Source organism: Mytilus edulis, chromosome 1 (genome assembly GCF_963676685.1).
Source record: "Mytilus edulis chromosome 1, xbMytEdul2.2, whole genome shotgun sequence".
NCBI lineage: Eukaryota > Metazoa > Mollusca > Bivalvia > Mytilida > Mytilidae > Mytilus > Mytilus edulis.
The window spans coordinates 82,772,543-83,298,353 of record NC_092344.1 but is presented as its reverse complement, the minus strand read 5'-3'; the positions used below and the strand labels follow the sequence as shown (position 1 = coordinate 83,298,353).

Here is a 525,811-nt window from a genome sequence, read left to right as displayed (position 1 = left end):
ATTCTGCATTTATTTACCATAAAATATTGCAAAAAGGGGAGTGGACATGTCACATATCCCCCCCAAAATTGGATCAAACTAGAATTTCAATGACTTTGAGTAATACCTTTTTAGAAACTGTTTTCATAAATCTTCCTAATGATCAAATAAAAAATGGGTGTCTTTCGCCTCATTTTTTCGTAAAATCCAATCACAAAGTTCGTGCGATAAAAAGTTGGAAAAAAACATTACAATAATTGCCGGACCAATGTATGGTAGGGACATGCAAATACGGACTGTCATACAGAAAACAGCCTATATTACATACATTACATACTCTTGATGTTCATATAAACCCAATACAAAGGCTATTTTAATACTCAGCTATCCAAAAATGAATTTTATTGCACACTAGCTCTCATATTTGAAAAATCACAGGGGCCAAAATGCGAAACTACACACCTAACTGTGGAGTGCTACCTTAAGGTGAAATTTTTCCCCTCCTGCCTCAATTTTTATTATATTTTCTGTGTTCTACTAGCTGTTACGATGAAAATGGTACCTTAGTTTTTAGAATTGGTTCAGTAATAAAGATTTTATGAAGGTTAGCAGTTGATGTTGAAACGCGACAAAAAGTGATTTAAAAATAAATGCTGGATCATAGTGAAAAACTTCAAGTCTGTCTCATTTTTGGGTAAATTTCTAAAACTTTTCCATTATCTTAATTTAAAATCATAAAATTACCTTAAAAGAGGACAAATTGTACAATTTTTAGGTATTTGAAAGCACTTATAGGTCAATTTTGCTGTAAATAGCATACCTAACCATGGTTTAGAAGCTCTCAAGCAGGGTATAAATTTCTAGCAGTACTGGCATCATTAAATTTAATTGATTCCAAATTATAATATGAAATCCTGCTAAAAATGTTTACTTGACTTATTCGCATTCAAAAATATAAAGCGATACATTCTGAGGATATCATATAAAGCGCAATCTTTGGTTACAATGGCGAAGCTAATGGAGTACAAATTTAAGACCGCAACATGTCTAAGTGTCAAAATGTGTATATTTGGTTGCTAAGGACAGTAAACAATAAAATAAACATAAATTGCATTCCTAGCAGATTTTTTACCTTCAGAACTAAAACAAGAACATAAAAGACTAAAGATTTGTGGTCAATTTTATCTTAAAAAGTGCATTTCTGTGCTTTCTGATGTGCCATAAGGTAGCACTCCACAGTTAGAAATTAAAATTAAAAATGAGCCACAAAATGTTTTATCATCTCCTATTCCTGGATTTCTAATACATTTACCTAACTGTTTGTGTTGTACATGTGCATATGTATGTAATCAGTATATTCCATAGATTTGATTTTCAAAGTTAAAAGAGTGAAAATAAATTCCTTTTATGTGTATCCATGGCAACATTCTGCATTTATTTACCATAAAATATTGCAAAAAGGGGAGTGGACATGTCACATATCCCCCCCAAAATTTGGATCAAACTAGAATTTCAATGACTTTGAGTAATACCTTTTTAGAAACTGTTTTCATAAATCTTCCTAATGATCAAATAAAAAATGGGTGTCTTTCGCCTCATTTTTTCGTAAAATCCAATCACAAAGTTCGTGCGATAAAAAGTTGGAAAAAAACATTACAATAATTGCCGGACCAATGTATGGTAGGGACATGCAAAATACGGACTGTCATACAGAAAACAGCCTATATTACATACATTACATACTCTTGATGTTCATATAAACCCAATACAAAGGCTATTTTAATACTCAGCTATCCAAAAATGAATTTTATTGCACACTAGCTCTCATATTTGAAAAATCCACAGGGGCCAAAATGCGAAACTACACACCTAACTGTGGAGTGCTACTTAAGGTGAAATTTTTCCCCTCCTGCCTCAATTTTTATTATATTTTCTGTGTTCTACTAGCTGTTACGATGAAAATGGTACCTTAGTTTTTAGAATTGGTTCAGTAATAAAGATTTTATGAAGGTTAGCAGTTGATGTTGAAACGCGACAAAAAGTGATTTAAAAATAAATGCTGGATCATAGTGAAAAACTTCAAGTCTGTCTCATTTTTGGTAAATTTCTAAAACTTTTCCCATTATCTTAATTTAAAATCATAAAATTACCTTAAAAGAGGACAAATTGTACAATTTTTAGGTATTTGAAAGCACTTATAGGTCAATTTTGCTGTAAATAGCATACCTAACCATGGTTTAGAAGCTCTCAAGCAGGGTATAAATTTCTAGCAGTACTGGCATCATTAAATTTAATTGATTCCAAATTATAATATGAAATCCTGCTAAAAATGTTTACTTGACTTATTCGCATTCAAAAATATAAAGCGATACATTCTGAGGATATCATATAAAGCGCAATCTTTGGTTACAATGGCGAAGCTAATGGAGTACAAATTTAAGACCGCAACATGTCTAAGTGTCAAAATGTGTATATTTGGTTGCTAAGGACAGTAAACAATAAAATAAACATAAATTGCATTCCTAGCAGATTTTTTACCTTCAGAACTAAAACAAGAACATAAAAGACTAAGATTTGTGGTCAATTTTATCTTAAAAAGTGCATTTCTGTGCTTTCTGATGTGCCATAAGGTAGCACTCCACAGTTAGAAATTAAAATTAAAAATGAGCCACAAAATGTTTTATCATCTCCTATTCCTGGATTTCTAATACATTTACCTAACTGTTTGTGTTGTACATGTGCATATGTATGTAATCAGTATATTCCATAGATTTGATTTTCAAAAGTTAAAAGAGTGAAAATAAATTCCTTTTATGTGTATCCATGGCAACATTCTGCATTTATTTACCATAAAATATTGCAAAAAGGGGAGTGGACATGTCACATATCCCCCCCAAAATTTGGATCAAACTAGAATTTCAATGACTTTGAGTAATACCTTTTTAGAAACTGTTTTCATAAATCTTCCTAATGATCAAATAAAAAATGGTGTCTTTCGCCTCATTTTTTCGTAAAATCCAATCACAAAGTTCGTGCGATAAAAGTTGGAAAAAAACATTACAATAATTGCCGGACCAATGTATGGTAGGGACATGCAAATACGGACTGTCATACAGAAAACAGCCTATATTACATACATTACATACTCTTGATGTTCATATAAACCCAATACAAAGGCTATTTTAATACTCAGCTATCCAAAAATGAATTTTATTGCACACTAGCTCTCATATTTGAAAAATCCACAGGGGCCAAAATGCGAAACTACACACCTAACTGTGGAGTGCTACCTTAAGGTGAAATTTTTCCCCTCCTGCCTCAATTTTTATTATATTTTCTGTGTTCTACTAGCTGTTACGATGAAAATGGTACCTTAGTTTTTAGAATTGGGTTCAGTAATAAAGATTTTATGAAGGTTAGCAGTTGATGTTGAAACGCGACAAAAAGTGATTTAAAAATAAATGCTGGATCATAGTGAAAAACTTCAAGTCTGTCTCATTTTTGGGTAAATTTCTAAAACTTTTCCCATTATCTTAATTTAAAATCATAAAATTACCTTAAAAGAGGACAAATTGTACAATTTTTAGGTATTTGAAAGCACTTATAGGTCAATTTTGCTGTAAATAGCATACCTAACCATGGTTTAGAAGCTCTCAAGCAGGGTATAAATTTTCTAGCAGTACTGGCATCATTAATTTAATTGATTCCAAATTATAATATGAAATCCTGCTAAAAATGTTTACTTGACTTATTCGCATTCAAAAATATAAAGCGATACATTCTGAGGATATCATATAAAGCGCAATCTTTGGTTACAATGGCGAAGCTAATGGAGTACAAATTTAAGACCGCAACATGTCTAAGTGTCAAAATGTGTATATTTGGTTGCTAAGGACAGTAAACAATAAAATAAACATAAATTGCATTCCTAGCAGATTTTTTACCTTCAGAACTAAAACAAGAACATAAAAGACTAAAGATTTGTGGTCAATTTATCTTAAAAAGTGCATTTCTGTGCTTTCTGATGTGCCATAAGGTAGCACTCCACAGTTAGAAATTAAAATTAAAAATGAGCCACAAAATGTTTTATCATCTCCTATTCCTGGATTTCTAATACATTTACCTAACTGTTTGTGTTGTACATGTGCATATGTATGTAATCAGTATATTCCATAGATTTGATTTTCAAAAGTTAAAAGAGTGAAAATAAATTCCTTTTATGTGTATCCATGGCAACATTCTGCATTTATTTACCATAAAATATTGCAAAAAGGGGAGTGGACATGTCACATATCCCCCCCAAAATTTGGATCAAACTAGAATTTCAATGACTTTTGAGTAATACCTTTTTAGAAACTGTTTTCATAAATCTTCCTAATGATCAAATAAAAAATGGGTGTCTTTCGCCTCATTTTTTCGTAAAATCCAATCACAAAGTTCGTGCGATAAAAAGTTGGAAAAAAACATTACAATAATTGCCGGACCAATGTATGGTAGGGACATGCAAATACGACTGTCATACAGAAAACAGCCTATATTACATACATTACATACTCTTGATGTTCATATAAACCCAATACAAAGGCTATTTTAATACTCAGCTATCCAAAAATGAATTTTATTGCACACTAGCTCTCATATTTGAAAAATCCACAGGGGCCAAAATGCGAAACTACACACCTAACTGTGGAGTGCTACCTTAAGGTGAAATTTTTCCCCTCCTGCCTCAATTTTTATTATATTTTCTGTGTTCTACTAGCTGTTACGATGAAAATGGTACCTTAGTTTTTAGAATTGGTTCAGTAATAAAGATTTTATGAAGGTTAGCAGTTGATGTTGAAACGCGACAAAAAGTGATTTAAAATAAATGCTGGATCATAGTGAAAAACTTCAAGTCTGTCTCATTTTTGGGTAAATTTCTAAAACTTTTCCCATTATCTTAATTTAAAATCATAAAATTACCTTAAAAGAGGACAAATTGTACAATTTTTTAGGTATTTGAAAGCACTTATAGGTCAATTTTGCTGTAAATAGCATACCTAACCATGGTTTAGAAGCTCTCAAGCAGGGTATAAATTTCTAGCAGTACTGGCATCATTAAATTTAATTGATTCCAAATTATAATATGAAATCCTGCTAAAAATGTTTACTTGACTTATTCGCATTCAAAAATATAAAGCGATACATTCTGAGGATATCATATAAAGCGCAATCTTTGGTTACAATGGCGAAGCTAATGGAGTACAAATTTAAGACCGCAACATGTCTAAGTGTCAAAATGTGTATATTTGGTTGCTAAGGACAGTAAACAATAAAATAAACATAAATTGCATTCCTAGCAGATTTTTTACCTTCAGAACTAAAACAAGAACATAAAAGACTAAAGATTTGTGGTCAATTTTATCTTAAAAAGTGCATTTCTGTGCTTTCTGATGTGCCATAAGGTAGCACTCCACAGTTAGAAATTAAAATTAAAAATGAGCCACAAAATGTTTTATCATCTCCTATTCCTGGATTTCTAATACATTTACCTAACTGTTTGTGTTGTACATGTGCATATGTATGTAATCAGTATATTCCATAGATTTGATTTTCAAAAGTTAAAAGAGTGAAAATAAATTCCTTTTATGTGTATCCATGGCAACATTCTGCATTTATTTACCATAAAATATTGCAAAAAGGGGAGTGGACATGTCACATATCCCCCCCAAAATTTGGATCAAACTAGAATTTCAATGACTTTGAGTAATACCTTTTTAGAAACTGTTTTCATAAATCTTCCTAATGATCAAATAAAAAATGGGTGTCTTTCGCCTCATTTTTTCGTAAAATCCAATCACAAAGTTCGTGTGCGATAAAAAGTTGGAAAAAAACATTACAATAATTGCCGGACCAATGTATGGTAGGGACATGCAAATACGGACTGTCATACAGAAAACAGCCTATATTACATACATTACATACTCTTGATGTTCATATAAACCCAATACAAAGGCTATTTTAATACTCAGCTATCCAAAAATGAATTTTATTGCACACTAGCTCTCATATTTGAAAAATCCACAGGGGCCAAAATGCGAAACTACACACCTAACTGTGGAGTGCTACCTTAAGGTGAAATTTTTCCCCTCCTGCCTCAATTTTTATTATATTTTCTGTGTTCTACTAGCTGTTACGATGAAAATGGTACCTTAGTTTTTAGAATTGGTTCAGTAATAAAGATTTTATGAAGGTTAGCAGTTGATGTTGAAACGCGACAAAAAGTGATTTAAAAATAAATGCTGGATCATAGTGAAAAACTTCAAGTCTGTCTCATTTTTGGGTAAATTTCTAAAACTTTTCCCATTATCTTAATTAAAATCATAAAATTACCTTAAAAGAGGACAAATTGTACAATTTTTAGGTATTTGAAAGCACTTATAGGTCAATTTTGCTGTAAATAGCATACCTAACCATGGTTTAGAAGCTCTCAAGCAGGGTATAAATTTCTAGCAGTACTGGCATCATTAAATTTAATTGATTCCAAATTATAATATGAAATCCTGCTAAAAATGTTTACTTGACTTATTCGCATTCAAAAATATAAAGCGATACATTCTGAGGATATCATATAAAGCGCAATCTTTGGTTACAATGGCGAAGCTAATGGAGTACAAATTTAAGACCGCAACATGTCTAAGTGTCAAAATGTGTATATTTGGTTGCTAAGGACAGTAAACAATAAAATAAACATAAATTGCATTCCTAGCAGATTTTTTACCTTCAGAACTAAAACAAGAACATAAAAGACTAAAGATTTGTGGTCAATTTTATCTTAAAAAGTGCATTTCTGTGCTTTCTGATGTGCCATAAGGTAGCACTCCACAGTTAGAAATTAAAATTAAAAATGAGCCACAAAATGTTTTATCATCTCCTATTCCTGGATTTCTAATACATTTACCTAACTGTTTGTGTTGTACATGTGCATATGTATGTAATCAGTATATTCCATAGATTTGATTTTCAAAAGTTAAAAGAGTGAAAATAAATTCCTTTTATGTGTATCCATGGCAACATTCTGCATTTATTTACCATAAAATATTGCAAAAAGGGGAGTGGACATGTCACATATCCCCCCCAAAATTTGGATCAAACTAGAATTTCAATGACTTTGAGTAATACCTTTTTAGAAACTGTTTTCATAAATCTTCCTAATGATCAAATAAAAAATGGGTGTCTTTCGCCTCATTTTTTCGTAAAATCCAATCACAAAGTTCGTGCGATAAAAAGTTGGAAAAAAACATTACAATAATTGCCGGACCAATGTATGGTAGGGACATGCAAATACGGACTGTCATACAGAAAACAGCCTATATTACATACATTACATACTCTTGATGTTCATATAAACCCAATACAAAGGCTATTTTAATACTCAGCTATCCAAAAATGAATTTTATTGCACACTAGCTCTCATATTTGAAAAATCCACAGGGGCCAAAATGCGAAACTACACACCTAACTGTGGAGTGCTACCTTAAGGTGAAATTTTTCCCCTCCTGCCTCAATTTTTATTATATTTTCTGTGTTCTACTAGCTGTTACGATGAAAATGGTACCTTAGTTTTTAGAATTGGTTCAGTAATAAAGATTTTATGAAGGTTAGCAGTTGATGTTGAAACGCGACAAAAAGTGATTTAAAAATAAATGCTGGATCATAGTGAAAAACTTCAAGTCTGTCTCATTTTTGGGTAAATTTCTAAAACTTTTCCCATTATCTTAATTTAAAATCATAAAATTACCTTAAAAGAGGACAAATTGTACAATTTTTAGGTATTTGAAAGCACTTATAGGTCAATTTTGCTGTAAATAGCATACCTAACCATGGTTTAGAAGCTCTCAAGCAGGGTATAAATTTCTAGCAGTACTGGCATCATTAAATTTAATTGATTCCAAATTATAATATGAAATCCTGCTAAAAATGTTTACTTGACTTATTCGCATTCAAAAATATAAAGCGATACATTCTGAGGATATCATATAAAGCGCAATCTTTGGTTACAATGGCGAAGCTAATGGAGTACAAATTTAAGACCGCAACATGTCTAAGTGTCAAAATGTGTATATTTGGTTGCTAAGGACAGTAAACAATAAAATAAACATAAATTGCATTCCTAGCAGATTTTTTACCTTCAGAACTAAAACAAGAACATAAAAGACTAAAGATTTGTGGTCAATTTTATCTTAAAAAGTGCATTTCTGTGCTTTCTGATGTGCCATAAGGTAGCACTCCACAGTTAGAAATTAAAATTAAAAATGAGCCACAAAATGTTTTATCATCTCCTATTCCTGGATTTCTAATACATTTACCTAACTGTTTGTGTTGTACATGTGCATATGTATGTAATCAGTATATTCCATAGATTTGATTTTCAAAAGTTAAAAGAGTGAAAATAAATTCCTTTTATGTGTATCCATGGCAACATTCTGCATTTATTTACCATAAAATATTGCAAAAAGGGGAGTGGACATGTCACATATCCCCCCCAAAATTTGGATCAAACTAGAATTTCAATGACTTTGAGTAATACCTTTTTAGAAACTGTTTTCATAAATCTTCCTAATGATCAAATAAAAAATGGGTGTCTTTCGCCTCATTTTTTCGTAAAATCCAATCACAAAGTTCGTGCGATAAAAAGTTGGAAAAAAACATTACAATAATTGCCGGACCAATGTATGGTAGGGACATGCAAATACGGACTGTCATACAGAAAACAGCCTATATTACATACATTACATACTCTTGATGTTCATATAAACCCAATACAAAGGCTATTTTAATACTCAGCTATCCAAAAATGAATTTTATTGCACACTAGCTCTCATATTTGAAAAATCCACAGGGGCCAAAATGCGAAACTACACACCTAACTGTGGAGTGCTACCTTAAGGTGAAATTTTTCCCCTCCTGCCTCAATTTTTATTATATTTTCTGTGTTCTACTAGCTGTTACGATGAAAATGGTACCTTAGTTTTTAGAATTGGTTCAGTAATAAAGATTTTATGAAGGTTAGCAGTTGATGTTGAAACGCGACAAAAAGTGATTTAAAAATAAATGCTGGATCATAGTGAAAAACTTCAAGTCTGTCTCATTTTTGGGTAAATTTCTAAAACTTTTCCCATTATCTTAATTTAAAATCATAAAATTACCTTAAAAGAGGACAAATTGTACAATTTTTAGGTATTTGAAAGCACTTATAGGTCAATTTTGCTGTAAATAGCATACCTAACCATGGTTTAGAAGCTCTCAAGCAGGGTATAAATTTCTAGCAGTACTGGCATCATTAAATTTAATTGATTCCAAATTATAATATGAAATCCTGCTAAAAATGTTTACTTGACTTATTCGCATTCAAAAATATAAAGCGATACATTCTGAGGATATCATATAAAGCGCAATCTTTGGTTACAATGGCGAAGCTAATGGAGTACAAATTTAAGACCGCAACATGTCTAAGTGTCAAAATGTGTATATTTGGTTGCTAAGGACAGTAAACAATAAAATAAACATAAATTGCATTCCTAGCAGATTTTTTACCTTCAGAACTAAAACAAGAACATAAAAGACTAAAGATTTGTGGTCAATTTTATCTTAAAAAGTGCATTTCTGTGCTTTCTGATGTGCCATAAGGTAGCACTCCACAGTTAGAAATTAAAATTAAAAATGAGCCACAAAATGTTTTATCATCTCCTATTCCTGGATTTCTAATACATTTACCTAACTGTTTGTGTTGTACATGTGCATATGTATGTAATCAGTATATTCCATAGATTTGATTTTCAAAAGTTAAAAGAGTGAAAATAAATTCCTTTTATGTGTATCCATGGCAACATTCTGCATTTATTTACCATAAAATATTGCAAAAAGGGGAGTGGACATGTCACATATCCCCCCCAAAATTTGGATCAAACTAGAATTTCAATGACTTTGAGTAATACCTTTTTAGAAACTGTTTTCATAAATCTTCCTAATGATCAAATAAAAAATGGGTGTCTTTCGCCTCATTTTTTCGTAAAATCCAATCACAAAGTTCGTGCGATAAAAAGTTGGAAAAAAACATTACAATAATTGCCGGACCAATGTATGGTAGGGACATGCAAATACGGACTGTCATACAGAAAACAGCCTATATTACATACATTACATACTCTTGATGTTCATATAAACCCAATACAAAGGCTATTTTAATACTCAGCTATCCAAAAATGAATTTTATTGCACACTAGCTCTCATATTTGAAAAATCCACAGGGGCCAAAATGCGAAACTACACACCTAACTGTGGAGTGCTACCTTAAGGTGAAATTTTTCCCCTCCTGCCTCAATTTTTATTATATTTTCTGTGTTCTACTAGCTGTTACGATGAAAATGGTACCTTAGTTTTTAGAATTGGTTCAGTAATAAAGATTTTATGAAGGTTAGCAGTTGATGTTGAAACGCGACAAAAAGTGATTTAAAAATAAATGCTGGATCATAGTGAAAAACTTCAAGTCTGTCTCATTTTTGGGTAAATTTCTAAAACTTTTCCCATTATCTTAATTTAAAATCATAAAATTACCTTAAAAGAGGACAAATTGTACAATTTTTAGGTATTTGAAAGCACTTATAGGTCAATTTTGCTGTAAATAGCATACCTAACCATGGTTTAGAAGCTCTCAAGCAGGGTATAAATTTCTAGCAGTACTGGCATCATTAAATTTAATTGATTCCAAATTATAATATGAAATCCTGCTAAAAATGTTTACTTGACTTATTCGCATTCAAAAATATAAAGCGATACATTCTGAGGATATCATATAAAGCGCAATCTTTGGTTACAATGGCGAAGCTAATGGAGTACAAATTTAAGACCGCAACATGTCTAAGTGTCAAAATGTGTATATTTGGTTGCTAAGGACAGTAAACAATAAAATAAACATAAATTGCATTCCTAGCAGATTTTTTACCTTCAGAACTAAAACAAGAACATAAAAGACTAAAGATTTGTGGTCAATTTTATCTTAAAAAGTGCATTTCTGTGCTTTCTGATGTGCCATAAGGTAGCACTCCACAGTTAGAAATTAAAATTAAAAATGAGCCACAAAATGTTTTATCATCTCCTATTCCTGGATTTCTAATACATTTACCTAACTGTTTGTGTTGTACATGTGCATATGTATGTAATCAGTATATTCCATAGATTTGATTTTCAAAAGTTAAAAGAGTGAAAATAAATTCCTTTTATGTGTATCCATGGCAACATTCTGCATTTATTTACCATAAAATATTGCAAAAAGGGGAGTGGACATGTCACATATCCCCCCCAAAATTTGGATCAAACTAGAATTTCAATGACTTTGAGTAATACCTTTTTAGAAACTGTTTTCATAAATCTTCCTAATGATCAAATAAAAAATGGGTGTCTTTCGCCTCATTTTTTCGTAAAATCCAATCACAAAGTTCGTGCGATAAAAAGTTGGAAAAAAACATTACAATAATTGCCGGACCAATGTATGGTAGGGACATGCAAATACGGACTGTCATACAGAAAACAGCCTATATTACATACATTACATACTCTTGATGTTCATATAAACCCAATACAAAGGCTATTTTAATACTCAGCTATCCAAAAATGAATTTTATTGCACACTAGCTCTCATATTTGAAAAATCCACAGGGGCCAAAATGCGAAACTACACACCTAACTGTGGAGTGCTACCTTAAGGTGAAATTTTTCCCCTCCTGCCTCAATTTTTATTATATTTTCTGTGTTCTACTAGCTGTTACGATGAAAATGGTACCTTAGTTTTTAGAATTGGTTCAGTAATAAAGATTTTATGAAGGTTAGCAGTTGATGTTGAAACGCGACAAAAAGTGATTTAAAAATAAATGCTGGATCATAGTGAAAAACTTCAAGTCTGTCTCATTTTTGGGTAAATTTCTAAAACTTTTCCCATTATCTTAATTTAAAATCATAAAATTACCTTAAAAGAGGACAAATTGTACAATTTTTAGGTATTTGAAAGCACTTATAGGTCAATTTTGCTGTAAATAGCATACCTAACCATGGTTTAGAAGCTCTCAAGCAGGGTATAAATTTCTAGCAGTACTGGCATCATTAAATTTAATTGATTCCAAATTATAATATGAAATCCTGCTAAAAATGTTTACTTGACTTATTCGCATTCAAAAATATAAAGCGATACATTCTGAGGATATCATATAAAGCGCAATCTTTGGTTACAATGGCGAAGCTAATGGAGTACAAATTTAAGACCGCAACATGTCTAAGTGTCAAAATGTGTATATTTGGTTGCTAAGGACAGTAAACAATAAAATAAACATAAATTGCATTCCTAGCAGATTTTTTACCTTCAGAACTAAAACAAGAACATAAAAGACTAAAGATTTGTGGTCAATTTTATCTTAAAAAGTGCATTTCTGTGCTTTCTGATGTGCCATAAGGTAGCACTCCACAGTTAGAAATTAAAATTAAAAATGAGCCACAAAATGTTTTATCATCTCCTATTCCTGGATTTCTAATACATTTACCTAACTGTTTGTGTTGTACATGTGCATATGTATGTAATCAGTATATTCCATAGATTTGATTTTCAAAAGTTAAAAGAGTGAAAATAAATTCCTTTTATGTGTATCCATGGCAACATTCTGCATTTATTTACCATAAAATATTGCAAAAAGGGGAGTGGACATGTCACATATCCCCCCCAAAATTTGGATCAAACTAGAATTTCAATGACTTTGAGTAATACCTTTTTAGAAACTGTTTTCATAAATCTTCCTAATGATCAAATAAAAAATGGGTGTCTTTCGCCTCATTTTTTCGTAAAATCCAATCACAAAGTTCGTGCGATAAAAAGTTGGAAAAAAACATTACAATAATTGCCGGACCAATGTATGGTAGGGACATGCAAATACGGACTGTCATACAGAAAACAGCCTATATTACATACATTACATACTCTTGATGTTCATATAAACCCAATACAAAGGCTATTTTAATACTCAGCTATCCAAAAATGAATTTTATTGCACACTAGCTCTCATATTTGAAAAATCCACAGGGGCCAAAATGCGAAACTACACACCTAACTGTGGAGTGCTACCTTAAGGTGAAATTTTTCCCCTCCTGCCTCAATTTTTATTATATTTTCTGTGTTCTACTAGCTGTTACGATGAAAATGGTACCTTAGTTTTTAGAATTGGTTCAGTAATAAAGATTTTATGAAGGTTAGCAGTTGATGTTGAAACGCGACAAAAAGTGATTTAAAAATAAATGCTGGATCATAGTGAAAAACTTCAAGTCTGTCTCATTTTTGGGTAAATTTCTAAAACTTTTCCCATTATCTTAATTTAAAATCATAAAATTACCTTAAAAGAGGACAAATTGTACAATTTTTAGGTATTTGAAAGCACTTATAGGTCAATTTTGCTGTAAATAGCATACCTAACCATGGTTTAGAAGCTCTCAAGCAGGGTATAAATTTCTAGCAGTACTGGCATCATTAAATTTAATTGATTCCAAATTATAATATGAAATCCTGCTAAAAATGTTTACTTGACTTATTCGCATTCAAAAATATAAAGCGATACATTCTGAGGATATCATATAAAGCGCAATCTTTGGTTACAATGGCGAAGCTAATGGAGTACAAATTTAAGACCGCAACATGTCTAAGTGTCAAAATGTGTATATTTGGTTGCTAAGGACAGTAAACAATAAAATAAACATAAATTGCATTCCTAGCAGATTTTTTACCTTCAGAACTAAAACAAGAACATAAAAGACTAAAGATTTGTGGTCAATTTTATCTTAAAAAGTGCATTTCTGTGCTTTCTGATGTGCCATAAGGTAGCACTCCACAGTTAGAAATTAAAATTAAAAATGAGCCACAAAATGTTTTATCATCTCCTATTCCTGGATTTCTAATACATTTACCTAACTGTTTGTGTTGTACATGTGCATATGTATGTAATCAGTATATTCCATAGATTTGATTTTCAAAAGTTAAAAGAGTGAAAATAAATTCCTTTTATGTGTATCCATGGCAACATTCTGCATTTATTTACCATAAAATATTGCAAAAAGGGGAGTGGACATGTCACATATCCCCCCCAAAATTTGGATCAAACTAGAATTTCAATGACTTTGAGTAATACCTTTTTAGAAACTGTTTTCATAAATCTTCCTAATGATCAAATAAAAAATGGGTGTCTTTCGCCTCATTTTTTCGTAAAATCCAATCACAAAGTTCGTGCGATAAAAAGTTGGAAAAAAACATTACAATAATTGCCGGACCAATGTATGGTAGGGACATGCAAATACGGACTGTCATACAGAAAACAGCCTATATTACATACATTACATACTCTTGATGTTCATATAAACCCAATACAAAGGCTATTTTAATACTCAGCTATCCAAAAATGAATTTTATTGCACACTAGCTCTCATATTTGAAAAATCCACAGGGGCCAAAATGCGAAACTACACACCTAACTGTGGAGTGCTACCTTAAGGTGAAATTTTTCCCCTCCTGCCTCAATTTTTATTATATTTTCTGTGTTCTACTAGCTGTTACGATGAAAATGGTACCTTAGTTTTTAGAATTGGTTCAGTAATAAAGATTTTATGAAGGTTAGCAGTTGATGTTGAAACGCGACAAAAAGTGATTTAAAAATAAATGCTGGATCATAGTGAAAAACTTCAAGTCTGTCTCATTTTTGGGTAAATTTCTAAAACTTTTCCCATTATCTTAATTTAAAATCATAAAATTACCTTAAAAGAGGACAAATTGTACAATTTTTAGGTATTTGAAAGCACTTATAGGTCAATTTTGCTGTAAATAGCATACCTAACCATGGTTTAGAAGCTCTCAAGCAGGGTATAAATTTCTAGCAGTACTGGCATCATTAAATTTAATTGATTCCAAATTATAATATGAAATCCTGCTAAAAATGTTTACTTGACTTATTCGCATTCAAAAATATAAAGCGATACATTCTGAGGATATCATATAAAGCGCAATCTTTGGTTACAATGGCGAAGCTAATGGAGTACAAATTTAAGACCGCAACATGTCTAAGTGTCAAAATGTGTATATTTGGTTGCTAAGGACAGTAAACAATAAAATAAACATAAATTGCATTCCTAGCAGATTTTTTACCTTCAGAACTAAAACAAGAACATAAAAGACTAAAGATTTGTGGTCAATTTTATCTTAAAAAGTGCATTTCTGTGCTTTCTGATGTGCCATAAGGTAGCACTCCACAGTTAGAAATTAAAATTAAAAATGAGCCACAAAATGTTTTATCATCTCCTATTCCTGGATTTCTAATACATTTACCTAACTGTTTGTGTTGTACATGTGCATATGTATGTAATCAGTATATTCCATAGATTTGATTTTCAAAAGTTAAAAGAGTGAAAATAAATTCCTTTTATGTGTATCCATGGCAACATTCTGCATTTATTTACCATAAAATATTGCAAAAAGGGGAGTGGACATGTCACATATCCCCCCCAAAATTTGGATCAAACTAGAATTTCAATGACTTTGAGTAATACCTTTTTAGAAACTGTTTTCATAAATCTTCCTAATGATCAAATAAAAAATGGGTGTCTTTCGCCTCATTTTTTCGTAAAATCCAATCACAAAGTTCGTGCGATAAAAAGTTGGAAAAAAACATTACAATAATTGCCGGACCAATGTATGGTAGGGACATGCAAATACGGACTGTCATACAGAAAACAGCCTATATTACATACATTACATACTCTTGATGTTCATATAAACCCAATACAAAGGCTATTTTAATACTCAGCTATCCAAAAATGAATTTTATTGCACACTAGCTCTCATATTTGAAAAATCCACAGGGGCCAAAATGCGAAACTACACACCTAACTGTGGAGTGCTACCTTAAGGTGAAATTTTTCCCCTCCTGCCTCAATTTTTATTATATTTTCTGTGTTCTACTAGCTGTTACGATGAAAATGGTACCTTAGTTTTTAGAATTGGTTCAGTAATAAAGATTTTATGAAGGTTAGCAGTTGATGTTGAAACGCGACAAAAAGTGATTTAAAAATAAATGCTGGATCATAGTGAAAAACTTCAAGTCTGTCTCATTTTTGGGTAAATTTCTAAAACTTTTCCCATTATCTTAATTTAAAATCATAAAATTACCTTAAAAGAGGACAAATTGTACAATTTTTAGGTATTTGAAAGCACTTATAGGTCAATTTTGCTGTAAATAGCATACCTAACCATGGTTTAGAAGCTCTCAAGCAGGGTATAAATTTCTAGCAGTACTGGCATCATTAAATTTAATTGATTCCAAATTATAATATGAAATCCTGCTAAAAATGTTTACTTGACTTATTCGCATTCAAAAATATAAAGCGATACATTCTGAGGATATCATATAAAGCGCAATCTTTGGTTACAATGGCGAAGCTAATGGAGTACAAATTTAAGACCGCAACATGTCTAAGTGTCAAAATGTGTATATTTGGTTGCTAAGGACAGTAAACAATAAAATAAACATAAATTGCATTCCTAGCAGATTTTTTACCTTCAGAACTAAAACAAGAACATAAAAGACTAAAGATTTGTGGTCAATTTTATCTTAAAAAGTGCATTTCTGTGCTTTCTGATGTGCCATAAGGTAGCACTCCACAGTTAGAAATTAAAATTAAAAATGAGCCACAAAATGTTTTATCATCTCCTATTCCTGGATTTCTAATACATTTACCTAACTGTTTGTGTTGTACATGTGCATATGTATGTAATCAGTATATTCCATAGATTTGATTTTCAAAAGTTAAAAGAGTGAAAATAAATTCCTTTTATGTGTATCCATGGCAACATTCTGCATTTATTTACCATAAAATATTGCAAAAAGGGGAGTGGACATGTCACATATCCCCCCCAAAATTTGGATCAAACTAGAATTTCAATGACTTTGAGTAATACCTTTTTAGAAACTGTTTTCATAAATCTTCCTAATGATCAAATAAAAAATGGGTGTCTTTCGCCTCATTTTTTCGTAAAATCCAATCACAAAGTTCGTGCGATAAAAAGTTGGAAAAAAACATTACAATAATTGCCGGACCAATGTATGGTAGGGACATGCAAATACGGACTGTCATACAGAAAACAGCCTATATTACATACATTACATACTCTTGATGTTCATATAAACCCAATACAAAGGCTATTTTAATACTCAGCTATCCAAAAATGAATTTTATTGCACACTAGCTCTCATATTTGAAAAATCCACAGGGGCCAAAATGCGAAACTACACACCTAACTGTGGAGTGCTACCTTAAGGTGAAATTTTTCCCCTCCTGCCTCAATTTTTATTATATTTTCTGTGTTCTACTAGCTGTTACGATGAAAATGGTACCTTAGTTTTTAGAATTGGTTCAGTAATAAAGATTTTATGAAGGTTAGCAGTTGATGTTGAAACGCGACAAAAAGTGATTTAAAAATAAATGCTGGATCATAGTGAAAAACTTCAAGTCTGTCTCATTTTTGGGTAAATTTCTAAAACTTTTCCCATTATCTTAATTTAAAATCATAAAATTACCTTAAAAGAGGACAAATTGTACAATTTTTAGGTATTTGAAAGCACTTATAGGTCAATTAATCAACAGCATTGTCCTATATTAGTTATAAATATTGAATTCTTTGATTCGCTGTTTTACGTTATGCCCGCTAACAAATTGCAAACTGTACTGTACCTATATGCCTTATTTTAGTCCAGATTTTTAGTATTCGTATTGTTATCTTAGAAAGTCTAACTGATTAAAATACTACAATAGCCAGTAACAATTTGACAATTAAGTAGTGTCAACCCTGTGATTATGACCCGTGTAATACTATATAGCATATTAATCCTGAATACACCGTTTGGTGGTGCGCCTGTCAGATGCGGAACGTACAGATAAGGTAATCGGTAACAGGTCAATATACTATTGGTATCGGTATCGGACTCGACCCGGAACTTCTTAATTATTGGCAATATTAATTACGTTGAAAACAAAAGGGCCTGGAGTGGTGTAATTTTTAATCTACACCTTTGTACTATATAGAGTTGAATTCTTTGATTCGTCGTTTTTACGTGATGACGGCTGACAAATTGGGCCTCGTAATTTTAGTATAATTATAGATAGAAACCATGGAGCGCATTAATCCTCAATTTTGAATGCAAACTCCTAAACAGGTAAAATTTAGCTCAAAATGGTCCTAGTATATTTCTCATTCAACAAAAGTTTTATTTCTGCAAATTTGTTGGTTAGTTTAGGTGGACAATGACATCAAATGCAATATTTTTTGTCCGAGTAGGCCTACTTTCACGTTCTAAATTTGAGGGAGTAATTGGTGGTATGACACCTTTTCTCGCTAGTCCGAATTATCGGGAAATATCCCGAGTCCGTTTTGCATTTACTTTATTTCTGCACAAAAAATGATGACGTAAACACAACACATGAACCAAAGCTCTGGAAAATCATGCCTACAAATGCAACAAAAAGACTTTATACACAAACTCCGGACCCGACCAATGAAGTAATGAAAAGAACTGATGAATATGACAAAAATAGTTCTTAGCCCTGTTGATTTGACTTCATATTGAATTAAAATTTGTCATTTATGAAAGAAATTAGTTGGACCCATACAAGTTTAGAGGAGGGTAGGAGGAGTCCTGATCCCGAAATCCCGCGCTGAAAGACATGAAATCCCGAAATCCCGGGCTTAAAAACACGAAATCCCGAGGTCTAAATTAAAAAAAAAAGAATTCACGGATCACGAAAGTTCCAATCCTAGCTTAAAAACACTCGATTCCGGAGTCCCGATAAAGGGCTTATCCCCCCTCAGTGTAAACCAGTATTTGAACTCCATTCGATTTGGAAAACCGGTCATTAGCTGTTATTTCAACAAAACTACACACACTTACAAGATGAACGTTGTTAAAGCCAGAACTGGTATGAGGGTCCTATTGTGGGGTTCCTAAACGTAAAATAAAAATCTCATAAACGGTTGCACGGAAAATGATAATCGGGGAAAAAATGAAGAAAAAGAAATAGAATTGTAATTATTTAGTAAGGACAAAATACTTGAAGTTCTTACTCAGCCAAACTCGGAGATCAAAAAGTCACTATTAATGGACATGGCTACCCTGTCAGTCACATTTGAGCGTCCGCAAGTTGAATAAATCTAATTTGAAAAAAATATTATGCATAGTCATTTGCAGTGCTCTAGCTAGAATTGAAAAGAGGCAGGGTGCCAGTGGAGGGCAGGGCACTTTTTTTATGATAGGAGAAGGCACTGCTCATTTCTTTTGTCTACGTCCCTGCGTGTATCACGAGTTCACACATTTTTTACTGTATATATTGTCAATAAAGATGCATAAGTTGTTGTTATGATTATTTATTCTATAAAATTTGCATAAGAAAAGTCATTCATACTACATGTTCATATAACATGGCAATACACATTCATACTATTAACCAAAAGAGGCAAAATAAACTTACTATTCTCCCCCACCCCCTCTCCTTCCAAAAAAAAAGAACATTTAGGAATATATTTTTTAGTGTAGCTTCATCATGTTTATTTGTGATGAGAGTTGAACTACACACTTCCATTTTTGTAAGTTGATAGCTTGACACCAATCAAACAATGGTAGTAACATATTTCTTAATTGAGAATGTATAAAACATGGATTGCCAAAAGTATGATTATCAAAAATAAATTGCAATATATTTTTTTTGTATGTTCAAGGACAGTTAGTATCCTTAAGGTAACATTCTTATATAATTTTGTATTCAATTGGTTATTTTTTCCTATTTTTAGTGCTAAATACTATTTTAGGAGCACAATTTTGTAATAAGCTTTTTCAGGGGAAGTAACTCCAAAATTAATTTCCAACATGTTTACGTCTGCTTGTCGCTCACAAGTTGAGATGGACGATGTTTCTGTGAAGGCAAAGTTGATTACTTCAATTCAATTCTAAATTCATGAAAGTCTTCATTCATACACTCTTCCATTGTGACTTGGAGATCGAAAAGAAAATGCCGACACATTCATCATATTTATGACAAAAAAGGTACATTGTGTTAATTAAATTAGCTAGTAATTGACACCTTTGAAGTCTTATCCACAATAATTGATTGTAATGATATGATTAACCTCCTTACCTGGGGGCAATCACCAGGTGTCATATATGTAATTTAACTTCTGATAAGAAATCGATGAAACAAAAGGCAATTTTACCAAAACGGCACAAGGGTTTTTCAGAAAACGGCGTCTGAGGGCACACAGGGCGTGGCTTAGGGCACCCAGGGTGCGGCGCCCTTCTATTTTGGTCTAACGAGACCACTGATTTGAAAGCAATTAATATCCTGGGGACATATAATTTAGAATAATCTCTGGACTGACTTTGAATTTATTCTCGGTTTACCATTTGTAATGAAATGTGGGACAAGCATGAGAAATTAAGAGTACCGACACGAAACATATAATATATATGGGGAAAATAAATAAGGGGAAACACTTCAAATCAAACATGAGAAAAGGAGAAATAATACTTCAAAACAAAAGGTTAAATAAAAAGGCCAAAAACGTTGCATGAAAATAACCCTTTACCACCCTCTGGTTTCTTTAACATATACATACAGTATGTATGATACAGGTGGTATCGAGTCTGTTTGCCCTGATTTTGTTTGCTTATGGAGTCCTATCGCCCTGGATTCCTTTTGCCTATTTTTAATACATGTAAAAAAAATATTGCTATTAAGGTTATTATGTTTAATAAACTTATTCAGATATTTATATGGGGGCTGCTTCATTTGTTCTAGTTCAGGTTATGCACAGTAAGCCCTAGATCACTAAGTGACTTGACCAGGTTAAAAATGGCCGACAAGTTAAATGAGTGGAACTAGCTGAATCAAAGATTTCGAACGAAGTAAAAATGTATAATGTTTGCTTTCTAAGCACTCTTATATGAAAAAAATAAACCTACCAATAATGAAAACATATTTTTAACATACAATTTTTTTTCTGAGTCTAAGCCTTATTTATCGTAAAAATGTTTCTCCGAGACAATTCTATAAATTTGAAAATAAAAAGGGCAGTAATATGTTATCGTCATAGTGGACCATTGCAGTATCATTTTACAAAATAATCCGATTGGAAATTGTTACAATCTTCATCTTTCAGTTCCAACATTTTACCTTACTTTGAGCTTTCCACCTTACTCTTTTGACCGGCTGATTGATTGCCGTAGTGTTAAGACTGGCCAGGGTAGCATATGCCTTTATGCACCGGCAACTAATTTCTTGGCAAATGAAGTTTTGTGCTTATACCGAAGGTACCAACCAGGCTAACCCAGATTAAGCCGCTTTGGCAAATGAACCACTACCATGGAATAAATTCTTAAAATTCATGAAAATACATAGAAATATTTTAAAGTTAATGGGCTTGTTTTGAAACATTAGGGTGCCACATGTGGTGCAGAATCTGCTTACCCTTCCGGAGCACCTGAGATCACCCGTAGTTTTTGGTGGGGTTCGTGTTGTTTATTCTTTAGTTTTCTATGTTGTGTCATGTTTACTATTGTTTGTCTTTTTCATTTTTAGCCATGGTGTTGTCAGTTTATTTTAGATTTATGAGTTTGACTGTCCGTTTGGTATCTTTCGTCCCTCTTTTTTCTTTGACAGACTAGACTTTAAAATTTTGAACAAATATCAATAAAGATAAATACAGTGTATTCCAGTATTCTACTATGCATCAAAAGAAATTAATTATTTGGTCATGTTGGTTGCAGCAATACCAGTATTCAGCTATTTTTCAACAACTACTCTTAACAGAATGTTGTGATATTTAAGAGTTTTTATTTTTTCTTATAGAATTCTTATATAGAAGTGTTAGTAACTATAGCAATTTCTTGCAAAATAATGATTCAGAAAAAATTAATACAATAACATTGGCACTATTTTTTGTTAAGCCTATACAAACAGCAACTGTAGTGATTATACATCCTGGATCATTAAATCTCAGACTTGGGAGGGCCTCAGACACATATCCAGTAACCATACCTCACTGTATAGCAAGGAGAACTACTTATCAGAAAACAGAACCATGGATTAACAGACCAGAATGTCAGGTACAAATATAAATTATGAAGTGTGTCATTTTATTAAGAGTTTGAATTGTATACTATTATGATGATATTCAAGTAGTATAAATTACTTGTGCATGTGGTCCAACGGCATGTGCAGATTTGTGTCATGTAACTAGATTACTTTACCTTCCATGATTTAAAAAGTGATCATGTGTCATCTATATTGCATAAGAACACCGCATACACATGATTCTTCCAGCGGGAGTCAACATCTCCATCTTTTCAGACCCTCTTCCGTCCCTCAGAATTAAAAAATTGTCAGTAGACCTTTTTGTTTACAAAATTGATACTGACAGAGAAAATGTCTGAGAAACTCTAAATTAATATCAGAATAGTCATCTGAGAAAAACAGAAGTCACCATTTCCTGTTATTGTTTTTTTGTCAAAAGGTAAATAGGTAATTTAAGCCTCAAGTAATTAATGAAGGTGTTTAGGATTACACTGTATTAACAGCAATACAAGATAATGGGAAATTACCTGGTGATGAACTAGCAAGTTTAAGACACATGCCTGTATAAACGACTTTAATTTGATGCTGTTGGAAATTGAAAAGTTATATTACTGAACCTCAAAGACAAATGTCAAAATGAACTCACATATGATACTTATGCACACTACACTTCTTGCAAAGCTGAATATGGTGACCCTATTTTCTTGACCAAACATATGGGGACAGCAACCCACCAGAAAGCTCACAACTTTATCAATTCAACACCACTTCAGTAGTGGTACCAAAATTGACAATGTAGCTTAAGCAGAGATACTTTTTACCAATTATATATGATGGCTGATCACTTTATCTTGAAGTTTATATATAATAAGTAAATATTTGAAAACCTCTTATCTTCTATTTCTATCAAGTAAAAATGGCTATGGAGGTGTTTAAGGGATTAAAATCATTAACAAACAAGGAAAATATGCAGTTTCAACACATAAAAAACCCATTGCGTATGTCAAAAAAATGTTGATAAAAAATCTCCAGTTATGAGGCCCAAACTCCAGCTGAAAATTTCCAAATCTCCAGTTGTGGCTTGACAACTCTGTCACATGTCTGATACCTTGAATAGATTTTGTTGTCATTGAAGGTTGGGTTTCAAATGGAGATTCTAAGTCATCTGGTTTGAAATGTTTAGGCAAAAATAAACCAAAAGCACATTTTTTTTTTTTTTTTTTAGATGTAATGATAATTGTTTAATCAATTTTGATATATTTTTTTAATATTTTTTTGTATGTGATTTACTTAGGTATCATATGCATGCCTTGTACAAATTTGTCAATAAAGTATATATTTATGAAATAACATTTCATCTGGACAAAAATTCTAGTTAAAAGCTTCATGAAGACACAAAATATACTTTGACAGTTTAAAATGCTAACTAAAAAACATGTTTCTTTTACTTGTATTGAATGATCCATCAATGTTGATCTTATTGTAGCACAGTGATGTTAAGGCATTACAGAAGTATGGTCTTAAACAATCTGAAGAAGCTGTGGCATCCAGACCAACGTCTACTGGAGAATATAGACAACCAACTTCACAAAAACTGGTCAGATATTCTTTAACATGCTCTTTGAGTTATAGTTAAATAATGATTCAACAGGAATAGAATTATATTGTGCTAACAAAAACAAAACATTGCTATGGCACATGGAAATTAAGTTCTTGGAATGTTAAGTGTTAAAAGTAGACACACAAAATTAAACAATAATCTCCTACGATTTTTTATTCTTAATAATTTGAAAATGAATAAAAGAGATGTATGCATTTTGTTACTCACCAACAACACAATAGGATTAAAATATAACAAAAAGACGTTGAAAAAACAACATATGACTGTTCTATTTATCAAGCTCAAATTTGAGTCTAGACTGATAGCAGGTTTATTTTACTGAAAAACATAGATCTGTCATCAAAACCAAATTTGATATAAGATAATTTTAACAATTAAAGTTTAATTCTGATGCTTAGAAATTTGTCGGAGTAATGAAAATCATAGAATAAAACCAAAGCAAAATATAGACTTAGAAACTATCTAATATAATAATGTTTTTACAATCTTTCATAATGTGTAAACTGTAAACTGTATTCTTATTTATATTTAATGTAAATATAAGAAGATAACAGATTTGATAAGATTGATAGAATAAAGATGGACGACATAATGCAGGTAGTGCTCAGTGCTTCATTTGTCACTATTAACTATAAAGCATTATATTTTATAGTTGAAAAATAATTATGCTCTTGATTTTTAATTGTAGATATACAGTTATAATAATAATGCCAGAGGCCAAGTAACTGATGTAGTATGTCCTCAAAAATGGTCAGACACCAAGCAAACACCATTTCTGATTGGAGAAGAGGTCAGGATTTTTTGTTTTGTTGATAGTATATTATTTTCCTTCAGAAATTCCTTTTCTGCAACAGAAATTTTGTTTGGAAATTTCATATTTACAAGCAATAAATAAAAGTTAGCATCATAGACCTAAGACTGAATTCTAATTAACAACAGAGTGAAGGTCACTACATACAACTATTTTCCAGACATATTGTATTGGTAGATACCAAGGCCAGATACTTTCATTTGTGAATTTTACCATGAAAAAATCTCCCTTTAAGAGTGTTTATTTTTCATATATTAATTGATTAAAAAGAAAAGAAGAATACCTTCAAAATAAAAAAAAATCTTCTGAGAATTGAAAAGCGAAAGTTTATTTACCTAGAATTCCTTAGAGTAAAATGAAATTGTACACTGTTGTTGACTGAGAAAAGCTTCCATTTTACTCTAACTTGTTATCTACAGAAGGAATAGAGCTACTGCTTTGTTTCAACAAATATTGGGTTATTTAAATTTTACATTATAAACCTTAATTGGAGTATAAAATATACCAAAGTATACTTGTTTAGTCAGCTCAGCCTAAATTTCATAACTGACTAGATAATGATCAAACTTTTATTTATTTCAGGCATTACATATTAAACCAAGTGATAAATTTAGAATTCACTGGCCAATGAGAAGAGGGCGTTTAAACTTACACGATGGACCAGGGGGCACTCTGACGGCTGTGATGGAAGACTTGGAAACTCTTTGGTCTGCTGCTATACAGACTTATCTGGATATTCCTATTAAAGATCTTAAGGTAAAGGGAATGAAGGATGAATTCATCTTTTACCATTTGGAAGAGATAGATTTATATATAATTAATTTTCCTTTCAGGATTTTTTTTCTAATGATATTAAATAGAAATAAGAAGATGTGGCATGAGTGCCAAAGAGACAACTCTCCATCCAAGTGTAAAAATTTTACCATTGTAGGTCAAATTACTACCTCAAACACAGAGCATTTGTTATTTTTACGTATGTCATATTAGATGTGATCAACATTTTTGTGCAGAGTGGTAATAATTTATGTGGGTAGAATTGTATGGTAAAAAAACAAACCGTTAAATGTCTAAGATAGATCACTTTCACTGTTTTAACTTGTTTTATCTCTTGAAATAATACATGACTATGATTGAATCAGCTTCTTTTTTTAGAATTTATACGTTTGTGATCCGTGCCATGCTCTTCTTTACCTGGTAATAGTTAAAGACAATAGCAAGTAACTGTTTTAGTAATTTTTTAATGGTTTGCTATCCCTTGTTAACACATTACACAGTGAAGGAATATCTGAAAAATAAAGTAAACCTGTATCTTTATTTGTGACTAAAATTCAATTAATTCAATGCCTCCTTCCAATTTCTTAATGTTTTATTCTCAGCGATATACACTATATAACCCCACTGGTGAAAAGTGGACATGCTTTCATATGTTATCCTTTAAAAAAGGATATCAACATGAGACTGCATTTTAAGATTACAGTATTTGTTTTATTTCATTTTTTACTTTTTAAGCTGTACTTGTATATAGTTGATATCTATTTCTAAATGAATTTTTCTTTTTACCTTTATTACAATAATTTCTTAATCTACAGTATAGTACCAGTATTTGACATTTTGATACAATGCTGTTTGAAAAATAAACAGTTATTGAAGATGCACAATTTTGCTCAACCACAGTTATTTTATATTTCAGATATATAAAGTTTTACTGCTTGTGCCAGATGTGTTTGTACACAACCATGTTAAACACATGACAGACATACTACTAAATAAACTTGGATTTGGTGCAGCTATTGTTATACAGGTATGAAAACATTTAGTCACAAAATATTGACTTAGATATGCAGTTAATTTTTTTTTACATTTTGCAAAAAATAGTTGATAGTGCAAGATAGCAGATAATTGCTGAGTAAAAAAATCTAACATTGGTGCTTGCTTCATTCATATTAATAATGCTCAGGTTCAAAGTATCTGGTAAACAGGAAGCTGATAAGTGTTAGGTGTAAACATAAATAAGCAATTGTTCAACTATTTACATACAAGATTAAAACCCTCTTTTTTGACTTTTGAAAAAATCTTATCCATTTGATTGGTTAAAAATGTGTTTCATGGCAATTTCTACTCTCTTTAAAGTTTACAAAGGTAATTTTCAGTGTTTTTTGTTTGTTTGTTTAATCGATGAGTTAAAAGATATTTTTTGACTTTAATAATAAGCTTTCTCCAATCAGACATAACCGTTATATCAAGAAAGCTAATGAAGAAACAAGTTGTCAAGAAATGGTGTGGTGCCTACATGCAAATCACTCTTTTAAACCTAAAAGAACCCATATCTAAATATTTATTTGGAACTTAAACTATCATTACCTAATAACATATATGATAATTTACAGGAGTCTGTGTGTGCTACATTTGGTGCTGGTGTGGGTAGTGCATGTGTTGTTGATATAGGAGATCAGAAAGTCAGTGTGTGTTGTGTAGAAGATGGAAATTCTACATTAAAAACAAGGTAAAATTATATGTATTATAATTATATGCTATTAGCCAATCAAAAAAGTGTATAATAATGAAATATATATCTAATGTAATTATTAATGATAAGTTTTTTCTTATGTAAATTTTCATGACTCAAACTATAAGATATAAGGAAATAATTTAAGCTTACTTACAGAGCATGTGAAAAAGTTATGAAAAAGTATAGTTAAGATTTTAAGAGTTAGGAATCTGAAAAGCTGTCTTTTATGATTTATGCAAAATTGTTATAATAGATATATTTCAAATGACTAATAGTGAAACTCTCTAAAACCTGTTTAAATCTTTGATTATTTGTATAAATTATGGAGATATGGGGTATATGTCAATGACAGCAACCCAACAAATAAACAACAATAAGACATCTAGAAGATAACAAATATTCTTCAATAACAGACTATATATATCATGTATATCTATAAAATTTGTCAAGCTCTAAATTGTCCCAAGTATATGAAAGTTGTCAATAAACATCACAGAAACAGTTTAGAATTTATCATCAACACCAAATTCCCCAAATAACAAAGGTATGACATAAGACAACCACTGAAAAAGTTCCTGACTAGGGACATGCACAAGAACATGGGATAAGGTTAAGCTAGGGTTTGAGATCTGAACTGTCCCCTTTATAAATCTTGAACGAGACACAAACAAAACATATGAGAGAACAAATAAGAAAATCAGTACAATAGAAGCATTTAAGTTTTATATAACAGTGTAATAAATAGATAGCAAAATCACAAATTAATCCACAATAAGTTAACACATTACAGAAAGTGTTTTAGCTATACTGAAAACAAGTTCCTAACCTTCTGATAAACTATTATCAATTCTACACTGTAATATTTTGATTCAAACTGACATTTATATACAACAGAATTACAATGGAATATGGTGGGAGTGATGTCACTCGATGTTTTCATTGGCTGCTTCAGAGGTCAGGGTTCAATCCAAAGGAAATAGACCTAAATAAAGTGACAGATTGTAACATAATGCAGGAAATGAAAGAATCCTACTGCCATTTAGACCAGGTAGAATTATTTCTGATCTCAAAATTAGTTCTCTTTAAAGGAAGATGGAATATTGAATAATTGCAAGTAAAGGCAGTAAATAGATAATACTAGAATATGTGAATCAGATGGTATCCTGGTAAATTATTTTCTTCATTCCAAGCCTTCTTCTTGGAATTTGACTGCCTCAAGAAAGTTTTAAATTTGTTGATGAGCTTCACCACGGTTGACAATGTTTTCTCGGGGTACCAATCTGCTCTATCACTCTCTCAGCTATGTGTTTTTAGCTCACCTGGCCTGAAGGGCCAAGTGAGCTTTTCCAATCACTTGGCGTCCGTCGTCGTCGTTCGTTGTCCGTCGTCGTTAACTTTTACAAAAATCTTCTTCTCTGAAACTACTGGGCCAAATTAAACCAAACTTGGCCACAATCATCATTGGGGTATCTAGTTTTAAAAATGTGTGGCGTAACCCGGCCAACCAACCAAGATGGCCGCCATGGCTAAAAATAGAACATAGGGGTAAAATGCAGTTTTTGGCTTATAACTCAAAAACCAAAGCATTTAGAGCAAATCTGACAATGGGGTAAAATTGTTTATCAGGTCAAGATCTATCTGCCCTCAAATTTTCAGATGAATCCGACAACCCGTTATTGGGTTGCTGCCCCTGAAAAAGTAATTTTAGGGAATTTTTGCTGTTTTTGGCTATTATCTTGAATATTATTATAGATAGAGATAAACTGTAAACAGCAATAATGTTCAGCAAAGTAAGAATTACAAATAAGTCAACATGACCAAAATGGTCAGTTGACCCCTTTAGGAGTTATTGACCTTTATAGTCAATTTTTAACCATTTTTCGTAAATCTTAGTAATCTTTTACAAAAATCTTCTCCTCTGAAACTGCTGGGCCAAATTAATCCAAACTTGGCCACAATCATCTTTGGGATATCTAGTTTAAAAAATGTGTGGCCTGACCCGGCCAACCAACCAAGATGGCCGCCATGGCTAAAAATAGAACATAGGGGTAAAATGCAGTTTTTGGCTTATAACTCAAAAACCAAAGCATTTAGAGCAAATCTGACATGGGGGTAAAATTGTTTATCAGGTCAAGATCTATCTGCCCTGAAATTTTCAGATGAATCCGACAACCTGTTGTTGGGTTGCTGCCCCTGAATAGGTAATTTTAAGGAAATTTTGCTGTTTTTGGTTATTATCTTGAATATTATTATAGATAGAGATAAACTGTAAACAGCAATAATGTTCAGCAAAGTAAGATTTACAAATAAGTCAGCATGACCAAAATGGTCAGTTGACCCCTGAAGGAGTTATTGCCCTTTATAGTCAATTTTTAACCATTTTTTCGTAAATCTTAGTTATCTTTTACAAAAATCTTCTTCTCTGAAACTACTGGGCCAAATTAAACTAAACTTGGCCAAAATCATCATTGGGGTAACTTGTTTAAAAAATGTGTAGCGTGACCTGGCCAATCAACCAAAATGGCTGCCACGGCTAATAATAGAACATAGGGGTAAAATGCAGTTTTTGGCATATAACTCAAAAACCGAAGCATAAAGAGAAAATCTGACAGGGTTTAATTGTTTATCAGGTCAAGATCTATCTGCCCTGATGTTTTCACATGGATCGGACAACCTGTTGTTAGGTTACTGTCCTGAATTGGTAATTTTAAGGAAATTTTGCCGTTTTTTGTTTTTATCTTGAATATTATTATAGATAGCGATAAACTGTATACAGCAATAACGTTCAGCAAAATATGATTTACAAATAAGTTTACATGACCAAAATAGTCAATTGACCCCTTAAGGAGTTATTGCCCTTTATAGTTAATTTTTAACATTTTTCATAAATTTTTGTAAATTTTTAGAAAATATTTTCCACTGTAATTACTGGGCCAAGTTCATTATAGATAGAGATAATTGTAGCAACAAGAATGTTCAGTAAAGTAAGATCTACAAACACATCACTATCACCAAAACACAATTATGTCATGAATTTATCCGTGTTCATTGTTTAATATGCACAAGACCAAGGTGAGCGACACAGGCTCTTTAGAGCCTCTAGTTTTATATTGTGGCACATTTGGGTTTAAATTTTAAAGTTCATATCTCTTAATTATGAAATCCACATGGTTGAGGATATTATTACCTATGTGATAAAATGTTTCTGGCCTATGTTATTTTTTTTACATTTTGCACTAGGGTTATTAAGGTATGAATATATATATTTCTGAACTCTTTTCTGTCTAAAGATCAAAGAAGTGAGTTATATATATATGTCTAGATTCTGAAACCAAAAGGCTGTTTAGAACAATGTCAGTTTTGATGATAATTTGGCTGTAATTTTATTGTATCCTTTACACATTTATATATGAAGAAAAATTGAAAATATTTAAGGATCTGATTACAGATTTTATTTTGTATTTTTAGGATAAAACTGGTATACAAGATCATTCACTGTTAATTAGAAAACCTCAGCAACATATAGTGAAATATCCTGTTAAATTGGGTGATGAGGCTATCGTAGCACCTATGTCATTGTTTCATCCAGAACTGCTAGGTATTATGGGACCACAACTTGTAAGGACCCAGGGCCGTTGTACTGGTGACCCAGAAGATCCCCATGATGAGTTTTATCTTCAGATGACTTCAAGGGAGGTAAGAATTTGGATTGTCTTTTCATGGTATTTTTATTTAGAAAATGTTTCGATTAAGATCTTATGATATTTGCTATTTTAGAATCACATCTATGTTTTTTTTTAAAAGCCAACACATTTTTCCATGTGTTTATCCACTTCTATGTTTTAAATAGTTTTTGCATGTCATTACGAGTTTAACAAACCCAATGCAAGAAAGTATGAAATGATTTTATTACACAGAAATGGACTTTTTTATGAGTGAAATTTGTAAAATATTCAGATTATATTCCTACTCTAGGAGATGGGGTTATGGAAACACCTTATCTGTATGTATCAGTTTGGGTATTTAATAACAAACTAATATTTTCCTAACAGTGATGATTGGTCAGTTGACAGATATTTCTAGTTTTTGAATATGTTGAATGCAAACATGTATTATTTGTCACACTTTTCTTAGGAATTTTTGACAGAATGACTTTATATTTGATCAGCAGCTTGACAGTGATCAATTGTAACATGTTAAGGTTTTTACAGATTTTTCAGACAACGGACTTCTCTTGAACTGAATTTTAATGTGCATATTTTTATGCGTTTACTTTTCTACATTGGCTAGAGGTATAGGGGTAGGGTTGAGATCTCATAAACATGTTTAACCCCGCGGCAATTTTGCGCCTGTCCCAAGTCAGGAGCCTCTGGCCTTTGTTAGTCTTGTATGATTTTTAATTTTAGTTTCTTGTGTATAATTTGGAGTTTAGTATGACGTCCATTATCACTGTACTAGTATACATATTTTTTAAGGGGCCAGCTAAAGGACACCTACGGGTGAGGGAGTTTCTCGCTACATTGAAGACCCATTGGTGGCCTTCGGCTGTTGTCTGCTCTATGGTCAGGTTGTTGTCGCTTTGACTCATTCCCAATTTCCTTTCTCAATTTTACTTCCCCTTGGCTAATACTGTGAATAATGAATAAGGTGTCCTTTATAGCTAACTGTTCGATATGAGACAAGGCTCTGTGTTGAAGACCTAAGTTTGAAGTTTGACCTATAATGGTTTTTCTTTTACAAATTGTGACTTGGATGGAGATTTGTCTCATTGGTGCTCATACCACATCTTCTTATATCTATGACAACACAAATAACTTCTTGTAAAATTATGTGATTCGTATGGAGTACATGTATGTGAGCTTGCTCTTTAAAGATTCTATTTTATTCTAAGGAAGAGAGCAATGCTAGAAGATTATAGTTTCAAAGGTTAGAAATGCAGGTCATACATTTTGGCTTCTTGTGTAAACAAACTGGCATGTTTATTAAGAATTTTATAAATTTGCAGGTATTTGTTGTTTTAAATTGAACTTTGCTATTTTTATAAAAAGTTGCACATGAATATTTAATACACCCGAAGATGCAAGGACATGCATATGGTGGCATTCTGGCTGAATTATAATACAGTGTATTTATTATCATTCAGTGATAATATATTAGCAAACCCTTTGTTTTGCAGGCCAAGCTTTCAAAGAAAAAGGACACAACAGAATCAAAAGACAATTCTGAACTGAATGTAATGGATGACTCTCAGCATCAGACTCAGATGGACGATGACTCAAATGATGCACCAGACACATTAAATGTGACAGACACAGTAAAAAGTGGGAGGAGGGGTGAGGAAGAGGAGACTGATGTAGATACAGAAACTGTTTTACAATTAATGGGAATAGACCAAGCTATACTCAAAAGCATAGAAAGATGTGGTATGTAATTAGTGTGGTTAAAAATAAAGCAGAGAGAAATATTTAAATGGAGATTTTTGCAGCTCTTTCCCTTTTGGTAGAAAGAGAAATCACTATGCAATTAAACTATTTAATATTTAAAAACTAGGCAAGCATTCTACTCAATTTTGGGGCAACTGATCTTATATCTGAGTATTCATGTTGTATATACATGGTTTTTTTGTTTGAATTGTGGTTTACAAAAATTGTCATTTCAAGGTCATCTAGCAAAATTAAGCAGATAGCTGCAAAGTAACAACGTCAAGGAATTATGTTTCTTTGGTTTCAATGACATATTAATACTGGTCTTGATTTGCAATCTTTTGCTTAGCCTGTGGATGCACAATAATGATGAAGTAGTACTATGGAATCCTCTTCTTGAGGATTTCATCCTGTAATAAACAAGATGATAAGCATTAAAAATTAATTGTTATTTGTTGAACTAAAGATGTTAGCATATTGTACTTTGTATTGCCTCCTATTCTTGTTAATCAATTGTATTTCTTCTGTTTAACATCTTAACTTGTATAAACCAAATTATCAGGAGGATTTCACTAAGAATATTTGCATTTTTATATTCAAACATAGGCATAAAAGCTAGATGGACAATACAGGATTCTTCCAGCCTCAGATTTATAACACAAACACTGTTGGTTAAAATTTGGAAGGTGGTTAAAGAAATCAAAGAACACTTTTAAATTAATTTATATTTACTTCTGAATATTTGTTTTTATTTTCTAAGGAAATGATGAGATAAAAAAGAAAATGTACAGTTGTATAGTAGTTGTCGGAGGAGGTTTAAAGTTTGAAGGTGCACAACAGTGGTTACAGTACAAAGTGTGGGTGGGAATGCCACCACAGTATAGACTGATGTTAGAAACCATGGATGTCATCACAAGACCTAAGGTATGTCCCATATAGAGCCGATAACACTTGTATAAGGGTAAGATGGTCATGTTACAGAGAGACAGTAAGCACAGATCACTGTAAATTTAATATGGTTCCTACTTTTTTGAGTCAACATCTTTGCTGTAAAATAAAGATCATATGCTACATCAGTTTATTGAAGAACACGGCTGTCAATTTGTTTCTTTAATTTGGATGATCATCCTAATACTTCAATTGTATTGAATTTCTGTTTACCCAAATCGATTTCATACCGTATAGCGGGTTATATTTGTTTGCAGGTGTTAAATTTTGCAATTTTCCTTGAATAAGGTACAAGAAATATTTTGGCAGTTATAATTTTGGCGGATTCAAAACTTTTATCAATACCTTTGCATGAACACTTTTAAATTGATTGAATTTGTTTTGGCAATTTTGTTCTGTCCTCTACACTGAGCGAAAATTTACATCCTGCGAAAATAACCTGCTGTACAGTATTGCATGTAAGAAGTTTGGATTGAAGAAAATAAAAACTTTTAAACTCAACTTTTAAAAATGTTAGACCTCATTTTTCTCAGAAATTGAGTTAGGCCAGGATTTTTTAATTTGTTGGTTTACGGATCCGCCGACCCGATTTTTCCGATTTCCAGAATAAAAATAAAATTGACTTTTCATGCTTTTTTATTCCCATCGACCCTAACAAATGCATTATCCCTGAAAAATAATTAAATAATTTTTTTTTATGAAATGAAATGCATTAATCACTAACAAAATTGATAACACTTTCTGTTGTGAAAAAATAAAACTTCCAGTTTACGTTTCCAAAAATAGACAAATCAATTATAACTGACCTTGAAATGTCGTTTGCGCAAATAATATTGCGGAACGAAACTTGTTTTTAAAACCAATTACACAATAAGTTCGTTTCCCTTATTTGTCATCAGTCCGTAAGATCATCATCTCATAGAAATAGACTTGTCCAAATGTGGACAGGGTAAAGGCATCAAGTTGAAGTACTGAATATTAACAAATCATTTGGAATTTTCTTGTTTCATAGATAATAAAAAAATTATCGTCCATTTGGATAAAAAACGGGAATGCGAGACAACAGATTAACCCGATAATCTCGTTTTCCAGTGGACGAGTCTATTAGGTTTTTAACACGTGTGTTGAAACTTATTTTCGTACGACGTTTTTACATTTTTATCTTCATCAGTTTTCGTGCTTGAAGATCATTATTCACCAAGTTTTCTGGAATTGATAAAGAGCTACGCGAATTTATTTTTCTTGTTTCTGATATGACGATTTAATTTCGTCTTTGTCCGTGCACCCCCCATTTTTTACTGTAATTTATTAGACAATGTCATGCGATGTTTATAACATTTGAGCAATAATATTTCATCGAACTAAAATTTAAGAAATGATGATAAAATAGCATAACAAACATAATGTTAGAAAGGTGAAATATATATTGATTTTGCATATTTTTCTGTCTTCAAAGATGATTTTTTTTTTTTTCCCGACCGACAGACCCGACTTTTTCATGGGGAAAATCCGTAAACCATCAAATTAAAAAACCGTGGCCTTATGCTTGTAGACATAATTTGAAAATATCTTCTGAATTGAAAATATCAAAATGTTTACTTTTAGGTGTTTTGATATTTTTCTTGTATTTCATAATGTTGCAATCAGATAATGAGCTGTTTACTATAATGTTGACACGTCAAGTATTTGTCTTCTAGGACATGGATCCCACATTTACCTGTTGGAAAGGTGCTGCTGTTCTGGCTTGTCTCGATACAGCACAGGAACTGTGGATAAGACAGAAGGAATGGAAACAGTTCAGTGTACGAATGCTGAGAGAAAGAGCCCCATTTACATGGTGAATGTCTTGATGACTGACATAGATACATGCATTTGGATTATAAATCAGTCGAGTCCTGTCCCAGTGAAAAACTGTTAGGCTGTTTAATGCTGACATTTATGCTTGTGATGACCAAGTAATATAAGATGGAAGAACTTGACATGTTTTGGAATTAGTACAGTGTTATATAATACTAGGCACTATGCATTGCTAAAGAATGGAATCGACAGATCTGGAATGTAATAAATATGTAACGATCTGTTTATTTCTTGTTTTGTTTATACTCTTACATATTTTTTTTAATTCACTTGAACAACATACTTCACACGGATAAAAAGTTTATTCTTCCTCTGCAATAGTAGGGGCATGTTTCGTTGAATGTGGATCAGTTTATCTGTTTGTTCATCCCTCCTGGATCAGGTCTTGGTCAAGGTAATTTACCACAAAGTTGTGTATACATCTTGATACTTAGTACACATATAAATAAGAAGATATGGTAGGAGTTCCAGCAAGAAAACTCTCCATCCAAGTCACAACATATAAAAAGTCAACCATTATAGGTCAAAGCACGTACTTTAACATGGTGCATTGGCTCACTTTGAACAGCAAGCTATAAAGGGCCCTAAAATGTCTTAAGGTAAAATATTTCCAACAGGAAAACCAACTGTCTAATCTATATGAAAAATAACAAGAAACACTTATGAACCACACCAACAAATGACAACTACTTTTCAATTATATGTTTGTAATAAAGGGCCCTAAAATAAGGTTGACGTATTAATTATATGACAAATAAGAGTTGTTACCCAAAATCCCTGTTTCACTGAACAAACAAATGTATAGGGTTAAAATTTGAGACAAGGTAGTTAACCATGAAGTTGTGGTCACATCAACTCTAAACTTGGTTCTTGAATTCATTATAATGTAAAATTTTACATTTATGGCAAATCAGGGTTTTTACTCAGTCAGTTCAAAGAACATAGAAATATAGTGCGAGTGAGACATGGTGCCCTTTGGACAGTTTCTTCTTTTTTTTGTTTTTGTCTTACCTAAATCAAAATGGCAAAGATCGCAAGAAGTTTAGTTGATTCTGTCATGTGAAATACTCGCTCTCACATATTTTAAGTATAGAGCCTGACTGATTGAAATAAAGGTAATAAATAATTTCAAAATGGCAACTCTTTACCAGGTGAGCAATTTGGTCTCTTAGGAGCCTCTTGTTCTGGAATAAGACTATATTGCAATCAACTTGTCCAAGATATTTTCATAATTTTTACACCTAGTACAATATTGTACAGAATGACTTTATAATTGTGAGCTGTTATTAAGGTTGAGTTTTGTAATACGATAGTGGTGAACTTGAGTGATCTGTAGTATACCTTCTTTCTTTTTGCCAATACTATAAATTTTTAAGTTGAATGAACTAAATAGGTTAAGTCACACTTTTCTCAAAATCTATGAAAATAGAATGACTTCCTTTGGTCAGGAAATCAACAATACTGATTTGTAATGTGTGAACAATAAAGATACTGCCTACTTTCATCAAATATTTTAAGGTTTTACCTTGTTAAATGATACAAATATGAATAGAATAACAACTTTTTGTGGTTTACATATTTCTATCTGTTATCGGACCTTGGAAGGTAACTTAACTTGGCTTCAATGGAAAGGAATCATCAGTTAAACTTCAATATATATGTCATAATCTCAATCAGTTTCATCTAAGTAGTTACTTATGTAATCACTAGCCAGTCATTACTGAGGTTGTGAGTTCGAACTCCACATGTGGGTGCACTCGATTCAAATCTTAATTGTCAGTTTTCCTATCGAAGGTCATAAATTTCCAAGGTGACTCCAGCTTCCGCCACCAATAAAAACGAGCTGCCAGTAAATAGCCAAAAAGTGCCACTTAAAAGTGGCATTAAAACACATAATCAAATCAAATTGATGTTAAAATTGCACTCATTGAGACCAGACACAGTATTGGTCGAATTTGGTCCTTAGTCATAATGGATGTTGCTCATTTAGAAAACTTGATAAGCACTTTCAGTCACCAATTACTTTTGAAGTTTAGTTCCAAGTTTAAAAAGGGAAAATGGAACTTTGCACAAAATTTTATTTTTCATCTCATTTACTTTAGACTTCTATTTTGCACTTTCTGTAGGTGAGAGCTCTTTGAGTATGAAAACATATTTCCTAACTCTTTATGGTTTCCAAGCTTAATGGAGTGTTGGCAACCCACAAACTTATCCAACCCTGCCACATTATATTTGTGTTTGTCCCAAGTTGGGAGCCTGTAATTCAGTGGTTGTCGTTTTTCAACCTCTTCATGTATATCTTTTTTTTTGTCATTTTATGTTTTGAAAATAATTAAGCAGTTGGTTTTCTCTGTTGAATTGTTTTATGTTTTGTTGTCTGGGCCTTGTATATCTTACTATGGGGTATGGGTTTTGCTCATTGTTGAATGCCATATACAGCCTTAAATTGCTAACATCTACATTATTTTGTCTCTGATTGATACTTGTCTTATTGGCAATCTTACCATATAATATCTCCTTATTATATATTGAAGGGAACAAATAAATTCAATATTGGATACAATAAACATTGTTTTGAACCCCCATGCCTTTATTTTATTAACATTCTAATGTGCTTGTGCAGGGATAATGATTTTGGCAAATGTTTATTGAAATGAGTACAGGTTTTTCCTAAAAAGTAAACTATGTTCCAGGTACAACAGAAATCAAGTGCTTACCATATCATACTTTTTACTTTGAAAAAATGTGAGCTGAAATGTGATTTCAATGACAACAATTTTTTCACTGCTTAAAACAGGTCATTGTGTAGCATCCTTTGCACAAAATGTTATTTATGTTATATTTTAATTGATAACGTTCTTCTGCAGACTGCAAACAGGGAGTATGTTAATGTGTTTGTATAACTTCTGTCAGCTGATGAAGAAAATTAACAGGACTTAGTTGCATAAACGTCAATATCGTTCAACACAATTAATTCTAAAAGTTTATCAAATCTTTCATATTTGGTATTTTTTTATTCAACACTGTAACTGCATTAGTTGAAGGGTATGTTACCCAGTCCTCACTGTAGCTTATGCTTATTGCAGTTAGATATCCATGAATTAAAACACAGTCAGATCAGATAGATTAACTTTATTTTTCTGATACTCCATCTTTGGCCTAACAAATATATTTCTGTCAAGAATTACATAACTGGAACTTTTCATATATGTGCATTTTTGTCATAAAGAATATTCTTGAAAAGTCAAAGTACATACTTTTTCTTGATGGAGAATTCCATATTCTCTTGTCAGATATAGTCAGTCATTGTATGATTACAGATCCTTTTGGTTTTCATATTTTGTTGATGCAATATGGAAAAAGAATACTTATAATATTGTGAACATGTAATCCACTAACAGACACATACATTATCTTGGCCAACTTTACATAACAGTAAGATGACAATATGATGACTAGCACCAATACAACAAAATGATGAAAAATACAATGAGTCGGGGTTAGTTCATCTAATAAAGTGTTTACATCATGGCTATTTATATACATTTGATAAGCTGATGATGTTTCCTTACAGAATATGAGTTGTATAGCACTGCATCTATTTTGATGTCTTGAAAAATTCTATTTGAAAAAATCTTTAACAAATTATAATACATATACTACAATTTACTATTTCTAAAAGAAATTTAATGGTCTCGTGTTAATTTTCTAATTAAAAAACAAGTGAAACTGCGAGCTACTGCTCACTGATGATACCCCCGCCGCAAGTGGATAATATTAATAGTGTAAAAATATGCAAGTGTTCGGTAAACAGGAAGTTGTTGAGTGATGAATCTGAAAACGCATCACACGGTATAGCTGACTTATATAAATCCTGAAACCAAATTTCAGAAATCCTTGTATTGTAGTTCCTGAGAAAAATGAGACGAAAATTTTCAACTTGGCTATCATGTGTAAAATCAGACAAGTGTTCGGTAAACAGGAAGTTGTCAAGTGATGAATCTGAAAACGCATCACACGGTATGGCTGACATATATAAATGTTGATACCAAAGTACAGAAAGGGTGGATGTGTAGTTCCTGAGAAAAATGTGACGAAAGTTTCATGGGACGGACTGACTGACGGACGGACGGACAGACAGAGGTAAAACAGTATACCCCCCCTTTTTTAAAGCGGGGGTATAAAAATCATTAAAAATAAACAGTCATTCACTTAAAAAGTAAAGTGTTCTTATGGCTTTGAATATTAGAACTAAAGCAAGAATAAGGAATATTTATAACGAACTTAGGTCATATACCAACATATATAATCAAACATTTACAACAGATATCAATATTTTCCCTTTTATCTAAACATCAAATTTACAAATATAACAATAAAGAACTTGTTTAATGTGTTCTAATTATATGAAATATGGGTAGCGTTCACATGGATAGAATAAGAACATATGACATCCAGTATGTACAATATAAATGCAGCTGTATAACAATATTAATGTTTTAACTTGGAATACAATAAAAACGATTTTGAAATGAGAATATGTGTATTGCTGTTATAATATTTAAACAAATGTGGGGATATACAAAAATTAAAAGGTCAATATATCTTATAAATTTTCCATGTTAAGGTTTTCTAAATTATGCCATCCATGACAAATTTATAATAAAATTACATAAAATTGAATATTTTGACATTTTTAAAGAACATTTGCATGTGACAAATCTCAACACAGTGTTTTTCATTCCTGGACTAGTATTATGTAGAATGGATTTTTTTATGAACACAACATAATTATTCCTTTAAGGAATATGTGTTTTATTATGCCTCTTTTTAACAACGAATCATTACAATATGCTGCCTTTCTCGTCTGTGGTAGTTGATCAATATTCATCCTCCTGAAAAATATACAAACATAAAAATTGATAAAAACATCTACAAACAAGAATGTGTCCAAAGTACACGGATGCCCCACTCGCACTATCATTTTTCATGTTCAATGGACCGTGAAATTGGGTAAAAAATCTAATTTGGCATTAAAATTATAAAGATCATATCATATGGAACATGTGTACTAAGTTTCAAGTTGATTGGACTTCAACTTCATCAAAAACTACCTTGACCAAAAACTTTAACCTGAAACTCCCACTTTCATTTATTATGTTCAGTGGACCGTGAAATTGGGGTCAAAAGACTAATTTGGCTTTAAAATTAAAAAGATCATATCATAAGCAACAAGTGTACTAAGTTTCAAGTTGATTGGACTTCAGCTTCATCAAAAACTACCTCGACCAAAAACTTTAATCTGAAACTCCCACTTTCATTTTCTATGTTCAGTGGACCGTGAAATTGGGGTCAAAAGTCTAATTTGGCTTTAAAATTAGAAAGATCATATCATAAGCAACAAGTGTACTAAGTTTCAAGTTGATTGGACTTCAGCTTCATTAAAAACTACCGCGACCAAAAACTTTAACCAGAAACTCTCACTTTCATTTTCTATGTTCAGTGGACCGTGAAATTGGGGTAAAAAGTCTAATTTGGCTTTAAAATTAGAAAGATCATATCATAAGCAACAAGTGTACTAAGTTTCAAGTTGATTGGACTTCAGCTTCATCAAAAACTACCTTGACCAAAAACTTTAACCTGAACGGACGGACGGACGCACAGACGAACGGAGGCACAGACCAGAAAACATAATGCCCCTCTACTATCGTAGGTGGGGCATAAAAATATTGTTTTTTCTTGAAATATAGATGTCAGACTACAAAAAGATTTCATTTTTATAATTTTTCAGTGTTATCCAATCTTAAAACTATCTGATAAATTATACAAGTTAGGTTTTATTTTTATCATTCAGAAAACAGTTAAAAACTGTGTATTAAAAACAGTCTTCATTTACTGAGGTAGCACTCTCAGTCTCAAGTTTATCTTGCATATAAATGGTTGTCACTTCAGGTCTCCTTTCTTTTAATGTTTTTTTTTTAAGCTTCAACTATAATACATGATGCATGTCAATTTAATGTTATTTTACATTGTCTTTCAGTTTGATAGACAAAACTCATTAGGGTGACCAATGCTTATGTTCATAAAAAAATCTACATAGCACGGCAATATAATATATAACATATGAATTTCAGTAATTCAGTACTTACAGAGAGATTCAAATGGGACTGTTCTTGTTATATTAAGTGTATCTTTTAGCATCAGATCCCTTAATGCCCATAATGCATTAGAAACATTGCCATGGTAACCTGCACCTTGAGCTAACCAGCTGGCTGGCATTCGGCTTTCATCAGTTTTTGTATTTTCTGGAGTTGCTGTTAAATTCTTCTCCCAGTCCCCAACATTTGGTTTATCAGCATGTAATCCTTCAATATACCTGTAAAACAAAGAATTGTTCTAAACATCTAAATACATCACATGCTTTTACCTTATATTGAAGAAATAATCAGGGAACCATGTAATCTAACTGGTAACTCTGACAGTACCTTCGTAAGTAGATACCTAATTTTGTGGATTGCTGACAAAAAAAAGTTTTATGTTCATGGAATTGAACAAATTCAGTAAAATAAATATTTTGATATTAAAATTTCTTAGTACTGGTGAACCATAAACTTTGGACCCCCCAAAAAAATATTTATAGTCATATATGAACAAGCATACTATATCAAGTATGTGTATATTTTACTATCAGGGACACTTTTGTAAACAACTTGATTAATTTTGGTAAGGTAATCAATGCTAATTAATATAAAATATCTTACCTCAAATATGCCTCTGAATGTAGAAGTCTCTGTGTCCTTGGTGGGACGCTGACAAACACAGGTGATGGAGGCTTTGGAGGGGGTAATGGTACAGGTCCTAAGAATAAAACAGACAATTTGAAAATGTATATTTATGATATAAATGAAATCATTTTATAAACAGAAATGGCAACAAATTCTGTTAACCATGCAATTCTAGAGAAAGCACTCGCATAACATTGTCAGGTCTTTATGGAACCAATTTATTTACTTTGTTCAACAATTCATAAAATCAAAAACTTGGTTACTACATTGAATTTTTTTTTTTTGCCCCACCTAGGATAGTAGAGGGGCATTATGTTTTCTGGTCTGTTCGTCCGTTTGTCCCGATTCAGGTTAAAGTTTTTGGTCAAGGTAGTTTTTGATGAAGTTGAAGTCCAATCAACTTGAAACTTAGTACACATGTTCCTTATGATATGATCTTTCTAATTTTAATGCCAAATTCGAGTTTTTACCCCAATTTCAGAATCCACTGAACATAGAAAATTATAGTGCGAGTGGGGCATTCATGTACTGGGGACACATTCTTGTTTTGTTTTAAAAAAAAAAAGAAAAGAAAACAAGAATGTGTCCTCAGTACACGAATGCCCCACTCGCACTATCATTTTCTATGTTCAGTGGACCGTGAAATTCGGGTAAAATCTCTAATTTGGCATTAAAATTAAAAAGATCATATCATAGGGGACATGTGTACCAAGTTTGAAGTCAATTGGACTTCAACTCATCAAAAACTACCTTGACCAAAAACTTTAACCTGAAGCGGGACAGACGGACGAACAGACAGACAGACAGACAGACGGACGGACGAACGGACGGACGGACGAACGGACGCACAGACCAGAAAACATAATGCCCCTCTACTATCGTAGGTGGGGCATAATAAAAAGGATAGGTTGTAAATGTAACTTGTATAAGAATATCAGAATATTTGTAGTTTATTAATTTCAGTTTAAGTTTTGTAACATTTTATTGGTTTTACTTTTGAATCGAGTGTCAAAATTTTGTCATGTTACTACTTCATTATATAACCTGGCAGATTACATGCTCTACATGGTTCCATGCAATTTTGAACCAGATGCTCTGCAGGGCACAGCTTTATACGACCGCAGAGGTTGAACCCTGAACGGTTGGGGCAAGTATGGACACAACATTCAAGCTGGATTCAGCTCTAAATTTGGATTGTGATTAAATAGCTGACACAGAATGAATGTGGTCTAATGAACTTAAAATACTTTTTTTTCCTTTGAGCAATTCCCTATGCTGTTGAATATTAATCCTCTCAAAAAAATGTTTGAAGAATTTTTCTTTTTATTTATGAAATCTGAAATGAGAAAAATTTAACCCCCCCCCCCCCCCACACACACACACACACACATTTTTTTTCTTCACATCCTCCTTTCCCTTTTTCCAAAACTGATCTCAATTCAAATTTCTAATGGAGTTTGCAACAATAACTACTCATTTAAATACATCATAAAATATTAAAATGTAACAAAAGGTGCTTGTTATCACTGAATGGTAAAGATTGTTTTAATTTATCAGTTGGTAGTAAAAGTGAATATACATTGTATATTGTATAAAACAATGATTTAAGTTGATTCAACTACTATTCTGGACAAAGAAAGATAACTCCAATCAATTGAAAATTTCTTGCTATTGCACAATACTGTGCAATTAGATATTTCTTGCTATTGCGCAATACTGTGCAATTGAAAATATTTGCTATTGCACAATACTGTGCAATAGAAGATTTCTTGCTATTGCCCAATACTGTGCAATTGAAAATTTTTTGCTATTGCACAATACTGTGCAATTGAAGATTTGCTATTGCTGAATACTGTGCAATTGAAAATTTCTTGCTATTGCACAATACTTAATATAATAATTTTGGATCCTGATTTGAACCAACTTGAAAACTGGGCCCATAATCAAAAATCTAAGTACATGTTTAGATTCAACATATCAAAAAAGCTCAAGAATTCAATTTTTGTTAAAATCAAACATAGTTTAATTTTGGACCCTTTGGACTTTAATGTAGACCAATTTGAAAACGGGACTAAAAATTAAGAATCTACATACACAGTAAGATTTGGCATATCAAAGAACCCCAATTATTCAATTTTTGATGAAATCAAACAAAGTTTAATTTGGACCCGATTTGGACCATCTTGAAAACTGGGCCAATAATCAAAAATCTAAGTACATTTTTAGATTCAGCATATCAAAGAACCCCAAGGATTCAATTTTTGTCAAAATCAAACTAAGTTTAATTTTGGACCCTTTGGACCTTAATGTAGACCAATTTGAAAACGGGACCAAAAATTAAGAATCTACATACACAGTTAGATTCGGCATATCAAAGAACCCCAATTATTCAATTTTTGATGAAATCAAACTAAGTTCAATTTTGGACCCTTTGGGCCCCTTATTCCTAAACTGTTGGGACCAAAACTCCCAAAATCAAACCCAACCTTCCTTTAGTGGTCATAAACCTTGTGTTTAAATTTCATAGATTTCTATTTACTTAAACTAAAGTTATGGTGCGAAAACCAAGAATAATGCTTACTTGGGCCACTTTTTGGCCCCCAATTCCTAAACTGTTCAGACCTCAACTCCCAAAATCAATACCAACCTTCCTTTTGTGGTCATAAATCTTTTGTTTAAATTTCATTGATTTCTATTTACTTAAACTAAAGTTATTGTGCGAAAACCAAGAATAATGCTTATTTGGACCCTTTTTTGGCCCCTAATTCCTAAACTGTTAGAACCAAAACTCCCAAAATCAATCCCAACCTTCCTTTTGTGGTCATAAACCTTGTGTCAAAATTTCATAGATTTCTATTTACTTAAACTTAAGTTATTGTGCGAAAACCAAGAAAATGCTTATTTGGACCCTTTTTGGCCCCTAATTCCTAAAATGTTGGGATCAAAACTCCCAAAATCAATCCCAACCTTCCTTTTGTGGTCATAAACCTTGTGTTAAAATTTCATAGATTTCTATTTACTTTTACTAAAGTTAGAGTGCGAAAACTAAAAGTATTCGGACGACGACGAGGACGCAGATGACGACGCCAACGTGATAGCAATATACGACGAAAAATTAAAATTTTTGCGGCCGTATAAAGAAATTGTCATGTTGTTAATGTTTATTCCTTTTAACAGATCACTCACTCTTATGTAAATCAGTATTTAACAACAGATAATTTAGATAAGAGAGATCCCTGGATTACAGTTTTAGATACTAATTGCTTAGCAAGAGATATATCAGGACTATTCTTATGTTTAGTTTGACACAGACTGTTAGCAAAGGAAAAAGTCAGAATTATTTTATAGAAAACCGTGTAGATGTTATTAGAAAAACAATGTATATGCATTATATTTAAAACATTATTACATCAAAACAACAATCTAGCAATGCCATACATGCATACCTATAATAACTTGATTTGAAACAAAAACCAAAACCATCACTAATACTTGCTTGATAAAATTTGAATTATTAAACTAGATGTGTCTGTACAACACGACTGCCCTCTCCTGAGACTTATTGAAATTTTCAGACTTATCAACTGTGGTAATTACAACAATTCATAGATTTAAACAATTTGATTGCAGTCAATTCAGTACTGTTCAGTTCCTTTTCTGAACATTCATTATGATGTTGACGCAACTGAACAGATCTTCATTGACAGCAAGTATCTACACTTCTAGTCAAGACATAATAAATCTGACTTCAATTTATAACAGGTTCTATAATCCAAAAGTAACACTTGTGTTCAACTTTCACCATCTTTTGTAAAAGGTAAGAACATATCATTGTGGAGGAAACTGTGGAAAGAATAATTAAAATATTCATACTATCAAATAACTTTTACAAAAGTGAAACATTGGCTCAACAAGAATCTGTAATTTTACACTGAGCCAAAAACAGTTATTCTTTTGTTATTAAAAAAGATGTGCCTTCCTTTTGCTATGATCATTGAAATAAATCTTTATAATTTTGTATAATAATATTTGACAAGTCAAAGTCTAAGCTAAAATTGAACCTGATTGGATACAGAGGTGACAGAGAAGACACAAGGTATTCTTAAAAACATGGTAAGACATTTTAATATTAAACCAAATTCCACAGTTCCTACTATTCATACATATACATTGACTTCAGTCATACCTGCAATAGACTGTGGAGGCACATTAGCATGCGGTTGTGCATGAGGGTGGGGAGCATACTGAGGGGAGGGACTGTAACCTCCTTGTCCCATAGGTCTCATTCCAGGAAAACCTTGTTGCTGGTATGGAGACATAAATCTCTGATTGGGTGGTGTTGCTCCTCTCTGCATTGGTGTCATTGGATGATATCCATTTGTATAACCTTTATTTAGGGTGAAACAACAGAAAGCAAATGAACCATGCAAGCAAAAATAAAAACCCGCAACAAGAAGCTACGGGATGTCATGCTTAAAAAGTTACAACAATATAAACATGCTTTCATTACATCAGATTTGATGTCAAATATTTTAAACTACTTAACTTGCACATTTAATTTATTTTATAAAGGTTTTTGGAGTAGCTGTGTTTGTCTTGTATATTTTTGTGTTTTTGGATAAATAGAAACTGTTTTAAGTTTTTTTTAATTAAAAGATTCAGATATATGCATAAACCAAAATAATAGAAAATACTTTTTTGAGTCAGCATATTAAGTAAATGTTCTGTTTCAAGTAGAGATGCTCTTTTATTTTGAACATGTTCAATAAAGGTTAAATGAAGTGCTTAGAATTCTTCCATATTTAAAATCTTAGATTTCAAATACAAAAGGTCGCAGCCCTATTAATTTATTTGAAAAATCTTAAAATAAAAAGCTTTTTTTTGGTTTTGCCAAAGCAGAGTATATCAATCCACTTCCAACCATACTATAGGAGATGAAATAGGCACAAAATCTAATTTTGTAGGAATTACATGTGTAATCAAAGAATATCATTTGAAAAAATATATAGAAACTAAGGCATTGTACATTTACCTAATGAACAATATAACCCAACAGTTCTTGTTTCAATACTCAATCCCAAGTAACTTTATGTTGCATTTATCAAGACTTAACAAAGTGTTGAGTCTACCATGTATTTGTCATTTTAAAAGTCTAGTTAATACAAAATGCTCTGCATGCCCTATATTTACAACTCCTACCATATATTTGTTGACCAATTTTGTAAGTAGCTAAATCTTTTACATATCATAACACCATTGAAGCAATAGTTATTGAAATTAGAATTCGACAGGTGAAACTCCTGGTGATCTAAAGGAAATGTAAGTCTGAATTTTTATACAAAAGCACAAAAGCATGTTTCCAACACTGCATACTGTTCAGATTACAGATTCAGAGAATTGTAAAGGGGACAATACCAAAAATCATACTTGATCTGTGTTTTTATAGTAAGAAGCATAACATTTGGTTGAAAGAGTTAAAAAATGTTACTTTCAAAACTGAAAAGGCAAATATTATTTTCCTTACTGACATAAGACTTGTAAATGTATTGGATTAAACAGTATTGATAAACCAGTTATAGATGACAGACATATTAATACGAGTTTTTTATGCTGGAAACAAACACAAATTTCAAGGTGAAAATTTACACTGAACAAGACAAACAATATTGACACAATTATTCTAGATATATACCTTGAGCTGGTGTAGCAGGTCTAGATATTGAAGGAGACATCTTTGATAGATCTCCCCATGGACTCTGTTGTTGCTGTTGTTGCTGTTGCTGCTGTGATAGGCTCTCATTGAAGGCCCGTTCAGCTTCTTGCTGTTTAGCCACTTGTTCCTCTGCTATTTTCTTGGCTCTACCTTCATACATTTGTTTCTCATCAAGACTTAAATTTCTCCACTAAAAGTTGAATACAGTAAAAAGAAATCATATAGCATGCAAGTTAAACAATTTTTAGATCAGGTAAATCTTTTTTTTTATTTTTTATTTCTTAAACTCTTACATTTATTGTTTAACTACTTTTGCCCAACAACAATAAAGAATGATAACTTTGATAAATTTTTACTATTTTTTTTGTTCTTGATTTCTTTTAAAATCTTCTTTTTAACATAAACTAAGCTTCACTCTTAATGTTTAAGTAGTCTTAAGGCTTCCAGAAACTTGTAACCTCAGGCCTGACACACTTCAAATAATCCTTAATAAGAACTTTTGCAACCCAAGAATTTTAACTCTATCACTTATTGTTTAATGTTAAATAATATAATATTACAATGGGAAAGAAAAAATGTCTTCTGCATTTTATCCTCCATTAGCTCTGTAATTAATCAGTAAGGTGCACAATTTAAAAAAAAATCTTGCTGAACAATGCAATGTCATGCATAGACAGTCCATTTTTATTTTTTATACTCTACTTCATTTTTGAAAAAGGATTCAGTAAAATAAAATATTGAATCAACAGTGATTAGATTGAATGACCCTAAAGGGGAACACCTTTCCAGCAGATTTGTTGAGTTATTCATTTTACTTTTACAAGGCTTTTCCTTTTTTAACTTGTTAGGTTAATTATGGGATATTATAAGAAAGAGACAATGAAAGTACAGATCAAACTTCTTATCTAATTATTTTTTTTTTTAGTTTCTTTATAATTTCTTCTTTTTTTCCCCCTTTTTTTTATTTTTAACAAGGAATGACTTTGGATGGTGTAATCAAATCAAAAGACTGGTTTATAAATAGTTAGAAGTAATCTATAATTTCTCAAAATCTGTACCTTTAACTTCCCACAATAATTTCTGTTGAAGGATTTTAGTTTATTTATTTTATTATGAAATCTAAATATAAAAAAAAAGGGAAACTTCATGTTAATTTTTTTTCAGTATCCAATGAAGATATTATCATTTTCTCCAAGTGCAAAGAAAAGTTTTATAATATTTTAAAACAATAACGACTTATGTTTATATTTTCACACAATGCATTTATAGCTTTTGATGAAATCAGATAATGAATTCAACATTAGATGGTTTATTATGATATTTAAACATTGTAAATTTATATCTCAATTTTATCAAACAGTTATTCAAAGTATTTCCTAATGTGACTAAATATGTATAGAATATGTAACATGCATAAGCTATTAAATATGAAAATGATGCTAACAAAAATTAAAAATAATGAAATATTCTTAAAATTAGCATATACCCGGTAACTTGCATGCCTCTGGGTTTTAGGTTTAACTTTCAATTAAGTGCATAAAACATTGGGTTTTTTTAAACTTTTTTTACAATGTTCATGCTTTTATTAGCTCACCTATTCAAATTAATAATGAAATTGTACACATTACAGACATTAATGTAATTACTTAAGCAAAATCAAGTTCAAAACATAAAGTAATGTTTAAAATTAGAACTTCGCGTTGATAAAAAAAATCTTGCAGAGGTTAAATTGTATTTGTTTATACATGACATATAAGTTAGCACATAACACATTTACATCAATCTATTCTAGGTTAAAAACAAAATTCAAAATGCAGGGAATGTAAATACACAAAATATTTTGGGAGTTACTATACATATATACAGTACACAATATACATCTACATGGACAAAACGTAACAACATGTCAGCACATAAACAAATAAATGTACATAATAAAACTTTTTTCAAAGAGGACACCAGGAGCGGTATTTTCTCATGAAATGTTGAAAACCCATCGTTGCCCTTGGGCTGTTTTATGCTCTTTGACTCATTCCATGTTTCCATTCTCAATTTTATTTTGATTCACTTATGATATCTTCTGATCATACTTTATGATGATGAGTGTTGGGTTAATGAGCAATAAACTAATGTCATTTGAAAGGCAAATAAACCATTTGCTTGACCTCATTTAATAAGCTTCTAGAACTTTTACCCTTGTGCCAAACTATTGTGACGGAAATGAATAAAACTGGAATTTAATTGTGTTCTCATGTCAAAAGTTCATTAAAATTAACACCTAGCTTATTTCATAATTCTGGGAATATTCTTAAGCAGATATTGTTTAAATCATGTCCTATATTGTTGTAATCTTTGATTTTTAGTGTGTAACACAATGTGATCTTAACTGACACCTTGACTTAAGAAATGCAGACAAGACAATACTCACTTTACCTTCAACAAGTAACACAGTTTTGTTATCCCTTATTGTTAAATCTCATTTATAGATAGTACCAGTTTTATATTAAATCAAAGAAATAAGTAAGATTGGGCAATGATTACTATAGAAAATATATACAAGTAACTTTCCTGGGGTTAAAGGTCAATTAAGACTTCCTTACTGATGTAAGACCATTTATCAAGTTATTTAGATATTTTTACCTTTTCTCCCACCATACGACTCATTTCACCAAAAGATATAGATTGATTTTTCTGTTGAGTCTGTCGGCGAAAGTCCTTTGAAAACAATATATAACCGCTAGGTACTCGTGGCTTTCTATCCTACAAAATTTATATAAATCAAAACAAAATGCAACATAAAAATAATGTTACTAAGGTCCATTTAGGAAACATTCAAAATGTGTAATGGTCAAGAGAATCTCAGCTGAATTCTTGGTTTGACTTTTGTTTGCCTATATGGACCTTTGTCATGCATCATGCACAGTTAAACACGAGGCAACTTGGCTACATGCCACATTTTACCTTTGTCCCCACAATACGACTGATGTCCCCAAAAGAACAATCAGGATTATCATGCTGTATTTGTTTTCTAATTACTCCAGAATATACAATATATCCACTGATCTGTCTCCTCATTCCTGGTTTGGCCTAAAATATCAAAACTGCTATAATACTGAACATTTCTTTCAATGTTTTGAAAATTATATAAAAAAAAATTAAAAAAATAGTAATTTCCTATTACCTTGAATTCAAGTGCCTTCACTGCACTTCTGTGAAAATACAAATCTATTTTGTAAACTCTAAAAATAGTGTTCAGAGATTAAAGTCCAGGAAACGTGAAGTTTAAATAAATAGTAAAGAAATAATAAATGAAAGTGTCTCATATAAAACTTTCGGTTGATATCAACAAATAATGCTCCTATTGGTTTACACCCAAAAGCATCCTTTTAGCTGATTCTTTTGCAGACTTGGGTCAATTTCATGAGAAAGTAATTAATTACTTGTTGATTACTGTTGCAATATAAACTGTATCATTCAAATAAAATGTGAACCAGCAAGAATGAGATTCCCTGTTCCCCATTACATGGAAAAAGGCAATGTAATTATTAACTTACAAGTACATTTAATTCAAAATATGCTCATATCCTTTTTTTTTCTATTCACTTTACTTTCATTTTTGGAATCAATTACATGCAATTACATTTACATTTGTAATTACCCCAGATCTGTTCTTTTGTACTACCTTTTTACTAGAAGATGACATTTGTTGTTTTTCTGGCTGTGGTGTAAATGATTCGAATACAGAACTAATACTGGTATCCATGGATCGACTATCCTCATCGATGAACGACTCCTGCTCAACAAAAGAAGTGTTGGTATCTTCATTTACTTTCATCAACAAAGGAGAAGGCTCCTGAAAATCAAGACAAGCAGGTTAAAGCATAAGCTAGCAAACTTGGTGTTAGTGACAAAAAACAGTAACAGCACAACACTTACAGAAAATGTATAACATTTAAAAAACTTTAGAGGTACAAGACTCCAATCTTGATCTTCTCTAGGCACTCTGGCTTCTTCCACCAATTAAAAGTGGCTGTCATGAAATAGCCCAAATGTGGCGTTCAAAAGAGGCATAAAAACACCAACAACAATCAATCAATCAATCACTGACCATTATTCACTTACGTCACCAAATTGTTTTATGAAAATCTGGTTAAAAACTGTCAAATCCCAATGGATCAAGCAAGCATCAGGCATTTGGAAAATTTAAAACGTTAAACTTGAGATGATACCAAATGTAACTACTTTAGGCTAAAACTGATAATTCATTTTGAAAAAATGTTTAGTGATTTAATTTTTTTCTCATCAATGCAAAAATTGATCTCGAGATTAATAAAAAAAAAGCTTCACTTAAAAGGATATAACAACTATCTGGTTTTTAATTTCTGCCCCAAAATTTCTTGATCAGCATATTGACATAACTGGATCAGGTACATAAAATAAACTATATATGTGGATTCATTAATATTCGTTGGATACCAATTTTCGTGGATTTCGTGGGTACAAGGGAACCACGAATTTAAATATTCAATAAATTACAAATTTTCCAAAGGAATGTATGCTGACTTTGCCAAAACAATGAAATCAAATATCCACGAAAATTGGTGGCCAGTAACTAAATGAATCCACAGTATCACTAGTATAACACAAGTAAAAACAAAACAATAATAAACAATACTGTATCAAAGTCTCAATTACAGAAAGTAGGTTCTAAAGACCTTGTGATTCAAAATCATACTGTCCTTTACTCTCTTTACACTTCTGTTTATACCATTATTTGAGTCTATCAAATGATTTTCATAGATATTTTTGCATATGTCTATGTAATAGGCAATAGAACATTGTAATTCTAGAAACATTTAAATTTGTGTTTCCCACAAAAATTGGTAACCAACAAATAATTATAAATCCACTATAAAAGAAATCAATATCATATCTTATTTCTATGTAAACAAATAATGTCTTATCAACGAATAAAAATGTTATCAATGTCATGCATAATTGACTAACTAAACATACAAACATAAAGGACTGTACATTATGAGTAATGAAACATAAAGCTTAAGTTGGCAAAATAAAGCAAGAATGATCAAGAGCCATTACAGAAATATTTGATCTCAAACTTTCTAAAGCTTTTTAAACTTGAAATCTGTATATTCACTAGAATGGTATTTTTTGTAATATTGTGTAGGATAAAAGGTTCAAAGAAGTATCAAAATGCTTTATTTTTAATGTAATACAAAGAAAAAGTTTTGTATTTGGCAATCTTTTCCTCAATCTTTTAATCTTTTTAAGTTGGATGTTGGGTTTTTAAATGGAAAAATAGAAAAAAAATGACAAAAAACAGCACAGGTTTTTTATGTTGATGATCTGTAATAACTCTAATACATAAACAATGAGAAAGCAACAGACAGATCCCTACTGTAGTTTTGATTCCATAAAGTTGACTAGAATTTATCTGGAAATACACATGCAAGAATGTACATTGTCAATAACTAACTAGGTATGTTTATGAAGATATGAAACTGAATATCGCATTCTACATAAATAAGCAATTCCCTTTCTATTTTTTATATTCAATTTATGTCATGGAACATAATTGGTAATTCTAATTTTCCTAGATTTAGGAGATAACTGTATTGTATTTTAAGCTCAGACGGCATCAATTGGGGATTTGATGGTCGCAAATTAAGTTTACTGGCGACGCGTCAATTGATGCCGTCGGAGCTTAAAATACAATATTGTTATCTCCATTCTAATGAAACTGACAGAAAACAACGTTAAAACATGTAATTAAAATCTGTCATATGCCGTCTGCGCTTGCGCGTACGTCCCATAGCATCAATTGTCAATTGATGCCATGTAAGAAAGTGACGTTATCCAATCAAAATGAACGTTACAAACGTTGTTGCATTAGAATTAACCATTACTGTTTCCTTTTCAACACAACTTCTCTCTGAAGAATGTTGACATCTTGCTGTTGAAACTGTAATATTATCTACAAATCATTTTTTCCCTACCATTTTTCATAAAGATGATTTTAAAAGGCATCCGTACATGATAGCAAATTTCAGAATGCATGTCATGTCATTTTTAAAAGGAACATCTACTTTAGATTTTTGACATTCAATTTCTTTATAAAGAAAACTTTCATTAACAATTTTTAATTTATTGATTTTAAGTGACATATTTTAAAAGATCTTTTATGTATTCAAATATTTTGTAGACATATTTGATAACTGTAAAACACAATTTGCAAGTGTCTTTATTTATTGGTTGTGATATCTATAATGCATATTTTCTATCTTACAAGTGTTTTAATGACCCTCTGAACCCTGGATATTCTGTACATTCTTCATTTTTCACTCAAAATTTAACACAAATTTGAAATGTTTTTGAAGACTAAAATTTTCAATGGAAAACACTCTTTTATATCTAACTATTAGAAAAGTCCATTAAGATTGTGTCAACAGTTTAAGGTAGGTGAAATAAATGAAGTGATTTAAAACTGTGCAATCATGTTGCAGTGAATAAACACCTTTTACTTTTATGAAAAGTTTGACAAATTGCTTTTTATCCATGCAAACTATTTTTTACATTTCTGCACATTTATAATGTCACACTAAAATAATTTGAGGTCACACAAACACTAAGAAAAAGCATTTCTTTTGATGTGATCTAATTACTGTTACAAAATTCGTTATAACCCCTCCAAATACCACTACATTTACTGCAGAAATGTTAAAATAAGTATTATGAAAACTTAAATTCTGCAAAAAAACCAACAGCATCATATTGGAAATAAATTTTCTTTTTGTTAATGTGACCTTGACCTTAAAGTTCATATAAAACTAACCTTTTGTAGAGTAAGAGGTTTTTTGAAGAAGTAAAGTTCATCATCCATAACCAATGGTGACAGGGTGTATTTCTGGAAAATTACATTCATAGGTAATTCAATCATTTCTAAGTACAGAATCACTTGCTACAAGGGCACTGCTTGTGAAAACATGATCAGAGGAAGACCATAATTATTAAAAGATAACGGAGATTTCTTCAAATACATTTGTTTACCAGTATAAAAATATCAATGTTAAACAACTGTGTACAATTACAATTTAGTACAAACAATAGTGTCTGTGATTTCTTTGGATAAAACTGGGATATATTTGTACATTTTATATGATTGCAAAAATTAGCAGAGTTAACAAGTGTGAGAAAATTTCCACTTTTACAGCTTATAAACTAACCATTTTAGATGATGTGTAAATAAGAAGCTATTAAATGTCTTTTTTTATTAACAAAAATAATATATCTACAAGAACTTGATATCATTGTAACTTGCATATGAACAATGCACATGTACTTAAATATTTACACACAGCCACAATTTTTTATAAAAAATACTTGTAAGATCATGTACCTTTAATCCTTTTCCTAATTTTTTGATAGTTTTTTCTGGTTCTTGATATTTGGACTCACAAACATATACATCATCCTCTGGTATGTCTCCTATACGACCTGAAAAACAAAACAATGTAATGATAAATATCCATTACTTATTGAATCTGATAAAATAAAGAATGTGTCCATCACATTTCCAGGTGAAGATAACTTGAAATCAAAAGTCAAAACCTTAATTTGTCAGATAATTAAAAAGTTGTCATCAAAATATACAAGTGCTCTATAAGTTTCAAGTTGATGTAACCACAATTTCATGTACCTTTAAACTAAAACTTAAAAAGTGATACAGGAAAGAGGGATGAAAAAACATACAAACAAGGTAACATAATGGCCGCCTTCTATTGTAAAACCAAACAAATAAAAATGTAAAACAATTATTTTTTAGTAACACGATAGGGTGTTTTTCGATTTGGTTGACATATTGGTTTGCATATACATTTTTTAAACAATACACCCCAAGAATAATTGTGGCCAAATTTGATTATAATTGTCCCAGTAGTTTTAGAGAAGATTTTGTGTAAAAGTTGTGAACTACGACAGACATAGAAACAAAGTGATAGCAATAGGTCACACTGGCCCTTTGGACCAGGTGAGCTAAATACTGTAAGAAATATCTTACTGGTATAGTAATCCTTGATGTGAAGCACTGAACATTTTCCTTCAATGTTATTCATTGATAATGTTTCTTCTGTTGTGGTCAAGAAAATCTCCTTCTTGTAAAACAGACGAGTTGGTGAATGTTCAATATCAACAGGAAATACAAAACAGGTACTGTTTATGATGGGTTCCCCACTGTAAAAAATAATGTTGAGAAAGACTTATTAAATCCACAGTATTTAAAATTAAACTACACAAATCATGAAAGGAGAATTGTCGTTGTTTTCAAAGGAATTAAATACTATTCTCCAGAACTAAGAATGTCATCATTGTTTGCTTTAAATTTTTTTAATAAATTTTGAAACAATTAGTGGAAACATATTTCATTAAACATATTTGTGATTGCTCTTATTTTTGTCTCCGTTTCATTACCATAAACTGTAAAAGATGATTATCAAACGGATTTTTTTCCAGCAACAAATCAATGTGCTTCAAAAAATTAGAACATGAGGTAAACTATCATATGAAACAAAAGACAACTTTCGAGTTCGATGTATTTCCGTCAAAAACTTTGGTTTAAGTGAACGTCACTCGTGCGTTTAGGTGCGTTGTGACATCTGTTTCAATATTGAGCGAGTGGTTGAAAAACTATAAAGCTATATTGTACGAATTATTGGGCAAATTAAATTCTCATAATTGACAATCTGCACCGCTGTCATTAGGAAATTGTGATTAAGTCCCTACTGAACAAATTTTATTTCTAGTTTATCCTGCACAATGATGATCACTAAGACGCTTGATGAACATTTATAGGGCAGGGATACAGGCGAGCCCCTCTATCTGGTAAATGACGTCACAAAGGCGCTTATAATTGACGAGTTTTTTCTGGTGACGGATGAACTTGAAAGTGGTCTATTTCCTCCTTTTCTCATAAGAAGTTAGAAAAATAATCTAATGATTATTTAACTTACACTTGATTGGACCAAATCTTATCTATTCTACTAATAACAGGTCTGTCTTTGGCTGATCTAGCATAAACACAATCACCAATTTTAAATGAACCAGCTTTACAGGTCAACTGTTCAAAATAGGTCAAACCTTCTTCCCCTACTATATTTTCTATACGAACATCCTGCAAGAAAAAGATAAATTGGTTGTGCTTTGTTACTGTGTTACATTTTTTTTTTCATTCATTATTTTGTACATCAGTGTTAGTTTTCTCGTTTGAATTGTTTTACATTTCAAGGCATTTTATAGCTGACAATGCTGAATAAGCTTTTCTCATTGTTGAAGGCCGTACTATGTCCTACTGTTACTTAATGTTTCATTTGGTCTCTTGTGAAGAGTTGTCTTGTTAGCAATCATACCATATTTTCTTTTTCATATTAACATATACTTCATATGTTTAAGACGTATAAAATAAATTTAAAAAAAGGTTGGAATGCATTAAGGGGCTCGCGGGTCTAAATCAACTTTTTTTCTAATATAGGATTTTGCTATATTTTTCTATGATTTAACTTTATCTTATACCTAATAGAAATATTAAATAAAAATATGGGGTCATTGTTCACTTAAGCTCACAATCTGCCTCCGAAAGAAGCATACATTTTTGTTAATGTCCTTTTTTTCTGTTGAACTAATAGGAGAAATATTCGAAATGTTGAAATAAAAAAAGAACTAAATTACAGAAATCGCTTAAATTTTACAATTATTTAGTTTATGTACAGCTTGTTTGAAAACAATAATAAAAAATATAGGTCACCAATTAGTTAAAAAAGATATTTAAATTTAAACGTCAAAAAATGCCATTTTTGCACCAAAGGGAGATAATTTGTAGCTTTTTCAATGATATAAACATTTTTAAAGTCATCTGTGGCCAAACCAAATCGATTTGTCTGGGTAATTTTTGTACCATTTTGTAAAGTAATAACTAAAAGTGTAATAAATAAAATTTGTAATGAAAAAACAAATATTTAGTTTTTTGCTGAATTTTTTACACCCGCAAGCCTCCTTAAGTTATATACCATTTGATGTTTGACATAGAAAAATTGCAGATGAATTTATCTATTTGGTTAAGGTTTCCTTTTTGGGGTTAAGCTCTGTTTCTATGTATTGATGCATTCTGGTTTTCAAATTATTGTTTTTTTTCCTGAAGGAGGTGAATCCAGTATAACTCTTTAGACGCACACAAAAAATTATCTATTGTTATTTTCATTTAATCTTTGAATATTAAGATATGCGTTAATTTAACTGCAAATGGACATAAAAATATAAAATTTTAATTTCCTTTAAATATTCAGGCGTTGTCTGGACTTTGTTCGGGTTGTTGTCTCTTTGACATAGTCACCATTGCCATTCTCAATTTTTTAACAAATAACACCCCCCCCCCCCCCCCCCCCCCAATGCATAAAAATTATACTCCATTCCTGTTACAATATACCTACCAGTCTGACTTTGTCCAGGACACTATTGTCTCCATCATCAGCTTCATCTTTCTCCTTGTCAACAAATACAGAAGCTACTCTGATAGGTACTAGGGGAACCTCCCGAGGTATTAACATCACTTGGTCATTCCTTGGTACTGGCCAAATCTACAAGTAAATGTACCTCAGTAAGTATAAGATTATTTTATCAACCTGTGGCAACAGTGGCAGGTATAGAGGTATTTATTTCTCTTTGTTAGTAATATCAAACTGAAAATAATTATATAAAAAAAAGCTTTAAATTGTGATCAACAGAAACTACTCTATAAGATCAGATTTGACTTTGACTTTTACCTTTATCTTCTTAAAACCTCGGAGTCTTGACGAGTATCTTGATTCACACACATATACATCTTTATCTGAAAATCCCTGAAAATATATGTATATTATATAATGTCTAGGTTGTTGAGTTCTTATTTTTCATTCTTCTTTTCTCCATTATAATTTGTAACAACCCTTAAAACAAGAATAAACACTTCAATCTCTTTCAGTCAATTTTTGTAACTTTTGTTGCAAATGATAAAATAATGTTCTTTCAATTGGCTTTTGAAAAATACATTTAACATATACATGTTACTCTCTCTTGAAGAATACATACAAAAATAGACGAAAAGTGTTATTTAAAAAGAAAAAAGAAATTATAAAATGACCTATCATAGTTTAGACTGACTTACCTCAGGTTTCATTTTGAAGTACTCCTTGACATGCATGACAAAACATCGACCTATGACCTGTGTTAATGGTACGTTTGTGTACACATCACTCTTGAATACTTCCTGTAATAAAAGCGGCATGCATTGTACATTAAACTTTAAAAATCTGATTTTGTCACTACACCAATCACATCTATGGAAATTGTTTATTAAAAAAAATCTTCATTTTGGGTTCTGTAAATGATTGCTATACAGTCAGATGTTATAAAATTTGCTATAAAATCGGTATCATATGTATAGTTCTTTGTAACTATATGAACACTTAAAATCAAAATTTGAATGAAACTTCGTCATTTTAACTGTGAAAGCAACTTTCATTCATAAATGATGCTTTTGATGAGAAAAAGTAAGTTTAATAAATTCTCATATCCTTTATTTTTAATTTGGCATTATATATAAATAAAACCTCTGAAATTGTTGCAAATTGAAATTCAAACATTTAGCAAAATTATTTAATATATCAGAATCAATGCCTAGTACATATGACCATGAATCAGTCCATATAAGCAAAATGAACCATACATCAACTTATCATATAATCACTAAAAGCTAGATGTGAGTAACAAATTAGTCACTACTTTCAACTTTGGATATCACTGCCAAATGTTGGCCACATATTTGTCTTTATATGCCTTTGACTTATTGTACAATAATAATACTGAAGAATGTAGCCCCCTCTCTCTAGTATTACAATAAATGAATCTGGTACGAATACTTAATAATTAAAGCAACTAAATGTATCTATAAAAAAATAAGTCATACTGACCTTCTCTAGAAATTTCCTGGTAGCAGAATGAAAGGTTTCATTTGGACGATAAAACCAGAAGCCATACAATGTTTGTACACCAGCACTGTCCACAAATAATTTCTCAATACACAAAATATGTGGTTCCTGGACTTCTTCTCTGAAAAACATATGGTATGCATGAGATCAGAGCTAAATGCATGACAATTGTTTACAGTAAGGAGACTGATCTGAAGAAAAAAGCTTGGTACGTTTGCATTTGGAAAAAACAAAAAAAAATTTAGGCAAAAGAAATATTTAAACTACAACTTCAAATAAAGAGCATTTATAAAAACACTTACAGTATATGAATAACTGTCAAATTCCAAGAAAACAACTTTTTAAAATAATCAATGATTTACTTTGGTCTGAATATAAATACTAAATATTCTTTTCCTGTACAAGAGTGTCTTTAAATTATTCAAATGAATACAAAACAAGAGGCTCCTGAGAGCCTAAATCGCTCACCTGGCAAACAATAACTTGTATTGCTGATCATTTTTATTGTTAACAGTTTCAATCAATTTTTTTTTCTCCATAATAGCCAAAAAGCAAAAAAAAGGTTTTACTATTCATTAGAGGGCAATAATTCCTACTCTTTTGGTGAAACAGACAGTAGTGAGTCTGTAGATCACTAAATTTTGAACATTTTAGCCAAATCTGTTTACAATTATGTATACCTGTTTTGAAGATACCATAAATTGGGATGTTTTGGTTGTAGTCATATTTTGGTTTATTTGGTGCCTCAAATGAAAGTGCAAAAACACAAGAAAAATCAAACATGGATGGTCAATATGTGATTTTCAAAATCAGGAGTGGAACATTATGGGCAATGAATTCATTTAAAAATAAAATTAGCCCAAACACATAAATACAATTTGATGAGTGAAAATAACACACTCATTATATAATTAGTAGAATCAACACATCAAATCAAAAGTGTAATTAACCCTTTTAAATGATTAGAGAAATTCAAAAAATATCATTACAACTTTTGAATTATTGAAATAGAGGTAAAAAAGCTCTACTTGCAATTCTATTTCAATCAACATGTCATTGAAAGAAACAAATTTCGATACTTTACAACTTGTACAAGATTTTTTTTTAACAACATGGGTGATTAAATAACCTGCGATTTTAGTATTTGACCCATTTTTCACCCGTATTCTAATTCAATTAGACTTTTGATATTTTAAGAGCAAAATTTTCCTCCAACTTTACAACCAAGTTTGATTTGAATGTTACTATTCAAAAAAATTTAACACTTATCAATACAATATATTATCAATTCACTAATTATCCTGTTTAAAACATAATTTTCAAAATTATTTTTAAAAAATAAAAAAAATTGGCTTGTAAGAGCCTGATTCGCTCACCTGTCAATATTTTGCTATTTTTAACTTCTACTTATCTGTTATAGGTTTCGAGGTGAAAGGAAAAAACCAAACATTTGTCAATAGGATTTTGTCTAGGGACAATATCTTTTATACTATAAGGAGTAATCTGATAACTTTGGTTGAAATTGTAAGGAGATAGATTTTGAGATTCTGACCATTTTAACCCTGTTAGATTTTTTTTCTTCTTCTACATGTATATGAGAGGAATGCATTTGGCCTCATGTTCTAACTGCCAGGAAATTTTGACTGACCGGAATAAACAACACAAACTTTAATCAGTAGATTTATAGAAGATCTTTAATAAAGTTTAAGACGACAGACCAAGATGGATGCCAAGTGATAACAGTGTATAGGACTCCTGTTTAGGAGCACCCCAAAATCTGATTAAAACACTATCTAAGTTAAAAAGAATATATCCTCCACCAGTGTTAATAAATAGGACAAGATTGCAGGTGTTGTTCTGATTAGCATATGTACACCTCTTTTATTCAAAGGAGCTCACACATTGCAACTCGTCAATGCTTAGCTGCTAACTAAATATGAAATAATTCTGTTTACTAACCTTGAAGAAAGTGTGACAAAAATGTTTAATTTCAATCAATATATTGAAGATTCAAAGTATTGGCATATCTGACGGTTCCTTAAGAAGGCACATTAAAACTTATGACTGCTGATTAAATATGAAGAGAAAAGTGTGACCATAATAACTGATAGACAAACAGACCACAGACGCAAATATGAACAAACTGAAGAACAAGAAGAATGCATAATATTAACCACTACTGATATTCTTTCAGATCCTGTATAAATTAAAATTGTCATGGAACTTTTAAAAAACAATGCTTGATTAATCTATGTATGTTGAACTGCAAAAAGTTAAGAAAACAACTCTTACTTAGAATATCTATCTAGAAACTTAAACTTATCAGAATTCAATAGTATGGCACTTGATACTTCTGTACTGCAAATCTGAACCTTGCATACTGACAAGAAAAAGTTATTACATGAATTAATGGAACAGCCATAATAGTTTCTTGCAACATTCTGAATACACTTTGAGACAAAATTTAGGTTTTTTATTTTTAAAAATAATAAATGATTAATAAATATGCTATGAAATAATTACTCTTTGAGTAATGATTTGGTACATGTATAGGTGAAAAATAATGCAAATAATAGTTTGTTGGTAATGATGTAATAATAATATATTGACGTGAATTTTTTTCATACTGCAGGAAATGCATGACCTGCATTTTCACTTTCAGAGGTTGATAGGTACATCCAATATGGCCAATAAATTAAACTAGATTTGGCTCAAAGAGCCAAAATTTGACACATCAAAATTTAACCACTACTGTTTGGTGAAAAACAAAAAAATAACCTGATGTGTAGTATTTCATGATTACTGGCATATAAACCCATATATTCATTTTTTAGCTATGTTGGCAGAGAGGGGACCATTAGACACAATGATTAAGTAGTCAACTAGTTTTTAACAGACAACAGATGCCAAGTGATGGCAACAGCTCCATCTGGCCCTCTGGGCCTGGCAATATAATAAACACCATGCAAATTATGAAATAATAAAGCCATGGGACTTACCTGTATATACTCGTAGATTTTCTCTTCAAACCAGATCTATCCAAACATTAAAATCCTTTTATAATCCAATGTATGGCCAAAATCAGTGGCCAAAATTGCAAACTTTAAAAGGGCTAACCCAGAAAAATGATTTTTTTAAGGTACGAAGAACTAATAATCATAATTATATAAAAGAATGAGAGTTTTACAGATTTCTAAAAAAATTACATTGAGGGGTTTTGAGTTTAAAATCTTACTTTGCATAGCCTTTATTATAAAAAAAATCAGTGTATCTTAAATAAAAGAATCATCTAATTTCAATAAACAATTGTGGTTTTTTTGAGAATCCAGAAGAAAATCACTCCCCCAACTACTTATTTTTCATTCTATTTTGGGCTTACCTTGGTTCAATGTACACTGTATCACCAATATGAAATGTTTGCTCTTTGTACTTGAAAAAATCTTCACTACTGACCTATATAACATAAAATATAAGTCATATAATTTACATGCATTTGTAAATAAGAATGTGTCCATAGGACACAGATGCCCCATTCACAATATCATTTTCTATGTTCAGTTATTAGCCGTGAAATTGGGGTAAAAATATAATTTAGCATTTAAATTAGGAAGATCATACCATAGGGAACATGGACACTATGTTTCAAGTTGATTGGACTTCAACTTCACTAAAAAAAACTACCTTGACCAAAAACTTTAACCTGAAGCAGGACAAAGGGACAAAAAGACAGACGAAAAAACGAACGAACAGACGAACAAACAAATGGACCCACGGACCAGAAAACATAATGCCCCTCTACTATTGTAGGTCGGACATAAAAAGTCAGTTAAGTAAAATTTCTTATGGTAGTTGTGATCATCAACCAGCAATCCGAAAGGGGGCAAAAGTTATATTTCGAAAAAAATCTTGAACTTAAAGGTTAATTTAAAGTTTCTGAATACTATTTGTTAAGCAATTGTGTAATTAACTGTAAATAGTTTGTCATATGTTGGCAGTAGTAATCATTCAAAACATTATGGGCATCAATAATTGATTTCCCTAAAGTTTGGCTTGGATCCTTAGATTTGTTTGTAAGAGTTTTTATTGAATGATTTGTCAAATTCATCATTCAATTTAACAGTGGCAGACATATTTAATGGACATTCAAAATATCACAATAACTATCAAAAGAAATATGTTCCAAAATTTTGAGAATTATCATAAGGTTCCAATATGCTTAGATTCAAAACAGATTATTCCTACTGAAGTAGAATTAAACATTACTGTATTTTGAAGTTGTCTTTCTTCTGATTCTCTTTTAGCCTTTTCTGTTCCCTCTTTCTCTAGAAGCATTTTCCTGTTTCTTTCTGCATCCAGGGCTGCCTGTAGGTGGCGCTCTGTGTAACTTAAAGCTGGAGTCAACAAGATCTCTCCATTCTTACATATCTCATCTCTTTTCTTTATAAAGAAATGCTGCATTTCCACTGCATCTTCATAAAGCTTAACAAATAAACCATCAAATTATCAAAATTATCAGCTGACATGTGTATACATTTTAAAAGCTAGAGCATGTAATAGGAATGGATTGGCTTTAAACTAGATTTCAGAAACTATGAGTACTTGTTCAATGGAAATATCTTAAACCAAAACTAAAGTTTTTGTGTATTTTTCTTCGTTGGTTTGTGCTTCGAGCCAATCTGATTTTTACAGATTTTTTTCTATAACACTACTGTTCTCAGTTAAGGGAGGTTGAGCCTCACAAACATGTTTGGCCAAACCTTATTATTTGTCTTGAGTAAGGAGCCTGTAATTTAGTGGTTGTTATAATATACTGTCTGTCAAACGTTATTTTATGTTTGCTGTATTAGCATAGATTGAGCCAGTGTTCTCCCCAGAAATTTTGGATAGCATCACATTTTGCGTAAAAAAAATAACTATTTTTTTAATGTCATTTGTCGCGTCGCGTCGATGCTCTTTTTCCTTTATATGTTTTAGTTTATATTGTTATATATTCATAACTGAGAATACAATTAAACTATAACCACAAAAACAGTTGTTTCAGTTTATGTTTTCTTTATTCATTTATAGTTACAGAATTATTTTTTTCCTCTTGTGCCAAATAAAAATAAATATGTGGTTTCAGTTACCCAACAATAAGTCAAATGAATGAATGGTTCATTATAGTGCAAGCTGTATATATACAAAACTAAATATCTAGTACACAAAATTAACTATTTATATTATTAAGTAAAGATAAAGTAGCAAAAGTAGCAAAAAAAAAATCAATTTAAAAACATTTTTTGTTTTGTTTATGAAATTCATTGTTTCATGGCACTCAATCAATTAGTCCCAGTTGATTCTTATCTTCTTTACATCAAAATGATATGTATTTTTAACAAAGTTATCTAACAAATACTAAGTCTGTTAATGCTAGTTTTTTCTCTTGGTATATTTTTTCGATCTGTTGTCATTATCGTGAAAATACGGATTTTTTTTCATATCTGGTCCGGTTCCGACCCGTAGTTTTCCCAAAAATGTGCAATGGCGGCCGTAGAAAAATTTACGAAAATGAGTCAGAGAATAAACATTGTTTGACAAGAGATTGTGAATGAATAAGACGCTTTTAATGCATTAAATAGATTAAACATACACTTAAGCCAATTATGATAACTTTTGAAAGAAGTATTAAACTTATTTTAGATCTAAACCAAAATTCTCGCTCTCGGAAGAGAAAGAAAGTAATTTTTGGAGAGTTGCACAAATAAACGACCTTTTATTAAAAAAATAAAAATCGTTCCAATCTTTGCAAATTTCGTAATACAAAACGTAGATTTCGAATTGTTTTGTGATTGCATTTTTCCATGTCGAAATTGGTAATTGCAGACACGTGCCGTGGTATTAGTCATGTCATAAGTGTCAGCTTGGGATATTCGCATCCAAACAGTTATCACCCTGAAGGCAATTAACACCTAGCTATTTAATCTCTTAATTGCCTGTAGTGTCCGACTTAAAGGGATTACAATTAAAGGTGATATAATGTTTATGATCATAATCGATAATAGATGAAATTTCAAAATTGAGGACTAGTAAAAAAGCATCTTCAAAATAATTATAGCGTCGCGGGAATAATTATAGCGTCGCGGTAATTATTATAGCATCACGGTAAAAACATATAGCGTCGCGGTACTGCGACGCTAAAACGGCCTGGGTAGAACACTGATTGAGCCATTGGTTTTCTTGTGTGAATCTTTTTACATTATTCATGTCAGGGAGTTTTTACAGCTGAATATCAGGTATGGGTGTTTACTATGACTTATCCGACAAAAAGTACCATAAGCCTTTAATGTTGCCAGGCATATAATTAAAACCACACAAAGTTGCTGTCATCATGTTCTGGCCTCAACTTTAATGCTGTATCTCAATAGCAATATGGAAATATCTAAATCACATCTAAAAATTTTGTTTGTCAGAAAAACCATCCTAAGGGTATGTGGAGTATAAAAATCACAATTAATCTTAACCAGGAAAAACTTCAAAACAACTAGGATTTTCACTTTATCCATGTAGGTAAATATTTAGGAAATCATCAAAGAATAACATAATATTGACTTTATACAAAGTTTTTAAAAGTTTACCTGAGAATCAGTTCTACATAGTCGTCTGGCTCTCTCAAAGACTTGGAACATATCCTCCTGAAACTTGTCCATTCTTCTGTATCTTCCCTGTTGTAAAATTATTATTTTGAATATCATTTTCATTTTTCATTTTCTAAAATATATATTTTAATAGAACTTTTCAGAAAGTATAAAGATAATAAAAGCAGTATAATAAAGGCACACAATTAAATGTCTTTCATACACATCACAATAAAATGCTGTCCAAAACTTGGATTACTGTTAGACTTAATTAACGGAAAATTTGCAGTTCTTATAAAAAACAAAACAGAATTGAATTAACCAAGACTGCTGATTCTTTTTCTCATACAGATAATCAGCTCTTCAGCATGTTGACATGAGATTTTTCATATACAGACTATAGCAAATATGTCCAAATGCTTAGTATTATGACTAATAATTGATAATTTGCAATATCTAAAAGATTAATGAGAAGTTTTTGAGCTACTTTCTCCTTTATAAGAGTTTTGAAAAGCAACCAGTAGTATCCTTGGTTACTTCAATAAATCAACCAGTTGTACTTGTGGTTAGTCCAGATACCAATCAACTACATCCAATGTTAGATCAGAAACCAACCAATTGTATCAATGGTTAGTTCTGTTATGAAATCAATGGATGGTCAAACACTTTCACGTTATTTATGCCTTTTGATCCAAACAAAAGGAGTCATTTCTTATAATTTGACAGCTGCAACAGAATACCTACCCTGTCAATATTCCTTTTGATCTGGTCAAATGATAATGGTTTCCTGTAAGTAGAAATAATTATCAATATGAATAACAAGGTTTGTTTGGGCTAATAATAAGACTCATATATATGTTCCAGACCGTATGAGTATTTGGACCGTACGCGTACGGTCTGACTAATATTAAGAAGTTGGTCATGTTTATCTGATATAATTAAATGTATATAACAGATCAACACAACTTATATCTCAAATTAATGTAAAAAGTTCAATAGTAATTGAAATAATATTATAACTATTTAAAACAAGAATGTGTCCTCAGTACACGAATGCCCCACTCGCACTATCATTTTCTATGTTCAGTGGACCGTGAAATTGGGGTAAAATCTCTAATTTGGCATTAAAATTAGAAAGATCATATCATAGGGAACATGTGTACCAAGTTTGAAGTCGATTGGACTTCAACTTCATCAAAAACTACCTCGACCAAAAACTTTAACCTGAAGCGGGACAGACGGACGAACGGACGAACGAACGGACGAACGAACGGACGGACGAACGGACGCACAGACCAGAAAACATAATGCCCCTCTACTATCGTAGGTGGGGCATAAAAATCATGGAGCCGCGGCGGGTGCAGATCTTGGTGGTAGTAGCAAATATTCAAACGAGAACTTTGAAGATGTTTATTTAATCTGTTAATCTCCTGTATTTAGCATTTCAGTAATTCATAAATTGAAGCCAAGTATGCTAATTGAAATTAAAGTTATCAGAAGTAAACTTAGAGTGGGAGGACAATCAATTTAGAATATTTAGGAACTTTACAAAAAAAAATGCAAAGGAACGTGCATGAACAAATTATGTTACTGCAAAACAATATGACGTTCTTTGTGGAAGTCAGTGCCACCTTGAGTACCAAAATAGGATTCACGGATAAACAAATAAACACATATTTAATTTCAATTGTTCGCTTAATCATTTTATCCATAAACATGTAATAATAACAATTTGTATAACTAAAAATAATGATTTTGATAAATATTTGTTTAAATTTAACCAATATGATCCCAAAACATCAGCTGGATCGTACGTGTATGGTCAGACCGTACAAGTATACGTATACAGTCTGGACCATAAGCGTACGGTCCAAATACTCATATGGTCTGGAACATTTATAAAACTTTAATAATTTTTCATAAACTCCTGTAAACTTAAAATCAAGTCAAACAATCAAAGTTTTAACAAATCACAATTTAGTTTTTTTTATCTTGAATATTAATAGATCTTTTGATAACAATTTTAATAGAATTGATACCTGTAAGGACAAAATAGACTGGTATTTATTGTTTCTTATTGACAGTATAATTTCATTCTTGAAGTAGTTTTTTATATACCTGAATTGTGCCAACTCATTAATATTGTGAAAAAAAATATTCACTTAAATATCTCTACTATATCCATATAAAGAATGTTTAGAAATTAAAACTTCTTAGAAATGTTGACTTACTCTGTAAGTTTAGATGTCTCTAAATCTTCCTCAGGGTCTCTCTCAGGTAACTCAGAGAATGAATCACTCAAACATCGTCCTTCTTCATCCTGTTATTACAAATTATAGTCACAAATGTAAATAATGTAAGATTCAAACTTCATTTACACATTAATTTGTGTATGTATATAAATTTATATTTTTTGCATCTACTCAAAATGTGAATGTTTAATTTTGTATCTTGTGAAGGGAAAGGGACAAGCTCTGTGCATGTTAAAGAACTTTTTCAATAAATCTGTGAGAAAGCTATAGGTGGCCTGTTGCACAAAAAACAAATCTAATCATATTCAACATGCCCTCATTTTCTAGTGGCAGTCCACAAATTATCCAATAATTGCTTAACCAGAAAAAAACTCAAACTGATTTGGTGACTTTGTATAGTAGTACTATATATAAAATATTTTCATCAATTGGTTCATATATTGTTTATGAACATTTAAAAAATAAACTTGGGTTATACTCATAATTATATAAGTATTCTAATATGGCCATACAATAATATTATATGAATGATATTACCTGATAGTTATATGTAGATGTAAACAGGTTGGTTGTGAGCTCCTGGATGATGTGTCTTACATCAGGTATTTCACATGATCCTTCCTCTGTCAACTCCATTTTCTTCTCAAGACATACTCTTTGTAAAGTCAATGCATCCTAAAATTTAATTGAATACACAACTTGTTTTATAATGCATCTAATTTGACAAAATACACATGTTCACTTAGCTTTGACGAAGAAAAGTAAATTCACTGTATTTCAAATATTTGTCAAATTGTTTTAAATTTGTTGTAATGATTGTCTATATCAGATAATTTTTCATAATACAAATGATATCTATAGATGCTTATAAAAATATTCCCATGACATTATTTAGTGATGATATTCAAGGTTCAAGAAGTATCCTTCTCCTGATTCTCCTTGATGTGGATTGTTTTATTGCTGGGTAGCTGTTGCATTGCGCTACAACCCCTTTTGAGTATCTTGTAAATGAATGAATCTGTCTCATTTTGGTGTTGCTGTACATGTATCACTGACAGATACCCACATCACCTTTTTTTAATTATCTTGTGAGTGAATCATGTTTATTATGTTGTTGCTGGGCCGCTCTCACACTGATACCCACAATCCCTTTTTTCATTTTACCTTGTAAATGAGTGAATCCGGTTCATTGTATTTAGAAGCATTATCAAACATCTGTACAAAGTCTGCGACCATATCTTCTACAGATTCATACTGATTTAACAGTAACTTCTGTTGTATCCTCTGCATATCTATTGGCTTCTTTATAATCTCAAAATAATCTGGATATTCCTATAAAAAACAAGAAACAATAACAGTATGTAACCTTCATTTTGTTTTGTTTTTCTATCCAACTCTCCTTACTTTTATATTTATCTTTCTTTCTTCTGAAGGTTAGGAGTATTGTCAACAATCTAACACTTTTCAGATGTAGTTTAACGAATGTTGTTGACAATGGAAACAAACTTTTCAGAATTGCTTTGAAATCATGTGGCGACAAGTACACAAACTTTCCCAGCAGAAATTTAAGAAATAAAGACACATAAATAATGAAGAACGGAGGTGACAACTAATTCACAATTGTGAAAAGTAATTTAAGTAATGATTAAGGCAACTCATGAGGATAATCTAGTCACACACATAAGATATATATATATTCAATATAGCTATATTGTTGTAAAATAAATTTTATTTGTACAGGCTTTATAAACTGGAGGAAAAGCAATAATGAATCTTGCAGAAACTGTGGATTTTAAGTATAAACTGTATTTAACCTATAAGAACAAAGTGTCAAATCTTGTTTAAATAATGCTTTGAAGATATCCCTTGTTTACTCATTCATTACTACACAATTTTTTACATTGTTTTTGACTGCCTGTTCAGATTAAAAAAAAAATTGTATAATATAAGACACTTTTTTGTGCTGGAAGAAACAAATGAAAACAATATTTCTATGATCAGAGAGATAAGAGGTCTTGTGTCTTCCTTTTTTAGTATTTCCTCATGGTAATGTGTTTTTCAGATTTAGCTTCATCAGATATCTATTCATTCTAATTCATATTTCAGTGCCAGGTTAAGGAATGAATGGACTATGTACTTACACTTTTCAATGGTAGTTTAAGGAAAGGTGTAGATAATGTTCTACCATGAACATCTGAAAAGTTGTTGATAGCATCATACAGTCTCTGTAGTTTACTTGGGATATTTTTGGCTTCAACTCTGCTGAAAAATAGAAATTAGAAAAAAGATGTTAGAAATAAAACTATTGCTTGATATTTTCAATTTGATGGAAGCTAATTTATTGTTGTTATGATGTTAACTTATACTTTCTTCTGAAACAAAATACAAGTGAGAATAATCTTTTAATAAACTGTTAATATTGATTGTACACAAGATTAACTTATTTTTTTCTGTAACAACTGCAACATATTTGAAAAAGATCAATCTTAGAAATTATGTATAGCATTCTAAACATTATTAATACAACTTTCATATAAAAAATCATGAAATTTTCTATCAGACATTTCTAGATTTGGATTTCATCATTTCAATATCAAATTTCCATGTACATTGTGTGATGAAAAGCATACTTCAAATCATACAAGTACCCTTAACATTCAATATCAGAGAACTTTTAGAATTGTACACAAACCTTTTACTGAGTGCTTTCCTGGCCTCGTTAGTCTGGCAAATATTTTTCCATTTTAATTTCAAAGCCTTCTGTAATGTGTTAGCATCATTATAAACCAAGGATCCCTCCTCATTGTAACGACGAGCATTGTTAAACATCAATTCAAAATCAGTCAGTAATACATCTGGATTAGCATACTGAAATAAACAGTTCAATTCACAGTAAGAACATCTAATGAAAAAGCATGAGCATGTGGCCAATTTACAGAGAAAAGATTGAATGCAGGATTCAGAAAATAATATGTGGAATATAAATTTGTTCTATTTATTGACCTTTAACCTAAATGATTTTTTTTTCTTCAAAATAGCTTTGTTATCATTTGTTTAATTAAAGATTTATAACAGGTGGCTTCATTTAAAATAGATCTTAAATCATTAACAAATTCCATTTCTATTTTGATACTAGTCAATAAAATTTGTATTGGCATGGCATTCCTTGTAAAGTTTTTTTGCCCATTTATACACAGAACAAAACTTACCAATGGTATTCCTTTTTATCTTAGACATTTTAAAATCATTTTTTCTGAAATAGGCTTTTTGAATAACGAAGATGAGTTACATTTTAGTTTACTAGTAAGATCTTATTTTCTGTTCAATCATGATATAACAATTTGATTGTTACCTCCATGGCATTCTGAATTAGGAACATTATATTTTACCTGGTTAGATTTGATTTTCTGTTCTATCATTGTATAACAATTAGATTGTTACGTATACATGGTATACCACCATGGCAGTGTGAGTTAGAAACAATAAATTTTACCTGGTTAGATTTGATTTTCTGTTCTATCCTTGTATAACAATTAGATTGTTAAGTATACCGCCATGGCAGTGTGAGTTAGGAACATTATATTTTACCTGGTTAGATTTGATTTTCTGCTCTATCATTGACATGTCAATAGGATTAGTAATGACATCATAATAATCGGGATATTCTTTCTTTGATGGAAGCTGCATGAAAATAAATCTCAAAGGACGACTTTCATTGTCCTAATAAAAAAGAAGAAATCATATCTATTATCAACTCTTCATTATCAATACTATGACAAAAAAATTGTAAAAAATATCACTGTAAGCAAATTCTCAAAGTAAGAATCTTAAAGAGTCTAACAGCTTTCAAATAGAAAGAAGATCACATCAATGGATTTATTCAAATGATCATATTCTTTATTAAATTAGTGTTAATAAAATAGAATACGCCTTACATTGTAATCAAAGACACATTTATACAATGTCATTAATCGCTTCCTGAGAACATCAGGATTAGGTTTACGTCCAGGACGTTTCTTCTCAGCCTCTGGAATTCTTCCAGGTTTCTTTATAGGAATACTTTGATGACTGTCCTCCTCAAATAACTCACGAGATACTTTCTGAAAAAGTCAAATAGATTTTTCAAGATTGTAAGATATTACCGGTACTTATTATATAATTACAATACTGTGGATTCATAATTATTCGTTGGATACCAATTTTCGTGGATTTCGTGGGTACCGGGAAACCACGAATTTAAATATTCAACGAATTGCAACTTTTCTAAAGGAATATATGCATACTTTGTCAAAACCACGAAATTAAATATCCACGAATATGCAAGTTTTCCTCAAACCACGAAAATTGGTACCCACGAAAATAAATGAATCCACAGTATGTGGATTATGCAAGAAAATCTGGTTAAAGTTTTCTCATGACAATAATCTGCAAGAACATCATTCATCCTTTAAACATCTCTCATAAATAACCTAGAAAAAACATCAAACCTTTGACCTATAAATATTGGATCAACTGTTACATAACAATGGAGATGCACACAAACAAAAATTTCAAATTAACCAATGGCTAAAAATGGTGTGAATTTGACATGAGAATCAGAAAATTTCAACTATCTTTTAAATTAAACAAAATGTTTCACCAGATAGTGCCTTGGTAACTATATGATTTGATTGTTGATTTCTGATTCATAATCTTATGTTAAAGTGCTTGAACTAATGTTTCAACTACGAGGCAAAGTTGACCATTCATGGTTTTTTTCTGTTCTATTTTTGGCCTGTTTCCCTTCCTGTACACTATTGCTGCACATATAATGTAAATGTGCTAAATGCATATTTCTTAATGTTAATTTGAATTTGATATAAAGCATCTGCTAAATTAAGATTACCCATTATGAAAAATGCTACAAAGGCATGAGATCAAATAGTCACCTCTCTGGGCATGGGAAGATAATCAAAGAGAAAAAGCAATATAATGATTTTTATTGTCATCAGTGTTAATCTGAACTGAACACTATAACTTGAACTTGAAACCATTTAAAACCATTATTATCTTTAACTGTAACTTTTTCACATTATATAACTTTTAAATTTTTTAATTTTCTAAATCATGCAATATTTAGCTAACTTGCATCTATACCAACAACGCAGAAAACTGCATGACTAGTTCCAAACCACACACACAAAGTATGCTTTAAACAACATAGCAGATCTCAAAGGTTATATTATTCAAGATAACAAAGTATATCCTATGTAATACAATGCTTCAAAAGATAATCAAAACTAATGCAAGCATGAAAATAAACTTTCTTTTGTTAGAAGCCCTTCAAATTTAATAGGTAGGTCACAGTAACTAGCTTTTGATGTGTGAATGTTATACAAATGCATCACTTCAGCAAGTAATATGGTTTTAGGTTAATAAGTATCAAAGAACTGAAGTTGAATATAAAACTTAATCTTAGTCAGCAAGTTGTGTATTTAAAGGCATATTAAGGAGGCTCAGGGGTATAAAGATTTCAGCAAAAAATCAAACATTTGTTTTTTCATAACAAATTTTATTTATTACACTATTAGTTAATACTTTTTGATATGGTATAAAAATCAACCAAAAAGTTTGATTCGGTTTGGCCCCAGATGACTTTTAAAATGTTATATCATTGAAAAAGCTCCCAAGTGGGTCTCATTGGGGTCTAAGCGTGACGCGGGATTGCTGATTTTTTGTAAGCATGACAGGTGAAAGTAAAATTATTGTGGGGTGAAAACAGGAAATGAGGTCTTGCGGGACCCGGGAAATGACAAAAAATGAGAATTGCTTACGTACATAGTGTAAGCGGGATACAGGAATCTGACAAAACAGTAAGCGGGATCCGGGATCGGAACCCCAATGAGACCCCTCCCAATTATCTCCCTTTTCTCTCTCGATATTACCTCTATTTCTCCTATTAGTTCAACACAAAAAAAGGACATTAACAAAAATATATGCTTCTTTCTGAGGCAGATTGTGAACTTAAATGATCTGTGACCCCATTTTTTTTAATTTCATTTTTCTATTAAGTATATGATAAAGTTCATTTATAAAACAAGAACGTGTCCCCAGTACACGGTTGCCCCACTCACACTATCATTTTCTATGTTCAGTGGACCGTGAAATTGGGGTCAGAACTCTAATTTGACATTAAAATTAGAAAGATCATATCATAAGAACATATATACTTAGTTTCAGGTTGGTTGGACTTCAACTTCATCAAAAACTACCTCGACCAAAAACTTTAACCTGAAACTGGACAGACGAACGAACGAACAGATGGACGAACGGACGCACAGACCAGAAAACATAATGCCCCTCTACTATCGTAGGTGAGGCATAAATATATAGCGAAATCTGATATTAATTTTTTTTTACCCGTGAGCCACCTTAATATTAGAAAACACTACAATAGTCAATATATAGAAATATGCTGTCATAGTCAGAAAATCAGTTTACTGAGAAAATTTCAGAATGATACATATAATTACAGATGAATGGAAGAATAAATATTAATTGAAAGTGCTGGACAGTAAGCAGGCCATCGACCTTCAAATCAGCCAATACTTCATGATTGAAGAATCTGTTTGTCATCAACAATGAACCAAAGAATCACCATATTTAAGTGATTCAGGTTGGAGGAATCTTCTTGCCATGACCACAATCACATGTTTGCCCTCCAACATCTCAAGAGCAACTCAATCTCCCTCAACATCTTTCACTTCAATAACCTCTATCCACAAAACATTATAATTTGAAGAAAAACAAATACATGATTTTTCTTTTTCTTTTTTAAATGTATTACAAATTTTGAGAAAAAGAGAATACCAGAAGTGACATCTGAACAACCAATTAATGCCATAAATGACTTCAAGCACCATTTACAAAGTCTGGAGTTCTAACATTCTAATTATTGATAATTAATTTACATGTAAAATATCATGCCACAAAATATATTGTTAATATCAAATATGCAAAAACAATGAGTCAAGTAAGATTAATATGGTATTTCAATAAATAGAATTAGCATGCAAAATGTCATTTTTGAATTATTGGGATTTCATAGAGGATTTCATTATGAATATGAATGCTGAAATAAATATCTGGAGCTGGCATGTCAGTTACTGCTGGTAGTCCTTTAGTGTTGATCATTATCATTATGCTTTGTTTCTACTATAACTGTTCTAAAATCAAAATCAGACTTCTTTTAAACTGAGTCTTACTGTGTATTTGTTTATTCCACATTGGCTAGATGTATAAGGGGAGATCTCACAAAAAATGTTTAACCCTTTGTTTTTTTGCACCTGTCCAAAGTCCTCTAACCTTTGTTAAACTTGTGTGTTTTTTTTAATTTTAGTGTGGCCTCCATTTTTCTGTACTAATATACGCTATTGTAAAGGGGACAGTTAAAGCCTGCCTCTGGGAAGAATTTATTCTCGCTGTGATGAATACCCAATGTTTTTTTTTATTTAAGATATAATTTTCCACAATACTGCATTTCAATTTTATTAAAATTAGCTGTTAGTTTTTGATTTAACATTCTCCACCATAGAGGGAGTGTAGAGTATCAAATTGGGACATTTTAATCAAATTGACTACATTTTGAATAATCTTTAATACAGAAACCAAAAAAACAGCTGTCTTATCAACATATCATATAAAAGTTGGAAAATAAAAACTATCTTTAATTTTGTTTCAACTGTCAACAGTCATTCAATGAAATATAAATATAAATAAACGTCAGAATTTTCTTCTCAATTGAATGCCTAAATCATCTTATTACATTAAAAACATTAGGTGTCAACAATACTTTGAGCATGTTATTACATCAATAAGTAAAATAATTGAATATTTACTACAAAGGTTGCTTTCGTGGGTCACATTACATAATTTCTCATACATTAATACACATTGGAAACTATAATTCTAAATAACTCATTCTCAACTGAAACAAACACACCATTAATCAAATTATATGATATTCAAAATATATGCAAAAGAAAAGAAAGTTCTAATCTACTACAACACTCAAAGCAAATAAAAAATACTGTCTCAGACAACTCTTATCTAAATAAATAGGTTCCATATTGAATCAAGTTTGTACCTCACTGCAGCTTTAAAATAGGCTCTACAAAAGCATTGATATGACCAAGCTCAAGAACAAAAGTTCAATGGGGCAGCATACTTATAATCTCACAGATATTTGAAATACAGGTTAAAAATTTTATCAGTTTATAACAGATATATAACTTATCTATGTAATTATATGTAAGCTATTGATTCAATATGAACAAAAATTGGTATCTGGACAAAGTATCTAAAGCAAGACAACATCACCACTCACCGGGATACAGGGCACCTCAAAATCAACGCTATTATCATCTAGTATACTAAAGTCCTATAGTGAACAAGATATATAGGAAGATAAAGTATGTGGTGGAAACTAAAACTAGGCTAAAAAATCAACTTTAAAATAACAAAAGATATATTAGAGAAATAAAATGTCATAATTAAACAAGTTTTTTTAGTCTTAATGCCTTACCTGATTAATGTATATAAATAATTCTGTCTTATTCTTAATTAATAGCCATTGCTGTGAATTTTACAGAACATGTATTTATGAACTACAGCCAAATTTTAGATCAGACAAAAAAGAAATAACAAAGTCAAGGTAACATCTTTGTCCTTAGATAAGCTTATACAAAAATAACTTTAAGATAAATTATTATAAGTCAGATATTGCATGAAGTATGCTCACTAACCTGTCATCAACACATATTACTGACAGTTGTTTCCTCACAATTTGACAGTTATTATGCTAAAATGAATTGTCCCCAGATTTTATTTAAATATTTTATATGAAAGAGACCTGGACCTGCGGTTAATTTTTACAGTCGTTTCTTCTTTGTTAAGTTTTTGAGATAAAAACCAAAAACTGCTGTTCTATAGCCATGTTTGTAAATATATCACATTCATGGATACAATTTTAAAACTAAATACCCTAAGGAACAGTAGGATAAAGTTTTTTAACATTTGGCTCAGCTGTTTCCTAGAAAAAGACTTTTAAAAAGTTTAAGATAATGGATGTCAGAGACGTCAAGTGATGAAAAAGCTCAAATGGCATTTTAGGAACTATTTGAACTAAAAATCATCATAATATTAATTAAATATCTAAAATTAAGAATTAAAGTATATCCAAAACCTAAAAATACTAATATATATTTAAAATATAATAGCAATAATTTTGAGTGCTCATTATGATATCGATATCTTCTTCAAATCTTGTCATTACATTTAAAATATAATTAACATTATTTGTTACTGAGCATTATGATAACTATGGCAATCTGACTACAAAACTAAGTTTCGAATGAATTTTCTACATTATCATCTGGCCATTTTAATAATCTCTTCTCATTTTCATTGGTTTAATTATTACCGATAATGAAATATTGCAATTTCTATTTTTTAGCATTTCATTTTTCTTTCTTCTATTATGTTTAAAGAATTATCAATCAGATATTGTACATGTCTGCACTTTACATAAAGTTTAAATACCCTCAGATTCTTTTACCCCATTTTTCATTGTGTACAACTGCACACAAACAGCACATGCATTAGTTTGCCAAGCAGTGTGTGCTGCAGACACCGTGTGTACATGACATTAGCCTGTGTGGTTGATTTTGGAATACCAATGAACATGTCATGCTATGATTCATGTAGGATTTTTTTCTGAACGTTTGACATTTTATGTATACATTGTTATACTAACCTTTCCATCCAAATCCTTTTTCTTGTCATATAAAACTTTTTGTAATATCACAGCATCCTGTAAAGAAATAAACAATGTTTATCGGTACTCTGAAAATTTCTATCAAAACAAATCAAATAAACAAACTATTTTAATTATCTAATGAAGCATTCACTAATTTTGCTTATATATCTAAGACATGCTCCAGACAACATTATTCGTTAAATAAAAGAGATAAGGACCTGTATGTATACAAGTCATGTTTTAGGCTCAAAATATCCTTCAATCAGGATTTGATTTATAATGGTTTACTTTTACAAATTGTGACTTGTATGGAGAGTTGTCTCATTGGTACTCATGCCACATCTTCTTATATCTATTGAACATCTGAAAGATTCTACTGTTATAGAATTTATAATTCTGATAAACTTTTGAATTCAAGGGGCTAAAAAAGTGAAAACATCATACAGACTCCTTAATAACAAATGATATATAACATTTACTGGTATTTGTAATATTTGTTCTGAAAGTAAGATATATTTTCTGTTACATACCTGGTGGATTTTAGACTCCTCTTTATTATACTGTTTAGCATTTTCAAACACAAGGTTCAAATCTGTGGCTATTTTCTCAATTGTTCTGTACTGCTTATACTGAAATTTTTAATCACATTTTAGTAAATTTTCAAATGATGATAACAATGCTGTAAAACAACCAATACAACTTTTGTTTTTATGAAAATGTGTAGTTCTGTTCAGGTCTGTCCTTTCAAGCATGTGATAAATACAAAATATATATGCTTTTACTATTTCCATAAGTTTTTAATAAATCTTTGTAATAAAAGAAAACTTTGTACATTTATCTATTACTTTTATTTTGATAGAATAGAAACACCACAACACAGAATCTTTCAAAACAAAATTCAGCACCTTATTTTTAAAAATATGGTTGGAAATAATGTTATATAGCAAAAGAATGTGTCTGAGCACATGAATGCTCCAGCTCAAGACTTGCATTTTTCGAAAAATCTAAAATAATAAATGACTCACATGGAAGAGGCATAATTAGTTTCCTCATTATGGGAGTCCATTAAAAAAAACTTTAAAATTCACTAAAGGAATATTGTTTCTTGAGTTTTCCAATGTTTGCCACAAAGTGATGAAATTTGTTTTGCATAAAACATTTAAACCATGTGGTCAATAATGGTCCTTATAACTTAAAACATGCTAACCTTAATCTTCTTTCTGATATTTGCTAATGACATTGGTCTGTCTATTTCGTCATAATAGTCTGGATAAAACCTGAAATACAAAATCAAAAGTGATGAAAACAAAGAGAACAAATAGAAAACTTACATGTCAGCAAGGGCCCTGCTTTGACAATTTTGTTAAAGGTACAGAAAAAACAAAATAAAGTTAATTCAAACAAAGCAATACATTTTCATACTTCGTTGTCATTGGAATTTTATGCAACGTTCATACAAATGAGAGGTTTAACTAGCTATCAAACCTGTTTAATCCACCATTTTCTACATAAAAAAATGCCTGTACTAAGTAAGGAACATGACAGTTGTTATCCATTCATTTGATGTGTTTGAGCTTTTGATTTTGCCATTTGATTCTTGATTTCCATTTTTAATTTCTCGCTGAGTTCAGTATTTTTATGATTTTACTTTTTATGGATTTCATGATACAAAATGAGAAAAAGGGAAATTTAGTGCCTAAGAAAAAACATATGTATGAATAAATAATAAAATATCAAATTAATAAAACCACTATTTTCAAATTCTCAAATCAATGATAGATGTTCTTATAAACCACAAAAATTGATACCTAAAAATAAAATAACATCAGTAAACACAGAAAAATTTATTACATCCTATTCTACCTACTAAATCATGAACACTGTATCAATAAGAACAGAAATTTAGGCATAACACTTGTATTTTGAAATTATCTTAACTTTTAGATTGTTAACATCACATGTACATTTGTATACAATGAAAGTAAAAATAAATTTACTATCTTATTTCATAGATAAAATCTCTACTCTGCATGAAGTTAAAAGAAGTATTATATTTTCTAATTTTATAGTCCAGTATGAACAAGTGTATATTTATCTATTAACCTTCTGCTAGGCAGTTTGACAAATGGTTCATAAATTGTCTGTCCATTAGCATCACGGAAAGCTTTGACAGCATTAAATATTGTCCAGAAAGGGCTCTCATTATCTTCTGATGCCACTGTTTCAGCCCCAGAATCGTCATCATATTCCATCTGACTATTTTCTAGCATGCTATCCTCATCCTCATCAATATCATCGTATTGGACCTGAGGTACGTCATCGTCTGTTGGGTACTGTAAATCAGCACATATATCTGTCATCTTTATTATCATCTTAGTTTCTCTTTTCCTTAAATTAAAAAGATTACATTCTTGATAATACATTAAGAGTTACAAGAGTCATGGATGCACACTAAGTAAAAGGATGAGTTTTCTTGTATTGATTCTACTTGAGAGAAAAATTCAAATACAAAGGCAATGGCAGTGGTTATGTATTTAGTGATACACATGTAATTTTTACATGTTATAAAGAGAAATTTTTATAATAATTTTTGATTCAATTGTAAAATTTTTGTTTCTTATTAAGAAATAAGACTTTTAAATGAAAATGATTTCAGCCGTTTGTGAATACATACAAAACCGGAATGATAAAGGTCACTTTGTTTGTTTTTCGTTCAATCACTTCCAAATATTTGAAAGCAAACAGGAGGGTAAATTTGTCCTAACAATACAAATATGTATCAAAAATAGAAAGTAGGAATCGACCAATTAAAACAAGTTTCTAAAAGGGAAATCCTATTTTTTACAAAATATTGACCCATATACAGATATTTGATTGACATGAAGATTTTTTTTATGTACTACTTTAACATTTCTACTATTCTACTGTATCTGTGAAGCATAGACAACAGTGTGATTTTTTATTTCAAGAATAACCTTACTTCTTTCTATCAGACAATGGAAGCTGTGCTCTTTTTGTTTGTAATTCTATCTTTTTGTTTTGAACAATTTTCTTTATGGTACAAGCATCCTGAAATAAATATAAAAAATACATATCGTAAAGCATATAATTTTACAGTGTTGGGCACAAACATATACATTCATTCTCAAGCTTTGGATATGTTGTTGTTTAAGGCTTTGAATCACAAATACCTAAAATGTAAAACTAAAAACTGTCCAACACATATGTCTATATTAAACATTTATGTATGTAATCCTTGCCCCACACACAGTAGTAAATCAGAAATCTGGGTCAGAGCCCTAATTTGGTTTATACTTTTAAAACAATGAATATCTGTACTAAGTGTCATGTTGATGTTGCCATAACTGCATGGCAAAACTACATGAAACCCAAACTTAAACCATCTAAAGAAATAACAGATGCACAGGAATATAATGCCCTATCCTATGGTGGCATAAAACTGTTGACAACTGTAGCTAATGTCCTAGGATTTATTAAATAGTACCTTATATATGAGTGACTTAGGTTCATTAAAAGTTTTGGCATTCTTCACCATTTGCAACAGATCTCGTTCCACTTCATCTAATGACCTGTAGCGACCATGTTTTATATTCTGTGCAATCATCTTCAGGTCGACTGGTTGTTTAATTATCTGGTAGTACTCTGGGTATTTCTGAAATGAAATGTTAATAATTAGTATAGATTAAAGATAAGATATCTCAAATAGACTAGTAAGTTTTACAAGGGCTTTTCCAGTTAAAATACCTAGGGATATACCATTAACTGAATCTTAATTGTTTTGTTAATATATAGAAATTAGCGTAACCGATGATATACCCCATGGTCACACTTCTTCTAACTTTCTGACTTGTTTAGGTCCCAGCTATGATGGATTGAAACATTGTACTTATAAAGATATTTCTGTATAAAGGATAAATGAAAATATTAAAATTGTAATGTAAACTTACTGATTTAGGAGGCAGCAACTGGAACACAGTACTAATATCCCTATCATTATCCTTGGCCGTCACAACAGATCCAAATAAAGCCTCAAAATCTTCAGGGTCATCCAACTGATCATCTAATATCTGAAATAGAATAAATTTTTATCAATTATTCTAAAATATGGACAAACATTTGATACTATTTAAAATTAAAGAACCTTTACAAACACCCTCACATACCCCACACCCCCACATTGTCACTGGGCAAACAAAATCTCACCATATTCCTAAGTAGAAAAACTCACACAAACTCCTACAAAATCAATTGATAAATATTTCTTCTGCAAATCTACATGCTATGTCTGTTGTGTGGTTTCAAAGGAGTTGCACTGACAACTAAGGCTTTTCTACCTCAGGAATAGATTACCTTAGCTGTATTTGGTAAATCTTTTAGGAATTTTTGGTCCTCAATGCTCTTCACCTTCCTATTTTATTTTGCCTTTTAAACATTTTTTGATTCCAGCGTCACTGATGAGTCTTATGTAGACGAAACGCGCGTCTGGCGTAAATATAAAATTTTAATCCTGGTATCTATGATGAGTTTATTTTTTATTACAAACTATATAGCTATTGCAGTAGTATCTATAAGTCCCAATTCTAAGCTTTATTGAACACAAAAGTGGCCTTTATTTATGGATAACTACACTACATCTCATATATAATAACTATAAATATTGAGGAAAGTTGGGGCAAAATTATATTAAATTTGACCAAATGGTTTCAAGAGTTCTTTTTTTACAGATTAGACAAGGTGAGCCAGATACCATTACAATGATTCAAATACAAGTATGAAATATAGATATGCAGACCTTGGTATCATCACTTTTTTCTTCTTCATCTTCATCATCATCATCACCCTCCATTGTGGAAACTTTTCTCAAGCTTCTACGTCTTCCTGGATCTTGTTTAGAGGATTCTCCTAATGCTTCAGCTATCAGTTCATTTCTTGTGTTGACGTACAAATCCCACAAATCACAAGCATCCTTATATTCTTGGCTGGTTTTCTAAAATAATTTACTATTCATGAAATCATATCTATCATAATAAATACACAATAGGTAACTTGACATCTAGTGTTGTTTAGTTTACCTCCTTGTTGAGTTATTTCAGGACTTGAACTTGTAAGACCTCATGTTTTCTTAGGGCTTGCGTTGACCCAAGAACCCTATAATGATTTAATGGTTTAATGTTTTTGGAAGCATGATTTTGATGTTAGAATACTGACACACACATTAAAACTACCTTGTAGTATGATTTTAAAGTTTGAATACTAACACACATTTAAAAACTACCTTGTAATATGATTTTGCATTAGTAATCATCAGTTCCATATCAGCTGTTAACTGTTCTATTTCTTCATATTCTTCTGTTTTCAGTTTATGACCTATCTGTAGGAGATCTATAGGTGTTGAAACTACTTCATAGTAGTCTGCTGCAGTTCTACAAATTATCAAACAGAAATTTAAAGTAATTTACTCCTTATGTATCAACGCATAAACAAAAGTACATGTATGTCAGATTTTTCTACATGAAAATGATATTTGCAAATCTGGACCCCAAATTACAGGATGGAGTAAAAAAAAAAGATTTTTTGTAGAGTTCAGTTATTGAAAGACCAAAACAATTAAAGTATCACTTTACACTATTAAGGTCTACAACTCAACAACTGTATAAGTTAAAATTGTGAAATTGAACTTGACTTTTATTTAAAAGGTTTAGCCAAAGCAGTTTCAAGTTATTTCAAGGAAATTGTTACTTCCTTTCATCACTTCTTATAGGGATAAAATCAACGGACAAAATTCATGTATATTTTGTGTTTTAAGTACATTTGTATTTTTATTTCAGAATTTCTTTAGTTTTCTCGTTGGTCATGTGTCGAGTAAAGAAAGTATTGACTGAAAATCAAGTCAGTCTGACTAAAGATTGCCCCCACTATGTACTTGCTTTTGGGGATAGTGGTGGCTACCTTACACTACACTGAACAAAAGGAACAAAGGAAAACTGATTTGCTATAATTTAGAAAGTCCAGAAAAAACCTCTTATAACTCCCTTGGCAATGAGAAAAGTTTGATTACAAAGTACCCATAACCTGACATTCAATTATAACTAGATCTATTTGACATTTTTACTAACTGGATCAATATCCCAACAAGATTCTTTGATTAAAACTCTTTGACTCACCTTCTTTTGGGTGCCCTGATAAAAGTTTCACAGAGAAAGCGGCTATCATCTGTTTTATGATTACGTATTGTTTCATACAGCTCTTGACAAATCTCAGTCTACAACGAATGTAAATTTTCATGAAATATTATATATATCATTGTATATTAATATTTAATATGTACATCTAGGATCTATCTTCAGTATCGAAATATATTTATATTCAAACACAGCTATAAACATATATACATTGTACTGTTTTTGTACATGCTCTGGCATCCTCCAGGTTTTTAGGAGTTACAATGTAAGATACATGACTACACACATTCTCCATTTCAAATGTGCAAATGCTTACGCCCAACGGTTTTGTCATAAATTGATTGATTCATAAAATCTATTTCTTCATTCTTGTATAACTTCAATCTGACATCTGGAATTGCCATATTTCAGTTTTTCAATCAGCATCAGATAGAGTGATTTTTAACTTAATCAATCGGTTTTTACTTAAATACAATACAAATACAGAAAAAAATAATGAAGTTTGTTTAAAAAATCAACATAAAAGTTTGGATTAAAAAGATTTTTCAATCAATGACAAAATGCATTTTTCATACTCTTAATAAACGGTACTTACTGGACTGTAATGTGGTGATTTTTTACGTCTCTTAGTTTGACTTGATGGACCAGCTGGGGGACCAGGAGATTCTTCTCTATCTTCACTCTGCTGTTCACCAATGGCCGATATTCTTTTTCTTTTAGCTCCCATATTCTATCTAAAATGTAATTAAAACAATAGAAATTAAAAGAACCTTTGAAGAGCCACCCGAGCCCCGCTCACATGCACAATGCCCTCCACAATGGCAGATTTTGATATATATAGAAATTCTTAATTTGACTAATTATGGACCCTTGGGTTTCGAAATTTCAAAATTAGATTTTTTCAACACAATGAAATAATAATGCATGCACATGAGAGAGAAAAATTGAAAGGGGAGACAATCAAATAATTATATAATGACATTGATCCCTCCCAAAATATTAAAATTGTCAACTGTTTTCTGGTTATACATGTTCATGTTGTATGCATATATGGTTCCCCTATGAATTGCATGCAATGTTCCTTATAAACCAATAGGGCGCTGTAATTACAGTGGAGTCCTTGGTGTAATTAATAATTAATCATCAAATTGAAGAAAAAAAAACAACATTTTATATAATAACCAGTGTTCTCCCCAGGCCGTTTTAGCGTCGCGGTACCGCGACGCTATATTTTCTTCCCGTGACGCTATAATAATTTCCGCGACGCTATAATTATTTCCGCGATGCTATAATTATTTTGATGTTATTTTTCTCGTTTCTATATGACAAAGCCATGTCCTAAATTTTGAACTTTATTCTAATTACCGCTTATGATCATAAAAAATATATTACCTTTAATTGTAATCCCTTCAAGTCGGACAATAGAGGCAATTTAGAGTGATTAAATACAATGTAGGTGTTGATTGCCCTTTGGGTGATAACTGTTTGGATACGAATACCCCACGCTGTCACTTGTGACATGATTGATACCACGTGGTATGCAATCGGAAATTTCGACAAGAATGTAATCAAAAAATCATAAACAAAAAATTCGAAATATATGTTTGCAATATGAAAATTCAGAAAACAAACAATTTTTCTCTTTTTACAAAGAGGTTGAGTCGTATCATTTTATGACTTTCAAAATATTAGTACTTTCTTTCTCTTCCTGTGTAAATCGAGAGTGAAAATTTTGATATTGATCTAAATAAGTTTTGTACTTTCTTTAGAAAGTGATCATAATTGGTTTTAGGTTATGTTGCATCCATTTAATGCATTAAAAACGTCATATTCATTTCCAATCTCTTGTCAAACATTGTTTATTTTCGTATTTTTCATTGCTATCGGCAGCCATTGATTATTTTAGTGTAAACTTCTTATCGGAACCGGACCAGATATGACAAAAATCAGCATTTAAGAATAATAACAGTAGACAGAAACAATGATACCTAAGCATTAACAGACTTCAGTGGCGGATCCAGGGGGGGGTTCCGGGGGTGCGCACCCCCCCTTTATTTTTGCCGATCAATGCATTTGTATCGGGACATATGTTTTGCACCCCTCCTTTGCCCTGGGTGCCCTGGGTTAGCACCCCCCCTTTCGAAAATTCCTGCATCCGCCCCTGGACTTTGTTAGATAACTTTGTTGAAAATAAATACTATTTTGATAAAAAGAAACAACTGGGACTAATTCATTGAGTACCATTAACCAATATATTTCATAACATGATAAAGAACAAGATTTTTTAATTTAAAAGTTATTGCTACATGATACTTTCTCTTCCCTTTTTTTTTTTTTTTTGTAAGAACCAGTGTTTTTTCCTACATATTTAGTGCAATTGTATCTATACAGGATGCACTATAATAAACCATTCATTCATTTAGCTGGGTAGGTACAATGTAGGGTAACTGAAACATAATATATTTTTATTTGGCCCAAGAGGAAAAAAATAATTCTGGAACTATAAAATGAAAATAGAAAACATTAACTGAAAAATCTGTTATCATGCATCATATAGTTAGTTTAATTGTATTCTCAGTTATGAATTCAACAAAATATACACAAAGATTAGGGTGGAATGAAATATTTTATTAAAAAGATGAGGGCCAATAGCATACAAACAATATAATAAATTTGTAATAAACAATAACGTATATAACATAAAGGAAATAGAGCATTGCCACGACGCGACAAATTACATTGAAAAAATTACAATATTTTTTTTTTACGCCAAATGTGATGCTATCCAAAATTTCTGGGGAGAACACTGTAATAACTCCCCAATTTTTATCAGGATTTTTTTGGGGATATATATTACTAAATTTATTTCACTTGAATGGGCCGGTTTAAGAAGTTTGCTTATTTAAGACCAGTCCATCTTTAGACAGGAATGTTGGGATAAACTCATTAATGAAGTGTCCAGTTATTCATCCCATATCATACACTCAGTTCTTTTGTATATGGGTTTGGTGACACTGATATGTGATTAGAATTCAATAATTATTATGGGGACAAAGTCCCCAATAACAGTAGAAAAATCAATAAAAAAAAATCGTTCAATTTTCCTGAAATTTTCATTGTACTAATGAACTCAAAATCGTTCAATTTTTTTGATGTCATGTTTTGAATTCCAGCATCTGCGCATAAATCTACAATGTACTTCCTTTTTCGGGTCTCGTTTGTATGAAATTTTGAGTAAAATATATATTTATCTGTCTAGTATAAAATAGGAAGGAACGCAATACCAATTTCATTTTAAATAATTCCTTGATATGAAAAAACGTTACCTGATGATAGCATTTCTTTGTTTACATTGCATATGACGTCATAACTTAAATAACGTCACAACTAAAATCCCTAACAACAGAACCAAAATCGGAAACGCTACGGTATTTCCGTTTCTGTTTTTTTAACAAATATTTCAGTAACAAAAAAATAATTCATACAGACTTCGTCCCCATATACAGGTAATGCCTGCCTCATATTAAAACGACAATCACCTTCTCACACACATCTTCAAATAGACTGTCCTTATGCAAATTAAAACATAAGCTCCACCGGATCAGTTGAAATAACATACACCTAATCGCTATTCTTTCCATTCTGGATAAATTAAACAACTTTTTCATCCAGTTAAAGCTATCTGGGACCCTGATTAAACAATACACCATGCATGATACTTTTTAATGAGACCTGTTTAAACTACCATAAATACTTCAAACAAAATAATTTTTTTACTTCAATTTTAATTTCGAAAAAGTCATTAGTGGATCATACTCTATCAAAGTTTCTTAATGGTCGCTTTCTAAAGTTTTACCTCCCTCAGCTCACTACTGATGACCTCTATTTTCGGCAGCATGACCAAAACAGGAAGTTGTGTAAATGACTGTTTTTCCTGGATGGACTAAATAACGATCATAGGGTGTATTGGGGGTAACACGAATGACCGAATAACACTGTTATTATCCGAATAACACTTGTAATGACCGAATAACACTTGAAATTCTAATATTATCACATATTGGTGAATTTTGAACATTGATTATTAAATAATAATGTATTATCGATGTATTTTATAACTTAACAATGATTTACAAAAAGCAGATAAGTTCATAAAGATAATTATGAATTTAGTGTGTACATCAAACATGGTGGCCATTGTGATTTCTATGATCGCCATATGCGATGTACATACTAAATTTTAAAAGTTTTTTATGAACTTATCTGCTTTCTGTAAATCATTTATAAGTTATAAAATCTATCGATAATATACTATTAATGAGGGGGAGGACAGGGGTAAGGAAGACAGGGAGAAAGGGGGTAGGAGAAAGGAGAGGAAGGCTGGGAGAAAGGAGAAAAAATAAAATATCTCTCCTTTTAAAAAATGCAAGAAAAAATATCTCAAAAGGAGATGTTTTATTCTAATGGGAGAAAGGAGAACGGGGGTAGGAGAAAGGAGAACAGGGGTGGGAGAAAGGAGAAGGGTACCCCCCTGTCCTCCCCCTCATTAATTAATAATCAATGTTTAAAAGTCACCAATATGTGCTAAAATTGAAATTCCAAGTGTTATTCGGTCATTACAAGTGTTATTCAGATAGTAACAGTGTTATTCGGTCATTCGAGGTACCGTTGTATTGGTAATGCATATAAAAAAATATCTAATAATTGAACTGGAATTTCAATAAAAATTGGGTGCGAAAGTGTAGGGTGGGAACGTGTCGGGTGCTAAAGTGTATCGACTATTGGGTGTGAGCGGACCTGATACATGTAACTGCGGGGGCAGATGGAAAACACTGGCACTGCCTTTTTTGTTATAGTTATTTTTTCTGTTAGTGTTATTCAACTTGGGATAAAGGGAAAAACCTGGTTATGGATAAACAGCTTTCTCACAAATCGAACAGCCAGATGTATGCTGAATAACTTCTTTGGAGAACAATTTGATACCAAAATCGGCTTGCCACAAGGGTCAGTACTATCACCCACCTTGTTTAACATATTCATAGCTGATATAATGGATAACACAAAAGGAGAAAATTGCAAGTTTGCAGATGATGGCACTTTATGGCATAAGGGGAAAGACATAAAGGAAATGAAAGAAAGAACTTCAGAGGATGTCAAAACTATTTTAAAATGGACAGAAAAATGGAGAATTAATGTAAACCTGGAAAAGTGTGAAGTATGCCTATTCTCAAAAGGCAACACAGATGCAGAGCAGAAAACATTAAAAGTCAACTCCTTCTCCTATAGATATAGTCCAACACCGAAGCTACTTGGAGTAACTCTAGACGAGAAGCTTAAATTTGACACCCACATCAATCTGATGCAGAAGAGGGCAAATAATGCAATATATGTAATTAGAGATATTAAGAGCATGGGAGGAATATCAAGATCAAAACTACTCCAAATATACAACAGCATGGTTAGATCTATCATGGAGTATGCATGCCCAGTCTGGCAAATAACATCTGCAGAGAATATGAAGAAATTAGAAGCTGTACAAAGAAAAGGCTTGTCAATATGCCTAGGACTACCAGGAACATCAGGTAGAGAGGCAATGGAAGTTGAAGCCAACATACAACCCATAGACCTCAGAATAGAGGAAATATCAGTACGTGAACTGGCAAAAATACAATCAAAGAACATAGCAGAACCAATTAAACAACAACTAGAACAGTATTTAACAAACAACGCAACCTATGAACAACAGGATTCTCCATTTGGTAAAGCTATAAACCAATCCATAGACATGTTCAAAGCCACGAAAGTTGACATCAAACTTATAGAACCAGAATTCACATACAAAGCTGGTGTAGATGTCATGCTAAGGAGATCACCAAGTTATTGGAGTCGTCTAGGTAGCTCAAAGAACAGAACAGCCGAACAAACTGTTGAAAGTAAACAGGTTGTAAAGGACCTATTAGGAGACAGCACAGACTCAACAGTAGTGGCATTCACTGATGGTTCATGTCAAGGTAACCCGGGACCATGTGGGGCAGGAGCAGTAGTATATTCTGGAAATAGCCAAGGCATAAGTCTAAAGAGGCCAGTAGCTAATAGAGGATCGATACTTCTTGCTGAACTAGTAGCCATACTAATGGTCCTGGAGCACTGTATAACGACTATAAAGGACCAGTTTTCTGAGCTTAAAATACTGTCAGATAGCCAGACTGCTGTAGGCATCTTGACTCTGAACTGGAAATCTTCTAACTACATCGACACAATTACTGATATCAAAGAATGCATGGGAACGCTCTTAAGACACGGCATACTAACAACCCTATCTTGGATCCCAGGCCATGCTAATATAGCCGGGAACGAGATAGCGGACCAGTTGGCAAAAGACGCTGCAAAAGAGGCCTCATCACTAAATGATCAGTATAATGTCATAACCATGTCAGATGTAAGATGTGCAGTCAAGATGTCTACAAAACTCAAATGGCAAAGCAGATGGACAATTAGTGAAACTGGAAGACAGCTTTTCAACCTAATTCCTATCGTTGGTAAGGACGCACAACTAGACAAGCCTAACAACCAAATAGGAAGAATATTGTCAGAAATAAGAACGGGCTACAGCAGACTTAACAAATACAGAAACCAAATCGGTCAATCCCTCACGCCATATTGTGAATGCGGAGAAGAAGAAACATCAGAACACTTCCTGCTATACTGCCCAAGATACCAACAAGAAAGAGAGGACATGCGAAGACAAATGGAACTACTTAACATCGATCCAACAAATATACAGTCAATACTAGCACCACCAAAAAGAGAAACCTACGAAGCAACACCGCAAATTGTAGGGGAATATATTACAAAATCAGGGAGATTCCAAGAACTTGCAATCCCTGATTCCCGATCCTGCGCCTAAACAAGTATACCAAAGTACCGCGAGATATTACCTCGAGCAACGGTGTACCATAAGAGGAGGAAGATAGTACACAGAGAACAGTAGTGTCAATTATTGACCTTAGGATCAGGATCAGGAACAGTATCATGCTGGGCATAATTGAATTCGTGTACATTTAGCTCAAGCATCAGAATTCCACTGTGTCTATTGTAAACATGTACAAGACAAATAAAACTTACAAACTTGTATGACAATAAAAATGCTTTGAAATCAAGGCCTAAACTATAGCCTGTATAGGTTGTTTTTTTGGATTACTGCTTCATTTTCCGTAAAGCACATTTACTAATATATGATGCTTGGATATTTATCATCAATTAGAAACTAGATTTTATCCAAAATTTAGGTTTTCTGCATTGTTTTTGTAATCATTTGTTGTGTTTTCTTACTTTTCTTTGTGACAGACGCCGTCCATCAGCGTCAATGTGATGCTTGCATCGTCTGATTCACTTTTGTGTTTGTTTACAATGTGCGGTGATGAGGGAAATTTAATCAAAATAAATGTTTTTTCTACTGAAAATTTATAAAACTACTTGTTTCTTTGAAAATTTAAACGAAAATAAAACAATTGATGATTAAATGCAATTTATATGCACACAATATTTTTTTAAAACAGTTCCATTAGAAAAGGTATCTTTTTGTCTCAAATCAACACTTTCCCATGATAGTGAGTTTTGGAGTTGTGAGTTGTGGCTGAAACTCACAGTTGAAAAATGGTTGCACACTTTGCCACTATCCTTTTTACAGGATTTATGATATATTCGGCTGTTCCAGGCTCAAGTATTAACAGCTCCATTTTTATTTTAAAACAAAGATGAGAGAGACTTTATAATTTCCCTTTTCCTGTAAACATTTATGATTAAGGTTTATGTACCCTTCTGTAGCCATTTTTGTACGAACTTTTCAAATTTCAATTGTATCAAAACTACAGATATAATGAATAATAGAGATAGGCCATTTTGTACATATTCCAAGGGGAAACTTGATGCAAAGCATTATTTTTTACTGTTCCATTGCATTTAATAGAAAAAGAGGACTTTGTGGCAAATAAATCAAGATTTTTATAGAAAATCCACAGCCTTTATCCTTGTACTCTCATATTTGGCAATTTGATGACTGATAGATATAGGATTATTGCATGCAGTGCAAGCATTGATTTCCTTAAAACAAGTTTACAAATGTAGTTATTGGTTAAGACAAGTATAAATATGGCCAAAATCAAGTACACCTTTTAGGGTGCGCTCGACTTTAGTGACTCAGCACGAGGTGTTTTGGAATTTACAGGTTACTTAGAACTTTTTGTAAAAAATAAACACTAGCACATCATAGAAAATCAAGTGAGTAATTTATGTTTCAAATTTTATAACAAAAATCTCTGTATTAAAGGCTGTGGATTTTCTATAAAAATCTTGATTTATTTGCCACAAAGTCCTCTTTTTCTATCAAATGCAACGAAACAGTAAAAAATAATGCTTTGCATCAAGTTTCCCCTTGGAACATGTACTAAATGGCCTATCTCTATTATTTATTATATCTTTAGTTTTGATACAATTGAGGTTTGAAAAATTCGTACAAAAATGGCTACAGAAGGGTACATAAACCTTAAGACAAAAATCACCTCAGTTTTACCACCTGTCAAAAATGGAGTTGTTTTGAAAATCTATTCTGTGATTGATTATTACTGTTCATCAAAACAAAGGTAAAAATACCTTTCAGGTCATCAAATGCTTCTGTTCCCTGATCTTATTGATTTGAGTGTGTTTCCTGGTCATGGCACCATAAATGTAGCGATTAAAATTGAGGTCATCTACGCTTAGATATACTAACACGTCTGTTCAGCCAATATAGGATTATTACTTTCTTAAATAGAATTAAAATAATTGCTCCTCTGCAGTTCAATCAATATATGTGTTGGTGATTTGAAGTTACATCAGACATATATTTATAGGTCTGCAGAGGAGCATAAAGAAACCATGAATCAGGGATCTCCATGGCCTGTTTAACGATGGTGCCCCGCCATCGTTCAAATGTCTTGCGCCATCGTCAAATGACTTGCCCCATCGTTCAAATGTCTTGCGCCATCCAGAGATGGGTCCGATTACTTTCAATGTAATTGATTAAATTACAATTACTTTGTCATTTGTACGATTAAATTAAATTAATGATTACATCATTTCTGAAAGTATCTGATTAAATTAATGATTACATTGGCAAAGTAATCATGATTACATCTGATTACAATAAATTTAAAAACAAAACATTTGGATGATTTGGATGAATAAACGTTTAATATAACTATAGCATTTTTGAGAATATATTTTATTTGAGTCAATTATAAAATGATAACTTCAAATTAAACGTCATCTAGTTAAATAAACACCAAATTTCACTACATATATATATACATTACACTTTATCACCAATGATCTCTAAATTATTTTGAATTAAATTTTATAAAGATATATCATAATCAAGAGTTTTTTTGTTTGTCTTTTGACCTCTTTCATAATTTATATGTATTCCAAGTTGCAGTTTAAATATGGCTGAAATAAAGTTACCAGTTAAAACTATGTTGAATTTTAATAGAAATGTGTAATCAAATTGTAAACAATATGTATTAAAGTATTTATTAAAAACCATTGCATTTTACACGTCCAGTCCAAATACAAAAAAAAGTTTAAAAACATATTTGTCCAACTTTTAATTTAGTTTGTGCTAATTAGATAAATTTTCATGTCTGATTTATCTTTTATCATATATATTTCCCTACAGCTATACTCAATTGGTAATTGCAATAAAAACAAACCTTAATTAGTCTCCTACCTGTCAATTTAAAGTTGACAAAAATCACAAAAATTAACAAAAGATTATAATTCAGGGTTAAAGAAAAGTATTACTTGAATATATATCTATAACAGTTATAATCAAATATCAATATGAAGATCATTATAAAATGATGAATATACATGTATGTACAATATCTTTTACCAAGATAAAAGGTATATAATTGTATTATATGTCTCTGCTTAGGCTAATGATGACTTTTCAATACTGTAACAGTTTATTCTTTACTGAAGTAGACAAGCTTAAAGTAACCAAACCATTTTAGTATGTTAAAAATTTATCCAATATGAACAAAGAGGTTCATTTAATGACCAAAAACACAATTTTAGATTTTTTTCATTGTAATCAGAATGTAATCAAAAAGTAATCATGATTACAGGGTATATTGAAAAGTAATTGATTAAATTAAATTACATGTAATCAGATTTTTGGCTGATTAATGATTACACTGATTACTTGAAAAATTGTAATCAATTACAGCTGATTAACGATTACAATTACAATTACCCCAAGTCTGGCGCCATCGTTAAATGACTTGCGCCATCGTCAAAACTGTGATCGTTTTTATAGCCTGACGTCATTTTTTTTTAGCAATTATAATCAAATGCATGTAATTGCATAACCTTCGGGCTTTCTTTATAGTATAATCCAGTTCTAACGCCTGAGGGATATCCGGATTAAGATCGCTAATCACTTGTACCTGAGCTTGTACAGGTAGATCAACAAAGCAGACAGGAGAATATTATCTGAAGATAGACGATTCAATTGTCGAATTATTTAATTAAGTTTCCGCAAATGCTTATGATAATTCAGATTAAATAAATAAATTAATAGTCTAGTTACATAGTTTAACAAGTAAAACACGTGCTTTTATTTTGACTTACGCAATCAGCATCCCCCTTTTTAAGAAGTTCAAAATAAGACGTAAAACAGTAATTATTATTTCATCGCAAATAACTCGAGTACTGCTGTATTGTCACGATAATATAGAATTACTTTAAAGGTTAAAAAGTAAAAACTTTTAATATTTCCTGTAAATAAATATCGTATCGTAATTCCGAATTCATTTCGTAGTTTACAATCAAATTGATACATCCGCGTTTCCGGTTTCTATTCCGACTTGAAAAATGCATGTTGCATAGCATCGCTTTTCTAGATAAAGTCATTAAAAACCTTTTCATTTGACAATGTTCGCTTTACAAATCTTTTTAACCTTTTACATAACCCGTACGACTCGTGTTGTCGTTGCTGCAAACCAGCCATATATACCGGTAATGGGTTCATGAATTCTGAATTTGACAATGTCCGTGAAAAATAAGCTCCACATGAATTTTAACCCGCATAACAATTACCGAAAATAGCAAGAAAACTACATTGGGACCTTTGTGATAGCTATTGGTCATTCTCGACTAAGGGAAAGGGAGGGGGCATGAGGGCTTGCCTTTGAAGGGTTACAAATGGCAATTATTGAAAATATATATACTTCTATATACTATAGTATTTATAATGAGAATTCAAATAAATATAATTCAAATAAGCAATGAATTAGCATGTTCACCTATCCTTATGTGGAGGGATGAAAAACTTTCGATCGCGTTACGCTGTACATCGTAGATACGGTTTATGATGGTGAAAGTTCCTCCATCGTTCAATTTTCATCCATGGAGATCCCTGATGAATATGCAGCAGCAAACTTTTATTTAAAAAGCGATTTTGAAAAGACGGATAAACTATAAAAATTGCCTCCTAAAGAGAGGGAATGTCCACCCATTTACGGATTATCGGTCATCTTCTGATTTTATGGTTTATAATCTATAACTTAATTTTGTAATAGTTATTTTTATTTTATACATGTATATAGTTTTTGTTTTTTAGATGAACATCTTTTTTTTTTTAAATTTCAGGTCTATTTTCATGGCATCCTACACTAATGACAATAGCTGTAAGTAATTTGGATACTAACTGTCTAGAAATATTGGCTTGCATGAGTTAAGTAATATTATTTTTTGAGGAAAAAATGTCTACTTTTATTCATGATCATTCATTACTTCAAAACTCTACATTTTGTAATAACAGAGAAATGTCTCCCCTTAGTAGTATATGGTTCGAGTTGAAAGTAAAATAAAGAAAGATAGTGTCTACCCTACATTTAATGCAAGTGATCGATGTTTTAATATTCTTTTACATTTATTTCAGATGATGTTCCTTATGTTTGAAGCTATAATGCTGTTTAACCAACAAAGCTCATTGTTTTTAAGTTGGAGCCGATTGATTCGAGGGACAATACATGGGGTCATGATGTTTTTTGGAGTTGTGTGTGCAGCTGGAGGCTTCACTGCTATTTACCTGAACAAAGACAGAAATAATAAACCACACTTTCAAACCTGGCATTCATGGTTTGGAGTGGGAACTTTATGTTATTTGATATTGCAAACAATAGGAGGCATTGGATTAAAATACTACAATATATTTCGTTTACCAGCAAAGTTAGTAGACATGAAACTTTATCATGCCACTTCTGGCTTACTTGCATTTACAGGCATATCAATAACAGTTTATCTAGCATTGTTTTCTGAATGGTTTTCATCAGTAGCTGATGGCACAACATGGTTTGCCTGTGTGGCATGCTTATCTTGTATGGCATTGACTGTGATGATGCAGGTTACCTCCAATTATATGCCACAGACCAAAAAAGTCCCACAAAATGTTGATACCAGACCAAAACATGGAAAAAAGAAATAAAATTTATGAAGTTTTAATTTCTTAATTTTCTGTAGCCTCTAGTCATCAGTTTTATTAATCTCATGCCAACGTAGTCGAAGGTTACTTTAATTTTGCACTCTGTCTGTCATCTGTCTGGCTGCCTGCCCCACGTCCGGAAAATCAGTTTTCCCCACCTTTTTTTTCATGCTTGAAGATATTGATATTTTTTGTATTGTTTTATCATGACATGCATGACATGTTACAGATCAAATTTAAATTTTGTTCCAGTGTGAAGATTTTGTGCAGAGATATGGTCCTTGGACTTTAATTTTGTGCAGAGTTGTTGTCTTACTACACAAGTCCTTGTTTTTATTTATTCAAAAACACCTGTAAACTCTGAGGTTGTCAGGTCAAACCCAGCTAGTGGCAAGGTGTTTTATACTCTAATCTTAATGGACAAGGATAGCCAATTCTTCTGACATTGGTTGTTGATCCTATACAGGAGGGTCTGGATGGGGTTTATAGAATAGAGTATAATGGACAAAAGTGCAGAATAAATGGCTAGGCAAATAAAGAACTGACAAAAATAGACCTAAAAAATAAAGATTGAGAAAAACAGTATAAAAAAAATTACAGATGAAGGACCTCTCATTCAGGTACTCTATATTCTTCTTTTGCCAATAAATACAGAGCATAATATAACAAATGTCACTAAAAGCAGTGGCGGATCCAGGGGGTCCCACTCTAGTCTAGTCAAGCTTCAGTGATTTCCTATATAATAAACAAAATTTGTGCACAGCTCCTCCCCCCCCCCCCCCCTCTGGATCCACCTATGGAAAGGTGGAGTTAAAAACCAAGCAATAAATAAAGAAAGAAAGAAGAGAAAATGAATTAAAGAACAAGAATAAAATTCCTCCCCAAAATTCATAATAGAATTCTGATAATAACAATTTACAAAGCCATCTAGGGTCAAGAATTAATTTAGAAATTTATTACTTTATTTTCATGACACAATCTGTAAAAAAATCATATCAAAGAGCAACACAATCAAGCAATTCTGGTCAGATTGAGAATATGACAATAAATCCAATGTATCATGAAGCTTTCTGCACGTTAAGAACCCTTTGAGCAACCTTTTAAGGGGTCTGGATGCAAGGCTTAACTTCTGTACCTATCCGATATACACATACTGTGACATTTACCGCCCTTCAGACCAATTGACCCTATTGCAAGACCTACCTGTTGTATTCATTCATTGTTAATTTGTATTCCTCCTTGTACATGCATGAAATATTTGCTGCTGGACGTTAAGCAATCAACAATCAATAAAAACATTCGAGCAATATAACAACACATTACCATTATGCTAAAAGACCATGAGAAGAACACTAAATCAGCTCTGAATCAAAATCTTCTGAACTTTCTCGACTCAGAATTTGGATATTGTGTGAAATTCATATATGGATGCAGGGACTTTCGATGGATGGTGTCAAACGTTGTGACTCATGAATAAAATTACTGGGTCTGCTTCAAAAGCATTATATTCGTTAGATTTGGTGTTTTGTTAAAAGAAGTTTGAATAAATGAGCATCTGCGACTGTCAAAACTCGACCTTCAAGATGAAATAGCATCAACATGTAAAATGGAGTTCACTTCTGTTATATAACTTGACAGGTGTCAGATAAAATCAATTTTACGTCGTGTCTATGATAACAGGATGCCTTATGCTTTCTGGGCAGTGTTCTTTCAGTTTGTCCGTCTAGTATCAGCTTAATGGTCTGGGTAAACTGTTAATAGACATAAGAAAATGTGGTATGAGACAACTTTCCATTCAAGTCACAATTTATAAAAGTAAACCATTACAGTTAAAAGTACGGTCTTGAACACGGAGCCTTGGCTCACACCAAACAGCAAGCCTTAAATGGCCCCAAACTAAAATTACTAGTGTAAAACCATTCAAACGGGAAACCAAGCATGTTTAGCATGAAGATGTGAGTGACATCAATTTGAAAGTAAATATGCATGTTGATGTTAACTTTCTATAAATGTTTGTACTAGTGGATGTATAAAATAGATATTATGAAGTGAAAAAGTACAATGAAATATAAAGATAATGATATCTTGTATTTGCATAAAGATATTATTGTAAAATGAATAGAATTTCCATCTATGGTATGCATGAGCTATTTGCAACTGGACGTTTATCGGAAAGGGAACACGGTTTATTTTTCAATCAACAAGGTCACAACTTTATCTTGGAAACTGGAAAAGGCCTGGAATTTGAATCAGTTGTTTCAGACCTGGTAAATGCTCTTGAATTTTTTAGATGAAATTTGTGAAAAGTCGAATACCGTCCATGTGTATTTTAACTCATTTGAAATGCAAACGACGGGTAATCTATTCAAGATTGATGGCTAACCAAATATTTGACTTATACGACACTGTACAATCTATAGTTAACCAGATTCAGATTAACCAAGATATCGGTATTACCTAAACATACATTTCATTTTAAACAATTTTTTAATCTAAATCATAACAAGAAGCAAATTATGTTTTTGTTAATGACGGAGCATCTATGTATTAAGACAATCTAATATGACAGATATAAGTTTTTTGATTCGATATATTCAAAACTATTCCGTACAATAAAGGAGTTATGGCACATGAGTTATGGCTGACCAAACTGTCACAGTGAAAAAATTGCTAACACCCTTAAATATAAAACAATGTATTTATCGTTTTTTTGTCGAGCCTGCAACTTTTGTTGCAGAAAGCTCGACATAGGGATAGTGATCCGGCGGCGGCTACGGCGGCGTTAGCTAACTTCTTTAAAGCTTTATATTTTAGAAGGTGGAAGACCTGGATGTTTCATACTTTGTATATAGATGCCTCATGTTACGAAGTTTCCGTCAGTCACACGTCCAATGTCCTTGACCTGATTTTCTTGGTTCAGTGACCACTTGAAAAAAAAGTTCAGATTTTTTGTAATGTTGAATTCTCTATTATTATAAGTAATAGGATAACTATATTTGATATTTGCGTACCTTGCAAGGTCCTCATGTCTGTCGGACAGTTTTCACTTGACCTCGACCTAATTTCATGGATCAGTGAACAAGATTAAGTTTTGGTGGTCAAGTCCATATCTCAGATACTATAAGCAATAGGGCTAGTATATTCGGTGTATGGAAGGACTGTAAGGTGTACATGTCCAACTGGCAGGTGTCATTTGACCTTGACCTCATTTTCATGGTTCAGTGGTTATAGTTAAATTTTTGTGTTTTGGTCTGTTTTTCTCATACTATATGCAATAGGTCTACTATATTTGTTGTATGGAATGATTGTAAGGTGTACATGTCTAGCGGGCAGATGTCATGTGACCTTGACCTCATTTTCATGGTTCAGTGGTCAAAGTTAAGTTTTTGAGTTTTGGTCTTTTTATATAATTCTATATGCCATAGGTCAACTATATTTGGTGTATGGAAATATTTTATGATCTTTATGTCAGTCGCGCAGGTTTTATTTGACCGTGACCTCATTTTCACGGATGATTGCACAGTGTTAAGTTTTTGTGTTTTGGTCTATTTTTCTTAAACTACAAGTAATAGGTCAACTATATATGTTTTAGAGAAGCATTGTTAGCTGTACATGTCTGCCTGGCATGGTTCATCTGACCTTGACCTCATTTTCAAGGTTCACTGGTCTTTGTTTAGTTATCTTGGTTTATGTTCTGTTTGTGTGATAGTTGTAATAAAGCTTAGCTTTATACTTAGGACTATCAACATAATATCAATGATTAGTAAAGAAGGCGAGACATTTTAGCGTGTGCACTCTTGTCTAAAACATGTTTCGATTTTTACAATTTTTATTTTTTTACTTTTTGTACGACTTCATGACAAAAGCAATGATATTATTTCCGTGCTCTTTTATGTTTTCGTTAACCACCTTCCCTTTTGAATCCATCACTGTTCATGGTTAAAGGTCGGAATATGCACCGTGTCCAGTAGTAGTAGATTTTTTTCTATTTGCTGCTGTTGCTACAACCTGAAGACAGTATATTTAGTATTACACATAAGATTTTCTCCGTTTCAGTCCATGTTTCCTACACCACTCCAACATCTCATCGGTGAAGCCTCCAATCACGGATTTATTTTCATATGATATGCTCCTACCAACATAAGCAGTGTGTTTAGGAGTTTGCTCATGAACTGGGTCAACAGGTGCATAATCCTCCTGAGAGTTGAAGGGGTCCACAAAATGATAGTTCCCATGATATTGTGAATTCTCGTCTCTACTAAAATGCGGTTCTGTTATAATAATAGCATTCACTTTATTGTTACCATACCTAGAAAAATATATTCATAAATTTATTTTAACAACCATTTTTTGCAAACATGATGTGTAATAGATGGGGAATGACATTTAACCACAAAATAAATTATAGTTGTGTAAGAAAAGTAAGTTGGAGTTTTAAGTTTCCGCGTTCGGTTGAATTCTTTATACGAAAGTTCCATGGATTTGTGAAAAGTGAGTATGTTCTTTTTTTTTGTGATTTTAATCTGGTTCTACAAAAACTGGTGGAATGTACAACAAAAAATGTACTACAAAGACAGAAAAGTTAGGGACAACCAGTAGACTTTTGTGTTTTTAAGTATAACGAAAATCGCCTTTACAGTTCTTGCAGATATAGTATCATATCAATCAATTTGTAGCTTTTTTGGTCTATTCTCTACCTAGAGGTTTACTTTGGACATATTGGTATATAAATCAGATCTTTGGGTATAAAAAAATAGGTGTTTTGTAGTCTTAGACTTAGTATACGAGGACAAGATAGTAGTATACAAGTCTAGGAATTGTCCTTAAAATATTTAGATTTTGCTGATTTTAAATTTAATGTAACAAATGTATACTGTTGTTCAATAACTGCGTCCGGTTACTTTTATGGGATAAACATTTTCCTGCTTATTTTCTAACATGTTGGTTTTGCCGTTTTTAAACTTTGACCTAGGTACTGCAAAAGGTAACTTCTCTTTCTACACTAGTGTTGGTGTATAATTTTTTTTATGAAGTAATGCAAACGATTAGATATTACAGGTTAGATTGTAGAACCATGATCTCTTTTATTAACAGCTGCATGGTTAAGAATTTGAGTTTGCTTACAGTTTCTGTAATATATACGACATACAATTGTTTATCATTTTGTGATTTCTTGATCTTTTATGTCGTTTTTTTTTATAGAGAAACAACAAGCATGTGCTTTGTCTGTACTGTTCAAAGTTTGTGTTATTTTATGTAGTTGAGTAGTCCACTGGCAGAATGGTTGAAATATCAGAAAGCTTGTTTAACCCCGTATCTATAAATACCTGTCCAAATCCAGTAGTTGGACTTATTGCACATCTTCACGGTTTTTTTTTGTTGTTGGTGAAAATAATGTACCTGTACATAATTTTGGCAGATCATTGATATCTTTTCATTTGATTAATTCACAACTTTAATTAGATACTGGCACGAATAAATTACACCCGCGTCTATTGTTAAATACTGTATGTTGCCGTGTAGTTGTAGATGTTTGATTGCTATTGGTGTTGGTTTGCTGTCTCATTGACTAACACTCTTCGTCTCCATTGATTGTACAGTCGGGTTAGTAACAAGAAGAATAGATAATACTGTTTGATTTAAAATACTATTGGATATTTAAATATTATGGTCAGTTACTTGTGTCTTGGGAGTTGATTAGATCAATATCCTTTATTAGCATCCAAGAATTATACTTAGAATGTTGATGGTGTAAACATTTGCTTACAGGTGGTCAATGATACTCCACCAGAAAAAAAACCAGTTTAAATATTCCAAGTAACTTCGTGTTAAACAGAGGACCTCAATAACAATTATAAACTAGAAGTTGAACACCCTAACATATGCCACCACCAGTGCTGATAGTCTTAGAATGTTTCAAGACCCACCTCGACCACCACCCAGCATATTTACAACTTCACCATTGTTCACTGTCATAGAATGTATAACACACATTACCCCTTTTCTTTCTAAATATTTTACATGAGCACCCAAAAGTGGCAGAATAATGAATTTATTGATGGTGACCACGTAATTGTAGATTAATTGGTTGATTATGGGTGGCTTAATGTCCAGCGGCAAGTATTCTTTTCATGTTCAGGATGAGAACAAATTAACAATCCATGCAATAGGTAAACGTAGAAGCAGTGGTCAGTTACTTATTTATAAACAACTTCACTACATCACCCAAGAGCAGATAAAAGATAACCAGTGGATAGCAAATCGTCTAGTACACAAGTAATGGACAGTTTGTACTATACTCTTCAACATCACACGAGAGCATTCCATTAATAGCTGACGAATACTGTACCATCTCAATGATAAACCTAGACAAGTAACTTGTAATACAAATAACTTTGAACATTTTGACATTGATCTTACTAAGATATTCTGACAATCTTTGCATTATGGTACCTACTGCAAATGCCATTGCTAATAGCAACCTGGTATCTGATTGACTATGTATAACATTACCATATTTTGGACTAAATGGAAGAATTTTGAGATATCTGAAGTGACCTTATACTTTGGATACCATTCATTAACTTAGTCACTTGAAACATATATAGTATGGATTCTGTCATAAGCTCTCAGTTTCGTGGTTAAGTAGTGCCATATCCTATTATATATTGGTATTTTTTTTTTACATGATTAACATCATTAGTTGCACATATACCAAATATCAGTTCTGTAGCTCCTGACAAATATATTTTTATAATTCCTTGGTTTTACCATGAAAAGTGGCACAAGCGTTCAGTTTTTCTTGTTAAGATGCATCTACTTTCTTATACAAATTTTGTATATATGCAAAAAGTTGTGTCCATAGTTTTCTAGCTCATTGAACCTGAAAACGTATAAATGACAATACAATTTTCAAATTGAACCAAAGGAAGCAGAGCAGACATTACAAGTTCACAAATTTCAAACACCAAAGGCTGACATTAGCTTATTTGTCCATTCAGTCAATACACCAACAGATAACATTAGCTTTTTTCACCATTCCTTCACAACACACATTAAAGGATACCAATGGCTATTTGGCCATACAAGCTAGGAGGGTCAAAAGCAACAAGAGGCTCTCAAGAGCCAGAATCGCTCACCTGTATTCCAGAGGAGAAGATTTTTAAATAGCAAATTGTGTAAAATTGTCTTTAAAGGGCAATAACTCCTTAAGGGGTCAATTGACAATTTTGGTCATATCAACTTTTTTGTAGATCTTACTTAGCTGAACATTATTGCTGCTTACAGTTTATATCTATCTATAATAATATTCAAGATAATAACAAAATGGCAAAATTTTGTTAAAACTATCAATTCGGTGGCAGCAACCCAACAATGGGTTGGTTGATTCGTCTGATAATGTCAGAGCCGATAGATCTTGACCAATTGAACAAGCTAGCGCCATGTCAGATTTGCTCTAAAAGCTATATTTTTTTAAGATATGAGCCAAAAACTGCATTTGACCCTAATATTTTCTATTTTTAGCCATGGCAGCCATGTTTGTCAATGGATCAAAACTTCAGATACAATTTATAAACTAGATACCCGAAGGAACATTTAGTTAACGTTTGAAGGTAATTGACCCAGTACTTTCAGAGTAGAAGATTTTTTAAATAGTTTACGACGACGGACGAACGCCAAGTGATGGCATAAGCTCAGATGGCCCGGGTGAGCTAACAAGTTAACACATCAAAGCTCTATGGCCATACATTCATTTGTTATACTTTGCATTTGTCCTCATTCTATTTTGTTAAAAGAAGTTTAAAAAAAATTTCCCACATACCACCCAATAGATATAGGAAGATTTGGTATGAGTGCCAATGAGACAACTCTCTATGTTTAATGTTTATATTTGAAATGAATTGAAATGAAGATTTTTTAAAAATTTAATCCTCATTGATTATTATTTATTTTTACCTCTGAATAGCAATGTTTCTTAAATTTATATTCAACATCTAGGGCACACCATATGAGGTCATGTTCTGCATTTAATTTTTCTAGACTTCAAACTTTTCTGTGAGCTTTTTGTTTCTGAAAGATCCATGGACATAAAAATCTTGTGTGGCCTGATGGGGAAGGGTTTTGACAGTAAATGAAAACAATGATATTATATATATATTTATTTTTTTGTGTTTATTTTGCCAGTTTTTTGTTACTGACCACATGTATTTAGTCATACATAAAATAACAGTATTAACTTAAATTACTCCACCAGAGGTTAAAAGTATAGGAGTATCGAACTTAAAAACAACCATCTCATTAATTTGGATTAAACTTAATTTACCAGTAAGATTCTTTGGAATGTCATTAAAATACTGAGAACAAGTAATATCATATAATCAAGACAGTAATATCACTGACATACGGCTATTTCAAACGCTTTATTTGGTGACCAGTTAAATAGTCAAAATACAATTCTATTTTTAACATAACTGCTTTGCAATAAAAGTTTTATTTACTTATTAACCTGTACCTAAATTAGTACACATAGGTGCACAATTTGTATCAGTTGGTAGATGAGAGCATTAAAATTCCACTAAAACATAGAATTCCGTTTTTTTTAAAACTTGTATTTAGAATATTTGTGTATTGGAGAATTTAACTTAAAGCTGTTGCACTTTATTTGCTTAGTACACACCTGGTAAACAAAATTGCACTTGGTTAAATGTGAGATAATTTTCTGATGTATTATACCATTAATTTTTTTTTTAAATTAACCACCAAGATATAAACCATCCTTATCATCCTTCATCCAGTTAGTATGATGATTGTTGATTATTAAAACAAAACTTTCCTTGTCCGCTTTATAATGTTTCTTAAGCATTTATACATGCTTTTTTATAAAATAATCTGTTAATGTTAATAAATGAAGTATTGTGTGATGAATACCAGGTATAAATCTTAGTTCCAGAAGCTCAACAGTACAACCTACATACAATTCTGGACTAGATAGTACTGCAAAACAACACATAAACTTGTAATCATAAAATTAACCATGTCAAACTTTATATCTAAAATTCTAAATACCTGATGTCTACTTTTCATACACCTTATCGCTATTTGTCCGCCATTACTGGAAATCACACAGGTTCCTGTAAAATTTTGACGTCACAAAACAAAACATCTGACGCCACAATGGAAAAGTGATTGTTGAATGCGTCAAAAGTTCAAGCGGCCAGGTCAGCCGGGATTAGCGATAAGGTGTATTGTCATAATTGTAGCACAACTTTTGGATGTTTGTTAGGGCTTTTGCATTTAGATGAATGTTGGAGAGTGGCTCTTTTAATATATGGTAAATGCTTTTTGTTTCTTTTTTAAATTACTAACACTTAACAATCATCACAGGTATGTGTCTCTGCAAGGAATTAACCTTTATACCTTAATATAAGATATATGAGAATTTTTTTTGAAACAAGTGCCTGTGCAGTGAACTAGCAGTTAGTTACTCAAATCAATAAATGTGCATTTTCTTTCAAAACACTGTAGAATATATTTCTGTCACTTTTACAGATATATAAATTTTATAAATTTTCACTTTTTTTCTCATATCATGTATGTCCCAAAAAAATATACAGCAAAGAATTGATCAGCCAAATTTGGTAGGAATAAATTAATCTAATTAACATATAAGATATCAAATAGGACTAGTATGGCATATTGTATTACCCCAACCTCTTCTTAATAGCCAACAACAAAATTTACAGGCAAACATATTTTCAGTTTCAGTGGAAAGACTCATTTCTTTTTATAATTTTCATTTATCCAAAATATGTAAGAAGACACATTTGTTCATATGTTTACAAGTTTAAATGTTTTTTAAACAGCATTTCAGATCTCCTTCCTTTAATCATTTCCTTTATACCTAGAATTTTTCCAGATTATCAAGTTAGGTTCTTTAAAATTAAATCTATATAAAAAATAATCTTGTCATATATCAGATCTGTGTAATTAATTCAACATGTGTCCTTACAATCATGAACGAGATCTTTGTTGACATTACTTTTGCTTGAAAAGTTAAAGTTAAACAAATAAAAATGAAAACAAGCTTCATTTCAAGAATGCAAAAGTTATCTCTCTTTAATCAATTTTTTATCACTTAATTTTAATGTAAAATGAAAGATATTTTGGATTTTTTTCTAGGTTAAAAGTCCTAAATCGTGTTGTATTTTTCAAAGAGAAGTCAAAATAGAAACAACAAAAATTTCATTCAGGATAGTAATATATGACATTTCAATTACCATTAGAAATACTGAGTTATATGATGGAAAACTAAAATTAGATATATTAAAAAAAAAAGTTTTTTACAATAGAAAATAAAAAAATATCAGTAATTTTTAAAATTCAAATAAAACTTGGAGTCTTTTTAAAGTTACATATATATTTGTAAATATTAAGATACTGTTACCATTACAAAAATTCACAGGGTTGTATAAAATAGTTTTCATCAAATAAATACATAAAATATATATAAATTATTACTTCGTTCATATCTGGCAATTTTTTTTAATAAATGTATCAAAGATTTTATATTTAGCATAAATCATTTGTATTTAGACAAAAGTTCCAAATCCTTAATTTCCAAGGAAGTTCTCCATTGAATCATACATGTAATGGAAACAGTATTTATACTCAAATTGTATTTTATAATCTGCTTTCTTCAATACTGATGTGTTTACAAATATGTAAAATGAAAAAAAAAGCTTTAAAGCCATTCAGTAAAGCATTCAATTACATGCTAAAACAATTATAATCTCATTAAAGTATGTAAAATTAGTCTGAACATTATATTAGTATAAAATTATTGCAACAATAATAATATTCAAATATTGCAACAGCATGAAATCTGTTTTTTTTAAATGTTCATATTTAGCACAGCTTTTTTCTGATCACCAAGTGCAGACCTCATTCCATGATAGCATGTATGGAACAGCACAAACAAGACTCACAGTAAATTAAAATGGGCCAATGTCACATTGTGTCACATAACCACCATCCAAGCACACAACTTGCAACATTTAAACACATACAACCTGAATTTGGTGCTCCATTATACTACCCTCACCTATTTGTTGGATTGTAATTCTGTGAGGATGGTGTTCTCGACTGTTTATGAATTGGGTCACATTTCAATGGAGTCAATGGTTGATATTGAGTATGTTTTGTTGTGGTATGCACTGATTTAACAACACGTCCTCCTGAAGCTGTCTGCACTGAATATTGCACATGTGTACTTTGTGACTGATATTTAGGCATACTGGCACTTTGACTAGATGAATCATAATCTCCTTTCCTTGTTAGATAAGGGGATTGTGTTCGTACTGGCGTAGAATGATTTGAAGGTGCCATAGGGTAGTGACTGTGACCTGATGAAGATGACGAATGTGACGGACTGTAGTTAGGGTGTGGATATTTATGTACAGAATTATAACCCGTTGACCCATCTCCACTATCGGTTGAATGTTGTGAAGGAGAACTACACCGCGATAATGAGTCACCTAATAATTGCTGTTGGTAATTTTCAATCATTCTTTGTCTACGAATTTTTTCACTATATTTATAAAAGTCTGACATTTCAAATGGTTTAGATACTAATTCTACACTACGATGAGGTTGCATTTTTGTTACAGTTACAACAGCACTAGAATTGGGAGATTCCACTCTTTTAGTCATTATACTACGTTCTATGTAAGGGCTTCCTCGCCCACCTTGTCTTTTTCCTTCATAACTCCTAGGACTATAACAATGAGGTTCACTGCTCTCACGATATTCCTGATTGGGACTTTGTATAAGGGGAGATGGCTCTGTGTGAGCCACGTCATTCCAACGACCATGCTGTCGTCTATTATCTCCTTGTTCCTCATGTCGAACTGGCAGCTCAATTAAATTACTTTTTTGTCCAGTTAAATCATATTCTGACTGAGACGCTCTTTTACTACCATATTTAGAAGTGTCAATATCGGACAGATGACTTATACTTGCATCACTATCACTATGTTGTCTATCACGAGGCTGCCACGTTTCATTTTTACGTCGGGAATTTCTTTCCAAACTACCATAGTTTTTTGGATTGCCAGTCTTCCTATAACTGCTATCTAAACTATTATGGTTTGCAGCTTTGTCTTCGAATACATTTTCTAAGCTCTCTGAGTAGTTTTTATTTGTAGGTGTTTTGAGCTGGTCTGAACTTTCATAATGTGAAGTCTGTTGAGTAGTTAAATTATACATATTATTAGCCGAACTAAAGCCACTGTCCTGACTTCCGGTATAGTCTTTGTAGTTGTTAACGTTTTCATATTCTGACTGGTTTGACATATTACTACCAGATGAATGGCTCCGGTTGGTTAGAGGTGTGTAAAGTTGGTTACTTGACTGTGATCCTCCCCCACAATCTCGAAATAAAGCAGGGCTAAAACATAATAATGAAAAGTTAAAAAAATAATGTAAATTAGATTCATTTTGTGAGCATATTCTAATAAATATACAACTACACTTCACAGTACTACTATTTTATTTAATATAGGCTATGTTACAAACATGAAAGTTATGATTTGTAAGGAGTCAATTTCAATCTATAACGGGGAATCTATTTTTTTCTTTCTAGATTTAACTTTGTATCAGCTACAGATTTCTGGAATTTTTAAACATTAACCATTGTTTAATAGTACATTTGTTCCCAAATTTCAGCTTTGGAGATTTATTTGGTGACTGCAGATTCACATGTATGCAACTTTATGCACAATCTTTTCTAGACCTTAGACTCTAGGATTTTAACCTTGCCATATAGATACATAAAGACAGCTTCCTATTGTTAAGGATGGAAGCAACCTGTAGATATTTTTATTGTGTCAAATAGATGCTGTCTTTTTGACATAGATCCCATATCTACTTTTATTCATATACGACACCGGTCTGTTGTATATGATGGTAGTTGACCTCTTGTTTTTTTTTTGTCAATTGGTTGCTATTTTATTGATATATAACTCACACCGCCTTTTATTCATATAAAATGCAAGTAAATTCCACACAAAAATTGAAAAGTTGCAACTGCCAAATCTTAATATGTTTATATAAACATTTGTGTGAATTTGTTTACCAATACTACTTGAAAGAACAAAGCATTCTGTGTTAACCATATCCCATACCTGCTTAATGTTGGACTTAAAGGTGGCCTACTTTCTGTTGGTGACAATTCTCTGACAGTGTTTGAGCGTTGCATTGGCGGATGTACTACCTGACGACTAGGCGATTCCCGTCTAGGTTTCTGTGAATGTGGATCATCATTGTCATTCATCTGTAACAGAAACTGAAGAATAACGTGGATTTTAGCATCCACTATAAAGAAAGCAAACAGAAGAACAAGCACACTACATGTAAACCATACAGCAGATGGAAGGATCAAAGTTTATCTACTTTTTTTCATTTCCTTAATTTGATTACAGCATAGTAATATAAACTCATTTTATATAATGGTTTTGTACATCTAATATTACACTATGCTGTGATCACATGGCTAAGGTTCTACTACATAACGGTAGTTAATTCCTGTATGTCAACTGTTAAATTAAACTAATAGCCATAGACTATACAATTAAGGTTTTTAATTGTTAACCAATCTGTGGAGATATTTTTGAATGAGCAAACTGGCTATCCATTTCAAAATGAAAAATAAACATTCTGCTGTATGGTTTTAAACACATGCTGTCAGTTAAATGGAAATAAACAGACAAAACATGCAAACAAATGTGCATTAGAAAATATTGTTTAAATAACTCATGCTTAATCAATCTATAACAACATGTGAACATTTTGAGACTTTTATGTTTGTTAGTTTTTAAGAGGGGGTAATATTCTCATAACTCATAGTCAGAGAGATAACAGATTCATAGCAGTGAAATAATCGAAGTCAGGTTGTGCAATTTTACTTCTATTTTGTCAGCAAAGTGAAAGTAAGATAATATGAAAATCCAATCATGCACTGTAATAACTGCATATAAATTAATTTATCCACATGGTTAGTGTCATAATATCTTAATCCTTATTCTATTACTTAAGTTTTCTATGATATATTGATTGATGTGGAGTAATTTACATTTTTTTCTTGAAAAATATTACATAATCTACTAGATAATTACAACTATTACTGGTATATAGATTTTAAAAATGAATCACTACTTTGAAGTATTTCATATTATAAAGGAATACATATGTACTTAGCATTCTATTTTAAATACTTACAAAGCTTTGGTTTCTGGACATACCAGATTTGTATTTTCCTGCAATTAAAATAGTTCAATTTAATATAATAATTTGGTTGTTTAATTCATGATATAAACAATTCAAAAATCATCATTTGTTTTTAAGTGAAGTTCTGTAAATTCAGAAATGTTTGTGTGCATTTATTATTGCGATTTTGTCATTTTAAGACTAAAGTGCGATTTTAATTTTTGCGATATTGAGTAAAATCCTATATAATTCATATAAAAAAAAATTAAATGTGAGTTTAAGTTATTGCGATTATAAGCCTGTTGCATTTTAATAAAAACATTGCAATAATTTCTGAATTTACTGTTCTTAGAACCACAAATTGAGTTGAAATTTGTGAAAAGAAAAAGAAAAATTACATTTGTCTACTACATGTATTTTGAAGCCTAAAATACAACTGCAATTTTTCCATTTCCTGTTTTGTATCCAAAAGCCTGTGAAGTTCACATTGGTCTATATGTATGATCAACAATAGTAACCCTATAATATTTTAAACTACAATATAATTCATAAAGAAATCGCTTTTTTGTCGATCTTGTATTGTGACTGTTGCTTTCTACTAGAGTTTTGGTGCAAAAAGCAAAAAAAGTGTAAAAAAAAACATAATTTAAAAGGTTTTACTACATGTATGAGAAGTGAATTGACAATTTTTCCTATGAACCTTGTTTGTTGAACTTGTCTTGCTAATTACTTTTGCAGTGCAAAAAAAGTGTCTCTAAATTTTCTTCATATTTGACTAATTTAAGGGAAATAACACTTGTTTAAATGAAAAGTGAACAGATAATTTCAGCTATCTTGTATTGCTGATCTTTTTTGCTGTCAACAGACTCTCTCTATTCTTTAATTTTTAACCAAAAGCCCAAAATTAGTAAAAAAAAAATATTCATTTATGGGCAAATACTCCAATAAGGAGTAATCCAACAATTTTGGTCAAAATGGATCGCTGGTAGGTCTACATATTCTCAACAATTCTGCTTTATGTCAGATTTTGTCATGTACATTGCTTTTCAAGATAATAGAAAATATTTGTATTTTGTCCATATGTATAATTTTCAGCCATGACCGCCTTGTTGGTTTGCAGTCAAAATCATCTCACAAATGTATAAAACACTATATCCTTTGGGTTTGGATATAATTGCCCAAGTTCAGAGGATAATATCAATAGATGATGCTGAAAACAGATGACATAATTGTAATAGCTCACACTGAGGTGCAAAAGGTGATATTTGTATAAGACAATGAAATAGCAACCTAATTTCACCAACATCCAAAAGACATCCAGTCGAAAACATAAGAGACATAAGATTGCTGCACCAATTCTTCTTAAAATAGGCATTCTTCGATCAAAGGTATTTCAAACATGTGACAATTAAAAGGAAATTAATATTTTTTGAACAGTTGCATTGGATCTAGTTTTTTAAGAAAAGTCCAACTGAGAGAACAGGAAATCTATTTAAATAAAGGTAATTAAGGAGTGCATAACTTCAATCAGAAAATGCATTTTCCTGTAATTAGAGGAAATGGCTCCAAACTATCAGTTATCAGAAGATCTTATCTGATTTTTCCATGCAGGATTGAATGTTTTTTTCGTATGTAATTAAACGAGGATTAGTCATTGCCTATGTGTGTGTGTGGTTATAAATCTTATTTAATTATCTGTTAAAGCATCTCCTCATCAACATGCAGATGGAAAGACTTTGTTTGGGGTTAAATTACAGTAAAGTCATGTAATTCAGTGGACAGATTTTCAAATATGAATTTTTATGATGATAAGAGTTTTCCTTAGTTTTAAGTAAAGAAGGTTTCACTGTAATTTGAGTCATAGGGTGATATGTACTTTTCAGCGTAGAAAATTATGTTATAAATGGAGCATATCCTATGCATGATGCAATATTGTTGACCTATTTCATAACTACAAATGTATAATTATAAAGAAATCGTATAACAATATAAATATAGTCATGAATTGTATTGTAACCATCTGATTTATGATGAAACGTCTAGTTTGTTTACATTGTGTAGGTTCCATCTTTTCAAGAAAAGCAGATCTGCATATTTGAAACAAAACATACAAGGGATAAATCTTCAGAAACATTTTGATGTCAAGATTCAAATATCATATTTGCTATTAAATTTTAGAGTCACTTGGAATTCATATGTTCCATTACTGATATAAAATGATTTTTTGGCAAAAAGCATTCACTGTAATCTTGATGCAACTTATGAAAAAATTGGTCTCATAATTGACTATTTGAAATGTTTACCAGGTGCCAGGTGATTCAGAATGAGGTCATGATTTGGGATGTTCCTTTCACAGTAGGATGTACCCAGATAAGATCGGCACTTTACAAAGCAGGTGTGAAAAGAACATAAAAAAGCTTTAAGATTCCCTATATGTTGCATGTTATTATCAAGTCTGAAATGCACAACTATTCTGACATAAAACCCTGTGATATCTCTGATCATTTAGAGGTATATTTATGATCATTAGTCTTCTGATTTAACATTACAAAGGTTCTTGGTTAACCAGGTGTATTATTGTATGATGTTACAAACAGAGTGACTACAAGGAAACTTTTAAATGAGGTCTTGATAACAGAGAGCTTCGAACAATTTTCAATATTTTAGCAAAATTGAAACTTAAGCACAAAACAAATAAACAGAAAGGTGATGTTTTGACCCAATAACTCCTCCAATGAGACTATGAACTACAGATTTAGTCCTTGACCATCACCGACACATTAAATACCTTAAATCAAACCGTTCAACATACACCAAAATTACATGTCGGAAATTTTTTTTCATAGCTTATTTTTTTTATTGGTGAATTAATTTCAAAAATACTTGAACTCCTTTCTCTTTTTTTCCCTTTTATATCAGAACTCTATGCCATTACATTCTCTGCATGAACAAATCAACTTAGGGTGAAGTCAGCTAACAGTAAACAGGATGCGAAAGTAAAACAAAATGAGTGTAATTTTTGAACTTGAAATCTATTGAAGCATGTCCTTTGCTTTTATTGGCTTATGTGAAAGACTAGAGAATTGCATGAAATGTGATGTGATACAACTTTTTAAATCTTCACATTGAAACAGCAGCAACCAAGGAACCCTTGTATAAGTTTATGTTGTGATAGTGACCATGAACTTTACTATGACCTTGACACTATGAGCTATATTGTGCATGGTGATGTTTTCTTTGAAATGATTAGATGTTTGTGATAAGTGGAAGTGAACTATTGCATTGCAAACTGTAATGTTAACAATGGAGTTGAAAATGAAAAATATATTTCTTGGGTCTTTATAAATGTTTCTAGCACCAGATGATCTACTGAGTATATGAATATATGTATATATAAATGCAGAAGTATGTTTGTATATGTAAGCAAAAATGGAAGAAAGAACAAAGATATAATATGAATATATAAAATGTTTATTAGAAAGACAGTAGAAAAACTAAATGAGAGATGACATACAAATACACAATATGATTCAAAGTTGTTCTTCAATTAATTGGTCCCTGTTCAGTAAAACTGTGATGAATAAAAATCATCAGTCATAAAAAAAATTACAATGATAAAACAATGAAACCTTATGATCTGATACTGTTGATTAAAACATGAAGCAGATTTCAAAAAACGAAAAACGATGAGCACTAAAATATCTAAGGTTCATTCAGGGATAAAAAATTTGTGAATAAAACACTTTTGATGAAAATTTGGTATGTAGCAAAAACATCAAGTGATTCTATGGTCTAAAACTTTGAATCATATCTAATAACAAGCATTGAAAATATCATGAAATGTTTTTAACTATCCATGATATTTATCAAACTTCACCACATGCAAAGAAACACATTCATACATACATACAGCCATTCATGCACACGCAAGCATTTAAACTAACAAGCAAACAAACATGCATAAACACACACAAACATTTAAGACAGGATGTGAAGTAAATACACAAGCAAGCATATAATAAGCAGATGCACAAGTACAAACAAGCAGACATACAAATAAAGCAAAGCAAGTGTTATTATGCATGATAATGATTGTCATGATGAAGAGTTATCTCCCATGAAGTTTTTCTGATTATCTTTCTTGGCACTATTGGAAGATTTTATCAATAAATTAGTATTAGCACATTATTCACAGTTCATAACAAAATTGCACAAATTGACTAGACTCTGCTTTCTGTTGATGGATGACTGGATTTCTGGAACTTGTAGTGATGCCATGATGCACGATGTGAAACAGTAATGTCATGAGGGTCTGCAACGGTAGCATTAAACAACACTGTAGAATCCAACATAGATGTATCAAACTGACGCTTAGCTACCATGTCGTGGAAAGACTTATTCAACTTACTTTTAACTGAATACCTGTCCCTGAAAGACTTATACAAACGACTAGTGAAAGATGACTTAACACGGCGACCGTCACGGATAGACATGTCGTCAAGGAAGGCGTCTGAGAAACACTTGTCAAGTTCACACTCGTCTAAACTCTTGTTAACACAGTACGTACCATCGAGTGGAAGGGTGGAGTCACCTCCCTTGCCGTCAGCTAACTTCTTCTCCATCTCTCTCAACTGAAATAAAAAGCATCTAATTAATGAAATAACACTTTATAAGTTACAAATAGTAATACAATATTTCTTTATGGTACATGTAATATAAATATCCAGAAAATGTGTTAGTTACTTTACTTTAATAGCTTTACACTTTTGAAAGATGCAGATTGGGAGAATTTTATGTTTTTATATTACATTAAAGAATTGTTTTCTTTAACAAAATAATAACTAAAAGGCATGCTGTATGATTCTTTGAATTAAAATTATTTAATAAGAGCACTTCATTTGAATGGTTGCCTTGGTTTGAACTTTGGTGGATAGTTATCTCATTGGCAGTCGTACCACATCTTCTTATTTTTATAGTTATCTCATTGGCAATTATACCACATCTTCTTATTTTTATATAGTGACATATTAACTACTAAAACCTACCTTTTTCTCTGCTCTGTGGAATGAATGACGTCTCTGTTTACGAACATACTTGCTGACAGACTTGTCTAGTGAGAGACGGTTTGCTGCCTGGGTGATCTGTTTCTGTAACTCATACTCAAGCTCTAGCTTGGACAAGGACTCAGCCTAAAATAGTAAGTTACACATTAGCATAAAGGTCAAAACAAAAGTAACAAACAGATATTATAACAATATACTTTTTAGCTTCTAATTCTCAATTGACTTATCACATCAATAAATAAAATAAACCTTATTAAATATATCAAAAACATGCAGGAATTTATTGACTTTTTACAGATTATATACATTTTGTACAAAAGATGTTTACAAACAATAAGATAATCATTTACTTATAAATATGAGTTGTGCACATTGTTGAAGGCTGTAGTTTTGTTGCTTACATCTGTCTCTTAAGGATAATTGTCTCATTGTCAATCATAACATTTTCATATTTTTTCATGGTAGTTCTGTACAACAGATTATTTAAGTATTGTTTCAAATAGCTATTGAATAATTATAAAGCAAGGTCTCTTGTGAAAGTTGTCTCATTGGCAATCATACCACATATTTTTATTAAATGTATTACACACTAAATACAGGTATAAGACTTTTAATTTATTGTAAGTATAATCACCAATACATACCTGGTCATCTTGTACTTTTGATGCTAGTGAGAATGCGGTACCGACACGGCGTCTGATGGCAGGAGCCTGTTCCCCTGTGGCAAGGGGATATTCTCTCGGTAACCTGCCTGTCAATTCCTAAAAAAATAAACAAAACATTAGTAAGATTGTAAAATATATAATAGTTTCATAAATATAGAATACTTTTAAACCCATTTTTCAATTAAAACAATTACAATGGTATAATCGGTAATTCAAGAGGTATGTTTTTTAACTGAGGAGAGGAGATTATTAACAGACTTTTGACTATATTCAAATCAAAGGACCAGCACTTACATGTAAGCTGTAATCATCAACTCTGAACATTAACTTTAACCTTGCAGCATTTACAAATAAAACATTTCAGTGTTGCTTATTGTTGAAGATTTCAGTATAATATTATAATTAATAATACATAAAGTATATAATGGTAATTTTTTATTTTCATTATTTTACAAGATTGCTCTACTTGAATAAGTATAATTTTTAAGTACCTCGTCATGTTCAAACTAAATCATTTGGTCTCTTTTAAAGAGTTGTCTCGTTGGCAATCATAACACATCTTCTTATTTCTATATATAATTCTTAATTAGTAACTTACCCCTTCTTGCATACATAGCACTTTGAGTTCTTCTGTCTTCTTGCGTAGCTTTTCGTCTAAAGCTTCTTTTCTGGCTTTAAGTGCTTCAAACATCTCTCTTTGTGCTTTGATGGCGTCTAGTTGGTCTAGATTTACTGAAAAAGGAAAGAAATATTTAGTAACAAAGTTTAACCTAAATTTCTCATTCTGTCATTAGAGCTGTGATTATTGCAAAAATGAGTTACTGTAAAGTTTTACCTGTCAAGATGAAATTTGACATAACATAATCAGGCAAAAATTCTACAAATTTCTCAATATGTCAACAGTTGTTTACTCTATAGTTTGTGGTTATTAAGTGCATTCTTTTTATAATTAAGATTAATCAGTCATAAATTAAATGTTTCACCTAAAAAATTACAACACATTTTATATATATGCATAAAAAAAACAAAAAGAGTCAAAGATAAAAATATTTGAAAACTGTTTTAATTCATATTAAATTATTCAAAACTTTAAATAATTAAAATAAACAATTTGCAATATTATATCAAGATCTGTTTTTAACTTACAACTTCTAAACCAATGGTTACAATACTTTCTCCCCATCCAGAATTTATAACAACAAAGTGATGTAGAAGTGAGTAATGTCTCGTTCTAATCTGGTAAGAAAATTTAATTTCCTCACTCTAAATTAAGATTCTCTATAGTGATAAAGATCTCTAACCAACCAAAAAGTAGTAAGAAACAGTTGCCTCTAACATGTAGTAATCTTATCAGTTAAACCAGATATCAATTAAATCATATGATGATACTATGATTAGTTGTTTACATCAAAGGACCTGGATAATCCATATGTCTTATGAACTTATAATAATTTAGTCTAGACAAGTTTTATAATTATGCCTTTGGAATATTCATGTACAGTTTTTTTTGTTAATCCTGTTTTCAGTAAGTTTCTAAATTGATCAAACAAGCTGTGATATTTTGATAAGACTGCTTTGGGGTCAAAAGACAAAGTGTTAAAGTTAGAACATTATTAACTGGATTAACAAGATGGACTGATATCAATGTTATTTACTTTGATATGGAATATATATACTATATTAAAAACATGTGCTATTTAAATCTATTTATAGGGTAAAAAATAAATAAACAAAATCAGAGGTATTAACATTTGTCAGTACAGGATAGACTTAATATACAAAAATATATGTAATTGAATTAACAAATGTCAATAAAACGATAAATTTTACATATGATGTGGTAATTGTCATTTTGTGGCATTACATCAATAAAACTCTCTTATGATGATATTTAATAAGTTAACAAATATTTTTCAATCTATATTCTTATACTTCCCATGATAGTTTTCAGTTGCAATGTTTTGCTTATATTCAAAATGCATATATGCAAAAGATACATAGTTTAAATGTCTATGATAAAAACATAAAATTTAATAAAGTTAACTTTCTAACAAAGATTTGTCGATTGTTGAGAAAAATATGAGACTTTCCCTTAATTTTAAGCATTTATTCTTATGTTATTTACTAGTTGTCAGTTGCAATAATTGACTTCAATTTAAAAAAAAATAATTCTAAGAATCTAATTCACCTAAAAATTTTCAAAGAAACTGTCCTGCCTAAACATGTTGGTCTTTTCACTTATTAATATTCTTATTACATGTATTAGCAGTTTAAAATAATACATAATTAGCTCAAAAAACATTGCCCAACTATTATACAATAAACTCATTATAAACTAAAGAATAATATAAGAACTTACTGGTATAATTACTGTTAAACATAACTGAAGTATCAAAGATGGTAGAATCCAATGTAATATCCATGTTAAATGAACTAGGCAAGCTCATTCTCAAAGTCGTAATCACTTCAAACTAACTCAATAAACTAAAACTTTCTACTATAACTCAAAATGTCACTATGAATTGGCACCAAGTACTTTCACCTTTTTGTCCAGTACTTAATTATTTTGAGTTACTCAAAATTAACAAAAGCTTTTGCTTTCATCTCATTATGGCCCCATGCACAAACATAAGCTATTGACAATTTCTCAAAATGTTTCTAACTGTCCTAAACAAACAAATGTATATATTCTACAGAGATACCAAGCTGACTGATCGAACTTCCATACAAATCACCTGTTTATATTGAATACCTATAAAAACAATTGTCACCTCTGATGACCTTAATGAGGTGTGTTGACCTCATTAGCATATTTGTTGCAGGTGAGGTAATGAGTTTAATTAAGTAGTTAATTGACCACTGATTGGTTTACAAAAGTTCCCTAATGACCTGAGGACAAAACTTTTGTAATCCCATAATTATTACAAATTACTTGTCTTTTGTGTTAAAAGATTTTTTATAATATATTGAGGATTTTTTACTTTAATGATTGTGGGTCTTTTGTTTAGGGTGTAAGGTGGAAAGATTACTACATAATCAATGTTGTTAACTCAAGTGAAATTTACACTTTTACTTGATAAATTGAATGATATAATTTTTAAAATGTTCTATTATGCTTGAAAATCAATTTATTACATAATCTAAAAAAGACATTATTGAATACTCAATTTCACTAATAATTCTATAAAATATCATATGTCCATAAATAGCAGTGGTCCTATTAATGATAAATATATTTTTTTAATTTAATTATATTCATCAAAAATTACTTTACTTTTTTTTATATGTAAAATTGTTATGTATATTTATGTCCCTGACTGATCAACTTTAAAGTTTTTCCTCACTTATAACCATCCTGAATATGCCTAAAATAATTGACAATGAATGTCTAACTAGCAGCATTCAATCAGTTTCACCTAAGTACTATGAAAGATATCTAAATGCATACTAGCACATAGAACAATTTTGTTAAAAAAAAAATATATGCATCTTTTTTTCAATATTACTATTGCCTCAAATTGTCAATTGAAATGTTTAATGCCTAATTTTTAAAAAGAGTTTCTCTTTTTCTTCCCTATTTGTAGTGTATCCTGTTATATTCAGAAACAATAGAAAATGGTGTAGATGGATAAATGTAACCATTATGTCCAGTTGAAAATATTTCAATCATTTTTTAGGGGTGACTGGAACAGAAGCACATAATCTACTTATAAAAAGGGGACCCTATAATTTTATGGAGATGGCAAACACTCATACTGAACATTACAAAATCATAATCTAAAAGATGCAGATAAAAACAACACCAACAACTTCAATAATATATGTTCAAGATATTCCCTAACAAAAAAATATTGAGCAGCAAAGAAATTAGTGATACTAGTTACTAATTACTAAATGATTAATGTTTTTATATCAACTATCAGTGTCCATCATTTCACATTAAACTGAGACCTTATCATTAAAAATATTTTATACTTATATGAGCAGAAACAATAACTATACAAAATCTATATTACATTTATAATGAAATTTGCTCATCATATTTGGTGACAAAGACAGAAATGTCATAATGTGGCAATGTCTTTATGAAAACATGCATTTAACAAACATGTGTCTATATAGAATGCCTAATAGTTTTAATATTATAATGCTGCACAGCATCATGTATGAATGTGTGAATTAATGTAATCAGCTAAAAATCTGTGTGTTATGTCGTAAGTAAATCAAACATCGATTTTATATTAAAATCCAAACATGCAGTAGGCAATGTTTTATAAATTTTTGCAAAACTGTAAGATGAAAGTATTTGAAAAACCACTATTGACAATGACAAACTACATGTCGACTAATTTAGGGTGGCAAAATAATTTGAATTTTACAATTCTTTTACAGAGAGAAAGACACAATAAATCCTCCTCAACGTTTCCCACAATAAATAATGTTACAGCTTTTGGTTCTACAGGACTGATACTAGAAGCCTATACGTCTCATTTTCTACATTTAACAATGACTTTGATGAAGTACACATAACAGGAACTGGTGTGTAAAGATTACTGAGTAGAACCTTTGTTATACTTTGACAACAATCTAACAGGATTCAGAATCTGTTTATGCATCTTAAGGAACATGTCCTTATTGAATTTTTTGGAAACCCATCAAGCAATATCCCTTATTAAGGTGTACCAACTTCTAACTGGCTATCCTCTTAAAGAGACATTTACAGACCTTCTATTTTGGCTCCTTAAAGCATTAAATCCTTTACATTTTCAACCAGGTGCTCCACAGGGCGCAGCTTTATACGACCCCAGTGGTTGAACCCTGAACAGTTGGGGCAACTTGGTCACAATATTCAAGCTAGATTCTGTCTGAATTTGGATTGTGATCAAATTTTTGACATAATATAGGTTTTTGTCACAAAATTAATGTGGTCAAAGATCTAACAAATCTATTGCACAATACTGTGCAATTGAAGATTTCTTCTTGAACTTTTTGAATTTGAAAAATTTTGAAAATAAAGGAAGCCCTTCAAAAAATGGTAAACAAAAAATTCCCCCCCTAACTTTTTAAACCCCCCTTAGAGAAATAACCCTTAAACCTTGTAGTACAATTTCAGAGAGATCCATACACTTAAACACAAGTTATTGTCATGATTTGTTTGGAAACTAGAAACATGCTTCTTTTTGGCCCCTAATTCCTACATATTTTGGGCAATTAACCCAAAACTTAATCCCAGCCTCCCCTTTTGTTATATGGTACATTGTGGTACAATTTCAGAGAGATCCATACAATTACACATAAGTTTTTGTCTTGAAACTAGAAAACTGTTTGTTTTGACCCCTTTTTGGTCCTTAATTCCTAAACTTTGTCCCCATAACCCCTAAAATGAATTCAAACCTTCTACTTGTGGTTTTAAACATTGTGGTATGATTTCAGAGCAATTGAAATACTTCTACACAAGTTATTATCCTGAAACTAGAAAAATGCTTGTTTTGGGCCCCTTTTGGGCCCTTAATTCCTAATCGGTTGGGACCATCATCCCCAAAATCAATCACAACCTTCCTTTTGTGGTATTGAACCTTCTGAAAAAAATTCATGAAGATCTATTCACTTAAACTAAAGTTATTATCCGGAAACCAATGCGTTTTCGGACGACGACGACGACATCATACCAATATACGATCCCAAAAAATTTTTGGGGTCGTATAAAAATTTATATAAATTTCGGTCTTTTGATTAATAGGCCTATGCCTTATTCTTCCTCATAAAATATCATTTCATTTGTAATTTTCCCATAAGAAACATAAGCCGGCATATTCCATTTTATTCAGTATAAAATTCATTTATTCTTTTTAATATTCCTGTTCATGTATGTCTACATAATGAATATACTATTCCATATAATGCACCTTTATTATAAGGATTCTAATTTTAGGACTATATGAATTTTATACTTGTGAATAGAAGGTAACATGAACGATACTGTATCAAGGTTAATAATTTTTGACTACGGTAATAATGTTCACATAGTTTACTTAATAAGTTTCATAGTCTCATAAAGACAGTAGCTAAATCTAATGATTGTCTCTTACATCCTAATTGGTAAAATGATTTTAAGTGCACTTAGTGTATTGTCCATTTTGCCATAGGCATTGACTAAAAAACAACTTAGATTTATTTCCAACTAAACATTTCAAATGAAAATAAGTAGTTTAAATCCCTCTTTCTTAAAAGCAAATGACACAAATTAAAAAATATCTTTTTCAAACAAGAAATAACACCCCATTTACACAAGTTTCTTTAAAACCTGTTTGAACAAGTGAAACTGCGAGCTACTGCTCACTGATGATACCCCCGCCGCAAGTGGATAATATTAATAGTGTAAAAATATGCAAGTGTTCGGTAAACAGGAAGTTGTCGAGTGATGAATCTGAAAACGCATCACACGGCATAGCTGACTTATATAAATCCTGAAACCAAATTTCAGAAATCCTTGTATTGTAGTTCCTGAGAAAAATGTGACGAAAATTTTCAACTTGGCTATCATGTGTAAAATCATACAAGTGTTCGGTAAACAGGAAGTTGTCGAGTGATGAATCTGAAAACGCATCACACGGTATAGCTGACTTATATAAATCCTGAAACCAAATTTCAGAAATCCTTGTATTGTAGTTCCTGAGAAAAATGTGACGAAAATTTTCAACTTGGCTATAATGTGTAAAATCAGACAAGTGTTCGGTAAACAGGAAGTTGTCAAGTGATGAATCTGAAAACGCATCACACGGTATGGCTGACATATATAAATGTTGATACCAAATTACAGAAAGGGTGGATGTGTAGTTCCTGAGAAAAATGTGACGAAAGTTTCATGGGACGGACTGACTGACGGACGGACTGACGGACTGATGGACGGACTGACGGACGGACTGACGGACAGACAGAGGTAAAACAGTATACCCCCCCTTTTTTAAAGCGGGGGTATAATAATGACTTTTTAAAAGGATATTTACACTTCCTAGAATTATCAATGCTATCTTAAATGCTACAAATGTTGTTAAGTGTTAATTCAATTCCACCTTTATCATTGCTGGTTTGTTTAAGGTGATACTTTTTATCAATAATTGTAAGAGTATTCAAATTTATTTTTTACTGTTGACATCAAATTAGGTAATGTTAAAATATCTTTTGTTATTTTCAAATAATAACCCATCTGCATTTTGAAAAAAAAAATCAATTAAAATCATGTTTATTTCCCACTGTTATTATAGAAAAGTTTTTATTCTTAAAGAGATCCTATTGAAAAACTATTTAAAAGACTTAAAATTGCTGAGTATTTTGAAAAAAAAAGACTTGTTATGGCAATCTATTTTTGAAATTTTCCATAGAGCTTTCTTAAAAAGATTACATTTACATCTGAACTCAAGTGGAAGACTTCCAAATATTCCAGGAATGAATAAAAAAAAAATTAGTCACAAATATTGAAATAAAAAACCAACTTACTATCGAATCTTGATCCTGACAAGTTTGGAAGAGATGATGAACTGGCACTGCGACTGATATCAGAAAATGAACCGGGTAAAGATGATGAACTTTTGTTACTACAAGTTAAATCTGCAGCGATTTCACTGGAACTTCTAACTGTGTGTAAACTACTCTGTAATATAAAATAAAATAAAATATTACAACTGAATTATCTCCCTTACTATGTTATTTGTCTTAATCAGAAGTATAGAAAGGTTTAAAATATCAATTGAAACAATGATTAAAATATATAAAATATTAAATCTAAATGAATACAGAAAAAAAGAGTGAAACTGCGAGCTACTGCTCACTGATGATACCCCCGTCGCAAGTGGATAATATTAATAGTGTAAAAATATGCAAGTGTTCGGTACACAGGAAGTTGTCAAGTGATGAATCTGAAAACGCATCACACGGTATAGCTGACTTATATAAACCCTGAAACCAAATTTCAGAAATCCTTGTATTGTAGTTCCTGAGAAAAATGTGACGAAAATTTTCAACTTGGCTATCAGGTGTAAAAATGATACAAGTGTTCAGTAAACAGGAAGTTGTCAAGTGATGAATCTGAAATTGCATCACACAGTATAGCTGACTTATATCAAGCCTGAAACCAAATTTCAGAAATCCTGGTAGTGTAGTTACTGAGAAAAATGTGACGAAAAATATTCACGGGACGGACGGACTGACTGACTGATGGACTGACGGAAGGACAGACAGAGGTAAAACAGTATACCCCCCTTTTTTTCAAAGCGGGGGTATAAAAATGTATACCTTCATTCAATAGAATGTTTTTAAAATGTTGGGTTTTTTTAAAAAACTATCACATCTAGAATACAATTATGACCACAGTTCCAGAACTAGTTTAAAGTCCTACAGTATGAAACACTTGAGTTTGCTATTGACATCTGCAGCTGATATCAAAGTTCAACTACAATTCCCAAAAATCAAAAGAATGAATGTCAACATATCCTCATCTCATTCTGATAGGGACGTAGTAAGTTTACCTTGCTGTGTTTTCTGTCTAAGTAAAACTGATGTTGAGCTACGGCCATGGACCAGATACATTTTGTGAGCTGAGAAGTACAACCAAACCAAGCATGGACTGCAACGTTTCCAGGACCGAAAGTTCTACGGCTTACAGATACTCTGAAAAAAATATCAATTATAATAAACAATGGTTGCTTTATATAAAATTGATATTTCTATTATAATATACTTAAAGTATTTAAATTAAGTTCAAAGACAACAAATAAATGTCTATTTCTTTTTATTTCAATTAAACATTAGGCTTTATGCAATTGTTTCAGATCCAGTCAGCAATTTTAAGAAAATAAATAAGTAAATCTTTGGTGATTTTATTCTGATTTAATATAGAATTATAAACCAGAATTCAACTTTCAAACGTATTTCAATTAAACTAGTTATGCACTTAATCTGTCAAACATTTTATTTTGTTTTACAATATTCCAAATATTCATGCATGTTAATGTTGGTCTGATTATATTGTTTCTTTTAGTTTCACCTCTCTAATTCCAGCTATTTTAGTATTATACAATCTATAAAGGGGGCTTTTTTTTTTATTAAGAAGGAGGAATTTCAATACTGAAAATTGTAAAATTAGTCCAATTGGATTTAAACAACCATTGAAAATTGAAAAAAAAAATTATAAATATATATAATAGAGACAGCAAGAAAAAAAAAAACATTAATAAAATAATAATTTCAAGATTTATGACTACCAGTGTACATTGTTTCACATGCACTATAATTTCTTTCTCCTTACCCTTAAGATATATAAAGCACTGTATAAACATAAGTATACAATATATAAAGCTGATTCTGATTACAGTCAAACACTTGAGAAGCTGTGTTCTACACACATGTGATGGCCATTAAGTCATTTTGTTGCATTTAAAAATCCTTATTATATATGTTCTTAAGTATAATTTGACAATGAGAGATCACATGTATGTGCTTAGTTATAATTAATTGTGAGGATTATGAGTGCCAAAAAGAAATAAAATTGAGAATGGAATTATACATAGAATTTTTTATGTCCACTGGATCAACATAGCTGGAAGATCTCCATCGGTTATAATACCTGAAAATGTTGTCAACAAAAGTTACAAGCTTTAATAACATATCAATAAAGTAGACATATAAAGATACTGGGACTGATATACTGCAGCCAACAAAAAGCTTCAAGCAAAACAGCATACCCAAACATAAATGATGAGAATGGCTAAATAATGAGGGCAACTAATGAAAAACCATGCAGGATAACAAAAATAAAACATGCCTAGAGTTATTTCCCCTGAAATACAAAAAAATATTGTTTTTAACTAGATTTCTAGTTTCTATAAAATAAATTCATTTAGAATGAAAAGCATGATCTGATAGCACAAGGCAAATTGACTGATACAAGCAGTCACTGCATATCTATCTACTACACATTTGATCTTAGATTTGAGGCTATTGTGAATACTAAGCAGCTGTGACGGTACAGGGATAAATATCCAGTATCACATGAACAAAGCTATGGTTTACCAGTCAATATATACAAATAGATGAGAATGAAAGCTTAAGACTATGACAACAGAGACCTAAGATTGAATAAGTTTACTGATGACAGGATTATTACTTACTGTGTACTCGGGTCTACAATGGCATCAGAGAGTTCGTCCCCTTCGTCAACAGGTTCTCTGATCGCGTCCTCGTACAAGTTGTAACTGCTTAATGTTTGTATGACACTACAACACCAACAACCATGCGTTACACAGTCATCTTTAACTTAGTCTTTTCAAAATTCAAATTTCAAATTTATGAATTCTAACATTTACTTTCATGAACTTGAAACCTGTTTATCATGACTATAAATTAGAAAGCAACATTAAATTTTTGTAGACATTAATATAATTCATTTCATAAACGTTTAAAAAAAAATCTGTCTAAAAGCCTAATAAATTGTAACTTTGGCTTATTTACCAATATAGCAATTATAAACAAATAAAACACATGTCCTTAATACAAATTATCTAAAAATGAAAGTTTGATTTGAAAAGACTAATTCATCAATACTGGATATGTGTTAAAATGGTGTGTATCATGTTAAAAGAAGCTACAGAGTTTATGAAAATACAAAGATCTCTAAATAACTTGTATTAAAATCTATCTGACACCAAGTTAAAATGATAAGTTTTTAAGATGTTTGTAACAAATGCAATAAAATGATTTTTGTTTCATAAAGATAATAATAAGAGACAAATTAATTCTTTGTCAACAGTTTTCATTTATTACCATTATTATTAAAAAATAATTTCCTCACAAAATTCTACTTTTGTTGCATATTCAGTATATTCGGCATCTGAACTTGTGCTAAGAATGTATTCATAAACAGTTTGTAATATAAGAGGAAAATAGATCAGTTATTAGCAAAAGCTTCAATGCATTGTAAAAGTTTTTTTAATAAACAGACTGGCAATGTAACACATAGAATACTGGCAAGGCAAAAAAGCAATGTCATTTAAAGGGGAAGGCAACCAAATGCCAAGAAAAATGCTTTCAAAGGTTCAAAGCAGAAAATAGCAAGCACTCAGCAGAGTGGAACATGTTTCTTTTAAACAAAAGGAAACAATATGTGGCTTTCAGCTAATTGTAGCTCTGTTATATAAGCAATGGGGACAAATGCTAGATTTAATGTAAGTTCAGAATGAGCTAGAAAAAAATATACATAGAAATTTTGCTTCCTTTATATGAATAAATTCATGACAAATCTTTACCTAATGAAAAGTCATTCAACATGCTTCTTGAAAATAAAATTTACGACAGATGTGTATAATGATGCAAAAGAAAATATAAAACTAAATCAAACTAAACGTGAACTGAGAGAAATGGCTAGTTATTAGAAAAGAAAATACTAATATTATGAGATGAATCTTACCGTTTAGGGTCATGAACCTCTATTGAGAATTTCTTGTCTCTATAGTATAAATTTTCCAGTAATTTCCATGTGAAAATCTGAAAAGACACAATATAAAACTCATAAATGTGTTAAATCAAAGAGCTTGGTAAGTCTAAAGTAATAAATGGCATTATGTCAGAATTTTTCAAAACACTCCACCCATATTGTTAATAACAGAGATATTCTATACTTTGCATATGATGTTTTAAAGGGACTTAACTCAAGAATGGTAAAAGCGATGCAACCCAAATTTAATCTTCATCTGTATTGTGGTGTAATGTTTCATAGCATTTGGTTTAGGCAAACTTTAGTTAGAGAATGGAAACTAATTTTGAGATGTGCCGATGGAAGAATGGACAAGGCTTACACTTTTAAATGCTCCCTACGCTGTGGCAGGGGCATAAAAATCATGCCCAGAGGGACCATACTAAAGTTTCAACATCACCTGATAATTTTTGATATATTACTTACTTTATGATATAATTTCTATGGACTTTCTAACATTAAATACATCATAATATCTTACTAGTTACTGAGTAAGTAGGGTGTTAAATGAACACAGGATGATCTGGAATGGTCACGTTTGTTTATCATGTCAAGTAGGTTGGTGAGGATGTTAAATGTCCTACACTTCAACTTAATGCTTTAAGTCAGAGTAGTTAATGACTGTTAGTACTTGTTAATCATGTCGGTCAATTGGCAAGGATGTTAAAGGTCCTACACTACAAATAAATGCTCCATGTCAGATGGTACTTAATTACTAGTAGTACTTAGTGGGGCCTACAGAGCAACTACGTTGAAGATGATATAAAGAAAATCTAAAACTAAATCTGAAGATTAAATTACCTTTCTGGGTTCTTTTTTATCTGATTTATCATAAACAGCTATTCCTTTATAACTTAGTCCTAACCACCATGGAATGTCTTTTTTGTCCTAAAATGAAAAAAAGTTATGGTAATCAATAAATCCACTTTGCTTTTCTTGGTATTTGTCTTTTTAACCTTTTTTCCCCAATCATAGATTTAGCTTATAAATGGTTACCATTTTTTTTTTTTATGGTTTTAACTATTTTCTCTTTAAATTTCACCAATTTTCATTAAGTATGACGAATGACAATGTTTGTTTTTGCAGGAAAAAAACATTTTTAATGATCATATAGCGATAGAAAATTCTTCTACAAGTTTTAAATGCATTTTCATTCAAACTCTGCATTAAAATCAAGACGTCTTTATATTTTTTTTGAAACAATGCAACTCATAATAGATTTGTTCTCCTTTTTACCAATTCTTCTACAATTTTTTCCCATAATCTTAAACTGACTGATAGTAAGAACCTTACCTTTACTTCATAATAGTGTATACCGTATGTAGGCAAACTCTCAACTATGGACATATAACTGTAAAACAAAAGGAAACTCAGTTCAGACCACTGTCTACTGCAACACTTCTACAACCTCTTGAAAAAGCTTAATTAATTTATAATTATTGAAAACCATCTCAAATTATTTGATCATTATATGCAAATAATGATTTTTTGACAACATACAGTATAGGCAAGCTGTCTATAAACATCCTAAAGAAATTGTGGGAAAATAGCTAAGGTTTCTTTTAACATGTTTTTTTTTTATCATATTGTCCTCGTTCAAAATATTGGCATACCATGCCATATTTCTATATACCTGTACACATATTTACATCTGTGTGTGTCATTTACTGTGAAGGTTTGTGAGTGTGTACATTTCTCTTATTTGTGCATTGAATTTTATATGATATTGAGTTTAAATTTACATGGGTGTTACGTGAACTTAAGTAACCATGAGGATCAGAATGGTCAGCATTATAAGATGGTCAACTGACTATGCAATATGGGCTCTGCTCATTGTTAAAGGTCATAAAGTGACTTATAGTTGTTCATTCCTTATGTCATTTGGTCTCTTGTGGAAATTGTCTCATTGGCAACCATAGCACATCTTCTTAAAGTTCTTATATTTATATCATAAGGTGTTCAGAATTGTGATACCACAATGTCAGGAGGAATGGTCATCAATAACAACTAATAACTTCAAGGGGTAGAAAGTTTTACAATTTAAAAATAAAACCCAACTTATTCATTTACCAATTTTATAATTTACACCAAGTCTATCAACTAAATTACATTCGGTAATACTAAATTTGTGGTTGTTACAGCTATTTTCCTAATGCATGTCGTTTTAAGGTTTGGTTAGCTTGCTTGCTTTGTTTGCATCCAATAATATTATACAAGCTGAAGCCCCATCTATCTTTTGATTGCAATTGTAAACTTAACTACAATGTTTGAGCAAACAGTCATACAAGCATAGCAAGCAAAACAACCAAACCTTTAAACTACATGCATTAGGAAAATAGCTGTAACAATATTGCATTATCTCCCCTGGTATAATCATACTTACTTGACAATAGCCAATCCTTTTGATATTCCTAATAACTTCTGATAATGTCCTATAACTTTGTCTTCACTAAAAATAGAAATCAAAGAGTATTTAAAATTCTGAAACAATCCATTCTTTGTTTGAATGATAACACTTATCATATCTGAATATGTTAATTAAAATGGGATACTAAAAGAAATAAATAAAAATAAAAATATACTTGAACTGAAGTATTTCTTATTTTGTATTTCTGACTTTTTCACCCCAAACTTTATGTATCTACAAGATACACTTAAAACATAACTGCAGCAAATGCCTCATTGAAAACTCATCATTTTTTAACATTATGCCTGCTAAGTACTTTAATTTGCATGACCCGGAAAACTGGGAGCAGAATGCACCTAAAAACCAAAGAACTTGCGTAAAAAATAAGAACTTCTAGAAAAAATCAATTGTCCATACAAAAAAGAGAAACTCTTTGAGTTCATCCTTCAAATGTCTGCTAAATAATAGCATTAAATGTCTTCTAACTATCTGTAACAAGTGAAGTGGAAGGCACTGTTAAGTCTTGTCTGCCTCATTAAAATCATGCTAAAATAATACAATGCTGAAAGCTTTAGGAAATGGGTTTTCATTATAACAGCAATGCAATTGTATAACTGCTTGAGGCTGACATTTATCATTTCTGTAACTCTCATCAACATGTGCACTATCATAATGGATTAAGAGATAATCTCTCAGAAGGACAAAGGATTATTAATGTATTATCACTAAGCTATCATTTGCAGACTGCTGACACAATATTTTTTATAATCTCAAGGGAGAAAATCAAACTCTAATTTTATTTACAAAAACAATAGCTGTACTCCAAGGAATTTGTACCACTCTGTATAATATTAAACATAAAACTAAACTGTTTATAAAAGCTATCATATGCACGTTAAAAGAAATGTTATTGTTATCAAACTTTGGAAAGCAACTGACCTGTTTTCAACCAAGAAATTAAAGTCTAAATATTTCCAATGTTTTCTTTATATAAGTCTGAATACATATAAATGATGTAGAACGTCCAATGTCAAAAGCTACATCCACTTATGAATTATTAACTGAACTCAATATACATCAAGTTCAGCTAAACACTGGACCTCAATGACTGCCTTTGTTACTTTAACTCTTTGCCAGCAGCCTTTCAGTTTTATATATCAAGTACCAGCCTTTTGGTTGTAGTATTATTTATGCTTCTCTTTGATTTTTACAATTAATGATGTTTTTTCATGAAAAGAAAACACTTAGTACAAAGAAGACATAAGTTTGTTTTGTGGTTAGACAGCTGTTATAAACATTAACAGACACTGTTTGTATAAATGACAACCTGAGCAGAAAATCTTGTTTCTTTTTATATCATTTGGAATTCAACAAGTGCAATAATGCAATGAGAATGCGTTTATAGCATACCATTATAAGGTCTAACAAATAACCAAAAACCTTACCATTTTAAACAACATTTTTAAAATAGAAACTATATTTTCAGATAGACTTACAATGCAAAAGCTGTAAACAGTCAGCATGTTGACAACTTTACATCAAAAACACAATTCAACTGAAGAAATGTTGAAAATACCTGTAGCTTACCAAATGCTGGAGAAATAACTGCTGAACTTAAACTAATGTTAAGGAAAGAGATGTGCACTGCACTTTAAACATTAAATACAATTTGACTGTCAACTGAAAGGAACAAGCTACATTACACTGACCTCAAAAATACAAAACAAGAAACATAGTTGTAGACTACTTAGATGTTTGACAATGTAGAAATCAAATGTGGACTACCAAGAAGTTGACAATGTGACAATAAAACATAACCAATCAGAATAACTGTCCTTATAACAACTAAAGGAAGGAGAGAAATGTGAGCAAAGTCTGTGAGGCACAAGAATAACTTGGTTAGTATGAATCAAGATTGTTTGGAAATTATATTTGATATGACAACAGTAGGAATTGATTCAAGATGTGAAATTTGGCAGTCAGTCTTTTCCTATCATTGACCAAACATTTAAAGAGGAAGAAATATTTGAGACTTGATGATCATACAAGCTTCCTTAATATTTCTTTCAAGATATCTTCAACACACAATCTAAATGACATTTGATCTTACTGAGATACCTATCACCCATACTTCACAAATTATACACAGATTTACTTGTGAAGACAGCTGCATATAAACCAGATCAAGTTAAATCTACATTCCAAGTCAACTGATGCAGTTTTAATACACTTAATCAATTTACAAGTCAATTAATCTTATCAAAATTAATTGCATACTATTTATTAAAACATTGTTATCTTGAACAAAACTTATTTTAATCAGATATTTCAATAGGTTTGACATGGTTTTGATATTTCAATCCCATCATCTTTATATTAGAAGCAATATGATAGACCTCAAAGAAAATTCTAAGTGCCACAACTTCATGTTCTTAAACTGTTTTTCTCAGGGAATGAAGTTTTTTTTTCCTGAAGATATCTATTCCCTTGGAGAGAATATTGCATACGTGTATACTGTAAGATTCAATCACAAAACTTTTTACATTTCAAAAGCAGTAAGAACATAAGAACCAAAAATGTTCTGATAAATATGCAGTATGTTTAATTTCTCACAGCGATAGGACAACAAAATTATCAGTTGAAATTCTGATTCTATCTTATCTTTATTGACAAATGACTTTATGCTAAGACTGCACCCTAAATATTCCAAGTTATCAAGAGTAAAACATTGCTGACATCTCAGTTACTTCTATTCAATCTCAAATTAATCTGTTTTTATGGTATACCACAGGGTTTCAATATCACAGATCAAAACAACGATAGAAACTGTGTACCCTACAAGATTTCTGAGTATGAAAATACAGCTGTCTGAAGTCAATGAGACTTTTGATTAAAACTTTCTGGATTGAAAATTATAGAGCAATCATTTGGTTAACCACAAAAACTTGTGCAATAGTTACTAACTATTCTCTTACCGTACTGTTAGACCCCCTTTCGATGTTGCAGTAAGGAAGTAATAGTCCTTTATCTCAGAAACCTTTTACAATAAAAAATTGACAGCACTTGTAAATATGTCAATAAAATACAATATCCATATATATTCTGGTAACTTTTAGATAATCAATATTCACGAAGAAGGACTTGCAAATAATTGTCATAGTCTGGACTTGATGTGGCATTTATCCCAGGTCATCAGGTTGTTATAGAGATGCTACACCTGATCAGACACAGTTCAAACAACTTATTCCTAGTATATCACCAGCATCTATAAATCCTCTCTGTATCAGAATAATTGGTGAAATAAAGGACCTGAGCTTCTTAACAGACAAAACATATAACATTACATTTCCTGTTTGTAGTAGATAATCTTAGTTTATCCAATAATGGACAGTAAATATTACCACTGACCAGACTTGTGATGTAATCATAAGTAATATCAATGTTTTCTTTTGGATGTCTTATCTAATCATTAAAGGATTAGTTCTCATAAGAGAAGGGTCAAGGTAAACTAAACAAGAGGCTCTCAAGAGCCTGAATCGCTCACCTTAATTCTTTTGGTTAAATCTCTCATCAATGATTATTTTGGCTTTTCAATTTATTTAAATGTTTTTTGGATCGTCGTATTTTCTTCAAAAGCCAAAAAAAATAATCATTTTCTCCTATGTTCTATTTTAGCCATAGGAGCTATGTTTCTTGACATACAAGGAAATAAAATATAAAATTTATACTAGATACTCTGAAACTCATTTAGCCTAAGTTTGGCTGAAATTGATACAGCAGTTTCAAAGGAGAAGATTTTTTAAAGTAAGTCAACATGATGAACAAATTGCGAAAAAAGTCTTTAAAGGGCAATAACTCCTTAAGGGGTCAATTGACAATTTTGGTCAAATAGACTTAATTGAAGATCTTACTTTGCTGAACATTATTGCTGTTTACAGTTTATTTCTATCTATAATTATATTCAAGATAATAAACAAAAACAGCAAAATTTCCTTAAAATTATCAATTCAGGGGCAGCAACCCAACAACAGGTTGTCTGATTAATCTGAAAATTTCAGGGCAGATAGAAATTGACCTGATAAACAATATTACCCAACGTCAGATTTGCTCTAAATGCTTTGGTTTTTGAGTTATAAGCCAAAAACTGCATTTGACCCCTATGTTCTATTTTTAGCAATGGCGACCATGTTTGTTGATAGATCATAACTTCGGATACAATTTACAAACTAGATACCCTAAGGAACATTCAATTAAAGTTTGGAAGTATTTGGCCCAGTAGTTTCAGAGGAGAAGATTTTTGTAAAAGATTACTAAGATTTACGAAAAATGGTTAAAAATTGACTATAAAGGGTAATAACTCCTAAAGGGGTCAACTGACCATTTCCGTCATGTTGACTTATTTGTAAATTTTACTTTGCTGAACGTTATTCCTATTTACAGTTTATCTCTATCTATAATAATATTCAAGATAATAACCAAAAACAGCAAAATTTCCTTAAAATTACCAATTCAGGGGCAGCAACCCAACAACGGGTTGTCTGATTCATCTGAAAATTTCAGGGCAGATAGATCTTGACCTGATAAACAATATTACCCCATGTCAGATTTGCTCTAAATGCTTTGGTTTTTGAGTTATAAGCCAAAAACTGCATTTGACCCCTATGTTCTATTTTTAGCAATGGCGACCATGTTTGTTGATAGATCAAAACTTTGGATACAATTTATAAATTAGATACCCTAAGGAACATTCAGTTAAAGTTTGAAAGTATTTGGCCCAGTAGTTTCAGAGGAGAAGATTCTTGAAATAGTTTACGACGACAGACGACAGACGACGGACGACGACGGACGCCAAGTGATGGCATAAGCTCACTTGTCCCTTCGGGACAGGTGAGCTAAAAAGACTTTTAGCCAATGAATCTTGGTCTCAAATTTAATTCACATTTTTTTTAATAATTCATTTTATGCAAATAAACTAGACATTTATATGAAATGCATATGAATGCATCTAAAAAAATATTTATAATCTTTGTAAAATAAATTTGATACTTCTTATTAAATATACTTCATTACCGGTATAACTTATTTTCTTTTTTGTGTATTTTTCCCATTTTTTTTCATATTAAAGTTCAAGATATAAGAAAATCATTCACCAGGATAGTGTTTTTTAACCTACTTGGCCACAGGATGTTAGGTGTGGATTTATGTCCATTTACTTATATCAATATACTTATCAGCAAAAATAAACAAGGTCAATCTCACCTGCCAAAGTCATATTGTTTGCTTAATACCCTAACATAAACAGGCTTTAATAATATAATGGTTTCAAAATATCTAAAATAAATATGTCTTTATGAAATTCCATACAAATTCATTTCCTATTCTATTCTAATTTGGTCAAGTTATTAAAATAACTTATACAACATATAAATGATATTAGGATAATTGGATTTTAATTTTCCAAATGGTGTTTCTTACTGTAAAGGAAAGTTATCTAAAAGATATAGTCTTCGAGATTTTCATACAGTACTGAACAGTTTCAAAGCAAGTCCAACTTTGCATATTTTAAGCTCACAAAGTCAATCCTTATAGAATTTGAAAAGCATGCTAAATGTTCAGGCAAAATTTATATGAATTTAATATTAAGTTGTCTGTTCAACAGAACTAAAACATCTGTACTCAATCAGTTTAAATAATCAAAAATATGAATTTAAAGTTAAGTATAAAATACAACTTACGTGTTGATTTTTCTCTGACTTACTACTTCATTACACAGTCATGATAACAAGCATACATTTTAGAGAAGGTTAGATAACCCCATGCTGGGGAACAATCATGTGACCAAAATATTTATCAAACTTCAAAAGGAAGCTACATTTTGCAAAACCCGGTTGTCCTACTTTGAAATTTTGTTTGGGGTTAATTTGTCATATTTCTAGCTTATGAAAGGTCATGAGATCCGAAAATTAATTTAAACATTAGTTTTCCCAGGCAAGTATATTTGATTAAATATGATTCAGTGAGAATTATACATCATTATAAAAAATTTAAATTGCTATACATAGCATTTTATGACATTCAAATTACTATGAACTATGATATTATAATGACAACCATGTTCCGTAAACTTGAATCAAGATAAAGTTAAATGTTCATTTCATGTTCTGTTAGATTTTTCCTCTTAACATTAAGTTTGTCTTTAACTCATAAAAGTTAAGTCTGCAATGAAGCTATGATAAAATCTTAACAAAAATTTCTAAATGGTTCTGAAAATTTAATTTAACAAATCTAGAAACTCAGCATGAAGGGTCTGATACTAGTTTTAAATGCTTCAATTCCATCAAGCTAATCTAAGTTAAGCTCTTCATTACATTTTTCATAGCTGGATGATGATTTTCTTGTTCCTTAATTGACATTACCTCTATCATTAGATTAGATTTAATCAGGATAGCATTCTTTTTTATCACCACTACAAATAGTTTCCAGTAAAGAAACCTTTTATATTGACAAGTGACCAATGTCCTTTCAATGACAAATATAGTCTGTACATAATTGTAATATTTTATAACTAACTCTTTTGTTGACCAGTCTTTATTTCAATGTTTTGCTAGTTTATATTTTGGTGTCAAATTACAGGGGCTGATCAAGCCATTTAAAAAAAGGGGGGGGGGTCCCAACCAAGGACAAAGGGGTGGTTCCAGCTATATGTCCCCATTCAAATGCATTGATCCTCAAAAAAAGGGGGGTTCCAACCCAGAACACCCACCCTGGATCTGCCACTGAATTATATGTCACATTTGTCAAGTTTTAACGAACTACACAGATCAAACTTGTGCTATAATAAACTTGGATTAAAACACGTTTGACATTTGTCCTATAGTTGTTAATTTCTGTGTCATTTGATCTCTTGTGGAGAGTTGTCCCAGCGGCAATCATATCATATCTTCTTATCTTTATATTATGAATAGTCATTTTAGTGCTACAGAAAATGTTACTTTTAAATATTAAGCATTCTGACTTTTCAATGTTAAAGAAAATTAACCTGAATAATTTCAGCACTTCCATAAATAAATCAAAGCATTTATGCTTAGTAGCACATACACAGAAATAATTAATGGAGACATCTCAAGGAATGTGTTAAAACAATTAATGAACCAATTATACACATTACACAAATCTTAAGTGTGTTTACTATGTAAGGTATACTAAAACAAAGATTGTAATTATTCTCTGACATAAATATTTGGGAAAAACATGGCACTAAAAGTACAAAATGTATCTAAGTAAGATTTATAGCTTTAATTAGCGGACCTATCATGAAAATCAAGGCTTCATTTTAATATCTGGACTAACATTTATTTTATCGCCATTATAGTTTACTTTTTAGAAAGGTAGTTAGTCTTACCTGATAAACAAACAACATCTGAATTACGTAACAATGAAAATTTGCCCAGAGCTACAATAACAAACCGATGAATACATACATTCCTCAACACTTAACTATTGCAAAATATACACTCTCAAAACTGAACTATCCTTTAACCAATCTAGTAATTGTTTAGAGTTGGTGACAAAATTATGGCAATCGGTTCATACATGAAAATCAATACGTAACTTATTTGTCTGAACCAAAATCTCTTCTATCTGAGAAGAAAACATTATTAAATAATGCCTTCGCATGTCATACAAATCAACAAATATGCGAAAACCATTCCAACAAAAATCCATTAGACTGACATTTCAATTAAACTTTAGGATCCTATCTCTAACATTTTCTTAACTATTATCTAATAAAAACAATGCAAATTGCTGGCATTATCACATTTTACAGTTTCTGTCAAGTCGGCTTATTCAAATCAATTTCCTGGGAGCAGTTATCAGTTCTATTGATCAATATCATGCAATCAGATTACATAATTAAAATCTGTTTACCATTGAATATAAATAGACTGCAATATGGCTTCATTTGCAATACTGCAGATTTCTGAGTGCAATCTATAAATCACAATTGTTTGCAAGGCCTGCCTTTTTATATTACTTTACTCGAAGGTAGCATCTAAGTTCAAATAAATAACAACAGTCATAACTCCTGAAAAGCCACCATTGTTTATAATATTATCTTTGAGATGAAGATCATGGCACACATAAAACTGCTTTGTGATGCAAAACCCTTCCTTAGAAATCAATCATTTTATTGAACAGTGACAAAAACAAATTCTCAAACTGGAAAAAAAATACATCATGTCTTCTGGTTGGGAAACTTTGTTCATCATTTTCAGACAAGCAAATAACTTTACAACAGAATTATAAGAGTAAGTAAGCCGATTATATTACTGTGATGATATGTAGTAGTGTGACAAGACCTTAAATCACTTTCAAAAACATATTCCATACACGTCCTCTTATTTCTATATATGGTTAAGACAAAGTAATGCTTAAATATCCTAGACAGAAATAATAACATTAACATGAAGACAAAATAGAAAGGATAGCTATAAGCAGTCCCTGATGACAAGAAATGATATGAAGCAAACCAAAACAAAATCACATTACAAATTATAGAACTAGTAGCTGTAAAATGAAAAGAAATTCATCCCACACATTTTCTAATGCATTTTGTTATCTGATGCAGACTTATTCCCCATTTGTTCTGGAAAAATTCAATTTCATGGCTATATACCTGAAAAGCACCGATGGATCGACACAAAATCAAATAAATATTTTTTTATACCGGAGATTTTTTTTTATATCTAAATTACTCAAAAAGTTTTATTTTTTTGTGCACTTCTATGAATACAGGTACTCAACAATGCAAAATAAAATGAACTTTACCTAGATTACAAAAGTTGTTTCTACTTACCAATATGATATGGATGGATGTTCTCGTAAGGCACTTGTTGGAATCAGAGGTAACTTCTTTAATTCAGACCGTACACTTTCTTCACTGAAAAAACAAACATCAAATATCTCATTATTTGACAATTATTTTTCATTCAGAAAAACAAATTAAAAGAGACTTAGGGATACATCAATGAACTAGAAAAAAAAGAGACTGGAATTGTAGTTTTACCTACATTTCAAAGCATAATACAACAGTTGCACTTTCTACCAAAATTTACTGCACTAAAGACATGCAGACAGATGCAAATCATCCAGTAAATTTTTATTATATCAGATTTATCAGGGTCGTTGCTGATGTTTTTATTATGATTACAACCACCCTGACTATCAAGCATCCATGTGATAGAAGTTATCATACTAATAGATGTTGCTTCTAATAACTGAAGCTGATATATACATTCAATCATGTCTTTAATATAACTTTTCAAAAAAACAATATATCCATAGAGAAATTATATTATCTTATTTCTGAAATTCTCAGCAGTTGTAACAGTAGGAGATCATGTTATTCTTATGTTTTGGTATAAATTTAGGTTTCTTATATCTTGACTGACCTTGCCTATGAAAACAGATTAATGTAGGAATAGAACTTACATGAAGCTTTGTACAATATCAAGAATACTAAAAATAATTCTTCTGAAGCAAAGATAGGTGCATCAAAAATATATGTACAACTATTCTACATACTAGACTCTTTCCCTTTTGTCATCCAAATGATAGAAGGCTATAGCTATTAAAATGTCTTACTCAGGAAAATCTCCATAGGTTGCTTGTAAAACATAAGCTGCCAATTCAAATACAGTATCACTATCACATTCTATCTGGTCCTGTAAAAATAAATAATACAATGTATAGGATCAACTAATGTAACAAGTAACAAGTAATAATAAGTATAGGTTGAAGTTATATTCAAAGTATTGGTAACTGAGTAGATTTACTTATTTTCTTTTTTCTTAAGACCAACAGAAGTAAAACAAACTGTTAAAATTCATTAAGCATTTCCTAAATGTACTTTACTCAAATATGTTCACAGTCAATGATCTGAAATAATTCTGTGATGACTATTAAACTTCATAAATATATCTGACATCAGTGTTTTTGACCGAACAATTTACACTTGTAACTACGACTTAGTTTGGGCTATATTTAGTATCGCCTATAAACTTATAAGCCCACAATTTGTCATAGAAAACACTTCACTTTTGTACCAGTCACTACCTCTTGGTCCCAGAGAGAACAATGAATTTCATGTTAATGACCTCCAAGATATGGTCATTGTCCAATGATATATTCATATCAATCATTACTATGTAATTTTAAGATGTGTATGAACAAACAACCTACTGGTCAAACTGTCCTGCTATGTATGACATCATAAGATCCTAAACCGTAGAATAATGGGATTAATGTCACTAAAGATTCTAACTGATAAAATGTAACGATGAGATATCTTATTCTAAGACAGCAATAGCATAAAAATAAAAAACTTCCCAACCATAATCAACCTTTGTCTACAATGGTTGGTTTCATACTGTCATACTAGAGAAAATGCATAAATTGGCAAGCTACCATATGTTTTTAAAACTTTTTAAATGATTTAACTACATGTACGCAGAAGCCAGATAAATTTTATGTATAAATTGGAAACGGCCATTCTCTCAATTTGGACAAGATACGTTTGACTATATTCATGATCTTCAGTATGTTTTGTATCAATTTGTCTCCAGATCGGGAGACTGTCTCCATATATTGAAACTTTCTCCTGATTGGAGAATATTGCCTGGCTGAATAGAGACTCACTAAAACAACTGTAATATGCCAATGCTCTTATTGTGGAAAGAGAAATAATTCTTACCCGAAATATAAGTTGTTTTGCATTGAGATGAAATAATTCTACAGTTGCTGTGTCCCTGAGACTTGAAATAGAGTCTGCGTAAAACCTACAATAATTAAAACAACATTATGGCAATTGTCATGTAACTATTTTATAAAATGTCAACATTCTGTTTACAATATGTACAGCAAAATTGAATTATAGCTTTTTAGAATGGCAGGATTTGGAGTGAGATGTCGACAGGATTGTCAGTTTGATTGATAGCTAAGTTTTTTTGAAAATCCAAACTTTAAATCCAAATAACTTATGTCTGTTTATGAGCACAATGTTCATTCATTTGATCCAATATTTTTGGAATATCTTCTACCTTATTGATGGGGATTAACTTTAAATTAACAGATGTATGATTGAAACTTAGTGAACAATCTTTTGACCATATTTAGGATATGAATCCTCCTTGGTACTAGACCAATTTGTCATGACAGAATATTTTAATATGCATGCTTATTCAAAAGGTTACATTTCATACGAAAAAATCAATCTATTTGTAAACAATACTCTAGGAGCTGATCAGTCCTTGCTTTCACTGCTAAATGTTATATAATAAGTGGTGAAGTAGCAAACATTTATTTTGAAGTCTTCAGTTTGGATCAGACATTGGATCAAACAGATGAACTCCAGGATCAGACATGGGATCGAACAGATGAACTCCAGGATCAGACATGGGATTGAACAGATGAATTCCAGAATTAGACATGGGATCAAAAAGATTGAACTCCAGGATCAGACATGGCGTCAAACAGATGAATTTCAGGATCAGACATGGGATCAAACAGATGAACTCCAGCACTCAGCGCCAGGCAACATGACAATAAAACCATTTTTTTTATGGGAAATGGTAGCTTTCCTTTCCCTTACTTTTTCACAAGCAAGAAATTTTTCCAAATTTTCCAAAGTATGCAAGAAATGTCACTTAAACTGCCTTTCAATTAACAAATTCAAATATAAAACCAGATTTCAAGTAAATGCAAAATATTCATAAATTATTTCATGATCCTACCAGAATTTAAATCAAGAAAAAAATGCAAGTATAATTTTAAGAATTATTATCTATACATGTACATCCCATTAGCTATCAGGTGTTTCATTAACAAATGGGTTTTAATAAGTCAACTACAAATCTTTTTTAGATAATAAACTAGGCCATACAGTGACCTATAGTTGTTTACTTCTATGGTCTCTGTTGGACAGTTGTTTCATTGGCAATCACACCACATCTTCTTCTTATTATAAAAATGGTCCTCTTCTTAAATCTCTTAAGTGAATACATCAAAATGAACTGGACTGCTACAGAATAACTCTAGGATAAAGTTGCATACACAAGTATCCTTTACAACCAACAATATCAGGTAATCAATTTATCTTTTCCCCTTTCTACAGTTGTGTGTTCCCCCTTAAATCAATTCAATAATTTGTCACCTCCCCTTAATATTATGACTGTCAAATGTTTAGCAATCAACATTCATACCACAACTAAAATTTAGGTTTGTGGTTAATAATACTTGTTATAAACTTCATGTCTCCTGTTATGCATTTTTATATAAACAAACTGCCTACATATATCCTGGTATATTTAAGTACAAGTGTACTCACCTGACAGAAAAATTGAGTGTCAATATCCCAGTTTTTCTTGGAAAATCATGTTCTAAAACTTTTTTGTCTAAATTTAACCAATTACTATGACCCCTGAAAAGATACAATTATAAACAATCAACATACTCAGAGTTATCTGAAACAAACATAGTTTAATGAATTGAATGGATTTGAGAAAAAGCTGGAGGAATCTGTACATTACTGATTGATTGATTGATTGATTGATTGTGTTTAATGCCACTTCTATCACTGTTGTCTATATTGTGGCGTCCATTTTTTTTGGTGGAATCTGTGAAATTTTGGATGAGTTTTGTCTTTTTTTTTCGAGCCATGTCACATTTACAGAAAATGTGATGTGAATGACCACAAGAACACATGATGACAGAAGTAATTTCTATATGTCATTTCAGCTTTTAGTCAGGCATGTAGTGTAAACATCATAGGAACAGGTGCTTTGTAAAATACTTAAAAAAGCTTACTTTCGATTCATTATTATTTGTTGATGATTTTAAGCAGACTTACGAAAAACCAGGAAATCAAACATTCAAAAATCAAAGAAAATACAATTTTTCCCAATCCACAAAAATAAATGAATTCATGGTATATTGATGTAAAAAAAAGCCTTATACGAAATCACAGTAAAATGACAATTGTCAGATGTACATGTTTACTCATTTAAAATATGAAATCTTATAATGTAATGACTCAGGATTTTTTTCTCTCCACAGGTTACCTACTCTATGGTAGGACATCCTGGTACTAATGGTCAAGGTAAATAAGAAGAATCAAGCATTCAATCAAGCCTTCAATTTTGGGGAAATTAACTGTTTTATGTTACATTGTATCTATAAACGCCAAAGTCATCAGAAAACAGTAAACTACCCCCCCCCCCTCCCCAAATTGCACCTTTCATATTATTTTATTTTACTTTTTTTGGCTGCCCTCACTTGACCAAATACAAGGAAGGATGTCCTAACCACAGAAAAAAGTAATCTGCCAGAAATTAATACATAATCAGGAATAAAAAATCGATACATTTTGTAATATGAAAATAGTCCACAGGATGGTATACATGCAATATTTGGAGAATACAGCAAACAAATAATGCTTTTGTTTTTTTCCTTTGAAATATCATTATAGGAACCTAAAGTGAAACCTATATGTACTAAATCATTAATGTTTATGTGTTTATAAGAACAATACGCTAACAGCAAAGGTGTGTAGTTGTTTTACATGTAGTCCATATTTAATCATCCATTGATCTCTAGTTTTTCTAACATTATTTATGTGAAAATAACACCTACATTAATATATATAATCATTATTTACTCTTCAATGATTTTATGAATTATTGCAATAAATTCTCCATTCCTATTACTACACCTTGCGGTAACAAGTCTAACAGAAACTAAGATCAATCAGCCATAATGAATATGGTATTAAATCCTAGCAAATTACTCCTAGTGTAAACAGGGATAGGTAAATCCTCATTCAATATCATATATACATGCATAGTAAGTACAAGGTTTACACTTGAAAATAAGTCATTAATAAAAAACTCCAGTCCCCTCTAAAAAGTTCTAATACATGTATAAAAAAGTTTTGATTCAATAAAACTGCTGTATGTAACCATATTTTACTAAAAGCAGATTGGGATATTGTATGTGTTCAAATAAGAGAAACTGAAATTTTTATTTTGAAATTAAAAAAAAATAAATTAGTCCAAGATTTTTTTAAGTATTCAATCTTGATAGTAAATTGAATGAGTCCCTTAGTACATTAATTAACCTGAACAACCTCTAACCCATTATATCCAGACAAATTACATCCTACATGACAGCCTATAAAAGTGTCAGAAGACAAACACGTAATTGAAATCATATATTTTCATGTTCAGACATCAAAATTTACAGTAAGATCATCCATAGACAATTAGAATTAAAAAGATTGATCACATACCTTTAGTGAGTTAACCAATCCTTTGAATTTTGATAGATCCTATACTTCCTAATAGATCATGAAATTTTACAACCATGCGATTTCTTCCAATTAAAAAATCTTTCCTGATAACTTTAAAATATTTGCAAGTATGTAAAATATTTTCTTATCCGTTAAGTACAATCCTAAATCCATCTATACAAACAAATCTGTGCTTTAAAAAGTGAATTATGACGACTTGAGAATTAGTCACCTCAATACACAAAATCAAATTTATGTCTTCTCAGCCCTTTAAATTTTTCGAAACTACATGCTAGTTTTTGATTTCGGGTTAATCTTGGGACAATAAACAAAAGATTTGCCAAATCTGCCACCCACTACTACATGTACATGCCTGATAGACTTGGCTTAATGAATAGACATGTTATATAGCTAATTGTTGTCAAGATATATTTTGTTGATGAAGCTTATCTATTTAATATCTTGTAGTATATAAAAAGGCCCTTGATTGGAATAATAAATATTCTTATTCTTATAAAATATGTCACAATCCCTTCATAAACACACAGAGAACCTATAATGTTTGAATGCTCTTACTACAGTTATCTTTTTACTAAACTTGACGTAAATGACTATGTTTTTTGTTCAAATGCAGCATACTCACCAAAGAGAATTTTTCAATATTTCCACTGATAAATTTAAGTACGTGTTTGTTACAAAAAAGTCATAAACAAATGGTTATACTTGATGGTGATAGATTATTTCTTACAATACATCATTTGTCCATGTGCTCCCTCAGGCATTTAGGTGTACCATGGCACACAGGTCATGTGATACAAACTTTGGTAGGAAGGATGTGTATTCACCAAAAAAATGATTGATAGCCAAAAGGTGATACAAATACAAAAACAAATATCAACAAAAACAATAATCAACAAAGCAAAAAACTTTTTGAACATGAACTATAAATTTTACATGATACTCACACCAACCTTTAAAATAAATCCAAAGATAATAAGGAATTAAATGTTTGCCTTTGAAATTTTGCTAAGTACTTTAAATAGAGAAAATTCTTCATATATGACACTGTAACGGATACTTAAGAAAAATATTTGTGGTTTCTTGACATAAGCCACATTATATAAAATAACATTTCTCTTTTAAAGTATATTGCGGATTTCACAAATGAAGATAAAATGCTGAATACAATATAATGTGAACATGCTAGAATGGGTCTAAGTAGTGTGCCTTTTTACAATCAAATTGAACATTATAAAAAGTGATGTTAGGCCCCTGACTCAGGGGACAAACGATTAGGAGAGAGTTGGAGTTAAAATATTAAATCATTTCATCATATGAAGAACTTTGAGCTTGTAGCTGATTTCAATAATTGCAAATATTCTTTGGTATAATTGTATCTTATTTGTTTTGTTTTGTTTGTTTTTGTTTGTACTTGTTTGTAATGTTTGTCAATACCATTATTTTGACATATGTCGATTTATGTTTTTTGGTATTTGGAGAATTTGGTGTTGATAAAAGGTCTCATATAATTATGCCTCTGCTTTATAATTCACAACTTTTATAGACTTTGACAATTAAGACATTGACACATTCATAGAATATAATGCACTCTAGATGCAGGTACTTTTTGCTGTTTGTTTGCTGTCTTAAGGATAAATACCCAACATGCATATTATGATTATATTCATTGGAACTGACAGCACTTAATATTGAAGGAATTCACATTGTAGTACAAAAAGGATGTATGTCGAGATCATACACTGAAATGATCGGCCTACTTTATTGATCATGATTTAAGTAATTGCAGATCTTTAGAATCATTAGGTTTTACTACAAATATCACACTTACTAACATTATCAAGGATCCATGAAAATGAGGTCAAGGTCAGATGATCCTTGTCATATGAAGATGGACACCTTGCAATTATTCCATTAGTTGACATTTTGCTTATAGTATCTAAGAAATTTTAAACACTGATCACTCATCCTTGCATCCCCATTTCCATTGTCAATTGTAATGGATAAAAGGTCTGACAATCCTTGTCTGACAGACATATAGAACTTGAAATAATTTTATATACCAAGTATAGTTGTACTATCACTCATAAGAACAGAGAAATCATGTGTAAAAGTCCAAGGCAACTGACATTTACCAGAGGGAAACTTTAGAACATAAGGTAACTGTTGAATTAACACCCCTATGTCTTACATTTTACAGCATCCTCATAAATTTTACTCAACAAAATCCTAAAAAGATAAATTTTTATTGATATGAGTAACGAACCCTGACAAAATTATTTTAAAGCAAGCATTTTGAGGGTTCTGTTATGCAATAATATGTCCGTACAGCAGGAACTTTGGATGAGTTTCTACTTAGTATTTGATGAATTAACATTCATAACAATTTAAATTGGCAAAGAACTATGTTCTTTTGAATTGCATTTTATCATTTATTGGAGTAAAACATTTATTGAAAAATGTCAATATTTTCAACTATTGCTACAAATCCAACTCATCCCCTGAAAAATCAAGGTGTTTTTTCTCTCCTTCCAACAACTTATATTTCAATGTAATTTTCTGCTTCAATGGTCACTTTATCCCAAATATCTAATTAATTATTGTATTGCCTCTACAACAAAAAAGACTACTTCTAATAACCATTAATTTGTTTTTCATATGCCAAATCACTTTATTTAACAGTCATTCACTTTCAACATGCAAAACTCACTAAAAATGTTAACAGTTATATGCACATTAATGAACTCTTAAAGTGGATTTCAGTTATATGTATCATGTTTTTGAGTATGAGATAAGGCTGACAGAGTTACTTCCCATGTATTACTTTATGATATAAGTGATAATGAATTGTCTCCCTTTCAATGGACAATAAATATCATAACATTAAAAATACTTACGTATCATCTGTAAAATTTATTCCAAAATATTCTTTTTCTTTTAATTTGAAATGGGAGGAAACTAAATCTAAAAGTTCTCTTGTGTAAAGTTTTGGCTAAAAATAAACAAAAATAAATATATCAATACTAAATAAAACTTCATTTGATATAATTTGGATTATTACAGAAAATTGCTTCATATTTAAAAGGATTAAGGAATTCTATTATAAAGACAGATAAATAATCTGATTCATTGCAGTTCTATAAGTATTACAGATCATTTATACTTTTCAAATTAAATGTTATAGGCTAGCATGTCATATATATAAAGGCTTGTGGAGAGTTGTCTCATTGGCAATCATACCACATCTTCTTTTCTATATTTTCTGCAGGGTTTGTTACTCGTGCTGTGAGGATTCAGTAGAATGTGTGTCCGTGCCTGTAGTGTATGCCCTTATATTTTTACAGTTAGAGTTTTTTTTTGCTTGTGAGAAAGCTGTCTACTTATTCTATTATCATGATTAATGTCCTATTTCTTACACTGATTTTTTCTGTGTCATTTTGGTTTCTTGTGGAGATTTGTCTAATTGGCAATCATACCACATCTTCTTTTTTTATATTAACAACCATGCTTTGACAGAAAATTGTCAACAAAGAAAATCTGATTGATAGATGAATGGCAAACTAAAGTGAGAGAGCAGGAACCAATTTTGGGAGGTATGTATGAACAGATGGACAAGGGTTAAACTTAATGCCTCCTCTGCTACAGTGGGGTCATAAAAAGGAATCAACAGAGCCATGAGAATCCTCACACTCCTAGAAGATTTCACCTTGAAATAAGATTACATGAAATCATTAAAATTTATCTGAAACACTTTAAAAGTTTTATTCTTTATAAGCTCTAACCAACTTTATAAGTCAAAACCATAGTAACTGAAATCAATTATATAATATTAAAATTATAACCATTAAATAAACTAATTTTTTCTACTGGTTCCTCAATTATGAAAGTATAAAGTAATAATGCCAGTTTAAAGCTGTCTGATTGGAGGTGAACAAATCATTATATTGTGTGCTACCTTAAATCACTGATAAAAATAATCCATTTTAAACTAAATACCAATACTGAGGCAGAACTATCACAGAAAACCAATTATACTGGATTCAATACAGTATAGCTGACTGTACAGTCTTTTGAGTAACATTACCTATATCTTTTACGTTTCAACAGTCTCAACAGTAAAGACTTGTAGACCAAATAAACACTGTTTTAACAAACAACTAATTCATCACTCATAGCCAATAAGTCTGGTTATTATCATTGCTTCACAAATGAATTTCTAACTGCCTTTGAGTATTTATAATAGATAGGTTTCCATGAAAACCTAAACATTAATAGTTACCTGAATGAGTAGGTCTAATCTCCTTTCATCTGGTAATACTATTTGACTTTTCCTCCCTTCATTCATCTGCAAAATAAACAAATATTCATTACTACAGGGTAATTACTTTTTTATTACATGTAGACAACTTTATTAAACTTTGTACCTATTGTGTTTCTCTAAAATATTGTCTAATATTGTGCATGCTCTATTGCAATTGTCAGCCAATTGATTTGAAAACAAACATATTTTTGTTGTTGAATAATTTGCCAAGTAGGTGGTTATATTTTTTACAGTTCCTGTTTTATTTATTCAAAACTTTTTTTATCGACTTGGGTCTTACAGAATTTGAGTGCTTGATGTATTTGTGGCCTTTTATGTCTTTTGGTTATTTGAGGAATTGGGTTATTTGAGGAATTGGGTAACTGCCTTATTCAAAGCACACTTCACATCTCTTTTTATTCATATTCTGTAGCAGACATTATTCTTTTAACCCTTATATCTTTAAAGGGAACTAATGCAACATACTTGTTTTGATGGCAGAAACATTGATAAATATTAATGGTATAGGGGAAATAACTCTAATTGATTGTTATTCAAGCTGTTTTCTTTGTAAAGATGTACATCTAATTTTAATATGAAAGGTTTCACAAATAAAACATGTTCCTGTTAAAATGTTAAAAAAATCAACTTATAATGCAACAATGAAGCTGTTTCTCAGTGCACTTCCCTAAAATGCCTAAAGTAGACGTAATTTCATGCTAACAGGATAATAGATCCAGTTACCATACTTAAAACGATTTCCTGTCGATTGGCCTTTTCTTGTTAAACTACTTTTAATAAGGAACAAAGAACAGAGTTTATATATTACAAAGTTCTAAAACAAATACTGCATTTGTTATTGCATAGTGTTACAGTTTTTAAGACCTATAATAAATAATAACAGTAAATAACTTGTAGGGTTTAATGTCTATCTTATAGGTATATCTTCTATGGTATGAGAGTGACACATTTTTGTCTTTTACTGTGTACATTTTATAAGATCTATCATTTCTGACAAAAGAGTCTACATATGCATCAAGATTATACGTTGGATTCAATTATCTTCATTACAGCAAAACAGTAATCTTAATCTTTGTATCTTCTATCATGGTATAGTACTGCCTGAACTGATTTTATTTTGGTGCATTCAGAGATTCTTTGTAAAAACCCTTAAAATACAATATATTCTACTTATGTGAGAAATGCTATGACAACACCATAAAAAGACCTGAAAGATTCTTATTCTATAATTTAATTTAAACCAATAGAATTTGGACTTAAACATATTTCGGATGCTATAAAAACCAATCAGCAACATTTATTAGAAGCAGTACATTGAAAAAAGACAAGACATTGATAGTATTGTGGTTGCTCAATTTACTTCATAGTGTGACTACAACTTTGACAGAAATAAAGAAGGAAATATACATTTTTGTATGTTTGCTCCTTAAAGTCATAAGACATAAAAAAAAAAAAAGTCACATTGCTAAGACGCAAGACTCATGAAACTATTCTTAATTTTAGATTTTTTACTCCATATTCCCTGAATGTATGGATCATAATGTATAGACAGTTTCAAGACAATTGGCAATGTTGACTGTTTTGGTCTCGGTTTTGGTAGACAATTCTTACAATTACTCAATGAATCAATCTAATTAAATGTTTCAGATTTATCTGTTAATTTCATCATTAACAGCAGAAGTCACTACAACACTACAATATATCATGTCATAAAGAGCATGTTCATTTGAAAAAGATTGATTTGCAACTGAATTCATTATATTTTAATATTTATAAACATTCATAAGGCAATTGCTTCAAAAATAATTCTTTGTTTTCTAATTTTTATAACACATCATCTTCTGCAAAATACTCTGCAATCACCATCAATATAATCTATTCTATTTATTGATACTTCTGTCACGAAGCTGAAAATATATTGAATGGAACTAAACTCATCTGTGTCCCCACACTATGCTTTGAAATAAAACAAATGAATCCAGCAGTTTATCTGACAGAAACATCTGTCACAGAAACAAGTTCATGTATCTAAATAGAATTTTATATCAACAATTTCCTAAACTGTTTACAGTGATTACTTCATTATCTCTACTTTTCTCTTGAATGATTATGTTCAGACTTCATTACAAATTATGCAATAAACAATACAATTTCTGAAGAGTACAGTGACTGCTATTAGTGGATTTCTCAATTGCTGATGAGGCAAGTACGACAAGTGTGAGGAAGTCATTGCATGTTGAGGGCTACCATCTAAATGACACCAATTATATATTATATCATATCCACTTCACAATTCAAACGTATTTGGATGATAACATGTTAACCTAGACCAATGAATTTCAATCCCAATAAGATGGTAAAGCAAAAGTGGTCAATATAAGCATTATTTTATGTGGATACAAACTTCTTGGGCAAATAGCACCTTACAAAATTGAATGTCTAGATATGACAGTCCATTAATGTGTCCAGACAAACCAGTATGGCTCGGAATTTTAACAAACACAGATGACTTAATATTGTTTAATCTTAGTCATCATTCACAATTTATTTCATGTCTTTTGTTTTGTTGAGTTTGGTCTCATGGCAAGTGAAAGTCTCCAAGATACAATGAATCATATGCAATCTCATTGCAATCTTGATGCACTTTCATAATCATTTATAACATTACAAAAATTTATGATTCCAGACTGCCAAAAAACCAAAATATCAAAGAAACAAATGTGAAATAATACAGATAAAACAATTACTGCATATTTTACATGTGTTGGTGCATTGTATGCATGTTTAAAATGGAGGTTCTCCAATTACCCCAGTTGTGAAATTCTTTTGTGAAGTATTACATAATTATTTTTGATCATATCATGACTGGGTGTTACAAAACATCTGCTTCTGTTAAATGTTTATTATTGTGACCTAACATGCAGGGCTATGATCCTGCCAAAATGAATATTCACTGATAGCAAATTTTGTGGTTTGAACAAAACAGATTTTTACGATACATGGATAAATATTGCATGTAAATATAAGCCTTGTTATAGGAGTAATACTACTCTCAAATTCTAGGACAATGCATTATACTTCAAATCAAAACCTTTAAGTAAAAGGTTAACAAATTGTACACACACTGACCCTTAGGTTGATCAGTTTATTAATCATTAACTAAATTAATTTGAAAATATCTTAAAGTACTCAAACAATAATGCACACACTGAAATATCATGTTGCTTCAATGATCATGTTTGAACATATGTTGAAAACCTAAACAACTGCAGGTATATCATAAACTTACAGTACCATTAAATGAAGTCAAGATCAGAAAAAACCCTGCAAGACTACATGTACAGCACCAAATATAATTGACATATTGTTCAAGTATCTTTGAAACAGACATAACAACTAAAATTATTTTTAATCAATGAGAATGGAAATGAGGTCAAGGTCAGATCAACCCAGCTGGCAAACCAAAGCGTCCACTTTAAAATCATTCCATAAACTAAATATAGATTTTGCCGCTCTATTGGAATAAAAATAAGTATAGAATTATGCCATTTTTGTTTTAGGTATACTGACTTTATCAACACAATTATAAAGTTAGCCATATTCAATTCAGTTTATAGTAACAAAGATGAAATAAAAATAGTTTGCCACATTTCAACAATGATTGTAAGAACAACCAAAAATTCTTGTACATAAAAGGTCATGCAAGAAGGTATATCAAAAGATAAGCTGTTTGTTTTTACTGAGTATTACTTACACTTACTTTAATGTAAAGTAATAAGTTCATCCTTTAAAATGAAATATTCCAATTAAAACAAAGTATACAAATTATAAAAAAATGGCATCTGACCACTTTAGAGAAAAACCTGACATTGGTCAGCTACAAAATCACCTTTGATTTCAATTAAACACACTCAAAGCCATCAAACCAAGAAAATCTCACCTTAACTAGCTTCCAGCTGTAGACTTGACAACGAATCACAAAAAGTTTGACTTCACACCTAAACAAACAATAAGAAATCTATCTTCCTCTATCATCCATCTCACACACACAGAAGATACTTAACAATGCTTCATTACAACAGTACAGACTGGCTTCCTAATTGTTTTCATTTATAAACCCATTGATTTGTATATTATGTTCACCTAAACAATATTACATTAAATATTCATTGATTTATAGATGCTATGGTCATCTGGGTACAATATCTTTAAAGGATAATATCTGTAACAATCAAATAGCCATTCTTTGGACCCTGTCCAGCTGCTTTTACTACTTAAATGTTCTATACAGTAGACACATTACTTAATCCTTTTCCATACATTTAGTAATAAAATGATTTCATATTTGAATCTTTAAGTACATGTGAATTCTTATATATGTAGTTCTTAGCAAATGAGTCAACTTTTCTCTGAAACATGTTTTTAAAACTTCTTGACATTCAATTGTTATGCTTCTCAGCCTGAGGGTGATTACTTAGGGATAGAAGTTTTTGGCACAGTTCTGCTTATAGTCCTTCTGAAAATTTTCCCTATTCATGAAAGTGTTCTTGCAGTGACAGAGAATATTTAATGACAGAGAAATTTAAGAACAGAAAGTCATGACAATTGGTCACATTACCCCACTTGAGTTAAAACTAGAGACTCTAAGGAGCCTTTGTCTCTTACGTGGATCTACATGTATGTACAGTCTTCCCACTGAACCACAGGCCCATCAGCCCAATGTCTACATGCAAAAAGAACTAACTGAATTTGTAATTAAATTGAGCTTCAGACCACTGGATTCATGATTATCATGAAGACTGAATGCACCTTCAACAATAACAACATGCATTGTTAAGTAGACTAGAATATTATAGACTAAGTCTAAAATCTCTTTTTTATTGACCATAACTTGTTGGTCACAGATTCTATTATCTATACTTTTTGTACAATACAAAAAAAAGGGTAAAAATTGTGATTTATGGAAAATAATGAATCCTATAAGGATTTGCCTGACAATTTTGGGCTATGTTGACATGTTTGTAGATCATGTCCTGTTGATCATGTTTACTTTTTGAATATATTATCTATCTTTCATAGTTAAAGCAATATAAGCCTTTAAAATCAGGTAAGAGGCAATAAAAGCAAAAGAAAATATATTCATAAGGGCAATAACTCCTATTAAGAGTTGACTGAATATTTGGGCAATGTTGACTTATTTGTAGAACTTTTTCACTGTATCTATAATAGTTTTTTTTTAAATAAAAGGAACAAAAAGGGGGACCCCCCCTAAAGTTAATAACTATCGTAAGAAGTTGTGCAACAGATTTGATAAAATACAGAATCTAAATCTCAACATTCTGCACATTTCACTATCTGACAGATTTTTTTTAACATATAGCTTTTTTCAAGATAAGAGACACAGGTAAAGAGAGCTAAACAACGTACATTATTTCAAAGATGTAGGTACATATACTTAGAACACAAACTGCATGCAGCATAAAACTTCTGTACCATACTTCCTGAATAACATCAAGTTTTATGCAACATTGAGCCAGTGAAAGTGATGTTGATTACCTGTAACACCTGATGTATGTTTCTCCAGGTGTTGAGAGATGAAGATCTTTTATAAAGCAGGTGGAAACTAGTAGCTAGCTTATTTTCTAAAGTTAATCAATTCTCAAGATGTAAAAAGAAAAAAATAATTATTCTTTTAGAAGTAATATCTTCAACTTCAAAATAAGATATTGGATACTCAGATTTCCGACTCTCATTTATTAATGACACTCTCTGTGATTGTATGTAATGTATTTGTAAATTCATGATTAAAATTAAGACAAAATGGATTAGAATTTTCTATACATGTTCTTCAGCATGCAAACTGCTATGAACATAGACCAAGCCTTTAGATCTTAAAGTATTGTCAATTTCTACTTGCATATAAAACTACCGGTACATGGGATATTGACCAATGTGGGTTTTGAAATGGGTACCTAAAATAAAACCTTTTCCAAAATCCTGATGAATCATTCAAATGAGAACACCCTAATATTGTTTGTACTAGCTAGTAGAAGTCGGAAGTCCAGTCAATTGCAAGATCTGTCATAAATTTCAAAATACTTATGAAACCTTATATATATCGAAAGGACCAATACTGTTATAGCAGTTCTTCTTAACAGCTTCAATCTTAAAAATCTTCTTTCAAATACTATTCTTATTCAATACTAAAAATTCATTTTTACAAATTCTGAACTGCATCTTCTCAAATGGTTATATAGCACCTAGAATCGGTAAGTCAACTGGATTATTAAAATAATGGGCACTTTATTATAGTACAGCATCTCCCAACAACTTCCAATCAGTTTTACTTGACATATATGTTTATGACCTTGATATAGGGGTCATCCTCTCTCAACATGGTAAGTAACCGATATTACATGTAAGTAACAACTTCTTTTGGCAGACATAAAATGACAGAAAAAATGTATTTGTTTTACTGTCTAACTTTAGTGCAAGGATGTAAATATCCTTAAATTTGCATGAATGACAAAACAAAAGTTCATTTTGTGTCTTGCATTACAACTTTAAATTCCTAAAAAAAAACTCCCTCAGAGACATGGGACAAAAAGAAGAGAGAACAAAAACAAAATGGAACCATGAAAATGAGGTGAACCAATTTGACAAACATGTATACATTGCAATAATTGTATTCTGTGTATTCAGTATGATTTTGCAAGTACATATAAAGATATAAACCTCAACTACAGATTCAAAAACTAAACAAGGAACAAATTGTCTACAGGTTTGTATACAGACTTTGGAAAAAAATCAAACGTTCAAATAAATGCAATTGTTACTTTATACACAAAAATTGGTCTCCATGAAAAACTGAGTCCACAGTATACTGAATATAGTATAGTTATCTTATAACTGAAAAAAAGTTATGTTATAAGAAAACAACACTTTTTTAAGCAGTTGCTGAACAATAAAAATCATTAGTGAGGTCAAGAACAACACTGTCAACAGAGTGAACATACATATGCTGAACATAAACTTTTTAACATATGGTTTAAATTGACTGATTGTTGAATGCTTAATGTTCAGTGGTGAATATTTCATGCAAACATATTGATACAATAGATAGGTTCTGCAAGGATGTCAACCAGGAAGAAGGATGGGACTTAGTAACTGCTTTTGGAAAATGAAAGTTCACTGTATTATGTATTAAAGAGGCAGAAATCAGAACATAAGGCATTTGTCTACAAAGTGAAGAATCCAGGTCTTGTACAATTTGTATCTTCAGAAACATGGAGCTTCAAACAATACAAAAAGTTAAGATCCTTGCCAGACACATCTACTGGATATGCATCCCTTTATTTTGCATTCTGTGACATTCATAGCATGTGAGACAAAAACATGACGAAATTTTCTATATATACACTGTTAATTCCATCACTTATAACAACTTAAACAATCTACGGACTAAATGTTGCCCAGACAAAAATTCAGATAACAATGTATTATTACAAACAACATGTAAAGAGAACCGATTTATGACATTTAAACAACTGTTATAACATTCTATTCTCATTATTGTGGGTTTAGGTATACAAAATTATCCATTTAAAACATTAAGCACTACACTGTTTTATAACAAAATTGATACACATTGATTTCATTAACACTAAGATGTTCTTGGGAAGTCATTTTCTAAAGTTATGTTACAAAATTCATCATAATACAACTTCAAAGGGCACTTAATAAAAATAAAAATGACTTCTAAATACTTTCTATATATAAATATTAACGATATCAATAGTTCTATTCTTGTGCGTTAATTACACTTCATTGAACTCACCCATTTTTTAGTAAGACGTCTTCTTAATGTCCCAGACATAGTTTATTTGACAATATTATATATATCCACAATATAATTAGGAAATTCACAAAAATACTGACATGATAATGTGAAGTTTATATTAACCACAGAAGGGACACACGCCATCAACAGCAGTCACACAATCCTTTCCTTTCCTTCATCCTCATTTTAACTTCCTGTTAAACTTCAAACTTTAATTATTTCACTTCATAACCACTTTTTATTGTAAATCATATTTTATATTTTTGTATAATGCCGTATGTTCCATTTAACAATTGCAGACAGCATAAAACATATGTTTTGAAGGTATTTCAGTTAGATAATCCATTTACACAAGTTTACATCATGTATATAGCTATATAGTGTATACGTCTTTCTCAGTCAATACTTAGGTAAAGGATTGACTAGTAAATTGAATATCATATAATATTACATGTATGTCGTAAAGAAAATAAAACAAATTCAATGTCAACTGAACTTGAAAATTGATTTTTTCATGTCTTGACGATTTTCTCCTTTGTTCTATTGTACAGTTCATTAAATTTTAAGTCTTTTTTATAAAGACTAGATTAAAATTTTTCAGACATAATCTGATTATCTTAATAGGCCAAACTTAATAAGAAGTTAGTTATGAAACCCAACACTTGAAGTAATTATGTTATAAAAGGACCTTGTAACATAATTTATGAATTGTCTAGAACTCTTTGCTCCATTGACACCTTATCATTCAATCTTTTAAAAGTCAAGTTTAATTTTAAATTTCAAATTTTAATCTCCTACTGTAGAAGATTGTAAAGACTCAACCCAGTGTTTATTAAATGTTATGGCAGAAACAGTATTGTCCATATCATAAATACTATTGTACTATGCTGTTCACACTTCAGCTACAAATTATGTGGTAATGGTTAATGGGCTTATCTATGATCATTTTGATGAAAATAATACCTTCATAATATCAAGAAACTTTTAATCCACTTACATAGAGCACGGTTTTAGTCACAAACATTTACAATGGTGGTATGGAACATTTGCAACTTAAATATAATCTTTAAGTAATTAACTAGTATTTAGAAATCATTTCTTCATATTTAGTCACATGAACTGAAGTCAATTACAAACAGGCCCACCAGCCCAGTCTTGTAAAACTACTGTCAAGCCTGTAAAAACTTTTACTGGGATTTTTATCTTTTTGCAATTAGCATTAGGCCTGTGGTAGCAAAAGTTTATTCTGAAAACCAGTCTTCGATGGTAATGACAGAGAATTCTGATTACATTATTGCAGACTCATCATGTTTAGAGTTCAGAATCTTCTTCAAACCATCCATGACCCAGATATCTGAAGGTTTTTAATAATACAGATGCTTAATGATTTAAACAATTTACTGTATATATTTTTATGACTTCTTTCCTGTGGATTATTGTAGCCACATGGAGAGTTAAGTGCCTCATCTTTTTATTAATAGATAAAATGCATTGTCTTCAGGTGCAAAGTATCATACAGTCAAATAAATCATATTTAATAAGCTTTGCAGTCAAATAAAACACTGCATTTTATTTGAATTACTTCAAAAATTCTATAATTTTGCTTCCACTTTTTTTGCAGTGATTTCAGATTTATCTTGGTTATGGAAAAATGAACTTAAAGTCATGGAACGAGTGACTAGTGAAAAATAAGGTTTATCCAATTCTTGAACCAATGCATGTATATATCATAAACTTAGTCTTCTGTGCACAATTTGATCATTTTTTACACAAATATATCTTATTATGGTCAATTTTTTTTCTCTCTGTCTGTTATGGTTTAACAAATATGGCAGCTCATAAAATGCTGTGTTTATACTCCGAAGTTTACCGATTGTAACCTTATTGTCAACAATCAACAAAAAAGCATGGATATTGAGCACATGTTTAACATGTACAATCAGATAATAGTTTATTTTAGTGACAGATAATGCGTATTGCGAGCACCAGATTTTTACGAGGAGGTTCAAACTAAGGTCACTTTGCATACCGAAAATATGTCGGCTAATAATGGCTTCCTGGAAGCAAGCAATTAAAAAAAATTAAACTTGTTCTAAATGTGGACAAATTAAAGAGTTTTCTTCAGAAATAAGTATGTGTACATGAGTTTAATAATGAAAACTATCCATTTTGTTATAAAAAACATATGCATACTTTTTTTTAATTTGAGGTTTCATATGACTTTAAACATAACCTTTATAATTATCACCCATCACCCATCTACCTAGTATGCTATTATCTATTACTTTTTGGAAGATGTGAGGAATATCTTATCACGTGCAAGGCCGTAACTAGGCATCTTATTTTAGTGAGGCAAAATAATTGAGCCGAGCGAAGAGAGGCGAAGCGAGGCGAAATTTTTTTTTGGAGGGTATGAAATGAATGATGCAAAATCCTGCATTCTAGGCATTTTTAGAGAGTTTCATAATGATTTGAATTTGGACACTTTTTATATAAATTTTTCATATTTTAAGACTTTTACTTACACCAAATTTTTAACAACTTTATTTAATTTATGTGTTAGATAATCATCCAAATATCACTGATTTGAATCTGCTGCCAGAACATAGAACAAACATCGATTCAGTCAGAGTTTGCTATGGCCGGTTCAGTCAAATCGTTTCAGAATCATAATTTGGTCTGCTGATATCCTTATCGCGATGAAGGGAGCATGACAAGACCGCACAATCTCTCGCCACTCATGCATGCTCTTTTCCAAGTTTTGAGTCGTTTCAGGGTAGTCAGTGTTTCTAAAGGTAGCACATTATTATCACCATCATCAACACAATGATCAATGTCTTCTTCCAATTCCTTCTCCATCAACAATTCGGTAGCAGCATCGGTAGTAACAGTTTTGTTTGCAAAAGGAAATTAAGCTTTCCTGTAAGCACCACCATACAGTCGCAGTTACAACATATTAAACTCGCTTTTACGCTGACAAAGAGTAGACAAACTAGGGATATAATGAGATAAGATATATGTATATGATTCTATCTAGAGTAAGTATATATGATATGGGTACAGGGGAATTGGAATGGAGTTTTTGACGTTTACATGTAGGTCCGTAATTTCAAATTATTTCTGGAAATAGTTGGTGGTATTTTAGTTCCAGAATCTATAAATTTAGGGTTGGGGGTTGGGGTGTTCGATTCCGAAACCCCGAATATAAAGAAACGAAATTCCGTAGTCCCGAATAAGTAAAGACAAAATCCTGTGTTAAAGGTTCTACCATTCCTCAATAATATCAAACTGGAATATGGGATATTCTTTCAATTTTTAAGGTTAAAGAAACATGGATAAAAACTAATCCATACATGTTTCATATTATTTATATTTTATTTATCTGTAAAGAGAAAGATTAAAGTTCATGAAATGAATACGCAGACAGGACTGTCCCCTTGCGATGCCCAGTACTTGATTTGTCAAAAGTTGGTGAAACGGAGAAATGAATACGCAGACAGGAATGCCCCTTTCCGAAGACCAGTACTTGATTTGTCAGTCTACTTATCGTTTTTGGATTGTTCTAATGAAGTTATATGCAATACTCAGATTCTGTTCACAAAAAAAACCTAGTTTACTAGAATTATTCCTTCTTTACCTTCAGTGTCACTTTTCCTTTTTCTGCAAGAGCCTGTTTTTAACTAGAGATCCATGATGATTATCGTTACTAGGTTAATGTAATCGAGAAACATCACCCGTTGAGATGCTGAGTTATATCCAGGAAGAATAGTTTAAAAGGAGTGATGACAAGTTATAGAAGTTAAGGTTGAGACAGAACAACAAACGATTATTATATTTATATATATGTTTAAAAAAAAAATTAGTGTCGAAATTTTAGTGAGGCAATTGCCTCACTTGCCTCAAGGGTAGTTACGGCCTTGACGTGAAGCCCATTGAGAAAAATAGTATCCCATTTAGCCCTATGTTTTATTTTTACTCATGGTGGACATGTTGGTTGATTGGTAGGAACAAACTATACAAACTTTGTTCTAAATACTGTAAACCAACTTATTTTCGCGGATACTTTTTTTTGTGTTTAGCCCTTTCTCGTCTATTTCGTGGCCTTTTAATTTAGCTATAATTATTATTCGCGATATTTTTCTACTCGCGAAAATAAATCGCTTGCTAAAAGAAGTTGGTTTACAGTATCCAAAAGATCATTAATTCCCAGTTTGGCCATGTTGGCTGAATCTGGTTAAGTTGTTTCATAGCATACAATGTTTTTCAAAAAGTTTCTGACACTAGACTTATATATTGATTGTTACTTGATTGACAAAGACAAAGATCAAAATGATGGCAATAGTTCACATGGTCATTAAAAAAATGTCAATTCAGAGTTCTTATATTCCTTTATTCAGAGAAATATTAATTATTGATACGACAAATTTGAACGGATATCAAGATAAAGATGACAGTCTCCTTTGAAGATGACATTTCCTTTGTATGACTATAGCTAACCAACAACTATAAATATCAACATGAATAAGGTCAGAACAATCTCCACAGAAAACTCAATCATACTTAATTGTACAAACTAACAAGAATGTGTCTCCAGTACACGGATGCCCAATCCGCACTATCATTTTCTATGTTCAGTGGACCGTGAAAATGGTGGAAAATCTCTAATTTGGCATTTAACTTCATCAAAAACTACCTCGACCAAAAACTTTAACCAAAACTTTATCCTGAAGCAGGACGACGGACAAATGGACAGACAAACAGACTAACGGATGGATGAACGAACAGACAGACAGACGCACAGACCAGAAAACATAATGCCCATAAATGGGGCATAAAAACTATCATTGAAATTTTTCTTGGTCCATCAATATTTGATTTTCCTTTCCAACAAGTCCCAGTTTACTCACATTTAAGATTTTCAGTGCTCGTCTTGGGTATCCTGTCTAAAGATACCATAATGACATAATATGATTTTACAAGTTCAATATAATCCTTTAAATTTCTTTTTATAAGATGCTCTAACTAGCAGCTACAATCTTGATACTTTTTTTGGAATTTCCTCTATGGCATTTGTGTCATATAATTTAGAAGATCTATACAATTTTTTGAACAATGAAAAACTGGATAACACCATGTCCACAAAGTAGAACAATGAAATGACAAACAGTCCACAAAACACTTCACCAAAAACTTCATATTCAGCAACATGAACAAATTAATGATTTTGACATACCTATACTTGTGAGGCTTGTGCTGGAGAACATGGGTTGTCACTTTGACTTTTTATATATTAGCAAACATTTCTGCTGCATACATGACACAAGTACAATGTAAGTTTAGCCCTCATAAGAACTGAAGGTCAACTTAACAATAATCATATGTTTGTGTGTAAATATATATATATATATTGCTACCTCTGCATGCACAAAAAGTCTTCTACATTATTAACTTTCATATCTGGAAAATACTTGCTATATTCAGTAAAGTGCATTGTATCATGAACATTAATATTGACCTCAGAACAATCTGAAATACTGTTACCTGTCCTTCCCTCTGATTGATTTTTCAAAGTTTCAAAAGAACAGCTGGTAATAACTGTCTTGTAATTTGTTTATCTTTCTCAATCTGCCAGGAGGATGAATATTCAATACTTATTTCAACTGTTGTCTATATCGATAGAAACAATCTTAATGTATCATCAGTATGTATCCATCATTGGGTTTTTTAATTTTGATACCATAGGGTAAACTTGTAATTTAATACAATTTTAACTTTCTCTTAACAAATTGTTTATGTTGATTTAAAAAAAAAGACAAATGCCATATAGCTTTCTAGAGTTTTCATTGTATTGTAGATAAAACTTCTTTTTGAAGAAAAATGTTGTGACCTTGACCTTACTGCAGGTAATGTGCATTTGCACCATTTTTCAATCAGTTCAAAAGTGACATGAAAAACAGAAGAAAATTGTAACATATAAATGATCATGCATCAACTCTGAAAAAATATAATGCAATACTGATTCATAATGTCATGAATGTATACACTGTAAAGCAGACTATTTTTGCACTGGAAAAAAAACACACAAAAAAAACCATACAAACGAAATCGCTCCTTTAAAAAATGCAACATTAAATGATAATGTTTCAACTTTCATTAATTATTTAAATGACCACCCAATCTGAGGAAAAATGCAATATCATATCATAAATAAGCAGATTCAATAATTGGCTAACAAGCCATTAGGGCATAATTAGTGCCAATAATAATATGAACAAATACAGATTTTAGTCTCCTATATATATACACATGATATAGAGGACATATGTCTCCTATATTTCCTGTTTGCCTTTTAGCATCATCAGAAATAAATAATAAATATATGTTCAAATTTAAAATAGTAAAACTGGATATCCTCTCTTCCTGCAGAACAATCTGCGGAGGTTTGGTTCTGTTGCGTAGTCTAGCTTTTCATTTGATATTTATTTGTGATCATTTGCCCTTCCTCCCTTAGTCCAGCGGATATCAGAATAATTGATCACTTTATGGTATAAGCATGAAACTTGGCATAGCAGGGATAGAACGTAAGACTTTTGCAATGGTAGCCCACAGCTTAAATTTTGTAGCCCACATATATAGTCCTATACAAGAAAAGCAGAAATTTAAGTAGTCCACACCAAATTTTAGGGGTCATTGGCCTGTGGGCCCCTGCTAATTTCATACCCTGCATAGTGAAAGACAAAAGGGTATAAAAAAATCCAATATGGCCAACTTTAGGTATTGGGAATACAAAATCATACACTTGACGAAGTCTACGAATAAGCATGAGTTTAGTAGATATCACAAATTGAAGGAAACACATTAAAGAACTGTATGACAACCTTGTTGGGCAATGAGAAACCACAGAAATCAAATCAATATTGGTAATAATGAATCCAAAACTGGAGGTCGAAAGTTTCATTTCCTCCAGAAGAGTGTGTTGAAGTATCAATTATGATTTCTTTTGGTCAGGACGGTAGCAGACAAAAATTATGTGACCCCTTCGGATTATCACTGAACCATCCAGTTTGGCAAAGGGAGATAACAATATCAATATGTATTACTACATTGTATTAAAATGTGAGGTGTACACATTAAATTCTTTTAAAAGTCTGCTAAAAAATAATTAAGTGTATAAATAGGAAGAAATGCAGATTAACAAATCAAATATGTGTTGAGAAAAGACAATGTATCCATCCTTTGAGTTCAGCTTTTTTCAACTTATCTTTTTTTGTAGTTAGTTCTTATGCCACTAACCCAGGTTAGGAGAGGGTTGATGTGCATGTCCCAAGCCTGAAGATGATGGGGGAAAAATCAAAATATGTGTGGAGAGCTGTGATGGTCATTGTTAAACAAGGACTTTCAGATGGATTCATAAATGTTGCCTTTCAACTGACCAATCTAGTTATTCCAAAACAAAAGTTGTTAAACTTCTAACTTCTCATAACCTCTCAGATTCTGATCTAATATTCCCCATTCATCAACAAAAGATACCTAGTTTTACCATGTTTACAGGCTTCACCCAAACATTTCCATTGCTACCATTAATTTACTTCAAATACTATACATCTACAGTAATGTACTACAATTTACAACTGCACTCTTACTGTACTGTGTAAGGTGGTTTGGTTGATTTGTAAGCAATTTTTTGGCACTGAAAATACCTCAACACAGACAATTGTGTATGATGCTTCTGTGCTCCAAATAAAAAGCCTCATGAAACAAACTGATCTTAACCAACAAAGAAATTCCTGTATTCTCATCAGACATAAAAATAGGAGGATAAATAGCAAAAAATAGCACAAATTGATGTAGCAGTAATACCACACATCAAAAGAACGAAACTGTTAATCTGATGCAGATCTGCTTCACCAATTCATACCTGCCAACTTTCATCAAATTATATGTAAATTTTGTGAAAAACTTATCTTTATGTTGTTGTTTTTTACAATTTGAGGTTGATTTTTTGTTTTATAAAAACAAATGAAAGATGTGCATTCAAAACATTCCTTCATCAGATGTCATTGTTCAAAGAATCAGCATACTATTATTTGTAGATTTGTAAACCCACATTACATGTACTTATCTTGCCTAACTTTTGATTAATAAGGAACTGTACATTTCTTAAAATCTGCACTTTTATATAATTGAATGTCCAACTTTATATGGTTACTTTTCTTTGCATTTCAAATTTGAGAATAATTTATAATCATTGATAATTAGGCTCATCTTTCATAAGTCTTAATCTACATGCTTTTACTACTTACTGTTTTAGATTCAAAAAGTCTAACAAGGTTTCTGACTGAGTTTCTTCCTCCATCACGAACCATAGAAACTAAACTCCTTTCCCTTTTTTTAGGAATGTTTTCCTTATTTGAGACTAACACTTCAGACTTTGACCGTCTCTCCCGACCACTTCGACTCCTGAATCTACTTCTAGATTCTCTAGATTTACATGGTTTGTCATCTTCCACAAATCCTACTTTCTTGTTAGACTTGTTCGACTTGCTTGATTTGGTTGACATTTTCAAAGAAAATTTTCCCACTACAAGTGACAATCTGTTTATGATATCTGCACGAATTGCTGATTTTTAAACAGATAGTTCACATATCTGTTAACCATAAACTGAATCTGCTCATATGAAATTCTCATCAAATAATATAAAAAAACATCTTCCTTATTAATATGAAAAATCCTAAAATATCATAACACCAATTTCAAGGAGTCAACAAAATTGACAACTACTAAGGAGCAATTATATTTACCACTTTAAAATCCACTTGTTTTTCAAAATATAATTATGAAGAAACAAATATTTCTATTTAGTAACGCCTAGATCAGTTATGCTGGAATTTCACTTTCACAACTGTTTCAATTATTAGTTTTCTTTCATTTCTTTTGTAATGTAACCTGATTGTTACAAACTAGATAAAAATCGTGTTTGAAGTAATCACTCATTCATAAAAGTCTGTTGTATTTTATATATTACACCTTTAGACAGTCAATATATTTATATTGCTTTGATTGTATCACACTTATATTTCAATTGTTCATGTCAGAAAAAAATTGAATTTTCACAAAGTATTTCTTTCATAAATATACTAAACTTTTATGGTTTAATGGTGAAATAATTTCCCCCATATAATTATACATGTATATGTTATGTACTTTTCAAGTAGAAATATCAGCAACACTCATTAATAAAAATATAATATGAAGTGTTCACTCTATCAACTTTCTTAACTATCACAACATATATGATTCCATCAAATATCTTTTCGAGGGAAAAAAATGTCCAAATTGAAAGAAGGTTCCATGCTTTCACAAAATATTCCTGGAATGAATTTATAGTCTCTTGTGTAGTTCATCAATTGATTTCATATTCATCATGTTAACGAGCATCCTTAATCCATGTACAAACTAATTAATAATCGTTTGTAATGGTACATCTTTTTATACATATGCTACCTTGAAGGCTCTTTTCAAGTCAATGATTCTGAGATACATTTCCATTCAAGCAATGTTGATTTCCTGATCAATTATAACATGGATTTTGTCAATACCAATTAATTCTAAACCATGTGCTCAATTTTCATGTTCAATAATTTTAACAAAAGGAGCTGTTTAATACTAAATAAAATGGTATACTTCACAATAAGATCCAAGAAAGAAAATCGTCATTAGCCTTCCTGCAATTGTGATGGAAATTTCAGTATTTTTCTCACACAATCTCCACTATTGGTAAACTAATTCCAAGTTAATTGAAAAAATTTCAACATCACTACTCTAAAATCTCCAAGCAAACGCAGATTTCTATTTAAAAAGTGAATACACAACAAATAAGACTAAGATCCTTATCACTAGTTGAAATTGTTACAATATTAGGACATACCACGACTATACCAAAGCCTTCTGACAGATCACCTTTCATTTAATCTCATTAAAATGATGAATACTAGATTCCTAGTAAGATCTTCTATTCAATAAAACTATGGTCATCAAGCAAATTGTCTCTTTTCCATTTGTCACATTTCATGCAGTCATGCAGCTTTTTATCAAGAAAAACAAATCGGCACTTTCTCCAAAGCTTAAATTTCCATGAAGTTTACAATGTGCCTCTTGTTTGAAATTCCACCTGTTAGCACATGTATAAAGATGTAACTACTTATCTCTCCATCTTTCTGCATTGAAGGAATTTTCATTTAACAAACTCACACTTTTTTTTACAAATTGATATCTTAATGACTCTAAGCTTACTACACAAAATTTAAATTACACCATAAAAAGATCATTTCACTAGGAATCTGATGGATAATTTACGCTCCAGGTGATCTGAAAATGATCTTAGCTGCCAAAAGGTTAACTGCAAATTATCTTATGATGTAAATTTCACCTCTTCCTGTGTATATAATGCAAGAAATTGGAATTGAGCTTCTCTAAGATCTTCCACAAGGGTTTCAATGATTATTGCTGACCATATGATATCGTAATTATCTTATAAACACTTTCTCCTGTTACCTGATGGAAGGTAAAAATATTTCACATCAAAACATCAGAAATGTTTAGAACAATGTGCAAAAACTTGTCCAAACAGGCAGAAATAGTTCCTCTCTAGTTTCAAAACATGTTCCAATATAAAAGCACTATTTCAAAACTTCCTTATTTTCAACAAATATTTGAACAAATTTCATAATTTCATTTCCTTTACAGAAACTATTACTTCTCGTAAATATTATGGCATCAATTTAGATTATTGTATTTACAAACTCCCAAGCTTGAACACACAACAATATAACAAGACCGTTCCTACTTTTCCATTCTTTAGTGATCAACATGATAAAATATTAAAATGTAAATCCCAACAGAAAATATGTATGATTAATGGATATATTGGTTAAGAAGATTTACAGGTAAGAAATGGTGTCATATTGTGTATTACATCACTATTAAATAATAATTTATTATATTTGTCATGTTTCTATTATATACATTTTGTAGATGTACTTAAAATTGAGAATGGAAATGGGGGAATTTGAGATTTCAACCCCACCAAAGAGCAGAAAACAGCAGAAGGCCACCAATGGGTCTTCAACACAGCGAGAAAATCCTGCACCCTTTGAAGTTCAAATGATTTAATAAGTTCCCCCTGTTGAAGCCTCATGACACAAAATAGAATCCTCTTATATTTGAACAGATTAAAATACCATTACCCTATTTACAAATCAATATAGAAATTTCAATATGTTCCACAGATCATTCAGTAAAAGAGCTATCAATGTGTTCATTGTAATTCTATCCTTTTATTTTGTACTTCAAGAAAAGATTGCAAAATGCATAATTGATAATTCTTTCAATAAACTGCTGTAAAGGACATATAAATTTTTATATTTTTGATATCAAAATTATTTGTCTTTGGAACATAATATAGACATTTTTTAAAAGCTTTTCCATTTTTACATCCCTCCATTTGTCAAGTCATTGATTAAAACAAATGTATTTAAACAATATTCTATCCCAGGTCAGTGAAAGTAGAAAATTATTGATGAAACCACAAAAACCTCATTGATTTGGAGTACATTAACATTTAAATATCCATCTGATGGCATCAGCATACCAATTGCCTTTGGAATGGTACCAACATTTTCAAGGTTTAGTAGATGTGATGATATAATTTAAATATATATATAAAGAAACAAATATCCATTATTTATTCAAGACAAATATAATGTTATTGTTTATTTGTCATGGTAATATTAATATTAGAAAATAACTTCTCTTGTTACTAGCAGCTACAAGGGTAAATATATTATAAGTTCTACATCCAGTGGGGAGTTGAAGCATTACCATCTCACGCATCATTTCATCGATGTGCACAGCTAGGTTATAAGGAGTCTGTATCAGACATTTATAAGTTACATGTATTTAAGGATGTTCGCTTGTCATGTTTTGGGATTTTTGACAAATTTTCAGAATCCTCTGGTTTTATCCATTTGAATGCCTTAACATTTTTTGCCCATTGACCCTCATTTTTCTTTTTATAAATCTTTTACTTGTATAATTATAATCCATCTGTAAAAGTCTTATAAAATCTTTGCTATTTTTTAATAGCTTTTGAGAACTTAAACTTGGCAATGATAAACTATGAAAAATCAAGAGAGAATATTTTCCTGCCAAAATTTCAATGGCTAATATCTCCACAACAAGCACATTGACCTATATAAGTTTTTTGCTTTTTTGGTTCCTTCATTAATCCCCTATCAATATATACTAGTGTTATGAAAATCTTGTTATTTTGAAACTGAGTAGCAAACCTCCTTAACTAATGTTCTGGCCTGATTTTAGAAAACCCTTCCCAATTCCATTAAATAAATGGGGAATGTGTCCATGAGACACAGATGATGCCCCAGCTTGCATATCGTATAAAGTTATAAAGGGACATAACTGAAGGACGGTAAAAGTGATGATACAAAAATGTGTCCTTGATCTGAGTTTGGTGGTAATAAGCTTAAGTATTGTGTAAAGTTTCATAATGTTTGATTCGGGCAAACTTTAGTTAGAGATAAAAACTAAAAATTTTGCAATTTTTCTATTAGTAAAGGGGCATAACTCTAGAATGGTAAAGTGTTGCCATCAAAATCAAAACTTGATCTGTGTTTTGTGATAATGTTAAAGCATTCTGTATAATGTTTCATAACATTTGGTTAAAGCAAAATTCAATTAAAGATATGAAACTAAAAATTCAGCAATTTTTCCATTTATAAAGGGGCATAACTCTATGATCTGTATTTTGTGGTACTAAGCATTGTGTATAAGTTTCATAACATTTGGTTGAGGCAAACTAAAGTTAGTGATTGGAAACCAACATTGGGATGTACGTAAGTAAGTACGGACAGACAAGGGTAAAACATAATGCCCCCTCCGCTATGGTGGGGGCATAAAAAAAACTTTAGTACTGCAAAAGTACTTATATAATCAATTTGCTTGGCTTGGACACAATTTACATGTTTGTGGGTAAATAACTTGTAGTACTTGAAAAGCACATTTATTTCAGGATATAATTTGTCATTGAGTTAACCTAAACCAAACTGCATACTTGCAGAATGATTGTTTCAGGATTGCTGGATACACCAAGGTATATGTGTCTATAAGACAGCAACCTTTACAATAACATAAGAGCTGTGAGAAATCCAGACAAATATTTTTTTAATCCAAAATACATCTCTTCAAAAAGAAGATATAGATTATAGTACCTTCTGCAACATAAAGCTTTATCCAAATACAGATACCAAAACTGAATTGGCAAAGAAGCTACCTTTCTCAAGACAAGAAAAATGATCTTTTGCATAAGGGTTAAACTATATTTCTTTTAATGATATATATGCGTGTAAATTAATTGCTAAAACAAATTTATTTTCACTTGATTTAGGGAAGATGTGTGCTGAACAATTATTACAGCCTTTAAAGACTGCAATCTTAAAATTGCTGTAAAGCAGTCTTATATTTGGAATCTGCCTTTTATGTTCAATTCAAATTCAGTGTTTATACATTGGTTTATACTTGTACTTGTAAAATGCATGAAATTACCTTATTTTGATCGATACATTATACATATAAATTTACACCAGCTGTTGTGCTTGGATTGTGACAGAAGGAATAATACATCGTATGACTTTGTGATTACGTTGTTACATGTACTAAGGCAATAAAGTATTAAAAAAAATATAGATTTGAAAAAGTATTGACCATTTACAAACTACATAACAACATGTGTATAAATTCATCATATTATTTAATCAATAATCAATAAAGACAAAAACTAGTTTGTGTAACAGTCAAATGATGAAGCTTTGACACAAGACAATGAGTCATGTTAAATGTAATGTTAAGTACACATGTACTGTAGGCATGCTTGTTTACTGTAATTCAGGGATCAGTTACAATAATTGTTAACCAGATGTGTGGGTACATTTTTGTACATCTTGTTTGTCTCAGTCTACAGTTTTATGAATTATCTGTCAACAGAACTGGAACTAAATGCAAAGTCATTCTGAAAGTCATCATTTATCATTATAATCTATATAATTTACAAAAAATCAACTCATAATTAAGGGTAAACATTTTATTTTTTTTTATTAATAACCTGCTACGTATACTCACTGTAAAGACAATGCTTCAACCACTTTTCTTAAGAAAATGAATTGTTTATGTCTGAATTGCTTTAATTATCAATAATCAAAGAGCTGAAAGATCTGAAGAAAAATGACGCCACTGTCTCTAATATTGGGATAGTTTTTATGCAAGTCTTGATTTTCACATACCGTAATTAGTTTAACAATGCAACATGTATCGTAAGCATATAATTGATATTCGTATATGTGTGTGTGTGTGAAGTGAAGGTGACAACTGGCTGGTTTTTTAAGACAAATGAATAGGTCAAGACTAGCTGAATTGTACAAATAAATACCGTAGAAAGGCTTGTATATTTCTCACTGGTACATAGTCTGAATCTGAGTCCGTTCGCTTCCATTCACGTTTGCGCCCACTCATTTTCACCCCTTTCACTTTCACACCCTACATGTTCGCACCCAATCTTAATTGGTTTTGTGTTTAACAACTATGTAAGCAAGTGTTTTCTTATAAGTATAATTGTTGTCATTGTCTCAAAATAAAGTGAGACAGCAATTTTTTTTTTTGTGTTGAATAAATCTTAATTATGTTTTGGATAAGGTATTGCTAAAAATAATAATAATCCTTTCTAAATAAAGTGGTATTTTGTCAACGTTTTATTTTGTGTTGAATAACTCTTAATCATGTTTTGGTTAGTGTATTGCTATAACTTGTTTCATTGACTTGTTTCAAAATGAAGTGAGATTCTGACTACCATGACTATGTTTGTTTCTGCGTGTTGAATATATTTTATCATGTTTTGGTTATATTAGTGGATTGCTATATTTTGGTTTCTATGTTTTATTGTTTCGTTGTTTCAGATCAATGGGACCAAGCTGTTAAAAACAATTATCTTTTGTGTTTTTTCCTTTAAAATCTTCAATGTTTTACTCATACTAAGCTATAAATACATTCAGTATTTACACCCAAGCAATTTAAAACAACAACCATAATTTTCCAATTATTCAACTTGAATTTGAATTAAAATTGGGCGTGAATGAGTAGAGTGTGAATGTGCGAACGTGTAGGGTGCGAAAATGTATTGGGCACAAACAGACCTGATGCCACACAGTCTGAACCCCCTTCTCCCACAAAATATTAAGTAAATAATCTTTTTGTTACTGCTATCAAAGGTCTAATGAAACTCAGATAGTTTCAAACATTTATCAAAGAATTCTAGTCAAACTGGCACCTAGTTAAATTGGCACCTGAACGTCGTAGGAAGGCGTCCCAGAAAAATAATAAAATAGCCTTGCCAGACGTCATAATTATTTGGACTAATACATGAGATATTGTGTATTTTTCTGCATTATTTTAACCAGTTGAGCATTTTACAGGATTGTTGGTTTAATGCTGTTAAAACTTTACTGAAAAACAAACACCTTAAATTTGCTAATTATTTGGCATGAAAGTTTGATTTATTGAAAGGGACTCATAGTTTTCCATTTTATTTTAATAATTGACTTGTTTTTACAATTACACAAATTGTCTAATTGTTAAAACAACAGCTTTGGTAAGGGCTTCGTTGTTTACCTTTATACACTACATATTCACTTTCGTTTCGTGGTTTACCAAAATACACAACAACATATTCACTATGTACTTGGTACCAGTAATTAATTAATTGAATAGAAAATATTATATCAAATATTATTGGATGCCGAATTGACGTCGAATAGGTGCCGATTTGACTAGATGCCAATTTAACCAGGTGCCGACTTGACTTGTACGTTTCAATTCCTCTGCGATCGTTTGCGGTATTTTCTTGAGAAAACCTATTTTCCATCATCAAAGAGAAGAAGAAACTGCTTTAAAATGATCCTGGAACGCTTCATGATTGTTAAAATAAGTTTAATTCACTCAAAAACAATTTTAAAACTTGCGATTAAACAGGAAGTTTCCAAAGCACGTGTAAAAGAAGAAATTAACCGGTGAGAGTGGAAATCCGTATATGACAGATATCCCTATAGTACGACTTTGAAAGTAAAACAGTTCAATCCTTTTGTAAAACAATCTTTAATATACCTATCACATTAATGTTTGAATGGTCTTAAGCTTATTCAAACCATATAAGTCGGTATGAAACACCAAAACGGAATGAACAATAACCGATTACGTTTTGTAGTTTACAAATTCTAAAACTGGTTCCCGTCAAACTACAACACTTTGTTCGAGTGTAGTGGAATACAAGCAAAAACCAGTGTAAACTGGGTCCTGGCTGGTTTAATACTACACAATGATGCATAATGATAACACAAGCAGATACCAGTTTGTTTGGAAAATAGAAAATACGAAACCAAGCGCGGTAGGCAGAGCAATGTAATGAAGTTCAGGTCGGCAGTTATGGAACAATGACTGCGTCATTTTCCAAAAATTGATGTTTTATCAACTTGCTAAAAATTGAAAATGTCTGATGACGTAAGCGACTGAAAGCCAGTATCGTAAACAACAGGGCGACTTGTTTTCGCTTTTTGGGGTCGGGAAAGCGACTTTTTCGCCCAAGTCGCCTAGTAGCGTGAGCCCTGCATGTAACTATGTCTTGCTTTCACTACAAAATGTTTCAATCTTGACAAAGAGGAACGTTAGGTATGGCAAAGTTGAAATTGTCTTTTTCTGATTGTGTCATAAATAGTTTCTATTTATCAATTTTGTAAGGATACAGTTATGTCTAAAAATGGACAATATTTACAGTTATTGTTTAGTCCTATTGGATAAATCCATCAATATAATATATCTCTTTCATGGCACATACAACAAGGTGACTTATGTTGTTCTACTTTAAAAGAAGCCAATGAAAATTACCTTGCTTACTAAAAAAAGTTTGGTCAGTCTTGAGAATCAAATGAATGTTTTTTTCTGATAAATATTTAAAAACTTTAAATGCTCAAAGGGAGATAACTACAACTGATAAAAGCACCAACTGTCATTATCATCTACAGTTGCAATGCTTTCATATTGCAGCATTGAAAATTATCTGACAAACCTCACTATCCCTATATATGCTCTGTCCAAAAGTTATATTTGCAGACACAAACACAGTATTTACAAATATACTGATACAAAAAATATTATATATATTTACAACAGCAAATACAGGCAGAGCTCATGATCACACTTCTTCAAAATCATAGGCAGAAGTAACTTTTCTTTTTTAAAATTGATAGGGAGAAGTGGTAAGATATAAAATAATATAATAATATAAATACTTTATTTAAAGTACTTCTCTCTCTTCTGTGTTATTTGAAAGAGAAGTGCTCACTGGTTCGCGGCCCTACAATATTGGGTTTTTACTATATTTAAAAATATATATATATATCATATATATTGTTCAATTCACATCTGGGTATATATATGTTGTACTAAGATACAAGTTGCTAAACTTCAACTTATTAAAATACTACCGTGACCAATAACTTTAACCTGAAGTGGGACAGACAAATGGACTAACGAAATGAACACTCAGACTGAAAGTCACATTACATCCCTAGGTGGGACCTAAAAATTGCTGTTTCGTCAACTTGGTAAAAATTGAAACTTTTTGAACAATACATCATGTTGAGTAAATATTGCTTTTGACAGTTGGGAAAAGCGAAGTGATGGAGGGGAAAGTGAGTTTTTCGCCCCACTGAGTATACTGCTAGCGCGATCCCTGTACAGATATATTGGTTTTACAATGAACTATTTGGCAATTATTTAGTGTTTTGAATTATTCTGATTAAGATTCATTCATACATGTAGATATATAGGGAACATTACCGGTACATATATTTTAATTGTATAACTAGACTGAGCTTGATTTTTTATGTTTATAATCAAGTATTTACATGAAAAGTTACTATAAATGTAGATCTTGATGGATCAAGAAATGTTTTCTAATACATATGTTGATTTTACAGGTAAATAAATTTACATGGGACTAAATAAAATAACTCTGTAAGCTTAACAACTGTGTCCTGTCCCTTAACTCAGTTGCACCAAAATTTTTCAAAATATCTAGGATCATTTGACCTAAACTTAAAGTAAATCATATTGCTACCCAACACCAGATGACTTGACAATGATAAAACATGGAGCAAAATGCATGCAACAAAGATAAAGGTATCAATAATAAATGAGTCTTTTTATTATGACACAGAAGATTTAAATTGAAGGGTTAACTCTAATTCAATTTATAACTTACATTTAATTAACATAATAGCACTAGTCATTTCTAGAAAACTGCATTGAATTTTTTTTTTAAAAACTTGATTTTATTGAAATGTGAATCTATTCTTCATACTCATACACCTTATTGCTATTTACAGCTGACCCGAGAATATGTCCCGCCTGAACTATTGACATCAAACAAGAATCACTTTTCCATGGTAGCGTCAGATATTTTGTATTGTGACATCAAAATTTTACAGGAACCTGTGTGATGTTCAGTAGTGGCAGACAAATAGCGATAAGGTGTATTGTAAAAATCCAGTTCTTTTTTCAAATATCTAACATTTTTTATTTTAGCGAATGTATACATAATACAGTCATGACAGTGCATAGCCTAACTGCATTCGTGTGCACTTTCCTAACATGTCAACATTATATAGGTCAGGTTTATAAATTGTATAATGTATTTGAAAATAAAAACAAATAACAAATGAATATCTTGCATTCTTTGGAAAAATTGTGTCTACTGTAGATGTTGAACTTTGCATTTTATTTAAATAAACGGCATAAATCATGTAAAGTTTGTCATGTCAATTGAAGTTTACTAAAATGTTTAACGACTTCATATATATAAGCACTTGTCAGAAAGGAAATAGAAACTTAAATGATTGTAACAACGGATTTAGTGGCGACCTGAGCTTGTTGACAAACGGAAATCGAAATGTGAATCATCGCATTAATCATAGCTGAAGTTTAAGCCCGCTGCTTTATAAACTAAAGAGGACAGAATACTTACTATGATAAGTTTTGGGCATAAGCGTGTTAGTTATCCTGGAAACATTGTGTACTTTATGGTAAACCGTGTCATTCAACTTCAAGTCTAAAATTTCTCCGCCATTTGCAATTGTCTTTCCAATTTCCGGTTTGCCATGCGCTTTCTGTACTTTCACTATGCGGTTTCGGTTTGGCACACATGGCCAAACCTCTAGTTTTGTATGATTTCATCCATATCCTGTTGTTATACCAACTTATATGAGGCAGGTATTGATATAGCACCAAATCTGTTTAAAGAGGTATTCAAAAACTTTTTTTTAGCACTTCGGTAAGTAAAAATTTAAGTACTTACAGTACTTTCAAATATTTTTTTATCTTATAACTAAACGTTTATTTTCTCATTTAATATATTATGAAAATTCTGTTACACAGCACAGGAGTATTATACTAACAATATGACATGTCCCAGCTGAAGTGAAGGAGGAAAAATAGATAGCTGCCAATTAAGGTGGTACCCAACACTTTAACTAAAATTATTTTGGCTCGTTTAATTTTCTTAAAATTTTGACAAAGTATTTACTTTGACCCTTTTACAAAAATATAAAAATTTCAAAAAATTTGAACCAACTGTTTTTTTCAGAAAAATTACACTGGTTATATAGCAGTTTGACAAACACTTATTTTGATCATTGAGAAGCTTAATATTCCCTTAACAACACAACGTAATTAAAACGTTTAGCTGATTTTACAGAGTTATCTCCCTGTAGTGTTAGGTACCACCTTAAATAATTAAAAAATGTCAAAACAGTTTTGGATTATACATGATCCATGGCATTCAAATACTTTGCTATGAAGGTGGTAAAGGGTTCTTTTTGTGTTATTATGTCACCCGATCGACAATGTCGGGTGACATATTGCTTTTCCTCTGTTTCTTTTTCTGTATTATTATTATTATACTTCCACCTATTTTTTCCGGCATGTTTTTTTGAGTGAAATGGAACCAATCTTAATGATAGTTCACTATAAGGTGGAACAAAAAATTTCGGGGTGCAGGTGGGTCTAAGACCATAAAAAATGGCTGCCGTTTTCATGGAAACAGAATAATTGTGAAAAATTCCAGTTTTTGGTTTTGGTGAATAATTTGGAGATTCTTAAACTCAGAATCATCATATTTTGATACAATGTAGGTGCCAGCCATATACTGGTTTTGGATGATTTTGGCAATCATTGGAACTACTATGTTGCCATGGAAATTGCACCAAAAATTTCAAAAATATGAAAATGCTCCAAATTTTTTGAAACTTCTTGGTAACGATGAGCAACATTGGTAGATGTGGAATTTGGCGTTGGAATTTCCAAAATGTCTGCCGTTACCATGGAAACAGAGCAAAAATGGTCAAAATTGTCCAAAAACACCTAAAAGTGGCATTTACTTTCTTAAAAGGGTAGGTCAAATCCATTGAAACTCTGATGGTATGTTCCCTCCCATGTACAAATGTGGTATCTGCCATTAGAAATTTGGAATGGTCTGTGTAACCATAGAAACCAGCCAAAATGTCAAAAATTTCAAAAATTTCAAAATGCTCAAAAAGTGATGAAACTTACTATGATTGTTGAGTGTCAAGTCTGCATGAAACTTTTGAAGTTGGAATTTCCAAAATGGCTACCGTTGCCATGGAAACTGGAAAAATGTCAAATATTTTCAAAATGCTCCAAACTTAATGAAACTTAATAATGTTGTAAACTGGCATGTATAGATGAGACTTTTGACTTTGAAACTTTCAAAATGGCTGCCGTTGCCATTGAAACGGCAAAAATGTCATATTTTTAAAAATGATCTAGATGTACTGAAAATTTACAGAAAAATGTATAGCCATGCAAATATGTGCATTCACTGTTAAAAGTTTTTGAAATGGCTGCCGCTTAGTGGCAATGGGGGGAAGGGTGACATCCGCTATTGCTTGCAATGGCAATTCTAGTGTGTTTTGCCATTTTTATTTCACGTGCAGCCCTGAAAAAGGTTCGTTATTCACTGTTTCGAGAAATCAATAAAAAGATCAACCTGCAAGACATTTTTGATTGTTCTTTCATCGTGAAATGGCAATTTTATTTTGTTTTTTTCCCTGCAGATACCACCCTTTACGCCCCTTGGCTATGAGTGTTATTGATGAAGGTAAATGAAGAAAAGAGTTTCTGACATATGAAATTGTAAAGTGTGTGTTTTCATTCTTAGAAAAAGTAACTGAAATATATATGCAAACCTATTCAATATTGCTCTTGTTGTAACAATTTGATTTATGATGTCATTTTCTATTTTAACAAAGGAGTCCTCAGGTACTTTTTGTTTTGTTTAAGTATTTCAAAATAAAAAAATGCAACCATAAAATGATGAAAATACTTAATAGATGAATCTTTAATCCTTATTTTTTTTGATGACCTGAAAACAAAAATAAGTTCAAAATGGCGACTGAAAAACCCTGATCTCAAAGAAACGACCAAATATATTCCGTAAAAAAAAAAAAAAGACAGAAATCCCAATAAATCATTTAGGGCTTTTGAGTTTCTCAATTGGTAAAGTCTGACATATATGACCGTTTCCAGACCCTTGGTTAGTGTAAACATATTTTATTAATTATATTCAGGTACATACATAGGCATTTACATAATAATACAAGTGAAATAATTTATAGGAAAACAAGAAACAAGCTGTTAGCTTATATTAATCTGTTTCCTGATAAGAACATTTCATAATTGTAATACTCAAGGAGTTAAATGTTAAAAAAAATTAACAATGTTACACTAGATGGAAAGAAGGGAAAAAACATATAATAAGGTTGTGACACACAAGAAAGAAGAAAAAAATGTACATCGGAAATTCAATAATAAAGTGTTTGTTTCTGAACGGACACAATTATTTGAGATATAAGTATTACTTGTTGAACAAGATGTGTGCTATCATATGACAAATCTTTTGCTACTAAGTATAAAAGACCCTTGGTTGTGATGATACACTTTTGTTTCAGATAAGGGTGAAGGTTGGTACCTATTAAATGGTTTAAACTGGTTGCATTTGTTTGTACCTGTCCTTACTCAGAAATCTGATGTTCAGTAGTTGTTCTTTGTTGTTGTGGTAATCACATAAGTCAAAGTGTTTGTTGTTTCTCTTTTTTTATATTGATCATGTTGATTAAACTGTTGATTTTCCCGTTTGAATGGTTTTACACTAGTAATTTTTGGGGCCTTTATAGCTTGCTGTTCGGTGTGAGCCATGGCTCTGTGTTGAAGACTGTACTTTGACCTATAATGGTTTACTTTTACAAGTTGTGACTTGGATGGAGAGTTGTCTCATTGGCACTCATACCACATCTTCTTATATATCTATTAAGACAATATGTTGCACATTTTATAGACATTAATAACTCTTAAAAACACTAATACCTAAAGCAAAGGGACCATTTCAAAGAGTAAACAAAGGTTGAGACCAAGTACAACTATTATCATGTTAAGAGAAGAAAAATTAATGAACAATTTTACTTTCTTTATTTTTAAGGTTATCTATCTGTTACTGTAGCAAAAATCAGCTTGGCCTTCAAAAATTCACAGCTTATTTTTTTTTCTTTTTCTTAACCTGATTTTTTGTTTATACTGTAAAAAAATCATTGGTTAAAGTCATATGAAATGAGTGGGTGGTGAAAGGTAATGATTATCCAATTCTTGAACCAATGCATGTAGATATCATAAACTTAGTCCTCTGTGCACGATTTTATCATTTTTTGCGCAAATATATTGTATAATCGTCAATTTTTTTTCTCTCTGTCTGTTATGATTTAACAAATATGGCTGCTCATTAAATGCCGTGTTTTGAAGCCAAAGTTTACCGATTGTCACCTTATAATAAACAAATAACAAAAAGCATGGGTATTGAGCATGTGTTTAACATGTATAATCAGATAATTGTTTATTTTAATGACAGATCCATGCGTATTGTGACCACCCGATTTTTACGAGGAGGTTCACGCTCAGGTCACTATGCATACAGAAAATATGTTGGCAAAATGCTTCCTGGAAGCAAGCAATTAAAAATAAGTAAACTTCTTCTAAATGTGGACAAATTAAAGAATTTTCCTCAGAAAAAAGTGTATGTACATAAGTTGTATAATGAAAACTATTCATTTAGTTATCATGGTTATAAAAAAACATATGCATATTTTTTTTTTAATTTGAGGTTTCTTATGACTCTAAGAAAAAAAATCATATGGTGGTGCACTTCTTTTTTTTTTTGCTACAGCAATTTGAAAGTACCCAATTCTGATATTTTCCCAGTTTCATCAAATTTTACCCATTTTATGGCTATTATCATGAAAATAATTAAGAAATAATTGATGCAAGCTATACTTTATTGTAGTTTTAACATGGGTAGGCATTATATTTATGATTATTCTTGTCTAAGCAATAGTAAGGGCTAAAATAACACGAATATAGAGCCTATCCATGTTAAAACTACAATAAAGTATAGCTTGCTGCAATGCATCAATTATTTCGAATCTGATCAGGACAATTAAGGTTACTTTCTATGTCCTATCGGTATAAGTGTAGCGCGTTTGTGTAGGCTCTTCCATGAACCTCCCTTTTTTAGTTTGTAAATAAGCTTAAATTACGACTGGCAATGTGATTTTTCAAACGGAAGAGTTTTGCGAAACAGCCAGCATGAACAGTTGTCCTATCTAGGTCAAATATGTCAATTTCCAATTGCAACACATTACAATCATGATAAATGAATTGAAGGCCATACATTGACCTATAATGGTTTACTTTTATAAATGGTTATTTGGATGGACAGTTGTCTCATTGGCACTCACACCACATCTTCCTATATCTAGTAACAACATGTGCATCATTTAACAGTTTAGAAGTGTTTTAAGTTAATGAAATATATTAAATGCATGCCAATTTGATAAAATTCATTATTCTGCAGTAGTCAATATACACATGCCCAAACAAATTTTATTGGATTTAGAGCATGGGTTTATTCACAAAGCAAATGAAGCATGTCACATTAGAATCACAGTTTCAGCATATAATTTTTGTTCATACTTTCAATAGAGATAAAGGGGACCAATCTGAATAAAGTTAACTTATTAAACAAACAATAGGTAGGTGTTAATATAAGACAGTTTTATAAAAATTTTTTGCTTTTTTTTGTCAAATAAACAATGCTGTCAATTTTGTTAATTTGGTATTTTTCTTTTTATTTAGAACAAAAAGCATAGTATTTTCAACTTCTTCATTTTAATGATTGAAAAAATACATATTCAAGAAATTTGAAAAGATTTTTTTTATATGAGATTTACATGTTTCTACATGTAGTAAAATCATTTCTTTTATCTCTCACCAATTTTCCAAACATTTTGGTTGATAAGAATGACTTGATTGGTATCAAAATTTCGAAATTCTATTTCCCAAAAACTTCTTATTGTGAATACACAATTTTTTCACAGAGTTAATTTGATTATTTTTTTTTTAATTCATTGATGTTTTCCACTTGTATCACATGTTTTGGAAATAATTCCAGAACGAAATTTGACGAGATTGAAACATCAGAAGAATACATCCTTAAACCAAAACTTTTTAAAGCCAGGATGTATATGACCAAAATGAACCTTAAATAATATCCAAATAAGTCATCATTTAAAAGGTTTTTGTATGATTGGTTGTATAAAATTTTGTATTAATATGTTAAACTCTCCAATATTTTATATATAATATATTTGTATTCCTTCACATTGTGAAGTTATATTTATTGTATTAAATCATAGTTGTGGGATTACTTTAGAAAAGGGAATTAAACAATTGACCCTATCTTCACCTTTGTGACCCTAGATTGTGAGAAATTTGAAACTCAGAAAACGTTAAATAAAATCCTATCTTTTTAATGCCAAAAACTTGAATTTTAAATTGAAATATGCATTTTCTTTAGCTTTTGACCTTGTGCTGTCACACTTTCTGACTGGTGTACACACTCTTAAACCTGAAAAACCAATAATTTAAGAAATGTACATATTATTATGGATTGTATTATTAAGTATAGTAAAGAAGTCTGTCATTTAAAAAAAAACTAAAGAAGGAATATAGTGTTACATTCTTGACAAAAATCTTTACATACACTTCCCAAAACAAAGGACATCATGTTATTGTATATATTAAAACAAAGAGATGAGAAGTAACTGATAAAAATTACTTGTTTACCATGGATACAAAAGGAAATGAAATCAACTTATCTATTTTTAACATATCTCATGATCTTCTTGACTGTCTTCAAATATAGATACAAGGTTATTTATTTGTGTCAATATATATCATACTTATTCCATTTTACTTTAAAATATAAAAGAGTGTGAGAGTGCTGATATTAATTTTACTTTAATAGATTAAACCTTATTTATTTAAAAAAAAATAAAAAATTCTGCACATATTTTTGAAAAGTGTATTTCAGTTCAATTGTTCACTGTAATAAGGGACAATAGTTCTCAGTGGTGGATCCCGAAATTTTCATAAGTGGGGGCCCACTGACTGCCTAAGATTGGGCCCCACTGACTGCCTAAGATTGGGCCCATTCCGGTCATGTTTAATTGATTCCCTATATAATCAACCAAATTTTTAACAGAAAAGGGGTGGCCCGGGCACTGAATGAGGTTTAAAATATGACAGTTTATTCCACATTTATAAAACTTTAGTAGGTTTTTCTATATGAATGGGATTTTGAATAAATAAGCATATTCACCTGCGGAAAAAAGGATATTCACCGCGCATAACGTCACATGCTTTTACCTGCACTATTTTGGTAAAAAAAAAACGATTGATGTACAATTGGTTTTAGTTAATAATTGCCATTACATACATTTCTCTTGGAATATTGAATAAAACAATTACTGTGTTTTGTTTCGGTAAATACGTTGGCCTCAGTGAATATCAGTTTTTCAAAAGTCAATAAAACTACACATTTACCTCATCAAAAGACAGTAATTGTATAATATTTTATATATATTATATAATATATTTATTATAAACATACCCAATAAAATATTTTAAGAAGTTGGGGGATTGCCTCTCTTGACTCACTGCAACAATGAATGATCTATGAATTATCAGAAACATATTATAAATTATCAGACTATTCAATCCATCTTTTATGGGAAAGTATTTAAACAGATTTTGCCTTTTATCCAATCTTTTTGTTAAACATATGTTTAATATTTGAACAATATTTTTTTTTTTTAAATTGAAATAGAAAGTGTGCAAAGGAAGACAACTCTAGTAGCAAAAGCATCAGATGCCTTGTCTCAGGTGTGTGATCTGAACCCATCTAGTTCCAGCTGGATTTTGTGTAGATTTGATTTTTTCAGCAGAGCTTCTTGTGTGTTTGGATGCAAATATCATGTATGAAATTTCTAGCAACTAGCTTGTCTTTTAGATGAACACATTCTGTGATGACTCCACAATGAAAGTATAATTTGGTAATGATATATTGTTATCACTTGCAGATATAGAAGTTGATAAAAAAAAGAAAAGTAAATTATGCCAGCCAGAAATTTCATTTATGTAGTGGACAGATGCAATAGTTTCCTGTTACCAGGTAAATATTACTATTGTTAATAATGTTCTTTGTATACATAAATGATGAGCAGAAAGGTATTCTTGCAGACAACATCATTAATTTCCAAATACAACAATTTAGATAAGCTTCAAGAAGATATAATTATATAAAGCAACATTATAAGAAGAGCAAGTCTGGCTCATGTCATTCAACCTTGACATATATGTAACTTCCACAATTTCAAAAGTAATGGAAAAACAATACATTTTACAATAAAATGCTAAGTAAGTTAGTAATTAAATTATTATAATTATGAACTTTGTATTTATAGAGGGTAACACAGTTTGCATGACCACATGCTTTTAGAACCAATCCAATCAACTAAATATTCAGGCTTTACATTTTCTTCAGATCGAAAATTTTGTCAAGTAACATGAGGAAAGAGCTTAAAGGGGCACTATAGCTGCCAAATTCATGTTCACCAATTTGACTTAAATTCTCATATTTTATAAATAATAATGTCAAACATCTTTCCAAACTATCAAAAGTATAAAATAAACATTTTACAGGACATGATCTCAATAAGATGTAGCTTCGTTTTGTAAGAGTTTTAGCCAAGACGCCATCTAATTAACTATGGAGCTGGCCTTCTATGACCATATAAGCGATGTAAACACAAACATAGATATAAATAGATTAAGCAACTCATGCAATTGGATTTTAATAGGTCTGTTAAATTTTGTTTTTTAAATTAAAAATTTATGTTTATTGTCGTTTTTATTCGACCGCAAAATTTGAAAATTTTTTCGTCGTATATTGCTATCACGTTGGCGTCGTCGTCTGCATCGTCGTCGTCGTCGTCCGAATACTTTTAGTTTTCGCACTCTAACTTTAGTAAAAGTGAATGGAAATCTATGAAATTTTAACACAAGGTTTATGACCACAAAAGGAAGGTTGGTATTGATTTTGGGAGTTTTGGTCCCAACATTTTAGGAATTAGGGGCCAAAAAGGGCCCAAATAAGCATTTTCTTGGTTTTCGCACTATAACTTTAGTTTAAGTTAATAGAAATCTATGAAATTTTGACACAAGGTTTATGACCACAAAAGAACGGTTGGGATTGATTTTGGGAGTTTTGGTTTCAACAGTTTAGGAATTAGGGGCCAAAAAAGGGCCCAAATAAGCATTATTCTTGGTTTTCGCACAATAACTTTAGTTTAAGTAAATAGAAATCAATGAAATTTAAACACAATGTTAATGACTACAAAAGGAAGTTTGGTATTGATTTTGGGAGTTTAGGTCCCAACAGTTTAGGCATTAGGGGCCAAAAAGGGACCCAAATAAGCATTTTTCTTGGTTTTCGGACCATAACGTTAGTATAAGTAAATAGAAATCTATGAAATTTAAACACAAGGTTTATGACCATAAAAGGAAGGTTGGTATTGATTTTGGGAGTTTTGGTCCCAACAGAATAAGGGACCCAAAGGGTCCAAAATTAAACTTTGTTTGATTTCATCAAAATTGAATAATTGGGGTTCTTTGATATGCCGAATCTAACTGTCATGACTGTGTATGTAGATTCTTAACTTTTGGTCCTGTTTTCAAATTGGTCTACATTAAGGTCCAAAGGGTCCAAAATTAAACTTAGTTTGATTTTGACAAAAAATGAATCAGTTAGGTTCTTTGATATGCTGAATCTAAAAATGTACTTAGATTCTTGATTATTGGCCCAGTTTTCAAAGTGGTCCAAATCGGGGTCCAAAATTGAACTTTGTATGATTTCATCAAAAATTGAATAAATGGGGTTCTTTGATATACCAAATCTAACTGTGTATGTAGATTCTTCATTTTTGGTCCTGTTTTCAAATTGGTCTACACTAAAGTCCAAAGGGTCCAAAATTGAACTTAGTCTGATTTTAACAAAAATTGAAATCTTGGGGTTCTTTGATATGCTGAATCCAAAAATGTACTTAGATTTTTTATTATGGGCCCAGTTTTCAAGTTGGTCCAAATCAGGATCTAAAATTATTATATTAAGTATTGTGCAATAGCAAGTCTTTTCAATTGCACAGTATTGCGCAATGGCAAGAAATATCTAATTGCACAATATTGTGAAATAGCAAATTTTTTTGTAATTAGAGTTATCTTTCTTTGTCCTGAATAGTAAGCAAGAAATATCTAATTGCAAAATATTGTGCAATAGCAAGATTTTTTTTTAATTGGAGTTATCTTTATTTGTCCAGAATCAACTTAAATCTTTGTTATATACAATATACAATGTATATTCACTTTTTACTACCAACTGATAAATTAAAATAATCTTTACCATTCAGTGATAACAAGCAGTTTTTTTACATCTTAATATTTTATGATGTATTTAAATGAGTAGTTATTGTTGCAAACTCCATTAGAAATTTTAATTGAGATTAGTTTTGGAATAAGGGAAAGGGGGATGTGATTAAAAAAATTGGGTTCAATTTTTCTCATTTGAAATTTCATAAATAAAAAAGAAAATTTCTTCAAACATTTTTTTGAGAGGATTAATATTCAACAGCATAGTGAATTGCTCTAAGAGAAAACAAAAATTTTAAGTTCATTAGAACACATTCATTCTGTGTCAGAAACCTATGCTGTGTCAACTATTTAATCACAATCCAAATTTAGAGCTGAATCCAGCTTGAATGTTGTGTCCATACTTGCCCCAACCGTTCAGGGTTCAACCTCTGCGGTCGTATAAAGCTACACCCTGCGGAGCATCTGGTTACCTTTTGTAAGAGAGATTTTTTGTGGATTGAATTAATCAATCAAATTATTTACCTTTATTTCACTTTCAATGTTGACATTCTTTTCCTTTAATAACCGTTCACAGACAATGCACAAGTTATTTTATCTCTTTCTACCGGATTAAATTGGAGTTCACATGAATATGGATTTATTGAGGTCGAGTTATTCCCTTGCAAGTGAATAATTTGTTTATTAGCCTAATTTGACAAAATTGAACCATTTTAGCTGATAAAAGCAAATTATTATTTCACTATTTTACTTTCATTTAATGATTGAACAAAACAAAAAATCATACTTAATATTTTTTGTATACAATTTTGAGCTAGTGCCCCTTTAACATACAATATAGGAGGGTGGTAATGCCCTCTACCGTAAGGCGTCAAACGGTCTATTTTGGCTACCGTTAGCGCCAAATTGTTTAAAATTATACCGTGATTCATCAAAATATCCTTGTTGTGTTTCGTAAGATGTCTCAAAAGATTATTGTTACCGTTATTTTTGGAAAAAAAATAGCGTGATTTGTCAAATTCAGCTTATTGTCTAAAAGAAAGTGAACATTTTATTGTCCGGCACTATAAATGATCGTTAACATCATTTAGCAAGAATTTTTACTGTTATATGTCATCAAGGTTCCCCCATTACTACCCTCATATAGTGGGCCCAAAAATATTGCTACCTGACATGAGTAAAGACTTTAAAAGTCTCAGTTTGTGGAATCAAAGCTGCAGTAAATTGCAATGAAAATTGGGACTTTTGAAACAAAAAATAAAAAATCCAATGTGTATAATCCTGTTGTATACACACTTATCAACAAATATGGTTTTCCTTAGATGTGTTTCTTTCACTAGACTTGAAGTTGTGGATCTGCTTTAATTTTTTTTTTTTTTGGGGGGGGGGGGGGGGTTCATGTTCCCAAACATGGTCTGCACCATTTTTTCTTACGTATATATTTAGAAGACCCAGGCTGTCACACATTTCAATATATGTTATTCAGTGTACATATTTTTTTCTAAAAATTCAGACCACAAATGTTAACTTTTTTATGTTTAATCTACAGGATCCTCGAAACTGAATTGTCTTCCATTTTATGTAAGTGACAAGCAAGTAGGAATTATACGACCAAATGTACTACCCCATCTACAGAAATACACTGATGTGTTCATTTCCTCACCTACCATGCTGAAATTGTCTGATGACCTGAAAACTTTAAAGGAAAGAAGTGAGAAAGTTCAAAAGGTGTTGACAGATTTACGAGAACAAAAAGTACTTGTGACTCTTAATGGATGGAGAAATGAGGTAAGAAATATATCATACTTGGTATTTTAAAAATCATTGTAATACATGCAGTATTGTAATTAATTGTTGAGTTATAAGATATATACTGCAAACCCCAAAATAGTAAAAATAAAAACACTCTTAAGAAAAACCTAGGAAACATACAATCTGATGTACAGTAGTTGTTGTTTGTTTATGTGATTTATACATGTTTCTCGTTTCTTGTTTTTTATATAGATTAGACCGTTGGTTTTCCTGTTTGAATGGTTTTACACTAGTAATTTTGGGGCCCTTTATAGCTTGTTGTTCGGTGTGAGCCAAGGCTCCGTGTAAAAGGCCATACATTGACCTATAATGGTTTACTTTTATAAATTGTTATTTGGATGGAGAGTTGTCTCATTGGCACTCACACCACATCTTCCTATATCTATTGTGATTTTAAACCAATCCACAGGGGTGATATACAAACTATTTCTGTTCAAATGGTCCTTTCTTTGATGGTATGAGTATGTATTATAGATACTTACTGGCCTCTTACACAAACTGCTGATAACAATTGATTTTTCTTTATAAACCTCCATGATAATTTTTTATTGTTTTCGTATAGACTTGTGAGCATCAGTATTCAACTTTTGGCGCCAATATTTAAGTTCAGTCTGTTGTTAGATAATTAAGACATCAATGACTTCCCAAGTCAAACCTTTAAGGAATTTTACAAAACTTTTAAAAGTATGCAACTTTCAGTCATGGATAAAGATATCTATAGAATCTATGTATTGTATCTAGATGTTTAATTATACAATATATACTACATGGTTATTTTAGACTTTTGACATTAGGACATCACCAAAAGAGAAAGCTTATATGGAAGTTGAAAGGTCTGGAGTATGTAAGTCTAGCTAGATTAGATATTTTACTAGCACTTTTTATGTTAAAACTTTTTGTTACTTAAATTTTCATCCATTATAGCTATATTTAATAAATATTAAAATGTAAAATAAGAGATACAGGATGTATGTATTATATTTTTAAAAAGTGAAAGTCATGCCCATAAATATTTTACTAACTTGTTATACATGTTGTATTACTTAAAGTTTTTATCCAATAAAGCTAAATGCTTATTTCATTGATATTTGAATGATAAAAAGATACAGGATGTATGTGTTATGATAATGTATTTACAAGCCAAATTTATGACCACTGAAATTATTGAAGGGGGTCTCATTGGGGGGTTCTGATCCGGATCCTGCTTTATACTGTTTTGTCAGATTCCTGTATCCCGCTTACACTATGTACATAAGCTATTTTCATTTTTTTGTAATTTCCCGTGTCCCGCTAGACTTCATTTCCAGTTTTCATGGCACAATAATTTGACCTTCACGTGTCACAATTACAATGGTATGTCTGGAATTATTATTATGTATTAATTTTTTGTGTAAATTTCTGACTGGACTGTACATGTTTTATTAATTAGCTATATCACCCCACTAACACTGTTGATAAGCTAGTGACCCTGTTATAATTATAACCAACAGGTGAACACAAAAATTAAATAGACAGTTCAATACTTGCAACATTCTTATGTTGGCTTTTTACTTCTGTTTATTTTTATTTCAAAATAGATATTCATATACTATAAAAAAATGATTAAATACAAATAAAAAACTGTATTCTCAAATATTTTTCAGGTTTATTTGGAGCTATAAGTTATGGTGTACATATCAATGGTTTTATAGAAAAAGACAATCAGTTAATGATGTGGATTGCCAGAAGATCAGCCACTAAACCTACATACCCTAATAAGTTAGATAATATGGTTAGTATGACGCTTAAGGTCGGGCTCTGGTGAAGATCAGCCACTAAAACTACATACCCTAATAAGTTAGATAATATGGTTAGTATGACACTTAAGGTCAGGCTCTGGTGAAGATCAGCCACTAAACCTACATACCCTAATAAGTTAGATAATATGGTTAGTATGACGCTTAATGTCAGGCTCTGGTGAAGATCAGCCACTAAACCTACATACCCTAATAAGTTAGATAATATGGTGAGTATGACACTTAATGTCAGGCTCTGGTGAAGATCAGCCACTAAACCTACATACCCTAATAAGTTAGATAATATGGTGAGTATGACACTTAAGGTCGGGCTCTGGTGAAGATCAGCCACTAAACCTACATACCCTAATAAGTTAGATAATATGGTTAGTATGACACTTAAGGTCAGGCTCTGGTGAAGATCAGCCACTAAACCTAAATACCCTAATAAGTTAGATAATATGGTGAGTATGACACTTAATGTCAGGCTCTGGTGAAGATCAGCCACTAAACCTACATACCCTAATAAGTTAGATAATATGGTTAGTATGACACTTAATGTCAGGCTCTGATGAAGATCAGCCACTAAACCTACATACCCTAATAAGTTAGATAATATGGTTAGTATGACACTTAATGTCAGGCTCTGGTGAAGATCAGCCACTAAACCTACATACCCTAATAAGTTAGATAATATGGTGAGTATGACACTTTATGTCAGGCTCTGGTGAAGATCAGCCACTAAACCTACATACCCTAATAAGTTAGATAATATGGTTAGTATGACGCTTAAGGTCAGGCTCTGGTGAAGATCAGCCACTAAACCTACATACCCTAATAAGTTAGATAATATGGTTAGTATGACACTTAATGTCAGGCTCTGATGAAGATCAGCCACTAAACCTACATACCCTAATAAGTTAGATAATATGGTTAGTATGACACTTAATGTCAGGCTCTGGTGAAGATCAGCCACTAAGCCTACATACCCTAATAAGTTAGATAATATGGTGAGTATGACACTTTATGTCAGGCTCTGGTGAAGATCAGCCACTAAACCTACATACCCTAATAAGTTAGATAATATGGTTAGTATGACGCTTAAGGTCAGGCTCTGGTGAAGATCAGCCACTAAACCTACATACCCTAATAAGTTAGATAATATGGTTAGTATGACGCTTAAGGTCAGGCTCTGGTGAAGATCAGCCACTAAACCTACATACCCTAATAAGTTAGATAATATGGTTAGTATGACGCTTAAAGTCAGACTCTGTTGAAGATCAGCCACTAAACCTACATACCCTAATAAGTTAGATAATATGGTTAGTATGACACTAAAGGTCAGGCTCTGGTGAAGATCAGCCACTAAACCTACATACCCTAATAAGTTAGATGATATGGTTAGTATGACACTTAATGTCAGGCTCTGGTGAAGATCAGCCACTAAACCTACATACCCTAATAAGTTAGATAATATGGTTAGTATGACACTTAAGGACGGGCTCTGGTGAAGATCAGCCACTAAACCTACATACCCTAATAAGTTAGATTATATGGTTAGTATGACACTTAAGGACGGGCTCTGGTGAAGATCAGCCACTTAACTTACATACCCTAATAAGTTAGATAATATGGTTAGTATGACACTTAATGTCAGGATCTGGTGAAGATCAGCCACTAAACCTACATACCCTAATAAGTTAGATAATATGGTGAGTATGACACTTAATGTCAGGCTCTGGTGAAGATCAGCCACTAAACCTACATACCCTAATAAGTTAGATAATATGGTTAGTATGACACTTAAGGACAGGCTCTGGTGAAGATCAGCCACTAAACCTACATACCCTAATAAGTTAGATAATATGGTTAGTATGACGCTTAAGGTGGGGCTCTAGTGAAGATCAGCCACTAAAACTACATACCCTAATAAGTTAGATAATATGGTTAGTATGATGCTTAATGTCAGGCTCTGGTGAAGATCAGCCACTAAACCTACATACCCTAATAAGTTAGATAATATGGTTAGTATGACACTAAATGTCAAGCTCTGGTGAAGATCAGCCACTAAACCTACATACCCTAATAAGTTAGATAATATGGTGAGTATGACACTTAATGTCAGGCTCTGGTGAAGATCAGCCACTAAACCTACATACCCTAATAAGTTAGATAATATGGTGAGTATGATACTTAATGTCAGGCTCTGGTGAAGATCAGCCACTAAACCTACATACCCTAATAAGTTAGATAATATGGTTAGTATGACACTTAAGGTCAGGCTCTGGTGAAGATCAGCCACTAAACCTACATACCCAAATAAGTTAGATAATATGGTTAGTATGACACTTAAGGTCAGGCTCTGGTGAAGATCAGCCACTAAACCTATATACCTTAATAAGTTAGATAATATGGTTAGTATGACACTTAAGGTCAGGCTCTGGTGAAGATCAGCCACCAAACCTACATACCCTAATAAGTTAGATAATATGGTGAGTATGACGCTTAAGGTCAGGCTCTGGTGAAGATCAGCCACTAAACCTACATACCCTAATAAGTTAGATAATATAGTGAGTATGACGCTTAAGGTCGGGCTCTGGTGAAGATCAGCCACTAAACCTACATACCCTAATTAATAAGTTAGATAATATGGTTAGTATGACACTTAATGTCAGGCTCTGGTGAAGATCAGCCACTAAACCTACATACCCTAATAAGTTAGATAATATGGTGAGTATGACACTTAAGGTCAGGCTCTGGTGAAGATCAGCCACTAAACCTACATACCCTAATAAGTTAGATAATATGGTGAGTATGACACTTAATGTCAGGCTCTGGTGAAGATCAGCCACTAAACCTACATACCCTAATAAGTTAGATAATATGGTGAGTATGACGCTTTATGTCAGGCTCTGGTGAAGATCAGCCACTAAACCTACATACCCTAATAAGTTAGATAATATGGTGAGTATGACACTTAATGTCAGGCTCTGGTGAAGATCAGCCACTAAACCTACATACCCTAATAAGTTAGATAATATGGTGAGTATGACACTTAATGTCAGGCTCTGGTGAAGATCAGCCACTAAACCTACATACCCTAATAAGTTAGATAATATGGTGAGTATGACGCTTAAGGTCAGGCTCTGGTGAAGATCAGCCACTAAACCTACATACCCTAATAAGTTAGATAATATGGTTAGTATGACACTTATAGACCGGCGGCTACAAGCATATTTCAGACGAATTGTGCACATCCTGCAACATGCATGAAATTTGGCATAGACCTTCCTCAACTATTACTCTTTTATTTCAGATAGGGAGGCATTTTAAAAAAAATGTCGCACTTCCGGTAAAATCCAAAATGGCGGACTTCATACTTAAATCAGCCGAATATAGAAGACTAGTGTTTTAAAAGGTGTTATTATCAGGCTACTATCATAATATTTGGTACAAACCTTTGTTTTTTAATACTTTTTGATATCAAAAACCGTACTTCTGGTAAAATCTAAAATGGCGGACATGGTTCTAAAAGAAGCTTATTATAAGGGAGGGTAATTGAAATGTGTTTTAACGTTATGCTACTATCATTACATTATGCAGGAACCTTTCTTTGGTGCTTCGCATGAATACAATGTATAAGAAATCTGTCTTTAAAACACCTACTTCCGGTAATATCCAAAATGGCGGACATATAAATATCAATTCAGTATTTAAATATTCAACTTTTTTTTTAAATGTAAAGAAAATGTTGTTTTTTGTGCTGGTCATTGAACTTTTGGCTTAAAGTCATCCTCAAAACCCCTAATTCTATTCTGTTGTAAATGTTTAAATACAAAGTTGACACTTCTGGTAAAAAATATGGTGTAAATGTCAAAGATGAGTCCTCAATCCATTTCTTCGATGTAGAGTTTTGGATAGATTGAATAAAACAAAATAAAATCACTATAATACTAAAACATTTTTAAAATTACTACTATTTGGCCAAAAACACATGTTTATTTACAGTCACCACCACATGCACACAAAGCAGTGCACGGGAAACCCGATTTTCCACATTAACAACAACTGCGACATACTTTCTTACATCCACAATGTACAAGCTTCTGACTAAATGATGAGGCCTCAGAAAGAGTTTTTTTAAAAAGGATCCTCTTCGTCCCTTCGCCATCCATTAGCGCCTTGACTGGGTAGCATAAGACCCAATCCAAAGCTCCTCCTCCTAAACACCTGCCCTAGTATATTGTAGGTTTTACATGCTGGTAAAGACTAGACCAAGTTGATGAAATAGCCTCAATTAGCCTTCCCTCTTGCTTTGTTAACCATGTTAGCCCCATCTGATAAGTTTTTTACAAATAAGAAATTGATATTTTTATGTCCGCCATTTTGGATATTACCGGAAGTAAGGGTTTTAAAGAAATATGTAAAGAAAGGTTCCTGCACAATGTAATGATAGTAGCAATACGTTTAAACACATTTCAATTACCCTCCCTAAAAAAATAAGCTTATTTTAGTACAATATCCGCCATATTAGATTTTACTGGAAGTACGGTTTTTGAAAACATCTAATCTATATTATATATCCAAAAGTAGTAAAAACAAAGGTTTGTACCAACTATTATGATAGTAGCATGATTATAACACTTTTTCACATAATAGCCTTCGATATTGGGCTGATTTAAGTATGAAATCCGCCATTTTGGATTTTACCGGAAGTGCAACATTTTTATGCCCCACCTACGATAGTAGAGGGGCATTATGTTTTCTGGTCTGTGCGTCCGTTCGTCCGTCCGTTCGTTCGTCCGTCCGTTCGTTCGTCCGTTCGTCCGTTCGTCCGTCTGTCCCGCTTCAGGTTAAAGTTTTTGGTCGAGGTAGTTTTTGATGAAGTTGAAGTCCAATCAACTTGAAACTTAGTACACATGTTCCTTATGATATGATCTTTCTAATTTAAATGCCAAATTAGAGTTTTGACCCCAATTTTACAGTTCACTGATAGAAAATGATAGTGCAAATTTCAGGTTAAAGTTTTTGGCTTCAGGTTAAAGTTTTTGGTCAAGGTAGTTTTTGATGAAGTTGAAGTCCAATCAACTTGAAACTTAGTATACATGTGCCCTATGATATGATCTTTCTAATTTAAATGCCAAATTAGAGTTTTGACCCCAATTTTACGGTTCACTGAACATAGAAAATGATAGTGCAAATTTCAGGTTAAAGTTTTTGGTCAAGGTAGTTTTTGATGAAGTTGAAGTCCAATCAACTTGAAACTTAGTATACATGTGCCCTATGATATGATCTTTCTAATTTAAATGCCAAATTAGAGTTTTGACCCCAATTTTACGGTTCACTGAACATAGAAAATGATAGTGCAAATTTCAGGTTAAAGTTTTTGGCTTCAGGTTAAAGTTTTTGGTCAAGGTAGTTTTTGATGAAGTTGAAGTCCAATCAACTTGAAACTTAGTATACATGTGCCCTATGATATGATCTTTCTAATTTAAATGCCAAATTAGAGTTTTGACCCCAATTTTACGGTTCACTGAACATAGAAAATGATAGTGCAAATTTCAGGTTAAAGTTTTTGGTCAAGGTAGTTTTTGATAAAGTAGAAGTCCAATCAACTTGAAACTTAGTATACATGTTCCCTTTGATAAGATCATTCTAATTTTAATGCCAAATTAGAGAATTTATTCCAATTTCACAGTCCTTTAAACATAGAAAATGATAGTGTGAGTGGGGCATCCGTGTACTGTGGACACATTCTTGTTTTCAAATGCCTTCCTATCTGAAATATAAGAATAATAGTTGAGGAAGGTTTATGCCAAATTTCATGCTTGTAGCAGGATGTGCACAATTTTTCACAAAGCCGCCTTACTATTAAACTCGGGATCTGGTGAGAAAAAAAAAAGAAGGGTTCAGTATGGTCACAGAATAAATATTGAAACAATATGTATATTATGATGCAAATTTGTTCAGAAGACTTTAGAAAAAAGATCATCTAAGTTTAATTGACTTATGTCTTATCCCTTTTCAATTTTAAATTAAAATTGTTCACATCTTTGATTTTAGTCGTTTTGGATAGTTGTACATGTCTTATTGACAAGCATATGACGTCTTACTATTTTTATATTGACAGTATATGATTAGGTGATTTTCAATGTTTTTGTGACATATTTCAGTGTGCAGGTGGGCTGGCCTCAGGATTAAAAGTAAGACATTGTGCTATTAAAGAATGTGAAGAGGAAGCATCCATACCTAAAGATCTAACAGACAAACTAATAGGAGTAGGATGTGTTAGGTTAGTGGCAAATCTGCCAATTTTAAAAGAGGGATATGGATATTAAAGGAGCTGTGGGATATGTGGTTAGATCATATGTTTTCGTACGTTATATGAATTTGTACTATGCATGCTTTTTAAATGGATTTTTTGACGTCAGAATGCATTTTTAATAGCGTGAAAACCCAAGAGATAAGGAAACATCAATGAGACAGCAATCAAACATAAAAAGAAACAAAAAGCAACACATATTCTTAAGCAATATACAGGAGTCTTCACAATTTGCCAAAGTCTAAATCATACTACAAAAATGTATTAAAAGAAAAAAGTCAAACGGGAAAAAATCAAAGATCTATCATTGACACTCAATTCTACAAGACAACAGCAACTACTGACAAGGTCTCTGACTTGAGGCAGGTACATTCAAATGTGACAGTATGAACATGAATTTAGTATCTGCTCTCTTATTTATCTTTCCTAATAGACTAATGAAATGTGCCAGTTCATAAAAGAACTTTGAATAAAAAATTTAAAAAACAGTACAGGGAAAGCACTTCAGGTGACTGATCTTGTGCAATGCCACCAATAATACTTTGCAGAAAAACAAAACAGTTATTTAAGTATTGCTTCATGTTTTAAATTATTCATAACAAAATATTATTTAAATAAAATATTACATTCTTTAAATCCAAGACTTCACTGCAAACACAGACATGAGACAATGGACTCAATAAGAAGTAGCCAACAGGACACGAAAGGAAAATTAGATTGGAAAAGTCTTTCTATTTATCATAAATTTTGCTGCATATATAACCATGTGAATTTTTAATATCAAGGTCTGGGAAATACATCAACCACTTTGAATGATTGGTTTAGTTAGAATTGAGTTCATGAGGATCAATTTCATTGTATTTTAGAAACATCTGGATTGTTTATAAAATATGTCATGTACATACATGTATATGCTTCCATTGCTAAAAATATCTGTGAAGTTAGGTTTTTATGATTATGTGTTGATGAGACAGCACCTAGTAATCTAAAAGCATATTATATCTGTTTGCCTTCATAACAGAAAGTTAACTGTATATATTTGAGGATGCGGTTATATAAGTACATATTAAAATGATACTGACAACATATCGTACAACATTTCATACAACATTTCATTAACAATGGGCCACAATTTTTTGACAGTTAATCAATTTGAAGAAATGAATTTAAACCTCAACTTAAAAAAGTATTTGGTCCATTTCTAAATGGGCAAAGCCTCTGGAATAAGCAGAGTAATGCTTGATGGTTGGTCTATTCCAATGAAACCACTAAACGTGAGTATCTCTTGAATCGGCAATACAGACAAAAATGTGCCAATTCTATAAGAGGTTATTCAATTGTATGTCCATTACTTAATGTTAAATAATAAAGAAATGGATGTTCTGGACATACATTTTTTGTAAGTACTACTGTAAAATGGTTTATTTTTGCAATACTCAACTTTCATGATTTCTAGGGAAAAACCTGTTCATGAGGTTATATTTTAGCAATTTTATGTCTCTGGCTCTGATCTTCCTTAAAGATCAAATTAATGTTAGAATTTCTCTCTATCATGATTTTTGTAAAGGTCTGATTCTGGTAAAAATTTCATATTTTACAGTACTTTCCTCCATTTAAAGACTGGATGATTTATAAAATAAATGTTTTTCCAGAAATAACATCTTTTAATATTATATTTCATTTTATTATATTTATGTGATTACAGCTATATATTAGAAGATAAACGAGGAATTTTCCCTGCATGTGAATATTTATTTGACCTAAAGTTACCAGCTGATTACCAACCTGTAAATGCTGATGGTGAAGTTGGTGCTTTTGAACTAATGACTATGGAACAGGTAATCATTTGTGTAATAATACTATAGACATATGTACATTTGTTTTTCTAATTTACAATTGGTATTTAAAATAAATCACCATTTGCACATTAACCATATTGCTGCGTCAACATAAAGATTTGAAAATTTGAAAATTACAGAAGCACCATTGGTGCATAAGCCAAATTAAGATCTTTATAGATATTTTGTAGAATTTTTGTTTGTGCTGAAGACGAAAAGTCTACTGACAATGTATGTTTATGTAAAATGTGGGGAAAAGGGGGGGGATTGCCCAAAGTTTCAGTCTAATTGCTTCCGTAACCTTGACCGTTGACCAGTAATCAAGAGCAGTCTTTTTCAACCTAAGGTGCATTTTCAAAGAAATATAAGAAATGATCTGATTTATGGCAAAATAAATTGTCACCAATCAAAACTTTCCCCAAATTTTCACTTTATTTTAGTGTTGTCAACCGTTAACCGGTTAACCGTTCGAACGACCGAATACCGAATACCAAAAACGCTAACCAGTTAACCGGTCTTTTTTTCAATCTTGATAGATTTGATATAAATTTGTATTGAAATCATTAAATAGTTAGGTTTTATTTAAAAATTGTCGTCGTGGTAATTAATTTGACAAATCAATTGTCCAGTAAATTGATTGCTATTGTTAATCCTAATAACATAAAAGTAATTAGAACTTGTCTCTCAGCTTGGGGCATAATCTTAAAGACACATAATTAGTTTACATGTTTTTTTAACAGTAAATCTAAATCAGTAATGCGATTAAATTTTACGACTTACTTCATTATTTCGTTTCTGATCTAATATTGTGTAAACCTACATCTAAATGTGTCTTACTTAAAAACGAAATGCTAACTCAAAAATTGTAAAATGAAAACCAATGTGAATGTACACAATGTATACGTGATAGTACGAGTAACATGCAAACAAAGTAAAGAAACAGGCCATACAGTGACCTATAATAGTTGTTAATTTCTGTGTCATTTTGATCTCTTGTGGAGAATTGTCTCATTGGCAAATCATACCACATCTTCTTCTTTTTTATAATTAATCATTCAAATTGAAACACTCCACATCATTCTCGGTGACAACAAGTGAAAAGGAAAATATAATTAGTTTCAGACATATTCAATTCTACGAGATCAAGAAGTTTTATTTTTTTTTATTTTTCTATTTGAAGCTGGTACACACGCTATAGTTGATACGGTGTAGTTGATTATTTAAAGTCAAACTTCGCCAGGAACCCACACAGACAAGCCTTAAAATGCCCAAGTACAAACTTCAATTCTAAAAGCGTAAATTTATGACTTGGATGAAAGGTTTTTAAATTGACACTCATACCACATCTTTTATCTATGTGTAGGGTACTATTGATAAGGACTTTCAAGCACCAATTCAAACTACCGGTTAACCAGTTAATCGGTCGAACGATTATCCGAGTAACCGGTTACTCAAAAGTGTACGATTTGACAACACTACTTTATTTATAAACTCAATGACCAACTGACATTTTTTTATAGAATCTCCAAGTAGCATTCTCTAGCTAGGGTTGGATTGTTTAAAAGATAACAAATTGAAAAGGAATTTTATTCTATGCTAGCTGTTGTGACCTTGGTCTTGAAACCTTTTTACCCCAAAATATATATAAGGGTCTGCTTATTCTAATGGCAAAGTTTGGCAAAATTTGTTGCAAAAATTAAACATTCATAAACAATACTTTTGGCAAACATTCAGTCTGTCAATAGCTGCTGACCTTGACTTTGTACCTATTAACACCAAAATGAATAGGAGACTTTCTCATGGGTAATTTATCTATGAATGATGAACAGTTTGTTAAAAAAAATACATTGGGAAAGCAGAGTTTGACAAAATTTCTGTCATAATATTTGGTTGGACTGGACTTTTGACTTATTGATTAAGAAATCAAAAGATGTACAAATAAAACTTCACTGTATAGTTATTAAGAAATCATTAACTCAGATGAAAGGGAATGACATGGTTTTGAAAACGTGATGTATCATACTTAAAAAAGGAATTTTAAGAATTTATTGATACTTGTATACCATTTAATGTTTTTCCACAACTTACTTTAAAATATCAAATTATAACATAATTGTTTTTAATAATTTTGACAGGTTATGGATGCCATAGTATCAGATGACTTTAAACCTAATTCTGCTCTGATTGTATTGGATTTCCTTGTTAGACATGGTTTTATTACACCTGAAAATGGTAAATATTCTTTAATTTATAGTTCTTTTTACCTTGCAGAACAAAAAAATATTGCTTATTCTAATATGCAACCTATATATCGTCAACATGGACTTTGATACCTAAATAATGTGATGTGATATGCATGCTTCAAGGATCAAATGATAACACTGGAAATTTTCAGGCTTAGTCGTATTGAATTCTTGAAATCCACAAGTTTGACTATTAGTATGTAATTGAAAATGAAAACATCACCTACTTTTATACATGTAATTAGATTGTTTTGATGACAGTTCATACAAAAAATGTAAATAAAACAAGTAAATGGAATAACACTCATTGTGAAAGTTTTCTTTTATTTGACTTCATCATTTGAAGTTAATGCACTATAAAAAAATAATTCAAAAATGTTTGGCAGATATTTTATTTTGATTAATACCTCTTTTTTTTTTTATATCTCAATGAAATTTAATTTTTGATGCAATAGAAAAGGTTCTGTATTTGTCAAAGGATATTTAATGATTGCAACTTTTTAAATACTGGTTCTTTTATTTACCTTTCTTTTATTTTTTTCAGAGAGGAATTATGCATACTTAGTAGAAATGATGCACATACCATTACAGAGTTACTTTGCTAATACAACTTACATGTTGAGCAGATAGCGTTAACAGTTCTGTAGGATGCATTAATGATGGATCAAATGGAGAACCAATTTATAGTGTGTGGGATAAAAGTACGATCAATCAGATCTTTCTTTTCCTATTTTTGCACATTTTTATATTTGAATTGATATGATGTATTTGTTTCATTCTGGAATATAATTGAAATCTTTCTTGATGTATGTTGTTTGCTATTCTTTTATAGTTTTTTTTACTATGAAAATCAATGATAATGCAAAAAAAAAGGACCGAATTCTAATATACGAGTTTTTGTTGTTATTATATAAATAAATCACATTCTAAAATAACACTTATATTTTTGACACCTGTACGCAACTTATTTTGTCTTTTCTTGTACATTTCATGCTTTCATTACATTAAAATACATTTTTTAGTTGATTTGAAGATTTTTTTTTTTATTTTCTTCAAATGATATATCTATTAGACTTTAATGAATATTGTGGATTATTATACCATGCAGTTCAATCATGCTCAAAGAAAGGTGAATGGGACCAGGTGAAATATTTCTATTGATATACCATTTGCCTAATAGATCTATAATAATAAGTATGTACTGGCTCTATTAGGGTAAAAATAATCCTTATAATGCTGTATGGCCATTTTAACACAGCAGGCATTAAATTGTCAGTATTATACAGTTCCCTATCATTGTGAAGATATTGACAAATTCAATGCCTACCCATGTTAAAATGAGTCCAGTTATAAAAATACACATCAAACCATTCCTTCAACATTTGCAGTTTCTTTGAAACAAAACATGGTAGGGAGTATTGAGGGCTGTAATACTGTGTGATAAGTATATCTGTAACCAAAGTGACAATTCTTGTCTTCAGATTTTAAATTAAAAATGTCATATTTGTTAAACTCTTGAACAGCTGTTTTCAATTGGAATTTAGACACTGTAACATTCCATAATTGTTTCCAATTACATATGCAATTAACTTTATTCATTTTTCTAATATGATTTTTTTTCTTTCGTTTCCTTGTGAGGGTCTGTTTGGGTATGATCCACTCCCATATCAGAAATGTCAAATATATAGGTCGTGTAAGCTGTAATGTAAACGGGTTTGAACTGTCAAAAGTTTATTTAGAAAGGGTGCTTTTGTCGAGAGTGAGCTAGACTATCATTATCCATGCAATCTTTTTTCCCCTTGTTTTATTTTTTTATGTAGTTGAGTTCCATAACGATTGGTCTCAGTCTTTCAGATGGGAGGCTACCAGGTACTATCATTAACATTTTATTCAGTTGTTTAAATTCCCCAAAGCTATCATAAAATACCCTGTTGTTTAAAGATATTCTAACCATAATTGTGACAGTTGATTGGACTTTTTTAATGTATGAATTGCTTGATTGATGGAATAAATGCTGCTTTATGTCGTTTCAGTGCAATAAGATGATTGCTGCTCATCCAATACTTTTCACAATTTTGCTATGTTATGTCTCAATACAAAAATGAGGTCATGTTTTATTTCAATGATTTTCACTTGATCTGTTCAGGAGTTATTGCCCTTGATTGCTTTAATTATGAAAAAAAGGGGTAAGGAAAACCTAATTTGTTGTCATTTTGATAGCCTCTTGTTATATTCTGATGTCCTTGATATTGTTGAAAATATTCTCAGTCATAAAAACAAAAGAGTGTGTTATCAATAGTTAAATATTGGCCTTTAGCAATTGTGTGAGATTTTGTCTCAGCAAATTATTTGATAGATGATAAGAATCATTTAAATGATGATTGTAACCATTTTTTATTAGTAGTAATCTGTGTTTTATGTACATGTAGTTGTTTGATGGTGTTTGAAAACTAATTTTGTATGTATTTTAGTTAACTGATATGCTAAAAAAAATCCTGTAAGAGGACATATTTGTTTTGTTATTTAGAGATTATGTTTGAAGAATTTTTTTTAAAAGAGAGTTGAATGTGTATGCATTAGAAATTCAATTTTAGAAATGATTGGTTACATGAACACTTTTGAAAAATATTTGGTTTCAAAATCTTACAAATTGTTAAAAAATTGATTGTAAAAATACATTCTTTTGTGAATTAATCAAGACACATTAATGGTTTTTAATTTTGATTATGGCTTTGTATCACATGCTTTTGGATAAAACATAGTTAAAAAGGGCATGCTGATATTACACAAATTTGGACTATAAATAGTCAAAATGGTATTTGATTAAAAAAAAGCTCAATAACTGTAGTATATTTCTAAAATTGGTTTTCTGAATAAGGTAATATGTATTGAACAAGTGAATTTCTTAGAAAATAAAAATTGATTTTCAGTTTTATCTTATTCTTTTCAAATGATAAGCATAATTCATTGTCCTGTTTGGTTTAGTCAAAGGCATGAATGAAATGTAATGATATTACATTTTTCTTGTCAACCTAATTATGTTGGCATTAAATAATCATTTGAATATTTTTTTGGCCTGGAGGAAAGCCCAAAAGTGAGACTTCAGCATGCTTTTAAGTGTTCTGAACTGCCATAGAGTAAACACAAATAGTATGTCAATGATATTTGGTATGCAGTTAAAGTAACATTGGAACATCTCATTACCATGATCATTATTGGGCATCTGGAATGTTTCAATGAGAGAGCCAATACAAATATATTGAGATCAACATATTCTCTTCAACAAATAACAAGTGCCAATATCCTTTGTCAATCACCTGGAGTCTAGAATAGAAATAGCAAAGATCTGCCATTGACTCCTTATTTAGGGGACGACCATTTGATATTCAGGGGGGAGGAGAATTTTGAAAATAAATAACTCGGCCTTGATAATCAAAAAAATAAATGGTTTGTTCTGTGGTAGTTTGAAAATAAATTACCTGACTTGCTATGTATTGAAAATAAATAGCTCAGCAGGTCTAATCGAAAGTAGGAGATGGCATCAGATTCTTCATAAATTCACCCTTTTTCCACAAAAAAAATTGGGAAACACTTCACAAATTTTTAAATTATAAAAGTATAAATATTATTTAAATATACTTGAAGGTTGCACTTTGTAAATACAGCTGTTTCTCAAAACACGCCTCTTTTGGTGAGATCTTGAATATTTATAGAAAATTAATTTTGTTTTCATACTGATTCCCAGTTATGCCTTCTGTGTTCCATCTCACAGAGACATAACTTGGGAATGTTACCAGTAAATATACATGTGCATATTGTTTACATTGAAATATGTGGTAACCTTTTAATCGAGGTAGGGGTAGTTAAGACAATTAGTGTTAGTTTAAACTCTGAGAAGTTCAGGGCAAATAAACGTTGAAAATATGCCGCACAGCCCTATATTTTGACCTTTGAAAAAAATGTGGTGCATATGAACTTTCAATCATAGGATAAGATTTTTTTCAAAACTTCATAGTAAAAGTGGTTTTGTTAAGCTGTAAAAGGAGTTCCTATGGGAAATTGCATTGTCAATATTTACAGAAATGCAACCTGAAATGTCTGAAAATAGGTTTTTGTCAAGTAAAAGTTGCAGAAAGCTCGACATAGGGATAGTGATCCGTCGGCGGCGGCGGTGTTAGCTAACTGCTTTAAAGCTTTATATTTTAGAAGTGAAAGACCTGGATGCTTCATACTTTGTATATAGATTCCTCATGTTACGAACTTTTCGTCAGTCACATGTCCAATGTCCTTGACCTCATTTTCATGGTTCAGTGACTACTTGAAAAAAATGTTAAGACTTTGTAATGTTTAATTCTCTCTTATTGTAAGTAATAGGATAACTATATTTGGTATGTGCCTACCTTGCAAGGTCCTCATGCCCGTCAGACAGTTTTCACTTGACCTTGACGTCATTTCTTGGATCAGTGAACAAGGTTAAGTTTTGGTGGTCAAGTCCATATCTCAGATACTATAAGCAATAGGTCTATTATATTCTGTGTATGGAAGGACTGTAAGGTGTACATGTCCATCTTGCAGGTGTCATCTGACCTTGACCTCGTTTTCATGGTTCAGTGGTTATAGTTCAGTTTTTGTGTTTTGGTCTGGGTTTTTTTATACTATATGCAATAGGTCTACTATATTTGGTTTATGGCATGATTGTAAGGTGCATATGTCTATCTGACAGGTGTCATCTGACCTTGACCTCATTTTCATGGTTCAGTGGTCAAAGTTAAGTTTTTGAATTTTGATCTATTTTTCTAATACTGTATGCAATAGGTCAACTAAATTTGGTGTATGGAAATATTTTATGATCTATATGTCAGTCGCGCAGGTTTAAGTTTATTTGACCTTGACCTCATTTTCACTGTTCATTTCTAAGTGTTAAGTGTTTGTGTTTTGGTCTGTTTTTATTAATTTATAAGCAATAGGTCAACTATATTTGTTTAATGCTTAGTTTACAAAAATAAATAACCGATCCAAAAAAAAATCCTCTGCCATACTTCCATGCTCAGAGAGATATATCCAAAATATTGCGTGGGAGGAGAAAGATTGAAGAAATGTATAATGCAGGAACTACGGTTGTAAATGAATATATATTACAGCTGTATCAAATTACCGCCTTAAAACAGGAATAAACAATATGACCTTTTTCCGGTGATGTAACACAACAATGGTACAGGAAGACATTTTGTTTTTAAATATAAGTCTGTTTGTTGAATACACTAACATCCAGTATTATAGTATTAATGAATGGGTGTTTTTATAATGGCCCTGTTATATGTCCAAGGTCTGTAATAATGGTCGAGGAAGTCTGTAATGACCCGAGGCAACGCCGAGGGCTATTACAGACATCCGAGGCCATTATTACTGACCGAGGACATATAACAGGGCCATTATAAAAACACCCATTTCTTAATACATTTATTAACCAACTGACCAAAAGTGTATGTGTTGCTGCTAACTTGATGTACGGTCTTACTCTTTTAATGACAGTTTAGTTTGAACAAAATAATTTGTACTTCACCATTATAAAGCTTTAAATATACCAAATATCCAAGATATTAAGTTGAAAGAGATATGTGTTAAAAAACAGGATGAACAGCGATCCCTTTATATGGTTCTTTAATGTTGGTTGCTGGTTACTAAATTAAATAAAATACAAAAAGGTATTATACTCTTTACAACTTAGTTTTATTAACTTTATTAAAAACCCTAACAAGGCTTAATACAGACAAACTGGGCATTAATACAGGGCCATTACAGAAAAACAGGGCCATTACAGAAAAAACAGGGCCATTACAGAAAAACAGGGCCATTACAGAAAAAACAGGGCCATTACAGAAAATATGTAATTTTTAATAAACAGTCACTTTTGGCAATAATGCACTTAGTTGGTTAATAAATAACTATATATACATATATTAAAAATAATATTGTCTCATTATTGTGAACACAACACAAGAACAAACTATCGAAATCAATTGAAAAAAAAGACTTTTAAGATCAATACAAAACACACAAAAACCTTAAGATGTCAAACGTTTTTTTTTTGTACGAATAACAAATATTTTCTTTGGTACAAGATAATAATTAAAAGTACAAAGTCAAGAATGGTCCAATTGTTTTTCTTATGGTAGCCTTTTACAGTCTAGGCATATGGTATATACTTATATAAGAATTCTAAAATCTCAATGTACATGCAATTTTGAACCAGTTTAGCAAGTTATCTAGCTGAGGGATATATAAATTGCTCTTAATAATCTATGTTTAACCACAGAATTATGGTTTATACAAAACAAAAGCAATATTGTTAGATTTGTATCTAATGCACGGAAAGTTAGATGTTCGCAATCAGAAAGTAGCATTTTTAATTATCATCAAATCCAAGGTCGTAACCTCATTCATTAAAAATATAACTTAGGTTCAGTACTGGCCCACACAAGAATGTTATTAATGACCAATCAAAATGTTGAAGACGACATATTGGTGTATCACTGAATGAATCAAATTACTGATTATAAACTAACTCTTAAATAATTTTAATAAAAAAAAATCGTCTTCGAAAGGTAAATTTATCTCATTTTAGAAACAATAATCTCGATGCTTTTCTTCAAGCACTATTAATATACTCAGCATAAATACCAGGATTAAGTTTTGTATTTACGCCAGACGCGCGTTTCGTCTACAACAGACTCATCAGTAGACTATCGAACCCAAAAAAGTTAAAAAAGGCCAAATAAAGTACGAAGTTGAAGAGCATCTAGGACCAAAATTCATACAAGTTTTGCCAAATAAAGCTAAGGTAATCTATTCCTGGGGTAGAAAAGCCTTAGTATTTAAAAATTCATAAGTTTGGTAAATATTTAATTTATAATCATGACCATATCAATGATAACTCAAGTCAACACAGAAGTGCTGACTACTTGGCTGGTGATACCCTCGGGGAATTAAAACTCCACCAGCATTGGCATCGACATAGTGGTTGTAAATAAACTCATCATAGATACCAGGATTAAATTTTGTATTTTCGCCAGACTCGCGTTTGTCTACAACAGACTCATCAGTGACGATCGAATCCAAAAAAGTTTAAAAGGTCAAATAAAGTACGAAGTTGAAGAGCATTGAGGACCAAAATTCCTAAAAGTTTTACCAAATACAGCTAAGGTAATATATTCCTGGGGTAGAAAAGCCTTAGTTTTTAAAAATTCAAAAGTTTTGTAAACAGTTAATTTATAAATATCAATGATAATTCATGTCAGCACTGCTGATTACTGAGATGGTGATACCCTCGTTAAACACATTTTGCATAATGTGAAGCAGCAATAACTTTGGCACCAATTTTCTTCGTATACAAATGGAACGTCGGGATCAAATAAGACTACAAACCTAATCCGTCTGTTTGCTGATGATTGCACCATCTATCGGCCAATCAGAACGATAAAAGATCAAGCCATCATTCAAAACGATCTGACTACACTGACGAAATAGGAAACAGAAATGGAAAATGGAATTTAATGTCAGCAAATGCAACGTGATGCACCTAACAAAATATAAAAACCCCTATCAAAGAACCCTAGTACATGCATGGGAAACAACTAGAAGCAGTCACAGAGAAGAAATACTTGGGAATTACCATCAAAGATTACCTTAGCTGGAACCTACAAATAAACAACATTGTAGCCAGTACAAACCAAGCGCAAAGGATGCTCAGCAGAAACATAAAAAATGCTCCACAACAAACAAAAACCAATGCTGTCAACGCACTTATAAGACCAAGAGTGGAACATAGCGCAGCCATATGGGATCCCTATACGCAAGAAAATATTGACAAAATAGAGCGGGTACAAAGAAGAGCAGCTCGCTATATTTTCAACGACTACAGTAACGAATCGAGTGTCACAAGCATGATAAGCAAGCTTAGCTGGATACCTCTATACAAACGAAGAGTGAACATCAGATTATGCCTATGTTACAAAATTGTAAATGGACTAGTAGCAATTCCAACAGATACTTACCTCATTCCACTAAATAGAACATCAAGACACTACAATACCATGGCATACACCATCTTCAGCCCAAGACATGATTACTACAAATTTTCATTCTTTCCAAGAACAGTAATAGCATGGAATAAATTACCGGAATCGACGGCAAAGCTCCCACTATCGAAGCTTTCAAGACACTTGTTACCTAGATGATGGAATGTTTTTATCCTGCACCAACTGTACAGCATGTACCGTATTTTCTTTTTTGATCTTTAATCTTTTATTGTAAATAGACATTACCAACAACTACGTAACGCACAAGTATTGAGTACTCATTATTGAGTTTAACTACTATATCTAAGAAGAAGAAGAAGAAATACGTCTTTTACCTGTCATGCATATGTCCCTATTATTGTTTAAGATTTATAACTTATCAACTGCGGTTAATTCATACATTATGCTTGCAGTCAATTAATATCTTTTCATTCTACACTCAGACTGATCAGTGATTCCTATTTACCTGTACACATCACAACACACTGACATCTCTGAGTCGCTAAAAAAAGACTATGCGAATTGTCTGAACAGTAATGAATTTTCTACTGTTGATTAGTATGAACATAAATTAACTATTTTTTATTAGACTTGTTCATATGATCTTAACAACGATCTAATTACCGTTTCTGACTAAAATTCATTTACTTAATATTAAGAGAGTTCGCTTCTCATTTTCAAAGTAATTAACTTTGCTTGATTTCGAGATATTAGTCATTGAAATTTTGGCGGGAAAATATTCTCTCTTGACTTTTCTTTGCTTTATCATTAACAAGTTGAAATTCTCAAAAACTGTTGGAAAGTAATAAAAAATTTAGAAGACTTTTACAGATGGCTTATCATTATACATGAAAAAGATTTACAAAAAGAAAAATGGGGGTCACCAGGCAATTTTTTTCAAGGCATTCAAATGGATAAAACCAGAGGATTCCGAAAATCTGACAAGCCAGCTTCCTTAATGTATGTTTGGTGAGCTTCTCATCAAGTTTGATAAGAGAGAGGTTTGAGATACAATAAAACAAACAAAATACAAACCAAACAATTGATTAATATCGTCAGGTGTTCACGTGCCTGACTTAATAGAACAACCATTTCACTTCAAAAAGAGGGAGGGATGTGTTTTTCCCAAAAAAAAATATTCTGATTCCCAATTTGATGAAAATGCTGAATCCAGATTTTCCGCTTGAAGTGTTCAATTTTGAAAAAAAAAAAATTGATCGATAGCGTCGAAAAACTAAAAAAAAAAAGAAGAAAGTTTTCTGACTTAGACAAAAAATGTATACCCCTTTGAAGCTAAATAGTTGCTGCCTTAATACGTTATCTTCTGAATATTATTTGTCCATTTTTAAATGGAGTTTCAAGTGGGACTTCTTCCTCTATTGTACAAAATCATGGAATATCATATTATCTGATTTCCATCTTATTGACTTATACCCAATAGTGTCTTTTATTCTTGTATATGCAATGACGACTTCTGGTCTATTTATCAAAGTGACTATCGTGCGTCTTTGCATGTGTATCTTGAAATGTATATACAATCTAGGGAAACATAAAGTGGGTTCAGAATTGTTTTATCTCTCCTTCTTTACAGTCAAATGTGTTCGACGTTTTTTTTTAGACATACATAAAGGAAACAGTAGTAAACTGCTATTCAAATTAAAAAGTCATACATCGATTAAGAGAAAACAAATCTTTACAAACTGAAACCGAAGTATAAGAGAAAAACAACGGAACAACAGAAACACTGAACTGCAACAAAAACGCCAACATACATAATCAAAGTGATGGAAATCACTCATGGAAAGATTGGAAGAATAGTTTGAATAATTTCATATCGTTATGGCGTGGATAAACAAGAACATGAATAAAGCACTATTTCTGACAATTGCATTAACTGTAGGTCTTTATAAGGAAAAGTGCTTTTTCAGTATGAAGATAAAATGAGCTCAATTTAACTCTTAATTTGCACAATTTTATTTAATCTGCAGTTTATATCCTAAGTAAATAATGTTCCCTGTTTTGAACATGTTTTAAAAAAAATTGCAAATCAACAATTCAACTAGTAAATTTTACCAACTATTCTTTTAATGCATATTAAAGACCAACAGATAAACTTGAAGCTAAGAACTTTATAGTGTCAACAAAAATAATCTAAATAAGTTGTTTTGGGGCATTTTCTAAGTTGAAACAAAGGTTATATGACATTGAAGATTAGAAGTTGTAGAGAGCCTTTTGATCAATTAATAAAGTATTTTTCAGCACAGGGCATTGAAAATGTACTTCTTTTATTGAAATTTGGATTCTTTCTTGATTGCAAAAATATATATTAATTTCTTAAAAATATTCAAATGCCTAAAATTGTGAATAGAAATTTGACAAAAAAATGTTGATGGGGAATGAACTTAAAAAAAAGGTTTGTTATATTTAAAAGTTTTAAAATTTTACTATCTGTTTCAAGCCAATTACTGATAAAAAAATATAAATGAACTAACCTAGATTCTTGATTAATTACAGATGATTATTTGAAATTTTTCATGTAAAGTATAGGTCTTACTTGAATACCTTTTAAATATTCATATTTATTTTTATATTTTTTCAAAGATCTTGTTAATCCTTAATTAATCATTTATCTTTCAAACATAATTTATAGGATCACCATATGTAGTATAGATCAAAAGTAACAGGCAATGGATAAATTCTCCTTATATATCAAACATCTAATATACACATTTGTGTATTCAATTATGAGGTCAAATACTTGTTAATTAAGAATTAGATGTATATTGAATGGTCTTGTATAATTATGTAAGACAGAGGTTGATAGGTAATGTGGTCAATTTGATTGGCAGTTTAGGAGGTGGAGTATTGTATTAAAGGTCCACCTGGTATCTGATTGTTCTGTTATAATGACAGTTGTCAATCATACTAGTATTGTATCAATACTCACTTACTTAATCAAACTGATTAAAAAAGCCTGCACATCAACATATCTTAATGAGATACATTATTGAATGAACTGCTCCAAAAATATACCCATTTTTTCACAGTTTATATGTGTATTATGTGCACATGCATGAGAACTAAAGGGAACTATATTTCAGTGTGAATACATAAATTTAGTAGCTAACCTGTCGTGTTGTTAGGGAGGCCGGTGCCTAAGGAAAGATTTAGAACAAGTTCCAATCTTTCCAAAAACGGACTATTTGATAACAACTGCCATATTCCTGACTTGGTATCGGGTTTTTTTAAGACAAAATGATGGAATGAACCTTGTTTTTTGGCTAGCTTCTATGACGATGTTAAAAATGTCGCTAAATGACAACACAACGTCACAGGAATACAGTACAAACATATGCTTAAACACTCAACACAGAGAAATGCACAGAAGATTAATATGATACAATATTACAACATGTGAACCACACAACAGGAACTGTCATCTCCAATTAACAACATCCTTGGACACCACAAACGGTGATGTGTTTTAGTGACGTAAATTTAATCTTGAAATTCATACAATTATATGGAACACGATCCAAATTTTTACATTTAGTTTCTTGGAAGGCTATTTTAAATTAATGATGTGACGACGGCATAATTATCTGGAATACCATAATACTTTATTCAGGGAATAGGTACCAGACTTATTATTTGATACGCCAGACGCGCGTTACGTCTTCAAAAGATCTATCAGTGACGATCAGATCAAAAATAGTTTCAAAGCCAAATCAACACAAAGTTGAAGAGCATTGATGACCCATAATTCTAAAAATTTGTGCAAAATACAGCTGAGGTAATCTATGCCTTGGATAAGAAAATCCTTAGTACTTTGAATAATTTAACTTTTGCAAACAGTTAATTTATGAAAATGACATATAATTAATATTCATGTCAACACGGAAGTGCTGAATTATGGGCTGGTGATACCCTCGGGGACGAAACGTCCACCAGCAGTGGCATCGACCGAGTGGTGTGAATAGTTATCAAAGGTATCAGGCTTATAATTTGACCCCCCCCCCCCCCCCCCCATTGAAAATGGAAATTAACTCGACTATACTTACAAATAAAACATATGTTGAATGTACCGAAATACAGAATTCAAACCACAAACCACAAGCCATAACACAATATCTAACCAGACTACAAAAGAAACCATCATAATTAAATACATGAATGTTGGATGTATAAATACCGACACACGTAGTATAGCTATGAGAATTTACTATGGAAACACAGTCATATTCGGGTATACGTCACATTCGGTACTTAGCAGACAGACGACGTAGATGGTAATCCTCAATCTAAGTCGTGGTAAAATGGATTAAACGCTCGACACATGTCCCCAATATTATACACAAGAAATTAGAATTGAATACATATATAATAAAGGTTTAAATGTTTTTAAGAACATGAACAATGTAAACAAAAACAATGTTAAAGTATACTTCAAATCATTTACAATTGTTTTGGATACAACTACACTGCTGTGGAAGTATAAGTTCATATTTTTGCCATTTCTTCCATAATCCTGTACAGTAAAACCAAATATCATACGTCCTCGGTGCTGCAGGTAGACATTTGTATGACTGGCTACTGAAACACGACCCCCTTAAAAAGATAACAAGATAGTTTTTACTTACTGAGTTGGAAATACAAATAAGGAATAACATTATCGATGTAGACTTCAATTTCAATTCATGGAAACAAAAAGAAAAGTTTAAACAACGCGATACGCTTGAAGCTTTTCCAATTTAACTGTATCTGATGCGCATTTCGACAATTAATGTCATTTCCGTGATGCTCGAGGTTAAAAATACTGAAAAACAAGTTTGAGCATAATCAGGCCGTCTTAATTGTCTTAAATTTTGTCATTTGGGGGCCTTTTATAACTGCTTAAACGGTATGGGTTTTGTTAATTCTTGACGGTCATATACGCTGCTCAAGAGATGTTTCCATTCTAGTCATATCGATTCTCAGACGAATGGATACATGTCTCATTGGCGAGCATACCACATCTCCATGAGAGCACACATCTCTATCACTAAATAGCATTCAACGCAAAAAAAAATGTATCACTCGAATAATAACGAATCCCCAATATTCACTTGTCGTGATTCTTTGACATTGTTTATGAAAGAAAGAAAAAACAATTGTCCTCAAAATGGTATTTCGAGTGTTTTTACAAAATATTATTCTAAATTGTACAATTCTTATGTTTAATACAAACATGTAGTTTTAATTCGAGTTTCGGAATTCTAATAACAGACAAATCATTTACGCGTATACTGGAAATAGTGTTCTAACTTTCTTGTAATGAACGCAGCATTGATCAAGCGCGCCCTACATTTTCTTTATATACCGACTGCCCCTGACGTGCAGAACGGAATTAATGAGTTATATACTTATAGATAAAAAAGATCAAAAGATCAAATATTGAAACCGTTATGATAAATATATTGAAGTTAAAATGAAGTCAGCTGTCATGACACCATTCCAGAAACAATATATTTATCATTATCCAACACATGGACAAAAAAGAAGACAGTTTTGTAAATTTTGCACAGATTGACATTCTGAATAATACAAGTATACTTACGAGCATAGTTTGAATGACAATTTCTTGTTTTTGAAGCCATTATGAACCCAACACTCAGTTCCTTTATAAGCAACTTTATCTTTGAATGTGAAAAAGCGTCTAGTTGCAGTGCATGCATTCTCATTAGTAATATTATTTGAACTTACAGTCGGTGAGAACTGCCAGTTATTTTGATGATCTGTGGATTTCTGCACCTTGCTGTTCATTGGAATATGCTGTACACCCGTAAATTTGTTAACGGGTACATTTTCCCAATCTGTTCGAGGATTTGCGGGTACACTAATTGCATTTGAAAACCGAGTATCAGGTTCATTCGGAGAAGTAAATTGGTGATTTGAAGGCATACTAATTACACCTGGAAATTGAGAATTTGGTACATTCCGTGAATTAGTTTGGTGATCTGAAGGTATGCTTTTAACACCTGGAAACTGAGTATTTGGTACATTCCTAGAACTGAATTGGTGATTTGAAGGTATACTTATTACACCTGGAAATTGAGTATCAGGTGCATTCCGAGAATTGGATTTGTGATTTGCAGGTATACTAATAACACCCGGAAACTGAGTATCTGGAACGTTTCGAGTTTTAGCTTGGTGATTTGCAGGTATACTTATAACACCCTGAAATTGGGTATCAGGTGCATTGCGAGAATTGGATTGGTGATTAGCAGGTATACTAATGACACCTGGAAACTGAGTATCTGGTACATTCCGAGAATTAGTTCGGTGATTTGCAGGTATGCTTATGACACCTGGAAACTGAGAATCTGGTACATTACGAAAATGTGTTTGTGTAGCCGCTTTTTTCCCACCAGCCTTTTCTTTTAGCTCATTAAACTCGTTTTCAGATATTTCTATGACTCTCCCTTCCTTGTCCTTACCATGCGTTCTTTTCAATGTCTCAAAATCTGCTTGACTTATTTCCATTGGTGGTCCCATATCCTCTTCTAATGGGCTTCCAGAGAAACCAAAACTGAAATCAGCCAATAAATCAAAAGCAATAATATGCATGCTAATTAATTGAGAAAATATATAAAACGTGTATTAAAATAGATGGGGTATCTAAATTATGATCCATAGAATTTTTTAATAATTTGCCAAAATGTAGTTTATATTATGCTTTTCAAATTAAAAAAAATAATAAAAAGAATGGGTCATGGGGCTTATTTTCACGCTGCATGTTGCTCAAAATTGACCGATTTTGTATAGATTATGCATGGAAAATACAATTTTCTGCCATAAAACGAAAAACAACACCATAGAGTATTGAGATAAAATATGAGAAGATAGCTTCCCCTTATGTGACAATGTTGGAAAAAATTGAATCAAACAAAAGTTTTCTGTTTTTTTTGTAAAATGCAACATAACTATTATAAAAAATGTCATTTTCTATATTTAAATGAAAATTCTTACACATGAATTAGCTACAACTCTCAAAATTTGCACATTCTATTAAAGATATTTCTGGTATTTCAAAATCCAAGATGGAGGAAGACATTCTATCTACCTTAATCACGTTTTAAGAGAAAAGATTTCATAACTAGACAAAGTGACCCCCCCCCCCTTACTTCACTCTGAAGTAACTGTATTATAAGAAAAGTCAATGTGAGACTTTCCTTGAGATATTATTGTGTCTGGGAGACACAAATGATGCCCCCGCAGATGCAAAGTCTTATTTTGAAATACACAAAGTTGATCATGGGAGCACATAGGTTTATCGTTCACTGTCGGACTACACCTGGTACAAATGAAAGCTACAAAAAAGTTCAACTTTCTCCCAAAAGAGCAATTATTAATAAAATCAAAACTCTGAACACATCTTCAATATATGTACCAACAGCCAGCAAAGTGAAAACAACCTAGCATTCAAACTGTAGGAGGAGTTTTGCGGAATAACTATATACCCATAATGAGAAGGACGGACGGACAGGGGTAACAAATATAAACTTTCAGTTGCTGGGGCATAAAAATGAAATTGATATTGAAATTATTTGCGACAAGACGATGAATGAATATGACAAAGAATAAGCTTCAAATACAACTTCTTTCTTTTTCTCATTTCAAAAATGTAAAAATTATTACTAAATTGCAATGAGTAATCTTTAAATTGGCATATCTAGTACATGCAATATAGCGTGACTGCTATTACACCCCAATTTTCTTACTATCATATGACGGTATGTATTATTATTGTTTATGTAGAAAACAAACAAAAAACCCATTTAGCATTCATAAGATAAAACTACATTACACGATTATTATCCCGAAATGACATCTGAGCTGTCATAATTAAATTTAAGTAGCGAGCATCTCAAGTTTAAAAGACCAAAATTTAATTACAGTTGTAGTTTACAGATTGATGCAAAAATAAAATGAAATATTAAGAACGGTTTAAATCAGATATAAGTAAAAATATGAAATTTAGATGTGTCGTACTGCGCGATCAAAGATGGTAGGAAGAACAAACGACAGGTCGAACAAAGGTATATAAAAAATACGTCCCGTCTAAAAAAAAACCAACACAATACCAATTCCACATCTATTGGAACAGATTTACGCCATCAGGAATTACTCAATCTTTCTCAGGATTAACACAATTACTAGCACACATATTTTGCGAAGAACATCACGTACTATGAACGATTGCTAATTTCGGTCTTAACAAAGGAGTAGGTCCGGTAAGGGCCGATTTTGGCCTCAAATTTCAGGTTCATCTGACGAAAGATTTTGAACACTTTGTTTAAGTGTTTATTTCAGTTGATTTATTTAGTTTTGTGATTTTTTTTTTAAATGATTTTGTCATTAAAAACGCCCCGATTCAAGCTTAAATATAAAAAATCTATCAAATATGCCAAAAAAATTAACTTTTCAGATGGTTTTGTCAAAAATGAAAGTGGCCGCATCCGTGTTCATCATCAACCTTTACATATGTTATGTATTATCATAAAAAACAACTAACATTTCAAAATTAAGAATGAACACAAATGCGGCCACTTTCATTTAAGACGGAAACCAGTATTCAACTATTCTGAGATGACATGATATATCATTAATCATCTGTATTTACTTTTATAGGAATTTTGGATTGAAGTTCTATTCAACTTTAAATTGATTAAGTTCTCTAATAAAATTGAAAATGACAATGGAGAATGTGTCAAAGAAACAACCAAAAAAATGCAGAATATTTTTGATGAGTCTTAGACGAAATGTGAGCCTGTTGTACCATATAATAAAGCCAACCCCATTCTTTAATGAGTTTTTTCCTCCACCTCCACCGAAATTGCCATCTAGTCAATACAGTGCAACTCGTCTTAAGTTATGATTTTGATTTTGATTGTTGTTGTTGTTGTTGATCTGTACTCTCGTTCCTTTTGATTTGTACTCATTGATTGTCCTCCAAGATTTAGATTACTCGTGTCCCCTGTATAGTCGGCAAGTTAAATGTTACTTGTTCTTAAACATTCAGTTCTCTACCGGTTTTTTTATATATCTGTTTCTATAATTTGAACGAGTTTTAATCAGACAGACATCTCACATTTGTACATCTTATTATTAAAACAAATTAATAAATAATAATTTTACCCCATAAAACGCAGGAGAAATCTGTTTGCTGTCAACTCTATGTTTTCATCAAAGATCTGATTGACTTCTCTAAAAGAATATAAAAATTGAAGATAAAATGCAGGTGACAACGTATATCACGTGAAAATATTGAAAATTAGAATAAATTTACATACATGTATATGGATACTTTATTTAATGATAAAACTTTCCAGTTTTTTAATGGTACAAGACATGCTAGATAAGACGACAGATTTCGTTCCAATACAAAGTCTTGGGCATAATAGTGTGAGGGTCGCAATTGTTCATGTAACATTGACGAAAACATTAAAAACATGAACATACTCTAAATGATTTCGAAGCGCATTATAAGTTTGATAACGTTATCTTCACCACGAACAATCAACTTCAAACGTCAAACAGCTAAATATGTATACAAACATGAGAAGTTGAACAAAAATACCCATGAATGAGCAATATCTGTTTTTGTACCTTAATAATTTGTATGGTGTGGTTTTCTTTCAAGAATCATTCTATATTTCAATATATTTTACTGATTACAGTTTCGTTTTCATTTTTCAAGAAAAAGAAATATTATACAAATTAAAAAAAGAAATTACGTGTTTCTTTTGTGTCTTCTTAAACCAGTGATCTTTGGTAGATTTCTTTTAGCTATTCTTATCTGTTTTCTAATCCCCCAATTGCGTCTGAGCTGCATTATTATTTCTCTTCTACAAGAAATGTTAAGTTTATGAATAATGAAAATGATAAAGAAAAGTCCGTTTCAAGTTGTTATAATTACTATCATGATTTTTGGCTTTGTTTCTTTATTTCATATGCAGAATACTTGATGGCAAGATCGAATAAAATAGCATCGTTGATATATTAGGACGCTATGACGTAAATCAGGTGAAAACTTCCTTGAATAGATCTTAATGCATATTTGTATTATGAAACTCAATTGTTAACCATAATTGTATTCACTGTTGACATGTGTTTTGTACACAGGCAAATTTCACTCACATCAATTTCACGTGAATTTAAATTCATGTGAATCTCACGTGAAATTCACATCAATTTCACCTCAAACGAGCTTATACGTGAAACTCACGTGAAAACAATTTTTGTGAGTTTCATGTGATTCTCATGTGAAACTCATGTGAATTTCACATGAAAATCACGTAAAATTTTTTCATGTGAAATTCACATGAATTTTTAAAATAGAGTAATTCAAATAACATCTAAATTTTCAAATTTAATTAAAATCATGAAAAATATCAAATTTTTTTGTTGTAAATTTCACGTGAAATTCATGTGAAAAATTTCACATCAGATTCATGTGAATCTCAATTCACGTGAAATTAACATGAAAATTTTCACGTGAGTTTCATGTATAAGCTCGATTGAGGTGAATCTCGCGTGAAATTTTTCATGTGAATTTCACGTGAGATTGATGTGAAATTCATATGAGCAAATTTTGCCTGTGTAATGGACAGTGGTATCACTTTCTAAATTTGTTTGACAAAAAGAATTGTCCGATATATTTACGTGCATTATTTACAAATAATGTTCAGTCACTTTACGATTATTTGAAATTTTCTGTTGACATTAAGGATGTACTTAGGTGAGGTTTGGTGTCAGATATTCAGAATCCTTTGTGTTTTTCTATGCGATACAAGGTAAGATATTTTGCCCCATAATACCTATTTATCTTTAAACATAAGATTTGATAACTCATAAAAGTTCATTTGACAAAATTTGAGCAGATTCTTGATGTTTTATCTTTTGATTTGAAACCCGAATATTACCAATGCAAATATAAGGTAAAAGTCCGAGTCAGCCTTTTCCCGTCATATTTTATAAATCAAATATCTGGAAAAGGAGCTCCATGATCGACCTGTCTATATTTTTTTTAACTTATTTTGAATCTTAACTAATACTCTTTCATATTAGAGTATCAATTTCAAATTCTTGATTTATTTATTTTTACCCAAGATCACCTATGTACATCCTAAAAGAGTAAAAGATTAAACTAATCTAATTTTCTTAATAAGAAATTATACTGACATACTTTGGGTAAGGATCGCTGCTGTAATAGGTTGTTATATCAGGTCTGTTTGAAATACCACTGCACGCTGTTTCAATACTCACAATAACGTTCAATAGTACGAACACTAGCTCCAACAAGACGTTATTATTCTAAAATAAATATACATAAATAAGAAACCCATTGCATTGCATTACTTGATCATGTTGTTGTTCAGTATTTGTCAGTATGACTTCTTATAATGTGAATGGTACATACATGTACCCTTCTAAAGTCATGTGATGCTTCAAATTAAACAAAACGTTTGATATGTTTTGAATAGTTTTACTATAAAAAATCTTTTTTTAGACATTCTTTTCAACGTGAATACTATATTTAATTGAAAGGTTCAGAAATCCGTTCTCTTCATATTTTAATTGGTCAAACACTTTTCCGTACGCAGATACATCTTTCGTAAGACATCACACAACGCAAGTGCATGGGTAAAACCGTGATGAAAGAAACGTTAACAAACGTGTCAGGAAGATAGAAGTATTGATTATGAAATAACTAAAAAGTAAAACCACAAAAATACTGACCTCCGAGGAAAATTAAAAACGGAAAGTCCCTTATCAAATGGCAAAATCAAAAACTCAAACACATCAAACGAATGGATAACAACTGTCATATTCCTTACCTGGTACATGCATTTTTTTTAATGTAGAAAAGGGTGGATTGAGCCTGGTTTTGTAGCTAGCTCAACCTCCCACTTGTATGACAGACGCATCAAATTCCATGATATGGACAACGATTCGTGACCAAAGCAAACAGACATAATCGGTAAAAATGTCAAATATACATCAGTCAACATTGTTTTATAATCTTTATCATTAGGTATATTTCAAATGTTTTCCACGTGCTCCTGACTCTGTGACGACTGCTTATCTAAAGGTAACATCAGGTATACATCGAAACTTAAACACGAATGTCAATAAGCAGCCAAAGTTTTCGTCAATAATCACATAATAACATATTTTTTGGCATCGAATATATTGTTTTATTATTTATAATGGATTTGTTATCAATGAAAAAAAATACGTGCACATAGGACTTAGTTATTTATGCATGCCATGGTTCAATACTTTTCTTAACATCATAATTACCAGAAGCTCGTTTCATATAACTTTCAGCAAAGGTTCCCCAAATTTTTTTCTAGTCTTAAAATATATATAGTTAATGGTTCTGCGAGATGCTTAAAGGCACATTCAGCGTCTAGTATCAATAAAGGCAACAGTAGTATACCGCTGTTCAAACTCATAAATCCATGGACAAAAAACAAAATCGGGGTAACAAACTAAAACTGAGGGAAACGTATTAAATATATCAATGAGAGATATGATCGAAAAAATAAGACATACACGTGATACAAAATTAAGACGGCGGAAATTATTCATTGTAAATCCGTGGGTGTCTTTTAGGAATGATTTTTTTAATAGATATCAATGTTTTTTGCCATTTTGTTGGTTAATTCCCTTTTTCAAAATTCTGAAGAAAAAAAATTCAAATTGTAATGCCCTGATCATTAAAACGAGTGTAAATCTCAACACTTAGTTAGTTTAAACATATTTATTTATAGTGGATTGGGAAACAAGTTTTACAACTTATATTGATCCCTTTCCACTTTGCGGGTGCGAGTGCTGCCATGTAGAGGCATTAGCCTGCTCTTTTCGAAATCTACAAGGGTGTCTTTTACGTGCAAGAGATATGGCACTCTCTTAACACGGGTCAGCCATTTATCGTCCCCTTCCGACGGATTTTCACATTTCCTCAAGACCATACTCGCCAATGGTGTCAAGACAACACTTGGACTATCAACACAAATATGACCATTTCGCCTTGCTATTTCAATTATAATAATTCCATTGTATACACGCATTCTTTGTTGAATGTCGTTATTATGAAATTCTATGATAAATCAGTAATATAGATAGAAAGTGCAACCGAAATAGAAGCTTCATTTGGTCAAGCTCTATTGTTTTACTTATCTACAATGATTAAATGTGATTTTCTAAAATCATTAATTGAAAAAAAGGTAAACTTACCATGGTCAAACTTAAGATTTGAGCGCTTATTTGATATCCAAGTACATTATTCCTAAAGTTAAATCATCGAAAAAGCCATGTTAAGTATTGTTGGTATTGTAAAGAGACGGTTTAGGTATATGCAACTGATGTTTAACAATAAATCAAGAGCTTCCTTAGATTGCAAAATTTATCACATAGCTAATCCTGCTAAACAGATTATGAGAAGAAAACTGGGCGTACAAAAACTGTGACGTAATAATGATCTTCTGAGCCACTTTCAAACTTCTATTTTAATTGTTTCAAATATATAAAACCCCTCAATAAGCACATAAACCCTCTTTACAATTCAGAATGCGATTGAAATTGATCTAACATAAATAGTCACACATTGTTTGACAATAAAATCAAACAAGAGGGCAATGAAACTAGAGGAAAACAATCATTCGATATTCAGATTTTCTCTAGATTTATACATGATTCCAATATAAATATGATTGATCACCTAACATCTCTATTACTTTTTTCGAACAAAAAATAGTCCTAGCGAACATATGCATCGTCATTATGTATCAGATACAAATTTAAGACTAGTAAAGTTTTGTTTCGTTAAATTTATCTGATTAATCAAAAACACAAATTAGATGGTATTGAAACAAAACATCTAACGAACATCATAGAAAACAGACTTGATTTATGTCAAAACAATAAACGAAAACAAGTCCAACACAGAGAGCAACAAAAAGAACCACTTATTTATGGGCGCCTGATTTAAGACGGGCACAACATAAAACAAGCTTGTTTTTGAAAATTAACTGAATTTAAAAAAGGTTCTTAATAACTACATGTTGATATATTTCCAATGACTTTAAGTGTAATATAAATAAATCACTTATAAATACGATTAAGCCGTTAAGGTTGTTGACGTCATTAAATTTTATGTTACAGACTAGCTGTCTGCAACTAGTCCTTGGACATTGTGTCTTTTGATTTGTGTGATGTTTGGTAAGTTCTGTCTATTTCAATTTCTGATTTCATTAATAGTATTATTCTTTAAAAGTCTTAATCATGAGTTTAAGTAAGTAAGTAAGTAAGTAAAACTTTATTTGGATTCGGCATATTGACAAACAATACAAACATAAGCTCTAATGAGCTTTTCACCGAATATAAAAACATATGCAATAACAAATAAAACAAGGCATGCAGCATGCAATAAATAATAAGAAGCAGCACCAAAAATTAACTCTAAGCAAATAGATAATACATGTATCTTGCAAAATACCAGAACATATATATGAAGCACTAAATTTTTTTAAAATTTTCTGTTTAAAAATTAATTTTTTAAATAATTTATGAATTATAAAGTAAAAAAATTCAAATCTTTCAAATTTTAAAAGGTAAAAAACAAAATTTCAGTTGCAACGCAGGCTGTTAATGCAACATAAAAAGCATAAATATTGTAACACAAAGTTATCTACAGGCAGAGCAAAAACATTCTGTTCCACTCCAGGACTGTACAAGACTCTTAAAATGTGAGAAGCTGTTAACAGTCCTGAGGTGGTCAGGTAAGCTATTCCATAAAGTAGCAGCAGCAAAACTAAAAGATTTTTTTTTCCATATGAGGTAGTTCTTACCTGTGGTACATCCAAAATATTGCTGTATCTAAAAGAATATTTAGTGTGTTTAATTTTTATTAAATTTTGTAAACATACAGGAGCCAAATTATTTAAAATTTTATAAGTCTCAAGTGCCATTGTCCTGATGCGTCTTACTTGTAGGGTTGGAACCTTTGCGTTCTCAAGAAGAGTTTCAGAGGATGATAAATAGTCGTCGTATACAAATCGTAATGCTCTCTCTTGTATTTTTTCAAATTTTTTAGAATTTTTCTCTGTACAAAAATGCCAAGCCAAAGGGCAAAAATTAAAATTACTCAAAATAAAAGTATGAAAAATTGTAAGTTTATTTAATCAATGAGTTTGTCTTAAGAAAAAAATATGTTTCAATTTATTAGTAAATAAACGAATTGCGTTTATCGAATCAACAAAAGTTAGCATTATTAGAAAGGTAAAATCGATAAGGGACAAGTATCAAAAAACAAAACAAAAATATATGTATATGTAAGAGAATGATAATCCCTTTCTTCATGATTAAGTACGAGCGTTAGCGAGTACTTATCATGAAAAAAGGGATTATCATTCTCTTACAAACTTGTCATGAAGAAAGGGATTATCATTCTCTTACAAACTTAGTATATTGTAAAGTGCTCAAGGCACGAATGATCATTTGATTGGTTTTATTGGTGTCTTCCTCCTATTCCCACTTTTTAAAAATACTATTCCTTCTATTCCCACTTGCAAATAACAATAGATGTTTTGATAAATAATTTGTTTTTATAACAATCAGGGTTAATTAGAATTTCACCTAAGATTTACCTGTATTTTTTTTTAAAGCATAACATATTTGGTACACTGTTTAGGTATAATACCTTGTTTATTTGTAATATGTTTCTTTTTTCATCAAATAAATACTTAAAAATAGAGAAAAATTATGATAAATAGATTGGAGTCAGATTTATTTTTAAATTTTTGAATTTGTAACTTTAAAAAATTGTCTGCTTTACTAATAAATCATGATATAAATAATATTATAACCAAGTATAATCTTATATATATATATAAATCTTTATTCTAACAAACCAAATAACAGAAAGGTATAGAGATAATTTTACATATTTCAATACAATTACATAAATATATAATGTACGAAAGTAGATAGAGGCATTCACAATTGTTCACCCAGAAAAGTTCAATTTGTTATTGATCTCCTTTATAAGTTACAAAGTTCGTTCAGTTCTGTACATTTTGGGGAATTCATTAAGACATAAAACTTCAATGTGTTTGTTCTATTTCTATTGTAAAATGCAATACATTGTTTTCTACAATTATCGAAAGCTGAACAATTAAAAATGTAATGGTATTCATCACCAATGGCATCTGAATATTAACACAATACACATTTTCTGTTTTCTCTTTCTATGTTTTGCCATCTTCCAGTTTCTATTGGAGTTTTCATGTTCAAAGTTCCAAATTTAAGAAATAAGGATATCTGCCATTCATCCAAAATAAATATTTCTCAAACTCCAAAGTAACTTTAAATTAACGATAATTTAATGCTTTTGGTGATTCCTGTTGGCTTAAGATGTGGAATAAAAGTATACTTTAAAACATAATTACTTGGACCAATAATCAAAGATATAAAATAATGGGTGAAAACTGTTAACTTTACTTCATTATTTATTTTGTTTAAAAAAAAACAGAATTCATACAGATGCAAAAATAACTTATTACCTGTTCTAATAAAAAAAAAACACTGGTCAATTAACAGTTGATTAAAAAATGTTTGTACAGTATAATCCTTTGTTTGCACAAGTTTTCCTTCTATTCCCACATGAAATTTTACCTTTTCTTACCAGATTTATAAAAAGTGGGAATACAGGGAATGAACCGTTTTATTCAGGAATTTCATTGTCAGCATGGTCAATGTAAATTAAATGTTATTGATGCATGACTTCATTTTTTTTTTCATTTCATTTATCAGTTAGTTTTAGTGATGTAAGGACTGTTTTTATAATTTGGGAAATATTAAAAAAATGCGTTATAGACATTAGGTGTACACAAGAGTAAAAAGAAAAAAAGTAGGAATAGTAGTTGTTTTCTGATTGTGAGTATGAATGTAAATCATGTTATATTTTAGTGAGGAATTATCCTTTTTCTATTTACAGTTTAAATTTAAAAAAAACATTTGAGTTACAACTAATTTTATTTCACAGTCCGGCGTTTTAAGTCAAATACTATTTCATGTTCCAATAGTTTGTCTTTAAAAATTTTGAATATATTCAAATTCAAGGCCTGTTTTTTTTTATCGGAATATTGGAAATTAACTCTTCTTCCCAACCATTCAGTAATCAGATTGTTGGAAAGCTAAAGATTTATGTGATTTTGTATGTTAAAACGTTTTTGTTTTTCCGGCATTGCTTTGGTATTGTCTATTTATTTTAGTAAATTGAATATAATAAATTCATAATGACATTCGAGGTACAAATTTTACTACACCAGTAAACTTCAACTTATTTAGATTTTTTTTTGTTTGTTTTACAATACAACTTTTAGTCAGGTTCAATCACTGAAATAAATCCTTTCAATCTGATAAATGTGCTTCGGGGCAGTTGCAACTCATTTATAGTAACTCTTTGTTTTGAACTGTAAATAGATCCAAATAATATGATAATCCATTACTAAGAACATGATTTACATTCATTCTTCACAATTAAGAGACACCAACTCCTACAATATCATTGTTCGAGAGCACTTTACTATATTCTAAAACGAATGACAAACCAGAAAGCGATGGTTTCACTAGATAAATGAGCATAACGCATGCATTATCTCATGATATATGTTTGCATTTTGATTAAGAAGAAATACCGACAAAGTTAGATAATACATTTAATTATCCAAAACAACACAATTCTACATTAATAGTATTGTAATTGTTATGTAAACATCTAATACCACAATAACAAACCTGATACTATATCAAATGTTTTAGAAATTTACCTGGGACTTCACTTTTGTGGAGTCGATCTAGTCGTGTGGCAGACTATGCGTGTTTCTGTTGTGCTGTTTTTATGTGCTGTCCTAGGTTCTTACACGTGTTCGTTTTTATTTAGTGGTTTATCAGCACTTTGTTGTTAACATAAATATCAATTATATGGTCATTTTTGTAGATTTACTGTTTGCAAAAGTATGAATTATTCTAAATAGGGGGTTTCTAAATACTGAGAGTGTTCTTATCACAGGTATAAATAACCTAAGCCGTACTTGGCACAACTAGTTTTGGAACTTTGGATCATTCATGCTCTTCAGCTTTGTACTTGTTCTGCTTCTTCCTATTTTGATTTGTGCGTTGCTGATGAGTATGTCGTATCAAATAATACGCCTGGAACATTTGACATGAAATTACGGATTTTTTTTGTGTAATTAAAATTTGCTGTTACAAAATGTTAGAAATTATTATATATTAAGGAATGTATCTCCCTCATGCAAAGCTCTGATTCCATTCACGGATTAGGCTATACTTTTTGGACCTTTTGGATTATAGATCTTCATCTTTTATATAAGCTTTGGATTTCAAATATGTTGGCCACGAGCATCACTGATGAGACATGTATTGTCGAAATGCGCATTTGGTGCAGGAAAATTGGTACCGTTAAAGTTATTACTACCTCTGGGTCGATGCCTCTACTGGTTGACTGTTAGTCCCCGAGGGTATCACAAGCCCAGTAGCCAGTACTTCGGTACTGGCATGAAAATACGGATTTTTTGTGTTATTAAAACTCGATGTTACAAAATGTTAGAAATTATTATAAATTAAGGAATGTATCTCCCTCATGTAAAGCTCTGATTCCTTTCTCGAATTTGGCTATACTTTTTGGACATTTTTGGACTATAGCTCTTTACCTTCTATATAAGCTTTGGATTTAAAATATTTTGGCCACGAGCATCACTGAAGAGACATGTATTGTCGAAATGCGCATTTGGTGCATGAAAATTGGTACCGTTAAAGTTATTGATAGCTATTAGCATGTCGACATATACTATTAAAATTGAGAATGGAAATGGGGAATGTGTCAAAGAGACAACAACCCGCCCAAATAAAAAACAACAGCAGAGGGTCACCAACAGGTCTTCAATGTAGCGAGAAATTCCCGCACCCGGAGGCGTCCTTCAGCTGGCCCCTAAACAAATATATACTAGTCCAGTGATAATGAACGCCATACTAATTTCCAAATTGTACACAAGAAACTAAAATTAAAATAATACAAGACTAACAAAGGCCAGAGGCTCCTGACTTGGGACAGGCGCAAAAATGCGGCGGGGTTAAACATGTTTGTGAGATCTCAACCCTCCCCCTATACCTCTAACCAATGTAGTAAAGTAAACGCATAACAATACGCACATTAAAATTCAGTTCAAGAGAAATCCGAGTCTGATGTCAGAAGATGTAACCAAAGAAAATAAACAAAATGACAATAATACATAAATAACAACAGACTACTAGCAGTTAACTGACATGCCAGCTCCAGACTTCAACTAAACTGACTGAAAGATTATGATTTCATCATATGAACATCAGGCACAATCCTTCCCGTTAGGGGTTTAGTATCATACCATCATAACATATATGAGAAGAACATAACCCGTGTCATGCCAACAACTGTTTTTAGAATAAATGTGTTTAGTTCCGATGCAAAGACCTTATCAGTGACTCAATATTAACGCCAAAATATGCAATCTTTAATGACTTGACAACAGTATCGTAATTATATCCCTTCTTAATAAGTCTATTCAAAGATTTTGTAAGTTTCTGAGGTGAATACTGACACCTTTGTGCTTTATAAAGAATATTACCATAAAAAATTGGATGTGAAATACCTAAACGTATTAAAAGTCTGCATGTTGAGCTATATTTACGAATAATGTCTTTATACCGATGATAAAATTTAGTAAATGTTTTGACTAGTTTGTGATATCGAAAACCCTGGTGTAATAATTTTTCAGTAATACATAAATTTCTCTCGTTAAAATCTAAAACATTGTTACATACAAGAGCGAATCGTACAAGTTGAGATATATAAACACCGTAAGATGGTGACAAGGGAACGTCACCATCTAAAAACGGATAATTAACGATAGGAAATGAAAAATCATCCCTTTTATCATAAATTTTAGTATTCAGCTTTCCATTAGTGATATAGATATCAAGATCGAGAAAAGGGCAGTGGTCATTGTTAGTATTAGCTTTATTTAAAGTAAGTTCAACAGGATAAATTTCATTAATATACATACTGAAGTCGTTATTATTGAGAGCCAAAATATCATCCAAATATCTAAAAGTATTATTAAATTTGTTTATCAGATGTTGTTTCGATGGGTCTTTGCTTATTTTTGTCATAAATTGTAAATCATAACAATACAAAAACAGGTCCGCAATAAGTGGTGCACAGTTAGTCCCCATTGGAATTCCGATAATCTGACGATATACGGAATCCCCAAAGCGAACAAAAATGTTATCTAGTAAAAATTAAATTCAATACTATTGTATTGTTTATATGTGTATTTCTCTGTCGTGAATGTTCTTGCATTTATTTGTTCTGTAGTCCTGTCATGTAATGTTGTCATTTAAATGTTAAATTTAACATTGCCATAAAAGCACGAGGTTTTGCTAGCCATAAAACAAGGTCTAACCACCATTTTGTTTTTTAAAATGTCCTGTACCAAGTCAGGAAAATGGCAGTTGTTATCCTATATTTCGTGTCTGTGTGTGTTGCATTACCATTTCCTTTTCTTGCACTTCAATGTTTCTGTTGTTTCTTTGTTTTGCACTTATAATTGACGTGTTTTCCCTCGATTTTAGTGTATAACTCAGATTTGATTTCTCCCAATCGATTTCTGACTTTAGAACAGCGATGTACTTCTGTTGCATTAATATACCAGTGTTATTGTTTTTGTATGCCAGTTAATGTGAATAATTTTCAATAAAGGTTTATAAGTCATTGAAAAACACATAAATCCAAGCAAAGAAAATTAACATGCACAACATACTTTTTTCAACAATGAGTTGACAATATGTTAATAGAAATTATAGGTCACAAGATTTTCCCTGACCTAAATAGATGAGTTTGCAAGAACAATTCAAAACAAGAATGTGTCCACAGTACACGGATGCCCCACTCCCACTATCATTTTCTATGTTCAGTGGACCGTGAAATTGGGGTCAAAACTTTAATTTGGAATTAAAATTAGAAAGATCATATCATAGGAAACATGTGTACTAAGTTTCAAGTTGATGTAACTTTAACTTCATCAAAAACTACCTTGACCAAAAACTTTAACCTGAACTTTGCACTATCATTTTCTATGTTCAGTGGACCATGAAATTGGGGTCAAAACTATTATTTGGCATTAAAATTAGAAAGATCATATCATGGGGAACATGTGTATTAAGTTTCATCAAAAACTACCTCGACCAAAAACTTTAACCGGACGGACGAACGGACGGACGAACGGAGGCACAGATCAGAAAACATAATGCCCCTCTACTTTTTTATCGTAGGTGGGGCATAAAAAGTATTGATATATGCTACCTTAAAACATTGTTTATAAAATACAAAATGTGTTGATATATTCAATATTATATATACATAAATGTAAAATGAATAACAATGATTTCTATCTACATATAATGACATATTTTTACATAGTTCAATGGAAGACGTGTATTAACGTTGTTCTGGAATCCCAACAGTATTGCAAAAGTCTACACACAATATTGAGGTCATGTTTTCGTCTTTATGGATACAAGTGTCATCTACAGGATAACTTTCAATACCAACATAGGACGGATCAGTATGTTGAATGTCCCTGAAATGAAACAAATCTAATTAAAATTTAAAACGAAAGTAAAGAATGAACTATAAATTAACAATTTTAGAAGGTTTTGGTCCTCAGTGATCTTCAACTCATTATTTTATTTGGCCTTGGAAACGTTTTTTTTTTTATTTGGGCGACACTGATGAGTTTTTGATAGACGTACAAAAACAATCCTGGTATCTATGATGATTATTTTAATAAATAATTGAATAATAAAACCAAGTTTAATTCATCATTTCTACATGAAGAGAAATGATGCACCAAGATAGGAATATGACAGTTCCCAACCATTCGTTTGATGTGTTCAAGCTTTTGATTTTGCCTTTTGACAAGGGAATACCGATTAGACTTTTCATTGGAGTTCGGTATAACTATATGAGGGTAGGTTGAAAACAAAACTTTACGACAAAACAGATGATTTCAGCTAGCCAATAGTGAAGCATTGGGAAGCTGAAATCATCACTTCGTAAATTTTATGGACGCCATCACGAGTTGGTGGACCGTTATGGAATATCTGTTATATAGATGATATCGGATGTTTCTTGTGTCGTAACTGCAGTCCCGTTCCCTTTTCACGAATGTGACCTATCGAATTAGACGTTTTACCTTTTATTTGTGAACTTTTTACCTATTGCTTCTGTTTGTTTTGTTCACGCATCAATATCATTAAGTTTGATGCGACTGTCGTACAAGTGAGAAATTTAGCGCTATTAAACAAGGTTCAATCCACCATTTTCTATATTTAAAAATGCCTGTATCAAGTCAGGTATATGACAGTTCTTGTCCATTCGTTTTTGATGTGTTTTGCCATTTGATTTTGCAATGTGATTATGGACTTTCCGATTAGATTTTCCTCTGAGTTCAGTATTTTTGTGATTATACTTTTTATTTTACTTTTTATTTACCATTTGAAATGCTGGTATCTTTTATGATTTGTCAAGGTTTCATATAAGAAGATGTTTTATAAACATATAATGATTTCTAATTCTATATGAATCTTAACAAATTGGATATGATCGTTGTTGTATTTTAGAAAAGGTGAAAACAGCTTATGCTTGGGATGTTCCACCTTCGGCAATGAACTGGTCACGAAAAATATTGCTACACGTTAAAACATATGTTATTTTCAATAACTTTGATTGTATCTTTACTCATATTTTTGCTTTGATGTAATTATAACAATTCAGTTTAAGATAAATCGAAAGAGAGAGAAAGCTATATATTTGTACCTACAGAACTTACATGACACCTTTTGCAGTGTTTGACCCCTCTTCTGAAATACTCTCAAAACGATGACGTTTCTTAAGATTTTTCGATGCCGCATAATACTTCAGGAAACTTAGCATTGACCGCCTTCCTTGCTGTAAAGAAAGTTTACACCATTTTTTAAGTTCTAGCTTATGATGTCCTTTAAGTACATATATAAACGTTACTTCGCATAAACATTTCTGTGAGTCAAGACGTTCTTTCATGTAACATTTCAGTTTTGAATTTTGCTCTATTATTAACTCATTATAGCTAAACATTGAGTAGAATAACCACCAAACACCTTGAACAGTTAGGAATAACTCAAGAAAATAAACCATACAAGAAAATACTCCAAGAAGAAGATTCAAATTGTATCATTTTCTTTTTTTTCCTTCTGAATTTCAGATACAACAAACATTTTAACGTTTACTTACCTCAATAGCATAAGCTCTGTCTTCTGGTTCCAACTGAAAATCCATCGTTCCAACGTGACCTGTATTTATTCCAACAGTTCTGTCCAGGTCTTCTGCCTAATTATCAAATCAAATATAAGCAAAACAATACAAAACTTTGATAGATTATCTAAAAATGACCAATACATCATTATTTGAAGTATTATTTTCACGTCATAATTTAAAAGTATAATTAAGATATAAGGTAGTATAGATAATATATTGATAGCATTATGATATTGGTATCAACTTCTTGATTCTAAGCTGTGCAAGTATTCATTCCAGACTTCTATTGGTATTTGATTATAATTTGCGTATCTAATGGTAATTTTGTCTTTGGACACAGGCACAGGCAGAATGGGGCAGCGTTGAACATGTTTGTGCGTGCCACCTCCTCCTCTTATATAGGACAATGGTGTTACAGCATTGCATTTAAACAAAATGTAACAGACGGTTTAAACTATATCTTTATTAATTCCATTCAGTCGGATTTTTTTTAAATGTAAGTTAAAAATCGTTAATAAGACTTGAATATCGATAAACTACTGGAGTCACTTTCACAAAAATACTTACGACGCAGGTTGATCGGAAGTATACTGAGTTGTTCATGACTTCCGACCAATCTTTATAATCATATGTTTTTGGTGAAATCGACCCCAGTTTCCTATATTTATAAAATTAGATGAAAGATTATCCTACCTTTTATCTGTCTCTCATACATATAATATAATATTATAACTATCTAACTTTTGATAAAAATGCAAAGTACATAGCTACCGGGAATTGATACCTTAAATTTGAAAAATAATTGCATTTTGTCAGAGTACATCAATGTTAAAAAGATTTAAAATTTAGATTTTAAATAAGTTATCGGTTGTGCATGTCCGTTATACTACTTCGTCAGTTGTTATTAATATTTGGTTTTTTGTTGGATTATCGATCTTCACAAGTGATTGATTTACCCATTATCCTCCTTTTCGCGTGGACATTTGGCAAAACCAGACGCTTTTTAGACCAGCAAATATCTGCAGCAAATCTACACAAATCTGACACATAAGTTGTTAAAAACGATAATTAATTTAAAAGTGTTTCAAACAATATTGTTCAGAGATTTGATTATCGCTTATTTTGACTCGATTGTTACAATTATCGAAGCGCCCGGGCGAAACTTTTTAGACCAGCAAATATCTGCAGCAAATCTACACAAATCTGACACATAAGTTGTTAAAAACGATAATTAATTTTAAAGTGTTTCAAACAATATTGTTCAGAGATTTGATTATCGCTTATTTTGACTCGATTGTTACAATTGTCGTAGCGCCCGGGCGAAACTAAAATTTTCATGCAGCAGACGGCATGGCATGGTCGGGCTTTTTCTGCGTTCTGAGAGAAATAGTTAATTTCTAAAATTTGTTTTGAATTTTTTGACATTTTGAATTAGTTTATATCTAGCAGAAGTTTATTTCTTTTAATTTTTAACATTATATTGGATAAATACAGTATACGCATCAAAAATTGGAGATAGCAGAAATCCAGTTTTGTTTGTTGAAGGTGGATGCAAATCTATTTTTTTTCCACGGTGCTGAGACTCGATCGGCCACAGCAGAATCGGGCAAATTATTGTGTTTCTTTTACATTGATTTAAATCTTATATTATCTGACATATATAATCAAATATTTACATAAGTTATCATAGTGTGTCTTTTTCAGTTTAAAATGCTTAGAACTTCTAAAAGAAAAAGGGTGGCGCCCAAGGGAAGAGGAGATAGCGTGGCTCCGGCCGCTAATAGAAGTGTCTTGCGTCGAAAAGTTGGAAATGTTCAGGATATCAGATCAACAGAGAGTCCAGTGGCAACCAATACACTAGATACAGAAGTGATGACTATGGCTCCGGTCCCCACAACCACTACTGAACCCATTACACATTCAGGTAATTGTCCAGTATTTCAAACCCCTTCTCCTTGCATTAAGGCAAGTGATGACCTTGCTAGAAATATCCCTGTGAGCTTGAGACAAAAAAAATTACTGGAGAGTATATTGACCTGGCATTATTATTACTCAATTCAAAAGCCTCAGCAGGTGATAAACAAATAGTAGTTATTTTGCAGGGAGAAATGTTGATACAACCACGGCAGCAACAACAAAAAATTGACTCCATAGATACCTGAACAGACGCATATTTAATGTATATAAGTATATATTGTACTGCTCACCCGCATGTTTGTAAAGAATTACTAAAGTACATGCATACTATTCGGTTAGGCGCTAAGCGGTGAGCAGTAGGGTGGAAATCGTATGACAAACAATTCCGCCTAAGAATGTCACAGGATCCAGCTGGTTCTTGGGCTGTTCTTGACCCTGAGCTATGGCTGCTTTAAATGCATCCTTCAACTTCTAATAGTAATGCACCAGTAAGCACGGGGCGCTTTAAATATTACGCATTCAATTACCAAGGCAAATGCGTGAATCAATCATGTCCTTATACTCATTCTTGTTTAAGATGTTCTGATCAGCACCCACTTATACAATGCCCAAGACAAAGCGTTTTGCCTAATAGGGTAGGCGGAAAAGCAAGATTTTAGCAACCTAGGCCTCAATTTAGACCGAGATTTCAGGCACGTGGTGGCAACCCAGTGCAGTATCCCACCAATACGAAATCGTATTCTGGTCAATATATGAAGTGATTCTTTAGCAGTTGTGGTACAATATTTTTTATGTTTCTATCTTAAAGAGATGTGTAATAATTTATGACATTGTTCATATTGTTAATTTTGTAATTATTGTTAAGATTGAATTACTTTCAGAGTCCAAACTATTGCGCATCCTATGGGATAAAGGGTGGACTCCAATAAACATAATTGCATTAAAAACGTATATTGGTGATTATGCAAATAGGGTGGATGCTCAACTCCTGCTTGAGGGGTTTACTTTTGGAGTTAGGATACAATATGAAGGTCCACGTATTTCTACTACCGCAAAAAAAAAATTGGTGTCTGCAGAAATACACAAGTCCGAAACATTAGCAAAGTTGCACGACGAGGTCAAACTTTGTAGGATTTTGGGTCTATTTTCCCAAAAAACCTATATCGACACTGCGAATTTCTCCAATTGGACTTGTTCAGAAACCAGATAATGGTTGGCGTCTCATATCTCATTTGTCTTATCCAAGTGGTGGTAGTATTAATGATTTTATACCCGAAGATTATTGTAGTGTGAAATACTCAACATTTGACAATGTTTTGAATATGATTGAAGCTCTCGGAGAGCGTGTAAAAATCGGAAAAATCGATATTCGCCAAGCATTTAGGCTTTTAATCATAAATCCTGCAGATTTTGATCTTATGGGTATCAAATTTCATAATAAGTTTTACATCAATAAATGTCTACCCTTAGGATTAAGTAGCTCATATCAGCTTTTTGAACGATTTTAGACCTTTTTACAATATGTTGTTCAGTCAAAGTCGGGTCTGGACAATTTGGATCATTATTTGGATGATTTTATATTTGCTGGACACGAGTCAAATAATAATTGTGAGTTGTTAATGGACACTTTTATGAAAGTTTGTAAAGATCTATGCGTGCCATTGGCAGACAACAAAACAGTTGGCCCTACAACAACCTTGACATTTCTTGGTTTTGAAATGGATACTTTACTTATGTTGGTAAAAATTCCGTAAAAACAAGGTCATTAAGTTAAGGTCTGGTATTCAATACATGGTTGATCGGAAAAAGATAAAATTGAAGGAACTAGAGTCAATCATGCTAATGGCATTTTGCTCACGTGCAATTCCGTCATCAAGGGCTTTTACTAGAAGGTTTTATAATGTAATTTCAAACCTTAAACACGGAAAGTCGTATTATTATGAAAAATTTAATCAAGAGCTGAGATATGATGCTTTAGTCTGGTTAGAGTTCTTAGAAAATTTTAATGGCGAATGCTTCATTTCCGAAAGTCTCTGGTTATCAAGTGATACGCTTGAGCTGTTTACTGTTAGTTCTGGAAATGCTGCTCTTGGTTGTGGGGCTTATTTTGACAAGCAATGGACTCAGTTTCGATGGCCTGTCGCGGATCGAGTGGAGGGATAAGGAGTTCATGTCCGATATATCTTTTTTAGAGCTGGTGCCTATATTATAGCCATGTTAATTTGGTCCCCTCAATTTAGCAATAAGGAAATTTTATTAAGAATAGATAAGCATGCACTAGTTTTGATAATTAACAAGCGATCATCAAAATCGAATTACGTAATGAAGTTAATTGGTCCTCTAGTATTGTTATTAATGAGAAAAAATATTCAGGTACGAGCGTTGCATATTCCTGGCGAAAGTAATGCAATTGCAGATTCTCAGTTTTGCTCTAGTTTTCTAGTTTTCAGGTGATCCGTTTCCGTATATTGGCCCCGGAAGCAGATCAAGCTCCATCAGACATTCCTGTGGAGTTTCACATGGTCATTTCGGAACTAAAGTAGATTTTTTAATAATCAATTCGGTAGATCCTAGTACAGCAAAGTTGTACACCAGGGCTTGAAATTTTTTAACAGTTTCAGGAAAGATATCGGTCTTGCTAATGTATGGCCTGTGTTACTTCACGACATTGTTGCTTTTATTGCATTTATGTATAAATATGGATTCGCTCATTCAACAATTAATTCGTACACATGAGGTCTACGTTTCTACAACAAGCTAAATGATTATGAAGACTATACACAAAAAATTATCGTAAGGAAAATGATCGATGGTGTAAGCGTACAAGGTCGCCTCAGATGGACACTAGACTGCCTATTTCAAGAGAGTTATTGGGTCGTATTTTGTCAATATTATCTTGTATCTGCAGTTCTGCATACGAGGTAAGGCTATTCAAGGTGGTTTTTTCCTTGGCCTTTCGTGGTATTTTTAGGGTTGGGGAGTTGACAGTTCAAACTATGAGTAATACATATTATTCAAATCGGTATAAGGAAATAATTCGTAAATATAACTCAACATGCAGACATCTTATACGTTCAGGTATTTCACATCCAAAATTTTATGGAAATATTCTTTATAAAGCACAAAAATGTCAGTATTCTCCTCAGAAACTAACAAAACCTTTAAATAGACTTATTAAAAGGGGATATAGTTACGATACTGTTGTCAGGTCATTAAAGATTGCATATTTTGGATTTAACATTGATTCACTGATAGGGTCTTTGCATCGGAACTAAACACATTTATTTCTAAAAAAACAGTTGTTGGCATGACACGGGTTATGTTCTTCTCATATATTTTATGATAGTATGATACTAAACCCCTAACGGGAGGGATTGTACCTGATATTCATATGATGAAGACATAATCTTTCAATCAGTTTAATTGAGGTCTGGAGCTGGCATGTCAGTTAACTGCTAGTAGTCTGTTGTTATTTATGTATTATTGTCATTTTATTTATTTTCTTTTGTTACATCTTTTGACATCAGACTCGGACTTCTCTTGAACTGAATTTTAATGTGCGTATTGTTATTCTTTTACTTTTCTACATTGGCTAGAGGTATAGGGGGAGGGTTGAGATCTCATAAACATGTTTAACCCCGCCGCAATTTTGCGCCTGTCCCAAGTCAGGAGCCTCTGGCCTTTGTTAGTCTTGTATGATTTTAAATTTTAGTTTCTTGTGTATAATTCGGAGTTTAGTATTACGTCCATTATCACTGTACTATTATGCATATTTTAGGGGCCAGCTGAAGGACACCTACGGGTGCGGGAATTCTCGCTACATTGAAGACCCATTGGTTGCCTTCGGCTGTTGTTTGCTCTATGGTCGGGTGGTTGTCGCTTTGACATATTCACCATTTCCTTTCTCAATTTTATTTAAACATGAATGATGTACAAATTTACAAAAAATATTTAGAAATTCATTTGGTTTCATCTAAGACCGATCAGTTTGGTAGAGGCGTAACCATACACATTCCGGAGCAATTCGACAAATGTATTTGTCCGGTGGTTTTATTGCCTTGCTATTTGCGAGACAGACCTGTAATAGATGGAACGCTATTTTGTCATTTTGACGGTAAACCATTGACTAAAAACCAGTTTTCTGAAATACTCAAAAAGTCAATATATGGGTCGTCAATTATTAAGAATGTGTTAGTGGAATCAAAGCAACGCCCCGGAGGAGCTAATTTGGCTTTGAATATGTTGGGAGTAAATATTTGGTGGCCTCGGTGGACTTAATCTCTCTAAGATGAAAAATCGCATTAGAATAATGCTGAGATTTGAAGATCCTCCCAGCTATATTATAGTGCACATTGGGAAAAATGATATAGGTAATATCAAACTAGGTCACTTACAGTACCAATTTGTTAAAGTTATGTCATGGTTATCAAATAAATTACCTGAAACGACAATAATTTGGTCGCAAGTATTACCCAGATTGCAGTGGAGGTATTCAACCAATGAGAATTGTATGGAGAAGTACAGACGTCAGTTAAACAGCTCCATTGGTGTCCACAAGACAAAGCATGGAAGCTGTTACATTCGGTATCCTGACATAAAAGCGACACATAAGTTCCTAGCAGAAGATGAGGTGCATTTAACTAAGATAAGAAATGATTTTTTTCTGAATATAATCCAGGAAGCACTAGAAACAATTATTTCTAGTAAGACGGGTGTCATTACTTTTCCAGACGACTATTAGACACTTTGAATTTTGATTGTTGACTCGTTGTAAATATTATATCTGCTCATATTATGAACTTCGTCATTAGTTTAGATGAAACATCAGCGTTACTGATGCTGTTTTATGTATAATGTAAATAATTTCTTCCTTGTTCCTCTGTTCATCTATTAGAAATTGTTTCATTCAAATTTGCTTGCAATGGCACAGCTACGCGCAGCTCCCCCCCCCCCCAATTGTATTGGCGGTTACCGGTTCTACGAAACTTTTATCTGAGGGCTAAAAGAGGGACGAAAGATACCAAAAGGACAGTCAAACTCATAAATCTAAAACAAACTGACAACGCCATGGCTAAAAATGAAAAAGACAAACAGAAAAACAATAGTACACACGACACAATAAGAAAACTAAAGAATAAACAACACGAACCCCACCAAAAACTAGGGGTGATTAAAATTGTCGCAGCACCGTCAATTTTGCAGATTTCGCTGCGCTTAAAGAACATATTTGCAGTTTACAGATTTATTGAAATCGTATGATAGCATTAGCCTATGATTTCTAGGGTTAATAGCTTATCTTGAACTTGCCCTTTTTCATATATGGTCTGCCACCTCGAACATATTCGGCGATCATCATACAACATTTTCAAAGAAACATATGCATTTCTATCACGGTATTTTAGTTCATATTATATCACAAATTGCATTTCATATAATAGTACATATATCATATTTGTTAATAAATGCTGTGTCCTTTCCCTGCCAACTCTATTTTTTTTAATGAGCATCTGAGATAATTGAACCAATTTCGGTAAACTGGTATTTGATTCGTTCGGTGTACTCTTTTCATACAATTAATACAGAAAGCATCAGTATAAATGTGATTCCACTTCATCTTACCCAATATCGCACTTTTAAGGGTAAATGCGTTTCCCTCACTTTTTGCTTGTTACTTTTATTTTTCTTCTTAATCGATATCAAGATTATGACATCGGTAAACTATTATTGCTTAAATCTATCAACTTACCACAACAAAACCCTTTTTGACGTTAAGAAGAAGAGCATTCTGAAGTACATTAAAAAACGAAAACAATCCAGTTATTTCCTGCCTCTGATATCCTAGAAACCTTTGTTGCAGGCAAATACCAGAATTTTCGATGAACTCTTTTAACTCGGAAAATTCTATCTGCAATGAACAAACAACCTTATAAAGTACAAAAGATCTAGATTTATTTTCATTACGGACACACGATATACCGTATAAAAAGTTATAATGCTTGTTATATATCCAGCAATGTCTTGATAACTACTGTGCACTTTTCTGAATTTGGCTATATGTTAGGTCTTCCACATTTGTAGAGGTTTTGATTTTCTAATATTTTGGCCTTGGGCATCACTGCGAATATATTTATTGTCCAAATGCCCATCTGGTGCAGTAAGAAATAGTACTGGTAATGCTCTTAGCTTCATATATTAACTTTTACAAAGAATATCCTCTTGAAATATAAAAAATAATACAACACATTACTTTTCACTAGGGTAACTTTTTTTTTAATTTCTGTTGTTTATTTTATGAAATAGGTTGTTAACGTTCGCATGGTTACTTTTTTTATAAACTGAAGAATTATTTTTTCATTATCTTTCTTATTTGTCATATTTTAAAAACTGCACTCTGTCCTGTTTTGAACTTTATAGTGATAGATATGCCACAAAAAAATATTGATTCTCTAATGTGACAGTTTATTGGGATTGACCAACCCAAAGCAAAGGAACTACACTTTTATATACTATTGCTCTAATGTGAAAACCACAGACGCATTCTGTACGGACCAAAAGCTTACATTCCACTGCAAACTCAAGACGGTACATTCATCTGTGTGAGAGAAAAACTGTGCAAGATGTCAATTAAAACTATAATTTCACATAGAAGAGCCCAATTTTTATAACAGATTCAGAGGAATTGCGTTCTTAAGTTTTTGTCATTGTTACAATACTAAAAAAAAATATGTCGAAGTGCCATGACAACTATTGATTAAAACTGACGGTTTATATCGGTATGGGGAATATGACGATAAATAATCTAGCCAAGTATGAAAGCTTTATAACGGTCTGTAAGTATTGACATGTTTCAGATTCAGATGAACAGATGGTTGTTTCACCATATATACCCCGTGGCGTAACATAAACACACGTTCAATCTAACCTACCTCTCCATTCCCGTCCTTATCTATGGCATCAAAGGCCAACTCGGCACTGCAATGTTCCCCGAATAGTAAGTTAGAATGGACTTTATTTAGCTCTTCCTTAAATTAAAAAAAACCGGTTAGGCCTACAAATGTTTTAAATACCACAGTCAGCAATTATTAACTATAAAATGAGAGTCAACAGTTATGAACTATAAATGAGAGTCAACAGTTATGAACTATAAATAAGAGTCAACAGTTATTACTTAAATAAGAGTCAACAGTTATTACTTAAATGAGAGTCAACAGTTATTACTTAAATGAGAGTCAACAGTTATTACTTAAATAAGAGTCAACAGTTATTACTTAAATAAGAGTCAACAGTTATTACTTAAATGAGAGTCAACAGTTATTACTTAAATAAGAGTCAACAGTTATTACTTAAATGAGAGTCAACAGTTATTACTTAAATGAGAGTCAACAGTTATTACTTAAATGAGAGACGACAGTTATTACAGTTATTAGTTTCACAAATGATATCGGATATGTTCCTTACGTCGTTACTACAATCCCCTTCCCTTTCATGAATGTGACCTACCGAATTAGACAATTTACCGGATTTGTAATCACATAAGCAACACGACGGGTGCCACATATGGAGCAGGATCTGCTTACCCTTCCGGAGCACCTGAGATCACCCCTAGTTTTTGGTGGGGTTCGTGTTGTTTATTCTTTAGTTTTCTATGTTGTGTCATGTGTATTATTGTTTTTCTGTTTGTCTTTTTCATTTTTAGCCATGGCGTTGTCAGTTTGTTTTAGATTTATGAGTTTGACTGTCCCTTTGGTATCTTTCATCCCTCTTTTATTAACTAAATGAGAGTCGACAGTTATTAACTAAATGAGAGTCGACAATTATTAACTAAATGAGAGTCGACAATTATTAACCAAATGAGAGTCAACAGTTATTAACTGAATGAGAGTCGACAAAGTTATCAACTAAATGAGAGTCGACAGTTATTAACTAAATGAGAGTCAACAGTTATTAACTAAATGAGAGTCGACAGTTATTAACTAAATGAGAGTCAACAGTTATTAACTAAATGAGAGTCGACAGTTATTAACTAAATGAGAGTCGTCAGTTATTAACTAAATGAGAGTCGACAGTTATTAACTAAATGAGAGTCAACAGTTAATAACTAAATGAGAGACGACAGTTATTAACTAAATGAGAGTCGACAATTATTAACTAAATGAGAGTCGACAATTATTAACTAAATGAGAGTCGACAGTTATTAACTAAATGAGAGTCAACAGTTATTAACTAAATGAGAGTCGACAGTTATTAACTAAATGAGAATCGACAGTTATTAACTAATAATAATAATAATAATAATAATATCTTTATTTAGAGAGAGTAACTCATTTGGATTACACCAATTTTCAATAAGGCTCTCTTAATACAATAATAATTACATTACAAATAAACAATGCATCAATAATAATGGTAAATAAAGATTATGTACAATTTTAAAATACAATAAACAATTATGATATGGCATCACAGTAAAAATATGATGGTAATGTTAAAAGTACATAGATTTGTATTTATGTTTAAATTCGGATACTGTATTTGATTTTTTTATTGAATTAGGAAGAGCATTCCACACTTTTGGTCCATTGTACGAGAAACTAGACTTATACAACTCTGTATTTGGTTTTGGAATAATAAAATTATCTGAGGATGAAAATCTCGTATTATATTTTTGGTTTGCAGAAGCTGATACAATAAGACTGGACATATATTCTGGAGCTAAGCCATGTTTTGCCTTATACATTAGTAATGATTTGTGATAAATAAAATAATAAAATTGAGAATGGAAATGGGGAATGTGTCAAAGAGACAACAACCCGACCAAAATAAAAAAAAAACACAACAGCAGAAGGTCACCAACAGGTCTTCAATGTAGCGAGAAATTCCCGCACCCGGAGGCGTCCTTCAGCTGGCCCCTAAACAAATATATACTAGTTCAGTGATAATGAACGCCATACTAATTTCCAAATTGTACACAAGAAACTAAAATTTAAATAATACAAGACTAACAAAGTATTCTTTGTGTGATTGGCACAATGTTACATTCGTGAAATAATTCTCTTGAAGGTTTGGTGTAATCATGTTCGTCTAAAATTATTCTTGCTGCCCTTTTTTGCAGTTTTAGTAAACTATCTAATAGAAAGTTATTACAGTTTCCCCATATTGAACAACAATAATCTAAGTGAGGTAAAACGTAAGCGTTATAGTACATTTGTCTAGCTTTATGATTTAAATATTTCTTTATCCTTTTTAGTAAAGCTAAAGAAGGTTAACTTTTTTTATAATATAATCGATATGAGAAGACCAAGATAGAGATGCATCAATAAAAACACCTAGAACTTTTTCACATGTACTTTCTATAATTTGTTGTCCATTTAAAGCAAGATTAATGTTTTCATTTGATGTAACGGAAAGCTTTTGTTTAGATCCAATGCATATAGCTTTCGTTTTAGATACATTTACAGCCATTTTATTGTCATCACACCAGCGAAAAATATCTTGTAAAACCGTATTAAGTTTTTGACTGATGCAACTTTTGTTTTGTCCAATGACTGATATGGTGCTATCATCAGCAAATAAATCGGTGTTATGATTAGGATTAGACAAAGGAAGATCATTAATAAAAATTAAAAACAACACCGGTCCTAATACAGATCCTTGAGGTACACCCGTTTTTTGTTTTTGTACGTCTGATAATGTATTTGAAATAGATACTTTCTGATATCTGTCAGCCAAATATGATGTAAACCAACGTAATGAAGTATAAGCTAATTTGTATTTGTTTAATTTTTGAATAAGCAGTTCATGATTGAGAAGATCAAAGGCTTTTGCTAGATCTAGAAATACCGCTCCAACAAGATCGCCATCATCAATGGCTTTAAGCCATTTATCTATTAAAGCTGTTAAAGCAGTTTGACAAGAATACAATAACTTGTATTTATTAAGATATTTTACTAAGTGTGTTTTCACATGTTTTTCAAGGATTTTAGAAATGAGTGGTAAAATTGCAATTGGTCTATAATTAAAAACATCCTGTTTTGAGCCTTTGTTCTTATAAACTGGTATGACTTTTGCCAGTTTAAATGAGGATGGAAAAATACATTTTTTTGATACTCAAATTAAAAATATGACAAAGTGGTAGTGAAATAGCATGAGAAGACATCTTTAAAAATTTTGCACTTATGGTATCAAGGCCTGTTGCTTTTGATTCATCTAGTGCTTTTAGTTGTAAACACACAAAATCATAACTCATAAGTGGTATAGAAAAATACACGTCATCTGGTACATGACCCGATATAAAATCACCAAGTTTGTTAAAACAACTACTAGAATTGTTAATGTTTTGATCTATATTAAGATTATCTGTGATATTTGTGAAATAAGCATTAAAAACATCAGCAATGCCTTTTGGTTCTAAAATTTCCTTATTGTTACAATCACTTATGATTTTTATACTGGTATGATTGTCGGTACCGCTGACAGTATGTAGGTGCTTCCATAATTTACTGCTGTTGCTCTTTTTTTGTTCTATGATATTGGTATAATAATTTTGTTTAGAGTTTTCGATGAGATATTTGACTTTATTTCTCCAAAGTCTATAACTATACATATCTTTTTTCTTATGATAAAAATCACGTTTTTTCATGCTATCTAGAATTTCATCATTCATCCACTCATTTTGATACAAACGTTTTACTCTCTTTTTAATGAGTGGAGCATGATGATTTAATACTTTAGTAAAAATATTCAAAAAAGACAACAGTGCTTCTTCGGGGTCATCAATTTCTAATACACAATTAAATGAACACTGTGATATGTGATTGACAAAATCATTTTCATTAAAATGTTTAGTAGATCTGAACGTAATATATTCATGAATTTTCTTTTTCGATTTTAACCCTCTTTTGTGAGAAATGCATACTGGATAATAGTCACTGATAGAATACTTCGGAACAGATATAAAATGAATATTATGTGGTTCATTGCTATAAATATGGTCTACCAAAGAGGAAGATGTTTGTGTGACTCGAGTAGGAACTGAGACTATTTGAGACAAGTTAAAAATGTTTTTTAAATGTGACCATTTAGCTGGAATCTTTCTCGACGACAAATTAATATTAAAGTCACCCAAAATAATGAGAGTCGACAGTAATTAACTGAATGAGAGTCGACAGAGTTATTAACTAAATGAGAGTCGACAGTTATTAACTAAACGAGAGTCGACAGTTATTAACTAAATGAGAGTCGACAGTTATTAACTAAATGAGAGTCAACAGTTATTTACTAAATGAGAGTCGACAGTTATTAACTAAATGAGAGTCGACAGTTATTAACTAAATGAGAGTCATTAATTATTAACTAAATGAGAGTCAACAGTTATTAACTATATGAGAGTCAACAGTTATTAACTAAATGTGAGTCGACAGTTATTAACTAAATGAGAATCGAAAGTTATTAACTACATGAGAGTCGACAGTTATTAACTAAATGAGAGTCGACAATTATAAACTAAATGAGAGTCAACAGTTATTAACTAAATGAGAGTCAACAGTTATTAACTAAATGAGAGTCGATAGTTATTAACTAAATGAGAATCGACAGTTATTAACTAAATGAGAGTCGACAGTTATTAACTGAATGAGAGTCGACAGTTATTAACTAAATGAGAGTCGACAGTTATTAACTAAATGAGAGTCGACAGTTATTCACTAAACGAGAGTCGACAGTTATTCACTAAACGAGAGTCGACAGTTATTCACTAGAATGAAATTCAAAACAGTGTGGCTGTGGCCATTGATTGACAAATTAAATTTATCCATTGACTGGGACAATTTACGTGAACGTTTGTCTGTAACGACCACTGTTCACGACGTACCTACGATAGACATTTAAACTGTGGGGTCACCAAAGGTTTCTTAACGCCTTTAATTATAAAATAATTCGAAAAATTAATCAGGAACAACCTTTATGTTTTGATTTATATAATTGATATAAATCAAAATATCGTGTTATTTTTGATTAATTTTTCGAATTTCTTTATTAAGGTGTTGAGAACCTTTGGTGACCCCATAGTTTAAGTGTCTTTAAAAAGTACATAGTGAGCAGTGGTCGTTACATATAAACGTTCACCTAAATTGTCCCAGTCAATGGATGAATTTAATGTGTCAATCAATGGCTACAGCCACACTGTTTTGAATTTCATTCTAAATGAGAGTCGACAGTTATTAACTAAATGAGAGTCAACAGTTATTAACTAAATGAGAGTCGACAGTTATTAACTAAATGAGAGTCGACAGTTATTAACTAAATGAGAGTCAGCAATTATGAACTAATAAGAATCAGCAATGATAAACTACGTGTATAACAAAGTCAGTAATTACAAATTTTAAAACACTATTCTTATTTGTATGGTAAAAATCTTCAAGTATCATCTTGTGGTATTTAAACAATCAATATATGGACATTTATTGATTTCAATTTATTAAGACGAAAAATTTGAAACCATTCAAAAGCAATGCAGTATATTATTTAATCTTTGGTTTTAAATAAACTATCTAAGCAGTGCCAAAGTAAAAAGAATTATAATTGAATCATCTTTTAAAATAGACTCTATATGTATGCATAGGCAAAAAAATATACCTTCTTCAAAGTGCAGCTTAGCAAAAAAACATCAAACACTACGACGTCACATGCTATATTTTTAAAATCTGCTTGTTTTAGAAATTTTTAACATGTGCCTTCATATTCTATTGCTAATACTTACATATGTGTATGTATGGCAAGCCGTTCTCGTCAAAACTATGTTTAAACCATTTTTCGAAAAATTTACACACTGAGGATTACAATTACACACTGAGATTTCATAAAGACGCACTGAGATTACAAAAATGAAAAACACACACTGAGAATTGAAAATTACACACTGAGATTTCAAAAAGACACATTGAGAATAAATAAACTGAAAACACACACTGAGAATTTGACATTACACACTGAGAATTTAAAATTACACACTGAGATTTGTGCGCACTTTTTATGCGCACATATCTAATTAGCATACTTAATCTGAATCTATTACAAGCTTAAAACAACTAGGGGACAGAACTCGTTAGTCCTTCGATTTGGTTCCAAATTATTTATAAAACAAACTTTAGAAATACAAGAACAAGAAAACACACACTTACTCTTATTACAAAATATAACCAAATGAAAAACTTTATTAAAATTATAAGAAAACATTGGAAAAAAGTAAAATCACAAAAATACTGAACTTAGAGGAAGATCAATTGGGAAAGTCCATAATCACATGGCAAAATCAAATAACAAAACGCATCAAAAACGAATGGACAAGAACTGTCATATTCCTGACTTGGTACAGGCATTTTCAAATGTAGAAAATGGTGGATTAAACCTGGTTCTATAGCGCTAACCCTCTCACTTTTGTAATGACAGTCTCATCAATTTCCGATATTTTTACATTGATGCGTTAAATAAACAGACACAATAAATATAATAGTCAAAATATGGGTACATCAGTCATCATCGTTTAACAATTTTAAAAGGAACAATTTAACAGATCACAAAAACATCTACTATCTACGAACACATTTATTGAGTGTCTGACGTCAGAAAATTTTATACGTCACATAAATTTGTCGTTCAATGTGCGTACAAACAATTTTAAAATTTTCATGGGAATGTTAGCATACAGGGTTAAAAAATCAAAAGTATGTAAGAATAAATTTAAGAAATAGACCGAGATTTAAACTAGTCAAAAAGTTATATATAGAATTTATAAGAATCCAAAAACAGTTAATACCACTACGTGATTAATTGATTTTGACGTTTGTGGTTCAACGTATATTGTAATTCATAATAGAAATATATCATAATGACATATAATAGAACAATATCATACTGACGGGATCTTTTAAAGTACAGAGTCACGTTATAAGAACAAAAGAAATACAAAAAGTCGCAAATACAAAACAAACCACAAAAAAATGAAAGCCAATACAAACACATTGACGAGATGTATAAGTACCGAGCCACGTGAAACGGATATCATATGAAACCATTTAACAGTAAAAGTAATATTAATAATAGAACAAAGACAAATGAAAGAACTATAAAACACGTTGTTAAGATGATAAACAACATCAGTACGAAGAATCTATACATCAAGACCATCGTGTATTATTTGAGAAGTTGATACGGAATATTTATCAACAAGGTCTTGGTACCTTCCGATGAACTTTTTTAGAAAAAGAACGAGACGTTCTTTGACATACCCCTGTTTCATCAACTTTCTACTCAGACACTGATGACGTATTACAAAGTCTGAGTAGGAGCTGCAAGCTCTTGAATATCGAATAAGTTGGGAAATATATATCCCATATGCAGGTGAAGTTGGTATATTGCTACTAAGGTGGGGGAAATTTATGATTTCAAAATTAAAATCGTCTCGTTTGTCATAGATTCTGGTACTGAGATGACTGTGTAAGTCAAATTCGAGATATAAGTCTAAAAATGAGGCGGAGGAAGCCGTGTCTGTTGTTTCTTTAATCTCTAGTTCTGGGGGATATATTAATGGAACCCAATCAGAAAAGTTCGGATTGTTTATGGAAAGAACATCATCAATATATCTGAAAGTGAAATTAAATAATCTGGCTTCTTTGATTCTCTTGTTTTTTACAAGTGTCTGGAGGAACTCCGATTCATATGAAAATAAGAAGAGGTCGGCAAGAAGAGGCGCACAGTTTGTTCCCATAGGAATGCCGACAATTTGTTGGAAAAGTCTACCTCCAAACTCAACAAATATGTTGTCGATAAGAAACTCCAGCATACTGACCACTTGTTCTTCTGTGTAGCATATCTTACCTTTTTGTTTGTCACTATTTACGAAATATGCCTTATGAAATCCCAAAGTAATAAATTTATAGCGTATGCTACCATTTTTATATTGAAAGGCATTGTGGATTATTTCTTTAAGGCGATTTTTCAATTTCACATGGGGAATGGTGGTATACAGGGTTGAAAAATCAAAAGTTTTGATGGAACTAATTTCAGAAAAAGACCGAGATTTAAAATTGTCTAGAAGTTCTTTAGAATTTTTAAGAATCCACATATGGTTAATACCACTACGCGAGTAAACAGTTTCACAGTATTTCTGAAGACCCTCTTTCACTGCGGACAGAATTTTAGTCAATCTAATGGACAATTCTTTAGTAGAACATGAAGATGAGCCAGCAATATACCGTTGTTTGTACGGAATTTTATGAAGCTTTGGTATCCAATACAAACAAGGTAAGTCCTCCGATTTGGTGTTCAATGCAATGTTTATTGAAGCCATGAAGGACTTATGATTTGCTAAAATCTCATCCTTGTCAAATGATATGTCTTTGTATGTGGGATTACCTGAGTGCTCCTTTATACCCAATTCTTTTACAAGACATTCGTAGTAATACGATTTACATACAAAGACAATATTATTTGAAGCTTTGTCCGCAGGAACAACAACATACTTATCATGAAGAGTTGATAGACATTTCATGGCCTCTTTGTCTCTGAAAACGGACTTTGGTCGATCGTTCACACAGTTTTTCAACTTGTTAACGCGACGCTTTATCAGAGACCTGATAGTTTTAACCCATTCTGACAAAGTGTCCAGTTCAACTTCTTCTCGCTTAGCCCATGCTCTGGCGTAGTCCTCAATGGAATCCATAATTATTTTGAAGTTATGGTTCCAATTGATGTGTTGGGGTTCTCTAAACTTAGGACCATGAGAAATCACCTTTCGGAGATTTTCATGTTGAATTATGTTTAGATCCCCAGTTATAACATGACCAGAGGGGCTGTAATTATAAGGCGAGTGGGAACAGTCACATGTCGGAGGTTGTTTTAGGTATTGTTCTAAGTCAAGGTCCTGCAATGCTCGTTTAACAATCTGCAAAAAAACAAAGAATGCAGTGAAATGTTTACTGAAGTGTTTATTATAGCATATAAACGTAACAAAAATATAAAAGATTACCTTGCGAAATCAGGGTAACAGTTGGAAGACTTTTGAAAAGGGACCCATGCTTAAACGGTTTTAAGTAAACTAAAATCCCGATATACTGGTAGTAATGAACTGAATTATAGGCAACAAACTTATGAATATGAGCGATGTTAATATAAAAAAGAAGATGTGGTATGATTGCCAATGAGACAACTATCCACAAAAGACCAAAATGACACAGACATTAACAACTATAGTTCACCGTACGGCCTTCAACAATGAGCAAAGCCCATACCACATAGTCAGCTATAAAAGGCCCCGATAAGATAATGTAAAACAATTCAAACGAGAAAACTAACGGCCTTATTTATGTAAAAAAAAATTAACGAAAAACAAATATGTAACACATAAAAAAACGACAACCACTGAATTACAGGCTCCTGACTTGGGACAGGCACATACATAAATAATGTGGCTGGGTTAAACATGTTAGCGGGATTAAGTCTTGAAATTTATTAAGAATGTTGGTTGAAGGAATCGCATTTCATTATGACAAGAGTTCTTGAGATCAAGATATTAATCTGTTGAATTATTCATCTCATAAATATTCATTAGTAATTTGCATATTAATCTCAGTGTGTATTTTTGAAATCTCAGTGTGTCTTTTTCAATTTATTTCATCTCAGTGTGTCTTTTTAAAATCAGAGTGTAATATTGAATTCTCAGTGTATTTTTTTAATCTCAGTGTGTAATTTTGAATTCTCAGTGTATTTTTTTAAATCTCAGTGTGCAATTTCGATTTCTCGGTGTGTTATTTTAGGTTTTTAAATCTGAGTGTGTATTTTTTTTTTTTTTTCGAAAAAAGGGTTTTAACACAGTTTTGACGAGAACGGCTTGCCATATGTATGGATATATGTTGTAAAGCACTTAGGGTAATTTTAATATTATATAATGCGCTGTTATAAATACTGTATAATAAATAATAATAATAATAATAATAATAATAATAATAATAATAATAATAATAATAATAATAATAATAATAATAATAATAATAATAATAATAATAATAATAATAATAATAATAATAATAATGCTCAAAATACCATTTTAAAAATGAAACTTACATCTTGAAAAGCGTTGATAAATTCTTCTCGATCAATAACTTCATCCCCATCTATATTATGTTTCTTTAAAACCTGAAAATAATCATGCACATGTCACAGAAACAGATCACATCTCCATACCTGACACTGAGGTTAATTTACAGAGATATTTTTTTCTGAAACAAGTTCGTGCTTGGATGATGAATAAATGACAGGAAATTCAACCCCACCGTAATAAGTATTATATTATAGTGATACAAATCAGTATACCTTGGACTATTATATTAATATAATAATAGTCTCAGAGAATACACCGGTTTGTTGTTATATAAATGTATTATATCAATATTACGGTTGCATGAATATGTAATTTTATATCTATTTACATCATATCATTTTATTCTACTATTATTATAGCACAGCCAATGCAAGTGCATGGTGGAAAATTTTAATGTCTAAATTAAGAAAAATAAATTTTGAATGTTGAATTTTAAATTGACTTGACATCTGTAAAATCGTTCGCATAACCAGCCTTAGAAACCCAAAATACATATTGAGATTCTTTAATTTGTAATGTAGAATTGAGGTGAATAAAAAAAAAACTATTAAAAAAATACAAAACAGAAGAATAAGCACGACGTTTACGGCCTAAAAATTAGAGTGTGTTTGATACAAGGACGTATAACTAATTTTCCTATCCTTCTAATATACGTCCTTGGTTTGATAACATTGCAAACTAATATAAAGATTAAAAAAAATAATAATAAAAAGATGCATCATTGTAGTAAAAATATTACCTTGAGAAATGCATTGACAGCTTTGGTTACTCTGTGATATTCGTGCTGAGTTGTTTCCTGGCAGTTCTTCTTTTGTGACACTTTCCTGATAAAGTTTCCAAATTATCTTGTTATATTTCGTTAAAAAAATTATAATCTACTCAATGCAAAGTGAAACATATATTAGTTGAGGCAACGAATTAAGTCAAAGCTTGTTGCATGGTGACGATAATTCCAAATACTTGTTTGAAGTAGTCATACATTTTTATTTACAGAGCCAAAGTGAAGCGTCGCTATTGGGCATGAAATGTTAAAAAAATAGAGGTTATAAAAAACATTGCCTTAAGTTCAAAATTGTATGGCGCTATCTTGCTTTTCAAAGTTAGTAAGCCTAATTTATCTATTTAACTCTTCAGTTGAGTGAACAGTAAGCTTTGACTTGCCTTGCTAGCTTTGTGTACGGAAACTTGTCCAGATGCACACCCAACCTTTTCTCTAATTCATAACGGAAAACGCCAGATTCATAATCAGAAAACTGAAAAAAAGAGAAATATTGTTCACAGCATAATCAATAATAAAACAACATATAAATATCGGTTAATTACCTTTATATCTAATTTCGAATCGAAATAAAATTGTAACACATATCAACAAAACAAAATCAAAAGGATAAATCTTTATGCCTCCGCAAAACGCTAACATAGATTTTAATTTTTTAACATATTTAAAAAAATACAAAAATATCTATGCCTTCTCCAATGGATGACAAAATCGACCATTCCATTATAAAAGCTATCGAAGAGAACGCATTAATTGACAAAAGAAACAACATGTCTTTTTCTTCATATCAATTCGGATATATAAATGCACTCTTGCAAATTTAAGTTGTTTTAATGTACAGAATAACGTTAAAAAATCTGTTTATTTTTGCACATGGAAAGCCTTCAACAACGTTATTCTAAATGACATGTTTGCGCGTGGATTGTTAGTCCTATAACCCATCTGTCGTCATGGAAACGAGGAGGTCCTTTATTAGCCATTACTAGGCCCCAGAATTGCCAAAAATTAACCAGTTTAGAAATGGCTTGTGAATATCGATGATATTTTGTAAAGGATGTATTCTAAATTAATTAGAGATAGTGCTATCTAAAGAGTTTATGTTTTCTTCTTTGCTACAATAAGCTTGCCTTGAAATAAGTTTATAAGATTTACAAAGATTTATTGTTATTTTTTTTATATCAAATAAACGAAAAGAAAACCAAATAAATATATTTACCACTGTTACACCGAGAGTTTTGTTTGTTTTTGGATCGTATGCAAAACGACTTTTCCTTTCCAGTAAAGATGGGATCTCTTCCAAAGGTTGTAATCTGTCTAAATAGCCATCTTCTGGTTTCATTGACAACCACCAACCTTTAAATACATCATCAATGAAAAATTCTTTTAAAGAGAGACGAAAGATACCAGAAGGATAGTCAAACTCGAAAATAAACAGACAACGCCATGGCTAAAAATGAAAAATACAAACAGAAAAACAATAGTACACATGACACAACATAGAAAACTAAAGAATAAGCAAAACGAACCCCACCAAAAGCTAGGGGTGATATCAGGTGCTCCGGAAGGGTAAGCAGATCCTGCTCAACATGTGGCATCCGACGTGTTGCTCATGTTATAACAAATCCGGTAAATAGTCTAGTTCGGTTGGTCACATTCTTGAAAGGAAAAGGGATTGTAGTTACGACGTACGGAACATATCCGATATTATCTGTGAAACGGTTATTCCATAACGGTCAACCAACTCGTGATGGCGTCCGTAAAATTTACGAAAGGATTTAAAAGTGTAACCAGAAATAAGGTATTTTAAAGTATAAATTATGATTAGAACTATAATTTAAATTAGAACTTTGCCTTCTTACTGACACTATACAGTCCTTGGCAATAAAAAGCACTCAGAACCTATTCATATTGTAGGCTTAGAATTGTTCAGAATTCTTACAATTGTGGAATGAATTCATGTAAGACAACGTAGTATCTGACGTCAATACGAAATTTAAATACGCACATATCAAAAACACAGACTCGTACTTCGTGATTTGGGATAAACACCTACTAGTATACAAGCCTCTCAGTAAAATAAAATAACACGTTAAAAATACGCACATACATGACAATCAAAATTGGACATTATTTAGTTCTAAAAAAAAATTGAGAATGAAAATGATATTCGAGAAAAAAATAAAAATAAAACAAAACGATGTGCATGTAAAACGTTTAAATCATGACTATCTTTCTGTCCAATATCAAACATTTTTAGAAACAGTTTTCAAACAGCATCAGATGAAGGAAACATGATTAGCGCGAATGTAAAAATTAGAAGATGTGGTATGACAGAAATTAACAACGGTATGTCACCGTACGGTGTTCAACAATGAACAAAGCCCATACCGCATCGTCAGCTTATCAAAGCTAATCCTAAAAATGGAAAAAGAAACAATTTAAAGAATTAGCAACTCAATAATAACCAGATTGTATACATACCATCAAAACAATGTATAGGGTAATTACACAAGAGTCCACCATCAACATACGTGTTTGTCTCTTTATTTATGGTATACTTTGTAGCTTTGAACACGCCTGATGTAAAAACATAATTATAGATTAAAAAAATATGACAGTGCCGTAAGTAGGTTCATAACTTATCTCAATAATGTAAATATACAGTTCTCTACATACCAACACTGGCTTAAAAAAAAAAAAAAAGATGCTTTAAGAACTGCATACAATGATAACTTGTATCAGCGAATACTTAAAATGACTCAGAATGTTGACCTCTAGAAGTCCGTTTAGGTTCCTCGTGTCATTTGGTTGCCTTCTCATTGACAAATAAGCCATGTACATCCTAACATTTTTGCATTAAAAATAAAAATTGAGTAAACAGACATCTATCTCTGTTGGTAAACTTTTTTCAAGAGTTTTTTGTGTTTTATTTTGGGTATATTGTTTTTCAAGAGTGCATGTAAGTACTTTCGCGTTTCCAATGTTTGCTATGGCGCATTTCTGATAAGAAATAAATTTCCCAAATTCCCATTAGTGTATTGATGTTAATTACATGTCTTGTTACTCATAGTTTTCTGTTAATACTAAGTACTAGTATAAAAGGATGTTCGTCCAGCTGTAAGTGTTACAGAAACCTAACATTGCATGTGTATATGTGTATTCACACATGTGTATTATAAGTCAAGGTGTTTACAAAATAATATATTCTTATGAACTATGTTTGATATGAATTCCAATTAAAACATACATAATTTTGTTAAAAGATTAACTATACATGGTAACTCGATGTCTAGACAATTACAAGCTACCGTGTGGCAGATATAATAGTTACCATAGATGAAAATTTGATGTATACAAATGCAAAATCAATTGTATTGAAAATGCAATCTGCTGGTACACATATAGCCAAAATTAATACTTTTAGTAGCTATAAGGAACAAAGTTCTAATTCTAGCTGCCACCACCGTATAGATAGCCGAGAATATTATTCGTCTGAGTAGTCCAGCCCTGGCATCAGTGGCCCCCTTTTTATTTTTTCACGGAAGGTAATAGACGGCACGCTGGCCAAACTGAGGAAAGGGCTGGACAAGTGTCTTAGCTACTCTCGAATTTGTTTTATTCTAAACTCCAGCTCTATCAAATATTCGAGCTAAGCGATCAATAAGTGTTAACATAATTTAAATAATTCGTACCTGGTAAGGACATAGACATACGAACGGCAAGTCTGATTGGCATATTTGGTGTAGTTTTAACATGACAATATTCCTCTGTCATGTGGTTTAAATTAGTTACAACTATGCATAATTCTTTTCCATACAAATCATATAACTACAAAGAAAACAAAAATTATTTCAAACAGTTCAAGGCAAAGTACCTAGGCGATTGTGTCATCCTAGTCAAACATTTAAAAAATAATTATTATAACTAACAATACGAAAGCAACACGAACCCGACTAAAAAGAACAAATATGAGTCAGCCGATCTGATGTGATGGTAGCAATTCCCCTTTACTAATAGCATCCATTTTGTTGTTTTTGACTCGTAAAATCGGGTGTTACCCAACAGTAAAGCTAGAAAAAAAAACAAAATGACGAAAACGGGCCTATATTTAAAGGATAATGGTTATAATTTGTATTTAATAAATCTGCATTCTAAAAGTATTACCTCAGCAAAAGTAAGGTCTGGATTTCCATTTGTTTTACTGGCTATAGCATCACCAAGGGCTTTTAAAATTCTGTTTCCTGGATTCCACCCGAATCCTGTTAGCAGGTTTGGCAATAAACTGAATATTCCAAAACGAGCATCTTTAAAAAAAAGGTAATCGTCAAATGAGATAGCAATCGTCAACAGATAATTACACGTCAAGAAGTACTAATCTAAAGATGCTCATGTTTAAGACCAACAATTCAAAACCCCTATACAAACAACAATTTCTATTCAATTTTCACAGCTTTCTAAATATTTTACCATAAGTTTCACTTCGTAGAAACCAGGTATATTTTGAATTACACATGTATCATCTTTCTATATGCCATTTTTCAACCAATGTTCAAATTCTTGCAGTGAAATATGACAATTCGGAAGTCAAATAACTGCTATAAAATAAAAAAAAAAAACTGGTTCTGAAAATCTTAAATTCTACAAGTTCGTCGTCACCAACAAATTGCATCGAAGGTACCAAATAAAAACATCCTTCGTACAACAAATGCACACTTAAAAGATTTACTAGTAATTGGATTTCAGAATGGATATAGTTACAGTAAATAGATACAAGAAAGTATGATATATATGAGTCGCAATGAGACAACTCTCCTTTCAAGTCACAACGTATAAAAAGTAAACAGTTATAGGTCAAAGTACGGCCTTCGACAAAGCCTTGGCTCACAACGAATAGCTCCTAAGTCAGGAATCAGATAGTTTAAGTAGTTGTCTTTTGTTGATGTGGTTCATAAGTGTTTCTCATTTCTCATTTTTTATATAGGTAAGACCGTTGGTTTTCACGTTTTGAATGGTTTTACACTAGTAATATTTTGGGGCCTTTGATAGCTTGTTGTTCAGTGTGAGCCAAGGCTCCGTGTTGAAGGCCGTACTTTGACCCATAATGGTTTACTTTTATAAATTGTAACTTGGATGGAGAGTTGTCACTCATACCTCATCTTCTTATATCTACCAACAGGAAAACCCACAATCTAATCTATATAAAAAGCGAGAAACGAGTTTAATAAATTGATTATGTTTCACAATCCTATATAAAAGACCGAGGATTAAATTAACTTGTAGTACGTTCATTAAAGTATCATACTTTACCAAATAACTCACTTATTCTTGATAATCATTCTACCGACGTTTCCATTGCATTTGCATTTCAAAGTAATGAACTTTGAATGAGAAGAATTAATACCTAAGTCCTTAACACAATTCGAGGACCCTCTCTTTATGAAACGATACAAAGCTGACAGTTGGAAATGATTAGAAAAAGACAAATTAAACAGGAAGATACCAATGCATATTGATGGGATAATCATAACATGTCTATCTTAACGTCTAACTACAAGAATATCAAAAATTTAAAAAGAAAAAGAAAAAACAAAGTTGAGATATCTTACCAAAGAAAAGTTTACACATATCTGTTTTGAGGAAATCTTCCGTTTCTCCAGAATTATACCCAACAGCAATCAATGCTGCTTTTAGTGCACCAGCACTGGCACCAGCAAACCTTTTAATTTTCGGATAAATACCTAATTCTTCTAATACCTAGAAAATGTAAATCACATATTAATTACTTTGATGATTAATTATGTTTGGTATCATTCATATTAAAGAAATTCACTTCCAGTAATGTTGGATGGCAACATAATTGTTGGATAACTTGTGCTTCAAGTCACCACTACGACGTTTAAGTAGCAAATTTGACCCATCCTAATATCCTTTATACTTTGCACCATATTTTTTCTCAGCAAATCCTTAATACAAATTACAAGCAACGGTCAAATTTAAAACACCATGTTGACCTTTTCATCTTGTAATGATCTCAATTTGAAAGTTATAGACTATAAATGTCATTTCAAAGAAAGTAAGTTTACATAAAACATAGTGTAAGAGCTGTAAATGTATAGGACTTCAAGGAGCAGAAAACTCATTAGTAAAAACCTCAAATAAATTGCAGATCCAAGCTTGCCAAATGAACAATTTCGTTAAAAACATTTTGAAGATCTATGTTACGTTTCTGAAGAGATAAAAATGTAGGAAGCTAAACAAAAAAATATCAACTTTCGAACTTTAACATTTATTAAGCAGAACTTGCCATTGATGAAGGGAATCTTACCTGTATAGATCCACAGAACGCCACACCTTTTAGTCCACCTCCTTCAAATACTATGTTTTCGAAAGGATAGTCGTAGTCAATAGGGTCGACTTCCATTGCTTTGATGTCGAGCTCAGAAATATCAGAGTGTCTCTTCTTTGATACACTTGCTACAAAAAAAAAGAATTACAATACATCCACTGCTCTCACAACCTTTGCCTTTCCCAATCATTGTATCTACATTTATCTTTTGCCAATGTTAGGTTTAATATGATGATGAAACCCTATGGAAAATCACATTTCTATCGTCTCTGCAATCAGTTAGCAAATTTTAACCGAATTTGTCGGTAACAATAAGTCAATATACGGAAGAGATCTAAGAAAAACATTTTTTTTTTATTTCTTTTATAGGAAAAGCAAAGCATTAACACCAAAAGCAATCTTTGATTCAGATCGACATAAAAAAATCGTAACAAACTCCATGACTCATCGTTGGAAACTTGAGAAAATTGATAACTTGAATGCATACGTATTGATAGAATGGCATAGAGCGGCATTAGTGGCACACAATTCCTGAACATATATGTTAGGGTAATATCAACAAATAACATACTATATACGGGCTTACCAGGCGAAGAAATCTCACAAATACGGTCATAATTGGTGACAAATTCAAAAATAAAACATTAAGACAACCACGGAGCACATCAAGTTATTTTTGGATAACTTCAGAAAAAAAAAAGAGTTAAAATAGACAAATAATATTAGATTTTTATTAAAGAGATAAAAATGAATGTCCTTAGAAAAACCAAATCATTGAAAAATTAAATGTGACAAACTGTATACAGTGTAGATTTGCCAATTGTTTTTGTGTTTCTTTTAGTTTAGTGATTGTTAGAGGGCCTGAGGGAAGATTAGCTATATTGACATTTAATGTGCTACCGTTTTATTATAAAGTATTTATATTCTAACTTTAATCGCGACATTTAATTTTCGTTATTGCGTCATTAGTTTTCCCTTCAAAACAAATACTTGGGTTGAAAAATAGGGTCACCAGACTTTTTCCAAACCAGCAATAATCCAAATTATGTTAAGAGGGACTTCTGGTTGGCTGAGCGGGAAGTAGAAATACACAGCCACATCCGATCAGAAAAGGTTAGTTAAATCCAATGCCTTGTGCAAGGAGAGTTCTACGTTACATGCACGCCCATAAAAAAGCGTTAAGGGACCCATAAGTACTAGAAGCTTATTACAAACAAAATTTTCTATCTCTATAGAGTGGGGTGCTCATTTTCGCCGGGGACACAATTTCGCCGTTTAAGGATTTTGAGGTGTAAAAACTTCAAAGGATGGCTGAAATGGAAGAAATGTGCCCGTAAATTATATTTTTGTAACAAATATAATATTTTTTTAAACTGAGACAAAATTGCGGCTCCTACCGAAAATGACCGAAAAACGGACAACGATTTTCGGACAATTTCCTGAATAAAAAACACGATTTCAAAGAAGTATTTCTAAGTAAATACTTGACTGAATGCCCTAATTTTGAATTCTTTATACCTTTGAAATGTCTGCTATTCATCTATAATGCAATTGATATGATAAAAATTGTTAAAAGCTGCGGTTATTTGGTTTTAAATAGATGTGTAAAAACGGCGAATATGTGTCCCCCATTGACAAAACATCCGGAAATTTCAAACACTCTTTAATCTAACTTTTCAGATGATTTTCTTAAAACAAACCGGTTTTCAAGCTTAAGATATTTTGCATTTGAAGTTATCTTCATATAGAAATATCAGTATACTTCAAAAACATTTAGACCTGAACATAAACTGTAGAAAACATGGAAAGATGTGGCGAAAATGAGCACCCCACTCTACAACATATCCTTATCTTTTGATCACTGAGATGTCTTTAGAAGACATAAGCAGTTTAATTGAGTTCTGGACCTGGCATGTCGGTACCTGCTAGTACTTCTTTGTTTATTTATGTATCATTATAATTTTGCTTAGTTTCTTTTGTGACCTATTCAGACATCGGACCCGGATTTCTGTCAAATAGAGTTTTACTGTGCGTATTGCTGTGTGTTTCTTTATTCTGGATTCACTTGAGGTATAGGGGAGGATTGAGATCTCACTAAACATGTTTAACCCCGCCGCATTTTTGCGCCTGTCTCAAGTCAGGAGCCTCCGACCCATGTAATGTATCTTTATTCATTTTATATAAAAAAGAAGATGCGGTATAATTGCCGAAGAGACAACTTTCAAAAAGAGACCAAATGACACAGAAATTAACAACTATTATAGGTCTCCGTACGGTCGTCTTAAAAATTAGCAAAGCGCATACCGAATAGTTGGCTATAAAAGGCCCCGAAATAACAAATGTAAAACAATTCAAACGAAAAAAACTACGGCCTAATCTATGTACAAAAAATGAACTAAACACAAATATGTAACACATCCACAAGCGACAACCACTGAATTACAGGCTACTGACATGAGACAGGCACAACAATGTGTAACAGTTTTATAAATATATTTTTGAGTTTAATATAGAACTCATTTTCACAGAACTAGTACACATTTTTATTTAGGGGCCAGCTGATGCCACGTCCAGGTGCAGGATTATCTCCGTGCTGCGTTAAAGACCCATTGGTGACCTTCGGCCACTATCTGCTCTTTGGTCCGTATGTTGTCTCTTTGACATATTCCCCATTTCCGTTCTTAATTTTAATAGATTCATTTTTCCTTTCAGTGAACTTCCTCCTGCTAAAAAATGCGGAATATTTTCCACGTGACGTTTGGCAAACAACAATAAGCAATCAAGTAAAGTTTAAACGAAAGTCATTGAAGTATACCGGGACACCTTGTTTACCTTAGTACCTTAGTATGATGGGCTTGTAACAATCTGTTCCGGTCCTAATTTTTCAATGTGGAAGTCAAAATAACAGGCTTTCATTCAAGTTAACCCACTATACTGATCACACCTATTATATCTATTGTGTAATTTTGTTTTGTCCGAAACATGCGTGAAATATATGACACAGAACATTCAATATAATACACAATAAAAAAAATTGAAGCAAAGCGAATGTGACCTACCGAATTAGACTATTTACCGGATTTGTAATCACATAAGCAACACGACGGGTGCCACATGTGGAGCAGGATCTGCTTACCCTTCCGGAGCACCTGAGATCACCCCTAGTTTTTGGTGGGGTTCGTGTTGTTTATTTTTTAGTTTTCTATGTTGTGTCATGTGTACTATTGTTTTTCTGTTTTTCTTTTTCCTTTTTAGCCATGGCGTTGTCAGTTTATTTTAGATTTATGAGTTTGACTGTCCCTTTGGTATCTTTCGTCCCTCTCTTATATCAGCTATTAAAAAACATATAATTCAATGTGCAAATCGTTTATTGAGGAAGTAAAATGGACTTCTAAAAAGATATTAGATGTCAAAGTACTAGGATCATTTTGCAGTGGTGGAACCAAGGGTGGAATTTCGTGTGTTGGAACCCCTTTTTTGACAATCAATGCTCTTGAAAGGGGCATATACTTGGAACTCACTTAAATAAATGGTTGGATCTGCCCCTGTGTTGTCATGCTTGCCATGTTTCGAGTTCACCGTTTTACAAATGTAAACGAACGACGGGTTTATCAAAACTTATACTGTTATTTTATCGTGTCACATAATAGTGTTTTCAAATCTGATTAGGTTTTGTCTGTTTGAATCACGATACTAGTATATTAAACACTGCGATATTGAAAAAAATAAATAAACTCACTATAATATTATCTACAAAATACTTGATTCTAACATTTTAATAAGTGTTTTCAACAGATACTGCATCTGCAAAATTATGTACCATATAGAACAGATGCGTCAACTAAAAATTATACAAATGTAAACCATTGGAAAACATCTGCATTTTTTTCTTTAAATCATTGCCTTTTTTACTATGAATACTGGCACATCTGTTTGAGTCTTTCAGTAACATTTCACTTTTAAGTCCATGCAAAAGCTCAGTGATTAAACTTCACATTATGATAGTATAAATAAGGAAATGTGGTATGATTGCTAATGACATCACTATACACAAACAACCCCTGCCTCCCCCAAATAAAAACAAACCCAAAGGACAAGGGTATGAACATTTGATATGCATCGTATGGATTTAAGCAATGAGGAAAACCCTATCACATTTTACAGAATATATATCAGTAATCTTAAAAAAAGAAAATAACACGAAAGAGTTTCTTACTTTCATTAAAACCTTCCTTTGTATCCGCATCAATAGTTCTCTCTTTTTCTTCGTCATCCAACATTTTCTTCAGATATTCTTTCCTGGCTATAGATATTTTTTTTCTTGCATCAAGACATTTTTCACATATGCTTGTGTCTGTTTCTGAATGTTTACTTGAGAAAAAACTCACCAGGTATTTCCAAATGTTGTAAAAGAATTTAACAAACCCGTTTCGTTCTGTATTCTGAAAGGATAAAGACATATATATTTTCAGCCGAAAAATTAAAACATCATTCAATTCATGGAATAATAGTTGTACTGTGCTTATTCCCACAATGTCCGTACCTCTCATTTTAATGTTACAAAAGCCAAATGTCTGAAATTCTAATATTATGAAATCCATGCACGGAAATATAAAAATCTGAATATTGTAGGGTATTGCTAGTCATCACTATCTGTGCAGTAACTTTACTGCATGACAAACTTTAAAAGCAATAAACACATACATAGTGGCGATCTGGTCTCTTTTCAATATAAATAGTTATTGTCAGTGAGTGTTTACATCTCGTATACCCATGTGAACTTGAAATAAAGGATACTACAAAATTATAGAGATTGTTATGTCTATATTTTCACACTGATACAAATGTGCGACTAAAAATTGTAATTGATAATGAAAAGCATTTCTTTTTTGTGTCAAAACATGTCATCTAGCCGGACCTATATGGCTCTATATGTTATTCAATAGTGTGTTCCTCGACAGTTGTTGTCTTATGACATATTTGAATGTTTTTTTGTTATTTGCAGAATTATGTTTTTAATTGATTCTGTTTATTTCCCCCAAACTTTTATAGACAGAGGACGATAAAAGGCTTGGTTTATCGACAAGACGCCTATCTTTCTTTGCTGTCCTCTAGATGTCATTTTGTTAGTTTTGTCTTTAAATAGATATTTTGAAATTTCTTTTATTCATATTTCAATTTTTATTTTAACCCTCTGTGTATCTAATGTAAGGACAGGCAATTCCTGCCGCATTGGAGACAAATATTGTCATACTCAGACATGTTGAATCCAATGATTCGTTATAATAGGCGATAATCACACACTATAGGAGCTGTAGATGTCTCTTATCAAACCCTAATACATTTCTTAAACATCTGTATAAATGAAATTCAAAACCCTTAAACGTTACTAAATGACAAAGCGTAAATGTAAAGACAAACAATATTTCAGTATTCTAAATATACTAAGACCGTTAACAATCGAATCAAAGAATACAGAGAATAAAAAATCCACTTTGCGTTATGATTGAAAAAGAAATACCAATGATGCTACGAGCGATACCCCTTAAAATCATCTTATAGTAAAATACTACGAACTCGTCTTCAATGTTATCTTATAGGAATACGTTAAACAAGTTGAATACGATGATCACTTAATGAATTACTTACCGTCATTCTCAAGCGGTGTTACTGAGCAGCAAACACATTAAATATATTCCACAAAAAGGTTTGTCAAATTACATAAAATTAGTTGCAATCTAGCAAATAAACCAACGAAAAAAGATATTTCCTTTAAACAAGAACTGTAAATAAATCATTTCAAGCAAAATATTGAATCCGAACTTTTGTGTCGAAATTAAAAGTCAACAAAATTAACATTGTATTATTAGAACTTCTTAATCTTATTTGTATTAACAAAAGTTAAAATAACTTCGGTAACATTATTAACGGATTATTATTTTATTTTTAAAGATATACAGATTACATGTGTCTTGATTGTTTTCTCGCCCACAGTATGTTTGCTTATGACGTTTATAATTCGTGATATTACCCTAAAACATAGACTGTTCATTCATTGATATTGGGCTTTGAAACAATTGCGTCAAAGGTGGCAATGCCGCCGCAGTAAATTACTTCACAGCAAGTCCGTGCGCTCTTCATAGAGTTAGACTTTTATATATATATATAAAAAAAACATTAAGATATCTCGGCCATTAGTAAGTGTTCTGAAGCTAATCTTTCAGTGATTTTAACTAGTTCTTTTAAAACTAGTATGAAAGAGCTTATCATTAAATTTTGTAATAAAACATATGAAAATAGTGCAATAAGTTATTTTTGGAGTGTAAAAATTCTGTGTATGCTTTAGATAAATTACGTGCTTTTGATGTTTCTACTGTTGATAGCTTTTACTTTACAACTCTTAACACTACGCTCCTACACAATTTCATCAAACAAAAGGTTTCCTAGGTATGAGTTGATTGAAGCTGTTTCATAATAGAATTTATGTACGATTCGGTAATAAAGTTTATCGACATGTTGTAGGTATATCTATGGGCACCAATTGCACCCATTTACTGGTCCGAGTACACAGTTTTTGTCCTTTGAATATAGTACCTAGTGTGGACAGTGTGTTACTTGTCATTTTTTTAATACCCCTTCCAAATGTATTTCTTCATATTTTATGCCTCAAATAGCAAGTAGGGGGATGAAACTACATTGTAAAAAAAAATTGGGTCATGAATTTTAAAGTAAAGAAATGTTTTGGTTCAGCTGAAAAAGGTTTAAAATTAGCTCTTCGGAAGCTCTCAAACGATTTCAAGACCCCCCTAATATAAAATTGTACATATTTTGAGTTAAAGCCAAATTTTCTCTAATTTTTCTATAATTTGTCCAAAAAGTGGTACAACACACTGTAAAAGTTTTATTGAGCGCAGGTGGATTGCTTTTGGATTTTTCACTTATTGTCTAAAAGAAATGCACTTCGAATTAACTGTGTACTCGGACATATTAGCAGACTTGTTATGAATCACAGTTTTTGACTAAACTTAGTAAAGACTTCGAAATTTCATATTTAATAAGCTCAACAACTATAACCGTTATTTGGAGGATATTTTTTCGTTAAATCATAAAGATTTTTTTTAAATATAATGCTGAAATTTACCCAAAGGAACTTACTCTAATCAAATATCAAGTCCTTTAAATGGGTGCGGGAATTTCTCGCTACATTGAAGACCTGTTGGTGACCCTCTGCTGTTGTTTTTTATTTGGGCGGGTTGTTGTCTCTTTGACACATTCCCCATTTCCATTCTCAATTTTACTTTAAATATATTGATTCATATATTTCAATTTTACTTGATCAACTATATGCAAAGGTTCATAACAAAAAGAGAAGATTTCACGTTCCCTAATTGTTAATTTTCCTTTTTTGGACGGTGATGTTTCCTTGGCACCATATTATGGTGTTTATCACAAATTGTTCGCTATGCATGTGTCTGTAATGCAGTTTTGGATTTCAATGAACGCAATCTATGTATTACCAGAGATATAGTATATAAGTATGTTTCTTTATCAAATTCTTCCATTGATACTTGATTTTGTTTGAAAGGTTAGCCGTACCTGCAGTAAACTTATTTCAAACGCGATAGCACATCTTATTGTTACTGAAATGTGTTACCCGAGCCCGATAATCTAGGTACGCTTTTTTTTTTAAGTGTGGGTATGTATAATTACCCTGTCACGTTCTTTCTACGTTATTGTTAGCAACTTTTTTTATTACTTTGTATCTATCTGATGAGTTGAGCCCATTTCAACTGATTTTAGTAGTTTGTACATATGTTATACTGTTACACATTTGTCACAGGTTATGCAGAGCTAACCCTGCCATGTTCTGAAGCCTTTCCCAAGTCAGGAGCCAGTAATTCAGTAGTAGTCGTATGTTGCTGTATACTAGTATCAGATTTGTTAATCGTTCAAGCTTTGTACATAAATCAGACCGTTAGTTTCTTGTTTGAATTGTTTTACATTTACAATTTAAATGATTATGTAGTTTGTGTTTTGCCCATTGTTGAAGACCCGTAGACCTAAAATTGTTAATTTCAATGTTATTTTGTCTCTAATAGCAGTCAGATCACATCTCCTTATTTTCCTATTTGAAGTGTGAGTGACGAGAATGTGTATCTGTTAGTGTTAGCACCATGATCACATTAAGAGCCTGACACTAGAATCATGGTACATGTGTCTGATGCAGTGAAAATGAACTTTAACTTGTAAATGTTTACAAAATATTTTCTTCTGTCACTACTGGGTCAAGTTCATTATAGATAGAGATAATCGTAAGTAGCAAGAATGTTCAGTACAGCAATATCTAGATAGAGATAATTGTAAACAGCAAGAATGTTCAGTACAGCAATATCTAGATAGCGATAATTGTAAACAGCAAGAATGTTCAGTACAGCAATATCTAGATAGAGATAATTGTAAACAGCAAGAATGTTCAGTAAAGTAAAATCTACAAACACATCACAATCACCAAAACACAATTTGGTCATGCATCCATCTGTGTCCTTTGTTTAATATGCACATAGACCAAGGTGAGCGACGCAGGCTCTTTAAAGCCTCTAGTTATGTTTACAGTAAGAAATGATAGTTGATTCACTTGTAGTATGTGTCTTTAAACAGTCAGATATATTAACGGTCCATGTTGTATTATATTTTTGAGAAGTATTTGATTTTTTAAAGCAGTAATTACCTTCTGACTGAAAAGGATATTCCATGGAACACACAAATCAAATGGTACAGTGTTCCGTGTACATGTAGTAAATGAAGACCTTGGTAACCCGGTTTGTTCTTTGTATTCTTTATATTCATCATGCATTAAGCTACAAAATTAATGATCTCCTCTGGGAATAATCAACCAGCAGTAAAGTTTTTTTCTAGGATCTCAGCAATCAACATTGTGCTATAGTCCTAACCACTATCGACACTCAAATATATCAACAACAACTTAAAAAAACCCTCAAAAGACATGTAGACAGAGTTCATTAGCAAAAACAAAAGACAATAATACAAACATTTACCATAGCACAATAACAGAATGATGTGATGTATACGTACCAAGCATCGTCAAATGAATTTTACCAAAAATGGATTACAAAGTAAAAGTACTAATTAAAAAAAGACAAATAAAGAAAAACTATAACATGTTATCAAGAAGATAAACAAAATCAGTACCTAGAATCTATACTTCAAGACAAACGTGTATTGTTTGTGATGTTGATTCGGAATATTTATCAACAATGTCTTGGAATCGTCCGATAAACTTTTTTGTGTAGTGTTGATGTCAATTAGTCGTCTTCATAACCCTGTTGGAGAAGTTTTTTTTGTCGGAAGCAAATTATCATATTGAAGCCCGTATACTGTGAACCTGCATGGGGTGACATTTCAATTGCGATACGTAAGCTCCATAAATAGTTATCAAAGGTACCAGGATTATAATTTAGTACGCCAGACGCGCGTTTCGTCTACATAAGACTCATCAGTGACGCTCATATCAAAATATTTTAAAGCCAAACAAGTACAAAATTGAAGAGCATTGAGGATCCAAAATTCCAAAAAGTTGTGCTAAATACGGCAAAGGTAATCTATGCCTGGGATAAGAAAATCCTTAGTTTTCCGAAAAAATCAAAGTTTTGAAAACATGAAATTTATAAAAATGACCACATTATTGATATTCATGTCAACACCGAAATGTTGACTACTGGGTTGGTGATAATTACGAAGAGGGTATTATACTGCTGAGAAATGGGAATTTAGAATCGGGAAAGCCGAAATCATTACGTTTGTTATTAATTCTAGTGTGAAAACGTTCGCTTGTTAATAAATATTCCGTATCAACTTCACAAATAAGATATGATGGTCTTCGTGTATAGATTTTGCGCACTGACGTTGTTTATAATCTTAATAACGTAATCAAGTCTGGTGTAAGCTGATGACTGCTGTCCCTCTATTTTGATAATTTTACCTACGATGTCTGTGTTGTTCACAATAAAGTGGAATATGATATCATACAAGTGAGAGGTTTAGCGCTATTAAACCAGGTTTAATCCACCATTTTTATCTACATTTGAAAATGCCTGTACCAAGTAAGGAATATGGCAGTCGTTGTCCATTCGTTTGATGTGTTTTATCTTTTGATTTTGCCATTTGATAAGGGACTTTCCGCTTTGAATTTTCCTAAGAGTTCAACATTTCAGTGATTTTCCTTTTTTTCTTCTATCAATACCAATACAAGATCGATAACAGTACAGACCTTCTAGTTACTGTAGCATCCTTAACTGCTACTGCAACTTGATATATATAAGATGAAATAATTCCCAAAAATATTGGTTATTGTGTTTTTATCATAGTTGAAGGGTGTAAGAATTTATCCGAGTACTGAGTGTCTCATTGACACTTGTTTTCTGATAATCATCATTAATCATCAGGATCTATTGAATATGATATTAATGATTTGACAACATGTTTTACATATGACGTGGCTCTGTACTTTTAAAGATCCATTATGTTATTGTTCTATATCATAATGCTATTTTTCTATTATAATTTTGAAAATACTTTGAACGATAAAATTAATTTACTCGCGTAGTGTTATTAACCATATGTGGATTCTTAAAAATTCTGAAGAACTTCTGGATAATTTTAAATCTCGGTCTTTTTTTTCTGAAATTAGTTCGAACAAAACTTTTGGTTTTTCAACCCTGTATACCACCATTCCCCATGTGAAATTATAATTTTGAAAATGCTTTGAATAAAATTATTTTAAATTGATGTCTACATTCTGACGCCAAACACGCGGCTCTTAGCAATGAATGTGGTTGTTAAATTTGATAGTTGCTTGTTGTGCTTCTTTGTAAAATATTTGTTTGTTTTTGTTCTTTTTGAGATTGTGACAGTGATGATTACTGTATCCCTATTTTGACAATTTTACCTATTATGTCTGTTTTGGTCACGCATCGTTGCAAATTTATGGAATTTGATGCGACTGTCATACAAGTAAGAGGTTTAGCGCTATAAAACCCTGTTCAATCCACATTTGAAAATGCCTGTATCAAGTCAGGAATATGACAGTTGTCCATTCGTTTGATGTGTTTTTATCATTTGATTTTGCCATTTGATTAGGGACTTACCTTTTTGAATTATCCTCGGAGTTCAGTATTTTTGTGATTTTACTTTTAATCTGTTCAAGGATTATGATATCATTTTCGTTGTATTTTTTGTTGGAGTCAGTGTGGGTATTTTTAAAGTAAGCTTTTGTATGACCTCTTACAATGAATGTTTTACTATAATTCCTTTTGTTTTGTAGAAAACATCGATAAACTCTTTTGTTAATAGTATACACTTCATAAAAAGTGGATTTGAGTGTACCTGATGCAATAGTTTTCAGATGCACGAACCGGTATCATATGAATATATATCCTACTATGTGAACAATCCATTGTTATCGTACTTGATGCACAGTCTAATTTGACACAACTTTGGACGCAGTCTGATATATCCGAAAAATAAAGGCAACAGTAGTATATCGCTGTTCGAAAGTTATAATTCGATTGAGAGTAAACAAATCCGGGTTACAAACTAAAACGGAGGGAAACACATCAACTATAAGAGGAAAACAACGAAACCATAGAAATAGTTAAGTGCAACATAAAACCAAACGAAAATGTAACACACACAGAAACGAATTATAAGATAACAACTGCGATTTTCCTGACTTGCTACAGGACAATTCAAGAAAACATGGTGGGTTGAATCTGGTTCTATGGCTAGCCAAACCTCGCGCTTTTATGGCAATGTTAATATAACACTAAAATGACAACATAACATGACAGGACTACAGTAAAAATAAATGCAAGACTATTCAGGACAGAGTAATACACAAATTTTCAATACAAAAATACATTTCGACAGGCTAATAGTTATGAGAGGTACCAGGCTTATAATTTGATACGCCAGACGCTAAAAGCTAAATAACTAAAAAAATTTAAAAGAAATGGGGCACCTAAAGATCTTACTCCATGTCAAAATTTGTGCACATCTATAATTTCAAAACAATTTAATTGAGAAGAAAATTAGATTACTAAATTAAAAAATATCGATAAACTATGCCTTCAAGTAAACTAAAGGTAAAACAATGGACTGCTGTAGAGGATACGATATAAAAGAGATGATTATAGGCAACATGGTCTTATAAGCACCAGGTGAAATTATTGCTAAAACATAATTTATAAGAATGAATACAATTAAACATATATGTAATGTTTATCTTTAAAGTCAACACAAATTTATGACATATAAATCACAGTGTAACACATGGTAAGTACCAAGCATTAAAAACTGTCAGTAGTATCTCTAGATATATCTTGACATATCCTTCATTCTTTGCGTCCATAGAATTTACACTCGCTGAAGTTCTAAAGGACATACCATCTACGGCCAGTTATTTATGTCCGATGAAAAACGCTTTACTCCATTAAAGTGTCATTTTTTGTCTTAGGTTTCGTTCACTGAAATAAAATAAAAAGATTCTCTGAAAACTAACATAAAGTTAACTTAAAAACTAATATAACATTGAGATAATACAATGTAAAATAGACCTAGCATAATTTTAAAAGCCGTCATAGTCTTAGCCTTTTTCGAATTAAAGAGAGAACATGTGTTTCTTGTTTAAATTGATCACTTAAGCTAAAAATAACATAATTTTTCTTATTATGAGATACGCTATGCTCTGATATATAGAAAAGTTGCAATGAAAAGACCGTTATCATTAAACAGATTCAACAAAATCAACGATGGCAGTAATTTAAAAGTGATTAAAAATTAAGTAAAAAAAGAAAGAAAAAACAGTTCTTGGTGGAAATGACAGTTTGTAAACTTATCTTTTCATGAGCTGTTTGATAGTATTCAAGTACTATCGTTGCTATTTTCTCTATAATATCAGCCGTTTTATTAAATACCGTTCTTCTTTTTTAAAAAGTGATTTTTTGGGTGATATATGTACCCAAGGCAATCAATTTAACTCCACGGCTTATCTGCCTTTGCCAATGCAAGCTATACTAAATTATCCTAGCTTGCACTGATTAGTTCTCAACGGTTAAGTTTCTTTTGTGCAAATGATAATATGTTATCTTTATAACAGTCACTATGCTACTAAAGAACGAACGGGATACATACACGGTCTTTTTTCGTCATCTGGAGCATCTATTTCTTCATTTTCTGATCCGGGATCTTCAGAAATACTTTCTGTCTTCTTTTTTAGTTTATATAATGCTGCATAATACTTCAAAAAACTTTCCATTGACCTTCTTCCTTGCTGCAAATGTACAAATCATAACATATAATACAATATACTGCTGCTTGTTTTTGTTTGTTAAAACCTGCTTTACGTTTGTCAAACACATTTTACTCGGATTGTCATGGGTTCAATGTAAACTACTTAAGTATTTCTAATATAACGGAAAATGTGCAAATATTCAATAGTTAAACCATCAATCTATCATTTTTTTTTATAAAACGGTTGAGCATGTATAATCTAAAGTTGAGAAAATTTGAGGAAAACCTTTTTATATGTATCATTTTCAATTAGTTTAGGTGCTTTTTGTCTGTTCAATTGAAAATAGTCATTACTTCTTAAACTGTAATCTACATTTTTGTTACAAGTTAGAACATAGACAATGAATGTCATACCTCAACAACATAAGCTCTATCTTCTGGCTCCAAGACAAAATCTGATGTTCCAACATGACCAGTATTGATTCCAACCGTTCTGTCAAAGTCTCTTTCCTATAAAATATTCATCATTGAACAATTATGATAGGTTATCTCTTGTTTGGCAGATGTTTTTTATTCGTTTCATTGCTGATATATATCGTCTACAGTTTTATTTTGTCAAGTTTTATGGACTTTAATCTTTTTGAATATCCAAAGGGTGGGTTTTTTTGTGGTCAATTATTGGTTTCAATGATTAGAAATATTTGTATGCTTCGACCAAGTGAAAGAAAAAAAATGAAGAGACAGAAAAAAGGGTTTCGATTTAAATATTAGAAACAAAATATAAGCTTTATTTTGCACTGTTGAGTTTTAGAAATATTAACTCTCATTCAACCAAAGATATGATAGTTTCTAACAAATCAACTGTTTATAATCTAGCTTCACAAAATACATTTCTGTTTCCTGTCTCCTCACCTATTGTAAATGATCTATTCTAGGTAAAACACAGTTACGGTTAAATCATTTGTCATAGGTTGAAATATTTGTACAGATCTTAAAAGCTCAAGCTAGGAGTTAAGTCTTTAAAACAAACACTTTGTAATATAAAATTCTTAAACTGCAAAACGAAGACAAGATAAAAGTTAAGTTTGTATTTGCACCAATTTGCATGTCATTTGATAGTACGCATTGTAATATCGTTCCTGTATATTTGGCTATAAATCACAAGAGTGATGCAAGTTTGTATCGAAATACATTTTTGGAACTCACCTCGACAAATACCCTTTTCACGTTCGTTAGTAGTGCATTTTGTAGAGTGTCAAAAAATGAAAACAGTCCTGTTATATCCTTCCGCTGATATCCAAGAAATCTTTGTTGCAGACATATACCGGTGCTTTGAATAAAGTTCACTAACTCGTGATACTGAATCTGTTAAATAAAGTGAACCATGTTAAGGTGTAATATTACATTGTTACATACAACCTTGTAAAGTTATTATTTGATGAATTAGATTTGTAACAATTAAGATTTGTAAAAGCTTATCTTTGTTAGACAACCTTATACATCAGTAAAAAGTGATGTCACATATGATCACATAAAAAAGTTTTAAAAAATTGTGCTTAAATTATGTCTTGAAGAACACTATATCAAATACTCGCAGTACGAATTAGAAATAATTATGAAGCCGATTTCCAATAAAAGTGTAGGCCTACGACTGTTGATTGTCAATGCACCATAGACTACTTACCTCTCCATTTCCATCTTTGTCTAATGCTTCAAAAGCTGTTGCCGCATTGCAGTTTTCACCAAACAACAAGTTGGCATGTTCTGTTGTAAATTCATCCTTAAATTGAAAGACAAAAGGAGTTGTATTAAAACACCAGTACTAAAATACCTTTAATTTTATTGTTTAAAACTTTTTTGAATGCAAAATAAAAATGTTTTATAGAAATGTGTTATAGTCTTGTATCAGTTGAATTCTATTACTGTTTTCGGATTCAGTCCTCGACTATACATTTACAATGTTGTACAGTTGAACAGTAAGAATCCTCTAAAAATAAATAAGTATATAAAAAAAAAAAAAAACTCAAAAGGGTAAAATAACAAAACTACCGAACTCCAAGAAACATTCTAAATGAAAGACTCCCTAAGCAAATGGCAAAATCAAAATCTTAAATACATCTAACCGAATGGATAAAAAGCTTGTAGTAGAGTAAAAGTGTTTTTTTTTTTACTTTTAAACTAAAATATTCCACTAAAAACCACTAAAACCAATCAGTTCATAAAATTTTAGAAGATTTGTCTTATTTTAAGTCAAACGCAATCCACGGTTTTTTCCTGAATGGCTTAATTGCCTGCAAATGCATCATATTTATTCTACATTGGCATAAAAACATGTAATTAAACAATGATATAAAAATTATATTTGTATTAGATACACAATCATTGTTTATCAAGGGATAATCACAAACTGTAAACAGGTAATAAAACACCATGACCAAATGTTCAAAACATATCATATATCATTCGAAGGCTGGATAATGCAGATCTCTTGGTAAAACAAGTAGCAAACCCATGCCTCAAAGTTTTATCATAAGTTTTATACTGCAAATTAATTTGCATAGTTTTTTAATGCAAAGATGCTCATGATTATTTTTGTTTGTTCACGTCTAACTATTATTTTCAATCTAAGGTTTTTAAACATCGGTAAACTACTGTTCTTCAAATCTTGTGTTAACTCCCTTCGTGTTTTAATATTTCTTGACTAGTTGATCGAAGGTGTTAACAAAAATGTTGAAAACAAAGTGAAACAGTATAATACTGGAAAGAAATGTACTGGGAGACTTAAAAGATATAGAATTGCAAAAATCATTAAATGTTGATAGGGAGAAAGAAAATGATTATATGGACAAATATATTTACAAACTATACTTAACACATGCAAATTTCGAATTTTATGTTCATCTAGTTTTTTACCATTTCTTTTCATATTTGTAGTCGTGTAACTCACTATGTATGACACATTAACTGTCAATAATGAACTATTAAGTTGCAGTAAAACTTTTAGTATGACTTTTGAATTTTTACTGTCTTGTCTTTGGTGATTAAAATATTTGAATAATATTAAGATTTATTATAATCTTTTTTTATATATATAAAAAAAGCACTCAGTTTTCTTCCATACATCAAGTTACCTTAGGAAGAATAAAAAATGCTCCCTCTTATATAGAACCTATCTTTAATACATATCTGAATACATATCTGAATACTTTTAAACAAGAACCAACTACTAGTATCTAAACAATCAAATGCCTGCATATGAACTTGAATACATACAAAAATTTACTAAACGAATAAATATCTAATTTCATGCATAAAATTAACAAGATAAACATAAAATTGAAGAGTACTTTATTATTTGTTAGAATTCCAACAGTTTAAATATTGTGTCATTGAAAGGAAGTATGTAATTCAAGTTGACGCTTTTTTTTTAACGAAATTATAAAAGCACATAGATATAATGTATGCTTAATAGGGGTAAGGTTTGTCAATGAAAGCAATTAATTTTATCAATTTTTATAATTTTTATAAATTTCCTGTTTACAAAACCTTGAATTTTTCGAAAAACTAAGGATTTTCTTACCCCAGGAGTAGATTACCTTAGCCGTATTTGGCACAACTTTTTGGAATTTTGGGTCCTCAATGCTCTTCAACTTTGAATTTATTTGGTTTTTTGAACTATTTTCATCTGAGCGTCACTGATGAGTCTTATGCAGACGAAACGCGCGTCTGGCGTATAAAATTATAATCCTGGTACTTTTGATAACTATTATCATTGTTACATTATAATTGCATTTCATCCTAACAGTGGTGTATTTCAAAAAATGACATTTGAGTGAGCATTTAAATTTGTTGATAGGGATATAAAATTACGAAGGTTTACCCGTCTCAAGTATCACTATAAACATTAAAATTTGTGTTAATGCAGTTTTTTAGATGGATTTTATGATCTGGCTAAGACCTTTTTTAGAATGGTTTCGGATTGACAAAAGGTGGCCTCGAACTTCGCTAGTTGAATTCGAGTCTATTGCAATTTTGTTTCATTTAATTATTATTGTCACTGGGTCGTTAGCATTCCTTGTTGACTGTAAGTTTCTGATAGTAAATACAACTCAGCAATTTTATAGAGTCGTTCGTGCATGAACATGCAGATTTTTTGTAGGTCATTTAAGTGACATAATTTAGATTCTCAATTTGTCGATTGTACATCAGTCATTAATTTGCAGCAGGATTCGCTCTACCTTATAGTCAATTTCCGTTTGGTTTGGTTCTCTAACGTTCATTTCAATGATAGTGTTCGGATTCCCCCAAGCGTTATTGAAAAAAAAGTCTTATCTTGAGCATTATATTACAATTTATAATTATATAAATATATATAAATTTACAAGTCCGTGATTTGATTATGTGTAAATGCATTTTTGATTAGTAAATACACGAATGTCGTTGCCTAGCATAAAACACAAACACTGTCTACGCACCCGATCTGAACATACGTTAACTAAAGTTGGCTTAATCTGAACCCTTCTTACTGTAAAATGATATCAGTAAAAGTAATGATACATAAAAAAGTTAACGGAAATAACCAAAATTAGTGGAAAGAACAACTGATCCGATCATTTACCACCAAACTGCCTACTCCAGAAAAATAGAGGAACAATCAACGACAAGACAACATTACGCAATAGTTATTTCTCATTATGTCATTTCAATGTCTTATGTTTCTAGAATTGTCTTTCATACATATCAGATTAAAAATTATTATATTTTGGATCTGAGAATTATAAAAGATGCTTATCAGTCATATCTTTCTCTCTCTACCAACAAAAGTCTCCTTGATTTAAAATATAATAATAAAAAAGTTAAAGCATGCATTTACCAATAGTCTAGTCAAAATAGATGAAAAATGTGGCCAACCTCAAAAAAATTGCAACAGAATTATTTTTGGTATTTTTCAAATCTAAAAGGCTTTCTATGTAACATACTAAAAGACTACCAAGATATCCGAGTGGGAAAATGGATTTTTTGGGTGAAAAATAGCAAAATTTGACAAAAATAGTGAAAAACTGGGAAAAGCTTGTTAAACATTCATTTTTGATGATAATAATTTCAAATCAAAAGTTTTACAACAGGTTATACAGTGTTTATGAAATATTATGATAAAAAAATAGTTTTTGTTTTATAAACATGAAATTTTAGGTGAAAACATCCAATTTTTGTTGGAATTTGAGATTCACATAGTGTGAATTGATTACCAAAACGGACAGGAAAATATAAATATTGGTAATAGAGGTTCATTTGATAGTTCAATTACTGCGGAAGCGTATTTGCACCATGCACATTTTTTTTTAATTTCTTCCTATGTTTGCATTATAACACAGACATTTGTAAGATAACTCAAATATTCGTTTAATAAGGCAAACCTTTGCGTTATAACAAAAAAACCTTTGAGAGATAATGCAAATATTTGCGTAATTTGGAACTAATAGAAATATGAAGAAAATAATTTATGTGGCATAAATACGATTCCGTAAATAAAAAGAAATTACTTTGGGATATATTGTTAAACATGCATTTCTATTCCACTTACTATGAATATTGACACAGGGATTTGTTTGACATAGTTATGCGCTGCTCATAATAATACTCTTGATTTATTTATTAACTTGATGCACTATAAGTAGGTGCTATATCGTGTAAAGCTAGGTTTTTAGGCATTTTATGCTTTTTTTTCTCAAAATCAAGAGGGACAAAAATACAAATTTCATCTTGTTATTAAAAATGTTCCTTATGTATGTATGACTTCAAATGGCTTTACCATATTTCTTGTCTTCAGTTTGATTATTCGTTGATGTTTTGTGCTTCTTATTCATATTAAGTGGAAAAGATTTCATCGACACAAACGAAGGAGCTTACACCCATTTTAATAATAACAAACAATAATGCAATGGAAAGTAATTCATGCATGGACTTGGTATATCTCTAATCGAGGAATTACTATGACTTCATTTCTCAGTATCCCAAATTCATTCTTCAAGGATATTAAGCAATGAAGTTGAAATAAAACGCCATTCTCACTTGGAGGAGACAAGTTATCTCCTATTGCATTCTACCTACCTCTGTAATGCCACCTGGTTTCATCTTCGTAGATAAATAACAAAATATGACCAAAAATGTGAATAAATAAGTTAATTATGCCATTAAAAAACAGCCTGGTGGTAAAAAGTTCCTCTTTGGGCATTTTGTTTTTGTAAGTTTGAAAATTACTTGCACATAACCGACAATAAACATAAAACTAACAAATGTGAAATATATTCCAAAAATATAATGGATTTGTTAATAAAGGACAACGATTATTTTGTCTATGATAGTTTTCTTTTTTATGACATAGAACTAATGGTGTGGGATTGTATATAATAAGTGTACAAATTGTAAATTAAAAAAAACAAAACACATGGCACACGTTTGTTGTAAATATTCAAAGCGAAGCTCATGAATTATAATATTCTTGATTCTTGCTGTAAATCTGTACAATATAATGAAATAATGAGAATAAGAATTAAATTATCAATTCTACAAAAATGTGTACAACTATTATACAAAAGAAAAAATATAATAGAAAACGTGCATGGAAGAACACATGAACCGGGTGAATAAATCTATACCTGCAGATCTAGCCGTCTGAATTGATCTTACATTTAGCATGATTCTTTTACTTTATATGACGTACCGGAATGACGAAAACCTTAGTTTTGTTCGGACTGGTCAATATAGTATCTTTATACACAAACATGTCTGTTTTAATTGCGTTAAATTTGCAATTGTTTTCAATGAACTTATTCACCTCAAACCCCACAACCAATCCCATGCGGCCGGGTTAATATATTAACAATGAGAAGCCGGTTATTATTTATATTTTCATCAAAATTCAGCTGTCGAAACAGCCTGCTGCTTTCTACATCTATCAGGCATTATTTTATGTAATAAGCTAGACGAGTGATATAACCACCTACGAGCGTCGTGTTGTTCTCTTTGTGATTTTAAAAGCTACTATGCCTTAACAATTTATGAAAATTTTAGAAAATATTTGTTTTATATAACAATCTGAAATGTATCGCCTACTTTACTGATCATTATTAAATGTTGAAATTCTTAACTACATGTATCAGTAAAAATAAGGTAAACGTCATATAAACCGTGCTTGATGGACACGATCAATAAACAATCATTCTAGCCAACAAATTATAGATAACCTACTGCTTATAGTATCCGAGAAAAAAGCCGTACAACAAAAACTGATGAACTATGAATAAAAGGTCAAGGTCAGATGATTCTTAAAGACAGACAAAACTCCTTACGATAATCCCATACATTAAAGATAATGAATATATAGCTTAGATTATCAGAGAAACTAACAATAAGCATTGATCAAACAATTATGAAAATGAAATCAACGTCCGAAGAACACTGCCAGTCAGACATGTACACATACATGCAATAATTTCACCAGATACAGTTGACCTTTGCGTATGACGTTTCAGAAAAAGAGATAACCACGAAACTTTAAAAGTTTACTAATGCACCAAAACCAGGCCTTGAAGGCATAAAACTTTGCTCAGTGCTCTGAGCACAAAAATCATGCTCGAAACATGAAATCCAGTAATTTGATTGGTTGATTTTCGAGTCTGAGCAAGGGTCCGGAAACGGTCATATTTGCCAGTCATGTCCTAAACTGAAACTATAATGTCCTAAACTTTTAATTTGGATTTAGGTCAAATTTTATTTTTCAACAGTAATAATTTCGGTCATTTCGTTGAGATTGACTTTCAAAATCGCCATTTTGAACGTATTTTTGTTTTGTTATCGATTTCCTGTAATTAAACTGCCACTCCAATAAAGTGTAATAATCCTGAGGGCCCTCCTAATAACTATATTAATGCCTCGGGGAGCTATTGGCTAATGATTGCTAATCTCTTTACCTGTGTTTTTAATTCACACCTGGCATTTAATCACAAGCTCCAAACTATTATTAAAAAGAAATAAAAATTCCATACCAACTGGCTTCATTATTTAATTACCCAACAGGTCAGACAATTGTCAATTATGATTTAAAATCAAATTAAAACTTGGTTTAATTTACGTAGAAAATTATTTTTTTTTACTTCTAAAACACGTGCTTTGTTAACTATGTAATACACATGCTTGAAATTCTCTTCCACAGATTTAGACAATTAATCGTAAATTTAAAATAATTTCATCCTAAATAAAGCTAGTGCAACTATTTTAATTAATATTCTTGCACTATTAGGGGTAAAATATTAAAAAGCCGATGATTTCCTGTGATTTGGGTAAACAAAACTAATCCCGGAAATGAGTCCGGAATTGTTCGTCTTACTATTGTCGCATTACATCCGGTTTGAATTTTGACTTCAGAATCGAAAGAAACATAAGTGATAACTGAGAATATTATCGTTTTGAGTCATTAAAATCATTTTATTTTTAAACTGTTGCCTTCCCTTAATTGCTCTTGATCAATTTTTGGAAAATGGTAAGACAAATCATGAAGCAATTGCAATGCAACAGTGAAACAAGTTTGTTGATGCTACGAACATGACGATCGAGTATGAGCATACTCATAATGAGTCTCATGCAGTAATGTGATTTTGACAATCATTTTTTGAAAAGGGGCATCAACTTTTAAGTTGTATGAAAATGACCGAAATTAGGTGAAAAAATTTCCGGATCCTTGAGTCTGAGTACAAAAGTCATGCTCGAAAGTTTTATGACCGTGAGGCCAGAGGTCAATGTCATATGAACCCTTCCAGACGGAAGGGTATTCTTTAATTTTAGTTTTTATTAAATTTTGATGCAAAATCTAGAATATTACACGAATGTTCACAGTGATTGAACTGTACGCTGTGCAATCTAACATTACAGCACAGTTTATTCATCAATTTCAAATTAGAACATGGAATACATCATTTACATAAGGCAAAAGGGCAATGTGCAATGAATGTGCAACGGGTGGTTAATGGGAATCTAATAATTTATTGTTTTTATATATTTTTTCTCAGTCCAACTTAGAAAGTGGTAAAACGAATATAATATATATAATATATATTAGCTATAAGCTTAAAAGACATAGTCTAAAAAATAAGGCTTCTCGTTTGCAAAATTCCGCCAAAAATCGGTCAACAAATGTATATAAAATAAGCAATTAAAGCTGGCGTCTGATTACATTGAACCATATTTACTTATCAATCTGTAGTTAATGATTTAAGAACATGATAATTATTTCTAGTTCATTATTTTAAATGAGTAAAACATCGGCTCAAAATATTTTACAAATCCTAGGGTTGCATTTGACCAAAATATTTTCATTTTCATAGTATAACTGGAACCTATGGTAACCAAAAATTCTTTCCTGATTTCACTTAAGCAATGATTGTCGATGATACAACTTTCCCTCACAGATAGACCAAATGAAGTATAAGTTAGAAACCAGAGGTCACCATAGGGACTTTGATAATAAGAAAAACCCATACGGCATAGCAAGCTTAAAACGGTCTCGAAATAACAAATGTAAAACAATACTAGTATCTAATAATGGTTGGAGTGTATTTCTGTAAATTGCAACTAACTTCCAGACACAGCAAAATCACCGTTTCCTGAACGGTGTGGAAAATAGTATGAATAGTTTTTCGATACTGTATAAATGCTTAACAGTCTAGAATTATGATTTCCGTCATATTTATAAAAGTTAATAACAACACAATATCTTGACTACAATGAACTGCCAAGTCGACTGAATGTATCACACGCATACTGTTATCTTTATACCGTTTTCTTTTTTGGGGGATTTGGGAGAGGGGGGGGCGGGGTTGACATAATGTTAATCAATCAATACGGTGTTTCATTGTGTATTAGTTTACTTACATCTTTGAAAGCGTTATCTAGTTCTGTTCTGTCAATTTTGTCGTCTTTGTCCAAATTGTGTTTCTTTAAAACCTGGAAACAAAATTAACCCATAGATAACCTTTAATGGGAATCTAAATAATAGAACAACCTTATATAAATATGTAATAGAAGCGTAGTGAGAGCGTAGTAAGGTCGTGGTAAGATCGCAAAGGTCGCTGTACCATCGTAGCAAGAGCGTATCGAAAGCGCGGTTCTATTCGTAGAGACTTCACTACGATCTCACAGCGACGTTATTATGACCTCACTACGACCATCACGTTCTCACGCTTCCACTACGACTATACCACGTTTACCAGACGCTGTTAAAGACCATAGTACGATTCTAGCACCCCAATGCCGTTCTCATCACGCTCTTCTTACGACCTGACTACGTTCATACTACGACCATCATGCTCATGGTCATTTTCACATAAAATATATAAAAGTTGTTCAGGTTTTGTTTGTCTGTGTGTAATTTAGACTTCTTGTCTTTTTTCTCTAACGACTCAATCATGATAGACACATCTGTGTCATCCCTGCTATCGATCACTAAAACATCGTTATTTTAAGTTTGATGGACCAACATAAAGATGTGATTCTGGTTGGATTGGTCGGTCCGACATCTCTCCTGGATCAGGACTCGTTACTATCAGATCCCCTTCTGCCTCTACATCTTCCACTACAACCACACCCACGTATTCTGGTAGATTTTGGTGGCATGACTGTGTAGTTTCCGAAAAAAATCTACGTATTAATCAGAAATAGAAGGAATGGAACAGTATTGATATGGAACACGATGTTGGCGTTATTGCTGAGAACGTAGTAAGATCGCGGTATGAATTTAGATTCGTGGAAATAACGTGCTATAATAGCAGTAGAAGCGTGGTAAGATCGTGTTGCAAACGAATAACTCGTGGTATGGTCGTAGTGAGAACATGATGAGTGTAGTAAGATCATGATAGTCATAGAACAAGCGTGGTGAAAACGTGGTATAATCGCAGCAGGATCGTGGTAGAAGCGTATTGAGGACATACTATCATCGTGAAAACAACGAAAATTAAATTTTTTATGCCGCTCATACCGCGATCTCACCACGATCTGAATCAATTTAAGATCGCGGTGAGCGTGGTGTGATCGTGGACTAGTGGGACTGGGGATTAAGGTATAACACACGTACATTGTATTTATTTATCGTCTTTTTAACACTGTTTCCAACATTGTTCTGCTGTATTGATGTTTTGATGACAAGGTTGATAACCTTTTATATACAAACCTTATAAAACTCAAATCTCAATATAACTAGTGTACCTTTAAGAAAACATCCACAGCCATTGTAACTCTGCGATGCTCACGCTTGGCCTTTTCTTGCACATTTTTCTTTTCTAATTTCTTTCTAAAAACCAAATTAAAAACTATGTAAATATAAAAAATGTGATAAATACTGAATATCGACAAATTTACATTAAGTTAAATTTCGCTATTTTCGAGTGAGACATTTAACTGCAAAATTTACCATTCGAATATTTAACCATTTATTGAAATGTATCGTACAAGGCCATGAACAAGAATAATGGGTCAGTGAAAATTTAACTGTTTAATCTAAGACCAAATCGCCAAAAACCCGACTAAAAAGGAATTCGATATACTTAACGAGTTTATTATACATATCGTTTGATGTTGGTGTTTTTGAAAACTGATATTAGTACTTCGCAAGATGAGCCCGACTCTAGATGTGGGATTTCCCCGCTGTGTTGAAGACCCCTTGTCGGTTTTCTGTTCTATGGCTGGGTTGTTGTCGATTTGACACATTCCAGATTTCCATTCTTAATTTTATTTAAAGTAAATGTGCACCAACCCGAATAACGTTAAACATTTTATTCAACTAAATCTGATCTAGATATTAAACGTAATTCGCATTTTTGTTTCGTTTATTTTTTGTAATAGGAAATTTTGATTTGACTACCAAGCATTCTTAACTTATACGCTCACATCATGTTATAGTTTGATTTACAATAATAATAAGGCGTACATAATCATAAGCTTGGTGTCTTTGATAAGTTTATTATGTATTGTCGAAATGCGCATCTGGTGCAACAAAATTGGTACCGTTGATTATATTACTACCACTGGGTCGATGCCTCTGCTGGTGGACTATTAGTCCCCGAGGGTATCACCAGCCCAGTAGCCAGTACTTCGGTACTGGCATGAAAATGCGGATTTTTTGTGTTATTAAAATTTGCTGTTACAAAATATTATAAATTATTATAAATTAAGGAATGTATCTCCCTCATGCAAAGCTCTGATTCCTTTCACGAATTTGGCTATACTTTTTGGACCTTTTAGATTATAGCTCTACATCTTTTATATATGCTTTGGATTTCAAATATTTTGGCCACGAGCATCACTGAAGAGACATGTATTGTCGAAATGCGCATCTGGTGCAACAAAATTGGTACCGTTGATTATATTATTAAAAACCCACTAAACCGATGACACTGATGGTTTTGTTTCCACTCCTAGTGTATCACCAGCACAGTGGTCCACTTGAATTACCATTGAGTCATTGGGGAATGAAAATTGTCGTCTTCAATAATTTACTAGAAGTTTCAACGTAAGGTAAAATTGTTGCTTTCGTATCTGACCGTCATTAACCCAAGCACGAATTCAAAAAACGTATTTCTTGATTTAAAATTAACACCAACAAATCCAGTACTTTAGACAAGATATTTTTGTTTACGACTATACAAGAAATTCAATTTCAATTTAATTCCGTTAGGTTATTACAATCAAACAGTTTTCAGACAAGTATAGGTTTCAAATGTCTTTAATGTAAACAACATTACAATTTTGATATGGTTTTAGAAAACCCTAAGGTTATAACAACAAATCGAATAAATCTGAATATGCTAGTTATTGCTTTTCTAGTGATTGATATAATTATGATCAGTAACTGATTATATTGTTAAACTTGCTAAAATTGTTTCGATAGGCTTTTAACTCTGGCGTGGAAATTCTTTTGTGTAATTTTCGGCACATTTGTTTTGAATGTCCACAAAGTGTATGATTCCAGCTTCAACTTGCTCCTGTTTTTTTAAATCAAAAGTAGCAAGCTCCGAAATGTTTTCCTACAATAAATCTTGAGAAAGTTCTGCATAAAATACAATAAATGTTTATTATAAAATCGACTTACTTGGCAAGTTTTGTGTTAGGGAATTTATCTAAATGAACCCCTATTCTTCTCTCTAAAATGTAACGGAACACATCAGATTCGGAATCAGCATACTGAAATAAAATAAAAACAAAGACATCAAAATGAAAATAAAAGTTGTCCTTAAGACCACAGGAGCTAGTATGCACAAGATTATAGTTATAAATAAAATATTAGTACTATTTTAAAAGTACAAAATGTATCCAAAGGGTTGCTCATAGGAACATCTTAGTATCCAAGATGAGTTTTGTCAATTTTAGAATATATGAAAGGGTGTCATCTCAAAGGCTATTTTCAACGTTTTCTTAATTACTTATTGTAATTTTTGTTCTTGTCAACACGTAAAATTTTAGAATAATTCAATCAAATGATGCTATATATGTTATTTTCTTATATTCTTGGGTAAAAAAAAACGCCCAGTAATTGGAGTAAACATTCGAAGAAAGGTCAGGCTCACAAATGTCAATGTAGTAGTGATCCGTCACAACAAATGTTGTATAGATATTTCCAATGAAAAAAAGCAAAATGCTCCAAATAAAAATTCATACAAGACTTCAAAAACGAATCATTTGGGAAGAAATTGAGCTGAAAAGTAATAATAGAAGATACAATATAGAGAGTTTGAAATTTACTAGTGAGTATGACTGCAGTAATGACACGAAGAAAATATCTGTACTTATACATCCCGTTATACTGTTATTGTTCTATCAGTATGAACATTTTTGTATTGTTATATTTCATTTTTGTTAATATGCTTTGTCTATATGCGTTTTTGTGTTTCTTTGATACATATGACGTGGCTCTGTACCGTCATTGTGTTATAGTGCCAATGTTTGTTTACTAAATAAATATTTTAAGCAAGTTTAACAATAATTATTATATTTGTTTGTTTTTATAATGATTAATTTAATAACACAATGTTGACTGCTGTACCCCTATTTTTGAAATTTTTACCTATTAAGTCTGTTTGTTTTATTCACACATCGTTGTCAATATAATGGAATTTTATGCAATTGTCATATGAGTGAGAGGTTTAGCTAGCAATAAAACAAGGTTTAACCCACCATTTTCTACTCGAGAAAATGCCTGTACCAATTCCGGAATGTGACAGTTGTTGACAGTTAATTTTGCCAATTGATTAAGGACTTTCCGTTTTGAATCTTTCCTAGAAGTTCAGTAATTTTGTAATTTTACTTTTTACAACCAAATGCAAATATTAAAAGAAATATGAAAAGATAGGTAACATGTTACATTTTTGTTATTGTATATACGCACTCTTTGACATGCATCATAATTACTTTTTAGTAGCACAAGGATTTTAATATTTTTACATATCTTTGTACAGAAATAACTGTGTCAATAATACCGGTTACATAATATTTTGAATAAAAAACTTAAGACTTGAATTGTTTAGGGAGGTATGACTCCGTGTCGAAAGAATTCTATCTGGATCAATACTGTTTACATATCAATTACACATGTAAATGCACACGTAAATCAAATTTAAATATTTTCAATATGTCAGTTTTAAAAATAGCATACAGGATTATAAAAAAATTAGACATGACATTTATTATACATATACTTTAAAGTCAATTTATCGATAAAATTTATGCGAAAAAAAGGTATCCAAAAACATAATAGAGTGTTTTAAATATTATTTTTTTAATTTTCAAAATTGATTTTCTGTAGAAAATATTTTTGTGTCATTACATGTATAATTAATTTTGTTTTGGTTGGGGGATGGCAAAAAATAAAGAAAATGATAAAGCAACTTCATACTACATACCCTTGACTTACTTTTTAACATGATAATAACACAAACTTAAACATGTAAACAATGCAAAAGTCAGTGAGGCATGATAATGAGGAGGGGCATATAATATCCATTGAAATGAGACGCGCAAATACTAAGACCGTCGCATGCCAAATATCATTGACCTAACCAATTAATGTTAAATATTAAACGACATCACAAACTTTAACATGTAAATTGCGCAAGTTTCAGAGTCAATAGATCATGACTAAGGGGGCGAGATCAACAAATTTCTATTGCAATGAGATGTTCGAAGGCCAATGTAATTCATACCTAAGACAGTTGACCTACTATAAGTGCCTCCCTTAAAATTACCTAATGACAAACTAATACAATGTTGAAGCCATCACCGGCGCCACCTACATTTGACACAGCACGCATGAGTTTCTCTATCGCCCATTTGTCAACCGCTAAACAATAGAACGCTTAGAAATATGCGTCCAAAATAAAATGAGATCGGACAAATACAATCATTATCTAACAATAACACACGCTAAGTTTTATAAAAGAAAAGAAATTTGGACCAAGGCTTAAAAAATTGAGTTGCATTGTAACTTGAAATGGAAAAAGCAGTTGTAAATGACGAAAACTGTTCTCAACGTAATGAAGTACAACAAGTACTACCTTTGAAGGAAAAAACCAATTCACACCAGATATTGTTTTTTTTTTTTGGGGGGGGGGGGGAGGGGGGTCATCTTGTATTTTGAAATGTTTGAATTCTCAAGCTAATTTAAAGCAATACACGTGCAATTTAACTTCGTTTTGTTAAAAGTTCAAGAATATTTCACGATACTCCAAACAGAATCTTACAAATGTCTTGTGCTTATAGTAATAAGCATCTTCTCTAGTCAAGGTTTATAATCCCCTCACCTTCTCTCCGAAGAGGAGGGGAGTGGATCGCAACACTTGGCTAGAGAAAATAAGTTATGATTGATTCATAATAATATTATTACCAATAGAAGTCCTAAGGTTTTATTTGAATCTGGGTCGTATTTAAAGCGATATCGTCTATCTAACAATTGCGGAATCTGATCCAAAGGCTGTAATCTCTCTAAGAAATTATCCCCTTGTCGCATGGATAACCACCAACCTAAAAAATATAGACACAAGTTTAACATGTAAATATAGGCAACAGTAGTATACCGCTGTTCGAAAGTCATAAATCGATTGAGAGAAAACAAATCCGGGTTACAAACTAAAACTGAAGTAGACACATAAACTATAAGAGGAAAACAACGAAACAACAGAAACACTGAAGTGCAACAAAAACCCAAAACGACAATGCAACACACACAGAAACGAACTATAAGATAACAACTGCCATTGTCCTGACTTAGTACAGGACATTTTAAGAAAAATGGTAAATGTGTAAATGTACCCTCGGAAAAAACAATAGAAATAACATTTGCCACCAATACAGTTCCGTCGGAACAAATTGAGGATCTATCGGTTTTGCACTAGTCATCATAAGTAATTTAAAGCTTTTTGTTTAAATGTTATCAAACAACATGAACGTTACAAATAACAGGAAGCACAAATGAATTCTAAGTGAAAATGAGACCGGAAGTTGATTGATTTATGGAGTGATATCTGATTTAATTCCAGTAACAATATATCAGGACCATACCAAGCTAATCGAGTTAAATATACCATATTTTATTAAAAGATATTCTAGGTGATTTTTTGTTCGTGCTTGATCAAAAGGTATTAGTCCACAGGAAATAAATTTTCTGAGTCACATTATTCTAACCCCAAACCAACTGATATTTGCTCTTTCTCCTAAATGTCGCATGTTAAGCTCTGTAGCTTATGCCTATGAAGCGATCATCGCACAATTTTACTTCTTGATGATTTTTTAAAACTTAATTTTTTTTTAATTTGAAATCTATATATATTTATTTATTACGATGTTAAGCTCCAAATGATTTTATGATGAATTTTACCTTTAAACTCTACTATAGATCAAACAGAATATATTCATTTTACACATATACCATTGATTTCATCTGAGTGCTGCTTCAACCTTTGGTGGATTGTATATATCGAGCCTCAAATGATTCTGTCTGTCACGATATACTTGAGAAAAACAAATCCCCGAACTGTAAGATTGATGTAACAAAATCTTTTCTCGTTTATGTTGATGCATATGTTATTGAATATCGTTGTCACATCTTATTCATAATCTGAATTCTAACATTACTATTCCTAAACCTAAAGGTTATATGTCTCAAGTAATTATATTACAATAAGGGAAGTACAATAATGTTATACTAATAAGATTTTAATTGTAATCTAACACATGTATCTACAATAACAAGTATTTCGATCTGAATGAATTTTCTACATAAGCAAATGCCTGTATCAATTCAGGAATATAACAGTTGTTATCATTTCGTTCCATGTGTTTTGAGCTTTTGATTTTTCCATTTGATAAGAGACATTTCTTTTTGTATTTTCGTCGGAGTTCAGTATTTTTGTGAGTTTACTTTTTTCAACTTTTAAAATCTTAAGTACTAGAACTTATTCCATTGTTTGTACATCATACATTTTGCTATTCAGGAGAATAAATACAGATAAACACTATTGGTATTCAGTTAGGAACATTTCTACAACGAAGAACCGAACTGAAGTCCTTTAAAGTTATAAATAGTTTTTTTGCCTACAATTATCCACTTATGAAATGTCAAGACCGGTTCGCGCTCGCCAGCAATAAGGTTCAACTCAGCCTAATTTTATCCCTGAAGCGCATTGCCCTCTAAAAATTGCATCACCAATCACAATAAGCAAAGCCAATAGCATATGTATATAAATTGCTTACCATCATAACAATGTATTGGAAAGTTACATAATACTCCGCCATCAACATACGTATTGGTTTCTCCATTTTCTGTATAATTTGTAGCTTGAAACATTCCTGAAAAAAAACAATGCCAAAAAATTATGACAAACTACATTTATTAAAATAAGAGTGTATTAAACTCTTTGAAAGATTTAAGAACGTCAAAAAAGCATGTGTTGTAGTCGGTATTTCGGCACTGATATGATTTATAAACCTTTCTCAAAACAGTTCTTAAATTATAAAATAATAAAGAAACTAAGGTCTCATCTCCGTCAGTCAAAGTTGACCTATGATTGATTTGGCTATAATGTTATTGCCCTTTTTAATTACAGAGCTCTTCAACTAATGTCTTTCAAATATACGGCTTTTGAGTGTTTCTGATAATGGTAAATCCAGAAAAGCGCTTCGGACACATGGAAAAGAGTCCCATGCGGAATAAATGGCTTCATATATATTTTTGAAAAAATAAATTTCAACGAAAATGATTGTATTTCAAAATAAAAGATCAAATGATAATGGTGGTGAATATACTAAAAGTATAAATACTAATTTCAATTATTTTTTTTAACAAATTATGCTATGTTTTATTACCTGGTATGGACATAGACATACGAACGGCAAGTCTGATTGGCATATTTGGCGTAGTTTTAACATGACAATATTCCTCAATCATATGATTCAAATTTGTCACGACTATACACAACTCTCTTCCAGTTTTCTCGTAAAGCTACAAATGTATAACAAACAATATACAGAAAGTAAAAATACAGTTTTCATGTCATGAATATATCATAAACTTTTGAAGTGTTAAGGGAAACATTTACCTCAGTTATACAAATAAGTTTTCTTTCTATAAAAAAGACCAAATATTATGTTTTTATAAGGCACTATAACCTACAAGACTATCACTAAATGAACATTTTACCATGATTTTCCTAGGATAAAAACAAAGTATGCATTTTTAAAGACATTTTCATTGGGTTTTATGAAGTGATGCAATTTACATATTTTTATTTGAGCCATAACTACAATGTATGTAGTATAATCCTTTTTAGTTATATTTTGAAACACTAGGTATTATTGTTGGTTAAAAGCTTATTAGAGCTTGTTTGAATGCTATGCCGACTCTAAATAAAGCTTATTTATTATTATTTATATTAAGCACTTGTGTTGAATGTCACCCTCGTGCAAAAAGGGAAATCAATGTAGAGAAAAACGCAGTATATGCAGTACATTGTGATATAGTTCTCAATTCTGAAGACATAGATTTAAGTTTGTAACCTCGATTTGTTTTCGCTTAATCGATTTATGACTTTTGATCAGCGATATTAATATACTGTTGCCTTTATAGATCATGCGTCGTTCCATTTGACAACATAAACGTTTATCTATGAATTAATAAAACTGCACTCAAAGTTTACAAACAACTTTATACACAAATGTTTAAAAATATACCATCATGGTTAATTAAATCTAGATTTAAATGTAGGAAGCAGCAACATCCAAAGAAAACCTTTTGTAACTTGTGTTTTATAGTAAGTTGCCAATCTTTCAAAACAAATAGTATATTTAAAATATTTATCCTGCAGTCAGCCAACTGTTGTAAAACTGTTGTACAAATAACAGGTTTACAATCAATTTTTTTTTTGTAATTGTAGAAAAGAAGTTCCCTGTTACCCCGTTTCAATGTAGAGCAAGTGTTATACTGTGGATATTTCCTTTTACATAACAGTTCATTTCGGGGTCCTCGTCGTGGTGCACGTTTCATCTATGTCCATTAAAAAAAAATGGAGGAAGTGATTTGGATTTTAGAAGCTAATGTTTCAAGTGTGGGTTGTAAATTACAGGACAAAAATAATTTATGTACATGGTTGAAAATATAAAATGTATTTGTACTCGCTGTATACGGGGAAAAGCTCGGTGAACCTCGCTTTCCGTGCTGTTTCAAAAGCTCGTACAAATAAATTATATATTTTTATGACAATATATACTAGTATATAAATTGTATGTTTCCAATAGATCTGTTTGAGATTGCGATAGATGTCTGTTCACGGGTGTGTATTAATGTTACGTTTCAATAGGTCTGTTTGATGGTGTGCGATAGATGTTACGATTCAAAATCAATCATCTTCATGTTTCGCTAGAATTAAGTGAAGATTTTTTAGTCACCTTACCTCTAAGAATGTAATATCTGGATTTCCATTAGATTTTTTGGCAAGAGCTTCACCAAACCACTGAAATATACGATTTCCAGGATTCCATCCATATCCAGTTAGTAAATTTGGCAATAAACTAAAAATTCCAAAGGATGCATCTGTCAAAAGAAAAAGATACACTGTACCAAATTCTGAATCATTTAAAACTTAATCAGAGTTCATCAAATGTAACATTTCAGTCAAAGTGACATTCTCGTTAAATGTTATATAGAAACGAAAAATTGTATCCTTCATGGTAGTATCGAATGCTCGCATTTGAATATAATTCTTTGTACATAGTTTATTCTTTTCATCTTCATCACTTCATATATATGGTCATCACGTGTCTTTTTAATTTAAACAACCGTTAATCATTTTTTTATCTTGGCATCTACCATAATCGATATCCCACTTAGTTTAATGCAATAAAACAAAATGTGCATTATTAATGTTATAATGGATTGATTTAAAGGTACATATCAGATAAATCAGATAGTTGATAACATATTCTGCAAGTGTGATCATACCAAGAAATATTCTTGACAAGTCTTGACTTAGAGATTCTTCAATTTCATTTGAGTTATATCCAACAGCCAACAAGGCTGCGGTCATTGCACCAGCACTCGTCCCAGCAAATCTTTTTATTTGGGGGAAAATACCAAGTTGTTCTAGCAGCTTGAAATGAAAAATAAAAAAAAATAAGAGTTAAAATATGATCAAGTAACTTTAACTTTTAGGGAAATATCAAGTTGTTCTAGCAACTTAAAATGGAAAAAAAAAATTAAGAGTAAAATTTTGATCAAGTAACTTTAAATACTTTTATAGGTTTAAAATGACACATACATTCACGCTTGAATATCACAGAAGATATGATTCATTTATTGCACTCTAAATTTGTCCTTCGAGTCTTTGGATCGAGTTAACATTCCCTTTTCTTTATCTGTATATCATTGATTTATAATAATGAAGATATATAAGTTGGCGTTCGCCTATATTAATGTTCTTTTAAAGTATAATTATTTACAAAAGAGATGCGGGGTATACACCAAATGAGACCGTTTAACATGTGTAAGTATAATCTATAATGCAAATCGAATCTGCATTTGAATGAAATTTAACCTAAAGCTATTTCAATTGGCTAAATAAGTGAGGATACAAAATATGATATCCCTTTCTTTTTACTGAAACGACGACAAATACACCACAAATTGCAATTGTGATATAAGATATCGTTTATTTAGCAACACAAACTTTTTTTCCAAAATTATAAATTTTTAAACCCCATACATTTTAAGTGGTATTATTGTTATCACACAGACTTCGATCGGACACTATTGTATCTAAATAAAACTTACATCATAAATATTGCGTAGGGAAAAAAAAATCTAAGAAATTGAAAATACTATGAAATTGTCCCCTTGAACATAATTGTAGTAACCAATTCGTGGTCGAATAAAACAAAAGGATTTTTCCAGGCCGAAATTGTGATATGTCTGAAAGAAACTTTATCCGGTTTGTTACATGCAGTTTACGAATTCCATGTTTGGCTAAATCTGAAACGAATCTGCAATAAGTTTGATTGTTTTTCATATACAATATACACGTGTTTACCTTAACAGCTCCACAATAGGCCAATCCTTTGTTGCCACCTCCCTCAAATACCAGATTCTCAAACGGATAATCATACTCCTTGGGATTTATTTTCATCGCCTGGACTTCAATATCATTCAGAATGGATGGCATGGACTTCAAAGGTTTCTTTCTAGGTACTAAAAATATGGATGATTATAAAGTAAAGATGCTCACTAAAATATAATCCTCGATCAATCAACAACCCCTTTTGAAAATGACAGGTTCAAGGTAGAGTTTATATAAGAGAGGCACACTAATATGAGCTTTACATTTTACCGTTGTGACTTGGATGGAGAGATGTTGTTGTTATTGATTTTGGTAGGCGGCTTACTAATGTAGTAATTGCGCCTGATGGAGAGATGTTTAGTTTTGCACCCATATGTGATAGGGATAATTTGTGTAAATTATGCATCTTCATTTGGAACTATTCAAAAAGTGTATTCTTCATAAATCTGATACTTTTGAACTTTCACTGACAAACTGTTCGGTCATAAATTGTCATTATATTGTTAAACTATTCATTATTTTATCGTAATCATTTTATTTGCAATGTTTGTCCGTCAAAGTAATTTCATTATGATGTAACGATTTTTCTTTATAAAGCTTTTTGTATTATAAGTAATAATTAAGTGTCAAGTGTATTTTCACAAAGTCAGAAATTTGTTTCAAGATAATTCTTTTAGTAAATAATAGATAAAGTCACCGCTTTACATAGTTCTTAAGTTTTCTTACGTAAAGAATGATTAATCTTGTAGTCATTTCATATATAACAACTAAATGATTGACTAGGTACCAACAGCAAAACATTCCTCTGACATTGTACACTGAAATTTCAAATTAGTCTCGTATCCTAATAAAATTATACCGCTTTCTGGCTCGTTACACAATATTCTGTGAAATTCTGCTCGATTTTTAGATTAAGACGAACGCAGTTTTCCTCTCTCTCTATACATAGACTGACACAGATATTTTAAATCTTTCTTTTCTAAATTTTCTTCTTCAATTTTGAATATCTCTGAATTTATTATTTTTGAAGGTCGCTCTGACAACACATTGGTTGCTTTTTCTTTTACAAGCAGTTCTCAAAATTTGTCGTTCTAATTTCTGGACACTGATAATGAAAAAAATATAATTTTTTTTACAAATGAAAATATGGTATTTTATACTGCCAAAATCTGCTATGAAATTTTAATAAAGCGAATATACTCGTGAAAGTTGACTTGTATTTGCATTATAATTTTTAGAAAAAAATGTTTTATAGTCTCTCAAAACTCTTTATAGTGTGGCTCTTGTTGTTAACTTGTGTTTTAAAAAGCTGTATATTTTATATGTAACAAGTGGCGATACTTTAATAAAGTATTTGTCTTGTCTTGCCTTGATATAGGTAAAACATGTACAGGTATGATATAGGTAAAAAATATTAACAGGTAAATGTGGCGCAATTTCATTTCATTTATTGGCGCAATTAATACCATCAAAATAAAAGAGAGTGGCGCAATTAATACCTTTTCAAAACTGCAATTGGCGCAAATTGATTCTGCCCTCAATTACGGCGCTATTTAGCCTAAGGCTCAAACGACAGATTTTGTTATATTATTTTGTTAATCCTTATCGTATTATTTCATTGTCATTCTGTAATCTCGTTTCTATTATGTAATTGTTACCATGTAAATTCGAGATTTAAATATGTTTTCTGAAGTTTTAACTTCGGGCATTCGTACTGACAACATCCGCTCAATTTGTATCAATGTGTATCAATTTGTAAAAGTACATTTACATCAATTTGTAAAACTACATGTATTCCATCCTGAATCATTAAATTGTTAACTACTGCACAGGACTTGTGTCTAATTCTACAAGTGGAATTAAATCGAGTATTCACATGGAAGTGACTAGATCCTAGTCATTATCTAATGTTGGCATCGCCAACATCTGCAACCGGTCGTGGGTTGCAGCTCGTTCTCAACTTCAAATCAGTAGCCAGTCTCCCGGTTACACATACCTCATATTCTTATTTATATTCATTAGAAAATTTTACAATTAATCGAAAATGTCACTATTTGGTGAAATCAATTACCAGCATCTATTGCAAATTAACAAGCTAGTGGGATAAATAGACATGCTAAGAAATCATTCATTAGATGACTAAGATAGAAATGAAAAGATTTTCGCCTTTGATACTCCGTTAAGCGTTAAAATCCATTTTAAGGACAGTTATTGCAGCAAAAAAAGTGAGCCAAAACTTACCCTTAGGTTTGCCATCCAATTCATCTCCGGCAACACCATTAGAAATTTTCTCATCTTTCAATAACTTTTTAAGATATTTTTCTCTGGCTTGTGCTATCTTTGAGCGGGCATCATTACATTTATCTAGTGGACTTTTTGATTCTGGTTGTCTAGTGAAATAGTTGCCCATCAGGTTGTGCCACACTTTATATATGTAGCCTGTGAATGATCCCTGTCCTGCTACCTAAATTTAAGTGGGAAAAACGTGTTTACAACAGTATGTGTGAAATACCACTATTCAATCAAAAGTTATTTTTTTAAATTATTTTCTTCAAGACATTTTAACAAATGTAAATAAACCCATTATAGATACCAGGACTAAATTTTGTATATACGCCAGACGCGCGTTTCGTCTACAAAAGACTCATCAGTGACGCTCGAATCCAAAAAAGTTAAAATGGCATAGAATTAATTGCATGGTTGAAACAGACTGAATACTGATACTTTACATATTTACTGCATATTTAACTTTTTGTCTATTACCTTTTACTACAAAAGGTAAGTAAATTGTGTAATTTATTTGCGAGAAATCAACAATCTGTATTAGAACTTTAGAAAAAACAAATTGAATTAACTTTTCAATGTAACAGTTAATTGTCCCTTTTCCACGAATGCGTTACATTTTAGCATTTAGCTGTCTATCAACTATCATGACACTGTCGACACAATTATCTTAAGATCAGTGATTTTTAAATGCCCATGAGCAAATACACCAATGTTACATAGAATCGTATTATTTAACATAACAATTATTGTTTCTCAAGTCTGGAAACCTTTAAATAAACGTTAAAAATTATTATTTTCTTTGAATTTAATCCATACCTATATATGTTTGTTTACATAGTAATATTTGAACAGTTTTATAATTATCATACGTTTAGCTTTATGTAAAAGCCAATAGTGTTACTGGGTTGTATAGTGCAGCCTTTAATAGTTTTATTCTTTATGCTGTTGACTACTGTTAAAATTAAATGTTTGTAAGTCTACCATGCAGATCATCTTGCCCTGATACATTAAATAACATGGTGCTTGTATATATGTCTCTTCAAATTCTTTACAAAATATGCATTGTGCACGACTATTTGCTTAAACAACCTGTGAACCAAAGTATTCATTCATTTCTGTCTAGCCGTCATAAAGGACTAGGAGAACAGTAATAATTATATAATCGAATACGCAATTGCTATAAAGGGAGAAGCTGTCATCATTCATACTCAAGAGTGTGTGTACAATTTTCTTCATTGTTAAAACAAATTTAATATTTATTGGGTCATTGAAATATTTCAATTCGGAATAGGATATTAATGTTTATGCTATAATATATTCTATATCCAATTATTTATTGGCTGGCTTTAGTTTAGTTTTGAAACAAATACAATTCCCGGCAGATTAGTAAGATATGATCTGAAACATCGTATAGAAAAATTCGATGAAGCAATGCGACCTGCATCTAACTATTGTAATAATACTTGTATGTCCCTATACTATCCAATGTCAATGCCACTAAAGGGCCATCTCGAATTTCGTAGTAAGACGAACACAAACAATCAATTTTTGTGGGACGATTTCCTCATTATTTATTCAAGGTGTTATTTTGTTTTCAATAAATTCAGCGATGTTCAAATAGTCGGAAAATCGTCAAGGGGTAAATAACCTTAGGAAATAGGATAAGATCGTCAATGGTGGTCATAAAGTAAAACAATATGTAAATTTTATTTTAGGACAGAATTCATCAGTTTTAAGCCTCGGTCACACCTTACCGGATAGCTCGAACGGACGCCTAACGGATAACTTTTTTTCAATCCGTTAGACGTCCGTCCATATCCGTTGCATGTCCGTTAAGCGTCCGTTTTATCCGTTGCATGTCCGTTAAGCGTCCGTTTTATCCGTCGACGTCCGTTCTGTCCGGTGGAAAATTTTGAGCATGTTCAAAACTTTGAACGGACGTCTAACGGATAAAATGTCCGTTGAACGTCCGTTAGACGTCCGTTAGGCGTCCGTTTTGTACGGTACTCGTCCGTTTCGTTTCCGTTTTGTATCCGTTACGTGTCCGTTATACATCCGTTGGAGGTCTGGCAGATAAATTCACCAACGGACTTCTAACGGACGTCTAACGGATAAAACGGATGAGAAACGGACTTCTAACGGACGTATAACGGACATAACGGATGATGAACGGATCTGAAACGGATAAAATTGATGCCAATTGAAAATTTCTCGTCAGAAATGCCAAAAATATTTCTTAAGGTTCATGAATTCTTATTATTCATAATCGATCTTAGAGTAAGGGCACATCTTCACAATCAATCAGCTGTTAAACTTTAATATTCAGGTCAGACACTACCCTTTAGCGGCATTTTGAAGAACAAACAAAAACCAGTTACACAGAACTTTGACAAATAGATTTGCTTTCATTATATTGCATGTTTTTTCAGTTTTGTTTGGTAGGATTTGCATGATTTTTTTATGTGATAGTCGGTTAAAAAGTTCATCAGAGCTCATGTTTTGTCTGTTATTATGTATATATATGCCGACTCGAAATAAAATCAACTTACTTAACTAGAACATTTTCAATATTAATGCGATTGACATGTATTATTATTGTCGCCTTTAATTTTTTCGTATATCTTGTTTATCCGTTTTATCCGGTACGCTTCCGTTAGGTGTCCGTTTTATGCGGTACTCGTCCGTTGGATGTACGTTCGACATCCGTTCTGTCCGTTACGTCTCCGTTTCTCATCCGTTGCATATCCGTTGCATGTCCGTTATGCATTCGTTAGGCGTCCGTTTTAGTTGGTCAGTACATCAACGGACGCCCAACGGATAACAATTTTGTCAACGGACAACTTTTATTTTCATCCGTTAGGCGTCCGTTCGTCTTATCCGGTAAGGTGTGACCGAGGCTTTATGTTTTGACATCTGGGTTTATTTCTACAAATCATTTAAAAGTATCTTGGGTCAATTTAACTCCGAGTACTTTTTTTGTATATTGTAAAAACGAAATTTTAATACCGTCTAATAGAATGTAAGTCTTTGGAATCCATGATCTGTTTTTTCATTGCTGCAAACATTTCTTACCAATAAAAAACGACACTTCAGGGGTCTCAATAGAAAATGTCTAGAAGCGAAATAAAGTAACTTTAGGCGGATGTGGAAAATGTTATGTAAAAAAACGAAACAACCACTGACGTCAACTGGCTCACGTTACCCTCTATCTAAATGAATGGTAAGCTTATATTTATATATAAAGTTGATAGATAAAAAAAATAACGACCATGGCTTCATATTCATGAAGCTTGTGTGCTCATGTTCAAAAATGTCTTTTGCCTTATTAAATAATTTTTACTCAGTCTATTGAATGTATCTGATACTTGCATACACCTAAAACCACTCATTTTGTTTGTTAGATTAGGTGTTAAATTAGTAATTATACATAATAATGGAAACGAAAGGTCACAAAAATATAAATGAAAAAAAATGAAACAGATAAAGTCTGCAATGTCGACCCTTACGATGTTTTCATTCTCAACTTGTTTAGACTCGCAAAACCTTGACTATCTATTGTTGAAGATCGTGTGATGATCTACATCATATGTGTCAGCGATGTATACTCTCGTCTCTTTTCATTCATAGTATAATTTTTTTTTTATAGTTAGTTCAACTATTCTTATTAGTGATCTACCCAAATTTCCGAGAAAACGACCCCAGGATTGATAATAACAGAGCGTAGGTTAATTGCTTCTTTGTAAACTACATTTATCAACATTGAACTTATCCCAACACCATCATGATTTGTATGCTAATTTAAATACCACTTGAAAGCAATTTTAAGAGTTGTATGGTAGTTTATGACCTTGTAGGTATCTTTGGATTTTTTTTTTTACCCCAGTTCATGTTTCAGATTTAAATTGCCGTAATACAGCCACCCAATAGCAGACGTTTAAAATAAATTTAAAATACCATAACATTTTACAGCTATTTCCCTAATGCATGTAGTTTAAAGGTTTGGTTGGCTTGCTTGCTCAAGTTTGCTCAAGAGTCCAATAGCATTATAAAAACTGAAGCCCAACCTATCTATTGATCAAAATTGTAAAACTTAATTACAATGCTTGAACATTATGGGTAATTTTGAATATACTAAAAGTGAATGGTTTAATGTGAGAAAGAGGTATGGTGTATGGTGTAATGGAGAAGGTAAGTAGGATATTTACACGTATCAAAAGTTAAGCGGTATGTCTTGAATAACGTATACAACATATCTTAGAAAAGACATGCATTAAAGCAGCTCAACAACCAATTTGAATTGGTAAATTTCTGAAATCTATTAAAATTTACTAAAAGTATATTTGTGGTACAGTGCTATATATTTATACCAGTAGTCATATTATACTATATAGTGCTTTTCTGTACTCACCTTTTTGCTTTCACTATAGTCTTTAATAACCTCATATTTGCGATTATTTATTACAAAAGACAAGTAACTACTGTGTTTAAAAATATCAAACACGAAAATATAATAAAGGAGTGAGACAAAAATCGACATACACAAATTTCTCCCTAGCTACAGACTATGATTACGTATGGAATTGGTATAAAAAGTCTCTGGATTACGCAAAGATATTGTCACTCATGTCAATCATTATGTAGTTATTTCTAAAACTGATACGAGATCTAACTTATTCGTTGCAAGTCATTACACCCCAAATTCAAGTACCCATCCTTGGCTTTCAAATGTCAAGGTTCAGATGAAGTTTAATCCAGAAAATCTCTTCGGAAGCACTAAATTCTTCAAGGGATGTTTCATATTAAACTTTGGTTATGATTCAAAGAATCAGGTCATGGTTCAAAGAATGCGGTCATGGTGCAAAGAACGAGGTCATGGATTCAAAGATTCAGGTCATGGTTTCGAAGTTGCAACCAAAAACAAATAAACAAACCGTTCATTACACTTGAGCTGACTATACATGTTAGAGAAATATTTAGATTGCAACTTTTTTCAGTTCAGATTAAATTGGAATAAAAAGACTTTGTTTTTAAGTAACATTAATTTGTAACAATTTCAGGAAGCCAAAAAATTTCAAGTGATTACACGAGCACAATTACAAAACATTAAAAAGCCAACTGCGATCATCGAAGCAAATTGAAACTTATATTTAACAGTCAGCAAAGTAATCAATTTAGCTACCTCTAGAAGTTGATTGGTTATTGGTACATTGACGCACACGTTTGCCTTACATCTTTCATTATCGTGCATGCCACGAATGTTCCGATGCAACTGCAAACAAGGGATGAATCTACAAGCTCATGTTTTTCCGAGCGGAAAGAATTTGACTCGAAGAATTCACGGTGAGCCGAAAAAAGTAATTTAAAAAAATTTAAATGTAGGGCTTTCAAATTCCTTCAAACCGTTGTCGTGTTCCCTTTCCTCTATATGTTGAACATGAAATATTTAATATGTTTTTCGAATCGAAATTGGTTTATACAATTTGTACAACCAACCAGAATTTTCTAAAACTGTTCTTAAATTGCAAATTTGATAAATATCAGTAAATAAGCGATGGTATATACAACAACTTTTATGTTTCGCTTATTTTGACAAGATAAATAAATGAACATGCATGTCATTTTGTATCAGTAATCAATCTAAAACAACCCATTTTATTATAAAACTAAATTTACCGATTGCCTCGTAGCTAAAAAAAATCTCCCGAAATACGTATTAAACATAACTTCATTAAATCAACAACCATATGTACTTTACGATGAAATGTTACCTAGTTATAAAACATCCAAGTCACGGTTCATAAAAATAAGAAATCGGATATTTTGTCTAGGATTTCTTTCACATTTTGACTTTTTATTTAAATAACGTGTTTAACGGAAAATGATATCTTATGACTGATGGTGTACTAAGCATGCTATGTTGCAATTATTTTGCAGCTAAGTTTCTGAGGATAGGTTAATGATAGTTAATTTCTTAATATTGACTGTCACTGAAGCCAAATTCTTCTTTTGTTTTATAAATCTGTTTCATGAACACAGTCGCGAATATGAGTTCTTATGGATGGCCAAGGCCATACACAAAATTACAGGCGAAATAGTCACACAAGTTCCTGTTGATATATTTTTTTTTATCTTGACATAACTTTTAGATCATTTAGTGTTAAGCAAACAAGCTATTTATAGAATATATTGTTCTGTCATCCGGCTATTACCTAGAAGAATCAGAAGGCATTACAAACTCCTTTCGGGACTTTATACTGTTTGTGAGTCAGTTCTCCTAACATACACCCCAGTTCACTCCTTTATATTATCCTTTATTACTGTAACGATATTAAGCTTGTTATATGAGTGAATGGTGATGTCAGTATTACAGTTTTACGTACAAGTAGCAATTAACTGTAATGTGGATGTTTTATTTGCAGTTTGCATCCACACAATGACGGTTATATAAAAGATATATACTAATTGATAAAGTTAGTAACATATCATTGAGTTTACCGTGACAGCAAATGATCGGCTTTTTTTTTTTACAATTCTGTAAACTGTGATTTAAAGCATTATGGTCAATTTAGTGTTTCAATGAATGGCAGGTACATTCCATCCAACTCTGGTATGTGTCCGAATATAGTCCCTGGTGTGGACAGTGTATTACTTGCTAATCTTTTTTTATACCCCTTCCAAATTTATTTCTTCATGTTTTATGCCTCAAATAGCAAGAAAGGGGGACAAATTTATACACAGTGAAAAAAAAATGGTTCATGAATTTTAAAGTAAAGTAGTAATTTGGTCCAGCTGAAAAAGGTTAAAAATAAGCATTCAGGAAGCTGTCAAAAGATTTCAAGACCCCCTGAATTAGAGCCGATGGAGTTTTCTATAATTACACCACACTGTTAAAAAAATTTATTGAGAAAGCGCAGATGGGATTTTTTTTATTTCCATTTATTGTCTAAAAGAAATGCACTACGAATTAACTGTGTACTCGGAAATGCACTACGAATTAACTGTGTACTCGGACCTAGGCCATAATTGTTTACCGTCATTGAAATGATTGTTCTTATCGTAGTTTCTCTCCCTTTGTATTAGAATGGCGTTTTCCAACTAAATCCAGGTATGTTATGTTTCACGTTTGATTTATTGATTTAATTAAAGTTTCTTGTATGGAGAAAACATACTCTTTCAATATATTTTTTAAAATCTATTTCGACAACATGAACTTTTGAAGATGGTCAAATTAGTTTGCATTACGCCGGGCAAACAACAATCGTGAAAATATGTATCAACTTAAGTCCGTTTGAGATCATTAATCATCAAACCATTTTAATTATTTTAATTAAAAATATAAGTTGCATATCACTTTGAATATTTGATATTTAAAAATGTTGTTTCTTACTGTTTAGTGGACTATTATTTCAAGTATTCAAAACTTCGCGAATGAGGTCTCTATGGCTAAAAGTAAATCATATTAATTTTGTTCTTGTTTCATAGCTTCCTATAGACTAATTTCTTTTGATAATTATCAGTGCAGAATTGCAATCGTAGCATTTTTCCAAAAAAACTGTGTCACAAAAACAGTCACGCACGTTATCAAATTTCAAAGATCTGAAAGCAGACGATCTTCCGCACGAGTCGATGCATGATATGATTTCTTTCGCCGTTTTAAATCAATCAGTTTATTTACATTTTACATAAGTTAAAATCCAACTTACCTCCATACTGTTCCAAAGTTATTTATAAAATGGTGTATAAAGTGATTAAACCTAAGGTAGGGCAATTGTACGCACTGCTTAACATCTAACAAAACTTTATTACATATCTTATCGGGAAACATACAAAGGATGTAAATAATTCATTGGCAGCGAATTGAAAAAAAATCACATTATGTATTATTGAAAACAATAAAACTTAATTACCGTACATTCAGAGATAATTGTTTTACTTTTAAAAAAGAGTTCAATTCCTACGGCAGTATCGTAACAATGGAAATTACACGCATCAATTAAAATACGTTTAGTGTCAACCTTTATAGATTCAATATTTTATTAATATTTTTTATTCTCGAATCAACCTGGGAACAGTATATCTAATATAAATGTTCCTGAATCAACAGATCAATGTACTTGTACTAATAGATCATGTGTCAACTTTAACCTGTATTTTTTCTCAGAAAACGGCGAGAAATTTTAAGTTGTAAATGTTAACGGGAAAAGTGACGTTTAGGAACTTTTTATAAGATTTCGAAAATTGCTGAACAATTGTAAAACAGTATATCTATTGGCACTGGCTACCATTACGTTGAAACAGCAATATCTAAAAAAAATAGTGATACATTTAAAGCCGGGTGTCACAATCAAAGTTAACTTGGTCAAAGTTTGCTTTGACCGCGTAAACTTGGCCAAAGACATTTGTTGTCAAATAGAATTGAAAATGGAAAAGTTTGTCATAAAAAACTTGTAAAAAAGGTTTGACTATGTAAACTTGGTAATGACTTCATGGTTGTCATTTTCAAAGTTTTTCATCAAAAACTAGTTTAGTTACCAAAAGGATCATGACGTTTGAAATAAGTAATTTCCATTGTCATCATGAGCTTTAACTATACCTTTATTCAAAAGTTTAACACAATCGATGAAAACATAGTGCCGTTGAAGCTCAAAACATTTCCAATACCTGAACTTGATTTCTAAGTGTTTATTGTTTTAGTTTTGTTTACTTATGTTGCTTATGACGTGCCTCGCACCTGCATTGTCTCCAGAATTTTTGTTTTATGTGATCATAGTTTGTATTTGTTTATTTGTGTTGCCTATAACTTATGTTTCTGCATTGTCGCCAAAGTAGGGTCATGAATCCAGATGTTTATGTATTTTATGAGAATATAAACCTTTATGTTTTTTAAAAATGATTTGTTAATTGTTCTTTTGTATTTTTGAATGCATGTTTTAGCAAGTTCATTTTCCAAGAGTTGACATAAAATATTTTCTTCAATTTTCTGATGACAAACAAATATATCAACCGTAACAAAAATGTATAAAGAACAATATATTTGTTATTTAAGAATGTATGTCTAAGTTATCGCCTGGATCGAGACCGATGAAAATTACTTTTACCACTAAGATAACATTCTACTTCACCTGGGGATTGCATCGAAACGCGACAGTAATTGCGTACATATAGAGTACAAGCATTGCTATTCTTGTTGACTATCAATGACCCAAAGATGTAGCTGATATCCACAAACAACAGCATCATGCAAATAAGCGAGCTGAACATGGCCGATATTCTTCTTGCGGACGATACAATACACCTTAATAGTGCTTTATAAAACAAAAGAGTTTCAATGGTCTCTTGACTATATATATACATGTATGTACATTCTTGTGTATTCAAACGGCGATTTAAATATAACGGAATAAAATGTTGTGCCATGACTTTAGTGATAACATTTTAATTGATAAAAAAACAGTGAATTTTTACAAAAGAAGATAATACTACAAAGAAGTGTTTTGGAAACAATATTACCTCTAGAGAACAGGCTGCAATTTGACAGACTTTTATTAGACCCAACAATGTGTTTGTAATGGTCAAATCCTTTAGTAAGGTCAAAATTTACCTATACCGGATGTCTCCGAAATCGGGGACTAAATACTCATTCATTTGTAAAAGATTACCGTATTTAACCAGTTTTATCCAGTAATCCTGATATATATGATGAGTTTATTTACGAGAAGTCTGATCACTTCTGGTCTGATGAAAAATCTATAAAATGACTTCTTGTCTTATGAAGTACACCGGTTATTTTCTGGACAAGATTCCAACATGCTTCAACAAAATAAAATAAAAATTTTGATAAAAAATAAAAAGCAATATTTCATTTAACAGTTTTCTACTGACACGTGCTTGTCTTATCAATTATCGCAAACATCTTACCTTCGTACTGATATACTCCAACTGTAAATGTAAACAATGTTATCTTATAAACCGTTATATAATCTGCGTTTTCGTTGAAGCACTTATCTTTTGAATATATACACAATCAGCGGATAGAAGATCAATACACAAAGACACCGGTTTTACCAAAATCACATAATATCTAACAATCGATGTGTCAACCTTTTCGTATTTTCTTACGTTATGTACAATGCTAGTAATTATAATACAAGTTGTTTAGATTTTTATATATAAATAGGGAAGCGTAACATGTACTTCTATTTGGATAATGTTACACTTTAAACAAATATTATCTTCTACGTAAAACTTGGATGAATATATGTTGATAAAAATAAATGGTTTTTTTAAGTCTCAACCTTTTCTTTCGCAAATTAAGAACTATCTTATTCCGTCTTTTTAGATAATCATTATATACCAGATACAATTGTTAATTCATGACACGAACCCCGACTATTGAAATGTTTTTAATAGAACTGTGACATTTAAAAACAATAAATTTAAACTGTGTATGGGTCTCTCACCATTTAAAAGCAAAGGATTGAATTATAAGCTGATTTTATAATGTCGATTTTAAATACTAACTGGCCTCTCACACATCCTGCCGATTTTGAAAAATCTTTTTGAGACTTTATAAAACGTGTTAGGAATAGTGTTTCTGATTCTGATGTTTTGTACGACAGTATTTAACAGACTACTGTTGCTACATAAACTAGTTTCCTTTAGTATCGAGCACATTTTTAGAACTGAATTTCTATAGAATCTATGTCCCATCAGTTGTTCATTTTTACAAGAAAGTAATTTTCGAGCTGGAGCATGACTTCAGAAATTTGTTATTGCTTGCTCTATTTTACGAAATATGGTAAACTCCGGAAAGGAGTTCCTATGTGAACGTTAAAATTGAGAATGGAAATGGAGATGTGTGAAAGAGACAACAACCCGACCATAGAGCAGACAACAGCCGAAGGCCAACAATGGGTCTTCAATGCAGCGGGAAACTCCCGCACCCGGAGGCTGGCTTAAACTGTTTCACACAATGTTTTTAAAAACTATATCCAGTCTGATTAACTTGATCATGCTTTTTTGTTTGTTTGTTGTTTGTTTATATGTCTATTTGTCAAAAGATTCGGTTAACGGTGATTGGTAAGCTGTGTTTTACTGTGTTGTATTTGGTTATTTCTGTGATCCTGAAGTGTAAACTTCTTTTGAATTATTGCAGCATTCTTGCTTCGTGCTTAACCTTTGTAAACAGTTTTTGATGTTGGTTGTTTTTCTCATTAATGATTTTACACTAGCAACTAAAGTATTCTTCATCTTCATTTTAAACTAAACTATGATACCAACTCACAGATTCAAAAACCACAGAACTGTTTTGCGCGTTCCAAAACTTAATATTTTTATTATGATTTTTATTTATTACACAGGCAAAAGTGCCACGCATGATATACGCACGAAGGCAATTACATGCGTGAATCATGCGTAAATCATGCGATACATGAAGTATGCATAAATCGCATGATCTTCACGTGCGGTTTTCGCACGTTTTAAACATGCGTGTATCGCATAATTTCTTAAACGCATGATTTACGCATTAAAGGTAATTACATGCGTATATCATGTGTGAATCGTGCGAAAATCATGCGTTATCTGAAGTATGCGTTAAACGCATGATCTTCACATGCGCTGTTCGCACGTAATAAATACATGCGTGTATCGCATATATTGTAAACGCATGATTTGCGCTTGAAACCTAAGTACATGAGAAAGTACATATTGACTGTTTCATCGAAAGTTCCAGCAATACAACTGTGACATAAAAATCAAACCATACAAGTATAATATATTTTTTTCCAAAAAAAATTCACTTTATATTTGTATAAAAATGAAAATAGAAGATACCAAAAGTTGTCAAAACATTAAAAAAGAAGAACTTATCAAACCCAGACAATAAAAACAATAAAACAATTTACTACATAGTTTTATCATGACTACGCACGATAATCATGTGTTTTGATAAACATTTATTCTATGTAATACGCACGTAGCTCTATACGCATAATTTTCGTGCGGGAATCATGCAAAAATCATGCGTAAGTTTACGCACGATTATCGGATGTAGCTCGATTTGGGCGTTTTCCGAGCGAAAAATACGCATGATTAACGCATGATTTTTGCACGATTATCATGCGTGGCACATTTACTAGTGTATGAGATACACGACGGGTGTCACAAGTAGGACAGGAGCTGTGTAACTAACCTTTCAGTGGGGCACTAGTTCTCATTTAAGTGAATGTTGCTCAAATTGTATACAGTACCATTGTTAATCTTATCTTCTTTATTTCTTCTATTAGCCATGTTATTTTTGTCGGTTCATCCTCGGCCTTAATTTCTTATAGTACTTTCAATGTTGTTGTTCACATTTTTTGTTAATTTGGTTTATGAAAAGTTATACATCTCTTAATATCTCATTCATCATCATTGCACATACAAGCTATTTCCACAACAAAAAACATTTTAAAACTTATTTCGTTAGAATTTTTACTTTTCATCGTACATTCTAGCACTTTAGTATCCATTAAATAGTCATTTTCTTTGAAAATATGAAAGAACACAATTTAAAACAACAATGTTAGATATAAATAGAACACATGTTGGATATCTATAACTTTACAACTTTTTTTGAAAAAAGGGTTTTCGGGTAAATACAATAATTGAAGCTTTGTTACCCCCGCTTATCCCCCTCCCAAAATGGTGACTTATTTAAATGTGATAGAGTACCATTTTTCAAAATATTCCAAGTTATGGAAAGTAAATTAATGCACCGAACTTACGCATGTCTATATTATGCATCATTCGATGTCTTCATTCGATGTCTGGTTATTACAAGAAAAGTCGAACAGTGCAATTGCCGTGAAATCATCGTATAATCTCTAGGACTAACGCAACTATGTACATCGTAAGTCTAAAAGAAATAATTGGGTAATCATTGCACGATAAAGTGGTAAATAATCATATTAACCTTATTAAACGAGATGCAGTAGTTTCAAGTCTATGAAATATTTTTTCCGAGTACATGCGAATTTTGTATTAACATGTAAAGAACATTAATTGACCAAAATTTTTTGTATGTGTATACAAGTACTAAACTGAACTTTACTTTATTAGTTTAACGAACTAGATAAAATCCTATATTGATGTTTCTGTGTGCGTGTTTAGTTTCACGCATCTTTCTGGATTCCAGGAAACATTTTACGTACGCTCGTTAATCATCTACCATTAACATTTTCGAAAGCTGAAGGGTATAATTAACCAGGGAATGTATTGAAAACTTAGAAAAACGAAATGTTTAATCACAGGTTTTTAACTGCATTTAAAACAAAACTCATAAATAACTCGAATGCAAGCTGTAGATTAATGATTTACAACAAGTTAATGGATTTACGTTAAATATATTACAAAAATGTTAAAGCTTGCTATAACAATCAACCTGTCTTTGTGTTCATTTTCTTTCATTTTCTTTCTATATATCTTTCTGTCCATCTACCTATTCACAAATCTGATAGGTAAATAAATTAAAAGCACTTCCTTCCTCAGTTAATAAATCTTAAAAGAAATCAGTTCTAGCGCACCATATAACGATGTTCATGAACCTGTAGTACTAACGGTTTAGGGAAGGTTGACTCTAGCTTCTTTGAAGCCATCAAATGAGGAATAATGCATATAGTAAACGTATCTTCTTATATTTGTCTAAACTTAACTTAAAATATCACTTGAAATGTACGCAAATGAAAGTTAGTCTTCCTAGTTTATAAAATATGCCTCCCTGGTTTTGTGGTCATAAAAATTTCGAGTACGATTATCTTACCCAGACTAAAATATCAACCGATCAAAACCATGGATTGGGTGTGTCGAGCACACACTCTGCACTCCGAGTACTGAGTAAAGCTTTATGACCGAGAGCCGTGATATCTATATACAGTTACCCCAATATGAGTTCAAAAATGGAAGACAGTTTCCCAAAAAAATCTTGAGAAAATAAACTCACATTATTTTGTTAATACCAAAACAAAGAGACGTATGATTATTTCCCCATTTCCATTCTCAATTTTATATTGTATGTCAAGAAAAAATTCAACGCAATCGTCTGACGTTTAATGTATCATTTTCGAATTATGCAAATAATTTCTAGTGTTCATATTTACACGTGAATTTGACATTATTAGTTAATGTAGCTTGCATCAAGGCACGGTAAAGGATTCTTGTTATTACCTTGTCACAACAACTTTATGACAGTAAGTTTTCACTCGTTTGATGTGTTTGAGCTTTTGATTTTGCCATTTGATAAAGGACTTTTCCTTCTGAATTTCCCTTAGTAATAAACGGCTGTTTTGTATACTGAAAAATCAAGTGCCAGAAAGGACATAACCCTCTTTCAATATATCGCGGAAAACATGACGAATAGTTAAAAACTTGAAAATTTAGTTAAAAATGGACGAGAAATCCAACCAATTCTACCAATTCATCAGACACTTCCTATAACAGTTTTACGCCAATACATATCTCGGACGACTTAAAACAAACATGGAAAACTTAACTTTCTGTTAAAAAAATGTATACGTGAATGTGCCATTACTTTACGAGTAATATATTAATTAGATGTGTACGTAAAGGTAACTGATATGTTGAATTGGAAAGTTATTTTTCAAAATTGTCAATAAATAATAATTTTTACAGTATAGACTTAGATGTAGAAGTCACCGATTACCTATTATCAAGAAATGACATGGTGTGCCATCTTTGTGAATCAAGAGACATCGGCGATGAATATCACTATGTCATTTCATGTTATGCTCTTCATCAAGACAGAGAAATGGTGTAACCTGAGTTTTTTTACTTTTTTCCCAAATACATATAAATTTCAACAATTTATGCGCTGGAGTAAAGTAACTGTATTGTTTTTGAAAAATATATGCAGATCTATTAAAAATACAAACGTGAGGGTCGCTCCTTCTGCTTAGTTTGTAATTCAATTCTTTATGTTTGTATTTTTTATATGTGCGTTAATTCTATGTAACTATATAAAAGAGGGACGAAAGATACCAGAGGGACAGTAATTTGTAGCTAATGAGAAATAAAATTCATTCATTCAATCATACGGTATAAATCACATTTGTACCCGGATATCATGTTTGATTGATGAAATCGATATTTGACATCACATTTATCCTAAAAAAATGTGTGCCTACTAAGCATATTACTACATTATATTGTTGCTACAGACATCCCTCATGAGTATGCTAATGTAATAAAGGAACTGAATTCAGTGTAATGTTGATTGTTGATGTGTGATAAGTCAGAATCTCACTATCGATTGAACAAAATATAATATACTAGTCAATACTAATGGGAAATTTGTCTGCATTTTACTAATATTTGGAACTGTATATGAGCTAACAATTATGATCACTTTTAACTGCAATCAGCAATAATTCTGACTTTAAATGAGTTAGATCCATCATATACTAACTTTTTTGCATTTAGTATATAATATACAGTCCGTTTTAGTCACATATTTTCCCATTAAGAGTTAATAGAAACTGCTGTTGCAAAGTGAACATTATTTTAGTCCGATATTAGAAAATTGAAATGGTAATATTGCGTTATACCAGTAGCAAACTGTATATTGACGGGAAGGGTATATACAATGTACCTAGTGGAACCCTTTTATATTCCAATGGTCTTAGATATGTAGCTACCGATGTAACCAGAAGAGACAAAAGATAGTCGAAAAATACCAAATAGATATTCATGAGTCGAAAACAAATTGACAACATCATGGCTAAAAAAAGAGAAAAACAAATAGACAAACAACAGGACACACAACACATCATAGAAAACTTAAGATTAAGCAACACGAATCCCACCATGAACTGCTCAACATGTGACTTATATTGTTCCTTCTGACGTTTTGTTGTGAGTAAATGATTGTCAATTGAGAAAAGTGAAAAATGAGAGCATGCAGGAACTGAATCAACAGAAAAAAGGAATATATATATCCAGGGTTCCCCACATTACAAATAGTTTGACTGTTCAAGGGCAATAAATAAACAAAACTTTTCATAAGAATCTTAGAAAAATGCAGGCTTGAGAACAAACGAAATGCAATCTAAATAACTTGATATTCCCAAGGAACATGATTCTTTTAAAAATAATATGATCGACACTCATTTTCGAACCTGTTCTAGACATTGCTGATATAAATTCAATAAAACCTTCTAGCAAAAGATGTACACGTGAGAGCTAATAGTGCAATCGTCCACATAATTGATATTTCCAAAGGTAATGACACTATTGAAAATAGTTAATCTGCTCTCATTTTCGAACTTGTCTAAGACATTGTTATTAAAAATGTGATATAAGCTTTTTTTTTCTTCTAAAATGTCAAGAACTGTTCACGTGCGGGCGCTTAAAATTTAACGGATGGACAGACGATAGACGATATTTTTATGTCCCCTGAAATGCGTCGCGCGTAGGACAAAAACAAACATTGTTCTTAAAATAATATTCAACTTTGACGGATCCCTTGAGGATAAAAAGAGCACTAGTTATTAGAAATGATACAAAACAGGACTAATTGTAAAGTAGTATGTGAAGTTTTATCACCACACATTTTAACCATATTCGTTTATAGAGTGACTAAGTGATATTTCACAGGATTGAGTTCTCTGGTTATATTCCTATTTAAAAAAAAATGTTTGATACACGCAAAAAAATGACAATTATAACAAAAGTTATATGTATATGGTATTTATATTAATAGCAGAATAATTATGTCGAAAACTAACTATTAAAAAACTCATCATAGATACCAGGCGTAGATTTGTGTAAGACAAACTCTCGTTTCGAAGAACTCACTAAATACCATGTTAATAAGCATTGCCAAAAAACGGCTATGAACATCAAAGTATGGAGCAGAAAAACCAGTAGTGTTTTGAATTATTTAATGTTTACTGGATTGATGATACCATAGAGAACGAATTTTTCACCCGTAGGGACATCGAGTCTGTTGTTATAAAAACTCATCAAAGATGAAAAAAGCTCCAATCATAATGGTCTCTAGATATACGGACGGGTGAAAAGTACTTAGACTTTCTTTACTCCATGCTTACTCATCACTTGTATTACCATGATAATGTCGATGCTGTTTATAACAGTTATTATGCATATGATCATGATGATGCAGTTTTCGTGTGATAAACATATTTTTGCTATAACAAACTTACCTTTTTGGTATAATTTGATTTCACAAATATCCATTTCCTGTTCAAAATAAATTTCCGAAACAATGATTTTTCCATAAAACTGGTAGAATTCTATTCTTGACATAAGGACATTCGTCTGATCTCAAAATCACTTGAGGATTATTGTCCTTGAACGATCAAATACATTACAATCGATTATGATGGGGATTATCTAATATAACTGAAACACAATGATTTTTATAGATAGTGATGTTATTGTTTATATTAAATAAAACAAAATGTTTTTCCAAGATTTTTGTATTGTGATCTCTAGTAGGAATAATTGCTTGGTATATAAAATTTGATTTTACCAACAACGAGGATAATATAAAAAAATCAGGACCTTGTAGTAACATTTTGAATTTTAGAAGAATGTTTATAAAAGAGGGACGAAAGATACCAAAGGGACAGTCAAACTCATAAATCTAAAACAAACTGACAACGCATTGGCTAAAAATTAAAAAAGACAAACAGAAAAACAATAGTACACATGACACAACATAGAAAACTAAAGAATAAACAACACGAACCCCTCCAAAAACTAGGGGTGATCTCAGGTGCTCCGGAAGGGTAAGCAGATCCTGCTCCACATGTGGTACCCGTCGTGTTGCTTATGTGATTACAAATCCGGTAAATAGTCTAATTCGGTAGGTCAAATTCATGAAAGGGAAGGGGATTGTAGTTACGACGTAAGGAACATATCCAATATCATTTGTGAAACGGTTATTCCATAACGGTCAACCAACTCGTGATGGCGTCCGTAAAATTTACGAAGGGATGATTTCAACTTCACCATTTGGAACTCTTGGTTTAATAGCTTCCTTGTGAGCAGTAACCCTTTATCAAGAAAATCATGATAGGAAATGCAAGCACGGGAATATCGTATCAATTGGGAGATATATACCCCGTATGCAGGTGCTGCTGGAATGTTACTACTTAGAAATGGAAAGTTCACAATTGGAAAGCTGAAATCATCTCTTTTGTCGTAAAGTTTTGTTTTCAACCGACCCTCATTGTCAATTTCTAGATGTAAGTCAAGATATGAAGCCGACTTAACTGTATCTGTAGTATCCTTTATCTCCAATTCGATGGTATAGATGGGTTCCACATAGTCACCAAATTTTGAATTGTTTAGTGAAAGAACGTCATCTATATAGCGGAAAGTAGAGTTAAAGGATATTGCTAACTTCTTATCTTTCTTCCTAAGAAGTTCCTGGATGAAGTCAGCCTCATAATAATAAAGAAACAAGTCGGCAAGTGGAGGGGCACAGTTTATTCCCATTGGGATGCCGACAGTCTGTTGAAAAACACGTCTTCCGAACGTTACAAATATGTTGTCAATCAAGAAATCAAGCATCTTGATAATATCGGTTTCAGAGAATTTTTTGTTTGAATCAGAGTGATTTTTTACAAAGTATGATTTATCCCTCCCTAATAATAATAATAATACTTTATTCAGAAGCAATACAGCTTATAGAATATACAATTTTACAATATTTTGTATCAGTGAAATATAGTTACAATAATTCTACACAATACATGTATGGCGGAGAATGAAAATAAATTCATATGATAAATAATTAATACAACTACATATTACGAATTTTTTCAATATTAAACAAAAATTTACCTAAGACAAGATACTTGTATCTACGTTGGCCATTCTTTTTTATGAAGCAAAGTAATACCAACTCTTTCAATTTGTCTTTTAGTTTGGAATGTGGAATACTTGTGTACAGAGTAGAAAAGTCAAATGTTTTAATACTGTTACAAGATGAAAGAGAGTTAGATTGTATGTACTCTAAAAGATCTTTGGAATTTTTAAGTATCCACATCTGATTCACGCCACCTCTAGAATAGGCAGTTTCACAATAACTTTGATTGCTGATAAAATAGATGTTAATAATTTAGAAAGAGGTTTCGTGGAGCACTTGGAAGACCCAGCAATATACCGTTGTTTGTAAGGATACTTATGTAGTTTAGGTATCCAATACAGTGATGGAAGATCCAGTTTTTCATCTTTGGTTGAAATACCAAAGGAACAAAGAACAGACCTATGATTATCCAGGATTTTCTCATTGGTAAGTGTCGTGAGGGTATATGTTGAGTTTCCAAGTGAATTGTCTATACCTAATTCGTTTATCAAGCAATTAATGTAGTGACTTTTACAGACAAAAACGATGTTATTTGGGACTTTGTCTGCGGGGACAACAATATATTTATCATGGAGGTCGGATAAGTGTTTAGCAACATTTGGGTCTTTAAAGATTGACGTAGCATGGTCATTGATGGACCCATTGAGTTTCTTAATTCTGATTTGTATTAACGACCTCACTGCCTTAATCCATTCGGATAGAGTGTCTACGTCTTCCTTTTCACGGTTAGCCCATTGCCTGGCATAATCCTCGACTGAGTCCATCAAATTTTTAAAGTTGTATTTCCAATTGATGGATTTAGGCTCACGATATTTCGGACCTTTCGATAACACATTTCGTAGAGAAGTGTTATTAACAATGTTAAGGTCTCCGGTAATAACGTGGCCAGCAGGATTATATGTGAATTGGTAACTAGCACAAGTGCAATCAGGAGGTTTAGACTTGAAGTCGTCAATATCGAGATTCTGCAAAACGCGTTTGTAATTGAAAATTTTAGTTGCAATAGGTTTGGTATAGGTATAAGAAATTATAGGTACAGACTGGTCTTTGAAGTAATTTAATCTAAAGTATACATCATGGAACATTGGTTTCAACTTTGTAGTTTTAGATTAATGATCACAAGGAAACCATTAAACCAATAGTTCCAAATAGTGAAGTTGAAATCATACCATGAAAATATTACGTGAGCAACACAACACGGACCCCATATGAATCTACATACCCTGCCGGAGCACATGAAAGCACACCCGGTTTAGGGATTCGTTTTGCTCAGTATATTTTTATGTAGTGTTTTGAGTACTGCTGTTTGTCTTTCAATATCTTCCTGTTTATGCCATGGTGTTGTCAGTTTACTTTAGACTTCTCCCTTTGGTATTGTTCGCCTCTGTTCTTAAATCGCACAGAGCTATTAATTTTTTATGAATTATCTATTGTAATTACTTCACTTGAATAAACTTTTTAATTTTGAAATTATACCGGCGTGATTTGTTTTGTAATTTGTTCTACGTTCGAGATTGTTTTAATAAAATCAAATTAGATAGATATGATTCATTTTACATCATACTAATGAAGGATATCTGTTTTTCGTAATACTTATAGGTACTTGTTTTAACGGTTTCCTTTTTTTAATATTGGTGTTGTTTTGTACATCTTTTAATATATAAAAAGAAGAAGATTTAGCCTTTATATAATTCATTTATTGTGTACAGTACACTATTCATTTCGATTTAACGTACTTGTAAAAAAGATCGTTGGCTGATATCTTTACACTTCATAAAAATATATTCTATTAGTTTCATATACGTGTAATGAAGCACATCATTGAAACTTTTTACTCTGATATTGTAAATCCACTGATATTGCTGGCTGTAATTCAAGCTTTCAGAAAGCAAAATCCTAATCAAGATAAATGCAGTGCAAATACTTAATTCAATACTATACAAGTATAAAATTTGTCAATAAATACGTTGATGTGAAATACAATACTAACGTCCAGTGGAATATTATCAGATCGATCACTGGCGTAAACTTTGGTGGATGTTTATTTATATGTAACGGCTACTACTCACAAGAAATGACAGAAGCCAGACAAACAAAATAAAGTAAAACAATGTGTCAGAATCCCATTCACTGCTTTTCATACTGGCAATAAAATTTCTGTTCCTGATGGCTTTTTTATTGACCATTCTTTTGACGTGTTTTATCATTTGATTAGGGACTTTCCGTTTTGAATTTACCTCAGAGTTCAGTATTTTTGTGATTTTACTTTTTGCAGTATTGAACATGTTAGTTTTGTCAAATATCTTTGTTCATTTTAAATTATGTATCAATTTCTCGTTTAGATCAATGTAAAGTAAACAGGCGGTTCTACTTATTGTACATTCAACTTTGAGTTTGTACCGTATCGAAATTATTATTACCTTCAGTCTTTTATTTGATTAAGATGATTACTTTTTTATATTATTAAGTTTGGGATACCGATTTGAAATAACTTTATATAGAATTTACATAAAATCAGACATAACAATTACGTAATTATTTCTTATTAATCATTTCATCAAACAAAATTGTTAGTTTGTCTTATAAAAATATTTACTGTCACGTATTTGATACATTTAAAAAAACACCCAGATCTTTGTTTAGTGGCCAGTTAAGGACGCCTCCGGGTGTGGGAGTTTCTCGCTGCTTTGAAGACACATTGGTGGCTTTCGCCTATTGTCTGCTCTATGGTCGGTTTGTTGTCTCTTTTACACATTCCCCATCTCCATTCTCAATTCTAATGAATGACTAAATAACGGTAATCGATTTATCAATTTCGTACAGCGGTATATACAACTGTTACCTTTATTTACCTTCGCAACTACACGACCTCCTGCTAACGTGTTATGAAGACGTAAAACTTTACAGTAGTTGGTCAAGTTGTAAGAGGTATAGTACAGATTGTACAGGTTGTTCTTGTCTTAAGTTTTTGTGTTAAAGTCTCAAAACCAATTGCAAAAAAACTAACAATTACAAACACCTGTTACAGAACAAGTATAAACCTCCTGATTGTGCCTTTGGTGCCTTTGCTAGTATCCTCTTTCATAACTACACAAGCTAGCTTCGTTATTATTGGTGAACTTTACAATGTCAACAACACTTCCCTGCGAAAGGTGTCATCCAAAGGTATTTTAGAGCCTGCGTTTCCTATCTTTATTATTATATTTCCTTGATAGAGACGTAATCACATGAGTTCATCCCGTTTTTTGGTTGGGTTTGCGTTGCTTAGTATTAAGTTTTCTATGTTGTGTTTTGTATTGATTGCTTATCTTTTTTCTTTGTAGGGATGAAAGTTGTTTTTATATTTAACGGAGAAAATCAGGAAAGAAAGTAATACCTCCGCCTATCTAACTTGCTCGCGTAAACCTATACTTAAATCCACACATATATCAAACTTTTCTTGACGCACACTCCACAACACATTACAGAATTGGTCTAGCTGGTATTTCAGATAAAAAAATACACTTTATAGTAAACAATTTAAATCTGTTTGAGTAAATGTTTGTCAAAACCCTCATATTTTCAAAGATTTTATTCAAGGCGGAGAGAAGAGATGAGAACGAACTACACGCAATATACGTTTGGTTTGATTGTTTACCCGGTGACATATACAATACATCTCTTTAAAACGGAAAAATATAACTAAATGTTAAGCTAATTGTCGAAATAGTTCTATAAAAAAGGACTACCAAAGGTTCCTTCTGCAAAGTAGCTCGACCAAGATGAAGTGCTGGGAGAACATAATGTTGGTTGTACTTTTATTTCATATGCAATAAGACAACCTCGTGCACATAAACAGTTGTCCAGTATGAACATTTTCCTACAAAAGGTATCGATTATAACGTCTTCTTTCTGACCGGATGGTACTGCATATTTTCATATCAAGCACAGCAAGATGGAACCAACACTTTTTCATTGTTTTAACAGCCGAAGAGAAGGAGTTCTAAGAAAGAGATAAGAAGATGTGGTAAGTGTGCAAATGAGACAACTCTCCATCCAATTCACAATTTGAAAATATAATCCATTATAAGTAAAAGTACATATTTCTATACTTTAGTCACTTTTTTTTTTTAAAGTTTCGCACAAACAGAAAAATGTTCATTCTATATAAAACGTAACCAATAATACAACTCAATAAAATATGATTTTTTTCTCTCTCGTTTTGTGTTGGTGGGTTGTTTTCATACATATTTCTGTCCAACATATTTAAAAATTAGAGTTTTAACACATAAGATGACTACCGAACAATACTTTCATCATTATTTCAGGAAAGGAGCGTCAGTTTGATAAAGTTCGGAATCAAACATAAACGGTACAAGCCATTTAAAAGTTGAAATGTTATGTTAATGTGTAATACGTACGTATATAAGAAGATTTCGTTTAAAACAATTGCGTATGCGTTAAATTAGGGATGTATGATAAAAAGATCGTGACACATCAGTCCTCATACCGATTTGAGGTACGTATTGCCACAGAAACTGATATTGATTTTATGTGCAATCATCTATTTTTCAATTGTACTTTCGATACAGTACATGCATACTAGTAATCTGATGCAGTTTCCCATAAAATTAAGTAACAGAAAGGGGTTAAGTATTTTGACATTCAATATCAAGTGTCGGAAACGCAACTATAAAGTTAAAATAAACTTGAATCTTGGAAGATATCATTCAATATTATTCATGTATTGAATGTACATATCTTCAAGATACAGGAAGAAAGTTTTAACAGGATAGGAATGGTATTCATAAACTATGTTATTCCTTTAACACTTGAACATATACTTAAAGTACTCTCAGAAAGGTGAAGTTGTTTACACGATAAAAAATTACCCTTAAATCTTCAAGACGCCAGTTTAAAAAAAATCACACCTTGAATTAAATGTAAAAGCAACATTTTATTTTGTGTTTTGAATGTTTTTAATTAATTGAAAAGGGAAAAGGGAAAGCTTGCATAGTTTAATAAAATCAATATTATATATAAACTCATCATAGATACCAGAATTAAATTTTGTATTTACGCAAGACGCGCGTTTTGTCTACAAAAGACTCATCAGTGACGCTCGAATCCAAAAAAGTTGAAAAGGCCAAATAATGTACGAAGTTGAAGAGCATTGAGGACCAGAATTCCTTAAAGTTTTGTCAAATACAGCTACGGTAATCTATTCCTGAGGTAGAACAGATATTAGTGTTTATTAAAGTTCTAGTAAGACATGGTCGAACTGCAAATGGTACACAGATAACAACAACAAGAGTAAATGTTTATTTAGATAAGCGTTTACTTATATAAGCACTGTAAATAATAATTCGTGTTACAAAGATAACAACAACTCGTGTAACAAAGATAACAACAACTCGTAGAACAAAGATAACAACAACTCGTGGAACAAAGATAACAACAACTCGTGGACCAAAGATAACAACAACTCGTGTAACAAAGATAACAACAACTCGTGGAACAAAGATAACAACAACTCGTGTAACAAAGATAACAACAACTCGTGGAACAAAGATAACAACAACTCGTGGACCAAAGATAACAACAACTCGTGTAACAAAGATAACAACAACTCGTGTAACAAAGATAACAACAACTCGTGGAACAAAGATAACATCAACTCGTGGAACAAAGATAACTCGTAGAACAAAGATAACAACAACTCGTGTAACAAAGATAACAACAACTCGTAGAACAAAGATAACAACAACATTTTATTAAAATATTTTGATCACATCCTCAGAATTAATTTATTTACAACAAATTAAAGAAGATTACACATGGTGCTGGTCCGAGACCTCGTTTTAAGATTCTTAGTCTCTCTATCAACAATGTTGCTGTTATTTCTTGGTATCTGACCATCATCTTGTAATACGACATTGATTTTTATGGGTGTAATTTCATCATTATAATTATCATAGCTTACAGTTTCAGTCACACTTCCGTTCACTGGAATGTCATTTTTCAAAATTGAAAGATTACGGAAAATATCTTCTGGTTCTGACAATAATTTACCATTTTCACCAACAAGGAAATACGTATGCAGCGAACCCTTTCCTTTTACTTCTATACATTGTCTGTCTCTGAATACATAGTGATCATCTTTGAGCAAACTAAGAAAAAATATAGAAATAAGTTATTGCAATAATATAATTACATTGTATACACAAAATAAATATTATAAAGGCGAGCGTCTGCCGGAAAGTTATTCATTCCTCCCATACCAGTATTCTTTAAAATACACATGAGTGTTACAGTAAAACATAATAATTTTAAAAAAGAACCCTTAAATAATTTTGAAGGAATAGAGTGACAAAAATTGGTACCATTTCCTAATTAACGTTAACGTGCATATTAATAAATTAAATATTTTTTTCTTCAAAAAAATACATTTAACTACATGTATATATTAATGTCAATTATACACATTTTGAATGACGTCAGTGATTAATTATTAATAGTCGATTAAGTGTATAGTACGGTAGATTAGGAATTAACGCCTTAGAAATAATCAACTTTTTTTTCTTAATTTCAAACGAACATAGATTTCAGAGTGTATACTTCGCTGTCTCGCTTCGATTTAGCAGCATGTTTTGGCCTGCCATTGATCAAGTTTAAGGAAAATGAATGATGCCAAAAATGTGTCAATCGACCAAATAAGTATGTGTCTGGCCCAGTCATGAAATTCTTCATTAGTGGTAGCTATCTTTTAATAATTTGTCGATTTGAATTTGGTCTTGGGTTCTTTTTTTTTAAATTTTCTATTGAACTAACTCGCAATCTTTTCAACAAGGGACGATTGAGATCTTCGAGTAATGTAGACATTTGTGGTGACTTCTTAATACAAGTTGTGATTAACTTGGGTCGTTCGGTTACTAGTTTACAGGAAACATCCTTTTATTCATATTTGAAGTCGACACATCGAAAAAATAAACTACAATACCTGTATGATGTCGGGCTTATATGTATACGACCAGGTTCCCCATGACTTTCCATACGTGAGGCCGTATTTACAGTGTCGCCGAAAAGACAATACCTTGGCATTTTAACACCCACAACTCCGGCAACTACAGGACCACTGTGGATTCCAACGCGTATCTAAAAACCATTGTAACATTTGACTTATTTATATGTTTATGTTACAACAAAGAAAATTTACATATTTGGTTATTGAAAAACTGGTCATTATCGTGATACATAGACTGCCCAACGGACATTGGTTTTGACTAAGACAGTGATAATGACTGAGCCGTAGTCAATACCACTGTCCTACGGGCAGTCCATGTATCACGATAATGACTAGTTCTTCAAAAACTGTTATGTTTATTTCATTGAGGAACCATGTTTTTACAAATTCTCATAAATTCAAAATGTTCGAAGCAAACTCTAGCAATTGAACGATTTCTATAGCAAAGAATGAAGACCTGTCGTAGTAACGGATGTAGCAAAAGTCACTGCCATTCATTTAAGAGCAATTTTTCAGTATATAAATAAATATAATAAGTTAAGTTCTCTATGATTTCATCTTTTAAGAAAACATATGTTAAAAAATCTACAATAAAATTGAAAACAGGAAAATGTATTATGAAAGGGACTATCACATGTCTCGAAACAGAGAAACGACGCCCTATCGGTCATTAACATAGAAACCACGCCCCACCATTCATTAACATGTCCGTTAACGACCACTTTTCTGGTCCGTTTATGTTCTGTTAATGACCGACGAAATCTATAACGGAAGAATTAAGAATGCCTTATAGCCCCTTTTTATCCATTAAGAGAAGCTAATTCTTAACCGATATGAAATAATCGTTATTAAAATCATTGAACAAATAGCTAATTTTCAGTATGAGTACTTCTAAGGATCAATTAAAATAAATCTGACCGTTGAGTTCCAAAATTTAAATATTCAGTAAATTCAACAAAAAGAACGAAAAAAATAATAATTCAGAAGCACAACAAAGAAAGAAATAATACGAGCAAGTGATCAGAATTATATATATATATGTAAAGTCCAATATAAGTCAATAGTAGAGTGAAAAAATACACTCTTTTAAAATTACTTACTTGTAAGGGTTTTCCTGTAGCCGGTGATTTAACATTGCTGGCTTCTTTTATCATATCTATAGCAAATTTGGCAATCGGCTGTGCATGAACTTTCTTTGCTTCCGGGACTCCACTGACTACCATATATGCATCACCTATGGTTTCAACCTAAAGTCATATTTTTTTTAAGTAAGAGTTGTTTCTGAGTTATTTATTGAATACTTACATGAGAAAATAAGATAAAATCCTATTTGTAATGAATTTTTTAAACATGAACGAATGTATTAAACGTGAATGTTAATACTTTACCATCTTTCCAAACGATATTGTACTTTATGATATATGGAATGTCAAATGAAAGAACAATATTTTGAGTTTTCTATATTAAATATTCTGAATTACAGATGATGTGCTGGGAAACATTTGACATATGGTTTCTGGTAATGATATCATGAAAGGCTGTGGTTTCACCGTACATGTTTAGTAAACTTTCACAGATGAATCAGTGCCCCACTTATATTAAATAGATTCATAGGCGACACGGGCTTTGTCTTTTGATTTCACGATAAATCATATTTAGCTTTAAAACTTCATATGTACTAAAATAAGATTTGGTACCTTATACACGTCATGTTCACTAGTTCTGGCGTCAAATCTTTGATACAATTCATTCAGCATTCTGACAATGTCTAATGGCGTACAAGCTGCAGCTATGTCAGTAAAGGTCACTATGTCGCTGAATAGTACAGTTACATCTGCAAACTTTTCTGAAAATGATGTAGTCAATGATCAAGGATTTAGTTTAGACAAATGCTCAAATGTTTACCTACCAGCATAAAATCCATTATTACAATGAATTCTTTGTTAAAATCTTCTAGCACAAAGATTACAACTGCATCAGATTAATTTACCCTTTGATGGTTTTTCAAATTTATAATATATTATCTGTGTATTAATTAGTTTCTACATTTGTCTTTTTTTCGATGATTGAGGTTGACGAATGATAGCCATTTAAACGGTATGAATAAGGTATCAATATCAGCTGTACTTATAAGAATATCTGTTGGTCATAGCCTACGATTATTGTACATTTATTCAATCAATAAGATATTTTGCTATAAACCAGGGAATTTCTATACTAGTATAGACTGTCCCTATATAAACTCACCAGCTTTGACAGTTCTGCCATTTTTAAGTTCGTCAGCAACTTTTTGTGGTAGCATTTGGAATAATAAATTGTCAGTCTTTTGTTTTTCTTCCGCTAAAAGGCGAGAAGTTATCTTTAATTCGGCTGTCGTTTCATCCAGTTTTTTTCTGAAAAAAGTTTTATCTTTATTAAGTCTATATTGTTCAAGATGCACACAAAAGAAAACAACGGAAACTGCAATATAAACAGTGTTATAAGTTTTGCAAATATATGCTGACGAAGGTTGAGGCGATGACAACCTTGAAGATGTGTAAATTGTTATCAATGTTATGACTAATATTTGTTGGACAAAGCGGCATAAGTCAGACCAAAACAAGGTAATAATGTGTATGTCATTTAAATGAAAAATAATGTATTTCTATATGATATTGATATTACATTGAGCTTAATTCAACACTTTACATGAATATGATTTATTTTGAAGTCTAGTTAATAATTAGTTAATATAACTGATCTTTTTCACCTACAGCTACTGAATAAATAAGACAACATTTTGATCTAAGAGCAAAGATCCAATAGGGATTTCTAGATAAATGCAGTTTATTCATATAAAACTGCATAAGATGAACGTTACGTTATAAAACAAACCATTGGGTCGTGTCAGGTAAGATACATTAAAATCATAGTACAAATGATTTTACAGTTAGTGTTTCTATGGTCCTTCCGTAGTGACCATTACATAATACGTACGCTATGTCAATCTCAGCAATTCTTTGTTGATTAAGAAGTATTAACTCCCTTGTTACATCATACAACGGTATATCTGACAAATAAATATTGAGTTGTTTGAGTTCCAGTAAACTTGAAAGTCGAGGTGAACAAACATACATCATCAAACGTAAATCATCTATCCAAAGCATTTGACCTACAAAAGCAAACAAACAAAATAGAACATGACTTATCTATTCAATGCATTTGATATACAAAAATAATATACTAAGTGATTTAATAGTTTAACCTTAAATATTTCGGGGATAAGTTGGGACACGATCATACTGAGTAATGTTTATAATAACATTATCTCAAACAGTAAATTCTGATAATTTCCGTTTCTTCATAAGATATTTAGCAGCGCACTCTGTCTATCGCGTGATTAGTGTTTCAACGTCAGTCTCATTCCAATTGTCACTCAGGCCAATTTCTATTATTCTTACAAAATTGTAACAAGGGCAAAGTTTTATTATACTGTAAGAATTGTCACATGGGAACATTTTTATTGTACTATCATAATTGTTACTTTGGCCAAGTTTTATCATTCTATCAAAATTGTCACTGTGGCTACTTTCTATTAACCAAAATTAACTTGCGTGCAGTCCATTACATTTCCTATATCAATATTAGTATAATTTTTTTTTAAAATAAGGTGTCTTGTGTGGTCATTAAAAACGAATCTGTAGTGTGTATTAATATTTTCTTTAAGAACAAAATCCATACTTAAATAAGTCAAAGGTTTAGCTAGCTATAAAAACTAGGTTTAGTCCACCATTTTCGACTGCTGTACCCCTTTTTTTGACATTTTTACCTAGTATGTCTGTTTGTTTTGTTCACAAATCGTTGTCAATATAAAGGTTTTTACAGTTTATAAACCAGGTTAAATCAACCATTTTGTACCAAGTCAGGAATATGACAGTTGTTATCAATTCGTTTGATGCATTTGATTTTGCCATTTGATTACGGACTTTCCATTTGGTATTTTGTTATTTTACTCTATACAAACATCATCAAACGTAAATCATCTATCCAAAGCATTTGACATACAAAAAAAACCCAAACACAATTAAGCATTAAGTAATTAACGTTATGTGACAAGAAGAAGTTTAAACAAAACTTATCATGTTGAGCTAATAATATATAAGAGCTTCAATCAACACCATGATTGTGGAATATTTGTGTCACAGAGGACCAATTATGCGCTTGGTGCATTAAATCAAAGTAACAGTCGATTCATCGTTTCTATTGCGTTTTTCTAATGTCTCATCGCAATTTAATTAAATAACGAGATGTAGTATGAATGTCAATGGAACAACTATTCACTAAAGTCCAAGTGACGCTTATTTAATGAAGTATAAGTCACCGCACTGCCTTCAAAATGAACAGTAAACATACCGTATAGTCAGTTGCAAAAAGTTTAAACAATTAAAAAAAAAACCAACGACATGACTTATAACAATACAAATATGACAGACAGTAACAAACATGTTAATATCTTATCATTAGATAACATATGTTAAGTAAGTATCTTACTTTTGAGGATAATCCGTTTTCATTTCTTTCTATAAATTACAGATTATCATAGGAAAACAAAATGAGTCATACCTCATTTTATAAGTAGAATGTTTCAATCTGTACTATTTCTTATTATTAACTATAAAATAAGTCACAACCTTAAATATTATATAATTATTAATTTGTTGTTTTTTACTGCTTAATAGAGCATTTTATGACTTTTTGGTGTGTCGAGCTTACATAACAAAAAAAGTTCATGCGATTGTATACTAGTAACTCACCTCGTAAAAAGAGTCTAGTTTCTGCATTTTTGTTGTTCTTCACTCCAAGATAGAATACACTATTGATAAACGTCAATATATTTTCAAGCTTGAATTTCATGGGAGGATGGGTGATATCAAATAATGTTGTCATTGAAGTATTTGCCTTCAAGCACATGTGTAATATTTTTGGAATCATATCACCGCATTGTTTGATTTCAAGATTTTCATCGAAGACAATATGGTATGGAAATGCTTTACAAAAATGACTAGTATTTAAAGACGTTTGACTGCCATTCGATTGAAAAACATTCAAACAGTTATCTGGTATCTTCTTTTTATCGATGTCTTTGAGTTTAACTAGGAATATCACGTGTTCTTGGTCAAGTCCACCTTCTATTTGTTGTTTTGATATGCTTATAACTTCCATTTCAGCTACTTGATTGTAAATTTCTCTTGCTACAACTTTTACGACACCTGTAAAATATTGATAGAATATCAGAAAAAGATATAACTGAGATATATATGTGATGCTAGCACTCACTGAAGTTTGGGTTATTGATTAACAGGAAGTTATAAAATATAAATTTATCTAAAAGTGAAATTTAAGGACTTGCAATATACTTTTTCTGTTTGTGTATAAGATAGATCTGTACGAGTTATGTTCCATATGAGGACACAAACAATTCAACCTCAGGGATACACAGTGAGAATCTATTGGAATACAAAAGAGGGACGAAAGGTACCAAAGGGACAGTCAAACTCATAAATCTAAAACAAACTGACAACGCCATGGCTAAAAATGAAAAAGACAAACAAACAACAACACACATGACACAACATAGAAAACTCAAGAATAAACAACACGAACCCCACAAAAAAAACTGGGGTGATCTCAGAAATACAAACTGATCATTGATATACTATTAATAATTCACACCATTTGAATGATACTTTAGTCAACCACAATGTCCGACACCTTATGATACTGTAAATTTCATTTTTTTTGCGTTTATTAGTATTACAATTTCGAGGGAATAGAATGTGAGTTCTAATTATTGCTATATTCATGCACCAAGTCGCATTTTTCGCATGAATAATACCTAGTTATATTTTCTGAACATTCTGTGTATTTCATTGTTTCTTGTAGTAAGTGAAGTTCTTAACTCATTAAAAATGTTCTTGAGAGGAACACTGAACTGCAACTTAAACAAACGCCAACATTCATATACACGAACTATTTTATAACATATGCCTTATTCCTGACTTAGTACAGGGCATTTAAAGAAAAAAATGTGGGTTGAACCTGATGTTATGGCTAGACAAACCTCCCGCTTATATGCCAGTGTTAAAAATATCGCTTAAATGACAAAACTACGTGAAAGAAGTACATCGGAAAAACACGCAAGAACACTTTTCACAGAGAACACGCCCAACAAAATTAAGAGTCAACCCAATATGCAAACTGCAGAAAAACAACCGGCATCGTCTATCAACGACAGAGGACACAAGACATCACACACAGTGACGCACTTTTATAACGAATATGTAATCTTGAAACTCAATCAATTATTTCACAATACCAGTCCAAACAATTATCATGACAATGACGACATTGAAAGGCTACTTTATACTAATTTTGAATACAAACTATAAGACATACCACATTAGCTAACCGAAACCAAAACCAAAACAGAAATATCAGAAATAAATACATGAATGCTGGGTGGTATAGAATATCGAGATACGTAGTATAGCAGTGCAAATTCACACTCGGTAAAACGGTAATATTCATGAATATGTTAACCCTTAAACCGATTATGCATTAAGCCCCGTACCACAAGAACACGATCGCACCGCATCACCGCCATCTAAAAAGAATTCAGATCGTGGTGTGGTCGCAGTATGAGCGGCATGAAATGTAAATGTTCGTTGTTTTTACGATGCTTCAACATCCTCACTCGCTTAAACAACGATCCCGCTACGATGATACCATGTTCTCACCACGCTCATCTACGACCTCACCACAATTATCACGATCTTACAACACTCATCACATTCTTACTATGACCAAAACACGATTTATCTAATTGCATCACGATCTAACCACGTTGCTACTGCGATGATAGCAAGTTCTTACTAAGATCAGACTACGATGATAAAGCGATCTTACTACGCTCTCAGCAATAACGTCAACACCGTGGTCCATATAAAGTACTATACCATTCCTTCTATAATTAATAGATGAAGGTACATCCAGAAAAGAGCTTCGTACTTTATTATGTATTGCGTTCATTTATATAAGGATATGTAATTACTATTACAAAAATTTGTCTGTGAGTGTTCCTGATAAAGGTTAATCCATGAAAAAACGCTTCAAACGCATGACATTTATTTAACGTGCTGTTTTCCTTTTTAACACATATACATGTGCTATAAGAAAGGAAAAGAATAATAGAATGATATTAAAAACGGTTGATATATAACATATTTCTTGTATTGATTATTAAAACAAAGCCAATTTTCCGTTTCAAGAAAATGGCATTAATCATAGTCATGTTGAATTGAACTTTCTGAACAACTGGGATGCTAGGTTTAGCTTCATTTGATACGGACAAAAGTACGTAGCTTAATTTTATGCATATCTTTGCTGATAATGACACTATGGCGTACTACTTATTAATTGCATTATGCATGCTGGAAAACAGAAAAGACATTTTTGTAACTTGATTGCAAATACTGTATGAAAAATATATCTTAAACAATCTAGCTGCCTTATAAAAATAGTATCGATTTTTATTTCTGTCTTGTTGAAAAAAAACGAGAAAAAAATCCATCACCAAACATACTAAATTTTTAATTCTTTATGTCATAATCTCCATTTTCTACATTTGAAAATGCCTGAACCAAGTCAGGAATATGACAGTTCGTTTTTGATGTGTTTAGTCATTTGATTTTGCCATGTGATTATGGACTTCCCGATTAGATTTTCCTCTGAGTTCAAATTTTTGTGATTTTACTATTTTCGTATGCAAAAGACTTATCGATGACGCTTGGATAAAAAACAAAGATACATGGCCAAATGAAATGCGAAAGTGAACAGCGCTGATAATAGTGGTTATCCATTTGTTTGATGTGTATGAGCTTTTGAATAAGCCGCTTAATTAGGGAATTTCTTGGAATTCAGTATTCTGTTATTTTACTTTTTTCAAGAATGAAAAGTTTAACTAATCTTCTGTCGAGGTTAGATCTTGAGTGCAATATTTAATCATAGTTTGTATTCAATAATCGTTGTCTGAGACAAGTTATATTAACACTACAAGATAAAATCTCTGAGCAATTAGCAGATATAGTCAATTAAATGAAGAACAGTTATGTAAAGTGAAATTCTGTTTAAGCTTAACGTACTTTTTTTTAGATGTAAGATCAAGGATGAACGAAGAGATTTATAGGTTAAGGAAGTTGAGGTTGTAGTCGTAACTACAATCCCCTTCCCTTTCCTGAATATGACCTACCGAATTAGACTATTTACCGGTTTTTTAATCACAAAAACAACACGACGGGTGCCACATGTGGAGCAGGATCTGCTTACCCTTCCGGAGCACCTGAGATCACCCCTAGTTTTTGGTGGGGTTCGTGTTGTTTATTCTTTAGTTTTCTATGTTGTGTCATGTGTACTATTGTTTTTCTGTTTGTCTTTTTCATTTTTAGCCATGGCGTTGTCAGTTTGTTTTAGATTTATGAGTTTGACTGTCCCTTTGGTATCTTTTGTCCCTCTTTTATAAACATCTGAAAGTGATGCGAAAGATAACAAAGGGACATTCAAACTCATTAGTCGAAAAAGCGCAATGGCAAAAAAAGCAAAGATCAAAAGACAAACAAATCAGTATACAAAACAGAATATGAAAAAAATAAAGACATAGCATTATTAAGTTGGAAATGAAACGAAATAAAAGCGACAAGAAATAAACGTGATAAAAATGTACTTTTATATCAGTGGAAGAACTTTCTATACAATGATGCGTCATTTGATCTGATAACTAATTCTCTCATAAATACAGGACGCAATATATGACTTTTATCAATATCAGTATATAAATCAAAAGGCAATTTACCTCAGTAAAGATCGGTCTAAAGTGCAATTAATTGATACATTCTACAACACTTAACATTATCTTGATGATTTTTGTTACATGATCATGTATGAACAAGCATGTTTTAAATATACTTTATATGTAACTAATTTTCTTTCCCTTTGGTAAGCTTTCACTTTTGGACAGTGATGTTCCTTAGGCACTATCTCACAGTGTTCACATAACAGTGTTAATAATCATTCAAAACGCGTTCGATATGCTTATGTCTGTTGTGACGTTTTCGATTTCAATTAATGTCATCTAAATATTACTGGTAAAATATTAAGACAGAGATTACGTGCATATATTTTCTAACGTCTTCAGTCACAGTTTTAAGTTTTAAAAAATGCAGACAGACTTACAAATACAGACGTATGATACTATGGAAATACGACAGGATACAACAATTACGCCCCGCTAAAGAAATCAGAGAACACTTAAATATATTGAAGCGCTTTTATACTGGTCAGCATTTTTGCATATCAAGAAAAACCTTAATGACTTTTATATATTCACGAACTAACTTCAAGATAGTAATGAACCCATTAGCCTTCATTAACTTAGAACTATACGGTTTCGTTTCGTTCTATAACTTCTTAAATATTGATAAAATGAATTTGTTAACATAATTACCTGTGAGCCAGTTCTATCTGTAAAATATTGTAATTAAAATCATCATAACAACATACTTACCTTTTACTATTGGGTGCAAGCCAGTTCTTTCTGTAAAGTAATGCAAATAAACAGAATCTGCATCTTTTCGCTCACATCTGTAAATAAATATTTAATAGATACAAGAGAAAATGGAAACAGGGAATGTGTTAACGAGACAATAATCCGACCGAAAAGCAGAAAACATAGCAGACAAAAGCAACCCATGTGTTTTCAATACGGTGACTCTATAAAAGACCATATATATTTTTACGAAATTATCATCACATGATGTCCTAATGATGACCAGCATGTCATTATTTACATTTTTACAAACAAAAATTTAAATACACATCTTTTCAAAAGTAATTTTTTTTTCATTACGTTATATACTGTTAAGCAGATGGGAAGGATGACCTCCAAAATTACGTTAAACACTGAAACACTGTTCTGTTACATAATTTATAAAGTATCGAGTAAAAAAAGACATAAATTCTGTGCACGCCTCTTGTATTTTAGTTTCCTTCGTGTATTTGTCTTCTAACTCAATTTTATATTTTTCTTTAGTTTATAATCATTGTACCTGGACTATTCGTTTATAATCTTTTACTCGCTTTTTCCTTATTTTGTCTTAATTCATAAAGTATCACAATATAAGAAATAAATGCATAATTTTTTATATTTTTATTTAAAGTCCAACAAGCCACGGTTTGTTGCAAATTCAAAACGGAATTCCCTCATCAAATAGCAAAATCAAATGATCAAACACATCAAACGAATGGAAATCAACTGTCATATTCCTGACTTGGCCATGTCCCTTATAAAATGGCAAAAACAAATGATAAAACACATCAAACGAATGGTCAACAACTGTCATATTCCTATCTTGACCATGTTCGTTAAAAGTTCTATATGAGGCTTTCACATATACTTGTCTAAAGCTAATGATATTTCTTGATACTTTGCTTTGATCGTCCATTTATATATCTTATATTGAGAATTTCATACAATCAGCTATATTGCTACCAAATGTCACGCAAGTGTACAAATGAACTGATGATAGTAGTATAAATATACATATCGTCTTTTTATATTCTACATGATACTAATTGTGATCTTATTATTTTTACTTTTTCATACAGTCATACGAAAGACCGTTTGGGAGATTCGGATGTGAAAATGTCTACTTTCAAACTTGACTTTTTTCCGTGTCAGATTTGGAATTTGGAAAATGTACATTTCAAACTAATAAATGTCAATTTGGAAGAGGGAAATTATAACAATAATTAAAAACCAATTGTTCAGAGAACAATTGAAGGTCTTTCCACCATGTTATATCACTTTACATATAATTTTAGATATGATAGGGGCGAAAACTCCCATTCATTGTCTACGCACCCTTTCAACTTAAATTATTAAGTTACGACATGTTGCAACTAACAATTTAGTCAAAATGATTTGTCGATATCTTATAAGGTTAATGAAAATGAGTGAAAATAAGCCAAATTCAAAAATTAGAATATGACCTTGACCTTTGACCATGACCAAATTTTCATTTTTTAGGACCAAGGACATCAAATCAAAAGATCCCGGGTCTCTTTCACTTATGGTTTACAAGATAGAAATGCAGATCACTTATATCAAATGCATAAGGGGAAATAACTCTCATATGGAGCGTTCATATCGCTTCGGTCAAAATAGGACAAATCATGAGAAGGATCAAACGAGCAATTTTGTAAATAAATTTGTCGTAATCTTTTACGGTTGCGAAGGAGTGGTGGACACAAGGAAAACAGTGTTTGGGGAGATAACTCCTATAAAGAAAAGTATTCGGTTACGCAGGGTAAATTTCAAAAGCGCATAAACTGTTCGATATCATATACCAAATATCTAAGCGACATATTGAGAAACAAATGATGATCGCAAGAACAAAATTTGGCGGAAGAAAAAAAAAATTATCAGAAGAAAAACAATAGGTCTTTCCACAGAAAAGTGGAAAGACCTAATAATAACCTCCTGTTCGCAGTTCTTTTCCGATTTCTGGAAATCTAATAAAATCAAATCAAAAACTTTGAACAGTGCTTAATTGTAGTAGAACATTAATGTAAATTTATTTTACATTAAATGTCATTACTAACTATATTGTTGGAATATCAAAAGTATATGAAATTGTCAGAAAATAAGGAAAAGTTCAACAAGATTTAATCTACCTTACTTTTCTTCATATTTATAAAGCTCGTACCATTGACATTTTTATGCTTTCCGACGATGTGCGTTTAATCTTTTCACCTATTCGTTATATGAAACAACATTTTTCAATTTGTGCATAAGAAATGTTTTGAATCAGTAGAATTTATTCTGTAACTGTAGTATCTTGCTTTGACTTTATTTGTTAAACCATATTATAAAATGGATTTTTATTTTATTTAATTTAATTATTTGAAAGCATGTATTAAGGCAGAAATCCTCTGTAATCTCTACATTTACAATGATAGTCCTGAGGTATGTCATACATTTATTTCCCGACTGAGATATGAAGATTTGTTCACACAATAATATTCATATTTCACGAGGGCTGTGGCCGAGAGAAATAAGATTTTTCGAGGGTGAGCATACTTCATATCTCCCGAGGCCAAGGGAAATGAATGTTTTATTCCACTGACTATTTTTTGTTTACTACCTGAACATAAAAATATTAGTTTGCATACATTATTTTTCTTATCCGCTTGTTTTTTTTTTAACTAAACACGACCTACACATTGATGATACTCAGAAAGGAATATTATACATTTATTTCCCGTGCCTGAGGGAAATATGAAGATTTTTTCACCCAAGAAAAATCATATTTCACGAGGGCATCGAGGGTTAACAAATCTTCATAACTGACGAAGCCAAGGGAAATAAATGTTTTATTCCACTGCCTATACCTTTTTTTACTTTTATTTCTGAATATAAAATTTACATAATTGTTTTCTTACCCGTTTTGTTTTATAACTAAACACAATATACACAATGATAGTCAGTACTGATTTAAAGTTAATTATTTATTTATTCCTACAAGGTAATCCCGACGTCTAGAGGGGAATATGAAGCTTTGCTCGACGTCATGTGTGATAGTTTCAACCAATCAAATGTTGATTAAACTATCTATACGTATTAACAGTGGAATCATATATATTATCCACCGGCAGTATTCTTCTTGGCATACCCAATTGTAAATCCACAGATTGCTTCAATGTTAAATCTGTTCTGATTATCAGAAAAATAATAATTGATCTAAAAGAAAAACGCTCACCTGAATGATGGAGGTCGTAGTTTTGAATAAGTGCGTTGCAAATTTGCATGCAAAGCATCTAAGTTTTGTATAAATGATATGAAGTCTTTGCCAAGTGTTCTCAATAGTTGATCATACCCATGACGAAAACAGTACTGCACGAAATATTCACCAAACACTTCTAATACTGTGTCTAATGGAATTCCTGAAACAAAACAAACAAAAAGATTTTTTTCTCCCAATGGTTTCTATTGTACCAATTCGGACGTGTTTTGTTTAAAAAAGAAAACTGTTGCAACACGGATATGTTTTTTTTTTCAATCCATTTTTAACTTTCGAACAGCAGTATACAACCACGCAATAAAAGTGTATCATATATATCTAGAGGTCAACTTCAGCATTAGAAAGTATTTCAAACCATATTATTTTATAAACTTTATACTATGTTGTGTATATGACTTTTTTCCTTCTACAAAATTTCAAAGAAATTGTGGGTTTGTTGCCTATAGGGAAAACGGTAGTATTACATTTTCCCAGCATTAGGTTGGCCTTTTGTGTACCCAAGACAGGTGAAGGAAGTCAACTTAGGAGCGCTGTGATTGGATGTAAGGGTACAATATATTTTTTTTTATTTATCTATGAATAACTGCAGTGTGTAAATTTACAATATAAATTTTAAAACCTATTGAAATATTTTCTAGAGAATTATTCGAAAAGGCTCCCAAAATTTCATAAATTTGGTGCAAAATGACTGTGGGCATGGATAACATAAACAAGCTCCGTTGGAAATTGGTCATGATACTATTTGGCTTCAATTTTTAGAATACAGTAATAAAGTACTAACACCACACATAACTGTTTTATCCAGGTTTTTATGATAAAAACTGGTAAATTTAGAAAATGTTAGTATTGTCGCCTATGGCAGAATACATAGTATCGTTTTCCCTTCAGGAAAAACTAGACATTATATTATATAAACATTATCAGTAACATTATTCTTAAATATTTCCGTCCTTATTTTCTCTTAGATTATTTTGATATACTAAACTCGCGTCTGGCGTACAAAATAATTTGCCTAGTGTCTTTGATTATGTTTTTGTGTATTATTTTACAAGAATAATTAAACGATTAAAATCTAAAAACAGTACCTGATACTGCACAAACAGCTCCCACTAAAGCAAAAGTCTTATCGTCGTGGTATGATTGGAATACCAGGAAATCCGTACCTTCGTGTAATACAGACTTTTCCCTGAATCAAATAAAAAACAAAGTTTTATTAAGAAATCCAGAATTGTGTTTAATTTCTTAGTTTCAAACAAATTTTAACAGATTCAAGCAATATTGTTATAAAAACAAGAAGATGTGGTATGATTGCTAATGAGACAACTACTCACAAAGAGACACAATGATATTTATCATCATATAGAAATTAACAACTATAGGTCACCGTACGGCCTTCAACATTCAGCAAAACCCATACCGCATAGTCGCCTACAAAGGACCCGAAATTACAAATGCTATAAATTTCGCGTACTCTTTGATTAGTACTGTAAATAAAGGCAACAGTAGTATACCGCTGTTCAAAACTCATAAATCCATGGACAAAAAACAAAATCGGGATAACAAACTAAAACCGAGGGAAACGCATTAAATATAAGAGGAGAACAACGACATAACACTAAAATGTAACACACATAGACAAAATCCCACGAGAATAACAAATATAACATATATATATAACATCAAAACCAAATACATGAATTTGGGATAGACAAGTACCGTGACACGTCTTATCGCAATGTGAAGTTACACTCAAAAATAAGAGAAAACAAACGACACAACGTTATAATGTAATACACACAGAAACGAACTATAATATAACAATGACCATATTCCTGACTTGGTACAGGGCATTTTTAAAGGAAAAAATGGTGGGTTGAACCTGGTTTTGTGGCATGCCAAACCTCGCACTTTTATGGCCATGTGAAATATAACATCAAAATGACAACACAGGACTACAATATAAATAAATTGGAGAACACAATTGACAAAGAATCACACGAACAACATAATATTGTTTTGACATTTTTACAATTTATGTCTGTTTGTTTTGTTCACACAATGTTTTCAAGATAATGAAATTGTATGCCGTTGTCATACATATGAGAAGTTTAGCTAGCTATAAAACCAGATTTAATTCATTATTTTCTGCATAAAAGGAATGACTGTACTAAGTCCCGAATATGACAGTTGTTCTTCATTTATTTGGTGTGTTTATCATTTGATTTTGCCAGTTGATTAGAGTCTTTCCGTTTTGAATATTGTATTTATATATTTTTGTTATTTAAATTTTTTAAACGAGAACAAAATAACGGCTCGGTTTATGGACTAAATAATGAAATAAAACCCAAATAATACACAAAAACAAAGGACAGCCACTGAATTACAAGCTCACGAATTTGGACAATCACATACAGAATGTGGTGGAATTAAAATAGGGTCGAAAGATACCAGAGAGATAGTCAAACTCATTAATCAGAAATAAACTGACAACGCCATGCCTAAAAATGAAAAGACAAACAGACAAACAATAGTACGCATGACACAACATATAAAACTAAAGAATAAGCAAAACGAACCCCACCAAAAACTGGGGGGTGATCTCATGTGCTCCGGAAGGGTTAGCAGATCCTGCTCGACATGTGGCACCCGTCGTGTTGCTCATGTTATAACAAATCCGGTAAATAGTCTTATTCAGTAGGTCACATTCATGAAAGGGAAGGGGATTGTAGTTACGACGTAAGGAACATATCCGATATCTTCTGTGAAACGGTAATTCCATAACGGTCATGACACCAACTCGTGATGGCGTCCGTAAAATTTACGAAGGGATTATTTCAACTTCACCATTTGGAACTCTTGGTTTAATAGCTTCCTTGTGAGCAGCAACACTCTATCAAGAAAATCATAATAAGAAATACAAGCACGGGAATATCGTATCAATTGTGAGATATATACCACGTATGGAGGTGCTGCTGGAATTTTGCTACTAAGAAATGGGAAAGTTCACAATTGGAAAGCTGAAATCCTCTCTTTTGTCGTAAAGTTTTGTTTTCAACCGACCCTCATTGTCAATTTCAAGATGTAATTCAAGATATGAGGCCGACTTAATGGTATCTGTTGTATTCTTTATCTCTAATTAAACTAGTTTCAAGGCGTCAAACCTCCTCTAACATTGAGTTTATATTTGTATTTGTAAACTTTAGTTGGCTGTTATCTGCTCTTTGGGCGGGCTGTTGTCTCTTTGACAACATTCCCCATTCCATTCACAATTTGATATAAGCAAGGAAAATGAAAAAAAAACATCTATTTTTAGTCATATTCACAAGCGTTCCCAATGGTCAATCAATTACTAAACATTCGCTATGCAGACACACGTAAGTGATAAATTTGTCTTGGTAAAATATGTCTGGGCGGACAAATATAAATAGTATAAAAAGTCCATGGTTACATAATTTACTATTATATTTAGAATGATGTTAGTAATTATGTCCCCAGACTAATTTTCCTAGAAATTCATGTCCTATAATAAATTAAATGACATATAAACAATGGAAATTGAAATGTTATATTACAATATCTTTTAACTGTTTAAGAGTTGCGTATTTATATTTTTGTTAAAATGAATGTCCTCATACTAATTTTCCTAGGAAATCATGCCCACTTCATTAATATTTCTATGTAAAATCATCCATGCCCTTAGTTTTAAAAGGTAAATATAAATGTTATGCTTTAATATAATAAATATTGTTAAAGAGTTGTGTAAAAATATAATAAAATTTATGTCCCAGACTAATTTTCCCAGGAAATCATGTCCATGTCATCAATATTCCTAGGTAAAAATGTCCATGCCCTTTATCTTAAAATGTTAATTAAACTGTAATATTTAATAGTGTTTTACAACTTTGTATCAATATTTTAGTTAAATTTATGTCCCAGATTAATTTTCCAAGGACATCATGTCCATGTCCTTAACACGTCTAGGTTATAAAGTACATGTCCCTTATTATAACCCACGCAACGAAGTTACGAAGGGTATAATGGTTTTTATCCGTCTGTCCGTCCGTCAGTCCTGTTTCCTGTTCTCACAACTCCTCACAAACCACACAACAGAATTTCATGAAACGTTTTTAGATAATAAGGATCTACTATTCAGATGTGCATATCGACAGGAAATTAAGATTCAATTTTGTTTCTAGGAGTCACGCGCCTTTGAACTTATTTGCTTTGATATACTACTGCAACAGTTTCTCGTCGCAACTCCTTTGAAACCACACAACATAATTGCATGAAACTTTGTATATCGACAGCGAATTGTGATTCAATTTGTTTTCTTATACATTTTTCTTCTTAGTTATTTTATTTCTCCAGTGACAATGTGGGGACGTGGGGTATGTGAGTGCGCTCACTAAGGTTCTTTAATTTTAATAGGAAAAAATTATGAAACTTTCCAATCTAAAGAAAGATTTGTTTTCTTTTTGAATAATTTTTATAATATAATAAAATCTAATAGAAAAACAAGTCTTGGGACAATTTTTCCTAGGAAAATAAGTGCCAGACATATTTTACTAGCTATGGACATATTTTCCTAGGAATAGTTGTCCTATGACTTATATTCCTAGTTAAATCATGGACATGGACTTGATTAAGTAGGAAAAAAAGTCTGGCGGACAAATTTTACTACCGAACCAAATTTACTGTTACACACACACACATGCAAGTTAAATTGCTGGATTCATTTGCTAGCTACAAACATTATGAAAATATGTTTTTAGGGGACACGAAACAGTTAAAATGGCCTTAAATACTCAGTGCTAACAATCTATGAGTTATTGAGTTCGATGTCCGTTTCATGATTACCTTCATCAGGGACACTCAAAACAAATCAAAATAAATATTGGGGTGTATAAATATTTTAAGAAATCTATGACTTATTGCCCCTAAACAGAATACCAAAATCCATGTAACTCTTTCTCGATTGATTTGGAACCATAATTTCTTATTAACTTTGGAATTATCAACTCAAAATTCAAGACATTTCATTTTTGTTTTAAATCATGTCAACGGTTAATGTAATATCTGAAACAAAAGCAATTTTAATACATACCCTCCAAACTAATACCATTTTTTATTAAAAAAAAAAGAGGAAAATAGTTCGAATTATGCATACAATCTTTAAAAATAGTATTATTATCAGCTTTACCATTTGTTCATGTACGCACTGTGTTTGAGTTTGGTTAATTATAAAGGCAATTACGTTTTATGTTTTCTCAGCCTACTGGGCTTTGATAAAGAGATATATCTAAACAGAATTAAATGCTATTAGAGGAATTAATAAGTCAGATAGATATCAGAAACAAGTAATATTAAACTGTAGTATATTGTATGACAAACTGATTAATGGAATCTGCTTAGGCATAGAGTATGTTTCAATAACAAAATTCACACCCACGTATAATAGTTAAATTAATGACCATTGATATTCATTTTGGGAATATTTTCCCCACTTTGAATTATAATTATATTATTTAAGAATTGAATGCTTCTTTTTGTAAATTTACTGGGATGTAAAAGCATTGAACGAAGTACATTTTGTATGAGGAAGCGCTTCATTCTAAAAATGTGCGCACGATCAACGTTTTTACAACCCTATAAAATTATAAAAAGAAGCATTCAATACTTATAATTACAATTTTTAGCTGGGATCATGAAAACACGATTTTTATAAAGTTTTTATTTAATTCACCCGTGCACTTTATTGTGGGGTCGCGTGTCATCATGAATGATACATTTTATTGTGTAATGCAATTGCTTAAGGAATAACACGTGATGAGCAGTTAGCCAATCAAAATAACGTATTATAATGAAACATACATCTAATGTAATTATATACGGTTGAAAAAAGAGGGACGAAAGATACCAAAGGGACAGTCAAACTCATAACTCTAAAACAAACTGACAACGCCATGGCTAAAAATGAAAAAGACAAACAGAAAAACAATAGTACACATGACACAACATAGAAAACTAAAGAATAAACAACACGAAGCCCACCAAAAACCAGGGGTGATCTCAGGTGCTCCGGTAGGGTAAGCAGATCCTGCTCGACATGTGGCACCCGTCGTGCTGCTTATGTGATTACAAATTCGGTAAATAGTCTAATTCGGTAGGTCACATTCATGAAAGGGAAGGGGATTGTAGTTACGACGTAAGGAACATATCCGATATCATTTGTGAAACGGTTATTCCATAACGGTCATCCAACTCGTGATGGCGTCCGTAAAATTTACGAAGGGATGATTTCAACTTCACCATTTGGAACTCTTGGTTTAATAGCTTCCTTGTGAGCAGTAACCCTCTATCAAGAAAATCATGATAGGAAATGCAAGCACGGGAATATCGTATCAATTGGGAGATATATACCCCGTATGCAGGTGCTGCTGGAATGTTGCTACTTAGAAATGGAAAGTTCACAATTGGAAAGCTGAAATCATCTCTTTTGTCGTAAAGTTTTGTTTTCAACCGACCCTAATTGTCAATTTCTAGATGTAAGTCAAGATATGAAGCCGACTTAACTGTATCTGTAGTATCCTTTATCTCCAATTCGATGGGATAGATGCGTTCCACATAGTCACCAAATTTTGAATTGTTTAGTGAAAGAACGTCATCTATATAGCGGAAAGTAGAGTTAAAGGATATTGCTAACTTCTTATCTTTCTTCCTAAGAAGTTCCTGCATGAAGTCAGTCTCATAATAATAAAGAAACAAGTCGGCAAGTAGAGGGGCACAGTTTGTTCCCATTGGGATGCCGACAGTCTGTTGAAAAACACGTCCTCCGAACGTTACAAATATGTTGTCAATCAAGAAATCAAGCATCTTGATAATATCGGTTTCAGAGAATTTTTTGTTTGAATCAGAGTGATTCTTTACAAAGTATGATTTATCCCTCCCTAAGACAAGATACTTGTATCTACGTTGGCCATTCTTTTTTATGAAGCAAAGTAATACCAACTCTTTCAATTTGTCTTTTAGTTTGGAATGTGGAATACTTGTGTACAGAGTAGAAAAGTCAATTGAATTTATTATCTGTTTCTAAACCTCGTGCTTATAATGAAAATAAAAATCATCACTAGGGAAAATCATTTACAAACACTTACGTTGAAATAAAAAAAAATCAATTGTTTTATATCACAATTGGTGTTATGGACAAGGACATATTTATGGGGTCCCAAAGTCAGTTTTATAGTATAAAAAAGAAGATGTGGTATGATTGCGATTGAGAAAACTATCCACAAAAGACCAAAATGACACAGACATTAACAACTATATGTCACCGTACGGCCTTCAACAATGAGCAAAGCCCATACCGCATAGTCAGCTATAAAAGGCCCCGAAAAGACAATGTAAAACAATTCAAAAAGAAAACTAACGGCCTTATTTATGTAAAAAAAAAAAGATTCGGTTCTTTTTACTCTTTTCTCTTAGTAGCTTATGTTAAAATGATTGACTGGGTACAGTTGACTTTGAGACAACTGTCCACCAAAGATAGTGGATGTAAACACCATAATAAGAATCAGCAAAACTAGTACAAAATAATACGCTTTAAAAGGCCCAACACACAAAATGTAAAAACAATACAAACGAGAAAAACAACAGCCTGATTTGTAATCAAATGGCACTAGACGAAAAAAAAAAAATGATGTGCAGGCTTCTGACTAAAAACAGACATATACAGAGCATAGTTTTTAACAGTCAGCACAATTTTAGTATTCACGATGAAGACCAGCTGGTAAGGGTTTTACTAATAATTAAATGTACTCTCATTTTCTACTGGCAGTTCAAATATACCTTGTTCTGAAATGACGGCAACCGGATTGTCTAAACAATATTGAATTTACCGCAGTGGCTAAGTCTGATAAATTGACTGATAGTCTTAACATGACTGCATACTTTATTTGTTCACGCTTATCTAGATGATGTTTCGATCAAAAAGACCATTTAAGACTAAACTGTATTGACTAGTTTGTCTACGCCGTAAAACAATCAAGAATTTTCGTTTTACGTTGTTGGTTTTTTTTTATCTTATTGTTACTACTTATGGTGAGAAATAATAATGTTTTTTTACAGATTATTCTCCAGGCTTATTAATTAATACATTTTTATAAAATATTTTTATGTATTATAAATGATTACAACTTTCAAACAGCGGTATACTACTGTTGCCTTTCTTGATATGTGTAAGTGATAAACCTTTGAAACCATTAAAATTAAAACAGAACCTAACAATGATATAGGTGAGATACAAATATAAATTTTTCGAAAGTGTATTAAGTTTCCTTTTTGGTTATTAAATGTAACACAGTTGTCCTTTTATGTATGTATTGGATGTTTGTTTTAATGGCAGTGTCTCTTGTGTCGTTTTCGGCTGGTATCCTTTTACTAAATGTTAGGTTCTTATGACTTTATGTGTATACATAGAGAGAGATACTGTAATGGATGGTGACACTTTAATAAAATAAATATTATCTTATCTTATTATTGTATGTACAAAATCACATTACACTTTTTTAAAAGCATTAAATTTGTATAATAGAAATCCGTTTTAAACTATACAATTATACACTTATCTAAAACAATATAATAATAATTTAAAAAACGTTAAAAATTATTCAAATATACTTTTTTTAAACTGTATAATTTCATACAGAAACTTCGAAGAAAGAAATATAAGAAGTTACTGATATCCTTTAGCTTTACTTTCCGCTATAAAGATGATGTTCTCTCACTAAATAATTCAAAATTTGGTGACTATGTTGAATGCATCTATCCAATCCAACTAGAGATAAAGGATACAATAGATACAGTTATGTCTGCCTCATATCTTAACTTACATCTAGAAATTGACAACGAGGGTCGGTTAAAACAAAACTTTACGACAAAAGAGACGATTTTAGCTTCCCAAATGTGAATTTTTCATTTCTTTGTAGCAACATTCAAGCAGCGCCTGCATACGGAGTATATATCTCCTAGTTGATACGATATTCCCAGGCTTGTATAATCTATCATGATAGAGGCTTGCTGCTCACCAGGAAGCAATTAAACCAAGAGTTCCAAATAGTGCAGTTGAAATCATCACTTCGTAAACTTTACGGACGCCATCACGAGTTGATTGACCGTTATGAAATAACCGTTCCACAGATGATATCAGATATTTTCCTTATGTCGTAATTACAATCCACTTCCCTTTTTACCACGTATGTGACCTTCTGAATTATACTTTGTCTTTTTATTTGTTAGCCATGACGTTGTCAATTTATTTTCGATCTATGAGTTTGACTGTCCCTCTGGTATCCTTCGTCCTCCTTTTAAATTGATATATCTTACATTTGTACAATGACCTTGATGTTTGTAGCTCATTAAATTTTCAACACACCTTCTTAATATTTGAAGTTGGCTTGGTTTTTTTAAAAAGAAATAGCAACGTACGTAAGAATTTGAACAATGATTGCTATGAATTTAAAAAGGACACAAGAATGATGGTTCAATGGTGACACACATAAAAAGCTCGTTTTTGTGTCCTTGTGTATACATGAAATTTATAGCTTTTGTTAAAAAAAGTGACCAGAGTCTATTTTCGTTTATACTGGTACTACAAGTGGTAACAAAATTTTGTCCAGTTTGAACAAGGGAAAAACAAAATAAACGCAATTGGTTTTGCAAATTTCACGGAAAAGTTTCTGGAAACAATATATATTCGAAATCATTGTTATGAAAGTCGTCTAATGATTAGAGATAGTAATTTCATTATTATACAGAAAAGAGTCAAGATAAAATATATCTTAAATCTGTGTAATTAACGTTTTTTAATGAGACTTTTAGTATAAATGTGTGTAACCAATTATTAATTTTTCGTGCAGAAGAACGAGTAAATCATATAGTTTTTGCTTTATAAATTGTAAAGTGAGATATCAATTGGCAGTTTACAACGGAAGTTCTAACATGAAATGAGGATGGAAATTTTTTTTTTATTCCCTTTGACCAGTTTTGATTTTCACTGTACTGACGATGATATTTTCATGCAAAATGTATAAGTATTACATTATTTATATTCAATGATATAATCAGCAAATGATTCTTTACCAGTATCGCAGAATATAATAGATAAGAAAAAGATTGATGCATATCTTTTGTATATTTAAACATACAAAACGTTAGATCGTTCGTAATTTTTCAAATGAAATTATTTCTTTAAAAACCAATCGATTCATTCTTCAATTAAAAAGTATGATGTACGAAAACCTTGCTTTGTACTTTTTTTCTTAAGTGCAAAGCGAGGTTTTCGTACATCATACTTTTTAATTGAAGAATGACTTAATGAAATGATTTCAATTGAAAAATTACTAGCAATTTAACGTTATGTAACGTTTTACTCTTAATAAAAATCCAATTGAAAGACAATATTTGCTTTTAAGATATTCAAACAATTAGCATTTCTAGTTTATAATGGCTGTTTCTGATCTATCGTTTTGGAGACGAACTGTCTTTTAATTTTCAAATATGTTTCATTTCCTGGATTTCTTCATAACACGAACGAACGATCGAAGTCGTAGCCTACACTTTGTACTAAGTAATAGTACACTTTTTGTTTCTGTCTCATATTTGCAAAACATTGTAGCTACTCACACACGACCTACTGTTGACTACTCGGGCTATGTTTGTTGTTGTTTATCTAAGATGATTTGTACTGGACACGGTGCAAACAATATGATAAAATGTTGACATGATTGTGATACCTATTAATGACGATGAAAATGAACTATTCCATTTCGAAATCTTCCGTGATATATGTACCATAAAGAAATGTTTGGCATAGTTAGAGTCTTTAAATCTATGTTATGTACAGTTCTACCAGTATCACTGTGAAGTTGAACTATCAAGACCTTTATTCATGGAATTGAAAACAAATTGAAATTTTGTAATTGAAATGTTTACATGGCAAAGATGCAAGGCTATGCAGTTGATCGTAAAATATATATTCACAAATCACTGTAAAGTATCTTAATTGAAAAACAAGAACTATCTTTAAAAAAGATATCCGACGTATTTAAATTTGAGTATATGTTTAAAACTATCATTTCGATAACCTTCAGAAGCACAAAGATACCATTTAAATAACGTTTTCTCTGTTTGTGTTCAGTATTCTCGGTCCTCGTATCTTTCTGTTTACATTCACCAAAACCCCGCGGAAATCTCACATGCGTAGGTGCGTTCTAAAAGTCATGTACGTTCGTACAACAAAGTTTACATTAAAAATTATATAATTGTCCCGAATAAACAGCTGTCACGGATGCAAAGAGCTATTGGAGAAACAATTATTTTAATAAAAATATAAATCTTTGTAAGATCTAGTTCAAATATTTATAGTTTTTTACTTGCTTTCCATCACGATATAATTAACGAGACGTTTTTTTCAAACACAACCAAATCACCCACCATGACAGCATTTTGTCCAATCACAGAAAGGATTTTCGAGCATTCGTATTCTGTTGCCATAGTTAAGCGTTCTTAAGTTCAAAGGGCACAAACCGAAACTATACCGACTACGTCGGAACAAAGTAATAGGTTTTTTTTACCTCTTGCATACTGAAAATATTAAAACATATAATACTAAAATTCAATTGTATTGAGCATTTAGATATGTGAAATGCTTTTTTGGTGAGTATTAATTTTCAATTTCGAACCAGCAGAAGCCTGAATAATAACATAAACGATACCAAGTTTTCTGCACCAGATATAACTGTTCTAGTAAATGAAACATTTTATTTTGATTTAACTGTACACTGCAAAATTGTATTCACAATAAACATACTACAATTAGACCTGGAGAGAAGAGTGTTATCATCATCAAATGAAAACAAGTTTAACTTTTAGTGCCAGTCTCTATAAGAATCAAGTTAGAAGGATTTTAAAACACGATCGAAGAAAACCCAACGAACTGACCATCTTATTTTGAAGTGACACGCGTCCTGAGTTAGAAATGGTAGGTTTATTGTTTTTGTATGTCTGAAATGATTAAATAAATTTTGGTTAGAATTATAGAAATAGCAAGAGTTATTCGGTAATTTCTAATGCATTTCAATCATTGACAAATTATATACTTTTAGTACTAAAATACTAGAACAGGAAAAGGAAACGTTAGTTATATGTGTGCACCGTTATACATTTTGAACTTAAAATTAATGTTACCTTGAATGGGTTTTGTTTGTCATTAGTGTCATGTTTGTCATGTTTTCATCACTTCCTGATTCGTATGTAACTGGACACTTTTAAATTATTTGATGACAAAAGATGACAATAACACAAAAAGCTTGTTATAATTTTTGTTTTTCATATTTGTATTTTGTATTTGATCATCCTTAATTTTCTCTTAACGTTGCAGGGATGTATCAATGATAAATCCCCATGGATACGGCAATGTAAAGTATTGTACTGTTAATTGCTGTCTGGCGTAGAAGTGTTTGAAGCAGTGACTGATTTAGTTTAAACACTGTTGGAAAAATATGTCAACGTAATTAACTACTTTAAAGTTAATATTTTTACTCAATGTCATTAAAATCTCAATCTATGAACTTCTGCAAGCCTATAATTATATTGAATTTTTCAGACAGTAACGATTTCACTGCGATAGTTTACTCGTATGAATTAGCTTAACATTGAAACTACATGTATTACATTATATCGATTGATTTATCCTGTAGAGATATCTGTTAAAAATGTACTCTACTGTCGAGTATCTAAGAATAAGCAATATAAAGTTTAAATTAAAATGATGTTAACGGTAAGACCCATATAATTGGGTCGTCTTTTGAAATGATTTAATTACAGATTAATGTTTAATATGTTGTCATATCTAAAACTATCGATATAGTGGTGTATATAAAAAAAGAAGATGTGATATGATTGCCAATGAGACAACTGTCCACAAGAGACCAAAATGAAACAGACATTAACAACTATAGGTCACCGTACGGCCTTCAACAATGAACAAAGCCCATACCGCATAGTAATCTATAAAAGACCCCGATAAGACAATATAAAACAATTCAAACGAGAAAACTATCGGCCCTATTATATATATTATTTATATATTAAAAAAATGAACGAAAAACAAATATGTAACACATAAACAAACGACAACCACTGAATTACAGGCTCCTGACTTGGGACAGGCACATACTTATATAATGTGGCGGGGTTAAATTCATATTCTGCACTAAGAATAATAAATCAGGTTAGTATGGCCTAGTTTACGACTTAATATTTTCCAAAACAGTAGTACATTTAGTACTTATAAACATAAGCAGATATGGTGTGATTGATAATGAGACCATTCTCTCTAAGAGACCAAATGACACAGAAATTAACAAATATAGGTCACCGTAAGGCCTCAACCATGAGCAAAACATATACCACATAGTTAGATATAAAAGGCCCAGACAATTATAAAACCATTCAAACGAGAAAATTAACGGCCTGATTTATGTACAAAATAGTGAAAGAAAAACGAATATGATATACAACAACAAACCACAACCACTGAATTACAGGCTCCTGACATGGGACAGGCATATTATAAGCCTGGTACCTTTAATAACTATTAGCATGTCGTAATGGTCTACTGTATTGGTAGTTTGTGTATTTTTCTGTCTTGAATGTTCTTCCATTTATTTGTATTGTAATGTAATGTTTTCATGTAAGTGTTATTTTTAATATTGCCGTAAAAGCGGGAGGTTTGGATAGCCACAAAACTACGTTTAACCCATTATTTTTCTTAAAATGTTCGTACCAAGTCAGGAAAATGGCAATTGTTATCTTCTAGTTCGTTTCTATGTGTGTTGCATTGTCGTTTGTTTTTTGTTTTTTTTTGTTTTTTTTGCACTTTAGTGTTTCTGTGTGTGTTTTCCTCTTATATTTGATGTGTTTCCCTCAGTTTTAGTTTGTAACCCGAATTTGTTTTCCATCAATCTATTTGAGAATTTCGAACAGCGATATAGTACTGTTGCCTTTATTCCTGACTTGCGAAAACCACATACAGAATGTTAAACATGTTAGTCGGTGCCCTTCCCCAAAAATAATATGGGACAGTGGTGTAATAGTTAAACAACTGTATCGTATGCCCTTATCTTAGGCAGAGGGAGTTATGAGGCTTATCATTTCGTCATTGTACAAATTTGTAGAATGACATAGAATATCAGAGTTTTTTTTAGAAAGACCATTGTAATTTACATCCACAATAAACTAAAAAAAAACGTTTCTTATACTTACAAAATTTTGTCCCATACTTCTTGTCCAAACTTGTCTAGTACTAATTCCTTTATACACAAGTGTATATGTCCATACTAAAAAAAAATTAATATTCGTTTGGTATTTTCTTTAGAAAATAAACAAAAAACAGTAACATAAATAGAGAAATAGAAACCTGTCCAAATCATTGTAAATTACACAAAAAAATGATCTACTTTTCGCGAGTTTAACCAGTTATACATTCCATGGATATTTCGAATTAGATCCGTGTTGATGCGGTAAAAACCCAGGGGTGGAAGCTCGTTAGAAAGAATAAATTTTGTTTATGCGTAAATTTCAATTTTTAGTAATATTCTGTTTTTTCGTTTATCATTAAATGAAGTTTTACCGGCGTCACACATCAGCGTATAGCTCCGACGTACGCCGGGGGTGTTAAAAAATCATGTACGCTGCCAATACGCTAGTAGTTTTGGATGCATTCAACCTGGCAATCATATCTGTAACGTGTGCACAACGAGCTTTAAGCGTGTATTGGGCGTACGAGAAGCGTACCTAAGCGTTTATCGGGCGTTCAAGAAACGTATGTTGGCGTCTGCCTGGCGTTTGTCTAACGTAGATGGAATGCACGCTACGAAGGAAAAAAAGTGTCTTGAACGTATCTGAGACGCGTCCCGGTCGTGCCTTGGACATTCTATTATGGAGGTTATGTTACAAACACACCCGCATACGTTTTATTTAAAGTCGAACGATCTTCAAGCGTATACAACGTGCCTTAAACGTGTCTCAAACTTATCTGTAGCGCGTTAAACGCGCTTGTAGCGTATGAATAACGTGCGTGTAGCATAAAGATTTCTTCGAGTTGTAGCGTTCACCAAGCGTATACCTTTGTATTTCGACGTACTTCAAACTTAAGCCCCAGTCCCACTAGACCACGATCGCACCACGCTCACCGCGATCTAAAATAAATTTAGATCGTGGTGAGGTCGCGGTATGAGCGGCATGAAAATGTAAATTTTCGTTGCTTTCACGATGCTACTACGTCCTCTCTACGCTTCTACTAAGATCCCGCTACGATTATACCACGTTCTCACCGCGCTTATTTTGCGACCTCACTACGCTTATCAAGATCTTTCTACGCTCTTCACGTTCTCACTACGACCATACCACGAGTTATCCGATTGCAACACGATCTTACTGCGATTATAACACGTTCTTACCACGATTATACTACGTTCATAGCGCGATCTTACTATGTTCTCAGCAATAACGTCAACATATCAATACAGTTCAATTCCTTCTATTTCTGATTAAATCGTAGATTTCTCGGAAACAATACAGTCATGCCACCAAAATCTACCAGAACACGTGGGCATGGTGGTAGGAGTTTATGTAGAGGCAGAGGGAGCAAAGTAACGAATCCTGATCAAGCAGAGATGTCGGACCGACCAATCCAACCTAAATTACAACCTATTGCTGGTCCATAAAGCTCAATGACGATATTTTAGTGAACGATAGCAGAGATGACATAGATGTATCAATATATATAGGAAGATGTGGTATGAGTGCCAATGAGACAACTCTCCATCCAAGTAACAATTTATAAAAGTAAACCAGTATAAGCCAAGGTACGCCCTTCAACACGGAGCTTTGGCTCACATCAATCAGCACGTTTTAAAGTACCCAAAATATTACTAGTGTTAAACCATTTAAACGGGAAAACCAACGGTCTAATCTATATAAAACGAGAAGCATGGTTGAGTCGTTAGAGCAAATGGATAATTACATTCAAACAAACAAAATCAAGGGAGCTTTTTTATATATTTTATGTAAAAATGACAATGAGAATGATGGCCGTAGTGTGAACGTAGTCAGGTCGTAAGAAGAGCGTGATGAGGACGGCAGAGGCGTGCTAGAATCGTACTATGTGAACAGCGTGGTATAGTCGTAGTGGAAGCGTAGTTAGGTCGCAGTGAGAACGTGATGGTCGTAGTGAGGTCGTGATAGCGTCGCTGTGCGATCGTAGCGCAGTCTCTCCGAATAAAATCACGCTCTCGCTACGATTTTACAGCGACCATTGCGATCTTACTACGATCTTAGTGCGCTCTCACTACGCTTCTACTACGACCTGATTTCGCCACGACCGCACCACGATTGTTTTGAACATGTTCAAAGTTGGCCACGCTCTTCACGAGCTTGAAGACCTTACCACGACCGTGATACGACCTTACTGCGATCTACACGATCGCACTACGATCATCAAAATTTGCATTTTTTTCACAGATCGTAGTGCGATCGTGGCCTAGTGGGACTGGGGTATTATCAACGTCATTACCTCCCCTGTAACTGTATCGTATGCCTTTAACGATTGCTTAGCGTTCCTCTGGCGTGCAACTAACGTATACCGACTTTGTCAATTTTCTCTGTACGTTTGGTGCACGCCGGTATATACGCCAATGTGTGACGCCGGCATAAATGAATTAAATAAACGGAAGAAAAATGAAATAATTTCCAATACATGCCTCAAATAATGTACAGTAAGGATGAAAATTATATTAAGGAAAATGGTGTTTTGATTTTACATCATTTCAATACTTTGAAATGTAATGTACGTAGTTGTTTTGAAGAAAATGCAGATTAGTCCGGTAAAGAGGTACAAAGTTTTTACGAAGATAGGAAAAAGATAAGAATACAAAGACGAAAAAATGAAATCAACTCGTCAATGCCTTACCAAGATAAACAGTCAAAATCTAGTTTGATTATGAACATCGACGAAAAGTGCTTAAAAATTAAAACGATCTTGCGGAGTAAATTACGCGAACATGTTGCAAAAATGTTGTAATGATACTTAATTAAAAGTCAAAATGTTTTTAAAACTCCATACTTTCGTCAAAAGAAACAACTATTGGGGATTGATAAGTAACGTGGGATTGGATATGAAGGTTGTGAACAGCTTATGAAAATATCCGACTTATATTTTGGTACGCCAAACGCGCATGGTGCTTGCATCAACAGTAAGAAGATTTTCCAATGTTTTTGTAGAACTGAGCATGCCCAGTTTTACAATTGTTTTGGTGACTGTGCATGCGTGTTTTACAAATTTCCTACCATATGTTTACCATGCACGATTCCTATAAAAATTGTAAAAAGTAAACACTACATATATACATGTAAATGTATGCAGCTTGGTTCATCAAACAATTCTAAAACTGTGCAATTAAATGAAATCACTGCAAAATCATACAAAAATATTCAAATCTGTGCACCTAAAAAAACATCTAATAGACTTACATAAGTATGCATGCCTGATTAATCCTTTATATGTCTATTTGGGCATACCCAGATCTTGAACTATTTGTACTCATTTTTATCTGGAGAAAGAGCTTAAAAACAAAACTAATATTCAACAATTGAGTAATTTACGTCCGAGGCCACCTATCCCAATGAATTCTTAATATTTATGCACTTTAAGGGGGCTCGCGGGTATAAATCTTTTTAAATAATAAATAAATGTGAATGATAAAAATCAGTCGAAAACTGAATCTTTTCCCGATAAGTCATAGTTTAAAATAACACTTTACGTTAGCAACGTCATTACCTCTCCTGTAACTGTATCGTATGCCCTTTTTAAAAATTCTCATGCAAGCTGACGTCAAACAATGTCGCGATATCGATAACATTATTTTTAATTTGAATCCGTAAACATCTAGTTTAATGCCTGTTTGTTTTAATAACAATAGCATTCTTCTCATTTTTTTACTGCGGGAATCTATAATACTAAAATTACGAGGTCCAATTTGTCAGCCGTCATCACGTAAAAACGACGAATCACAGAATTTAACTTTATATATAACTAATATAGTACAAAGGTGTAGATTAAAAATTACACCACTCCAGGCCCTTTTGTTTTCCACGTAATTAACATTGCCAATAATGAAGAAGTTCCGGGTCGAGTCCGCTACCGATACCAATAGTATATTCACCTGTTACCTATTACCTTATCTGTACGTTCCGCATCTGACAGGCGCACCACCAAACGTTGTATTCAGGATTAATATGCTATATACACGGGTCATAACCACAGGGTTGACATGCACTACTAAATTGTCAAATTGTTACCTATTGTAGTATTTTAATCAGTTAGACTTTCTAAGATAACAATACGAATACTAAAAATCTGGACTAAAAATAAGGCGTATAGGTACAGTTTTCAATTTGTTAGTGGGCATGACGTTAAACAGCGAGTCAAAGAATTCAACTTTACTTATAACTTATATAGGACAATGCTGTTGATTAAAAAATACTCCATTCCAGGACCTTTTGTTTTCCAAATAATTAATATTACCAATAATTGATAAGTTCCAGTTCGACGGGTTCAAACAGAAAGACTTGAAAGCAGAGAAAAACTGTGTATCTTATAATCGGCATGACTTTAACAGATGACAATACTAATACTAAAATAAGGCTTGCGCATAGTTATATACTTTAATTCAATCACGGACCCGTGATATCACGGGTGTGTTCTAGTATAAATAATATTTCTTTGAATGAGTATAATATAGTACATTATAATCTTGAAAACATTTCTCAACAATATTTTACATAATTTCATGTTAAAAGAGTTAGTTTAAACATATTTATATAGTGGATTTAGATACAAGTTATTGCAAGTTATATTAATCCCTTTCCACTTCGCGGGTGTGAGTGCTGTAGCGGCATTTGCCAGTTCTTTTTCGAAATCTACAAGGGTTTCTTTTACGTGCAAGGGATATTACTTTCTCTTAATACGGGTCAACCATTTATCGTTCCCTTCCGACGGTCTATCATCGTTTCCTTAAGACCATACTCGCAAATGGTGTCAAGGGAGAGCCGAAAATTAAGCCCCTGAAATTTCCTCCACGGAACGGGGATCGAACAAGGAACCTTTGTGTTAGCAGTCCGATGCACTAACCCCTACATCACGGCTCTCTTAAAAGAGTACATTGCTACAAAAATAAACTTTAAGCTCACATGTTGCAATCGCTTAAATACTAGTACATAACAGAGTTGATACAGTCGCAATTCCACACGTACTGGCCGTAAATCATGAACATATAGCCAAAATGCCAGTACAATTAAGTATCTGTACTACACTACTTCAACTTAGTTGTTAGGTGAGTACAATACGGTATACACGAAAGGGATTGTGATAGCGATTTGGCTTTTTTAAACATGTGTTTTTAAAAATAAATAAATCCGAGTCCTGTAGAAAGACAAAACCGGGTCCGATTTTAAACAAAACTAACAAAACCGTGTTAATCCCTTTGTCATGTCCAATTTATTTCGTTAAATGCATAAATATACATATTAATGCTGAAGTGTTTTAAAAGGTGACTGATCTCGCCACCTGCATTCTTATAACGTCCCTTCTGTGCGTTTCGTTCTGTACAACGTGCTCTGTTTAATGATAAGTTAAGCTAAAATTAAAGTAGGGGTCAGTCTTATTCTCATTTTTTTGTGCACTTTTATCTTTTTCTCTATTAATCTAAAACGAGTGTAGAAAATGTTACATATTTTAAAAAATCGAAAAATAGTCAAACTGATGTGCATTTAATTTCTACGATTACATATAAGTCCGTTTGACTTATAGAAGTCAAACGGACTATACAAATAACAAAGAGTTCTTCTAAAAGCTGTCGTTCTGGTGGTCCGTTATCGTTCCGGAAATTAGAAGCTCGATGTATTATAAACTCAAGCACACGGAGTAATATGAAAGTTGTCGGAAAGAAGTATTTGAACGACATTCGCCAAGTTCAATTGATGCATTCTTTAATTGACAGAGAATCAAGTTTATATTCATTTCTGGTACGTTGTTGATTAGATCTAAAGGGGTTTTTGTTCGATCCAGGTTCATGCATACAACTGCGGTTATCAAAATTAAAGGTATATTCTTTAAATGGACTTGTGGGTGAGACATTTCTTCCGCCTAAATCTTTATAGTTTAGTAGTTCCATTCATAGCAAGCTTCAACATGACAAAATTGAACTAAACGCCCAGGAGTTCATAGTGCCAGCATAATGCTGTTGTATTCTAATGTGTTCCGAGTGCCATGTTGTTGTATGACTTGGTTTCATTTTCATTGAAAGCGATATACAGGAATAGAACGGGATTTTTCTCACTTTTTGATGACCCTTCCTGTATTTTATATTATGATTCTAATTGTATTTCAGCTTTAGTTTTTAGTGCTTTCCGTTGTTTCCATGTGTGTATGTTTGTCTGTCTTTTCTTTTGAAGTATGTTCGTCCTGTTTAAGCTTCAGTTCTTTTGACATTTTCAAAATATCTTGATTTCTGATAATATTTTAAAATTCTCGAATTTCTCTTTGGAAATTTTAATTTGTGTAGAAAATCCGGTTATAAAGCATATTTGATTTAAATATTTGTTGAGACTTATATCATAGAAGTAATATTTAAATTTAAATATTACTTCCATGCTTATATCAACTGAAATATATCAGCATTTTACTTTTCTGGAATTTTGTAATGAAAACAAAATCTTAAGGTTCAGCATAACCTTTTTGCAAATATGGACGTATTTACACGACACATTTCAATCTGAGTACAGACAAACAAGTGCATCTTGAAAAGTTTTAGAGACCGGTTGGACCTAGGTAAATAAAATTTGAATGCATTTAAAGTTTAAGAACATTGAAAACTTAATTAGATTTTGCTATTAATTTTTTTCGTTCCTGCAGAAGGTGCCAAAATAAACTAAGTTTGAAATGAAGAATGAGAAGCTCCCCTCATATAGCACATGTACTGGTTTAAATGAACAAGTTCTTGATAGACAATAGACATCTGCCCAGAATATGTGATTTCAACTGTGTAACTGTGTAACTGAGTGGACCGTATCAAATGAAACTCGTGTGTTTGTTTATTTTGTTATCTTCTGCAGACTAGAAAAAAATGCACATCAAAATCTAGGTTAGTTTTCAATTTTCAATTTTCTGAAACATAGCCTTTATATAACTTTTATATATCTAGGTCCTGTCATGTCTTAAAATGTTCCTAGATGCATCAATTTGTCTGTACTCATAGTAGACTTTGTGGTGTAAAAACAGCTATATTTTTTAATTCCTTTAGATGAACCTAAAATGAACTTTATTAAATGATATACACAAGAAAAACTTATATAAAAAATAAATTCACTGACTTACCATCTCGAGTTTTATCCTTTCAGTTCTTCTGTTCTTCTAATCCGTAAGATTTCCAATATTGATACTACTACATGTAGTTACGCCTTAAAGCAGAGTTGTTTATGTCTCATTAAAGGAGAAACTACTTATAAACATTCATCAAACACTAAAATTAATATCAAGTTTTCTTACTAATTATAAAACTAATAAATCGATGGCTGACCTCCTTTACATTGCAAGAATCATGGTCCAAACTGACGATATTGTTTGATTGACCATTTAATTATAATATTCTGCAAGTCATTGACACGGATGTATAGGTTCTGTTAAAGGATGCAGCACTTATTATATTTATTATATATACACATTTATTATATATATGTATATATAATGCACATATCGCATTAAAAACTAACCATGCAAATACAGCTTCCTTTAGAACATTGCAAAAATAAATAACAATAATACCACTGCTATATATAGTGTAAGTGTATTGACTACATTCCCATCATATTGAGATACCAGATGTGAAAAATAAATACTCCCAATATCAAAGTTTGTCAACGCACATTGTGTGTTGTATGTGTCGTAAAAAGAATTTTGCATGTCAGATGCGTTTAATTACTGTAAAAGCTGTGAAAAATATTGTCACTCGTGTGAAAAAAAATATAATAAGTGTTCGACTTGTCAACCAGATTCACCACATGCAGTTATCCAATCAAGGAAAACTTTATTACACTTCCACTAATTGATTAAAAATTAATATCCTGCAATAGAAAAAAAATAGTTAATAACAGGAATAAAAAAGATGCGTTGATTAACGTCAATGAGTCACAACACAAATAAACACAAATTCAGAAAGATATTGTAATGGCACCTACCCCAATTTTTTATAAGTCTATATGATATAAGAATAAGAAGATGTGGTATGAATCCCACGACGAGAGACCAAATGACGTAAGCAACTATATAGTTCACCGTACGACCTTCTACAATGTGCAAAACTCATACCGTACAGCAGACTATACAAGACTCAAAATTGATAAATGTAAAACCATTCAAACGAGAAAACTATTCGGCGACCCGACTTATGTACAAAACAATAAACGAAAAACAAATAAGATATACAACACCAAACGACAACCACTATGCAAATGAATGATTGTTTTCATGAGACTAAGGGTTTACTGAAAGTGTTGGGAAGATGTACGTACGTTAACCGAATTTGGTCAAAAAAGATATATAATAGTATGAAATTGGTTGATATTGCTTCAGCTGAATGGTTTTAGAATTATGCACACATCCCCATATATTCTCTTAGCGTTATTTTAGGTTCTCCAAAAAGTAATTTTCTTCAGAAAAAACACATTGCAAAATGAACACCAGTCGTTCAAAATTTGCATGTGGTGTGCAATATATTATAAAAGATCAGTAAATGTTTTTTAGATGTCAGTATCACAAATTTTTAGTGAAATTGTTTCAATAAATAATTAAAGGTAGACAATACGCATGTCGCAACTATTCAGCAGATACATGACGTGGATGTTAGCATTTATAGTTCACCGTTTTGCTTTCAACCATGCATGATAAAAGCCAATCCCTTATCGTAAGTATGATAGGTCTCGGGTTAAAAAAATGTGAAACAATTAACTCGAGAATGCAAACGACAAGACTGGTTTCACATCACAGCGACGACGATAGAAGTTCTTAACGACCTTGCCTGACTATATAGCCCTTGCACGGTCGGGTTGTATAGTACAGCATTATAACATTATGCCTCATATCTTAAGGTAGATCGGTTATCTTTCTCTTTGCATCTCTTCTTGGCATGTTTCAAAATACCTTTTTTGTTGTTGAAATAATACTTATACACCGTGGCAAGTATCATTTAACATAAAGCAAAAACATCTAAAATTTAAAAATTAAACTATCAAAAAATTAAAAGTTATTAGACGTTTTTAAAATTTCAGAAAAAAAATCCTTAAGAATCATGGGCAGATTATTGAATCTTGACCGTGTTTGTGACGTTTTCGCTTTGTGACCTCACTTTTAGACTTTTCTTACGTGCAATTGAGAAGCTTTCTCAATATCACCCTTCTACTCCGACATTCGCATTTTGGGATAACTTTTTCTGCTGTTCGATTTTAAATAACTTTATTTAATTACCATTAATGGTGTTCCAAAAGACGCAGAAACACAGATTCCACAAGAGAAATGATTTGTTTAGTAAAAGTTACCATTATGTGTTTATATTTTTACATATGTGATTATTTATTATATAGTTCCACCGATCAATTTTTATTCCATATTGAATCATGCAATATTGAATTGAACCACAAGCACTTTAAAATTGTCCATATATCAACGTTCTTCTAAGTTTCTGTTTGAGGCCTAATAGTACCTAACTGGCACCCACGCATAATTCCGCATCCGCAAAAATGAAATAACTGATGTTTTGTTTTATTTCTCCAAATATTTAGAACAATTGACAATAGTCCATGCCTATTATTATCTTTGTTATATATAAAAGGATGTCTGTAACATACATTTTAATTTAACTGCTAATGTTTATGACATGACTTTTTGTGAACGTCATAACACTGCGGCATTTCCGTATGACTTACTTTTTCACTGAAAAAGTGGGAGAAGTTAGGGTATATACTGTTAATGTTTTGTGATATTTAAAAATATATTTAGTTATGTTGAAAATACTCTGTACAATTTTGGCCCTTTGACGTTAGAAACAGTCAGTGCTCGCTTTTATCGCCTTTTGTAGTCGGTAGATTTTTAATAATTTATAAAAGTGAAAACCTTTATTCTTAAGTATTTTATTTTTCAAAATGTCTTCAAAGAAGGACACTTATAGTGTATGATGTATTTATGATTGTTTTTCGTATTATTTTTTTTAATAAAAACAGTTGTCGCAGTACTCACGCAAAGGTGGGGTCTGGCAAGATGACAAGGGGGTCATGACCCTATTATTCTACGTAACACCATATGCTACGATATTTTTCTGTGGTATCACAGCAATGTTTTTTTAAATGGTTGTTTCTTGTTTACCAGAGCAGCCGATTCATTACTAGTACCAGTTTTTAATCATTTATCCTCCGAATACCGGGGAAGCTTTATTCATGTTATGGTCTTTGTGGTCGTGCTACGTATCCATTAAATGAACTTTTGTATCTTCTTTTACTATAAGAGCACCTTCTTGTCAAAATTACAAATGCTAGCGATTTGAATCGTCTTGCATCGTCTTGCCAGACTTCGTTTACTGTTTTTCCATGGATGATACCACACAGTGTTGCTTGATTTATTTAAACATTTAATTAACCCATATAAAATAACGGTGTTTCATCATTTTTAGATGTTATCAATGTTATTAAAAGTCATGCGTCTAAACTTTGTCTTTCATCAGCAGAAGTAAAATGGTTTTGCAAATCGGATTACGATTATTCTGGAATTAAAATTTTAAGTTTAATGAAAACAGATGTACAAAATGAAACTGCACACCCACAGCGTTTTGGTCTTGATTATTTAAAAAAAAAATCCAAGTAAAGCAAATTGGTCTGCATTGCTAGCAGTCCTTTTAAAAATAACACAACTTTGAATTGTAAATGCATTGCTTTCTAATATGACTATATTTCAGTTGACGAAGGAGGAATAACAAATTTATAATCAATCAAATGGTCACAGTTGTCCAACCCTACTAGAAAACTCAATATTAAAGTCTTTATCATAAACATGGTTTTTCACTAGTAATTTTTGGGGCCCTTTATAGCTTGCTGTTCGGTGTGGGCCAATGCTTCGTGTCGAAGACCGTACTTTGACCTATAACGGTTTACTTTTATAAATTGTGATTTGGATGGAGAGTTGTCTCTTTGGCACTCATACCACATCTTCTCATATCTACTAAAATATTTTTTGTAAAATGTACCACATTTGTTTTCATTAAAGACAGATAAATCCAAATAAAAAGAGACAGACCATATGAAAATTACCAACATTTCTTAAAAGTTCATGATTTTTTTTAATATAATGATGATTAACTATTAACCATTAAATACCTAGTAGATCGAATGAAAAATGTATGTGGTGATGAAACATATAGCCAAACAGACACAAGCAGGAACTACAAGAACATAAATTCCATAATTCTATGGAAGTGAAAATGTGCTAGTAACATTCTGACAAACTGTATCTAATATTATCCACGAATTCGACAAGGAATCATATTCATGAGTGGTCTTGAACAATGCAGATGGTTCAGCAAAGTAGCAGTACAGGCGTCTCTGATATGAATTTTTAGCCAATGATTGAACTTAACCAAAGTGATATGAACTGCATTTACTCAACAATTACGTTAATATATGCAAAAAACTCTTGTCGAAGACGAACTCCAGTTATATCATTTGACCGACCACTATACTGGAAATCTGTCATGATCACAAGTGTGGAAGAATGTAGTAACATCATCATAAAATAAGGTGCTTTTCACACAGATATGAGTGTATTTTGAGCAGTATAGAACTACTACAAAAGACGAAAATTAGCCAAACCAATCCAGGACATCAAATTTCTGGCTTTGCTATCTTGATAAGGTGGCCTTTACAAAAGTTTCCTAAATATAGAAATGACAGGGAGCGACCGTTTTGGACTGGCTAGTCAACTGATTAGGGGATGGAACATGTGCTTATGAGAAGTGTAAAGATAACTGGAGGATTTACAAGAAGCTGGTGGTATGGGAGAATCTTGTAAATAAGCTTATCATAGATACCCGGATTAAATTTTATATTTACGACATACGCGAGTTTCTTCTAAAAATGACTCATCAGTGAAGATCGAATCCAAAAAAGTTAAAAAGGCCAATAAAGTACGAAGTTGAAGAGCAATGCGGAAACCACTGCGGCTCTTGTCTTTACCAACTTTAGCCGAATACAATCGTGTAATACAACAGTTAGGAACCAGCACATTGAAAATACCAAAACGAAAATGGAAGAAACAACAAAAATTCAACTCTGCTCACGGGTTTTTGACGGATCGAAACCCCTTCACAAATGACAAGTCAGTAGGAAACATCGAAACGTGAATAGTATCGGATGAAGCCAGTCGACGATAAAATCGTAGGATTTTTGCTGGACATGTTGTTTCAGAAATATCATTCAGGAAGAAAAACAAAATTGTTACACTTGACGCAAAACCATCATCAGGCTCGAATATCTCACAAGCCACAAGTTGATCCTCAAGTTTATGTTTCAACGACTAACAGCACGAAGACAATAATTGCAGAACAATACAGCAGAACGTTTTTAATCCGAACTATCAAGCTTTTCAGTGGTCTCCAAAAGCAAGCAAACAATTTAAAGCCTAAAGTCAAATTAAACTTTTTTTTATAACTTATTAGCTAGTTTTATTATAAAACTTAATGTAAATATACTGTTTTCTGAAAAAAATTCTGTAATTTGTCCAAATTTAAAAGAAATTTACTTCTTTCAAATGTTGGCTTTCAGACAACAATTTGCTCACATGTTTTCCGTATGTAGTCACTTCAGCGTGACCTTTCCCGTAAATTCCGGTGGTCACAGTACGCAAGTGCGATGGGGGAAACCCAAATTGGAAGAGAGTGTCAAAAAACGTAAACATCGCTCCGTCATCGAAATACACTATATGTTATTGTTCATGTTACATGTATACACATGCTTACCTGAATATCCATGCTTATGTGTTGATTGTTTACGATGGTGACAATCGGTAAACTTCGGATTCAAAAGACGACCATTAATTACATGTAGCTGTCATATTTTCACAACAACACTGACCGAGTGGGGCCACAATTCCATTGGAAAATATATATTTAACACATCTCCTGAAAAAAAATATAACAAAATGAAACCAAAAGGCACAGCTTAACTGCCACAAGAAACTTCTATGACCCCAACTTAGTACTGCTAACCGTGACATTAATCAAAAGTTGTTCCTCTAGGCGTAAAACGTTGGTATTGTGTGTACACAAAATAATCATAAATGTCAAATCATATATTTATTAACGTCTTGGTTGGTTAAAAATTTACTTGATAACACCAGGGCCTTCGTTGGAATATTTTTTTCATAGGATTGCAGGATTAAATTATCAAAAAACTAACCGTTCTTTATCGTCTTACCCATAATGTAGCTCATCCATTCACCCTGACATAATTCGTAGCCAACATACTGTGATAATGTTCTGTGAAAACGAGTTCCATGTAAAGGCACTTCAAACGAGTTATGCAGATAGCAAATATGTGGTTCACACAAGGAAGAGTTCCCATGTACGGTTCACCGATTTTTTACACATTCAATATTTTAAAAAGGCAAGTTTTCTTACTAGTCATTTGGTACATTATTTTTGACGAAGAATTCCAGTAAACAATCAATATTTTCGTGAATTTACATGTTCCAGTCTTTATTCAAAGCCATACAAATGTGATTTACCATGACAAAATATGAAACACTCTATAGCGAACCATGCAAATTGTTTGACCAGACCATGTAAATTTTCAACATAATGCTTATACGTATTAATTATCAACAACTACTTTACTTTTTATACGCATATTTGAAGAGAACAAAAGAAATGGATTACGAGAGTTTAACTTACTTAACCAAATCATGACTAACTGCAACAAATCATTTCATAATTCACTGAACTAAACATTCCTCGATAAGAAGACTAAACTTATTGTGAAGAATTTAGCCGAGCTGGAAAGGGTAGTAAATTCAATATCAATAAATAGATCAAGGTTGCCACTAGCATAAATAAATTTGTTGGTCCTTGAAACTTGTTACAGTCTGGTTAAAGCTATGTAACAACAACTTACATTTAGAATTTTCAATTCATGTCTCTGCCAACCACAAAGTGTTCATTTCCGTTTTCGCTGTTACAATTTATCAATAGCCAATATTTTCTCTCAGTCTTCTTTTGATCTTTGATTACTTCTACTAGATATTTCTGATATTTATTTTGTATAATATTCTGTATTGCTAATATTTGACAAGAAAAATCGGCACTCGTTAAATCACGAATCGTAATAAATCTAATGATACAACTTCTCTGATCTTAGTTGTATGTTAATTTGTTAATAGGTTCGAATGGTTTATACGCTATCAATACTGTTCACAGTAACCAGTCTATGGAAGAAGCGATTCGATAAAAGCTTTTCTTATATCAACGAGCGATATTGTCTTATATCAACGAGCGATATTGTCTTATATCAACGAGTTGCATTGTGGGAAATTTCAGACGAATGTTAGCATTTGTACGAAGAAAGGCAGATTTCTCGGTATAAAGTAATGACTCTTTTCTTAAAACAGGGTGACATTTAACATGACATACGTCTGGTGTATAATTTTCATGGGTTATTTTATGTAATAACAAGCAAGGTGTATTTAAACGAGAAAATTGAATTATTGAATAAATGAAACATAAATGCACGATTTATCATTTGTAGATGTACACATCATCATGTAGCAAATTCAGTGGAATGCAATTGAGATGAATTCAATCGTTTGCTACGCCAAAACCGCCTATAAGTCAACGATACTGCTATATTTTAAAATATCAATGCGATATTTGTCTTATATCATAGCGATGATTTTTTAATATCAAAAATTTATGAATGCGATACTTTTCTAATATAACTGCTATAGTTTTCTAATATAGAATTAATACGATGACACGTCACAATGCATGTCAAGAAAACTGCAAACATAATTCACAAACTTAGATCATGACCAGTTCAATGTTTTAGAATCAACATCACTAAAATTTCGTAACTGTAACACAATTAACGCTTACATGAACTTATCATTCCGAAAATGTTGCTTGACCCTATTGATAGTTGATAGTGTTAACAACCTGTTCAGTCTATTGTTTTCAATCACATGGTTTAACCAACTAACCAACATGTTTAACCCCGCCACATTATTTATGTATGTGCCTTTCCCAAGTCAGGAGCCTGTAATTCAGTGGTTGTCGTTTGGTCATGTGTTACATATTTGTTTTTCGTTCATTTTTCTTTTATATAATAAGGCCGTTATTTTCTAGTTTGAATTGTTTTACATTGTCTTATCGGGGCCTTTTATAGCTGATTATGCGGTATGGGCTTTGCTCATTGTTGAAGGCCGTACGGCGACCTATAATTGTTAATGTCTGCGTTATTTTGGTCTCTTGTGGACAGTTGTCTCATTGGCAATCTTACCACATCTTCTTTTTTATAATTCTATTTGAAGTGATGATGCAATGGCGGAATTTAAAAGCGGTTGCAAATACGTCTACCGACCTATTATATTCTAATTTACTGGTCACACTGCTATAGTCTACCCACCTTGGTAATATCGAAATAGACAAAAAATATCATTACTTAAAAGAAACATTCATTCAAACAATCCAATCCAATACAGCTCCAAATTACAATGAATATTCAAATGGTAAAATCAATAATCCAAACAAATTAAAATGTATAAATGCTGATGTCCCGCTCTTTGAAGATACCAACTGAGTAGCCTCGGACTATAAAAACTGGACAACTTCAGATACAACGAAAATCAAAAATCTTGTCAAACAGAAAATATATTTATTATTAACATAGCAAAAGATATTGAGAAGGAAGACAGTTCTTTTTGGATATCAAAGACTTTTCCCCGTTGGTAAATCGATATCTCTATGAACATAATCAGCTCGCCGCGTGGACGCTCTTTTACATCGCGATGACCGTGAGGGTATTCCGATGTATTATTGCCACAGAGATTTGACTTTCGTTTTTGGCTAGTAGGGCAACCGATCGTACACATACGCGAACTTTTCTTAGTGCAAAATAACAATAAAAAATGTTTAGAACACAAATAAATAAGATGTAAATGAAAAATTTACGTTTTTTGATTGATCATGAGTTAAGTCTGCCAATTGATATTTTATCGTGTGTTTTTCTATGTTGTGATGTTATGCTATTGTTTCAGAAAAAGGGAGAAGGTTTGGATCCATTAAAACGTTTAATCCCGCTGCAAATGTTTACACCTGTCCAAAGTCAGGAATCTGATGTACAGTAGTTGTCGTTTGTTTAAATAATATATACGTGTTTCTCGTTTCCCGTTTTTTTATATAGATTAGACCGTTGGTTTTCCCGTTTGAATGGTTTTACACTAGTAATTTTGGATCCCTTTATAGCTTGCAGTTCGGTGTGAGCCAAGGCTTCGTGTTGAAGGCCGTACATTGACCTATAATCATGGTTTACTTTTTTTTTAAATTGTTATTTGGATGGAGAGTTGTCTCATTGGCACTCACACCACATCTTCCTATATCTATATATCTTTTCTATATTCATAAATTTAGATTGTTCAGTTGGAGGACTGGAAAGCAGTTATTTATAAGTTGAAATTTTAAAGATTTATAGATATAAGAAAATGGTGCATGAGTTCGAATGAGACAACTTTCCATCAAAGTAATAATTTGTTTAAAGTAAACCATTATAGATCAAAGTAGGTCCTTAAACACGAAGCCTTGGCTCACAGCGAACACCACGCTATATAGGAACAAGAACATTGCTAGTGTCAAACCATTCAAACAGGAAAACCAACAGTCTAATTTAAAAAAAAAAAAGAAAAAAAAAGGAGATTCAAAAGTACAGGTCAATCATTTTGATACTTAGCTATTTGATTATTTGATTACGGCATTGTTAATTAAACTCTTATTTGATTAGATTTGCTTCCAAAACCAATTGAGAAATTTGAAAGATGTTACCAAAAACAATTTGAATTTACGCAATATGGTCTTAAAACTGCTTATTTACATACAATACTACTAAGAAGTAAAATTAAAAAAAATACTGAACTCCCAGGAAAATTCAAATCAGAAAGTCCCTTATCAAATGGTATAATCAAATGATAAAACACACCAAACGAATGGATAACAACTGTCATATTTCTGACTCGGTACTGGCATATTCAAATTTTGAAAATGGTGGATTGAACCTGGTTTAATAGCACTTCACCTCTCACGTGTATGACAGTCTCATCAAATTCTGTCATACATGTATTTACAACGATGCGTGAACAAAACAGACATAATAGGTAAAACTGTCAAAATATGGGTACAACAGTCTAATATTAATACTAATCGGTACTAATATTGATATAACAAAAACACCGCTATGATATTTTAAAAGTATCGCATTGATATTTTAAAAGTATCGCATTGTTTATTTATGTATATAAGAAAAACACAGCACTTCAAATTTTACACGGACATTAACTTAAGCTTCTAACTAACTTCTGCATGTATATTTAGACTCAATCGTTGTTTATATTTGAACAATAAGTTTTAAAATTAGTATTTTCTTAATTTTTCGTTGCAGAAAACAACAGTTTCCGCATGGAATGTCTGCATATTTACAATTGATATTAGACAATATCGCTATGTCATATAAGAAAAGTTTTTATCGATACGCTTCTTCCATAGACTGGTAACTCATTTAAAAAAAAAATCTTAATTTGTTTTTTATTTCGTAAGCAAAGTTCTAACATACTTTTTTTTTATTCATGCAATTATATACTCATTTTTTAAGTAAAACATCTATATATATACAAATGTTTGCTATTTGGACATATTGACCAAAGACCCACTAAACAGTGTGCATAAAGGAGAACGTTGTCAATGTTTAGGTCTTTTGTATAATATGTTTAATGTTGATTTATCTGAATAAATATTGTTTAAACTAATGTTTAGGTCTGAGCATTCATGATGAAGGTAAATCTAGAAAAACGCTTCGGGCAATCCAATTTATAAAACGTTATTTTCATTCTCATGGTGCTGGTGAACTTGGTATATTGAGTCTTTGATTAACAACCACCTAAGTCGTTCATTGTTGACGATGTAAAGATTGCCGGTTGTAACCATTAGGACATTACTTGAATTGGAGCGACCAGCAAGAGCAAACGGGAGGTTAAGATTTTACATCATTGTGGGTCTCTAATACACTTTTGTGGGAACTATTTTAAAAATGCAATTGGTTTAGTGTAGGTACATGTGATGACAGGTGTTACCTTTCATTTAATCAGGTCTTGTTTACTGTACATACTTTCATTTGAAAATATTGCTAACATTGATATCTTCTAAATCTTAGCAGCGAATATACCTCAAAACTACGTTTCTCATCGTCATTGGAAGTGCTTGTCACAGAATTGAATAGCCTCTGATTAGCAATAATCATAACCGGTATGTTTTATGTAGCAATAATGAAAATATTTTAGCCTTATTATGCTTGAAAAATGGTATGGAATTCCATTACGTACAATTGTGGCGAAATTCCTCCCGGCGGTTTTGAACAGACTGAGGAAAGCAAACAGACTTTCCAAAGAAAGGGATTAATCGATGTTTCAACATAAGGAATCCAGATATATTTTTGTTGTCAATACGCTGTACTCATAACGTGGTTATAAGTTGTACCAGAACTTTTTTTTTCTGTAATGCTGACTTTCTAAGAAATAAATCAATTGTTAGATTGGTTTAAGTGTTTATAGAGATATGTTTAATTGCTATCAGCTTAAATGAGTAATCGTTCAATTTTCATTCTACCGACACAGACCTGTCCACAAAGAATAACCCAAAACCTTCAATTACCAGGCAGTGTATACTAGTAAATGGGTTGCTGTTGGGTGTGAGCCAAGGCTATTATGGTTTACTTTTACAAATTGTGACGTGGATGAAAAGTGTCTCATTGGCACTCATACCACATCTTATAAATATCTAGTACAATGCAAATCCTTCGTACATGTAACCATGTGATTTGTTTTAATTTTGTGGTCCAGTAACTATGAAGAGACAGGTATTAGTAAATTAAATGATAATACTACACATTTAACAATTTGACGTTTACATTCGGAAATTAATCATTGTTGCAAGTTATTATTGGAATTCATCATTTCTTGACATATTGTAACGTACAGGGGGTCCTACACGCCAGATGGTACTTTGTGTACCCGTAGATCCGTACCAGGGTTACTTTCCTGAATTTGTTGTGTATCGTTGGCTAACCCTTACAAATGGTAACGTGTTTCCTGAACTAATTTAACCTTAGATATAAAAGCCTAACAACAAGTAACAAAAGATTACTTCCGGTAAGTATAGACTGCGTGCACAAAGTTGACGGCAACTGTAAAATGCGCCTTTTGAATAGTTTTATACAACCGTGTTTAAAATATTTTTGAATAAGAATAGGAATAAGAATTTTTTTTTATGATAAAATGATGAATGCATGCCATTAAAATCCACATTACTAGTAGGGTAAATTAAAATTTAATCTATAAAGCATGAAACGGGCATATAGAAAACGTCAAAAATACGGTGTTACAGTAACTTGTAACATTAAATAAGCATTAATTAGAGTTTTTGACCTAAAACTTATACAAATTCAACATATTGTCCTGCATTTTCGTATAATAGAATTGTTCGGATTCGGCCTCGGACATCACACGAAATTCATCGCCAAAAAATCAAAAACGATCATGGTAGATAAGTTTGGAATGGTCTTCGTTATGTGTAAGAAGTAGTAATTTGGAAGGACTAATAATCGAAATGGAAGAATCGACAAGAAAAATATGTAATTACAATCTTTTGATTTTCAAAATAACTTGGTATTCAAAATGTGCATAACCAGAGGTTTAAAATAATCTGCAAAATATGAATGATTCGATAGTCCAGACTGAACACCTGAAATTGTTTAATGTCCAGCTAGTATGTTACAATCTTTAGAAATTACGTTTTAACGCTGTTTTCTGAAAAGGGTCCACGACATAATCGCTAATCATTTCCATTTCACTGCTCTTAGCATATATCTATTTATGTTTCCAGAATGTGCATTTGCTGCACTTTTTTGTTCGACAGAAAAAAGAAATATGTTGAACGTAAATATTTAAAGTTATGTGATAAACTAAGTGTCCAGTGTTTTTGTTACGCGCTTGTTTTCTGGAGGAAAATGCCGACGTCGTAAATGGTTTTAGTAATTTGAAGACGCTACGTTTGTGGACTCAGCTTTATGCACGCCGTCATACAAAATGGAATCCTTAACCGAACAATGGAGTACAACACAACTTAATTGGAGCTGTGACTTAACCTTACTTCAAAAGTTGATAAATGACTATAAACCTATTTTTCTTACAGTACCTTAATTCTTTCATTCAAATGTAATATGGAATTATGGTTTCCAGTGCGCCCCTGGTCCTTATTCAGGGCCAAGGTGTCCCTGGTCCAAAGGGACAGTATCACGTTGTCACCTTAATTATATACCACATGACAATATGTCACCACCTTATTCAGATAGTACAATTGGCTCTTGCTTATAAAAGTTTAACCAAAGATCCTTGGTAGGCTACTTCTTAATCAGAAATAGTTATAATTAGCTTTTCTTTAGTCTTCACTCTGGGAGCTCCGACGACCGAACTGATTTACGTTGCGAGAAACTCTACTTATATACTAGAATAAACTCTAACCAAAATGCACATAATCTCTAAACAGAAATAAATATATTCCGTACTACTGTTACGTTTTAATATAACGCCTATAGTAATTTAATATCAATTACTTACTTTTCAACTAGAAAGAAACGGAACCAGTACCAAAACTTCGGAAATCGTTTTCCGTAATACAACCGTAATTAACGTACTTCATTAAGAAACGAAAATGAAAGGATTTAAACATTTGCCGACTTACTAACAGATAAACTTCGAACTTCTTAACATAATTAAGGTAACTGAATAATATTCGTCACAATATATAAAGTAACATCTGCCTTATATCTTGTCTACCGTATTGTGTTCTATTCGATATTTATGGATCAACATTAAAGCGGCATCCGTTTGAGAAAGCATAAACAAAATTAATGATTGCTGTTTAAAATGAAATTATTTATCAAAGGGTTATTGATGGTGAAGATGATGTAATTGCTTCAAATCAGCCATGGGTATGTGTATGGTAACGTTTTGCTGTTCCTGTTTTTCCTTTGTCCTCTTAAAGTTGAAACATTTCAACTTTAAGAGGACAAAGGAAAAAACAGGAACACCGAAGTGCAACAAAAACAAACACCAACAAACATAGAAACGAACTGCCGTATTTCTGACCAAATAAAAACATCAACTTATTCACTGACGGGACGTGGCAGTGTATATATATATCCCTCATCAATGACAACACTAAAGACACAAAGTATGAATCTGATAGTATTCGCAGTTTATGACAGCTTGTATTGCCATGAAATTTATATGTGTACTTTTTAGTACGCTTTTAATTTACTGGTATACACCATTTTCATGAAAACAGTGAAAAAAGCACAGTTTATGCAATTTCATATCAATGTTTCCTTCGTTGAAACATAGTGCGCATACAAGAAACAACAATATAAACATTGTGACGCCCAATTCATAATTATATTGTGCTGTACCTGTGTACTGTAAATTAAAAATGGTTCTGAAATATGACGTCCCACAGGGTTCCGTGCTTGGACCGAGACTCCCATGTTTTCGTACCCGGTTAGTGAAATATGAAAGAAGCATGGCATGACATACCACTGTTATGCGGATGCTACGCAAATAAACCAAGTCATCAAACCGTAAAATTAGATAATTGGGATGACATTACCGAGCGCCTAGAAGCTTGTTTGGAAGATATCAAAACTTGGATGTGTACAAACATGTTGAAGTTTAACCAGGACAACACCGAATTGATTGTTTTTGCTCCAAAACACAAAGTCAAAAGTCTTAGTAAGTTACAACTGAATTTTGATGGAACTATACTAAGTGAATCTACCTGTGTTCGAAATCTTGGAGTTTTTCTCGATCAAACCCTCAGCATGCAGCAACAGACAAATGCAATTACCAAATCCTGTTTCTATCAGATTCGTAACATAGGACGGATTCGTTCATATATAACGGAGGACGCTTGCAAAACTCTTGTATGCACTCTTGTTACGTCGCGACTTGATTACGGTTATGCTTTGATGTATGGTGTGAATGCCTCGAGTCTATTCAAACTTCAACGTGTTCAGAACACAGCTGTAAGACTAGTGACCCGCAAAAAGAAGTTTGAACATATAACTCCAACACTTATGACTCTTCATTGGCTACCATTTAAATTCCGATGCCAGTACAAACTATTGCTTTACGCATTTAAAGCCTTGCATGAACTTGCACCTTCGTATCTTAGTGAACTGATACATTTTTACAAACCAGCACGATCGTTACGATCTGAAAATGCTTCTTTAATTGAGATGCCCTAAAAAAAATGCACGGACCAAAATGTATGGTGAACGAAGGTTCGATGTGGCGGCCGGGACTATGTGGAATCGCCTTCCAACAAAACTTCGAAATGAACAATCGCTAGAACTATTTCAGAAAGGACTAAAGACGCATCTATTCAAAGTTGCATTTGTGAATCGCTCATAGTTAAGACCTGGAAATGTGATTGGTTGTATTTGACTGATGTTGATTTTTAACATTTTGGACATTTACTTATTTTTAAATACAAAATTCAGCAATTTTAGAAATATTTAGTTTTCAAATTTTTACTTATTCATTAACAATTCTTTTAAGTCATTTTTAACCAAGTTGCCGGAGTCTTAACTTTTTACAGTTGATTTGATGTATGCTTTTAAACATATTTTGGTATATTTTTAACTTTGTAATTTCGTGTATGTACGAACTTGTGTACTTTTGTTTTAACATGTAAAGCGTTTAGAGTAATTGTAGTTTTATATAATGCCCTATAAAAATACCTTGTAATAATAATAATAATAATAAAAAGTAAAATAACGGAAATACTGAACCCCGAGGAAAATTCAAAACGGAAAGTTCCGTATCGAATGGCAAATCAAAAGCTCAAACACATCAAACGAATGGATCCTGACTTGGTACACATGTTCCTGGTACCTTTGATTACTATTTACATGTTGAGTTGACTAATATATATTGTTTATTGATGAATCTCTCTGTGTTCTTGCATTTATTTGTACTGTATTCCTGTCTCGCAATGTTTTAGCGGTATCTTTCTGACATTACAATATATGCGGGAGAGTTGGTAAGCCGTAAAACCAGACATAAAAAACATAAAAGCAACGTTTTTGTCTTAAAATTTCCTGTTCCAAGTCAGGAATATGGTAGTTGTTATCAAATAGTCCGTTTTTAAGTATGTTGGCGTTTGTGTTTGTAACAGTTCATTGTTTCTGTTGTTCCGTTGTTTTCCTCTTCACGTCGATGTGTTACCTTCAGATGCTCTAGTTTGTGACTATGATTTGTTTCAGTTAAATCGATTTATTACTATTGGACAGCAATAAACAAGAATGCTTATCTTTATTATTTCGGTTACCATAGTTTAACAAGAATGTGTCCTTAGTACACGGATGTCCAAAACGCTAATATGACATTTGAATTCGAAAAATCATATCATAGGGAGCATGTGTACTAAGTTGCAAGTTGATGGGACTTCAACTTCATTAAAACTACCTTGACCAAAATCTTAAAACTGATGCGGGACAGACGCACGAACGGATGCACAGACCGGAAAACATTATGCCCCCTCTACTATCGTACAATGTAGGTTGGGCATACAAAAAATATTGTTCACGTATGATAAAGATATCGCAATTTAATAAAATCCTTAATCAAATACCCTTAACAGCAAAGAATTAAATCACAAAAATACTGAACTCCGAGGAATATTCAAAACGGAAAGTCCCTTATCAAGTGGCAAAATCAAATAATAAAACACATCAATCGAAGGAACAACAACTGTCATATTCCTGGTTTGGTACAGGCGTTTTCAAATGTAGAAAATGGTGGATTGAACCTTGTTTTATAACGCTAAACCTCCAACGAGTCCAACGAGCATAATAAACAACAGGGAATGTTACTGATTCATATATATGTTAACATAAGTTTTGAATGGTGTCTGGATTTTTCTTTTTTTTAATATCAGATCTTACAAACATCTTGTCAATAAAGCCGCCTTTGGAATAAGTTGTTTCCCTACCGTTCCGTTGGTTAATAAAACACAACGTTCGCTTTTTTGAGTATTTTGTTTTAGCTGCCTTCAAGTTGGAGTATTTTTGTTATACTTTTTTGACAGAATTGGGAGAAAATCAGTCAATTCTTTGCATTGCGTTTTTAAGGAGATAAATTCTGACTTGAAAAAATAATTAGCCTACCGAGTTTAATTGTACTTCTGACTTTATTTCTGATGTGATCTTGTAATTTTCAATTTAATGCAATGCTCTAGATATATATGATTTGTCTGTATCCGGATATTTACGCAGTTAAAGAAAAGTGCAGGAAATATAGAATAGTTCAGATAAAATGTTATGGTATAGGTAATTGTAAAGCTACAATTAAAACTGATATTAAGTGTTTGAATTTCTTATAGGCATGAACCAATAACACTATGTAGCACATCGATTATATTTAACTATTACTCCTTTAACATTTTAGTTATGCTTTCCTTCCATGTTAAATGGAAATTGTTTTTCGATCAATAAATGAATATATGGAATTCATGGGTAGAATATTAATATTTCTGTACAAAATCGATGGTTTTTTTTTTTGGATTTTTTTTTTTATAGATCATTGAGAATTTCGGTCGGAGATTTCGTTATTTTTATAACTTTTTGGGTTATTTCAAGAATTAAATTATTTTATGTAAATCGGATAGCAATTACCGTATATAAAATTTCAAATACCGTTACCTTACAATTACACGTGGTCTTTGAAATATTTGTATATTCACTCGGATACATTTACACATGAACTTTATTAATAAAGTGAAATAGATACATAAAAAAGTAGAGACCCAACGTATAAAAGCTTAAGTGGCGACACTGAAGTGTACCATAGAATAGAAAGGAAAAACCAATAACTTCATCAAAATCACATTTGATCACGGTCTCGTGTAATAGTAACATTAATACTGCACTAGACAATTCCCTTTCTTTTATTTCTTTTTTACTAATTTATATGTTTTCTGATAACTGCCAGTCTGCTGATTTTCCTTGGAGATACCTCTGCAGATGTCAGTATAATGGTAATCTCCTAGTTATACCAGTAAAATTGTTACAGGGGCAAAATTTGAAAAAGTGAAAAAAATAAGGAAGGGACATTTAGCAGGTCTAACATTGCACTAATTCAGATATTGCCCGACTGATGTTGGTAATCAAGTGACCAATATTACTTAGCCTATGATTGGACACTGCTGTGTGATCAATAACAGCACTAATGGGAGGTCCATGAAGTTTCATCAGTAAATTGAACTGAAATCGACAGTATTAATTTGTAACAGAAAGTAAAATTTAGAATCGTTAGAAATTCTAAGACATCACCAAATGTTAACAAAAAAAAAATGATTTAAATGTTTCGAATAAGATTAATGAATTATTTGAAAAAGGGTGCACTTTTCACAATGAAGGATAGTGAAGTTTTCATTTATATTCTTGAATACTCTTATCTCACTTAGTTTCAACAACTGTCCAACTTAAACAGATGCAAAGTCAATTATATTTCGTTTCCTCGAGAAAACAGTTTATCAAGCTATGCATACTTTAAGTTCGAGTGTTTATTGAAACAACAACCTTTACATTTCCGATATATGTACAAATACTCTCATACTTCCGTTTGTTGTATATTACCCTTTAATTGTTGATCAGTCGTAGAAAGGATTGTCTAAAGCCTGCACTATGATTTTTTTGCAAATTCTTTTCTTTTGGATACTGATGGTATGTACTATTAGGTCATTGTATGGTTAGTGTACTTGGTCAGTGTACATTTTGTAGTTTGAAGAAATGTGTAAGAAAATTTGAAATAAGATTATAAATGTGTTCAGAATCAATCTCTGGGCTACAATGCAAAAGTTTAAAATATTTTTTTTCTGGTTCTAAAGATCAAATAACAGACATTGAGTTAACGGTATCTGTTAAACATAGTAATTATATTGATCTCAGTAAATACAACTTCGTTAAGTGAATATGTGTGGTTAATTAAAAGGATGAAATAATTTACATTTATTGTGTACGATAAATTAAATGTCCATCATCTTTTTTTTATTGTAAACTATGAACCAACAATTGGAGAGGCTTTAATGAACAATTTATGTTTCGTGGACGTTCAGCGACATATATATTTCCCTTACAGCAACTAAATATTATAAAACAAAAAGCATTCGGTATTGAAATAGATTGAGAGGAATTTTGATTTGGAAGATGTCATCAAAGAATTTGGTGGTGTCCTTTATAACTTGCTATTTGGTGAAAGCCAAGGTTCTGTGTTGAAGACCGTACTTTGACCTATAAATGTTTACTATTACAAATTGTGACTTAGATGGAGATTTGTCTCATTGGCACTCATATCACATTTTCTGATATCTATTTAACATGTTTTTGAGCGCTCCAGCCCCTTGACCTGGCAAATTGGTGTAATAGTACAGTGAAAGGACAAACTGTAAAAACTAGTTGGAAATGACTTTACTCATCAGATTGGCAAGAAGCACAAACAACAACAAAATATGAAGTCAATCAAATGACGTGAAATAGCGCGATATAAGAGTACTTACAGATACTTATATATAGTTTAATCCAATTAACAACATATCAATACATAAAATTTAGAATGGGTCAAAGAGACAGCAGCCTGTAGAAATAGCAGACCAATGCCACCAATGTGTCTTCAACACAGCGAGTAAATCCCGCACCCGGAGGTGAACTTAAGCTGGCCAATAAACTCAAATGTGTGCTAGCACAGTGAAAAAAAAATCCCAAACATATAAATGAACTAAAATTAAAAACGCACACAAGACAAACAAATACAAGACTGAGAGGCTCCTAACTTAAAACAGACTAAACAAAATGCATGTAGCGACAGGATGTAGAATAATTACTTCATAACAATACATGTCTAGTTATGTTTAAATTGACTTCCCCAAAACGTATCTAAATTTAGTTGTCGTACTTTTATCAGGAAGAGTACAAACTGATTAAACAAACTTATATCTTGCCACATGTGGAGCAGGATCTTCTCACCCTTCCGGAGTTCCTGTGATCAACTCCAGTTGTTGGTGCGGTTTATGTTGATCAGTCTTTAGTTTTTGATGTGTTTTGTGTCTGTTTGTCTTTTTTGCAGCCATGGTGTTGTCAGGTTGTTCTTGACTTATGATATTTAGTCTTTTGTATATTTTGCCTTTCTCTCCAACCTGATCTCAGTTTTTCATAATGCTTAACTTCAATAACTGTATTTTCAGTTTTATATCTTCATACTATTTTTTGTTTATTCTGAAAAAAAATTTAGTGTATATTGTTGATCTCTTATAGTCGTCCATGCTGTTGTTTAAGTATAAATTAATAGACAGTTGTGCTAAATTATTAACGTGTCTTTGTTGTCGCTTTGACGCCTTTTTTTTTAGCGTGGACAAAGTCTTCACCCCGTAACTTTCTTCATCGCAAATAATTCAGCCTTGCCATTTGAATATTTCCTCTTCTTTCAGCATTAAGTCAAGTGCTTTTTTAAAATATTGATAAAAAACAATGCTGGCACAATAATTTTTATTGTTAAGATTAAGGCCTTATCAAACCTATATCTTGTCATTCTCCAAACGAACATTAATCAATTAATATAAGTTTGCTAAATTTACTCTAATTTACCTCATCTTTTGCAACATGTTAATAAGTTTCTAACAGAAAAAAAAACGTGTGCATAATCAAAGTAGCTCGACTCCATCTGAAACCATCCTTTTTTATTTTGTATTAAACCATTATCGAAAGTCTTTCCACTAATATTTGTTTGCTTTCTGCTTAAGATGTACATATTTTGTAGAATTCGACGAAGGTTGAGATGGTTACTCTTCGAGGTAAGTTTAAAATAAGTAGGCACATCGCTGCACATCTTACTATTTTTTTCTTTTTCTCAGTTTCTATAATTAATATAATTTTTCGACTTATTTTTTTATTTTTCACTCGATTATATTCTTTTTTTTTGTAGAGGGTTGAGTTTTTTTTAACCTTTTGATTCTGTTATTGTAATAATAACAATCTGGATCTGACAAAATATTTCAAGAAATGACGATATTTATTTGTTAGTTTTGTACATACATACATTAGACTATTATATGAATGGCACATGGAGTCGATATCGAGACTATATCATCTGGACATATTCTGATCAGCAGATGATGTTTGTTACTAACTCTTCACATATGATAAAGCACCAACAACTTTTATTGGTCTTGCAACAGTGCTAAAATGGTTTACCTTTTAACCTATATTTATTAATGCTTCCCTCCTTCAACCCAAAGAAATAACCAGAGGTTTACCATTCAATTAAATGAATCAGCTAGTATCAAATGTATTTAACATTTAGTGGACCATTTGGGCAATGCATAAATGAAAAGAGAAACAAGAATTGGAATTGCAATAATTTAATATGTATACGTATACATTTTCAAAAATGATAATAATAGAGACATATAATGTGTCTATGATGATAAAGAATGCAAAACATTAAACGATGATAAAATAATACAGAATACAATAGCTTGCCCTAGGAAGGGGTCAACTAAGTCATATAAAGATATAAAAATGATAAATGTAATACATGCTACAAAAGCATACAAACATGACGATGTCAACAAACTTGATAAACTGGCGTTATTACCAAAATACATTTGTAATCGACCAAAAACATTATGAACATCTAACAATATCTAGGGCGTCTTAATCAAAATTGATAGAATTTTTAGATAACTTGTCAAAATGAAGTTTTTATCATGCTTTTTTTCAAAACTGTATTAAAAAGTATAGGTCACCGGTTACAGGTTGTACAAAATTGTAATATTTTTTATAGATAATGCATGGAAAATCCAATTGTGTGTGATAAAAAGAAAACGTACAATTAGAACTTTAAGATAAAATGTGAGAAGATTGCTCTAATAACATGCTTTCAGATAAGAAAAAGAAAAAATGGGGTCACTGAACTTACTTTCTTGCTACATATCAAAAGAGGTAAATTCATAACACTCTCTATTATAAAAATCACTTTATCTGAGTTATCTCCCCTTATCTCCCCTTATTTGGCAAAGTTGAAAAAAACAAACAAGGTGTTTTTGAGAAAATACAACTGTAATTATGATTAAACACACAATTTTCTATATCTATATCCAAAGTCTTTTACATAAATTACATACAACTCCCAAAATTTGCACATTTCATCAAATATCTAGACCAAAGTTATCTGCTTCTCTAAAATCCAAGATGGAGGAAGACTCCCGAGCCATCTTAAGGTGTTGAAAGAGGATGGAGGGTGGAAAAGTTTATAAACTCCAAAAATAAAAATCTGGTTTAAAAGACTATCGATCTGTAGATAAGCAAGAAAGTTAAATTAATGGTTTTCGTCGTTTGCATAAAATAAGGTATTAAAATAACTTGCCTATATACATTCATTTTTACGTTTAACAACTATATGTATTATAACAACTCTTCATTGGTGGATTGTAAAAACCAAATGTTTACTTTTATCCAAAATGCCCTCATTTCCAAATGGCAGTCTTAATTTTCCACCCTTCATAATAAACGACACATTCTACAAAGACTTCATAATAGAGTTATTGTATACTAGAATCGTAAAAACTATGCAAAGCATATTCGTCACGTGTTTGTTTTGTAGAAACTGTACCATGTGGTAAAAACATCACTAATGCTGGTGGCGAACTAATCTTCCCTAATTCATTTGATCCTTGTACGTGGCGGTATATCAGACCTAATGGAGAGAAAATTGTCCTGAGCGTAGTGAACGATTATTTCTGTTGTTATAATATTGTGGTACGTTCAACTTTTAAACCCTTAGAGTAAATATTGCAAGTTTTAAATAAACAAAAAAAACAACAACATAGAAATCAAATCAAAATATTTTTACTCGTAGTCCATTTGATAACTACATGTACAATAAAGTTATAGTTCCAGTCAAAACACTTGAATTTGGCACTGCTTGATATAGAAACATTTCTAAACTCGTCTGTATTTTATTCGTCGGCTACAATAACTTTTTTTGTCGTGGTCTTAGATTTATTGTTATGTTTGTTTAAATATTTTAGTCTGTTGCGTTGTATGTCTGTGATAGATATTTACACAGTTTTGACTGCTGGATCTCAATTACTGTCATATTAACCTATTATTGTCTGTTGGGGTTCCTCATCAAATTTTGAAACTTTGCATTAGAACAAATGGCATACAAGTGGGAGATTAAGATATTTATAAAATCAGATTGAACCTAGCATGGACAATGATGAACATGGTTTAAACCTGAAGCATGTGTCTTTTATTAAATGTATTCCTATTAAACGTTCTTTTTTTAGGTATACAATGATAAAATAGATACTAAATCTATAATTTTCAACGGATCAATGACCGCTGTAAATAACAGTATGCCATCTATAATACAAACCAATGTAAGCAAAGCTATAATTACCTTCAGGCATTATTTATTGAGAGAGAGGAGGGGATTAGTGTTGCGGTATTATAGCACAGGTAAGTGCAAGGATCTATACGTCAATAATAAGGTTATGTATTATGTATATCTTTTATATTCATTTGATAAAATTTACTGTTTGCATAGCATAAATTGTTCTAAATAATAAGGATGTTCTTATCCCAAGCATAAAAACATAGCCGTATTTGACACAACCTTTTTCAACTTTTGATCTTCAGTGCTGTACAACTTTGTACTTTGTTTCACTTTCGATCTTTTATATCTGGGCGTCACTGGTGAGTCTTGTGTGGACGAGGCGCGTTTTTGGCGTATTGAATTGTAAACCTGATGCTTTTGTTATTTATTAATCATGTGTTTCTTTGTCTAATACGTTCTCCTATTTATTTGTATTGTAGTCCTGTAATATTATGTTGTCATTTCAATGTTATATTTAACATCGCCATTAAAGTGCGAGGTTTGGCATGCCACAAAACCAGGTTTAACCCACCATTTTTATCTTTAAACATGTCCTGTACCAAGTCAGAAAAATGGCCATTGTTATATTATAGTTCGTTTTTGTGTGTGTAACATTTTAACGTTGTGTTTCCGTTGTGTCGTTTGTTTTCTCTTACATTTGAGTGTGAATTCATATTACTATAAGACGTGTCACGGTACTTTTCTATCCCAAATTCATGTCTTTGGTTTTGATGTTATATTTGTTATTCTCATCGGATTTTGTCTAATGCTTAGTCCGTTTCTGTTTATGTTACATTTTAATGTTGTGTCGTTGTTCTCCTCTTATATTTAATGCGTTTCCCTCAATTTTAGTTTGTTACCCAAATTTTGTTTTTTGTCCATAGATTTACGAGTTTTGAACAGCGGTATACTACTGTTGCCTTTATTAAGCATTTTATGATATAATACAACCGATATGTTATTGGATATTATTTGTAGCTTCTTGTAATGCTCTATTTCTGGCTGATCACTGCTTCTCCACGTAAGGCAAGATCTGCTCACCCCATCCAGAGCACATTTGAGTTCGTATTTCTTAGTCTTTGGTTTTCTATAGGGCAATTTTCTACTATAATTTGTCTTTTGGTCGTTTTTTTGCTATGGCATTTTCACACTTTATATTGCATTCATATTGAATGGACAATAAATTGTTTATTATTTCTGTTTTCTACCACTTAGGCAATCGAATCAATGTTTATACTAGTAGTATAATTAACTTGTAGTTTTGCTTTGATTTTAAAAAGTGAAAACGCATTGTTTATATCATTTTTCGACAATGTTGTAAATACACATTGTATAAGAAAAAACAGGGTTTTGTCTATTTTCACGTTCTGTCAGAAGAACGGGATAAAATCAAAGTATCAATATTAAAAAGAAAAGAACAATTATTTTGGTGTAATAATTAAAATATTATTGAAATAACTCATATTGGCAAAACTGAAAGATGATACATGTACCAAAGGGATATTTAAAATCAGTAGTCACAAAATTACTGATAACGCCATGGCTAAAATCGAAAACAATGTAAACACTAAAGATAAACCAATCCCCTCCCCCATTTTTTTTTAAACAATCCAATTACCAATAATAACATGCATTTTTATATATATATATATATATATCCGAATGCTTTCAGTAGGCGTCTTTGATAAATGATTGATGTTGACAGAGATCTGCAGGATATTGACGAACGACTTAACTCGTTTCCAGAATATTGACGAAGGAACATGTTTCAACGACCGAACGTAATAGGAGCTGAAGTTGTATTTTTACAAACATACTTACACTTCAAAGATGTACAAATATTTAACGTTTGTTTGGATGTAATCACGTTAGTACATAGAAACGCATAAAATATACCGATTTTAGAAAGGTTTCCATAATAAAAAATGAAAGACGTTTTAAAGTTTCTGAAAAGTAACATCTCTTCCGATACAATGTGGTTGTTGTTATTTGTTGAAAGCATGATAAAATGTACATCACACACACTCAGGAGTATTTGAGTGCACCGACGACTTTTGCAATGCTCTAACAAATATGAAGTGCAGAACATTAAGAACTTATAATATTCTTGTCAGATGTCAGATCGTTTATTTGCTCCGTGTCTTATTGGTTTTCGATTTTCATTCAGAGTAATCTGTCCGATTATAATAATAGAAAAAAGAAGAAAACCTATAGTTGTTTAACCAACTATAAAAATATTTCGTTCAGTTATATACGTATTGATTATCAATCAAATTAATAAAGAAAACAGAAAAATAACAAAAATACCGAGCTCCGGGGAAAACTCTAAACGGAAAGTCTCTAACCAAGTGGCAAAGTCACAAGATCAATCCCATCAAACGAAATGATGACAACTGTCATATTCCTGACAAGGTACAGGCATTTTCTTATATTGAAAATGGGGGATTAAACCTGGTTTTATAGCTACCTAAACATCTCACTTGTATGGAAGTTGCATATTTCCATTATCTATGCTAACACACCTTTTCTGCCCCAAAACTAATTTAAAGCCTTTTAGGAACCTCTGTTTTCAAATTCTTGAATATCGGGTTCACCACTTGCTATTGTAGAAAATAAATGAATTATTGATATGAGGTGTTATATATAGATGAAGGTAATATCTTCTTTAAATTACATGCAGACGATGGGAATAACTATACTTCAACCAGCATTTTTATGTTAGATTTAAACGAACTATGTATAAAATAGCAGCTCCCGTCTCGTACGATTCGTCAACTTACGGTTTCGTATGTTCATTCGGTCATCTCTGCTAAGTACGATTTTTTTGAATTCACTCATAACATGTACCTAATGTACACGTATAAAGCAAATGAATAACCTTAAATAGTTCAAGTCAATTAAGTGTTACTCTTCAACTAATATCTGAAAATAACATATAAATGCTGACAAAAACACTGAAGATGAAATAAACCAAATTCATATTGATCTTAGAAATATTTTGATGGTGAGCTTAATCACTGTAGACTTTTAACAAAATACCGTTTTCTCAGAATAAAAAAGGAATAGAATATTGCTAAAAAGATAACGACACAGGTTTAAGGTATAAAACCACTAAATCATGGCCTCATTGCTTTCTATGTTTAATTCTGCAATTTCAATCATTAATGGCTACTTTATCTAAGTTCAAATAAACTGGCAATCATTTCATGTCAAAACTATACCTTATAATGACTAGCATGTGGTGAAACAATCAACACATAACATTTTAATTGTATATTAGAGCGTACTGGTTCCCGAAAGATTGATAGAACAAAAACCGGTACATCTGATCTGAAGAACAGGGCAAATGTGCCCTCCTATTATAATTTTATACACTTTTTTAAAAGAAACTTTCAACGACTGTTCTACAATGATTCTAAGAATCTACGCTTACACTTGATACCAACAACAACCAAATATTTCACCTATTGACAAAGTTACAGCTATGGTAAGAACTATTTTGTTATATATACTACTTTCTTGTATGTTATCTCCGACCGGGTCTGGATTAGTGGTTCTATAACTTAATAAAGTAACAATTAATGACATATGAGTTGTGTTTAAAGTGTAATTGTTACACTGATAAACATAATTGTGTGCTTACTATTACAGCTCCACAATACAGACAAAATTCATTCATCACTTATGTAAAAAAAAAAGACTGTCACCTAATTTATGAATATGTGATTTTAGTGTACTTTAGTGTTTAAATGAGAATAAAGTTACATAATGATGTTTGGGTATTTTTCTTGTAAGCAACACCAGACAACAAAGGAAACAGATTTGTCATTCCTCTTGAATCAACTGTTTTTGTTTCAACATACAAGTCTCAGAATGTCACCGTCAGAGATTATTGTGGAACATATTCATCTGGCTTCAACGTTTCGATCAATAACACGGTTGTTTACACTGTTCAAGATCGGGTTGCGACCCGGAAAAGGTCTTTACGGCAAAGCTATGGAGGAGGAAGTCTACAGGCAGACAATGATATTATCGTTTATAGCACAAATCAATCGTTCATTCCAACTGTAGTCATGCCTTTAGATGTCTTAGGAACACAATATGTTATAGTTTTTGCGAATACAAGTGATCAAATTACAATAATGGGAATAGGAGAGGATATAACCGTGAACCTTAAATTTCCAGAATGCCCGGGAAACTGTTCCTTACCTGATTGCGCCACAAAAGATGTAAGTTATCAAATGAGGGGCATCGTTGAATGTAATCACCTAACATATTCATGTCATGTGGATTTAACAGGATCCATGATTACCAGTGACTTTCCAGTATCAGTAATGGTGCACACTGCTAATCAAACTTTGCAGTTGCCGCCCATAAACACTTGGGGACGTAAATTTATTGTCGCATCGTTGCCTTGTACGCTATTCCGTAATTTTAGTTTGAAAATGGTTTCAAAGGAAGCTAATACTAATATTACCATACAGTGTTATAGGGAAAACGGAACAATAGACACATTTGACATTTATTTCAACGAAAGCGGAGAACACGTAGTAAAATCTATTAGTACAGCAAGTAACTGTTTAATGCAATCAAATAAACCAGTTTTACCTGTACATATGACAGAAAGTGAAGAAGCTATGTTCATCATTCCACCTGTAGAACAATATTCCTCTGACTATTTGCTACCTGCAGAATTATGTAGAGAGGATAGTATTAACAGATCTCTTATCATAATTAGTACAACCAACCATACTAATGGTTTAAGAATGGATGGCTTGCCTATTGCTGATAATATTTTTCAAAGACAGAAAATAGGCCAAACAGGGTACACCAGGCTGTTTGTTAATCTTGGTGCGCCAAAGTTACATCTTTTAGACCACACTGCGCCAAATATTGTATTCGGAGTGTTCCTGGTCTGTTCAACACAAACTACAAACTACGTTATCCCCCTTGGAATGAGAATGGCGCCAATAGCTGAGGTAATTTATAAAGAAAGAAGTTTGAAAATAAGTTTGATACAAGAACACCTGTATCGTTTTAAAAGACCCAATAAATTCAAAAGTATCATTTATCAACATCTTAAGAAGCACAGTCATCCTATTAAATATTTAACAGTTCAACCTTTAGAAGTAGTAAATAAGCAGCCTGGTGAATCTCATTCCAAGTTTGTACGATCACGAAAAATAAATGAATTAAATTGGATTAAAAAATTACAGACAGTCTACCCTCTCGGTCTTAATGATAATATCATGGGAATTGGCAATATATCAAGAACCGATTCTGTTAACATTTTGGATATAGTTTCTAAAACTGTTCGTAAAAATCGTTCTCATGGACGCAGAAAAAATCGCAATCAAAGAAAATTTCGGACCAACCATACAAATATTTCGGACCTAATTTCCATTTCAAAAAACAACGGCAGACATTATCTGTTAACCAAGCTTTGTTCTTTACCTATAAATAAATTAAATAAAATTTTAGAGGATTGCAACACAATTTCACATTACAGTCCTAAGTATGAAATTGTCCAAATTATAATGGCATATTGTTATTCTAAACTGTTTCCAAAAATTGATCGACCTGAAGATCATAAAAAACATTTTATTAAAATAAAGTATGTCAATAAAGGTTTTGATTTTGTAAATATTGCCGGTATTTTTAACGACCATTCTGTTAAAGACCAAATTCCTGGATATTTTGATAATACTGAACTCCCTCTCATTTGTTATATTTACAAGAAATCTACCCGAAAATATGTGTTTAATTATAGCCAATTGTGTAAAGATGTAAATATCACTGAAAATACACCTATGTCGTGTAATTGCAGTAATTCAGAATACACCTATGGACCAATTTCCCATGTTATAACAGGAGACCTTAACATCGTTCGCGACCGAGAGTTAAAATCATTCCTCAGTAAAGGACCTAAATATCGTCCCCCGTCAACTATTAACTGGAATGAGTGTCGTAATATCATCAACGACTCACTCCGCGCCTACTGTTTGAAATGGGTAAAACGGGAAAAAGCTGACAAAAAATCTTTGGACTCTTTTATTAATTCAGTAATGAAGATAGTTGATATTCGAATACAACATTTTAAAGAACATTTTACCCTCAACAAAAACTATAAAAACCCTATTTCGCGTATCAAAAATAAACTAACAGAACTAGCCAAGGAATTTGTTTTTGTCCCGGCTGATAAAGCTGCTAATAATATCATTATTGTTTGACGTAAATTTTATATAGAGGTTCTGCAAAAGGAAATCACGAATTCACCAACATTCCAACTGACTTCATTTTCAGAAAACGACATCTGTAACAAACATAAACTTTTAGCTACTTCTTTACAAGCAGAACCAAACACAATGAAAGTCCCAACTATGTACTGGCTTCCGAAGCTGCACAAAAAACCTTACAAATATAGATTTATTTCATCTTCCAGCCATTGTTCAACTTCTAAATTGTCTGTTTTACTTACTAGTACACTTGGTACAATAAAAAACCTGATAATAAATTGTTCAAATAAGGCCTTTGAAAATAGTGGAATTAATTACTTTTGGAGTGTCAAAAACTCGTTGGAAGTACTTGATAAATTGCATGCATATATTGGTGATTTTGAATCTGTTCAAAGTTTTGATTTTTCTACCCTATATACCACTTTGCCTCATATTCTTATTAAGAAAAAATTCACATCCCTAATTAACTGGGCATTTAAAAAGTCGGAATGCGAGTACATATGTTCAAACTCTTTTAGATCATTTTTTAGTAGCAATAAACAAAAGAACTATGTCAATTGGACATGCTTTGATACTATTTATGCACTTGAATTTTTACTTGATAACATTTTTGTTCGCTTTGGAGATTCCGTATATCGTCAAGTTATTGGAATTCCAATGGGGACTAACTGTGCACCACTTATTGCGGACCTGTTTTTGTATTGTTATGAGTTACAATTTATGACTAAAATTAGCAAAGACCCATCAAAACAACATTTGATACAAAAATTTAACAATACTTTTAGATATTTGGATGATATATTGGCTCTAAATAATGACGACTTCAGTATGTATACTAAAGAAATTTATCCTGTAGAACTTACTTTAAATAAAGCTAATGATAACAATGACCACTGCCCTTTCCTCGATCTTGATATCTATATCATAAACGGGAAGCTTAATACAAAAATTTATGATAAAAGGGATGATTTTTCATTTCCTATTGTTAATTATCCATTTTTAGATGGTGACGTTCCCTTGTCACCATCTTATGGTGTTTATATATCTCAACTTGTACGATTCGCTCGTGTATGTAACAATGTATTAGATTTTAGCGAGAGAAATTTATGTATTACTGAAAAATTATTACACCAGGGTTTTCGATATCACAAACTGGTCAAAACATTTACTAAATTTTATCACCGGTATAAGGAAATAATTCGTAAATATAACTCAACATGCAGACATCTTATACGTTCAGGTATTTCACATCCAAAATTTTATGGAAATATTCTTTATAAAGCACAAAAATGTCAGTATTCTCCTCAGAAACTAACAAAACCTTTAAATAGACTTATTAAAAGGGGATATAGTTACGATACTGTTGTCAGGTCATTAAAGATTGCATATTTTGGCTTTAACATTGATTCACTGATAGGGTCTTTGCATCGGAACTAAACACATTTACTTCTAAAAAAACAGTTGTTGGCATGACACGGGTTATGTTCTTCTCATATATTTTATGATAGTATGATACTAAACCCCTAACGGGAGGGATTGTACCTGATATTCATATGATGAAGACATAATCTTTCAATCAGTTTAATTGAGGTCTGGAGCTGGCATGTCAGTTAACTGCTAGTAGTCTGTTGTTATTTATGTATTATTGTCATTTTATTTATTTTCTTTTATTACATCTTTTGACATCAGACTCGGACTTCTCTTGAACTGAATTTTAATGTGCGTATTGTTATTCTTTTACTTTTCTACATTGGCTAGAGGTATAGGGGGAGGGTTGAGATCTCATAAACATGTTTAACCCCGCCGCAATTTTGCGCCTGTCCCAAGTCAGGAGCCTCTGGCCTTTGTTAGTCTTGTATGATTTTAAATTTTAGTTTCTTGTGTATAATTCGGAGTTTAGTATGACGTTCATTATCACTGTACTATTATGCATATTTTAGGGGCCAGCTGAAGGACACCTACGGGTGCGGGAATTCTCGCTACATTGAAGACCCATTGGTTGCCTTCGGCTGTTGTTTGCTCTATGGTCGGGTGGTTGTCGCTTTGACATATTCACCATTTCCTTTCTCAATTTTATTGATAATTAAATATTTTACGACAAATATTTCTTTAAATGTTTGGAGGAGCCTCGGTGTCAAAGTGATCTAAGTAGTTCCACTACTGTAATCACTAGCCAGTCAACATTGATGTTGTTAGTTCGAACTCCGCTCGTGCGGTTGTACTCGATTCCAATCTCAATTAACTAGGAATGTCAGTTTTTCTATCGAAGGTCGGTAGTTTTCTCCGGCCACTCGGGCTTCCCACGTCCATAAAAACTGACCGCCACTAAATAGCTCAAGAATTGCGTGAAAACACCAAAATTCTATCAATCAATACTAGTATTAACAATCTTATTAAGTCTGTTTTATTTGTTTTGGTAAGGGATTGAATGCGCCATTAAAAAGAATGGCGGTCTTCTTTTCTAATTTTTTTGCTTTAATTATGTTTTTTTAAAAGGAATGACTGTAATATGTTTTCTGTCTTTGAGGAAATAATATAAAACATGTGGAGTACACTGAATAACTAGAGTAGCCGGTTATATAAAAGTATGCACCACTTTTATAAAGGTTATTTCGAATAGACATATTTATTTTTACTAATTCCTTATAATTTAATTCTAAATTCAATTGTTTAGGAGTAAATCATGAGAAATGTTGATGATGACTTCACGGTTACAAGACAATATAATGCCGATGAGCTGATAAACAAAGAAGTTTTAGCCAATCAGAAGACGTGTTAAATTCAAAATTAAAATATATTGAAATAGTTAAACCTTTTCCAAGATTTACCATAAAAATTGCTGTAATGAAATCTATTACTTCATTTTAGAAATGTAAGTCAACTTCTAGTATTCCTGGTGACGGTTTAGACAATGATTGTGATGACCTTATTGACGAGGATATTTGTGATAACAGTTCTACAGGTAAATAAGCAATATCATAGTGAGATCTAAACGAGAGAGGACAACATCTAGTTTTGTAGATTCAATGTCAGAGAAAATGAAAACACAATGCAATATTTGCAGTTTAGCATTCTTTCTTTTCGATCTCAATTAAAAAATGAAACAAAAAAAAATATATTTTATGACGCCTGACGCATATTTTTCTACGGAAGACTTATAAGTGACATTCCAATGAACCAGTCAAATAAAGAACGACGGCCAAAGAAGGAGCCTTTGTTACCTGTACCAAGTCAGAAAAATGGCCATTGTTATATTATAGTTCGTTTCGGTGTGTATTGCATTTTTAAAAGTGTTGTGTTTTTGTTGTGTCACTGTTCTCGTCTTATATCCAGCTATGATGATAAGTTTTTTCTTATTTTTTCTGTAGACTTAGCTTTGATTTTTGATTACCATGCATTGCCAAGCTTGGTAAGTTGGTAACTCATAATTTTTTCTCAGTAACTCAATGTACGATGCCGTCCCATACTGAACCTACTTACCTTGTTTTGTTTACATTCAAATTCACATGGCGTCAAAATAACGTGATGTCAAATCGTTCTAACCAATCAAATTGCTCTATTGTCAATAAGTTGATTTTTCAGTCTACGGCAATTACGTTATTTGTTTGTGGAATATTGCTTTAAAATAGTTTGCAATAATTTGGGCTTTTATTCAACAGGAAACATCATTTTTTGTCATCCCTTTCGACATCAATGAAATTTTGTATGAATATTTACCTACAGTCATGATGGTCAGAATATCGATCTTTATATAATGAATAAAAAAAATATTCTATGAAAAATAAATGTAAATTGTTTTTTATTAACCTACTCTATATTCCTGTACAAAATTATGGCATGTACATCGTTTTTTCATATAGTTTTCCTTTCATTTTGGTTGGGCTTTTTTCACGGGAAAATCGCGAAAGTCGTAAGGATTAATGACGCTGATTGGAATGTACACAAAGCGATGGAGACCGGAAGTTGGATTTTTTGAAGTTCTAGAATGTTTTTAGACATTCGGAAGTCGGGATTGAAACGGTCATTAGAAAATTGACATTTTTGGGAAATACTTGAGAAGAACAATGAAAACTTACCTTTAGACATGTTTTTTTTTTATTCAAAAAAGTAGAAAAAAACGTATTCTGCAGTAATTTTCTACGCTGGAAGTAGCGTTGTGACGTCAATACGTAGTTTCCTCGTGTGTTAAGTTTTAACACAAATACCGAACGAACCAACAAGATAACCGATTTAAGACTACGGTAGGATATTTGGTGCGTTTCCCTCAGTTTTAGTTTGTTACCCCGATTTTGTTTTTTGTCCATAGATTTATGAGTTTGAACAGCGGTATACTACTGTTGCCTTTATTTGACAATATTAAAACTTGATTTATCACTTGTACGTTGACATTTCTTTAATTTCTGAAGTATTTTTTCCCTGTTCACCAAGAAATAATTAAATCTGGTCTATGTATGTGTGACTGACAATGAGACAATTCTCCATCCAAGTCATAATCAGTTTGGGGGGCAACCCCTTAATGTTATAAATATCCCTTTTACATGTTTTATGAGGGATCAATATAAGTTATAATATATTTGTTTGTACGAAAGGGCTCATATTTTCTCAAAGAACTATATATCTATCTGGTGTTAAATGGTCAAAACATGTCCAAGAATTTTGTAATATTTCCAGGAAAACCAACGATCTAATATATATATCCAAACGGGAAAATACCAATGAACAACATCAACAAACGATAACTGCTGAACGACAGGCCCCTGAATCAATCAGGACAGTTGCATAAACATGCAGCGGCTATGGATAGTTTTGTTTCGCCAGCATACAATATAATTGCAGTTGAAAGCAAATCCTTCAGAAGTTCTTTGTACTTTATTTTAACAACGAACATTTTTTAATAGGGAATATAAGTAAGGAGGAAAGAAACCAATTTTTTGTTCTTTACAGGTATTTCCGCTTTGGATAAATAGGTTTCATGCTGAAACAAATATTCTCACATATATGTACATAGTGTGGTGGGGAGCTTTTATGTTTAAAATCGTTATATACAGGTTAGTCTATGATTTTAAAAACAAATGTTGATATCTTTTTATAATATTTACAAAAAAACGGTGCGGGAAATGGACATGATTACATTTCCGGATACGGAAAGCGGGAATATAAAAAAAAATTTTTAAATCTGTTTTGAAAAAAATAGGTGCGGGCGGGTCCGTCGAACAAGGAATCAAATTGGTGTGGCCTAATGTTATTTTTTCCCAAAGTAAAAAACCCTTGTTATCTAAAACATTGAAGTCATTTAGACACTTCTGTATGTTTTGTTTTGCAGATGATTTTCACAATGAAACTGACTGTGCCACAACCTCTCGAGGTATGTGATTATTTACTGAACTAAACATAATGGCAATGGCAATGTATGAGTATAAGCGTACAAGAAGTCCAATGTCCAACAACATGACTTGTTTGTCTCGAAAGATCCCTAATATGTTTGTTTTACAACAGGCTCACCGAGGTTTTTGGAGAATTGAATGCTTCTTTTTGTAAATTTATTGGGATGTAAAACCGTTGACCATATATTTTGAATGAAGCGCAAAAGCGTTTCATATTAAAAATGTGCACACGGTCAACGCTTTTACAACACTATAAAATGATTAAAAGAAGCATTTAATACCGTTAATTACATTTTTTTTTTTTGCTAGGATCAGGAAAACACGATTTTTATCTATTCTTTCTGTTATTTACCTATGCACCTCAATATGGAAGCCAGTGTCAAGAATGCTACAATTTTGAAATGAATGTTGATTGCAGAATGACGCGACATTGCTGTAATCCAATCAAATTAACATACATGTATTATAATGAAGCATACGTGGATTTATTCTATTTTGGAAGATTAATTGGATTTTGTAAAGCCTTCATCCTTAAGAGATCTGGAACGTAAACTTCTAGCCCCTACGTTTCTTTTCATAATTGTAATACATATAGTTAAACATCTTACAAAATCCTTGTTATTTTTTTTTAAATATTTTGCAAGGAAAACGTGTAAATATGCATTGCATTGAACATTTGAGAGAATTATTTAATTACTTATATCTAAAAACAAGATATTTTATCTTTTTATATTGACCTTTCATTTTTCTGCTTTTTTTTGTTTAGTTATTTGTATACTTTCAATTGACAGCAGACTTTTAAACAGACTTTTTTGAAATAGAACAGCGACCGTTTTTAGAATTGAAATTATACCAATTAGAGAACACTTTAGAACAATAACATTATGATTACACTGTATGGGCCGAAATCATCTATAAACTTTAAACTGTTTGGTTTACTCTTCGGGAAGTTATATCATCTATGTGAACATGTAATACGGAAAGTTAATTTCGCATTTTACTACTTCCTATTTCTTTGAATTGTTTGTAAAAAGAAATTATTTTATAAAAAGACAAAGTTTTTAACCAATACTTTTATAGTATATATCGTTTTTTTTAAATCGTCTTAAACTCTTTATACTTCTTTTTTTAAAGAAATACTACCTTGTCTCAAATATACAGACACCAATGAAGTTGAATGGAAGACTACATTGCCTAATGATTATGACTATCAAACTTGTGGAAAGAGAATGACAGGTTAAGTGATATGTTATTTTCAAAATTTAATATTGACCCTATGTAATGCCTCAGTGCAGACATACAGCTTAGGGCTTTTGGTGCGGCCTGATAGGGGTAAAGGTCTCGTTTCTTCGATTAACTCCTTAATTTGCTTTCATTCTAACCTAAACTTATCTAGATATCTCTCGAATTGCCAGACACGCTTGTACGATAGACGCATTTCTAACTCATGATGAGCGTACATTCAAAATTAGATTTTTGTTATTAGATTTCTTGTACTTAATGGGCTTGTGAGAATTGAAAATCGGTAAACTACAGTCGAATTAATATTTGGCAGAAATAAATTTGTTCACTGCATTATTTATTTTCATCGAAATAACAGTTTCTCTTGAAAGCTTTGTCTTAGGTACATACCTGTTTTATTGTTATTCAAGTAATAGTCAAGTGATATCCTATCAAGCTCTACCTTGCATTTCCTCTTCCACTTGCTCTTTGTATTTATTGTATTTATTGTATGCATCATAACCTGAATTACATTTAATTTACAACATTATTATTGTCATAGACGAATAGACAATAGGATTTAGTTTTGTTAACTTGCATGTGTTCAAGATGGGACTTACATATTAAAATTGCAGTATGTAACTGTTGAAAGGTTAAGTCAGTAATAGCACTGAATTAAGAAAATTGAATTGCAAAGTTCTTGGGTAATTCCTCATTCGAACAAAAAATAATTTCCAACAAAATAATCGATATAGCTAAATTTCACTAAAAATAACAATGTTTGAAAAGTGCAAGGAACATTTTGACGTCAAATATATACGAAACACCAGTTTTCTCTTTTCCTATGGTCCTTATGTAATTTAATTCTCTTGTGCTTAAAATGATGCTTAATTCTAATTTATTGAGTATAAACTTTTGCGCATCATTGTTTTCATGTATTATCATTTAAAAAAACCCAACGGTATTGACAATACGCAACTCGATTGATATACATATTGTACAATGACGATATTTCCACGTTAGGCTTTAATATAACATTAATATAATCGAATAACTATCCTGTTATTAGTATAATTAAATATGATTGTTGGTAAAACTTAAAAAATGACAACAGTAATTAGTTTTAAACAACTGAAAGGTTTAATGATGTCGCTGATCTCAACATATGATTGAATAGCGATAAAAAAATATTGATGATTGGACACAGTCATATTTATGTACAATGGAGTAGGTTTGTAAAATTTATAATCAAATTTATTTTATAGGAAATACATCGAATCTTTGTGAACTGAAAGAACGACTATACGGTGTTTGGAGGGGACCAGATAATTCATTTTGTGTCAGTGAATCACTCAGTGTAATTGCCGCTAAGGTACCTAAATATATTTCACTAATCCTGAAAACCCTTTTACAGCCGTAGTGATAAAAGGGTTGCGTTTAGTTTTCTTTGTCATATTTTTTTTACCAAATTTTTATTATGCCCCATTTATGGGCATTGTGTTTTCTGGTCTGTGCGTCCGTTCGTCTGTTCGTTCGTCCGTCTGTCCCGCTTCAGGTTAAAGTTTTTGGTCGAGGTAGTTTTTGATGAAGTTGAAGTCTAATCAACTTGAAACTTATTACATATGTTCTGTATGATATGATCTTTCTAATTTTAATTCCAAATTAGAGATTTTATCCCATTTTCACGGTCCACTGAACATAGAAAATGATTGTGCGGATGGGGCATCCGTGTACTGGGGACACATTCTTGTTTTGTATAATCTATCACGTTTCTCTTGTTGCACACAATGTGTGACTAAGTGTGTTAATAAACTCACTATAAAAGGTACCAGTACCATTGATAATTTTTATTATCGATGACTATTTTCCACCAAACCTTTGATTTTTTTACACATTTAAACTAAAAGTTTACCTTTTCCTATCAGCATAAATAAAAACGTGTTGAAAACAATCTGTCTATTCGCAATACGCGTTACAAATATACAAACAGAACACTTACAAAAAAGGTCATAACAAAGATACAGAAATGTGAACTGCATACACTGTGAAAATAGGACATAGAGACTATATGAAGAGTTAATGTCCGATCAAGACAAGCATTTTGTGATGAGACATGTTATTATTAGTCTTTAATTAAAATTGAATTTAAACATTTATACATAGATATATGAAACGTACAACAATTATTTATCAAGTTATTTTCCATCGGTACACTAGAGACCAACTGTATGAGTAACCGATATGTTTCAGTTACATCTAACCTTGAATGGTACAATCAATGTAACGCTAGCAGACATTCTAAATGAAACACTGAGTATTACTAATAAGCTGATATCAAAAGACAACTTCAATGCAGGAAATTTAAAGTCCGTTATAGAAAGTCTAGATCTTGCAGATACCATAATTGAAGAAAGATCAACATTAGGAACAACAAAACGTGAAAGAGAAGTACTTTATCATTTATCCAAATCATTGAATATCTGGATCTATTAATTCGTCCTTTTTATGTAGAAATGAGTAAACACCCAATTCTGCGAAAACAAACAGCACACAACATTTATCTTTATTACATTTAATTTGCTTGAATACATGAAAACTCTATAAAATCAAATGTGGATACAAAAAATCAAAAGAGTACCTTTTAATTTGATATTATTCTACAATGAAAATAGAAACTGAAAATTTTACTGAAAAGCCTTACAAATATAATAAAATCATCTGCAATGTAGAATGCTTATGATTTAAAAAATCAAATTCGAATATCCTCTAGACAAGTCTAAGTTCATGCTAAAACATATATTTTAAATTTTTTGGATATTCAGCATACATTAAAACGTATTCCATTTAACATTTGGTCAATCAGAGTTTTTATAAAGATGGACGCATACTAATAATTTCAGAACTTCATATCAGTATTGGATAGACTGTTATCAAGCGTCAACGTGGAAAGCTGGAGAATGTTAAATCAGAAAGTGAGTATCAGTCATCGGATTTTGTGTTGAAGAATGCTTATGATATCATAGTAAACGACGAAAACAATGAAAATATGAAATTGAACGTTCCCCAATAGTTTAACCATAACAAATAAACTAAAAACACAAAAAAGGAATTTGTCTACCATATTTACTAACGTTGCGTTAGAAATTCCTTATGAAATGCACTTCTAGCATGTCATATGTTGTATTTTGCCACGTCAATAATGAGAAAACAAATTCCGTAAGTAAATCTTTAGAAGGGGAAAATTTATTAGTTTTGCGACACAACGTATTGTTTTGTCTTTTTTATGAATATATTTGTGCCTCTTGCATATAGAAACTCTGAAATAGTCATCCGCATAATTGCATGATGGAATTTTGGGAATCCAGTCTTCTAAATCAATGTTAAGTTGAACCATATTATAGCGTCTATCAAACCAGAAACAGTATCATTCTATTGATTATGTATTCGTTAACTTTATTTTTGTTTGAATAGAAGCGTCACATAAACCCATTGGCTGTCTTGTTTGACATTCCCGGCATTGATACAATATGTACTATATTTTAGATCAAAACAACTAATTATGTTTCGACCATAATGAGTATTGTTTCACGATTCGGATTCCAAGTGCACGTAAATCAACTTGAGGATGTTATAATTGTTCGCGAAAATATAGGCAAGTTGAAAATGTAGTTTAAGGAATAAGCAAACGCCATCTCAAAGACCAATTAAATTAAATTCTCATTGAATATAAATGAAATTAATTATGTTGGGCTTAAATCTGTTAGAAAATTCATGAAAATTGAGGCTGAATCCTTTTTTTAATTTTTATTCTATGAAAATTTACAGTTGAACAATGTTTGATTGTTTTGGTAAGTTGTGCATTTCAAGTACATTTAATGATTGGATAGACTTTTATGAATAATTATTTTCAATCTTTTACAGTCTTTGAATCTAAAAAAGGTTTTATTGATGACGTGATTTTCCCGAATGTGTCAATGCTATCAAGCTCCTATCAACAGATGAGAGATTCTATAAACGCTATGTTATTTCTTAGTAAGGATACTATAAAGAATAACCTAAATGGTAAGAAAGATAACAATCAAATTTTGATACAAATAAACACGATGCGGTTTCATACATCGAAAATGTAAGAGAATATTCGAATACAATTATTAATTTGAATGAAAAACAAGATAAAGTATACGCATTCCAACTTTACTTATTTTTCTGTACTCTGAGACGAATCTGAATTTCATAGCATTTTAAATTATCTACTCAATGAGATCAACATTTGGAACAGGATGTTTTTTACCTTTCCGAAGCACCTCAGATCATCCCGGTTTTGTTGGAGATTTTTTAAAAGCTTGTTATCATAACATTTAAGCAATAAGAGCTTCGACGCTTCATGTAAAATGTGAAAGTCACTTGCTTTCCTGTCATAAATAGTTATCAAAGGTACCAGGATTATAATTTAGTAAGCCAGACGCGCGCTTCGTCTACATAAGATTCATCAGTGACGCTCAAATCAAAATATTTATAAAGCCAAACAAGTACAAAGTTGAAGAGCATTGAGGATCCAAAATTCCAAAAAGTTGTGCCAAATACGGCTAATGTAATCTATACCTGGGATAAGAAAATCCTTAGTTTTTCGAAAATTCAAAGTTTTGTAAACAGGAAATTTATAAAAATGAACACATTATTAATATTCATGTCAACACAGAAGCGTTGACTACTGGGCTGGTGATACCCTCGGGGACGAAACGTCCACCAGCAGTGGCATCGACCCAGTGGTGTAAATAGTTATCAAAGGTACCAGGATTATAAATTTTCGATTTCTCTAATAAAAAAAATCATAACAAAGAATGATGATAAGTAAAAAATTTCCGACCTCTTTTTTTATTACTATATGCCTATACATATTTTGTTTATTTTAGGAAGTATTGATTACACAGCTGTCTACTATAGAACATTGACGAAACTCTTACCGTAATATATTTTTCTTATTGAGAAGCGTCACTTTGACTTCAAAATGATTTTGATCCTAAAGTACATAAATTCCGTTTCTGAACAAATGAGTCAATAGCACATAACATATTATTTATATTCATCGATTATGCCATTTGTAATAATGACAATGGTAACCATTGTGTGTTTGTAAAAAAAAACACCTTAAATTTAGGCAGTTTGAATTGTTTAAAATTTTGACACAAGTGACGATTTTGCATAGCTGACCATACGGTAAAGTTTGTTCTCATTCCAATTAATAATTATTGCTGTTGTGATAAATAGAACAGTTATAAAGTGATTATATCTGTCTTTGTAAAAGAAGAGCAGTTCGGAAATTGCGAATGAAATCTAACTTTTCTTAAGTCCTTTGAAGGACATTAATTCAAGCTCGATAACTCAGACTATAATTCTCTCACATTTTTGAGAATTGATAAAAAATAGAAACCATGAAAGGTATTGCGAATTAAAAATGCATTAAATTATATCATATATATATATAAGTTTGCACGTTCCTGATAACGATAAATTTAAGAAAGAGCTTTAGACGCCCAACAGTTAATTTTCATTTACAATTAGTCATCTATACTACTATAACGAGATTCAATTTGTTAGCAGGTATGACACAAAAACGACGAATCAAAGAATTCAACTTTATGTATATCTAATAAACTACAATAGTGTTGAATACTAATTACACCTATCTATGTTTTCAACATAATTAATATCACCTATAATTTACAAGTTCCGGGTATCCTACAAAACGGTGTATTTCAGATTTTCTCTTAACACGGTCATATTAGCAACTACATTTCGTCATTATATTAAGATAGACGCTACTAAAATTCAATCATTGACAATCAAATATACGTCTTCAAGTAGTCTGGTAGTAGAAATAATACAAGGACGATTTTAAACAGAAGATCTCGAAAGAAAAGTAACTGTACACATTATATCAGCAAGACTGGGTTACACTAATGACTGGACCGAATGACAGGACCGAATGACAGGACCAAATGAAAAATGCTAATAACTTTTTCATTTCTCAAAGGATTGAACTCAAATTTGAAATATAATAAGATTTCATCATTTGATAAATAGATTTAAGAAAAAAAAAATTAACAAATTTGTAAGATACTTTAGAAAACGTGACATGACCAACTCTGATAATGACAGGACCAACATCGAGAATGACAGGACCAAATAAAAATGCTAATAACTTTTTTATTTTTCAAAAGAATTATCTCAGATTTGAAATATAAAATGGTATGTCATATTTTGAAACTAAAATGTTATAAAAAATATAAATTTATTTTCAAAAACTTTCGAAAACATGACATGACCATCGCTGACTGCCAGGACCAATCTCGACAATGACCGGACCAGATGAAATTGCTAATTTCTCTTTTATTTCTCAAAATATTTTTCTGAAATTTAAAATATAATAAGATTTCATCATTTTATACATAGATTTAAGAAAAAAAATTAAAAAAAATTGTAAGAAACTTTAGAAAACGTGACATGACCAACTCTGATAATGACATGACCAACATCGACAATGACAGGACAAACTAAAAATGCCAATAACTTTTTTATTTTTCAAAAGAATTATCTCAGATTTAAAATATAAAATAATATGTCATATTTTGAAAAATAAATGTTATAAAAAATATAGAAAGTTTAAACGTGACATGACCATCGCAGACCTACATGACCAACCTCGACAATGACAGGACCAGATGAAATTGCTAATAACTTTTTACTTGTAAAAAATATTTTTTCTGAAATTTGAGATATAATCAGATTTAACCATTTTATACATAAAGATAGGAATAACATAGAAAAAAATATTAAAAGCTTGCTGTAATGTGACCTGACCAACGCTGACAATGACAGGACAAACCTCGACATGGACAGGACCAAATAAAAATGCTATTCACTTTTTAATTTTGAAAAGAAAATTATGTCAGATTTAAAATATATCAATTAAAGAAAAAAATCTAGATTTTTTTTTATTGCGAAAACGTGAAATGACCATAGTTCCTACTATAGAAATCCTGGTTGAAATTAATAATAATAATTAAAAAACACACATTAAGATTGAATGATTTAAAAAATTTTAGAAAATAAGGGAAAAAAGCTAACTGGGGGAAAACGTTAGGTCTGCGAACGCCCACTGCGTTATTTGATTTTTTTATTGGAATATTGTATTAAACCGAGTTGTGGAAATATTGCACTTCTCAGCCTGAGAAACTTTGTAGCTTTATCAAATCTATTTTTGCGAAAGTCTATGATCCTCCTGGTTGGTACAACTATATGTTTATTTATCTTTGGTGTAAATATTTATCATATTAATTGATATTTCACACATGCTATATCTTATATATGTTATATATATCATTGTAATATCTTCTCTGTAACTATGTATTTGGTTTGATGAGAATAAAGATCATTCATTCATTCATTCAAAATATTTTGTATATTAATTACCGGTCATAATCTGACACGTCTGAAAATAATTATAAGGTAACAAACAAAAGGTGTGACATAAGCCATAAATAAGTTGATAAATCCAATAAAGATTGTGATGACAGTAACTAAAATCACATAATAGTTCATGTCGTTGTTTTATTAATATTTTCAGAACAGTATATAATTATTTCCATGTATGTTTGAGTATATGCAGGGTCTATCTTGATAGTAATAATAAACAAATAAACATTTCTTGAAGTGTGCCCGACACTTGCATGCATGATTTCTTGGTAGTTTTAAATATTTTCATAAAATACACTGAATCAAACATTTTCACGGACTACTTTAAAAGGTTTGATACCTTTCCAAAGTGGCTTAAATTGGGCTTCATTATGTCAAGAAATATTATGATGAAAATTCAATAAATCTGAATTTATCTATAGTTTAATGAACTGATTATATGTAATAACATATAAATATTTCAAGATCTCTTTCTTAAATATAGTGATAATTCGTGTCTTTTTGACCTGTGACTCTCTGCCAACATACGTTAAGTAGCTAGGTCAAGATTTTTAACCACCATAGAATATATTTTCCTGTATTTATAAGATATGATCTTACTAATTATGGATCAGAACTGAACAATTTTATTAAAATAAGAAAGAAATTTTGATTTTTTCATTGGCCAGATCATCAGTAGCCGATGTTGGTCAGGTCACACAACCGCAAGCTTTCAATACGTTTTTTTTATATATTTTTCTAATATGATGTGCAAAATGGTCTAAATTGTCATTATTTTAAATTTGAGAGGAATATTCTGACAAATGTTATGCATAATTAGCATTTTTATTTGGTCCTGTCATTAATTGTCGAGGATTGTCCTGTTATTGACAACGTTAACCAGGTCACATTTCAGCATGCTTTTTATACCTTTTTCTTATATTTATGTATGAAATGGTAATTTAAAATTTCAGAAAAATATTCTGCGAAAAAAAAAGAATAATTAGCAATTTCATTTGGTCCGGTCATTGTCGAGGTTGGTCATGTCAGTCAGCGATGGTCATGACACGTTTTTGAAAGTTTTTGAAAATAAATCTATATTTTTTTATAACATAAATGTTTCAAAATGTGACATATCATTTTATGTTTCAAATCTGAGATAATTCTTTTGAAAAATAAAAAAGTTATTAGCATTTTTATTTTGTCCTGTCATTGTCGATGTTGGTCCTGTCATTATCAGAGTTGGTCATGTCACGTTTTCTAAAGTTTCTTACAATTTTTTTTAATTTTTTTTCTTAAATCTATGTATAAAATGATGAAATCTTATTATATTTCAAATTTCAGAAAAATATTTTGAGAAATAAAAGAGAAATTAGCAATTTCATCTGGTCCAGTCATTGTCGAGATTGGTCCTGGCAGTCAGCGATGGTCATGCACGTTTTCGAAAGTTTTTGAAAATAAATTTATATTTTTTATAACATTTTAGTTTCAAAATATGACATACCATTTTATATTTCAAATCTGAGATAATTCCTTTGAAAAATAAAAAAGTTATTAGCATTTTTATTTGGTCCTGTCATTCTCGATGTTGGTCCTGTCATTATCAGAGTTGGTCATGTCACGTTTTCTAAAGTTTCTTACAATTTTTTTTATTTTTTTTCTTAAATCTATTTATCAAATAATGAAATCTTATTATATTTCAAATTTGAGTTTAATCCTTTGAGAAATGAAAAAGTTATTAGCATTTTTCATTTGGTCCTGTCATTCGGTCCTGTCATTCGGTCCAGTCATTAGTGTAACCCGCATAACTTCATCATATAAAAATTCGAATACTAAAAATCCAGGCTGAAAAAAAGGCGTAGGCGCTTTAATTCATTCACGGATCATTGATTTCGCGTGTCTGTTCTAGTTCTTATATTGATTCGTACCTGACTTTGTACCTGAACCTTTTTCCTATTTAACGTATCGTTCATTCAGAAGCTAAACTTTTTACAATCAATTGGTAAAATATTAATTATAGAATTATGTTTTTTTTTTATTGTATTTGTGCGACCAATCGATAACAACCTGTAGCATGTGTTAGCTGTAATTTGAAGAAAGACGAAAAAATTATGAAAATTATGTTTTTACATTTCAAGATAAATATTATTTTTTTTATTTTTTTTTAAAGAGAAGATGATTGAATTAAAGTAAGAAGAAATAATTAAGATAATACTTAGCTATTTTGTTGCGCATGAACATATGTGCTCTCACCTTAAAATATCTTGAAATTTGATGAGAATGAAATGAAATATCGAAACTTCGTATACTAGGATATAAGTATTACTGTTTATTGAGTGCTACTTTCACACTAAACATTCGACGATCTACTAAATACATCTGCTCCATTATTTTTTGTAGATCTGCATACGGCTTTAATATCGGATCAGATGTTGTGTCATTTTCATTACCAGCATTTACAGCAGCAAATAATTTATTTCCTCCTATTCAAATCGAGTATGAGCATGTATACGTAAGTTCTTTTTTAAATTTGTTTTAAATATCAAAGTTGTACCGCAATTTTGTCAGCATTTACATCAACAGATTGTTTATACCCTCCTGTTCAAATCGAGTATGATAATTATACGTAAGTTCTTTTTTATTTGTTTTTAAATATCAAATTTGTACAGAAATTATGCCTTCGGTAAGTTTTATATCAAATAGATATTTGGTCGCGGTATGTATTATTATAGATTTTCTATCCGTCCGCAACTTTGTCAAATTCTATTATAATTAAATATTGAAATTAGATATGATGTTAACAAGTAAGAAGCAAACTAAAAATCAAAAGAAGAAAAATAATATAACACCGTGAAGAACGGTTTCGTGTATAGATCAATTGATCCTATCGTATATTCATAAACACTCAAATACATATAACTTAATGTAAAACATTACATACATTTAAACGGTCTATTGAAAATATGCCTTTAGAATTACCAAAAATAAATTACACTTTCTACTTTACAATATTGGTGCAGATTCGGGAACAGTAGTTAACCGATGTTCAAATTTCGTAGATCGATGAGCAAAAATAATTCATGGTAACAAACAGAGGGATCGGGTGAAATCCGAAAAGGAGTTAGAAATGATATTCGGCTATGTATGTATTGCCCGTCATGTCAGTCACTCAGTCAAAATGATACAATCAGGAAAAGGATACAATTGGTCAAATAAAATCAGTCAACTGTTATGGTACTAAAAGATCTGTCTAAAAAAACATGTTAAGTGAGTGAAGACGCCGACACATCGTATTGGCCAACTAATTCGTGATAGTTGTAGTGTCGATTACAAACGTATTTACTCATAACTCAACAGAAACAGTTGTTGTGTAAGGAGATAATATTGTCAATGACCACATCCCTGTTAATAAATATATCACAGGCACTTGAGGCATATTGTGGGATCAAAAATACATGTGAGTGATATGACTATTCTGATATGTATTTAAGTGGTGTGTCTAATTAGTGCATTTAATGACTTAGATATTTACCAACCAAACCAAATTATTTTCCTTCCAAATTTGTGTGTAGATTCTTGAAAGCATAATGAGAAACAGGAATAACAGATATACTTAACTTTAATATATATTTATTATAAAATATATAACAACAATTAACATCTGTTAAAATTTTAAGGTTAGGTATCTAGCAATTGCGTTTATTTAAAGGTTATTTGAAAGTTATTGGTTGAAATTTGAAGGTAAACCAAACGTATAACTTATGTGGCAATGATTATTCCGATGAACACGTAGGCAAGGCCATTTGTGTTGTCCTGGTACATCTAGCGTAGAATGATAAAATATTGTTCAGTACATATGTTGTTCTATAATCTTACTATAGTATGATTTATATAAACGTTAGGTTTGGATCCCTCTAACATGTTTAATACCACCGAATTCTAAATGTATGTGCCTGGCCCAAGTCGGTAGCCTGTAATTTGGTGGTTTGTCGTTTGTTGCTGTGTTATATATATATATATTTTTTCATTTATGTACATTAATTAGGCCGTAAGTTTTCTCGTTTGAATTGTTTTACATTTGTCATTGCAGGGGGCTTTTATAGCTGACTATGCGGTTTGTGCTTTGTTCATTTTTGAAGGCTTTACGGTAACCTATAGTTGTGAATGTATGTGTAATTTGATCTCTTGTGAAGAGTATTTTCATTGGCAATAATAACAAATCTTCTTTTTATATGTACAGTAAGTATTAACATGAAATATTTGTCTTTTTAGAGTAACAAAACGAATTCTACGTGTGTTTTCTGGGATTTTGATAAAGGGTAAGTAGAAATTGAAAAACCATGTTATTATTTCAATAAGACTAAAGAAAAGTGATGTTGATTACTTTCCTTTTTCAAAAAATGTTACTTTTAAGGTAAATTGGGTTTCTAGATTATAATCCATAGATATTTTTATATAATTTGCCAAAACGTAGTTTATATCGTGCTTTTTAAAAAAGAATCGGTGACGGGGCTTATTTTCATGCAACAGGCTGAATAAAATTGACAGATTTTGTAAAGGTTATTCATAAAAAAAAAACTAATTTTCTGCCTTAAAACGAAAACTACACCATATGATTTTGAAATAAAATATGAGAAGATAACTCTTATATTATGCATTCAGATAAGAAAGAGAAATAATGGGGTCACGGGACCCGTTTTTTGCTACATAATAAAAAAGGTAAATTCCTAACACTTTCTATTGTTAAAGTATCTTTATGTGAACTATCTGCCCTTACATTTGAGTTGCCTCCCCTTACGTGGCAAAGTTCGAAAAAAATGAAACAAACAAAAGAATTCTGTTTTTTTGTAAAATACAACCGTAAATATGATAAAACATGTCATTTTCTATGTTGAATTTGAAATTCGTACACATGAATTACCTATTTCTCTCCTAATTTTCACATTTTATTAAAGCCCTTTTTTAGGTATTAAAATTCCAAGATGAAGGAAGACACCATAAATACCTTTAGATGGAAATAAAAATTGAATCCATAGTTTGAAATGTTGGTTTACTGTAACAGAATCATTAATATTTCCTATTCTTACGAGAAAATAAATTTAAATTGATGAATAATAAATGCAACATCCTGATTATTTTCCTGATATTGTTTGCAAAATATGGACATTCCAAATAATTCTCCAAAATAAAATGACATCTTGTTTTTGTAAAAATATAGTAAAAATTGGTTGGTTGAATGTTGTTCGTGTTTTATCTATATTAATTTTGCTGCAATATTTTCGATAGCATTGATGGCGATTGGTCAACAGACGGATGTTATGCAGAGTACAGAAATTCAAGTTACACATCTTGTCGATGTAACCATTTTACTAATTTTGCTGTCTTAATGAGTGTTTTTAAATTTGTAAGTTTGATACTTAACATTGCACTTGTGAAAAAATAACATTGTCAACCCTTAATTAACTGTCTTTAATATTTCTTGTTAATAACACTGTTATTATTAGCGTTTTTTACACCATGAAACTCATTTGGATATGATTACCTCTTAAAGAACTATGTTACTGACATCTTGTTTTAGACGTACAAATGTTTGTTAACACATATGAAATATTTTGTAATTACTCCTTTTATTTTGATTTTGAACAGCTTATTTGTAAGAGATGCATGCATCGATCACCTTGCAAAGACAAATTTTACTTTTGAAATCATATCTAAAACATTTTTTATTAGAAAAAAAAGTAGTTTTGTGTTTTTGGATAGGTGATTGGTTTCAAGTTTTTGTAACTTAACAGTTGGTGTATGGTTTAATAATATAAGATTATTACATGGCATTTTTCATATCGCAAGAGATGCATGGCTCGAGGGCTGATAATACATGCGATATGAAACTTGACATGTTATGATCTTTTTATCATATGCTTCAACAATGGAGAAAACTAAGAGATTCATATATTGAACCTTTTTACGTTGTTCCCATATAGAAGTTCAAAGGGTGAAAAGTGTCGGACCCCAAATTTAGTACATTCGATGTGAATTTTTTCTACCATTTGCCTCAACAGAGAAGAAGAACATTTTAATATGGACGAATCGACAAATAAAAACGAACAATAGATATAATGGACACTGTTTGGAAAAGTCAACTTTTTCAAAGTAACTTTCTACATTATGTTTGAAACTTTTATAAAATGCATTTTTTTAATAATTTGTGTGTTTTTTTGTTTTTTGTTTATTATTATTTTACACAATATACTTTTCCGTATCCAAAAAATAGTGTTTTACACGACTTTGTAATGTTTTTCACTGAAAACGTAGCATTGAGGTGTGTTTTCCGGAATTGGACGAGTATCATCGGAATGCCATGCGATAACGTTACGGAAAGGCATGTGATAACAATCGAAGCATGTGATAAACTTTCAATATGAGCCTGCTAAGCACCAATTCGTAAAATATGGAATAAAAGTTTATTTAATAATTATGCTATTATCATAGAGTAAAAATCATATGTTATTTAGTCTAAGTATTTGATTAAACATTGTATTACATGTTGACATTTCAGTCCGAAGAAGACACTACTGCATTAACGATCATAACATGGCCCGGATTGGTGACGTCAATTTTATGTTTACTAATCACCATTTTTCTGCACATTTATTTTTGGAGGTAATATCATTATTTACTGTTTATTATATCAGTTTTTCCTAATTAATACATATGTCACCTTTCAAATTATTGTAACTAATGTAAACGTATGATAATTCAATTCAATTCAATATTCTATTTTCGTTTCATCTTATGTATAAAATTAATGCATTTACAAAAGAGACATTTTGTATACATAAGCCAATCTGTACAGATTTATGAGAGACGATAATCAACTAAAATAATATGTATATGTACATAATAAATATTTAACCTGAATGGTCAAACTATACAACAAAAATTTCAATTATTATTTACAATATAAAACTTCTCGGCGTCTTTTAAGAATAAAGTTACAGCTTTTGGCACATAGTCTTATGATATCTTGATTCAAAAATAAAAAATGATATGAAGGAAATATGAAAGACATAAAAATAACAACAAATAGAATGTGATGAAAGTAATTATTTGAAATTTTGAAGACCATAATGGTCGAAAAGATATATACAAATTTAACACTATTACTATTAATGAACATCTTGCTTTCAACTTAACCTTCGGAATCAAATGTTATATAATTTTTCTGCATTCTTAAATCAATCGTTTTTTAAATTTCAGTTTGGGAAACAAAATTATGTGCACACCACGTTCAGAAAATAGAAAAAAGATATTTTTTAAGATTGGAGATAAAAGAGGGACGAAAGATACCAAAGGGACAGTCAAACTCATAAATCTAAAACAAACTGACAACGCCATGGCTAAAAATGAAAAAGACAAACAGAAAAACATTAGTACACATGACACAACATAGAAAACTAAGGAATAAACAACACGAACCCCACCAAAAACTAGGGGTGATCTCAGGTGCTCCGGAAGGGTAAGCAGATCCTGCTCCACATGCGGCACCCGTCGTGTTGCTTATGTGATTACAAATCCGGTAAATAGTCTAATTCGGTAGGTCAAATTCATGAAAGGGAAGGGGATTGTAGTTACGACGTGAGGAACATATCCGATATCATTTGTGAAATGGTTATTCCATAACGGTCAACCAACTCGTGATGGCGTCCGTAAAATTTACGAAGGGATGATTTCAACTTCACCATTTGGAACTCTTGATTTAATAGCTTCCTTGTGAGCAGTAACCCTCTATCAAGAAAATCATGATAGGAAATGCAAGCACGGGAATATCGTATCAATTGAGAGATATATACCCCGTATGCAGGTGCTGCTGGAATGTTGCTACTTAGAAATGGAAAGTTCACAATTGGAAAGCTGAAATCATCTCTTTTGTCGTAAAGTTTTGTCTTCAACCGACCCTCATTGTCAATTTCTAGATGTAAGTCAAGATATGAAGCTGACTTAACTGTATCTGTAGTATCCTTTATTAAAAATGATAAATTTCGAAACTTGTGATTTTTTTCATCATTAGCAACTGACTGTCGTAAGGCTAGTATAATTTTATGAATACTATGAAGATAAAGAATAGTATATATTTTAAAGTTCAGTATGACAGTAACACTAGTTATATAAAGCTTAGTTATAGTTCATAGTTTGTCCGAATATTCTCTAAATTTGGTGTGCATTTGAACAAACGTTTCAGGTATAGCCTGTTTATAAAAAGCAAAATGCTTTATAGTTGCAAGATACATGAACAAATAAAGTAATAATTAAAAACCAATTGTTCAGAGAACAATTGAAGGTCTTTCCATCAAAACAATGTATTTTGATATGAAAAGTTGTGAAACTAAGTTTAAAATGTCATTTCAATCGTCAAATGATAGCTCCTAGTAAGCTGATTCCAAAAATATATTGTTTCCATACATTTTTTTTAAATAAGGGAGATAATTTGTTACTTCCGGTTTGAAAAATGTTACTTCCGATTATATTTGAATATTTACTTGACACTGATTCCAAAAATATCTGGTTCTATATACTTTTATATTAATAAAGTACAAAAAAATAGCTATTTCCGGTTTACAAAAGGTCACTTCCGGTTGTTTTTTACAAGGTTAAATGGTTTGATACCTTTTTCTAAAAGTTGTATATCTTTATCATGTATACATATAGAATAAAGGCAAAGGTCAAAATCTAGAACGTCAAATTAAGCTATGACCTTGAGATCGATTTCAAGGTCATAAACCAAGGACCTCAAATCAAAAGACCATAGGTCTTTATTATATTTAGTTAATGAGTTATATCACCAAACGCGTATTTTTAAATACAAGAGGGGAGAAAACTCCCTTTTACATTCAACGTACGCTTGCAATCAAAATTTACATCTTACGACATGTCGCAACTAACAATTTAGTAAAAATAATTTGTTGATATCTTATACAGTCTTTGGATATAAGTGAAAATAAGCCAAATTCAAATATTAGAATATGACCTTGACCTTTGACCTTGACCTAATTTTCATTTTTTGGGACCAAGGACCTCAAATCAAAAGATCCTAGGTCTCTATCACTTATGATTTATAAGATAGAAATTCATATCACTTATATCAGATGCATAAGGGGAAATAACTCTCATATGGAGCGGTCATATCGCTTCGGTCAAAATAGGACAAATCATGCGAAGGATATAACGAGCAATTTTGTAAAATAAATTTGTCATAATCTTTTACGGTTGCGAAGGAGATTCGCTAACAAGGAAAACAGTGTTTGGGGAGATAACTCCTACAAAGAAAAATATTCGTTTACGCAGGGTAAATTTCAAAAGCGCATAAACTGTTCAATATCATATACCAAATATCTAAGCGACATATTGCGAAACAAATGTTTATCGCAAGAACAAAATTAGGCGGAAGAAAAAAAAAAATAATCAGAAGAAAAACAATAGGTCTTTCCACAGAAAAGTGGAAAGACCTAATAAACTAAAATAAAAAATTGTTCACTACTTATTGCTGTCATTTTTTTCATTTATACTTATAATAGGAATGTGAGTTCAGACAAATCCAAGATACTAATCTGCCTGTGTACAGTGTTAGTGCTTGCTTATATCATAATATTAGCTGGCTTAAATCTTACAGATAGTTCAGTGAGTAGTTTAGATTATCAAAGTGTACCTTCTCATTTTAATTAAATAGTTTTGCATAGTCCCTAATCAAATGACAAAATCTAAATCTCAAACACATTAAACAAATGGATAACAACTGTCAAATTTCTGACTTGGTACAGACATTTTCTTATGTAGAAAACCTGGTTTTATAGTAAGCTAAATCCATTTATATAGACAAGAATGTGTGATTAAAACAAACAGACAAAATAGGTAATAATGTCAGAAATAGGGGTACACTAGTAAACATTGTGTTGTAACCGATATAACTATAAAAACAAAAAAATATACTTTTTTTCTATCCAAACGTTCATAATTGCTTGAATTTCAAAATAAATGCAAGTCACTTTTATATTATTAGTTATTAACATTTTGATTTTCTCATTGTAGTCTAGGTGTTCAGCGATAGCTATTGTTCTGCACTACTTATTTTTGTGTGCATTGTGTCTGATGGTAGCTGAAGGAATAGACATAGCTATGTCAATCTTAATTGTATTTTCACAAGGAAGATCAAACGCAGGACTGTTGTTATCATTTGGTCTAGGTATCAATTTATTACTCGAGAAAAGCATTGACAATAAACAAATTTCAATAAAAAATGTAATAATATCTATTTCAAGTCAAATTTAGCCATGAAAGCTATTATGATTACCTTATTGTTTTTTCATCAGTCGTGACACGTCGTTTGTGTATATTTAACTTTTGAATCATTGTATAAATATAAAATAGAATTGGATAATATATGTCTTGCATACAATTTCAAACTGCATCTTTGTAACAGATTTTTCTATCTAAAAAAGCCACCAATCATAGTTTCTGTTTGGTTTATCTCTTGATTAGTAGTTTTGAGAAAACAGTGAAATGATAGCTTTTTGTAGTGATCTTAAGGTGGTATATAACACTACAGGGAGATAACTCTGTAAAATCAGCTAAACGTTTTAATAACATTGTGTTGTAAAGGAAATATTAAGCTTCTCAATGAACAAAATTAGTGTTTTTCAAACTGCTATATAACAAGTGTAATTTTACTGATAAACTGGTTGGTTCAAATTTTTTGACGTTTTTATATTTTTGTCAAAGGGTCAACGTTAATACTTTGTCAAAATTTAATGATAATTAAACGATCCAAATTAATTTTAGTGAAGTTGTTGGGTACCACATTAAAAAGATACTTACTATAATGTTATTATGGCCCATAGACAAAGACGCTTTGAAGACGAGAGTTCAAATTGGTCACATTATAAATTTTAGTAGGAATAGTGAATCAAATGAAAGGAAACGTGACATATGTATATAATATACATTTTGTATTTTAAGATCCTTTTAAATGTGAAGGTACTACATTTACCAAAGGTCGACACTTTCGTCCACAATTTGTTTCCAAGGTGTCAAAAATAATGTGGCCAAAGCTGTTACTGTGGTTTTATTTTAATACTCTTTTCAGCTATAACAGAATAGTTTTACAACGCGGGTGATTCGGGCTTATTTCAACCTATATTTTTATAACTCTTGTTATTTGAAAACTTTTTTTGTCTATATAATCATTACATATCTGGTGATTGGTTTTAAACATATTTTACCTACACAACTTCATATTGTCCTCTTTTTTTTAATTGGAAATATTTTGTGTAGTGTTTTATAGTAATACAATCTTTAGATATAAATACACCTTACAGTATTTTTATCTTCTTTTAGTGTTTCCTTTTGTCATTGTCGTGATCTCGATGGCAGCAACTCAGTTTAAAGGATATGGGACCGAACAGTAGTAAGTAAAAATGCATGATAACACCACAACACACTGTTTGATTTAAATATATTTGAAACAAAATGATGAGAACTGACATAATTTTTAATTATCGGATATTCTCAAAGAGCAAACGATAAATGTAACTATTGGTGATCCGTTACCACTTTTTGGTTCATCTAGAACCAAGGAACTGATTAGAAGCAGCACGTATGATTAGGTAAATTTTGAAAAGTTTAAAAATCAGTTTAATCGATATTTTTTGGAGTATCTTTCCATTCCATTCGGGTTTATAAATTATGTAAATCGACATTGCAAGCGAGCTCGTGTTATTTGTGGCGTAAACTCACAACATCAATGTCTTATTTTAGTTAAAACACAAGGACCGAAATATTATTTCTAACGGCCCTTGTTAAATCAACACAGAAATCAACAATTTAACCTTTTATAACTAAATTTTTGGGTCCACATTATGATAAAAATTGTTTCTGAAGTATCACGTTTTATACAACGTATGATTTGATTGAATTGAGAAGTATTGTCCCTTGTAATATAAACGTATCGAAAACTATCCGTGTTAGTGCTCTCGTATTGTCGTTTTCCTGGAAGCTCGATGAAATTTAGGTCAAAGGTTAACATTTTTAAAATATCAGTTGAATAACAGAAACCTGGGCGGACTTGCATACTAGTAAAGTACGTATATCCCTGTAAAATATTAGAATTAGGAAATTAACAGTATTAGACATCTCAGACCAAATTTAACCCGATGTAAATGAACATTATTTCAAATGTTAACAGCAACATATCGGACGAATTTGAAAAGCAGAGGGAAAGGTTGTCATACCGTTTGAAATGCAAAAATTAATAAAATTTAAAATCCAAAGTGTATACCTTTTACATTCTTATTTTCCAGCACATGATTTTGAAATAAATTATTACAAGGCACATTTACATATAATAATTTACATACATTTACGTTTAAAGGATCTGCTACAAAGAAACTGAGAACAGTGCTTCATATAATCTCATTTAATTCTTTTTTGTTTCATTTTATGTTTAATATAATTCCTACGTTAATCATTGTAGTTGTTGGTTATCAGTCTCAAATGGATTGATCTACGCCTTTCTAGTACCTTGCATTATTGCAGTCTTGGTATGTATTTTTTACGCATTCATGGCTGTTTTTACCTATCACAAAATTCATTTGGCTAAACACAGTCTAAATTTTATTGTATTTCCTCGGTGATCCGGTGATATTGTTCATAAATAAAGGCTGATACATTAATGTCATTGTTGTTAAACATAGAAATTAAGTATTTTTATAAGAAATTAGTTTTTTAAAGAAGGTCTTATAACAAACTTCAACCTCATGATGGGGTTTAGACAAACAGAACTTATCAATATGAATTAAAATAAAACTCTAGAATATTATATTGAACAGTAGATATATATTTCAAAGATGCTGATAACCAAAATGAAGTTGGTACTATCACTCTCCACTTCATAAATGTTGCTCTTTCGCTGAATAATTCAAAGTTTGGTGACTTTATTTAATCCATATATCCCAAAATACTTGACATAAAGGAAAGCACCGATGGATTGGAGTTTGCGCCATATTTTGACAAACCGGTAACAATTGGCAATTAGTGTTGGTTTAGAAACCAATTTTTACGACAAAAGAGATGATTTCAACTCTTACCGTCTTGAGGTTAGTGCGATCGTCTTTGGCTTTAGTTACAAAAAATTGATTTTCATGAAAAAGGGTTATTATGCTTACTATACAGGTATCACAACAAAGGTACGAGTGGTAAAGTTTAAGAAATGTTTATTGACCCAATCATGAGTTAGTTGAACGTCATAAGAATGTAAATTTCTTTATTTATTGCTACTGTTGTCCATTCGTTGCTTTTCTGTTTGGCCGATGTGTTGATTTATTTTTACATTAATTTCTATGATCACTTTAGTATTTTCTTTTATTGTTAAACTGGTGGATTTTTAGTTTTGTTCATGTCTTTTTTTACATGTGAGAAGGAGAATAAATCTGATTCCAGGAATGATTGACTCTAAAAAATCTTTAAAGCTGTTATTAACTTATTTTCGATAAATTATTATTATAATCAGATATTACTTTTGATATTTAGACGAATATTATAATAAGTATATTAGTACTAAGAAAGATGTTCTCAACGAAAGCAATGACGAATAAAGAAACTAAAGAAAAAGTCAGGTAATACTATGTTTTAATATAATAAAAACAAATTGTCAGGTATGTTATTCTTAAAACCAAATTTCCTTTTTAATCTTCTTATTTGCACAATCTGATTTTGTTATTACTCCTCATCCTTTTTGAAATTATGTCGTCAAATGAATCTATAAACGGGTTTGATAAATGTGATTTAATTACAAAAATGTATATTTTTTTTTTTATCGAAACCGTACATTTCCTTGAAGGAAATCCATCCATACAAATTATATTACTTAACAAAATTATCTCAGTGCATTCCAGTTAAGTTATATTCCATATGAATATATGTGAAATGTTAAATTAAAAGCAGTTATGGACATGATTTTACATTCTGAACATAATGTAAAAAATAATAACATGTATATTTTCAATCCATTTATAATCTCATCAGAGATTATGAAATGATGTAAGATACGTTTAACTTGGATCAAAGTAATTCAGTTTTAGGTACGGTTCGACGTGGACAATCGGCATGATTCAAATGACATTTCTTTACATGTTAAAAGTATAGCCATATTTAAATGAAATGCTTCAGTATGATATACATTGACAGCTTCGTTAGTAGAGCAGTCTTATTGTGTGAAACATGAGCTCCTGGTATAGAGAGCAGTGATGTTCATAGTGAAAACTGTTTACACGTTTTCTTGCACAAAAAGCTGTATCGCTAGTCTCGTGGTAACGTAGTCACTTTGATTTAAAAGGTCGTGGGTTAGATCATCGGTCGAGTCAAACTATAGACCTGAAAATTTGTTTTTATTCCTTCTCCGCTAAGCATGCGGCATTTAGAAATAAGAACAAAGTACGTTCTGCCCGGAGTCAGAATAATATGTACGGGTCACATGTCTTCCTGTTAATTGATACCTTGATACTAGCGCGTAATAAATCCAACTGATTGTGATGATTGGGTGAAAACAGTCATTCACCAAAAAAAAAAAAACATCCATAGCAAAAAATTGTCAAGTATGAAATAGTTTAGGATAAATCCTGGAGAAACTTGAAATATACTATGTTCGGAATGTTGCAAACTGAAATAATTGGTCTTCTCGGGTTTTCACAACAAACAATTCCAACAGAACGGGAATTGCATGTTTATGGTTGAGCGACTATACAATGTACAAACAAATGACAAATTATCCCTGAAATTTAAACAAATTTCTTTCTTTAGGGAAGACTTTTAATAATAGTAGCAAACTTGCAAAATGTCAATTAAATTAATGAAATACTTATAATTTCAGAGCCGGTGTTCGTAGCATAGCTGTTCTAGCTCCAATACTTGGACTAACGTGGCTTTTTGGCATATTAGCTTCTCATAAAGACCTAATTGTTTTTGCTTATTTATTCACAATTTTTAACTCGTTTCAGGTATGAACTACAATTTTACAAGAATAAGTAAATAAAAAACAGACATCCAACATTAAACAAAACATAGGTTGATATAAGTTTTTTATATAATTCACATGTGGCATGTTCGTTGTGAAACTGTTGCAACGGATAGTGTAAATTTCTTCAAAAAGGTAATTAGGTGAATGCTTCTTTAATGGATACTGTAAAAGAAGGACATCCATACTTATAGATAAAAAAAAACAATCGACAACGACATGACTAAAAAGAAAAAGGCAAACAGAAAAACAGAAAAACAGGAAAACAGAAAAACAATAGATCACAAGACACAACATGGAAACTAAAGAGTAAGAAACACGAACCCCACTTTTTTACTTAATTAAGTGATCGTTTTATCAAAGATTGACGAAAATAAATAAAAAAATACTTGTACTACAAATTTTCGGTTAATTTTACTTATCGGTCTGCTGTAGTTGTTTTACACTCATATAACTTTGCTATATGAATTTATTCTGAAAAGATAAGCAAGTACAATGTATATTGTATATTCCAGGGTCTATTAATCTTTATTTTTCACTGTCTAATGAATCCAAAAGTAAGTATTTTACACGATTTTATCAGTAAATATTTATTATGTGCTTCACGTGTGGGATTTTAATATCTGTAAGGATACATATTTGCTTTCGATTGTTTTTCCTTTAACAAGTTTCGGTCGTGTCAAGGTGGTAATCATATAAACCCTCGACTATTTCCGTAAGAAAATTGGAGAAGAAAACAGGGAATTTAACTAGTTCACATTTTTGTTTAGGGGTCAGATAAAACCAACCTCCGGGTTTGAGATTTTCTCGCTGTGGTGGTCTTGGGCTGTTTTCTGCTCTTTCGTTTGGTTGTCGCTTTATAATACTGGTACTTTTGATAACTATTTACACCACTGGGTCGATGCCACTGCTGCTGGACGTTTCGTTTCCGAGGGTATCACCAGCCCAGTAGTCAACACTTCGGTGTTGACATGAATATCAATAATGTGGTCATTTTTATAAATTTTCTGTTAACAAAACTTTGAATTTCGAAAAACAAAGGATTTCTTATCCCAGGCATGGATGACCTTAGCCGTATTTGTACTTGTTTGATTTTATAAATATTTTGATATGAGCGTCACTGATGAGTCTTATGTAGACGAAAAGTTATCAAAAGTACCAGGATTATAATTTAGAACGCCAGACGCTCGTTTCCTCTACATAAGACTCATCAGTGACGCTCATATCAAAATATTTATAAAATCAAACAAGTACAGAGTTGAAGAGCATTGAGGACCCAAAATTCCAAAAAGTTGTGCCAAATACGGCTAAGGTCATCCATGCCTGGGATAAGAAATCCTTAGTTTTTCGAAATTCAAAGTTTTGTTAACAGGAAATTTATAAAAATGACCACATTATTGATATTCATGTCAACACCGGAGTGTTGACTACTGGGCTGGTGATACCCTCGGGGACGAAACGTCCACCAGCAGTGGCATCGACCCAGTGGTGTAAATAGTTATCAAAAGTACCAGGATTATAATTTAGAACGCCAGACGCGCGATTCTATACATAAGACTCATCAGTGACGCTCGTATCAAAATATTTATAAAATCAAACAAGTACAAAGTTGAAGAGCATTGAGGACCCAAAATTCCAAAAAGTTGTGCCAAATACGGCTAAGGTCATCCATGCCTGGGGTAAGAAATCCTTAGTTTTTCGAAATTCAAAGTTTTGTTAACAGGAAATTTATAAAAATGACCACATTATTGATATTCATGTCAACACCGAAGTGTTGACTGCTGGGCTGGTGATACCCTCGGAAACGAAACGTCCAGCAGCAGTGGCATCGACCCAGTGGTGTAAATAGTTATCAAAAGTACCAGGATTATAAAGCGACAACCAAACGAAAGAGCAGAAAACAGCCCAAGACCACCACAGCGAGAAAATCTCAAACCCGGAGGTTGGTTTTATCTGACCCCTAAACAAAAATGTGAACTAGTTCAGTAAAAATGGACGTCACACTTAACTTCAAAACCTATAGGATTAACATTTCAACATTTACAATGATCTTGAATTTTATATAAAAAAACATCACAGATATTCTCTCTACTTTTTCAAATTTAAGACTTCATTTTTTGTGATATTGATTTGAAGATACAGCAAGCAGTAAAACGAAAATACAGCAGATTCGTTCTAGATCATCCCTGGGCTAAGATTAAAAGGAAAGAGAAGATGGATGTATCAACAGTGGATACGGTTAGTTCATGTTATAGTATTACTTAATTTTATTTTGCTGCTAATGTTAAAGCATTCCTGAAGAGATTATTTTGCTGTAAGATTCAAGTTATTCGGAATATGTTGTATAGTTCATGCAAATATATGTTTCTGTATCTCAAAATGTTCTATTCGTATATCCAATGTGTAGCTATTGGACTGATTATATATACTTTGTGCGTGTTATTTAAGTGCAACAGCAATAAAGATTTAACAAGGCTGCAAAAATATTTTAACCATTAATTTGCAATGAATTTTTTTATTTTATAAAACAATCACCAAAATTAGGAAACATTATTAGTGAAATTGTGGAGCTCTTTCTATGTTCAGGGTATTCTGAAATATTGAAGACCTCCTTAAATAAAGCAATTTTGACAATTTACTAGTGGATGTCTTGAAGAGTGTGGAGGTCCTGAATCGAGATCAGTCTTTGGTATACGTCATTGAATTGAAAACGATTCATGTTTGATGTCCAGTAGCCAATTTATTCACATCAGGACGAAAATGCTTCAGTGGAAAAATAATATTAACTTTTATAGATGGTTGCCGTTATATATGATTTTCGTAATCGTTTTGAATAAAGGAATGTATCTCCCACATGAGAAGGTCTTAATCACTCTCATGTTTTTTTTTCTCTTTTTTATCAATTCTTCGCGGCCTGTATAAGTTTATAAATTTTCAAATATGTTGCCTCAGAGCATTGCTGAAGAGACACTTTTGCTTAGAGATCCACATTATTTGGAATATGATAGATAGTTGTCACAGAAATACTGTTTCTCGACATTTCCTATTCGTACTAAAAGTAAACACATACAGTTGATAAGTACTTTCTCTCTCAAATGTGGAAAATATATTTGTAACATGTCTCTGTTTAGGGTGTTTCCAAGACTACAAAACCTACAACAGGCACAGAGAGTACGGCAGGTTAGTGTGTAATCTTTGAAATGGTTACCCCATACTGAATTATCTTTTGATCATGATCAGTTTCTAAGTTAATTTAAAGTTTTAATTAAGACTAATGTTAAATGTCTAACATTAAATTGCATCTTTGCTTCTTTATTAATTATTTTTTATTTTTTTTTGGGGGGGGGATGCTACACAATGATATTGCAAAACGCTGAATGGGCAACGATGCAGCGTACCGCCCTCTTTTCGTAGTTTAAATTGAACATTCACATGTCTTGACTGAGTACATCTTTTTTGTCTTTTCCATTCCTACTTTTTGAAACCAACATAACGTACCGGTATATTCAAATTATAAAAAAATCTCAAATGAACAATTTAAGATGCATTAACTCGATAATATTCATAGTAATTTGTGTGTATTTTAGTCTAGACTCCATTTAATAAGCCATCAAGGTAACCTTCAAAGACTGCCGACGGTCATTTGTAACAGGGTATAAACATAGATAAAGATAGTTAGTGAACACGTGCAATTGGATTTGTTTATATCTGTTTGAGTTCATATCATAGGTTAAATGAATATGTTTATCATCGTTTTACTTGTATAAATATGAGATTTGTGAATCGAATCAGTCAAACAGATGGTTTCACTATCAGCAAGGTTTCTTACCTAATTTTGACAAAATTGATTGTACAATTACTTTAATTCAGCTATTTCATTTGTCTTTTTGACGGTTTGAGTTTTACTATAATTTAAAAAACTTGGAGTTAAAATAGAAGTGTGTATTATCTTTTTATCAATGAATAGTAATGTTGTTCGTTACAACTGAATGGATGTGCTGATTAACCTACTATACAATATAGTTGCGTAATACATATTGTTGAAATCGAATGTGCAACTGTCAACACATAAAAATTCGAACAAACATTTTTAATCATATAACTATAAGAGAGACAATGATAAGATTAGGGATAATTGTATAAAAAGAGGTAAGATCAATTTCGATATTCGACTTTTTCTTATTTCAGTTTGAACCTTAGAACACTGGAATTCGGAGAATATGCAACAGTTATGGGAGCACGCAGTCACATGGTGGACTCTTGTATTGTCAATTTGAAAGTCAAAGCAACAGTGCATAATCCCATCGCATAAGATGTTTTTATATAACTAAATTAAATCAAAACTTAAATAACTTTTATTTTGAAATATAGATATATTATGATCAATAGTTGTTCTATTGTCTCTCGGCAATCATCTGCATGAAGCGAATCAAATTCTCAAAAGCTTATTTTTAAACAATAAAATCTGTGTTCTAGCCTTTTTACACTTTAGTGAAGGGTCAAAAGCTTGTGTTTTCTCGTGTAGCTTTTAGGAATACTTATTTCAACGAACACTTTCAGTTGAAACCGCAAAACCAATGTAAAATGTTATTGAATTTATAAACTGTTAGCTAGTAGAGATGTGTGTGTATCATGTCATGGCGATGGTATTCTATTTTTATGTATTACAGTAACTGTGAAATAGTCTTAATTCTGCATGAGAAATGAAACCAAAAAAAAAGGAAAAGGGAACAGCACTATCGAAGTTTTATTTTGAAAATATATCATTTTTGTACATATCGTGTAAAAATAATTGAATATTTATAGTTTTCCTACCACTAAAGCTACAATGAGAAGCTACATGGAAAGACATATTTCTTTGAGAACAAGAAATATCAACAAAACTTCAAGTCTTTATTATAAAAAAATAAATAGTACAATGTAAATCTAAAAAAGTATTCATATAACGGGAATTCAAGAATGCAGAAAGCTAACATATACCCCTTATTTTATTGTAGGAAGATCAATAAAAAAAAATAAAAAGGATTTTTCGCACTCAATGACCTCAAGTGGTCAAGCAGGTTCTCGTCGCTTCTTTTAACTAAAATAAACAAATGTTTAGAAATAAAGAAATCCATTATAAATCGTTTACAGTACAGAGTGTATGACTTTTTTATATGTTTTCTTTGAATTCTCTATTTTTTTCAAAAGTACACCAAAAAACGGTCTTACTCGGCAACTTCTCAGGTACAAACTCTTGAATAATCTCCCCAATAATAAGAACATATTGCAAACGAATTGGTTTTAATATTTCTTAAACAAACTTTATACGCAAATTTGTGTATGGGATTATATAATGTATAGAATATATATTTCATAGTGCAATTCATGGAGAACATGCGATGCTGCTCACGAAAGTCGGTACAATAGGCTTATATTACTGCTACTTCTTCGGTAAAATCCTCCTCATGTGTATTTTCAACTTTTTAGTCAGATCTTCTGTACCATCCTGATTTTTGAATTGGGTTTCAAATATTCTATTGTATCACTTATTAATATCTTATAATAAAGTTGTTACTCTTTTCATGCAATATAGTTCTTAGTTCTGTTTAGGCTCTTTTTATCTTTGATGCTCTGGAATTTTATATACATAATAGATATTGATTGCTAAATGTACAAGATGAAGGTTAATCCCTACAAAAAAGGAAGTTGCTATCGACAGTTTTTATTTCAATTTAAAAATGTTAAGAAAAAACTCACGTGTTTTATAAAACTAAGACCGAAAAAGAAAGACCAAAAATATACAAGATCGATGCTTACAATAGGAGAACCAATTAAAGTTTGCAATTTCTTTCATCCGATTAGTCATCACAGTCCGGTTCACCTTCACACTTGTAATGGTTTGGATGACACACGTGTAGTCCATTAGAACTACACAATAATTCACCATGAAAACACTCTTTCTCTGTAAAATAAACATATAATTGAACAATATAGCCGTCATGGAATTAAACATTTATAAACATTAAAAACCAAAACAGTCAAATTATCCAAAGTTTTAAAATGTTATTCTAACCAGTTACTTGTCGTATCATATTTTCAATGCTTACCCTTCTGGGGACCCTTTTATATTTCAACCGATTTATGGTAGGTGTCGTGCTGCGTCTTTAGTTTTCAATGTTGTGTTTTGTAGACTGTTGTTTCTAAAACAACGAATTGACGAAAGATGTAAACTAACGAATCAAAATTACTTAATAAATAAATAACTAGATTTTTTAAAACAGTATAAAGAGAACAACTATTACTGTTTTTATCTTACATACTTGAACAATTCCTCTCATCTGATAAATCTCTACAATCGTCTATTTTAAGTAACAAAAGGACTGAACACGAGTGTACTTCTTCTATATGATTTTTTCTTCGTTTTATATGCCTAAATTTTTATAAATCTAAATATGTTTTTTTTTTATTTAGAAAATGTACTATATATGATTTACCATAGAGACCGAATGTACTAGTTTTTAAATTATCCATTAGAAGTTTTGATTGAAAGCTCATATTATAGTAATAAAAACAACGTGGGTTTTAAAATGAGGTAATCAATTTATTTTAAAGTAAAAAACTGGACATGAGTTTTCTTCTTCTAAATGATTTTTTTTTCGTTTATATGTACTATATTTTATAAATCTAAATATGTATCGGGTTGGTTTTTTTTTCATTTACAGAATTAGGAAAATGTGCAACAAGTATAGAAACACATACACACATGCTTATTTTTTGTATTATAAATTGCAAATATCTAAACTAATCAGAGGATATTTATTTTGTTGAATAAAATACTTCATATATTTTTGATGTTTTAATATAAATATATATCATTAGGATCACAATAATACCACGTTATCCAATTCCTAAAAACTGAATGAAATAGAAGCAGAAACTTTCAGCGGCTTACCTGTCAATAAGAGACCTACAAAATAAAGGAAAGGTAAAAAAGAAACGACGAAAAACCAATCTACAAACTAAAAAAAAAATACATTAGAAAATAGTAACTGAATAACATGAAATATAATAATACTTTCGCTTCGTTTTGTCATTTCTATTCTACAAATCACACTTCAAAATCTTATTGTAGTTTTTCTAGCTTCATTTGGCTGTAAAAGCGTTAACTGAAGCAAACATTTATTTCTATGACAAATACTTACCTATGATATTGATATAGTACACATCGATATAGAAAACAACTTTAAAATAAAAGACATGTATGCAATAGTTATCAAAGGTACCAGGATTATAATTTAATACGCCAGGCGCGCGTTTTATCTACATAAGACTCATCAATAACGTTCAGATCAAAATAGCTAGAAAGACAAACAAGTACAAAGTTGAAAACAATCTACATCTCAAAACCAACGGTGATTACGTATATCATTCAAGGTTCATTTTTACCACGTGTTATATTGTGGTTTGTCATTTTTCGTGTGATATTTTAATTACCGAACGTGACTTATTCACGATTGTGGCTGTTTTGCTGAGTGTGAATTCGCATCGCTATAAGACGTGTCACGGTACTTTTCTATCTCAAATTCATGTATTTAGTTTTGATGTTATATTTGTTATTCTCAACGGATTTTGTCAAATGACTTAACGTTTGTAGTTGGAAATCTTATTTTTTTTCTGTTGTATTCGTGTGATATGGTAAAGATAACTAATCACAAAGTTCTTTTATTAGATTTTAGTGTGGGTCAACGAAATTTATACGATATATTTAGTTTACAGTTTTATTCAGAAGAAACACCGACAGAGCTAGATAATACAATAATTATCTAATTACTACCACAATTTGATATTAATTAGTATTGTAATTTCCATTGTTATTAATAAATCTTATATCAGTTTACAAATCTAATCTTGAATTCTATCCTAATTCTCTCTTATTTTTTGGGATTTTTTTTTTAGAAATTCAAATGTGACGTCACTTTCTTTGTTGATAGCTTTGGCTATCTCGGCTGTGATATTTTATGTGCTGGTTTGGGTTGTATAATGTAATGTATCCGTTTTTATTTTGTAGTTAGTCATCACTTCGCTTGAATCATGTATATCTATTATATAGTCATTTTATAAAAATTTACTGTTTACAAAATATGAATTATTCTAAATTATAAGGATGTTCTTATCCCAGGCTGAAAACCTTAGCCGTATTGGGCACAATTTTTTGGAAATTTTGGTCCTTATTGTTCTACAACTTTGAACTTCTTTTGGCTAAGGACCTTTTTTTTATCTGAGCGTCACTGGTTACTCTAATGTAGACGAAACGCGTATTAAATTTTAAATCTGATACCTTTTGTCATGTAATGTTGTCATTTTAATGTTATTTTTACCATTGCAAAAAAGCGGGAGGTTTGGCATGCCACAAGACCAGGTTCAACCTACCATTTTTGTCTTAAAATGTCCTGTACCAAGTCAGGAACATGGCCATTGTTATATTATAGATCGTTTCTGTGTGTTATATTTTAACGTGTGTTTCTGTTGTGTCGTAGATCTCCTCTTATATTTGATGCGTTTTCCTCAGTTTAAGTTTGTAACCCGGATTTATTTTTTTCTCAATGGATTTAAGAATTTCAAACAGCGGTATACTACTGTTGCCTTTATTCATTATAGTCTGCTCCTGTGTATTTCATATTTTGAAATATCTATAACGAAAAAAAACTGAAATATATTGATTATTCATGATATAGTCCACTTATTTTCTGATTCATTTGAATAAGTAAACAGTAATTAACATGATTTATAGAAACTTTAAAAATAACGTTGATAATATTTGGTGTATATATTGACTGTTATTGTTTTGCATGTGTGTCTGGCATGCAGGGTTAATCTGCTCTAAACCTACGTTTATTTGTGCAATAGTCAATGTTACGATTGTGTGCTTACATTCGCTTCTTAGATCTAAGAAAACCCTAAATGTAATATATGCACTTTATAACAAAAACTATCGACCCATAATTATTGTTAACTGGGTAGGTAAACTTTACAACTGTGTTAAGTAGTAAAGTGACATGGTTCTCCAATGACGTTTTACTACTCAATGTAAAAAAATGTTGGTTTCGAAATCGTTACTCAAGTAGTTACAATACATCATTTTTGTATTACCGACTTTTGACTCCGGAGTATATGATTTTTCGGCAAGTACAGACCTTCTAAAATTCAAACTGACCACACGCACGATACACGCACGCACGATACACGCACGGTGAATGCACGATACACGCACGGTACACGCACGATACACGATACACGCACGATGAGCGATGAGCGTTACACGGAGGATTAACGCAAAATGAATGATGAATGATTAACGCACGATACACGCACGATGCACGATGAATGATAAATACACGATACACGCACGATACACGCACGCACGATACACGCACGTTGAATGATTCATTGACGACTGAACAACGAACGCTTTTTACACGATTCTCAAAGCTATTTTATTTAGAATATTATTTAAAATTGATATGCATTTTCATTAAAGGCAATACTTGTAGCTGTTTTGCCGATACCAGCATAATAGATAATATGCTATTTTGCCAGCTCAGATTCAAATAACGTAATTATAGTCGGCTATTTTATAGGCACCGGAAATATTTGTGAACTTGGACAGAAGCTCATAACAATCAAAATATAGTGTCTTGATTTTGTTCAGCCTCACCCTGAGAGTTCAAGTTTACGGCAAACGAAGGCGAGACATTGTGTTCCGCGAAACTCTTACTAATTTTATTTCATAAAGTTAAAAATCTAAATTTTATTTTTATGCATGCAATGTCCGACGCATTATATCTACAGAGAGTGACTGGTTCTAGAAATTATTTCAACTAACATGTTGATATAATTGATTGCAATAAATGAATGATCAATGTATTTTTATTTTCATGTTATATATTTTTTCACTTTGACGGATACATTTTATAAACGATTATATATGTATATATCTAAAAAACATTGTAAGCTGTTTTCGTATTCACTACAAGCATAGCAGAAATTATTTGATTCTTTTATGTTAACATTCACTGCAAATTTTTGTAGTTCTGTACATATATACTTATCAACAGGACATATTAGGTTATAATTTCACCAATAAATGAGTAGTTGAACAATCTTTAGAACGTGTCGGTTTTTCCTTGATATTGCCGAAAATCAGTGATCCGACTGACACGAGCGAACTGACATAACACCTGATTAAACAATCATAATTTCTTTTTTTAATGTAAGTCACAAAGTTCCTTATATTATCTATTGTTATCAGAATCGTATGTGTTAATTGAAAGCAAAAGATATTATTTTGTCAGAAAAATTTGATTCGTACAAATTAATTAGAACTACCTAAGAAAATGACATTTACTAAATAATTAGAAAATTTAAACATTTGTAATACCAAATACTTCATTATATACTTCTGAAACGACTTTTCGTGCTGAATATGCATGAAATGTTTGCCACTGGACGTTTAAACAACCACTGAATAATCAATTTATCAAATTTTGCTCTCAGTAAAAATTACTTAAACAATATAAGACACAATTGGTGTCTGTTGTTTGTTTGTACAGTAAACATACTGAATGTGTTTATATTCCTTATACAATGTCAAGTATGTAAGAAAATTCATACATATTTTCAAACATCCTGACACTTCAAATTTCTAGGAGGTGATATTCACGGGGTTTTACCTAAAACTCTTTGGGAAAATGCAATTTTTAATTCCAATTTGAAACCAAACGGTGATAGATATCCCAAGGTTTTTTTTTAAATGCATGTCTAATTTGATAAGGAGATTTTAAAAATCTATCTCAATGGTAGTTGAAATTATTCAGTGCAATCATTTTGTGTCCGTCGTTGTCTTTCATACATATCAATGAATTGGTGTATCCACTGTTTGCTGTTCATATCTGTTGTTTATGGCAGTCAGGCCTCGCGATCGGTGTCCAAAATTTAAACTCCCACGTAGGTAAATTAATGATCATTTATAGGGGAGGGGCTAGTTTTCTCGATGCAAACATTATTTTCCTTCCTAAAAAAAAACAGCTTAACAATTTTCTATATTTTTTCATTAAATCATAAACCGATGCATATTAAATGATTTTTTAAAAATTTAAAAACATATTTTTATGGTAAATATATCTAAATGTCTGGGTAATTTTCCTCTCTAAATAATTATTTTGTTCATTTTTTAAGGTAATAGTGTTATCAGTTATGTAATTTGACACGTGTCTTATAGTTCAGTGATTTTCGGAAAAATTAACGAAAACCGGTACAGGCATTGTTCAATTATTATCAGTGATCTTTTATTGATTAAATTTGAATGTATGCATTAAATATCAATCTCTATCTAGATAAGAAATTTGTTTACATTGCACATCACTCTTTTAGTCCTTAGTAGCATATTATAACATATTAGCGCACTTAGGAGTCCTTAGCCGTGTTTAGACGCACCATTTTCTGCTCATTGGTTGGATTGTTGTCTCTTTGACACATTCTTCATTTCAATCCTCCATTTTATTCAATTATTTGTGATTCTCTTTATCTCTCTGTTTTATGATTTTGCAGACAAAAAAAATTCGCAGAATTAATCTAAAATAGTAGACATTAAACTCTTTCTTCTAAAAACTTTTAGCATTTTAACATTTTTTCGAGATTTAACCATTAGCTTAAGAGCATATGTCCCTTCTTTTTAGAAATTTGGCTTGATACCGTATGGAGATTTTTGTTCCAACTATTATGAAGAAATTAACGACTTTTTTTAACTAGATAAATATTCAACAAAAATACCGTTTTTTCTTAAATCAATTTCTTTTAACAAAAATCAATTATTAACAAAGAATTGTTACACTAATGTAGTAAGAACCCAATTTTGTATCGAAGATATTCCTTATCTCTTTACCGAAATCTGCATATCTTTATATTTTGAAACATAAAATGTTAAGGGTGTCTGCTCAAAGGACAGAAATGTCCAAGAAACCGAAATATTAAGTAAATGTCGAATAATTCAAACCCAAATTTAGCACATGAAGATATAATTTTAAGCACATATACACATGTACAAATTGATTTTGTAAAAAAAATCTCTGTCGGTGGTCTAAAACTGTATCGCATGCCCATAAATGTCCTAAAGCTTTAAATGTTAGATCATGAGGGTCTGAATGGGGATTCAGTAGTTCTGTGTTTTATATTTTTAGGCAATTTGTTTTATAATTCGTTGTACCTTTTGCCGATCAATCTTTATTCCATATATTCTAGTACCTCATAATTTTCTTTTCTATTTGTCTAGTTATTTTTTGTATTCTTTATTTTTTTGTCTATAGTTTCCATCTATAAACCCCCATTTACACCCTCATGTATAATGGAAGACGATAAACATGTTAGTATACATACCACCCGTTGTCACTTTCACCTGACATACAAATCACATATTGTTATTACGGCCCGTTATTTCCACCTGGACACAGGCCTTATATAATATATATATTACGTAATAATAACGGATATAGTAAATTCAGTAGAATATAACATGTATCATCGCACTGACTTCTTAAATGTATTTTGAACTGACAATTGTAAATAGTATTTTTAGTGATTTTAAAACTAAGAATGAAAATCGGGAATGTGTCAAAGAGACAACAACCCGAAAAGAACAATTGACAGCCGAAGGCCACCAGTTATATTTGCTAATGTTTTAGTTTCGAATAAGGCAAAAGCCATTGTATTTTCAGAAAATCTCTAAAAGGATAATGAGAGTTTAGTGACCTTGACTTGCTAACAGCCCTAGCACTGTCTCTAAACATTGTCGAATTTAAGAGCCTGTATCAATTAAGGGATATGCTACATAGCTTTTGGCGTTTACAAAATTATACATTTCAGAACCAAATTGTGGCTTCTTTATATTTATACCAAAATTGAGTTCAAGGCAGTACTTTGTCGAAGAGAACTATTACCCAAAGTGCAACATGCGAGAAGAAGTTTCATTTCCCTTATTGTTTTTAGTGGTGTGACTAATCTTTCGAGGTTACGTCACGGAAATATATCTTAAATGAAAAGGTGCAACTGGGTGCATCCCTCAAACACAAATTAAAAAAAATCTAAATATATAAAATGACGGGTATTCGTCAATCAGACAGCAATCGAAGAATAAGAGGTTTAAGCATACATGTACCCCGCGCTGGTATCAACTTACTGAGTTGTGAGTAAAATTCAATATACATGTAGGACTGTGAAACGGGAAATACACGAAAGATTTGTTTTTATACGTACGATTGAGTATCATTCCCTAAATACATACGGGTCCGCAAACTATTCTTATGATTATATAATGGTAAATGAGGATCTCATTAGAGGAACAAATTAAGTAACGATACATGTAGAAGCAAGAATAATTTCCACTTGCAAAACATCAAATAGGACGATCTCTCAATAAGAACGCAGCAACTTAAACTATAACATCCATAGGCAATAACACTATAGTAAATGCTTTATATACTGACATTGAAACAAATATACTGCTCATAATAATTGCACATATGTAGACTTTAATTAAGATATCCCGCGTTTTATAAAACATCGCACTCCATTGCGCCAAAGTCTGCTGGTCTGCGCCGAAGTGTGCTGAGCTATTATTTCATTATTCAACTCAATTTAACGCAAAACGAATAATACCGTTTTGACCTATAAAACAAAGGCAACCCTTTATACTAGTCAAAAATTGCTTGGTCTTGATAGATACGAAACTTCAATTAATTGTTTGTATTTTATTATATCCGTTAAAATGAACAAAAATTGGATAAAAGCTACCGATTTTTCTATGAAACAAAATTTATTCTTATTGGAGTCTTTGTCATATGGATTCATAAAGGACACAAAATCTCCTCAGTAACAGAACAAAAAACACCCCATGGTAAAAAAAAAACACGGGTGCGTCTAAAGGAGTCCTTAGTGCACTAAGAACTTATAACATGCCACTAAGGACTAGATGGGATTCTGTTACATGTAATTTCTTTTCATATTATGGTATATATCGATATTTAATGCATACATTTCAAATTTTATAGAAAAGTAATAATAAATAAACAAGATATTCAACATTATCAAGACACGCGCCTGTTTTTCTTTGATATGCCGAAAATCAATGAACCGTCTTACAAGTGTCAAATTAGTTACTGATTACACGGGAATCCTCCTATCTGATTTCTTAACGTTTAATCGACAAGATCGGTAAAGTTGGATACTTATAAATGAATAATTCTTGAGAAAAAAAAAATCAGAACGAAGAAGTATTTTCTCAAGTGTATTTTGAAATCATTTCAAGTAAATGATAAATTTGTCAACAGAGTAATAGACCTAATGTTGGTTTTTAAAAGACCGCATACAAATTTTGCGTTCGTATATTGGCATCACTTTGTCGTCGTCCGTCGTCAGCTTGACTTCTTCGTGGAGCGTTTTCACAAATTGTGGTATACTTTGTTGTTTCCAGTTAATCGCCATTTTGAATACGTGTTTTATAGATTTGCAAATGATACTTGTCCACACATGAACATGTTGAAGCTGGTTACGAGGTTTCAATACATATTCGTACAATCGTTCTTAAAGTTTTTGAAAATACATGTTGAAGTTTTGATAACAAGAAAAAGATGTGGTATGATTTGGGATGAGACAACTCATCGCAAGAAATAAAATGACACAGAAGTTTTCACCATAAGTTACCCCACGGCCTTCAACAGTGAGTAATGAACACACCACAGTAATTATTTCATAAATTATCTCATACAATATGTTAAACAGACAATTTGTTAAAAAAAAATCGTAAAGGTTCCGCGGAACCCAGTGTCTCGCCTATTCTTTCTGTTAATCGCATGCTCAACAACAATGAGGAAATAAATCAATAAAATATTCCTGTTGATACTATCTTTTGATTAAAAAAGCTTCTGTCCATGTTTGGTAAAAATCCAGGACAGTTTATGAATCTAATAAATGTTTTAAAACTTCCTGATACTATCTTATGATTATTCACAAGCTTCTGTCCAAGTTTTATAGAAATCCAGGATAGTTTAAGAAACGGACGGGTCATTAAAATTTCAAAGACGCCGACGGAATGTAGGATCGCTTAGTCTCGCTTTTTCGACTAAAGTCGAAGACTCGACAAAAAACATACAAATCAGATTTCTTTTGACATACGGGCGCACTACGCTTTTTTATACGCCCGTCAACATTTTGACGGGACGTTTTATGGCATGTCGCACTGTAACTTGAGAACCGCTTACCCATTTCATGAAACTTAACATAGTTGTTTCTTATGATGGTTTTCGGAATTTACTCATATTTTTAGTGAAACCATTTGTATTTACACGCATCTTTGTCGGAATTGAAATAAAAACAAAACACTTATAAATATATATATTCCTTTTGTCTCCGTTTATCTTACATAAACATTTTAACAAACTGACCACACTCTTATTTACAAGTTGGCGCACATCAAAGTCGTGCTCCTATGGCAAACAATTTTGTTTCAAAAGAAATAAAACAACAGCAAAATTATTTGTCCTTTTCATCATTTTAAATAAGAACAACACATTTAATTATAAATATTTGAAGCATACATCTTTTCGATACAATTGTTTTAAATCACTTAAAATAAAATAGATCGTCATTGTTTAATCAGTTGCTATATATATATGTTATTTGGCACGTGTCAAACAGTTCATTGATTTTCGGCATATCAAAGAAAAACCGGCACGTGTCTAAATAATGTTGAATATTTCGTTTATTTATGATTATTTTTCTGTAAAATTTGAAATTTATGCATTAAATATCAATCTCTAACATGATATATAATAATAATACATATAACAGCACTCCTTCTAGTCCTTAGCGGCATTGTATAGTCAAAGTCTTAGTGCACTAAGGATTCCTTAGCAGTGTTTAGACGTACCGATAAAAAAAACAACATCCGTCATTCTTTAATAATCATAGAAGGTTAACAACTAGTCTGTTTCAAGTTTTAAAAGTTCCTCAATTTAAAATAAAACATGATGTATTTGCGTGATCTTATATTTGTTTAATTAAAATAATGCCTTCAAATACATATAATGTTTATTTTTATTCAATTTTCCACAAAACATAATTAGCTTAGTTTAAATGAAATTCAGAAAAGAGAATTCAAACACTGTTGAAGAGGAAATACATATTCGTGTTAATTCGCCTCAGTTTAATTTGTTAATTCATATTTGACATTTAACATTTTAATCCGCAATCCACATTTACCCGACAATCTTGTATATTGTATTTTCTCAATGAAATAACATAACGTGCATGTGACCATCAGAAACTAAGACAAAAATGATATTTATAATGGTATTTATCAAAACTTAAATATTTGAAAATATCTTAATAGCATAGGAATTTGCCAAACAAGCGAAGAATTATAATCTACCTAGGATTTACAACCAAGGATTTGTATAGTTTCTTTTCAATAAAATATTGTTGGTGTTTTTGGCGACTATAGCAGCAACATTGCCGTTATTAAATAAAAATATAAAATTTTCGCTATCTGATAATTATAGCCGCGGGTTAAAATGTTCATTAAAATGTATAATACTTGTCTTAAAACTACATTTAATGGGCATTTAAGAATGACATGAAGTTCATCTTCAATAGTAAAGCTACAACACATGTCATCTCGTGGACTACTTTTGTTTCATACTTTCCAGTTTCTATTTTTTTTAGTGGAGGTACCCCACATTTAAATTTTGCAAAACCACATTTGTTTTTAATTGACAGAATATTTTTAACAAATAACAGTTGGTCAACAGTATATTTTTAAGTCCATTTTGAAATTCGCTCAGTTGAATAGAAATTCCAATTTTAGCTCTTCTGTCGTAGAAATGTCAATATCATGTTATTGTTTGTACGTACAACATGTATCGTTATATAAAAATGTGTCAGTCCCAGCCAAGATTCACCGAATAACCACAAAATATTTACACATGATAAAATATTTACATAAAAAGTCATGAATCTGTATGAACGTTATGTACGATGAAGTTAATTAAGTGTCTACAAGAAAGTAAGTATGACTGTACATTTTATTTAAATAATTTATATACATATACTTTAACCGTGAGAAAAAATATAAGCTTTGGTGAGCTCTATAACCGACTATCATATAAAAACCGCAATGTATGAACGTTACACAATCAGAGATGAACGTTTCACAAATGCATGTTATCTGATCTACACAATTATACACGATTGACGAACGCACGATACACGGTTATAAGAATGAATGATTGATGAACGCACGATACACGCACGATACACGGTTAAGAATGAATGATTGATGAGCGCACGATACACGCACGATACACGCACGATACACGATTAAGAATACACGATACACGCACGTTACACGGAAAATACACGGAACGATGAATGATGAACGCACGATTGGTACACGCACGATACACGCACGATGCACGCACGCAACACGCACGATACACGATGAACGCACGGAATAATGGTCAGTTTGAATTTTAGAAGGTCTGTAACATATTCTTTGTGAGATATTGTAGTACTCGGTCGAACAAGAGTCACTTTAAGATGTAAAACTTAACTTACAATCGGTGCAATTCTTGGAACAATTGAGTGTTTTCCGAAGTTTTTGTGTCATGTAGAGAAAACGTAAAAGAATATTTTCCCTCCAAATGAATTCATTGTAGGCTTTAATTTTTTTCTGTTGTTTGCTCCCAATTGAGCGAGAACAAGAATGAACTGTCATAGAGTAAGTAACATGTCGATAAATCATAAACACTGCGGGTCAAAAGTCGGCAGTATGATAATAGTCGTTTGACTGTATCTTTACACTCCACATTTTGTTGTTGAAAGTAAAACTAAAAAAAAAAGGTTCAGTGCTTTGCTTGTATAAGGGAGGAGCATGTAGAATTTTCATAATATATTAAAATTGTCCTAACGTAACGGTAGTATGTAGTGATGAATATTTCATTATGGGTACTTGTCAAAATATAGCACGTAGACTCTAAAACTTCTACGTTCAAACAACTTTCTGATTTTTTTAACAATGAATGAGATGAATATGAGGGGTTGTAGTCGTACCATTTTTTATGATCATTTTTGTATGGGGGTGTATTTCTTCAATTTACACGGTAGGAGTACATTGTTCAAATGATTGTTACAGTAACTACAGTTTTCATTTCCGATTTCTGTTTATACAACAAAAAATACCCCGAATTTCCGTCTTCCGCGTTATTACATAGCAATCACTGTTGAACTGATGTTTGATGAAGAAATATGGTGTGTGTAAAATTGTTATTCTATTGGATAATGTTGGTATGTATTATCACAATACTGTCTTTTATTACTTACCTTTGTTTCGCTTGTCGGTGTGATCTTCTTTTATAAGAACATATTTTAAAATTATATTATGTCGTTTAGTTCTAAATCAACGTAATAAAGAAATATTTGGGTAAAAATTAGGAATCCAAGTTCTAAGTTGATAGAGTCCATTGTGACTACAATAAGTCAAGCATAGTTTTGATTTCTGAAAGAGTTTTACGTGATTGAAGGCCGTGTTTAGTAGCATAGAATTGCTTACATCCACTTCATTTGTACCTCGGTGGATAGTTGTCTCGTTGACAATCATACAGCTCCTTGTTGTAAAGCTGGAATGAATATGCTTTCCATCTTCCAAAGAGTTGTAGTTTTATAGCATTCCTTTCTCCTTCACTTAAAAAAAGAATGAAATAAAAAAAAACTAATAGGGTCAATTCCTCATTCAAATAACACTTTTTTGAATTAAGTTTGAAAATATAGAATATGTAGAAAGGCTTTTCCACTAATATTTTGGTTGATTATCTCGAGAGGTATCGATCTTTGGTGTTAAAATTTCTAATTTGCTTTGACAGGATTTGGTGAAGACTCAGACTGTCTTTCGAGGTAAGTTTTTGGGACCATTGGGACAGAAATGTATTAAGGTAAATAAATGATGAATGATTTTACCGTAACTGCAATTGGTCAAGTGCCCATGATTTTAAACGACATCATTTAGATATGAATGAAAGGGGCAATTCATGTCAAGGGACTGTTATTTGAATGATACAGCATTTGTTAGTGACAATATCAATGGTTGTTCTGGTCGCTAATTATATTAAACTCTGTATAAGTAGGAAATCAACTGGTGATTGACGACCCAAGCTGGTCCTAAACAAGTTCGAGATTGCTCAGACATCTGATGGTCTTTTTATAGACTTTTTTTGTGATGAGAGTGTGGTCTAGGAGCAACCACAGACACCTAATGGACAACTTTATTATTAATTGACAAAAATTATGGAGGAAAAATCTCCATAAATCGTATGACAACAAGTAAAAATATGAAATATTTATTTAGCTACATAATATTACATTTGATATTATGATCATATATTCTGCATTTTGAAGATTTATAGAAGTCAAACTGACTTTAATTATTGATCTAATCGATAGTAACTAAGTTTAAACCATCAACAACAATTACTGATTGAAACACCAGAAAGGTCGATGCATAACTACAGTCAAAGTTTTCTTCTATTTTATGTAGAATGGTGACAATTCAGACATTATCAATTAGTTAAATATTTATACCTTTGTCGCATGTTCATCAGCTTAATAAATGTCAGAAAGTACTTGAGATTTTGTCGACGTTTCAGAATAGAATAATAAAAATTTCGAGAGCAACATCATTTGCTTTAGTAAGGGGAACATTTAACTTTTCTGCTCAAAAACAATATATGTGACATAATTACGAAGATAAGTCAATTCGAATGAGACGGTTACATTGAACCAATGAACATATGATTAGATGAATCGGTACATGTACATATGCGTTTAACGCCAAATTATCACCTCATTTTAGCGAAAAGAATAATATCAATGCTAATTTCAGTAAGATCATATCTTCATCTTTACAATATAAAGTTGTAGAAAAGAATATTTGCATACCAACAGTTTCGTGACTATTATAATTACTTCATATCAAATGATAGTTACTTTTTCACTATAATAGAAATAACAACATCTATATTGATTTTGTAGAAACTAAACCATGTGGTAAAAACATTACCAATGCTGGTGGTGAACTGGTCGTCCCTAATCAATCACCTTGTACGTGGCGGTTCATCAGACCTATTGGAGAGAAAATTTACATGAGTTTTACAAAAAATCAGTCCAATAGTTTTGAAATTTCAGTAAGTAAACCATTTGTATTCATAATTCATATCGATAACAGCCCTAATTTTATGTTCGAAAAACACTAATTTTTCACTGAACTAATACGTATTTTTGATAAGGGTCCATTTGAAGCACGACTCCGTGTGCAGGTTTTTTTTCGCTGTGTTGAGGACCCATAAATGGCCTTGTGCGGTTTTCTGCAATTATGTCGGGTTGTTGTCTCTGACGTATTTCCCATGTCCTTTCTTTTTGTGTTAGCTTATGTTGCATAAGTGTTTGTCTGGGTTGTAAGAAATACAATCGTCAAAATATTGAATGATATTCTTATCCTTTTTTAATTCACCTAGATACATATACAAACACACACTTGATTAGCTAGTCTGTAATTTCAAATTCCGGTATATGTATTGATAATTTTTAATCGGAATGAATAATTTAAATTTTCAGTGTGTTAATGTTTAAATCGTATTGTGCATTTTTTTATATTTGGTGTTAGTATTAGCCTTAAAAAAATATGTTTTTAAATTTCAAAATCTCAGCGTGTGATTTTAATTTTTGTCACTCTTTTTATATTTTCTCATTTGTTTTTTTTTTTCTATAAAAGAACAAGTTTAAAAGTAATATAGTTGTATAGGCTTGTTGGACTTCTCTATATCATTATTATTTGTTTTTGAAAGATTTCTTTTCCAATGTTTTTCGGTATATATTGACTTTGGTCATGCACCTTTAGGCACGATGTAACGTTGAAAAGAAAAAAAGTAAACAAACCGATTAAGAATAAAGAAAAAGCTTTATCTGAAAAAATATTTGAATGTACCAAACAAAAGTTAAATTAATAAAACTAAAAAAAAACAAAATAGTGGCACACATGGAAAACATAATCTAAAACCACATCTAAATCCGGCTCTCTTCTAACTTTTTTTCATGTGTTTCATCTAAACAGACTATTACAAAAATTAGATTCGATTATCGTTATTTCCTTCTAAATGTAAAACATATTATTTTATTTAGTTATTCCCAAGTATTCATTAATAACATGATGTAACACTATCTGTTATTATATTCATGACTGCATATTGACTATATTTTAACATTTAACAGTTACCAATATCGCTCATACGAGCAGACATTTCGACTTTTCCTGTATTCTGAGTGGCATTTCATGGAGTACATTGTTATTGAAAGAAAGTGAAACGAAGTGTATTGGATTGTTTGCGTCAATTTATTGACGTATATATATTCGTAAATTTGTTACCAATGTCTAATAATTCAAAATTCGATAATTTTACTGTCTCGATTGTAGTATTCAGGTTATCCGCAGAGAAGCAATATATTTTCTCCACCGTAATGATTATCAAATCTATTTTCAAATTTGATCAAACCAAACCGCCTTTTAGCGCTTCCACTGTCCAGTACTATGTCATAAAGAGGTAGGGCCAATATGCCGTGGATTTTGTCACAGAAGGGCCAATTTCAAAAAGTGCCGACAGAATAGAATTTATACATATTTATAAATACTATAAAAACAAAAAATGAAAATGCTTTTTGATCAATATCTCGATTTACATATATTATGATATGTGTTATAAATAGTTAATTCAACCCTCAAAAAGGATGAAAGTCTATAATGCGGAATTTAGGGTGTTTTTAGGTGGGGAAAACAGGGAATCCCCCCAGAAGGACATTTCAAACCAAAAAAAAATTATGCTTTTTGTGACTGTTGTAATTTATACTACTTTTCCCTCAAAAAAGTAACTGGTTTGGTATGTCCTTATTACACAAAAAAACAATATTCTAATGAAAAAATTGGAACATCGTTAAATTGTACTTATATAGAGAGATTGTGTTGAAGATAAGGTTCGAATCACGCTCAGACGTTTTGCATTTTTTGTGTTGTTATATTAAATTTTAATGTTTCTATCATATGTTTTCGGATGTTTGCTTAATTCATAGAGTCAATCTGGTTCATTTGACTATATAGTATTTCATTTTATTAAAGAAACAAATAATATATCACTTATTGAGTGCATTCCTATGACTGTCCATACTCTTGACTTACTTTCTATAAATGTGTTTACATTTATTACATATATGCAAGGAACAACTGCCGACAAACTAATGTAGGTGCTTGTACATTATAACCAATAACACGATAATTTATTATTTTGCAATGAAGCCTAAATGCTGCGTGTGTAATATACACATAACTTAAAATGAGGCCATTGTATACAAGTTTCAAAACAAAACAAACAATTTTTCGACACCTTTTTCGAACATGGTAGTATATGTATCAAATGCAGTCAACAGCAATTTTGTCGCAAATTCACTGTGTAGATACTTGTACTGACATTTTTACCACCGTCCCTGCACCGGTACCTAAGTCATCAGAAAATAAACAACACCACAGAACAAATCAATTACACTACAAATCGTGAGTGCAGGTTAAACATCAAGAAGCTATTTCATCTGTTTCACAACGAAGGGCCGATATGTTAAAATGCCAGGCCATATAACAAGTGTTAGTAACACAAAAAGGCCATATAACAAGTGTTAGTAACACAAGTAAGGTGTTCTATGACCAACGGATGTAAGATGTTCGCCGGTTAAAGTATATATTATCTTATAGACGATAAAACATTAAAAGACCAGAACAAATACAGATATAGATATAGGAAGATGTGGTGTGAGTGCCAATGAGACAACTCTCCATCCAAATAACAATTTAAAAAGTAAACCATTACAGGTTAAAGTACGGCCTTCAACACGGATCCTTGGCTCACACCGAGCAACAAGCTATAAAGGGCCCCAAAACCACTACTGTACAACCATTCAAACGGGAAAACCAACGGTCTAATCTATATAAAAAAAACGAGAAACGAGAAAAACGTATATATTACATAAACAAACGACAACTACTGTACATCAGATTCCTGACTTAGGACAGGTGCAAACATTTGCAGCGGGATTAAACGTTTTAATGGATCCAAGCCTTCTCCCTTTTTCTGAAACAATAGCATAACATCACAACATAGAAAAACATACGATAAAATATCAATTGGCAGACTTAACTCAATCCAAAAAATACATATACATATATTCAAAATGAGAAAAACAGCATCCCATTTGAACTTGTTCCATGTCATTTGGCTTGTTGGACAAGTTACGTAGTATGGTACCTTATGTGCATACAGGGAGTTAACAATTTAACAAAGTTAACATAAAAAATCAATAGTCTTGGCCTTGATTTTTGTAGGAATACCTGTTCAAGGTATAAAAATCAATAATGTGACGTATGTTCATGTACTATAATTAGCATCGATCTAGCTATTCAAAACATGATTTACCTATCTCATCGAATGAAAAGAATTCACGGGAAAATGGCTCTCCCTCTTTATACTACTTATTACAAAGCTTGATCATGATCTGTAGCTAACTTTATCAATAAGTCATCACTGTGTCTAAACCACACCGGCAAAATTTGCTCGGACTCGATGGTATCAAACATCCAGCACAATGACGGAACACCAATAGACAAAAGAAAAGTAGGTTTCTCCTTATTTTTTTATTTTTTTTATGATATCGAAGAATATATATACATATACAACTATTTTCTATTGTGAGATGCAATATTTTCTACAACCGTTCTATATTAACGGAGAAATAAGTAAAAATGCATGTCAAAATGACGAATTGAGTGAACCTTGCCTCGAAATTGTTTAATTTCTCGTTAAATTGTTCACATTGTACGGAAAGAAAGGTACGGGAAGATAGATATTGACACGGAGATTGCAAATTTAGTTATTATGAGCATCTTCATAATTGTATCTCTGTGTATGGAACGAAAGAAATGGGTCATGTCAAAATGGAACTGGCCGGTTTCGTCAATGTATACAACCCGGTTTCGTCATAGATTTCAAAATGCATAAACCCGGTTTGGTCAAATAAAAAAAATCATAATCGCATTACATTATAATTGATTATTTAACTTCAGCGTTCAAAAGGAGTTTTGTGGGTCGTTGGAAAACAAGTTCGTTCACCGGACAACGGCTTATTATTTATATGATCGAGTCTCAGATTCAAATAAATAATAAGCAAACACTTGAATTCCTACTCTTATAGAACACAAATATTTTAATTTACTTTGCATTCCGAAATTTTTTAACAGCATATTGAGATTAAAGCTCTCTAAATATGCGTTTTCTATATGAGTTATGGGAAACTATGTTGAACATGTTTAAACTTGAAATTAAAGTTTACGGTCTTAAAAATCGAAACACACAATTGATATGTGATTTTCTCGCACAAAAGGATGGACACCTTTATAAGTAATCTAATCATTCTATGTATGTAATCTTTTCTACAATCGTTAAGGGATAATTTTAACTATGATACAAGTTTTGGCACACATCGCGCATTTACTATACAGGCTCTTTCATCGGACGAGTTAAGGTTTTTTCGTCATTTTTTATTATTTGTACTTTTGTTGTACTGTTTGTGTCAGCGACAACACTTTGACTCAGTCCATTCCTGAATCACACGCTTGTAATCCCATGGTTGTCTTTGGTTGCTTTATACCATATGCGTTTTGGACATAAAATAGGCAGGTAGTTTTCTTGTTTGAATTGTTTTACATTTATAATTTAGGGCCCTGTTATAGCTTGCTTTCATGCAGTTTGTGTGGTTTTCTCATTGTTTAAGGCATACGCTGACCTAAACTTGATTAATTCAACATAATTTGTGTTTCTAAAAGAAAGTTGTCTCATTGTCAATGTTTATGGGATAAGTGGTTACCGTCACTTCTTCTTAATAAGACCTAGATATAAATGACGGTCATGTTTTGCAAACCAACTTTTATTCACATTGAAAATTCAAAATCGTCAGATATTGTTTTTGTGAAAACACGCTTTAGTGCGCAAGTAACACAGTATATATAGTACCAGAAAATCTGGCAGGACTGCATGCATGATTAATTTGTGCAGAACAGTATAGACTATAGTCGGTTTGGGACTGTTCGTCAATGATTGAATGCATAAATGTATTAATAATTAATAGTAAAGATTGTAAACTAAGTGTATATAATATAGTATATTAAATTAAAATTATGGCACAATCAAAACACATCCTTTTATTAGCTCACCTGGCCTAAAAGGCCAAGTGAGCTTTTCTCATCACTTGGCGTCCGGCGTCCGTCGTCGTCCGTCGTCCGTCGTCGTCGTTAACTTTTACAAAAATCTTCTCCTCTGAAACTACTGGGCCAAATGAAACCAAACTTAGCCACAATCATCATAGGGGTATCTTGTTTAAAAAATGTGTCCGGTAATAGGGGTAAAATGCAGTTTTTGGCTTATAACTCAAAAACCAAAGCATTTAGAGCAAATCTGACATGGGGTAGAATTGTTAAACAGGTGAAGATCTATCTGCCCTGAAATTTTCAGATGAATCGGATAACCCATTGTTGGGTTGCTGCCCCTGAATTAGTAATTTTAAGGAAATTTTGCTGATTTTGGTTATTATCTTGAATATTATTATAGATAGAGATAAACTGTAAACAGCAATAATGTTCAGCAAAGTAAGATCTACAAATAAGTCAAATGATCGAAATGGTCAGTTGACCACTTTAGGAGTTATTGCCCTTTATAGTCAATTTTTAACCATTTTTCGTAAATCTTAGTTATCTTTTACAAAAATCTTCTCCTCTGAAACTACTGTGCCAAATTTAACCAAACTTGGCCATATTCATCATTGGGGTATCTAGTTTAAAAAATGTGTCCGGTGACCCGGCCAACCAACCAAGATGGCCGCCATGGCTAAAAATAGAACATAGGGTTAAAATGCAGGTTTTGGCTTATCACTCAAAAACCAAAGCATTTAGAGCAAATCTGACAGGAAGTAAAATTGTTGATCAGGTTACGATGTATCTGCCCTGGAATTTTCAGATGAATCGGACATTTCGTTGTTGGGTTGCTGTCCCTGAAATGGTAATTTTAAGGAAATTTTGCTGTTTTTGGTTATTATCTTGAATATTATTATAGATAAAGATTGTGGCCAAGTTTGGTTTAATTTGGCCCAGTAGTTTCAGAGGAGAAGATTTTTGTAAAAGTTAACGACGACGGACGACGACGACGACGGACGACGACGACTGACGACGACGGACGACGACGGACGACGGACGCAAAGTGATGGGAAAAGCTCTTTTGGCCCTTCGGGCCAGGTGAGCTAAAAAAAGAGTCCGGTAACTCGGCCAACAAACCAAGATGGCCGCCATGGCTAAAAATAGAACATGGGGGTAAAATGCAGTTTTTGGCTTATAACTCAAAAACCAAAGCATTAAAGTCATAAGAAACCTCAAATTAAAAAAAAATCATGCATATGTTTTTTATAACTAAATGGATAGTTTTCATTATACAACTTATGTACATATACTTTTTTCTGAGGAAAATTCTTTAATTTGTCCACATGTAGAAGAAGTTTACTTATTTTTAATTGCTTGCTTCCAGGAAGCAATTCGCCGGACATATTTTCCGTATGCATAGTGACCTGAGCGTAACCCTCCTCGTAAAAATCCGGTGATCGCAATACGCATGGGTCTGTCATTAAAATAAACAATTATCTGATTGTACATGTTAAACACGTGTTCAATATCCATGCTTTTTGTTATGTGTTTACTATAAGGTGACAATCGGTAAACTTCGGCTTTAAAACACGGCATTTAATGAGCAGCCATATTTTTTAAATCATAACAGACAGAGAGAAAAAAAAATTGACGATTATACGATATATTTGCGTAAAAAATGACAAAATCGTGTTCAGAGTTCTAAGTTTATGATATATACATGCATTGGTTCAAGAATTGGATAAACATTATTTTTCACCACTCACTGGTTTCATATCACTTTAAGAGCAAATCTGACAGGAAGTAAAATTGTTGATCAGGTCACGATCTATATGCTCTGGAATTTTCAGATGAATCGGATAATCGGTTGTTAGGTTGCTGCCCCTGAATTGGTAATTTTGAGAAAATGTTGCTGTTTTTTTGTTATTATCTTGAATATTATTATAGATAGAGATAAACTGTAAACAACAATAATGTACAGCAAAGTAAGAACTAAAAATAAGTCAGTATGACGTTATTAGTCAAATAACCCCCTAAGGAGTTATTGCCCTTCATAGTCAACTTTTAACAATTTTCTTAAAATTTGAAGATTTTCAATAACATTTTCCACAGAAAGTACTGTTATAGATAGAGATAATTGTAAGCAGCAAGAATGTTTAGTAAAGTAAGATCTACAAACACATCACCATCACCAAAACACAATTTTGTCATGAATCCATCTCTGTCCATTGTTTAATATTCACATAGACCAAGGTGAGCGACACAGGCTCTTTAGAGCCTCTAGTTTTTCATCTTTACATACTACTATTATAAACAAAGAAAATATAATAATGTTACAAAATAATTAGATACCAGTGTTTGCTATTCAGTATTTATATTCCATTTAAAATTAGTTTGAAGTTAAGTGAAATAAGGGATACGCCTTTCATTAGGAAAATGTGTATTATCATAATTAACTATGTCCAAAAGTGCCCGTTTAAAATAGATTTTAACACGCCAAGTTTACTTTACAATAGATATATATTTAAATTCTCGAAAGACAATGTTCAGATCCGTGGCAAAGTTTCTTTTCATAAATTGTTTGTTAAAAAAAACCAAAAAAAACCGGGTGATATATATAGACGAAACCGGGTGATTGTGTAGCAACAACATTGACGAAACCGGTTTATTCTAATTTGACATGACCCTTTTCTTTCGTTCCATACACAGAAATACAATTTTTGAGATGCTCATAATAACTTAATTTTCAATCTCCGTGTCAATATCTATCTTCCCGTACCTTTCTTTCCGTACAATGTGAATAATTTAACGAGAAATTAAACAATTTCGAGGCAAGGTTCACTCAATTCGTCATTTTGACATGCATTTTTACTTATTTCTCCGTTAATATAGAACGGTTGTAGAAAATATTGCATCTCACAATAGAAAATAGTTGTATATGTATATATATTCTTCGATATCATAAAAAAAATAAAAAAATAAGGAGAAACCTACCTTTCTTTTGTCTATTGGTGTTCCGTCATTGTGCCGGATGTTAGATACCATCGAGTCCGAGCAAATTTTGCCGGTGTGGTTTAGACACAGTGGTCATGTAAGTGTAAATCTTTTATAAACTAACCATTGTTTGAATGCAAACTGCAAATAAAAGTAAGATCACAAAACTACTGAACTTAGAGAAAAATCAATTCGGAAAGTCCATAATCACATGCCAAAATCAAATAACAAAACGCCTCAAAAACGAATGGACAAGAACTGTCATATTCCTGATATGGTACAGGCATTTTCAAATGTAGATAATGGTATATTAAACCTGATTTTATAGCGCTAACCCTACATCCACCAGAAATATTGAATTGATGCTTGTACGTAAAACTGTAATTCTAAAATCACCATTCGGTTATAAAACAAGCTGAATAAAGTAATACAGGATTATATAAAGGAGTTAATGGAGGTGTATGTTAGGAGAACTTACTCACAAGCAATATAAAGTCCCTAAAGTTTTTGAGAGGTAATGCAATCTGGAAACACATCACTTGTGCATCTATGGATCAAGACATTAACGAGAGTCAAATCCAAGAACATTGCATTTCATGAAAACAATATTCATATGTATAAATGTAACAACTGAAACAACAAGTTTTACGTGGTAAAAGCTTTTATAAAGTTATCAATTTCTCTGACACATATTTATTCATCCTAAGAGTTGACATTGATTATTTTCTTCTAACATAACCAATCTTCATGATGAGGCTCATTTACTGGGATCATCGACAACAACATATCAATTGATTAATATTTGAACAATGGGTCCAGAAAGGTGAATTGCCAAAGAATAAGAGCAATACAATGTGCTGATTTGTACCTTATAGATTATTTGTTATGAAATAATGAATATCAGGTACAAATCGAAATATTCTGAAAATGTCTTCTATTTCTTGTATTGATAATACATTTTTATTAAAAAAACAATATTGCTGTTTCTTTTTCAGGTATTCAATGACATTGAAGATAGATCCATAATTTTCAACGAATCATATTACAGTGGAAATGGGGATGTTGTTATATCTACCAACACAAGCAAAGTTCTAGTTTCCATCAAAATGTTTGTTTTGAATGGAACATCCGGGCTCGTGTTACGGTATTATAGCGAAGGTGAGTACGCAATCTTACCAATATATAAGAGCGTCATTGGATGTAGGTGTAAATGTTTAAGATGCTGTAAGCCTGATATCTTTTATTAGTTTTTATGTACAAGCAATGAATCGTGAGCCTGCTGGTTGATGTTTCTCCACGAATATTTCAACGGTAGTCGGCACGTTTGAAATGACATATCATTTTCCGTAAATAAACTGTTCATCTAAATTAATCAAAATATCGATTTTTTTACAGTTTTGTTTCGATAGTCACTGATGAATTTCATGTTGACACACGCAATCCTGGTTGATGCATTTATAAAACCGACACAATTAATATAAAAGTAAGAAGATGCCGGCTTCGGTTGTCTCATAACAAGCTATAAAAAGCACTGACATGAAAAATACAAGGACTAGATTTTATATATATACGCCAAACGCGCGTTTCGTCTACAAAAGACTCATCAGTGACGCTCGAATCCAAAAAAGTGAAAAAGGCCGAATAAACTACGAAGTTGAAGAGCATTGAGGACCAAAATTCCTAAAAGATTTGCCTAATACAGCTAAGGCAATCTATGCCTGAGACAGAAAAGCCTTAGTATTTCAAAACATTCAAAATTGTGTTAATAGTCAATTTATAAATATAACAATGTCAATGATAATTCATGTCAGCACAAACAGTGCTGACTACTGGGCTTGTGATATCCTCGGGGAAATAAATCTCCATCTGCAGTGACATCGACCCAGTGGTTGTAAATAAACTCATCATAGATACCAGGACTAAATTTTATATATACGCCAGACGCGAGTTTCGTCTACAAAAGACTCATCAGTGACGCTCGAATCCAACAAAGTTAAAAAGGCCAAATAAAGTACGAAGTTGAAGAGAATTGAGGAATTGAGGATTTGCCAAATACAGCTAAGGAAATATATGCCTGAGGTAAAAATCCTAAGTATTTCAAAAATTCAAAATTTTGTAAACAGTTGACTCAATATCTTTAATTGTTTTTACATAGGCGGTAATGGTAACGTTTTTTCCTGTAGCTCAGTCCATATCGTAAACTTGGATATGTATGATAGCTCGTTTCGAAGCTGTGTCATTTTCACATATGTGGTTAAATTTTCGGGGTAAGAAGTGAGATTACTATTTCCGTAAATTAGCAAACCCCGAACATCCTTTTGTGATGCGGCTCCTTCTGGTAAAGTATCCCCTTTTTAACACAATAAGTTCTTTAAAAATTTAATACTTTGAACACATTCAATAGCTCCATAGTTTTTACACATTTATGTTCCTCTACTTTCCTAATCACCACAAATAATTAAGTTCAGTCGTTTGTTAAAAATAGAAACATGTCCAATATCACTACACAGAGATTTTTTCTTTACACGTGACATTTGAGTTCCTCATTTCGAGGCGCATAAGGGATGTTGTCCCAGTTAATTTATAAACATAACAATATCAATGATAATTCATGTCAGCACAAACAGTGCTGACTACTGGGCTGGTAATACCCTCGGGGTAGTGGCATCGACCCAGTGGTTGCAAATAAACTCATTATAGATACCAGGACTAAATTTTATATATACGTCAGACGCGCGTTTCGTCTATAAAAGACTCATTAGTGACGCTCGAATCCAAAAAAGATAAAAAGGCAAAATAAAGTACGAAGTTGAAGAGCATTGATGACCAAAATTCCTAAAATAAGGTAAGGTAATCTATGCCTGAGGAAGAAAAGCCTTAGTATGTCAAAAAATTCAAAATTTTGTAAACAGTTAATTTATGAATAATACAATATCAATGATAATTCATGTTAGCACAAACAGTGCTGACTACTGGGTTTGTAAAACGAAAAGACTACTGAACTGATCTCTGTACAAAACAGTATACAAAAAACATGGTATCTCGTAACAATTTGGTATGGAAAAGTACCGTGCCATGTCTTTAAGCAATACGAGTTCACACTCAGCAAAACAGTCACATTCGGTAATAAAAATATCGGACGACGTAATGACAAACCACTATCTAACACGTGGTACAAATTTCCATAGTTAGTTTGGACGAAGATACATCGTATGTATCAGCCAATTCGTGATGGTGTCCGTTAAATTTACGGAGTGTCATTTTTAATCTGTCCATAAATGTTTCATGATTTTCAGAATTTCATTTTTTATTTGCGAAATAACAATAAACTTGAACAAGTGTAAAGAAAGACAAACAACAGTAAATAATGATGTTTTGTAATTGTGTTGGTAGCATCACCTGACAACAAGGGGAACAGATTTGTCATTCCTGGTGGATCGTATATTGTTGTTTTCACGTACAACTCTCAGAATGTCACCGTAAACAATTATTGGGAACCATTAGGCCTATACACGTTTAACGTTTCCATCGATAGCTCGTATTGGGGATACATTGGAAGTAAAGGAGCTGATCTACAAGCGAACGGCGATATAATTGTGTATCATAAATCATTCAACCATCGTCAAATTTGTGCGGTCATGCCGTTTGATGTGTTAGGAACAAAATACATGATCATTTTTACAAATGTTAATTCGAGAATTACGGTAACGGGAGTGGGTATAACTACAACTGTGAACCTTACATTTCCAGAATGCTCAGGAAACTGTTCATTGCCGTCTTGTGCAAGACAAGATGTGTCTTTTATATTGCACCAACAAATGGATTCTCAACGACATATTCATTCCTGTCAATGGGATTTGACAGGATCCATTATTACTAGTGACTTCCCTGTGTCTGTAATGGTGAGTGACTATTACGAAAGTCTCATGATGCCACCTGTTAATACGTGGGGTCGTAAATTTATTATAGCATCTTTCCCTGGTCATTTTTTAAGAAGATTTATTTTAAAAATGGTTTCAAAGGAGGCTAATACAAATGTGACCATACGTTGTTATAGACCAAACGCCACTTTAGTAAAATATGATTTTTATCTCAATGAAAGCGGAGATCATATAAATCAATCAATTAGCGTAGACAGAAATTGTTTGATGCAATCAAATAAACCAATTCTACCTTTGCAATTTACGCCAGGTTATCCCGAAAAAAAGTTCATCATTCCACCTGTAGAACAATATTCCTCGGACTATTTGTTACCTCCAGAATTATGTAATAGTGATATATTTATATGGGATAAATTATATTCCCTTGTCATAATAAGTGAGACCAAATATATCGATGGTTTAAGAATGGATGGCTTGTTTCTGAGTAATTTGCAAATACAAAACATAGGGAAAACAGGGTACAGCAGGGCATTTGTCAATACTAGTGTGCCGAAATTACATCGTTTACACCACACTGATCCCAATATTGTTTTTGGAGCATTCGTGGTCTGCTCGATGATAGGTGTTACTCCACTTGGGAGGAGAATGGCATCAATAGCTGAGGTATGTATAAAATTAAGTTTGTTAATAAGTTTGACATTAAATATTATTATACTTCACGTTAAAATGTCATATTTTGATTGGCTAATACGAGGGTGTCATTTTACTCTATCACATAGCTGAGAGGGTGACAATTTTTTTGAATGTTACCCACTCGTCTAAACCAATCAAAAATCGACAATTTAAAGAACAATGGATTGAATTTACATCAAGTAGTTGAATACAATGCTTAAGTTTTACGTTTTGGATCAAATTTTATTATATAACTGTCAAAATTGTTAAAAAAAAAAAACACCTTGTTGTTTATTTCTAATACTCGTTACGTTGTTATGTACGTGACGTCATAGAAAAATCCTTTTGAAATAAAATTGATCTGTAAAAGACAAAAATGGTAGGACGTTCAGTATAATAAATTAAATAACACATAGCTGAGAGGGTGATAGAGCAGATTGGTACCCCTTGAAAAAGCATTGTCAACCTTGGCTTCGCCGCGGTTGACAATGTTTTCTCGGGGTACCAATCTGCTCTATCACCCTCTCAGCTATGTGTTATTTATATAATGTTTCGACAAAAATCTGAATTTCCCTTGTATTATTCAGCCACACTGTATTAAGTCTAAAAGCCCCGATTAAATAGTAACATTTCATTTTTGAAGATGATTTCTTAATTCATAAGAGTAAAATGTTTTGTTTTATATAATTCTTATCCAAAATGTAGCACTGAAGCTATAAAGCAACTATATCAGTTACCTCACCTTATTTTAGAAATGTAAACCAACCTTAAGTATACCTGGCGACGGTTTAGACAACGATTGTGACGAATTAATTGATGAGGACAAATGTGATACGAATTCTGCAGGTAAATAAGCAATATATATCGAAGGAAGTTTACAAGTGAGGACCGAGTATTGTGGTATAGATTTTATGTCAGGTAAGACAGTTGTACTGGTTTTTACTATGGTATTTTTTTTGCATTCTTGTTATTCATGTTTGCTTATGTGTTTTGTCTTGATGCCTTTTTGTTTTTCTTTCTTATATATTTTTTTTATATGTATCAGGATTAAGATTATATCACAATGTTGACTATTGTGCCCCATTATGACATTTTTAGCTATTGTGTCTGTTTATTTTGGACACACATCGCTGTCAATATAATAGATTTTTTCGTGACTATGAAAGTTTTAGCTAGCTATACATGTAAAACAAGGTTTAATCTACCAAGAAGATGTCTGTACTAAGTCGGGTATATGGCATTTGTTATCCGTTTGTGTATGAGCTGTTGGTTTTGCCATTTGAGAAGGGACTTTCCGTTTTCAGTTTTCCTAGGAGTTCGCTATTTTGGTGATTTTACTTTGTTTTTAAGATCATGTCATTTCTATTAAAAGTAATGTATGTAGTAAACCATGATCGATGTGTGTCGAAATTCGATAAACATCTATAGCCTATCAAGATTTTTTTCTATTATATGAAAGTTCAATGCAAAATAGTCCAACATTTGAATAAAAAATCTTGATGAAACAGAAATTTTTCTCAAAATTTTTATTTTATACACATGGTTTCATCAAAGCCAACGGCGGATTTTAATATAAAACTAAACAGCAAAATGAGATCATAAAATCTATATCGAAAGACAGTGTTATATCGTTGAATTCTAACATGACGTCCTTCAAACGCTTTGAGTACACACCCGTGGTAAAATTTGAATATATTGCATGGGCTGTTCCGATCGTACTCCCACGTCATATGCTTTTTTATGAATGAGTTTGCGACGTCATAAAACGATGACATGCGACGTCATAAAACGATGACGTTAGAATATGAGCATTTTACGGGAAAATACACGCTTGTATTACCGAAAATCATCACAACATGGAAACGTAAACAAACGATGCTAAAATGTGTTATAAGCCATATTTGTTAAAACATTTGAGACATATAAGTAAATTATCATTTAAATTCATTCAAAACTATCTATATATATTATTTTAAATAGTTTAAGCATGTCACTAATTCAGTTTGTTCCGTTCTTTTACGCCAATTTAATAGTGTGTTTATTTCTGGGAATGGCAAATATTTGCCTCCACCTAGAGCGCTTCGATCCAAAAGAATTGCTGTATTTGACCTATTAGAATCGAAATAATTCATGGGGGCTTTAACATATCTAGATTTTACCACTGGATGTCCCTTTATGCCGATATTTTACCCCTCGCTATCGCTCAGGGTAAAATATTTGTCATAAAGGGCCAACCCGTGGTAAAATCACGATATATTCAAGCCCCCATGAATTATTTCTTAAATAGAATAACGCTGTCTTAAGGAATTTAGTGCCTTATTCTGGAGTGTCCCATGAAAATTGTCTATCACCTTCAATCTGCAGAAGTATTGTTTTGATTACTTAAGGTATTGATCATTTACACATGTAGAACAAGATCTGTCTTACCTTCCGAAGTACTAAAATCATCTTAGTATATTAGGCTTACAATTGACAAGAAAGCTATAAAACCCAGAGTTTCAAGTGGAGCAATCGAAATCATACTTGCGATAATTTAAAGGACATTTTTACGAGTTGGTTGAGCGTTATGGAATATTTGTTTCACAGTTCACGGAGAGTATTTTTAAATTGCCGTTGTCTATACAATCCGTCCTCTTTTCCTCGAATGTGACCTACTGAACCAAATTTATCACCTGGTTTTGTTCTGTTGTTTTTGTATGACGTCGTCAGTCTGATTTATTCCTTCAGTGTCTGTTTCCTCTCTGTCGATACCATTATTCATACATATCTCATACAAATAAAATTGTGTCATACCAAAATGCTTTGAGACATTTTTTTTTTATATGTGAAAATTATCAATGTGAATTATTGTCACCAAAAGATGATTCATTAAGTTATATGCAAGAGAATGATTAAAATTATGATAAATTTCATATATGACATTTTTTTTGCTTTGCAGATGTTAACAGTAACAGTGATTGTGCGGCCGCGTCCCAAGGTATGTTACCATATATTGGTATATATAAATAGCAATTGTTTAACCTCAATGCAAGTTAAGAGCAATTTCGGTGAACATGACAAGTCCGTTTCGACACATTCCTAGTATATTAATAATACAACAATTGAAACAAATAATATGATGTTGAAACAGGATTCGGATTTTGAAGTCTTTATTTTATACAGGCTTAAGTTGGTAATTTAGTCAAGATCAACGTTATATCTAGGTTGATGGTTTTGGCATTAAAAAGTAAATAGATAAAAACCAATAAATTGTCCTAAAAACTTCATCATTGCTAAAAGAAAAAAAGAAAAAAGTATCAAAATGGATAAAATGAGCGCAGAAGAAAAGCATAGAAGAAATAAAAGAGATCTTCCAGCGAAACTTTTACATATTACAAAAAATTGTTTTTTTCTAATTGAAGTAATACTTCCATGTCTCGGATATATAGATACCGATGGAGTTGTATGGAAGACCACCATGCCAAATAATTATGACTATCAAACTTGTGTGAAGGGATCGACAGGTAACGTTGAACTAAATTTCTTAGTTTATATTGAGCGAAATTTGTATTTTATTGCCTCACTGCAGACATTCGTCCTGTGATAGAATGTATTGAACTGTATTTAAAGGTGTTATTATCAGTAGTCTATTAATTCAATACCTCCAAAAAAGAACAACCAAATAACATATTCTTTTCTGATTTTGACATGTTTTTACTGAATTTAAGTTGAGGTCCAAATATAAAATGAACGATTTGTTCTATTTACATGCAGGAATGGTGGCTCATAATTGTTTGGATAATGCATATGAACGTGCAAAATTTTTGAACCAGTCAACAAATTCTTTTCACGTTATTGATGACAAAATTACGACCAATTCGATATTAAAGATTATAAATTTTGCCGCAACTTGTAAAGCTTTTTGTTAGATTGGAAAATAACGTGAAAACTGTTTTATGAACGGGTTTATTATCTTATGTTGATGACATGATGTAACATTCAATATTTACGGGGATTTTTCTTTAGTTGTTCAAAATTAATTTGATTGAACAAAAGTATTTACGAAGTCTTAGTGAATGATAAGCATACATCATATTCAAGAAATATTGTTTAAATTTATATGTGATGTTACTGACCACATAACAGAAGTAATGTTCCATTTTCGTCGTCCAGGGATTTTGACTCTACATTGTTTTTACAATAATTGTAAATGAAATTTAAACCTGATTGGTTCTCATAATGACAGCTTCGTGTTCAGTACATAACTTGTGTTAATTGATAGTACTAGAAATGAAATTATTTTCCAAATTTACCTCTTTAAATGTACTAGTTTAATATGTTTCTTTATATGTACTGTGGTCAAACATTATACTTCAATAATTTAAACAATGTTTACCCTTATAGCGAATTTGATCATTTCATTTTTTTTGATAAATTTCAAAAGGGAAAAACAAAAACAAAACTATCTGTTGATTTCAAAAGCAAACAAATACCAGAAATATTTTTACCAAGTGTTTCTTTTCGATAAGCTATTTCGGTTGTTTACTATCCAAGTTGCAAATGTATAATTAAAGTTTAAAAATAGCTTTGGATCCTTGAGATAACAAATTTAGATAAATCTAGATTATCATAATTGTATATATATTCATCAAAATTTAGCGTGAAAGAGGGGGACGAAGATACCAGAGTGACAATCAAACTCAGATATAGAAAATAATCTGACAACACCATGACTTAAAAATAGAAAGACAAACAGAAAAACAATAGTACAAAAGACACAACATACAAAAACCAAAGACTAAGCAACACGAAACCCACCAAAAACTTATGGTGATCTTAGGTGCTCCGGAATGGTAAGCACATCCTGCTCAACTTGTGATAACGGTGGAGTTGCTCGTGTTATTACAAACCCGATAAATAGTCTAATTCGGTAGGTCATATTCGTAGTGAAAAAGGAAGTGGATTGTAGTTACGACATAAGAAACATATCTGATACATCTGTGAAACGGTTATACCGTAAACTTCAAGTACAGATTTATGCAAGCTCTATATTTTACTTCATTCTCTATTTGTTTATTGTCTCTTTAATTACACAGGCGATCACCTCTAGTTTTTGGTGGGGTTCGTATTGCTTATTCTTTAGTTTTCTATTTTGTGTCATGTGTTCTATCGTTTGTCTTTTTGGCTTCTATGTGTTTGTCTGTTTGTCTTCTTTCATATTTGGCCAGGCGTTGTCAGTTTATTTTCGATTTTTGAGTTTTACTGTCCCTCTGGTATCTTTCGTCCCTCTTTTACGCGTCATAACCTGTACTACACAAAATAGTTTACCCTACAGAAAATATTATTTGATGTTAGCTTTCATTTGTTCAAGTAGTTATACATGGCAGTATTCACTGCCAAAAAAACTGATATCAGGACTGTTATTCAGTTTTTTGTAAATGCATAGTTTTTAAAGATTTTTAAACAAATTATTGGTTTAATCCGCCTACAATACAATAGACGATTTAGATAGCTCGGCTCCAAAAACAGATTTTCGGGAGAGTTCAAGTGGTATTCTAATGTCAGATATAACCAAGATACTTGCTTCGCGTTTCCCCCGGTCATTAGATAAGTAAAAGTTTATGTGCTTAAAATAAAGCTAAATGCGAATGTATTTTTAATGAAACTCATACTCAACACTTTTATCCTAAATTATCGCTTTTTTTAGCGGTAATCACAGTTCACACCGGTCTGGTAATATATTACTTTATTCGGGCATATAATCGTCATCTTTTCCTTCGTGTTAATGCTGCGATTGTCACACTTATTAACTGTGGCAAATCTAACTTCAAATAGCCTATCTATTTACTCTCATATTGTATACTGTATTTGTGAAATCTACAATTTGATAAAAAAAAAAATATATATTATTCCACGGTAGAGAGTGTAAATGCTTGATTTCTACAAAATCTTTTACATGAAACAATGCAACAATATGAAAACGATCTTAAACTTTAGAAAATTGAAAGAAGGAAGCATAACAATCGAAAATAAAAATTAATTTTGAAGGGCAAACTTCGAATCTTTCTGAACTGAAAGAAGGACGATACGGTGTTTGGAAGGGACCAGATACTTCATTCTGTGTCAGTGAAGCACTCAGTATCATTGCTGCCAAGGTAACAATACCTCCTTAAATTGTGTAATAAAAAGAATATTGATGAGATATGTTACCCTGTATCTCCAATTGTCAACATCTCATAATCATTGTTACATATATTATTACTATTAGCAGAACTAAAAACAATCAGCACATTACTAAAGACAACGTAGATTAATAACATACTCAAAAAAAGTTTCGCAAAAAAAATACAAATAGAAATGACGTAATGAGAACTTGAACTACAATGAGATTAAAAAAGCGTAACTTTATTTTATTGAAGTCTTTGTTAATTTAAGATACAAATCATAATAAAGATCTTTGCAGCGACACAAGTTTTTGAAGTACTTTTCATATTAGCGGCCAAAACATTTGAAAGGCAAAAATATAAAAGGTTAAAGATTTAAATGGAGAAAAATGATGAAATGTTATGAGTAGTTGTCTGAAAGGCCGATCATGTCATAAACCCGATAAAGTAACGCGTTAACATTCATCGCGATAAGAAACACATTTAAGGGCATACGATACAGTTTTGATCCTGTATTAACAAGTTCGTAAAAATTTGCATATAGGCTATCTTTTGCTTGATTAAATCAAATATGTAATAAAAAATATACCTTCATGTGCTACTTTTTGAGTAAAATGAGGTCGACATTTTGTATATTTGCTCAAAACTCTTATTTGCTGTCGTAATTTCTTTTTCGAAAGACATAACTTAATAATTTCTGTATTTTATAAGTATCATAAAAAAAGTATGCATGTTTTATTCAGAAATAACTCTATCAAATACATCTATCAAATGTTATGAATTGAGGAAAATACGTCATTTTTTGCTGCATGTTTATCAAAATTTAAAAAAAATCCTCTATTTACAGTTTTATAAAATTTTGGTCTCCCTGCAAAATGAAACAAATTGCTGTTTTGAAAAAATAGGGGTGTATTAACTCGTTTTCAAATTAAATCAGTTTGAATGAAAAAATCAGTCGAAAAAGGCATCTTTTCCCGATATGTCACAGTTTGACGTCGCGAAAATAACATTTTACGTTAACAACGTCATTACCTCCCCTGTAACTGCATCGTATGCCCTTAACATAATAAGTACAGTTATAACGCGTTAAAACAAGAATTTAACGCGTAAGGAAATCAATATATTTAACGCGTTTAACTTTGAAATTATCAAGTTTGGGATTTAACCCGTAGGTGAAAAAGACGTTTATCGCAATAAAATACCCGTCGCACTGGCCACATGTGTCATAATAAATCACATTTACGCGATAAATTCAACTCAATTACGTTGCTACGAAACATTACTTTATCGCGTTAAAACATCGATTAACGCGATAAAACATCGTTCAATGTGTTTAAACATCATTTAACGCGTTAAAACATCGTTTAACGCGATAAAACATCGTTTAACGCGATAAAACATCGTATTGTTCAATATGTTAAAATATCGTTTAACGCGTTAAAACATTGTTTAACGCGTTAAAATATTGTTTAACGTGTTCAAACATCGTTTAATGCATTAAAACATCGGTAAACGCATGAAATCATCGTTGGATTGAGTATCGGGGTGTCCTGGACATTACAGACGAGGAGGATAATGAAGATATTTCATTTCGTCTTCATTTCATGATTAAAAAGTTTCCTTAACAAACCAGATTTCAAAGTAGCTGAAGTTAACTGGAAACCATACAAGTTCTAATGTCCTATATGAAGCAGGTATCTTGAACAACCTGGACTCTGAATGCATCGCTTTATGCGATTTAATATCAAAACAAGTGTTGCAAATGAAAACATACCACAACAAACACAAGAAGATGACACTAATGAAGACGATAACATTTTAGCACACTCGGGAATGAATTACAGCCTCCATCGTGTAGCTTTGGCCTACACAGAACAGCAAGGTATAAATGGTACTAAAAAAGACTAGTGTAAAACCATTCAAACAGGAAAGCCAACGGTCTAATCTATAAAAAAAAAAAAAAAAAAAAACTTATGAAGCACATCAACAAACGACAACCACGGTACCAGGTACCTGACTTAGGACAGGTGCAAACAAATGCAGCGGGTTTAAATGTTTTAATAAGCACCAACATGTATCTAACATGAAACAATAGTGTAGTACACAACGTAGAAAAACACATTTTAAAATATCAACTGAAATGGCTTAACTCAATCAAATGACATATTAAAAAAACTATTGAAGATACACTAAACGAATAAATTTGATCCTGGTATCTATGATTAGTTTATTTGATCTATGACTCAATATAAATACAAAATAAAACACTGGGGTTAGAGTCAAACACTAACAGAATGACAATCATAACCTTTCAAGACTGATAACGGACGGACAGAAAGACAGTCTATTTCCGCTTTACAGGTAGGGCAATAATAATAGCGCCCATTTTTAAGGGGGGGGGGGTAAATAATTTGTTCTCTGCACATGCCATATAACAGAACAACGCAGTATTTAAGAAGAAAAGATCAACTCAGTAAGTAGTAAGAATAAAGACTAACATCCTCCTTCCCTAATGAATATAAAATAGTCATCCTCTTACTTTTGGCTCATATTAATTACATAATTTGGCATGGTTTACAAAATGCTCGATGCTTGCTATTAAGAGCCTCTTGTTTCAAACTTGTTCACAATTCACACACGATTGCTAGATGATAAATTTATAATAGATACCAGGATTGAAATTTAGTATTTGAGCCAGACGCGCGTTTCTTCTACAAAAGACCCATCAATGACACTCGAATGATTTTCTTTTTAAATGCCTCGGTTATCTGACTTACAATTGGTAACCATATTCGATTGTAATGTTTAACTGAGGTGTGGTTGATAGATATAGTAAAGATATGTCATGTTTTCATCATCTACTAAAACACTTTACTTGTAGAGACTTATGTAAGTATACGTCAAACTACCATAGTTTATGGTAAACCCTAATGATAGATACAGACATCAAAAATTGCAAACATTTAATAATACTTTTAGATATTTGGATGATATTTTGGCTCTCAATAATGACGACTTCAGTATGTATATTAATGAAATTTATCATGTTGAACTTACTTTAAATAAAGCTTGTACTAATAATGACCACTGCCCTTTTTCGATCTTGATATCTACATCACTAACGGAAAGCTGAATACTAAAATTTATGATAAAAAGGATGATTTTTCATTTCCTATCGTTATTTATCCATTTTAAGATGGTGTCGTTCCCTTGTCACCATCTAACGGTGTTTATATATCTCAACTTGTACGATTCGCTCCTGTATGTAACAATGTTTTAGATTTTAACGAGAGAAATTTATGTATATATACGTTCAGGTATTTCACATCCAATTTTTTATGGAAATATTCTTTATAAAGCACAAAGGTGTCAGTCTTCACCTCAGAAACTAACAAAACCTTTGAATAGACTTATTAAGAAATGATATAATTACGATACTGTTGTCAAGTCATTAAAGATTGCATATTTTGGCGTTAATATTGAGTCACTGATAAGGTCTTTGCATCGGAACTAAACACATTTATTCTAAAAACAGTTGTTGGCATGACACGGGTTATGTTCGTCTCATATATGTTCTGATGGTATGATACTAAACCCCTAACGGGAAGGATTGTGTCTGATGTTCATATGATGAAATCATAATCTTTCAGTCAGTTTAATTGAAGTCTGAAGCTGGTATGTCAGTTAACTGCTAGTAGTCTGTTGTTATTTATGTATTATTGTCATTTTGTTTCTTTGGTTACATCTTCTGACATCAGACTCGGACTTCTCTTGAACTGAATTTTAATGTACGTATTGTTATGCGTTTACTTTTCTACATTGGTCAGAGGTATAGGGGAGGGTTGAGATCTCACAAACATGTTTAACCCCGCCGCTTTTTTGCGCCTGTCCCAAGTCAGGAGCCTCTGGCCTTTGTTATTCTTGTTTTATTTTAATTTTAGTTTCTTGTGTACAATTTGGAAATTAGTATGGCGTTCATTATCACTGAACTAGTATATATTTGTTTAGGGGCCAGCTGAAGGACGCTTCCGGGTGCGGGAATTTCTCGCTACATTAAAGACCTGTTGGTGACCTTCGGCTGTTGTGGTTTTTTTTATTTGGTCGGGTTGTTGTCTCTTTGACACATTCCCCATTTCCATTCTCAATTTTAAAAACACCAAGTAAAGTATCAAAAAAACTTGACATATAAACAAAATTTATTCAAGACGAAGCGTAAAGACGGGTTGACAAAGGTAAATTTAGATGGCCGTTTAATTAACATACGGTCAGTCCGTTTATATATATATGAAAAGTAAGCTTGAATTATATTAAACGTTACTTTAAACACGTTACAGTAGCAATTGAAGTAAACGTGTTGAAAATGCATTTAAAGCGTTAAACTTGTATTTAACGCGTAAAAGATTCATTTAACGCGTTAAAAGCGCATTTAACGCGTGATTGTTGCATATAATGCTTTTAAATTGTTTTTAACGGGTTAAAATATTATTTAACGCGTTAAATTTGCATTTAACACGTGAAAAGTAAAATCACAAAAATACTGAACTTAGAGGAAAATCAATTCGGAAAGTCTATAATCACATGGCAAAATCAAATAACAAAACGCATCAAAAACGAATGGACAAGAACTGTCATATTCCTGACTTGGTACAGGCATTTTCAAATGTAGAAAATGATGGATTAAACCTGGTTCTATAGCGCTAACCCTTTCACTTGCATTTAACGAGTTAAACTTGCATTTTACGCGTTAAAGCTGCATTTTGCATTTAACGCGTTTAAACTGCATTTAAAGTGCTAAACCTGCATTGAACGCGTTAAAATAACATTTAAAGCGTTTAAAGTGCTTTCACGCGTTAAAGTTGCATATAATGCGTTACAAATGATTGTCACGCGTTGAAGTGGCATTCATCTTATTTTTTATCGCTGTATCCTTCTTTTAACGCTTAAACCCTCTTTTAACACGTTAAACTTTCATTTAACACGTTAATTCTTATTCATTCTAATACGATTAGAAATTAATGATGATGATATAAAAAAATGTGCTGAAAATCAATAAACTTTATCACGTTAATTGACAAAGTTATGACACATGTGCCCATTTCATTTTGTAAGTTTCGGGTAAAATCTGACGCCTTAAAACGTTGTTATGGCGAAAGAAGAAATTATTTTTGGTCAGTTTTTGTAGTTTTGTGCTTGACGCGTTAAATAATCAAATAACGCGTTAAAAAAATGTCAACGCGTTAAAACTATATTTATCGAGTTAAATGTTAACGAGTTACTTAAGCGGGTTTTTGACATGAACGGCCTTTCATATATTTGTTTCAGTTGCATCTTTCCTTGAATGGTACAAGCAATGTCACGTTAGCAGATGTTCTTAATGAAACACTGGGAGTTACTAATACGCTGATATCAAAAGACAACTTCAATGCAGGAAATTTAAAGTCTGTAATAGATAGCTTAGATTTAGTAGTGACCATAATTGAAGAACAGTCATCTCTAGGAACAACAAAACGTGAAAGAGAAGTACTGTATAATAATGAAATTCGTCGCATATATCACCGGAACAACACCACTTACATGTCCTTTCATTTCGGGCAATGTTTTACCATCTCCCCTTTTCTATAGGTAACATATGGTTACCTGCTCTGAATTTACATAATGTAAACCTATTTTTGTCTGCAGGAATATTCAGGTAGTTAAAGAGTACCATTTCTGAATGTTTTTGTCGATCAGCCTCATTGTGATGCTCTGATTACGCCACTTTGAGCAATGTTCATTTTGTAGTTGAAAATTTTTAGAAAATCCGCTCATGTTTAGAATATCCTGAACATATTTGATCCATTTGATGCTTTCATTTTTCAAACTGTGTTGATAGTATGCGATCTTGTAAATTAATGAAGAGAGTTTGTTTTCGTCTGAACATATTTTGCACCAGAACGAAATAGTTCGGCATTTACTGCTGATGTCAAGTGGGTATCTGCCCGTTCCATTATAGACAATAGTGTTTGGCGTTGATATTTTCAAGTGCAGAATATGTTTCAGAAATTTTAGGAGAACTTGTTCGATAACATTTTTCTCAGATCCTCAAACTTCACATCCATACAGATAGGATTTACTATTTTGTCGAACAGATCAAGTTGCAGTTTTATTGTAAATATACGACTTTTTTGTATAACTCCATACGTGGCTTTCGTTGCTTTTTCAGCTATTTTTTTCTTTGCTTTTGTAACAATCAAAACCAAGGACTCATGAAACCAAAAGACATTTACATCAACAGTTACAAATAGTAAATAAGAAACAACACGTACTCCACTAAAAACCGGGAGTGAAATCATGTGCTCCGGAAGGGAAAGCATTTCCTGCACCGTATACGGCACCCGTCGTGTTATTTCTTTATTCAGTTCGGTAATGATGCAGGTTATCATGACTGAGGAAGAATATTAGATATGATTTCTGACACACTTGTGTTATACTGGCCAGCTCATGATGTCGACCGTAAAAGCGTAGAACAGTTTTTTTCTGATTTTTTCATCATTTAAAAAAGATAGTGTAATATGAATAAATTATTAGTGGTGGAGTAATTTTTCCTAAATCCGCTATGGTTATTATGAAGAATAGAAAAAAAGCTAAAATGGTAGATAATCTTTCATTTAAAACAGACATGAATAATTTCCTAAAATAGCTCAAAAGGTACCAGGATTATAATTGATAGTTATTGGTTATTGGTCTAAAGTAATTGGATTAATTAGTTATTGGTCTAAAGTTATTCAGATCCTTCACATCTTTTTTGTACATAGGAATTATATTTCAAAGGAGCCAACTTTCCGGTATCATTCCAGTATTAAAAATTAGATTGCAGTACTAGTAAACAATTTCATATATGCATTTATAATTTTGTCAGCAGTTGATTTTATGTTTTCATTAATGATAAGGTCATCAACACCAGCTTTATTGTTTTTAAACCGCTTAATTCATTTCAAGATCTCTTTTCCTGGTATTTTTTCTTTTTCTTTGGTATTATCATGATCATTTTCTTGTATGTTTCCATTTTCATAGTTGGTTCGTTTAATTCCTTATAGAAGTCACCTAAAGTTTCTTTAGGTATATTCGACTGATTTTGTTAATGCCTACCGTTCAGTAATTTCCAAAACTCCTTTGGATTTTTTGTTTCATATTTTTCCTTTTGTTTCTGATTTCGATCCTATATTATTTATTACATTTGTATAAGGTCTTTTTGTATTCTTTTTGCTTTGGTTTTTAATTCTTTTCTTTTCTTTTATTCTGATTTACAAAGTCTATATAATCTTTGAGTGCGCCTTGATTTTTTTTCTTTTTTTGTCTGCATTCTTGGTCGAACCATGGGTTATTCGATTTCCCCTTTTCAGAGTTGCAGGTTCTTTTTTCAGAATTTTTTTAATTGTAAGTTCCAAATGTATGTTTTGCGGCATAGACAAATATATCATCAATATCCTTTACAGTATCATTAATGATATTATTCAGGTTTACATGGTAATTTGTTCGTAGGTCCAAAGCATTATCAATACATTTTGTAGTTTCAATTTTAGCAAGATCTAAGTTTCATTAAATTTATCCGTTTTAGCAAAATTTCATTTCTTAATCTGTTCTTTTGGTTGGATATCCGTTCGAGGGTAACATGCATTACAGGTACATTTAGTGTTGATGTTTATAGAAATGTTCAAAGGGCAGTAATCGTCGGAAAATAAATTACTAAAATGTAGCACATCAGAGTTTGAAATAATACTAAGGAGGTCAAAGGTTGCTTACAAATAGTCAACCGTCGCTGCATGTTTGTGTGTGAGTTTACTGGTAACGTTATCACATATTTTTTCGTTAAAAATATATACACCAGTGTATCACATAAATCTAGCATTAAATCACCGTAATTATTTTTTGCTTTATCCAAATCTTCCCTAGTTACAGGACATTTACATTTGTCAGGTATGTGAAAACTATTTTCTTCATAAACGGATGATTCGGTGAGAATATAATCAAATCGTTGTGTTCACTTTATACATGATCCAAGTCTATCGATAATCTGCTATTAAAATCACCGACTAAGCGTACATATTTATATCGAGAAGAATATTTTAAATTATCTTACCTCCTCTACATTTCTAGGAATATGATTGGTTATTTGATATTAGGTTAGTAGGGAGGCGAGGTTTATTTCATACACTGTTAGTAGTGGTGGTGCGTCCCTTTATATTCCATATTAAGTAAAAGGGAACCGGGGTTTATTTCAAACACGGTTAGCAGTGGTATTACCTCATTTTATAAAAACAAAATGGTACTGAGAAAAAAAATCTTAAAGGTTTCATCAGACGAAGAAATTGATGATTAAGATAAAAATAAAACGCATTTAAAGTTGTTATTGGTGGCTCCTGTTTTTGTAGGATCAATGGAAGTAGCTAGTTTCTTAATGCTAACAGTATCGATGACTTGCTCATTTTGATAGGTAGTAGTCTAAATTTCACATGTTTATATAGTCGGTAGGATAAATTCGTAACATAGTATGCTAGTGACGTTATACGATATATATGGGTTCAGTAAATTCCATAAGGGGATTTGAGCTTCGCTCGCACCTCATAAAGAAATGTACTGACCCTATATATACCGTATTAGGTCACTAGCACACTATGTAACTAATAATATCATTTCAATTTCTCGAAAAGAATCGGAGGAACTGTATCGTGTATTTTTGGCTGAAATGTAAACCGAACCAAGAATGACATCGTCTTATTATTTAGTGTATTGGGATGAAATACTAATAAACATGACAAAATTTCTTTCATTTTTGAACATACTTTGATATCTCATTTTATAAAAAAAAATATTATGCCGCCCGATTGTCTATTTCATAAGCTGAATCTGTTTTTGATTTTGATAGTATAGCTAGGCAGGGATAAATTGTCGCAGTTGTCGGTTTTAGTCTCTTGGAAACATCTTATATCGTATTAGGTTATAAGGTCAATAAATTCAGGATTTGCATTCTTGTCTTAATTCCACATACATTTAAGCTTAATATTTTTAATTTTCTAATTTCATATGCACGGCAAATTAGCCTACACTGTTTATGATTCAAAGTTTTCGTATTTACGTTTGAATCTTCTGTGATTTGCTATGACGATGAGCCAGTTCTAGATCTCTTGTTTGGCCTACCGAAATTTCCTTTATTTTCGTTTGAGGTGCATGGCTTTCCTTTGTAATATTTGTTATAATATATTAAAGTTTACCTTCGATAATTAATTTGTCCCGTATCAGACTGAATCTGTTCCCATTTCTTTAAGCGTCTTTCATGACAGAATATAATTTTCTTCTCCGTTCTACAATGTCAAGGCGGAATTGCAATTTCATCCCAACTGAGGTTTTTTTTAACTTGGGCTCTGCTTCTAGGTCAGAAGCATATACTAATTTTGCTATATCAAATAAGGTTTTATATCAATGCCTTCTATTTTATCCGTGCTTTCTTCAATAACACTTAATCGATGATCAATTTTAGTAAGTAGTTTAACGATATCTTATTCCATATTTTGATTGTCAGCATTGGACTCTATTTTATACATTATTCGTGTTATTCTAACGTTATAGCAATACTGCGGGAATGCTGCAAAATAAGAGTAAAATGCACAGGCACTTGTTTCTATCCACTGGAAGACCCACTATCAACGTATATTTACGAGAAGGTACCCAATTACTTTTTTCGCCTCTCCGCTTAAAACCCTTATTTCTCTGTCAATTCAGTCTCAAATTTCTTGTTCCATACATCACTCTATTCGTGAAAAGTTTTTCTTTCCGATGGTATGCAATGTATTTACCCTTACAGTACCCCTTTACCCCTAATACACACGATTTGACAATAAATTTTCATGTTTTCGTTTTAGTTCTCCTACAAAATACAACAACAACCGGTTTGAAGCAGTAAAGTCAATACCGCTTGTGATTGGTCGGTTCATAGTTCATAGGTCATTCACTCTCTAAATTTTACTTTAATCATTTGTGACTCTTTAGACTTATCCTTCACTGTTTTATGCAAATTATCTAAAACGGAAGTTGTTGTATTTTGTAGGAGGACTAAAAACGATCACATGAAAATTTATTGACAAATCTTGTGTATTAGGGGTAAAGGGGTACTCTAAGGGTAAATACAATGCATATCATCTGAAAGAAAAACTTTTTATGAATCGAATGGTGTATGGGACAAGAAATTTGAGACTGAATTGACAGAGAAATAAGGGTTTTAAGCGGAGAGGTGAAAAAAGTAGTTGGGTACCTTCTCGTAAATATACGTTGATAGTGGGTCTTCCAATGGATAGAAACAAGTGCCTGTGGTAAAATGTCTTACGTTTCAAAGAACACTTTATAGAATAATAAGAAAATGGCGACATTCGATGGCGACGTTGTCGGCCTTTAAAAAATACTTGTAAATTAATAACTCGATAGAAATATGTTTAAATGTCACAAAAATTAATCCATTGATAAATGCCTACTTTAATTCTTTCAGCCTCTTTTCTGCCTCTTCGTTTGGCAGTTTTGATATTAATTTCGTAATTTTCGGCTAGAACAAATTTGCGCGGCTTCTTGGTTACCTCTGTATATACACAAAGTCTTATTGTCAATTAAGAGATTATGATGTCAACAAAATATTAAAATGCCTTGAGTTACCCCTTGAGTCAATGAAAACAAAGTGTATACAAAAAAATCTAGTTTTAATTTCATTCTTTTAGAATTATTTCTCTCTTCCAAATGATTTTGTAATTCTTCAGATGAATATATTTTTTTTATACAAATGGTATCGCTGAATTTGTTTCAATTCTGACTGCATATAAAAGTTCATTTCAAAATCAACATGAACAAATTTGAGTCCACTTACTTTTTGATTTTTGTTGTCTTGAATTATTTAAATTTTCTGCACCTGATGCTTTCAGTCGTCTTAGCAAGGTCTGGGATTTGCATGCTTCTTATTAAAGTTTGTTCCGTTCCATCCATTGGATGTCATTCCTTTTTCATGATTGTTCGTCCAGTTTTATCACTATCTGGTGAAGATTGTTTTCATTCAAAACACTGGATATCACATTGGCACCGCTTAATCCCCTTAGATAATTAGGGTTAGGCTCTTTAATATCTCTTCAATATCACTGTGCTCTAGAAATATAAGTCATATTATAACACATTATGTAGCTTCCTGATTAGGGTTATTTATAATCGACCTCTCCCTGGATATCAGTGCTTTTGTCAGTAATGTTCCGTATTAAAGATATTCTCGAAATTTAATCACATAGACAAGGTAGCAGTGCTTTTTTATTGTGCATTTCAAAATGGGACTTGATAGTGGATAGCTGTCTCAATGGAATTCATACACCCCTTCTTTTTTTGTAAGCTTATGATTCAGCTCACAAGAATACCAAGAAAATAAATTTTAAAAAAAAATATATATTACTCATAGCATTTAATCATTCCCCAAAGATTCAGTATATTTAATCAGAATGCATAAAATCTTATTATAACTAAATAATCATTATTTTAGAACTTCGTATCAGTTTTGGATAAATTACTATCAGTTGTCAACGAGAAAAGCTGGAGAACGTTAAAAAGTAAAGTGAGTATTTATAACTCAACGTGTCTGCTACAGGGATGGGCACGATTACTGACAAATGTAATCGATTAATAATCGATTACATGAAGGATTTTTGTGCAATCGATTAATAATCGATTACTCAAATTTTAGTATGTAATCGATTACAATCGATTACTTCATCAAAGGTAATTACATTACTTTTCGATTACTGTCAATTACATACTTCAACATCTCAACAAAAAATAAAATGAGTAAAACACAATTATATTGCTCAACATTTGTATAGTGGAAATTAAGATCTTTACCAAATTCATCATTCAAAGCGTTGTTTCTAAATTATAAGTTACTAGCTGTTTTTTAGATCAAATCTCTTGATGAAGATTTATAGAAATATTTAAAAAATCTTGAAATTTTGACTTTCAACATAAATGAAAGATGTCATCGCATTGCAATAATCAATTATTCATAACTAATTGTTTTTCAAAAAATTAGCTTTCTTACTGACTTAGGTTAGCTTTTTTGTTTTTACTCTTCAAATTTTTTTTATTTAAGCATAGTTAATTATAATGTTTAAGGAAATATAAAAAAAGTGGAACAGATAATTAGTTCAGGTAATTTTTAAGATCCAAATTTATTTTTATAATGACATGCATTATTTAAACCTTTTGTTTGAATAACCACCCTAATTACAGATTATTTAACTGCCACTGGAGTACAATTTATAACCTGGGGCTAAATATTGTAAATTTCCTTCTTAACTAGACATAAGATAATTGAAATAAAAACAAAGTATGTTTGTTATTGATTAGAAGACTTTGATCATCTCATTAGTAAGGGCAAGAATGTTGTTACTGTAAGATTTGTTAACTTCTTCAATCAAATTATATACAAAATATATTTATAGTGTCAAAGGGATACATGTATCTATTTCTAAAAAGAATTGCTATGCATTGCCATTGGTTCATTGTTAAAAGGATTTTGTGTTTTTTTTTAAATTTAATTTATATACATGTATATCATAACATTTAAGAAATCAACTGTTTATCTATTCTAAGCTTTAATTTCAACTCTGATTGAAAATGATGTTTTCAGGAAATTTAATACAAATAAGCTTACTACTTTTAAAAAATTTAGTACAGAACTTAACGAAAGACAGACACATTTTTTATTTAAGATCTTATTTTATTATTTTAAATCTATTTTCTTGTTTTAATATTAACACTCTTGAATTATTGACAAGCACATACATCCATTTGTTTCAAAAGCTAGATATAAAGTAAATTTAGGTAGGGGATCTGGTTGCTCATAATGCAGTTTGAGACAATAGATAGAAATAAGGCAGTTGCTAAACTCTCAAGTATTGTTGATGCATAATATTTTATCTGTACCACAAAGTGATAACATACATATTTTCCTCTGAAAGATTATTTTTCATCAAACTATTTTACTAAAGTAATCGAAATGTAATCGAAAAGTAATCGATGATTACATCCAAATTTTTGCTGTAATCGATTAAATTACGATTACATGTAATCGAAAATGTCTTTGATTACAGATTACTGTCGATTACTTGAAAAAATGTAATCAATTACAATCGATTACGATTACAGATTACGATTACCCCATCCCTGGTCTGCTAAAACAGTTGTATGGTATCGTAAATGAATGAATAGAAGAAAAGAAAAGAAAAGAATGAACTAAGTTAAAACAAAATACCATTTTTAAATCATAATAGAATTTGATAAAATTGGGGGGAAAATTTAGTAATCCAACCTTGATAAGATGTAGCATGATTATGTTTAGAAACAATAGTATAATTTGATCTTTTGTTGATATTAATATTTGTGTTTCTCACATATAAAGAATGTGTTCGTGGTTTTATATCAGTGGCATTTCTGTTTTTCAAGTGTTTTGTTAAATTTTTACAGATTTTTTTAAAACTAAAAGTGTTCTTTTCTTTCCTTGCTTTCATTGACTATGGTCACTCTAAATTAGTAATCCCCACTATGGCATGATAGATTGTAGGACGATTCGGTATCTACAGCTATGTTAATTCGAACTACGTTATAGCACATGTCAAAACTATTATTCAATTTGTAATGTAATAGATAACCATATTTTATCTAGTCACTGTTTACCTACATTTTGTCTTGTTTTACATTTCCATCAAGAATTCTTTCCCACCTTTTTTTCCAGATAAAAACAACTAATTATGTTTCGACCATAATGAAGGTTGTTACCAGATTCGGATTCCAAGTGAACGTTAATCAATCGGAAGATGTAACACTGTTTCGAGAAAACATAGGCAAGTTATATATGTACTGCTAGAATAATCAAGATCTATATCGGAGAACAATTTGAAAACAAATATACCATGCTTTTAATTGTGTACACCAGTCGCGCGTCTCGTTTACAACAGACTCATCAGGGATGCTCGAATAAAAAAAGGCTTAAAAACCAAATAAAGCACAAAATTAAAAAAACAATGAAAGACGATAATATCTATACATGAAATATAAATAATATTAAATATGGTGTTTCTAAGACTGGTCTTGTACCATGAAAAATTTAAGTCGTACGATATATTTTTATGTATTTATTTTTATATTACAATTGCAGATTTATTTATTTTTTTATCTTTTTTTTTAATAAAGTGCAATAAATAATGAATAGACTCTTATGACTAATCAATTGCAATTTTTTTTATTAGTTTTAGAAGCTAAAAAAGCATTTATTGATGACATGATTTTCCCAAATGTCACCGTTCTGTCAAGGAATTACCAACAGATGACGAACGCTTGGTTATTTCTTAGTAAGGATACTATCAAGAATAACCTAAATGGTGAGAAAACATAACCTAACCTTTATTGAACAAAGAAACAAGATTAGGTTTCACACTAAAAATGTAAGAAAATATTCGAATGCAGATATCATTTTGTAGGGAAAAGGAGACAAAGACAATTAGTAACTGCCTGAGTCTGATTGCCTTCCTTTCTCTGCGGAACAGATATCTCTTTCAAAATTGTATTCTCTTTGAAATATAATATATGCTAATCTTTGGACTTACAAGAGCAACGCAAAATATGCAACATATGCAATAGGCACTGCTTATCCGTTCGGGGATCATACGATTACCACGGCTGTTGGAGTTCGTGTTGTAAAAATGCCTTATTGTTGTCTGTTTTCATTGGATTTTCGAATGGCCATTAGGCATTTTTCTTTTCGATCTGGAATTTTTTATTCCGTCAACATCATGCATCCACTAGTAGTTCTTTTGCTTGAAATGAAAAACAGTTCTGAAAGAATGAGCGGTTGAACGTTACTAAGTATAAAAAGGTTTTTCCTGGATGTCGACGTCACCAAAGACACGTATTTTTAATTTTTTTAACAGTTTGTGGCATTGTCTTAAGTATTATAATATATAGAGATAAACTGTAAACGGCAAAAATAATCAGCAAAGTAAGCTCTGCAAATTAGATAAACATGATCAAAATTATAGCTACTGCAAAATTGAAAGTTCACAGTGGTGTATATGTAGTTTACTTTATTTTACTTTGTTTATTTCAGGAAGTATTGATTACACAGCTGTTTATTACAGAACATTGACGAAACTTCTACCGTAATATATTTTTTAAATTATGGGAGGGGCACTTTTACCCTATTTCGGTCCAAAATAAACATTTTTTTCTAAAACAAATTGTTGGCATGATATGTGATATGTTCTTCTTATATATTTGATAATGGTATGATACTATACTGCTAACAGGAGAATTTGGGCTTGGTATTCCTATGTTGCAGAGTTAAATGGAGTCTGGATTTTGAATGTCAGTAACTATTAGGAGACTCTTCATAATCTGTGTATCGTGATTGGTTTTGTTGCTTAGTTTCTATTTTTACCTTTTCTGACATTGGAGTAGGACTTCTTTTTGCAAAATAAAACTCACCAAAATATCCTAATTTGAAAAAAACATTGAACAAAAAATATTGAATACAATCATAATCAAAAAGGGCCAAACGATAACGTAGGGACAGTGAAACTAAGAATCACTTATCCAGATTCAATGATTCTAAGCTGACTTTATAGTTTTATTGAACTTTTTACCATTTCTGTATTAAATATTTAAGACACATACATTAAAAACATACTTATCCTTACATGAGATTGTATGAAACATTCAACATAGATTTGAAATTTAATCGTTTATATCTCGGTCATTTTGGACAATGAAATATAAAATTCCTTTTTAAGTCAAAAGTGTATCATTTTCCAATGAGTAGATGGCTAAACGAAAATGCAATTACAATATATTCATGACAATTTTACATTGTGTCCAATGAGAAAAAATCAAATATCGACTCTTTACATACAAGGAGATATGAAATTACTAAAATTTTGTTTTCTATATGATAAATTCTCATAATATATATTAGAGATTAACTCTATACATCTGTCCAATTATTCATATTTTTGTAGGTCCACTTTTGGCTTGAATATAGGATCTGACGTTGTTTCATTTTCCTTACCAGCGTTTACAGCAGCAAATAATTTATTTCCTCCTGTTCAAATTGGTTATGAACATGTATACGTGAGTGATTTTTTTATATTTAATATATAAACTAAGTTGTACAGCAATAAACTGCATACTTAACAATTTTGTATTGACACAGTTGACCTATAACGAATATTTACATTCGGTCGCGACCTGGCAAATATAATATTCAGTATGGAAATATTATTTAAAAACGACAGGAACCCTCTACGAATATATGAAAGCACCTTACAATAGAAAGTAAAATTAAAAAAAATCGAGAAAAAATCAAAACAGAAAGTTTGTAATCAAATGGCAAAATCAGAATCTCAAACACACCAAACGGATAGATAAGAACTGTAATATTCCTCCTGACTGAGTACATGCATTTTCCTATGTAGAAAATGGTCGATTAAACCTGTTTCTGTGGCAAGATAAATGACAACTTGTGAACATAACAAATATACATAAAAGGTAAAAATGTTTTTAAAAAAAAGGGGTACACCAGAAAAGTTTTGAAGATTATGATAAGCAATAAAGACTAACTGAACATATCTGCAACACTCAAATAAACTGTTTGACAACAATGTTTTTCAACATAAGCTTAAAACGCGCGTCTGGTGCAAGTTCTAAATTTCAATCCTGGTATTTATAATGAATTTATTTTAAAAAAATAGGAAGACAAGCAAAACTGAACTTCGAAATTAGAGATAACATATGCACAAATGTCTGGACTTCACGTTATTGGTAAAACAAATACACAAACTTCTAAATTGCACTATCTGGTATATACCAATGCATAGCTTTGGACTTCAGAACCATGATACAAAACATGTGCAAATTGTCTTCAAGGCTTCTCGATCTTGAGATTTTAGTTTAGCACAGGAACCTGCAGAATATTGTTGAATTACACCTACTAAGATACTCAGATATTATTGTGTGCGTTTATTATTGCGATTTTGTCATTCAAGACTAAGATGCGATTTTTTTTTTGCGACATTGAGCTTTGAGTTGACTTACAAGACACTCATTTTGCCGACGCACCCTATTGTGTTCTTTTTTCAAAGTTTGTGCAATTCCTTCAGTTGGAGTTTGTCTTTTAATTATCTTAATAGTCGATAAAAGAGGGACGAAAGATACTAAAGGGACAGTCAAACTCATAAATCTAAAACAAACTGACAACGCCATGGCTAAAAATGAAAAAGACAATCAGAAAAACAATAGTTCACATGACACAACATAGAAAACTAAAGAATAAACAACACGATATCGTTAAACGACTATCGCGTTATTCGAACATGTTCTTTGGAAACAAAAGCAATGTTGTAAAGCACTGACGGTTGACCAAACCTACTTGTATGGCACATGATTTCGACCATCTTTAAAAGGTAAAGTTATCAAATATAGATAAAACAAATCTCAAACATGACTTCAGTGTGGGGATGTAAAAAAAATAGTAAAATCACAAAAATACTGCACTATGAGGAAAATTCAAAACGAAAAGTCCCTAACCAAATTACAAAATCAAAAGACCAAACACATCATACGAATGGATAAAAACTGTCATATTCCTGTCGTCGTTGGTTGTACGAAAAAATAGTAACGCCCATTTAAGAATTAAACGATACAATACGATATGTACCTTGACTTTGACTTAACTTTGGTTATAGACAATTGTGTTAAAAAATGGATATTCTACAATGTAAACCCACAATGACAGAGCTGTGACAACAATCTATAACTGTTTTCAGTTGAAGAGTTTTTTTTTTTAATAACTAGAAGGTTTTTATCGGTAAATTGGTCGGTGAATAAAGTGTATTAATTTTCTCTAATTTTTTAGAATATTTCCGTTCGTCTATTATATGGATGCAAGCCAAATATTCAGACCATTTTATCGGAATGAATTTTTTAGCTGATTTTTGTATGATAGCTAGTTACAGACCAACTTGGCATGGCGTGTCGTTTAATTTATTTTCACAAACTTACAGAATGATTCTACAGACGATTTCATTTAGAATGCACATTAAATTTAGGTTCATATGTTTTTACAAATGTTACAAAATAAAATGATAAGTATTATAATCCTGGTACCTTTGATAACTATTAACATGACAGCATTTGCGTTTTTTAGAGTAACAAAACGAATTCTACTTGTGTGTTCTGGGATTTTGATAAAGGGTATGTAGAATTTTTTAGAGAGGGACAATAAAAGCATCTCTTTTGTAACATATCTTATAAATGACAATTGGTTACATTGAAATTTCGCGAATTTGTAACAGATAAAAGATCCATGTCCAACAAAAGGCGATGAAATATAAAGACACATTTGCAATGTTGATATATGCGAAGTTCTTCGTATTTTTGATTAAAAAATAAATGAGTAAAGCTTTATTGATGATTATTTCTACTGATCCATTTTAAAATACAAGATGCAAAACAGAACATCAGATGTGTTCAAATTAGGAAAAAAAATCTTCCTCTCGTATAGTTCTTGTTAAATTTTCAGTTTTCTCAATATTAAAAAGAAAAAAAACATTCATAATTTCATTGAAGTCAGTTTTCCAACAAAAATAGTCAATTATTTTGTGTGCACTAAAACAGCATAGCTTTACTAAGACTATAAATCACGTGTACATAAACCAAATTGTATCCAAACTTTCAGAAATGTACTCTCGAACTCTAAATCACCGATAACTGTTCTATATGCAATGGCCTTAACTTTGACAAAACTGCGATGCAAACAACCGCGATAAAAGAAAAGGTTAACAAACGTAGAACGTTTAGATTGATTCTGGAGAAAAAAAATCATGCACCAAATCATTGAAGAAGTGTGATAAATTGGTTTTTTTTTAATTAATAAATTTGAACATTTGGAAAATATACTGAACAAAATTAAGATCGTTTCATCACTTATTTTTTTTTACCGTGATCATGATTAGATTGTTTAACCAGGTCATAATTGGTAAACCTATGCCCTGAAATTCGGAAGTTAACTAGCTGCCAAAGTTTTCAATCAACAATCATCGAATGATATTTTATTTCTTCTTGTCAATTGTGCGTGATGATTGATTGATTGCTGCTTACTCAATTTACGTCTAGTGGCAAATACGTTATACCTGTTCAGGACGACACTCTTTCTCAATTCGTTATGAATGTAAACAAAAAACGTGAACAGAGGACGGACGTTTTATATTAGATATGTATACATTGGTTAAATAATTTCTTTAAGATTATAATTATTAGTCGCTCGTTTAATGTGACGTTGAATATGATACCTAGTTTCAATTTTTGATCTGTAGTTTCTTATTTTAGAATAAAATGAGAATAGTTGTTTTAAATCTGGATTTTTTTAAGCATTGATGGGACTTGGTCAACAGACGGGTGTTATGCAGAATACAGAAATACAAGTTACACCTCTTGTCGGTGTGACCATTTCACCAATTTTGCTGTGCTAATGAGTGTTCATGCATTTGTAAGTTTTTCGTAGATCATATAATATGTACAGAAGAAAAATGATGGTTTTTTTTTTAATTCAGTATAAGAAATGATTAAGTCTGACAAGGAGGCACTACTAAAACAAAGACAGAGACATATTTTTGTGAACTAATTGTAATTCATTCTTTTGTCCTGATTAAAGGAGTAAATTACTTTTTACAGACTATGTATTCCCGTTGTAAGTTGAATTTTGCTTTTTAAATTGCAACATGATATCCTTGAAAATTGTTTTTTTTTGTGTTAGCTTGTTTGTCTTTGTTTAAATTTCTTGATATGGCATGATAAGTGTATGGTTCGATAAAAATATATTTTGACATTTCAGTCCAAAGAAGACACTACTGCATTCACGATCATAACATGGCCTGGATTAGTGGCGTCAATTTTATGTTTACTAATCACCATTTTTCTGCACCTTTATTTTTGGAGGTAATTTCTTAAATAATTAATCATTTATCATTTCAGTTTTTCCTAATTAAAACATTACCTTTCATAGTATTGTTATAGATGTAAAAGTGTGATACGTATTAAATAAAAGGACTAAAATAACAACAAATAGAAGATGATGAAAGTAATTATTTGAAATCTTGTAGTAACTATATGGTTGTCATTTATATTTCTTTCATTTATACTTAAAATAGGAATGTGAAATCAGATAAATCCAAGATTCTAATCTGCCTGTGTTCAGTGTTAGTGCTTGCATATATCATCTTGTTAGCTGGCTTAGATCTAACAGAGGATTCAGTGAGTAGCTGGAATCATCAAATTGTACATTTTTATTTTAATTAAATAGTTTTACATAGTCCCTTATCAAATTGCAAAATCAAAATCTCAAACACATTAAACGAATGGATAACAACTGTCCACTGATAATTTCTGACTTGGTACATGCATTTTTTGTATGTAGAAAATGGTGGGTTATAGTTACATAAATTCCGTTATATTGACAAGGATGTGTACATTACTGGTAAAACTGTCATAAATAGGGGTACAGCAGTGAATATTGTGTTATAACCATAATAACTATAAATACAAACAAAAATATTGTGCAACTAGTGGTGTTTATTTCCTTAATATAGTAACACAGCTAGTGTTGTGCAATGTCGATTTCGTCATGGAACACTTTTTCCACAATCAAGGATACACCTTATCGCTATTAGCCTACTCGGCCGGCCGACCCGGCCGCTTGACCTTTTGACGCATACAACAATCACTTTTCCATTGTGGCGTCAGATATTTTGGTTTATGACGTCAAAATTTTACGGTAATTTGTGTGATGGCCAGTAATGGCGGAGAGATAGCGATAAGGTGTATTATGTAAGGGATGAAAATAAGTTTGACATTTATGATACGATTAAAAAAGCTATCAATGCATTAATTGAAGTCGCTGTATAGAAACAATATAAGGTCAATGTCATAAAAATATAAACTGCTTTGTTTCGGCACAAAATTGGAGAAGGGCTTGTTACAACCTGACATTGACCTAATATCGTATAAAAGAATGCAAAAATTTACCATAGCACAAAAACACAATGACGGGATGTATAAAAGAGGGGCGAAAGATACATGTGTGTACCAGAGGGATAGTCAAACTCATAGATCGAATATAAGCTGACAACGCAATCTTAATCAAAAAGGTCTTGGTTTCTTCTAATTTTGTTTTTAGAAAGAAAAGTAGACTGATTGCTCAACTTTCTGCTTGGTCACTGAAAAATATTAGAACCGTTATGCACTGAATATGACTCATAAGTATCAGGAAATGAAAGTCGGGGAGCACCTGAGATGTTCAAGTTTTTTTGTGGGTCTTCTTTGAAAATATTGAAAATAAAAAGATCTTGTTGATAAATATCTTATATCAATTTTGCAAATAATGCACGATGGCCTTAAAGTATACAGTCTAAAGATGGCACCGGAGAACACACCTTTGCGTTTATTTATTTATAGAAGCCAGGTTATTTAATTTCACTTTCAGATATATTGATGATGTTCTTTCCATTAACAATCCGAACTTTTCTGATTGGGTTCCATTAATATACCCACCAGAACTAGATATTAAAGAGACCACAGACACGGCTTCCTCCGCCTCATTTTTAGACTTATACCTCGAATTTGACTCACACAGTCATCTCAGTACCAGAATCTACGACAAACGAGACGATTTTAATTTTGAAATTATCAATTTCCCCTACCTCAGTAGCAATATACCAAATTCACCTGCATATGGGATATACATTTCCCAACTTATTCGATATTCAAGAGCTTGCAGCTCATATTCAGACTTTGTAAAACGTCACCAGTGTCTGAGCAGAAAGTTGATGAACCAGGGGTATGTCAAAGAACGTCTCGTCCTTTTTCTAAAAAAGTTCATCGGAAGATACCCAGAACTTGTTGATAAATATTCCGTATCAACTTCACAAATAATACAAGATGGTCTTGAAGTATAGATTTTGCGTACTGACGTTGGTTATCATCTTAATAACGCGTTATAGTATCATTTTATTAGTCTTTATTAATATTACTTGTAAATTTTTGAGATATTCTTTTGAATTGACTCTGTGGTTATATAAAAACATCATGCTTTGAACGACAAAATTATTTCATTTACTAAAATTACTCTTATTTATGGATTTTGACATACTATGAATGACAAAATTATTTCATTCAATAAAATACTTTAAATTTCTGTTAAGTCTGTTTTTTATTTTATACATTTGACGTGATACTATACGTATGTATCCCGTCATACTTTGAACCACACCTTAATTATTTATTATTATTACATTTACTGTTGAGTCTGTTGTTTGTTATATCAACTTTACGTGACTTTGCATGTATGTATACCTTCATACTTTGAACGACAAAATTATTTTTATGTCTACCTGTGCGAATTTCAAACGCGCAATTTTACACCAGCAATGAAAACCTTCTATTCTTTACGGGTAGACCTTTATATAGATAAATTAAGTGGTATAAGAAAAGCATAATGAGTATAATAAATTTGATGTATGCCTTTTTGTGCTTCTTCGTTACATTTGTTGTTTTTATAGTGATGCAAGTATGTTTGTTTTGTTCATACTTTTAACGACAAAATTATTTTTATGTCTACCTGTACGAATTTCAAACGCGCATTTTACACCAGCAATGAAAACCTTCTTTCCTTTATGGGTAGACTTTATATACATAAATTAAGTGATACAAGAAAAGCAAAATGAGTATGTTATATTTGATGTATGCCTTTTTGTGATTCTTCGTTACATTTGTTGTTTTTATAGTGATATTAAGATGATAACACAATATTGACTGCTGTACCCCTATTTTTGACATTTTTACTCTTTGAGTATGTTTGTTATGTTCATACATCGTTGACAATGTAATGGAATTTGATGCGACTGTCATACAAGCGAGAGGTTTAGCTAGCTATAAAACCAGGTTCAATCCACCATTTTCTACATTAGAAAATGCCTGTACCAAGTCAGGAATATGACAGTTGTTATCCATTCGTTTGATGTGTTTGGACTTTTGATTTTGCCTTTTGATTTTTGATTTTCCTTTTTGAATTTTCCTCGGAGTTCAGTATTTTTGTGTTTTTACTTTTTATGTCATTGGGTTGAAGATATAATTAGCTGTACATGTACATTATGAAATTAAATAACTGGCGATAGTTTTGACATTATGTTTCAAAAGACAATTTTTGTAATGACACTTTGTTTTCGAAAAATGGCCAAAACAATGAATTTGATTATGGTCCTTTTTCTATCCAATTATTCACATTTGCTTATATTTCAAAATAAATGCAAGTCACTTTTATATTATTAGTTATTAACATTTTATTTTATTTTATTTTAGTCTATGTGTTCAGCGATAGCTATAGTCCTGCATTACTTATTTTTGTGTGCATTGTGTCTGATGGTCGCTGAAGGAATAGACATAGCTATGTCAATCTTAATTGTATTTTCACAAGGAAGATCGAACGCAGGACTGTTGTTATCATTTGGACTAGGTATCAATTTATTACTCGAGAAAAGCATTGACAATAAACAACTTTCAAAAAAAGTTGTAACAATATCTATTTTAAGTCAAATTTAGCCATGAAAGATATTATGTTTAACTTAGTTTTTATTCTTAGGTCGTGACACGTCTCGTCTGTGTATATTTAACTTCGTTTAAACCATTGTATAGAAGAAGAAAAAAGAATTGGATAATATATGTCTTGCATATGATTTCAAACTTCATCTTTGTAACATTTTTTCTTTCTTCAAAAAAGGCCACCTATTTTAGTTTCTGCTTGGTTTATCTCATAGGTAGTATTTTTGTCGAGCCTGCAACTTTAGTTGCAGAAAGCTCGACATAGGGATAGTGATTCGGCGGTGGTGGCTACGGCGGTGGCGGCTACGGCGGCGGCGGCGTTAGCAAACTTATTAAAAGCTTTATATTTTAGAAGGTGGAAGACCTGGATGCTTCATACTTTGTATATAGATGCCTCATGTTACGAAGTTTCCATCAGTCACAGGTCCAATGTCCTTGACCTCATTTTCATGGTTCAGTGACCACTTGAAAAAAAGTTCAGATGTTTTGTAAAGTTGAATATTCTCTTATTTTAAGTAATAGGATAATTATATTTGGTATGTGCATACCTTGCAAGGTCCTCATGCCCGTCAGACAGTTTTTACTTGACCTCGACCTCATTTCATGGATCAGTGAACAAGATTAAGTTTTGGTGGTCAAGTCCATGTCTCAGATACTATAAGCAATAGGGCTAGTATATTCGGTGTATGGAATGACTGTAAGGTGTACATGTCCAACTGACAGGTGTCATCTGACCTTCACCTTATTTTCATGGTTCAGTGGTTATAGTTAAGTTTTTGTGTTTTGGTCTGTTTTTTTTCATACTTTATGCAATAGGTCTACTATATTTGTTGTATGGAATGCTTGTAAGGTGTACATGTCTAGCGGGCAGATGTCATCTGACCTTGACCTCATTTTCATGGTTCAATGGTCAAAGTTAAGTTTTTGAGTTTTGGTCTCTTTATCTAATACTATAAGCCATTGATCAACTATATTTGGTGTATAGAAATATTTTATGATCTATATGTCAGTGGCGCAGGTTTTATTTGACCTTGACCTCATTTTCACGGTTCATTGATCAGTGTTAAGTTTTAGTTTTTTGGCCTATTTTTCTTAAACTATAAGTAATAGGTCAACTATAATTGTTGTATGGAAGCATTGTTAGCTGTATATGTCTGCCTGGTATGGTTCACCTGACCTTGGTCTTAATTTTATGGTTCATTGGTCTTTATTTAGTTATCTTGGTTAATTTTAAGTGTGTGTGACAGTTGTAATAAAGCTTTATACTTAGGACTATCAACATAATATCAATGCTTAGTAAAGAAGGCGAGACATTTCAGCGTGTGCACTCTTGTTAAGAAAAAAGAGTAAATTATAGCATCAGTTAGTGCTCTTAAGAAGATACATACTATAATGTTGTTACAGTCCCTAGACAACGACAATTTGAACACAAGGGTTCAGATTGGTCTCATTATAAATTTCAGAAGGAATAGTGAACCAAATGAAAGGAAACGTGACATATATATCTATATAAGTTTAAGATCCTTTTAAATGTTTAAGAAGGTACTACCAAGGTTTAACACTTCTTTCGTTCACAATTTGTCTCCAAAGTGTAAAATAATATGACCAGAGCTGTTGCTGTGGTTTTATTTCAATACTCTCTTCAGCTATAATGGACTAGTTTTTTTTATCGTGGGTGATTTGGGCTTATCACAACCTTGAATTTAAAAACTCATGGTATTTGATGACTTTTTTTTTGTGTATATTTAATCACAAGATATCTGGTGATTGGTTTTACACGTAATTTGCCTACACAAGTTACTTTTTCATTTTCTTTTTCATTTTTAACCATGGCGTTGTCAGTTTGTTTTAGATTTATGAGTTTGACTGTCCCTTTGGTATCTTTTGTCCCTCTTTTACTTCATATTGTCTTTTTCTTTTAAACTTTATAAACTACTTGGCAACATGCGGAATTATTATAAACAACATTTTTTTGAATTGGCAGTAATTTGTGTTGTGTTTTATAGCAATACAATCTTTAGATCTAAACACACCTTACAGTATTTTCTTTTTCTTTTAGTGTTTCCACTTGTCATTGTCGCGATCTCGATGGCAGCAACCCAGTTCAAAGGATATGGGACCGAACAGTAGTAAGTAAAAATACATGATAACATCCCAACACACGGTTTGATTTAAATATACTTGAAATAAAAAGATGACTGCTGAAACAAATAAATGTAATTATAAAATTGGTAAGATCACAAAAATACTAAACTCATTCATAATGTCCCTTCAAAAATAACAAAATCAAAAGCTCAGACACATCAAACAAATGGATAACAACTGTTATATTCCTGACTTAGTACATGCATTTTCTTATGAATAAAATGGTGGATTGAACCTGGATTTATAGCTGGCTAAACCTCTCACTTGTATGACAGTCGCATCAAATTCCATTATTTCGACAACGATGCGTGATCAAAACAAACAGACATAAAGGTTAAAATGTCAAATATACAGCATTCAACATTGTTTTATAATCTTATTGGATCTTTTCCTCAATCCTCAATCTTATGGCCTTATGGCACAACTCTTCTCATTGGTGCATATTACGCCCTATGTGTATCTTCCTCCATGTATTTTCCTCCATGTACTTTAATTTTGTTATTGCTGTTACGATTGAGGTTGCGGATGTTCGGGTAAGTCGAAACGTCCTGTTTTTGAGATAAAGGCCGAAATGATTTCTAACTTCCGTTTATATTCTTCTGTGTTTTCGTGGTCTAGTCTTCCTAGCAGAGTGCATGTGTTGATCTTGCGTATTCCAATTTCCTTTGTAATTTGGTGGTACATTTCTTCTCTATAACTCTCGTAGTTGGGGCACTCTGTGAGGTAGTGCTGTTGTGTTTCCTTAATTCCACAGCTGCATAAGTCGGTGGTGTCTTGCCCTGTGCGTTTTTTATAATAATTAAGGGTTGTGTAGCCAGTTCTAAGTTGTATAAGGATGCTGAAGATTTTTTTGGAAGGAAAGTCAAAGATTGGGGTGTTTTTGACGTTTGGTGTTATATCAAAGAGGTCTCTTCCTGTGTCGCTTAGTTCCCATCGTCTTTGCCACTTCAGCATGACACTCTTGTGTGCACCTTGTTTTATTTCTTGAAGGGTAATAATATTGTTTTTTGGCAAGAGTTGTGTTGCTTCTTCTGCTGCTTGCTTTGCCAATAAGTCCGCTTCATCGTTCCCTTGAATATTTGCATGTCCTGGTGTCCATAGGATGCAAATTTCCACCCCCTTAGTTCTTAGGTCTTCGATGTGTTCTTTGATGTCTCGAATCACATCAATATAGGATTTGGGTGCCCAATTTAGTGTGAGGAGTCCTACTGCACTTTGACTGTCAGAGAAGATCTTAAGTGTGGTGATGGTGTTGTGTAGTCTTTCCAGTATACAAAATTCCAGTACCATTACAATTGCTACAAGCTCTGCTAGTAAGATGGATCCTCTTTGAGCGACATGTCTGTGTAGTCGTATGGCTGGTCTTGAGTCTTCTGTGTATATGATTGCACCAGCTCCACACGGTCCAGGGTTTCCCATGCATGATCCATCAGTGTATGCAGTTGCTTGGTCATTTGCTGTGTTACCTATTAACTCTGTCATGACTGTTATGCATAATTTCTTTTGTTCTGATGTTCTTGATTTCGAGCTGCCGAGTCTGTTCTAGTATGATGGTGTGGTTTTTGTCCTTGATGTTTCTCCAAGTCTATAGGTAAATTCCGGCTCTATTAAATTGATGTTAATGCCAGTTTCTTTTTCCATTTCAAATGATTGACATAGCGCTTTGCCCATTGGTGTTATATGGATGTCATGGCCTATTTCTTCTTGGTAATTTATTAATTGTTGTTTAATAGGTTCTTTTATGGACTTTGATTGGATTTTTGCAATTTCTCTTATAGCAATCTCTTCGATTCTCAGGTCTATTGGTATAACCCCAGCCTCAATTTCTAAAGCTGCTCTGCCTGATGTTGATGGCATATCTAGGCACAGAGTGAGCGCTTTCCTCTGTAGCCTATCCAGTTTTTGGAGGTCTTTTTGTTCAGCAACCTGCCAAGCTGGGCAGCTATATTCCACCACAGATCTTATGAGACAAAAGTACAATTGTAATAGTTTTTTGGTATTCATCCTACTGATTTGTCTTACTTCTCGTAATATGGTCAGATTTCTGCTTGCTCTTTTTTCCAGGGTTTCTAGGTGTTTTCCAAACGTCATCTTCTCGTCCAATATTACTCAGAGTAACTTTGGGTTTGAGTTATAATTTAGCTCTTTTCCATTTAATTGGATTGTTTTATCCTCTTTACTGATTTTCTCTTTGGTGAACATGCATACTTCTGTCTTTTCAATGCTGATGTTAACTCTCCATTTTCTGGTCCATTCTATTGCTTTTCCGATGTCTTGTGCCATTTCCTCTTTCAGTTCATCTATTTCCTCTGGCTTTCTGGATTGCCACATTGTACCGTCATCTGCAAATTTTGTGTTCTTACCTTTGATGTCATTCAGAAAATCGTTTATATAGATGTTGAACAGAGTAGGAGCTAGCACAGAGCCCTGTGGTAGTCCTATATTTGTTTCAAATTCAGTTCCTATGAACCCATCAAATATACATTTTGCCATTCTGTTGTTCAGAAAGTTTTTAATCCATTTCCATGTTTTTCCTTGGATTCCTAGTTTATGTAGCTTTACCATTAGTCCTTCTCTCCAGATTGAGTCATATGCTTTTTCCAGGTCAATTAGACATGCCAAAGTAATTTCACCCTTGTTGTATTTCTCTATGACGTTTTGGATAAATCGCAGTAGACAGTTGGAGGTAGAGTGGTTTTTCCTAAAGCCTACATCAGCTTTTCAACTAGCATGGCAAAGCTGCACCTTTTGGAGATCAGGGGTCGTTAAGGAGCAACAAGTGTTGCTACCACAAGTGCATCAGGGACTGCTTATAAGCAACACATATGTTGAGATTAAATTTTTTTTTTAAATTGAAAATTAGTCAGATCGATATCTTTTAGACTATATTTCCATTAAGGTATACAAATTATAAGAAATCGACAATGTAAGCCAGCTCGTGTTGATTGTTGCGTTGAATTTGAACGAGTTTTTTATTCGTCAACTCACAACATCAATGTCTTATATCAGTTAAAACACGTTGACAAAAATCTTCTACTCTGCAACTGCTGAGCCAAATTTAAACAAACTTGGCCGAAATCATCATTGGAGTATCTAGTTTAAAAATGTTTCTGGTGACCCGGCCAAATAATCAAGATGGCCGCCATGGCTCAAAATAGAACATAGGGATAAAGTGTAGATTTTTGCTTATATCTCTGAAACCAAAGCATTTAAATCAAATTTTAAAAAAAATTGTAGCTTTTGGTTAATATCTTGAATATTATTATAGATATAGATAAACTGTTAACAACAATAATGTTCAGTAAAGTAAGACCTACAAATACGTCAACATGATCAGCATGGTCAATTGATCACTTTAGGAGTTATTGCCCTTTGTAGTAATTTTTTAATAATTTTTATAATTTAGTAATTTTTTACAAAATATTTTCCCCTGTAACTACTGGGCAAAGTTCATTATGGATAGAGATAATTGTAAGCAGCAAGAATGTTCAGTAAAGTAAGATCTACAAACACATCACCATCACCAAAACACAATTTTGTCATGGTTTTGAGTCCAAATTATGTAAAAGATTGTTACTGCAGTATCACGTTTATACAAAAATATGATTTGATTGAATTGAGAATATATCCCTTAGAAATGCGAAAGTAGCGAAAAACTAACTGTGTATGTGCTCTCGTAACGTCGTTTCTTCTCGAAGTTCGATGCAATTCATGTCAAAGGTTAACATCTGCAAAATATCTGTTGGGTAACAGAAACGTGGTTGATTTACATACTAGTATAGTGATAAGTTCGTATATTCCCGTAAAATACAAGAATATGGAAATCACCAGAATGAGACATTTCAGACCACATTTCAGTCGCATGTTTAGCATTAATAAAACAAATTGGCAATAAATTTTTAATTTACAGTACCTTTAGCATTCTTATTTGCCAGCACATGATTTTGAAATGAAGCATTACATTGCATATTTAAACAATAATTCACATACATTTTCGAAACAGGCACTGATATAAAAAAAAAAACTGAGAACGCTGCTTCATATAATCTTACTTAGTTTCTTGTGTTTCATGTTTATGTTTAATGTAAACTAATTACTACGTTAATCATTGCAGTTGTTGGTTGTCAGTCTCAAATGGATTGATCTACGCCTTTCTAGTACCTTGCATTATTGCAGTCTTGGTATGTATTTTTGACGCTTTCATAGCTGTTTTTACCTAAACACAGTCTAGAATTAATTGCATTCCCTTGATGATCCTGTGACATTGTTCATAAACAAAGGTTAATACATTAATTTGATGTTGTTAAACAGAAACATTAAGACGCTGAAAACTAAAATGAAGTTGGTACTATCACTTTCAACTTCGTAAATGTTGCTCTGTCGCTAAATAATTCAAAGTTTGGTGACTATATTTAATGCATCTATGCCAAAATACTTGACATAAAGGATACCACTGATAGCTTTTGCTGAAGTTTGCGCCATATTTTGAAAAACCGGTAGCAATTGACAATAAGGGTTGGTTGAGCACCCAACTTTACGACAATAGAGATATTTCCACTTACCGTCTCGAGGTTGGTGCGATCTTCTGGGCTTATGATACATAAATTGATTTCCATGCTAGAGTGTTATTATGATTACTATGCAGGTATCACAACAAGGACTACGAGTGGTAAAGTTGAAAAAATGTTTATTGACCCAATCATGAGTTGTACGTCATGTAGTGTAAATTTCTTTGTTATTTATTGCTACTGTCGTTGGGTTGGATTATTTTTACATCAATGTTTATGGTCACTTTGGTATTTTCTTTAATGGTTAATTTGGTGGATTTTTAGTTTTGTTCGTGTCTTTTTTACATGTGAGAAGGAGAATAAATCTGATTCCATAAATGATTGACTATAAAAAAAAATATTAAAAAAAAGTTATTTTCGATAAATTATTATTATAATCAGATATTTCTGTTGATATTTAGACGAATATTATAATAAGTATATTAGTACTGAGAAAGATGTTCTCAACAAAAGCAATGATGAATAAAGACACCAAAGAAAAAGTCAGGTAATACTATGTTGTAATAAAAACAAATTGTCAGGTATTTTATTCTTAAAACAAAATTTCCTTTTTAGTCTTCTTATTTGCACAATCGGATTTTGTTATTGCTCCTCCTCCGTTTTGAAATTCTTTCGTCAAATGAATCTATAAACGGGTTTGATCAATGTGATTTGATTACAAAAATCTTTTTTTTTATCGAAACCGTACATATTTTAGGTGGAAATCCATCCATGCAAACTATATTACTTTACAAAATTGTCTCAGTGCATTCCAGTTAAGTATTATTCCATATGAATATGTGTTGAATGTTAAATTAAAAGCAGCTATGGATATAATTTTACATTCTGAACATAATGTAAGAAATAATAACATATATATTTTCAACCCTTTTATAATCTCACCAGAGATTGTGAAATAATGTAGGATACGTTTAACTTGGATCAAAGTAATTCAGTTTTAGATACGGTTCGACATGGAATCTTTGCATGATTCAAATGATGTTTCTTTGCATGTTAAAAGGATAGCCAGATTTAAATGATGTTTCTTTACACGTTAAAAGTATAGCCAGATTTAAATGAAATGCTTCAGTATGATACGCATTGACAGCTTCGTTAGTAGAGCAGTCTTATTGTGTGAAACATGAGCTCCTGGTATAGAGAGCAGTGATGTCTTTAGTGAAAATTATTGACATGTTTTCTTACACAAAAAGCTGGATCGCTAGTCTCGTGGTAACGTGTTCACTTTGGTTCAAAAGATCGTGGATTATATCATCGGTCGAGTCAGGCTATAGACTTGAAAATTTGTTTTTACTCTTTCTCCGCTTAGCATGCGGCATTTAGAAATAAGAACAATGACTGTTCTGGCCAGAGTCAGAATAATATTTACGGGTCACATGTCTTCCTGTAAATTGCTAACTTGATACTAGCGCGAAACAAATCCGACTGAATGTGTTGATTGGGTAAAAACAGTCATTTACCATAAAAGACTTCCATAGCAAAAAATTTTCAAGTATGAAATAGTTCAGGATGAATCACGGAGAAATCTTGAAATATAATATGTTTGGAATATTGCAAACTGAAATAATTGGTCTTCTCGGGTTTTCACAACAAACAATTCTAACAGAACGGGAATTGCATGTGTATGGTTGAAAGACTATGCAATGTACAAACAAATGAAATGTTATCCCTGAAATTTAAACAAATTTCTTTTGTCAGGGAAGACTGTAAATAGAAGTAGCAAACTTGCAAAATGTTATAAGATAAATAAAATTAATGAAATACTTATAATTTCAGAGCTGGTGTTCGTAGCATAGCTGTTCTAGCTCCAATACTTGGACTGACGTGGCTTTTTGGCATATTAGCTTCTCATAAAGACCTAATTGTTTTTGCTTATTTATTCACAATGTTTAACTCGTTTCAGGTATGAACTACAATTTTACAAGAATAAGTAATTAAAAAACAGACATCCAACATTAAACAAAATATAGGTTGATATAAGTTTGACATATAATTCACATGTGCCATTTTCGTTGTGAAACTGTTGCAACGGATAGTATAAATTTTCTCAAAAAGTTAATAAGATGAAGGCTACTTCAATGGATACTGTAAAAGAGGGGCGAAAGATACCGGAGGGACATCCATACTCATAGATAAAAAAAAATAACGCCATGGCTAAAAATAAAAAGGCAAACAGAAAAACAGAAAAACTATAGAACACAAGACACAACATAGAAACTAAAGACTAAGCAACACTAACCCCACTTTTTTGCTTTCCAACATTGAGTGGTTATCTAATCAAAGTTTGAAGAATTTGAATAAAACAAATTCTTGTACAACAAATTTTCGGTCTATTTTGCTTAAAGGCTTTATCTGTGGTTGTTTTACACTAATAAAACTTTGCTATATAAATTAAATCTGAGAAGACAACCAACAATAATGTATACTGTACATTTCAGGGTCTATTAATCTTTATTTTTCACTGTCTAATGAATCCAAAAGTAAGTATTTTACACAATTTAGCATTAAATATTAATTACTGACTTCACACGTTGGATTTTAAGGATGCAGAGTTGCTTTCGATTTTTCATTTAAAAATGTTCACTCATGTTAAGGTGGTTATCAAAAAACCCTTGACTATATCTGTAAATAAAAGGAAGAATGAAAACATGGAATGTGTCAAAGCGACAACCCAACCAAAGAGCAGAAAACAGCTCAAGGCCATCTATGACTCTTCGACACAACGAAAAAATCCCACATCCAGAAGTGGGTTTTATCTGACCCCTAAACAAAAATGTTTTCTAGTTCATCGTAAATGGACGTCACCATTAACTCGGAAAGATATAGGTTTTTTAAATTTTAACATTCACAATTATTCTTGAACAACACAGATATTCTTTCTGTACGTTCAAATTTAAGTTTCCACTAATTTTGATATTGATTTGTAGATTCAGCAAGCAGTAAAACGTAAATACATCAGATTCGTTCTAGATCATCCCTGGGCTGAGATTAAAAGGAAAGAGAAGTTGGACCTGTCAACCGTGGATACGGTTAGTTAATGTTATTTTATTACTTTATTTTATTTTGCTGCTTATGTATATTCAATGTGTAGTTATTAAAACTGATCATACATTGTGTATGTTTTTTAAGTGCAACAGTAATAAAGATTTGACAAGGCTGCACAAATATTTGGACGCGTTGCGATGAAATTTTTAAATTTATAAAACAAACACCAAAATTAGGAATGTTTATTAGTGAAATTGTGGAGTTCCTTCTATGTTCAGGTTATTCTGAAATATTTAATACCTCCGTCAATATTTTTTAAAGCAATTATGCCGATTACTTCTAGAGGTCTTGGTTTTTTTTAATGTTATCATGACAATGAGCTATGAAGGTCCTGAATCGAGATCAGTCTTTGGTATACGTCATTGAACTGAATTGAAAATGATTCATGTTCAAGTCCAGTAGCCAATATTAATTCACATCAGGACGATAATGCTTCAGTGGAAAAATAAAATTAACTTTTATTTATGGTTGCCTTTATATCATTTTGGTAATCGTTTTAAATAAAGTAATATATCTCTCACATCAGTAGGCCTGATTACTTTTAAAAATATGGTTTTATAAACTCTTTGCAGCCTGTATAAGGTTAAAGATTTTCAAATATATTGACATCAAACATTGCTGAAGAGACAATTTGCTTAAAGATCCACGTTATTTAGAATATGATAGATAGTTGTCACAGAAATACTGTTTCTCAAAATGTCCTATTCGTACTTAAAAGTAAACACATACAGTAAATAAAGTAAAAAAACAGTAATACACAGTCTTAAAACATACTTTCTCTCTCGAAAATGGAAAATATATTTGTAACATGTCTCTGTTTAGGGTGTTTCCAAGACTACAAAACCTACAACAGGCACAGAGAGTACGACAGGTTAGTATGTGATCTTTGAAATGGGTACACTATACTGAGTTATCTTTTGATCATGATCAGTTTCTAGTTAATTTAAAGTTTTAATTAAGACCGATATTTTATGTCTAACATTTAATTGCATCTTCGCTTTTTTTTGTGCATTTGGTGATGAAACACAATCATATTGCAAGTGAAAATGCAGAATGGTCAACGATGCAGCTACCCGCCCTCTTTTCGTAGTTTTTATTGAATATTCACTTGTCTTGAATAAGTACATCTTTTTTGTCTTTTCCATTCTTAATTCTTGAATCCAACACAACGTACTGGTATATTCAAATAATAATAAAATCTCAAACAAACAATTTAAGTTGCATGGACTCGATAATATAAATAGCATTTTGTAGTGTATTTTTGTCTAGATTCCATTTAATAAGCCATCGAGGTAACCTTCAAAGACTGCCGACGGTCATTTGTAACCGGGTATAAACATAGATATAGATAGATATTGAACACGTGCATTTGTATTTTTCTATGTCTGTATGAGTTCATTTTATAGGCTAAATGAATATGTTTATCATTGTTTTACTTGTATAAAAATGAGATTTTGTAAATCGAATCAGTCAACCAGGTGGTCTCAATATCAGCAAGGTTTCTTAGCTAATTTTGACAGAACTGATTGTACAATTACGTCAATTCAGCTATAAAAGCAACATACGACAGCGGTCATTTGTCTTTTTAACGGTTTGCATTTTACTATTTTTAAGGAACTTGAAGTAAAAATAGAAGTTTGTATCATCTTTTTATCAATGAATAGTAATGTTATTCGTTACAACTGAATGTATGTGCTGGTTATGGAATATACCACCTACTATACAGTGTAGTTGCGTAATGCATATTGGTGAAACGAATATGCAACTTTCAACACATAGAAATTCTAACCATCATGTTTTAGTTCATATAACAATAAGAAAGACAAGGACGTACTAAATTATAATCCTGGTACCTTTGATAACTAATAAGACTAGGGATAATTATGTAAAAAGAGGTAAGATCAATTTCGATAATCGACTTTTTCTTATTTCAGTTTGAACGTTAGAAAACTGGAATTCGGAGAATACACAACAGTTATGGGAACACGCGTTCACAGGGTTGACTCTTGTATTGTAAATTTGAAAGTCAAAGCAACAGTTATCCCATTGCATAAGATGTTTAATGTGTATAACTATATTAAATCAATACTTCATATAACTTTTATTCTGAAATATATATATAAAGTATAATCAATAGTTGTTCCATTGTCTCTCGGCAATCATCTGCATGAAGCGAATCAACTTCTTCAAAGCTTATTTTTTAAACAACAAAATCTGCTTTACCCTTTATTAAAGTGTCAAAATCTTGTGATTTCTCAGAGCTATTAGAAATACTTATTTTTATGAATAACTTTCCGTTTAAACCGCAAAACCAATGTGACTGTTACTGAATTTATAAACCATTAGCTAGAAGAGATATTTGTGTATCAATAATGGCGATGGTATTACTGTGAAATAGTCTAAATACTGTATGAGAAATGAAACTAAAAAAGGAAAAACATATCCGAACAAAAATATCGAAGCTTTATTTTTAAAATATATCACTTTTGTACATATCGTGAGAAAATAATTGATTATTTATAGCTTTTCTCTAACTAAAGCTGCACTGACTAGCTTCGTATCAACATTGGTTTCCCTGAGAACAATTAATATCAACGAAAACTTCAAGTCTTTATTATAAAAAGTTAAAAAGCACAATGTTAATCTGCAAAATTAATCATATGACGGGAATTCAAGTATGTAGAAGCTTACATATATCCCCTAATTTATTGCAGGGAGATCAATAAAAAGGCCTTGCCTTGTAAAAATAAAAAGGACTTTTCGCACTCAAGGGCCTCTTCAAGTGGTCAAGCAGGTTCTCGTCGCTTCTTTTTACTGAAATAAACAAATTTTTAGAATTAAAGAAATCCATCACAAAACTTCCCAGTACGGAGTGTATGACTTTTTTATATATTTTTTTTCAAAAGTACACCAAAAACTGTCTTACTCGGCAACTTCTCAGGTACAAACTCTTGAATAATATTCCCAATAATAAGAACATTGCAAACAAATTGGTGTATGGGATTATAGAATGAATAGAATATATATTTCATAGTGCAATTTATTGAGAACATGCGATGTAACTCACGAAAGTCGGTACAAAAGGCTTATATTACTGCTACTAGTTCGGTGAAGAACATGAGGTTTGTCAAATCTTCCTCGTGTGTATTTTCAACTTTGAAGTCAGATCTTCTGTACCATCATGAGTTTTAAGATTGGATTTCAGATATTGTATTGTATCTAATAATATTTTTTTTCATTTAATATTGGTCTTAGTTCTGTGCAGGCTTTTATTGGCTTTGATGCTCTGAAATTTTATATACATAAATATATATATTGATTGCCAAACGTACAAGATGAAGGTTAATCCTACAAAAAAGCAGTTGATATCGAGAGTTTTCATTTCAATTTCAAAATGTGAAGGAAAAACACACCTGTTTTACACAACTAGGACCCAAAAAAAACAAACAAAAAAAAACAAAAAAAACAAGAGCGTTAACAACAATAGAAAAACCAATTTACGTTTGCAATTTCTTTCATCTGATTGGTCATCACAGTCCGGTTCCCCATCACACTTGTAATGGTTTGGGTGACACACGTATATTCCATTAGAACTACACAAGAATTCACCATGAAAACACTGTTTATCTGTAAAATAAACATATAATTGAACAATATAGCCGTTATGGAATTGAACAATTACCAACATTAATAACAAAAACAGTCAAATTAACAAAAATTATAAGTTTTTAAATGTAATTCTATAAGCATTTACTTGTAATATCATCTTTCAATGCTTACCCTTCTGGGTCCCTTTTAGATTACAACCGATTTATGGTAGATGTCGTGTTGTCTTAAGTTTTCAATGTTGTGTTTTGTAGACTGTTGTTTCTAAAACAACAAATTAACGAAATATGTGAAATAACGAATCAAAATTACTTAATAAATAAATAACTGGAATTTTTAAAACAGTATAAAGAGAACAACTATTATACTGTTTTTATCTTGATATGGGAAGATGTGGTGTGAGTGCCAATGAGACAATTCTCCATCCAAATAACAATTTAAAAAAGTAAACCATTATAGGTCAATGTACGGCCTTCAACACGGGGCTTTGGCTAACACCGAACAACAAGCTATAAAGGGCCCCAAAAACCATTCAAACGGGAAAACCAACGGTCTAATCTATACTGATAAAAAAAACGAGAAACGAGAAACACGTATAAGTTACATAAACAAACGACAACTACTGTACATCAGATTCCAGACTTAGGACATTTGCAGCGGGATTAAACTAATTAAAATAAATTAGATCTGCTATATCTGAATGCAAATGCACAGTTAATAAAAAATATTAGAGACAAACATTCAAGACCAAAAAGCAAACAAACAAGTCCAAACAAAGCCATGGAAAGACACCACTGCGAAATATTTAACCCTTCGAAAATTGTCACTTTTGAAAAAAAAACGGTTTTAACAATACAGGTAAATCTTGAAGTTTATACAAATGTAGTAAGTGAAAATTAAAAGATATTCCAAATAATCAAAGCTGGTATATAGACAAGATCCATATTAATATAAAATAACAAAAAAAGCATTATAAACAGTATCAACAGGTCGAATTAACAAGAACATACTATTTGAGAGTAACCGCAGTTACTGACAGCTAGTTAAAAGCCAAAAACAATTAATAATAAAAAATTCATGCATCAGAGACTAATCTGTTTTTATCTTACATACTTGAACAATAACTCTCATCTGATAAATCTCCACAATCGTCTATTTCGTCACAAACATAACGACTGTTTATACAGTAATATCTGTTATGACATCGAAATTCATGTGGATAACAGCCGTTGGTGTCTGGAATATATAATCATCGAATATTATTTGTGGATATACATATTGTAATGTTTCTAGTTTTATTTAGTCAAAATGAATGTTTGTCCGTATGTATTTTTACCATAGAATGTATATGTCATTATGACTGGTACAATAGAAAATGTTTGACCATTTGAACTTGTACCATAGTACCAAAAGAAAATGTTTGTCCATCTGAACTTGTACAATATAAAAGGTTTGTCCGTACATGCCATATGGACTTCGTTCTTATGTTGAACTGTTATGTCATTTCCAAGGTTAGGGGAGGATTGGGATCCCGCTTAAACATGTTTAACTCCGCCACATTCTGCATGTATGTGCATATCCTTAGTCAGGAGCCTGTAATTCATTGGTTGTCGTTTGTTTATGTGTTACATATTTGTTTTTCGTTATTTTTTTGTACACGAACAAGGTCGTTAGTTTTACATTGTCATTTTGGGGCCTTTTATAGCTGACTATGCGGTATGGGCTGTGCTCATTGTTAAAGGCCGTACGGGGACCTATAGTTGTTAACTTCTGTGTCATTTGGTCTCTTGTGGAGAGTGTCTCATTGGCAATCATACCACATCTTATTTTTTTTTTTATTTGTACCATAGAAAATGTTTGTCCATATGAACTTGTACCATTGAAAATGTTTGTCCATATGAATTTGTATTCAAGGTAAGGCAATCCCAGTGTATTTTTTTCAATTAAGGTTTATCATGGTAAGATTATGTTTATAAGTTTAAATATACCTTTACGAAGACTTGACTCGAGTGGCAATGCCGTTGATAGAGTTAAGAATACTGTGAAAAGTATGATAGTTTTTCCTATATGTTGAGTGCACATCTGAAAATCACACAAAGGATATTTAAACTTTTGATATTAGGTATCTTACTACTTTGCATAACAAGATTAAAATTATGTTGAAACAAAATCATACAATGCAGTTTAAATGCAGTTTAAAAACACCCAAAAAATCTTTAGATTATGTCATATGTTCCTTCCGATGCCACGGATTTTTTATTTTATTTTTTATTTATTTTATTTTTTTTTTGGGGGGGGGGGCGTTTTTCTCGGTCTTTATGTTTGGCGTTGTCAGTTTATTTATGACTTATGAGTTTTAATGTTACTTTTGCATCTTTCACCTCTCATTTTCTTTATACAAATATTTAGAAAGTATTTGAATAGAAATGTGCGTCATTCATTATTCGCATTTGAAATTCAAATAATCATTGAAATAATAATATCAATCATTCATTATTGAATTCCAAACAATGAAAATGCCTACAGGGCCTACGTACATCAGAGACATATACGAAAGAGGAATATTGTAGTATTGACATAATTGTGCCGGTTTAGTTATAAATGCATTATCAATTTAGCGTGAAACATGAATAAACTTTCCAGAACGTTAACATCGAAAAAATAAACAGATACCATGGCCCAAAATTATCAATGGAATATCCGTTCATCGGAAAGAAAGACAAATACCATGGGCAAAAAAAAGCATGGTAAGGACGAATAGACAAAGAAAACAAAATCAAACTGCAGAGAAAATCTCAGATTGAGCACCAAATTACATCAAAAACCAGAGGTGAACACAAGTTCTCCGGAAGGGTCAGCAGTCTCTGTTCAACAAGTGGCAACAAGTTGCACATCAAAAATGAACGACTCAGTGGAATGTATCTTACACATTTCTATAAATTATAAACACGGATTAGATTATTATTATGTAAGGTGAAAATTTTATGGTTCTACTTGAAGCCCAGCTGACTCCAATCTCAAAAAGAATAAATAATTAAGGATTGATTTGATTCTATAGTAATATTAAAATTCATATATTTAAGATGTTTATCACATTTTTATTTTCAATTACACATTGAGTACTTGAACATATGTTATTTTTTTTTAACGAAAAAATATGTACATGTATAAATATAAAAATATAAAATTGTATATACATGTATATGTTTTTTCGTTCCAAAAATAACATATGTTCATGTACTCAATGTGTAATTGAAAATAAAAATGTGACAAACAAAATAATTTGTGTCCTTTGGTATTTGAAAGGATATTATCATAGTGAAAAGGAAATAACCATTTATTTTAAACAAAAAAATATTGAAAACATTTACCATAAATTGTTTGCTGGAAGTAAATATACTAACAATACACATTATATATCCAGTTTACATATTTTTGTTTTAAAATTATATGTCAGTTCGTGTATGTTCGAACTAAAAGTAGAATCAGGTTTACGTTTTAAGTAAAAACAGGAGATATGACAATAAAAAGACTTCCAATGCAAGCCTTGTTATAAACACCCATTATGAAAAAAATAACTTTGAAAAAAATGATGAGATTCCGAACGTGGAACAGAAATATGAACACATGATATATTATATTAATACTTTCTCTTCTTTTTTTTTATTCCCCTTTTTTTATATATATATATGCAACTCGTCTAAACATCAACCCAACAATGTTAGATCTGTAAATTTGCTTTCGCAAATTTTTGGTTTTTCTCTCGCCGGGATTCGAACCCATGCTACTGTGATATCGTGACACCAAATCGCCTGCACTGCAGCCGTCCCGCTAGACCACACGACCATCTGGGCTCTACAAAAATAGAGCTTTCGCTGGCCGTATGTTACCTTTCCTCGTCAGTTTTAATCTAGCGGCGTACTACAGTACATGATATATAAGGCATGAAGATGTTATTGTTACAGATCAGCTAAATTATCTATAGTAAAGGATCCTACAAATTAATGTAAGATACAGTCACAGAAAATAATTATATTCATAAGTACGTCTGAGTCAGTGACAACCCTACAACAGATGTATCCATCGGATCGCCATCAATGATGGTGATACATGGCTGTGTACATAATGTATATACAACTCGTCTAAACATCAACCCAACAATGTTAGATCTGTAAATTTGCTTTCGTATATATTTTTTTCATTCCGTCCCTATCCCTTTTTTAATTCAATTATTGGACACACAAAATGTAATTACTATACAATAAATGTCAGTACAGGCAATGCATCATGTTAAAAATAAATAAACTGTTAAGAATTATTCGAGTTACTAAAAGAAAGTTCAAGGTACTTAAAACATGTTTGATAAAGAATAAAAGAGTCATACACAGAAGAAGATTTCCTATCGCAACGTCATGAACAGTGCTTCAATGTATTCAAGCACTGTTTATGTATTCAAGGCTTGAATACATTTATAAACAGTGCTTGAATACACGATCTAGCTTTAGTACAATCAATGCCAAATACAAAATGCACAGAATCAAAATAGGTACACAGTTTCCGATATCAATCAAAACATTCCAGTTTTGACATGCGAGATTTTCCTCAGTGTTGATAACGGACATTTGTTTAAAAGCATTTCAATACTAAAATATGATGTGCAAATGAGGCAATTGTCCACCATTGACCAAATACCGTAGAAATTAGCAACTACTAGTCTAATAATTAAAACGAGAAAACTAGCGGAGTGTACACGTTCATGGATCGAAAAATATTGAAATGTCACAGGCACTTGTCTCAGATTATTTTTTTTTTTTGGGTATATACCTGAATGTTCTGAGACAAGTGCAGCTGAAGTGCTTGTGTGAAATTTGTATAAAAAATTAGTATACATACTATTGTATCTGTAGTTGCCTTTTCCTTTGCTAAGAGATTGTTTGTAACTATCAGCTACGGTAGATGATATTTATAAGCTTATTTTGAACAAGCCTGTAGTAATATGATAATTTAATATTAAAATTTGTCCATTTAATGTGCATATACAGTGTCGTCATTATCGAGCGACGTGCTTGGGGACACGAATTTACAGGGATTGTAGTAAAGATGGTCAATTTGATAGAGGGAAATTACGTCGTGAATTAGTTTACCAATAAAATTGATGCCCTATAATGATTAAACATGCAGTGGTTTGATTAATAATTAATAAATTGGTTTCACACACGATTTTAGATCTATGTAATACTACATAATCATACATGGCCAAAGGTAGAAAATATGTTTCAAAACAAATAAATAATATATGGTTCATGGATAATATATTAGAACTTAAATCGTTGCTTATCGTTCATTTTATTGGCATTTCTAACGAGATATGTACTACAAAATATTAAAAATAAATAAACTTTTAGTTGAAAAAAAACATGTTATAGTTATTGACCAAGCAAGTCGGTATATGGAATTTAATCTGCACAGCACGAGATGACCCAATAACCAGAACGACGTAGGAGTTCGGGTTATTGGGTCATCTCGTGCTGTGCAGATTAAATTCCATATGCCGACTTGCTTGGTCAATAACTATAACTTAATATTTACTTTTATCTGTTGTAAACGCTATGAAGCCTCTTCGCTGTGCATTAAGTGAAATCTAAGTATTTTGCATCTGTGAAAAAAAGTATATGCCGTCTTACTTTTGGGACATATAAGATCTCTCTCGAGTTTCAAGGGATGATTAAAAAGACAAAAAAATAATATAATTGTTCACGTCGAAGAGTATATGCTAAAGCACGTCGTTCGGTTCACCTTGTTAGCTGCTTCTCCGTGGGAAAAAATAGGACTTAGCATGTCGGTCGCACAGGCCAGGCTTTTTTTCTTCATTATACATCATCAACTCTCCATGATGTCTCTATTAATGAGATACTGCCATTTGTACAAAAGCCGTTAGTTATCATATTCACACTAAACGTAGCATTTTAAAACGTAGTAAAACGTGACAGTGTGACTGGAGCTCGTGACAGTGTGACTGGAGCTTACACTGTCACGTTTTACTACGTTTTAAAATGCTACGTTTCAACTACGTTTTGAATAAAAATGTCCCGTTATTTTGAAAGCTATTATAAGTTATATGGTTCGCTACTGACCCCATACGGATCCATAGAGGGTTAGTAAAATCCATAGAGGATGAGGCCGGAGGCCGAGTCCCCTATGAATTTTATTCACCCTCTATGGATCCGTAGGGGCTCAGTAGTTAACCGTGTAACGAATTTATCGGACGCTGGACTTATTCTGCGGCGTTTTGTTGAAAAATAAACATGAAACACAACAACATTAATAGATGACGTTGCCAATTAAAACGCGTCACGAACCCCATATGAAACTTACTAACCCCATACGGTCTCATAGGGGGTCACCAATTGACGGCGTTTAACCAATCACAACGTGATAATTCATCTGAGGTCCGATAAGTTTTACTAGGTATGTGCTACGTTCTTATCGCGTCTTGCTCACTACGGATGAGTACGTGTAGCCCCACGTTTCAACCACGCATTGCTACGTTTCGATACGTGGTAAGTACGTTTTGTTGCGTTTCGCTAAGTCTTTATTCGTTTCAATTTTCGCTACGTTTGTTGTTGAACTTTTCAGTGGTTTTCGTTTGTTTATGTGCAACATATTTTTTTCGTTCATTTTTGTACATAAATTAGGCCGTTATTTTTCTCGTTTGAATTGTTTTACATTCGTCATTTCGGGCCTTTTATAGCTGACTATGCGGTATGGGCTTTGCTTATTGTTGAAAGCCGTACGGTGACCTATAGTTGTTAATTTCTGTGTCATTTGGTCTCTTGTGGAAAGTTGTCTCATTGGCAATCTTAACACATCTTTTTTATATTATGCAGATGCTTGATTTTTTTTCATTCACAGCACATTTCTTGCTTTTGGAGGACGTGTTTATTAATAAACTATTTGCATTCCCATGGGAACCAAATGTGCCTCACTTCTTTTCGACTTTATTCTAATGAGACTGACTTCATAAAGGAACTTATCAGTATCCTTTAACTCTACTTTTCTCTATATAGATGTTGTTCTCTCACTAAATAATTCAAAATTTGGTGACTATGTTGAACGCATCTTTGTTACTTTGAGATAAAGGATACAACAGATACAGTTAAGTCTGCCTCATATCTTTACTTACATCTAGAAATTGAAAATGAGGGTCACTTTACGACAAAAGAGATGATTTAAACTTCCCAATTATGAACTTTCCATTTATATGCAGCAACATTCCATCAGCGCTTGTATACGGAGTATATATCTCCCAATTGGTAAGATATTCCTGGCTTGTATTTTCTGTTATGATTTCCTCAATAGATGATTGCTGCTCACAAGGAAGCTATTAAACCAACAAATGGTAAGTTGAAATCATTCCTAATGTTGTAGCTACAATGCAGTCCCCTTTTCACAATTGTGACTTACCAATAACACTTGTTTCCGGGCTTTTTACAAACATGACAAGTGCCACATGTGGAGCAGGATCTGCTTACCCTTCTGGCGCACATGATATCCCCTCAAGTTTATGATTGGGTTCGTGTTGCTTGGTCTTTTTATGTTGAGTTTTCTGTACTATTGTTTGTTTGTGTTTTTTCTTTTTTAGACGCCTAGGCTAAAAAATTTGTAAGGGTTCCGCGGAACCCAGTGTCTCGCCTACTTTTGTTGTAAATCGCAGGCTCAACAACAATGAGGAAAAAAAATCAATAAAAATATTCCTCTTGATACTATCTTTTGATTGTAAGAAGCTTCTGTCTAAGTTTGGTAAAAATCTAGGATAGTTAATTAATCTTATAAATGTTTTGAAAATTTTAACTGCAGACTGTATGTAATATTAACTGGAAGAAAATTATAGACCATTTAAAAGTAAAATACAGAAAAAATGGAGTTATACTTTTACAAAATTTACTTCTGGATACTATCTTATAATAGTCCAAGTTTGGTACAAACCCAGGATAGTTAAAGAAAGTTTTTAAAATTTAACAACTCTAACCACAGAGTGAATGTAATGTTTCCCTGCAGAAAAACTTAAGTCCATTTAAAAGTAAAATACGGAAAAAAATGGATTTATTTTTTTACAAAATTTACTTCTGGATACTATCTTATGATCATAAACAAGCTTCTGTCCAAGTTTGGTACAAACCAAGGATAGTTTAAGAAAGTTATTAAAATTCTAAAAACTTTAACCACAGAGTGAATAAAATTTTTCCCCGCAGAAAAAACTAAGTCCATTTATAAGTAAAATATGGAAAAAATGGAATTTTATTTTTACAAAATTTACTTCTGGATACCTTCTTATGATCATACACTAGCTTCTGTCCGAGTTTGGTATGAATCCAGTATAGTTTAAGAAAGTTATTAAAATTTCAAAAACTTTAACCACAGAGTGAATATTTGTGGACGCCGCCGACGACGACGCCGACGGAAAGTAGGATCGCTTAGTCTCGCTTTTTCGACTAAAGTCAAAAAAGACATGAGACAAACAAACAATATTTGTCAGTTTATTTTCGATGTATGAATTTAAATATCCCTCTGGTATCTTTCGTTCCTCTTTTCTAGTCCGGAATATGTATTTAATTTGCCACTTGACATTAAACATCTATCCATCCTCATCATCATTATCAAGTGTTTTAAATAATTCCGTCATCTGTTTAGAAGTCATATTGGTACTTATAATGTTAATTTCATCTGTGAAGCACTGGGAAAGATGAATTGAATTTTTGATAATGGTCATGCAATGAAATAAATCCCATGATAAATTGGTTCTACCGCTTTAAATTATGTGCATTTTGAAATTTTCTTAATAAGTTATAAAAATCCTTAAATTCAAAAGGCACCATTTTTTTTGTCATTTGTTTTGAAAGGCGGAATTCTAAGGTTCCAGTTTGAAACTCTGCTGTATAGAAAAGTACTTTTGATTTATTATTTTTAAAGAATGACAGTAATGTATATATTTAGCCGAATAAGTTATGACAGGATATACTTCCAAACCTCACCAAGAGGCAATATTCAATACTAAGGAAAAACAAAATTCTTGAAAAGTCAGCCAGGAATATGTCAAATGCTTCTAGCGATTGCATTACCATGTAAAAATAGAAAAAGAATAATAGCATAATCTTCATAATTTTTATTGACATTATGTTTAACAGGAAGAAGACATCATCAGTGACAAAAGTAGTAAACATCTATATGATGTAAAAGGACCTTTGTATAAATACAGAATTTCGCTTCCCCTCACTTAAATGCTCTCACATATACCATACATACAACCTGTATAGTTAGTTTTGTCCACATAATAATTGTAAGACTTTTCTGTTCTCTAAAGTAAAAGGGCGGAATGTTTTATTGGATTTCATTTTGATTGATTTGCCAATAAACTTCATCCGCTACATATTTTTGTCTCAAGTAAACATCTATAAATAAAGGGCCTTTGTATAAATATAGAATTTCGCTACTCCACAGTCACTTAAATGCTCTCACATATACCGTACATACAACCTGAATAGTTTAGGTTCGTCCACAGAATAATTCTAAGACTTTTCTATTCTCTAAAAAAAAAAAGACGGAAGGTTATATTGGATTTCATTTTGATTGATTTGCCAATAAACTTCATCCACTACATATTTTTGTCTCAAGTATGTCAAAAAGATCTATCAATTATAACGTCTTCACATTTAAGATATTTCAGAATTTTATCCGGAAATCGTGTTGCTATTTTTTCTGTAAATTCATAAAATTCACGATTATAGTGCTTTCTTAGAGAATTTCTGCAGGAAACTTGTAACGATTTTACCCCATGGAACAAATCATTAATTACATCTTTTGATCTTTGTGACAGTCTGCTGTTCATTTGCACTTTCTCCAGCATCATCCTGTATGTTTGAGACACTGTATGAGATGTTATCAGAATAATTTCTAACAGCCTTTCCGTCCTACCTATTTCAAGTGTTACGTCATAAGAATTCAAATAACTTTCAAATGAAAAAATCACATTTGCTTTTACTAGAACAGTTATAAACTGGAGCCATTCATGGTAGTAATTTGAAACTGGAAACATTTTTTTGTTAAATTGAGAACCTGTGTTATTATGCATGTCCATTAAAGCACCCCTAAATATTAAATATTCGAAAACATCAAATTTTCTCTCAAACAAAGCAATATAAACAGGAGGATAAGCCCAAGAAAACTCCCTTCGGACTCCATTCACATTATAATCTCTCTCTATCAGACATTTGACATTTTTCAGTGTGTTAGCTTCCATGTGCACGATATCTGAGAGAATACATTTGCTTGGTTCGTCGTAAGTCTGGAAGGTCATACCACCTGCTGATTTCAGGATTTCTTGAAGGTTTTGTAGTCCCAGTATTTCTGACCATGTTAAAAGACTTAAACCACAATATGTTACATTCACATCTAATTTGTATTCTATTAATAGACGGACAATCTGTTCGTTATGATGGAAAAAGGCGTCTATCATACAATCTTGGAGACCAAAAACGTTGGAAATTTCAACGTTGGCTTCCTTCATTTTGTCCAGCAATATAGTGGCAAATTCTAGTAGACCTGTAACGATAATAACAACTTACGTTAAACAAAACAAGAGCATCATGAAATTGTATATTGCTTTAATATAATAAGAAATATAAGCATAAGTATAAGCGCATATTGAATTAAGCCACTATGCGAAAAGCTGTGGAAGGGGGAAAAAACTGTCTTATTTAATACAACCTATTTTGTTCTAACAGCAATTTTAAGATCATGAAAATGTATAATGATTATGATTAATAACAACAATAATGATAAAATAACAAAAACAGCGTTATAATGGATAATCTAATTTTGATTTGAACTACATGTGTAATTATTGTTGTTTGTTATGCATGAATTTGTTATGCCCCGTCTACGATAGTAGAGGGGCATCGTAGACGGGGCATTATGTTTTCTGGTCTGTGGCTCCGTTCGTTCGTTCGTCCGCAGGTTAAAGTTTTTGGTCAAGGTAGTTTTTGATGAAGCTGAAGTCCAATCAACTTGAAACTTAGTACACTTGCTGCTTATGATATGATCTTTCTAATTTTAATGCCAACTTAGACTTTTGACCCAATTTCACGGTCCATGGAACATGGAAAATGATAGTGCCAGTGGGGCATCCGTGTACTTTGGACACATTCTTGTTTTTTCTTAATTTCAAAAAAGGGGGTTAACTTGTCAATTCGTTTATATATTAAATATTATTTAAAGCAGAAGTCTATTATTTCACTGTTTAAATTCTGTATGCTTTAGAAATAATTCAGGTATAGAATACCATAGTCCGAGATTACTCTGACGTCCGACGGCTGTTTTGCTAGACAAGCTGGGGCCGTCGGACGTCAGATTAATCTCGGACTAAGAATACCAATATACGGTTTACCTTTGTTGACGGCTATCTTTAATCCGCCCACAATTGAAATAGTGCTAACTTTCCCTAGTAAACATGTTCGTACGACCTCTATGTCCATCTCTTTGATTGCTGATAAAAGAAGACTTTTCTGGTCACTTGATGACATCATTACACCTTTGGACATTATATAATCAGTGCTTGCTGTCTTTTTATGCTCTATTGCAATTCTGAGAGAATTTTTTAGGTGTTTCTTTGTTTTGCAACATGTCATATTAAAATGTGGCCACATGCATTCCACTGCTTCAGTAAAATCGTGCAATACTGCCACTTGAGTAATATGTGTAGCTTTAGTGACTTTCCTCTGGTATTTCTGATCCCAACGAGTCTCAAACTGACATGGAATATTTACAAAATCAGGATAGTACTGTAGTATTTGCTTTACTAGATCAAGATTTTTATGAACAACTGCTAAATATAATGGAGAGAACTTGTTCCATAAAGTGAGATAGATAAAGCTGACGGTCTTATAATTAGACAGTATAGGGAGTAGACTCTGTACGATTCTATATCGCTCTGCCATTATTGCCACATGAATCCAGTAAATTCCACAATGATTCGGATTTGACCGTTCAGATATGTCCAAGTCTTCCACGGAATAGAGTTGGTTATACAAATTATCAGTATAAAACAATGGGTCTTTTTCACTTATACCTTGTCGCAAAATGAGGATATGAGGACACAATCCATACAATATACATTTACGAAGAATTTCTAATCTATTGCTGCCAGTTTTCGAAATCTGACACTGCTCTAAGTCATGACAGCTACACTGATTAAAAGAATCTACAAAAAAGAAAGATCTAGTACATATATTTTTATGTCGTAAAATGTAAGACGAAAGATGCCATTTGAATGATACAGACTCTGTATTACTTTTTAATTAAAAGTCTTCAACTGTTGAATGACAAACGGTAGTCTCGACTATTCAGACGCTCCATGAGCATGTTATTGTTTGCAGTAAGAACGATAACTCTGGTGCATCGAGACTAGGCAAACGGAAGTTATCGCAATTAAGGTTCATCATAAGGAATTGAAAAATATGGCCGTGTTTACACCTCCAAAATTGCTATGAGTACAGACAAACTGGTACATCCAGGAAAGTTTTAAGGCATGGCAGGAACTAGATATATAAAAGTTATATGAAGTCTACGTTTCAGAAAATTAAAAACTTACCTGGATTTTGATGTTCATTTTTTTTCAGTCTGCAGAAGATGGCAAAATAAACAAACACCCGAGTTTCATTTGATACGGTCCACTCAGTTACACAGTTTAAACCTGTTAAATCACCTATTGTTTACAGGTGTCTATTGTCCATCTATTGTCCATTTAAATCAAAACTACTCACAACAATGATTATATGAGGGGAGCTTCTCAATCGTTTTCACTACTTAGTTAATTTTTGCACCTTCTGCAGGAACGAAAAAAAATGGATAGCAAAATCTAGAAAAGTTTATAATTTTCTGAAACATAAAATGCATTTAAAATTTATATATCTAGTTCCTGCCATCCCTTAAAACTGTTGCAGGTGTATAGGTTAGTCTGTACTCAGAGTAAAATTTGGGGTGTAAATACGGCCATTTTAGCCAAAAGGTTATGATGAACCTTAAAAGAAAAATAGCGGTAGACACCTAGATTTTAGGATATGGACAAGAATGTCTTTGATATGCCAAATAAATATTGACCACAAGCAAAAACAGTGAGCAATTTTTTAATATAATCAAAACAGAAAACAAGTTGATATAAGCAACGATCGTTGAATTATTCTAATACAAATCTATCATGCATTAAATTCGCCGTCCGAATTCCGTTCACGGTTATGACTAGTCACTTGACATTGGAAGTTATGTATGATTGACAGATTGACAGCCAAAACATATATATCATTTAAACTGCATTTCACATGTGAAAGAGATAAGAAAAACAATCCTATCTGTATGTCAACTATACTTAAAAAAATACTGGCATTTCTTACCAAAGTACATCACAGCTGTTATAATGGAAGAATTTTCCTTTATATGTTGATAAAGTTCATCCTCACTGCTATCAACAATAAAATCAAACCATTCTAATTGTTCCTTCCTGTTTAATCTAATTTTAGTTAATGGTGATACTGGGTCTGAAAAGGTATATTAATGGCATAAAGGAATAACTCTGAACAGTGGTCAATATCGAATATACGCATGCTCAGTTATAGATAATAGAGTAAAAATATCAGTTGTACGAAAGAAAAAAAAATTCTCATTTCTCGTTTTTTTAAATATAGATTAGACCTTTGGTTTTTCTATTTGAATGGTTTAACATTAGTGATTTTGGGGCTCTTTATAGCTTGCTGTTCGGTGTGAGCCAAGGCCGTACTTTGTCCTATAATGGATTACTTATAGCAAATTGTGACTTGGATGAAGAGTTGTCTCATTGGCACTCACACCACATCTTTTTATATCTAATTAAGCCTGCCAAATTCTGTATGTATCAGTCCAAAGTCAGGAGTCTGTCATATTTATTTTCTTGAATTGTTCTTTTATGAGTTAAGCTGTTAGTTTTGTCGTTCAAACTGTTTAATTGTCATGCCGGGACTTATTATAGCCGACTGAACTAGCTGTCAGTAACTGCAAGTACTCTCAGATCAGTACTTATTGTCTTTTTGTTGTTGGGATAGATATACAAGTACCCGGCCAGTTTTGTTAGATGTATTTCTATATGTCATCCATCTGATGAGTTTAGCCTTCTTTAACTGATTTTCATAGTTTGTTCTTATGTTGTACTGCAGTCACATCACTGTCCCAGGGCAGGGGGATTCCACTAACATGTTTCACCCCGACACATTCTGTATGTATGTTTGTCATTTTGGGGCCTTTTTTTAGCTGACTGTGCGATATGGGCTTTGCTCATTGTTGAAGGCCGTACGGTTACCTATAGTTGTTAATTTTGATGTATTTTTGAATCTTGTGTAGAGTTGTCTCATTATCATACCACATCTTCTTTTTATATATACGTTTTTTTCTTCTTATTACCGAGGGCTGTCTGTTTGGCTATAAGAGCTTATGTCCACTTCTTTAGACTTCGGTAGATAGTTGTCTCATCGGCAATCATACCACTTCTCCTTATTTTTATAAAAACATGACTTAAGTCTTGTTGTTTGGCTCATGAGGATGTCGATTACTAACATTTTCAAACATTTCATTTTAATTTTTTTTAACCATTCAAACTTTTCCCTTAGAGTGAATTTTGAAAGTTGCTAGACAAATAAAACCTTTCTTTCTCAACATACATCTTTTAAAAATATGCAGGTTAAACACCGTCCTGACATATATTTAGAAAGTCCTCATTGTTTTGTGGAATTTGATTTGATCAATTATACTAGTAGTTATGGTGCCTTTCAATGTGTTTTAGCCTCCAAGTCGTCGTGTAATAGTTAAACCTTTACTTTTATAAATTTACTTTATTATGAAACAAAGAAATGAACTTGATCTTGGTCGTTAATATGTCCCTTTTTAGGCAGAATACTTGTTTTTTTGAAATCTTAAAATTTATTCTGCATCGACCTGAATTTGGAATTCAGAGAAAAACAACGTTCGATCTAAAATTGCCAAATACGATAGTTAGATACAAATATGTTATTTCATTACAGCAAGGTTCTTGAACATTTAAGCCCATTGTATATGTGTATTCACTTGTTTAACATTGTCAAAGAAAAAGGGAACTTCCTGTGTCCAGATTCGTCCATGGGCATCTTTTCAGCACTAATATGGTATGCGCAATTACTTCAAGAAATACTTAGTGCTCAACCATCAATATCATATTCAGATTAAAAGAGATTTGAATTTTATGCGGTCATTGTCATCTTAATGGCCGGAAGTTGTCTGCAAGCAAGCAAACATGTTTTGTTGATATCATAGTTTTCAACTTTGTGGTGGCGTCTTTGTAAGATTAAAGTGTTTGTTTTTATGAACATGTTAATTGTTAAATCTAGGTCTCATTTTCGTCGGTGAATGTCTGTACCAATTTCGAATATATCAGTTGTCTTTCACTTGTTCCGTTGATTCATAGCGTTGCATTTTGTCAGATTTCATTTTTGAAATTCCACTTTTAAGATTTGCCTTGGAGTTCTGTATTTTGTTTACTTATAAGCTTAACTTTTATTATTCATCATTGTTTTTTAATCTCGGACTAATGGTAAAAGTGTATATTTCAACTGTTCAAGTTTTCCGTTTGCTAGGGTTATAGTAGAAGCTGACATAATGACATCATCCAGTTTATTGTTTAATAGTTTACACTGGTTAAATATGGAAAAACGCATTCAATACCAAAAGGCAAGCCGCAATACTTTTATTTAAATCATTAAATGGTATGGTTCCTAACTATTTACAAGAAAATTTTCATTTTACTGATAATCAAAATTATAACTTACGTTCAGCTGATGAAAAACTATTAAATCTTCCAAAACCAAAAACAAATTTTTTTAAAGAAAACATTTACATATTCAGGTTCTCAAATATGGAACAGTTTACCAAATGAAATAAAAATGAGTAATACACTTGTATCTTTTAAAACAAAATGTTACAAATTTTTCATCAATTGTGCAAATTGATATGCTTTTTCATTATTATTTAAATACAATTGTATATTGTGTATAATATAACTTTATAATACTCTATGTACTTATAAATATGTTATTATTATTTTGAGGACTCTCAGGAAGATTAGTTTTAACTAATGGGATCATCCTCTTGAAATAAAGATTATTTATTTATTTATTTATTTATTTATTTGATATTTGGTAAAAAATAATATTTCGTCCGCCAAAAAACTCCCTGACCAAGGCCACCAGAAATCTAAATCATAAATAACGACTAAACTGCAATGCTTTTAAACAATATTCCTCAGTTTTTGTATTTTTTCCCTTCGTTTCCCCGTGTCCTAATTTTTAACCCCATGACAAGAAAGTTGGAAATTAAGTATCGGTTTAAATTTGTTAATGAATTTCAGACCAGAAATCTAAATCATAAATAACGACTAAACTGCAATGCTTTTAAACAATATTCCTCAGTTTTTGTATTTTTCCCTTCGTTTCCCCGTGTCCTAATTTTTAATCCCATGACAAGAAAGTTGGAAATTAAGTATCGGTTTAAATTTGTTAATGAACTTGCAGATTTCAAAATAAGTAACCAGAAGTCAAAAGTAGAAAAAAGATTGGCGTCCGTCACGTTGTGATTAGTTATCAAATACCTGTTTCTTTGGTGGCATTGGACCCCATCGTGAACGTTGGCATTGATCGTTTGTTTTTTGTTTACATGTAACCAATTCATTTAAAATAGAAAATTAGCACAAATTTCGGAATGGACCTTTTCAATCTCCGCAATCTTTACACCGTGGTTACAAAGCTGCTACTAAATTTCAACTTTATTTAGAATAAGTATTTAACAATGATCTACAGTAAATTATGACAATGTTATTCGATGAGTTAGAGCATCACCTTGGCACTCTTTTAAAACACTTTGTAATTGGATACTTTTTCTTTTCTTTCTTTCTTGTGTATTAGCTTCCTATCTAAGGAACACCCCGCAATGGGTAATCAGGAGTATTTACATTAGTGGGTTAATCAAAGATTTATTTTATATTTTTAAAAGTTAATTACAATAGGGTTAAAAAGTAAAAAAAACAAAAAAAGGTAAAAATAATCGACAAAATTAATAATGTAAAAAAGGGCCAGTAGACGTGCTCTGTACATATGGTGGAGAGGTTAACATGGTTAAGAGATAAAAATACAAATAAATTTGGGATGGAAAAATATTCACAGGATTAGAAAAATAAAATGTACATGTTTGGAGGCATAAAATCTAAAACCCAACTTGTCCATCATAAGTAAAAAAGTAAAAATTGCTTAGGTACAAAAGTTACTAAAGTACATTGTCTATACTAATCATTCCTAGCATTCACATAATTCCATTTGAATTTCACTTGTTTTCTAAGTTCTTAAGAAGCTGTAAGCGGCAGATATGTATTTTGTAACAGAAGTCTCTAGTCAGTGACTCGACATTCATCTTCTGGGTTTTACTGAGGTTTTGCATACTGTGGAAAACTGAGAAATCTAGCAAAAGTGCTACAATGTTTTGGTTAATGTTAAAAAGTTGTTCCCATCCTTTGCAACCTATGATATTTGTGACCAGGATTTTGAGAGGAAGGAAATACTTCATACGAGTTTCCCTTAAAGCTGGACAGAATGTTAAGACATGCGTTAAATCTTCGTCCTCCCTCTGACACAGCAGGCATGTTGCATTTATCTTGTATTGACTAAATTTGTATTTGTCGGCCTGTACCAAGTATGTACCAGTGAGCATACGAGCTTTGATCATGCTTTTCCGTACATCTAACAAGCTCTGTGATGCAGATTCCCAGACTGGGTGGACAGTACCTATCTCTAAAATGGTTGTGTTGAGTGAACTCAGTGATGATTTTGACTTTGCCTTTTCTTGTAGTTCATAGGTCCAGTATTTGTTAATTGTGGATCTCAGGATTTTTTTCCATACACCTTTTGAAGGAAGTTTTATACTGGAGTCAAGAATGTTTGGCAGGTTGTATTGTTGTAGCAGTAAAATTGATTGATGAAAGAAGCTTTTAGGATTATCGGAATTGACGGATATTTGTCTTTTAAGAATTTCCTTTAATTTAGAGTTGTCACAGGACAGAATTGCATGTAAGAGTGTCAGTTTCTTTCTATGGATTTCTCCTTCTACCGGTAGGACACCCAGTAGCAAATAAATGGCAGGAATAGCCGTTCTTTTAGAGAAAGATTGAATTGATCTGAGAGTTTCTTTGTGAAACTTTTCCAGTAGTTCCATTTGAGTTTTGGTAAGAGTTAGGACTTCCAAGCCATACAAGAGTCTAGGTAATACATAGCTTTTGTATATTGTAACGGAGATTTTGGGATTTAAGCCGTTGGTTCCATGCAGACCTGAGTTCATTAGAGCATACTTGGTTCTTCTTGCAGATTTGATGCGATCCTCTATGTTGATATCACATTCCTTTCTAGATGTTCGTTTTATACCCAGATGTACCGTTTCTTCAGAAGCAGAAATTTCCTTTCCCGACATGTTCCAGGAGTAAGGCTCGGGATTTTTTGATGATCTATAGTGGATAATTTTGGATTTAGTCGGGTGAATAGTATACTGATGTTGGTTTGCATATCTCTGTAGAATATTAAGCATCACCTGAAGTTCTTCTGGATTTGAGCTCAGTAGTGCTACATCATCAGCACATGTTGGTGCGCCACAGTATATTGTGCCTAATATAAAGCCTAATGAGTTTTCTTCCAGTTCTTTAAGAAGATCTTCCACAAATATTTTATATAAGTGGGTTGATAGAATACCCCCTTGTCTAACTCCTTGTTGGATGTTAAAGCTGTCACTGAATTCTCCCTGCCATTTAACTTTGGAGGTGAGACCGCTGTAGAAGTCTTTAATTAGTAACCATATATCAGGGTGTGTTCCACGGTCGAGAAGCTTGTCAAGAAGAATGGTATGTTGGACGACATCAAAAGCCGATTGGACGTCGACAGTTGCTAGATATAAGGATAATGCACTGCTTATTTCACATTTACACTCAGAGATTATTAGACTTGCGAAGAGTGGCCACAGACCTGCAGTAAATCCAAATTGTAAGTCAGTACCAGAGTTAATAAAGAGTTTGCCAAGAATGCAGAATTCGTGTAGTTTGGAGAGTACTGGAGTCACAGTGATGCCACGGTAACTGTTAACCAGAGATGGATTTTTTTCCTTTTTTAAGACTGGCGTCAAGATTCCTGATTTGAAGTCAACTGGGACTTTTCTTTCCTGCAAGATTTTATTGAAAATTTTTGTGATCACTGGTACCACAGTGTGTTGAGCGTATTTAAGATGTTCTGCACATATTCCGTGTTCGTCCGCTGATTTACCTGTGTTTAAGAATTCAATTGCTTGTTTTACTTCCTTTTCTGTGTATGGGTCCATTGATGGCAGATTTTGACTGAAAGTTTCCTCAACTATTTTTTGTCTTATTTGGCAGAGTTCCAGATAAGCATTGTCATATTCGTTCTCTTTTGGAAGGCTGAGATCTTCGTAGTAATTTGCGAAGGCACGGCTTTGATTTTGGGAAGAGAAGTCAAATTTACCGTCAATTTCCAAGCCGGAAGTTTCCGTTTTAGACTTTGATTTATTTCTATTGATGAGTTTGAAGAAGAGTTCAGATGAAGGATTGTCCATAATTTGCTCATATAGCTTTCTCCTGTCAGTTGCCTGTTCTTGTCTCTGTTGACTGCGGAGTTTCTTCTTTTCACTTTTGAGATCTTGCTTGCTTTGATGATTTTCTGGTTTACCCAGTGCTTTCCACTTAGAATATAATTGTTTGCAGGTTTTGAGATGTTTCCTGACTTTCGGTGAGGCTTTCCATTTTGGACCTTTTAGCTTGGTTATTTTTGATGGGACTGCCAGATGCGAAGCTTTTAACAGAATAGATGTCAGAGTTTTAATGTTCTCTGAGGTTGTTTTGTCTTCCCTTATGTCAGATAGTTTTTCTGAGATAGTATCCCGGTATAGTTGTTCATCAATCTCATTCCATTTCAGTCTTTGAACAGTTTTTTTATTTTGATTAGAGAATTTTTCAAGCAGAGGGACAGCAATATTAGTGATCATTGAGACAGGTACATGAGAAGAGACATTAGATGATGTGTTTTCCCAGATCTCATGATTACAATAAATATCCTTGTTGTTGGTCAGTATGTAGTCAATTTGCGAAGAAGATTGTCCTAATAACCGTTTTCCTGTTTTTTTCTTAAATTGATTGACAACCGTATGTTGAACGTTACTTAGGGACACTTTACCATGTTTACATGGATTCAAAATAAATCTATTAAATTTTAAATGATTTTCAGTAGAAAATCGAAATAAAGTACTTTTCATTCGATATAAGAACAAGCAATTATTGATCTTTCAATGAAGACATTTATTCAAACATTTTTTTTAAATGCATACTTTTCCGAAAAAGAATAAAAAAGAAAAAAAAGAATGTTTGTGGTCTAATCTACAACGCACATAAATATGTTTGACCCACATTATATATGTGCCTATCCCAAATCAGGAGATTGTTATTTGGTAGTTGTCGTTCGTTGCTGCGGATCATATTATTTTCTCGAAACAAATGTTGTTTTGTGCATTGATAATTATAGGGCTTTTGTTTTTTCGTTAGGAATACTTAACATTTTGTTATATAGATATAGGAAGATGTGGTATGAGTGCCAGTGAGACAACTCTCCATCCAAGTAACAATTTTATAAAAGTAAACCATTATAGGTCAAGGTACGGCCTTCAACACGGAGCCTTGACTCACACCGAACAGCAAGCTATAAAGGGCCCCAAAAACTACTAGTGTAAAACCATTCAAACAGGAAAACCAACGGTATAATCTATATAAAAACGAGAAACACGTATGAAATACATAAACAGACGACAACAACTGTACATCAGATTCTTGACTTAGGACATGTGCACACATTTGCAGCGTTTTACTGAATGGTACAAAACCTTCTCCCTTTTCTGAAACAATTATAGTATAACATCACAACATAGAAAGACACACTATAAAATATCAATTGGAAGGCTTAACTCAATCAAAAAACGCAAATTGACACATAATGAACGAATAAATTGGATCAGAGATACTTGAAGCAAATACATAGTTAATAAAAATTATAAGGGATAAATAGTTAAGGTCAAAAGTAAACAAACAGGTTTAAACAAAGTTAAAGTATGATACCACTGTGAAATGTTAACTAATTTTTAGAAAATCATCACTCAGTTTGAAAAAAAAACCTGCGTCATATTATAAACAGGTAAATGAAAATATTTTTGTTGTTAAGCATACTTCTTATGCATGAAATATTTGCCACTGAACGTTAAGCAACCAACAATCAATCAATCATTTTATAACATCTGGACTTTTTATGACTGGCTTATATTATTGCTATGGGTTTTACTTAATGATGAAGGCCTTACGATGACATATAGTTGATATATTCACATCTATGTTTTTACGTTTTTAATGGAATATGTTTTACGGTGATGCAAACGAATTGAACCTGAATTTATTTCGTAAATCAATAAAATATACATAACTGAGTTTGAATCAGGTTGGAATGACAGCAACAATTATACCTTGTACCTCTAACCCTTAAATCATCTTTTCTCTGCAGACTCTACATGATTAAGTAGGTGTGACTTTATCCACCAGCAACATTTGTCCAGAAAACAAAACTTCGGGTACACGAGGAGACCTTCTTACTGTTAGACGGTTCACATTTTCTTTATTGTGAGGGTCTGTTTTTCAGAGTTATTTCGTCGATGAATTTCAAAGTAATTGCAAAATCTTCGTTCGGAACTTCCCTTGAAAATTAAGAGTTGTTTAAATTTCAAATTTCATCAAGGTCTCGATCGTCTGTTGAACTGTCTGACGGGCTTCAATGTCTATTGGATTAGAGGTCAATATCTTCAGGTTATCGGGATGTCTGGTTGGGTCTATAGTGTGAGTTCGGCCGGGATTTACACTTATTCGTGATTCGGCATAAAATGCTTGGTTTTTTTTCGGGATATCCATATTCAGCTTGGTTTTTTCTCTCTCCTCCGAAATCGGGATTACACCCCTCCTCCCCTTCTCTCGCTCTCTTCTGCAGGCAATGTTTAGGAAAAAAGGAAAATCATCCTATATGAGAAATTGAATTTGTTACATATTTAATTAGCACAAATTAAATTAAAAGATGGACAAATATCTTGTTTATAATAAACAGATTTTTGTACATATTTGGACTGGACATGTAAAATGCAATGATTTTTAGTAATTGTATTTTGTTTACAATTTGATTAAACAATTCTATTAAAATTTTACATAGTTTTTAACTGGTAACTTTATTTTATCCATATCTTGACTTCCAAAAACTGCACCTTGAAATACATATAAAGTCTGGAATAGTTCAGAATACAAACAGCAAGCTCTTTATAAAGCTATTTTCAGTTGAAGTCAAAATATTATCATTTTATAATATATCAAACAAAATCTTTTCTAAAAAAGGCTATAGTTATATTTAACGTTTCTCCATTCACATCATTCAAAATGTTGTTGTTGTTTTTTTTTTTAAATTAAATGCAATCAGATGTAATCGTACAAATTTTCGCTTATTCCATATTTAAGCAAAAATTACAAATTCTGCATCTATACATGATGTTTCTGGAAATTGCAAAAGAACTTGAAAGTCTTCCCGTGCGGTTTACGTTATATAGTAATTTACAGCTGCTGGTATCAGAGTAGGGCAGTGTGATTTTATATATACTAACAGGTTAAGGATTATTAACTTTTAACTTACATTCTTTGTATAATTGTACAATATTGTTATATTAATTCTTATGTTTTAGCTGTCGGTAACAGTTACTGTTGTGGTTAAACGTTTTTTCTTGTCTGTGATATCAACTGTTGTGGTTATGTTGTGCGGGAAAGAGGGGGAGAGCGCAGACTAAGGCAGTTGCCTCCCCTTTCCCGTTGAAGGGTTTAATGTGTTTCACTGCTTTACATGTCTGTTCTCACTATTCTTAACTACAACAGTTTGGGGGACTGTCGTTCACGTTCTTTCGAGGCCTCCTGGTGAATAAAACAAAGATGTCTATATATGTTTATTTCGAGTCCAACCATACGAGTAAATTAATCAAATACAAAAATATGAAATAAAAGAGTTTGATTTTTAAAATGAAATTGAATTAATGATTATCAAAATACTTTATGAATTAATTAAAATAGTTTATCATGATATTTATGATAACTTTAATAAAGAAAGATTTCTCTTATAAAATTGTTACTTTAAAACATTACAAAGATTACGTTTAACTTTTCATTTAACAAAAATTATAAGTTTACAAACCTGGTGAATAAAACAAAGATGTCTATATATGTTTATTTCGAGTCCAACCATACGAGTAAATTAATGTTTCCTATTTTAAACCCCAAGAACACGTGCTGGTTGGACTTGTTTTATTCACCAATCAAAATGACTTTTAGAATACTTATTTTTATAAGGACAGTTTCTATTGGTTAGATCTCTTTTTAACTAATTTACATTTTTACATTATTTGGGGTTACTATTTTTAATTTACTTAATACTTTGTTTTTACGACCATTAGGGAAATCCGATTACTTAGAAGGAATTCTAGGTGAACAATAGAAAAGAATTAGATATATTTGCTAAAGGAAATACTTCTAAGAGTTTAAGCTGTCAAACCTTATTTATGTCGCTAAGTGTCAAATAAGAAGAATTTCACATCTATTACTTATATCAAAAGTTACATAACATTATAGACTTTCTAATTATATCTTTTTATACAAAAAGCTTTATACAAGAATTAGTTATTTTCTACAATTACATGAAGATTCACTTAATTTTATATGAAATATTAAAATTTATTTCTTTAAATATTTTACCTCATTTTACCTTCATTATAGTTATTCTTGTATTTTTGTTGTCTGTAATATTAACTGTTGTGGTTGTTCTTGTGTTTTGTTATCTATAACATTTACTGTTGTGGTTGCTCTTGTGTTTTTGTTATCTATAACAGTTACTTTTATCCATTGAGTTGAAGTTATTCCTGTATTTTTCTATACTCAATTTTTTAAGTTCAATGGTCGAGATAAAAGGACTGAGAGCTAAATAAAAACCCAGCAACATATCAATGTACCTGTCCAACGTCTCTAAATAAATCTCTTCACAAATGTCTTTAGACTATGGGTGATTCAGTAAGAGATTAAAATGTTTTTTTTTGTTGAAGACCGTATGTATGCCTCTGCATGCTCTACAGCCGTTCTTTTTTGTCGTTTTTTTCGGTAGAGTCATTTTTTTTTAATTTCATCTTAAATCATTTGAATTGTATCATATTTGTATCATAATCTTTAAGAGAATCCATATAAATTATTGCTCATCGCTAAAACTATTCATGCCCCGGGAGGATTACCGGGAAACTTTTTAAAAATACCAATCGTTCTTAAAGATACGGTTAATAGAAAAACATACCTGAAACCAACATTGTTTTTTATTCTTACAGTAATTTGGTTAAAATTCTGATCTATATTAACTCTTGTTCTCGTATATATATGTAGGACTCTAAAGTGCGATGGTACTCTAAAGTGTGATGGTACTCTAAAGTGCGATGGTCACGCGAAAGTGCGATGGTCTACGCTAAAGTACGATGGTGCATCACGCTAAAGTGCGACGGCTGTTTGTTCGCTAAAGTACGATTGTTTATCACGCTAAAGTGCGATGGACCAAAAAGGGTAATGTTAAAGGGCTAAAAGCTTTAAAGAACACGGATGTAATGATAAATAGCCTTTTTGCAAAAGCTAGTATGATAAGGTTTTATAACATATAATTACCGGTAGGCATAACTAATTGTTTTTAAATTAAGAAGAACGACCAATGGTCAAAAATCTAAATATCCTGTATATGATAAAAAAAAAAATTCTGGCGTAACAATATTTGGATAATTGGCATAACTTGCCGTTTACACAGTCTATCACTAATGTCAAATCTCCCCTTGAAGTTGTCATTGTAAATTACAAATACAAATCCTTCATTGTGAAAGATTTATTTGTTTAAAACATTCTTAATTTAAATGATAGAGAAATGCAATGTTCTCCAAGCTTTTACCTTTTTTCGCAATTGGTTTAAAGTGGTTAATCAAATATTCTACATTCTTTCGGCATGTTCATTTTTTGTTTGTATAAAAGACTGTTCACGTCATAATCCATAGTGTCTATACTTTCGCGGACCATCGCACTTTAGCGTGTGTAGGCATCGCACTTTAGCGTAGGCATCGCACTTTAGCGAAACCGTCGTACTTTAGCATAACCATCGCACTTTAGAGTCCTACATATATATAAGGCTTGAACGAAATCAGAGATCTATATCTTGATTAGGTCGTTCTAGCATTTTCAGTTTAACGACTGACTAGAAACTTGCAACATTTAACGTTTAACTCGTTACACATTTTCTGTGAATCTATGTTTAAGGTTATTTGATTAACATGAGTACATTATCTGTCAAGAAAGAAGGAAATATACAAAAGAAAGTGTTTATTGCTATAATTACAATGTCAGTATAACATACAGATGAAATGGAGTATTTAATATGTATTTATGTAAGTTATTATTTAACCTAAATATCTAAAATATATAAGAGCAAAAATCATCACAAACATAAGAAGGAATTTATGAATCAAGTAACTAAAGAACCTCCCCATAACATCCCCATGGTTCAAGTGCCATCTTGGTGCTTCTAAGCATGCGAAAATTCCCGCCAGAAATAAGGACAGCATCATAGCATCTTCCCATCGTCCTACAACCCAAACAAATCTGAAAAGTAAAAGTAAGAATTTCAGTAATACAAGACAATTATACCAACATTTGAAATGTTATAGAGATTCTAGTACTGTAATTAGTTCATATAATAGTTTAAAATCGCCTACCGACGCAAGAATGCTGAGTTCTCCAATCAGCTAAATATTGACCAAATAACAGGTATACAAATAAAGTCTCCTGTTTCTATCATGGTTAGCATATGCTTCTATGTTGAGCAAATAGTAATTAAAAGTTTATTGTTACGTTAAAATTAATTTCTAGACCTTCTTCACGGTCCTCGCTTAGTCAATTATAATCATAGACCATGAATGAATGAATGAATGAATACTTTATTTGCAAGAAGCATATACATGCTATGGCAAACGAAAATATATACAATATATGACAAATATATATATGACCATGATAGGGAATTAGATGTCATTGATAGTGAAATAATAATTAAGAATTGAATGCTTCTTTTTGTAAATTTATTGGGGTGTAAAAACGTTGACCGAAGTACATTTTGTAGAAGCGCTTCATTCTAAAAATGTGCGCACGGTCAACGCTTTTACAACCCTATAAAATTACAAAAAGCATTCAATACTTATAATTACATTTTTTAGCTATGATCATAAAAACACGAATTTCATATATTTTTTTATTTAATTCACCTGTGCACTTTATTGTTGGACCACGTGTTATCATGAAGGAAAAGTTGTATTGAGCAATGCAACTGCTTACGGAATAACATGTGATGTGCAGTTAGCCAATCAGAATAAAGTATTATAATAAAACATACATCTAATGTAATTATAACCAAATGGTATATAGTTGATGCGTCTGATCCCACTTGATTACCCCCAGGAACTCGTTTAATGCATGAATGTTTTTTTTTATAGTAATTATAAAAAAAAATTTTCTTTAGATACGCTCAAATTCAAACAATTAAAAGTTAAGGGTGTGCTAATACCGATTGACCATATGATAATTTAAATTTTCATCTTCGATACCGGCATGACTAATTTACGAAAATCATGTGCGTTGGTTTTATTAGTACTTACTCAATTATGTACTTGAGGAGCACAACGAGAACTGCGTCACACAGAACCGAGTTAATGTGATATCTGTCATCAAATCGTCTGCCCCATGGTGAATGGCGGTTAAACCAAAGTTCGTTCAAAATCTCCGCAAAAATCACAGCTATCACCATAGCAACATTAAACTGAACCCTCAACTCCATTTTTCCAGCCTGATTTCTTCAGTATATCTAGTTAAATAAAAAAAATAATAAGTTTTTACTTTGGAGACATGTGTTATAATCTATACGCAACCCCCAAAATAAGCGCACCCATGCGCGTAGCTACGTTTACGTCAAAACGCCCGGGCGTACACTTGAATTTTGAAAATATTGAAAAACTGGTCAAAAGCACATCAGCCTTGTGCTTCTCTCTTCAATGGATTGTAATTTTCAATAAAAAGGGACTAACTTTACTTTAATCAAATATTTCATTTCATATATAAGTTCCAATTTTCTGTAAAAGTCTGAATCTACTGTGAATTCTGCGTACTTTTCTTATATTTAAGGATGTACTTAGGTGAGGTGTTGGAATTTGTGTCAAATGTTCAGACTCCTTGGTGTTTTTCCATACAATACAATGTAAAATATTTTGCCTCATAACACCCATTTATTTTTTCATATAAGACTAAAAAGCTCATGAAAGGTCATTTACCAAAATTTTAGAATATTCTTAATTTTCTTTCTTTTGTTTTGAGACCCAATAATACCAAAGCAAATATAAGGTAAAAGTCCGAGTCAGTCTTTTCCCGCCATATTTTAATTCTCAAACATCTCGAAAAGGAGCTCCATGACCTATCAATATTTTTAGCTTATGTTTATCCTTAATTGATGCTCTACCAGCTTAGAGTATCAATTTTAACTTCTTAATTTATTAATTTTTCACCTAACCTCACCTAAGTACATCCTTAAAGCAATTCATTATCTGCTGAGATTCGATATGCGGTTTGCATTGTTGTCGAGCATGTGACTTATGTCGCAAAAGCGAGACATATCGTCGTCAGCGCCGTCAATATTTAGGTTCCGAATGTGGACAAAGTTTTTTGAATGACTCTCTGTTAAAAAAACTGTTTATGATCAAAAGAGTATCCAGTGCAATATAATAATGCAATTATTTTTTTAATTTTCCCCACATTTTACGGATAAAAGGTATTTCTTTCTGCAATTAATAAGTGGTCACAGTTTGGGCTTATTTTTTTTTATTTCTTAATAACATTAACTACTTGTCGAACCGTCATCGAATTTTATGAAAATTTAGAAGAAGTTTTTTCTATGATTAATGTCTAAAGCAAAATTTTGAAAGCATCTGTTTCCGTTCATTTTTAGCTCACCTGGCCTAAAAGGCCAAGTGAGCTTTTCTCATCACTTGGCGTCCGGCGTCCGGCGTCGTCCGTCGTCCGTCGTCGTCGTTAACTTTTACAAAAATCTTCTCCTCTGAAACTACTGGGCCAAATTAAACCAAACTTGGCCACAATCATCATTGGGGTATCTAGTTTAAAAAATGTGTCCGGTGACCCGGCCATGGCTAAAAATAGAACATAGGGGTAAAATGCAGTTTTTGGCTTATAACTCAAAAACCAAAGCATTTAGAGCAAATCTGACATGGATAGAATTGTTAAACAGGTGAAGATCTATCTGCCCTGAAATTTTCAGATGAATCGGATAACCCGTTGTTGGGTTGCTGCCCCTGAATTAGTAATTTTAAGGAAATTTTGCTGTTTTTGGTTATTATCTTGAATATTATTATAGATAGAGATAAACAGTAAACAGCAATAATGTTCAACAAAGTAAGATTTACAAATAAGTCAACATGACTGAAATGGTCAGTTGACCCCTTTAGGAGTTATTGCCCTTTATAGTCAATTTTTAACCATTTTTCGTAGATCTTAGTAATATTTTACAAACATCTTCTCCTCTGAAACTACTGAGCCAAATTAATCCAAACTGGGCCACAATCATCTTTTGGGTTAGTAGTTTGAAAAATGTGTCCGGTGACCCGGCCATCAAACCAAGATGGCCGTCATGGCTAAAAATAGAACATGGGGTAAAATGCAGTTTTTGGCTTATAACTCAAAACCCAAAGCATTTAAGGCAAATCTGACATGGGGTAAAATTGTTTATCAGTTCAAGATCTATCTGCCCTGACATTTTCAGATGAATCGGACAACCCGTTGTTGGGTTGCTGGCCCTGAATTAGTAATTTTAAGGAAATTTTGCTCTTTTTGGTTATTATCTTGAATATTATTATAGATAGAGACAAACTATGAACAGCAATAATGTTCAGAAAAGTAAGATTTACAAATAAATCAACATGACTGAAATGGTCAGTTGACCCCTTTAGGAGTTATTGCCCTTTATAGTCAATTTTTAACCATTTTTCGTAAATCTTAGTAATATTTTACAAAAATCTTCTCCTCTGAAACTACTTGGCCAAATTAATCCAAACTGGGCCACAATCATCTTTTGGGTTAGTAGTTTGAAAAATGTGTCCGGTGACCCGGCCATCCAACCAAGATGGCCGCCATGGCTAAAAATAGAACATGGGGTAAAATGCAGTTTCTGGCTATTAACTCAAAACCCAAAGCATTTAGAGCAAATCAGACATGGGGTAAAATTGTTTACCAGGTCAACATTTATCTGCTCTGAAATTTTTAGATGAATCGGACAACTTGTTGTTGGGTTGCTGACCCTGAATTGTTAGTTTTAAGGAAATTTTGCTGTTTTTGGTCATTATCTTGAATATTATTATTGATAGAGATAAACTGTAAACAACAATAATGTTCAGCAAAGTAAGATTTATAAATAAGTCAACATGACCGAAATGGTCAATTGACCCCCTTAGGAGTTATTGTTCTTTATAGTAAATTTTTTACAATTTTCATAAAATTTGTAAATTTTTACTAACATTTTCCACTGAAACTAATGGGCCAAGTTCATTATAGATAGAGATAATTTTAAGCAGCAAGAATGTTCAGTAAAGTAAGATGTACAAACACATCACCATCACCAAAACACAATTTTGTCATGAATCCATCTGCTTCCTTTAATATTCACATAGACCAAGGTGAGCGACACAGGATCTTTAGAGCCTCTAGTTCTGTTCTTTACTTATAGCTTGACTTTTCTTTGCGCAATTTATTGTTTTACATGCTCAATTTATAAACATTCATAAAATGTGATATATTGGCACACGTTAAATTCCAGATCAAGAAAATATAATAAAGAAATTTTTTGATTTTTTTAAATTCCTGGAAAAGACTGGTAAATTGATTCACTTCTTGTGGAAAGAAATCGTGTTCCAGAATTTTTTTATATTGCATCTCTAAGAAATATTTTTTTCGTGTTCATTAAAAGGTGCTTTTGTCGATTGTATGCTCACTCACGACTTTAAACAATTTGAAAGTAATATTGGTTTAAACGTTTTCTCTAAAACCAATGTCCGTTAGCTTCCAATTAACAAGATGAATAAGTTCTCAAAATTAAACATAAAAATATACCATTTAGATTCAAAAGTATGTTACTATCAATGATTTTTTACTGACAGGAATGGTATGTCATTCTCGATAACACTATCGCTTTCGGGGGCACCGTCCCCTCGAACCCACTACCAGCAAGGGGGGGGGGGTTGTCATTGAACGGTTTGTCACCCCCTTAGACCCCTCGCAAAGGTTCGGGCGTACACATAAATATGACCCAGCTACGCCACTGGCACCCGGCCAATCAAGAAAAAATGGTATACAGTTGAATTTTAATTGATATTTAACAAACACCTTTTAAAAAGAAGGTTGCTCGATCTTACGAATTCAGTATTGTTTTTGTGAACTGTTGTTTGCCTTTTTGACATTGCCTCAATTTATATCAAAAGGTAAGAGAAATCCTTGTCACAAAATTGTTTAAATTCTACCCAAATTTTAAAAAAAATCCGTATGATCGATAGCATAAAATCAAACTATTGTTAACAGCGGGTCAGTAATGTTCAAAATACATTATAATTTTCGAAAGTTAGAAATAAACTATAATACTATTAAATATCAATATTTAGAAAGTTTTGATTATATATCTTTATCATATGTTTAGTAGTAAATACAGTAGTTTTGCATATATGTGATAAATAGCCTGCTGTTTAATCCATATCGCGCAACTTTGATGCGCACCCTTTATCGCATACCCTTTATCGCATACCCTTTATCACATCCCTACCCTTTATCACACCCCTATTTTTTTTAAGAAAAAATTTCCTCAAAATAGGTAAATCAGTTTTTTGAATGACGTCATTGTTTGGTATGTGACGTCAGGAACGTCGAGTTTTCATATTGTATGTGACGTCACGAACGTCAAGTTTTCATATTTTTTGGCACACTAAATGCAACTATGAAAAATACAAAACACACAAATTAATACAATAATAAACAAAATATTTTTAAAACAACTACAGCACGCAAATTGTAAGGTAACCCAGGTGCTTCGGATAAGTAATTGAGCAGTTCTTTTTAAAAGGCATTTGAAACAAGACAAAAGTAGAACTGAAGGTAACCCAGTGCTTTGGATCAGAAAACAGTTCATATAATATAATACTCTTCTGTTGAAATATATGATAAAGTGTATAATACATGGCAAAATCCGTATCACATGCCGTATCACCCTCGACCAATATCATCCCTCGGGCCTAAAGGCCCTTGGGCTGATATTGATGTCTCGGGATGATACGACATATGATACGGATTTTGCCATGTATTATTCTCTATATAAATATATATGTATATATATATTGTGTGTGATATAAAAATGCTCTCGTCTATTAATTTCCTAGGCTTTCGTTTTTTGTCATTGCTTTTTTATATCCCTTTGGTATCATTCGCCTTTTTTACGATCGGCTATTTTGATAAATAAAAAATTACATAGTTTGACCAGCAGATTGTTCGTCTTAGTTTCCCTTTAAAATCAGCCACTCATTTTCTATATAAAATATTGAATATCACGGTAAACGTTTCAATATTTGCCTCGGTCGATAATAATTATCTTTGTTTACAAACAAATGCAAATCACATACCCTTCAGATATTGCATATATATATCCTTTTTAAACTAGCAAAAAAAGAATATTAACTGAACTGTTTCCAAAGTATCTTTAAAATATGAAAAATGTTTACTTACAGATACTTTTAAGTGTGTACTGGTGATCCTGAATGCTATTTTTATATAGGTCAGTTGTTGTTTACACACGCTGGGATTTTATTACAGTAAAACCTAGATTTGTGTAATTTTTATACCAGCTCGTATTTACACAGTTATGATCAGTTATTCTATAAACAAAGTGAACTGTACATAGTTAAATTGAAATAAAATGAAAGAATAAGATCGCAATCAAAATACAATAGGCCGATAAATGCTGTTCTCGAATCGCTTTTTTTTTTTTTTTAAATTAACCATCACAAAAGATATGTGTAAAATAATGGAAAGAATTTTAACGAGAAACTTAAGAATAAAAAATAAATTCAGTTGTTTATAATATACGAGATAATATAATCGTTTTCTTTTAATTCCACAATCAAGGACTCCAGACAGAAAGAAACAGGAAACCGAATAGTAATACTGAAATTGGATTGACGCTGTACTAAATTGAAATATCATTTATATAGTACAAAGGTTAGTTCAGGAACATCAATATTATTAATATTAATGGAAGAAGTAATTTCAAATTGTTCAAAAACAGATCCTGGAGAAGTTTTACGGAGATAAAAAAACGAGTATTGTGCATGTGTATCAGTGGCGGATCCAGAACTTTTCCTAAAAAGGGGGGGGGGGGGCTCCAGTCATGCTTCAATGATTCCCTATATATAATCAACCAATTTTTTCCCACGAAAGAGGGGGCCCGGGCCCCACAGCCCCCCCCCCCCCTTGGATCCGCCTATGTGTATTTGTACATAACCACGGCAACTTATGTCCAACTGGGCCTTTTGTTGAAGATTTTGGTTCTAGTATGGCATATTTCATAATTTAAAGGCAAATAAATGCATGTTTACTCGTACCGTGTAAGTTTTATTGAATTTAAGAAATTCGATAACTGATAAAATCAAATGAAAATTAAAAGATGCATGGATGCAATCTAATTCCACGAGTTCTTTTGTTCTTCAATCAAATAATATATTTGATTTTTATAGAATGAAGATAATAACACCTGTCTGAACTTTTTTTTTTAATGTTTCATTTTATCATAAAAAAATGTTTTTCTGTTACAAATCATGACATGTATTGTTCTATGTGTACATGTTATGCTGCCCATCAAGGGCCCTTGATTGGAATAATAAAATATTCTTATTCTTATTCTTATATATCTAAAAAAAAAGCAACAATCAACGTTCAATCTATTTAAGCGTGGATCAGTTTGGTAAAAATAAACTGATACAGTTACTGAATTAAAATTATATAAATGTCTAAGAATATAACTTAAACACGCTAATTAATACATTAAAAGTTCTATTAGATTTTAAATAGAAATACGCAATATTTCGCTAAACAAATTAGCTTCATCAGGCGTGTGCATCTCTCAAGGTGAAATCGGATGCATGACAAAAAAACAATATTTTTGTAGCTTAATCTATACAAGATTTGAGGAAAAGTGTAACATTATTGATTGATGGTGCAGAAAATATGTTTGTAGCTATAACTACACGAAGTTGGAATAAAAGTTTAACACATTTATAGATGTTCGATTAATTGTATGAATTTCTATAAATTAATTATATATATTCAGTTTCTTTCTTTCTTTGTGTGTAAGAGTGTGAGACCAGGGTGTTTATGGTGTATTTTTTTTCTTTTTCTGTGAATGTTAACTTTTGTCGACATACATTTGAAAATTGGACTTCATATCATTTTACTTGAACCCATTTGACAATGTATCTACTGTGTGAATAATGTTCTTTGTGGTCTATGTTGGGGAGATGCTTGAAACTATAATGATGGTCCTCCCAAATTTTGAGAGTTCCAATGATTTAAGCTGGATTTTCCATGTATCTCTGGACTCAAAATAATCATAACACTGATATAATAATAAGACAAACTTTATTTCTAAAAATAATTATTGACAATAACAAAATCTAAATGTAAAATACCAGTCTACACATGCAATGTTCTATACTTATATTTCATATATACATGTAATGTCAGAGTATAACGTTTTAATCATAGTGTTTAAAGTGGTCTAACACATAAAGAATGACAAAGCTCATACAGAACTTATGAAACACAGTCAGTATAAAATGGGACCCAGTAAATGGATCATATACAACATATGGAGCATGAAATCCAGCATACAGCAACGCAATCCATAGACTTAGTGTAGCGGCATCTTCCCATTTCCGTATCGTCCATTTATTGCTAAGGGGAAAAAAGGGTCATTGTTAAACATTTGATATGGTAAAAGTGTAGCAAAATATATTCCGACTACGGCGTAATTCTGAACCTCAAAGTTTTTTTTTTTTTAATTTAAAATCAACTTGATAGTAACGAACTCAAATACTGATGATGAATTTTGAAAGTTAAAAGTATAACGTATCAAACTTAAAAGTGATGTATAAAAAATTGTCAAAATGAAATAACCCCTTTAATGAAAAAAAAAACCACATTAAAATGATTTACGAACTTACTCTTTAATGTATTTAAGAATAACAACAACTATTGCGTCACATACGATGGCTGTAAATAGGTATCTATGTCCAATGTAATGATACCATGGTGTGTAGTGGGTAAAAAATAGGGTATTCATGATCTCTACAGCTACAATGGCTATTATCATAGACATACTGAAGCGAATATTGATTCCTCCCATTTTGTTTCCTATACTGAAAAGAGATAAACACATTTAAGTGTACTTTCTTTGTTTAACATTTTAAAAAAAGTGCGTTATTATTGTTTAACAGTTGTATAATTAATTTCTATGTAGCATTATGTGTGTAAAAATAAATATTC

General features: G+C 31.7%; 15 protein-coding genes and 1 long non-coding RNA gene across 70 annotated transcripts; 8 read left to right on the top strand and 8 right to left on the bottom strand.

The window, feature by feature from the left end:
* The first annotated feature begins 18,470 nt into the window (after window positions 1–18,470).
* LOC139492568 (actin-related protein 8-like) lies at window positions 18,471–35,548 on the top strand. Of its 2 annotated transcripts, XM_071280723.1 has the most exons (12): window positions 18,471–18,595; window positions 22,032–22,190; window positions 23,645–23,755; window positions 24,468–24,569; window positions 25,173–25,346; window positions 26,281–26,391; window positions 26,978–27,093; window positions 27,994–28,147; window positions 30,568–30,795; window positions 32,276–32,522; window positions 33,283–33,446; window positions 35,168–35,548. In XM_071280723.1, the coding sequence occupies exons 1-12, from the start codon at window positions 18,539–18,541 to the stop codon at window positions 35,309–35,311; spliced, it is 1,767 nt and encodes a 588-aa protein (XP_071136824.1). In that variant the 5' UTR covers window positions 18,471–18,538; the 3' UTR covers window positions 35,312–35,548. The 2 variants fall into 2 exon arrangements, with proteins under 2 accessions (XP_071136824.1, XP_071136832.1); XM_071280731.1 differs by lacking the exon at window positions 22,032–22,190 and having other exon boundaries at window positions 18,503–18,595.
* Window positions 35,549–38,444: 2,896 nt separating this feature from the next.
* Window positions 38,445–92,172, bottom strand: LOC139492464 (protein polybromo-1-like). Of its 12 annotated transcripts, XM_071280647.1 has the most exons (42): window positions 92,058–92,172; window positions 85,321–85,459; window positions 84,708–84,805; window positions 83,819–83,966; window positions 83,336–83,530; window positions 82,491–82,610; window positions 82,028–82,195; window positions 81,503–81,591; window positions 80,626–80,910; window positions 79,730–79,799; window positions 79,053–79,151; window positions 78,520–78,576; window positions 77,092–77,145; window positions 72,662–72,826; window positions 72,315–72,446; window positions 71,419–71,594; window positions 70,868–70,988; window positions 69,891–70,058; window positions 69,264–69,401; window positions 68,706–68,794; window positions 67,219–67,261; window positions 66,475–66,561; window positions 64,124–64,339; window positions 63,240–63,313; window positions 62,860–62,895; window positions 59,843–59,981; window positions 59,038–59,139; window positions 58,658–58,732; window positions 58,325–58,471; window positions 56,852–57,012; window positions 55,903–56,075; window positions 55,243–55,340; window positions 54,679–54,750; window positions 53,245–53,280; window positions 51,484–51,678; window positions 50,787–50,912; window positions 47,805–48,015; window positions 46,299–46,499; window positions 42,089–42,185; window positions 41,477–41,703; window positions 39,510–40,222; window positions 38,445–39,050 (listed from the first exon to the last, which is right to left on the bottom strand). In XM_071280647.1, coding segments are annotated over exons 2-41 (5,022 nt in total). In that variant the 5' UTR covers window positions 85,453–85,459; window positions 92,058–92,172; the 3' UTR covers window positions 38,445–39,050; window positions 39,510–40,220. The 12 variants fall into 12 exon arrangements, with proteins under 12 accessions (XP_071136748.1, XP_071136756.1, XP_071136775.1 ...); XM_071280655.1 differs by lacking the exons at window positions 50,787–50,912; window positions 53,245–53,280; window positions 77,092–77,145 and adding an exon at window positions 50,466–50,585 and having other exon boundaries at window positions 51,508–51,678; window positions 70,868–70,985; XM_071280674.1 differs by lacking the exons at window positions 46,299–46,499; window positions 53,245–53,280; window positions 62,860–62,895 and having other exon boundaries at window positions 51,508–51,678.
* Window positions 89,776–91,632, top strand: LOC139487232 (uncharacterized). Its single transcript, XM_071272155.1, has one exon. The coding sequence runs from the start codon at window positions 89,776–89,778 to the stop codon at window positions 91,630–91,632; it is 1,857 nt and encodes a 618-aa protein (XP_071128256.1).
* Window positions 92,173–92,232: 60 nt separating the features above from the next.
* Window positions 92,233–97,271, top strand: LOC139492555 (transmembrane reductase CYB561D2-like). 2 transcript variants are annotated; one of them, XM_071280711.1, is made up of 3 exons: window positions 92,233–92,350; window positions 96,417–96,454; window positions 96,709–97,271. In XM_071280711.1, the coding sequence occupies exons 1-3, from the start codon at window positions 92,248–92,250 to the stop codon at window positions 97,252–97,254; spliced, it is 687 nt and encodes a 228-aa protein (XP_071136812.1). In that variant the 5' UTR covers window positions 92,233–92,247; the 3' UTR covers window positions 97,255–97,271. The 2 variants fall into 2 exon arrangements, with proteins under 2 accessions (XP_071136812.1, XP_071136818.1); XM_071280717.1 differs by having other exon boundaries at window positions 92,299–92,448.
* Window positions 97,272–101,062: 3,791 nt separating this feature from the next.
* Window positions 101,063–176,978, bottom strand: LOC139492277 (FERM domain-containing protein 4A-like). Of its 27 annotated transcripts, none has more exons than XM_071280538.1 (23): window positions 176,844–176,968; window positions 149,817–149,882; window positions 148,435–148,529; window positions 143,561–143,653; window positions 141,929–142,013; window positions 140,821–140,900; window positions 140,033–140,116; window positions 131,152–131,217; window positions 130,062–130,119; window positions 129,570–129,656; window positions 128,703–128,779; window positions 127,408–127,512; window positions 126,804–126,863; window positions 125,767–125,908; window positions 124,739–124,892; window positions 117,840–117,973; window positions 117,221–117,337; window positions 116,559–116,702; window positions 116,081–116,144; window positions 111,526–111,563; window positions 110,433–110,593; window positions 108,353–109,696; window positions 101,063–101,560 (listed from the first exon to the last, which is right to left on the bottom strand). In XM_071280538.1, the coding sequence occupies exons 2-23, from the start codon at window positions 149,880–149,882 to the stop codon at window positions 101,281–101,283; spliced, it is 3,534 nt and encodes a 1,177-aa protein (XP_071136639.1). In that variant the 5' UTR covers window positions 176,844–176,968; the 3' UTR covers window positions 101,063–101,280. The 27 variants fall into 27 exon arrangements, 16 of the variants coding, with proteins under 16 accessions (XP_071136639.1, XP_071136598.1, XP_071136606.1 ...); XM_071280497.1 differs by lacking the exon at window positions 176,844–176,968 and adding an exon at window positions 166,002–168,564; XM_071280505.1 differs by lacking the exon at window positions 176,844–176,968 and adding an exon at window positions 166,002–168,564 and having other exon boundaries at window positions 110,433–110,581.
* Window positions 176,979–177,016: 38 nt separating this feature from the next.
* LOC139492428 (uncharacterized) lies at window positions 177,017–203,625 on the top strand. 4 transcript variants are annotated; one of them, XM_071280629.1, is made up of 9 exons: window positions 177,017–177,120; window positions 184,363–184,454; window positions 188,256–188,494; window positions 189,299–189,362; window positions 190,162–190,289; window positions 196,467–196,585; window positions 198,321–198,453; window positions 200,589–200,685; window positions 201,241–203,625. In XM_071280629.1, the coding sequence occupies exons 2-9, from the start codon at window positions 184,397–184,399 to the stop codon at window positions 201,324–201,326; spliced, it is 924 nt and encodes a 307-aa protein (XP_071136730.1). In that variant the 5' UTR covers window positions 177,017–177,120; window positions 184,363–184,396; the 3' UTR covers window positions 201,327–203,625. The 4 variants fall into 4 exon arrangements, with proteins under 4 accessions (XP_071136730.1, XP_071136741.1, XP_071136728.1 ...); XM_071280640.1 differs by lacking the exon at window positions 177,017–177,120 and adding an exon at window positions 177,131–177,149; XM_071280635.1 differs by lacking the exon at window positions 177,017–177,120 and adding an exon at window positions 184,205–184,258.
* Window positions 203,626–208,315: 4,690 nt separating this feature from the next.
* On the top strand, window positions 208,316–208,933 carry LOC139487097 (uncharacterized). Its single transcript, XM_071272123.1, has one exon. The coding sequence runs from the start codon at window positions 208,316–208,318 to the stop codon at window positions 208,931–208,933; it is 618 nt and encodes a 205-aa protein (XP_071128224.1).
* Window positions 208,934–213,158: 4,225 nt separating this feature from the next.
* Window positions 213,159–214,868, bottom strand: LOC139520032 (uncharacterized). Its single transcript, XR_011663799.1, has 2 exons — window positions 214,371–214,868; window positions 213,159–213,382 (listed from the first exon to the last, which is right to left on the bottom strand). It is a non-coding gene; the product is annotated as an uncharacterized lncRNA (long non-coding RNA).
* A 15,497-nt stretch (window positions 214,869–230,365) lies between these two features.
* On the bottom strand, window positions 230,366–262,873 carry LOC139492203 (uncharacterized). The gene is made up of 15 exons (XM_071280390.1): window positions 262,648–262,873; window positions 258,411–258,559; window positions 257,692–257,839; window positions 256,250–256,389; window positions 255,778–255,913; window positions 254,567–254,662; window positions 253,302–253,438; window positions 252,469–252,560; window positions 252,047–252,131; window positions 251,271–251,342; window positions 241,079–241,174; window positions 239,899–240,057; window positions 232,212–232,307; window positions 231,772–231,890; window positions 230,366–230,520 (listed from the first exon to the last, which is right to left on the bottom strand). Exons 1-15 carry the CDS (start codon window positions 262,709–262,711, stop codon window positions 230,379–230,381), a joined length of 1,731 nt encoding a protein of 576 aa, XP_071136491.1. The 5' UTR covers window positions 262,712–262,873; the 3' UTR covers window positions 230,366–230,378.
* A 7,795-nt stretch (window positions 262,874–270,668) lies between these two features.
* On the bottom strand, window positions 270,669–312,981 carry LOC139492122 (uncharacterized). Of its 9 annotated transcripts, XM_071280274.1 has the most exons (18): window positions 303,376–303,396; window positions 300,081–300,110; window positions 295,628–295,850; window positions 293,360–293,517; window positions 292,276–292,423; window positions 291,728–291,867; window positions 290,145–290,280; window positions 289,533–289,628; window positions 287,668–287,804; window positions 284,881–284,972; window positions 282,999–283,083; window positions 281,670–281,741; window positions 277,851–277,874; window positions 273,424–273,519; window positions 272,946–273,104; window positions 272,154–272,249; window positions 271,641–271,779; window positions 270,669–270,973 (listed from the first exon to the last, which is right to left on the bottom strand). In XM_071280274.1, exons 1-18 carry the CDS (start codon window positions 303,379–303,381, stop codon window positions 270,960–270,962), a joined length of 1,851 nt encoding a protein of 616 aa, XP_071136375.1. In that variant the 5' UTR covers window positions 303,382–303,396; the 3' UTR covers window positions 270,669–270,959. The 9 variants fall into 9 exon arrangements, with proteins under 9 accessions (XP_071136375.1, XP_071136364.1, XP_071136407.1 ...); XM_071280263.1 differs by lacking the exons at window positions 300,081–300,110; window positions 303,376–303,396 and adding an exon at window positions 312,892–312,981; XM_071280306.1 differs by lacking the exons at window positions 300,081–300,110; window positions 303,376–303,396 and adding an exon at window positions 305,591–305,803.
* Window positions 312,982–319,014: 6,033 nt separating this feature from the next.
* LOC139486981 (salivary glue protein Sgs-3-like) lies at window positions 319,015–320,321 on the top strand. Its single transcript, XM_071272042.1, has 2 exons — window positions 319,015–319,062; window positions 319,923–320,321. The coding sequence occupies exons 1-2, from the start codon at window positions 319,015–319,017 to the stop codon at window positions 320,319–320,321; spliced, it is 447 nt and encodes a 148-aa protein (XP_071128143.1).
* Window positions 320,293–356,625, bottom strand: LOC139492111 (guanylate cyclase soluble subunit beta-2-like). Its single transcript, XM_071280255.1, has 12 exons — window positions 355,954–356,625; window positions 348,783–348,856; window positions 335,546–335,646; window positions 334,419–334,602; window positions 331,166–331,242; window positions 326,361–326,816; window positions 324,544–324,718; window positions 323,815–323,960; window positions 323,265–323,413; window positions 322,668–322,814; window positions 321,544–321,698; window positions 320,293–320,713 (listed from the first exon to the last, which is right to left on the bottom strand). Exons 1-12 carry the CDS (start codon window positions 355,954–355,956, stop codon window positions 320,365–320,367), a joined length of 2,016 nt encoding a protein of 671 aa, XP_071136356.1. The 5' UTR covers window positions 355,957–356,625; the 3' UTR covers window positions 320,293–320,364.
* A 17,965-nt stretch (window positions 356,626–374,590) lies between these two features.
* LOC139492181 (adhesion G protein-coupled receptor L2-like) lies at window positions 374,591–421,607 on the top strand. Of its 4 annotated transcripts, XM_071280363.1 has the most exons (28): window positions 374,613–374,711; window positions 376,801–376,834; window positions 378,646–378,800; window positions 379,334–379,505; window positions 383,218–384,401; window positions 388,527–388,620; window positions 390,982–391,023; window positions 392,177–392,278; window positions 393,529–393,635; window positions 394,514–394,711; window positions 395,164–395,235; window positions 395,807–395,915; window positions 396,185–396,325; window positions 397,177–397,228; window positions 402,119–402,230; window positions 403,991–404,037; window positions 405,005–405,122; window positions 406,275–406,378; window positions 409,291–409,393; window positions 409,802–409,955; window positions 411,107–411,176; window positions 412,242–412,308; window positions 413,297–413,382; window positions 414,636–414,762; window positions 415,295–415,336; window positions 416,916–417,017; window positions 417,911–417,959; window positions 418,968–421,607. In XM_071280363.1, exons 1-28 carry the CDS (start codon window positions 374,673–374,675, stop codon window positions 418,970–418,972), a joined length of 3,687 nt encoding a protein of 1,228 aa, XP_071136464.1. In that variant the 5' UTR covers window positions 374,613–374,672; the 3' UTR covers window positions 418,973–421,607. The 4 variants fall into 4 exon arrangements, with proteins under 4 accessions (XP_071136482.1, XP_071136472.1, XP_071136464.1 ...); XM_071280371.1 differs by lacking the exon at window positions 376,801–376,834 and having other exon boundaries at window positions 374,601–374,740; XM_071280377.1 differs by lacking the exon at window positions 378,646–378,800 and having other exon boundaries at window positions 374,626–374,711.
* Window positions 421,608–433,070: 11,463 nt separating this feature from the next.
* On the top strand, window positions 433,071–489,410 carry LOC139492173 (adhesion G protein-coupled receptor L1-like). Its single transcript, XM_071280337.1, has 28 exons — window positions 433,071–433,154; window positions 433,730–433,760; window positions 434,895–435,046; window positions 444,132–444,294; window positions 446,530–447,680; window positions 448,442–448,535; window positions 450,628–450,666; window positions 451,091–451,192; window positions 453,717–453,823; window positions 459,155–459,352; window positions 465,375–465,446; window positions 467,622–467,730; window positions 468,136–468,267; window positions 468,993–469,044; window positions 469,900–470,011; window positions 472,086–472,132; window positions 473,309–473,426; window positions 473,772–473,875; window positions 474,088–474,190; window positions 477,293–477,446; window positions 479,592–479,661; window positions 483,792–483,858; window positions 484,647–484,732; window positions 486,019–486,145; window positions 486,681–486,722; window positions 487,170–487,271; window positions 488,110–488,158; window positions 489,222–489,410. Exons 1-28 carry the CDS (start codon window positions 433,116–433,118, stop codon window positions 489,224–489,226), a joined length of 3,627 nt encoding a protein of 1,208 aa, XP_071136438.1. The 5' UTR covers window positions 433,071–433,115; the 3' UTR covers window positions 489,227–489,410.
* LOC139492178 (low-density lipoprotein receptor-related protein 8-like) lies at window positions 489,376–495,885 on the bottom strand. Its single transcript, XM_071280349.1, has 5 exons — window positions 495,787–495,885; window positions 492,882–492,975; window positions 492,007–492,129; window positions 490,789–490,914; window positions 489,376–490,101 (listed from the first exon to the last, which is right to left on the bottom strand). Exons 2-5 carry the CDS (start codon window positions 492,973–492,975, stop codon window positions 490,007–490,009), a joined length of 438 nt encoding a protein of 145 aa, XP_071136450.1. The 5' UTR covers window positions 495,787–495,885; the 3' UTR covers window positions 489,376–490,006.
* Window positions 495,886–500,041: 4,156 nt separating this feature from the next.
* LOC139492094 (uncharacterized) lies at window positions 500,042–507,685 on the bottom strand. 2 transcript variants are annotated; one of them, XM_071280240.1, is made up of 4 exons: window positions 507,593–507,685; window positions 504,339–504,482; window positions 502,337–503,149; window positions 500,042–501,492 (listed from the first exon to the last, which is right to left on the bottom strand). In XM_071280240.1, the coding sequence occupies exons 1-4, from the start codon at window positions 507,633–507,635 to the stop codon at window positions 500,570–500,572; spliced, it is 1,923 nt and encodes a 640-aa protein (XP_071136341.1). In that variant the 5' UTR covers window positions 507,636–507,685; the 3' UTR covers window positions 500,042–500,569. The 2 variants fall into 2 exon arrangements, with proteins under 2 accessions (XP_071136341.1, XP_071136346.1); XM_071280245.1 differs by lacking the exon at window positions 504,339–504,482 and having other exon boundaries at window positions 507,593–507,678.
* Between the last annotated feature and the right edge of the window lie 18,126 nt (window positions 507,686–525,811).

Bases quoted from the DNA above. Each gene is read 5' to 3' on its own strand.
- LOC139486981 (XM_071272042.1), top strand. From the start codon at position 319,015: ATGTATGATAAAAAGATCGTGACACATCAGTCCTCATACCGATTTGAG. The intron at 319,063-319,922 runs GTACGTATTGCC...CGTGTTACAAAG, and splicing joins AGTCCTCATACCGATTTGAG to ATAACAACAACTCGTGTAAC.
- LOC139492428 (XM_071280629.1), top strand. From the start codon at position 184,397: ATGCCAGCCAGAAATTTCATTTATGTAGTGGACAGATGCAATAGTTTC. The intron at 189,363-190,161 runs GTAAGTCTAGCT...AATATTTTTCAG, and splicing joins AGTTGAAAGGTCTGGAGTAT to GTTTATTTGGAGCTATAAGT. The intron at 190,290-196,466 runs GTTAGTATGACG...GACATATTTCAG, and splicing joins CTAATAAGTTAGATAATATG to TGTGCAGGTGGGCTGGCCTC.
- LOC139492203 (XM_071280390.1), bottom strand. From the start codon at position 262,711: ATGTTGGATGACGAAGAAAAAGAGAGAACTATTGATGCGGATACAAAG. The intron at 258,560-262,647 runs GTAAGAAACTCT...TTTTTTTTGTAG, and splicing joins AAAGGAAGGTTTTAATGAAA to CAAGTGTATCAAAGAAGAGA. The intron at 252,561-253,301 runs GTAAATATATTT...TCTTTTTTTCAG, and splicing joins AAACTCTCGGTGTAACAGTG to TTTTCTGATTATGAATCTGG.
- LOC139492568 (XM_071280723.1), top strand. From the start codon at position 18,539: ATGCCTACAAATGCAACAAAAAGACTTTATACACAAACTCCGGACCCG. The intron at 18,596-22,031 runs GTAATGAAAAGA...TTTTTTGTTAAG, and splicing joins CTCCGGACCCGACCAATGAA to CCTATACAAACAGCAACTGT. The intron at 32,523-33,282 runs GTATGTAATTAG...TTATTTTCTAAG, and splicing joins CAAAAGCATAGAAAGATGTG to GAAATGATGAGATAAAAAAG.
- LOC139492181 (XM_071280363.1), top strand. From the start codon at position 374,673: ATGATTTTTTTGCAAATTCTTTTCTTTTGGATACTGATG. The intron at 395,236-395,806 runs GTGAGTATCAGT...ACTATATTTTAG, and splicing joins GGAGAATGTTAAATCAGAAA to ATCAAAACAACTAATTATGT. The intron at 411,177-412,241 runs GTAAGTAAAAAT...TAATCATTGTAG, and splicing joins GGATATGGGACCGAACAGTA to TTGTTGGTTATCAGTCTCAA.
- LOC139492277 (XM_071280497.1), bottom strand. From the start codon at position 166,259: ATGTCAACCAAATCAAGCAAGTCGAACAAGTCTAACAAGAAAGTAGGA. The intron at 148,530-149,816 runs GTAACTATTAAT...GTTTATTTTTAG, and splicing joins GATTAGACCTACTCATTCAG to CCAAAACTTTACACAAGAGA. The intron at 143,654-148,434 runs GTAAGTATTTTT...GTATCTTTTCAG, and splicing joins ATAAATTTTACAGATGATAC to GGGTCATAGTAATTGGTTAA.
- LOC139492111 (XM_071280255.1), bottom strand. The intron at 334,603-335,545 runs GTACTGTTTTTA...GTTTTGTTTCAG, and splicing joins AGCTGTTTGTGCAGTATCAG to GAATTCCATTAGACACAGTA. The intron at 324,719-326,360 runs GTGAGTTACTAG...TTGCTTTTGTAG, and splicing joins AACTAGACTCTTTTTACGAG to GTCAAATGCTTTGGATAGAT.
- LOC139492555 (XM_071280711.1), top strand. From the start codon at position 92,248: ATGCAATTTATATGCACACAATATTTTTTTAAAACAGTTCCATTAGAA. The intron at 92,351-96,416 runs GTGAGTTGTGGC...TTTAAATTTCAG, and splicing joins TGATAGTGAGTTTTGGAGTT to GTCTATTTTCATGGCATCCT. The intron at 96,455-96,708 runs GTAAGTAATTTG...CATTTATTTCAG, and splicing joins CTACACTAATGACAATAGCT to ATGATGTTCCTTATGTTTGA.
- LOC139492173 (XM_071280337.1), top strand. From the start codon at position 433,116: ATGGTGTGTGTAAAATTGTTATTCTATTGGATAATGTTG. The intron at 459,353-465,374 runs GTACTGTATAAT...TCATTATTTTAG, and splicing joins CAACAAAACGTGAAAGAGAA to AACTTCGTATCAGTTTTGGA. The intron at 473,876-474,087 runs GTAATTTCTTAA...TACTTAAAATAG, and splicing joins CTGCACCTTTATTTTTGGAG to GAATGTGAAATCAGATAAAT.
- LOC139487232 (XM_071272155.1), top strand. From the start codon at position 89,776: ATGGATAACACAAAAGGAGAAAATTGCAAGTTTGCAGATGATGGCACT.
- LOC139492094 (XM_071280240.1), bottom strand. From the start codon at position 507,635: ATGCCAACGTTCACGATGGGGTCCAATGCCACCAAAGAAACAG. The intron at 504,483-507,592 runs GTATTTGATAAC...ATACCTTTTCAG, and splicing joins CAATGCCACCAAAGAAACAG to ACCCAGTATCACCATTAACT. The intron at 503,150-504,338 runs GTAAGAAATGCC...TCTTTTTTGTAG, and splicing joins AACAGCTGTGATGTACTTTG to ATTCTTTTAATCAGTGTAGC.
- LOC139492122 (XM_071280263.1), bottom strand. From the start codon at position 312,966: ATGGAAAAATCATTGTTTCGGAAATTTATTTTGAACAGGAAATGGATA. The intron at 290,281-291,727 runs GTAAGGTGACTA...ATACATTTGTAG, and splicing joins CAGATATTACATTCTTAGAG to CTTTACGAGAAAACTGGAAG. The intron at 289,629-290,144 runs GTAATAAAACAT...GTTTTTTTTCAG, and splicing joins TATGTCTATGTCCATACCAG to GAATGTTTCAAGCTACAAAT.
- LOC139492464 (XM_071280647.1), bottom strand. From the start codon at position 85,452: ATGGGAGCTAAAAGAAAAAGAATATCGGCCATTGGTGAACAGCAGAGT. The intron at 81,592-82,027 runs GTACTATTTAAT...TATTTATTTCAG, and splicing joins CTAAGTCACTCATATATAAG to GATGCTTGTACCATAAAGAA. The intron at 46,500-47,804 runs GTATATATCTAG...CCCTAAATAAAG, and splicing joins ACCTGCTACACCAGCTCAAG to GTTATACAAATGGATATCAT.
- LOC139492178 (XM_071280349.1), bottom strand. From the start codon at position 492,975: ATGTGCACTCAACATATAGGAAAAACTATCATACTTTTCACAGTATTC. The intron at 490,915-492,006 runs GTATGTAAGATA...TTTATTTTACAG, and splicing joins AGATGAGAGTTATTGTTCAA to ATAAACAGTGTTTTCATGGT. The intron at 490,102-490,788 runs GTAAATTGGTTT...TGTTTATTTCAG, and splicing joins AGATGAAAGAAATTGCAAAC to TAAAAAGAAGCGACGAGAAC.
- LOC139487097 (XM_071272123.1), top strand. From the start codon at position 208,316: ATGCATGGGAAACAACTAGAAGCAGTCACAGAGAAGAAATACTTGGGA.